General features: G+C 42.2%; 15 protein-coding genes and 3 long non-coding RNA genes across 30 annotated transcripts; 8 read left to right on the top strand and 10 right to left on the bottom strand.

Annotated features, from left to right (window-relative positions):
- The first annotated feature begins 7,226 nt into the window (after positions 1-7,226).
- Positions 7,227-12,180, top strand: LOC309691829. Its single transcript, XR_014272129.1, has 4 exons — positions 7,227-7,294; positions 8,633-8,737; positions 10,978-11,574; positions 11,921-12,180. It is a non-coding gene; the product is annotated as an uncharacterized lncRNA (long non-coding RNA).
- A 14,869-nt stretch (positions 12,181-27,049) lies between these two features.
- LOC309692403 (sorting nexin-4-like) lies at positions 27,050-36,979 on the bottom strand. Of its 2 annotated transcripts, XR_014272301.1 has the most exons (15): positions 36,817-36,979; positions 35,785-35,909; positions 35,471-35,609; positions 34,325-34,474; positions 34,149-34,196; positions 33,989-34,044; positions 33,258-33,330; positions 32,889-32,950; positions 32,290-32,355; positions 32,099-32,188; positions 29,996-30,095; positions 29,251-29,396; positions 29,042-29,156; positions 27,379-28,954; positions 27,050-27,309 (listed from the first exon to the last, which is right to left on the bottom strand). XR_014272301.1 is itself a non-coding variant. In XM_082510831.1 (14 exons), exons 1-14 carry the CDS (start codon positions 36,898-36,900, stop codon positions 28,907-28,909), a joined length of 1,302 nt encoding a protein of 433 aa, XP_082366957.1. In that variant the 5' UTR covers positions 36,901-36,979; the 3' UTR covers positions 27,375-28,906. The 2 variants fall into 2 exon arrangements, 1 of the variants encoding a protein (XP_082366957.1); XM_082510831.1 differs by lacking the exon at positions 27,050-27,309 and having other exon boundaries at positions 27,375-28,954.
- Positions 36,980-38,850: 1,871 nt separating this feature from the next.
- On the bottom strand, positions 38,851-53,149 carry pnpla3 (patatin-like phospholipase domain containing 3). The gene is made up of 9 exons (XM_082511626.1): positions 52,835-53,149; positions 51,351-51,583; positions 51,204-51,269; positions 48,397-48,606; positions 42,333-42,393; positions 42,046-42,219; positions 41,823-41,955; positions 41,604-41,711; positions 38,851-41,395 (listed from the first exon to the last, which is right to left on the bottom strand). The coding sequence occupies exons 1-9, from the start codon at positions 53,019-53,021 to the stop codon at positions 41,173-41,175; spliced, it is 1,395 nt and encodes a 464-aa protein (XP_082367752.1). The 5' UTR covers positions 53,022-53,149; the 3' UTR covers positions 38,851-41,172.
- A 1,271-nt stretch (positions 53,150-54,420) lies between these two features.
- Positions 54,421-74,277, top strand: sult4a1 (sulfotransferase family 4A, member 1). 2 transcript variants are annotated; one of them, XR_014272460.1, is made up of 8 exons: positions 54,421-54,735; positions 59,072-59,202; positions 64,146-64,226; positions 64,696-64,822; positions 64,937-65,031; positions 66,088-66,226; positions 71,053-71,124; positions 71,251-71,331. XR_014272460.1 is itself a non-coding variant. In XM_082511640.1 (7 exons), the coding sequence occupies exons 1-7, from the start codon at positions 54,567-54,569 to the stop codon at positions 71,361-71,363; spliced, it is 855 nt and encodes a 284-aa protein (XP_082367766.1). In that variant the 5' UTR covers positions 54,421-54,566; the 3' UTR covers positions 71,364-74,277. The 2 variants fall into 2 exon arrangements, 1 of the variants encoding a protein (XP_082367766.1); XM_082511640.1 differs by lacking the exon at positions 71,053-71,124 and having other exon boundaries at positions 71,251-74,277.
- An 85,693-nt stretch (positions 74,278-159,970) lies between these two features.
- On the bottom strand, positions 159,971-163,736 carry LOC309692801 (piggyBac transposable element-derived protein 4-like). Its single transcript, XM_082511615.1, has 4 exons — positions 163,196-163,736; positions 161,850-162,018; positions 160,720-161,657; positions 159,971-160,630 (listed from the first exon to the last, which is right to left on the bottom strand). Exons 1-4 carry the CDS (start codon positions 163,322-163,324, stop codon positions 160,082-160,084), a joined length of 1,785 nt encoding a protein of 594 aa, XP_082367741.1. The 5' UTR covers positions 163,325-163,736; the 3' UTR covers positions 159,971-160,081.
- A 41,587-nt stretch (positions 163,737-205,323) lies between these two features.
- mpped1 (metallophosphoesterase domain containing 1) lies at positions 205,324-310,738 on the bottom strand. 2 transcript variants are annotated; one of them, XR_014272459.1, is made up of 8 exons: positions 310,624-310,738; positions 304,335-304,701; positions 300,306-300,487; positions 276,979-277,204; positions 223,260-223,375; positions 211,882-211,995; positions 208,499-208,672; positions 205,324-208,427 (listed from the first exon to the last, which is right to left on the bottom strand). XR_014272459.1 is itself a non-coding variant. In XM_082511639.1 (7 exons), exons 2-7 carry the CDS (start codon positions 304,511-304,513, stop codon positions 208,554-208,556), a joined length of 936 nt encoding a protein of 311 aa, XP_082367765.1. In that variant the 5' UTR covers positions 304,514-304,701; positions 310,624-310,738; the 3' UTR covers positions 205,324-208,553. The 2 variants fall into 2 exon arrangements, 1 of the variants encoding a protein (XP_082367765.1); XM_082511639.1 differs by having other exon boundaries at positions 205,324-208,672.
- On the top strand, positions 214,018-216,568 carry LOC309692822. Its single transcript, XR_014272465.1, has 3 exons — positions 214,018-214,934; positions 215,305-215,397; positions 216,032-216,568. It is a non-coding gene; the product is annotated as an uncharacterized lncRNA (long non-coding RNA).
- Positions 267,664-271,404, bottom strand: LOC309692805 (piggyBac transposable element-derived protein 4-like). Its single transcript, XM_082511624.1, has 3 exons — positions 269,543-271,404; positions 268,413-269,350; positions 267,664-268,323 (listed from the first exon to the last, which is right to left on the bottom strand). The coding sequence occupies exons 1-3, from the start codon at positions 269,670-269,672 to the stop codon at positions 267,775-267,777; spliced, it is 1,617 nt and encodes a 538-aa protein (XP_082367750.1). The 5' UTR covers positions 269,673-271,404; the 3' UTR covers positions 267,664-267,774.
- A 16,205-nt stretch (positions 310,739-326,943) lies between the features above and the next one.
- scube1 (signal peptide, CUB domain, EGF-like 1) lies at positions 326,944-450,375 on the bottom strand. Of its 3 annotated transcripts, XM_082511606.1 has the most exons (23): positions 450,111-450,375; positions 444,901-445,023; positions 426,808-426,933; positions 409,733-409,867; positions 378,523-378,651; positions 376,401-376,517; positions 371,629-371,718; positions 365,792-365,908; positions 344,084-344,206; positions 341,183-341,299; positions 336,852-336,974; positions 336,632-336,751; positions 335,199-335,297; positions 334,275-334,391; positions 334,009-334,167; positions 333,693-333,896; positions 333,450-333,611; positions 333,139-333,306; positions 332,179-332,340; positions 331,874-332,071; positions 331,347-331,499; positions 331,155-331,234; positions 326,944-331,017 (listed from the first exon to the last, which is right to left on the bottom strand). In XM_082511606.1, exons 1-23 carry the CDS (start codon positions 450,196-450,198, stop codon positions 330,865-330,867), a joined length of 3,063 nt encoding a protein of 1,020 aa, XP_082367732.1. In that variant the 5' UTR covers positions 450,199-450,375; the 3' UTR covers positions 326,944-330,864. The 3 variants fall into 3 exon arrangements, with proteins under 3 accessions (XP_082367732.1, XP_082367733.1, XP_082367734.1); XM_082511607.1 differs by lacking the exon at positions 371,629-371,718; XM_082511608.1 differs by lacking the exons at positions 444,901-445,023; positions 450,111-450,375 and adding an exon at positions 436,223-436,382.
- Positions 450,376-457,991: 7,616 nt separating this feature from the next.
- samm50l (sorting and assembly machinery component 50 homolog, like) lies at positions 457,992-467,505 on the top strand. The gene is made up of 15 exons (XM_082511232.1): positions 457,992-458,169; positions 458,934-459,047; positions 459,806-459,907; positions 460,002-460,089; positions 460,236-460,342; positions 460,495-460,625; positions 463,374-463,461; positions 463,536-463,664; positions 463,783-463,854; positions 464,341-464,427; positions 464,622-464,692; positions 464,948-465,015; positions 465,554-465,700; positions 465,953-466,094; positions 466,710-467,505. Exons 1-15 carry the CDS (start codon positions 458,149-458,151, stop codon positions 466,753-466,755), a joined length of 1,413 nt encoding a protein of 470 aa, XP_082367358.1. The 5' UTR covers positions 457,992-458,148; the 3' UTR covers positions 466,756-467,505.
- Positions 467,506-469,971: 2,466 nt separating this feature from the next.
- On the top strand, positions 469,972-476,906 carry LOC309692817 (uncharacterized protein). Of its 2 annotated transcripts, none has more exons than XM_082511641.1 (6): positions 469,972-470,186; positions 473,022-473,129; positions 473,366-473,532; positions 473,655-473,853; positions 473,953-474,043; positions 476,496-476,906. In XM_082511641.1, the coding sequence occupies exons 2-6, from the start codon at positions 473,127-473,129 to the stop codon at positions 476,696-476,698; spliced, it is 663 nt and encodes a 220-aa protein (XP_082367767.1). In that variant the 5' UTR covers positions 469,972-470,186; positions 473,022-473,126; the 3' UTR covers positions 476,699-476,906. The 2 variants fall into 2 exon arrangements, with proteins under 2 accessions (XP_082367767.1, XP_082367768.1); XM_082511642.1 differs by having other exon boundaries at positions 469,982-470,186; positions 473,953-473,988; positions 476,496-476,698.
- Positions 476,907-478,351: 1,445 nt separating this feature from the next.
- On the bottom strand, positions 478,352-490,328 carry LOC309692810 (serine/threonine-protein kinase pim-1-like). The gene is made up of 11 exons (XM_082511629.1): positions 490,243-490,328; positions 482,995-483,068; positions 481,010-482,509; positions 480,380-480,616; positions 480,139-480,264; positions 479,921-480,015; positions 479,735-479,782; positions 479,432-479,650; positions 479,162-479,342; positions 478,905-479,075; positions 478,352-478,815 (listed from the first exon to the last, which is right to left on the bottom strand). The coding sequence occupies exons 3-11, from the start codon at positions 481,068-481,070 to the stop codon at positions 478,724-478,726; spliced, it is 1,230 nt and encodes a 409-aa protein (XP_082367755.1). The 5' UTR covers positions 481,071-482,509; positions 482,995-483,068; positions 490,243-490,328; the 3' UTR covers positions 478,352-478,723.
- On the top strand, positions 487,823-501,481 carry LOC309693063 (uncharacterized protein; the record flags this gene model as incomplete). The annotated part of the gene is made up of 6 exons (XM_082512040.1): positions 487,823-487,870; positions 490,982-491,089; positions 491,325-491,491; positions 491,614-491,812; positions 491,912-492,002; positions 501,066-501,481. The coding sequence occupies 6 exons, from the start codon at positions 487,823-487,825 to the stop codon at positions 501,464-501,466; spliced, it is 1,014 nt and encodes a 337-aa protein (XP_082368166.1). The 3' UTR covers positions 501,467-501,481.
- Positions 495,185-503,895, bottom strand: LOC309692809 (serine/threonine-protein kinase pim-1-like). The gene is made up of 11 exons (XM_082511628.1): positions 503,774-503,895; positions 499,827-499,900; positions 497,842-499,341; positions 497,213-497,449; positions 496,972-497,097; positions 496,754-496,848; positions 496,568-496,615; positions 496,265-496,483; positions 495,995-496,175; positions 495,738-495,908; positions 495,185-495,648 (listed from the first exon to the last, which is right to left on the bottom strand). The coding sequence occupies exons 3-11, from the start codon at positions 497,900-497,902 to the stop codon at positions 495,557-495,559; spliced, it is 1,230 nt and encodes a 409-aa protein (XP_082367754.1). The 5' UTR covers positions 497,903-499,341; positions 499,827-499,900; positions 503,774-503,895; the 3' UTR covers positions 495,185-495,556.
- A 2,792-nt stretch (positions 503,896-506,687) lies between these two features.
- Positions 506,688-527,383, top strand: aldh1l2 (aldehyde dehydrogenase 1 family, member L2). The gene is made up of 23 exons (XM_082510827.1): positions 506,688-506,959; positions 509,251-509,395; positions 514,760-514,994; positions 517,060-517,225; positions 517,385-517,486; positions 518,045-518,134; positions 518,217-518,351; positions 518,536-518,661; positions 518,773-518,864; positions 520,610-520,757; positions 520,853-520,972; positions 521,066-521,193; positions 522,672-522,822; positions 522,908-522,978; positions 523,086-523,191; positions 523,279-523,366; positions 523,710-523,803; positions 523,874-523,973; positions 524,172-524,270; positions 524,383-524,548; positions 525,073-525,178; positions 525,265-525,464; positions 525,819-527,383. The coding sequence occupies exons 1-23, from the start codon at positions 506,912-506,914 to the stop codon at positions 525,872-525,874; spliced, it is 2,772 nt and encodes a 923-aa protein (XP_082366953.1). The 5' UTR covers positions 506,688-506,911; the 3' UTR covers positions 525,875-527,383.
- On the bottom strand, positions 512,977-514,719 carry LOC309692401. The gene is made up of 3 exons (XR_014272300.1): positions 514,388-514,719; positions 514,199-514,282; positions 512,977-513,903 (listed from the first exon to the last, which is right to left on the bottom strand). It is a non-coding gene; the product is annotated as an uncharacterized lncRNA (long non-coding RNA).
- A 103-nt stretch (positions 527,384-527,486) lies between the features above and the next one.
- On the bottom strand, positions 527,487-532,269 carry nopchap1 (NOP protein chaperone 1; the record flags this gene model as incomplete). 2 transcript variants are annotated; one of them, XM_082510829.1, is made up of 4 exons in its annotated part: positions 527,487-528,457; positions 530,638-530,771; positions 530,887-530,961; positions 532,122-532,269. In XM_082510829.1, the coding sequence occupies 4 exons, from the start codon at positions 532,180-532,182 to the stop codon at positions 528,284-528,286; spliced, it is 444 nt and encodes a 147-aa protein (XP_082366955.1). In that variant the 3' UTR covers positions 527,487-528,283. The 2 variants fall into 2 exon arrangements, with proteins under 2 accessions (XP_082366955.1, XP_082366954.1); XM_082510828.1 differs by lacking the exon at positions 532,122-532,269 and adding an exon at positions 532,013-532,115.
- An 826-nt stretch (positions 532,270-533,095) lies between these two features.
- slc41a2b (solute carrier family 41 member 2b) lies at positions 533,096-571,919 on the top strand. 6 transcript variants are annotated; one of them, XM_082511621.1, is made up of 11 exons: positions 533,096-533,179; positions 534,429-535,067; positions 536,022-536,129; positions 538,479-538,550; positions 539,102-539,246; positions 539,387-539,533; positions 542,758-542,905; positions 543,353-543,432; positions 552,422-552,553; positions 552,952-553,100; positions 569,113-571,919. In XM_082511621.1, the coding sequence occupies exons 2-11, from the start codon at positions 534,528-534,530 to the stop codon at positions 569,296-569,298; spliced, it is 1,707 nt and encodes a 568-aa protein (XP_082367747.1). In that variant the 5' UTR covers positions 533,096-533,179; positions 534,429-534,527; the 3' UTR covers positions 569,299-571,919. The 6 variants fall into 6 exon arrangements, with proteins under 6 accessions (XP_082367747.1, XP_082367744.1, XP_082367742.1 ...); XM_082511618.1 differs by lacking the exon at positions 533,096-533,179 and adding an exon at positions 533,200-533,332; XM_082511616.1 differs by lacking the exon at positions 533,096-533,179 and adding an exon at positions 533,200-533,355.
- The last annotated feature ends 2,733 nt before the right edge of the window (positions 571,920-574,652 follow it).

Raw genomic sequence — 574,652 nt, 5'->3', positions numbered from 1 at the left:
ACCTCCTGCTGACCAAAGGGTCGTAAACGCAGGAAGCAACATCACAAGAAACAGATCTTCCAGATAGGATGTATCTGCAATAAAAGACTACAGCCCCCCCCCCCCCCCCCCCCCCCAGAACCTCGAGAGGCTGGGGAGGGGGACATTCCTTTCATCACAGTGTTAAAACAATGTAGAGATGGTAAGCATAAAAATGACAACATTTAACAATTCACTCTAACAACTGTGCATGCATGTTTATGTGTGTATTTATAAATGTACACATAAAAATAATTTTCATCATAGTAAAAATGTGACACAGAGCAAAGATCTTACTTTTTCAGTGGGGCCTTCTCCTCTCCAACACCCACAGTAACCTCATTTATTATCTGATTCAAATAAATCAAAAAGCATGTGATTAAATAAGAACTGAAGAAGAAAAAACATGACATATCAGGCTGTCCCTCCCAACAAGGTCCGCGTCAGGTGTTGAGGAACCAGGGCACCCTGACGACAAGTGGGCTACTGGAACAAGACGGCATTGGTGGGCAAGAGAAGAAAACAGGGCGTTGTTGGAATGCTACTATGCAAGTAACCCCGGTGGAAGGGGTTACATGAATAGGATGAGGGACCTATGGATTCTTCGATACCCAACATCCACAATGACGGCGAAACAACTAGTAGCTCAGTGTTCCAACATTCGGAAGAAGGGACTGCTCTCACAGCTAGAGATTGACGAGGTACAACATAAATGCTACGGCAAGGAGGAGTCAGGACGCCAGGTCAGGGGGGAGATATCATCACCCCCACCCGAGATTGGGTACATAGCCCCAAGCGCGATAGGAGAAGGATCGTTGAGTGCAAGAGGAACTGACCTGAAAAATAGGATCATGGCCAAGCTTGAAACCTGGACCCCCCATAGCCGGTTACCAAGATTACGTGAAGTACCCTCAGAAGGTCTGCTAGATGATGTTAATGCAGCACTACGGACAATACCTACAACCACGATTACCGACACTAACAAGCTGATCTACAATACGGCAGCAGTGATCAGTGAGATGCTTGGCTACAAGTTGAACAGCCACAAGGGGCAGTACCCTCCATGGAGAAGGAGGCTAGAGGGCAAGATCAAAGTAGCACGGAGGGAGGTTAGCCAACTATCGGAGTTGCAGAAAGGTGCGGCAAAGAAGGTGCATAAGAAATACAGCAAGCTGTCCATACCTGAGGCCTTGGAAACTGCCAAGCAAAGACTCACAGCCTTGGCCAGCTGTTTGAGGAGGTACACCAGAGAGATAGAAGGCAGGAGAATAAACCAGCTGTTCTCCACAGAACCAGCAAAGGTGTACTCTCAGTGGCAAGGGAACAATAAGAGAACAGCACCACCAAGGCTGGAGACGGAGCAATACTGGAAGAGCATATGGGAGAAGGACGCAACCCATAACGGCAATGCTCAGTGGCTAGTGGATCTGAGGGCAGACCACAGCGACCTCCCTGAACAGGGTCCAGTAACCATCACAGTGGCAGATATCCAAGAAAGGGTCTCCAGTATGAAGAGCTGGACAGCACCAGGGCCCGACATGGTTCACGCCTACTGGCTAAAGAAGCTGACTGCACTCCACGAGCGTCTGGCAGCACAAATGAACCAGCTGCTAGTTAACGAGAGACACCCGGAATGGCTAACTGAAGGCCGGACGGTCCTGATCCCCAAGGACCCCAAGAAGGGACCGGTCCCCTCCAACTACCGACCAATAACCTGCCTCAGTACTACATGGAAGCTCCTGTCAGGCATCATATCGGCTAAGATGAACAGGCACATGGGTCAATACATGAGCGGGGCACAGAAAGGGATGGGCAAGAATACCAGAGGCGCAAAACACCAGCTACTGGTAGACAGAACAATCAGCCGAGACTGCAAGACCAGACTGACCAACCTGTGCACTGCCTGGATTGATTACAAGAAGGCCTATGACTCAATGCCCCACAGCTGGATACTGGAATGCTTTGAATTGTACAAGATCAACAGGACCCTAAGTGCCTTCATCAGGAACTCAATGGGGATGTGGCGTACAACACTAGAGGCCAACTCCAAGCCCATAGCACAAGTCACCATCAAGTGCGGATCTACCAAGGAGATGCTCTGTCCCCACTGCTGTTCTGCATAGGCCTGAACCCCCTCAGTGAGATCATTAACAAGACTGGCTACGGATACCGACTACGGAACGGAGCAGTTGTCAGCCACCTCCTGTACATGGATGACATCAAGCTGTATGCCAAGAGTGAACGAGACATCGATTCACTGATCCACACTACCAGGCTATACAGCAATGACATTGGAATGTCGTTCGGACTGGAGAAGTGTAGTCGAATGGTAACAAAGAGAGGGAAGGTAGTCAGAACTGAGGGGATTAAACTACCAGAAGGCAACATTGCAGACATAGAGGACAGTTACAAGCAGAGGTGGGACCAAGTCATTGTTTTGCAAGTCTCAAGTAAGTCTCAAGTCTTTATCCTCAAGTCTCAAGTGAAGTCTCAAGTAATGTCAGGCAAGTCCGAGTCGAGTCTCAAGTCACTGGTGTAAAAGTCCGAGTCAAGTCACAAGTCTTAAACTTTGAATTTCAAGTCCTTTCGAGTCTTTAAAAAATCCCGAAAAAAAGCATGTTGCAGTTATGCTAAATGTAAATATTAGACCATGTAATTTTAAAATCTGTGTTTTTCTCAACACATGACAAAATAGTGAACTTAGAAAATATACACAAATTGTGAAATTGCACCTCTTTAAAATGCAGCTCAATTAAACCTAGCTCCAAGAATAATTTTCACCGACAGTTCTGAGATAAGCTGCATGTTATTCTTGGATGCGGTTGTAGGACCAGCTTTAAAATCGCATGACAAAAATATCATACATATTAAAAAAAACTGTATCACCAACGTAGCCTGGACAACATTTGCTAGTTAGATGAAGTCAGCTATCTCATCGTAGCATATTTATATGCATATTTATAATTATACGGTTCTTGGAGTGAGTGCATACACTCATGAAGTTTAGTAACTTCAGGTCACTGCAACAAGCCCAGGTACAGTTTACCGACGGATGGGTGCAGGACCTTGAAACGCACCGTGTAGAACGAAAGACCATCGTACCTATCATAAGTTTACCAGTCTCACAAATCGTCGTCATAAATACACATTCGTTAACCGTTTATTAATATAACCTTTGAGCTCAACGGTAATTAGTCAGTAGTGGAAATAATTTCTGGTACCCATCACAGAAATGTAGCAGTGACAATAATACTGTATGCTGTAATCGCACTGGGCAATTAGTGATACAAAAACCTGTTTTATCCTGTGAATAAAAGTATATGTTTTTGTCAATGTACCATAATAACAGAGGCGAAACGCAATATTGTGTCAGGACAATTCACTATTTATGCACAATAAATAAAGGAGCATAGCGCGACAATTTCTGTTCAGCGCCAGACTTGCTTGTAACCTATATCACCAATTATGTTATGAAAATGACGCATTAACTACAACAGCAGACTGACCTTCGTGTAAATGCTTGGAGCAGACTAACCTGTGAGCTGGAGTGTTCTGGGACGTTATATTTGATCTTTGAATGGCTGAAATCCAGGCCATCCGTCGCGTCTTTGTTACTTCGGAAACATGGCTCGAACAATTTCTCTTCAACGTCGTAATCCGATAACAACCGATCTCTTTACCCGTCGGCTTCCCGTGGCTGTCATGCGACCGGCTATTGCAGTTAATAATACAACAGCTTCTTGACATTTTTGTGTTTCTTTTTATCGCTGTGTAACTGATTTTAATTGAAAGCCTGCGTGCGCTAGTACCTCTTGCCACGAGTTCCCAGAATCCTTTGCGGTTTTACCCCTGAATGACATCACATTTTCAATCTCTATATAATATGCATGTTAAATTTTATATTTGGGGTGAAATATCAAGTCTTTTCAAGTAAACCGGTTCAAGTCCAATTCAAGTCCCAGGTCATTGGTGTAAAAGTCCAAGTCAAGTCACAAGTCTTAGAACATTTTTTCAAGTCAAGTCTAAAGTCATAAAATTAATGACTCGAGTCTGACTCGAGTCCAAGTCATGTGACTCGAGTCCACACCTCTGGTTACAAGTACCTGGGGATCCCACAGGCGAATGGGAACCATGAAGAGGCCGCTAGAAAAGCTGCAACCACCAAGTACCTGCAGAGGGTCAGGCAAGTCCTGAGGAATCAGCTGAATGGTAAGAACAAGATCCGGGCCATCAACACCTACGCCTTGCCCGTGATCAGGTACCCTGCTGGGGTAATAGGCTGGCCAAAGGAGGAGATAGAAGCCACTGACATAAAGACAAGAAAGCTCCTTACCATGCATGGAGGGTTTCACCCCAAGTCCAGCACCCTGAGGCTATACGCTAAGCGGAAGGAAGGGGGCCGGGGACTGGTGAGTGTCAGCACCACAGTTCAGGATGAGACAACGAACATCCAAGAATACATTGGGAAGATGGCCCCAACTGACCAAGTGCTCAGTGAATACCTCAGGCAGCAGAAACCCAAGAAAGAGGAGGGAGACGAGGAACCATCATGGAAGGACAGGCCCCTGCACGGTATGTACCACCGGCAGACAGAGGAGGTGGCTGATATCCAGAAATCCTACCAGTGGCTGGACAAAGCTGGACTGAAAGACAGCACAGAGGCACTAATCATGGCAGCACAAGAACAAGCTATGAGTACAAGATCCATAGAGGCTGGGGTCTATCACACCAGGCAAGACCCCAGGTGCAGGCTGTGTAAAGATGCTCCAGAGACAATCTAGCACATAACAGCAGGGTGCAAGATGCTAGCAGGCAAGGCATACATGGAACGCCATAACCAAGTGGCCGGCATAGTGTACAGGAACATCTGTGCCGAGTATAACCTGGAAGTCCCGAGGTCAAAATGGGAGATGCCCCCAAGGGTGGTGGAGAATGACCGAGCTAAGATCCTGTGGGACTTCCAGATACAGACGGACAAAATGGTGGTGGCTAACCAACCGGACATAGTGGTGGTAGACAAACAGAAGAAGACGGCCGTAGTGATCGATGTAGCGGTTCCCAATGACAGCAATATCAGGAAGAAGGAACATGAGAAGCTGGAGAAATACCAAGGGCTCAGAGAAGAGCTCGAGAGGATGTGGAGGGTGAAGGTAACGGTGGTCCCCGTGGTAATCGGAGCACTAGGTGCGGTGACTCCTAGGCTAGGTGAGTGGCTCAAGCAGATCCCGGGAACAACATCGGAGATCTCTGTCCAGAAGAGCGCAGTCCTGGGAACAGCTAAGATACTGCGCAGGACCCTCAAGCTCCCAGGCCTCTGGTAGAGGACCCGAGCTTGAAGGATAAAACCGCCCGCAGGGGCGTGCTGGGTGTTTTTATATATACATATATATATATATATTTGGATCTCATATCTTCTTATCAAATGTAGCTATTGTCAAATAAACTGAAATCTGGGACTTACCCAACACTAATATTTCATATATTACTTCAACTCACTAATTTAATTAAGGGGTTTGTTTCAAATTATTACGTAAAGTAAAAAACCACAATGCACATGTGCAAATAACAGTAGCCAGCTGCTGCCACAAGATGGCAGAAAACTAAAGGTTCGCAGAGAGATTTCTTTAGTTTGGGACATTTAATCAATGTGTATTATTACACTTGATTAAATGTCAGAGCAAATAGATGACGCACAAGAGAAGAATATATGAAAGATTTTATTGAAATGTCCTGGAGCTGTATGTGAGGCATTCAGGGAACATCGGTCATTTATATGGAGAGAAATCTGTCTCAAAAGTGTTACAAATGAATACAGTATGATCCACAAATATAAACTAAGATTTAACAAATATGTGCAGTGATTGATGTGCTCTCAGGCATGTGCTTCAATCCACAAACAAATACAAAACAATCTGACCAGACGTACAACTGTTTCACAAATTCTATAAAGCATTCACACTCCAATGGATGCATCAGAAAGCAATTTGGGATTACGATCTTGTCCAAGGATATTTGGCTTGCAGACTGGAGCAGCCAGGGATCAAACCAGAAAACTTTCTGATCAAAAGCTGACTTGTGCTAAATCCTGAATGGCAGCCAGCCCATTTTAGCCATCCAAGATTAAATGACACATTCTTTAATTACAGAGTTAGGGATTGTTACGTGGAACTCAAAAGAAATGTTGAACCCATCTCGTGTCCTGTGTCTTCTGAAGCTGTCTGTACTTTTACCTCCAAAGTTCATCAGCAAACAGTTTGCAGGCCTGTAATTATCAGGCTGTACCTAAGCGCTTGAATTCAACCTAAAAGCTGTGCTGTCATATAGAACAGCGCTCCCCAACCCCTGGGCCTTGGACCGGTACCAGTCCTGTCATTTGGTACCGGGCCGCAAAAGTTGAGGCTCAGGTGTGAAATGTATGGTTTTCTGGGTTTTTATCGGTTTTCAGTGTTATTTTGTTATTGTTTTTATCGTTAACTGGGTCCTGGGTCTTTTCACGTGTGTTATGAATAAATCTTCTTTTTTTCGGTACCGGTACTAGTTTTATTTTGTTGTATTTATCCACGACACCTTAAAGGCCGGTCCATGAAAATATTGTCGGGCATAAACCGGCCTGTGGCGCAAAAAAGGTTGGAGACCGCTGATATAGAACCAAGTACCCTCCGCGGAAATTATAGCTAATGTCACAATTGGATCTGATGAGACAGCTATGATTTCTGGACTCGAAGTAAATAATCCTGAATGAATTTATACAACATCAGTTTGTTTGTTTTGCTTTCATAACAAATAGTTTGAGCCATATACAAATACAGAAGTGACAAATGGAAACATATTTACAATCCAAAGTAGCGGTTTTCAGTAGCACAGTCTTTTATTTACAGTCTGCTTCTCCTGGTGGTAAACTTCTATCACATGTTTGGATTAAAACTTGGGCCTACATAACTGCTGGTTCCAGCTTAAGCAATATTTTAAAAATACTAAATTCTTCATTGATTTGAGCTGTGGGGTTTGCTATACACTGGCAGAAAATTGTAGAGTAAATGGTGAAAACAAAGAAACCAAATCACAAGATCCTTGAATTCCATCTTTTTCATTAACAGAAACTCCAACAAATTTGTGGCCAACTGTTGATGTTTAGGATATGAAAAGTCCAGTCCAGCAGGTGGCGGTAATGCGCCTTAAAGCTTTAACCGCCAAACAAATCCAAAAGCCGAAGAAGAAGCCGAGTTCCCGCTTTATGGCGTTTTTCTCTCAGTTTATTGTCAAGACTGATTTAAAGGTAAGCACCGAGTCTAGTTAATGTAGAGATTAGCTCCTGAATGAGTCTTTCTGTTCTCTGTTCTCAGGTTTTGTAAACCAGTTGAAAGAAAATCTGACTAAATTGACTCAAGCTGCTTTAAACTAATTCACAGAAAGATATCAGAAAAAGGTTATGAAACACAGAGAAGAAAATAATTTTATTAGAAGAAAGCTTTTAAATGAGCTCACTGTAATCAGAGTTTATGTTATTTTATTAGTCTGTTACTAAGCGCTACTTAGCATCTCTGTGGCACCTGCACAGTTTATGAACGTGCTATCCAAGCTAGCTAGCTAGCGCCACCCTTCATCCATCACTTCAGGCTCCAAAAGACCCAACATGATGGCGGTAAAAGTGCTATAATGAAATCCATTTATGAGAAATGTAAAAATAAATGTATTCCAGGCTAAAACACAGCTGCCTTTGTCTTATCAGAGCAAAGTTGTTTGGCCCACAGGGCATGTGACTGTAAAAACTGGCCTCACTCTGAGAGGCCTGTTATTAAAATCATTTCAAAGATGATTTGATAAATTCTGATCAGTATTCAGTAAATGAGCCTGATTAACTGTTAGCAAAATAATAATGATAGGCCAGAGATACCAGAGATGCATTTTTAAAACAAATACAACCTCGAACCCTAAGAGGGGATCTGTGTTCTAATTTTATCACATTTAAATGTACTGCAGATCTTTTAAAGCTCCAAACAAAACTGAAATGGAGGAACAAAGATATATAGAATAGAATAGTCTTTTATTGTCTTTGTACATTTCCAGCTAAATTGTGGGGGCTCCACACCAACTGTGCATGGAAAACAATATAAATAGTAAGACAGTAAGAATAAATAACATATAAGAGGAGTATATACAAAGAGGAGGAAGGCACACATTAGAGAACAGGTTGCAGAATTCTTGAAAGTAGTGCAATGGACTTGATACAAGTAGAGAATCGGAGTGTGACTGAGTGATGAGGGTTACTCAGATCATGGCTCAGATTTCTACACCCACTCAGATAGGATAATCTTCCACGGCACACCTGATCAGTTCTCACGGCACACGTATGTGTACTCGTTTATGCAGCTCCATCGATTGTTCTGTTTTCGTTCTTGGCCAGGGCCTTTTTTAAAGAGGAATTGCTCTCCTGGTACTGGTGTGCCATACTGCTGAATTTGGTATCAGTGCTCAAACCTTTTGTCTTTGTTTAAAACAAGTTGCCCACCCAGGGAAGCTAAAATTTGTTGTTTGTACTCTCAGATGAACATATGAGACACTTTGAGTCTTCAGTGCAGTGTGGAGCCTAACAAAGTTCTGTTTTGTGTCCCAGCTGATCAGCAGGAGGAGAAGAGTCTGACAGAGCAGCAGAGGAACATTTCAGCTACTTGGACTCAGCTCAGCCACTGCAGAGAAAACAATGAGTTCGACAAAGAAGGTGACAGATACTAGTGTTAAGAAATACTCCATTAAAAGCTAAAGTACTGATATATGTTTTATGCTAAACTAACTGAACCCTGTGCTGTATTAATGTAATGTAAAAAAGATGTATACAATGCATACATCTTAGACGGTGACGTGTGCCTCTAAACATCAAAACGAGCAGGGAAGAGGTTAAAGTGGGATTCAGCAGGATTCAACCCTAAAATCAGCTGTAGTGGCTCAGTGTGGGGAAAAGAATCACAGCTCACAATAATTTCTATTGAAAGCTCCAGTAGATTTTTTTAATGTACAGGCTGTGATCAGCTGACCTGTTGGTCTCTGTGAATTCATCCAGATGTCAGCAGATGTTTCATGAGTTGTCCTGGCTGATTTCCATTCTCTGCACTGACAGTACACTGTCTTTATATTAGACACTAAACTGTTGGTATGTGGGTGGAGCTCAGTGAATGAATGTCAGCATCATGAGCTTAAGTTCAAGTTAATCTCTGCTACACTTGATGTAACCTAACTCTGACATGAGCACCACAGTCTCTGTGCACCAGTCACACACTGTTCATTACTTTAAATCCATCACAGTAGAGTAAACTTACCTGCTTATCCTGCACTAACCTGCAGAGGATTTTACTGCAGTCTTTACATCACATTGTGAGACAAACTGCACACAAACAGTTTGTGTGTTTGCTGATGTTTGTTGGGCTGATAGAATCGCTGCATTTGAAATTACCTGCCACATAAAAAATATTACTCCATTTATTCTCGCTTGTCTTCTGTATTGCTAGCTAGATGTTGAAATAACGCGACCGCGACTTATTAGCACCTGCAGGTAGGGCTGTTCGATATAGCGATATATATCGGATGATGATATAAAAACGTCTATCGTTTCATTTTACACTATCGTTTGTTTCGTGGTGTCACAAAATAAACTGTTTACGGCAATATTTGTTCATGGTTTTGATGTCACTGTAGTGGCTATATTAAGTTCTTAAAGTTCTCTCTTTCTCTTATATTTTATATAACCACACTACGGACGGACAAGCGCCTGTTTTTATGCATTGTCGTTAGCAACAACGACGGTAAAACCATCGCGTGTCCGCTTGTTTATGTTCCACATAAACCTTTCACAATAAAGCTCAAGATCTTGTTGAGACTTTTCAAAATAAACTGAATCACGTGAAAGATGCAGAATGTTTACGGATGAGAAGTAAAAAAGACGCCAGGTGCTAAAAAATAAACCTTAGACTCAAACGTTAGAACAGGCTTCTCCCCGCAGCACGCCGTGTAATAAATACTCACAAAGAAAACGGCGCCGTTACAACTTATGTCTAAAAATGTATCGTTTCATGCATCGGTTAAAACACTCGACTCCAGCTACACGACGCGCAGCTGGAAACACTTCACGCAAGTCGAGCTGCCCGAGATTCACAGAATTTACAGAAAAGGTTACATTTTTGTGATTTATATCGTTATCGGACGATAGATGTCTTATATCGGGAGATGAGATTTTGGTCATATCGCACAGCCCTACCTGCAGTCGTTCAGATTCTGTGCCAAAAAACACAAACGCTGGCCCATTTTAACCCCTGACTATGGCACACAGTTTTGCCTCTTTAATCTTTTATCGTTAGTACATGATCGGGATTGGATTTCATATGTTATTGTTTAGGCTCAAATCGATTAGATCTTTGATGCCCGCAGTGATGAAATAACTCCCCTCAAAAGAATTAAACCAAAAGTAACAGCCTGTTTTGAAAATATAAGGAGTAGAAAATACTGATTTTTTTTATATGTAGCGAGTAAAAGTAAAAAAAAAAACTCAGACTCTGACATCATCCTTCACTGAGTCAAGCTAGTAACTGTTACATTTGATTTATTATTACTGAATAAATTAGACAATTATAGAAATATATAATAGGAAACAGCAACAGGAAATATAAAAAAGTGCAGACCTGGTAAACATTTATTACTATTCTGAGTGTTAGCATTAATATTTGTGCACAAGTAGGAGAGATGGGCATGATTTTAGCTTGTTTGAACAATGATTAATTATCTTTAACACCAGGTTGGATGTAATGTGTTACTACTACCAGTAGGTGGGGATAAGAGACCTTTAAGGTGTTTGGTGCCACACTCCCCCTTCAGGTTTAAAACTAGTGTTAATGGAGGGAGTTTGAAGCCTCAGTTTGTTTAATGACTGCATTTCACTCACTGCCTCTGTTTGTATCTCTGTCACTGCAGGACCAACATGGACTGAGAAGTCAGCGCTCTCAAGAGGCCGACAAACCTCACAGAAGAAAGAGAGAGAAAAAAAACACCTGTGACGAGTGTGGGAAGGGTTTTACTGGGAAGTCTAAACTAAAACAACATCAGTTAATCCACACTGGAGAGAGACCGTTCAGCTGTGACTTGTGTGGAAAGTCGTTTTCCTGGAAGACTGCCCTAAAAACACACCAAGTCGTCCACAGTGGAGTTAAAGCTTACAGCTGTGATCAGTGCGGCAGAGCTTTTACTCGAAGTAGCAGCTTACAGAGGCATCTAGTTACCCATTCTGGAAATAAGGCATACAGCTGTGACATCTGTGGAAAAACCTTCAGCCGGCTATGGAGCCAAAATACACACCTACGCATTCACTCCGGAGAAGATGTGTACTGGTGTGATCAGTGTGGCAAATACTTTACAATAGACGCACAGTTACAACGCCACATGTTTACCCACACTGAGGAGAGACCTTATCAATATGACCTGTGTGAGAAGACTTTTAAAACTCCACAGCACCTGAGACGACACCAGCAGATCCACACCAGAAAGAGACTCTACAAGTGCAGTTACTGTGAGGTATGTATTTTTGTTTTTATCTTGTAAGTTCAGTCTGACGGTTTGGAACAAGTCTGCTCATTAAATTGTGTTAGCATGTTAGCACTTCTACTGCACCCAAGAGTAGCTCTGAGCCATTATTCAGATTTTCATTTCATTTAAGTGTAAGTCAGATGTTACTGTAATATTAAAGAAGTATTACTGTAGTATTATGGTGGTAGTATTGTAGTTATTGTAGCCCAGTACACTGAGTGTGTTAATCGAAGCAGTAAAATTGGACGTCTGCAGAGATGCTCTTTATTTCAGGCGACGTTCAGGATACAAATGTTGAAGGACTAACTTACACTGTCTTTGTGTCTTTGTTTAGAAGCAGAGCGACACAGATGGATCCACTTCTCAACCCTGTCATCACTGTGGTGGTGGGAAAGACTTTCGTTGTGACATCTGTGGAAAAACTTTCAGTGAGCAAGCTGGCCTAAAAAGACATCAACGTAGACACACTGGAGACAAACTGAAATACTGCAAAGAATGTGGGAGAAGCTTCCCCACATCAGGTGACTTAAAACCAGTGCTTTAAGTGGCCCAAAAGAGGTGCCGGTACTCTATTTTTTTTCCGCCTCCCCTGAGGTAACAACAACTATATTGAATGGGTTTTATATACAACAGTCAACAGACAACCTTATACAAAATAATAAATCATTTTATTAGTTTGTGGATTTGCTTGAGCTAGAAAGAGCTACTGAACATAAATAAAATGTGCAAAAAGGTATTGAAAATTTTTTTTAACAAAATGTACATAAAATAAATTATAAACTAATTTGTATTTTGCTCTCTCTCTTGAGTCCCTGCTGGTATCAGCAGCAGCACTTGTAAAGTGTACCTGAAGAGCTTGGTAGTTCTCCCATACTACTTTCACTGTTCTCTCACTTGAAGCAACCCAAACATAATAACCATAGAACAGTAGAACATAATCTTGAGTCTTGAAGATGGTTCATTTCTTTACCCCTGAAAAATATACAAAAGCAGATTCAGCAAAATACAATCACAGTACACCAAATGAAAAATGAGAAATACTGTACAAATCATTTTACCTAGAAAAGGCTCCAGCACGTTTTGGGCTCCACTTTCCTTTCACTTTGGGCTTCGCAGTTTGTGGATGCTGCACTTCTCCTCCCTAGTGCCAGCCATGTCTGCACATATGTTTGTGCGTTAAACTGATCCAAGGGTGGTCCGTTGCATTTCAGGAAAATCATATTTGAAAGCCTTTTGATGTCGAGAGAGTTTCTTTTATCTGTCAAAGTATCATTCATTGAGCTGAAAGCTCGCTCGCATTCACTTGTTGATACTGCAATGGTGTGGACAGCTGTAAGAAGCGGCTTCAGGGCTGCTGGTGTCTTGGAAGCTTTAAGGTCTTTATACTCCCTAAATCCTAGGACACTTTCCCTCTCCCCAACTCTGAATCTCTGACATAAACGTCTGACCGCTGCATCCCCATATTGAATATCTAGAGATGCAGGCCAGGAGTCAGACTGGAGGACCTTGATGTCTGAGAGGAGGTGACTATCTGTCTTTTCAGATGAGGTTTTACTGACATGCAAGGAAGTTGTTGGAGTCATCCTGCACTTAACATTTTCAGCCAGGCTATGGAAAAATTGGCCATGGTTGATTTTTATAACCCTCTGATTTTCATGCAGGCATACATTTCTGAAGATTTTCTCCCTTTCAGCTTCAATGGCAGTTTGTGTGTAGGGACCAGGTGTGGATACCATTGACTCAAACACCCGGATTTGTCGGTCCAGCTGCCTGTCGGCTTGATCCAAAGTCATGTCCCGTCTCTGGAGCATTCTTGAGAGGTCACTGAGTTCTGTGAGAGCGTCATACATGATGCCAAGATTGACCACAAAAGAAACAGTAGTGAGAACATCATTGAGTCCTTTGTATTTTGCTCTCTCTCTTGAGTCCCTGCTGCTATCAGCAGCAGCACTTGTAAAGTGTACCTGCAGAGCTTGGTAGTTCTCCCATACTGCTTTCACTGTTCTCTCACTTGAAGCAACCCAACGCACTGATAAAACACGGCCTATCACAAGGAGACGTTGTCCAACATTGTGAGCACTCTCAGTTAACTCCCTTTGGTTTTTTGGTGATGCATGGTAGAGGGAGTAAAGCTGATCTAAGAATATTTTAAAGTGGTTGATTCCTCCTACCTCCTTCAAAACATCACAAACTGCCAGTTCCAGTCTGTGATTGAGTCGCCTTGAGGCGACTTTTGTTGTGATTTGGCGCTATATAAATAAAATTGAATTGAATTGATTGGAACAATGCCAGACAAACAGGTAAGGGAATTTGGAACAAAGCTGTGCAGCAACTCCTGCTTTCCTCCCAAGCATCACTGAGGCTCCATCACAAGCAAATGCCAACAAATGTTCCTGTAGGTAGTGAGGGTCAAAGCCATTATTATGAAGACATCCTAACAGTGCTTCAGTGATGTCCTTTGCTGTGGTCCCCTGCAGCTCAATCAGTTCAAAAAATATTGTGTCTGGATTTTCACTGGAAATAGCTGACCGCAGGCACACGACAAGCACAGACTTTCCACTTATTGTAGTGGATTCATCAATGAGCACACACAATTTTCTTTCATTCATCACTATGTCATTGACTACCTTCTTTTTCATTTCAGCTGCAATGTGATCCAGTATATTTGCACATGAGTTATTAGAGTGCAAAACTCTGCCCATCTTGACACCATTTAAAACTTGCAACTGGACATCTATTGGCATGTCTGTAAAGGCACGCCCATGCTTGCCAATTTTATAAGCTGTTCTAAACACATTGCAAGTTGAAGCGTAGTCAGCCTTTCTCATATCTTCAATGTGTTTTTGCATTGTATTTTGTGTTGCCTTCTCTTTTATTTCAACTGCTTTCTTGTGATAAATTGAATCTCTGTGCTCTTTTATTTTCTTTCGTAGTGAGTTTTGTTTTGCAGCCTTGTCCCTTCCAAAAGACGACATTAAGCACCCACTCCACTCCTGCGACACTCTCTGCCCTTGCTGCATATCCACGCGAGCACAAACTTGACTACACACACTACAACCCAACTTTTGATTTCTGCTGATCAGCCACTTGTAATTTGTGGAGAAATACCGGACTTGTGCTTGGGACCAACATTCTGGCCACTCATGCTCGCTAACGCGGCTGTTGTCGTCGGTAGAAATGGTGTCATTCTCGTCGTCGCAAAAAGTGCCGTCGTCCGCGGCTGCGGCACTAGTGCAGCTTTCATTAGCTTGCGTCTGACCTGCAGCGATATCATTCTGGCTCGGTGGGGTGTCAGCCAGCGAGTCCTCTGATTCTGACCTTGTTCTTTTACTACTCAGAGTCTGAGCCAGGAGAGCATATTAAGTGTTCATTGTTTTTGTATTTTAACCGAGCAGCTGTTTGCGCGTTTTACACACCCTCTCCGGACCACGTTGAGTTGTTGACATGACAACGGCAAAAGCGACGCATGCGCTTTTCACTTGTAAAACACATTGGTGTATGGGTAATGTAGTCTCTGCTCTCGGTGGGACGAATTAGGAAGCGTGCTTGTGAAGGGCGCTCTGTAAAGCGGCAGCGCAGCCAAACGATTATAACAGATGTGCAAATGAGAGTACCGGTACGCTAAAAGCACGTTCTGGGCGCATGGAGAGGTGGCGGTACTCTCAAGAGCTATATTTAGAAGTGGCGGTACTGAGTACCGGCGCGTACCGGCCCACTTAAAGCACTGCTTAAAACGACATGAACTGATTCACAGTGGGGTCAAAAAGCACCTCTGTGATCAGTGTGGGTCATCCTTCAACACGGCAAGTAACCTTAAAACACACAAACGAGTCCACACAGGAGAGAAACCATACAAGTGCAGACACTGTGACAAAAGCTTCTCACATTCAAGTAATCGTAACGAGCATGAACGTGCACACATGGAAGGAAACTACAGCTGTGAGCAGTGTGACAAGAGCTTCAGTAATCTCAGTTCATACTCTGCACACAAACGATCCCACGTTACTAATAAACTGTTTCACTGTTACCAATGTGCCAAAACATTCACTTCATTATCTGCTCTGTGCAAACATCAGCGCGATCACGCAGCGCTGAAATCGTTCCCATCACAGGACGACAGCGAATCTGAAGAGAGAGAAACATCCTCTTCTGGCGTCAGAGTCCAACTTAAAACCCTGGAGATCAGGCTCCACAGAGATGGGCTCTCCTTAACGTTCTAATGAGGCAATGAATCAAAATGTTCCTGTAGTTCCATGTTAATCTTTATAAATTGTTCTTCTGCAGTGTTTGTGTTCAGTGGTTACCTTTTTTTTCAGTGGTTGGATGAAAAATCAGTTTCCTGTTCTTTCTGTTTTTATTGAATGTATTTTATTAAATAAAGTTCTTAAATAAAGTTAAAAAACTGTTAAATAAAGAATTGTTTGAACGACAAAGATTTTGAGCCATGATGTCATTTCCTGTATTTCAGAGTAAAGACTGAAGTGACAAATGGAAACATGTTTACAGTCATGGAATAAACACTGATGGGTCATTTGTAGGAAGAACTATTGCTGACCTGACAGACTCGACCTTGTTCACAAAGAAAGAAAGGAACTGATGACATGTGTCAGCAGAGGCTTTCAGGGTTGTTTAGAGTAGAGCTGATAGTCTTAAAGAACACGGGGATTATGACAATTTAACACAATGATCTGAGAAAAACATCTGTTTCTCTCATTTTCACTGTATTCTGATCTAATTTCCAACATTCTTTTAATATTTCAAAAGAAACCTGCAAATTGTCTTTCTCCCACTTCCACTCTGCTCTCCTACACTGACGCCTGACTGCTCGGGTGGATTCATTTAACCAGGGCTGTGGAACACGTTTTGGGCGCCTGGTTTTTAATGGGTTCACAGTGTTCAGGGTCTGAGTACAGGTTTCCTGGAACTGCAAAAGCAGCTCATCTGGGGTGGGCCCAATAAGTAATCTCAGGGTCGGTAAAGATTTTCTTTATAAAAGTGGAGGAGAAGAGAGCAGCGGCGGAGTGGAGCACAAGCTTTAAACTCATGCACAAGAGAAACAGGTTTGTGATGAGAGAACACTGAATCCCCAATTTCCAAATATAAAACAGATAAACCATGTGATAACACCAGAGTGTGCTCCTGCTGGTGTGTAGGGCCTTCAACGGACTTTAAAGGTAAAATGACTGAATACATTTAAAAACTCTTGAGCAAGCAGACCATCAGGGCAACAGACATGAATATTAAAATCACCAACTATTATAATCTGATCCTTTTTAGGCACAAATTCAGCCAAAAAAACATGAAAAGTAATTTTAAAAAATCTTTAAATTACTGCACAAACAACTGGTTGAGAGCGTCCTAGTTCAAATATGCCACACAAAAAATGCTGGGTCAAATATGGACCGAGCCAACGTTGGGTTTTTTCAACTGAACAGGGTTTGGTTACTGGTTTGACCCAGCACACTGAGTTACGATAACTGTCCAGAAATTGTGTTAAATTGACCAAGCTGAGGTTACCAAAAATTGGGTCGAAACTTGAACCCATCACAAGGGTTATATTACAATTAACGTTTGGTTTAAAATGTCACAGCCAGGAGGGTCAGCAGGGCGCTGATCAGCTGTTTCTGCCTTTCTCTCTCTCTCTCGTTCTTTTTCTCGCTGAACCTCATTGCGGGTTCACGCCCTCAGCCCACGCCCCTCGGAGGAAGAAGGAGGGAATCTCCCTTTCAGATCATTTCATACACCTTTGTGAGCAACATTTCACGCTTCCATCAGAGCTAAATGAGTCCATGTCCTGGGATTCATGTATTCCTGGGATAGATGCTAGAGAACCTGGGCGCATGACTTTGGGTAACTTGCATCAAAAACAAAAAAAATGTTCCCAACAGTTCTTCATCAATCAGCCTATTAGTGCTTCCCAAATCTGCTTTTTCAAAAACTCCCAAAGGCACTTTTAAGAACCACGTCAGTCTTTTTTAAATATGTACTTACTGCTGCCCTTATTTGTTCGTCTCTCTGTTTCTGCCTCTCTATTGGTCTCTCTCTCTCTCTCTCTCTCTCTCTCTGTGTGTGTGTGTGTGTGTGTGTGTGTGTGTGTGTGTGTGTGTGTGTGTGTGTGTGTGTGCTTATATCCAGGTGAAATGGAGTGGAGCATATCAGGATGGGGCTGGTTTGACACTAGGGGAGGAGGTGGAGCAGTGTCGTTCTGTCAAAGATTGCAATTACCACAAAACATTAGTCCAAAGCATGCGAGAAGGCCAAATCCTGCACTAGATTTGAAGTGTCTAACTATGATGAGAGAAAATGGTAACATTACGTTTCCTTTGTTTGCAGGACAGACATGCTAACTCTTATGGCCATGCACTGGAACCAACAAACGTTAGACAACCTGGCCACCTCCCTGACCCACCAATATCAGAAGGTCATGATATTGGTATTGTATTTTTAGATGATTACTCCTCTGTGTTCTAAATGTTTGGAGTAAACATGTCTTTAATGCTTTGTTTTTTAATCCCAACTTTTTAATGTGGGCCACAAAAGCTGTTCTAAGCCAGCTTCAGTTGGCAGTGACTGACAGTCAACTGGATGACTGTGATGTAAAGGAGCGGGCAGAAGAGTTGAGCAAAAACAGGTTCAAAAATGTGATGCTGATTGCACAATGACTTTATGTTAAGTGCAACTATCTCATTTCTTCTAAGCAGCAACAACAAGCACACGTGAAGCACAAGCTTCAGCTGTCAACCTAAAATCACTTACGACTTCAGACGTTCTTTGCGAACTGATATCTAACTTTGCTCTAAATGCATTTCAGTCTGTCAGCCTTAGAGCAAAGAGAAAGGCATTCGATATCATCATGGCAGTAAGAAGACTCGAGGAGGAAAAGAAGATTGTTGTTAGAGAGATGGACCATCACTGGAAATCTCTTTCAACTTATGATGATACCCTGAAAGAGCCGTCCTGCCAGTGACATATTTAAAAGTATGTATTTAAGTTATGCATACATACAAAATTTCAGTCAGTTCAACTGCACATAATAATCGATCAAAGTCCAAATGCCACCATCTCTATACACTAAAGACAATTAATGTATTGGTCATTAAATTATAGCATATTTCCATAAATTATGTGGTTTAACGTATTTGTCATGACATCCTAAATTTTATACTACATAATAATAATAATAATGGAAACTTTAAGTCTCAACATAAAAAAGTACTACAAGTTCACACATCTCAATGAACCTTAGATTTTTTTATTTTGACTTGCAGTAGCAGTACTCTGTATAATTACACCAGCCTTCATAGTTATAACTAAACAAAATACATGCTTCTAATGCCAACTTTATTTGAGAAAGTACAGGAAAGAGAGTGATGGGTTTATGGGCTCAGTTGCTGGTTTCAGATCATATTCATGGCAACATGACACTGACTATGTGAATTACAGCCTCCAGTACAGTCAAAGGGACCCGGTTAATGCAGTGATGCGAACCACTTTTCACATTTGACACTCACTTTTTACAGAATGTAGTGAAAAAACAAATGTTGTACAAAACATTAAAATCTTGAATTAAAACATTCAAGAATACAGAACTACTGTTGTAGGTAACAACATAAGATAAAGGTTTTTGCATAACACAATGCATTTAAACAAGTATAAATATGTGTCTAACATTTCTAACCAATCAAACTGCTTAAAATGAACACAGTCAGTTCACCTGTCAGTGAACAGCAAAGACCAATGTGGTATCTGGATGTGTGGATCTTTGGTTCCACATATTTTTGACACTTTTCTCCATAGACAGTACACAACTACAGTTTGCAGGCATTATATTTTACTTGTTTGTAGAAAAACAGTCAACACAACATCATGAAAAGACTTGCTCAGTGGCTGAAGGAGGTGGCACATCAGGCATGGCAAAGTGGGGGATGTAAAAAACCCTGAAATCTGCTGGCAGTTGGAGCGTTGGCAGACCGGACCGAGTTTCGATGCTTGAATCTTTTAGTCTTTATTTTTGGTCCCCACTATTTAAAACTGATTTTCCTCTCAGGCAAATTCGGTAGCTAACTTTTATAAACTACCCAGCGAGACTCTGTTGACATATTTGGCAGGTGTCGCAGACTATAGGTTAAACGGTTATCTGAAAGGTGGTAGTGCTGAGGGCTCAAGCTCGAGCAGATCTTTTCAAAACTACCAGGAGAGAATCTGCTGATATATTTGGCAGCTGTCGCATACTTCAGAAGAAGACACACTAAGTGGAGGCAACTCGTTTAGTGTACGAGTCAACGTTAACTAACAGTAACGTTATCATCACAAAACCGTCATCTCAAAGGTGGTAGCTGAGGGGTCGAGATGACAGAAAAGCTGGAACAGATTCTGTCACAGCCTGACATTGAAGTTATTCAGCAGGTATGATTAAAGTTAATGTTAGCATTACTTTGCCCGGCTACAAGGGAACTTTTTGACACGGCTGCTGTAAATACGCTAGCTGATGTTTGTTAAGTTTTGGTTAGCTAACTGTAATACCACTGGTACTGATATTTAACACACTGGGTTCTCATATTAGCCGTTTACTGCCTGAATAGTTGGTACCTTAAATAAAATTCAGGCTTCGGTTCAGAGTCAAACATTTAGTAAACAATTAAACAAATAAAAGTAAACTGCAATAAATTACAGGTAGTAATAAAATACACTACTAACTCTTTTACACTACGTCCACACCTACACGGGTATTTATGAAAACGAGGCTGTTTCTATGTGTTTAGGCCTTTCGTCCACACATAAACAGCGTTTCGAATCACTGAAAATAGAGATTTTTTAAAACTCAGCTTTTGTGTTTACGTTTGGACGAGGAATACAGAGTTTGTCACGCAACGTCAAAGGTGTGTGCCTTTTTTCACGTCACGCTGTGCGCCAATTGTTGTTTACATGAGATGAATTTAATAATAATAATAATACATTTTATTTATGAGCGCCTTTCAAGTCACCCAAGGACACTTTACAATAGGATAAAACACTTAGTAAAACAATGGCAGAATAAGAACAATAAAACAAAAGCACAAGACAAAATTAACAAACAGTGGATTCACAGTGAGTATGCAGATTTGAACAGATGAGTTTTGAGTTGGGATTTAAACTGGGGGAGAACCAATATTTCTTATTTCTTGGGGCAGAGAGCTCCACAGCCTGGGAGCAGAGCAGCTGAAAGCTCTGCTTCCCATGGTGGTGAGGTGGAAGGAAGGTACAGCAAGCTGGATAGAAGAAGAAGATCGAAGTGAACGGGCAGAACAGGTTGTGGTTAACAGGTCAGAAAGGTAGAGAGGAGCGAGGTTATGAAGGGCCTTGAAGGTGAGCAGAAGAAGTTTGAATATTATCCGGAACTTCACAGGGAGCCAGTGAAGTTCCTGAAGAACAGCAGCAGAGTTCTGAACCAGTTGAAGCTTATGGAGGGATTTTTGGGGGAGACCATGCAGAAGAGAGTTGCAGCAGTCAATACGGGAGGTAACAAGACTGTGGACAAGAATGGACGTAGACTGGGTGGAAAGAGAAGGAAGCAATCTGTTAATGTTACGTAGATGGAAGTAGGCAGAACGGGTGAGATTATTGATGTGAGATTTATAGGAAAGTGAACTGTCTAGGATGACACCAAGGCTCTTAACCTGAGGAGAAGGGAAAACTGTGGAGTTATCGATGGTGAGTGAGAAATGGTTCGCCTTCAAAAGGTTGGATTTGGTGCCAATAAGGAGGATCTCAGTTTTATCCTCATTGAGCTTTAGAAAATTAGAGGTAAACCAGGATTTTAACTCGGATAGACATTCTGTAAGGGAAGAAGGTGGTAGGGAGGAATCAGGTTTGCAAGAGAGATATAACTGGGTGTCATCAGCAAAACAGTGAAACTGAAGATCAAATTTGCGGAAAATGGTACCTAGAGGGAGGATGTATATTATCAAGAGAAGAGGGCCTAAAACTGAGCCTTGAGGTACACCAGAGGTGACGGGGAATAGACGAGAGCGGAATGATCTTAGTTGAATAAACTGGGAACGGTCGAGGAGATATGATTGAAACCAGACGAGGGGTGTGTCAGAGATGCCGAGAGAGGAAAGTCTGCTTAGAAATACAGAGTGAGAAATGGTGTTGAAGGCTGAGCTCAGATCTAAAAGGACGAGAATGGTGAGAAGACCAGAGTCAGCTCCGATTAGAAGATCGTTAGTGACTTTAAGTAGAGCAGTTTCTGTACTGTGACATGAGCGAAAACCAGATTGAAATCTCTCGTAGATGTTATTATTAACCAGGTGTACATGAAGTTGAGCTGCAGCCACTTTTTCGAGTATCTTAGAAATGAAGGGTAGATTGGAAATCGGACGGAGGTTGTTAAAATTTCTACAGTGGCGGATAGAGACAAAATACTGTCAAATATGGTCACCCTAATATTTCAGTTCAAAGTGGGTATAATGTTCCAGGACATAAAATCTATATGTAACTTTCTATCTCTGTTTAGAAACTTTTTCGACCCGGGGTAGTTTTGATACAGTGCAGACAATGCACTGCCTAATTCAGCATGCTGGTATCCTGTATTACCCCGGTGGTTGTCCTCGGTGGGATTCTCGTTGCACACTTTGTGCTGAGCTTGACAAAACTGACCCATGGCTCCAAACACTGCCCTGCAAACATCCTCATGGGGAAACTGGGGAGAAAAGAAAGAGAGAATACCGAAAAAGTAAAGTATTAATAAAATGCTACAGGCACAACACCTAGCAGGAAAACATTTATTTTAAGGAAAGGGTTTTTAATGTTTATTACACACATTGGGGGTTTTGGTGTGAGTACTTGGAAGAAGATGAACTACGTGTGTGCATGTATGTGAGCCTTACCCAGCCACATCATGGATATCTGTCTCTTTGTCATCTTCCAAAAAATCCTCTGTATTTTTTTCCTCATTGTTGTCGTCATCGTCATCGTCATCACCGTCCAGCAGAACAAACGTCTTGTCCTCCTCAAGCTGTTTCTGAAAACAATAAAATAGGAGGTGGGAAATTAAAATACTCGTTTTAACTGGGAATATTTCAAACACAAGCGCTACAGCAATAATTTCTACCATGATGCCTTCACTGGACTTCAGGGCATACAGCATGACAGTTATTATGGCAGTGAGGTGAGGAGTGAGGCAGGTTTGAACATGGATACAGCAGCGTAGAGGCTGTACCTGAAAGAGGGGGCGACAGAGAGGTGAAGGACAACCAACAGGTAAGCTGAAGCTTTTCTGTACTACTATTTATGAAAATGGTAAATGGCCTGTATTTATATAGAGCTTTACTAGTCCCTAAGAACCCCAAAGCGCTTTACATATCCAGTCATCCACCCATTCACACACACATTCACACACTGGTGATGGCAGCTACATTGTAGCCACAGCCACCCTGGGGCGCACTGACAGAGGCGAGGCTGCCGGACACTGGCGCCACCGGGCCCTCTGACCACCACCAGTAGGCAAGGGGTAAAGTGTCTTGCCCATAGACACAACGACCGAGACTGTTCAAGCCGGGGCTCGAACCGGCAACCTTCCGATTACAAGGCGAACGCCCAACTCTTGAGCCACGATCGCCCCTGAAGACCACAACAACACAATACAGCGGCTTGCAAAAGTATTCGGCCCCCTTGAACTTTCCCACATTTTGTCACATTACAGCCACAAACATGAATCAGTTTTATTGGAATTCCAGGTGAAAGACCAACACAAAGTGGTGCACACGTGAGAAGTGGAACGAAAATCATACATGATTCCAAACATTTGTTACAAATAAATAACTGCAAAGTGGGGTGTGCATAATTATTCAGCCCCCTTTGGTCTGAGTGCAGTCAGTTGCCCATAGACGTTGCCTGATGAGTGCTAATGACTACATAGAGTGCACCTGTGTGTAATCTAATGTCAGTACAAATACAGCTGCTCTGTGACGCCTCAGAGGTTGTCTAAGAGAATATTGGGAGCAACAACACCATGAAGTCCAAAGAACACACCAGACAGGTCAGGGATAAAGTTATTGAGAAATTTAAAGCAGGCTTAGGCTACAAAAAGATTTCCCAAGCCTTGAACATCCCACGGAGCACTGTTCAAGCCATCACTCAGAAATGGAAGGAGTATGGCACAACTGTAAACCTAAACTCAAAGGCCGAACAAGGAGAGCGCTGATCAGAAATGCAGCCAAGAGGCCCATGGTGACTCTGGACGAGCTGCAGAGATCTACAGCTCAGGTGGGGGAATCTGTCCATTCCCCCACCTGAGCTGTGGGGGAATGGACAGAGGGGGGAATGCAACACAGAGCTGCTAATTAGCGCTTAGTAACAGACTAATAAAAAAACAGAAACTCTAGCTCATTTAAAAGCTTTCTTCTAATAATAAAATTGTTTCCTTCTCTGTGTTTCATTAGCTTTTGCTGATATCTTTCTGTCAATTACTTTAAAGCAGCTTGAGTCGATGTAGTCAGATGTTTTTTTCCCAAAGGGTTCACAAAAAGCTTGAGAACCGACACCGAGGAGAGCAACAGAAAACCTCATTTAGGAGCTAAACTCTAGATTAACTAAACTCAGATTAAAGTTAGCTCACTGAATGTCTCTTCCCTTTTCTTACGTCCTTAACAAATGCCCTACCAACTTTTCAAAGAGGTTAGGAATTGGAGATCATAGGTACTTTTGGCATGCACTCCTGGTCTCCACCACTACTCCTCACCAGACTGTTATCCTGATGATCTGGTTGTAGCGCAGAGCTTTTACATACCTGATTTCTCAGTGTTGATTAGCTACGTATCTTTGTGGGAGGTTAGGTTGCACTGTGGCTAAGTTGGTTAAAGTGCCAGCCTAGAAAGCAATATAGTAAGCAGGAGGTCCTGGGCTCAAATCCCAGTAGTTCCTAAAAGATAGTAGATGCTGTCTGTCTGTTCTTAGTTGTCAGGTCATTGTACAGAAAAATGATGGGACTTCTTTAAGGGATAACTCCTGTTAGTGTTAAAAAAGCAGCCCTTTGCTTTTAGAACTGAAGAAGCCTCTTGGATGAGAGGTCTCATTGTTTCTTTTATTTGTTCACTCTGTATAATGAGAGCAGGTCATTTCTTCTCAGGTAGGACTGTAAGAATCAGAACACTATATTGCTCACCAAACTGGATGTAACAGAGCTTTTAACTGAGAATTCATTTGTTTGAATTATTTTTTTCTTGTATTTTGGAAACTTCTTCTCACATTTGACCCTAAATAAGGTGATCAGTGAACAGCAGCTGCCGGTAACATAGGTAAAACACTGATGAGACCTGGATCAATTGCTAACTAAACAAGGACTGCATAAATTTTCATAGAGTTAACTAAGGACCACATGGTCTCCTATGGAATTTGAAAGCAGGCCCCCTCTCACCCAAAGCCAGAATCAAATCCCTAAACCAAACTGACAGACCTGTGTCACCAAGACAGAAGCAGACTCCGGGTGGACAGGTGGAGCACTCTCAGCTCAGTTTTTATTCAATGAAAACTGCTTCAGCAGCAGTTTAATAATTTGTAATAGCTCCAATAATAATAATAACAACAACAAATTGCATTATTTCTGCAAATATTGGTTTTGAAACATCCTTAAAAAAGACAGAAAAGTTTTGCTTTAATGTTCCCAGTGTAAGCATTCACACTTTGATGTAATAGCCTCAAGAAGTGTTTCAAATTCATGGATATCAAAGGATTGAACAGTGAATGTTTAAGTTTATTTATAAGACCTTAAGTTCAAAATTACATCAAATCACACAAGACAAAGGAAAGAAAAAAACAACAACCAAACAAACCCCACAAAGCTTAGTCAGTCCAAATCAAAAGTACAGGAGAAATGCAAGAGTCTGAAGAAGATCTTCTGTGTTCGTTAGACAGGGCAACAGAGAGTCCACAGAGTCCAGAAGAGTTTCTACAGCACTACAGGTGCATCAGCACAAAAACCCACAGACGCAAGAACAGTTTCTTCCCAAAGGCTATAACCACCCTGAACTCACACATGCACCGATAACACATTTCCCTCTATGAACCACCACTGTGCAATACCATATTCTATGTGCAATAACCCAACTGTATATACATAACACTATTTATTACATATTTACTTTTTTTTTTTAACACCAGTTTGTATATTTGTACATTTTATTTAATTTCTCTCTGTTAATACTGTTCATATGTATATAGTGCTGCAGAACTGCCAATGAGGTTAGGGAGCAGCCTAGCACTGCAATTATACTATCTGGCTTTACTCTTAAGCCATAAATCAGGTTATATATGTTAAACATATTTAACATATAATATAAGTTGTAATCTGGCATTTCATTGGCCCATCAAGCGTCCAATATCTCTGCTTCCATGTCCTTAACCAAGCATCTCTGCTGTGGTGCTGTAAGTGTACAACGTGTAGTAAACTGGCTGATTAGGTAATAATAATGATAATAAAAGTCACTATGAGCAAGGGGCTGATCCAGATGGGAGAAAGACTGTTTAACAAAATTCCTGATAAGTTCCTGATTTGTAAATGTTGAAATAAATGAGCAGAGGGGAGCATAAATTTGATTGCTGCTGAGCAAATGAAGCAAACAATTGTCGATGTAGACGTGCTTAATAGTGTGAAGACCTAAATCTGACCAATGCTTATACACGGGGTCCATCAAGCCAAGTGAAAGAGAAAGGTTTTAAGTTACGGGGGTAAAAAAATGATAGGTCTGGAAGGCACAGAGCATCCCTAACTTGCTTTAAGATCCTGACTGAGTGACCAAGGACAAAATCTTTACTCTGAAGTTTGGTAGGTACGGTAGGTTTAGAAAACAGAATAGCATCAAGCGATGTACTAAAAATGGATTCAGGTATGTGCGCCTCTATAAAAGGCCAGGAAGGACCGCATCCCTTCTGAACTGCAGGAACAGCTGAAGCATTATTCCAGAAAACCCACGTTCTGGCATTGCAAGCCCAATAACATTCCTGAAAACTGGGAGGCCTAATCCGCCCTCTGAGGTGGGTTTCTGTAACTGTGCCTTTACAATTCTACGTGGTTTATGTGCCCAGGTGAAAGGCATCTCAACTGAACAGTCTGCATGCATTAGCTAAATGTTAGTGTTTTATGTTCTATGATTATTTGTAAAAACATAAACAAACAAAAACACATTACAGGCATTGTAGGACAAAAGTATTGTTTTCAGTCCTCGTGTATTTTTGATAGTGTATTTGTGAAAAACTAATAACAAATGTCAACTCTTAGCCTATATACAAGGGCAAATTATTGTTTTAGCTGTTTGCATTGCAGCCAATTGTACAACTGGGAATTTTGTACAATGGGATTCACAGGAAGTGGAACTGTGCTGGTAAATTGGCTTTGATATGATGCCGATGACAAAACAGTTCTGCTCACAGTCACCAGCACCATCACCAAAAATGATTTAAACCATCAAAATGAACAAAGATACAGTTTGCAGTGTCAACCCTTTTTATTCAAACAGACCAAACAGGGGCTACACCTTCACTCAGCTTCAAAAGGAAACATCGCACTCACAAAGCTTTTAGTGCTGGCAAGCATTTCCAACAAATCACATGTTGTTTAAATTATACACCGAATATCGAAGACAAAACCTTCAGAGAGTTTCAGTCAAAGATATCGTTAGATCAGAATCAGAGAGACTTTATTGATCCCAGAGGGATATCATACAGAGCTCAACACATTTATTAGACCTGTCATAAATTTTTTTAAATGATTTTAAAAAAATTTATGACAAAAAAAAAAAAAAAAAAAAAAAAGACCTGTCATAAATTTGAGCCAGCGCAGGAACGTACAAATGTATTAAGCATCAATTCAAACAATAAAACATTTTTGTCTGTTAAGGAACAAAAGTGAATAACTGCAATTTTGCATTGTCAAAAAATTTGTTGACAAGTTTAGTATTTAACATTTTTTGGTTGTTTTTTTGAAAAAAAAATATTAGTTTAAAAATTCATGGAAAAAACAAAAATGATACATCAGCATTAAAACGATTGTTTCAGTTAAAGAGCTTGTGCATACGTGTGCGTTAACCATAGCAGAAATCTAAAAAGGATTTCGGTAATTAGTCGTTAATCTACCCGTTAGCTGTGGCACACACCTCACATTGGGTGGTGGTCTAATAAATTGTTAAGCACGTATGTGTTGTTGCTACTTCAACATCCTGTAGCCTCTTCCTTTTACAGACAGAGCAAGAGAAAACGTAATGTGACTTTGGTTGTTTTAAAATTAACATTTTGTATTTGTACAGTACAACATGGACTCTGGCTTCATTAGTCCAATACATGTGCTTTATATAACCTCAATATTCTGACCAGTCAGCTCCCTTCACACGTGTAGTTCAGTTGGTTCAGACCAAGAAAAAACATGACACACTGTTGCCTGGTAGCACTGGTCCCCACTGAGATATAATGAGAGATATACGACAGAAATGTCTGACACTATGATGGAAAGGCAACTTTAGCAGTGTGAGCAGTAGTTTTATTATTCCACATGGCAAAATACACATCCCTGTAAACATTTATTCATGTTGTAACCAAAGACTGTAGATAAAATCAACTGATTTTGATGTTTTTCTGCTTCCATGTAGAAAAACGGAGAAAAAGAGAGACTGGAATGCGAGGAATGCTGCAACTACGAGTAGCAAGCTTAGTTAGCAGGCTGCATTCATGAACTGCAAAAGCGCTACATAAAGACACAGCTGCTCGTTAGTGATTAAAAGCACATCAATAATATTCTTGTATTTCACTCATCCAACCTCAGTCTGTGTCACACGAACATTAAAAATGCTTCAAAAGGCACAAAATCCAGGGGAAGGTTTGGAATCATCAGTTATCAGGTGAAGTTACTTTATCGTTTCACTATGTTTATGCCTACTTTACTTTCACAAAAATGAAACAAACTGCACTTTGGTTCAGTTGACAGGTTTCAACATAAATCAAACCTATGGGATGGTCCAATGCAGAATTTGAACTCATAAAGTGGATAAAACAAAGGTGCCTGAGATTCCACCAAGGTTTATGTGTGGATCTAAACACCACGTATTCTTACATTTCTTTGCCAAACATGACTTTATCTGCCCCAAAGCATACTCACCCATCCCATCAGCAGTTATCCAGCTTTAAAAACTGAAAGAAGCAAAGCACCAGTTTAAAGTTAGAAAAAACGTCTCAGTTAAGTCTGGGAATATTACACTCCAGTGTTCAGGTCTTTGAATGATCCACCGCCTCCTGGCGTCATTTTCCCAGAATCATCCTAGAGGGAGAAAATCTTCGGGATATTTCCTCAGCCTCACATCTTGAGGAAACATTCCTTGGCATTGCTCCAAACCTGGATTCCCTGCAGTTAGGGAGCAGAAACAAAATCATCCAGTAAACTTGAGTGCCAGTTTTCCTTTCAACCTTAGCTAGCTGATGTGCGACGTACCTTCTTGCACATGCTGATCTGCATGACAGCGTAGTTGATGAGAGCTTCCCGTAGGTCTTTGTCTTTCTGCTCCTTGAAGCGCTGGATATCCACCCAGGCCTTTTCCACGTGCTCTCTGCAGTCAAAGATATATCATCTTTAAATCCGCGTCGATCTCGAAACATTTCCAACTGCTTTTTCCAACACACCAGGCAGCTTTCAACACTCACGCGCGCTCAATCGTTTTCTCCTTGACAGTCTCTTCACCCTCTGCTATCAGATCCTCCAGCAGCTTCAGCCTGGCCTCCCTCTGCTCAGGTGCTTCTTGTCCAAAAAGCTTGTTGGTCATGCCTTTGAAGGAGAATGTCCGCACGATCTGAGGAGGTGAAGGGGAGAAGGGACAACACTGAAAATTGCAGGTGTCTCCTAAAACTAGATCCTCCTCAAACTCGGAATCTTTAACATTTTAATCTTTGCTCAAGTGCAACTGAAGAGCGTCAGTATTTTCATGGATCAGGTTTCTGGCATGCAGTTTCCTATAAGCACGTCTTATCCTGCAGCTGATGGGTGTTCAGTTACTTGGAATGACAAGTTTCTATCAGAATGAATGTGTAAAAAGCAGAGATGGATGCTCAAAGCACAGTGACAAAGCTTTGGCTCTGTCCTCTACTGGGGAAATTATGGTTCAGCAAACTGGGAACCTACTGGGAGTCCACAGCTTCAGACTGGTCTGCTTGGATTTACCCAGGTATACAAACTCAGCGATAAACCTGAAGTTTCCAAGCTCTGCGCTTGGTCCAAAAGTTAAAGACATAACACAGTCCCAAAAGCTCACCATCTTGTTCTGCCTTTAATTCACAGATAGGTAAATCACACATCTGCAATGTGAAGGATTCCATATATGTTTCCTATGTAGCCGTGTGTAAGTGTTAACAGGCAAGGAAAAGGAATACATGTAGAACATGAGCAGTGTACCCCTGTAGCCAGCTCTTCACGCTGCTGCTTCTTCGAGATGAGATCCTGCGAGGCCATCTCCAGCTCAAACTGGGTCAGCTCATGTTTCCTGCACACTGCCCTGCCAGAGCGAAATACACAAGAATGCATCATGAACTACATGCTGCATGTTCAAACAGGAGCCTTTGGCATTGTAGAGGAACGAAAAAGAGGAGAGATACATAGACATATGTGACACATGCTACATCTGACTCTGAGATGCTCTTCAGCATCATGGAGAATCCATCACCACAGCCTACGCAGTAAAAGGCTCATTGGCCCACAGAGGAGAGCCTTTTTACCTGCGGTAGAGCTGGGCGATATACGTTTTTTTTCATTTCAGGCGATAACGATATCTATCACGATATAAGCCAAATAACTATTTGTAAGATTTAAATGTGCCGTTGCTCACAAGTAAAATGTGAAATAATCAGCAGCTTGTTTTGATTTAAATATTTATTTCCCATAATAAGTTCAACAGGGTAGATGTACTTAAGGAACATGAGACTTTTTCAGATAAATAAAGGCAAATATTGCAAACTACACAAAAGGCAGCCGCTAAAGCGTTTAAGTTTCAAAATAGAACAAACGAAACAGACTAAACTGTCAATTCCACTTAGAAACAAAATATTAATTCTAAAAATAAATCTTAGTTTGTTTTACAGAAGAACAGACAAAACTGACTAACTTTTGTCAATATCAAATAAACTGAGAACTAAAAGGAAATTCTCAATCTCTCCTTGTTGTATAGCTGAGCTTTTCAAACAGTTGTAACAGTTACTTCAGTCTGACAAAAGCCGAATGACGAATCAGCGCTTCCAGTCAGAGACTGAGCTGCACCGCTTTATTGTATTTCCAGACTTGCTTTCGGCACATTTACAGTGCAGCTGCTCTGTTTTTGTCAGACTTGAAATAGCAGAAATACCTTCACACTACGGAACTTCTCTGGCCTTTCCGTTCGACAATCTCTCCGGCGTTGGAACCATCATCTGTTTTCTCTTCGGTAACCTTCGGTCACGCTCGGTTGATTTTTCTAGTCGGCGCACTCATTTCCTCCGTTACCCGGGCAGTACGGTGGCTGGCTGCTTCCCAAACAAATACATATGTGCGGCTTGGCACTTGTGTTGTACGTAACAAGTCACCTGACGTGACGCTGCGGCTGTGATTGGTTCGGCTCTGCGCTACTTAATTTGGATTGGCTGTTCTTTTTTCTTTTTAAGAGGACAAGAGCGACGAGGCCTATCGCGACAGTTTAATTTTTCTGTCGAGAAAAAGTTATTTCGCAACACATATCGTTATCGTTCTATCGCCCAGCTCCAACCTGTGGCTATTAGACTGTAAGACTCTGATTTTAAAACTCTACACGTGCACATCAACATGTTAGAATAGCATATATATAAAACATATCATTGTTTTGGCAGCACTCACTGGATTGACCGATCTTCAGAACAATAGGAAAGTAGCTGCCATCACCAGTGTGTGACTGTGTGTGTGAATGGGTGGATGACTGGTTGTGTAAAGCGCTTTGGGGTCCTTAGGGACTAGTAAAGCGCTATATAAATACAGGCCATTTACCATTTAAAGTCCAAGGAACTGAGTAAAAATCTAAGAAAGTAGGAAGGTTCCTCAACAACTGCTTATTCCAACATTGTCAGTTCAAAGATCTTCAAACCTGACTGAAATGTCCCGCTGCCCATGTGGACATGCCAGATGCCTCGTGGAGAAATGTTCTCTGGTTAAACAAGACAAAGACTGAGCTATTTGGCCACAATGACAGGAGGGATGTTTGGAGGAGCAAAGGTGAGGCTTTCAGACCTAAAACACTGGCAGCTGTAAAGAGCAGCGGTGTTAGCATCGTGCTGTGGAGCTGTGGTACTGGTACAAAGTAGACGGAATAACGAAGAAGGAACACCTTAGATTCTTCAACTTTATTACAGATCAACAGCTAAATCATTGCAACTTGTGCACAACTGGATACTCCAACAATGATTCCTAACAAATACTGAAACTGGCTTTGGAATGGGTAAAACAGGCTAACACGGAGCAGCTGCTGGAAAATCGCTCGGTGTCGCAGTTTGGTCTTACCTCAGAGCTTCGGCATAGAAAAGATATTCTTTCAGCTGGTCTGCATAGTGTTCCTCCTCCTCTAGGATGTCATCTATTGAAGCAGCATATCTGCAACCATGTGACAAAACACAAGATCTCACTTCAGCAGAAACACAGCTGGTGGTAACATCTGTAGCACTATGTGGTAAATCTATGTCAGGGAAACGTACGCATCCATATGATGACCCGCACTTTGCAGTCCATCTCCCATCTCTTTTTCAATGGCACTCCACTCACTGCAGTGAAGACATGGATGTGCACACATAAGTATAAACAGTACGCCACCCAGTGCAACATCTGACAACACAGCATCTTAAAAATGACGTTTTCTTTCCTTTTACTTAACACAAAACGGCACGTGAGCAGGGTTAGAAGAGTCTGTTACTCATAGATACATCGTTAGAGCCATTCATCTCTACACTGCAAACCGGCCCACACTATGTGTGACAGCGCAACAAAACCACGCTATCATCCAAAAACGCCTCTGCCACTCGGCTTCACACAGGAACAAAGAAGACAAAAACATACATAATGTGAACATGCGTTCTACATATACTCAAGTAAACATTGCCAGTAGATTGTTTAGTTAAAACCCCAAATTGGCTCCAGTTTGAGGATATAAGGACAGATGGTGCAGCTTGTGAAGCTAAAACTCAGGATTTGTATTAAAACCAACTGAGAGAATGAGAAATTAGGCAATGAAACTTGAACAAATTAACGATCAGTACATTTTTCTTAGCCTTGCAGACGCATAATAAACTTGTCAAACCTGAAGACTCGTCCATAGTTTCCATGAACTTTAAAAACACCGTACAGTCGGTCAGCAACCCTCTACAAGAGACACACAGAAGGATGTTTGTTAACCTTAATGTTCCTGAGGTTAAGGACGAACTTTCACTGTTATTTTTGAAGTTCAGTATAAGTGACTCATTGATTTTTAAGCAGCTGTAATCACAAGTTCACCTCATCATGTCTGAGGCTGGATGATGAAGATGTCACTGTTGTGTTTAGAACTGGCTTCAGATATTTCCAAGGGGCAAAAGATTCAGTGTGTGTGTGTGTGTGTGTGTGTGTGTGTGTGTGTGTGTGTGTGTGTGTGTGTGTGTGTGTGTGTGAGACAGGCAAAAGTGAGACTTACTGCTCGTGCTCGGAGCAGCTGAGATGTGTGAGACTGCAGCTCATCGCTGTAATGCTTCATCTCCATGAAGCATCTGAGTGATAAAAGAAGAGAGACACATTTACACAAGATTCATATTTTTATTTCGTTTGATCAGCTCCTTACGAAGAACAACATCGATGCAAATGACCACCAAGTGCCTAAAGGTCCTTCCGCACACAAAGTGGCGTGCACTGTGGGAACTGCTAGGTTGCACAAACATCCTAAAACGTATCTTGCAGCTGATGATCGGCCTGCACTACGTCGTGGTTTGAAGTCGCTCATGGTCTTGACATGCATCACATGCACACTGCTGTCATCCTGCATTTCTATTGCTCATGCGAGAGTATGTCATACCCTGCCGTTCGCTCCCTGGCCAGTGGACACTGTGCTTTGCTCAATGCAATGGGAAACGATTTTTGCGTTGCATTAGTCATAAAAATGAATGTTATTGTTTTGTATGTGAAAATCCCTTATTGGTTACTTAAAAATATCTCAGAAATCATCAAAGACTGGGCTTAAACATGCAGGAAGGTCCAAACTAGTGTGTGTCTGTGCACACCCACAGACACACACTAGTTTGCGTATCTGTGGACATTTAGTTTAGGCTTCTGGCTGAGTGGTGGCAGAGTCTGTCTTATTTCTGTGTTGATGCTTTAAATTAAATGTTTTTACAAAAAGAAAATAAGTCTCTTATTAAAACAGCAACTTACTTATCTGGATTTCTCACTCTGAAGGTGGCACTGAGAGCCCTGAGCCTGGAATCAGCCTGCAAAAGGAGTTCCAGGAGATATTTACACTTACTGAACACTGAGAATATCTGCACAACTGTTAGTACGAGTTCAGCAACAGATGTTCGCAAATGTCCAGTACCTTTGCCTGAAATCCTGTCTCGTACACCGCTTCTTTCCAGCCATGCTCCTGACACACACACACACACACACACACACACACACACACACACACACACACACACACACACACAGTTACACTTCAGGAGTTCATCTATAAAAGATCAGCTGAATTTGCCCAGATGCCGCACCATGTACCTCAGTGAGGAAGTAGCAGAGGATCTTGTCATTGCAGAGGACTGGATGAGAAGCCACACGAAGAAGAAAGTTCTCGAGTCCAACCCTGCGTCGCTCCACAAAGTCAGGGTCCATGTTGTCTGCAGACAGCTTGTGCCACACAAACTCTGCCTGTATACATGAAGACCAACCATTTTCACTCGACCTATTCACACATGCATTTGTTTTTGACACTAGGCTTCTGTTTACATATATAAAGAAACCCCCCTTATCTAAAGGATCACTCCAATCAAGTTGTAGCTCAGGCGGTAGAGCAGGTCCCCTACTGATCCAAAGGTTCGTGGTTCAATCCCTGCTCCTCCAGTCTTGGGCAAGATACTAACCAAGTTGCTCTCTGATGCATCCATCAGAGTGTGAATGTGGTTAAACCGCACTCAGTTTAGAGTCAGTGCTTGTGAGAATGGGTGTGACTGGGTGAATGTGGCATGTTGTATACAGCGCTTTGAGTACTCCGGGACAGTAGAAAATGGCTGTATAAGAATCAGTGCATTTACCATTCCATCCAAGTCAAGCACGTTAGCATTAGTTAACATTAACAAGCAAGAATGAAATATTCTGGTGAGACATGCTTCATTAAATAAATTAGCACTAGCTACATCTAACTAATGCAGCTAGTGCTAATTCAGTAGCAGTTAGCTAGCTACTCTTAGCTTGTTTGACTGCTAACGTTATCGCTAGAAAAATCCTCTTTGATGCCACGTCACTGTTTGCTTTTCTGTCCTACTGTGGAATCTGCTTTGGAGTGTGGGTTGTGCTATTAAGTGGATGCTAGTCATTAGTGACATTAGTGATTAATGAGCAGGGCCAAGGCGGTCTGGAGGAAACATCACATCCTTCACAAAGAAATTACTCTACAACTTAATGTTGCATTTTGACCCATTTTAAAATTCAGCAATAAAAAGATTAATACATGACAAATCATTATATGTCAGTGTTATGATGGTATTAATCATGTGTCATGCATTGTATGAGTAATGACAAAGATTTTCAGCTCAATATTGACTAAGCCTTCAATTGCCAGAGTTAACTGGAAGTGCTTACACTTGTGTTGTCATATTAGATTATATATTTCTTAAAAGACACTTAACAAAGTCACACTGGACTCACCCTCTTCTCAGGCAGAGGAGGTACCACAATGTACGGATAGGTAACTATCAGGTAGTTCCGCAGCAGTTCAAACTCACTGTACCTCCTCCACAGGCAGTCGGGGGCTGGGTTATGGCCTTCAGCGACTGCATCCATTGGCCTTTAAAGAATGGACCACAGTAGAATTTTGTTCTGTTTTTGCTGAGCCAATAGATGCAATTCATGCAACATCACAAGAGGAATTACAGATAAAATATATACAGTGTGAAAACCTCACAGCTTAACCCACAGAACTTCCTTTCATACCAAAGAGGCAAACAGCATGCTGTGCTCACCTTGTTTCGATCAGGTACACAGTGAACGTCTCCTGCATGCTCACTGCATTTTTGCCGCTCCTCTTCTCGGCCTCAGCTACGCAGATCTCCATCCTGCGCATGAGGGTCGAGCCCTCTTCCACCATCTGAGTCGACACAACAAAAGAACACATGATTTGGCCCTGACACTTAAACCAAGAAACACAGAAGTCAGTGAGAAAAGCTGAGGTAACATTAGTCAGCGAAACAACAAAGCCTCAGATGGGTATGGTGTTTTATCCTTCAACACTTGATGTTCTTTACAATGACAAATATGAATGAGTTGATACCACTAAAATCTTTTGGTGTAAATTTAATTACGAAGAGTTGGTAGGAGCAGGAACCAAAAGCAAAGAGGAAGTGAGAGCTGGAGTTTTATTTTTTACACAGATATTGTCACATGTTCTGAATATGCATGACGTGCACCCCACCTATGCCAGCTGGGTTATGCTCCAGCCCTGAATTGGACAATTAATGAAGAAAATGGATGGATGACGGAGTGTATCCCTGACACAGGTAGACAAATTGATTCCATTAAGTTCCTTAAATGAAAGACAAAAACGTTTTAAACAGACTCCGTGACTCTCACATAGTAATTCGTGTTTGTTGACTCGTAGGGTGAACAACTACTCTGACTGCGCTGCATCCCAGGAACATGCACAACTCCAACCTTGTGTTTTCCTTCAGCTGTCTCTAAAACATGCGCAGCTCGATCATCCATCAGCTCCATGCTCCTCCCTACGCTAACAGCTGTTTATATGACGCACGCGATCCGCTTTTATAGCCAAATTAACATGGTAATATCCGCAAAATGAGTTAAACGCAAAAACATTACTGAGCACAGTGATATGCTGACGTGTATGGTCCTGCATGTGCTAGACTGTATGTAAGGAGCCTCTGCCCTGAGCTTTAGGTCAACGCTAAATGCCATGTAGCGTTGAATAACGCGCAATGACAAATAAAAACGAAACAAATGAGCAGGTCAACCGGGATAAAGAGAAGCTACGGTCTCACAGTGTTGTTCAAGCTGCCATCCGCTCCCGTTTGGTCTGAATCATCGTCAGTCCCCAGCGACTCTTCCCTTCCATCATCCGCCATCACCTTTCTCTCCGTGATGTTGATGTTGATCACGGCGCATGCGCAACACGTCCCTTCATCCTCGAACTCCCCCGTCCCGTGGTCGTTAGAGCCGTGCCAAGTAAAACGGGTATTTTCTGAGATTACACAGTCACATATTGATGGAAATACGAAATGTGTGTTCAGTCAGCGAATCGCGATTTTAAGGAAACACCAAGCTACAAGCTAGTTTTCATCTACATGAGTGGTGCTCAGGGAGAAGCAGGGGTGTGTCTGGAGTGAGAACTAGGGTGCCACTGACCCCTCCCACCATCACCACCAAACCTTAAATTAACACTTTGCAAAAGTGTTCTTGGGCCCTTTATGCCACTCCATTTCAAAAGTCCTGTAAACAGCCCTGGATACCTCCTGGATGTTTAGTAACATTAACAAAACTACTGACACAGCAGGGAAAATCAGCTGTGATACAATACTGACTCTGGAAACAAATGAATAATTTACATGGGAAGGGGTCTATAATTTGAGGAAAATGTGGAATCATTACTCAATGAATCAACTGGTTGGGAGTCTGAAGTTTGATTTAATGAATAGTGGAGGTTCTACGTTCCATTTTTATAATATAAGGGTGAAATCTTCTGACAAGAATTCGTGGAGACTGCGTGGTCCTGAGAACTGAGACTTGGTGGACTCCTGGACTTATCCAGGGAGTTCCAAAAGGTTGATTCTGTTCATCTGAACGTAGCGTTTTCAGTGGGAAAAACATTGACTGAAGTATACACTTGGATGATTGACCAAACGTTCCTCCCACTGAAAACATCCAGATGAACAGAATCAACCTTTCTGGATTCACCTGGATGATTGAGCATGCATCAAGATATCCAGGGAGTTGCCTTATTACAAACTATTCCTTCCTGTATGTGTAACAGCTGACATGTAAGAAAACATTTCTGTCAGATCTTTAGTTGTTTGCGTGTTAATAAACATACTATCATTTTGCATGAATTCATGCATCACTCTGGGGTTGTCTGCAGTGCATGAAACTGAATTATAATTATTCATTGGGGCTACTAACTCACATGCAGATAGGAATCCAATGCAATGTATTTTATAGTAGCCTAAGAATTGAATCCGTGTCTGCACATGTTAATCAACTGGCTGTCAAATAAAACAAAGAAGTTACAGTCCAACAATAGTTTTCCATTTTCACACGTGCTCTAAATAAAGCATTTGATTGGCTTAGTAGGGCCACGTGGGAGGAGTTGCAAGGCAAGAGGTCTGTGTGTTTCCTGTGTACATACATTTATGGTAAAGGAAAAGGCTGCACAGATTAAAATAAGGTAATCAGAGTACAATACAACATGAACTATTTTTATTGTTTCCATTAGAGTCAGATATTAATCAGATTTGCTTTAGCGCATGTCATGTCACAAAGACAAACTTTGCCTTAATAATATTAGAAAACAAAAAATAAAAATAGTCAACAAACTCAGGAACATCAAGAAGTATTCTAAATCAAATAGGGCCTGGAGCTGAAAGGTGTTCTTCACCTGGAGAAAGAGGAGAGCAGGTTTTTTCATGCGCTGCATGAAGAATGAGGAGGTTTGTTTCAAAACTATATCAGCCATCCAGTCAAAATCACTGCACTTGTGCAGGAACTCTCCGTGTTTGACTTTATATATAGAACGTGCATATTTTTGTTGTTTTGTGATCATATTTTAGTCACACTTGCAGGTGTCTGCTCTACCATACACACTTGAATTATGGACTGCTCCTGAGATTGTAATCCTTCTGGGACTTTCTCCCGTTGTTGCGGATGACTTCTGAAGTTCTCTTGTGTCAGGATGAATCTTTGTGTTTCACAGCCTCATGTGCAAATGTGGCTGAGACCACATGTGGCTTTATGTTGTATAAAGTGCTTTGAGTACTCCAGGAGAGTAGAAAAGTGCCATATAAGAATCAGTCCATTTACCATTTACAGCAATGGAATCAATTGTTTAATCTTGAAATATCACAGTGCCTTAACACAAATTACATTTGCGGGAAACAAAACATTTCAATATTTCAAGGTCTGACCATGTAAATACCAGCAAATCTCTGGGAAATAGCACATTGAGTTGATATTTTATACTTAAAAGAAGGGAATTAAAACAAGCCTGTCTTCAAAGGTCATTGCACTGTTATCTTTTAATTTTGAACTTAATAATATAACAAATAAAAATTGTGACTGTGACATGTGCAAAAGTTTGGTCACCTTACAGAGGAAGAAGCTCAATAACCACATCTGATGGCGGTTATTGAGCTTCAGTGTTGGAACCATTAGCAAAGGTCTGCCGCTGGCTTTATGGCTCAAAATGATTTGAAAGTGAATAACATGACTTGTGCTGTTTGGTAGATACATCTCAATATTTAACATTACTTTTCCATTTCAAGTCAGTCACCCTGAAAGTTATACTTACAGTGAGCTGCAACTTAGATATAAAAGCCATTATTGTATGGCGGGCTTCAGGCAGCCGACTGTTACTTATTTAACACTGAATTATATGTTATGGGAGAGTTATTATCGCCTACAGAAGACAGTTTAATGGCATGTCTGAATACTGTGCCTGTGCAATGTCTAAAGTGTTAAAAGTTTGTAAAGTTTTGTGGTGTACTGGACCATGTCTTCATCCATGCTAAAACTGTGCGTTTGTCCTATAAAAATGGAACGTATTGGCTCCAGCACGGTACTGTGTCGGTGCTACAGAGCACTTTGCAGATGCAAACAACTTGACATTGCTGCTATAGTTTAAAAACATACATGTACTGTTTAATAACTGGAACATGGGCCACTCTTGTTTGTGGTTCTGTTGGTCCTTTTGCTGGAATTACAGAGTTCATAGTGCACAAAGAAATTCTTTGTACTGCAGATTAAGGCTGTGGTCATTCCCTTTTCAGTTTACGCTTCCTTTCAGCCAATCAGCATTCAGCCTATGCACTGCATTATTGGCCAGAAGCAATGGGCTGATGTGACTTGTACTACTGATTGCATTCCCCTTTGCCTAGCTGGCCCAGGACCAGAACCAGCCTTTAACCTGAAAATGTCAGCTTCAGTGCATTTTCTCTAGCAGAAACATTTCAGGTTTCAGTGGCCGACTAGTAATTTGGGCATGGGTCATTACTACTGCACAAAACAGCTTTGGCTGCCTTCTTCTCTCCCTTGAACATATCTACAGACACCGCTGCCAAAACAGAACCACTAACATTCTCAGACACTCATCACATCCAGGTCATCATCAGCTTAGAAGAGTCGCCAAATAATAGGCAACCAGTCTCAGGAACAGCTTTTTACCCCAGACCCATCATCACACATAACTCTGCCCAATCATGTGAAATAGCCTCTCCTTATGCAGTAGAGATTTACTAATACAAGACAGCTGCAATGACGAAGAGTTAAAAGTTCCAATTAAGTGAACAACTTGGTTTTACTCAAAAATCCTGGAAAGGTCACCTGGATTAATGCCAAGGATTGTTGCACCAAGATTTGTAATATTAGAGCCTTTATATATAATAAATAGATTTCAGGTTTAAAAGGCAATAAGGAAGTGCCTTAAACTTGCATTCTCCTTAAAGGCCACCACAGACTGACCCCTGTAGTTGCAAAAAGTCTCTTTTTAGTAAAACAGCTTTCAGCTATGACCTAAAAAAAGACTCCTGATGACTTTGAGGTCTCACTCCCTAGTTTCACATTATACTGAATACAATCAGTCTCTCTGGAATTTGATCGCACTGAGAACCAAAGGACACCTTCACACGGTAGCCCCGCCTTCTTTGGTACCCGTTTTACTCTGTGGAGTATTAATTATTTAGAAAATTAAAATCATTATATACTGAAAAAAACTTTAAATTAGTGATTGGGACCACAAACCTTGGACATATCACTCAACGGTACAAGTCCATCAGCGTGGTGAAATGAAGAAGGAGTCAATATTTGAAGGGAAAGAAAGAAGCTGTCATTGAATGCACTGGGATGGTTCCTATGAATGCATATTTTAAACCTAAAAATATTTAGGGAAGTAGATAGATATCATACTGTGCTGCGCACCGATTTAGGTCATAAAACACATCACAGAAGTACAATACTCTTTGCACTGGATGGAGTGTTCAGAGTCAGTGTAAAAAACAGATACACACCAGTGAGTACTGGCTAAAATTTCTACCATCCATCGATCCATCCTTGTCTCAACAAGAGAGCTGACATTAGACCGTGTTTCTGTTAAAGTTCAGGTCCTGGAGCATCTGACTGTTGTGAACGTTCTATGGTTCATCTTGGATGCCAACAAAGAAGCAGACATCCTGTGGGGAGGAGGGATCGATGGCTGGATGGCTCTGATGAGACGCGGAGAAGGCAGATTTGGGGATTTCCCAGTAGTTGCTGTGGAGCTCGACAGAGGAAAGAGCAGGTGGGATATCTTTCTGACTGGGCCCGCACTCCGAAGATAGCGGTGGAACACTCAGGCATTTCCTCAGGCAGGGCTCACTGTACAAAAAGCAATGGAAACAAGATTCATGTATAGAAGTGAGAGGTGATCTGGACTCCACAATGAGAATAGTGAAAACAGAAAAAAATGAAGACAGATATTTTTCCAGCTTTCAGATTATTAGAAAGAGGACATGTCTGAAAGCGTCTGACGCTAAACCTCTAACGTTTGTTTGAAAATGACTCTGTATGCCATATTTTCTGTCACCTCATAGCGCTGGCTTGTTCTCCTTTCCAGGCCTGTCTGTAAACATCACCTGCCACCTCAAACAGCCAACGTACATCAGCGGGCACCTCTGGGATCCACTCTACAAACCTGGTCCAAAGCAAAGTGGTAATGGTCACGGATTTGACACCAGCTAATTTTAAGTTCAAAGCTCATTTGGTTAAAAGTGATATACCGTTATTGATGCGACCTCTGTCTTACCTCTGGGCCACTGAGTATGCTGACTGTACAGGAAGTGTGTATGGCATGAGCATGTAGGAGGCCACCCTTACTGGCAGCATCCCAGATACCCTGCCATACAGTCCGGATCTCTCTTGGCAGGCCTCACAGAACACTGACAGCCACATACAGAATAGGATGCAGTTCTTTAAACATTTTAAAGAAGAATGATTCAATCTGTGCTTATTCTGGGATGATACCTTACCTTTCTTGATTGAAGTAGGCAGACTAATGTGTTCATCCACCCCACAGTGCTGTTTACGAAGTAGTCGGAGCCTTCGGAGCACCCACTCCTTGGTTGTTTCAGTATTGTTGCAGCAGCTGATCGAGCTCTCTGGCAGGGAAGGGCCAGCAGTGGGACACTCCAGTGCAAGCAGGTCTGCAACCAAAAAACACCACATAGGTAACACAGTCCAAATGTCAAACTAGAGGCTGATATGAAAGTGTGTAAGTTGGAGAATGACCAAAGCAACCAAGGAATAGAGGACTCACTGTTCTCTTCAAGAAAGCGTAGAGCATCTTTATAACCGCTCTGACACATTTCAGCCAGCACCTGTGGACGGGAGGCAGAAAATATATCTAATAAAGCTGCAATTCATTCAAAATGGAAAAAAGTTAAATATTTACAATAAGACATTTTACTTCTTCATAAAAAATATCATCATAGATATATCAAGATCCACCCCCCACCAATTTGCATGTTCTCCCCATGTCTGCATGGGTTCTCTCCTAGTTCTCTAGCTTCTCCATCTCCGTGAAGTTAGTGGGGTTAGGTTAATTAGTGATTCTAAATTGGCCCTAAGTGTGAATGTAAGTGTGAAATGTTGTCTGCCTCTCTCTTATGTCATCTAGGATATGCTCCAGCCCCCCGGGACCATGAATAGGATAAGAAAAAGATGATGGATGGATTTGAAGGCATAAAAAAGCTAGGATGGTTCAACAAAGGGTGGAAAAGTAGGTGGTACTAAAATGAAGTAATTAGGTTGATCGACAGCAGGTCAGTAAGCGATTTGGTATAAAAAACAGGATGTTAGAGAAGCAGAGTTTAAGAACGCAAAGATGAGCAGAGGTTTACCAGTGTGCAAAAATGTTTCTACAAATTATGGTATACCAATCTGAGCACGCCCAAAAAGAACTAGTCCATGGGACAACTTCAAAATAGTGATCTTCAAGGTGAAATTCTGAAGGCTGACTATGTCATTATTTACAGCTCATAATGTTATCAGAAGATTCAGAAAACCTGGAGAAGTCTCTGTGTGCGAGGGACAAGGCCAGAACTGAATATTGGTTGCCCGTGATCTTTGGGCTCTCAGGTCGCACTGCATTAAAAACAGATATGGGTCGTCCATGTCTCTGAGTCGACTCTGGAGGAGAAGTGTAGTCCTTACACAAAGTTCATGCAAAGAAAAATCCACATGTGAACATTGTGGACATTATTCCAGAAGCGGCACTGCCTTCATATAAGCATTTAAAATCTTCCTGCAGCATCTAATCATTGTTTGAAGTTCTGCTGTGAGTGTGTACATTTCATAGGCGAAGATTGACACTGTAAGTGCAATCAGATGTTTCTCTCTGGCTGGCCTCACGTCTTATTATTGCAGTTGTTGTCTTTGGTATACTTGCCAAAATCTCAGGATTTAATTTTTCACCTGATATGACTGAACCGAGGTAGCTGGAAGTCTTCACGGTTACCAGCCTCCACTGAATATTTGGTCTCACTTGCCTGGGTGTTGTTGGTCATGAACTTTGTCTTCTTGGACCTGAGCTCCATACCACAAGCTGCTCCATTAAGATATTCCACTAAGCAAGCAAGTTCATTTCATTCCCTGCATGTCTTTCCTCTGATGGGAACTGTGACTCATTGCTTTCTATTGGCATCTTCCATAACTGTCATACAGTACTGTGTCTGAATCTGTATAACTCCTAATTTATTTATATTTTGCTTCCAAGGAGTCAGACTTGAATTTTTTAACACTCTTGAGCAACAGTTCTGTGGGGTTTTGAAGGTCTTTAAAAGTTTTTCTTTGGACATTGGCTGCTTTTTCACTCACTTTCACTCAAGTCCTTGTACCTGAGTACCCGAACAGGTGTTTTTTCTTGTTTGCTAAGCCACTTGAACCTGAGCTGTGAGTCATTCAAGGATAAATAAGCACCTAACTCAAGGGATGAACCTGTGTTATGTTTATACTAGCAAAAAACGTAGAATCTCTGTCATAGATAACATCTTGAAAGGTGTCAAGTAGTACTTTTGTACCAATAAAGGTGATTCCAAAGAGCTATTAGCTGAAAACTTGGCATATCATGGCATGGTGTGCAGCGTGTCTTTGAGGAAAGTGGAAGACAAAAGAAGAAATGGCTGGCCTATCTGCAGCAGACACTTGGTACCTAAATGTCATGACCTTAAGAAGTAAACAAATCCTGCCAGAGGACCTGAGAATTGCATGTGGGCTTTCAGTTGATCCATCTATTGTTCACCAAAGCCTCGTCAGAAATTATCTCAGTGAAAGTCATTTCAAGGAAAGGAAATGGGGAAAAGAAATAAATCACATATCAAGTGAACTGAAAAGGAGTCTTGGAATGTTGGAAGCCAGGAGACATGTAAATATGAGTGTATACAGCAATCCGTAAAACACGGTCTGTCATAGTTTGACGCTGTATTTCAGCTACTGGCGTTGATGATCTTATCAAAAATGAAGGAGTCATGAAGGTGGTCACACCAAGACGTTGACTTTTAAGCTTGTTGGAATTGTAATACTGTAATATTGACACAATCTCCCTAAAAAGGTCAAATACTTCCTAATATACAGTTTAGCATTGTTAAAATTAAATATACATGCCTTTCATTGTTATGCTATTAAAGTGTTTTGGCAAGTGAAAGGTACAGAGTCGTGTCATTAGGTCTACTGTCAGTTTGTTTTATTGTGTAATAGCTTCAATACCAGCAAGCTGTGACATTGTTAGGAGATGCTCATTTCATTGGCTGGGATGGTCAGGCCACAGGAGACACATATTTGCCAAGCCTGTATGTTTGTATTAAGGACTCACTTTGTTCAGGCATGTAATGTGTGCACTTGTTTTTCAGGTGAAGTGATATAGTGATGTCATTCCAGGAAAAAACACACACATCCCCCAGACACAGATAAGTGAGCTCATTGACAAAATCATAGGACCCAGATAAGGGGGTGAGGCTATATAGCAATGATACAGCAAATAGATGTACTGCAACAAGGTCAAAGGTCACCTTATCTTAGAGGTTAACTGACAGTCATCACAGTGGCAGGAAATAACAAAAGGAAACTTGGCTTCAGTTTGAATAATAACAATTACATTAAAAAGGCACTTAAAGGCCTAAAACCAAATCTGAGAATTTTGGGGAATTTCTGTTCAGGGGATATTCATTTAACAGATGTTTTAAGATTTAGGTTAATGTTGCATTCAGCACCATAGGACCTCTGTGGCACAGACATCAGGAAAATCAACTGTACATAGTGTTCACTTGAGGCACTTAGAACAACTACTGTAATAAAAATGAAAGATAGTGTACAACACCACTTTGACTTCTCCTGCAGAGCAGCCACTGTGACAACAGTTAGTAGGTAAATGTTACAATATACAAGCACAGAGAGTCACTACATTTGAGATATATGACAAATATTTAAAGATTCTCTTAGGTAATGCAAAAAAGCACAAAATCCGACAATAGGTAGTCTGAGGTAGCGCTGAGCTTCTAATGACTTTGCACCATATTTTGTTGCAGATATAGAGTTATAAGGTGGACTTGCATTATTTCTGTCTAGTTGTTGTAGATTTTTCTCATTGTTTATCTGAAGCTTAACAGCGTTACATTGACGCTGTCTATTAACCGTCAGCAGAGCTAATCAAATTAGCTGCCTAGCTCCCACAGTAATTTTGTCAGTTTACTATCAACCATAGCTGCTAGCTGTTACCTTAAACATAACTTCACAGGCAGCTAATTCTGCTGTTTTTTGCGTGTTAAACAGCTAACTTTAATGTTTCATGGGGTCACGTCTTGAAACATGATTTCCTTAGGGATTATTAAAGTATTCTGATTCTGAAATTCCTCATAAAGTGGTGTTCACATTAAAAGCACTGACATAGAGTTTGGTGTCTTAAACCTGCGTTCCATATAAAAGCCACCATATGGTGACAGCTGTGGTTGTGTTCACGTCTCTAAACATTTTTGGTCATACTGAATATAAATATTTAGTACATTTTGAAAATATGATTCAATTTATCTGTTGCACAAAGCCAGCTGGTTAAAAACTTACTGGTTAACAAAGGGCTAACACTAGTCAGCAGCCAATGAGCATGCGGTCTCAGAGTAAGCCCCACCCCCTTCTCGTCACAGCTTTTTTTGCAACAAATGGCAGCAAAGCTCATCTCAGTGCTTCAAAGCAGGACTTTTGAAACCGGTGGTTGAGTCAGAGCAGCTCCTGTATGCCTACCTGCAGGGAAGCTGTTAGCTGGAAGAGCCAAAGGCTGCGCTGTTGGTAACGATACTGTCGCAAATGAGTCATTTTTAGTATTGATTCGTGTCTGCGTATCAATGTTTTCACATAGTTATAGTTCATTTACTCTGAATTACTCTGAATTAGCTGACGGGTTTGTAAACATGTAGCTTTTTCCTGTGCTTTGGTTCGTTTTCACACAGAAAAATCAAGTGAACTCCAAGCAAACCAAAATGCGACACTTCAGCCTGCTCAGTGGCCAGATGCTTCTGGGGCGGGAGCAACAAAGGTAAATACAGGAAGAAGGTGTTGTGCTCTAGGCTACTAGAAAACACAGAGAAAGTGGTTTACACTGGGTCCGAGGCTCAACCACCAGTGCTCCCAATGTCTCTTCCATCACACTGCACAGCTATGTTTGGTTTGAGGCCATGGCAGAGGTGTGTGGTGCAGGTTTTACCCTGCTGCTGGGAGATGCTCAAACAGCACTTGAGTGGTGCTTAGTTTGCTGGCAGTGTCTCAGAGCTGCTTTACACACGCTTTCCAGGCTTTGGCGACTCCATCAAATAGGGCTGCTCAATTAATCGAATTTTAATCACGATTACGATCTGGGTTTCAACGATCATTAAAAATGACTGAGCCGATTATTAGCCCCTCCCTCATTTATCCGCGACACCTTAAAGGCCGGTCCGTGAAAATATTGTCGGGCATAAACCTGTCCGTGGCGCAAAAAAGGTTGGAGACCGCTGATTAAGAGGACCCGAGGGAAGCTCGGAAAGCTAAGCAGAAGTTATTTGGAGAGTGACTGCCGTTGGTTGAAAAGAGAGTTTAAAAAAAAAAAACTTCAGTGGTGTTGCACACCATTTTATATTATTTTTTTAAAGTCATTGTTAACCCTTTAAAGCCGGTCAGAGCAGCACGCTCCGTTTTGTGTAACTATTGTTAAATCCCTGTAGAACCTGAACCGTGTAAGCTAGCGCAATAATTTGTTTTGCATATGAAACCGGAGGAGTTGTACTTGCATCTGATGCCATCAGCTTGTCCTCGGTCACGGTTTCGTTCCACATATAGCTTTGCAAAAATTGCATAAAAAGCGCTTGCAGGAACAAAAGCATAATATTCCAGAAACAGGCTTTGCCGTTCCTATCAGCTGTTCGTAACACTTCCCACAGTGAAATGATGCACATGCTGTTTTCTTTGCAAATTTGCATCATAGGATTGTTTTTTGTTTTTCCTGCAGTATATAAAAATTGCTGTATCTCCAAAATAAAACTATGAAGACACTCAAAATAAATTTCCTGTTGTTGTAAACTATTTTTTGCAACTTTATTGTATTTAAAGTTTTGAGGGATAAACCTCTTAAATTTCTCCAAGTAGAAATATATGTAAAAAAAAACAAAAACGATTTTCAATTTTTTTTAGTTTATTGCACTTTTTTGCAATTTATGTAATTACTATGGACTTAATGCATACATATTATTAAAATATGGGCTATAACAGTTGTATTGATGTATAGCAACTTGAAATGCTCCCACAAATGGCACTACAGCATGTAAAAAAAATAAATAAAAATAATATAAGCGCTGGTGGACTTGGTTCTATAGTAGGTCTTAAAGGGTTAAATAAATATCGTCAAATAATCGTGATCTCAATTTCAGTGAAAATAATCGTGATTATCATTTTTGCCATAATCGAGCAGCCCTACCATCAAAGACCGCCGCTTCTGAGGTTCTTGTCTGGTGACAAAGGATTGACCCTTTGCCTACGCACAGATGCTTTTACTACTATTGTTAATCCTTGTAAAGGTGAAAGAATGATTGATTTACTGTTTTGTTATTTTAGATTTTCAACTTTAAAAGATGAAAATCTTAAGTAGGGGTCTCCTTCCTTCTATTCTCTACTTAAAAACATGTGACAGAAGCGACTATCAGTGAGAGTGCAAGATACTGCTGATTGACATATGGCCTGGTAGTAAATACATTACATGGCCTACGCAACCAAAGCCTGGAATGTCTGCAAGAAACTGACCATCAGCTTCAGTGCAATGCACAACGAGTACATCGCCTCCAGTGTGCTGCACAGGTACCTACCTTGGGTTCTGGTGGAAAGAGAGCCCTGCTGAGGCGGTACATGTTGCCCATGTTCATCTGGATGCTGGTGTTAGTGAAACGCAGCTCATGAAAGCTGGTGGACTTATCCCGTGGACAGATGTCACTTTCGCCAGAGAAAGGAGATATGGTGATGGTGTTCTTCAGCTCTGACTGAGGCAGGTTATCACTGATCCCACCGTCTACATAACGCTGAACACACACAGACAGTTACCAATATACCTGGAATAAACACATCACTCTTGGTTGTCATTTATAGAACAGGCCACAATGAAGCACAAGGAAACTATTCATTTCTGCTATACCCTGATACCTGGGCCATGCACAAACTACAAACTTTTTTGGTATGCACATTTTGATCCACCATCTAATTTTTCCTGTGGCTGCTCTCACCTACCATCACACAGGACACTTACAATATTAAAACCCAGGCTTCACATTTCACACAATTTTAAAGACTTTACCCAGTTTTTATGTAATGAAAAATTCTGATTACATTTCATTCTCTCAACCAATGGGATACGAAAGCAGGGTTTTCTCATTTAAAGCGCTTAAAAGCGTGACGGAAAGTAGGTCAGTAAGGGAACAGTTGACTGTGCACACAGAGTAAAAACATGATGTTCTTTTTAAATGAATCTTTGCTACACGAGTGTATTTAATTAACTTAAATATGCTATAATTACTATTTTGTTACAATTTTGTTATAATTTCCTTAATAGTAATAGCTAAAGGTTTTAAAGGTTTTAGCACTTTTTATTTGTTTCTTTAGTATTTGGAGACATCCGACTGGAGTCAGATCTGTGGCAGAACAACGTTCCCAAACATTTCAGGCAAAGTGAAAAAAAAGAACTTTATTAGAAAACTACACCTGATGTTAGACATCTGTCTGCATGTGCATACACAACCAGCCGTGGAACACACAGTTCAGTGAAATCGCACATTAGCTTACTGAGCTGTACTCCCTTTTCTGTGTTCACACTGAACTTCAGCACCAAGTTTCAGACAACAACGTCTACGCAGGGTGAAAAGAAACCAGGTGTCCTGTTTTGTTGTTTGGATGGAGTTTACAAATCTTTGACTGTACCAACTGCATTTGATTTTACACATTATAAATGCCTATATTCATTTACAACACTGAATTTTATTTTTTTAAGTTGGACCCTGATTTTTGTCACTGTGTTTATCTTTGATTACAAAGCTTTTAGATTTTGTTATCACACTGACATGTCAGCCGCTTCAATTGTAAATGAGAATTTAAATAAATTTTAACTGACACAATTTATTTGAGGATTTTCAATATTATTTGTTTTTTCTGTTTTCTTTAAGACTTTCATTCCCTTTTGTAAATCAAAGTACATTCTTGTTATTATTAATCCACCATGTCTGCTAAACATGGCATTTCTATAACATCAGTGTTTGTTGTTGGACTCTTTTCATTTTTAATAAATGAAACATGTATGAACTGTAAGTGTAACTGAAAATTGACATTCTCTGATAGTGGGAATCTGATTATCACTAAACTACAAAAATGTGGAGTAACTCAGCCCTGCTGTCATTTTTACGACACCAATATCAACTGAACTTCAGTATAACTCAGTATAACAACAGTCAAGTTTCTTTTTAGTTTCACTTGTAGTTTTAGTTTCTCTTCTGAATGACATTTGTAGGTGCAGATTTAAAAAGTTCAGAACAGGCATTTTACTGTGAACGTAACACTTACAGTCATTTAGATATCTCACTCTAAATTAACACACTGTACGTTGTAAGTCCCAGCAAAGCCTGTGCTTCCTCAGACAAGTGAAGAGCCGAAAGGGAAAAGTCCAAGTAAGTCCCTGAAAGTGTGATATCATTCAAGGTTACTAGACGCTGACTCCAAAGGAGTATGACTCTAAACTCTGCCATTCATAAAGCACTGACTTTTCTCAATACCTGTTACGTCAGCACATTCGGCTAAGTCAGTGAAAATCACTCCTGAATACATTTCATTCTTTTGAAAATATTAATCACCTGTTTATTAAATCAGAGGCTTCAGAATGTAAGTCAACAAACCAACAGCTTCTACATTCATTTCTCTATATGGTCGTATTAATTATGTGATTAGTGTTACCATAGCTGTAATTTGCCAGATATCTCCATTATTTTTAGCATAATCCAGTCAACACACTTAATGTTTGTGTATTTGTTAGGCAATTTCAAGGAAATGGGGTTGAATTCTAGAAGATGTTACATTTCTTGATTTGTTATCAGGTTTATTATTTTTATCTGCTGTGACTATGATGAACTCCACTTTTGTGATTTTGCTATTATATTATTCTATAACTGGATCTAAATCCAGTCATGAGTGTCTCAATTATAATTGTGGTAATAGGAGAGTTGAGCTGATTACTGAATGAGATTGCTGCCAAAGTCCAAGAGCTGCTGATAAGTCACAGTAAAGCAAACAGCTATATGCTGGGACCTGCAGCTTCTTTATCACTGCTCAGATTGACTACTACACAAAGCCATCCCACAGTCTTTACTCTGTATATTAAATGTGTATTTTTCCTTCTTCATGTTTAATGCTTAAAAGAAGCTAAAATCAAATATGATTATACAAGACGAGCCACGTCTCAATAACATTTTTTACACTCTTTTGCATCCACTCAGCGCTTTTCAACTTTGCTTATTGCTACATTTTTTCTTCACTGCTCAAGCTTCCTTCTTCTTTTTCTGTTCTTTTTAGTCACATGTGTGCGTCTGCTTCCCCAAAGCAGAAACACGCATACATACATGTAAAGAAGCAAACCTACCATTCCTCTGAAGCACGGAGGAATCAGTCCACAGTAGATGGGGATGAAACAGCTGCAGATGAGCGCCTGTGGATAGAGCACAAGGTTAAACTACAGAACATCCATTCCCTGTTATGTGGAATATACCCACCACCTCTTTGTCCTCACCTGAATGAGCTCCTCTTTGGAGTCAAACTCTGACACGAGCACATTCTCCCCATCACTCACTCTGGTCAGAGAGATGCACAGTTGATTTGAGGCCAGGGTGTGTGCGTCAGAGGGCAGGTTGCGATTCAGGCCAGACCTTAACACCTTAATCAGGTTGAAAGTTGGATGCAGGGGGCCCAGGTTTCTCTTTCTGGCCTCCTTAGCCACCTCAATCACATCTTCACAGCATTTAGCTGGGAATGAAAACACACTAATTAAACCTGTATCAGTATTGTCTGACGCTATCGATGATAACCTGGGCGTCAGTCTAGGTTTACAGATGAGATCGGTCTGTAATGATTGCTTCATCATGAGAAAGAAAGTGAAAGGGTGCCTCTGACTCAAGCACAGTCATGTTGTGGTATGAGCCAGTCCCATTTGAACACAACCTATACATATATATACATGTATATCAATGAAAGACATTCTCTGCCTGCTCTGTATAAGCCTTGCACATATATGAATTGCTGTCTTAAGTTTATAGTACTACTGGTCTCAAGTTACTGACAAGTAATATGTAACCTTGAACAGAAATTAGCTACTAGACTATTACACTCTTAGTTGTGCTTAAGGGGCGATGGTGGCTCAAGAGTTGGGAGTCCGTCTTGTAATCGGAAGGTTGCCGGTTCGAGCCCCGGCTCGGACAGTCTCGGTCGGTGTGTCCTTGGGCGAGACACTTCACCTACCGCCTACTGGTGTTGGCCAGAGAGGCCGACGGTGCGATATGTCAGCCTCACCTCTGTCAGTCTGCCCCAGGGCAGCTGTGGCTACAACTGTAGCTGCCTCCACCAGTGTGTGAATGAATAGTGGAATTGTAAAGCGCTATGAGGGTCTCGAAAAGCGCTATATAAATGCAGTCCATTATTATTTATTATTACAAGTGAATTTACAGTACATTTAATGTGGAACATGTGGAACTGCCCCAATGATCCGGTTTAATAGCTTTACACTCTAAAAGGTTATATATTTATTTATTTATTTTTATCTTGGGGGCTTCATGTGATTGTTTTGTTTTGATGTTTTCTCTCCCTTTTTTTAGGGTTTCTACTGTTTTCTACTGTAGAAATCTGAAAGGTTCCTTAGATATAAACGTTTATTATTACTTTATTTCATATATCTGCATGCTAACATGTAAATGGTTTTAACTATAAGTAGCCTATGTTTTAAACAACGTTTCGTATATACAAATATTTCATAGTATATTTACAATGTATACAACTTTCTACTAACTTTAAGGTTCGTGTTGTTTATGAAATCGACCTAAATCGCTCTTGTCAAGTGCAACTTTCTTTACGCCTGCTAACTCTACAGACGCCTGCTATCTACACAAGCTGAACCCATATTTATACATATCCCCAGCAGGCTATCAGATCATATTCGGTAATGAATATGATTTTAAGTGTACATTATTATTCAGGCTACCGAGTCCCAGCATTGTATCTTACCTATGGGTGCCTTGCTGGCGAGCATCGAGGCGGTCAGCGCACCGGCCGAAGCCCCATACAGCTTAGTGGCCTCTTTGATAAGGTACGGAGCTTTCTCCAGCAGGCAGCTGGCTACTCCGATATGGTAAATGCCCAGGAACCCGCAACCAGCGAAGGACAGGTTCCAGCCACGGCTTAAGTCGAACATAGCGGGGCATTCCCCCGCTGGGGTATTCTGACAGGTAACGAAGACTGAGCAGGACACCAAGCTGTCAAGCCTGTCACCGCCGCGCGGCCAGAAGGAACGCACGCAACAAGTCAACAACCAGCTATAAAAACAAACTGTGGTGCGTTCAATGACTGTCAGAAAAAGCGTTACGAAACAACGCAACTATGTCCCACTTATCGATTTATTTGTATTATAAGTACATATACATATGTGCATTTCTACTGTCACTGTTTATTAAAAAGGCGTATTTTAACAAAGAGTCATCAACTCGATCATTTTATTCTACTTAAATGACATGTCAAAGCAATATAAAATATGATGTCGTAAGTAATTTGAAAGTCTTCCTATTACCGAGTTAGTACAAAGGCAGCACGGGTTACTGAGGCTTGTCACATGAGCCAATCCATCCAATCAGTAGAAAGGTTTGACTCCGAGACGTCACAACACCTAAAAAAGGTGACAACAAAGTATAAGTTAAAAAAGACAATGGGCAACATTAACAGTATATGAAAGTTCTTGCTTTAAAATCATTTCACTGTGTTTTAGGCTTCGTTTTTATTGATAAAATGTTTTTGAAGATAAATCCACAATGGTAACATAACATGAAAAGATATAGAACTAAAAGATTGCAATGTCCTATCTGTTCTTTGCGGGAATAAAACTGACAGATGAAGTGTGAATGCATGTTTCACAAAGGGCTAGACATTTCTTTTTTGACTTTATTTTCCAAAAAAAATTTTAATTTTTTTTTTATTTTTATTTTTTAAGAAATGTAAGAAAATTTCAAACTAAAATGCCACGTTTAAATAATTTAGTAGTTTCTAGAAATCACTTTACCAGCAGTAACACCTTTCAGTCTTATTATGTAAGACTCCACAGGCTTTGCACACCTGCATCTAAGCAGTTAATCCTATTCTTCCTGATAGATCCAATCAAGCTCTGCCATATTAGATGGAAATTATCTATAACCTGCTATCATCAGGTCCTATTCAACCACACAGATTGAATAACTTTATCATGCAATAACTCGAGAAGTGTTCTGGTTGTTTGCTTTAGGTCGTTGTCTTGCTGAGAGGGGTGCTAGTGCACCAGTCTCAGGTCACTGCGCTGTGGAGCAGGTTTTCTTTTTTGTGTTTGGCTCCATGCAATCTGTACCCGAAGTCATGCTGTATCAACACAACATGCAGTCATCATCACCAGCCTCATAGCCCAATAGTTCTCTTTTGTCTGTGGAACGAGTTTGCTTCTGCAGGGCGCGCGCATCCTCGAGCCTGCTGAGTGGTCCTGATGCTGGTTCTCATGCACGCGTATTACATCACTTCTCTGTTGCGCCATTGGCTGAGGGTCAACTCCTCCGCCCTCCGCCGCGAGCCACAGCATCCCGACGCAAAGCAGCGCTGTTTCAAGCCACCTCATCACGGTCATCATCTTCTTACCTTTAAATACATCAAACCACACGTACACAAAGCTGTTCACGTGGGTGTGCGCGTTTTCTTTTTCCTGCACTGGCGGCTCGTTTCGACGATGGCCGAGAGCGAGGCAGATACGCCGAGCACGCCGATTGAGTTTGAGAGCAAATACTTCGAGTTTGATGGAGTGCGGCTGCCGCCCTTCTGCAGGGGAAAGATGGAGGAAATCGCCAACTTCTCCCTTAGAAGTAGCGACATATGGATTGTGACGTACCCAAAGTCAGGTAAAGGAGCCACCACACCACCCTGTGCACGAGTGTCTTCGTGCCTTCGCATTTCTTGCTGCTCGCTACTGCAGCAGTTTCTGCAGGCCTCTCTTGTTATTATCAAAGTTTAACAACACGAATAAAACACGAATGCACAGGTAGCCCGTATCTAGTATCAGTCACAGGGTTCATTTTGCGTAGCACGCAGGTATCACGGTATCGTGAGAGTTGCAAATCCGTTCACTTTATTGCAGTGGGTGGATGACGATATCTGTTTATGATGCTTGTGCAGTAGAACTACTTTTTATAGGCCTCTATCAAGCATGTACACGTAGCATCAGCAGCCCGTACTTCATACTCAAATATCAGCAAATAAATGAGTCAGACTGATTAGATCGATTAATGGCTGGCTGAAACACATCAGTGCAGCCTCCACAACTACTGTGGCCTTCATCATCCACCTCACTCGCATGAGCACTTCTAGAAGTTGGTGTTTACATCTATCCCCAGAGTGTCTTTGCGCAGCGCTGCTGCATGCGTCGTTCCCTGCTGTGCGCTGGGTGGGTCCGGTCATGTGACAGGTGGTGGGCAGCTGGAGCAGTGCTTGCAGAAGGCCAGAAGGAGTTTGAATATTCAGAGTTTAGTTGCATTTCTATGTAGCACAGCAGAGGAAAGCAACCCAAAGGACGGGGTGGCGGCCATCGGGGATGTTTTGAAAGTTTTTGGCACAGGGTGGTTGACGGGGCCCAAAGGAATCAGAATATCTGATCATAAAAGCATTTGCCAATGAAGCAGAACCTTTGAGGAAAAATCGAATTTTACTTATTATTAAAAAGGTTTTATAAGCAAAATATAGTTATACTACTATACACTATATACTATACTATACTATACTATACTATACTATACTATACTACACTATACTATACTATACTATACTATACTATACTATACTATACTATATACTTTGGGATCATAACTGTTGCTTTATTACAGCTTCATTAAAGTGTGTGTGAAACATCACATTTTAATGTTGTTGTCCATAAGACTTACTTACATAAAGATAATTAGCTTTAGCTGTAATAATATAGTCCATTATAAAATAGAACAATGTAATAATGTACGATTAACGGTACTCTAGTCCAATGACATATTAAAAGGGGTGGTTTTCATTTAGTTTTGCCTCTTTAACCACCCTATACGCACCTACAGTGTACATCTGGATAGATGCATGCATAGAAGAGCATTACAGATAGCTGTAAGCCACAGAGGCACTTGAGAGGAGCACATGTCTTCTCAGATCTTGCCACTGCACTATTTTGTTCAATGTCAAACATTTTTTGATCCAGTGTGCTGTCAAGACAAGAAACACTGGTATTGCACACATTTCTTAAAAAAAAAAAAAAAAAAAAAACAGTCACAGGAACACTTCAGAAGAACTCTACAAATTCAGCACAGCATCATTAAATTAGTTTATTTGTTAGTGCCTATTATACAGTGATAATGACTCAGAAGTTACAAATACACCCAACAACCCAACACACTCACTTAGAACTGAAGCACAGACTCAGAAATCTCCAGAGAACACTGGTGTGATTTCAAAGTAGTGATTTTTTCCCCTGGATTAGAGCCAGTGACATTTGATAAGGTCACCAGAGCTAAAATTATTGGGAACAGCAGTCACAGATGCCAAGAATGATCCCTTTCATAAGTTTATCACAGCAGGATCAGGAATGATCCGTCACATTTGTACACCAAAACAGTGCATGCTTGAGCAGAACTTGGTGTCCTTGGCACGCAGCTGGTCTCCTGAGGTTCTCTGCAATATTCTGCAAATATTCATTTTAACCAGTTACAACTTTGTGCATCCAAGCAATCTTTGTTTTTAAGCTTAAACAAGCTTTATATATCTGTAGTCTTTTGGTGCATAGGAGAAAGAAAGCACATGTCAGGCCACATGGCTGGGATGCTGCAGAGCTATGATGCCATTGGCTTACATGTGATCATCTTAGCCAATAGGATTAGCAGCACTCCATAAACCAAAGGGAGGGCGTGAGCGATATGATATTACTTAGGTCTGTTTCATGTGTCATACTGTATACTTGCACATCCTTGAAGTTAGTGGAATCAGGAGGTCTGGCTCCACAAACATATTGAACTTTTATCAGGGATTTTGTTTCCCCTTTTTAAACCAGCTGTGGTCTTTAAGCCATGACTGTTCATTTTCCTTAAAACATGCGTTAGGTAACTTTAGGCAAAAATTCTAAACACATGGTCAAAGGAGTTAGAAAGACTGGAAAACAGCAGAGTTTGAAAGAGGTGAGCTGGGAGAGTCTGCAATGTGCTCCTGAGTATCCTGCAGCTTTATGCTCCATCCATTTAGAAACTCTATGTCAGTTTGTGCTACACTGATTTGGTCTTTCTTTATTTAATCTGTCTCTAGCATTTCCATCAGCTTTATGGGAATCCAGTATCAAAGTCTCATATTAAACATATGATGAGTGAAATTTCCAAACATAATATCCATATGCTAACCATACATATGTTCACTTATAATCAAGTGAAGAATTTGAAATAAAGATAAGGACTTTAATTCTTTACTAGGAAGGAGGTATGAAATATGCATTGTGATGTATTTAAATTAAAAACCTGCTACTGATCTGGATCAAAATTTAACAAAAATGCATCCAGAAAAAAGAAACAGATATAATATCAAACATAATATAACACAAACTCAGCACAATGCTTCTTGGCAGTAAATCTTATATCATTGGAGAGCCTGTTTATTTCCCTCAAAATCGTGCAACATTTGCAAGGAAAATGCAAAGTTGAGTACGTGAGTTGCACCTATGAAAAGCTTGTCAAATCTTCTCTGGCAATGACAAACAGTTTATTCTGCTTTTGACTCTTGTTTTAAGCTTCTGGTACCCCAGGTACAGACAATAAGGTGCCCGATAGGCGCCTGTGAGCATGAAGTATTTGCTCCAAGCAGTTTCTAATGTTTCAGTCACAGCAGCTATGTGACTGAAACATTAAGCACTTGTAAAATTAGGCTGCTTACATGCTCAACCTTTAAACACATTGTACTAGAAACATAAACTGGTAACCCGTCCTGGTTACCAGTTATCACAGCATGACAGAATGACATCATATTGAATGAGGATCCAGTTTGAAAATGAACTCATTGCCATTGCTGCTGGTGCAATCCGGACACATGATGGGCTCCAGTTTTCATCTTTCACCAAGACTTACTGTTTCAGTTAACAAAATCAGTTTATATTATTTTATATTGTTTAATGTGTCATGATCTGCATTCAAGCTTAGGTTGCTTAGGCTGATTTATACACTCCGTGCAGGCAAATTAATGCTTTCCATAAAAATGAGTTCTTTATGATTTTTTTGCAGAATCTCTAGGATTTTTGATAAATTATTTTCATTCTTTGTTGCTAAATTAGATGAAAAAAGTGATTCTTTTGTACTTACAGAAAAAAGAGATTTTCAAAATGACCCCAAACTGTTGTGCAATTGAATACGTGTAAAAATCATCCATCATTTGAATCTCAGAGTTATTATGAGAACAGTGTTCTCTGTTAATCTTTGTATCACAGGCTCCTAGAGGTTTTTTAAACTTTTAGTTGTAAGCCGCAAATGATTTTTTTCATCTATCAACACACTACATAACTGCTGCTAATGGGTTATAAAAATGTTCTTTTAGAACGAGAAAGCTTTTACTGAAAAACTTTCTTATGCAATTTATTCGGTTTCAAAGCCAGTATGTGGCTAACTTCACTTTATTTTTCTCTAAGTGAGAGTAGTCAGTCTTATTCATATCACTCTGTAATGTAGAACACTGGCAAGCCTTTAAGTTATTAAGAAACAAGCTGGGATGAATTGATTGCATCGTGTTAAAATGCTGACTTTTTCCATTGCTTAACAGAGAGGCGTCCTTCAAGTTTCACATGGTGTGATCTGCATCTGTGAGCCAAACTGCCCATAAATCTTTGGACTGGCAACAAATAAGACATTAATAATGTGAGAATGGTAATGTTTTGTAACTAGCGATTAAATGGTTACAATGTAATTGATTAGGGTGACTGAAAAAGTGGAAACAGTAAATAATTTCTTCTAAGATGTCTTTTAGTGACGCACACACTTTTACATGTGACTCATTGAGTTCCCATGGACGAATTAAGGCCTCAAAGACTGTTTGGGTGTTCTGTGCTGCAGTACAATAGTTCAGTGGTTAGTTTGTATTAATCCAAGCTCATCAGCTGTGGATCCAGCAACTTTCACTGTTTCATGCTGAAGTTTGACTTTTGTCATTGTCCCCTGATTGTCTTTTCTGTCATTGCAGGCACCAGTCTACTTCAGGAAGTTGTGTATCTAGTGAGTCAGGGAGCAGACCCTGATGAGATTGGCCTTATGAACATTGATGAACAGCTGCCTGTTTTAGAATACCCACAACCTGGGCTGGACATCATACAGGTAGAGTGAGTCACTGACATCACAGTAGCAGACACTCAGCACCATAACCAATTTAGAACTGAGGCAGCAGGTGAGATTAAATTATTCGATCTGGTAAAACAATGCAAAATCTAGCCTGCTAACTTAGCCTTCCACTGTAGCCATGTTAATGGGTAACTGGTTCAAGACTTACTGTCATAAGTCTTGCTTATAAATGCAGATAATTTAGAAAATTTAATAAAAAGCAAAGTCATCAAAAGTTTGAATATTACATTTCCCACTTTTACCTCCCAGATATACTGTTTATTTGCATTAACTGAGCTGAGACTACAAATGGAAACTTGAAAGTTAAAAATCTTGTCCCCTGGATATAGATTCCTCACAGGCATATATCTGTTTATTCCTATAGATCAGTGCTTCCCAAACTTTTTCCAGCCACGTACCCCTTGAGACATGTCACCCCCTACTACGAACGACTCTTAATTAGTGTCTATAAATACATTGCAATATCGCATGCATAAAGATAAATACTGCACAGTCGATTATTTCTCACCACCAAATGAATTTATCAATATTTTTTAGTAATGACAGAGTTTTAATAACAAACTTTACTACTTAATACTAGCAGTGTATCAAAGTATTTATTAGAATTCACTTTTTTGTCGAGAGCATAAAGGCCATGAACTTTCATTAAACAGAACTTTATTTAATGTGATGGATGTGCTTGAGCAGAGGCACACAGCTCTTCAATGTTTGGCTCAATTTGGGAAAGGCTGAGTCTTAAATCGTTTTCCACACAAAGTCTTGCTCTGTATTTTGTTTTCATGTTTGTTAAAGCAGAAAATCCCTTTTCGCATAAGTATGTGGTGGCGAAAGGCATCAGAGTCTTGACAGCGCGCTTAGCCAGCGCGGGCTGTTCAGTGCGCAGCCCTATCCAGAAATCCGCCAGGTTCTTTTGAGCGTGTTCAACTTTTAGAGATCCATCTGTGGCGATTTCAATTAGGCTCTCCTGGTCAGACGGTGATAACGAAGTAGGCACGGCGGTGAACGGGTGACGTATCCAATCATTTGAGCCGTCCGTCTCTGGGAAGTATCGGCGTAACTGCACCGCCAGCTCCTCAAGGTGCACGCTACATTCGCGCTTTACACTTTTAGATAGTGTGAGATCATTAGAGCACAGAAAATCATGCAGCACAGGAAAGACTTCAGTGTTGTTTGTATCCAAGCAGTTCTTCCAAAGGTTTAACTTCTTTATCATGGCCTCAACTTTATCTTGAACATTGAATATAGTTGCAGAAACGCCTTGTAATCCGAGATTGAGCTCATTCAGACGAGAAAATATATCACACAGATAAGCCAGGCAGGTAAGGTACTCTTCATCATGCAAATGTTCAGACAGCTCAAAGGGATGGTTACTGAAGAAAACTTTAAGTTCATCCCTCAACTCAAAGAAACGGGTCAGCACTTTCCCTCTAGATAGCCAGCGAACCTCTGTGTGGAGTAATAATGTCTCATGCTCGCTGCCCATCTCATTGCACAACGCAGCAAATAAGCGGGAGTTCAGCGGCCTGGCTTTCACAAAGTTAACCATTTTTACACTCGTGTCCAAAACATGTTTCAAACGGACAGGTATTCCCTTTGCAGCAAGAGCCTCTCGGTGGATGCTGCAGTGTACCCAAGAGGCATCTGGCGCGACTGCTTGCACACGCGAAACCACACCTCCGTGTCTCCCAGTCATGGCCCGTGCGCCATCAGTACAGATGCCAACACATCTGTCCCACACGAGTCCATGTGTGTTCATGAATGTGTCCAGCTTTTGAAAAATATCTGCGGCAGTTGTCCTTTGTTCCAGCGGTTTACAGAACAGCATGTCCTCCTTGATGGTTCCTTCATGAATGTAGCGCACATATACGAGAAGATGCGCCAGGCCAGCCACATCCGTGGACTCATCTAGCTGTATTGCATAACATTCACTGTGGCGTATGCGCAGAAGTAGCTGCTGTAAAACATTTTCTGACATTGCATTGATGCGCCGTAAGACAGTATTGTTTGATGATGGAATGGACTGTATCGTCTTTTTTGCCTTTTCCCCCAACATTGTCCCTACCATATCTAAAGCAGCAGGGAGAATGAGGTCCTCCACAATAGTGTGGGGTTTGTTGTTTTTAGCCACTCTGTAACTGACCATGTAAGATGCTTGTAGTCTGTTTTTATTCATAAGATCTGGCACCTGAATGCAGGTTTTACTTGCTGAAAGTGATTTTAGCTGTCGCTCAAAATATTCCCTTGGTTTATTTTTCAAATGGGGATGATTTGTCTCTAAATGTCTGCGCAAAAGTGAAGGTTTCATTGAGTTCTGAGACAATACTTTTGCACAAATAACACACTGTGGCCGGGGAAATCCACCAATATTTATACACGTAAACCCCAGCGAAATATAATTGTCATCATATTTGCGCTTCTTTGATGAGGTTGTGTTACAGTCCGTGCTGTCATGCTTTCTCCCACTTTGACGCTCCGCATCAGACACTTCATCACTTTCCACATGGCTGGCTCCAGCTATGCTAGCCACTTGGCTAGTAACCACAGATACATTCCTGCTAGCACTGCTAGCATCCAAATCTGACGAACACATTGTTGTTGAACAATCACCTGTGCGGTCACTGGAAAATGCATCTTCAGATATGAGCTTATTGGTTGTTGTGGCCGGTGTCTCTGTGGTAGGGCCTTTTTTTCTTGTTAACCACTTGTCCATTTTCGCGCTGCACTGAATGCTTGGAGGCAACTTCAACTGTTAGGTGTCAGTCATTTGGGCAAATCACGCCCATGTATTTTGTCAGAGCTATTTTTTTGCTGAACACCAGAGGGTGGTATATAGTCATGTATTTGACAGGCAAAAAAAACTGCATTAGCGCAAATTTCGGCTTTTAAAACTTTTGATCCCCACTTCAACCCCAACCCACGCGTACCCCCTACAGCCACTTGCGTACCCCCGAGGGTACGCGTACGGTAGTTTGGGAACTACTGCTATAGATTTAGGAATGAATAATTGTGTGGATTACATTATGACAACATTAAAACGAACTAACTGCTGATTTAGATCAGCCCGTTCTCACTCCTGAAGCGTAACATCCTGACGATTTATCACGTCCCACGGCGTTCCTGAGGAACGCGAAAGGCGACCTTCGGCATTCTTAAGGTACGCGCCGGGTTATGGGTGAAATACAGTAGAATGACGGTCCCACGGTAAAAGACGTTCCAGCCACGTATTCCAGCTCTAACCATAACCTTACCCCTAACCTTAACCAGCACTGTAATGACGTGAAATAGTGTTTTCCAAAGCGATTTGAGGAAAATGAACGAACATGTGTGGATGGATTCCAAATGGTTCTCACATTTCCTCATTTTTCCGATCTCGTCATTTGTTCACACTGCAGGTCTTGATGCGCAATTCCAATGTTTTGATCAAATCCGATTTTTTTGTCTGCTTGTTCACACTACAATTAAAATGTGACAGCAAACGCGCTCTAGTGTGAACGCTCAAAGCAGCCGCATGCGCAAAAGAAGACGTCACACACAACGTGCTCTGTTTAGACCCAGACCAAACAGCATTGTTTGACTGATGTTGTTTCGGACTTTACGTTTCCCAATTTTGCTTTAAGTTAAAGTTATTTTGTTATTTACATATGGCCTAATAATGATCCTTATTGCTGTTTTAGAGGAGCGGTGTTGTAAAGTATTCAATTCAATTCAATTCAATTTTATTTATATAGCGCCAAATCACAACAAAAGTCGCCTCAAGGCACTTCATAGATACAGAGAAAAACCCAACAATCATATGACCCCCTATGATCAAGCACTTTGGCGACAGTGGGAAGGAAAAACTCCCTTTTAACAGGAAGAAACCTCCGGCAGAACCAGGCTCAGGGAGGGGCGGGGCCATCTGCTGTGATTGGTTGGAGTGAGAGAAGGAAGACAGGATAAAGACATGCTGCGGAAGAGAGACAGAGGTTAATAACAGATATGATTCAATGCAGAGAGGTCTATTAATACATAGTGAGTGAGAAAGGTGACTGGAAAGGAAAAACTCAATGCATCATGGGAATCCCCAGCAGCCTACGTCTATTGCAGCATAACTAAGGGAGGATTCAGGGTCACCTGGTCCAGCCCTAACTATATGCTTTAGCAAAAAGGAAAGTTTGAAGCCTAATCTTGAAAGTAGAGATAGTGTCTGTCTCCTGAATCCAAACTGGAAGCTGGTTCCACAGAAGAGGGGCCTGAAAATTGAAGGCTCTGCCTCCCATTCTACTTTGAAATACTCTAGGAACAACAAGTAGGCCTGCAGAGCGAGAGCGAAGTGCTCTAATAGGGTGATATGGTACTACAAGGTCATTAAGATAAGATGGGGCCTGATTATTTAAGACCTCATATGTGAGGAGCAGGATTTTGAATTCTGGATTTAACAGGAAGCCAAAACAGGAGAAATCTGCTCTCTCTTTCTAGTCCCTGTCAGGACTCTTGCTGCAGCATTTTGGATCAGCTGAAGACTGAAGAATGTTTTTGGTCATAGCGCCCTGCTCTACTCGGGAGTGAGAACGTGTTGTTTAGATCTATAACATAAGGAGATGCTGGTAGTGGTCTCTATGTTTGACCAGCACCATCAAACTGATGCTAATGCTGCAGTAAGGTTATTGTCTATCAGGCTGCTCTTTGGTTTGTTTTTGTTTCACCACCAGTAACAATGACCTCATCTGGTGTTATTAAGATTTTTATTGGGGGAACTTTTGTAGGACCTCTTCCAGGGTCGTAAAATGTTATATGAGACACTCTATTGGCTAAAACTCAAACACCTCAGTCGTGTCAAAGCTGCAGATTTCTTGGACAAATGTCCAGAGTTGCACAAGTTTTCTGTAGGACATGATGGGAAAAGTTCAGTGCAGATTCACTGTGTTTGTCTTTCACAGGAGCTGTCGTCACCTCGTTTGATCAAAAGCCATCTTCCCTATCGATTCCTCCCTACAGCCATGCACAATGGAGAAGCTAAGGTTAGTTCTCTAAGAGGCTGAGTTCATCAAATCAACAAGTAAACAGGGAGATTCAGCAGTCATTATTATTTCACTAAAACACAGAGGTAATATATCAACCTAGTATCACGACAAAAAGTCAAATAGACCGCTTTGCCTCATGCACGCAGGAGCTGCAGTAAAACATCAGATGGAGATATTCCATTTCAAGCCAACATGAAAATAATCACGGGAAAGTGTTCAGACATTATTAACACTCTTACATGTAGATACATTTTAGCTGCCTAGCTTTATCGTTTCTGGCATTTGAGCACCCTGAAATGTACGCCACACATCTTTTGCTCAATGCAGACTTTAAATATATTATCTCCCACTGCTGGTAATCCAACTTCTGTCCACGGTGGACCAGCGTGTCTGTTACACGCCTTGCTGTGATACTGGGTTAAATCTATACTTCCTGTTTACAGCGAGTACTGTTGCCCTCTTCCAGGTGATCTACATGGCTCGAAACCCTAAGGATTTGGTGGTATCCTACTACCAGTTTCACCGCTCTCTCAGGACCATGAGCTACCGGGGAACCTTCCAGGAATTCTGCCGGCGCTTCATGAATGATAAACGTGAGTATACAGATTAATAGAAGATTTGGACATTTCATGTAATCCACTCCATAGAAGCCCTGTCCTGTTTTGTCGAGTCCCTGTATCTCACTGATTGATACTTTTCCTTTATAGTGGGATATGGTTCCTGGTTTGAACATGTTCAGGAATTTTGGGAGCACCGTATGGATTCTAATGTCCTTTTCTTGAAATACGAAGACATGTACAAGGTAATATCACAACTGTTTTGTGGGCCCTTTTAGCATCTTATTGCTAGTTCATGGAAACTTACACCCAGCTGTCTGCCCCTGACAGATGACTTTACTGAATTTTGTGTGCAACGTAGGCAGTAAATTAGGGGGAAATTGCTCCTATGGAGCCTGGATTTTCTGAGCAGGCATTCTGGCCTTGAACATACCCATATGGAAAAGAAATAGTAAAAACTTACATGATTTACTCATGAAAGTGGCCACTTTCTCATTACTTTCATATATTGTTTTTAGGAAGTGTCCAAAACATACAAGTTTCATTATATAATTTTTCAAGGGATCTTATATCTGTTTTCACTCTTGTATGCTTTTCATACAAGTTTCACACAAGACAGATACAAACTTTATAAGATTTATATATATCTTTTCCATATGGGTAGTTTTTGCCCTCTTAGTATACTAAACTATAGTTTGACTAAGGAACTCAATAGGATAAAAATCAAGAAGCATTGAATATTTCCAACTAAACCAAAAATCTATTTTAATAGAAATGTGTTTATATAATATGTTTTTGATATTTCACATTAATTTGTTATCTATTTGACATTTATGCTCTTTTTTATGCTCTATGGGCGTTAAACTTACCAGCCTGTATCAACGCTTAAGGGCATAGATAACATCAGAGGTTCAAGGCACCAGCTACTGATTGATAAAACAGTACGTCAGGACTCTAAGATCAGGCAGACCAATCTTAGAAGACACACAGGATAGCTGCAAGTACCAAGTATCCAAATACATTTCTACCGTTCATCAGGCACCCAGCTGGAGTAGTAATCTGAACGAGTTCAATGTCACTGATGTCACAATATGAAAACTTTTCACGATGCATGGAGGCTCAACCTTCAGCACACCGAGGGTATACGGGCAACAGAAAGAGGGGGAGGGAGGATTAATGCGTGTCAAATCCAGGAGGAAACAAGCAGAATCACGCATTAGCGTTATTTTAACAACAAAACATTTTCTCTGTGTTTGTTTGTTACATTTGCTTTCATAGATTTTTCTTCCTCTCCTCTTCAGGATCTGGGGACATTAGTGGAACAACTGGCACGTTTTCTGGGTGTCTCCTGTGACAAGGCTCAGCTGGAAGGCATGGTGGAGAGCTGCAACCAGCTCATTGAGCAGTGCTGCAACTCAGAGGCACTGTCCATGTGCAGAGGTGAGTGGGAGAGGAAAGCTCAGTTATTTTGTTCTGGGCACAGACAGCATAAAACATGCACATACCGACTGAGACATCAGCCATTGGTTTAGGACTCTACACTCTGAGTAGAGGGAGCAGTGCTAATTTAAGAGCTAACACTAGTTAGCTATATTCACAAGTTGTCTCCATAAACTGTATGGGTGCAACAACAACCCCCCACATATAGTTACAGACTAATAAAGCAATTGAATGCACCCACCAAAACTGCAACACAATCTTCACACAGAAAGCCATAATTAGTCAAATCATGCAAACACAGTGAAGACACCCATCTTAGCAGACGCCCATCAGAACCAGCTACAGACACTCATTAATCAAGGCCACTAACTCAAATATCCAGGTGGATGTAATTCAGGTAAGGCTCTTATAAAGAGGGGATCTTATCTATCGGCAAGTAAAGGGAACTGCAGTTTTTGTGATTTCTATGTTCATTTTACAGCTCTGGAGGTTGTTCATTGAGTCTTCTGAATAGGCAGTTTAACTGTATGTATGGTGATTACCTGCATAGATATGATGCAATATGTTAGTTGATTAATCAGGAGAAAATCAAATGTGTCTGATGTTATATTTTTATCTATTATTTGTATTATTTTGAACTATTTTCCAAGTGTGGCTAAGGGTAACACATAAATACCAATATAAAAACAGGACATGCTAGTTTACAAAATCCAAGCACAGAGCAGGCAGCTGTAATATGTCACCGCTAGTGGTGGCTGTGTAACATCTTAGAACAGGGGTCCACAGACTGTAGGCCAGAAGTGACCCACCAAAGGGTCCATTCCACCCCCACTGATATCGCTGTGAGTATGCAGAGGAATAGAGTGCAGGAATATCAGACTGTTGGTGCTGCTGCTCTGAGTTTGTGCATCTAAACCTAAAGCAATGCCTCCCGTTGTTTACATTATGTCTGTGTGTAGTATGAAGAGTAAAATATTACTGGAAAAATGAATGAACACAGAAGAACAAATTCAAACAAATGCTGCAAACAAGAAAGAGTACCAGGAAAACACAAATCTTACAGGAAATTGCCCACTTTATATTTCCATGAATAAGTGCAAAAAATGCAGTTTCTGGTAGAAGATTGGGTAAGCTCATCGTGGTAGGATTGCCAAATGCCCGAAGCAGTGGAGGAGAATCGAATTTTATGCGTTGCTCACGTCAGTGAAAAGTCAATTATATAGCAGCTTCTCTTTCAAAATCACTGCCCTTTCATGCTACTTAATGCTACTAAAGAAAGTAGCAGCTGGGTCAGATCTTTTTGGTCCTTTGCTCTGAGCTGTTTGCTGAGAGTTGTTAGTTTCTTACAGTGCTTACCTCCTTGTTAACTCTTGTGGTGATACTACAATATTGTGTAGTTCGATTTCTGTATGCTCCATGTAGGTGTATTCAAACCTTTTTGTTTATAGCAGTTTCATTGTTTTTCATTCTGTTCCCATTAAGAGATTAGCTGTTCCCATTAGCTGATAGAGGTCAGGATGCAAATAATCGAAGCTAATCATATTTGGGGTCAAATTCAATACAAGCTAGTGCAGACAAACTCAGACAACAACTAAATCACTAACTATAACTCTCGACTGCTGCAAAGGAAATGTGTAGCATTGCAGATTACACATTTCCTAAAGTCAACCACACCATAAATTATTTAATGTACACTGAGCTTATAGACAACATTTTTTAAGGGGAGATAACTACATTGATTTGTGTTGGTTAGTTATTAATGTCCCTGGAGACGATAGTTATGTTGCAAGAGTTTGTGTATGCAGACCAGTCTCAGGTCACTGACCTGTAGTAAACAGAGCAAAGGCTTACCCATGCAAATTTACCTAATACTAATAATATCTCACAGCTGGACTAATAATCTGATACAAGCTAAATACATCCACGTCTAAGTTGTTCCTTATGTGAACTATGGTAAATGGTAAATGGCCTGTATTTATATAGCGCTTCACTAGTCCCTAAGGACCTCAAAGCGCTTTACATATCCAGTCATCCACCCATTCACACACAGGTGATGGCAGCTACATTGTAGCCACAGCCACCCTGGGGCGCACTGACAGAGGCATTACAATGAGATTAGGACTTTATGAAGAGAAACACCTTTCTGTTTCAGGAGTTTAGATCATCACGCAGTGTCATAGTCAATACTTTACACTGCAGGTTAGCACAAGGCTACTTAACGTTAGCTTCTTAGTAATTCAGTCACTCAGAGCTCTTGGTGCACAATACTACTTTAACTCATGTAGTCAATGATTTATATCAGCAGTCTCCAAACTTTTTTGCGCCACGGACCGGTTTATGCCCGACAATATTTTCACGGACCGGCCTTTAAGGTGTCGCGGAAAAATACAACAAAATAAAACCAGTACCGGTACCGAAAAAAAGAAGATTTATTCATAACACACGTGAAAAGACCCAGGAAAACCGAGTTAACGATAAAAACGATAACAAAATAACGCTGAAAACCGATAAAAACCCTGAAAACTATACATTTCACACCTGAGCCTCAACTCTCGCGGCCCGGTACCAAACAACTCACGGACCGATACCGGTCCGAGGCCCGGGGGTTGGGGACCGCTGATTTATAACACATATGACTTGGGACTTGACAGTAGGTCTTCACATAGCAAGGGGCAGGTGTTAGACACAGTTTAGGATAAACCCTGCACTCCACCTGAGCCTCAACTCTCGCGGCCCGGTACCAAACGACTCCTAAACTCCTAAACTCTGTGTCTAACACCTGCCCCTTGCTATGTGAAGACCTACTGTCAAGAAGAACTTTACACTTCTATGGGTGCAGCTTTGGAAATGCTGTTCACAAACACATAGCTGACTCTGTACTTCTTTGGACAAACCCTGAAAGCAGGTTTTTGATGTCATAAGAAAATTGTTGTTAAATGTGACCCTTGTTATCACAATGAGAGCTCTGATCACTCGCTTCATCTTTATTAACTTTACTGTATGAAACTCTCTTAAACTGACAACTGAAGTTATTAAGCTAACTGTGAATTTATGATTTAAAATGGGCTGATCGCTCCATCAGGTCTACACCTCTGATCAGTAAATGTTAACATACATGCTGCATGAGTTGAGAGGTGAATACTATGTTTAACTATGTTTAATTATTTATATACTGAGTTTTAAACGAGTGAATGTTAAATTGTTTGATTAATGCAAAGACAAGTTCTGTGAAAAATATATAAATTTGTGAAAAACCTTTTGACTGGAAGGATTATGAGCTTGGTTTATTAACGTGCCAATGTTAAGATAGTTAATTTACAGGTTTGGTGTTTTCTCAATATGACCAAATATTAAGAATATGGTTTCAAAGAGAAACACACACTGAGCCTGCTAACAATGCTTATACTGGCATTTAAATTTATACAACTTTCATCAATAGATGTTTCTGGTTTGCCTCACACACTACATAGTTTCATGGTCACATAGCAGCTAGTTAGTGTGTGCTTGTGGGTCAGTCAGTGCCTCCTATGACAGTTATAGGTGATAGCTACCAAGGCTCTGTGACAATCAATCACAGCAACTGTAACAAATTGCAGCTGGTAGGGAGATTCTCATTTTTTAATCAGCGGGTCGATGTTGTCACCAACTGATCTCCGGGTCTGTGTGACTGGGACCTAAGAATTTAACGCTTAACTTTATCAAAATGATCGCAGAAGAAAACAAGATGATGTGATTCAACTGTAGGAATGACGATGGTTCGAATACAGAACCAAGTTATAGTTAAATTAGTTATGGCGTTAATTTAAATAGTTTTGGTTAAATTAAAAATGAGTTGTGCCAAGGTTACCTGCATGACATTTCATATTGCATGACTATGTGATTGAATATTTTTGGATTATTACATAATGCATTCTGATGAAAACATTATAGCACCAGTGTGTCTGACTCTGCACTGCAGACTGTAGTTTAACACTGGAGTGTTGTGCAGGATGTGACTGCGTTTGTTTTGATTGAACCTTTCATGAGTTCCATGTACAGTCATATGAAAAAGAAAACTGTCAAATGATGATTTATTATCTATCAGAACTATTTTAGCAGCAGTAACTTGAAGTGTCCCCTGTTTTCTGTGTGACCTCCAGTCCCTTCAGTAGTTGAGGAAATCTGGCGTACTCCTTCATGTCATTGTTCAGTTCACTGAGGTTGGAGGAACTGTGTTTATGCATATCTATCTTAAGGTACTTCCACAATCGAGTTGAGCTCTGGACTTTGACTGGGCTATTGCAAGACCTTGACTCTTTTCTGTTCCAATCATTTTCATGTTGCATGACCCAGTTTTGGCCACGCTCTAGCTGTCGACCTTACATTTGACTCTAGAGTACTTTGGTACACAGAAGTCTACACGGTGACTGCAACAAGTCCAGGTCCTGTAGCTGCAAAACAAACCCACTCATCACCTCTCCACTGCTATGCTTGAAGGATTTCCACTTGGTCTCTTCTGTCCAAAGGACGTTGTTCCAGATCTGTTGTCCTTTGTTTCAGAGAAAGCTTTGCAAATGCGGTCAAGTTCATTTTAGAGAGAATAGGCTTTTTCCAAACAAGCCATACTTGATCTGTCATTTTGTAATTGTGCTTTCTGAAGCTACTTAATTCCTACAGAAACAGTAAGGGTGCGCATAGTTTTTCACATGAGTGTACATGTGTTTTACATTTGTTTCCTTATTTGTTATCATTTTGGTTTATGTGTATATTTAGTTTTTTATGTTCACTTACAGTTTCTGTCATCTGTTTTTGTTCTATGTTTTTCCATCTGTTTTTTTTCCTTTTAGTCTAAGGAAGTCTGGTGTTTGATCTGCTATAGGTTAGAGAGCTGACAGTCAGTCACATACACACTGCAACTGGTGAGTCACTGCCGTGCCGGGCTGCATTCAGTCTGCAGCAGAAATACACTCAATAAGTTTTGGTGTTTTGAGCACAAATAAAGACGGTGCTTATTAAAATCCTTACTACGCTCCATTTCCCTGCAGGTCGTGTTGGTCTGTGGAAAGATATCTTCACCGTGTCTATGAATGAAAAGTTTGATGCGGTATACAGACAGAAGATGGGGAAGTCCGACTTGACCTTTGACTTCTGCCTGTGAGGAACGCCTGACCATCTCTCCGTATCGCCTCCCGACTCACTTATCTATGCTAGCTCATTTCCTGTCGAAACCCAAACTCCTACATCTTCCCTCAGTCAATCTGAAGTTCAATAGTTCAACCTAACAGTGAGCTCTCACTAAAAGACTTTTCACATATGCAATCCCATGTCAGCAGAAATCAGAAGTCACACTGTTGTGGAGATTACCGAATTTTTTAAATCAATAGTTAAACCAAATCTCCCTCAGCCCCTACCTCCACTGCTGTGTGTGTTTATAGTATATATCGACTAGATTAGGGTCAGCCACTGAACTGAAGTCTTGGTGGGTGGATTCATAACAGGAATTTAACCTGTATGCAGATATTTGTGATGAAAAACGTTGGAAATGAACGGGGAAAGTTGTTATAGCTGTCCTCAAACATGCTAACGACAACACTAACGATGTTGAGTCGGCACTAGTTGAAGGAAAAAAACGATACTTTGAACCACCAACTGTTTGGCAGCATTATGGACACGACCTCGAGCTGTTGTCAAAGAGTTGTATGTTTACCATAAGTCCAGAATATTCAGGAGCCACAGTCATTTATCGCTGTGGCCATTTGACAAACATAAGCTCTGTTTTGGTCTCCGCTAAAATAACGATGAAAAATATCAGGTAGACGAATAGTGCTCGCCATCAACTTGTAGGTAAGACTGTGTGAGGACAGTCGATAGGCGCAGCAGCAGCGTATTTCTGGAAATGGGTTAGAAAAAACCAAAACGATGAGCTGCAATGCTAAAAACGTCTTCATCGGGTTGTCGCTATGAGCCACAACTTTGAGATTACACAAAATGTTTTGACCAGTTTTTACTGTAAACACATTTACCACGCAGTCTGCCAGATCTTTTATTTGTGGTCTATATAAAATACCTTTATTTAAACAGGGAAGGCTTGGAGAGCAGGCTCTCTTTTACAAGGACCCCCTGGTTATGACACACATGAAAAACATTTACTTTGACTCATTACATAAAAATAATATAAAGAAACCTCTTGAATTATGTATAAAATCATAACAGATAGAAACTGAATAAAACAAAAATAATATTGCATCAGAAAGAAGCAAGTATGATGCAAATATCCATAATCGATTTATTGCAGCAATTTCCTACATTGGTATTATTGTGATAAATTTAAAGGACTAAACAGTCTTGGTACCAAGTATAGTGTGAAGTTGAAATATAAGCAAGAAGACACATCCAATATTCCCATGAAGTTTGCCAATAAGAGCTCTGTAAATAAATAAAGTCCAGTGTTGTTCTCGTCTCACTGCCAGCAGCTGCTACCTTGCTTTCTTATATAAAGCATTGTAATGTTTTCTAAATCTGCTCCCAGATTTGAAACTGAGGGTGGACTGAGGCCGAGTCAGGGGAAAGCATATCGATGATTTCAACACGATTCAAAACAAATAAATCGTTTGCTTTCTGCATCACTGGGAATACAAGCCTTAATTTATAGAACAATGTCAGCTTTTCTGTGAAAGACATCTTTATTCCACTAATATAATTTGAAAGCATAACTTGTCATTAAGGCAGAAATCTGGGTATTTACAGCAGGTGTCCTGGTAAAAGTAGTAAAACTCACTACAGTGTAACTATTAACCATCCTCCTGATGTCAGCAAACATTTGGTGCGAGTTCAACAATTATTTTTAGATTAATTAACGTTTAAAACTGCTTGGTGATTAGAGGGCTCTGCTCTGCATCAGCTACAGATATTTGGACACGTCTGATGTGAGTGTGTATGAGATGTGGAGAGGGACAACTGTCTTGTTAATCCTCAAACATGTCACCCGAGTACATCAGGGCCCCGTCAAATTCATTGACTGTGTCTAGATCCACACAGTAGTGGTCAGGTCAGGTCTGGAAACATTGACATAAATGGATATTTATGCCATCAAATTAATCTAAAACAGCTTTTGTCACATAAAAGAATTGCAATACTGGATTTAAAGAAGAAGTTATGTTATCTGCAGTTTACCAGCATTTAGCTGAAAGTAATGGAATGTCGCCCTCTGGCGGTCTAAATGGGGAGCTGCACTCACTTGCACATGTCGTGTTTTGGAGGCAGTTTTGGGCATCATAATTGATGTTGGGTCACCTGGGCGGTAAAACCTGATGACAGAGCTGACACACCAGAGCTGAGCTGAAGCATAAGGATCATTTGGAGTGCATTATTTCTTTTTAAATTACTTTTAAGCTTTGACAAAAATCGGTGTTGGGGACACAGATCTGTTGGACTCATCGGAAATTCCTACTGCTAATCCCACGCATTTGATCTTATGCGTGGGGCCAGTTGTTGCGACATACTCACAAAATTTAACCAGTTTTTTTTCTCTACAAAGAAGGGAACACAAAGGGAATCAAGCCTGTACCACCACAGTGGACAGTAAAATGTTTTTTTCTCAGAAATGTCAGGTTTAAGAGGGGTGGGCAGAATATTAACCCATAACCAGCATTAACTGTGTTCTGCTACTCAGTGTAGGGCAACAACAGCACCACTGTCTAACTGGAGTCAGACTGGAATCAACCTGAGCATCACTTCCAAACAGTATAGCACCTTCTACTCCTTCTCATCCTCTGTTGCTGCAGTAGTTCATGCAGACTAGTCCCTGCGCTCTACCTGACACATGTGAATGTCTTTATTGTGTGGATGTACACTACAACCTCAGCACAACTCTGCACATTCGTTTTTTCATTGTTCTTATTTCCTACTGTAACACTGTTTACAACCATTGGCAAGGCTTTAGCAAGTCCAACTCCACCTATCCTTTTATTTGGGGTTTTTATACATGCCTGTCTCTGTTTCAGGACATCCTTTTATTGTATTTGACATGCTTTGCTTTGCTGGTTTATTAATAAAGTAATGTCTTCATGTGATATCCGATGGATGGAGAGTCTTTCTTTTAATTGCTATAATGCAATTTATTAAAAAAAGTTTAGTTTTAAAATACTGTTACTGGACAAATGGGGAATGAGAATCATTTACTCAGTTGTTTGCTCAGAAATCTTTGCTCTGAAAAAAGAGGCTGGCCACAGACATCTGGAAAGCACTGGGCTTCAGCACGTGAGGCACATTATTCCTAATGACTGCATTGAGCCTTTTAGGTTCTAAACGGACATTTTTCTATATTTTAAGGTCAGCTGGTAAAATGTTTAAACATGCTTGTTAGATTAAATGGTGATTGGAAATTGGCAACAGGTAAAAGTGATAAATTACGGTACATTGCTACTTACAAGTAACTGTCAAGTAAATATCACATATATGGAGGTTACATCAGCCATCGTGATACTGCTGTTCAACTCTTCGCCAGTGTAAAGCTGGTATAAAGGTGAAAGACCATCAGCAGGTTAAGCTGACTCTTTCCAAAAGCAAGTCCCACAACTCAGCAACACATTATTGAAATTTTCATTTCTGTGGTGAACAGGACATAAAAACTGCATGTACAAAAATATTCTTGGCTCAAAATCATTTGCCCCTGTTAAAGTTATGCTTCTACCACCATCTTTGATGTTGCAGATCTCACTGCTGGATGCCACATGGCTTACATGAAACCCATGAAATCGTAAAACAAAACAGAACAATTACAATTGTTTTTATACAGCACCAAATAACAACAACAATCGCCTGATGGCACTTTATATGGTAAGTTAAAGACACTACAATATTACAGAAAACCTCCAAACCAGATGATCCCCTTTGAGCAGGCACTTGGTGACAGTGGGAAAGAAAAACTCCTTTTTAACAGGAAGAAACCTCCAGCAGAGCAAGGTTAGGAGACATCTGCTGCAACCAGCTGAGTGTGTGGCAAGCAATACAGGACAAAAGACACTGGCTGTGGAGGAGAGCAAGACATTAATAATAACCAACGATTATTAATGAAAAAAGGTCAGTGACGAAGAAACACACAGTGCATCGTGGGAAGCCTCCAGAGTCATAGGGTCACCAAAATCCAGCCTTAAAATAATCAAAATTGCAAATCAGAAAGTTAAAATCAGCCTTATAAGAATATTTTGACCTCTTTAAAACAATATCAGCTGGGTCTTCAGATTGTGACTTTTTGTGGATTATTAGATTTTCTTGAAATGTGAAATATACTTATTAAATGTGCATATATTATTATTTCATTAAATTAAATAATATCATTAATATAACATCAAGATATGGCTCACAAAGATGGGTCTTTAAAGTTGGACTGTCTTGTGTGACATCCTCCAGAAGATGGCAGTAGAAGCTTTTTAAAGCATCTGAAAGGGAGCTGACATTGATAAATGAGGCTGAGTGGCTGTGTGGCCGGTCAGGCAACAAGTCAGTCTAACAGACGGTATTTGTTTCACCTCTGTTGCATTAGCTGGCACTAGTTCTTCCTCTGCTACAGCCCACTGGCTTACTTTGTGCTATGTTTTATTTCCTGTTTTCCTCAGCAGCCTGCAGATGTTTACTAAAAATAAAGGTATAAAAAAACCTTTGGACTATAAAAGAGGTTGCTAATATTTTGGGTGGTGTGTATGTGGTTTTAAGTCATTACTCTGCATCCACAAGGCCTAATGAGAATACGAGGCCTTGTATCAGGATGTTTCTCCTCTCTGGCATTGATCAATCGAGCGTGTGCGTCTCTGTTGGTGTATTTGGCATCTGTGCGTGGTGGAGTAATTCCCGTTCTCCCTTCATCTTCATCAGTGTGCACCATGCCTCTGTCACTCTGCTTCGCCACTGTAATCGTCTCCACTGTTCTTCTTTGTTCCGTCTCAGCGCTCACGCCTGACAGTTTGACTGCCTGTCTTTCCCACACAGATTTCTTCCTATAATATCAGCTCTTTGTGTCCCCCCGCCACCTCCCTAACACATACACAATCACACACACTAGCACAAACCCAACCTCACATTCCTCCATCTCCTACCCATCTCCCAACTCACTGTCTTATTCATTAAAAACACTTTGTGGGTGAATGCATGTGTGTGCTTTCAGGAGAGTTGGGGAAAGTTTACTTTAAAGGACTATCACCGGAGCAGCAGCTGTTGTTGCTGGTGACATTTTGATGTGGAAGTCGCTTTGTGCTTGAGGGAGCGACATACCACAAGCAGCTCCACAACCCAGTCGAACGACTGCTTCTTTTAAAATCAACATTGAGAACTAGGGTGAGAGCTTTGCTGTTAAATATGGATCAATTTTTAAATGTGTCCTGGTGTTTGTGCTTGTGGAAGAGATGCTTTTTGGATAATTAGAGCTCGTATAGAATGAGGAAGGGTTAGTGAAGAAAAAAAAAGAACGAAAAAAGACCCCATAAAATATTTTATAATTTTGACTCAATGGCCCTCATTTTTTTATTTTTTGTTTCCAAGGAGACAGACTTCATTCAAATTAAAGTGGTCTTGGGCAACTGGCCTTCCTGAGACTATTTAAAGGTTTTATTTGGACATTGGTTGCGTTTTCATTCATTTTCAGTCCAGTCCTTGTATCTGACCCATTTATTTTCTCTTCCAAAACCGACTGTCTATAATAAATAAATAAATAAATAGCAGGACCCAATAGATGCATCCGTTCAAAAGCATGAAGCATCTACTATCTTCCATCGCCTCTTCAGAAATGGTGTCAATGGGTGACTGACAAGAAGCAATTCTTAGGAAAGGGAAACTGAAAAGAGAGGAAGAAGAAAAGGTAAATGACAGCGGGATGCCAACATACACACGACTAACACTGAAAATCCGTAGTAGTGGGTCTGATGGAGCGATGAATGCAAATTTTACACTTTTGGTTCAAATCATCATCAATACCTGTGGAGGAGGTGAGAGGAGGGGGGTACAAAGTGAGTGTCTACAGTCATCTGTAAACCATGGTTTGAGGCTGCAGTTCAGCCAGCGGTCTTGGGGATTTTCCCAAAATGGATGGAAGTATGAACATACGGCACTGCATGGTGAATCCACTGCAACTATGTTTGCATGTGTCAGGAAATTATTACACCTATTTCCTATTTTCCGTCATAATATAAAGAAATAAGGAGTGGCTCAAGACTTTTGTACAGGACTAGGATGTTAGGATGCTACAGTTTAAAAACAATTGTAATCCCACATTTTCAGCCATGATTTTCAAGACATTGGAGAATCGGTTCCAGAATTATACTGTAAATCTAGATTTGTAAGGATTATTTGTGTTTGTGTTTTTCTTTTTTGTTGCTTTACTTTAAATGAATAATGGTTGAGATCTCTTTCCATGCTAATTCGTTTCAATAACGATTCTATATCCGGTCTTTAAATCTGACGTCATTACCCGTGTCTGGGCCCAAACTCCGCTGCAGGTCCGTAAGTCAAGCGATCACTGCGGCATCACTAAGAGTTAAAAACTGTCTAAATTCTTTCATCTGTAATAAAATGATCAGCGTTGCTGCTTTACCAGGTGTAACAATTAAGTTTAACATCCAGGCATCCATGAAAACAGAATTTATTAAACTTAACGGAGTTAGAAGTTAGCAGGAAGTTAGCTCGCTAGTTTCCATCTAAATATAATATAGCATGTCCTGACTGAGGGATTTCTGAAACAAATTCAAACGTACAGCTCTGCTATCACTTCCAACATAAATGAAGACCGAAAACTAAACAGCAGTGACGTTTGTAGGGTTACTGAGGTTTGGCTAGCTGGTATATGATCGCTAGCGACACAGCTATGTTAGCATAATATAAACAGTGAAGCTGGAGGATGAACGCTAACTTTTTTCACCTCGATAAAAGTTAACGTGAGGGTTCCCGATGGTTAGGGACAAATGTAATCACATAGCAGGATGCTGTAAACGGACCAAACGTCAGCCAGGAGAACAACTGAGATAATCCAGCCACAATACGAGGTTAGTGATTCATATACTGCTGCATGGGCTGGGCTGGAGGGGGCTTAAAAACTGAGCTTTAAAATGAACAGTGGTAATAAAAATCGAGAGAGGCTGACAGTGATCACTGACTGGTTTTAGGGGCTTTTTGAGAATAAATAAAACAACATATAAAGCATTAAAACATGTTAAAAACACAAAAGCCTTATTAAACACAGGGTAGTTTGGGCCCGGAAGCAGGATCCATCACGCCATCACTTAAAGACCAGATTTTATGTGCATGATCAGCAATGCACAAAACCAAGAATAATACGCTGGTTTTATTTAAGAATAATTGTTTTTAAACAGCTAGGGCAACATGGACCTTTAATAAAGAGAGACAAAATCCATCCATTTTCTGCTGCCCATCCAGGACCAGGTGTGTGCAGCAGTTTGAGCAGAGATGCAGAAACCTTCCTCTCCCCAGTTACCTCCTCCAGTTCTCTTTCCTGCCACTTCACAGACAGCAGTGAACTCCTCCAGTATGAACTGAGAACTGTACAGGGACCAAATGGGCCAGTCACCTCATACTGCTGAAGCATTTCTCACAGGATCCCCTGAGGGATGTGGTTGAATGCTTCTACATGTCTACAAAACATATGTGGGCAAAAAGAATATTGTTCCTTCTGAGTCCGAGGTTTGACTAACGGATGGACTCTCCTCTCAAGCACCTTGGCTTAGATTTTCCTAGTGTGGCTAAGTAGTGTGATTCCCCTAAACTTGAAGCAAACTCTCTTCCTCAAGATGGCAACCACCACCCCAGTCTACAAAAGCAGCTTCCAACATCTCCACGTGATTTTTCAGATATGTGTCACCAGCACAACCCTGCAACATCCAGGGGTTTAAGGAACTCTGGGCAAATCTCATCCACACCAGGGGCCATGCCATCAAGGAGCTGTTTAACTGTATCAGTGGGATTGAGGATCCTGGAGGTTTTCAGACTATATCATCAGTTGAAGTCAGCAATACCACACCTGAACTATACACTGTGTATATGTTCCTGTCACCTGACAGTGTCTTAAAACCCATTGAAGGCTGACTGAAAGTCGTATTCCATGACCTCACCTAACTCCTCCCACATTGTGGTTTCAGCCAGAGCCACAGACACACCAAGACTGATAAGAATGATAAGAATCCTCCTTCAGCTTAATTCCTCCACTCACCTCTGGTGTCCATTTGGTTCAGGATTGCCACCACGCAGCCAGGGCTTCCACCAGATGGTCCTTCTGCACGCTTACTACATGCTTGGGCCTGTTCAGCATCCTTCCTCCAGTGTGTGAATGTGTGCGTGAATGGGTGGATGACTGGATGTGTAAAGCGCTTTGGGGTCCTTAGGGACTAGTAAAAGCTCTATACAAATACAGGTCATTTACCATTTACCATTCCTCACTACTTGATCCAACTCAACACCAAGAAGCGACCAGCTGAAAGCTCAACTTCTCTTTATTTGGGTATCTAGCACGACTGCAGATCTGATTGATACAATCAATGATCAAACTATGTCCCACAGGGTCCTGGCACCATGTGCACTTATGAACCACCTAACAGTCTGTTTGTTAGCGATAAAGTAGAACACCACTTAGGTTCAGATTAGGTAGGGTGTTCTTTCAGTTTCTCAGTAGGACAGCAGAGTGGGTTACCTTCCAGGATCACATCCAGATATTCTGAGAAGGCTGGGTACTCTTCAGTCTGAGACATAAGAAGTCACTTGGCAGAATGACGAAATGTTTCTCCCATTGAAAGTACTACATCCAGATGAAGAGAATCAACTCTTTGGGATTTACCTAGATCAGGGGTCGGCAACCTTTCTGATGATGAGTGCCATCTAAAATTTCCTCAGAAGTCAGTGTGCCATATGATTGCATTAGCAATAAATTTAATAACTCTCTATATTGACAGTTACACACTATATAGAACAACTTCATTGAGGGTACCTAGACCCGGTTCGTAGAGTACGCTTCGGGAGTGTGATGGTGTGTACAGCGTCTCTTTATGTCTGTCTCCACGTTGGGTGAGTGTTGAGTAAGTGCATATGAGAGCACGAGGGTGGGAATGGATGTTTGTATCTGTGTGTGCCTGTATGTCTGTGTCTATATGTCAGGTTGGGTATCAGGCGCCACCTCTCTGGGGACATCTCAGGCCCTCCAAGGTTTGGAGGCCTATCTCCACCCACCACCACTTCCCCTGCCAGTGGCGGACCCCCTCAGACATCGGTGCGTTGGTGGTTCTTTGTGTCTGGGGGTGGGCGTCCAGGTACACACCGGCTCACTCCTTGGCGGCCGCTTATCGGGGCCTGGAGCCTGGGGCTCGCTCGGGCCACTTCGGAGGTGGGGATTCCCTTGGCCTCTCGGCCGGGGGCTCGGTCACTCAGGCACAGCTGGCTGGCACCAGAGCTGCCGCATTTTGGGTCCTATTTCATATTCCACACGGCTTGCCCCGGCAAACCGTGACAGTACGAACCAGCCACCATGGACCCAGCGGCAGTGAATCCGTCCGAGGAGCTCCAGGACGACATTGCGTACAATGTGGAGATTCTCCTCGGGCTATGGCTGGAGAACCCTCCAGAGGAGCTTCGTCGTGCCGTGGAAAGTCGGCTACAACGGCTCTTTTCTGGCCTGCCATGGCTTCTGCAGTCGCTTCCTCCGACCATGCAGGCTTTTCTCCGGCTCACACCGCGCCTTCTCTCAGCCACTCCTGCCTCGCTGCCTGACTCGCAGGACGTGATCTTGCCCGGCCCGTCGGAGCCGTCTGCGGGGAGGAAACGCCGATCGCGCCGCAAGCGCGCCACCCCACAGCCGGACATTCGGGCTTCTAAATCGCCGGCTGTGGTGAGTGAGGACTCTTTTTCATTTTCGGACTGCATGACTGTTTATTCAGGGGCTGCGTTTTGTGTGGCGGATGTCAACGCGAGCTGCTTATCGCCTGTGCAGCTACCGGCAGCTAAGTTAGCTCCCCCGCAGCCACTCTCAGCTCGGTTAGCTCCCCCGCAGCCACTCTCAGCTCGGTTAGCTCCCCCGCAGCCAGTGCTCCTCTCAGCTCAGTCTCCTGTGCCTCCTTCAGTTCAGTCTCCTGTGCCTCCTTCAGTTCAGTCTCCAGTGTCCCCTTCAGTTCAGTCTCCAGTGCCCCCTTCAGTTCAGTCTCCAGTGCCCCCTTCAGTTCAGTCTCCAGTGCCACCCTCAGTTCAGTCTCCAGTGCCACCCTCAGTTCAGTCTCCAGTGCCGCCTGTAGCGCAGGCCCCAGTAGCTCCAGTGCCGCCTGTAGCGCAGGCCCCAGTAGCTCCAGTGCCGCCTGTAGCGCAGGCCCCAGTAGCTCCAGTGCTGCCTGTAGCGCAGGCCCCAGTAGCTCCAGTGCCCCCGCTACCCGTAGCTCTGGCTCCAGTATCACCGGTTTCACTCATTCACTCCATGCAGGGAGAAAGTCTAATTTCACCTCAAGGTGCTTTTCATGGTTCAGCCGCCATTGGCACAGTTTGCCGCTCCAGGGCTTCCCCAGAGGCTAGGTCTCAGTCCCCGGCTGATTCTGGACCCCTGAAGTTTATGCAGCCACCTGAGAACTGCACCATGTCAGCGTTGCCTGGGCAGAGCCAGTGCTCAGTGCATCGCCAGTTGCCTTCGTGTTTGCCAGAGGACTCCATGACTGCTGGCTTAGTGGTGACTTCTGCTGGAGGGTCCGTGGGACCGCTCCGGCCTTCGTCTCCTGTCTCCGCTGGAGGGTCCGAGGGACCGCTCCGGCCTTCGTCTCCTGTCTCCGCTGGAGGGTCCGAGGGGCCCGTTCAGCCTCCTGCCTCCGCTGGAGGGTCCGAGGGGCCCGTTCAGCCCGTCCAGCCGCCTGCTGCAGCTCCAGGGCCTTCAGCCTCACCTGGTCCAGCCTCCGTGTCTTCAGCCTCGCCTGGTCCAGCCTCCGTGTCTTCAGTCTCGCCTGGCCCAGCCTCCGTGTCTTCAGCCTCGCCTGGCCCGGCCTCCGTGTCTTCAGCCTCACCTGGCCCGGCCTCTGCCTGTGCTTCGCCTGGTCCGGCCTCTGCCTGTGCTTCGCCTGGTCCGGCCTCAGCCTGTGCTTCGCCTGGTCCGGCTTCAGCCTGTGCTTCGCCTAGTCCAGCCTCTGCAGCCTCGCCTGGTCCGGATCGCCATCGCCTGAGTCGCCGCCGTTGCCTTCCGCACGGCCGGCCCCCGGACCGCCATCGCCTGAGTGGCCGCCGTTGCCTTCCGCACGGCCGGCCCCCGGACCGCCATCGCCTGAGTGGCCGCCGTTGCCGTCCGCACGGTCGGCCCCCCGAACTGTGTCCACGTCGCCGCCGTTGCCGTCCGCACGGTCGGCCCCCTGAACTGTTTTGGACTCCTGTGCTGTCGGCCCCCTGGCCGGCCCCCTGAACTGTTTTGGACTCCTGTGCTGTCGGCCCCCTGAACTCTTCTGTTTTGGACTCTGTTTTTTCCTGTGTTCTGGTGTGCTTCGTTTCTTTTGGTTTTGGGCTCGTTTTTTGTTTTTGTCTTTTGGCCTTCTGGTGCTCCGGTTTTGTTTTGCTTCGAGCCCTCCTTCCTGGGCCCCTGCCGCCCGCCCTGGTCGGGTTGTTTTCTGTTTTTTCTGGCTGTTTTGTTTCTTGTTGGGCTGTCTGGAGCCAGCCTTTGAGGGGGGGGGGGGGGGGGGGGGTACTGTCATGATCCTGGGTCCTTTTGACCCAGCGTTTTGTGTTTTCTCTTCGCTATTTTGGTTCTGTTCTTCCTCTGGTTAGTGTTTACTCTGTTCTGCCCGTGTGTTCCTGTATCTAGTCCGCGTTTCTTAGTTTGTGTCCTTTCATGTGTAAGTTCCTGTTTTATTGTGAAGGTCTGTGTCTTATGTGAGTGTTTTCAGTTTGCCTCCCTGGTCTCGTCATGTTAATCACTCCCAGCTGTGTTCCCACCTGTATGTAATCCCCCTGTGTTCTCTGAGTGTATTTAAGTTGTGTCTTCTGTCATAGTAGTTGCTGGTTCGTCTGTGTTGTTTCCCCTCGGTCTCCCTGTGTCTCCCCGTATGTATTTCTCCGGACCTCCCTGCATCCTCATTCTGGTTTGTCTTATTAGTTTACCCAGTTTAGATTTCCGGTTTCATGTTTTGTCGCCACCGCTGTTTGTACTCACACCCCTGTAAATAAACACTCATCTGCACCAGAGCTGCCGCATTTTTGGTCCTATTTCATATTCCACACGGCTTGCCCCGGCAAACCGTGACAAGGGCAAAGAAACTATTAGCCTGGAGAATTAAAAAAACAACAAGAAGAACGAGGAATTTACAGTATAAAAGATGATGAGACACAAAAAATGTGTTACACTGCTAAAGAAATACAAAACTCATTTGAAAACTATTATAAAAACTTATATTCAGAGACACAAAAGGCTGACCCTCTAAACATTCAGAAATTTTTGCACTCTCTGGATTTACCTAATATTGGACGGGAACAAAACAAAAGACTAATGCAACAAATTACGAAAACAAATAAGATGCCGGGTATGGACGGATTTACATCAGAATATTATAAAACCTTTAGAGAGTTATTATCACCACTATTATTAAAATGTTTTAACTACGTGTTGGAGGGAGGGGAGTCACCAGCATCCTGGAGACAGGCAATCATTTCAGTAATTCCAAAGGTGGGCAAGGACAAAAGGGAATGCAGTTCATATCGACCAATTTCAATTCTGAATATGGATTATAGATTATAGATCACCTCAATATAGATTATAGATCACCTCAATAATAGCAGAAAGGCTTAAAAATACTATACCAGAAATTATTGACGAAGATCAGACAGGATTTCTCAAAAACAGACAGATACAGGACAGTATAAGACGTGCCTTACATTTAATGGATTATATGAATAAATCCCAAACGGAAAAAATAAAAAATAAAAAAATAAAAAAATAAATAATTGGCCCAAAAACCCGAAAAATCACCATCGGCCAGTCCAGCTATGGTCGTGCCATCAGTTAACCCTTAGCGTGCCCAGGGTTGCCGACCCCTGACAGAGATGATAGAGCATACTTCAACACATTACTTACTCCTGTCTATTGGCCGTTGTTGAGGGCAACTCCAGACTTGAACACAGTTCAGCCCCTTTACAGGAGACTGGTTCTTTGCCTTGCCAGGCACCATGGGCTAAGGCCTGGTCACCAGGTGCTCTCCCTCAGGATCTATCTAGGCCTGGCTCCAAGGTGGCCCTAATTTTGTTTTACTTTTAACTGGGGTCACCTGAATTGCTCTTCATCTGGTCCCTCACCCAGGAACAATTTTCCTTGGGAGATCCTACCCAACGACAGGGCCCCTGGGATTTCTGAGACACACTAACACCACCACTCCTCCACAATTGTAAGGTGGTGATTCAAGGAGGAGTAGAAAGAAATATTTTCAGAGGGATAATAGATGACCAGATGTTTTCCCCCCATAGTTAGGCAAGGCTGTCCATATTTTTCAGTCATGTGACGGTTTTTGTTTTTTCATCTATCTTGAGCCTATCAGAATCAGAATCAGAAACTTTATTGTCATTGTCACGAGAACAACGAAATGAAAAATGGTCCCCGATCATTGCATCATCCCTAGCAATATCAAAATATAAATAAAACAATAAAATTCAATAAATAAAATAGATAGAATACTTAAAATACTAATAAGATATAACAGTAAAACATTCACATACATTCCCACACACATGCTTCAGACCGTGCATAGATTAACACAAGAGTGGCGTGATGGACATTTTTTTGTAGTATTCAGATGTGTTATTGCAGTTGGATAACAGCTGTGTTTGAGTCTATTAGTCCTTGCTCTGATTGCCCTGTACCGTCTGCCTGAGGGCAACAGTTCGAACAGGGAGTGGCCAGGATGTGAGGTGTCTTTTATGATGTTTTGGGCCTTTTTAAAACAGTGGGCGTTGTGTAGAACTTCCAGTGTGGGGAGAGGGCAGCCAGTGATCTTTTGGGCGGTGTTAATGATCCCTTGGAGTGCTTTCCTCTGAGCCCCTGTGCAGCTAGTGTACCAAATACATATGCAGTAAGTTAGAACACTCTCAATGGTGGCTCTGTAGAAGGACACCAGCAGTCTCTGTGTGATGTTATTCCTCCTGAGAATTCTCAGGAAGTACAGTCTCTGTTGGGCCTTTTTCAGCAGCTCGGAGGTGTTCACACTCCAGGAAAGGTTCTCCTCTATATTGACTCCCAGGAAGCGGAAGCTTGCCACCCTTTCTACACAGTCCCCATTTATGAATAGTGGTTGGATCTCTGCCTTTTTCCTTCTGAAGTCTATTATGAGTTCTTTGGTTTTTGAAGTGTTGAGGAGGAGGTTATTGGCCTTACACCATGACGTCAGCTGCTCCACCTCGTCTCTGTACGTAGACTCGTCTCCCTTGGAAATGAGCCCCACCACTGTGGTGTCATCTGCAAATTTCACAAAGATGTTGCTGTGGTGGCGAGGAGTGCAGTCGTGTGTGTAGAGAGAGTAGAGCAGTGGACTGAGCACACAGCCCTGGGGTGAGCCAGTGCTGAGACTCAGGGCTGAGGATGTGTGATGGCCAACTCTGACTCTCTGTCTACGGCCCGAGAGGAAGCTGTTGATCCACATGCAGGTGCTGTATGGAAGCCCCAGGTCTTGTAGCTTGGCCACCAGTTTGTGTGGAAGGATGGTGTTAAAAGCTGAGCAGTAATCCACGAAGAGCATCGGCACATAGCTACCATGCTCTTCCAGGTGAGTTAATGCAGCATGGAGTGCTGTGGCTACAGCGTCTTCCGTGGATCGGTTTGCTCTGTAGGCAAACTGGTGTGGATCCAGGCTGCGGGGCAGGGCTGCTGTGATGTGTCTGCGGACCAGCTTCTCAAAGCATTTCATTACCACTGGGGTAAGTGCCACCGGTCTGTAGTCATTCAGGCCGGTGATGTGGGGCTTCTTAGGCAAGGGGACTATGGTGGAGGACTTCAGGCAGAGTGGGACAGTCGCCTGTGCGAGGGATTTGTTGAAGATCCTGGTGAAGATCCCAGCCAGCTGTTCTGCACAATCCCTCAATATTCGACCTGGCACACCATCAGGACCCGCCGCCTTCCTCGGGTTAACAGCCTGCAGCATGCGCCTCACCTCGTGCTCTTCCAGGGTGAGGGTGGTGCTGCTATGGGTGGCGTGTTGCTGCTGTGGCTCCAATACCTCCGGTACCCTGGTCTCAAAGCGGGCGAAGAAGATATTCAGCTCCTCTGCCAGCTCCAGGTCACCGTCCGCAGCTCCGAGATTGATCTTATAGTTGGTTAGGTGCTGGATGCCTTGCCACACCTGCCGGCTGGTATTACTCTTCAGATGGTCCTCGATCCTCCTCCTATAGTCCCCCTTTGCCTCTCTGATGCCTCTCTTCAGGTTGGATCGGGCTGTGGTGTAGTAATCCCTGTTGCCAGACCTGAACGCAATGTTCCTCTCCTTCAGCAGCTGGCTGACCTCCCGGGTCATCCAGGGCTTTTGGTTGGGATAAGCCCGGATCCGTTTGACTGCTGTAACAGTGTCTATGCAGTGTTTTATATAGCAGAGGACACTGTCTGTGAACATTTCCAAGTCCTGATGTTCAAAGATATCCCAGTTAGTCCTGTCAAAACAGTCCTGCAGCTGCTGAGAGGCACCCTCTGGCCATATGGTAATATTCTTTGTGATGGTAAGAGCAGTTTTCTTGAGGGGGGCATATGCAGGGATTAGAAACAGTGACAAGTGGTCAGACTGACCCAGATGTGGCAAAGGTCTGGCCCTGTAGCCCATTTTGATGTTGGAATAAACTTTGTCCAGAATCTTGTCACCCCTAGTGGCACACTTGACGTGCTGGTGGAATTTGGGGATTGCTCTTTTTAAGTCTGCGTGATTGAAGTCCCCTGCTACGATATGTACAGCGTCAGGGTAGGTGCTCTGTTTATTATTGATGTTTGTATGCAGGAGTGCGATCGCCGAGTTAGCATTAGCATCTGGTGGTATGTAAACAGCTGTTATTATGACAACGGTGAACTCCCTAGGTAGGTAGATGGGCCTGCATTTAACAGTCAGATATTCAATGTCCGGTGAACAGTGACGGTCTATTATCACTGTGTTGGTACACCAGCTGTTGTTCACATACATACAGAGCCCCCCTCCTTTGCGCTTACCGGAGTCCACTGTTCGGTCATGTCGCTGTGTGGTATAGCCTGCTAGCTCAATAGCAGAGTCTGGAATGGATTGATGTAGCCAGGATTCAGTGATAAGAAGGATGCATGAGTCTGTGATGAAGTTATTCGCTGCTATTTGCAACCTCAATTCGTCCAACTTGTTTGTGAGGGATCTGGCATTTGTGATGAATAGGCTGGGGAGCGGTGGTTTGAGTGGCTGCCTCCGTAGCCTGACTAGCGCGCCGGCCCTGCAGCCTCGTCTCTCTCGACGCCGCCTGCGCCTCCACCCCGAAGGGATAACAATCCATGGGGAGCCCGGACTCCTCGCTATTTCCACCGGTATCTTGTGTAAGCGGACAAATTTGCTAGTCACGCTCTCGCGGTAACTTACTCCAATCTTGAGGAGATCATGTCGGCTATAGATGTTATTCGCTTGGCTGGTAGAACACAAAAACAAACATAAGGCGTACAAAATTATCCAAACATAGCATCGATCGGTAGAACACTGAGCTGCTGCAACTACGTGCGCCGCCATCATTATGGATTAATTAATTAAGATTATTTGGATCGTCTATCCTCAGAGGAAAAACGAAGATATGAATTTTGGGGACTTGTGATCCATCCCCAGCAGCTTCATCCCTGAATGTGACGATGTTTCTCCTGGAGCTCCACTTTGGTGACTTCTAGGTGTATCTTGTAGAGAATCACTAACCTTATACTGCTGCCAGGATAGAAGCTTTCAAAGTACAGACAGCTACATGTATTTTTGATCTGGATGGGTAAATAACGCTGCCGTGTGAGAGGTGAAGAGCAAGATGTTTTTTATCGTTAAAGCAAAGGTAAACAGTAGATAGCTATCTTATCTATGTTTTTTAATACTTGGGCGGTGTAGGGCCACAAAAGTTCCTGAAGTATTAATGATCATAATAATGTTGTGTCATGAGAGTAAAGTTGACTTTCCCAGTGTCAGGGAAATCATTCCTACAATTTAAATGAGACACCCCTGAAAGCTGGGGTTGCTGTGGAGAAGCAATCGGTGCAATTTAGCCTGCAAGGCAGCAATAGGAGAGGTATGTTCACATGTTGGTGCCATACTCTACGCCCATCTGACAGCTACCAAAAAAAACTTTGATTTGTGCATCCTATAGCACAGAGAAACGAAGATGTTGAAGGGATGGCTGGAGGACAAAGGACTACAGTGCTGTTTTGGCCTGCCCGATGCCTGTGGCTCTGATATCACATGAAAACTGTGGTAGGTGACAGTCTCTTCAAACTCCATTACACATGGTGTGTGTGTGTCTATGTGTTACATGGCTCCTGATAGCAGTGATAATTGGACAGTGTGGTACTTATAATAAGATTCAATGCCAGGAACACCACTGGGGACCGCTGTACTGGATTACACCACGGAAGGATGTAGGGCAGGACAGTAGGGACTGTACTTTGATTATGAGCCACCAGAATAGGTATATATATATAAATATATATGTGTGTGTGTGTGTGTGTGTGTGTGTGTGCTTTTGTGTGATCGACTAAATGTAGAGCATGTGTGTTTTCCTTGTTCTCTCTTTTGTCTGTCTGTGACACCTCTGTGAATGTGTGTGAGAGAGCAAAATAAAGCACAAGGTCAGAACAGAAGTAGCAGTACTGCATTCCTCAGGTGTGTCCTGCTGGAGAGGACAACACCCAGTAAAATCCCAGAACAGCTTGTCCTGAAAAGTATTGCTCCCCCTGCCTAATGCACATCTCCACATCATCATGCATGTCTTCCAGTCTCCAGGGAGATGCCATTAACACGTGCTATTATCACAGGCCACTGTTGGAGTGTTTAAAAGTTTGGAGTGGGTTTGAGTGTGGGATGATTTTCGATGCTTTGCCTTTATCCTCTTTTGGTTTTTAATCATCATCAGTCACTCAGTTGTGTTGTTGTCTGTATATGGCTTGGATTGTTTACACGTCTTTGTGGTTGCTATTGTTGGTGTGTGTGAAGAATGGTGTGAGGATGAACTTTGCATTCAGTTTCTGAAGAGTTTCGGGCACGCTCCTGCTGTCCGGCATCATCAGCAGCAGCAGAGTGAGTTTTGCAGAGCATGTCTGTAAAGCGTACTTGTTAAACAAAGAAATGTCGTGCTGCGCTAGAGCTTTGAGGTGCTTGAAGGTGGCTGCTGGATACACTTCAACTCTGTATGTTTCATTCAGACATAGTCAACAGAACTCTTTTGTAACGGTGCGGGCGAGCTGCTGGTAAATTTCCACTGAGTTCCAAGTTCTCCGGTGTCCGCACCTGACTCTTAGCAACTCACCTGTCCAGCTCACCTGAAGCTAATCTGGGGCTAATCTACTGTAGTGATGTGTCGGTCGCGAACGAAATGGCTCTTAGTGTCACGGACCCGAGCTCTGGGGACTCGGGGAACAGAGCAGGAGGGAGAGAGGGAGAAAGAGAGTGAGGGACAACAACGTCACATTAGAAAGGTATAGTAATCATCCACAACTATTTTCAGCTGCAGATGATAAAGGATTCAGAAAGTTTATTCATGCAGGCCCATATGACAGAGAATATGCATCTTCTTTTAGTTTTCATATTTTTATTTATATTTAATTGTGTTGTGGTTTGCAGCGTTTTGTGTTGTTTCATTTTAAATTTGTTTAAAAGGAAAAAGCTAAAAATTTAAATAGTTAAAAGTTGAACTGTGAATAGTTGGTTTTTGTATTATATCATTTATTTATTGCATTTTATGTGGAGTGAATAAATAAAAGTATATTTACGGTGGTCCCCAGAGACAAAGCACGTACAAACTCCAAAACACGTACAAACCCCGAAGCACGTAAAAACTCCAAAACACGTACAAACTCAGACGCACATACAAAACACAACAGAAGTGCTCCAGGATGCTAGGCACAGTGTTGAGCTTTTGTTACCTAGTGGCTACACAAGCCAGGAAGTACCAACGACCAGATTTGGTGTGTGGTAGTAACAGGTAAATGAACATTTTTTTTAAATCATTTGAATATATATTACAGCTTTCCCTGCTTCCTATAGAACAGATGCTGAAGTTCCGGGAGTGTCATTATAGCCTAAATATAGAGTCCATTCTTTTTTAAAATATTTAATAAAGTCTTCATCTTTAAGCAGTGATGTATTAAATCTCCACTTTTTACTTGGCGTAGTATTATTCTTGTGCATTAGTGTTAAAGATACAGGAGCATGATCGCTGACAGCTATCCGGTCGTTAAGTCTGACGTCACTAGCCTAAACTGGGCCTAAACTCCGCTGCAGGTCCATATATCAAACGATCACTATGGCAATACTGAGAGTTGAAAAACTGTCTAAAGTCTTTCATCTTTAATAAAATGATCAGGGTTCTGCTCTACCAGGTGTAACAATTGAGTTTAACATCCAGGAATCCATGAAAACGGAATTTATGACATTTAACGGAGTTAGAAGTTAGCAGGAAGTTAGCTCGCTAGCTTCTATCTAAATACAACATAGCATGTCCTGACTGCGGGGTTTTGGAAACAAATCGGGGCGATCGTGGCTCAAAAGTTGGGAGGTTGCCTTGTAATCGGAAGGTTGCCGGTTCAAGCCCCGGCTCCGACAGTCTCGGTCGTTGTGTCCTTGGGCAAGACACTTCACCCGTTGCCTACTGGTGGTGGTCAGAGGGCCCGGTGGCGCCAGTGTCCGGCAGCCTCGCCCCCACGTATAAGATTAAAAACAAACAAAAGACCAAGGATAAACAAGGATTAGATCTACCTAACTTTCAGCACTACTTCTTAGCCAACAGGGCTTCAATTTATCTCAGGATGGCTAAAACATACCTTCTTAGATGAACCTTGGCTAGATGTAGAACAAGCACTTTGCAATAATCTAGAGATTTCAGATCTACCATTTATCAGCTCAAACATCCAACGACATGAATGCTTCAAAAGCATCAGCATCAGCTCTGCTCTGAAAGCATGGTGGGAGTCTTCATTAATCCCATGCAAACGTACACCTATTTGGAACAACCCTGACATATTACAAAACAATAATATGATAAACTTTCCAGATTGGAGTGGTCAAGGAATCAAATATTTAGAACATATACTAGAAGGAACAGAATTTATTTCATTTGACAGACTAGTTACACAATATAAGAATATCAACAAATTAAATCTATAGTAAAAAAGAAATTTAAACCAGGTCAAGTTGAACTACCAAACACCATCAAGTGTGGTACAATTTCTTACTCTTAAAACCCCAAAATTACTTTCCAAAATATACAGAATGCTTTCTAAAATGGATGAATCAATATCACTTCCTATTGCAAAATGGGAAGCGGATTTATCAGTTAACTTAGACCTAAACTTCTGGTCTCAGATTTGCTTGAAAAGCCTTTCATTTAATTAGAAATCCCAGTCTTCAATTAATTCAATACAAAATATTACATAGAGTGCATTATACAGATCATCGGATGTTCAAGAGCTTTACGTCTACCAACAACTGCTCACACTGCCAAACCAACTCACCGGACAATTATATCCACGCTCTTTGGTTCTGTCCACCAGTTCAGAAGTTTTGGTGCGAGATATGTGAAGACTTATCGAAGTGTCTGAAATGTAACATTCCAACTTCCCCCTTAGTGTGTTTGTTGGGCAGTTTAGATAATGTCACTTCAGAAAAGAATATGGCCCATATGGTTTTCACTGCCCTATGCATAGCCAAGAAAACTGTCCTCATGAACTGGAAAAATAAAAATAATCTTAATTCTAACCAATATAGAAATTATCTATTAGATTACATTAGTCTTGATACAGCCTCTGCCACCACATCAGATCAATTGCTCTGGACTCCTTTTATCAGCTCCACCCGTAGGCACCCCCCTTGCAGAGTATGGGGGTGCCTACTGGGGTCAGCGGGGGAGCTGGCCCCAGGGAGGGGTCACTTGCCCCTCCCTTCCTTCCCTCCCCATCTCCAGCTGCCCCCCTCTTCCCGCTCCACCACAATCACCCACACATGCAGGGCCTTGGGGTAAAGGTGTGTCACCAGGGTGCAGAGGAGGCTACCCCCCCCCTCTGTCCCCTTCTGGCTGCCTCTGCCTCAATTTTATCCCACAACTTAGACATTCACATTACTCACACTCTCATTACACATACATATAGGATCTTGGGGGTGGGCATGCCACACGGAATCCAAAAGGCCATCAGGGTGTACAACCTCACCCCTGACGTCGTTGCCCACCTCTCAATTTTAAATACACGTAGACATTGAGGGCTAGCAGGAGGGGCTATGCGCTTACCTGCTGCTCTCTGGCAGGTAGCTCCATGCCCTCCTGGGTTTTAAATGCACCTTAGAACACACATGCATCAACACTACATATGAGCGGGCGGAGGGAGGTTTGGAGTCTTCACTCACCCCCATTCTCTGCGACCTGCTGGAGCGGGGGGGCTAGGAGGAGGAGTTGGCCGTCCGATTGGGGTCTGGAATGTGAGGCCTCCCTGCTGCTGCGGAGTCGGGGCGGTCTGCTTCTCTCCACCGCAGGGAGAGAAGTAGGTAACACTACCTAGGTCTTGGTGCAGTTTCCCCTTTCAGGGGCAAGGGTACCTAGACCTGGGGCTCAGAGTACGCTTGGGGAGTGTGATTGTGTGTACAGCGTCTCTTTATGTCTGTCTTCACGTTGGGTGAGTGCTGAGTAATTGCATATGAGAGCATGAGGGTGGGAATGGATGTTTGTATCTGTGTGTGCCTGTATGTCTGTGTCCATATGTCAGGTTGGGCATCAGACGTCACCTCTCTAGGGACATCTCAGGCCCTCCAAGGTATGAAGGCCTAACTCCCCCCACCACTTCCCCTGCCAGTGACATCGGTGCGTTGGTGGTTCTTTGTGTCCGGGAATGGGCGTCCAGGTACACACCGGCTCACTCCTGGTGGCTGCTTGTCGGGGCCTGGAGCCTGGGGCTTGCTTGAGCCACTTCGGGAGTGGGGATTCCCTCCGCCTGGGGCTCGGTCACTCTGGCACAGCTGGCTACCGGCGGAGCTCACGGGCACGTCACTGCAACCCCCCCTGGCTTCTGCTCCGCGGCTGCTGAGTGACCCCTCATCTGGGACTCTCCTCAGCTCTTTCTGGGACAGTGGCGCGGCTGCCCCTCTGTTGGTCTTCCTTGGTCTCTTGTGTTCTGGGGGCCTCTGGATGTCTGGAGTCTTGATCTCCTCCATACCTGCTTCTTGCCCTGGAGGACGGGGCTGTGGCACCCCCACACCCTCTAGCAGATCATTACATGAAGGAACCTTTTAAATACAAGCGCGCTCATGCTTACAGGTGTACACACGGGTGCTCACACACACAAACTACACCCTTTTTGGCTCCTACCTCAAAGCACACTTGTGCGCTGTCGATCTTACGTGCTGCACAATAATGTTTAACCCTTTAAGACCTACCATAGAACCAAGTCCGCCAGAGCTTATATTATATTTTTACATGCTGTAGTGCCATTTTTGGGAGCATTTCAAGTTGCTATACATCAATACAACTGTTATAGCCCATATTTTAATAATATGTATGCATTAAGTCCATAGTAACTACATTGATTGCAAAAAAGTGCAATAAACTACAAAAAAATTGAAAATCGTTTTTTTTTTTTTTTACATATATTTCTACTTGGAGAAATTTAAGAGGTTTATCCCTCAAAACTTTAAATACAAAAAAGTTGCAAAAAATAGTTTACAACAACAGGAAATTTATTTTGAGTGTCTTCATAGTTTTATTTTTGAGATACAGCAATTTTTATACACTGCAGGAAAAACGAAAAACAATCCTATGATGCAAATTTGCAAAGAAAAAAATAGCATGTGCATCAAAATAAACTATTTCCAGCAGTGCAGTTCGAGTTCTAAGCATCCCAGAAACTATTCAGAAAAGTATAGAGTCAAACATACACCAGTATAGTACAGTACAGTATAGGCTTTTAAGGCCTACAAGTAAAAAACTACATTTTCCGCAAAAATGACGTCACTTCCGGTTTCGGGCAGGAAATGGCGGGCGTGCGATCGTTCGTTTTGACGTCTTTTTCAATGTGGGAAGTGTTACGAACAGCTGATCGGAAAGTGTGTTTCTGGAATATTATGTTTTCATTTCCTGCAAACGCTTTTTATGCAGTTTTTGCAAAGCTTTATGTGGAAGTAAACCGTGACCTAGGACAAGCTGATAGCATAAGATGTAAGTACAACTCCTCCGGTTTCATATGCAAAAACAATTATTGCGCTAGCTTACGCGGTTCCGGTTCTACAGGGATTTAAAAATAGTTATGCAAAACGGAGTGTGCTGCTCTGACCAGCTTTAAAGGGTTAATATTTAGTATATACTGTTATATTCCCATAGATCATCATGATGTTGTTTATTATGTTGCTCTTTTTTTTCTTCTGCTTGTTTCCTCTTTTTTCTTTCTCAACAGGTGATCCAGGTGATTGATATTTGTATTTTTTGTCTGCTTATTTTGTTGGTTTTTGTTTTTTGCCCTTTATCCCCGTTCCTCTTCCCCGCTGTTTTTCTTTCCATCTTTCTTTCTCCCCTTTCTTTTCCCCAGTCAAGTCTGTCCCGTATTTAGCAAGTGAAAATATAATAAAATAAACAATAAAAGGTGAATCAAATAGACCATTACGGCAAGGCTGGGATGGTCCATTTGGTAAAGTAAATCCGTTGGACATCTTTCTTCACCTTTAGACAATAATTCTGATGGCAAAAGAGCCAAATGGGACAGGCAAAAAAAAGACAAGGACAACATGACTATTTTAATGATGACAACACCGCTAACTTGAACTACCCAAGAGACTGCTGTCTTCAGGTTGTTACAATATGTTACCCGAATTGTCATTTCTCTCAACTATGTTTTGCACAGACCTGACTGCTAAATTACAGTAAGCAAATTTAAATGTAATGCAGTGTTCAAAAACACTGCATCTGACTTCTTTTACTAAGATGATGGGTTTTGTTGTCACGGCAACACGTCAAAGACGTCACCTAAACAGGTAAGGACCCTTCGGAGGAATGGGAAGCGTCTCTGTTTTCGAGAACGTTGCCATAAATAAAATTGGATATTGAGATGACTGTTAAATGAACAAACAACAAGCCACCAGGGAATCCCTCTCTGCAGTGTACAGTTTTGGTGACTCTGATCTGTGTCAAAATTGTTTGTCAAGTACTTTAATAAGAGCGTGTGCCTGTGTGAATGTCTGTGCACGGCCATTCTCTGATGGCTCCTCTCGGAGGAGCAGCTGGTCCTGATAATGAGTGATGTGCACACATGATGAAATATTAGTCACAGCTGTTTACCTTGTGTGCAATTCAATTAAGATCACCCCAACACACATTCTTAAGGCGGGCGATCGTGGCTGAAGAGTTCGGAGTTCGCCTTGTAATCGGAAGGTTGCCGGTTCGAGCCCCGGCTTGGACAGTCTTGTGTCCTTGCACCTTGGGCAAGACACTTCACCTGTTGCCTACTGGTGGTGGTCAGAGGGCCCGGTGGCGCCAGTGTCTGGCAACCTCGCCTCTGTCAGTGCGCCCCAGGGTGGCTGCGGCTACAATGTAGCTTGCCATCACCGGTGTGTGAATGGGTGGGTGACTGGATGTGTAAAGTGCTTTACGGTCCTCAGGGACTAGTAAAAGCGCTATACAAACACAGGCCATTTACCATTTAAGTAGCCTTCCAAGGGTTGAATGAATGATGTTTCTAACAGAATCTGTGTCATGATTTCATCCTATGTTACATTTTTTGTTACTTTGGCCAATAGTCCATATAAACATGGCAGCTAGATTTCAAGCTGTTTTGATTTCTTGTGGTAGCTGTGGCTCAGGATTTAGAGTGGGTAACTAGAGTTACCGACTCCAGTCTCCATGTTGAAGTGTGAAACATAGTGAGTAAAAAATATGACTGAAGATAGGGCTGCTCGATTATGGCAAAAATGATAATCACGATTATTTTCACTGAAATTGAGATCTCGATTATTTGACGATATTTATTTAACAATAACAATGTATTGAATAAAGACTTTAAAAAATAATATAAAATAGTGTGCAAATACTGATAACAGTGCAAATGTTTGCAATATAAAAAATAAATGAAAAATGTAAACATCTGTGTTTAGTGAACTTTGCAGTGTTGCTCTGTGGTGCAGCTACGACACTGTAGCAAAGTTTACACACTGTGTCCACTTGATCCACGTCTGACTCCGCCAACCCATAATGTTTCCACACCACTGAAGGTTTTTTACCTCTCTTTTCAACCAACGGCAGTCACTCTCCTCTCCAAATAACTACTGCTCAGCTTTCCGAGCTTCCCTCGGGTCCTCTTAATCAGCGGTCCCCAACCCCCGGGCCTCGGACCGGTACCGGTCCGTCAGTCTTTGGTACCGGGCCGCGAGAGTTGAGGCTCAGGTGTGAAATGTATAGTTTTCAGGGTTTTTATTGGTTTTCAGCGTTATTTTGTTATCGTTTTTATCGTTTACTTGGTTTTCCTGGGTCTTTTCACGTGTGTTATGAATAAATCTTCTTTTTTTCGGTACCGGTACTAGTTTTATTTTGTTGTATTTATCCGCGACACCTTAAAGGCCGGTCCGTGAAAATATTATCGGGCATGAACCGGTCCATGGTGCAAAAAAGGTTGGAGACCGCTGCTCTTAATTGTTGTGACTCGTGTTCGAAATGCAGAGAGGTGCGCTCGATTTGCCACACGGAGCAGCGCGAGAGTAAAGCACGAGGGAGGGGCTAATAATCGGCTCAGTCATTTTTAATGATCGTTGAAAGCCCAGATCGTAATTGTGATTAAAATTCGATTAATTGAGCAGCCCTAACTGAAGAAGAAAAACTCAAATGCAGCCTAGACCTATTGCAGCATCAGGAAGGATTCAGGGTCCCTGAACTATATGCTTTAGCAAAAAAGAAAGTTTTAAGCCTAATTGGAATCCAAACTGGAAGCTGGTTCCACAGAAGAGGGGCCTGAAAACTGAAGGCTCTGCCTCCCATTCTACTTTTAAATACTCTAGGAACAACAAGTAGGCCTGCAGTGTGAGAGCAAAGTGCTCTAGAATAGAATAGAATTCAACTTTATTGTCATTGCACATGTCACAAGTACAAGGCAACGAACTGGCCGTGTGGAGGCAGGTGAGGACCCAAATGCAAAACTCACAGAAACAGAACTGAACTCAAAAATCACTGCTTTAATGCAGGCTTAACAATGACACAAAACTAGACTGGGAATGCTAACTGAGGACCGAGGAAACACAGGGAAAATCAGGCAGCTTCAAGGAAGAGACATTGACGACGCAACACTGAACTGAGGGAGACGTGGACATAAATACACAGAGGGTTAACAAGGGAAGTGGGAGCACATGGGGAACACAGGTGACACTGATAACCATAACGAGGCACGGCAGGCGCAAACACAACACTGACGCACACTGACGGGAGACTATCAAAGTAAAACAGGAAGCACACAGAGGCAGACCAGGGGGAGAGAGAGAGCATGGGGAGACCACAGACATAACAGCTGGGGAAAACGTGGAATAAAACACAAGGAGGGGAAACGAGGACTCACAGATACACAGAGGGGCACATAGGGGGTAAAGTCACGAGGGGAAATCCAATAAGCAACATCTTAACAGAACAACCTAGGAACCATGGCATAAATAAAGAACAAAATACAAAAACACACAAAAACTAAGAATGTTGGGTCAACATGACCCAGGATCATGACAGATATGGTACTACAAGGTCATTAAGATAAGATGGGGCCTGATTGTTTAAGACCTTGTATGTGAGGAGCAGGATTTTGAATTCTGGATTTAACAGGAAGCCAATGAAGGGAAGCCAAAACAGGAGAAATCTGCTCTCTCTTTCTAGTCCCTGTCAGGACTCTTGCTGCAGCATTTTGGATCAGCTGAAGGCTTTTCAGGGAGTTTTTTGGACATCCCGATAATAATGAATTACAGTCGTCCAGCCTGGAAGTAATAAATGCATGAACTAGTTTTTCAGCGTCACTCTGAGACAGGATATTTCTAACTTTAGAGATGTTGCACAAATGGAAGAACGCAGTCTTACATATTTGTTTAATATGTGCATTGAAGGACATGTCCTGGTCAAAAATGACTCCAAGGTTCCTCACAGTGTTACTGGAGGCCAAGGTAATGCCATCCAGAGTAAGAATCTGCTTAGATACCATATTTCTAAGATTTTCAGGGCCGAGTACAATAACCTCAGTTTGATCTGAATTAAGAAGCAGAAAGTTAGCGGCCATCCAGGTCTTTATGTCTTTAAGACATTCCTGCAGTTTAACTCATTGGTGTGTGTTATCTGGCTTCATGGACAGATAGAGCTGGGTGTCATCTGCATAGCAGTGTAAATGTATGCTATATCTTCTAATGATGCTGCCTAAGGGAAGCATGTATAATGTAAACAGAATTGGTCCTAGCACTGAGCCCTGTGGAACTCCATAATTAACCTCAGTGTGTGAAGAGGACTCTCCATTTACATGCACAAACTGGAGTCTATTAGATAGATATGATACAAACCACTGCAGTGCAGTACCTGTAATACCTACAACATGTTCTAATCGCTCTAATAGGATATTATGGTCGACAGTATCGAACGCTGCACTGAGGTCTAGCAGGACAAGCACAGAGATGAGTCCACTGTCAGAGGCCATAAGAAGATCATTTGTAACCTTCACTAAGGCCATGTCCACACTAATGCGTTTTTGTTTGAAAACGCATCGTTTTCTCTCCGTTTTGGCGTCCCGTCCACACTGAGACGGCGTTTTCCCCAAAGAAAAACACAACGCTTTGAAAATGCTCTCGAAAACGAATACATTTGAAGACGGTGCTTTGGCGTCGCAGTGTGGACGGCGAAAACGGAGACTTTCGAAAATGATGATGCATTTTAATCATGTGACCAATTAAACTAAGATAGCAGAGGGCATTATACAGCAGTTGTTTTATTTGCTCTCAGGTTTGACAGCCCTATTAAAGATTAATATCAGTCTGTCCGTGCTTCAGAGAGCGTTTCTTCAAATTCTTTAATTCTCACTCCCTTTTGCAGCTTTGTACTTTTGTGTTACTCGCAGCAACAACTCCACCTCATTGTTAGTCCATTTAAAAAAACTCGGTGCTTTTCCGCGACATTTTGCCAAGATGTTTTAACGAGCCGGAAAGTAAATAAACGGCAGACAGAAATGGAGCAGGTCGAATCTTCTTGCGTTTCACGCATGCGCAGGACTGGAACGTAAGCGTTTTCAGCTGTTTCAATGTGTACGCACAACTCTGTGAAAACGACTGAAAACGCTAGTGTGGACGCGGAGCGTTTTCAGACGAAAATGCCATTTTCAGATCAAAACGCCGTTTTCAAATCTATCTGGGCTAGTGTGGACTTAGCCTAAAGCTGTTTCTGTGCTGTGATGAGCTCTGAAACCTGACTGAAACTCTTCAAATAAACCATTCCTCTGCAGATGATCTGTTAGCTGTTTGACAACTACTCTTTCAAGGATGTTTGATATGAAAGGAAGGTTGGAGATTGGCCTATAATTAGCTAAGACTGCTGGGTCTAGAGATGCTTTTTGAGTAAAGGTTTAACTACAGCCAGCTTGAAGGCCTGTGGTACATAGCCGATTATTAGAGATAGGTTGATCAGATTTAAGATTGAAGCATTAATACATAGCTTGCAATTAGGCAGAATGACAATATTCATCTTTGCCACTGTATTCAAGGTGGCAGGGCAACATGGCAGCTTCCACAAACCAGCCCTGACTTTAATGTATTTTCAATGGATTCATTTTAAGCTCGTGAGACCGCATCAATAGTATAAAAGCACTGCTTCTGATTAATCAGCTAGTAGGTTTTTCCATAATCAAGCAGACAATGTCCAGCCACTGTTAAAATAATAAAACTTCCTTTTTGTTTCTTTGACTCTCTCTGGCTTTTGTCTTCTTTTCTTTCAGGTGAAGAGGTGGGCAGATTACCTGTGCCTCTATGGACAGAGCTGCCCTTACCTGGGCTTGCTCTCACATACCAGTAAGCCACAGCCTTAACCAGTCCTGAATATTTAAGGACCAGCTGTGGCAGGGATTTGTTTCCAGATTATGCTGGTAAATTTATTTACCAAAGTAAAGGTCAAACAGGGTAGCTGTTTGACTTTTACTATGTAACTTCTGATCAGTAACTCTTATGTCTTGTCTGCTTTCCGGTTGCCTACCTTGAATTATCGCTGAACACCACTATTGCAGTTAGCCATCAGCTGCGTAACAGCCTGCACTTTATTAACCCAAATCCTGTCATAAATAAATCCTGCAAACTTTTTGTCAGTTGTCTGAGTCTGCTCCTTGCATCCAATCTTTGTAAAATAATGACAGACACATTCTGTGCTGGCCTAAGTATAGGATGAATGATGACGAGACAGCTCTTACAGGCTCTTGAAGTGCTCAGAATCATTTTCTCTGACAGTCAGCATTTATCCAAGTTCATCATCGCTGACAGCTGTAATTAATGACTGTTTGACCGATTTGTTCCCTGCTTCACTTCCGCAGTAGGATGTCAGGAAGCTTTATGAACAGTATAGAATTTTCATTTCTCATTTTTTATTCATTTTTTCTGTGGGAGCGAAAGATTTTTCAGTAAATGCTCAGCAGCAGGTTTAACTGAACTGACTCTGAAGGATTCATAAAGTATAAGAGACGATAGAACAACAACAACAACTTTCCCTAATTTCCTTCGGGATTATTAAAGTATTCTGATTCTGATTCTGATTCTGATGTAAAGAAACTGTGTTACCACGGACCATTCAAAAACTACATCAAAGTGTTCCCAAATAAATATAACTGTGGAGCAATAAATATACTTACAACATGCATAGATATTTAAAGCACAGTGACGTTGCTAATTTTGCTTTTTGTCTGGGAGTTGTACTTTCTGCAGGAAGGCATCGTTCTAACAGACAGCAGAAAGAGTGACATACAGTGCAATGAAAAAGTATTCACCTCATTCCTGATTTCTTATTTTAATAACTGTGATTCTCATTATGTAATAATAATAGCTTTAATTTGACCACACTGGAGGGTTATTGAGCAGGGCGAAGGACACTGTCTCAGCTGAACTATGGACACACACACACATCTACTGATACTGATAAGCACTCACTGACGCATCACCCGCCCTACCCCGGATCCAACGCCACCTCCAACGCTTACCTCCCCTCTGATGTGGACATCGGGTCAGCTGGAGGCGCAGTCGAAGATTGCAGCGGTCCCAGATCAGATGTACACACTGGAACTCTTTCCCATGTTGCTGTCTGTGTTTATTGTGCTATGGTGTGTTGATATCTGTGCATTCCTGTATTATCCTTCTGTGTTACACATTTCGATGTTTTTTTCCTCGCTACCTAGCCTGACCTGTCTCCCCAATGTGATGTTTGTGTATTGTATGTATGGTCGGCAAGGTCTGTCATCTCGGTTGTGGGCAAAAGACCTGCAACTGACAGATAAAGGCTATCTCATCCAGTGTTGGTCAAGTTACTTGAAAAAAGTAATCAGTAACTAATTACTGATTACTTCCCCAAAAAGGTAATCCCGTTACTTTACTGATTACTTATTTTCAAAAGTAATTAATTACTTAGTTACTTTTAAAAACACGATTTACAACCTGAAGAGGTGATAAAGCGATAGATCTTTCAGCCCAATTCTACTTTTTCTGCATAATCCATCATACAAAATGTAATCAAATGGAAAAGTCTCTTTTTAAAACTTGTTTTATTAGTTTTAATCTTTTAACTTTATGCATCAAGCAAAAATTTAATTATCTGCAACATTCTCTGACTGGAAGAAATTAGTTTAACATTTAAAGCTATTTTCTGCACATTCCAGCACATAAAATAAAATATTTTTTGTGTTTACACTCAGTCTTTCAAATAGATGCAAGTAAAACACAGCAGAACATAAATAAAGTCAAAGACTCAGCGGTCCTGTTGCTCTATTTTCACCTGTAAAGCAGGAGTGGGGTAGGCGGAGGTTTACCCTGGTGCAGGTGTGCCGCGGTCAGTGGAAGAATCCGCGACTTTCTCTGTGAGTTTCCCATTACGTCGTAGCTACTCGGTGCTTGTTGGAAGTTTAGGGGTTTTTCGCTGTAAAAAGAAGTTTTCTTCCCACGCACAGCGGACACTAATGTTTTTGTCACTTTTTATGGAATCAAACTCAAAGTAAGGTCAGTACTTCCACGCTTTAAACGCTGCACGCTCATACTCTCTCCGCACTCGATATATGATCCATTGTTGATCTGCACACAGCTGTTGTCACGAACGGTGCACTCGCTTACGTCACTGTCATGAGACATTCTCGCAAAAAATCACGGTTTTAGTAACGCAGTAACGCAGTATTCCTACGGGAAAGTAACGGTAATCTAATTACCGTTTTTGCAATAGTAATCCCTTACTTTACTCGTTACTTGAAAAAAGTAATCAGATTACAGTAACGCGTTACTTGTAACGCGTTACTGCCCATCTCTGATCTCATCTCATCTCATCATCTCAGTTGGATTTAAGTCAGTTGACACAACTAATGTTCTTTAGATATCATTCTGTGTTCTTTGTTATTGTACGTGCGATTTTCCATCAGTAGTTTTTTTCTTTTTTTTTAAGTATGTTTATTGAGATTTTGTGATATAAGAAAAAAAAGAGATACACAAAAAAAAAACAACAACTCAAAAACAAAAAAACAACAGACAACACAACAGCGAGGGCTAAAACACACAAATAAGACAAAAGATTACACTGCAATGACAAAAATACTACTTCAACACTGGCAATAAACAGAAATAAAACGCTAAGGTGGTAGGCTGAGTTATTGGTGATCGATCAAACAGGACTTTGTTTTAATACATGGTCTAAAAATGGCTGCCACACATCAAAGAAATTACTAAGTTTGTCCGCTAATGTGTACCTAATTCTCTCCATGTGCAGTAGAGCAGTCAGTTCTGTCAGCCACATTTTGAATTGAGGTACAATATCCGACTTCCAGAGAGTGAAGATAATTTTCTTAGCAATTACCATTCCGAACAAAACTGTAGTTTGTGCAGCAGGGCTGAGGTGTAAAAGGGAAGAGGAAGATCCAAACAATGCAGTTATTGGGTCCGGCTCTAATGTGCAATTAAAGATACCAGAAAAACATTTAAAAATGTCCAAACAATAGTTACGGGATGCAATTTGGGACAAGTCCAAAATAAATGAGTGAGAAAGCCTTCTCCAAGTTTACAACGATCACATATCGGACTAATAGAAGGAAAAATCCTGTGCAGTTTAGTTTTTGAATAATGAAGTCTGTGAAGCACTTTGAATTGAATCAACCGATGCCTGCATTTATAGAGCAAGAATGGATCCTACACAGACTCCTCTCCCACACCTCATCTCCAATTTGCAAACCAAGCTCCTCCTACCATGCCATCTTCAAAAAGTCAGATTTAAAATTTAAATACTCATAAAAAGCTTTCACAAAACCAGAAACCAACTTTTTAGAATCCGGGGAACTCAGGAGTGTAAAAATTGACCCCTCTTCCAGAAGAGATGGAAAATTAAGAATACTCTGATGAACATAGTTTCTTATCTGTAAATAATGAAAAAAATGTGACGCACGGAGAGAGAACTTGTTCTGCAACTGAGTAAATGATGCAAACTGCCTGTCAATATATAAATCTTTGAGAGTAATAATACCTTTCTGTGTCCAGACCTCAAAAGAGGCGTCTAAACATGAGGGTGGAAATGCATGATTACAATATACTGGAGTATGGATCGAAGTGTCCGGTAGAGCACAACCTTTTTTGATCTGACGGAAGATTTTAACGCAGTTCGAAACTATAAAATTATTGACCTTGGTTCGTGGATTAGAGGACGAAAAAAGAAGAGCAGGGAGGGAACGATTCTCCACCCCACCACTCTCTATGACCACCCGGGGTGGGGTCTCGGCAGACATGACCTTTTTGTACACCTTCCTGCCAGTGAGCAAGAGTTCTAGCATTTGCAGCCCAATAATAAAACTGAAACAGTGGCAGAGCAAATCCACCCTTAAGTTTAGACTTACATAGATGAACTTTTGATATCCTGTGAGTTTTAAAGCCCCAAACAAATGGTAATACTACTGAGTCAATCACTTTAAAAAATTGCTTGTGCAAAAAAATAGGTAAGTTTAAAAATAAATATAGAAATTTAGGAAGGGAAACCATTTTAATTACGTTAATGCGACCTACCATGGAAATAGGGAGAGCCCTCCATTTGTCAATGTCCTTTTTCAGTTTTTCAACTTGTTCAAGATAATTCAACTTAAAGAGTTTTAGGATCCTTAGGCAAAATAACACCAAGTATTTCAATCTGTCTGTGATTTTAAAATCAACATCCAAGTTTGCAGTTAAAGCCACAAACTCACTCTTTCATCCGTAGTTTTAACTTGGAATGAAAAAACTCTCTCCTGAGAAGTTCCCGAATAGACCAACAGCAGGAATCCCCCATCTGGGGTTTTCCCTGGAGTAAATCTTCATCACATGGGGGTCTGTGGTCTAATCTACATCTATCAGGAGCCACAGCTGAATATTTCTGGGAAGCCCCGTTGTAGACCCTCCATGTTGTTTAAGTTATGTAGTGCCTTTGTACTGCTAATGCTTGGATAGGACGTGACAGCACCAGCACGGTGCCACAGCCCCTTATTATCCCTTCTGAGCTCCACTCTAATGCAGGCGGTCTCTAGCACTCTGGCGCCCAACCAGAGAGAAATTAGCCTCCTAATTGATGGGAGAAAGAAAGTTCATCCTTCTGCTCTCTGATGATCGTCGTCTGATATCCTCTTTTTTCTGTTCTCTTCAAGCTACCTTTGTTACTCAGTGATTTCTCCACCTCTGCTCCCATTTGTAATCTGTCTCCATTCATTCCCTTCCAACTTCCCATCTCTCTCCTTGTCTCCCACTTTCACCCCACCTCTTCAGAGAGCTGTCCTATCCCTCTGCTCATCTCCTTTCCATAATTTATAGTGACAGGAAAGGTTAGCGCAAGCACAACGCAGCTCAAGTGCCTTTCAAAGCTTTGCTGTTACACACTGTTTACAAGTCAGCACAGTTGAATTGAAAACACGAAAATGTGGTGTGGCACTGTTGTCATATACAGCTGTCATGTGATGATTAACACTTTGTTTATTATAACAAATATCATCCTATCATGTTCTATGATGCAGCTTCCCTCGTTTGTGGGAAATTGGGTTGCATCTTTCTGTTTAATTAGGTACACATAAAGTCGAAATGCACTGTTCAACTGAAAAACATGGCCCTCCATACCTTTCGCACACACTGCCAAGCCAAACAGTATTTGTGTAATACAAAAAAGCAGATGAGGTGGGAGGCTGAAGGCACAAGCACATCATATTAGTCATTAATCATCCCTCTAATTAAGCAGCTGAGAACCTTTCATGCTTAAGAAATCATTGAAGATGTTTTCCTGTATTTAAACAGGTCAGGTAATTTAAACCAAGCAGAACCAGCAATGTCACATTTTCACGTTATTTCTTTATTTATAAATTCAGCATAGTCTAAATCCTGCCTAAGCCTGTGCTCGTTGATATTCATTTGTATGAAGCAGACAGTAAGAAGCTTCTCTATCAGGTCTGAAGGGGAAATATTCTGGAATTTTCCAGCATCTCAGTAATGCCGCTGTTGCCTTGAAACATGTTTTCCATTCAAAACATCAAATGATGATGAAGTTAAATTCCATTTACACCAGATCGTGCAGAAGTTCCATCCATCCATTCACTTCCGCTTATCCTTTTCAGGGTCGCGGGGGGCGCTGGAGCCTATCCCAGCTGTCATAGGGCGAGAGGCGGGGTACACCCTGGACAGGTCGCCAGTCTGTCGCAGGGCCAACACACAGGGACAGACAACCATTCGCACTCACATTCACACCTAGTGACAATTTGGATTATCCAATTAACCTATCCCCACAAGCTGCATGTCTTTGGACGGTGGGAGGAAGCCGGAGTACCCGGAGGGAACCCACGCAGACACGGGGAGAACATGCAAACTCCACACAGAAAGACCCCGGCCTGATGGTGGAATTGAACTCAGGACTTTCTTGCTGTGCGGCAACAGTGCTAACCACCGTGCCACCGTGCTGCACCGTGCAGAAGTTAAGACACATTTTTTATTTGTTCCTTTTTCCTCATAACTGAGTTACTGTGGTTTGTTCTGAGTGTTTATTTATTTATTATTAATCCTTTATTTATCCAGGTAAATAACCTGGCAGCAAAAGTATGCAAAAAACATACAATATACAGCGTACGTGACATCATGCTTTATTGTTTTTTCTGTTCTTTTTTTAATATTTTCAGGCAATAAATAACTTAGAGTCAGTTGCTGTATTGCAGAGGTTCCCAAAGTGTGGGACCCGCCCCCTAGGAGGGGCGCGGTGTGAAAAAAAAAAAAAGAACGTTTGGACACCGCTAGCATCATGGACAGGTTTTTGACGGGGCTCTCACACAAACACAAACCAGGAGATGAAGCATCGCTGAAAATGTTTCCAAACCAACCTTTCAAGCCAAAGACTAGAAAATATGGTGAAGCAAATCTGCCCTTTGGTTTCACCTGCACAAGTGCCGAGGTAGGTCTCTGCGACAGAATTGGTTTTCCCTGCGTCGGGAGCAGCGCTGGGCTCTCCAAATCACGGACAAACAGGATCCCACAGTCTTGATTTTTAGTTCACGAACACTTCTTGTAATGACTAACTACTGCTGAACCAAGATTTTTCTTGTAAAACAAAGGGGGACCTGACAAAAACAGTTTGGGAACCACTGCTGTATTGGGATCTTCACTTTCTTCAAATCACATAGGCTATACACACACACTACCAAGAATAATACAAATTTTGTCCTGCTCCAAATCAGTGTTTTGATTTTTCTGATTATTTTGCATCAAATGTAGGAGCTTGGAAAGAAAAGCATCTGGACTTCTTTAAGTTGCTTGAAGACGTCTTCAAGCAACTTAAAGAAGTCCAGACGCTTTTCTTTCCAAGCCAACACACTTAGAAGAGTGTGTTGGCCACTCCTCCAAGTCAAGGATCCAGATGGAAGAGCTGCAAGATATTTACCCCATTGAAGACCCGAACTCTTTCACGGCAGCATTTTTAATTATTCTTTGATATTTGGGCTGATTGGGACCTGATGAATGTAAAAACAAACAATTACCAGATTTTTTTTTTTACCTAATTTTTGTTTCTAAGAAAAATGAGAGCCACAAATGAGGATATTTGTTTAAAATTTTGATAGAACAGTAGCAGTATAATGTAAGTAAGTGGATATCAGGCCCTTGTAGAGCAAAATTGAGTATTTTGGTCTAAATAACCCAAAATGTGATGTCCACATATGTGGACGCCAGGTCCTAGGAGGTTAAAGAGGAAAACTATCCATGAAGGCTAAAATCCCTTTTTCTCTAAAGATGTATTTTATGCTGTAAAGTTGTGTTTTTTTTAATAGCAGAGAGACCTTGCCTCACACTATCATGTGACTTATAAGTCACACGATAAGTCACATGATAGTGTGACATGTGAAAGACTCTTCTTGTGTCAGCTGATGTCAGTAAGTCACATGATAGGGTCAGGCAAGGTCTCACAATAGCCTCACCCAGAACCTCTGCTAATAATGACCCACACCCTTTCCACACCTTGGCTCATGTGATGAGGCACATGATCAATAGTGGGTCAACAAACCTCTTAAAGGACAACTCCTACTAGGGTTTAAATACCTGCAACTCTCAACCATTTGGTTTTAGAACTGAAGAAGCTTCTTGGATAAGAGGTGAAAAGTCTTCAAAACACTCCAGTCCAAGCACCTTAGATCAAATGTTGGCTTCATATTTCAGCTCTTCGGGATTCCCTTTTATAACCTTTTAATGGAGCGTGAGGTTTATTCCTTTTTAATAGAATAAATGTGAAGCGACCATTTGAATGTACACAAGTCATAAATGGCTATCAGACCTGTTGTTGGGTCAAGGATTTTCAGCTAACTTAGCTGAGAATACTAACACACACACACTCACAAAAAAGGAAGGAGAGGCACGCACTCACAGGGCTAGCTGGATTAGCATATAACAGGCTGGTAAACAAAAACAACAGAGCTTTCATTAATTAAGGACCATGGGGCTGGGCGGGCAGACGGATGGGCGAGGGCTGCTGAGACACTCTGAGCAGGGCACAGTGCCAGGCCTCTAACCACGCCAAGCAGAACACAGCTGCCTAATGGGGCGCTGGCACCACTAAAGGATGGGGTATGGGAGAGAGAGGTGGGATGGGGGGAATTGGAGATAAAAAACGAAATAATCAAGGAATTTGTAACTAAAAACAGGCAGAGGGAGTCACGGGCTGAAGAACAAAAGGAAAAGAAAGAAAGAAAGAGAAACAAAGTTTATGAGAGAATCAAGAAGAGGAGAAACAAAGGCAGATAAAATAAGAGCGAGCATGTGTGTGTGCAGTGGGAGAGATGAGATGCAGATAGAGTTGGAGATTGGATGATATCCCTCTGTCTCTGTTCATTAATACCGTATGATCTCCTCTCTCCCTCCTTTGTGATTTTAACACATTTCTAATTAGCACAGAATCCTCTAAGTTGGAAAGGGAGGGAGGGAGGAGATTGAGGGGATAGAATCATATTTATATCTGTCTTTAATAAATTCACTTTCATTTGATCTTTTTTTAAACACACGGGCTGCTGTGGAGCGCCTCTTCTCTTTCCCCTGACTCTGGCAGAATGAAATGCAGGGCTAATTGTTATGCTTGTAAGGAAGCTTGCACTCTAGCTGAAGTTGTTAGATTACAAAAAGTAGAGATTTTCAAAGTTTTGCTATAAAAAAAATCTCCCCTGTGATTCAAAGAGGGAAAAAGAAATCCAGAACGGCAGATAACCGTGTGCGTTGTGCTCAAATGAAGAGCAAAGCGTGGTGTTTTAGAGGACAGCATCTAGATTTTTGCCCGACTTTTCTCCATCTGCTCTATTTTGTGTCTTATAGAGACAATGTCAGTGTAACAGCACATGAGGGAGGCTCACTCCATGCCTTTCACTAAGAAACTTGGCAGCTCGTCTAATCGGAGAGCAATTAGACAGAGACTTCTCTGGGCGACAGAAGACTCTGATTACCCAAGAGTCACTGGGGGTATATTTAGTATCTCTGCTCCTGTTCCTTCGTGGTTTTAGCATTGCGCCCCGGAGCTACAGAGAGAGATGGTGCATGGCAGAGACATTGGAAGCTGGGACTGGCTGGACTTGGCTGGGGTGCTTGCTCACACTTGCTGACTGACTGCAACTGAGCTCTAACAATGTCACCCTGATCCAAGCCCTCATCATCCAGCTTCCCGGAGTGTGAGGGCGGTCCAAATCACACATAAACCAAATCTCCTGGGCACAAAGCTCCTCAGTGCTCTGCTGCCCAATCTTAGACTGCTCATTAACTTATTCTGGGTTCAGACTACACAGTATTACTCTGATTATGGCCTGATGGCGGTGATGTGAGGCAGTCCATTCTGCTCACATGCAGAAAAATCAATCATTGCATTTCATGTATAGCATCATGTGTTATCCATCACTTTGTATTTAACCATTAGTTATTATTATTTGCCGGCTCCTGCTATTGCTAAGTGCTTGCTCATTCCGGTTGTCTGATTTTTGGGGTTTTCTTTGTATTGTTGGGGAATCTTTACCTTACGATGTGAAGCACAGTGAGGCATCTGTTGTTATGACTTGGTGCTATATAAGCAAACTGGAAGTGAATTAAATAAAAATGAATGAATTGTACTGGATCTGGGGCACCTCACGACATACTAACTGTGTTTGCTTCAGCGCGGTCGACCGCTATGAGCACAATTTCGTCCGTAAGTCTTTTTTTCCTCCTCGGCCACATACAAGTGGCAAAGCACAGGAGGAGTGATGTTGCCTGTGAAGCTTAATGAAACTGGGAAATACACAGTCATACACAGTGACGACATCATGCATGTCGTGATAGAAGGCCTTACTGTAAGGGAACAATGTGTAATCTGTAATTTGTCCCACACCTATCAGTAATGAAGAGGTGACATTGTATAAGAAACTTTATATAGTCTCTCATCTGACACACTGTAACAAACAAAAAATATTGTGCATTCCGAGTCTGGCGTTAGAGAGTCATGACTTATTATGTTGTCAGTTTAATAACAGTTACAACTTTAAATGTAGTCAACAACAGAGCTGCGGTATGTCAAAGACATCTGTAGGTGTTTTTCAGCGATACTACTGAACTTACGTACCTCAACATAAGATAATGGGTCAATGTAGCGTCCAGTGTGCTGTCAGTCTATGAGTCTGCCTCATAGTGAGGGAAAGGCAAAGGGAATCATACCAGAAACAAAAGTCTTTGTAGGTGACTATGGTTCGGGGTTTGGTTTTCAGCAGATCACCTCCTATCTATGATTTTACTGCTTCTAACAACAGTAGGTCAGAAGACCGACCTCTGAATGTGGCCTGTGGTATCTGGCATTAATAACATTAGACTGCTGTTCTCCCAACCACTGTACTGAAGGCAAAACAGAGGCACAGATTGTGCTGTAAAGATAAAAATGATCAAACTTGTAGGACTTCCAGGGCATGATACTACACACACCTAGTTGTTGAAAGAGACTCCATGTGTCTGTCCTTGTGTCTTCCACAATTTGGATGGAAAGAAACAAGGAAAGACACATGGAGAGTGCTGGTGATAAGGGAAAGGAAAGCAAAGCCTGGTCCTTGCTAAAAGCAGGTTACCACTTGCAACACATGTCACAATGTCTTTTTTAGGCATCACTAAACTAAATAAATGAAAAATCTACAATTTACAGTATTTTGGGCTTTTACCTGCAATTTGTGGGGAACACAGCAAAAGCAAGCCCATAAGATTTTCTGTGTTAGAACTGAGAGGACAAATATAGTTATATCAGCTCTTGTTTACTCTAATTTAACTAAAAGATGCTAAAAAAGAAGTTACCCCCCCACCAAAAAGAGCTGGTGTTGATACAAGGAGTTAAAAGTCATATTATGTGAAACGACTTCACAGTGTTGATTTCACAAGAAAGCTAGTGTTACTCCCAACAGTGGGTGGAGGTTTCCCAGCATTTTCTAAAACAATAGGGTTGTAGCAAAATGTGTTCTAAATCACCACAGATTTTATCTGGTGCAAGGTCATCAATGTCACCATACTTATTATATAAAATTCCTTTCAGCTGTCAGGAACATGCAAGACAGAAAAGCCCATTGTACCGTAAGTGGAGCTATGGCTGAAGGCATGGTATAAATGTGGGTGTTTTGTTGTCTTTTATGGAGGTGTACAGTTCCAGACATTTAAACTTCTGATCACCTATGCTTGCTGTTTTTGCCACGATGAAAACATTAATTTGTTCCAATCCATTTCAAAGGAGCTTGCAAAGAAAAGCGTCTGGACTTCTTTAAGTTGCTTGAAGACGTTTCACCTCTCATCCGAGAAGCTTCTTCAGTTCTAAGGTCAAATGGTGGAGAGTCCCAGATATAAACCTAGTGGGAGTTTCCCCCCACAGAGGGACAAAAGGACCCCCTGATGATCCTCTAATCGCCTGAGCCAAGGTGGGAAACTGGGCGTGGGTCCCAATCAGCCAGAGTTTCGGGTGTGTTCATTGTGAAACCTGGCCCCACCTTATCATGCGAATTCCTGAGGTCAGATGGCCCAGGATGTGAGTGGGTGTTAAGGCATCTGGGAAGGGATCTCAAGCTCCTTTGACTACGATGACCTGGATGACTGAGAACCTTCACAGACATATTCCAATCCATTTACATTTGTATTACAAATGTTGGTAACACTTCATTTATGACTCAGTAATATTTATACAGTAACAGTAATAAACTATTAAAGAAGTAATGATACACAAATTAATGTAGTTACTTTGTAAGATATTGTTTTTATTGTTGTTTTTAGATATTGAGTTTAAAGTTGTGAATATCAGACTGGTGTTTATGTAACAGGATAATCACAGGTTCAACTATCTTGGTTTAATGTGTTGTTTTATGTCTCGTTTCATTTAATAAAAATAGGTCATGGTCATCATCATGCTTAGCCTTTGGAGTTTTATGTTGCTTTGTTTAAATTACTATATTTTTATTGTTTATATAAAAATGCAACATTCTTGTTATTAAAATTAATGAATGATCGTGACAAACTGTAAATTAAAAATGATAATTATAATAATTTAAAATAAAATCATTCTAATGTTTTCAGGGCATTGTAGTGGTTTAATTCATTCTATTTTTTCTAGTATCTTTATCCAACATTTCATTAGCCCAGAAATTAATGAGCTGTCAAGCTGTCATGTGAATTTGATCATGACACACTTCTCTAATCTTTTTTTAACAGCACAGTTATTATTATTGCAATGTGTGACTATGGTGTTGTTACAATGCCAAGAAGAATTTATATCGTTTTCTTAGAAGTACAAGTTGGACTCCTGTGGAGGTTTAGCTGGGGGCCAACCCAGGATCTTTGCAGCAAAGGACAGCAAGGGAGTCCCTCTGGAGGCTGACCCTCTGGACACTCTGGACACTCTGTTTTATGTTTAGGAAGCTCACGACCTATAAACTTAGATGACTCGGGACCCACAGGCTTAGGGAATCTGGTGTCTCTGACTCAAGAAGCTCGGGATCAGTGGGATCAGGTGGTGCCTCGAGTTGCTCAGGCTCTCGGTGCACTGCCTCTGGGTGGGGCTGGGCAGCTTCCGCCGGATACTCAGAGTACTGGATTCTCTGCAGGCTGGGACTGTGCAGGCTGCTCTTGGTTAGCTGGGTCAGATCGCTCACAGCTAACCTGCTTGGTTATAGCCTGACAGGCCCAGCCTGCATCGATTTAGTTTCCAGCGGGGGCCCTGGGTGGAGCATTCTCTGGTGAGGTCTCAGGCCTGGTAACCTGTGGAAAGGCCCTGGGTCGAGCGTTGGTCTCTTCAGTGACTGGCAGAGGAAACACAGTGTGTTCAAGCAAAACTGTCTCTGGCTGGCCTGATGTTAGCCGATGCAGGCTGGGAGATCTCACTGATCGTCAGTCTGCTCTTTTTATAAATCACAAGAATAAACAAAAAACATAAGTGAGCATGTACACAAACTCTGAAGCAGTTTCACAGCAATAGTCCAATAGTACCTTTTTTCTGTCTTGAACACTTGCGCTAACAAAGTATAGTGTGAAAACATCCATTAATTTGTCATATGAACTGTAGGAAAACCTTGATGTTTGTATTTTATGTGATTATTAACTTCTGTCATATCAGAACTGAATTTAGTTATTTATTTAATGCTATTTTGGCTTTATATAATAATGTGATGGTTATTGGAGTATGGAAGCAATGCAGGTGATTACTGAAAGTTGCATTTATCCAGCAGGATCCTTGTTATGTTTGTAAATATGCATAAAGTTATTTTTTTCTTCATTTTTCTTGTTTGGCCTCTGGTGAAAGGTGGGCTTTAATTCTGCCACATACAGCTGAAGGGACTGGCTGCAGAAGTACATCTTTTTCAATTATAAAGCACAGGGGCACATATATATTTCAAGCTGCCGTTCCAAACCATTAGTGCCTCACTGACCCATGAGCCTCTCTCTCTTTTTCTCTCCTCTCTATTCCATCTGTCCACCAGAAATCTTTGCATCTCCTCTTTGCTCTCTCCACCTCATTCATCACTTGTCAGTACTTTGGGAAACAGGCCTGGGCTTCTACAGATCAAGGCAGATGTGTCAACAACCATGTTCACAGAGATGAAAGCTCGGGTGAGCTGAGCCTCACAACCAGACAGGTTCAGGAGTTCAGGAGTCCCACTGAGGCAGTGTAGGAGGAGTGTTTGACTTCAACTAAGAAGAACACTGACAACGTCTGTATCTAATTTACAGGCACTGTCCAACAATGTCCTGTTGGCATGTGTGGCAACGTAAAAAACAAAAAGCAGAAGCAAAAGAGAACACAAAACAATTTCTGCTAATATTCTGATTCTTCTAACAAGCATTCATCTTCAAGTTCATGTCCTTTATTTATAGTATATCTTAGCGGGGAAAAGACATGATTGAGGTTTTATTAGAACTTGGATCTTATTTTTAGTTTTTATTTCCATACCAATCACATGATACTCACCAAGTTAACTGGTAAGATCTGGGGAAATGCTAATGTTACTAAAAAAGACGAGATGAAGAAAATACCAGGAGTCACATCATCAGACAGGGTTAAAAAATGTCAACACAAAATAAAGAAAGGTTGTACCACATTACCCAGACTGCAAAACTACCAATGAATAGGCAGCTGTTTCTGTTCTAAAACAGCCTTGAAATAGACTTTACAGAGGCAGTTCTTGCAGTTGGTGCAGTTTGAATGGCAGTGGGCAAGGCCTGCAGGAGAGAAGAGGATGTTCTTTGAGATGATGGGGTGTCTAGCCCTTTGTTTCTGGCTGTCGGCCCTGTACACTCGTAAGTTATAAGGGCTTGTTTCAGGTGTGTGGTGGACTCAGGGCTGCCCTTTGTCACCAGTTCTCTTCATAGTTTTTATGGACAGAATATGTAGGTGTAGCCAGGTGTTGGAGAGTCTGTTGTTGGCTTCATCGTGTGGTGAACTAGAACTTAGACTGGAGCAGCCGAGTATAAAGCGGCAGGAATGAGAAATCCAAAATGAAGCATAAAAGTGAACACGCTCTTTGTACTGACCAAAAGAAGGAAAGTAATTTCTTGGAAACAAGCAGCAGAAAAGAGTTTCCTTCAAATGGTGGCAAGGCTCCCTCTTAGAGAGGGGGTGAGGAGCTCAGTCATTCGAGAGGGACTTGGAGTAGAGCTGCTGCGCCTCTGCATCAAAAAGAACCGGCTGACAGTGAGATTTGGGCACCTGACTAGGACACGTCCTAGGCGAGCTATTTCAGGGATATCCTGCTGGGAAGATGCCCTGGGGCAGACCCAGTATTGCTGGAGAGATTAAATCTGCGCTGTAAGAGGTCGCCAGAGAGATCTGACTTCTCTGCTCAGACTGCTGCCCCTGCGACCCAAACACAGATATGATGGATGGATTGATAGAGTTAAGTCACTTCAAAACCTTAAACTTGAAATAAAAGCAACTAAAATGATACAATAACTCTCTTATATCCATATCAAAAGCTAACGTCCTGTAACATGAACAAGAGTAAAATAATATGAGTAGAACGCAGGCTAAGCTTACCTTCTGAGGAAACTGCAGTCTGAGCAGACTTCACTGAGAGTTTCAGACATACACACATGTAAATGCATAGTTGCACATGAGCTCTGCTGGTGAATGTCTGGTCACATATTGATAGTTAACACACACACAGCCAACCAACCAGCACAACTTCAACTATTTCCGGTATTCCCTGCTGTGATATGTTGTCTGCTGGCTATGATGAGATTCCTAACACTAACTTTGTGGTCAGCCTTTGTGCCTGGAAGTGAGAGAGTTAATTGACTTTTAAAACTTTGGGCCCTGCAGTCAAATCCACTCTGCGAATGCTGCTCAGCTTTTTTGATGTGACTCTAGAGGATTGTGTGTGACAGGTTCATTTTCATTGGCTTTAATTGGTTTTACTGTTCAGGACTCTCACTGCCACACACACAGACTCTCTCCCTGATGATACACTAAAACAGACAAAGCCAAGCATAAAGCATGACCTCTTTTCTAATCTTTTCATTGACATGGATTTTTTAAGATTACAAGTTAACGTTGTATTTTTTAAACACAAACCATCTTTTTGCTGTTTTTCTTTTGTTCATGATTGTATAATCATTTCATTCCCAATAACATGGCCATCATTCTGTACGGCGCTGAGGAGACAGCCATAACTTTGAGATTGCTCCAGCCTGTTCTAAACACTCTGGTTACAATTTCTGAAAACATTATATTGGTCCTATATGTGCCCTATTAGTTGTGTATAAACACATGCAAATTAGATGTTTGTCAGATCCAGAACATTTTTTTTTTTTGTGTCCCGTTTGGATCTTTAGCCATCAGAATTGTTGTCTTAAGGCCAAGAAAGATGCCAAGCGGATTTATTTTACCAAGTGGATCATCATGGCCTTGCCATATTGGTCCATTTGATTGACCTTTATTATAATTATGAATTTATTTTATTTTCAGTTGCTACAAACGGGACAGACATGACTGGGGGATAGGACAGGGAGAAAGAATGAAAGAAAGAGAGGGAGAGAAAGAAAAATAGAGGGGAGAAGAGACGGTGAGAAGGGGGGGAAGAAAGAAAGAAAAACAAACAAACAAAAAAACAAAACACCTGGGTCACCTGTATGGAGAAAAAAAACAGAAGAGAAAGCAAACAACAAAGAGCAACATAATAAAAAAAACAGCACCATCACAATAAATCCAGATCCAGAACATTAAAATCTAGAGTGGCTACCAGCAGTTGTTGCCACAGAGCTTGGTACTGTGATGTCACCAGTGCAGTGCATTATGGGACTATGTGAACAGTCTAACCTGCTGCTGGTACAAGAGATTACCAAGAACCTTTGGCCTCTGGATGGTCAAATTTCATGGCAGCTTGTTTGACAGTTTTTAAGATACTTCTCTGAAAACCAAAACTGTCTGGGGGGCAACAACATTATAATAAAATTACTGTCTCTGTATTTGTGTCAAAGTAGTGGACAGACCTTCCTATACTCATTTATATGAATTATCTAGGCTAGTTCCCTACATCTACGTAAATACAAACCAGTTAGAAAAGTAGACATATGTATATACACTATAATTTACAGCTTACAAAAGCTAATCTACAACTATTAACTGTGAAATGACTGCTAGCCAACCTGTCTATCTCGAGATCACAGAGGGGCTGGATACCTTCATGAACTCTTTTGGACACAGTCGGGAAGCAGAGACCAGAACTTGAAACCAGCTTGTAGGGCACATCATCAGCCTGCCTCAAAGAAAGCTTCATACTTCTGTCTATGAAAAGGTAGACTTGTCTGATTGGCTTTGTGTGTTTTATTCATCTTGTTTGCGTGTCACCATCTGGCCCTCTCCCCTGCATTATCCTCTTTAAAGGCGGAGGGGTAAATTGGCTCTAAGTGGTGTGTCAGGATGCACACGGCAGAGGGAACACTCCTAATTAAAATGTTTGCACAGAAAAATCAGCTCCGCAGTTAGTGTGTTAATCAGGGCTAATTTACAGGAAAGGCGGCAGAGTTGGGGCTGGCTCTGCTCTTGCATAGAGAGTGGAGCTGCACTGGGATGTTCTCCATGGCAACCAAAAGCATAAATGACTCACTTACTGTCCTTACCAAGAGGAGAAAGATAAAGTAAGAGATTGGTTATCACAAAAACACGAATGTCTGTATGTTCTGCTGTCTAGCAGATGTTGATTAACTATACTGTGCTGTGCAGAGCAATATTTTGTGGGTTTTTTTACCTTCTGTTTTATCAACCAAACTTCCTTATCTCAACCTACCTGCCTTCACTCCTTCCATTTCAAAAATATAGCTATCATCTATTCTGCACAACATGTGCATATTTCTGAGTCTTGAGTCTGTTCTGCTCTTCATTCTGACAATACAGTACAAAGCAAAGCAAGGCCCCACCCCTGGAAGGCTCTGAATCTTTAATACTACCCCTAAAGGTGAGGCTTTGTCAGCAGAGGTGAAGCTGTATTTTTTAAATTTTTGATAGGTACAGTGAAGACAGAATCCTGACATGCATGTTTTCATCAGCATGACAAATGACTGAGCACTGATAAGAAATAAGTCGTAGTGTTCACAAAGACAGTTATCTTATATGAGGTTTGTCATCAACTGTAAAAATGAGAAAATGATATGTAGTGTTAGGCAGCTGCTTTTAGGTGCAACAGGAGGGGGAACCTGAGCCACTTAGTGCCATCTGATTTCAGAGTTAACAGAATCCTGGAGAAATATGCAAAACATACTGTGAGTATTATACTGAAGGCACTTTCCTTGGGATCTAAGAGTATTTTTAAGATATGGTATAAAAAATGTATATATCACAATTATTAGTAGATATGATAAACTATGTATAAATGATATAATATGAATTAATGGTATTAATTGTAAAAAATAAAATTATAATAGAAATCGATTGAAAATGTTCAAATGTTATTTATATTTTTTGAATTACACATTTTTTCCATTCATATTTTATTGGGTTTATACAGCAACCATTGTTGCCTTGAAGGCATCAGCGTATAAAACAACAATAAGCCTTACATTTATGAGCTCAAACCAAAACATGACTCACATGACAAACATGCTATTAGCAATTAAAAAAGCCCAGAAGAATCTTTTTGTAGTCCATCCAATACATTCAGCCCACACTTACCAATAGTTTTATGTTTGATGGTTCATAAAATTTTCAGTCTTTTGTACAGCACCCCTGTAAAGTCTGCATCCTTTGGGAGAAATTCTATGCAGCATTAATATATGTTGTTTAAAGCAAGTAACTCCTGCATGTGACCATAATGCAGCAGGGCAGCACCAACAACTCAAAGGTAAAGTATGAAATATAATTATGTTAATATTGCTTTAATAATGATTTATAATTATAATACAATTCTACTACAACTAGCTCATGTATAACTCTTTAAGAGTTTGTTGTCTTTTCCTTCTTTCTGTTCATCTCAGTCTGAGTGAAGCAGGCCTTCACATCTCACATCTGGAATTCCACAAATTCTGAATGCTCCTTCTTCAGCTTAAAAACTGAAACCAGTTCTAAATGTCTTGTGATGAAAATAGAATTTTGTCTACTTCATTAAGGAACATTTGCATGACACAGCAGAACTGTGAAATTTCAGTCTTTAATAGTCTTATCAAGGGAAAATGATACACGACAGCTGAACTGTTGTGCACGAAGTAACATTTCTCCCTGAGAAATCATAATCAACAAAGCAGTTTTAACAGTTTTATTGTAAGCAACATTCCAAATATGGGTTTCTCTGGAAAAATCACACTTTTTACATTTGGCTTAGTAAAGACCGCTTTCAACTGCAGGTATTTTAGCGGATACGAACCAATGTGTACTTTTAAGTGTGGTAGAAAGTTTAGTGTTTGCTAAACCATTAATAATAATGACAACAACAACAACAACAACAATAATAATAATAATAATAATAATAATAATAATAATAATAATTCCTAATCAATATACATCAGAATGGTAGGCTTGTTGCTTTTTTGGTTCCACAGATCACAGTTACAGTCACTTACTCCTGACCTCAACTTGTGTGTATAAATTAATTCATGAAATGTAATAAGAATTTGATGCCCCAAGTAAATCACGACTTAGTGCTTGTTGGGAAAACCCTTCTTGGCACGTGCAGCAGTAAGACATTTCTTACTTGGTCACCCGGTTTGCACAAATATCAGGAGGGATTTTACAGAAACTCTAAGTCCTTCAGGTTTCTTAGCTGTCACTGTCATTTCGAAGAGTCCGCTCTCTCTCTACATAATTTCTATAGGATTGAGGTCTGGAGGTTGGCGAGGCCACTCCATGACTCTTGGCAGTATGTTTTGGGTCTTTGTCATGTCGGAAGATGGATCCACAGCCCATCTTCATTGTTCTTCAAGGTTCTTGTCCAAGATTCTACGGTACACGGCCCTGTCCACTGGCCCCTCTATGCAGTGAAGTGTGACTGTATTATGTTTTCACCTCCGTGTTTGATTGTGGGAATGATGTTTTTGGGTCATACTGAGTATTTTTCTTCCTTCAAACGTTGCGCGTCGAGTTGATGCCTGAGAGATCTCGATTTTGGTTCTTGGGAATTTTTTGTTGGTATTAGATTGTTAACACAATGGTAATGAACTGTAGTTGGAAGAGCCCCAATGAACTATTGTCTATGTCCCCAAGAGACTCTAGAATAGCTAGTGACTGTCCTCTTTTAATATACAAATTTCTTTATATTTTTATACAAAGTTGTGCAGGAACCCTGATCAGAATGATGTAACCATCATCCAAGAGTGAAAATGCTTCTTGGAAAACTAAAAATTTAAGTGGCAGTTAGAAAGATGCATTGGCAAAAATCTTCTTTTCTTATTTTTTGTGTCTTTTTTTCTTTTTAAAGTATTTGTCCCTTCTCTAGGGGCCTCTCCGAGCCTGTTCCAATTTTTAAGCTCTTGTCTGAAAGAGATCCTTTATCGCCATAGTAGGAATTAGGACTAGGATATAAATTATTGGAACGAGTAAAATGTGGCATTGAATTTCCTACTTGTACAAATGGCAAGGTTTCAGAACTTACCAATATTTGCACAGCGCTGCAGAACTTGTAGTAAAAAGATGAGCAAGAAGTGATTTTGAATGTTATCAGACAGGACACAAGGGACTAATCGCAGCAGATTGCTAAAAGACAAAGGCACATGCTCAGGTGTATGCTTTAAATATAAATGCCAGACAGCTTTACAGATGAGACAATCATCATCCACAGTTTTTTGATGGCCATAAACATGATTAGATGATTGCATATGGCCACTGGTTAGCCACTCAGTCACTAGCCATATGTTCATCTGACAGCCATTCCCTTCTACACGCCTCCGCATTCAGTTCTGCCTCTTTAATTTCAAATCAGTCTTCTTCTTTAGCAGGAAGAAACTCTGGAGTTTCACTAACTTCAGTGTGTGTGTGTGTGTGTGTGTGTGCGCGTGTGTGTGTGTGTGTGTGTGTGTGTGTGTGTGTGTGTGTGTGTGTGTTTGTGTGTGTGTGTGTGTGTGTGTGTCTGTTTGTGTGTGTCGGGTGGGAAGGGGGGGTTCCATTAATTTACAGTTATGTTTGATGTTGCTGCTGCCACTCATGAAACAACACTCTGCTTCCAAGTTTAAGAAAGTGTGTATATGTCTGTGTGTACATGTGTGAAGCCTCTCCCAGATATGAATCATGCATATCTGTGTGCCAGAATCTCCTTCTTTTAATGGCATGTGAGGGGGGAAACATCTTCCCCATCAACTGTTTAAAAAAACATTTTGAGCGGGTGGGAGATCAAACAAGAGTGTCCTTATAATGCCAGGGTTTTCACTCTCACAGGTTTTAAGCCAACTATAGTTTTTAGGCTGTCTCTGGGGAAGAATTCGACTCATATTGTTGGTTTATTATTCACAATCTAACATGCAGTAGTGTAAAAAAGTGCAGGAGGAAGGGCCCATGTCCCTTTTTCAGGCTGTGTCCAGCCAGGTCCCATGGACGAAGGCCAGGCTGCCAGACGCTCGCTGTCAGGCACCCTCCCCAGGCCTGGTTCCAGGGCAGGGCCCTGGTAACCCTATCCTGGGCAGGGTGAACGTCTCCTTTGATGTTCTACTCATAGGGGTCTTCTGAATCGCTCTTTGTCTGGTCCCTCACCCAGGACCAATTGGCCATGGGAGACCCTACCAGGGGGCAAATCCTCCCGGACAATATAGCAACATGGGATCCCTGGGACACACAAACCCCTCCCCCAAGACGAGGTAGTGATTCATGGAGGACATATGCAGCCATATGTTCTGGACACTCGGGTCACTCATGTGTTAAGCTGTCAACTGATCACCACCTGGTGGTGAGCTGGAGGATGCTGGACATACCTGGTGCGCCTAAACGTATAGTGAGGGTGTGCTGGGAACGTCTGGCAGAGGCCAGAGTCTGTGAGATCTTTAACACACACCTCCAGCAGAGCTTCAACAGCATTCCCAGTGAGCCTGGGGACATTGAGGATGAATGGACCATGTTCAGCACCTCCATTGGTGGTTGGTGCCTGTCACTGTTGTAACCCGTGAACCAAATGGTGGACACCAGAGGTGAAGGGAGCCACCAAGCTCCAATCAGGCTTGGTTAACCATCGTACGCTCAGTGGCTGAAGCAAAAACTCGAGTGTGGAGGAGTTCGGAGAGGCAGTGGAAAAAGACCTTCGGACTGCCTTGAAGAGATTCAGGCGGTGAAAGGAATACTTCGAGGACCTCCTTAATCCCACTTGCATGTCTTCCGTGGAGGAATCAGAGTCTGGGGATGAGGAGGACCACCCCCCTATCTCCGGAGGTCAGTGAGGCAGTTAAACAACTCCTTGATGGCAGAGCCCCTGGGGTGGATAAGGTCTGACCTGAGTTCCTGAAGGCTCTGGATATTCTAGGCCTGTCTTGGTTGCCTCTACATGAGATAAGTAGACCAACCAACACTGACCAGAGGAAGACAGAGGACTAAAATACACACAGGAGGTGATCAGGGAAAGTGGAAACACCTGGGGAAACAGCTGACAAAAATGATTATAATAACGTCACATGGGAAGAGTTGAGAGACGTAGACAATGATGCACAAGCTTGAAAAACACGAAATACGCAGACAAGAAATATAAGACAACAAGAAAGAAAGACAAGAAATATATAACAGGTAACACAGAACACCTAGGTGATACATAGACTATCCTAAAATTTTAAAGCCTAATAATAATCCAAGAATTCTGCATCATCTTCAAAATATAACAAAAGATATAAAAATGAACTGAAAACGCAGCCCCTGACAATGTCAGGGTGCTGGAAAGGAGAGTTCGTCCATTAGTTGAACCTCGGATACAGGAGGAACAATGTGGTTTTCGTCCTGGTCGTGGAACACTGGACCAGCTCTTTATCCTCTCAAGGATACTTGAGGGTGCATGGGAGTTTTCCTGACCAGTCTACATGTGTTTTTTGGACTTGGAGAAGGCATTTGACCGTGTCCCTCGGAGTGTCCTGTGGAAGGTGCTCCAGAAGTATGGGGTGCCTAGCCCTTTGCTACAGGCCATTAGATCCTTATACAACCGTTGCAAGAGGACTCGTTCCTGGTGGGTGATGGGCTCCACCAGAGTTGCCCTTTTTCACCGATTCTGTTTGTAATTTTTATGGACAGTATTTCTAGACGTAGAGTCAGGACTCTAGACTAACTTTTTGCCATGGGTGTACCGGTACGCCTAACTTTAAAAAGTTAGGCGTACCGGCACAAAAGTTAGGCGCACACAAATTTTATAATAATTTATATAATACAATGTGTTTTTCTGGATACACTGTGCTTTTTCAGCATTCAAAGATTGATGACACCGTGTCAGAGCACTGGCTATGAATTTCAGAAGGATCAGGCCTTAACTTAACAGAAAAGTTAGCAATAGTTCTTTTCCTATTACAGCTACATCCACTTCTGTCGTGCCTAGGCTGCTCACTAGGGCTGCGTATCATCACTGATTTCTGTAATCCATTCGATTCTGGTTTTCAAAGTCCTGATTCGATTCAACTTAGCCTCAGACAGTCAGAAATATTATAATTCTGATCATTTATCAGTACTGACTTCTTCAGAATTGTGAACATCACAGCAGATGCCTTTGTGTGAAAGTAACTGAGAATAAAACACAGAAAAACATGAAGGAGATTTTCCTGGTCTGGCTTTTTATAGCAGATAACCTTAAAAATATTCTACAATGTTCTGCATATGAAGTTTAAATTTCTTCAGTATTGAACAACAGAAAAAAAAGGCTTTCTTGTCCGAGGTCATTTACAGTGGGGCAAAAAAGTATTTAGTCAGCCACCGATTGTGCAAGTTCCCCCACCTAAAATGATGACAGAGGTCAGTAATTTGCACCAGAGGTACACTTCAACTGTGAGAGACAGAATGTGAAAAAAAAATCCATGAATCCACATGGTAGGATTTGTAAAGAATTTATTGGTAAATCAGGGTGGAAAATAAGTATTTGGTCAATAACAAAAATACAACTCAATACTTTGTAACATAACCTTTGTTGGCAATAACAGAGGTCAAACGTTTACTATAGGTCTTTACCAGGTTTGCACACACAGTAGCTGGTATTTTGGCCCATTCCTCCATGCAGATCTTCTCGAGAGCAGTGATGTTTTGGGGCTGTCGCCGAGCAACACGGACTTTCAACTCCCGCCACAGATTTTCTATGGGGTTGAGGTCTGGAGACTGGCTAGGCCACTCCAGGACTTTCAAATGCTTCTTACGGAGCCACTCCTTTGTTGCCCGGGCGGTGTGTTTTGGATCATTGTCATGTTGGAAGACCCAGCCTCGTTTCATCTTCAAAGTTCTCACTGATGGAAGGAGGTTTTGGCTCAAAATCTCACGATACATGGCCCCATTCATTCTGTCCTTAACACGGATCAGTCGTCCTGTCCCCTTGGCAGAAAAACAGCCCCATAGCATGATGTTTCCACCCCCATGCTTCACAGTAGGTATGGTGTTCTTGGGATGCAACTCAGTATTCTTCTTCCTCCAAACACGACGAGTTGAGTTTATACCAAAAAGTTCTACTTTGGTTTCATCTGACCACATGACATTCTCCCAATCCTCTGCTGTATCATCCATGTGCTCTCTGGCAAACTTCAGACGGGCCTGGACATGCACTGGCTTCAGCAGCGGAACACGTCTGGCACTGCGGGATTTGATTCCCTGCCGTTGTAGTGTGTTACTGATGGTGACCTTTGTTACTTTGGTCCCAGCTCTCTGCAGGTCATTCACCAGGTCCCCCCGTGTGGTTCTGGGATCTTTGCTCACCGTTCTCATGATCATTTTGACCCCACGGGATGAGATCTTGCGTGGAGCCCCAGATCGAGGGAGATTATCAGTGGTCTTGTATGTCTTCCATTTTCTGATGATTGCTCCCACAGTTGATTTTTCCACACCAAGCTGCTTGCCTATTGTAGATTCACTCTTCCCAGTCTGGTGCAGGTCTACAATACTTTTCCTGGTGTCCTTCGAAAGCTCTTTGGTCTTGGCCATGGCGGAGTTTGGAGTCTGACTGTTTGAGGCTGTGGACAGGTGTCTTTTATACAGATGATGAGTTCAAACAGGTGCCATTCATACAGGTAACGAGTGGGGGACAGAAAAGCTTCTTACAGAAGACGTTACAGGTCTGTGAGAGCCAGAGATTTTCCTTGTTTGAGGTGACCAAATACTTATTTTCCACCCTGATTTACGAATAAATTCTTTACAAATCCTACCATGTGGATTCATGGATTTTTTTTCACATTCTGTCTCTCGCAGTTGAAGTGTACCTCTGGTGCAAATTACTGACCTCTGTCATCATTTTAAGTGGGGGAACTTGCACAATCGGTGGCTGACTAAATACTTTTTTGCCCCACTGTAAGTGAAAAAAAGAAAAAGAAAAGAAAAAGACAGCAGCGCTGTAAACAACGGTAGACTGGTGGGCAATAAGCAAGTGAATAATACAGAAAACAGAGATTGGAGACGGGAAACTGTTCTTGAAGTACAGAGAGAGATAGAGAGAGAGCTAGCTGTGCATGGAGCGTGATTTTAATAGTCGTGGAAGCAAAACAGCAAAATTCATGACGACATTGATCAAATGTGAAGCGCAGTTTGCTGCTTCTTTTGCTGCTGGCTCGGTGAATTTTGGTTGAAGAGAGACAAAACCTGCAGCTCAGAATCAGCGCAAAAAGACGTAATCACAGCGCGGACCGGACGCATCGGGATCGCTGAGCTCCGACAGCCTGTCCGTCTGCGGGCCGTCGGGTGAGAAAGCCGAGAAAGACAAAGCTGATTCGGGTCTGTGTTTACGTCTTTGTGTGGAATCCGTGTACCTGCTCTCATTTGCTGTTTGGTTGTTGTTGAAATGGTTTTGTGAGCTTTAATCTGAGAATCTGGCGTTTCTGGCAAAACACAGTTATATTTAAAAGTCGATTCAGGATTTAATGAATTGATATCGCTTTACAGGGAGTGCAGAATTATTAGGCAAATGAGTATTTTGTCCACTTCATCCTCTTCATGCATGTTGTCTTACTCCAAGCTGTATAGGCTCGAAAGCCTACTACCAATTAAGCATATTAGGTGATGTGCATCTCTGTAATGAGAAGGGGTGTGGTCTAATGGCATCAACACCCTATATCAGGTGTGCATAATTATTAGGCAACGTCCTTTCCTTTGGCAAAATGGGTCAAAAGAAGGACTTGACAGGCTCAGAAAAGTCAAAAATAGTGAGATATCTTGCAGAGGGATGCAGCAGTCTCAAAATTGCAAAGCTTCTGAAGCGTGATCATCGAACAATCAAGCGTTTCATTCAAAATAGTCAACAGGGTCGCAAGAAGCGTGTGGAAAAACCAAGGCGCAAAATAACTGCCCATGAACTGAGAAAAGTCAAGCGTGCAGCTGCCAAGATGCCACTTGCCACCAGTTTGGCCATATTTCAGAGCTGCAACATCACTGGAGTGCCCAAAAGCACAAGGTGTGCAATACTCAGAGACATGGCCAAGGTAAGAAAGGCTGAAAGACGACCACCACTGAACAAGACACACAAGCTGAAACGTCAAGACTGGGCCAAGAAATATCTCAGGACTGGTTTTTCTAAGGTTTTATGGACTGATGAAATGAGAGTGAGTCTTGATGGGCCAGATGGATGGGCCCGTGGCTGGATTGGTAAAGGGCAGAGAGCTCCAGTCCGACTCAGACGCCAGCAAGGTGGAGGTGGAGTACTGGTTTGGGCTGGTATCATCAAAGATGAGCTTGTGGGGCCTTTTCGGGTTGAGGATGGAGTCAAGCTCAACTCCCAGTCCTACTGCCAGTTTCTGGAAGACACCTTCTTCAAGCAGTGGTACAGGAAGAAGTCTGCATCCTTCAAGAAAAACATGATTTTCATGCAGGACAATGCTCCATCACACGCGTCCAAGTACTCCACAGCGTGGCTGGCAAGAAAGGGTATAAAAGAAGAAAAACTAATGACATGGCCTCCTTGTTCACCTGATCTGAACCCCATTGAGAACCTGTGGTCCATCATCAAATGTGAGATTTACAAGGAGGGAAAACAGTACACCTCTCTGAACAGTGTCTGGGAGGCTGTGGTTGCTGCTGCACGCAATGTTGATGGTGAACAGATCAAAACACTGACAGAATCCATGGATGGCAGGCTTTTGAGTGTCCTTGCAAAGAAAGGTGGCTATATTGGTCGCTGATTTGTTTTTGTTTTGTTTTTGAATGTCAGAAATGTATATTTGTGAATGTGGAGATGTTATATTGGTTTCACTGGTAAAAATAAATAATTGAAATGGGTATATATTTGTTTTTTGTTAAGTTGCCTAATAATTATGCACAGTAATAGTCACCTGCACACACAGATATCCCCCTAAAATAGCTAAAACTACAAACAAACTAAAAACTACTTCCAAAAACATTCAGCTTTGATATTAATGAGTTTTTTGGGTTCATTGAGAACATGGTTGTTGTTCAATAATAAAATTATTCCTCAAAAATACAACTTGCCTAATAATTCTGCACTCCCTGTATTCAAGCTACTCACCTCCCACTTCCACCTGCACTTTCAACTGGACCACGGCCAATCAGAGAGGTCCCGCCCCTTACTTCTCTGATTGGTTTAGTCCACGATAGGGGCATAATGTGTTTCTGTTGTTGACCACAGGGAAGGTTGCAGATTTTTTTTTTTTTTGCTACCCGAACAGTTGGTCGCACAGGTGCAACCAAATATTTTTTTTTAGTCGCACCACTGAAAAATTCTAGAGCCCTGTGAGTGGCAGAAGGCTTTCACTTGGGTGGTCTCAGAATCTCATCTCTGCTTTTTGCAGATGATGTGGTTCTGTTGGCTTCATCGGGTGATGGCCTCCAGCCCGCACTGGAACGGTTTGCAGCCGAGTGTGAAGCAGCGGGAATGAGGATCAGCACCTCCAAATCTGAGACCATGGTCCCCAGCCTGAAAAGGGTGGAGTGCCCACTCTGGGTCAGGGACGAGACCCTGCCCGAAGTGGAGGAGTTTAAGTATCTCAGAGTCTTGTTCACGAGTGATGGGAGAAGGAAGCGGGAGATTGACAGACAGATTGGTGCAGTGGCTGCAGCGATGCGGACACTGTATCGGTCCATTGTGGTGAAGAGGGAGCTGAGTGTAAAAGTGAAGCTCTCAATTTACTGGTCGATCTACATCCCTGCCCTCACCTATGATCATGAGCTGTGGGTTGTGACCTAAAGAGTGAGATCGCAAATACAACCAGGAGTAATTAACTTCCTCCGAAGGGTGGCTGGCCTCTCCCTTAGAGATAGGGTGAGAAGTTCAGCCATCCGGGAGGGGCTCAGAGTAGAGCCGCTGCTCCTCCACATCGAAAGGAGCCAGTTGAGGTGGTTCAGGCATCTGATAAGGATGCCTCCTGGGTGAGGTGTTCCCACTGTGAAGAGGCCCTGAGGCAGATCCAGGACACACTTGAGAGATTATATCTCTCAGGCGAGCTCTGCAAACTGTCCCCCAATAAGCGAAAGAAGATAAATGGATGTGTGTGAAGGTTCTCAGTCATCCAGGTCATCGTAGTCAAAGGAGCTTGCAAAGAAAAGCGTCTGGACTTCTTTAAGAGAAGAGATCAGAACAACATTGTCATCCCCTATGTAGCCGGTGTATCAGAGAAACTCAGGAGCGTTTTCTCCAAGCATGACATCCCGGTGCATTTCAGACCCAGCAACACGCTCAGACAGAAACTGGTTCACCCGAAAGACAAAACGCCAAAACACAGACTTAACAATGTGGTGTATGCTGTACAGTGCAGCGAGGAATGCTCAGACCTCTACATTGGAGAGACCAAACAGCCACTTCACAAGCGCATGGCACAACATAGAAGAGCCACCTCCACAGGACAAGACTCAGCAGTCCATCTGCATCTTAAGGATAAAGGACACTCTTTCGAGGATGCCAATGTTCACATTTTGGACAGAGAGGACAGATGGTTTGAAAGAGAAGTGAAAGAAGCATCTATGTCCACTGTGAGCGACCATCTTTGAACAGAGGCGGGGGTTTACGACACCAACTCTCTGCCATCTATAATCCAGTTTTGAGATCCCTTCCCAGACGCCTTAACGCCCACTCACATCCTGGGCCATCTGACCTCAGGAATTCACATGATAAGGTGGGGCCAGGTTTCACAATGAACACACCCAAAACTCTGGCTGATTGGGACCCACGCCCAGTTTCACACCTTGGCTCAGGCGATTAGAGGATCATCAGGGGGTCCTTTTGTCCCTCTGTGGGGGGAAACTCCCACTAGGTTTATATCTGGGACTCTCCACCATTTGACCTTAGAACTGAAGAAGCTTCTCGGATGAGAGGTGAAACGTCTTCAAGCAACTTAAAGAAGTCCAGACGCTTTTCTTTGCAAGCTCCTTTGACTAAGATAGATGGATGTTTTTACTTTAACAAAATATTCCCAAGATTTTGGCTGTTATTTATTGTTGTTTTACAAAAAATAAGATCTTCTTTCCCCCCTTTTTAATAAAAATGAAAGATGGATGGTAAGGACCAAATTGATAAAGCGAAGGAGGCCAGAGCGTGAAAGTGGACCCAAATGCAGACGCAGGTGGAGGCACAGAACTAGGTTCTCTAACAAGACTTTATTTATAACAACAAGTGAGTTACACTTGGGAGCAATGAACATGAAGTGTGAGCCTGACCAGCCCATTCTCACTCCCGAGGCGTAATATAGTTATGATTTGTCAAGTCTCGCGGCGTTCCTGAGGAACGCAAAAGGTGACCTTCCACGTTCTTATGTTACGCGGAAGGTTATGGATGAAATCCAGTAGAATGACACTCCTGCGGTAATACACATTCCAGCTGTGTATTCCAGCCCTAACCCTAACCTTATCCCTAATCTTAACCAAGACTTGACATTAGACAGTGTTTTCCAAAGCAATTTAAGTAAAACGAACGTACATGTGTAGATTCATTCCAAATGTTTCTCATCTCCCTTATTTTCTTGATCTTGTAATACAGGAGCGCGTTGGGTGCTAAGAAGCGTAATATACTGATGATTTGTCACATAGCGTAAAATCTTACGCTTTGGAAGTGAGAACGTGTTGGCCTGAGAGAGAGTCGAGCAAGCCTTGGAGTCACTGCAACAGAAGGAGAGAGATGTCAGAACAGCACTGGGTGAGGTGATGGGAAACAAAGGCTTACTTGTGTGCAGGTGACGAATGGCGTCCCCCCAACGCTATGACGGAGGCAGGAGGGCAGGCAGGTGAAGCAAGATGGAAAACAGAGCATGAATCATGGCTGTGATTCACAGGAATGACCAGCGTCCAGGTAAGTGAGAGGATTGTCAAGTAGGAGAATTGTAGATCCTTAGAATGACTAGAACACAGGGAAACAAAAAAATTATTATAAACAAGAACTTGAATACACTGTAGATCTAGGCGGCCAAGCACTAACATGGGTTAGCAGACGAACTGGTGAAGACTAGTTGTGTGTGGCTAGAATCACCTCCGGTGTGGACAACAGGTGAGGTAAACAGTGCTTCGCCCAGAGGTGGAGACCCCGGCACTGTGGAAAAACACTGCCCCTCACACGGACCATGACACAGTAAATTCACTGTAATCTTCAAGAAAGCACTTTGCGATAGGGTTGCATGATTATGGCTACAATTTTTATCATAATTATTTAAATCCAGTCACCAGACTTAAGTGCTTCTTTTAGAATCAAGATCTATTGTATGATGGATGGGAATAAAACTCAGAGCAAAGTACTCAGCATCTATGAGAGCCCTCCCTGTTATGTTTTGCATACCTTGATACTGCCAAATTCTGGACTCAGACAGTGTTGAATATTTGTTCAACGATTCAAAGTAGCGTATGTGTCGACACTCTCTAGTTGCATACTTTTCTGTAAGGCCATCCATAGAAGTGTTTGATTGCTTTTTCTCATGAAGAGCAAAAAAAAAAAAAAAACAGCAGATGACAGGCAGATCACACAGTGGGTTGATAAATTGCCTGTTTCATGGAGAGTGTGCTAACTATGATCAAATATCACACATATCACACACAGCATACAGCCAGAGATCAAACACAAGGAGAAAAAAGAAGATGACATCAAAACAAAAGAGAAGGGTTAATTATTAATGCAGTTTTGATTTACTTCTGTATGTGTGTGTGTTTGTGTGTAAGTGAGTGTGTATGTTCAGAAATATGCCTCTGTGTGTGTGACAAAAGGTTAAAAAGGTTTTAACCCACTATTGCTTGGTCATCTAAGGCACACACACACACACACACACACACACACACACACACACGCACACAAACACGCACACAAACACACACACGCACACACACACACACACACACACACACACACAAACACGCACACAAACACACACACGCACACACACACACACACACAAACACGCACACAAACACACACACGCACACACACACACACACACACACATCAAAAGTACAAAAAGCAAAATAAGATGGCAACTGTAATTTTCAGAAACCGACTGAGAACAAAGTTCTAACATCCAGAGATGAGAAGTAAAAAACTGTCTATGACAAATACTATGTATAGAAAAGCCTGTTCGCACCTATTGTGCCAGCAGTTCGGCATCTATTGTCTGACCAACTGAAATCAGTTTAGATTCTCTTTAGAATCACAATGTTTAAAATGTGTCAAAATAGGTGTGACAGAGAAATAAATTTGCTGAAAGTGAGATATAAAACACCTTTGCCAACAACCACAATTTTTAGTTACATATACTGTACTGTACAAGTGTTGTAGGCACTAAAAGTAAAGTGAGGATGTCATAAGGAGTTTTCAATAAGTTTCAAACACACAGTAAAACTAACTAAATCAAATCAATATTTGTTGTGAACATTGTTTACCTTTATAACAGCATAAGGGCTTACACAATTTATGAAGCTATTTGTCAGATATTTTGTTGCCAGAATCTTTGAAAGCCTGCTATAGTTGTTCTGTGCATTTGGACTTTTTCCCTTCTCTTGAAACAAGATTGACATACTTATTATCATTCTTCGCTCGCTGTTCTTGACAGTTGGTATGAGGTGTTCGTCATGATATTGCATTACCTAAGCCATGCTGCTATGTTCTTTTTAGAAAGGATAGGCTTTCTGAGGCCTTTAAAGTGTCAGGGCAAACTTGAGTTCTTGCAGTTTCTCTGACCATTGCATGAGCTTAAGAATAATTTGCTGCTATGTCCACACCTTGGAAGATTAGCAACTGTCTTATAGTTGCAAATCTTTGTCATTGTAGAATGATGGACTTCAAATTGGAAATGAATGCCTGCAACAATTTCATCTTTAAGATAAGTAATTACATTAAAGTAGATTTGCTCGTGTCAAAACTGTCAAAAGTTGACTTTATAGAGGCGTGCAGACTTGATAATCAAGCACATGTGATTAGCAGCATCTGGCTGCTACTCAACCTTTGAACTCCTATGGAAACATAAATGTGCACAAAGGTTTTCACACACTGTCTCTATATTTTGGCCTAATTTTTGTTAAATAAATAGAGTGCAATACTGTGATGTGAAAGTATGTATCCCCTTTATGATTCCTTTTTTGTGTGGATATTTTCACATTTGCATGTTTCTGATCATCAAAGCACCTTGATGTGACTGTTCTCGTTATTTGATATTACATAAATAAGATTGAATTGAATTCAAATAAATTCTAATATTAGACATAACTCAAGTCAATACAAAATGGTTTTTATTGGTGTCTTTTTATTAGGAGGAAAAAAGCTGTCCATGCTGGTTTTATATGGAAAAAGTAATTGTGACACCCTTGGCAACCAGACCAAGCACAACTGGGAATGAGTCACTGTAGAGATATTTTTCCACTCCTCTTTGTTCTTCTAAATCAGTTGAATTAAGGGCTTTCCAGCATGAATGGCTTGTTTTAAATCAACGCATCTAATTTGATTTTACGTCTGGACTTGACTAGCTGACTCCAGAACCTTCATGTTTCTTGCATGCATGGTGTCATCAATTACAGTAAGTTATTCAGGTCCAGAAGCAATAAAGCAGCCCCAAACCATCACAGCACCACCACTCTGAGTGTTGGTGTGATCATTTTATAAAATGAGGCGTCCTTGTAATAATTTTGATAGAATAGCAATGACTGAGAAGGTCCAGTATGCACTCAAAAAAATCAACTAGGGCATGTGTTTGATTAACAAAGTAGTAATATGTTTACATCACATGAAGAAATCATTTTTATGCTCATTAAATGATTCATTCTTTTTTGTTGAATATAAATCAAAGAAAACTTTGATGAGTTAAATTCGTTCATGGCAATCCAATGAGAATGAGGTCCATCAAACCAACGGCTCTGATAGCGTCATGTATTGCGTATGCTCCACGCCCACCGGATGCGGAAAGGTCCGTTGAGAAGTTAACGAGCGCACGTGGAGTTACTTCTTTGGCATACCTGATAGTGAGGTAAGTAATATTTCTTGATATATTTATTTAGGTTAGTGGTGTGAGAGATAAATACTAGTAGTTAAATTTTTTTTACCTGTGTAGTGTGGAGATTTAGAGGAGTTTTATATATAGCAGGGAGGTTGTAGACCCAAACATTTTTCAAATGTAAGTCGGTGAATTTGATTTTTTTTTAAAAACTTAACCGGAGTCGCTAATTGTTGCAACAGAGCAAAAACTGATGAGGTTATTTTGGTGAGTTCGTTTTTTTTTTTTGTTTCTGTCAATTTTGAATGAGGTGTGTTTCATGGTTATCTGCGTGGGTAGGACTGTTTTTCTTCTCTGGAGTTAGCTAACTTTGAAGAGCGGGAAAGCCGCGTAGAGCCGTTACGTCTTCGCATATAGCTCCGTGAATGACAGGTTACTTTCTGCTTAACCGGAGTTAGTGATTGTTGGTAGTAGTGGTAAGACTGACCGACATGGTTTGGGTGATTTTATGAGTGTTTTATGATGCTCTATCTAAAATTCCTGTTTTTGTCAGTGGAGTTTAGTCGCGGCAACCGCATTAACTGGATTGATGAAAGGTTTAATTCAACTAAACCAGCGTTTAGGGGAGTTAATAACAAGGAGTAAGATAAAATCTGTCACAATAATTGCATGTGCATTTTCTTTTTTTGTAATATATTCACTTAGTTTTCGAATTCAGAATGATTTAGGTGGATAATTGTTCGGGTTATAGTTTCTCTGGTGCTCTGCATTAGGCTGACTAATGGTGCGTTCACACCGAACGCGATAGACGCCCCTAGCTGATCGCGTGCACATTTGCACCTCGAAGCGCGTCCAGCATGAACTGGTCGAGCTTTAAGATATGCAATTTTCACGCGTAAGAAGAAGAGATCTGGGAGGAAGTAGTGCCAGACGGTATGTTATTAAAATGGCAGCTGTCAATCTAGCGTTTGAAGAAAGAGTCTCCCTTCTCTATTTGCTGTGGAGAGCAGAGCAGTGCGTAAAGGACGCCCTCACAGTACCTGGGTCCATCAGGTCTTCCACAAGCGTGAGCAGTTTGGTGAGTTTCACCACTTGCTCCAGAAGCTGCGTCTGGAGCAAGCTTTCAGCTGTACCACCTTCTGTCCCGAGTTTGAGAAGCTGCTGTCCCGCAGATTTTACCAGCTCGAGCGGTAGACGTGATAAGCGCGAATGCACAAAATGCACCACACAAACTGCAGCGCGTATTTTACTTCGCGCTTCAAAGGCGTCGGTCGTGTGAATTAGGCAGAAAAGCGTTTTCTCAATGCAACTCTGCTTCCGAAGTTTAGCTGGACCCCCAGTCGCGCTTCATCGTGCTCCTCCATTGACTTTACATGTAAACCTGAAGCTCTGGTCGCATCTATCGCGTTCGGTGTGTACGCACCGTAACAGTCTTCACATTTCACAGTATGTAGATATTAACACAAATTTGTCAGAGTAATAACTTTGTTTTATTTAATTTCTCTCCCCAGAAATACATCACGAAGGTGTTGGTAAATTCACTAAAGAACAAGGCCCAAGACAAAAGTCAGGCAGCATTGAATGTGAAAAAGCCTAGAAGAGCAGAAGTCAATTACTGTCCGCAGTATCCAAAAGGAGAAACCACTGACAGCCTGGAAAAAGAGAGAATTGCACTGCTTTCAGAGGTTCAGAAGAGAAACAATGACAATATAGTGACAATGAAAATGCAGAAGACTTTTTCGTACAGAAGGCAAGAAGTTATTCAAGGACAGCCCTTTATTGCAGATTTTAAAAGCAGATGGCCAGCTCTGTTCACCGAGAAAGAGGTGCATGTCCTATATGTCAAACTTTTAGAGTGTGTTTATGGTTGACCAGTTATTTCTTGCTTCACTAATATTGACATAACATAGTGATAAAACAGCTAATAATTCCTGGTATGTCCTTCCTCTGGTGCATATTGTAAGTGCATTGTTCATGTTTTTCAGATTGACAAGGAATTCCTGCGCATATCGACAGTATCTAGATTCTTTTATGAGCTAGACTTGTACACTCCACGCATGATGGAGCTCTTTCGAGGCAAAGGTGGGGTGGCTGGCAGAAAAATGAGACACATCATGGTGGCCATCTCCAAGGTGGGTTAGATCTGTGCTTAAGAACTTTTTATGCCCATAATCTGGCAATTTTATGAGCAAAGATATCTATACATATGGTAGGCAAAAGTGCTAAGAGGTTTTCATATTTTATACAAATTATATAAGCATCAGTCTTACATTAATAAGTAATTGATAAAATTGTATGGTTAATTTTGATCAAAAAGACCCCCCCCCCCCAAAAAAAACAAAACAAAAACAAAAAAAAAAAACATTAGTGTTTAGTTGCCTCATTTTGTGTCTGATTTGGTTTGGACAGATGTTTCGAGGTGGCTGTAGCTCAGGTGGTAGAGCAGGTCAGCTACTAACCAGAAGCTTGGCGGTTTGGTCCCAAGCTCCTCCAGGCTGCATGCCAAATATCCTTGAGCAAGATACTAACCCCAAGTTGCTCACCGATGCATTCATCGGAGTGTGAATGTGTATGAATGTTAGACAGTAAGCACTAAACCCGGTGACACCAGTGTCAGGCAGCCTCGCCTCTGTCAGTGCGCCCCAGGGTGGCTGTGGCTACAATGTAGCTGCCATCACCAGTGTGTGAATGGGTGGATGACTGGATATGTAAAGTGCTTTGGGGTCCTTAGGGACCAGTAAAGTGCTATATAAATACAGGCTATTTAAACAGTTTCGAAAAAGTGATTAGGTGAATGAATTGTTGTATAAAGGCAGCTTTGAGTGCTCAGAGTAGAAAAACGCTATATCAGAACCAGTCTATTTACCATGTGGCCTTTTGGACTCTTCCAAACTAAGTATTCCTTTTTCAAACTGCTGCCTAAAAGCTAAATATTGTCATTATGGATTCCCTTTTTTCTTAGGATGACACAATACATGCAAGACGAGCATGCATCCTGAAGTCCTTGTGTGTCTACCTGAATGAAGACCATGAGAAACTTGTGAAGGAATATACGGTCAGTTACATTCACAAGTTGTTCTGTGTTATGTAATTTGCTCCAGGAGTTATGGGTAATTTCGATATATGAAATGGTAAAATGTGACACCACGTGTGAATAAAAGATATTGCAATTGGTCCTTGTTTTGTTGAATTCCTTTTTTTTTCATATCTAGACTCAAACAAATGTATTATTATATTTTACGTCACAGAACACTGAGGCCAACACTGAAGCCATGGAACAAACTGTGATGGGAGTGTATGTCATACATCAGGAGGGTGCGGAGCCTGGAGATGACCCAGAGAACATCGGTGTCCTGATTGAAGGCATGGAGGTTCTCACTGGTTTGAGGAGCATTGCAATTGAAGAACTACACCAGTCATCCATCCTCACTTGCACATAACATATTGCACTTGTGCACTTGTGATGAGATGCAGCTCCTCATCTCGCCTTTATCTTATGTCCTCCAGATTGAACTATGTTATGTGTCGCTAATGTAAATGTATGTCAGGTTTTTGTTTATGCTTCACTTTTTATTTTGTGCTTTTATTGACAGGGATTAAGATCAGGAATTCTTCTTTTGTTTTCAATTGATGAGCTGAATCAGTTTTCAAGATCAATCCGTTTTAGATTTCAGCTAGAAAAATGACTGAACCTGTTGGTGACTTGTCAAAAAGCTCCTTGGTGTAATTAACATGAGACTGGAAGTGGGGTGTGAGGTTAACAAAGCCTGGTTACTGACAGTTACACAACAACATGTGTTTCAAAGCTTTACAATATTAGAGAGGGACAGTGGGAGGGCAAGGCAACCATGTGCTGTGACCGGTTATAAATGAAAGGATAAAGAAGACGGAGAAGATGAGCATAGGGAGAGCACAAACAACAAGCCATAAAAAGAAAAAGTCTATGAGTGAATCACAACTGTGACTGAACTTCAGAAAAGTATTATAGAGATGGGCAGGGGCTTTAAAAGGCTACAAAAGTGTTTCTAAAGTCCTGTGTGTTCATTTGTCGACCATTACACAAATGGAGGAAATTCAGGACTCCTGCTACTCTCCCCAGGAGTGGGCGTTCTGCAAAGATCACACCAAGAGCATAACTTGCAATCCTGATAGAGGTGAAAAAGAAATTTTTGCAACTTGCTAAAAATCTTTGCTCGTGTGTCATTTATAAAAACATTATAGCAGGTCTGAAGTTTGCAAAGAACAACTTAGATGTTCTTTAGCACTTCTGTGACAATGTTGTGTGGACAGATAAGGCAAAACTGAGCTATATGGCAAACAGACAGAACCTTATATTTAATGGAACAAGGACATTGCTCATCAACACCAAAACCTCATCTCAACTGGCACAAGTTGGGCGATTAAGTTGTGGTAAGTGGTAAAGCTGATTGGTTGTTGGAAGTTTTACTTAGTAGTTACGCTGCTGCTGTTCAAAAGTTCAAAAAGACTTTAAACTTACAGTTTATAGACCAAATGTCTACAAAGCAGAGATTTGCCTTTCCAGAGCTGATTTCACTAAGCAGTGTATAAGACTTTTCTCTTTCATTAAAAACACAACTTTCTCACCCTCTTGATTTGAACTATGGACATGTTGTCCCTGTTTAGTTTTCGCATATTTGTTTCCTGTTTTATTATCAGAGAATTCAATTCAGTTTTATTTATACAGCACCAAATCACAACAACAGTCACCTCAAGGTGCTTTATATTGTAAGGTAGACCCTACAATAATACATACAGAGAAAACCCAACAATCATATGACCCCCTATGAGCAAGCACTTTGGCGACAGTGGGAAGGAAAAACTCCCTTTTAACAGGAAGAAACCTCCAGCAGAACTAGGCTCAGGGAGGGGCGGGGCCATCTGCTGCGATCAAGATAAAAGACTGTGGAAGAGAGACAGAGGTTAATAATCCAGCCTGGAAGTAATAAATGCATGAACTAGTTTTTCAGCATCACTCTGAGACAGGATATTTCTAATTTTAGAGATGTTGCACAAATGGAAGAAAGCAGTCTTACATATTAAACACACATATTAAACATATGTGTTTAATATGTGCGTTGAAGGACATGTCCTGGTCAAAAATTACTCCAAGGTTCCTCACAGTGTTACTGGAGGCCAAGGTAATGCCATCCAGAGTAAGAATCTGCTTAGATACCATATTTCTAAGATTTTCAGGGCCGAGTACAATAACCTCAGTTTGATCTGAATTAAGAAGCAGAAAGTTAGCGGCCATCCAGGTCTTTATGTCTTTAAGACATCCCTGCAGTTTAACTCATTGGTGTGTGTTATCTGGCTTCATGGACAGATAGAGCTGGGTGGGAAACCCACAGATAATTGGAACTATGGCACGAAACCGCTTCCAAGACATCATGCAACACCTACGCTTTAGCGTGATGTCTTGGAAGCGGTTTCGTGCCATAGTTCCAATTATCTGTGGGTTTCCCAGGTTTGCTGACCAGCAGTCATTTAGAGATGGAACCCTGTTAACCCCCCGCAAGATGACAATTGCAATAAATGCCATTAGTTCAGGGAGGTCCATGAACCAATGAACATGCTCCGTGCACCACTCAGCAGGCCATTTGTAAATATGTGTACAAATGGTTGGTTTTTTGTACTGTTTTTATCAATAAATCTCAGCAACAAAGGACATACACCCATGTGTGTTGATTTCTCCCTAAGATGGCAAACTGAAACACTCCAAGTTGGTGACTTTTGGAGATTTATTTCCCTGGATGATTGAGAATGCATCAAGATGAAACACAAAAGGAAGTTCACAGCTTTTAGCAGCTCCCCCACCCCCTCAATCACACACCCCCAATCCCCTCCCTCCAGAATTCCCAGTTAACAACCTAATATACATATGAATGACTAGCCAATTTAGCTTCCACTTGGCTGAAGCTAAAGCTTAGCTAAAAGCCTACCAGCCATTTGGCTGTTCTCCGGGTTTTAAAGGTAGAAAAGTGAAATGGCTGCTCTCCGGGAGTTTAAGTTTAGGGGACGGTTGGCAACTTAGCAGCATGGAGACCTCCCAATCCTCGCTAGCGCTACGCATTATGGGGATACCGGAGAATGCAGAGGGTCCACGGCCAATGCAATCCATCACCAAACTACTTTTTGATGTGCTTGGGGTGAGCAACTTCGAGAGGCCGCCATCGGTGGATAGAGCCCACAGGAGTTTAGCTCCTAAACCAGCAGATGGCAACAACAGATCACGTACATTCATTGTCAGACTCCACCACTTCCAAACCAGAGAGCTGATCCTACGCCTCGCCAAACAGAAGGGCCCGCTCCTATTCAACGGATCGAGATTCCACATATTTCCTGACTACAGCCCAGAAGTCAACAAACGACGCGCAGCCTTCTCCGAGTCCAAAAGAAAAGCTCCACACTGCAAAGGTCAAGTTCGGTCTCTTCTACCCAGCCACTCTGCAATTCACACACAACAGGAAACGCGTGAGGTTTAATGACTCTGCAGAGGCGTTGACCCACATTAATAATAATATCACTGTTGATAACGAACGCCCCGCTTCACACGCTGCAGAGATTGGTGACTGAGGTAATGGTAACGATCGGGTTAATTACATTGAAAATGACTTCAGAGAAGGTGTCATCACTAGATATGGCTATTCTGTTGTCACGGCAGAATTTTGAAGTTTTTGGGGGGAGAAAGCCTTCTTTTTTTTTTTCTTTTTTTTTTTGCTGGAAAACCTGGCTATTTTATTTGTAACCTACAGCACTTTTAAACAGAAGCTGACTTGAAATGCTTTAGAGACAGGCATGTTTACAGTCCAGGGCTAAAAAAAAACCCAGTTTCAAAACACGTGGAAAGCTGAAAGGTCTGTTTTGTTGTGTTAACTTATTATTGTGAAAATTAGAACCATTAAAATTTGTTCAAAATTTGCTAAATTAAAAGTTGATATCAGTATTGGTATCAGGATTACTGGCCCTGTGTTTGCTTGGAATCAGATCGATACCAAAGTTTGCATTATTGCACGACACTGCTTTGCTTGTCCTGCTTTGCCTTAATATGTTTATGTTATGTCTTATGAATGTGTTTTTTTTTTGTTTTTTTTTTGTTTTTTTGCCTGTCCCGTTTGGCTCTTTTGCCATCAGAATTATTGACTAAAGGCGAAGAAAGATGCCCAACGGATTTACTTTACCAAATTGACCATCCCAGCCTTGCCGTAATGGTCTATTTGATTCACCTTTTATTGTTTATTTTATTTTCACTTAATGAATACAGGACAGACTTGACACATAAACCCTTAAGAAGGCTATCTCCCCCCACCACCACTTCCCCTGCCAGTGGCGGACTCCCTCAGACATCAGTGCGTTGGTGGTTCTTTGTGTCCGGGGATGGGCGTCCGGGTACACACCGGCTCACTCCTTGGCGGCCGCTTATCGGGGCCTGGAGCCTGGGGCTCGCTCGGGCCACTTCGGAGGTGGGGTGCCCCCGGCCTCTCGGCCTGGGGCTCGGTCACTCAGGCACAGCTGGCTGCGGAGCTCACGGGCGCGTCACTGCAACCCCCCCCTGGCTTCTGCTCCGCGGCTGCTGAGTGAGCCCTCATCTCATCTGCCACGTGGTGGCATAACTCACACTGTCTCACTGTATGCGGACGATTTGTTGTTATATGCAGTGGCGTGTCTAGAAAATTTTTGTTGGGGGGGCCAGGTAGGGGCACAGATTTGGAGAAGGGTGGCAGATTTAATTGGCAGATAATGTTTTAAAAAAAAAAATTCTACCAACCCTTAACCATAATTCAATAATCCTATAAACCTAATAACCAAATGCACTTTTAACTCTTATTAGAATGAGATTTTAACCACTACGGTGCAAAGTTTTTAGATACTGCGTTGATAAAGTACAAGAGATACAATCAGTGCTTTGTCAGTGTTTACTCAGCATTCAAGGACAGCAATATTTGCATAGTATTTTTACTGACATATACTGCACATATGTTTTGGGCAAAAACATTTTTGAATATTGAAATACGAACATTTGTAACAAACAATTGACAAATTAGCCAATGCAAAACTTTATCTGCCTATTAAAAAAAGAAGATAATCTTCTCACAAACTGGTGTTTGATTTTGAAACAGGAAAAAAGTGGAGAAACAACTGAAAAGACTAACATTTGAATAAAACCTGAAAGCAAGTAAATACTTTCTATGCTGCCTTATGGTAAACTTTGGTAATATTGATAAAGAACAGCACTGGCTGATGATGAAATACAGTCAGCTGGCATGGTGACACTGCCAGTATAACCTGCAGGGCTGGACTGGGACAGAAAATCGGGCATTTTGACTACTGACCGACCCACCAGGTATTAAAGCCATAAAGACTTTGAATGAAAACAAACGCTGTGGTGACAGTGATGTACAGTCTTTTTGGTATATGTATGATTTCTATACATTTTACGTCAGATAAAAACTTTGGTTGTAAGATTTAGATAATTATTTAATAAAAGCTAGATATTTTAAATGAGAATAAAAAAGAAAAGTATTTCTTTGTGCCCCCCTCTCCCTGTTAATGCCCTACCTGCCCCCTGGCAACACTTTGCTAGACCCGCCCCTGCACAGTTACCAGCTGTCAGCTACATAAAAAGGATCCTGGTGTTATTTGTCTCTCAGAAACAGTTCATAACTTCAACTCATTCATGTCACCTAAAAGGTAAACCTGTTTCTCCATCACCTGTTCAGCTCTGATGATTCAGTAAGGACATCTCCTGGTTTCATCTTCATGTTTCCCTCTCACCACATATCCAAACTGACATCATGACCAGCAGCTTTACAGCTGTGGCTCCAGCAAACATCAGCTGATACTAGAAATTAATATTAAATACATTCTAACAACAGCTGATCAAGCTTAAACGTGCTGCTGTTGTTTAGCGCGACATCCGCTGGTTTCCTGTTTCTGGCGCAAAGTGGGCGATAAACAAACAAGAGAGAAAAGCCGATCAGCTGATCATTGATCAGTTTCATGATTGAAGTAGCAACAGGAGAGGGAGGGGGAGAGAATGAGAGAAGAGGCAGCTGTGCAGCATAAAGACAGAATAAATCCAGCTTTGTGTCTTTTTCCATCCTAGCTGAAGTTCGGGACAAACTGCGTCTCTTCTCAGCTCAATACGAAACGTGTAATATTTTCTCTGATTGAGGGACCATTCCATTTTTTTAAGGAGCCGTTGGCAACTCTACTAACCTTATGAATAAAATAAAGTTCACTATCAGTAACATCATAGCACCCACCCAGCTGTATAAAAACTCCGTCAAGCTGGCTAGAACGCAGTATGAGTTATTGCAACTGACAGTAAAAAGTCAGCAACATGAAAATAAACTCCACCTAAACTTGGTTTATATCTGACCCAGAGAGACTGCAGGTCATAACTTCTTACCTGAAGTTCAGTTCACCTGACACTCGGACTGGTGGCCGCCTCGGGGCTCTCCTCCTGCTTCCCCTTCCCTCATCCACCTGCTGGCCTCTGTGGAAGCCCCGTCATAGCCACCACCAAACAACGGAGTTATTTCTACACATCGACCTGCATCTGGCCAATCCACCACCTCTCATTGTTCATGCCGTTACAAAAAAAATAAAAAATAAGTCAAATAAGCCCGATGGCCAGTCCAGCGATGTTAACCTGCAACCAAATCTGCAGCTCCATACAGCAATGTTACGACTTAGATTATATCTTATAACTCATAACTCTTATGTTAGCTGCCCTCAGTAGCATACTGTCTGAAATATTCCACAGCTGCAATAATTCTTTAAGTGTTATTTTTTTCCTTGGTATTCTAATTTCACCGAAGTTTACTAAACTCAACAAACTTAATATTACTTACCGGGACATTTATTCTGTCCTCATTTTCTTTCACCGAAAAATAGTTTCCTGCAGTGCCTCTTTCGTGCTTTGCTCTCCTACCTTTGCTAACGTGATGCACATAGCGCAGAAGGATGCTGCATTCACTTACACTCGGATATCTGAGCGTCACCGTGAAAACATAATCGGACATTTGATATTTGATTGAATTTTATTGTTTTGCCTTTGGGGTGGCACCTGGGGTGGCCAGTCTGGTTGGGGGGGTGGCCTGTGCCCCCCCAGGCCACCCCGCTGGACACGCCATTGGTTATATGTATCAAATCCAATCACATCTACCCCTGAAATCCTCAGAGTCTTACAGGAATTTGGAAGCATATCTGAATACCGTCCAAAGACATGCAGCTTGTGGGGATAGGTTAATTGGATAATCCAAATTGTCACTAGGTGTGAATGAATTTCCCCACGGGGATCAATAAAGTATACATTATTATTATTAACAATGATAATGAACTCCTTAATACAATTCAAAGTGTTACACAGGTTACATTTCTCAAAAGCTAAACTAGCAAAAATATTTCCAAACATAGACCCATCGTGTAATAGAAGTAAACAGACTCCTGCTACTTCCCTTCATATGTTTTGGTCCTGTCTGAAAATTGCTCCTTTCTGGTCATCATTTATTGAAGTCATCTCTAAAGCCCATGCCTATAACATCTCGCCTTCCCCCTTGGTGGCAATTTTTGGTTGTTTCTCTGGTATAGTGACTTCTGTTTCCCCCGTCTTTATGATTTGTGGGGATTGTTGTTTTGTGGCTATCTGTAAAATAATACAAATGTTCTGTATGATAATTGGAAAACTACAAATAAAGTGTTTAAAAAAAAGTTCTGCATTATTTTTTTTCCTTACCTCAGGTTCCATAATTCAATAGACAAAAAAATATGCAACTCATTAACAGACAGACTGATAGCACAAGCACAGGTTGTGTCATGGTTCTTAAGATCTGGAGAGGTTGTGGTGTATATTTTTGTCTTCGCCCCTCCCACCAGGGTGGAAATGGACCTTGATTCCCCACCTCTGAACCTGCCCTCAGCACACACCTGTGGCTCATTTACACTGATGGTGGCAGACTACTTAAGTGGTAAGAGAGGCTGCTTCCTTGCTGGATTGTTATACTACCTAGCATCAGTGTAGCCTAGCCTTTTGAGTATTCCTTGTAATTTCCTAGAGCTTCCTCCTAATGTTGTTTTCTCTCTGTGCACAGGCCTTCTAGATTCCCTGCCGTCTGGATTCCTGTGGATGTGTGTGAGTGAGCATGAGCATTCTGGATTGGACGGTCTGAGTGAGTTGTGGATTGGGTTGAAGAGGAGTGTGTGTGCACCTGCCTTGGACCTTCCCTCCCCTTCGGAACCCCCTTTACCCCCTGGAGCCCCGTGTTATCTGCCTCACTGTATATATGTATATATCCTCACTTGGTGCCACATTGTAAATAAATCCCTCACCTTTTCACTAAACGTCAGAGTCCTGCGAGTGAGTCCTCTGTCTAATAATCTGTGACAGGTTGTTACTGATAATAACAACAAACAAAAAGTGTTTTATACATGCCTTAATCGCAGTATGGCAATACAGACAAAGGGGAAACAGCAACAACCTTAACCCTCTGATTATCTTTAGTTTAAGATAAGCAGTTAGGGATGAACATTGTGTGCTGGCTTTGGTGATGAAAGTGAGAAATAATTGAACAACATCAGGCAGAAGATTTATCTGAACTCTTTTGTTCTGAGGGATGGCATTGTTTCAATTCACTTCTTTGAAATCAGGAATGCTTTAAAGCTCAACATGACTTCTTGAAAATAAGAAATAACGAAGAATTGCGAGAAGTTTTGATGCAGTATTGGTGGACTTCTAGTTGAAGGTTTCAGGGGTCAATCGGGGGTAAATTACAACATTAATTGAAACAAGATGCTTTATTGACAGGTAAAGGCCCTGCAATCATACAAAGAAAAGAGGGAAAAGCACAACAATCACCTGAGTAACCTGAGTTACCTAAGTAACTGTAAGAAGATGATGGATTAATCAAGTTCTTCCCCTTGTCCAATTCAGGGTTGTGGGGTGCACAACACCACCATCCTGCACTGCTTTTATCATTGATTGACCTCTAACAATCCACAGATAGTGGTAGCACCAAGCTGCCTGTGTGCATATTGAAAAATCTGAAGTATGGAAAGAAAAACAATGTTAAAGCAAGCATGATGTCATTGACAGTTCTTTGATCAACAACTTCACACATACCGACTGTCCTATTAAAAAAATGCACCATTATAATTTGTGCATGAAGTAAAATAACTCATTTATGTTTAATAAGTAGCCACAGTCATAAAGAATGACGTTTCCATACCTGGGTAACAATGACTGGCTCTGCTGCTGTTGGCAAACAGGGTGCCAGTAGAAATTGTAAAGGGGAAATGTGTGTTGAAAGGCAGCAAGAGAGAAGGAAAGGCAGGAGTGTGGAGTCTTAAAATGTAGGGACTGTGATTGGTAAAGAGAGAGAACTGGCTGACATCATCTGCAAAATGAAGCTAGATGTATTATGTGTGGTGGAGACCAGGTGGGAACCAAAGCCAGGAGCATTAGAGGTGGATTCAAGCTGTTTTACCATGGAGTAGATGGGAAGACAAATGGAATAGGGGTAATCTTATAGGAAGAGTATGTGAAGAGTTATGGAAGTGAAGAGAGTGTCAAACAGGATCATAAGCTGAAGCTGAAACTGAAGGTGTGACGTTAAATGTCATATGTCAGTGCATATGCCCCACAAGTTGGATCGTAGTTAGACGAGAGAGAGGAATTCTGGACTTAGTTAGATGAAGTTATAGAGAGTGTCCCTGGGGAGAGAGATTGGTGTTTGAAGAATACTTCAGGGAACTTGTAGCTGAAGGGAACAGAGATGATGAGGTGTGGGAAAGGTATAGCGTAAAGGAAAGAAACGCAAGAAAGAAGGTAGTGGAAAGGCCTGTAGTGAGCAGATACCTTATGAAGAGAGAGGAATAGAACAGGAGGACAGAAGGTACAATCTGAAAGAGATAGGAGACTGCAAGGTGGTGTCAGGGGAGAATGTAGATAGACAGCATAGAATTGCAGTGTGCAGCATGACTATTGAAATCAAGAAGAGGAAGCCAGTGAAGACAGAAGCAAGGATTACACGGTGGAAGCTGAAGAAGGAAGAAAACTTGAAAGGCTCTGGATGGTAGACGAGTTAAATGTACCAGATGATTGGGAAAGTACAGGTGTAGTGCTGAGACGGTGATTGGCGTATCCTCTGTCTAGAGGACAACAAGACTTGGAATGAGCAAAGTATTTAAAGGAAGAGGCTGGCAAAGACAAAAAGTGGGATAGTCAGGAAGTTACAGTGAGTTAGCTATATTAGAACCCAGACACTAAGTAAAGTACATGTATAATTAGTGGAGCATTGATGGCAGACAGTTACTGAATGAGAAAGTGGAGAGGATTAGTAATTAGAAGGTGTATATGCAGTATATATGACTGACCACAGATATCGACTATGGATTGGTGCACTGGTTGGCTGGTACATGGATGACATCAAGCTGTAGAGTGAACGAGACATTGATTCACTGATCCACACCACGAGTGTATATGTAACCAACTTTAAGGTATAAAGGTGAATTACAGCACAATAATTACTTGGGCTCGTAATAAGACCCTGGCCAGAATCAGAAGACACCAAATTCGTGTGGAGCCAAAGTATTGAGCAGCAATAATGACCTGGACACAATGTTAACTTTTGAGTAGCCACTCTTGTATTGTTACAAGGTATAACAGGTATTTGTCCAATTAGTACAGATAAAGTATAAAATAAAATAAATAGTGTGCACACTCAAACAAAATAAAAGTACTCGTTGGGGCCCTTTAAGAATTTAGAGTTAAGCTGGCGATAGCCAACTTCAAAGGTCCTTGTGAGTGTAACTGGAATGTATGAGTGTGTGGTGTGTATCTTCTTTGGGGTAGATCGTCCTCAAAGTGGTTGGCTCGCCATCTATCACAACCAGAATATCGTCCTGGTCCTTGGACTTTTCTGTCCTCTCCAACAAACCTGACCTATAATCCAGGTCATAAAATGTACATTCTAATCAGTCTGTTTCAGATGCATTATTTAAGGTTAAAATGCAAAATCAAAATATTGCATCACCTCATATTCATTGCATCAACATCTTGAATCTTATCAAATCTCACAGTTCTGTTGTACAACATTCAATTCTCTATTCATGTAAACATTAATTAAACAATACTTATGGTAAGTAACCATTGACATTCAAAACACAATACACCATAACAAATTCAGAACTGTCTGCAAATAAGCAACAAAATATACATGTGAGTTCAGTTCAGAGGCATTAAAGCAGTGTGCTTAATTTCTCCACACTATAGGCCTATTCGTGAGAGAGAAATGCACTAAAAATGACCCCCTAGGTTACTTTAAACTCACAGTGAACTGACAAAAATTAGCTTTAGAGCGGCTAAGAACATGTTGCTCACCGTTGCTCTGTTTAACAAAAACCCAACACACACCGGTGTCGGAATTGCAGCAACTCTCTGGATGAAAGGTGAGTAGTTAGCCTGTGAGACACCGAGCTAGCATTAGCGTGATCACGATGGTAAGTCTCTACAAGTTTTTTTTCCTACCAAGGGCTCAGAGCAGAACTCGAGAAGATGTGGAGGGCGAAGGTAACAGTGGTCCCAGTGGTAATCGGAGCAATCGGTGCAGTGACCCCCAAGCTGGGCGAGTGGCTCCAGCAGATCCCAGGAACAACGGCTGAGTCCTAGGAAGAGCAAAGATACTGCACAGGAAACTCAGGCCTCTGATAGAGGGGCGAAAGGGAAATTTTATTTTTTCCATCAATATAAGTTTCTTCTTTTATAATAGGTCATAACATTCATAATACTATGGATTATTTTCTGTCCTTGTTTATGGAAAAAACTGTTTGTTTATTTATTTTAATCTTATTTTTATTTTATGTTAAGACTGTCGATCAACAATGAACTACAATGATACAGAAATTAAGTGGCAAAAGCTTGTCCTCCTCCATGTGTCCTGCTTTTTTGGTCTACTTTTGTATAGACATTGCACCTGCTATACTGTACTGCAGCTCTTTTGTCATTACAGGTCTTGCATAAGTTTCTTTGTAAGATATTAAGTGATCGGAGGTCTAGACTAGAGACACTGTTATATACAAAGAATATCTCCACAAAGCACTGAAAGTGCTTTTAGTGAGCAACTTGTGATGCGTGTGTGAAACAAACAGATGCACTGAGGGCGAGAACTCTTGGCAGAAACTGAGCAAAAATGCTAAAGAAGTAAATAATTAGATGTTAAAAATACCAGCTACGCGTTGCTTTTTACACACTGTCTAAATTGATGTTACTGTTTGTTAACTTATAACTAAGATCATGAAGCTGAATCTGTGAATTATCACACACTCCTACCGGAGACTCACAACATTCAGCTTGGTCCTGTTATCTTTCACCCACTCGAGACTCTGAAAATGTGTCTCGAGCTGCGACTCTGGGAGAGGATCATTTTGATTTACAAAAACTTTATTTATTTTTATAGTCATGATAAAATTGTACTCAACAAAGTAATTGCTAAGATATAATAAGACAGTAAAAATGACCAAAGTAAGACGATTATTAAGTGTAGAAACAAAACATGGCCTGCTGGTTAATAAGAAAGTAACTCATTATATTTCCAGTGGAAATATTAATGTTTTTACTGTACTGTAACTGAAGTGCAGTTGCTCGTCACTTTTGCATTTAAAGACTATTAGTTGGTATGTTGCAGGGGTTAATTAATTTTTAAAAATCCCTTATGGGATCAATAAAGTATGTATCTAAATCACTAGTGTTCCCAATGTTTTCCACATTATTTATCACATTTATTTGCAATTTCTAGTTTGATACTGGTTGATAGTTTTCCAAAACACTGGATCAGCGCTGCCGTCTTGTCATCTTGTTAGAATGGGGTTTTAAAAAGAGTCAGAGAAATTGTTCAGTGTAAAACAAGAAGATGGTAAATGGCCTGCATTTGTATAGCGCTTTTCTAGTCCATAGGACCCCAAAGCGCTTTACACTACATTCAGTCATTCACCCATTCACACACTGGTGATAGCAAGCTACATTGTAGCCACAGCTGCCCTGGGGCGCACTGACAGAGGCGAGGCTGCCGGACACAGGCGCCACCGGGCCCTCTGACCACCACCAGTAGGCAAACACGGGGTTAGTATCTTGCCCAAGGATATTTGGCATGCAGCCAGGATGCAGCCTGGGATCGAACCACCGACCTTCTGATTAGGGGCTGACCTGCTCTGCCACCTGAGCTACAGCCACCCACATACAAGATACACAGGAGAAAAGAAAAAATCTAAATCGAAGGCCACCTGGTCGATGCACCAATCATCAAATTCAAGAAAATGATCTGCTTGGCATTTTAACAGCTATTCTATTGTTTTGCTGCTCTGCTCCGACATGTATCACTGCTGTTCTAGTGATGCATATTGGATAATTATGATATTTTTCTTTAATAATTGCAGTTTTCACTGTAGAAACAAATGAATTCATCACTACTTAGAGGAGTACATGGCCCAAGTTTGTGTCAGCCTAATTACAGCGCTGAAAAGAAAGCTGTGAATGTTCTTGTTTTCCATTTTCCTCCATTTTTCTATTCTTCTGGCACACACCCAGTGCCCGAATTATAATCAAACTGCAACACGGGGGAAAAAACGTTATCAATAAAAACTCCAACAACAACAATAATAATAACTATTATAATATTATTATTATTTTAAAAACAACATCAAGAAGTGGAGTATGGCAGACAGAGCTTGGCCAGCAGTGTCAGCAATCCCATCAATTCTGAATGGCAGGGGTTTCAGTGTTTAAATAAAGATTTTAAAAATCCCTTCCTACTCCTTATCTGGCTTCCACTCCCCCCCTCCAGTCCATCTTGCCTCGCATCCCAAATTCTACCCCACCCACAGTGATCAAACATAAACCCCCTGCTTCCTGTGAAATTATGTCTTTCTTAGCACATGAGCCATTTGAGAAATCATCCTGGATTATAAATAGAGTAAGAGTGAGCCTCTTTGTCTCTGATTAGCAGAGAGGAGAAGCACACAGATTCAGAATTACACTCATTTCTGCTTGTTGGGGCTAATGGTATGCTTTGGAAGCTGAAAACAGAGCAGCGGGGCATCGCTCTAATTTGTATCCTCTAAAGAAAATAAGAAAAGATGCATAGTTTAAAGAAAAAGATCGTTAAACAAAGGCACAGTATAAAGTTCGTCATGTTATTGAGGCATAAAAATATAATTTTCTAGATTCAGAATACAGTGCTTCTAATTAAATGTAAATTGGGTCACGCAGTTAAATGCCCAGTGTGCCTGTCTGACATAAAGGGCATTCTGTGGGCTGTGGGCAACAAACATAAAATGGATCAAAAATCCCAGTGTCAATCCATCCATCCATGCATTTCCCGTTGCTTATCTGAATTCAGGTTGTGGAGGCAACAGTGTAAGCACAGACCCCCACCCTCCTCTTCCCCAGCACCTCCTCCAGCTCATCTGGGGGGAACGCTGACATATTTCCAAGTCAGCTGAGAAACATCAGCTAATCACAGCGTGTACATTAAGAAAATCTACTGGAGCTCTCCATAGAAATTATTTTGACTTGGATTCTTTTCCCCACTCTGAGGGGAATCTCACTTCAACTCCTGACTGCACTCATTTTCATTTTCAGAGGCAAAGTCACCCAATATAGTGCAGGTAATAGGAAATAAAGTTCTGTTTTATTTTCCTTCTTTTCGTCTGCTCATGTTCTACTTTAACCGACTCAAGCTGAGTACATCTGTTAGAATTAACATAGACTGAAATAAGGTTTTTATTCCAATCTTCTAATGTTATTTTATTATTACATTAATATAGCACAAGGTTACTGCCACTGGTAAGGGGAGTGGTGGGGGAAGACAGGCCTCCATACCATGGAGATGTCCCTAGAGGGGTGGCGTCTGATACCCGACCTGACATATAGACACAGATATACAGGCACACACAGATACAAACATCCATTCCCACCCTCATGCACACATATACAAATACTCAGCACTCACCCAAAGTGGAGACAGACATAAATAGACACTGTGCACACAATCACACTCCCCAAGCGTACTCTATACCCCAGGTCTAGGTACCCTCGGGGGGAAACTGCACCCAGACCCAGGTAGTGTTACCCTCTTCCCTGGGGTGGAGAGAAGCAGACCGCCTGCTCCGCAGCAGCATGTCATGGTCTGGGTGAGTCTGAGTAACTTTCCACAGCATCGGCTCTCCTCCACTGGGTGGAGCCCTACTTGCCCCTCCCCATTCCTCAGCTGCGGGCAATTATTGTGGCAGTATTTATGACCAGCGCACACAATGAGTCTTCCCCAGATTGTCTGCTAACCTCTGTTAGTTCACAGCGTTATGTTTCTGTGTATCTCTCAGTGTGCATTACTTACCTCTCTCTTCCTGTCTCCTAGTTGGCACCTGGAGTCATCATCCAAACCCTGCCATAGCCACCCTTCTGGACTCTGGTCAGCTGCTGCTTAATCCTTTTGCAAACTGCCATTCACACCTGCCTGCCTCCCTGTGCACCTGTAAAGGACTCAGTACTCGCCCAGACCTCGCCTCGCCTCCACCTCCAGCTTATCTCCGCCTGCGAACATGTAAGCCATTTCAGCTTATCAAACTGGGAAACTCTCACAACTCCTTGGACCGTTCTGATTATCCTCTCCTTCGTTTCAGTGCCCCTGGTCTGCCATAGTTTCCACCTGCCCCACTCCAACCCTCAGCAGTTTTTGTGACCTGACAGTTTCATGCTTAGCCTAAGCCCAGCACTTCACAGACACCACGCTTGTGCACAAAATTAAATCTTGTTTTTGTCTTGATTATCTAAGTTAGGAATTCTTGTAAATAAAAGTTTTGTTTTTGCAAATCACTTCATGCGATTGTGGTGGAGTGGGAAGAGGGAGGCAGCTGGAGATGGGGAGGGAAGGAAGGGCAAGTGGCCCCTCCCTGGGGCCAGCTCCTCCACTGACCCCAGTAGGCACCCCCATGCCCTGGAACCCACCAGGGCAAGGGAACCCAGGCCCATCCAGACTGAGGCCCAATTCAGCAGAGCCGCCCGGCCCCACAGAGCCTGGGGCAGCCCACCCGACTCCACCACAGAGAAAACTGCACCCACCCCGTCATCCACTCATCTTCCAGACTACACAAGACAATAGACGCCCAGGCTGAGATCTTCCTCCACCTCTCTTATATCTCCCCCACCTGCAGAGTGAGTTCCTGGAGAGAGGAGACCTCCTGCAAAGATGTAACAGCCTCCCCCGCCAGTTGAAGAGCCCTCCAGGTGGCTCGATGCACCGGCGGCACCCCGTGCCAGGGCTGAGCCCCCATACACCCACCCGCCCACACACCAACAAGGAGCCAAGCCCCCAAGTCCCACTCAGGGCCCCAGCCCAGAGACGGAGCACCCCCAGAACCTCACGCCATCCCGGAGCCACCCAGGGGCAGGCTACCAGGTCAGTAACCCACATCCGTCAGCACAGACCCTCCCCTAGCCCCGCTGCACGCAGCCACGAGGAAACCGTCACCTAAGAGCCAACAGAGCCTTTAATAGGACATGACCTCAACCCCGGGTTGAGCCCCCCATGGAGGACGCTCCTGGGGAACCCCCCGACACCCCAAGCCTGTCCCTACCCCCACACCAATCACAACAGTGAAGGCGGGACCAAACTATGACCCCCCACCCCCACTAGGTGATGGAGCTGATCAAAGGAGCCCAGAGCAATTGATCTGATGTGGTGGCAGAGGCTGTATCAAGACTAATGTAATCTAATAGATAATTTCTATATTGGTTAGAATTAAGATTATTTTTATTTTTCCAGTTCATGAGGACAGTTTTCTTGGCTATGCATAGGGCAGTGAAAACCATATGGGCTATATTCTTTTCTGAAGTGACATTATCTAAGCTGCCCAGTAAACACACTAAGGGGGAAGTTGGAATGTTACATTTCAGACACTTTGATAAGTCTTCACATATCTCGCACCAAAACTTCTGAACTGGTGGACAGAACCAAAGAGCGTGGATATAATTGTCTGGTGAATTGGTTTGGCAGTGTGAGCAGTTGTTGGTAGACGTAAAGCTCTTGAACATCCGATGACCTGTATAGTGCACTCTATGTAATATTTTGTATTGAATTAATTGAAGACTGGGATTTCTAATTAGATGAAAGGTTTTTAAGCAAATCTGAGACCAGAAGTTTAGGTCTAAGTTAACTGATAAATCCGCTTCCCATTTTGCAATAGGAAGTTGTTACGGTCGCTGACCTCTAGTGGCTCTCCCTCTGTAGAAGAGTTGTTTTTCTCCTTTTCTTGTGTTGCAGGTCTGCCTCATGAGCCGCAGCTGAGGTGTGTTCCAGCTCGTCAGCCACGGCATATAGTCTGCCATCCTAAACTGCCACACCCCCTGCCATTTTCCTCATGTTGCCAGAGCTGTGAGCTGTAGAGTTTTGGGCAGCGGGCCTTTGTGTGTATGTGTGTGAGAACTTACCCTCTGTGAACTTTGGTTTTTCTTTCTTTTATTGTGAGCGAAGGTGTGCCCTTATTGTGATAATTAGTTTGTCATTGTGGAAGCAGGTAGGGGTTCTCTGCCATTTTTGTTTCACCTGTTTTCTCCTGGTTTGGTTAGACAGGGAGCTCAGCCATTGTATTTTGTTTTTGGTTAGTGAGTACTTGGTTTTGATTTCTAGCTAAAAGGGGGTGTTTTGTTTATTGTTTTGGCCTTGGAGACCCTGAAGAAAAGAGCTTCCCTGTGTTTTTGTACTGTAGTAGTTTTAGGCAATAAATCTTGTATACTGACATCTCTTTCTCCAGTAGTTCATGTGTTCCCTTTCACTTTGTGTTACCCCTCACTCCAGTCGACACTCCGTTCATTAAGTGGGGCGTAACATAAGTGGGGGCTCGTCCGGGATTATTTGGGTTATGGCACAGTTTAGCCTGGGTGATTTTATAGCTAGGCCTGCATTGGACCAGCTTGATGCATGTCGGAAGGAGGATTTGTGTGCTGTTGCCGCGCATTATGACATCCTTGTGGCCAAGTCCATGAAGAAGAGCGAGTTAAAGGCTCTTGTTGTCAGTGGGTTGGTTGGGCAAGGCGTGTTCCCCTTAGAGGTGGACTCGGGGGATGCCGCGTCACTCCTCGAAACCTCTGGTCATCCTCAGGTTTGTGCTGAGGAGGGGGCGGGGACACCTACGGTGGTCAAACCAGGTGAGGGAAAGCCACCAACCTCTCTTCCACGGTTTGAGCCCTTCTCTGTCAAATCTAGTAATCCCAGTGTTAGTGCACGCGTAAAGGTACGTTTAGTTCGTCTTGAACTTGAGGCCAAAGAAAGGGAACGTAAGGATGAGCTTGAGTTCAAGTTGAAGTGTCGGGAGCTAGAAGCTGAGACATCTATTAGGTTGCGTCAACTGGAGTTGCAAGCTAACAAATTGTCTCCTGAGCCTTCTGCTCCACCTACAGTGAAGGATGAAGACAGCAATAGCAATCCTTCAGATAATTCTCCCCCTGCTCCTGCACCTCCGGCATTTGATGTGGGCAAAAACATTGCCCTAGTTCCACCCTTCAGGGAGACTGAGGTGGAGGCCTATTTTAATGCGTTTGAGCGCATTGCTATGGCGTTACATTGGCCCAAGGAGGTTTGGTCCCTTTTGCTTCAGTGCAAATTAATTGGTAAGGCACAGGAAGTATGCGCAGCTCTCACTATCGAGGACAGTCTTGTGTATGACAATGTCAAAAGCGCTATACTCAGAGCCTATGAGTTGGTGCCTGAAGCCTACAGGCAGCGTTTCAGAACCCTGAGGAAATCCGCTGCTCAAACATTCCTTGAGTTCGCAAGGGAAAAAGGGACACTATTTGATAGGTGGTGTCAAGCAAGCAAAGTGTCAGAGTTTAACGCATTGCGTGAACTGGTATTGTTGGAGGAATTCAAAAACTGTGTTCCTGATCGTACAGTGCTGTACCTGAATGAACAAAAAGTGGCCACTTTGCAGGAGGCAGCTGTCCTGGCAGAAGAATTTGCTCTAACGCACAAAAGCGTGTTTGTGGGTAAATCCGAATCACACTATCGTGAACGACTGGAAAAGGACACAAAGCCTCAACCACATAGGGGTTCCTTGGGTTCCAAGTCTGATAGACAATGTTTCTACTGTCACAAAGTGGGGCATATAGTTTCTGAGTGTTTGGCTCTTAAACGTAAACAAGTGCCCCAGCAATTAAAACAAGCCAAAGGGGTTGGCCTAGTCAAGTCGCTGAGCTCCCCCCCCCCCATGTGACCATGAGTGAACCTGATAAGTGTTTTAAACCCTTCATTTTCGATGGTTTTGTCTCCTTAACAGGGTTTCCTGGGGATCAAAAGCCCGTGAGAATACTGAGGGACACGGGTGGCTCGCAGTCATTTCTATTGGCCGACATTTTGCCAGTCAGTGATGAGTCATCTTGTAACGCTAGTACAATAGTGCAAGGTATTGGGATGGCCTACATACCTGCACCACTACATTGTGTTCATGTGCAGTCGAGGTTAGCCTCTGGTTTGTTCAAGGTTGCAGTAAGAAACTCATTTCCTATTCAGGGTGTTGAGTTTATAATGGGAAATGATATTGCTGGGGACAAAGTACTCCCTGTTCCTGAGGTGGTGGATAAACCCAGCTGTATCCCGGAAGAGGACGAGCTGTTGAAATCCCACCCTGATGTGTTTTCTGTCAGTGTTCTTACCAGGTCGCAAGCTCGGAAGCTGGAGGAAGTGAACCTAAGTGAGACTGTTCTTGGATCGGTTCTAACTGGGGACAGAGAACCAGCTGCTAGCCCTTCTAAACCAGCGCTCGATGAACAGGGTCTGGCTACTCTGTCTGAGGTTCTTCCTTTGCCGGTCTCACGTGAGTGTTTGAGCCAGGCTCAGGAAAAGGATGAGTCACTCGCTAACTGTTTTAAAGAGGTAAGCGAGTTAGCAAACAATAAAAAGGCACACAGGTTTTATCTTGAGGATGGGTTACTGCTAAGAAAATGGGTCTCAAGACCTGCATTACAGCAGGAAGGAGGTGATGAGGGTTGGGGGGTGGTACGCCAAATAGTCATTCCAAGGGATTACCGGGGTGGCATATTGCAGCTTGCGCATGAACACCCATGGTCAGGTCATTTAGGTATTACTAAAACCTATGACCGCGTTCTTCAGCACTTTTTCTGGCCAGGTCTGAAGAAAGACGTTGCCAAGTTCTGCAAAACATGCCAGGTTTGCCAAATTGTGGGTAAACCTAATCAGACAGTGCCACCTGCTCCTCTTAAACCCATCCCGGTAGTTGGGGAGCCTTTTGAGCGTGTTTTAGTGGACTGTGTGGGTCCTCTACCCAGAACAAAAACGGGTAATCAGTTCCTCTTGACAATCATGTGTGCCACAACCCGTTTTCCTGAAGCCATACCACTTCGAAAAATCACCGCTCCCACTGTGATTAAGGCTCTACTTAAATTCTTTTCAACATTCGGTCTGCCTAGAATTGTTCAGACCGACCAAGGCAGCAATTTCCAGTCAAAACTGTTCAAGCAGACATTACAATCACTTGGTATCAGACACATCCCTTCCAGCCCTTACCATCCCCAGTCACAAGGTGCACTAGAGAGATGGCACCAGACCATCAAGTTGATGATGCGAAAATATTGTCTGGTGACTGACAAGAACTGGGATGAGGGACTGCCATTCCTGCTGTTTGCAGCTCGTGAAGCAAAACAGGAGTCCCTTGGTTTCAGCCCTGCTGAATTAGTTTTTGGGCACAGTGTGAGAGGGCCTCTAAAAGCCCTGAAAGAACAGTTTTTGTCTGATGTGCAGCCGCAATCAAATGTGCTTGAGTTTGTCACGCAGTGTCGGGAACGTTTGTACCATGCTTGTGCAATAGCTAAGAAGTCTCTGTCAGCAGCCCAAGGGAAAATGAAGCGGCAGTATGACCGGAAGGCAGTGCAGCGTTCTTTTAAACCTGGTGATCAGGTACTCGTGTTGGTGCCCACATCTGGTCCGTCTCTGTCAGCCCAATTTGCGGGACCATATGTGGTAGAGAGCAAAGTCAATGACATAGACTACATCGTTCGCACTCCGGATAGGAGGCGTAAAACACGGCTCTGCCATATAAACATGCTGAAACTGTTTCACTCTAGGGAAGACGATCGCGAGGGCTCCATCTCACTCATTTCTGTGCCCATAAACCATGATGATGGTTTGGTGAAGGGTAGTGAAGGTCAGCAGAGCGGCAGGCTTGCAAACTCAGAGGTTCTTGGTGCCTTAGACACGTACCTCTCCTATCTTCCTCATGACGAGAGAGACGATGTGAAAGATCTGATCCAAGCGCACCCTAGTCTGTTTGGGGATGTACCGTCTAAAACCCCAGTGTTAAAGCACGACATTGACGTGGGTGATGCGTGCCCTATTAAGCAACACGCATACCGGTGCCCCCCACTCAAGAGGGAATTAATGAAAAACGAGGTACAGTACCTGCTTGGAAATGGTTTGGCGATACCTAGCCATAGCTCTTGGAGCTCTCCATGTCTGCTGACACCAAAGTCAGATGGTTCTCCTCGTTTTTGTACTGATTTTAGGAGAGTAAATGCAGTCACAGTCCCTGACTCATACCCATTGCCTCGCATGGAAGACTGCATAGACAGTATTGGAGCCGCCACCTACATAACAAAGCTAGATCTGTTAAAAGGGTACTGGCAGGTTCCTCTAACCAGCAGAGCCTCTGATATTTCAGCATTTGTTACTCCAGACTATTTCTTGCAGTACACAGTGATGGCGTTTGGCATGCGGAATGCACCAGCCACTTTCCAACGACTTATGAACCTTGTGTTAGCAGACATTCACAGTTGTAATGTGTATTTGGATGACATTGTGGTATATTCTTCTTGCTGGACTGATCACGTGAGTACTCTGAGGGATGTTTTTGCTCGTTTAACCCAGGCTTCCCTAACTCTGAACCTGGCAAAGTGTGAATTTGCCAAGGCGGTAGTGACATACCTCGGAAAACAAGTGGGACATGGCCAGGTGCGCCCCGTGAATGCAAAGGTGGAGGCCGTACTGAGCTACCCGGTGCCCACCACCAGACGGGAGCTCAGACGCTTCTTGGGTCTGGTGGGCTACTACAGATGTTTCTGCCGGAACTTTTCAACAGTGGTGGCTCCCCTGACTCGTCTGTGCAGTCCAAAGGAACCCTTCGTATGGACTGCTGAGTGCCAACATGCATTTGACTGTGCCAAGTCTCTCCTTTGCAGTGCCCCTGTACTGGCTGCTCCCGACTTCAGCAAGGCCTTCAAGCTAGAAGTGGATGCAAGCGCTATGGGCGCTGGAGCAGTACTGTTGCAGGATGGAGTTGATGGCATCAGTCACCCGGTTTCCTACTTCTCAGCTAAGTTCAAGCCTCATCAACTCAACTATTCCACCATTGAGAAGGAAACCCTGGCCATGTTGCTTGCTCTGCAGCATTTCGACGTGTACGTGGGGTCAACCACCACCCCTGTCATGGTTTATACTGACCATAACCCTCTGGTATTCCTAAAGCACATGTACAATCATAACCAAAGACTGATGAGATGGGCGTTGCTTGCTCAGGAGTATAACATAGACATCCGACATCAGAGAGGTGTGGACAACGTGGTGGCTGACGCACTGTCCAGGACCCAGTATTAACCCCTTAACCCCAGTAACGGACCTGGTGGCAGTTGTTAACACTTACACCCCCGGAGAGCAGTCATTTCGGGGTAGTACCTTAGACCCCCGCGGAGTCATCATTTTGCGTTTCTACCTTTAAAAGCCGGAGAGCAGTCAAATGCTGGAAGTGGAAGCTAAATTGGCTAGTCATTCATATGTATATTGGGTCGTTACCTAGGAATTCTGGAGGGAGGGGATTGGGGGAGAAATCAACACACATGAGTCTAGGTCCTTTGTTGCTGACATTTATTGATAAAAACAGTAGTTTCATTTCATGTTATTTCCTTTTTCATTTCAAGCAAGGAAGTGGATGTAGTTAGTAAGTAAGATATTTCAGACATTATTCTGACACAGAGGAGGAGATACTGGAATTATAATTAGTATCTATGCATGCATTTGTGATTTTGTTTGACCTTCCCATTGCTTACAGTACAAAAAACCAACCATTTGTACACATATGTACTAATAATAATAAAAAGTGAGTGCAACACTGCAACCCGTCACCCCGTCGTTCAGTGGTCGTTGATCAGTGGTCCATTGTGGCACCATTCAGAGCACTGGTACAATAGTACCAGCAAGATATGGGAAGACATTGCAAATGTACTTGGATTTTAGGTTGCAAGCCACCCAAAACTTGATCCCAAACTTGTCAGGTTTACTTGCAAACACTTGGAGTGTTTCAGTATGCCATCTTAGGGAGAACTCAACACACATGTAGGTCCTTTGTTGCTGACATTTATTGATGAAAATAGAAAAAAAACCAACCGTTTGTACACATGTTTACAAATAATAACAAAAATTGAGTGAGTACATTACAACATTTTCAGCAATCACTCACAATCCTGGCACTGCCACGGTATCTGTCGCCTGCATTTACCACATGTGTACCTGTAGCAGTGAACACATCGCACAGTGGCCTGATTTTTTTTGCATCTGTGTTTGACCTGACACGTGGCCCTTTTTCCAGGGCTCGGTGTGGAGGGTTGTGTCCGAAGCAACTGTTCTTTTCTTTCCTTCTTCGCAGCTACATGAGAGTGAGCCAATTCGGTTGCAAGGGCTACCAGGAAGTCCACCCGTCTTTCCTTCGTCCCGGTGCATTCTTGATACAGCACATGTGCATTCAGTGCTGCCATGTCAATCATGTTATAAAACACGGCAACTGGCCAGCGCCGTGTTCCTTTGCGGACAGTGTACTCCCGAACCATCTGGTCCATCACATCCACGCCACACTTTGTCTTGTTGTAAAGGGTGACAGTGTTTGGCTTCCTTTTGGTAGTGTTTTCGGTCTGAACCACGCTGTGCATGCTGCTAAGAATATATACTGTCTTCTTCCGTTTGGCCGCATACGCCGTCAGCGTGGCAGCAGAGGTTGAAAACACCTAAGAAATAAGATAAATTGTTAATTCCATAGCCCTTTTACACACAATGAAACACATAAACATAGAACCACAAAAGACCTGCAACATACCTGAGTGGTGAATTCATTGCGATCTGTCTGTCTAGTGGATTGAGGAATTTCCCTGCGAATCTTGTTGACTGTGCCGAGGATGGTGGTTTTCCGTCTAAGAAGTTTTTGCGCAAGTGAAAGCGATGTGAAAAAATTGTCAGTGGTAACATTTCTGCCCTTGTCCAGGAATGGTTCCATCAGCCTCATAACTACATTTTCGGAAAGTCTCTCCCCAGTGGGACGATTGGGGTCCTTGCCAAGATATGGGAAGACATTGCAAATGTACTTGGATTTTAGGTCGCAAGCCACCCAAAACTTGATCCCAAACTTGTCCGGTTTACTGGCAATATACTGCAGGAAACTGCACCGAGTTTTTGATGGGAAAAGCTGTTCATTGATGGTGATATGTAGACCAGGGTTGTAGCACGTGATGCAGTTGGTGACAAATGATCCCCACACACTGGAAATTGCTGCGAACTTATCAGTCTTTGCTCGATCACAGCGGGTGGACTTGTCATCAAAGCGTAGGTGTTGCATGATGTCTTGGAAGCGGTTTCGTGCCATAGTTCCAATTATCTGTGGGTTTCCCAGGTTTGCTGACCAGCAGTCATTTACAGATGGAACCCTGTAAACCCCCCGCAAGATGACAATAGCAATAAATGCCATTAGTTCAGGGAGGTCCATGAACCAACAAACATGCTCCGTTTGCTGTGCATGTTGAATAGTCCATTCTTGAATGCTACGAAGCATGTCAAGAGTGATGAAACACAGGAAGCTCTGAAGGCGACTCAAGATACTTCTCCTGGCCTTAGCCGTTGGCTCTCCATCTGCAGCGTACGGTTCTATAGGGGTGAAAGGGAGACGGGTCCCCACATGTTCTTCACGCCACACTGTGCCATCTTTCGCTGTCTCAGTCCCCAAACAAGCTCTCTTTTTCGGTGGAGAAGCAGTCTCCTCATCTGCAGTGTGAACAAATTCAAATTGTGAGCAATGGGAAGGTCAAACAAAATCACAAATGCATGCATAGATACTAATTATAATTCCAGTATCTCCTCCTCTGTGTCAGAATAATGTCTGAAATATCTTACTTACTAACTACATCCACTTCCTTGCTTGAAATGAAAAAGGAAATAACATGAAATGAAACTAACCGGAAGACTGATCAGACAGCTCTGAGTCCGAATCCGGCTGAACTTCTAGGTCTTCTCCATCCGAGTCACAAGGGTCGACTTCCGCCAGGATCATTTCCAACGCCTGCTGGGTGGTGAGTCTTCTCTGCATTTTCTTTCCTTGGAGAGGAGGTCCGTACACCACAGGATTCTTCAGGGCAATGAAGGGTTAGGCTAAGTGCAGTGAGATTGTATCATATATATACCCTTGATCACAATTGATCAGTGGGGTCAGGTCACACTGATCAGCGGGGTCACACCCCCGTCGTTCAGTGGTCGTTGATCAGTGGTGCCACAATGGACCACAGAACGACGGGGTGACGGGTTTCCTGCAGTATATTGCAAGTAAACCTGACAAGTTTGGGATCAAGTTTTGGGTGGCTTGCAACCTAAAATCCAAGTACATTTGCAATGTCTTCCCATATCTTGCTGGTACTATTGTACCAGTGCTCTGAATGGTGCCACAATGGACCACTGATCAACGACGGGGGTGTGACCACATAACAATGCAACCCGTCACCCCGTCGTTCAGTGGTCGTTGATCAGTGGTGCCACAATGGACCACAGAACGACGGGGTGACGGGTTTCCTGCAGTATATTGCAAGTAAACCTGACAAGTTTGGGATCAAGTTTTGGGTGGCTTGCAACCTAAAATCCAAGTACATTTGCAATGTCTTCCCATATCTTGCTGGTACTATTGTACCAGTGCTCTGAATGGTGCCACAATGGACCACTGATCAACGACGGGGGTGTGACCACATAACAATGCAACCCGTCACCCCGTCGTTCAGTGGTCGTTGATCAGTGGTGCCACAATGGACCACAGAACGACGGGGTGACGGGTTTCCTGCAGTATATTGCAAGTAAACCTGACAAGTTTGGGATCAAGTTTTGGGTGGCTTGCAACCTAAAATCCAAGTACATTTGCAATGTCTTCCCATATCTTGCTGGTACTATTGTACCAGTGCTCTGAATGGTGCCACAATGGACCACTGATCAACGACCACTGAACGACGGGGTGATGGGTTGCAGTGTTGCACTCACTTTTTATTATTATTAGTACATATGTGTACAAATGGTTGGTTTTTTGTACTGTAAGCAATGGGAAGGTCAAACAAAATCACAAATGCATGCATAGATACTAATTATAATTCCAGTATCTCCTCCTCTGTGTCAGAATAATGTCTGAAATATCTTACTTACTAACTACATCCACTTCCTTGCTTGAAATGAAAAAGGAAATAACATGAAATGAAACTACTGTTTTTATCAATAAATGTCAGCAACAAAGGACCTAGACTCATGTGTGTTGATTTCTCCACACTCACTGCGGATGAGGAGACTGCTTCTCCACCGAAAAAGAGAGCTTGTTTGGGGACTGAGACACTCATCTGCAGTGTGAACAAATTCAAATTGTGAGCAATGGGAAGGTCAAACAAAATCACAAATGCATGCATAGATACTAATTATAATTCCAGTATCTCCTCCTCTGTGTCAGAATAATGTCTGAAATATCTTACTTACTAACTACATCCACTTCCTTGCTTGAAATGAAAAAGGAAATAACATGAAATGAAACTACTGTTTTTATCAATAAATGTCAGCAACAAAGGACCTAGACTCATGTGTGTTGATTTCTCCCCCAATCCCCTCCCTCCAGAATTCCTAGGTAACGACCCAATATACATATGAATGACTAGCCAATTTAGCTTCCACTTCCAGCATTTGACTGCTCTCCGGCTTTTAAAGGTAGAAACGCAAAATGATGACTCCGCGGGGGTCTCAGGTAGAAGCCTTCTTGACTTGACTGCTCTCCGGCTTTTAAAGGTAGAACGGTAGAAGCTGGGAATTCCAGTGTTAAAGGTGTCTGTTTACTGTATGTGATATTTTATGTGGGGGGGTGTTACGGTCGCTGACCTCTAGTGGCTCTCCCTCTGTAGAAGAGTTGTTTTTCTCCTTTTCTTGTGTTGCAGGTCTGCCTCATGAGCCGCAGCTGAGGTGTGTTCCAGCTCGTCAGCCACGGCATATAGTCTACCATCCTAAACTGCCACACCCCCTGCCATTTTCCTCATGTTGCCAGAGCTGTGAGCTGTAGAGTTTTGGGCAGCGGGCCTTTGTGTGTATGTGTGTGAGAACTTACCCTCTGTGAACTTTGGTTTTTCTTTCTTTTATTGTGAGCGAAGGTGTGCCCTTATTGTGATAATTAGTTTGTCATTGTGGAAGCAGGTAGGGGTTCTCTGCCATTTTTGTTTCACCTGTTTTCTCCTGGTTTGGTTAGACAGGGAGCTCAGCCATTGTATTTTGTTTTTGGTTAGTGAGTACTTGGTTTTGATTTCTAGCTAAAAGGGGGTGTTTTGTTTATTGTTTTGGCCTTGGAGACCCTGAAGAAAAGAGCTTCCCTGTGTTTTTGTACTGTAGTAGTTTTAGGCAATAAATCTTGTATACTGACATCTCTTTCTCCAGTAGTTCATGTGTTCCCTTTCACTTTGTGTTACCCCTCACTCCAGTCGACACTCCGTTCATTAAGTGGGGCGTAACAAAGTGATATTGATTCATCTGTTTTAGAAAGCATTCTGTATATTTTGGAGAGTAATTTTGGGGTTTTAAGAGTAAGAAATTGAACCACACTTGGTGGTGTTTGTAGTTCAACTTGACCCGGTTTAAATTTCTTTTTTACTATGGATTTAATTTGTTGATATTCTAAAAATCTTTTCTTGTTGATCCAATATTGTGTAACTAGTCTGTCAAATGAAATAAATTCAGCTCTTTCTAATATATGTTCTAAATATTTGATTCCTTGACCACTCCAATCTGGAAAGTTTATCATATTATTGTTTTGTAATATGTCAGGGTTGTTCCAGATAGGTGTACGTTTGCATGGGATTAATGAAGACGCCGTCAATTTTAGAAACTCCCACCATGCTGTCAGAGAAGAGCTGATGTTGATGCTTTTAAAGAATTCATGTCGTTGGATATCTGAGCTGATAAATGGTAGGTCTGAGATCTCTAGATTATTGCAAAGTGCTTGTTCTACATCTAGCCAAGGTTCATCTGAGAAGGTATGTTTTAGCCATCCTGAGATAAATTGAAGCCTGTTGGCTAAGAAGTAGTGCTGAAATATAATATTGTTCTAACTCAGACACAGTGTTAGCTTATAACTAGCTGCTGTTGTTTAGCCAATTCATGGCCAGCTCTCCAGATTAGAGGGTCACATGTGTAACCCTGATGATTATGTAAGTGTGTTTTATGCACATTTTCATGTGTTAGAGCCAGTGTTGGTCAAGTTACTTGAAAAAAGTAATCAGTAACTAATTACTTCCCCCAAAACGTAATCCCGTTAATTTACTGATTACTTATTTTCAAAAGTAATTAGTTACTTAGTTAATTGGTTACTTTTTAAAAACACGATTTACAACCTGAAGAGGTGATAAAGCGATAGATCTTTCAGCCCAATTCTACTTTTTCTGCATAATCCATCATACAAAATGTAATCAAATGGAAAAGTCTCTTTTTAAAATTTGTTTTATTAGTTTTAATCTTTTAACTTTATGCATCAAGCAAAAATTTACTATATGCAACATTCTCTGACTGGAATAAATTAGTTTAACATTTAAACCTATTTCCTGCACATTCCAGCACATAAAATAAAATATTTTTTGTGTTTACACTCAGTCTTTCAAATAGATGCAAGTGAAACACAGCAGAAAATAAATAAAGTCAAAGACTCAGCGGTCCTGTTGCTCTATTTCACCTGTAAAGCAGGGTTGCAGCAGGCGGAGGTTTGCTCTGGTGCGCTGCAGCGGTCAGTGGAAGGATCCGCGAGTTTCTCTGTGAATGTCACATTCCAGCGGCAGTGCACTCGGTGCTTGCTCGGACGTTTAGGGGTTTTTTTCACTGTAAAAAGAAGTTTTCTTCCCACGCACAGCGGACGCTAATGTTTTTGTCACTTTTTACGGAATCAAACTCAAAGTAAGGTCAGTACTTCCACGCTTTAAACGCTGCACGGTCACATGCTCTCCGCACTCGATATATGATCCATTGTTGATCTGCACACAGCTGTTGCCACGAACGTCGCACTCGCTTACGTCACTGTCATGAGACACTCTCGCAAAAAAAAAAAAAAATCACGGTTTTAGTAACGCAGTAACGCAGTGTGCTTACGGGAAAGAAATTATAATCTAATCACATATTTGCATAAGTGCTCTAACGTTTTCGGAGATGCCTGTTACCCACCAGCTGACCGGGTGGTCACTCGGGTTAAACATAATATTGTTACGACCCGGCTCAAAAGCCGCAACATAAAAACGGAGATGGATAACAAAGTGTTAGTGTGAAGAGGCTTTAGCTTAAAATGGCATAGCAGGTTGGCTCAAATGGCTAGTACCACCAAGGCAAAGACTAGTGAGCTCCCCGGGAAGCTTGCCTCAGGTATGCTTTTATCCACACCTGACTAGGTGTGGCCAATTAGCACCAGCTGAAAACATTGAGGAGATTAGGGGCTACAGAGGGACGTAACAAATATAAAAGGCTGAACTGACAAAACCACCACCAGGTATTACAGGAAAAACCATAAAGCCTTTGAACTAAAACAAACGCTGTTGTGACAGTGATGTACACTGTGTCTTGTTGGTATATATGTATGATTTGTATCACCTTCATGTTTCCAAACCGACATCATGACCAGCAGCTTTACAGCTGTGGCTTCAGCAAACATCAGCTGATACTAGAAATTAATTTTTAAATAAATTATAACAACAGCTGATCAAGCTTGAACGTGGTGCTGTTGTTGTTTAGCGCAACATCTGCTGGTTTCCTGTTTCTGGCGTAAAGTGGGAGATAAACAAACAAGAGAGACGATCAGCTGATCATTGATCAGTTTCATGATTGAAGTAGCAAGAGGAGAGAGAGGGGAGAGAATGAGAGAAGAGACAGCTGTGCAACGTAAAGACAGAATAACTCCAGTTTTGTGTCTTTTTTTCATTCTAGCTGAAGTCCGGGATGAATCGCGTTCCTTTTCCTCTCAATACGGATGTATTGTAATTGGTCCAGCCCAGAGTTGATTATGACCAACTGGCTAATCCACCACCTTTCATTGTTTATACCGTTACAAAAACAAACATAAAAATGAAAAATCACCATCGGCCCACCGGGCAAATGTCCGGGGTGCCCAATGGCCAGTCCAGCTATGCGGTCAGCTGGTGGGTTACAGGCATCTCCGAAAACGTTAGAGCACTTATGCAAATATTTGGTGTCTTAATGAATCGAGCAGGTATTTGAAGTTTACACAGCACCATTCTCGCATGAAAATCTCTTAAAAGTTTATTTTGTGACCCAGAAAGAGTAATATTTCAAACTCCGCCACTCTGTGTTCTTCCGTCACTGCCTCGTTTGAGCTTTAGACCACATGGATTCTGGGATATTGCATTTTGTCATTTCGAGCTGATTGGAGACCAGAACAGCCAATCAGATATTTTTGGCATCCAAGTCTGTGATTGGCTGGTCTTGTAGCAAAAATATAACGGTGTAGAGAAAGAGTTGAGCGCGCACGGGCAGAAATGTTGAGAGCGCGAGCAACACATTGCGAGCGAGCGCAAATGCAAAAACTGAGCGAGAGGGACTGCTGTTGTGTGTGTGTGTGTGTGGATAATAGCAAACACTGAAATACATTTTTTTGCACGCAGCAATGAATTTTGTTCACTCAAATTCAGCTTTTCTTCGCTCAAAATAAATTTCTCCTCAAAATACAACACTTGCACCTGCAAACTTTTTTTTTGTGCACTCAAATTTTTTTTACGTGCACTCAGAATAGTGGCACAAAAATAATGCCATAGATTACAGCCCATCTCTGGTTAGAGCCCTGACTTCAGTTCAGGACATAAGGCTTGAGGTGCAATTAGGCAGAACAGCAATTGTACATCTCACCATCGGTTTTTAAGATGCTGGGGCAACCAGTGGCTTCCACAAACCAGTGCCCACAATTCAAAGTTCATGAGAATGCATATATTTGTTGGAACATGGAATTACACACTAATCAGGGAATATTTAGGTACAGTATTCTATTGTTCTATTAAATAACCTAAATATAGCTTTTAAAGGACATCAAGGACTTTTTCTTTTTTAACTTTCACAATGAAGCTGTCCACGTTATAGCTCAGGATTTCAACATACACACTGATGACGACTTTGACTTAGTGGCTAAAAGTTTTATCAGAACTCTTTCCCTTTTACCCAACTCACCCGCTGCACCGTGTTTTTACTTTGGATTTAAATACTCACTGTATTTGTTCTGAGGACATTTTTATTTCTGAGCATCATTATCGTTTTTAAATTATCATGTAGCTCTCTCTCCTGTTTGCCATGTGCCTTAAATCCCTTAAGTGCTGATACATTTTTTGATGGTTTGATTAATTTTTATCCACTTATAACAATGTTGATCAACAAGTCTTTTTACAACAACTCTTTTCCTTGGATAAATGACAATATTTGCAATTTAACACCGTATTGTCAAAAAGCTGAGTATTAGTGGAGATCAACTCATTTACATGTTCATCTTTGTCATTTAAATGATTTTTAAGTTTCTGTTACAATCCAGTTAGAGATGTGCATGTTGTGTTATTCATTGGTATTTATGATGCTGTTACACCTACTCCAACTGTGTCTCAGTTTGTTCAGACTAATTGTGAAAACTTTCCTTCTTTGCTGAAAGAATGTGAGAAATAATATTTCTCCTATGCCATCTTCACTCTGTTCCTTGACCAATTACTTTCTAAAGATCTTTACCTGTTTCTTTACCCGAGTGGTCAAATTATATGTTGTGTGATCACACAAACATATTATTTGTCATACTGTTGGGTTTTCATTATAACACTTTTAGCTGTTTACATGTTGCTATGTTACACATCTTAGATATGGCAGTATAGCCACTGTAGAATAAAATAAAATCTTTGTGTGTTTTGTTTTTATAAAAGAGCTTTTGAAAAAACCACAGTCTACATTATAGGTGCTCGTCTAACTGTTACAGTGTTGTAGGTCATCTGATTGTTGGGGTTTTCTCTGTTTACGCTGTAATACTGTGGGGTCTTTACCTTACAATATAAAATGCATGCATGTTATTGTGATTTGGTGCTATAAAAATGTATTTAAATGAATAGAATTGTTCAAGGCTTCAGGGCTGCCGCAACATGTGTTATGATAACAAAACCACTGTGTCACGTCTGACACAGTGGTCAGCAGCACAGGAGCACCACAGGGAACTGTGCTGTCCCCTCTTCTCTTCACCCTGTACACCTCTGACTTCTGCTACAACTCTGAATTATGCCATATTCAGAAGTTTGCAGACGACACAGCCGTCATGGGGTGTATCTGGGATGATCAGGAAGAGGAGTACAGAAGTCTGGTGAGGAACTTTGTCGCATGGAGTCACACAAACCACCTGCAACTCAACACCTCAAAGACCAAGGAACTGGTTGTGGACTTCGGGAGGTCTAGAGCAGGTCCACTGCCAGTTCAGATAGAGGGGGAGGAGGTGGAGGTGGTCAACAAGTACAAGTACCTCGGGCTGTGGATGGACAATAAACTGGACTGGTCATGCAACACAGAGCACCTGTATAAAAAAGCCCAAAGCCGACTGTACTTCCTCAGGAGGCTGAGGTCTTTTAACATCTGCAGGAAGCTCCTGAGGATGTTTTACCAGTCGGTGGTTGCTGGAGTACTTTTCTATGCTGTGGTGTGCTGGGGGAGCAGCACAGCAAAGAGGGACTCATCCAGGCTGGAGAAACTGATCAGGAGGGCTAGCTCTGTGGTCGGCATGAAGCTGGACGCTCTGGTGACAGTGGCAGAGAAAAGGACATTAAAGAAACTGATGGACATTATGAACAATGCTGGGCATCCTCTGCACACGGCCATAAACAACCAGAAGAGTCTGTTCAGTGACAGGTTGCTTCTCCCCAAGACAAGAACTAACAGACTTAAAAACTCCTTTGTCCCACACGCCATCAGACTGTTTAACTCCTCTCTGGAGGGGAGAGGGAGGGGAAACAGGAGGACAAAGGAGGGGGGAACAACTAAGCTGTAGTGCCTCTTCACCTCACTGTACAATACCTTGTGCAATACTTTTTGTAAATAGTCAACAGTGCAATAGACTCAATACTTGAAATGTGCAATTCACTTGTATTTTTATTTTTTATTCCTATTTATTCTATTTATCCCCTTTGTATATTTTATTTATATTTGTCTCTGTATTTATATATATGTGTGTGTGTGTGTGTGTGTGTGTGTGTGTGTGTGTGTGTGTGTGTGTGTGTGTGTATATATATATATATATATATAACAGTTCTGTAACTGTAACTTTGGTCGTTGCTGTGCTTTTTTTGGAAGTCGAATTTCCCAGAGGAACCCACCCGAGGGATTAATAAAGTTCTATCTTATCTTATCTTATCTTATCTTATCTTACATGGCCACTGCAAACACAAGGTCTTAATGCTTTTGTTTTAGGGAAATAAGCCCACGAAATGTGACAGTGTGGCAACTACCAAGAGCACATTGCAGTTCCACAGCTCCATCTGTTACTTTCATAGAGCTTATTGAGAAACAGGTCTTCTTTTTGTTTCTTGTGCCATGGAACTTCTTAGTTCTACAGGAGAATGCTTGTACCTTACCTTGAGGTTTAAATCCCTACTTTTTCAACTGTTACATCTCTTTTTTGACCTTTTCTTGATTCAGACTGTGAGGTTCATTCTTTGAGTGGTGCACTATTTGTATGGACTACATATTCTTCAATTATCTTCTTTTTCTGTGATAGTCCCTTTTGACAGATGGCTTGTCTGTCTTTAACACCTCTGTAACATCAGTTGGGCAGAGTTTACATATAGTCTTGTATCCTTTTCCATAGAGTCTGGATGTGGTTGTAATAATCTGCCATCCCTTGTCAAAGGAATAGGAACTTGTTCTGAATACTGAAGAAGGTCCACTAAGTTTCCACGTACCCTTTTCCTTTGAGGTGCATCAAATTTGAACAGCTTTGTTTGACAAAAAGTCACAAAGTGAGGCTTCGTGGTCACTGCACTGTTGGATGAAGTACTCTGACTTAGTGACACTCTTGAAGTTCATTTTGACAGTTGTCAAGTGATTTGTTGCTTCCTGGACTGAGTTCATATCATGTTGAAGTCTTGGAATCAAAAGTTGGGCCAAACTTTTGGCCAACAGGGCACTTACAGAGAAATGTCCTGTGATGCTGCCTCGCTGGATAATAGAAGTGAAGAGTGGTACTAGCGTGATTTTAATTTCTTGAGGCTTCAAGTAGCTGAGATGTCCTTCTTCTTAGCCACATCCACCAGCACCAGATGGGCTATGTTATCCCTCCAGCATGCTCTGGGCCTGCCCCTCTGTCTCTCCCCACACTTTCACACTCCTTTAATGCCACCACATGGAGATGTCCAGAAGGCATCCTTAGTCAGATACCAAAACTACCCCAACCGTGCCCTTTCAACAAATACACGATCAGCAACTCTGCTGTAACGCTATCCTTAACAGTTTGTCCTTGTAAAGGTAATTACTTTTAAACTTTTGCATCTCAGTGTCATAAAGTTTATGGGCTGAAATGTCATCCTCCCCAATTTGGTCAGATACAGTGCTGGGAATATTTTCACACCCCAAGTTATTGAAAATGTATGTAGCTAAATCTAAACGCTACTATTGGACTTGTGCTATTGATTTAACTTAGCACTACAACATTTTTGTTGTCTTGATAACACAAAATGTCTCTATGCAACTATATTAACACATTCAGAAGAACAAAATATCACACAGCTCTCTCTAGACTTCCCCTGTACCCAACTAGACCTCACTAGCACTAGTAAAAGACCTTACTGTGAACTGAGCGTGGTACAAGACTGGTCAATGTTTTTTGACTAGTCTTTTATGACACAAGTACAGGAGTAGAACTTCAACTACTTTTCTTTATACCAGCTATAGAGTGTGTACAATAGACTTCCTCCTACTGTACTAAAATGAACCCAGAAATATTAGACTGGTGATATGAATTTTAACAAACGTCTACCCACCGGTGACAGGTAGCAGAACAATAATGCCATAGCTTCCCCACTTGGTCAGTAATGTTCAGGCTTTAAAGTAATGTCACTGGTATGGCACAGGAGCACCAACTTGAGATGCGATAAGGCATTATGACTTCACGTTTGGGAAGTTGTTGTGATGTTCGTATTTTTTATTTTATAAAGTATAGTAAGCATTCTGTGATAGACCAACACAGGTGGAGGTGTTGTCTCACTGACACATTTTATACTGTGTTCAGTACAAAGTTCTCACATTAATTTCAAATTATTTAACTCAAAATATTCATGAAGTACTCACAATTTTTTTCAAAATAGCCCTAAGATGAAAAGTTTCCTTTCCTGTATCAACGCTTTATGCTCAAGTTGGAAGATGGAGTTTCAATCACTGTTGATTATAGAGAGAGTAAAGCAGGTGATCTTTGGAAAGTATTCACTGCAGGTCACTTGTTCCACATTTTGTGTTTCAGCTTTATTCCAAAATGTATCAAAATTTAATTAATCTTCAGAGTTTTGCACGCAGCACTCCATAGTGACAAAGTGAAAAGATTTGTTTTAAATTCTTGTAAAATTATAAAAAAAATAATTGACAAAATATTCAGCCTTTGACACTCAAAACTGAAGTCAGTTATATCCAGTTTCTTTTTTTTTTGTTTGCCTGTCCCGTTTGGCTCTTTTGCCATCAGAATTATTGTCTAAAGGCGAAGAAAGATGCCCAACGGATTTACTTTACCAAATTGACCATCCCAGCCTTGCTGTAATGGTCCATTTTGTTAGAGTTTGTATTGTTGATTGTCATTTATGCTTAGAAATATTTAACCATATATTCTTAGAGGTGTATAATCAATTGTGTAGTGATAGGTTGTGTGATCTTTAACAGGCTGCAAAGGCTTGGTGTGTATTCCACACTAGAATGCACACCTACATCCTGGGAGCATGGGAAGAGGTCGTACCTTGTTTCATTGTTTTACGGTAGGATTAACGTAGTTGCCTCTGGGGGCCTCTGGATGTCTGGAGTTTTGATCTCCTCCATACCCGCTTCACACCCTGGAGGACGGGGCTGTGGCCCCCCCACACTCCCTAGCAGATCATTACATGGAGAAACCTTTGGAATGCAAGCATGCTGATCCACACAGGTATGCACACATGGGTATTCACAGACGCGGACTAAAGCTTTCTTGGCTGCTACCTCAAAGCACACTGTGCGCTGTCTATCTTGCGTGCTGCACAATATCGTTTATTATTTAGTAAATATTGATATCTATGACTAGCTAGTTTATTGTGATGGTGCTTTGTTTTCTCTATTATTATGTTGCTCTTTGTTGTTTGCTGTCTCCTCTGTTTGTTTTTTTTGTTTGTTTGTTTTTTTTTCTCCATACAGGTGACCCAGGAGTTCTTTTTTTTTTTTTTTTCTTTCTCTCTCTCTTCCCCCCCCTTCTCACCGTCTCTTCTCCCCTTTGGTTTTCTTTCTTTCTCTCCCCCTCTTTCTCTCATTCATTCCCCCTGTCCTATTTATTAAAAAAAAAAAAAAAAAAAATGACAAAGGATGAACTGAAGCTCTGCCATCACGTAATGTCGCATACTGCTGTTTCTGATGTCATTTAAAAAAAAAAAAAAAAAAAAAAAAAAAAAGGATTAACGTAGTTGCGTCTGTTCTAGTCTAAGTGCTTTTGTTTATAAATGAACTGCTGGACTTCCTCACGGTGTTATCTAGGATGAGGGGGGGTCTACCCTCTTCCTGACCAAGGATGTTTGTTGTGTGCCTTTGTGCGTATAGGACCCTTTGATCAGCAGTAACACACACCCACACCCACACCCACACACACACACACACACACACACACATCCACATACACAGGCAAGGTACTCTTTGTGTGTATGTAGACGTCATATGTTAATGAACCTATGCATATTCATGTAACCTCAATAAAAGGGCAGTGGTACGGGAGAACGGACGAGAGCAGCTGGGGTCAAGTGATGGAACGGCACTCTGTCCGGTCTCTCCCGTGCACGAGTAACATGAAGAACTTTGCCTACTTGTGTCTTGCTTTGCAGTGTAATTATATTGTCTTCAACGTTCCAGCGGATGGGTTCAAGCTACAAACCTATCACATTTGATTCACCTTTTATTGTTTATTTTATTTTATTTTCACTTGCTAAATACGGGACAGACTTGACTGGGGAAAAGAAAGGGGAGAAAGAAAGAGGGAAAGAAAAACAACGGGGAAGAGGGACGGGGATAAAGCGCAAAAAATTTAAACCAACAAAACAAACAGACAAAAAATACAAATATCAGTCACCTGGATCACCTGTTGAGAAAGAAAAAAGAGAAAAACAAGCAGAAGAAAGGAAAAAAAAGAGCAACATAATAAACAACATCACGATGATCTATGTGAATGTAACAGTAAATACTAAATATTAAACATTATTCTGCAGCACGTAAGATCGACAGTGCACAAGTGTGCTTTGAGGTAGGAGCCAAAAAGGGTGTAGTTTGTGTGTGTGAGCACCCGTGTGTACACCTGTGAACATGGACGCGCTTGTATTTAAAAGGTTCCTTCCTGTAATGATCTGCTAGAGGGTGTGGGGGGGCCACAGCCCCATCCTCCAGGGCAAGAAGCAGGTATGGAGGAGATCAAGACTCCAGACATCCAGAGGCCCTCAGAACACAAGAGACCAAGGAAGACCAACAGAGGGGCAGCCGCGCCACTGTCCCAGAAAGAGCTGAGGAGAGTCCCAGATGAGGGGTCACTCAGCAGCCGCGGAGCAGAAGCCAGGGGGAGTTGCAGTGACGTGCCCGTGAGCTCCGCCGGCAGCCAGCTGTGCCAGGGTGGGGTGCCCCCGGCCCACAGGCCGAAGTGGCTCAAGCAAGCCCCAGGCTAAAGGCCCCGACAAGCAGCCACCAAGGAGTGAGCCGGTGTGTACCTGGATGCCCATCCCCGGACACAAAGAACCACCAACGCACCGATGTCAGAGGGCGTCTGCCACTGGCAGGGGAAGTGGTGGTAGGTGGAGATAGGCCTCCAAACCTTGGAGGGCCTGAGATGTCCCCAGAGAGGTGACGTCTGATACCCAACCTGACATATAGACACAGAAATACAGGCACACACAGACACAAACATCCATTCCCACCCTCATGCTCTCATATGCAATTACTCAGCACTCACCCAACGTGGAGACAGACATAAAGAGACGCTGTACACACGATCACACTCCCCAAGCGTACTCTACAAACCGGGTCTAGGTACCCTTGCCCCCGGAGGGGGAAACTGCACTAAGACCCAGGTAGTGTTACCCTTTTCCCTGCGGTGGGGAGAAGCAGACCGCCCCAGCTCGGCAGCAGCAGGGAGGCCCCACATTCCAGACCCCAATCGGACGGCCAACTTCTCCTCCCAGATTCCCCGCTCCAGCAGGCCGCAGAGAATGGGGGTGAGAGAAGACTCCAAACCTCCCTCGCCCGCTCATATGTAGTGTTGATACATGTGTGTTCTAAGGTGCATTTAAAACCCAGGAGGGCATGGAGCTACCTGCCAGAGAGCAGCAGGTAAGCGCATAGCCCCTCCTGCTAGCCCTCAATGTCTACGTGTATTTAAAATTGGGAGGTGGGCAACGATGCCAGGGGTGAGGTGTACACCCTGATGGTCTTTTGGAAACCGTGTAGCGTTCCCACCCCCAAGATCCTATATGTCTGTGTAATGAGAGTGTGAGTAATGTGAATGTCTAAGTTGTGGGATAAAATTGAGGCACAGGCAGCCAGAAGGGGGGGGGGGGGGGTAGCCTCCTCTGCACCCTGGTGACATACCCCTACTCCAAGGCCCTGCATGTGTGGGTGATTGTGGTGGAGCGGGAAGAGGGAGGCAGCTGGAGATGGGGAGGGAAGGAAGGGAGGGGCAAGTGACCCCTCCCTGGGGCCAGCTCCCCCGCTGACCCCAGTAGGCAACCCCATACTCTGCAACCCCTCTGCAAAGGGGGGCCCAGGCCCATCTGGACCGTGGCCTAGTGCAGCAGTGCCGCCCGGACCCACAGAGCCCGGGACAGCCCACCCAACCCCACCACAGAGAAAACTGCATGCACCCCGTCATCCACTCATCTTCCAGACTACACAAGACAATAGACGCCCAGGCTGAGATCTTCCTCCTCCTCTCTTATATCTCCCCCACCTGCAGAGTGAGTTCCTGGAGAGAGGAGACCTCCTGCAAAGATGTAACAGCCTCCCCCACCAGTTGAAGAGCCCCCCAGGAGGCCCCCATGCACCCACCCACCCACAACCCCGGCAACACACCAACTGGGACCCAAGCCCCCAAGTACCAGTCAGGGCCCCAGCCCAGAGACGGAGCACCCCCAGAACCTCAAGCCATCCCGGACCCACCCAGGGGCAGCCAGGCTACCAGGTCAGTAACCCACGTCCGTCAGCACAGACCCTCCCCTAGCCCCGCTGCACGCAGCCGCGAGGAAACCATCACCTAAGAGCCAACAGAGCCCTTAATAGGACATGACCTCAACCCCGGGTTGAGCCCTCCAAGGAAGATGCTCCTGGGGAACCCCCCGACACCCCAAGCCTGTCCCTACCCCCACACCAATCACAACAGTGAAGGCGGGACCAAACTATGACCCCCCCCCCCCCCCCCCACCCCCACTAGGTGATGGAGCTGATCAAAGGAGCCCAGAGCAATTGATCTGATGTGGTGGCAGAGGCTGTATCAAGACTAATGTAATCTAATAGATAATTTCTATATTGGTTAGAATTAAGATTATTTTTATTTTTCCAGTTCATGAGGACTGTTTTCTTGGCTATGCATAGGGCAGTGAAAACCATATGGGCTATATTCTTTTCTGAAGTGACATTATCTAAGCTGCCCAACAAACACACTAAGGGGGAAGTTGGAATGTTACATTTCAGACACTTCGATAAGTCTTCACATATCTCGCGCCAAAACTTCTGAACTGGTGGACAGAACCAAAGAGCGTGGATATAATTGTCCGGTGAGTTGGTTTGGCAGTGTGAGCAGTTGTTGGTAGACGTAAAGCTCTTGAACATCCGATGACCTGTATAGTGCACTCTATGTAATATTTTGTATTGAATTAATTGAAGACTGGGATTTCTAATTAGATGAAAGGTTTTTAAGCCAATCTGAGACCAGAAGTTTAGGTCTAAGTTAACTGATAGATCCGCTTCCCATTTTGCAATAGGAAGTGATATTGATTCATCTGTTTTAGAAAGCATTCTGTATATTTTGGAGAGTAATTTTGGGGTTTTAAGAGTAAGAAATTGAACCACACTTGGTGGTGTTTGTAGTTCAACTTGACCCGGTTTAAATTTCTTTTTTACTATAGATTTAATTTGTTGATATTCTAAAAATCTTTTCTTGTTGATCCCATATTGTGTAACTAGTCTGTCAAATGAAATAAATTCTGTTCCTTCTAGTATATGTTCTAAATATTTGATTCCTTGACCACTCCAATCTGGAAAGTTTATCATATTATTGTTTTGTAATATGTCAGGGTTGTTCCAGATAGGTGTACGTTTGCATGGGATTAATGAAGACGCCGTCAATTTTAGAAACTCCCACCATGCTGTCAGAGAAGAGCTGATGTTGATGCTTTTGAAGCATTCATGTCGTTGGATGTTTGAGCTGATAAATGGTAGGTCTGAGATCTCTAGATTATTGCAAAGTGCTTGTTCTACATCTAGCCAAGGTTCATCTAAGAAGGTATGTTTTAGCCATCCTGAGATAAACTGAAGCTTGTTGGCTAAGAAGTAGTGCTGAAAGTTAGGCAGTTCTAATCCTCCTTTATTCCTGGTCTGTCATGGTCCTGGGCCATGTGGGCCCAGTATTCTTAGTTCCTTGTATTTTTGTATTTCGTTCCTTATTTAGGCCATGTTTCCTGAGTTGCCCTGTTGTGTTGTTCTTTAAGTGTTTTCCCTTCGTGACTCTTACCCCCTGTGTGCCCCTCTGTGTATTTATGAGCCCTCATCTCTCTTTGTGTTTTATTCTATGTTTTCCCCAGCCCGTTATGTCTGTGTTCTCCCCGTGCTCTCTCTCCTCCTGTCTGAACCTCTGTACTTCCTGTTTTACTTTGCCCGTCTCCCGTTAGTGTTGTGTTCACTCCTGCCGTGTCTTGTTATGATTATCAGTGTCACCTGTGTTCCCCGTGTGCTCCCACTTCCCTCGTTAACCCTCTGTGTATTTATGTCTGCGTCTCCCTCAGTTCTGGGTCGCGTTCTCCCTCATGCAGCGTGGATTTCCCTGTGTCTCTCTGCGAGTGTTAGTTATTGTTCCCGGTTTAAGTTTTGTATTTCTTGTAATCTGCCTTCCAGCAATAAAGCTGTGATTTTGAGTTTATCCCCTGAGTCCGTGAGTTTGCATTTTGGGTCCTCATCCTGCCTGCCACACAGCGACCATGACATGGTCATTTGTAGTGTTTTTAAGCTTATACGTGGGGGTTTATTTTTCCAAAGGAATTTGGACATATATGAATCTAGAGATCTGAACCAATCTTGTGACGGTTTAGTTGGGATCATTGAGAATAAATAATTTATTTTTGGTAAGACCATCATTTTTATAGTGGCAACCCTTCCCATGAGTGATATGGGTAGACATTTCCATCTAGCCAGATCGGGTGAATCTCAGTGTCTGAAATGTCGTTCAGCAGTGAGCTGCTGACCAAAAAATAATCCAGACGAGAGTAGGAGTGATGAACATGTGAGAAAAAAGTATATTCCTTACTGTTGGGGTGAAGGGAGCGCCATGCATCGCATAGGCCAAAGTCCCTCAAGGTTGAGGTCGCCTCCAATAACAAGTGTGCCATCTAAGTGTTCAGAGAGTGCACTGAAAAAACCGTGAAAGAATGAGGGATCATCAACATTTGGACCATATACACTTACAATACATAGCTTTTTATCAAGTACAGATAGTTTAATGATTAAGAATCTACCCTCTGGATCTATAACTGTATCGAGTTCTGTGAAATTAATATTTTTATGTATTAAAATTGCTGCTTCCCTTTGTCTAGAATTATAACAAGCTGAGAGCACATTAGGAAACTCAGGTGTTTTAAGTTCATTCGAACCTCTAAGAGGTCTGTGGGTCTCTTGTAAAAGGACAACATCTGCCTGTAGTTTTTTGAGTTGGTTAAATATTTTAACATCTTTTCTCTGGAGCCAGCTCCATTTATATTCCATGTAACAAACCTTAGTGCGCCCATCGATGACTGTGTATAACTAGGGGTGTACGCTGTGTGTGTCGCTTAGACAGGTGGAGAGAATACGTCACTTGTTCGTAGATAAAGAGAGGGAGAGAAAGAAAAAATGTGTGGCGAGATGCTCCCTGAGTCTGACTACGTGTTTCAGCTTTATTCCAAAATGTATCAAAATTAAATTAATCTTCAATCTCAGAGTTTTGCACACATCACTCCATAGTGCCAAAGTGAAAAGATTTGTTTTAAATTCTTGTAAAATTATAAAAAAAAATAATTTACCAAATATTCAGCCTTTGACACTCAAAACTGAAGTCAGTTATATCCAGTTTCTGCTGATCATCTCTCAGATGTTTCAACAACTTTACTGGAGACCACTTGTGGTAAATTCAGTTGATTGGACGTGATTTGGAAAGCCACACACCGGTCTATATAAGGTTTGTATGAAGGCTCAGCTCTGGGGTTTTCCAAAAGACACCTGAAGGACTCTCAGACCCTGAGAAAACAAAATTGTCCGGTCTGATGAAACAAGAATTGAAATCTTTGGCCTGAATGCCAAGCATCATGTCTGAAGGGAACCTTGCATTGTTCATCATCCCTACACTGAAGCATGGTAACGTTAGTGGTCTTGCTGTGGGGATGTTTTTCGCAGAAGGTACTGGGAGAATATTTAGAGTTGAGGGAAAGATAAAATGCTGCAATGTACAGAGACATCTTTGATGATAACCTGTTCCAGAGCACTCTGGAGCTCAAACTGGGGCGAAGGTTCATCTTCTAACAGGACAGCAAACCTAGCCACACAGGCAAAATAATGAAGAAGGGGCTTCAGGACAACTCTATATATTTTGAGGTGAAAATGAATTTAATCCATTTTGGAATAAGATTGTAATGTGACAGCTCTGTGAATACCGCTGTAGTTTCTTTTCTTGTTGTTATGCTTCAAGTAACCATGTCCTAGCTTTAGATTTGTGCTGAAGAGAGAACATTAGGTGATATTAGTCTTCAGCACCACCTCACTTCTTTAATCAAAGAAGTGAGAATGCCGAATGCTTTCCACCTAGGCTCTGTATATTTTTGTCTTTTCTTCCTCTTCTTTTTTTAATGCTACAAATATTAGAGAGGGCTCTGAGTGGACACTAGTGATGTGCGATACCACTGATTTCCTTTCCGATCCGATACCAAGTAAAATTCAGGGTGGTATCGACTAGGGCTGCACGATTTTGCATAAAATGAGAATCACGATTTTTTTGCTTAGAATTGAGATCACGATTCTCTCACGATTTTCTTTTCCAATATAAATATTTCTTGCACTTATTAACTGCACATCAACTTCGTAACAGTTGAGACTGAACATAAAAACAATAAATAAATATAAAAACAATACATGTCTCACATGTTGTCGTTGCTGCAAAATGTTGTACTGCTTGTAATTCCGTTGCTCAACACTGCGTGTATAAAGCAGGTAGTGCAGCATTTTTTAAATAGTTGTGGGACGGCACTGTGCAGCGTTTGTCTAGGGTGTTGATCATTTTCCTAAATCCCTCATTTTGAACAGTGTTGATGGGAGCCATATCTTTGGTCAGGTGATAAGTGATAGCCTCCGTAATTGCTTTGTGCCTGTGGGAGTTCGACGGGTATGGGGAAGCGCTGTATAAGGTTCCCGGTGGTTGACGGGGACGGATTTTCTCCTGTCACTTTCTTGGCCTTTACAGCTTCGTCATGTCTCACGTGCTCTCTGTTGTTTTTTCCCTGCCAGCTAGTGATGTGCGGATCGATCCTGAAATATCGATTCCTCCGATAACAATCATTTATGTTCTAGAATCGATTCTCACATTAAAATATCGATATTTTAGTAATTTAGGGTAAATTTGTAGTTTATCATTAACAGGAACACAGTGGAAAGAAACTATAACAATCGGATTGTCAACATTCAAAGGAACTACTTCCTCTTCTGCCTTTCATAGTCATGTGCGAAATACGGCTGTATAAATGTGTCGCAGCCCCTTGGCATGCGCACTCACAACAATGGCTGAGCGTAATTGGAGTCATGTGCGGACTTATTTTACCTCCAGAAACAGCTGAGACGTGGTTTGTGATACGTGTGGCAAAAAAGTGCTCCAAGAGTGAGGTGTTGTGGCCACACTAGGGAGACATTCAAAAGGGCTTTTGGGGGGGGGGGGGGTGTTAAATACATTTTGCAGTGTTTATTTATCGGATAAAATACGTTAAATGTCACCGTTATTATTGGCCGGCCCGGAAACAGCGGGGGTGTCCAAATTCAGAGGCTGCTTCCACCTGAGGACGCGGCCTTCGCGGTCTAAAGAAAGCCGGGTAGTACGTCACGAGCTCCCTCGGTGGAGTGAAACTCTGCCGTCTGCTCCTTGCTATCTAAAATATAACCGGGCGCTGACGTAAACTCTTCTGTTTAATCATTTTCTGTTTGACGTTCATTCAGCTGTGTGAAAACCCTGAAGGAACCCTCCCGAGGGATTAATAAAGTTTAATTTAATTTAATTTAATCTAATCTAATAATTTAACAGCTAAGCCAATTTACTCACGAACAAATAAAACACTGAAAAAGCCAAACAATAACATTTTTAAGTTATCAAAGTGAGTTATATATCATGTTTAACCTGAGTAGCGAAAGCCCGCGGGGGTTTGAAGACGATGCGTCGGCTCAGATGTTTGAAGTTCACACAGCTACATTCTCACCAGAAAATATGTCAAAAGTTTTTTTGCGACCCAGAAAGAGAAATAAGAGTGATATTAAAACTAAGTCGCTGGAAAAGTCATTGGAAACTGGAATTGGCTGGGCCGCGCTATGAATTCTGCAACATGGTTTTTCAATTTTGTTGTCCGGTTGGAAAATCGGGAGAAATTCGGGATTTTCTGGAGGGGCACTGAAATTCGGTATTCTCCCGGAAAAATCGGGAGGGTTGGCATGTGTGGTTGTGGCAACATCACTAACCTTGTCAAACACCTCAGAGTAAATCATATCACAGAATATGACGAGCGTATGTTGAGGCGAACTGAAGAGGAGGAGAGGGACGGGTGCTGCTAGGGCGAGACAGACGTCTCTCATGGAGTCCTTTAGAGCTGCAGGCAGGCAACGTGTTCAAATAGCGCACAGTTAATAGCACATTAATAGCACACGATTAATTGTGCAGCCCTAGTATTGACGATACTGATCCGATACCGATACTTTGTACAAAAGCTTTATGTTTCATTGTATTTCATAATACAATATATAATTGCACTATGTAATTGTAATAATAATATAATAATATAGCTTCATAATGATTACAGGACATCAGACTACTTGTTCTTATTGCTTAATAATGCAGAATAATCATATAGAAATAAAAAACCTGAAGTTGTGCGCTATTTGAACACCTTGCCTGCCTGCAGTACTAAAGGACTCCGTGAGAGACTCTCACCCTAGCAGCACCTGTCCCTCTCCTCCTCTTCAGTTCGCCTCAACATAAGCTCGTCATTTTCCGTGATATGATTTACTCTGAAGTGTTTGACGAGGTTAGTGGTGTTGGCGCATCTTGGCTGCTTACGGAGGTAAAATACGTCCACACATGACTCCGTTTAGGCTCAGCCATTGTTGTGAGTGCGCACGCCAGGGGCAGTGTTGCCAACTTAGCGACTTTGTTGCTATATTTAGCGAGCTTTCAGAGCCCCTTAGCGACTTTTTTTTCTAACAAGCAACTATCGACAAATCTGGTGACTTTGTCTGGTGTTATTGGAGACTTATTAACTTTTTGACGTGAAAGCACGTATTGCTCTTCTCAACAAGCAGCGGGTGCTGCCGTGGGCACCTCGCCCATGCCAAAGCGCTCACGGGCGGAGGATAGTCTTCCCCCAGCTGCTGTCAGGGAAGAAGATGTTCCCACCTATGCTTCCAAACTGCAAATGAATCGCGCATGAGCGAAGCCTCTGCTCCCACACTGACTGTAACGCAGTCAGTTCTTCTTTTACTGTTATGCTGTTTTGTGGATCACAAGGTTTAAAACTACTTAAACACACACACAGACAAACTAACTCCCCCAGAGCGCCTATTTCGGGTCACTTTTGCCGGTCCAAGCCCAGATAAAGGAGCAGAATAAAGGAGAATTGTGACATAAAAAACCCCTAAAAATCACTAAAAGAAATTTAATTTGTAATTATAAATAAATTCTAAATGCATTTAGGACGTTTTTTTAATCACTTTATGTCTCTTCTTTTTTTCTGTCCTACAACGTGGGTTACAATTACATTAGCATGACCAATTATGCAAATTAGGCGATGACATCATTTAGAGACTTGTAGAGACTTTTAGGATAACCAAGAGCGATTTTCCTTCCTGAGGAGTTGGCAACACTGGCCAGGGGCTGCGACACATTTATACAGTTGTATTTCGCATATGACTATGAAAGGCGTAAGACGAAGTAGTTTCTTCCAGTTTAGACGATCCGAATGATATAGTTTCTTTCCACTGTGTTCCTGTTAATGACAAACTACAAATTTACCCCAAAGTACTAAAATATCGATATTTTAATATGAGAATCGATTCTAGAACATAAATTACTGGTATCGGAAGAATCGATATTTCAATATTGATCCGCACACCACTAGTGGACACAATAAGAAAGGGACTAAAGAAAGCAGTTTCTGTCTAGACTGAGCCCTCTGTGGTCACAGAGCTTCTACAGCAGATCCAGGAGGCCACCTCTGGTCACTTGTTTAAAATCACTGAAGACGTAGAGATATTCAAAGATATGTGAGAGATGTCATTTCAGAGATAAAAGACAAAAAACTGTTAACTATAGCTTATATTATCCAGTACATTATAATTCAGCAAATTCAAAGAAGAGAAGCTTTCCAACAACTCTTCCTGCACTTTCAAGCTGAAACATCACAGCCTGCCATCAAATGAGCTTCCAAATGTGAGGCTAAATCTCAGTTTTGGTACATTTGCCAGTTCTGTTCTTTTTAAACGATGTTTTCTTTAATTATTCTAATCACATTCTAATTTATCTTTGCTGATAATTATAGACTGCACGAGAAAGTTAGTCATCCATAAAGCCAATTTACATGCTGTGTGTAACTCTTGGGGGATTAGTCCCCACAATGTGCATGATTATATTTGCGTGTGTGTTTGAGTATGTGTGGACTCAAATGGCTGAGAATGAGCAGATAAAAGTAAAGAATCAGGTCAGGATCACTGAGCAGGTAGTTCCACACTACAGTAATGCTGGAGTCCAGGCTCTGGGGAGGCCAGTTCATGACTGATAATGTTCCATTGTATGTGTGCGTCTGTGTGTGTGAAGCTGAGATGTTCTCAAGATGGTGATGCATGATGGATCTGACTGTACTTTCCCGCATTCAACTTTGATCAGATCACCAACAGTACTGGCTGGAATGCAGCCAAAAACCATGACAGGGGCTGCAGTTCGGGGATGGTCATGTTCTCTCTCCTGTTCCTCATCACTGCCTGCTTTCAGCTGCATGAGACACTCTTGGAGAAAATATTTCCGGGATCTCTGCTCTTGATCCTAAATTGTGGCTCTCACACTCATTAATCCTCACCCTACGTCTTCCTATTGCTTGTAAAGCAAGGGTGGTGGTCTCTAGGTGGAGGCCTTTGTGCACGGTATGGAGTTTTGGGATGTTTTTCTTCTTGATATCAGTGGCATCTATGTCCTCCTGTGCCCAGCTTATTATTCCACCTGCCTATCTAATAGGGCATTTGTATTGATGACTAAGGTCTTATTCCTCCCACATAACAGACAGGTGTGGCACAGATCCGGCATCGAGCTGGCACTTCTGACTGACTGGTGTCATAGCAGGATGTATGTCGCCCAGATGTGGGCCAAGTCTATTGCACTATTTATGTTCCTATTTTAGTTAGAAGACCCAAATGCCATGTTGCAATACTATACAGCTATGGTAGCCAATGTTTCAAATGCAGGTTTGTGAGTGTACACTTTATCCAAAACCTAGTGACGGTTTACACATGTTTGCTGGGTGGCTGTAGCTCAGCAGGTAGAGCATATCACCTACTTATTGGAAGGTTAGTGATTCGATCCCTGGCTCCTACAGTCTGCATATCAGGAGTTTCAAGAATGTAGTTAGGAAGCACTCAGTTTAGAGAAAGTGTGTGATTGGCTGAATGTGCCATGTTGTTGTATAGAGCACTTTGAGTAATCTGTAACAGTAAAAAAGTGCTATATAAGAATCAGTCCATTCACTGTCTGAGTAGTGTTTCGTCATGTTAATTTTGCACTATTATGTTCCTGCACATGTTGTTCTTACATGGCTTGATAAAGGCACACATTAAGCTGACATCTGGGGCCAGAGCTGAAACTGTTCTGGGCCAGCACAGGGCCAGCAGTGTGTCTGCAACTGGACTTGTGCTGGCCAATGTGTGGGCCACCTCTGGCAAACCTGATCTGGGTCACCAAAGGGCCGTCATTCTTTGCGGTATGTGGGCCATGTGTAAGCACATTGTGTGGGCCATACCAATTTTGCTAGGTGGGCTACTGCTGAGCTGGCTTATGAACACCTCTTTTACCTCCTGAAGGGAGGTAAAAGCCATGGCTAACATTAATGGATCTTTATCATGGTTGTTGCTTAAAAAATTGCCTAATCTTGAAAGTAGAGATAGTGTCTGTCTCCGAATCCAAACTGGAAGCTGGTTCCACAGAAGAGGGGCCTGAAAACTGAAGGCTCTGCCTCCCATTCTACTTTTAAATACTCTAGGAACAACAAGTAGGCCTGCAGAGCGAGAGCCAAGTGCTCTAATAGGGTGATATGGTACTACAAGGTCATTAAGATAAGATGGGGCCTGATTATTTAAGACCTTGTATGTGAGGAGCAGGATTTTGAATTCTGGATTTAACAGGAAGCCAAAACAGGAGAAATCTGCTCTCTCTTTCTAGTCCCTGTCAGGACTCTTGCTGCAGCATTTTGGATCAGCTGAAGGCTTTTCAGTGAGTTTTTAGGACTTCCTGATAATAATGAATTACAGTCGTCCAGCCTGGAAGTAATAAATGCATGAACTAGTTTTTCAGCGTCATTCTGAGACAGCTTGTACATACGTGTTTAATATTCACACTGAAGGATATATCCTGGTCAAAAATGACTCTGATATTCTTCACAGTGTTACTGGAGGCCAAGCCAAGAGAGTGCCATCCAGAGTAAGAATCTGGTTAGATTTTTAGGGTAGAGTACAGTCACGTCAGTTTAATCTGAATTTACAAGCAGAAAATTGGAGATCATCCAGGTCTTTATGTCTTTAAGACATTCCTGCAGTTTAACTAAATACAACATACAATGTGACGTCATCCATGTATAAAGGGGTGGCTGATCGTCCCTCCACTCCTCAATCTCTCTATATATCTACTCTGTGGGATAAGCAGGCATAGGGGTTCGAGGGCTATGTAAAACAACAGTGAGGGACAGTGCATCACTTGTGTTTATTTCACAGTTGTGACATACAGTTATTTTGGAGTTGGCCTCCAGTGTTGTGTTCCACAGTCCCACTGAGCACACTACTAGCCTTGTACAGTGTGAAGCCCTCCAGTGTCTATGTGTGGGTCAGTCATGGATTACATTTTTTTTTCAAGCACAGTATGGCTCTGTAAAGTTAATATAAACTCTTGAGTGGGTGGAAATTTCCCACAGGCAAAGATACATCTGTGAGAGTTTTAATTTTCAGCCTAAAACAAGATACCACACCAACCCCAAGGCTTTATTCAGAACACTCCAAATCCTGAAGCTGCAGCTTAAAGGAAAAACACAAAAGCCATAATGATAAGCTCAGAAAGAATGAGAGTTTCTGCTAAGTTGCACAATGAGTCAGTTGTACTTGAAAACCCAGCCATGCCTAATGCCTCTACAGTCATCTATAGATGGGGATAAATATGGTAGACTGAGAAAATTTGTTATGTACTCACAAAACTAAGATGATTTAATTCTTGTGGTCTCAATTCAAATTTCTTAGATATTTGTGTTTGAAATGAGAGATTTCAGATTTCCCGAACATGTGCTTGGTTTGGTAGTAGTGCTTTGTGGCAGCACTCTAAATCTTTGCTGGAGGGTTGGAACACCTTTGTGCAAAGAACAACATCCATCAGGCCAGAAATATTTCACAAGTGTAACGGTGATCACGCAGAACAACTTTGAGCTGAGATGACGCTTGGTGTGACGCTTCCTGCTAAGGGCTTGTAAGCCAAATGTGAGTCGCTAGACAGCCTCATTGCAGGAATAAAGAGTTTAGGTTTTTACATTCATTTGTACCACATCTCTACACAGAAGCTTTTCCAGACTACAAGAACTCATTTGAAAGTTAGTTTTCCAGACATGGATTAAGCACTTAGTTCATGTCTGGGAAAAGGACTTTAATTTAAACCCTAAAAGCAGTTTTTGTTTTTGCAGGAAATTTCATAATTCATTTCAAATATGCTCTTGAATGATTTTATATACTTAGAGTTTCACAGGGTTTGTGTTGTGGAAAAGGCATTTGCTGAAAAGCTCTGTATAAGAATAAATAAACTGACAACCTGAATCTGAATTTGCAATGTCCATTTTCACTGATTTAATTTCATTATTAAGCAGATTTAATTTAAGGTGCTTTATTTTGTCATCAGCTGTATCAATTGGAATTGTTATTGAAATAGTACATGAATTAGATTAACCCTTTAATGACACTTCTTCACTTTGGTTTCATAGCCTCTCTGCTAACCTCCTTTCATTTGTTTCCCAGTCTGCCTTCCTGTACTGCTCCAGGTGTCCTGCCTCAGTGGGATGGCTGGGAACAAAAGGCCTGCAGGGCATTGAGAGGAGACTGCACGTAGCAGATCTGGAAGGAGATGAAGAGGAAGTATGCAGTGGTACATCCTTGGTAGTGGGTCATACCCTATGACACACTGAGGTATTCCTTTTAAATGTTGTGTGCTACGGTACGCGGTACTGACACTGACTGTAATGTCATGATCCTCCTGTCTCTCAATACTGGCATCACTCATGAGCAGTTTAAATACCTGGGAGGTTTGGCACTGTCAACAGTTTCATATTACAACTTCATTTGCAACTTCTGCTTGAATGAAAAACAAGCATAGCTACAAGATTAAGTAACAAAACCCCAAAACAACTTCCTCCTACAATTATAGGAGGAACTGTCACCAAGTGCTTGCTAAAAGAGGGTCGTTTGATTGTTGGGGTTTTCTCTGTATTATTGTAGGGTCTTTACCTTAAAATATAAAACGACTTGAGGTGACTGCTGTTGTGACGTGGAGCTATATAAATACAAATTGAATTGAACTAAAAATGTGTATGTCCTAAATTCTCTAAAATAGGCCAAAACACAAATCATATTGAATTGTGGCTTTCAGAATTTGGAAAATATTTTAATTCTACTAATTTAGGTTCAAATTATATACAAATAAATGTAATTATGTTTATGAAAACAAATAACTTTGTTGCCAGTTTATTATAATTTTTAAATTCTAGGTTAATCTTGGGAATTTAAGACCTCTGAAGACAAAAATTTCTACACTTACTGAATAATCTAAATCTGCTAGCTTAGAAGAACGTTTAAAACTATAAATACATTTGAAAAATAAAAACAAAACAAAACAACAACTATGACTGAAAGACCTAAGGAAGAGTTCACCCTGCCTGCAATAGGATTACTGGAGCCCCGCCCTGGAGCTAGGCCTGGGGGGGATGCCCAATGGCGAGCGCCTAGTGGCCGGGCCTTAGTCCATTGGGCCTGGCTGGGCACAGCTCAAAAAAGGGACATGGACACACACCCCTGTAAGCCCACCCCTCACAGGATATACCGTAAAGGTCAGGTGCAATGTGTACTGAATGGCGGCCAGGGCGGAGCATGGTAAAGGCCCCAGTTCAAGAAATCTTCAACTCCCACTCCTCCAACTACAGGGCGATCACACTCCTCGGACGACCAGGGAAAGTCTATGCCAGGGTGTTGGAAAGGAGAGTCCATCTTTTAGTCAAACCTCGGATACAGGAAGAAAGATGCCATTTTAGTCCCAGTTGCAGAACACTGGAGGAGCTCTTTACCCTCTTGAGGATACTAAGAGGCTGCGTGGGAGTTTGCCCAATCAGTCTTTTGTGGACTTGGAGAAGACATTTGACAGTGTCCCTCTGGGGTGCTTTGGGAGTATGGGGTGTCTGGCCTGTTGCTACAGGAGAACTAGTTTGTTGCTTTATAAGAAAGCTCTCTGTAAAGCTAGAACATCTTACTATTCATCACTGATTGAAGAAAATAAGAACAACCCCAGGTTTCTCTTCAGCTCTGTAGCCAGGCTGACAAACAGTCAGAGCTCTGTTGAGCCAACCATCCCTGTAACGTTAACTAGTAATGACTTCATGAACTTCTTCACAAATAAAATTTTTATCATTAGAGAAAAAATTACCAATAATCATCCCACAGATGTAATATTATCTACAGCTACTCTTAGTATCATTGATGTTAAGTTAGACTCTTTTTCTCTAATTGATCTTTCTGAGTTAACTTCAATAATTACTTCCTCCAAACCATCAACGTGTCTTTTAGACCCCATTCCTACAAAACTGCTCAAAGAAGTCCTGCCATTAATTAATGCTTCAATCTGTGAAGTGGACTCATCTCTGTGCTTGTCCTGCTAGACCTCAGCGTTTGATACTGTCGACCATAATATCCTATTAGAGCGATTAGAACATGCTGTAGGTATTACAGGTACTGTGCTGCAGTGGTTTGTATCATATCTATCTAATAGACTCCAGTTTGTACTTGTAAATTGAGAGTCCTCTTCACACACTGAGGTTAATTATGGAGTTCCACAGGGTTCAGTGCTAGGACCAATTCTGTTTACATTATACATGCTTCCCTTAGGCCAGGGGTCAGCAACCTTTAACACCCAAAGAGCCATTTGGACCCGGTTTCCACGCAAAAGAAAACACTGGAAGCCGCAAATACTTTTTGACATCTAAAATGAAGATAACACTGTATATATTGTTTTTTACTTTGTGTGAACAACTAAGGTGTGTTGCTTATGAAATCCATGAAGTGCTACAGAGACAATTACATTTTATTTATGTAATTAACACATTTTGAACTCTTAAAGAAATATAACAAAAGGAAAGACGCCCAGCTGAACTAAAATGATCCATGTAGCAAAGAAAAACTGCTGTGAGCCGCCCCCCTTATATCGCCTTTGGGCTTTTGGAGCCTTGACCTGACTTTTAAAAAAATAACTGAAAAAAAGCACTATGCTGCTGAAAAAATGAAAAATAGATATTTACAAAATTCTGCCTAAATATGTATTTTACCTGGTTAATGTGTGTGGCAGGGCATGGTCTGCAGCGCCGCTGCAGGGTGGCGGACAAATGGAAGAACGCAGTCTTTCATATTTGTTTAATATGTGCGTTGAAGGACATGTCCTGGTCAAAAATGACTCCAAGGTTCCTCACAGTGTTACTGGAGGCCAAGGTAATGCCATCCAGAGTAAGAATCTGCTTAGATACCATATTTCTAAGATTTTCAGGCCGAGTACAATAACCTCAGTTTGATCTGAATTAAGAATTATGAGTACAATATTCTTTTTTTCTGTTAAATAACCTCAGAAAGCAACTGTCAGCACCTTAAAGTTTAATGTGCTGGTAGAGTAAGAAGTCATATAGGAATATCTACTTTTGAAGCCAAGCCAAGTCTAACAAACATTCACCATTACATGAAGTCCTCTGCTGAGTTAGCTTTCAGTGTTTGTTCATTTTTGAGTGCTTTGTGCCCTGTTATACTGCAGTGAGATGTTAAACAAAGTGTTGTGGTAATTGTTGTTAAGGTGTATAAAGTGTGTGAATGATATTATTAGAGGCTAAGCGGGTTTATCTGTCGCTCTAATATGGTGTCGGATGCAAAGTTAGTTACAGTTTATGTAGTCTGAGAAAAATGTTTGAAGAGAACAAAAATTGTTGCAAAAGAGAGTCTGTGAAAAGTACTCAGCTAATCAAACATGTAAAACAGTTGAAGGATTTCTGTAGGTTACAAGAAAAAACACTGATAGTTGACACTGACAGTTGGTCGGCAACTTTCCTGTGTTGATCAGTGTTTTTACCAGTCATTTTGTTTTCATAGAAAAAAACACACACCCTCCTCTGCCATAAAATCACTAAAGATATTTAAGTTTTTATATAAAATGTGTGTCATTAAAAACGTGCCGTTGAATCAGCTAAGTTTGGAGCTGTCACAGTTTTCTCACCACTTGCATTCAGTGTGAAATTGGGGCACAGGATATGTCTACTTTCGAGCTACACATACTCATGCTGAGCAGTACTTAAGCTCATTTCAAATTAATCTCAAGTCATCCTCTTCTTCTTTCTATCCTCTGTTTAAGGTTTGATATGTTGTAGTTTTATTGGCTGCAAGTTTAAAGTGGGTTACAGTGAAATGAGGAGGAGGTGATGGGCAATAGTGGATTGCCAGAATGTATAAACTCAATGGGGACCTCCAATCCTCTCGACTATCACCTCCCATGATGGGCAAATTGAACAAGTTTGGTGCGTTGCAGTTTTTTTTTCCCCTTCTTTTGGCATGGGGAGGTGTATATGAAGCTTTGAACAATGACACACGGGTGGGCATGTTCTAAAAGAATCCCTGCTGAGCAACTAAGCCAAGCCCCAAGCTTCAACAGAGCGTGTGGGTGAGGGCTTAATCTGGCAACCTACGAGCTGCAACCTTCCAAACCAATGTTGGAATCACAAAGACCTGCATTGTCTCAACCGAACCTACCATCTGTGAAAAATTGCAGAGACCCCCTGCATGGTATCTGATTTAATGGTGTCAGTACACGAGTTTACAGACAAAACCTCTTTATCTGATCGCAGAACAAGAAACACTTTGTTCAGAGTGTGTTTGTGGAGTAATTACATGTTGCTGATAATGGGGGCTCTCACCTCGAGTTGTTGTTTATCTTTGTCATTGTCTATGGGTTTATCTGTGGACCTGGTACTCTGGACCTGGAACAGTTTATGGCGTGGAGGACCAAGTCCACACCGTAGATTATGGTGATGGATTTATGATGTCATTCATTGGTTTGGACTCAATTGGTGTTTTGGCTGCTGCTGTGGAAATCAAAAATAGCCATATTAGAAGAGAGGGTGAGTTACATACAGTTAAAAACTACATAATCAGTTGTTGTTTTCCTTGCATGCACCATAATGACGTCACGCCTCCTGCCGAGTAGCTCTGGTGTCAGCTTGTCATGCTCCTCCTGATTTTTCTCTCTATGATTTCTATGATAAATCAGTGCAGGACATGTCCCAGAGCAAGACTGCTGCAACACCTGGGGGAAAGAAGGGGAGAAAGAAAGAGGGAAAGAGAAACAGCTGAGAAGAGGGACGGGGGAGAAGGGCAAAAAACAAAAACTAACAGAATGAGCAGAAAAAAAAAAAGAAATAAAAAATGCATATATCGATCACCTGGGTCACCTGCTGAGAAAGAAAAAAGAAAACAAGCAGAAGAGAACAAGAGTAATAGAATAAACAACATCACAATGATATATGGGAATATGACAGTAAATACTAAATATTAAACATTATTGTGCAGCACATAAGATCAACAGCGCACAGTGTGCTTTGAGGTAGGAGCCAAAAAGGGTGTAGTTTGTGGGTGTGATCACCTGTGTGTACACCTGTGAGCATGGACACGCTTGTTTTTTTTTTTAAAGGTTCCTTCATGTAATGATCTGCTAGAGGGTGTGGGGGGGCCACAGCCACGTCCTCCAGGGCATGAAGCAGGTATGGAGGAGATCAAAACTCCAGACATCCAGAGGCCCCCAGAACACAAGAGACCAAGGAAGACCAACAGAGGGGCAGCTGCGCCACTGTCCCAGAAAGAGCTGAGGAGAGTCCCAGATGAGGGCTCACTCAGCAGCCGCGGAGCAGAAGCCAGGGGGAGTTGCAGTGACGCGCCCGTGAGCTCCGCCGGCAGCCAGCCGTGCCTGAGTGACCGAGCCCCAGGCCGAGAGGCCGGGGGCACCCCACCTCCGAAGTGGCCCGAGCGAGCCCCAGGCTCCAGGCCCCGATAAGCGGCCGCCAAGGAGTGAGCCGGTGTGTACCCGGACGCCCACCCCCAGACACAAAGAACCACCAACGCACCGATGTCAGAGGGAGTCCGCCACTGGCAGGGGAAGTGGTGGTGGGTGGAGATAGGCCTCCAAACCTTGGAGGGCCTGAGATGTCCCCAGAGAGGTGGCGTCTGATACCCAACCTGACATATAGACACAGACATACAGGCACACACAGATACAAACATCCATTCCCACCCTCATGCTCTCATATGCACTTACTCCACACTCAACCAACGTGGAGACAGACATAAAGAGACGCTGTACACACGATCACACTCCCCAAGCGTACTCTACAAACCGGGTCTAGGTACCCTTGCCCCTGGAGGGGGGAACTGCACCCAGACCCAGGTGGTGTTACCCTTTTCCCTGCGGTGGGGGGAGGCAGACCGCCCCGACTCCGCAGCAGCAGGGAGGCCCCACACTCCAGACCGCAGTCGGACGGCCAACTCCTCCTCCTAGCCCCCCCGCTCCAGCAGGTCGCAGAGAATGGGGGTGAGAGAAGACTCCAAACCTCCCTCCACCCGCTCATTGTAGTGTTGATGCATGTGTGTTCTAAGGTGCATTTAAAACCCAGGAGGGCATGGAGCTACCTGCCAGAGAGCAGCAGGTAAGCGCATAGCCCCTCCTGCTAGCCCTCAATGTCTACATGTACACAGCAAATCCAGCATGTCCAAATTAACACTGTCGGATTTGATTTCAACACTATTAAAGTGTCTATATGGGTCCACACCAGAGAGTGTTAATTTAACTCTTTTTGGAGAGTTGGTACGTTAACTCTGATTTAGTGTTAAACACCAAATCTGTCTGGAGTTGATAATTTAACACTTGGTGTTAAGAGTTTATATATTAACTCTCAAAGAGTATTTTAGTTTAACTACGTAAGAGTTATCTTCTAATTCATTCTAAAAAGCGGGAATTTTGCTGTTCTGAACTTCTAGAAATTTCTTTTGGAAATAAACATTTACTAAAAAGATGCAATGGTTTTTGAAAAACATTTATTCTGAACTGTGCACCCCAATTTCAAAACATTTTCTGAAAGATGTAACAGTATACATGTTCTCACTTTCATTAGAATTTTGTTTATCAAAAGGTCTGACATGGTAAATGCAAATAACAGCATTCTCATCACTTATTTCTTCAATACAATATGCATGTCCTTCATTCATCCCTTTGTGGAACTTCAACGCACTTCTGCTCTCCCCCATATTCCATCTTCACAAGCATATCCTGTGTGGAGATTGAATAAAAATTAGTTGACACTAATTAATGGCACAAATAATCCAGTAAACAATTGCAGCACAGTAAAAAAAAAAAAAAAAGGAATCCTCTTTGAGCCATTACTTGTGTAAAGTATTTTCCCAAAAGACAAAGACACAGGCAACAGGTAATACTGAACTAAATGTAAAACCTCAACTTTTTTCATTTTTACCTAAACCGTGTGCACAAAACTCTGGAGGGATCTAAATGCTACCGTAGAATCGAGTCAGGACGCCTGCTACTGCTGTTTGCTCGTTTTTTTATTTTTTTTTTTATGGGCGATCGTTTTCAGGCTTCAAGTAGCACCATTATACCAACATTTCACATTCTAGACATTGTTTTAGGTGTATTTGACCAAAAGTTTGACTGAAAATTCACATGCAAGCTTTTTTTCAAGGCTGTGGTATTTGCCCGCAAACAATACCTTTCAGCTAGCTAAAACAGAATATTATGCTATCACCGAGCAACATGGCTAATGCCTTTCACACAGCTTTGTCTCAACTCCAAAGAGCCACAGAAGTAAAAGCTAATAACAATTGAAACAATCTTTGAAAAAATGACTTACCAAGCATGGCAAACAACTCAAATATGTAGAGCAAAATGTTCTGAAACGGCTTCACTTCAGCTTCGATTGGAGCCGTGCTGGGGGCGGAGTCTGTGAATTTACTCTGTTGGTGTCATAGCCCCTGTAGGAGTTCAGAGTTAAGAGGTCAAGAGTTAATGTTTCCATTGTAACACCTCCAGATTTGACAGAGAAACACTCATTTTTAACACTCGATTTTAACTACTATCATTTTACACCTCAGAGTTACATTAAAAGAATGTGACTCTGCTTAGAGTAAAATTAACTCTACTTTTGCAAGGAGACTATTAACACCAAAAAATTTAACACTTTTGAATTTGCTGTGTATTTAACCTTGAGAGGTGGGCAACGACGCCAGGGGTGGGGTGTATACCCTGATGGTAATTTGGATTCCGTGTATCGTGCCCACCCCCAAGATCCTATATGTATGTGTAATGAGAGTGTGAGTAATGTGAATGTCTAAGTTGTGGGATAAAATTGAGGCAGAGGCAGCCAGAAGGGGACAGAGGGGGGGACAGAGGGGGGGGGGGGGGGGTAGCCTCCTCTGCACCCTGGTGACATACCCCTACTCCAAGGCCCTGCATGTGTGGGTGGTTGTGGTGGAGCGGGAAGAGGGAGGCAGCTGGAGATGGGGAGGGAAGGAAGGGAGGGGCAAGTGACCCCTCCCTGGGGCCAGCTCCCCCGCTGACCCCAGTAGGCACCCAACCATGTGCAATGAATTTGCGGTTTTGTTGTCTGAAAGATGGGCACTGTTGGGAAGGTTACTTTTAAAATGTATTCCACTACAGATTACAGATTACATGCCCCAAAATGTATTTTGTAGCGTATTCTGTTACGTTACTCAATGAGAGTAACGTATTCTGAATACATTGGATTACTTAATATATTATGATGCTTTTTACAACTACATGAATGTCCTATTGCTGTGTGATTTATTACTGAAGGTTACTCTCCATACCAACACCAACTACATGTTTAAATCTTAATATAAATGTAAACCGTAGTAAAGGGACCTCTGGCTAATACGTCGGGTTCGTGTCGGGCTCGTAGCTGAAAACTAGCTTTACTTTGTTGTCTGGGTCAACTTTGCTAGCGGGAGACAGAGAGAGGCGTTGAAAGGCTGCTGCAACCGAACTTTTTCGTTCGGAGGAAAACACGAACACAGCGTACAGTCGAGTCTTAATAGCATACTTACAGCTGGGCTCGTCAGGCTCTCTTTTTGGCTGCAGTGGTTATTATTATATTTACATGCTTCCAGCTCCCGTTTCTGCTCCGTGACAGCTCGTACTTTTCCTTTTCCTCCCTCCCTCGCTCACAGACACATAACGGGTATAGCAGTCCATTCTCCCTGCAGCACGGACTACACTGCCCATCAGGCTGCATTGTTTAGGGCGATGCCTGTAACACTCTGCTATTGCCTTCACATTTAATCATTTCAAAATGTATTTCTTCACGTCATTATGAGACGTGAGATTGAGGCACGGGCATTTCAGCCTCTTAATGCGTTTTTGTTTGGGTTTCCACCGGCGTGGAATTACCAAACATAGAGAGGGCACAGCCTAACATATGAAACAGGAAAAGGCCGCCGTGTAATCCATTTATTTCAACAAAGTAACTGTATGCTGAATACCACCTTTTTAAACTGTAACTGTAACGGAATACAGTTACTCATATTTTGTATTTTAAATACGTAACGGTACATGTATTCCATTACTCCCCAACACTGAAGATGGGTGCCAGGCCTGTGATCACTCACAGTCAAATCACAGTCCATATTCAAAGATATCAAGACTTTGATAAAAATGGTAATGGATAAGCTCAAGCTCAAATGCGATATGGCAATTAACTGTGATAAATTAATACATTTTCCCAATCTGTCTACATACATAGATATTCGCATTAAACAGAAATTCTCCTTAAATCCTTACATTCAGAGTCCAGCCAGAACTTCATCGATCTGAAAGAAAAATTCTCAACTTCCTCCAAAATTGCTGCAAGACAACAATTTAATTGCAAAATGACATATGCATTATGAGCCTTGCTGTTATATACAAATATAACCAAAATACAACCAGTTGGTGGGAGCTGACTGTTGTGACTCTGACTGCAAAGACACACACTGGAATGAGCAGATTGACTGAGACTGATTACAGTGTGTTGGTATTAATCTGTGTTTACGTTAAATGAAAATTATTTGTAAACCCTCAACAATCTGTGATTTTTGGGGACCACATGACATAAGAGTCCATAAGTTGCTTTTGGAGCCAGACTCCAGTGGTCATCAGACGACCTGCAGTTTTTGGCACTTTGGCTTCATTTTTTAGCTTCAGAGGTTGTAGGGTGGTTCAGATAAACACTGGCTTCTCTGTCTAATCAGAGTTGAGGTAATGAAGTGGATCTGTTTGCTTGTACTCGACCTCCGTGAGACATTGCTTCCTGACACTACACGACAGAGCGTGGCTGTCTCTGCTGCTTTGGCACAGCCATTCTGTGAATTACTGATGCATCTGTTTGAATTCCTTTCTGGTCTGTTCTATCAAACTATTTGTATGCAAGTGAAACTCAAATGTGAAAGATTACACACGCACGCACGCACGCACGCACGCACGCGCACACACACACACACACACACACACACACACACACACACACACACCCTGTTTCACTTGACAGCCTATTAGTAATTTTAATTGTTCAATTAAGCTGAAGGTTGAAACAAGACCAGACTGAATTTTTGGCCCAGGAGAACAGCAGCTAACACTTATTGTCCTTCCCTTTTACCTGTTGTACAGTTTACTGACGACAATGTTCCTTAAATCAATAGATAATTCAATTCAATTCAATTCAATTTTATTTATATAGCACCAAATCACAAAAAAGTCGCCTCAAGGCGCTTCATAGATACAGAGAAAAACCCAACAATCATATCACCCCTATGATCAAGCACTTTGGCGACAGTGGGAAGGAAAAACTCCCTTTTAACAGGAAGAAACCTCCAGCAGAACCAGGCTCAGGGAGGGGCGGGGCCATCTGCTGCGACCAGTTGTGGTGAGAGAAGGAAGACAGGATAAAGACATGCTGTGGAAGAGAGACAGAGGTTAATAACAGATATGATTCAATGCAGAGAGGTCTGTTAACACATAGTGAGTGAGAAAGGTGACTGGAAAGGAAAAACTCAATGCATCATGGGAATCCCCCGGCAGCCTACGTCTATTGCAGCATAACTAAGGGAGGATTCAGGGTCACCTGGTCCAGCCCTAACTATATGCTTTAGCAAAAAGGAAAGTTTGAAGCCTAATCTTGAAAGTAGAGATAGTGTCTGTCTCCTGAATCCAAACTGGAAGCTGGTTCCACAGAAGAGGGGCCTGAAAACTGAAGGCTCTGCCTCCCATTCTACTTTTAAATACTCTAGGAACAACAAGTAGGCCTGCAGAGCGAGAGCCAAGTGCTCTAATAGGGTGATATGGTACTACAAGGTCATTAAGGTCACTATGTATTAATAGACCTCTCTGCATTGAATCATATCTGTTATTAATCTCTGTCTCTCTTCCACAGCATGTCTTTATCCTGTCTTCCTTCTCTCACCCCAACTGGTCGCAGCAGATGGCCCCGCCCCTCCCTGAGCCTGGTTCTGCCGGAGGTTTCTTCCTGTTAAAAGGGAGTTTTTCCTTCCCACTGTCGCCAAAGTGCTTGCTCATAGGGGGTCATATGATTGTTGGGTTTTTCTCTGTATCTATGAAGCGCCTTGAGGTGACTTTTGTTGTGATTTGGCGCTATATAAATAAAATTGAATTGAATTGAATTGAATTGAATTGAATTGAATTGAATTAAGATAAGATAAGAAAAAAAAATGGTCAAAAATGACTCCAAGGTTCCTCACAGCGTTACTGGAGGCCAAGGTAATGCCATCCAGAGTAAGAATCTGGTTAGATACCATATTTCTAGGCTTTTCAGGGCCGAGTACAATAACCTCAGTTTTATCTGAATTAAGAAGCAGAAAGTTAGCGGCCATCCAGGTCTTTATGTCTTTAAGACATTCCTGCAGTTTAACTCATTGGTGTGTGTTATCTGGCTTCATGGACAGATAGACCTGGGCGTCATCTGCATAGCAGTGAAAATGTATGCTATGTCTTCTAATGATGCTGCCTAAGGGAAGCATGTATAATGTAAACAGAATTGGTCCTAGCACTGAACCCTGTGGAACTCCATAATTAACCTCAGTGTGTGAAGAGGACTCTCCATTTACATGCACAAACTGGAGTCTATTAGATAGATATGATACAAACCACTGCAGCACAGTACCTGTAATACCTACAGCATGTTCTAATCGCTCTAATAGGATATTATGGTCGACAGTATCGAACGCTGCACTGAGGTCTAGCAGGACAAGCACAGAGATGAGTCCACTGTCAGAGGCCATAAGAAGATCATTTGTAACCTTCACTAAAGCTGTTTCTGTGCTGTGCTGAGCTCTGAAACCTGACTGAAACTCTTCAAATAAACCATTCCTCTGCAGATGATCTGTTAGCTGTTTGACAACTACTCTTTCAAGGATGTTTGATATGAAAGGAAGGTTGGAGATTGGCCTATAATTAGCTAAGACTGCTGGGTCTAGAGATGCTTTTTGAGTAAAGGTTTAACTACAGCCAGCTTGAAGGCCTGTGGTACATAGCTGATCATTAGAGATAGGTTGATCATATTTAAGATCGAAGAATTAATTAATGGCAGGACTTCTTTGAGCAGTTTTGTAGGAATGGGGTCTAAAAGACACTTTGATAGTTTGGAGGAAGTAATTATTGAAGTTAACTCAGAAAGATCAATTGGAGAAAAAGAGTCTAACTTAACATCAATGGTACTAAGAGTAGCTGTAGATCAGTGGTTCTTAACCTTGTTGGAGGTACCGAACCCCACCAGTTTCATATGCGCATTCACTGAACCCCTCTTTAGTGAAAAATAAAATATGATTTTTTTCAAATTCAAGACATAGATATGTTTTTTTATTGGTACACAAAATGAGCCGTGCATGTCACGGTGGAGGCTCTGCTGAACCCCTGAGACCGACTCACCGAACCCCTAGGGTTCGATCGAACCCAGGTTAAGAACCACTGCTGTAGATAATATTACATCTGTGAGATGATTATGAGTCATTTTTTCTCTAATGATTAACATTTTATTTGTGAAGAAGTTCATGAAGTCATTACTAGTTAACGTTAAAGGGATGGTTGGCTCAAAAGAGCTCTGACTGTTTGTCAGCCTGGCTACAGAGCTGAAGAGAAACCTGGGGTTGTTCTTATTTTCTTCAATCAGTGATGAATAGTAAGATGTTCTGGCTTTGTGGAGGGCTTTCTTATAAATCAGCAAACTATTTCTCCAGGCTAAATGATGATCCTCTAAATTTGTGACACGCCATTTCCTCTCCAGCTTACGAGTCATCTGCTTTAGGCTACGTGTTTGAGAATTATACCACGGAGTCAGGTACTTCTGATTAGAGACCTTAGTTTTCACAGGAGCTACAGTATCCAGAGTCGTACGTAGTGAGGAGGTAAAATTATTAACTAGATAATAGAAATTTTCAGTTCAATTCAATTTTATTTACACAGTGCCAAAGCACAACAGTTGCCCAAAGGTGCTTTAGATCCTACAATAATACATACAGAGAAGAACCCAACAATCATATGAACAATTACACCATAGTGAAAGCTGTGTCTGTAAAATTCTCCAGAGAATACAAACGTCTCCAGCTCCAGCTTTTGAAGCTTGTCCCATTCAGATGCTGTGTCATTTCAGTGCGGGGGAGTTCTTCTACCTCTTATTTTGATTCCATCACCACCAGGATCAGCTGCTTTCTTTGGAACTGATTGTCCTGACCTTCAGTCACAGGTGTCCAGGAGCTGCTACTTGCCTCCGGTTGGCTTTGTGTCCTGGTGGGGTAGCATAGAAAGACAAAGGTCAGGTCACTGTTTCGACCTCTTGAGCAAATTTATCCCCCTTGTGTGTCTTAAATGCCTAATCAACCTCGACATACTTTTACTCTACATCTAGATTGCTCAGCTCTTTCAGTTGGTCCTTCAATTAAGTTCTGTCAAGCCGATCTCTTATATGGGCCTGAAAATATTATAATAATAGTTTTGTATTCTTTTTCTCTCAGTATGTCCATGTGGAGATCAAGTTGGTTGGTTAACAGTTGGTTCTGTTAACTAATTTGTGTTCTCATCCACACAGATTTTGCCTTTTATTTTAAGTCTATATTCAGGATAAATATTCAAGTCAATAAAGTTTAAGAAAAAAGTAAAGTCTAAATTCATGTCAAAAGGTACACCCTCTTTCAAGTCTAAGGGTTTACATATCAGTACAGCATAAAAATCACCTGTTCCTTAGCCCCTTGAAGTATAGATTAACTAAAATCATGAAATATTACACTGTGCTATTAATTACTGAACAAATATTAATGCAGAAACTGCAAAATCTAAATATCCCCATACTACTTCTATGGGAATTACGAGGGAAAGTAACAGCCAGGTGCTCATAATAAAATGCATTAGATAAACTGAACATCAATCAAGTCTGGCCACCTCTAATAAAAGCACACATTTTGGCAGTTTGCTCGTCTGGGGCATTTAGGTGTGTGTGTTAATCTTAATGAGCAAGGAGGAAAGATATTAGCAATTATATTAAGGAAGCAGTTGTTGGTGTCATCAGTCTGAGATTGATAGGCACCAACCCTATAACCCTTTCCAATCTGGGAAAGGCTGTGCGGCCATTTTGAAGTCCATTCTACAGTAAGAAAATGTTTCACAAGTGGAAAACTTTCAAAACAGTTGCTCATCTTCCCAGGAGCTGATGTTCTGGAAATTCATCTCAAGCCCACATAGCAGACAGGTCTGGCCCAGATCTAGTGTCAAGAGTGTAACTGTGGATGAATGTAGTTAGGAAGCACTCAGTTTAGAGAAAGTGTGTGATTGGGTGAATGTGGCATGTTGTATAGAGCACTTTCAGTAATCCGGGACAGTAGAAAAGCGCTATATAAGAATCAGTCCATTCACTGTCTGAACAGAGTTTCGTCATGTTGCTTTTGCACTGTTATGTTCCAACACATGTTGTTCTTACATGGCTTTATTAAGGCACACATTAGGCTGACATTTGGGGCCAGAGCTGAAACTGTTCTGGGCCAGCACAGGGGCAGCAGTGTGTTTGCAACTGGCCTTGTGCTGGCCCATGTGTGGGCCACCTCTGGGCCACCAAAGGGCCGTCATTCTTTGTGGTATGTGGGCCATGTGTAAGCACATTGTGTGGGCCAGATCCGAGCCATGCCAGTTTTGCTATGTGGGAGGTCAGCAAGACTCAGAGAAACAGCGAAAAGAGCAAAAGTCCACAATCCTCGGTTACCATGTTACTGTAAATGTTAAAGCTACAGTACAATTACAAAAAGAGAATGGCTTTTTTTGGAAGGGTTGCCAGGAGAAAGCCACTTCTCAGTTAAAGAACATGGTAGCATGGCTTAAGTTTGTATACATTTCACCCACACTGGATTCTTTTAAGTTGTTCCTTTGCTAAAGGTTATCATTGGGGCTGGATCAGTTGACTCGGAATCCTCCCTTAGTTAGGTTGCAATAGGCTTGGGCTGCTGGAGGCTTCACATAATGCACTGAGCATTTCTGCTCCTCTCACCTTGTGTTTTTACACCACTCTGCATTTAATTATTATTAATCGCTGGTTGTTTTACAGTGTGCCTTTTGTCCTGCCTTCCTCCCTTTCACCCACAACAAATGGCCCCGCCTCTCCCTGAGCCTGGTTCTTGTGAGGGTTTCTTCTGGTGAAAAGGGAGTTTTTCCTTCCCACTGTTGCCAAGTGCTTGCTCATTGTCTGATTGATGGGGCTTCCTCTGTATTACTGTAGGGTCTTTGTCTTACAATATCAAGTGCCTTCAGGCAACTGTTGTCGTGATTTGTCGCAATATAAATAAAACTGAAAATCCAATTTATTGGTTTTAGTTGCAGTTGTTGAGTTGCCATGAACTCCTCTGTATACCATTATTGTATACATTATACCAATTATAACATTATTTTTAAAAAGTGTTGACCAAAATTCCAAATGTGCTCATTTTTTTCATTCATTTTACCCTCACTGTTTTGACTGAATAATATTTATCGTGTAAAATCTTCCATAAGACCTTGTGTTCACTAAAACCTTGTTAATCCAGCAACATACAAAATCTTGAAAAATCAGGCCGTATCATATCTTAAAGTCAGTTGATCCAGAATGCTGCAGTGGCAGTACTAGCAGGGACCGGAAAGACAGACCATTATTCTCCATACTAGCTCTTCACTGGCTTCTGGTAAAATCCAGAATCAAATTTTAAATCCTTGTCCTCATATGCATTAAATAGGCAGGTCCGATTGCATCTTAAGGAGCATGCAATATCATATTATCTTGCAGGTAAGGTGCAACACTCTCTCACTACAGGCTGCAGAAAAGTACAAGCCTTACGCCACCAGGCTCATCTCCTGTGGAAACAGCTCTGAGTTTGGATTCAGGAGACAGACACCCTCTCTACTTTTAGATCAGTCTAAAAACTTCTGTTTTGTTTCTTTTTGGTAAAGCTTTTGGTTAGGGTTAGGGAGCCATCCATTAGTTTTGCTGGTATCGGCTATATCGGCTACAATCATTCTACCTTTCATGTGATGTGACTCCTCCTCAGCTCCAACTTATCCTGGTCAGTTGAACATAATCTCTGCCATTGCTGGATTCCACTCTGTTATATCTACTGTGTACTTCAAAAAACTGTTTAGTTCTTTCAGAGGATCTATCCTTACTGAACTGCATATTATTAAATTATGTCTTCTTTATCTCCCAGTTTTCCTGCCCCTCCCCCAACTGTGGCAGATGGCTGCCTCTCCTTGTTAAACGGTAGTTCTTTCTTACCACAGTCACCAAGGATTTGTTCATTTCATTCACAGCATGTCTTTATCCTGTCTTCCTTCTCTCACACCAACCGGTCGCAGCAGATGGCCCCGCCCCTCCCTGAGCCTGGTTCTGTCGGAGGTTTCTTCCTGTTAAAAGGGAGTTTTTCCTTCCCCTTGCAGCTTGCTCATAGGTGGTTTTCTGTATGTAGTATTGTAGACTCTACCTTACAATATAAGGTATATATACAATAATATATACAATATTCTCTCCAATGTAAAGGCTAATATTGTAGGGTCTTTATATTTCAATATAAAGTGCTTTCATCAACTGTTGTGTTACGCTAACTGCATATAAATAAAACTGTACTGAATGCATCATTTCCTATTATTGTCATGCTGTGCAGCTAATTGAGAAAATGACATCAAAACACGAGCTTTTTTTGCCCCTGTATCCTGGCATGAGTTAATCTAGCCCAGACAGCACAGATTTACACTTCCAAATTTGATCTGCCTCTGACACGACAAATAGACCCATTGAGGGAGTTGAACTGAGAAACATAAAAAAATCTCTAAAGATTAATTATAGTGGACTGATTATTTGAGAGGTGTTCCTTGCATCGACTGTCTGTTTGACACTGATTTGTGTTCCAAAGCCAATCAAATAAAGTACCTTTTTAACTGCGGAGATGACGGGAGGTAGCGGGTGCGCCTTTTCATCAGATGGGAAGTGTGAGGTGAGATGGATGACAAGGAGATGGGGAGGACGTCTGTCATTCATTCAAAGGAAATCTCAGTGCAGCAGCGCGCAGGGGCACTCACAGAGGACAGAGAAATATAGAGTGCTGAGAATCATTATCTGAGGAAGCTAGGAGAGAATGAGCAGATGGAAATAGGAAAGGGATGATCAGAACTGAGAAAAAGAGCTCAGCATTGTGGCTGGAGAGGCAGAGTGAGAAAAGAGAGGGAGGGTGAGAGAGCCTGAGGAAGAATAGAGCATATGAAAGCTTGTTGTATTAATGGCAAAGTAAAAAGCAGTCCGAGAATAAATTACCCGCTCTCCCTCGGGATTACTAATGTAATTATTTGAAAGAGGGTTCTCGTTAGAGTGTGCAGAGGTGTGGAAGACCTGCGGAACAAAACAGAAGACAGAGATGGAGCAGCAAGGGTTTAGCGACTGGAAATTAACTCGCTGCTCAGAGCTCCATAATTGATAGGAGACAAAGATACCTTTGATTGGAACCAAAGGAAAGAACCGGGACAAGAAAAGTTTCCTCGCTGCTCTTTTCTATTTTTTTTTCTTTGTCTACAACAAGAAACGTACAGCAAAGACAAAAGGGAAGAGTACAGGATGGAAATAAGGAAACGTGATCCACTGGTCACAGATAAGACTTTATTCAATCTGTGAAGAAACCAGAATGCTTAGAAAGAAAGGTACTTTACATGTCTCCAGAAGGTGTTGGTTCTTTTTCTCTTATTGTACAGTTTAAAAAAAGTCCCCAGCAATAATGGCAAAAATACAACACTATATGAACACTTTAATTCCAAAATGCTATACATCCATTCATCCAAACACCTAAGCATCCAGTACTGTTTGAATAAGAAAAATCCAGCAAGTAGAAATGTCAACAAGTTATCCTGCTTTCAAGTCTCAGCTGTCAGTCATTCTGCCCATGCTGGCTTTCCTTGTTTCAAAAGGTAAATATCTCATTTTGGAACAAAACTCTTCATATGCAGATTGTCTGAGTAGCAGAAGTCATTAACTTGTTTAAGCATGCCTCAGAAAATAAATCAAGAAATAGTACAGCACTTTTTTCCATTCTTGGATAAAACAGGAAACATAACACAGCTACTGAAGCAGAAGAGCATCAAAGTGAGAGACATCTAAATGAGGACTGGAGCTGGAGAGTCAGACCAAACAGACAGCTTTGCATGAAGCTTCCAGATGAAAGTTCCTCCCATCTCTTAGTTTTTAATAGTTTGTCTTTGTTCCTTTCTCGGAACGTTTCTTTTCATAGATGCTAATTAAGTTTGCGTTTTAAATGATGAGGCTGCTTCTTATAAAGTCTTGACGACTTTCACACAGGCAAAATGACCTAAACTGCATTTGTACAGAACTTCCTCTGTCTACATTCAAACTGTAATTATGTGCTGCGATTTACAGTATCCCTCGTTTCAGGCTGAAAATCCTCCTCTTGAGATGTTCACAGTCCTGTACTGTCTGAACATTTTGACAAACAACAGTCTCATGTTCTTCTTAGCCAACACAGCCAATTAGTGAAGTAGGAGTAGTTAATTATTTAGCGACAGGTAGAGAGAGACTCAAATATTCCTTCTTGTTCAGCTGTATAGGTTAAGGTGATTCAAAGCAGTGTAAGTACAGGTTTTGTTCAGAGGGTGAGCTCAAAGCAGCACACTATGAAATTTTCTAGCATTTAGTGGAAAAAAGACATTATTTATGTTGGCCACAAAAACCAGCTGTTTAAACATTTTCTCTATACTGGGATGATGGACTGCCACTTCTCTATTAAATGAAATGTAAATCCAAGTTGGCATCTGCCTTGGGTAAATTATTTTTTACAAGGAAAACAAACAAAAAAAAGGAATTTATCATCAACTACACTGGATTTTACTGGTTCTTCTGGTTTTAAATGAACTTTCTTATTAAAAAGTACCCATGTTCCGAACCAAAAAGCTGGGCCCCGGTTAAATGACAACAGGTCCAGCTAGGTCCAGATAAAACAAGTATTTACAATGTCAAAAAATATGTCAACCAATATATGACATATTTAGTCAATATGCAAGAGCAAATGATGATGGAAGAGCAGTACTAACTAAAGATTAAGAATCTATGAAAGTGGTATAATCAGTGTGATAGACAGCATCAAATGGCAAAAGGACGTAGGTTTATCAATTATTTAAAGTTCCTTATTGCCCTGCTGAGATGAATGGAAATGAAAAATAAAAAATTACAATTAAAACGTGGATTTTAGAGAAGGTGCTAAAACTGTGCCATGTTTGTGTTCTAACATGTAAACGGCCCTCCTACTGTTTTCCGCATTTTTGCGTTCCTTGGTGAGCGGTTCTGACCCCTTTTCCTGTCTTGCCAATTTGGAAGCATTAAGACGTCAGCTGCTGCAACGAACGCTGATGTGTCGAAAGAAGCGAGAGTACAGCGTGAGTAAACTGCAGCCCCGGGGAACATTCATACATAATGTCGGAGATCAAAGTGTGACGTGTTCTTGTTATGCTAAGCACATTCAGACTCTTACTGGGATCAGCCACATTCAGAAATAAAGCAGCGAAAGAAAATTACTGTTTTTTGTAACACAAACTGCTTAGAGACATAAAAGAGTTAATACTCACCGAATGGGGCTGAGCAGCTTCACAAAGAAGAAAATACTATAATAAGCGTTACATTACATTACTAAACAAACCAAATAAAATGTAACAACCACAAATTTCTTGACACATTTTTTTTGAAAAGCATAGCAACACTTGGTAATCTTCAAGAAGAAAAATTCAAGTTTTTTTCTTTACATTGACAAAGAACATTTACATCGATCAGTTAGTTACAGCTTTGCTTCTCTTGAAAAGTTGAAGATCCATATCTTCCATAATTAACATAACATGAGGAAGCATCCTACTCCTCCCAGGTCTGGTGACATGACTGTTCAGATTAGCTTATAGCACCTTTACGTTGCATGTTACCTGGTCTCCTTTGCAAGTCCGTGAGCCAGACGTTCCAGCCAAGGGCTAAAAAGCAACCGAGTCATTCATAGCATGAAGCATGGAGAGGAGGGAAAAGGAGGTGGAGGAGCAACATGGGAACTACGTGGAAGCAGGAATGGGACTCTGCCTTTAGTGGTTAAGAGGCTTACTGAGAGTTTCAAATGAGGAAAAAGGGAATCACATCAGACATCTAGACCTCTTGTGCCCCCATACACTCACTTTGATTTCTCAAGCACAGACATGCTGATGAAAAGAAAGAAAAAAAGAACACTCCAGCATGCTCCAGGCCTGAGGATGGGATCAAACAAGGAAGATAAGGGCAGTAGTAAAAGTTCTTAGTGGGAGGAAATTTGTAAAAAGATGGAAACTGATGTTCAAAAGTATGAAAAGCTTGGTGAAAATCCCCCAAACAAATGTCCCGTTAGTGCTGTGTAGCCGTGGTTCAGCTAAAACCGTCCCTTAGACGAGGCATTGGTCTTTTGCATTTCTGAGAGCAGCATCAGATTGTCAGTGCAGTAAAAGAGGATTTGAAGAATCGTCAGTTCGTTTGCATTTTACTGTCCTTCCATTAACCCTTGTCTCTTCTCTTTTAAAGTCCATGCTGAGATGAAGAAATGATGGCATATGACAGAACACAACAGTGTGAGGGAGCGTCCTCCTTCCCTCACTCGGTCAGCTTCACGATCAGATTCTCCGGACGTGTGCTGCACATGATAAACACACATCTGTGCAATATTTACAGGATTTGGTCCTTTCTGCCTGCTGCCTCACCTACCTCTCTTCATTTCTTTCTCCTTACTGATGGTAGGGGTTTGCAGAGATTCCTGTAGTCACGTAGTCCTGGGATTGGGCAGGTCAAAGACAATGGGCGGGTTCATGGGAAGGAAGTTCACGGTGCAGGCTGAGGCATTGATGAAAGTCGTTGTGCCATCTGTCATCATGCCATAACCTGAGGAGTTTTAAAAATGTCAGTGTCAATTTGATTTCTATAGGGCATTGGAAAGGTTGGCCAAAAAGAAAATAAATATAAATAAAATAAGACATTCAAAACAAATAGAGGTTACAGTTTATTCCAGAGTCTAAGACCCTGATCCCCTCTTTGGATCGGGCCCTTAGACTCTGGAAGCTGTAGTAAGAGGATCTGCCTATATGATCTCAGTACTATTTTTGGGTTATATAACTCCCTGAAAAGCCTTCAGCTGATCCAAAATGCTGCAGCAAGAGTCCTGACAGGGACTAGAAAGAGAGAGCAGATTTCTCCTGTTTTGGCTTCCTGTTAAATCCAGGATTCAAAATCCTGCTCCTCACATACAAGGTCTTAAATAATCAGGCCCCATCTTATCTTAATGACCTTGTAGTACCATATCACCCTATTAGAGCACTTCGCTCTCGCTCTGCAGGGCTACTTGTTGTTCCTAGAGTATTTAAAAGTAGAATGGGAGGCAGAGCCTTCAGTTTTCAGGCCCCTCTTCTGTGGAACCAGCTTCCAGTTTGGATTCAGGAGACAGACACTATCTCTACTTTCAAGATTAGGCTTCAGCTGGTTTAAATTTGCTAAAACTGGAGTGATGTGGTTATATCTTCTAATACCTGTTGCCAAGCAAGCAATGGAGAGTGTTAAAGACTAAGCTACAGAGAACAGCAATAGTCCAAACTACTAATGAAAAAGTTGGCAGATGTTTACAACTGTAGACACTAAAAACTAAGATTTCTAACAGTATGGGAGTAATGATAAGCAAGGGGACCAAGGGTTCCACCAAGGGTGTCAGTTAACTTGTCCAAAGAGTAGTTACAGCTTCCAAATCCAATAGTTTCTGTCTTGCTTTCATTTAGGGTTAGACAATTGTGTTAACCAGTCTTTCATGTAGACAGTTAAACCAAGGGAGCAGGGGGACAGAGACAGTTTCATACGGATGTAAGTTTGGATGTCATCAGCATAACAGTGAATATTATATTAACAGGGATCAAAATGGACCCCAAAGGGGACCCAAATGGACCTCTGTGTGCACCACACAACTCAGAACCTTCAAATCCTTCAGCTGTCCTGATTATTCATATGTAACTTTGGTTTTAGTTATTCATTTGGTTATTAATCAGACCTCCACGTTTAGGCTTTATGACACTGATTAAACTTGTCTACATTTTTCATTCAACCGTGGGGAAAAAGGACAAAAAGAAGAATTTAAATCAGTGACTCAACAGTTACTGGTATAAATATATGCTCCTTTCACTTTTTGTAAAACAGAAAAAAGGGACGATACTAACTATTTTATAAAAAAACAACAACGATGCAGACATTTGGGGTAGAGCAGTTTGACTCCCCAAATGGAAGAGACTTGGAAGCGTTGTAAATATACTCCAGGGAAACAAAAGTCTGAGAGTGCACCACAGGAAGAATCGTAACTGCGGCGGTTCAAGGGACAAATAAGAGATACTGCAGATCTGAACTGAAGAAACAGCTGCAAAACTGGAAGCTAGAAAGGCTCATGTGTTCTGAAATCCTGAGATTCTAGTTTGTGAAAATATATGCAGAGTGTGACACTAACTCCACTACACGTCTGCTTCAAAAGTGCATGCCTTCCAAATGGCAGACATTAAAGTGTTACAGTTTTTCAAGCACAAGTTAACTGCCATCTCTTAAAAAGCACTACATTTTAACGTTGTGCCGTGAACGTGTCATTTTCACCATCTCTTGGAACATTGCTTTGCATTTCTGTGCTGCTCCTTTCACATTTGGAATACATGAATACAAAACACGCTGAGGATCATTTCTGCCTCTCTGTGGGGCCTCACATTAATGAAGAGCACTGCTTTCAACCCATTTCTCCTCTTATAAAATCTGATCTAGTTTCTAATCTGGTTCTCTCTGATGTGGGACTCGTGCTCCAGGGGTTCAGTGCTGACCTGATAACCCTAAATAAAAAGCCACCCTCAACGCTGGGAGTGGGCCTCTTTGGCCCTGCTGGCCTGTATGAAATGCTGATAGGGATGTGGCCGCTCAGCCATTCTATGTTTTTTAAAACAAAAGTGTTTTGTGTTAGTTTAATCATTTAATTAGCATTTTAAGGTTGATGGATTTTCACAGATCTGCACTACCTTTATATGTTAACATGTGATTAGTTGAAATAAAACCCTATGGAACCACTGATACAACAGTTGCACGGCATCATTAGATGCTTAGTAAAAAAAGCCTTGTACTAATTAGCGTACTTCTTTTTCCCTAAACAGAAATTCCTCACATTATATGTGAGTTTGCATGTGTCAGAATTCTGATTTGAGTCACCTCATTTCAGTTTTCTCGATTTAGCACCAAATCACATCAACAGGCACCTCGAAGCACTTTATATCGCAGCTACAGACCTAAACAGCAGTTTTCTGTCTGCTGTGGTTCAGGCTGAATCAACCTTTGTCCAACTTGTAAATGTAATTCATAAATTTACCTTTAAAATTCAGTTTTCAAGTCTAATAATTCAAAGTAAAATTATCAGTGGAAATATATTTAAACATATTTGTGCATAAAATTAAATTCTAAATTGTTGATGTTTGGTTTTCTCTCTATTCTACAATGATAGCAGAGTAATGTTGCAGCCACACAGGTTACGTGATGCAACAAAAAAACTTGTTTAAGCTGTTCCTTAAAGGCTGCTTACTATTATTATTATTAGTTAGCTACCAGAAGCCTACTGAGGGGCAGAACTAAGTGCTTGTAAGCTGTTTGGTCTGTAATTTGTGAACAGCCTGCGCTGGTCTAAAGAACATTCAGAGTCCTCTCAGATCTGATTTTTCATTCAAAGTGATTCATTTTCCATCCATTCGCTTCTGCTTATCCTTTTCAGGGTCGTGGGGGGCGCTGGAGCCTATCCCAGCTGTCACAGGGCGAGAGGCGGGATACACCCTGGACAGGTCGCCAGTCTGTCGCAGGGCTAACACAGAGACGGGCAACCATTCACACTCACATTCACTCACAGATTCACACCTATGGGCAATTTAGATTAATCAATTAACCTATCCCCACAAACTTGTGGGTGATTCATTTTATATTTTATATTACCTTTAAATTATTGAATACACATAATTTAAATATCAACGTCCATTTAATTGTAGCGTTCATTACTGCATTAAACATAAAGTATTCGACAGCAGTGTAATTAGTCGTACCTTCATGAATGTGGCCGAAAACATGTAATTTGGGCTGAACTCTCCTCTGGACTGTGTTGAGCAGCTCCATGCACCCAACACGCTGCATCTTCTTGGGAACCCAGTCCAGGAAACCTGCACACAGAGACGTGAATCAGATACGCTGCCATGCTCACAAAGCTTATGAAGGTTTGTGGAAAAAAATCTGCAAAGTAATGCAGTTTTTTTATTTTATTTGGTCAGTTAGTTTCACGCCCCAAGGACCTCAACAGCTACAGGCCGGTGGCTCTGACATCCCACCTGATGAAGACCCTGGAGCGGTTGGTCCTGGCTCAGCTTCGGCGCCTAACAAGCTCATCACTGGACCCACTTCAGTTTGCCTACCAGCCTGGCATTGGAGCGGATGATGCCGTCATTCACCTCCTGCATCGTTCCCTCGCTCACCTGGAGACCGCTGGAAGCACTGTGAGAATCATGTTCTTTGATTTCTCCAGTGCCTTCAACACCATTCTTCCCTCGGTTCTAAAGGACAAGCTGGTGAACTCTGGAGTGGACCATCACCTCACTACCTGGATCCTGGACTACCTCACCGACCGACCACAGTATGTGAGGACTCAGGGCTGTGTGTCGGACAGGGTCGTCTGCAGTACGAGGGCCCACAGGGAACGGTTCTGGCTCCGTTCCTCTTCACCATCTACACTGCAGACTTCTCCCACAATTCCACCCAGTGCTTCCTGCAGAAGTTCTCTGATGACTCTGCAATAGTCGGCCTCATCACTGATGGGGACGACAAGGAGTACAGAGGTCTGACCCAAGACTTTGTGGACTGGTGCCAGCTGAACTACCTCCAGATCAATGCCAGTAAAACCAAGGAACTGGTGGTAGACTTCCGCAGGCACAAGCATTCTCCACTGCAACCACTGAACATCCAAGGTATGGACATTGAGGCTGTGGACAGCTACAGGTACCTTGGTGTTCATCTGAACAATAGACTGGACTGGACTCATAACTCAGACGCCCTCTACAGGAAAGGGCAGAGCAGGCTGTACCTGCTGCGGAGACTCAGGTCGTTTGGAGTGGAGGGCCCACTCCTGAAGACCTTCTATGACTCTGTGGTGGCTTCTGCTATCTTTTATGGTGTGGTCTGCTGGGGCAGCAGCATCTCTGCTGGGGACAGGAAGAGACTGAACAGGGTGATCCGAAGGGCCAGCTCTGTTCTAGGATGCCCTCTGGACCCAGTGGAGGTGGTGAGTGACAGGAGAACGGCGGCTAAGCTGTCATCCCTGATGGACAACGTCTCCCACCCCATGCAGCAGACTGTGACAGCACTGAGCAGCTCCTTCAGTGGGAGACTGCGGCACCCACGGTGTGGGACGGAGAGATTTCGCAGGTCTTTCCTCCCCACTGCTGTCAGACTCCACAACAAAGACTTTAACTGATCAAGCACACACATCCATACATATGCAATAATACTAAGTGCAATAATCCTTTCTGGCATCGTTGTATTTTTACTCAGTTGTATATAGTATTTGTATTTGTATTCTATTTTTATCTTATTGTATATTTATTTTATTCTACTGTATATAGTATATTATTTTATTCTATTCTGTACAGCTGTGTACTGTATTTATTCTTATTGTATTCTAATTTTTGCCTCATAACTTTTGCACTGTCCACTTCCTGCTGTGACAAAACAAATTTCCCACGTGTGGGACTAATAAAGGTTATCTTATCTTATCTTATCTTATCTTATAAGAAAATGATGCCCATTTCCATCCACTACCTTTATGCAAGAGCTGGGGTGTCAGCTGTTCTACAGTGGGGTGTATTTAAACCCCTCCAACAGAAGAGGAGACACTGAGGTGATAGAAGTTGAAAAATGAGAAAGATTAATCTTTCTGGTTAACCAGCTGAGCCAGGAGTCACGTAACTTTTACTTTTCTACCAACAACATCTCTGAACATTTAAAAATCACACCAATTGGTTTTTGTTCTGGAGGTTAATCCAACATGATGACGGTACTGTGTGAGCACTGAACAACATGGGAATGCCTTCACAGCGGGGCTGATTCTGACAGCTTTTTTCATTCAGTGCAGTTGTAGACATGCAATAAAAATCTTTGTTTTATTGCAGTTTTTTATTTGTGTAAATAACTAATTGCAATCAAAAAGAAAAAAAATGGAAGGAAATCACTATACACACACTCAAAAAAGTGAAATTTGGTGGTTATTGCATTTACAAGACTCTAACATGTAATTTGAACACAATGAATTTATGTTTCTAAAGTGAACGTAATAAAATCATATAAGATCTACAAGAAATTTACCAACTTAGCGCCTCTTAAATTTATTCTTGTTGATATGACATGATAAAATCTAACAAGAGTGGTTAGCTGCCTTAAAGACTCGCGATATCACAAGATCACGTGAGATTCTAAACAACAAGAGGCAGGAAAGCACATGGTTTGCTTCACGGTCATCTTGGAAAGGTAAGAGTGAATCTATCTTCATCCATCTTGATGAAAATACTTTTTGCACAAAGGTATCATTAGTTTGTCGATTCTTTTCAGTTCTATTTATTCACATTTGTTTTTTTGTTTTTTTTTTTAAAAAAATATCTGTTTGTTTATGCCATTCTAGCTAGCTAACACGTTAGTGCAAGAATATAGCACAATGTCATGCTAGCATGATAGCCTAATATGAAAGACTTAGCTACTCCAAATATAGATATTGTTTATAACTTAACCTCTGCACATAAGCTAGTTTGGCTCTACCACAGAGACTGTTGTGATAAATTTACATTTTACGTGTGGGTTGTTGAAATTTGTAAGTTTGTAAGTTGCAACTGATGGACAGTGGTTTATTTAACAATTTATGTGTTTTTAGTACACTGAGGAGGAAAGACAAAACATGAACAGATATGTTTTCCTGTTTTTTAATTTTTTTGAAATTAAATATTTTTCTACTTAATAAACTTGGAGACTTGCAGTTCCCTCCTGTAAAGATAATAAATGTTTAATCTTATCAGGTGGTGAAAGGTCTGGAGAGCTGGCAGGCCAGTTCATCAAATTCATGGTGAGCTAATATTTTTCTTAAAAATTATCACATTCCCATGTTAAAAATGTAATATATTCATTTGTAAGAGACATATAGTTTTGAGACCAAGAAAACATTGCATTCTGATTTTATGTACACATCATCTAAACTTTCTTGAATTGGGGGTATGGCATGATTAAATTAATACACAAATTACAAAACAATATTAAAATGACAGACTTGTCTAAAATGCATAAATACTATTTGAAAAGATTAAGACTGTAAAACAATAGCCTCTGTATTTCTCACAAATTCCTGGTAATTGAACTAAAAGTTCTTTAATCCCACTGCTAGGTCGTTGAGATGGATTTCCGTATATATTTGTTTTTTTCCCCCTCTGTGTATAAAGACTGATGCTGTTGAAATCAGAAGAGAATACATCACCAAAGGTCTTTGCGTGTACCTGAATGAAGATCCTGAGAAGCTGGTGAAGAATTACCTGGTATGTTAACTTGCCTGTATCCTTAACTAAGGAGATGATCAAAGATAAGCTTGAACTACATACAAAAAGTTTCAGGGGATGGGGTTTTCCTATAAATTACCGGTGGCTGTAAAAAATACCTTTTAAAATAGGAAAAGTAAGAGCTTTAAGTTTCTCACTGGATACTACACACACCATTCTTGAGTGTTTTATACTATCATTATTATAATATCATTATAATAACCTCATTCATACACACATTCATACAAGATTTTTATGTAACATTTACACTTCAATGGATGTATCAGGAGCAACTTGGGGTTCAGTATGTTACCCATTGATAGTTTTAGTATCAGATTAGAGAAGCCAGGGATTAAACCAGTAGACAACTTGCTCTACCTCCTGTGCCACAGTCACCCCTATCACAAGATTTTGAAAGACAGGACATTGTTGAGGTATTGAATGAACTTCTCTTGAGTCAGGAAAAATATCGGGCAGTCATTTTTGATTACATTTACATTATTATAAGGCTTGAATGAATAAAGCTTTTAGGTATTTTACATTAATGTAAAACAGATATTTACTTTTAAAACTGTTTGCAATGGACATTAGTGAGAAATCATTATCTTTTTGTTTGTTTGTTTTATTGTCACAGGAAGTTGATAACAAGCATCGCCACTGCCATAGCAGAGACAGTCTTTGGAATCTGTGTCATTCGATCAGAGGGTGCGGAGCCTGGCGATGACCCTCAGGATGTTGTGATTGTTCTAGAGGGGGTGGAAGTGATGGGTGAGTTGGGCAATGTAGTTTTTGCAGTGACAATGTTGCTTGGTCTGGTCTATTCACTGAACCTGAGCTACCCTCTGGAACTCAGGTACACCTTTGAGGTCCTGCAGAAGATTCTTATGGAATTAGATGCACACGAACTATCCAACAGCACACAAAGTACAGGTTCTCAAAAGACTATTTTCTCGTTGAGAAATGTTCCCATTACAACAGCTACACCATGTATCTGGACCATGAACCTAAAATAATTGCAGATATTTTCTTTTTTGAAAGTGCATCTGTTGACCTTCAAAGTAGTTGTATTAGTCATCGGAAAATCACCTGATTCAGCCATTCATTGTTGTTAAAAAATTGTTTTAACAGGTTAACTTTCCACTTTGTCCACTACTTAACTTGTACTTGCATTTCATGTATTCTTTATACATTATGTGAAATTTGCTATAAATTCAATAAATTGGAGAAAACAAAAAGATGTGTATGACAAATTTTTATTTACCTTTTAGATGTAATAGTGAAATAGTGATGTTAACCAGACTCTAGACTTTGTTAAATGCTCCAAAAAATTACTCTTTAAATTAACTTAAAATAATCATGGAAAGAATTTCCACGTGATTAAATTGCTTTCTATTAGCATTAAAGACTTGTGTTGGAATAACTTAATTTGTATGAGTTGGTTCAACTCAATTAACTTAAACTGGGACCAAATTTAGTAAATTAGTTGGAGAAAACCTACTGAATTGAGTTGGAACAAAACTCTTTAAGTTGGATCAACACTATTAAAATATATTGGATCAAAATGCAGTAAATACGTTGATTCATCAATCTTTAATTAAGTTGGTCCAACTTGAGTGCATTAAGTTGGAGTAACAGAATTGCATAATGCTAAAATAAAGCAATTTAATCACGTGGAAATTCTTTCCATGATGTTTTTATGTTCATTTTTTGAGTGCATATGTGTGCAGTCAAACTACCAGAAAGATACTGGAAATTGTATTTTCTGGTTTAATTATGTAGTTCAATACTCCCTAACATCGGAAACTCATTCAGTACTTGTATCCTCACCCTCCCACAGCAATGATCCTTGCTGGATCATTTCACTAATTCATTTAATGTGAGCTTGGTGATGCTGAGTTACATTTTTTGAAAATATAAAACAGTTATCTTTATTTCAAGACATAAATGTTATGAATGCCATAGTATGAAATTTGATGCATACACACTTGAGAAAGAAGCTCTTCTTTTCAAGCTGCTTGTCTAATGGCAAACAACATTACACAGCACTGAAAAAAGACTCTTAAAAAGCAGCCACAGAAAATAAAGATCAATCAAAGCCGCACACAGATGCATACTTCACAGTATGTGTGACAAGGATAAAGCACGGAGTGTATATGATTTAGTGTCTCCTCCGCGACGACGGATGCTGCTGATGCTGAGTCAATAAAAGCATCACGTCAGAGGAATAAAATGACTGAGGACTGCGCGCCTCCATCTTCCCTGCTGTCTGTCGCTCTGCTCAGACAAGAGGACGAACAAAACAAAAAAGGCAACAACGATGAAGGCTAAAGGCTACAGCATCCTCAGTGCAGGAAAATAAAAGTTCTATTAAATATAACTAATGGTTATTGTGATCAGTGAATTCAGATTTTAAGTGTAAAATCATATAAAATGCTACCAAATTAATTTTTTTATCTGCCTTAATGTAAATATGTTTTATTCAGTATGACATGAAAGAGTCTACTAACTCATCAGGGAACAAGGTTCAACGTGAGCAACTTCTCATTGGTTCTTTGAAAACATCTTCAAGCTAAAGGCTCATGCAGTATAGCAGATATATAGTACAGTTGTTCTGCTGTGTGTGTGTGTGTGTGTGTGTGTGTGTGTGTGTGTGTGTGTGTGTGTGTGTGTTCACAGCTCCGTCACTTCCCACTGTGTGTAGCAGAAATCTATAGACACACATGGAGCAATCGTGCAGTGACAACAACGTCATAGAAATCTGTATAAATAGTATAAAGTATAAATTAAGTTTCCCAACAAGTGTAGGAGGAAACAGAAAGCAGTTCAAATAGACTAGCTTGAACAGGTTGTACCCAGCAGTTCCCCGTGTCTGCAGAGACTGCAGTCTCTCTCTGTTCAGGACTTCTTGATTTTACATACGAACATGTTTCTCTCCTGCTTACCAACACACTCACTGTTGCTGTGCGTCTCCCTGCGTGCAGCAGAGAGAGCGGCGAGGCTGAGGATGAATCAGGGAGACATTTGTATAGTAATATATTAAATGAAACAAAGGTACACAGTTTTAACGAAGCCACTTAAAGCCACACAGGGACTATTTTCATGGAAAAAAACAGCAAAAAACAAAAACGAAACAAACAGACAAAAAACAAAATTTCCACAGACACAACTTTTAGGGGGATTTTATCCGTGCCTGCAGTGAGACTTGAATTATCAAGTTGAAACAGCACACACAGCTTTCAGGGTGTAGTCGGGGTGCTAGCTCAGGACGTAGACCGGGTCATCTACTGATGGGAAGGTTAGCAGTGTCCTTGGGGAGGATATTAACCCTGAGCTGCTCTCTGATGCATCCATCGGAGTGTGAATGTGTGTGAATGTGGCATGTTGTATAAAGAGCTTTGAGTGCTCTGGGAGAGCAGAAAAGCGCTATAAAAGAATCAGTGCATATGTTCCAAACATACGACAGTAATCTTTAAGTATGTGTTATTGTGGGGTCGACCTTACAATATAAAGCACCTTGAGGCGACTGTTGCTGTGATTTGGTGCTGAATAAATAAAATTGAATTGATATTTTTAAGAATCTAAGGGTCTGAAGTCGTTGCGGGTAACACTTCAAGCTTCAGGCAAACAAATTTAAATGTCCTGGTTTTTCTTATTGATTAAGCTCCAGCTGGAAATGATGTTTTGGGGCTTCAGGCCACTCAATGCTATAAGTTTAATTGTATAATGGGAGGACTTTTCCCACAATGAAAGCCCCGATACTACATCAGAGGTGCTGCTGATCTGTTTGCTTTTAAAACAAAGAGAAAGAAAGACAGCCTTTATACATTTTTATATTCCCCAGCAACCTGCTCACAGCAGAATTAATGGACCCGCTTGTGCTCAGCAGAGGAATAACGACATCTGTGTACTAAGCTGGCAGTGAATCAGTCATGGTTGTAAAGTGATACAGACCAACTTCTTTACCCTCTAAATCTCTCCACCTGTAAAACACACACACACACACACACACACACACACACACACACACACACACATTTAGGATGGGTTTAGGCATAAAATGCCTTAAAAGTGTAAGTATATTTTTACATGCCTTGGGAGATGGTGGAAGTAAAGTGAGAAGTTACGAGGGCTTTTTGTGTCTCGGGGTATTTCACTCTAATGTGCTCCTTGTTTCGAAGCAGCTGCTGCTTTGGGCATTGAGCCTGTTTTCCTCTTTTTGTCTCACTTTCTCCCTTGTTCTCTCTGCTGTTAACTTCTTCCTCACAGCCAGATGAAGGGGCCATATTTTTCCTCTCTAGCCGCCGATCTGCAGCTTTATCGCGCCTCATAAAAGACGTTTGCTTTTGCCGCAGTGCGAAATTATGTCTTGCTCCTGCTCCTTTTTGCTTCACCTTCTCATCTGTTGTGTTTTACTTCGTCTTATTAAAAACAATTAGAAAATACTGTAGTGTCCGCGTTTGTGTTCCTTTCCCTTTTTCCATACTACTTTTTTTTTCATGTCATTCCCTCCAAGTCTTGCTCCGAGTATGTGTGTGTGTGTGTGTGTGTGTGTGTGTGTGTGTGTGTGTGTGTGTGTGTGTGTGTGTGTGTGTGTGTGTCATGCATTAGTAGCCTGCTGTAGCTGCTCCATATGCCTGTGGCTTATGAGCAGATAGCTGGAGACACTTGGCTAAGCTGAATGGAAAATAAATGGCCGTGTTCGCAGCCGAGACGCAGACAAGGAAATCAATCACACACACTCATCTGAACACCACAGCTGCAGCAGGAGATGAGGTGTGAAAGTGTGTGTGCAGGAGAGAAAGGAGTGTGTGTTTAGCCATATTTGTGATGCTTGCACAGGATGTCAGTCAGCTTGTGAGCTAGCATCTGTGTTTATTCAGACTGCTGCAACACTGGTGTGTAAGAGGATGAAAACAAGTGTGTATGAGCTGAAAAGTGATTACTAAGAAGGCTAATGATCTCCTGTACAGGTAAAGTGTGCTCTCAGGCAGCGCAAGATGAGCTGACTGATCTGTGTGAGTCATCGCTGTGATTACTTTCACCTTTTATGCATCCACTCAATCCAACAATGATTCATCGGGGCCCTTTCCACCACTCTTTCATTTGAAAGGTAAATGAACCATTGACAGAGCATGCTCAAGCTGTGCGTGTGTGCACGTCTACAAAAGCTGTGGATAAATGTCTGCATATACAGACTGTATGGTTTTCTGTAGTGTCTCTACAAGGACTACCGCGGTCAAATTTCATGCGTCGAGCATGTGACACGCTTTCTCGCTGCTCACAGAAAAGCTCAAAGCTGCTCGTTTATGAAAAAAAGAAAAAAGCACAGTTAGCTTTCTTAATCTTAATACCCGACTTGTTCCACATTTCAGCTTCAAATACACTGTATGAGTTTGATTTGTCAGAGGCACACAGGCCTTCCTGTAATGTCATAGTCACATTATGGAAAACAGTGGCTGCAGACTGCAGCACGCCCAAAATAACTGTGACTGTGTGCAATGATGTCTGCTTCAACTGCTCTGTGAACACTTACAGGCAGCTGAGGTCTGACACAAGAGCACTGAGACTGAGTCCATTTCAGTTTCTCAATGCAAAAACCCCCAAACAACAAAGGGCACTGCTGTGTTTTTATTCTGATGGAGCTGAACGAGAGGCTCATAAATAGACTCGTCAGTAAATGCAGCCTGATTTGTCAAAATGTCACCAGAAGCTGAAGTTTTGTTTGCTGCTTTTTGATACATACAGCTTCATAGCATCCACGTGTGTGTCGCCAACTTTTTTTTCAGAAATATCAGCTTCAGGACACAGAGTTGGGCTTGGACAGTAACTCATACTTGTAGTGTAGTTCAGAAGCCCCGAACTTTGTTTATTATTTTCTATTATTGGTTTATTTTTCTTCTTTTTTTTTAAATTTAAATTTAAATTTTAGTTACCGTGCCAATATTCTGTGTATAGATTTATTGTGACCTCTAATATCTTTTGAAATTACTGAGTAATAGCTAATATAGTAAATACTTTTTAATCAATAATAATAGAAGGTTTGTAAGTGTGAGTGATCTGAGCTGACCAGAATAATCGGAGAAAGCGGGCAGAAACCTGCCGCTCCACATCTACAAATCTATAACCAATGCAGCACAAACACATGCGCAAAATAGATCTGTGGAGGCTGAAAGTATGTAGCTTAGTCAGTCAGTTTACCTAGCCTTCTTTCAGTCTGAGACGATCGTATCAACATCAAGTAAAAAGCACAGATAGATAGATGCTTATGGCTCCGCCCCTGTAAACAAAACATGTTGCTCCATGAAACGGCCCCTCCCATACGGAAAAGATATATATAAATCTTATAAAGTTTGTATCTGTCTTGTGTGAAACTTGTATGAAAAGCATACAAGAGTGAAAACAGATATAAGAGCCCTTGAAAAATTATATAATGAAACTTGTATGTTTTGGACACTTCCTAAAAACAATATATGAAAGTAATGAGAAAGTGGCCACTTTCATGAGTGAATCATAGAAGCCTTCTATGATTCACTATATGAAGCAAGCCAAATCTGATGCAAGTTTTTTCTATTTCTTTTCCATATGGGCTGGCTTACAAAGGGCGTGGCCTCTGAACTGACATGATGACATAGTCTAGTCTTGTTCTCCACGATTTCAGTCATCAGTTGTGTTTTCCACCTAAATTTCAAATTTTTGTATGTTTTTCTGGTTCCATGCTATCTCTCTCAGCCTCCTCCTCATGTTTTCTTGGCCTCCCTAATTTATGAAATTTCACACAGCAAAGCTCAGTTTTTCTCCTTCCAACAAGCCGAGATTATGCCGTGTTTGGTTCCTCCTCTCTTTTGAACTGAAAGTTAACAATAAATGGAAAAATAAATAAAAGATTAGGTGAGTTTTTGCGAGTCTCTCCACGCACAGATGTGACGCATTCTGTTCCAAACACATGTGGTGTATTTATCGAACCATCTGTGTGTGCTTTGTCTCAGTGTTCTGAGTGCACCTCTCTCCTCGTTGCATATGTATTTAAGGGAGGGCTGCTCAAATGAAGTAGACAGGTTAACTTCGGCTAATTAAAATATGTTTTCTGCTGGATTTACTCTAGTGTCCATGTCTATTTACACAAGCCAGATCGACTGCAATGAGGATTTAAACATGTACTGTATTAAACTGAACCTTTAATTTACACAAGCAACAAAAGAAAAAAGTAACAGTTAAGCTACAAGATAACTGAATGTAAACAAGTGTGGATTTGAACCTTTGACTTGTAGTCACTGAAGATGAATTTGATCTGTACGGCAGACACAAAACAGACATAAACACTCACACCTTGTCTTTATGTCTTGAATATAAACTTCCTATAGACATTCACGTAGCTCACTCTTGCTGCCCGTGCTGCACTGCTGCAACATGAACAAGTATCCTAACAGGTTGACTGACGAGACAAAAAGTACAACAAACCCAAAACAAGGTGGTGATGATGGTGGTCTGGGGCTGCATCGACGACTTGCTGTAATTGGTGGAACTCTGAATTGTGCTTGCATAACTTCTACCAGGGAAATTCAGACGGAGAACGCCAGGCCATCAGTCCTTAAACTGATGCTCAAGGGCACTTGGGCTATGCAGCAGCTTTTCACAGTCATCATTTAATAACTTCATATTGTACCTGTGTTATCCTTATAGATGTAAAATATCTATAAGATGTAAAAATGTATTTGATGATCTGAAACATGTAAATTTGACAAAAAAAATGATTCCACTACCAAATAATTGCAACTAAAAATGTATGTCAGTAACAGTGTTTCAAATTGAATATCTATGCACATGTGTGTGTGTGTGTGTGTCAGTTGTAATATGTGTCTCACCCAGTGGAGGGCAGTGTGTGACCAGAATGTCTGTGTTGTCTGGGATCTGGTTCCACTTATCCAGCAGAGCTTGACCTCGCGGCAGGTTGAAGCCCCAGCCGTAGTACCAGGGTTGCCTGCATACACACACAAGAGAAAACAGAGACATCATGCTTTGTCTTACAGCATCCAACAGGTGTCGCAAACCTTCTAGTTCTCCAGTTTTACATTAACAACACTGAACACTGGAGTTGAGCATTGCACTAAACACAGGACCTTTCTTTTTATTACCGGGTGTAAATCAGAACTCGGTCAGTCTAAATTCTACATGATAAAATCGATGAGTTCGATCCCTGGCTGCTCCAGTCTACATGCCAAATATCCTTGGGGAAGATATCCATCGGAGTATGAGTGTGTGTGAATGGTAGCATAGCAAAAAGTGCATGCTTGACTGAGGTTGTGTGAAGTGCTTTGATTGCTCAAAAGGACTAGAAAAGCGCTAAGAACAAGTCCATTTACCATTACCCTGACCTCAATAATCTGCTGGCTGATCGTTTGTTGTAGAATTCATTCTCACAGTTTAATTTAAAGGACCCAGAAAATAAAGCGGAGCTGCTGTCCAGTACATAAGCACCTCACAGCACTGCATTTCCTTTGTTTCACCTGTCTGTATGACCGCTGTATTTTATTTATGTGTATTTTGTATCTGCCACTCCTCAGTGCATGCAAATCACACATGAAGAACTAATCATGGTGAAACACCCTGCGTTATTTGAGCAGAGCTCATTTCTATCATTTAATATCTGCTTTATAGTCAGAGATGAACACTAATAAAGAGGAAAACACATCAAAGCAAGATTTTAAAAACTGCAAAAGAAAACACATTTTTAGTAACATGACCAAACTGTTTCTGCATCGTGGATAAAGAGCATGTTGAACAACTAAGTGCTACAAAATGAGAGGGAGTTATATTGCAAAACAACATATACAGTAAACTTGTGAAATCTGTTGTGTTGAAGCTTCTTCGTGATGACGGTCTACGTGGAGTTTTTCTGATATATGTAACTTTTGGCACTGGTAGCACATTTGTGGCCCGACCTCTGGAAGCTGTCTGCAACTTTAAGAATATCTCACGAAAATGTATGGAGATCATCAAAGTTGACACGCGATGCTGACCCATTATTCCTTAACAATGTTTAATGATGCTCTGATACGTGTAACCTTGTAATTGCGATGCCCGACCATGCTTGCTTTCAGTCGCTAAACATGCAGTTTGACCTTCGGGACATGAAAGCAGTAATAGGATGTAGAGCAAAGGGATAAATCAAATGGTTTTGAGGGAGATGGGTGAGTAGAAAGATATATTAAACATCTCCTTGCGCACAATCAAGCCTGGAATGCACCAGGATGAGAAGACAAGGGAAAAAAGAAGAGGAAAGCCTTGATGGCTGGGGCTCGTGTCCCTTTACTTTGATAGCGGACGCCTTGGCCGTGAGTGATGCAGAAGAAATTAACATGTCACTTACAATCTGTACTCCGATCCATCTTCCTCGACAACACGCTGCACGCTTGTGTACATGTGTGCAACCGCAGGCGACAACGTCCTCGGCTGCTGCCATGCAACCAACTTTTTATAAATTGCTGAGTGCAGTCACTCAAAACACCAACTTTATCGCTGCGGCCACTGCCGACACGTCTGTGCTCAGTGAAACATCAGATGAGGATTTTTCGGAATAATTTCCGGTGTGTGCCGATGTGTGTGGGCGGGTGTCTTACATGGTTAGGAACTTCAAAGACAGAAAGACAGGACTGAAGATAGGAAGAAATATCTGTCACAATGAATGTTTTCCACCTTTCCCTCTAATTAATAAAGCTAAAAATGGCAGCTTGGAGGTCAACAATGCGGGGACGGCTGGTCAAGCAGATGCGACAGTGCATCATGGAAAATCACCTCCTGTTTCAGCTTGAGTGCGTGCGATTAAAATTCCATTACTTCTTCAAGATCAGAGACTAAACATTTCTGACGAATGATCCAACACTGCCCATGAACACAAGCTCAATAATTTACATGGTGAATATTAAAACACTTGGACTGGCCTTAGCATATTAATGGAGCCTGTGGAATTTAATATTCATGTTGATCTTAACATAGATGTCTCAATGAAAACAGATGAGCTCAGCTATACGATTGATGCTGCGGATTCTCTCTGTGAGGGATAAAGAGCGAGTAAAGGAGAAGACGAAAGAAACCCTTGTGTTAATGACCAGCACGTGCTGATTCAGCTTAACAGCGATAGATAAGCAAAGAGAAAAATTCATGAAGACACTGATAACAAGTGGTGAGATGCTTGGATTGACACATAAACGCTCAAACCAACCATTTTGCTTGTTTTATTAAAATAAAGTACATTTTATGGTGTTTGCAGACTGTAGAGAGGCTGTAGTGAGAGTAGGAAGCTGATGAGAGCCACGAGAGGTGGAGGTATGCACTGGAGTGTCAGTGGAAGCCAGACAGAGTAAATGTGTGTGGATGAGAAGCAAACAGATGGAACGAGTTTCAGGACCCGTGTCAACCAACCACCTGCTCCCTTGATTCAAAGGCAAAGAATGAGACGGCGTCATTGCTCAGAAGGTTGTGTTTTATTTCATTGTTACACCTGGATCTGTTGTTTCTGTCTCTGTGATGGAGTGAAAGCTTAAGTTTAGATGCATCATTAGTTTTTCTTCCATTTTGCCACCATAGTTAAGGAGAAACACTGTTTGAGCATCACATTTCAATGCACTGTGCACAGATTTTAGTGCAGGGTATCATGTGAGACCATAGCCAAGTGTGCCCTACTAGTGTTGTTGCACTAGGGCACCAACGCTGTGCCTCACTGCTGAATGCAGCATCTTCCAAAAGGTGCACATTTTTACTTTAAAAGTCTACATTCTCCATTTCTGATTTGCAGGACACTCGTCAAATTTTCACTGGTGCTAAGTGGGTAGTTGGTCAGTGTTTGCAGAAAAAATGCTTCATCCAAATAAATAAGGGCAACTCTAGAATTCTGTTAGCATGGAGACTTTTGTTGCAGCACAGTATAGTGCACTAAGCAACAGTGAAATGCATGGGGGTTAAATGGTGTCGTTAGCATTTTAGCAATTGATGTTTCTGCCTGAAACCCAGCAGGTCTTTAGACTTCCGTGACTGCCCTGATGAAGATGAAGGCAAAGTCTCCTCTGGATGAAAGCCATGTGATTATGCCATCAACTGTTGTAACTTGGTGTGGAATTTAGTCAGTTTTCTACTTATTTTTTTTAACTGTAAGGAAAAGAATTAATGCTGAAACTGACACTATGCTTTGCAATATGGTTAGAAGAATATATCATTTCTAGTTTTCTGCATCTTCGGGCTCGTATGACGTTTTAAAGAAAGCAGAAGGAACTGATGATTGATCACTGAGCACCTGTCAGAACTTTTTGAAACATAGTTTGGTGGAATAAAAACTTATAACAAGATTTTCAAAAGGCTGCAAAATTTCCAAAGGAAGAAAAAATCATTATCTCAAATTCGTCATAAAGTCCCTAAAACACTGATGGTCTAGTCTATCATTTTGTCAACGAAGGATTATAGTACCTTTGCTAAAGCACTGGAGCTTGTTTTAATTTGGTACCATCAATCATTCTGTATGGGAAGGTGTCACTCTCTTTCAAACAGTTATATCTCATTTTACCAGCAAACCTCCTCATAGTGTCCACGGTGCCAGGAAAACGTGTCCGTGCCGATTGTAGGCGTCACAGTTACTAAAAAGAGATTATCTCCCGCGAGGAACTGACCGTATCTTCTTTCTAGGAGAGAACCACTCCTGTGTTTGCTGAGCAAACCCGGGAATAACTAAATGTAATTCCACTGATCATATCCCTGCTCCAAAGTGATGTTTTTTATCAGGTAAGAGATTACAATGATACAGGTGATTTGTGTTAAGTTACAGGAGTAGAATCAGGCGTGCGGGCGTAGGGGGAGCGTATTAAAGATTCTGTTGACGTGCTGGGCTGCTGTTTGTTATGGCTTTTACAAGAGAAAAAAGAGGAGAAAACAGATGTTTGTGCTACAGAACTCAGTCCCCAGGCGCATCTTCGGGCTGCGCGGGGGGAAAAACACAACAGCCATGAAACCGTTACTTTCATTTCTCACACTCACACAAACGTTCAGAGCTACTGGCTTCACCTCTCCTAAGGACAAGAGGAAAAGTCAAACTTGAATGCATTTTTGCAGACCTATTTTCACTTGGGTTTTCATGCATGTGTTTAACACTCAGTGTATATATTTGTGCATGTCTGTATAACAGAGGGGCCTCAGATATCACCCGAGCGAGTCCACGAATCATTGAATGCCTCTTCTACCTCATTCTCTCTCTTCTTCATCTCATCACGTATCTGTGCCCGTTTCTCCTCCTCTCCTCTTTCTCCTCTTGACATATTACTCCATCTCTCTGTGAATGTGTGTCTCTCTCTCCTCATTTCTCCTCCTCACTCACCTCGTTAGCGAGGGAAACGACCTGCTGCCAGGAGAGCAGTCTGCTCTCTGTGAGGCCACGTTGAGAGGGAATTTTTGAAAAGCACATCAGCAGCGGAGTTATTCTGAGGTCCAGCAGGGAAGAGAGAGAAACAGGGTTTGGAGACAGGTCAGGAGGAAGTAGGACTGTACATCCAACTTTAATTTAAGACAGAAATCTGGCCAAAGGTCAGCGCATTTTTAAGTATCAAAAGCTGGCCCTTGCCAGGTTGGTTATGATTATTGTGATCTGGCCAAAGACATTTGCATATTTAGATTTTTAACAGTTACAGAGCAACAGTAACTGCCGGTGTATCACACGCCTGGAGGCTTGCTGGTCTACAACTGCCCCCTGATACTCCTATACATCCTTACATTTGTCATTCATTGTACATTTTCTTAAGTGCTGGGGCAGCTCTGATGCAAATATCTTTACAGATGTAATGATCGGAAAGCTCACTTGCTTCATTAAAGCCCTCATTGTGCTTGTTCCTTTCAACTGTCGTACACCAATGTTAGCCAAGCAGTTAGTAACAGAGCTAAACCTCTGACACTATGACTGTGGAATATGGAAAGGAGCAAATGTTATAACATCGGCTGAATGGAACTGCACAGCCGTGTCATAACCCTCTATAAATATCAAATTAATATTTCTCACTTAGTGTATCAAAATGCTACTACGTAGTAACACTCAGGTGAAAAAACAAATCCAGGTGTGATGGTAGAAAAAAGTGCTAAAAACACATGAACACTAGTCACAATGGAAGTGTTGAAAAGCAAAAGATGAAAAAAGGGATGTTGAAGTAAGCGCTGTGTTTTTAAAGTATACAAAGAGGAAGTAAGAACTACAGAAGATTAATATAACGAGGTCCATCCTAATGTTTAACACAGGCCCTGTGCTAATCATTACATGCACCGACACAGTGAAAACACCCAACTGTGATCACCTCTGCTAGATTTAATTAACTACTCACGACTTAACAACCCTAATAACAGCCTTGCAGGCAGGTTGGGTTGGGCCACAGCGGTGCGCGCACACACACACACACACACACACACACACACACACACGCACACACACACACACGCACACACATACGCGCACGCACACACATACGCGCACGCACACACATACGCGCACACACACACACACGCACACACATACGCACACACACACACACACGCACACACACACACACACAGGTTTCTCCATACTTGTAAATGCATTCATGCCTGTAAAATTGTGATTTTATTTCAAACCACCTCTGCCTGACATCTATCTGTTTGCCTGTGCTTGCAAACCTTGCTGGGGGAGAAGTGAGCAGAGGGGCGCACATGATCCCATGAGACTTAACAGCTCTCGCAGAGGTTGATTGCAAAGTCTCTACTAAATCATCTGGCAGGTGAGACCACCTGCAGGTAAATTAACACTAGCTGCACCACACAAAGTACTTCTTGCATATGGCATTGATGTAACTCAGTTTTTACTCCTAATGACTGCTGGATGCAACAAAAATGTATTAATACAAAATTTTTAAAATGCAATATACAGTTTGATTAGTTAGAAGACACTGTCAAATCTTTGTTGACTACAACATCTCTTACTTTTGACTAGATAGACTGTGGCATTTAAATGCTCAGCTGGTACTGAGGGGCTCAGAGTGTGCCAAGATAATATCCCCCACAGCATTACACCACCAGCAGCAGCCTGGACTGCTGAGACAATCCAGGGTGGTTCTGACCTTATCATCTAAATGTTGCAGCAGAAATCAAGGCTCAGAAGAACAAGCAATATTTTTCCAATGCCCTGTTGTCCAAGTTTGGTGGCCCTGTGTGAATCCTAACTTCAACTTCCGGTAGCACTTTCTGCTACAGCTCGGTAATAAAGTGGTAATAGTAAGGTAACAAGGGGGAAACAAGAGGGTAATAAGGTGGTAATCTCTAAGTTACCATTTATGCAATTTATGCAATTGCCAACTAATATCATGGAAGCAACAGTGGTTACAATTGAGTAATATTATGCTGAAATTTATGTAATTGCATAATAAGGGCCCCAAAACTGGGGGTAACAATGTGGAAATAGAGCTTGGTAATAAAGTGGTAATAGTAGGGTAACAAGGAAAAAACAAGAATGTAATAATGTGGTAATTTCCAAGATATTACCACTCAGTTACCTGTGGTAGGTTCTGTGTAATAAGCATAAATAATAATAATAATAATAACAAACAGCCGGATTCCTACTTTCCATTTTGTCCCTGGATAAAGACAAAGAAGGAGTTGGGTGCCAACTGCTAACTTTAGCCACTGTTTGCCTCCTTTTTGTTTGCCTCCTTTTTGTTTGCCTCCTAGATCCATGCTTGCATAAATCAGTGGATTATACCAATACATTTAAAATCAAACCCATATTATAGCTACTGCTGTAGAACTGCAAGGTAAGTAAAACCTTTTTTTATTCCTTTAGTTATATTTAGGACCATGTCTTTTGTAGTTATTAACTGTCACATACTGTCACCTTACACCACTAAGAGAGCAGCTAACAGTAGGTTAGTAGCTAATGTTAGCTTAGCTAATAATACCTAGAGTAGTTCTAAAAACTAAGGTTGGATAAAAGTAAGACTGTCATGAAAAAGCTGATCGTTATTATTGTAAATATGGACAGAGAACAAGATGCGGTTAGTAATACTTTCAATTTTTTTTCTCTGACAGTTTTTTTTTTTTTTGTGAGGAGTTTTTTTTTTTGTGAGGAGTTTTTTTTTTTTGTGAGGAGTTTTTTTTTTTGTGAGGAGTTTTTTTTTTTTTGTGAGGAGTTTTTTTTTTTTGTGAGGAGTTTTTTTTTTTTGTGAGGTTTTTTTTTTTTGTGAGTTTTTTTTTTTTTTTGTGAGGAGTTTTTTTTTTTTTTTTGTGAGGAGTTTTTTTTTTTTGTTTCCTGTTCTCATGCTGTTCTCCCATAGGTGCCCAGCCTGAGAAGAGGTCTCTTTTTTTCCTCTTGTACTTTTTCCCATTGTTGTGTAATTTTTCTGTGTTTTCTCTGCAACGCTGCCGATCTCCGACTGTATTCCCATGTGATGTCTTTGTTGTGTGTGTAAGTCGGGGGGTCCTATTCCTCTGCGGGGCAACCTGCATATGGCCAATAAAGCATTCAATCAATCAATCAATCAATCAATCAATCAATCAATCAAATAAGACATATATATTTGCCCCAAAAATTAAACACTCCAGTTTAGGTCATGTTTGCAGACCATGTGGTCTTCTGACATGTCATATTTAAATCCACAAACTAAATGCACTGATTCTTATATAGCGCTTCTCTACTCTCCAAAGCACTGTATGCAACATGCCACATTCACCCATTCTCACAAGCACTTTCTTTACACGTAGTGCTTTCTAACTACATTCACACTCCAATGGATGCATCGCAGAGCAACTTGGGATTAGTATCTTGCCCAAGGATACGTGACATGCAGACTTCACGTGCAGACTGGAGGAGCCAGTGTTTGAACCACCAACCTACTGATCAGTAGGTGACCTGCTCTACCTCCTGAACTACAGCCACCCCAAACCTGTTGGGCAACTTATTGTGAACACTCCATTTGGCTCTGCCATGGACATGGTGAGGCTACATGTGCTTTATTTACCTATCAGCTTATTAGATAATGAAGAAACAGTAATGACCCTGCTTCTGTGTTCAAGAATGAATCCCTTCTCTTACTGACAGTCCCTCAGTGCGCAGTAAGGCTAACTGCAGAAATATTAGTGTGTTAAAAGTTCAGTACCTTAATGACGAGGGTCCCTGAAAGATTTAATTTTGAGAAGGCACAAACCCACCGGGATTTAATGACAAATACAACTGCATCATAAGAACAAAACCATAATGGTGATTTTAAAGAATGTTTAGCACAAAGGTCAATTAAGTTCAGTTGAATTTTATCTTTACAGCTCCAGATCACAACACCAGTGACTTCGAGTCACTTTACATCGTAAGGCAAAGACCCTACAATAATACAGGGAAGGCCCAACGATTAGATGACCCCCTACGAGCAAACATTTGGCAACAGTGGGAAGGAGAAACTTCCCGGTTCAGGTAGTGGCAGCCATCTGCCACGACAAAGACACACTATGTAAAAGGGCCAGAAGCTTACAAAGGAACCAGAACCAGATCGTGCCATACATTTGCCTAAATATGTTTATCCCCTCCAGTGGCAGTAATTAAGGGTGCACTCCAGGCACTTTAGTACAATGGACAGTGTCCTGACAACTAGATACTGCACTGCAGGATCGGCAACATTATGCTAGAATAGAAAAAAATGTCAGTGAACATGTTACAGATATGGTCAATAATATGCAAAACTGCAGTGTGCCAAATATATTAACTAACTGTATTTATTAGGTTGATAGAAAACATAATCCGGTGGCTTTAATGTTCCCTTCAAAATCGGTGCTTCAGTTAAGCTGTGTGGGAATGCAATTTGTAGGAGAGAGACGGCTGCGTGCCAGAGCGAACACTGCCATGAAAAAGTTAAACCTATTAGAAACGTCTGTTATGGATTTCATTATTTTTTGACGAGCCTGCCACATCGAACAGCCAACTCAAAAGCTCCGAGTGAGTTATTACATCTACAAGGCTGCGGTATTGATCAACACGCAAAATTATTATAACGTGTGACCGCTAGCATAAGGAATTACAGGCCATTCCAACATGTCTGGAAACGCTTTGCAGAGCAATCCAGGAATTCCTGCACACATTTGTAACCGAAGCTTTTAACGACATAGACAAAAGGACACATTCACAGGAACCTTTATGACATCCCGTTCTAAATTGATTTTCCCTTTGCAGCTGTAACAGCATCCACTCTTCTGGGAAAGTTTTCCACACCTATAAAATTTTTCCCACTCATCCCAGAGAGCAATTGTTGGGTTAGATCAGTGGTTCTTCCTAACCTGGGTTCGATCGAACCCTAGGGGTTCGGTGAGTCGGTCTCAGGGGTTCGGCAGAGCCTTCGCCATGACATGCATGGCTCATTTTGTGCACCAGTAAAAAAATCACATTTTATTTTTCACTAAAGAGGGGTTCAGTGAATGCGCATATGAAGCTGGTGGGGTTCGGTACCTCCAACAAGGTTAAGAACCACTGGGTTAGATACTGATCTTGGTGTTTGATGAGACATCAGTCAGGACTTTGCGCAGGCCAGTTAAGTATTTCCGTTCCAACCATCAAACAACGCCTTTATGAAGCTGAAGCAAGCTTTCTTCTCACTGGACCAGGAAAATAATGATACGTCTGTCTTTACACTGTATTAGACTGAAACGTAATATTAAAACGTAAGTCTTAAACGACTAGAATGACAACAATAGTGATAGAGACAAGATAATACAAAGCAAAGTCAAGAAATCAAAGAAGGCAGCAAAACACAATCGAATATTTAGAAAAAGAATCTAATTTTCTTGAGTACAGATTCAGTATTGTGTGTTTCGAAAAGCAGAGGCTCCACCAGGCCTGCTTTCACTCACCATCCCCTCTCTCCTCCCACACAATGGGATTAGCAGTGCTTATTTAAGCTAATTTGACTCAGTCAGTTTTAACTCAACAGACATGGCGACACTCGTGGACATAAGCAGGCATGTGCGCAGAGGCAAAATCTGCACATGTGCTTCAGTGTTCACATAGCCTGTGGTGGTACACGCCAAGCATGCAAGAGTTTGACTTGCTCGGCCCACTCAGCCCAGCGGGACGCCGAGCGACACAGAGGGGGAACAAGTTGTTTTATATGGCGCAAAGAGACAGTTCTTCACGTTAATTATTTATCGTGACTCAAAACCACTGTGGACGCACGCTATTCGATTCCCCCAGTCGTGGACAGACTTTGATGTTTAATCACGAGCAGCACACACGCAAGTCCAACCACCATAGTGGCTTGATCCTCACAGCAGGAACACAGAGAGGCAGAAACAGGGCAGGAGAACAAGAGCCACTGAATGAGAGGATGGGGGGACAGACAAAAAAGAGGACGGTAAAATACACAAATGAAGAGAAAGAAACGGGAATCATTAGTTAATAGATGAGGGCATGATGAAAGAGATAGAGAGAGCAGGGAAGGAAGAGAGGAAGAGAAGCAGTGAGGGAGGAACACAGCGCTAGAAGCAGGATTAGAGATGTGACAGAGACTCGCCTGCAGCATCTTTCTCACTGTCAGAGTGTGTGTTGTGGTGTACTAACACCACCTTACTCCATCCAACACACACACACACACACACGCACACACACACACACACGCACACACACACACACACGCACACACACACAGGTGTGCTCAATGTTCTTAAACTGATAGAAAAGCATTTTTTACATTATTAGTTCCTTATGGAGAATGTTAACTTAGAATAGAACAAAACAGCCTCTTATTGTCAGCAAGATGTTCAACGAAATTATTTAAATTATCTGCACATGTACAACTTTGTCATAAAGAAAATCATTTTATTTATCTCTCCTCTGTCATTACCTCAGCCAAACGACTCTTGCTGCCTAAGCCTGAGCAGCCTGTTGGCAAACGTCATGTAATATGACTAATAACTTATAATTTTCATATCAATATATTTTATCCTGGAAATGGCCTTTAATGAAAAAAAAATCCTTAAAGTTCAACAGAATAAGATTTAATTCCATTTAATTCAGTTGTTGATTAAATTATTATAAAGTGCCAGACAGTCACGTCAAGGAGCTTTACATTGTTATGCAAAGAGCCTGCACTGTTAGAGAGACAACAGTGAGAACCATCAGGAGCAGGATTGGGAAAGTGGAAGAATTCCCTTTAAACAGTAAGAAGCCTCACACTCGGGGGGAGGGGGGCATGTGCTGCACCTGGTTGTGCTGTAATGGGAACGAGGAGACAGAAGAAGGAAAAAATAGAGATGCCACAAACAATAGAAAGGACAAAAATCAAACTCAATAAATACAAGACAAAAGACAGTGACATGCAGCAGGTAAAATAAGTATTAAACACCAGTTTTCCAAGTAAATATGTTTCTAAATGAACTACTGACACGAAATCATCATCAGATGTTGGTAACAACCCATCAGATCCAGACATACAAAGAAGTCAAACCAGAGATGCTCATAAGCACGTAACACGTGAAGAAAAGAAAGTCGTGACACCAGCTGAAATCTATCAGTAATTAGAAAGCACTCCTGCTACTTAGTGCACATTAATATCAGCTGGTTCAACTGATGGCCTATAAATGGTGTGTCATTACCACATGTCACGATGGGTACAACCAGCGAGCGCTCCCACAACCTCATTGTTACAAAACATACTGATGCCATTGGTTACAAAAGAATTGAATAAATACTGGAGGTTCCAGTGAGCTCTGTTGGGGCCGTAATCATCATGGTGTGGCTCTGTTTTTCAGCAGACAGCACTCGCACGTGTAACACAGTAAGGGGAATTGTTGAAAAGAATATATCAATGGGCCAATAGGCTCGACTATAGGAGCACAGGGGTGTGTTCAAATGAGACACAGAGACAAGAATGTAACTCAAAAGAACCAGCCAACTTTAGTGACATAAACCATAAGGTTGACAAGCACAGGTTAAAGACACTTTACAATGGTAGAAAGGAAACTTACAAAAATTAAAAGAAAAGTAAAACACAAACTACTAAAGCAATGACTTGGCCAAGTGTTATTTTTGGTTTTCAATGTTCGGGTTTCAATGCTCGGGTGCACCCTAGTAACCTGACTCCTTAACTCTTATAGAAACAGATTACACAAATCCAATGTACATTCAAATGAAAATCTCACACTCTTTTCACATGTGGAGAATGCTCTACACAACAGCTCATTATTTAAAGTCCCAAATAAAAAATGTCCAAGGGGTAAAGTCCAAAAAATTCCTAGGGTGTGAAAGAAAATAGGGATGAAAGAATGTCAGTCAGTGGTCTTATGTATAACCAGCTGTGCGTGAAAGTGTGAGTGATACAGTCCTACCACACCGCAAGGTGCAGCAGATCATCAAGTGGAAAAGAAGCGAATCTCAGTCTCTCTAAGTCCAGGTGGGAAGGCTCGCCATCTATTTCACCGGAGGAATCCACCTCAGGAACAATTCAGCATACAAAAAAAAACCTGACCTGTCAGCAGACAGGGTCAGAAGAGCAATTCAAATATTAATTATGCTGTTCTAGCTATAATTCACAACTTAGGATTTTGTTTAAATCACATTCAACATAAATTTGCAATAAAAATACTCAAATTTGCAAAAATAAAACATCTCTCTTACACAAACTATGCATTAAACCAAGTAAAGTCAGTGCATATGCATATATGTCGCATATGCGACAATTATTAATCAAACAATTGAGATTAATTCAGTTTCTCAACGATAAAATGTGAAACAGACATGAACTAACTGAGACATACAACATGTGCTCACCGATCTCAGCGCATCACGGCCGAAGACAATGGCATAGTGTCTCTCGGTCGGAAAATGCAGGGCTCTAAATAACGTAACAGGACATGTTTTCTCTTTAATAACCGTAATACGACATGAAGGAAAAATAAACATAAGTTGCGCTTCAAGTGTTACCTTGCTTCTGGAAGCAGATTGAGATGAACTTCCAGGCAGTTGATAGCAACCAGAGCTAACAAAGGCTAACAGTTTACCTCCACGTGGTACTTTCTAAAGTCACCAGAAAAATGCAGCATTTGCCTGTTTACTCACTGCGGCTACTTCTAACATGAAAGTTAGCTGATAACCAGTGAACTTATGTGCAACACAGTTGGTTGCAACTTATATCTAATACTTTTTTTCCAGCTCAAAAGCTTCAGTCTCTCTTTTCTCCTGCCAGCACGCGACTACCTCCACACATAGCAGCAAACACAGAGCACGTAGGTGGGACATACAGCGGCAGACTGCTCTCCCATTGGTCAAAACATACTGGGACCTGTGCATTTCGATTGGTTGGGCAGGCTGTCCATCTCTCCTCATATCAGTCCTTAAAGTGGTACCCTCATTGTATGTGGGTTACACCCTCCCCTCTTGATGGTATGCCCGTCCCTGGGCATCTGCAGGGTGGCACTGAGTTACACTGCTTTGACCTTTCCAACATAATTACTAGTTGGATCTTCAAATCCATTTAAAGAGCTAGTCAATGCCTCACTTAGGCCTTGAAAAAGAGAATTCACCACCGTTATCAGAGGATTCCCAAGTGTCACATAATGCAGTCTCTTGGGCTTTGCTTGCAATCTGTTAGAACGACGAAGAGATGGCTCAGTATCTTGAAGTCCATTATTCTGGATCATCACAGGTTCAGGCTGTTCAGTAACAGGTCTGTTCACATCACTTAATCCTTCTTCACATGCTGCATCAGAGCTCGTCCCATCATCTTGAGGAGCTTCCTCAGACTGCTGCAATTCTGAACTTTGAGGAAGTCCTTTGGCTGAGTCAAGCCCATGCAATATGTTTGCTTCAGGTGAGTTGTCACGTTCAGGTGAGTTGTCACGTTCAGGTGAGTTGTCACGTTCAGGTGAGTTGTCACGGTCAGGTACATCCTGAATCATTCCTTCACCTTCCTCTACAAGGGATTTAGTGGCAGGAGGATCAGGTGGAAGTGAAACTGTAGGCACCTCTGGTTCTGCTGATTGTCTGACCACACAAGGAGGTTTACTCAACTTGTGAGTTTCATGTACTGGGACATATACGTCGGACTTTGATGTAATGAGAGGGCGAAATGTCCAATCAGATACATCATCCATATCAGAGGGAATTTCATCTTCCCCCTCGACAACAGAACACTGCCTTGTTCTGGGTCTCCTGTTTGGATGGGTTTTGACTGTCTCGGGTTCTGCAGCTGCTGACAGAAATCCACATGGGAGAAGCAAGTCACGATGTAGAGTCCGCACAGGTCCATCTTTACCCTCAGGTTTAACTGTGTAGACCGGCATTTCTCCAGCTCGCTTAAGGACAATGTAAACATCCGTTTCCCACTTATCTGCCAGCTTATGTTTTCCACGCAGCTTCACATTTCGTACAAGAACTCTGTCTCCACTCTGCAATGTTGATTCAACCACTCGTCAGTCAAATCTGGCTTTGTTGCGACCTGCATTCTTTTGTGCATTATTGGTGGCAATCCGGTAGCTTTCTTCCAAACGAGATTTTAGGTTACCGACGTACTGGGAATGAGTCTGCTTAGTAGCATTAGTGGGCAACCTAAAGATTAAGTCAATGGGCAGTCTTGGTTGCCTCCCAAACATCAATTCATAGGGGGAAAATCCAGTCACGTCACTCTTAGTACAATTATAAGCATGTACCAGAGACTTGACGAAGTCTCTCCAGTGGAGTTTATCTGACCGATCCAGTGTCCCAAGCATCTGGAGAAGAGTGCGGTTGAATCTCTCAACCGGATTCCCTCTAGGGTGGTAGGGGGTTGTACGCACTTTCTTCATGCCAGTAAGTTCACAGAGTTCCTTGATGGTCTTTGATTCAAAGTCAGGACCCTGATCACTAAGAAGCTTTTCGGGAAAACCATAATGGACAATGAAGTTGTCCCAGAGACACTTTGCTACAGTCTGTGCTCGTTGATTTGGAGTTGGCACTGCCACAGCATACTTTGTGAAATGGTCAGTTATGACCAATACATCTTTCGTGTTTGAGCGATCTGGCTCTATTGATAAAAAGTCCATGCACACTAGTTCGAGAGGTCTGCAGGTCTTAATGTTTATCAATGGAGCAGCTTTCTCTGGAGGCGTTTTTCGACGAATACATCGCTCACAAGATTTGACCATTTTTTCTATGGTCATGTGCATTTTCGGCCAATAAAATCTGGCCCTTGCCAAGTCTGCTGTTCGTTCGACTCCAAGATGGCCCATATCATGATGAAGGCTTGTAAGTGCTGTGGCTCTTAGCTCCTCAGGGAGCACAAGCTGATATGAGGTGTTGGGACCATCTTGCCGCTTACGGTAGAGCACTCCGTTCTGTATTTCAAGCCGATTTAACTCTCTGAGTAACAGGGGAAGTTCTGGTAGCTCTAACCTAAGGCTGGGAGGTGGAGTTTCGCCAGTCTCCAAGAGTACAATCACTGCATTGATAGCAGGGTCCAATGTCTGCTTTTGCCTCAACTCCTTCTCAGAAATTGAGTGGACAATGGGAAGCCCATCCACTTGCTCCTGTTGGAAGCAGTCGGGAATAGCTGTGGACTGGTGAGTGAGGGATTCAACTAAGGTCAACCCAGAAGTGGTGGATCCAACATTAGCTACGGCTGAGGTGACCATATGGCGCTCACAAATAGCCTGAATTACATCCAAGGGAACAGTCTCTGGACTCTCAGGGTTGCTCAGATGGTACAGCGTGAACTGCCGGATTCTCTCACTCTCCTTCTTAGATGCATAATCATCCTCTGGTGGACTGTGAGGACGGCGCGAGAGCGCATCAGCATCCAGATTTTGTTTTCCCGCTCTGTACTGAAGACTAAATGAATAGGTGGAAAGACTGGACAGCCACCTATACCCTGTTGCATCAAGCTTTGCAGAGGTCAAGATGTATGTAAGAGGGTTGCTGTCAGTCACTACTACAAAGTCTGTACCATATAGGTAGTCAGAGAATTTTTCCGTGACTGCCCACTTAAGGGCCAAAAACTCCAGCTTATGGGCTGGGTACTTCCTCTCACTCTTTGAAAGACCACGACTTGCAAAAGCTATGACCCTGGACTGTCCATCTTGTACCTGATATAAGGCAGCACCAAGGCCAATGGTACTGGCGTCCGTATGTAAAACATATGGAAGCTGGGGGTCTGCAAATCCCAAGATTGGAGCGGAGGTTAGCTTTGCTATTATTTGGTCAAAGGCCTCCTGACATTGAGGTGTCCAACGCTGACCAAAAGGTTCCTTTGGGTTGCGATACTCTGAATTTGCGTGTGTCCTTGGCTTGTTGTTCCGCTTCCTAATTGGTGGGTAGCCCGAGGTTAGTTCGTTAAGTGGTCTGACAATGACAGAGTAGCCCTGAATAAACCTTCGATAATATCCAGCAAATCCTAAAAAGGACTGAAGTTCCTTAAGATTTGTGGGGATAGGCCAGGTCTTTAAGGCCTCAACTTTGTCAGGGTCAGTCTCTACTCCTCTTGCGGAAACAATGTGACCAAGGTATTTTACCGAGGTCTGAAAGAATTTGCACTTTTCTGGTGCCAGTTTCAAGCCATATGACATCAGTCGTTGCAGGACATGTTTCAAACGCTGTTCATGTTCCTCCAGGGATGATGAGAAGACAATCAGGTCATCAATGAACACCAGAACCTCTTTGAGATTCATATCTCCTACACACTTCTCCATCAATCTCTGGAACGTCGAAGGCGCATTTGTGATCCCCTGGGGCATCCTATTAAATTCCCAAAATCCAAGTGGGCAAACAAATGCGGTCTTATTCTTGTCCGCTTCCTCCATCTCGACCTGGTAGTATCCGGACTTGAGGTCTAGGACCGAAAACCACTTAGAACCTGCAAGAGCACTGAATGCATCTTCCAATTTTGGAAGGGCATAAGCGTCTTTGATGGTCTGCAGGTTCAGCTTTCTGTAGTCTACACACAGACGAACAGAGCCATTCTTTTTACGAACGACAACAATGGGGGAAGCAAACGGGGACTCAGATTCTCGTATAACACCAGAATCAAGGAGTTCCTGTAGATGTTGTCTCACAGCATCCACATCATTGGGGTGTATGGGACGTGCTCTCTGTTTAAAGGGTGTCGCATCACTGAGTTTGATATGGTGTTTGACTTTGTCAGTGTGTCCAAAGTCCAATTCGTTCTGAGAGAAGACATTTGGCATGTCGTTTAACATGTTTGTAACTCGCTCCTTCCATTCAGTGGGTAAGGGCGAATCTCCAAAATCAAAGCTCAGTTCTGAGGAAGACTTAGCTTGAAATTTAGAGCAGTCTGGTTCTCTGACAGTTTGCTCTTTGTGTAGCACTTGCAAGATAGCATTAACATCTGCCAAAGGTGTTTTGGGGGGTATGACAATGTCATGGTTGGTTTCATTTCTCACTACGACAGGGAGAAGACACTGACGTTTGCGTGGTAAAGTGACTGCAATTGCTGAAACTAGCAAGCCATTTGGTAGTGAAGAGGCTGAAGGATGTTCAAGGACAACATCTCTTTGCATGTTCACGGGATCTACATTGACAGAGGCCTCCAGGACAACAGTCTGTCCTGCAGGAACGACTGCAGGCATCTTACCTGTCAGTTTTGCACAACCAAGGCTACCAGAGTTAAAGTTTCTTTGTCGCATCTCAAGTATTTGGAGAACTGCTTGATACCCATTAAACAAAGGCTGAAAGGGTGAAAGCTTCTGGTAATTAGCATAGAGGGCATCAAGGGTGTTTGTGCCTATGAGTACCTGCTCATGGGCTGTAGAGCGGAGATGGGGGATAACCAAGGCCAGAGTGTGAACATCAATATCAGAGCCTACAAACTCTTTAGGAAAGGTGATGGTAAGCTCAACATATCCTAAGTAAGGGACAGACTGGCCATTGGCACCCTCCACTTCAAGCAACTCATTTAAGGGATGAATGGTCAGATCTGCAAGATGTTCTTCATAAAAAGACTGGGGTACAGTTGTGACTTGTGAACCCGTGTCCAAAAGACAGTTTGTGTCTCTTCCTGCAATAGTTACTTGAGCTGTGGTCTTAGTTCCTACAAGGCCATGTGGAAATTTTGATCCTTCCACTTTAACGTTTTTAATGGCAGGTTTCAGGATTTTGGGACTGACATTGCAAGACTCCACTCCCATATGTCCCTCTATGGGAGTAGGCTTCAGTTTAAATGTGCCTCACTTCGAGAAGCATTAGAGGCTTCCCAAGCAGCCTGTTTTTCTTTCAGCTGTCTTTTCTTAGCTGCTACAAGGGAAGGGTTTGGCGCTTTATCACAAACTGAGACGACATGGCCATCCTCCCCACACTGGAAACAGTACCATGGACGTGGTCTACTGTTAGCTTTAAATGTGGAGGGATGCTGACTGGCCACTTTTGGTTTCACACCGTGGGTGTCAGGTGTGACGGACCTCGCTTTTTGCTGCTTAGGTTGTTTCGTCTTGTGATTCTCAGATACAAGACTGTTAAGCTGAATGCTGAGGTCAGCAACTTGTTGCTTTAGCGTCTCAAGATCAGATTTGTCCACCAGATTATTGGTGGTGTGTGCGAGTTGCACGTGTGACGTGGCGTGCTGCTTTCTAGAGTTTTGGGCAGACTTAGCATGACTAAAATGCTGCCTCATGCGGCTCAGTTTTGCAGCCTGTTTATCTTCTTCTGTCCTAAGAAGAAGCAGCAGCTCTGCAAAGGAAGGTGGGTTTTCTTTTTTTTGTTCTAGCTGAAGATCGATTATTAGTGCATTCTCCCAACAACCTCGAATGAACTGCTTTAAGAGCTGTTGGTTAAAATCATGAGCGGACACACCACCACGTCTCATGGCTCTACTTAATGCAGTGTGCAGCCTCTGCAGGAAAACAGAAGCTCTCTCTCCATCATTTTGAAATGTGCTCATGAACCTAGCATGCAGCTCATCACCATCTTCGACTGTTCCGTAGGCAGAGTCAAGCAACTCAAGATAAGCAGAGGGTCTAGACTGTGGACTCAGATGTTTAATCATCTCAGAAGCAGGAGGAAGCAGACTGTCAAGTATACGATGTGTGCAGTGCAGATCAGACACAGAAGGATCTCTAATAAGGATTTCAACACTAGCTCGCCACGTATCATAATCTGCCTCATGGCTAGGACGTGGGCTCTTGCCCGAATAAGCCCTGAGTCTACCAGATGATGCGAACTGGGGTGAGCTCTCATTGCTGCGCACTACATGCTCAACAACTACTCGCTGAACAGCAGTTGGATTAACATCAATTATGGGGCTAGAAGCGGCCCCAGAAGAAGCTGGAAGAGTCTGTGAGGGGCTGAAATCAGTCAGGTTTTCACTGAAATTGGGAGAGGTAAGAGATTTACTTGCGTTATTTGGTGATGTCAAAACTGTGGAGTCTAGAGGTACACCTGATTGAGGGTCCTCAGAAAATGAAACGTCTCCCTTGCTGGTTAAGTCTTTCTGTGGAAGTGGGCTCTGTACAGTTGAGGATTCTGGACCAGTTTGAGATGACTGGGAAATAGCACTTCCTGCCGATGAAACCAGATTTTTAAGTTCTTCCTTTAACATCTCCTCTAATGAATTTCCACTCAGTTTGGCAATTTCACGGAGCTGTTCCATGTACATTTTAGTGGCTTTGTTTCTGGCATCAAGGGAGTAAACACTTCCTAAGGCCTTTAACTCATACACGATGCCTGCTTGGGTTGTACTTGGAAGCCGCAGAGGTAACAGTGGCTCCAATGTGTGCATGGCAGTCTCATGTGTAAACTCGATGATCATGTGCTTATGGTAATCTGACTCAGGATCGTCTAGACGAAAGTAACGGTTGATGGAACCATATTTTTGGAGGAAAGTGGACACTTCCTCATCAGTCTCTGATCCTGTGATCCCACTAACAACTACAGAATTGGGAATTCTGACGGATTCACTTAGCACAACATCCATTTTCTCTCTAGAAGTTATAGCTCAGATTAAGCACTTTTAAACACCACACACAAATTGTCTAGCACTTAAACACACACAACCATGCTCCTGGCTGGCTCGCCAAAGCTCTCACTGTAACACAGTAAGGGGAATTGTTGAAAAGAATATATCAATGGGCCAATAGGCTCGACTATAGGAGCACAGGGGTGTGTTCAAATGAGACACAGAGACAAGAATGTAACTCAAAAGAACCAGCCAACTTTAGTGACATAAACCATAAGGTTGACAAGCACAGGTTAAAGACACTTTACAATGGTAGAAAGGAAACTTACAAAAATTAAAAGAAAAGTAAAACACAAACTACTAAAGCAATGACTTGGCCAAGTGTTATTTTTGGTTTTCAATGTTCGGGTTTCAATGCTCGGGTGCACCCTAGTAACCTGACTCCTTAACTCTTATAGAAACAGATTACACAAATCCAATGTACATTCAAATGAAAATCTCACACTCTTTTCACATGTGGAGAATGCTCTACACAACAGCTCATTATTTAAAGTCCCAAATAAAAAATGTCCAAGGGGTAAAGTCCAAAAAATTCCTAGGGTGTGAAAGAAAATAGGGATGAAAGAATGTCAGTCAGTGGTCTTATGTATAACCAGCTGTGCGTGAAAGTGTGAGTGATACAGTCCTACCACACCGCAAGGTGCAGCAGATCATCAAGTGGAAAAGAAGCGAATCTCAGTCTCTCTAAGTCCAGGTGGGAAGGCTCGCCATCTATTTCACCGGAGGAATCCACCTCAGGAACAATTCAGCATACAAAAAAAAACCTGACCTGTCAGCAGACAGGGTCAGAAGAGCAATTCAAATATTAATTATGCTGTTCTAGCTATAATTCACAACTTAGGATTTTGTTTAAATCACATTCAACATAAATTTGCAATAAAAATACTCAAATTTGCAAAAATAAAACATCTCTCTTACACAAACTATGCATTAAACCAAGTAAAGTCAGTGCATATGCATATATGTCGCATATGCGACAATTATTAATCAAACAATTGAGATTAATTCAGTTTCTCAACGATAAAATGTGAAACAGACATGAACTAACTGAGACATACAACATGTGCTCACCGATCTCAGCGCATCACGGCCGAAGACAATGGCATAGTGTCTCTCGGTCGGAAAATGCAGGGCTCTAAATAACGTAACAGGACATGTTTTCTCTTTAATAACCGTAATACGACATGAAGGAAAAATAAACATAAGTTGCGCTTCAAGTGTTACCTTGCTTCTGGAAGCAGATTGAGATGAACTTCCAGGCAGTTGATAGCAACCAGAGCTAACAAAGGCTAACAGTTTACCTCCACGTGGTACTTTCTAAAGTCACCAGAAAAATGCAGCATTTGCCTGTTTACTCACTGCGGCTACTTCTAACATGAAAGTTAGCTGATAACCAGTGAACTTATGTGCAACACAGTTGGTTGCAACTTATATCTAATACTTTTTTTCCAGCTCAAAAGCTTCAGTCTCTCTTTTCTCCTGCCAGCACGCGACTACCTCCACACATAGCAGCAAACACAGAGCACGTAGGTGGGACATACAGCGGCAGACTGCTCTCCCATTGGTCAAAACATACTGGGACCTGTGCATTTCGATTGGTTGGGCAGGCTGTCCATCTCTCCTCATATCAGTCCTTAAAGTGGTACCCTCATTGTATGTGGGTTACACACGCTTCATATAATCGAAGGAACACTGAACAGAAAAATGGACAGAGACATTCTTAATAAAAATCTGCTGCTATCTACCAGGATGATTAACCCTTTCATACATGAATTATGACAACCTCAATCAGGATTTTTTTTCTTAAGAGACATAAAGACACATCAGTGTCCACTGCTGTGGTTTATGTGCAAGTATCCCATCAACACCAATACAAGAAAACAGCCTTTGAATAGCTGTCCACTGTAGTGACCACTATGCATGAGGGTTAAGATGAAACCAGGGTGGACGTTTCAGTAAAACAATCATCCTAAACACACGGCCAAGGGCTGGATAGGTTGTTACCAACATGAATGATATGATATTACATGTCCCATTATACTTTTTATAAGTTTTTCTTTGGGCATTGGCTGCTTTTCCACTCATGTCTACTCCAGTGTTTTATTCCAAGGAATACTTTTGTTTCGGTTTGTTAGCTGAGACACTTGAAACTCGACTCAGTGTTGTGTCTACACATAGCAGAAAACTTAGAATAGAACCCATGTTATCTCGTGTCTTTACCACCAGCCTGTTCCAAAAGTACTTCATTTGTTCCCATTTCTTCAGCTGAATCTCTGAAAAATGCCAAAGACACAGTGTGCCAGGCACAAAACTGTATTTTTGCACCAACAAGGTGATTCTGAAAGTGCTATTAGATGAAAACGTGGCACATCTTGACATCTTGGTGCACAGTTTGTTCTTTAAAAATTTGAGTCGAGTAGAGAACCAAAAAAGAAGTGGCAGGCCTAAAAAACTGAACCGTATATAAAAGTCCCTAAGAAGCAGGAAATAATCCAGCTCAGGCCAAATATCGACCTGAGAAACAAATCCCCTCAGCTGACCCATCTTCTGTTTGCTGAAGATCGGTCACAAATATTCTGAATGCAACAGTGGCTCTCAATAAGCCGCTTTAAAAGAAAAGAAACACAAAGAAAAGGCTGAGATGTGAGAATTGGAGCGAACATTAATGACTTATGGAGTGATTTATCCAAATCTGAACATTTCAGGTCAAACGTTGTCAGTGTGTAATCAGGGGTCACCAGACAGGTAGTACATCTATAAAACATGATGGGGGCTGGTATAAATGGTTATGGGGGTGGGGTGATTCACAATTGGTATATACAAAAACCAAATGCGATGACCATAAACAAGCTTTATGATTGTAAACTAATGGATTTTATTCTGACTGCAGTTAAAATTTGTGGGAGATCTCAAATTATTTGTAGCGACTTTTCAGATTCAACTTTTTTTTCAAGTTATCTGATGTGGATGGGAAAAAATCTAGGTACAAACCTGTCAAAGCCTCATATTTTGATATTTGATCAATAATCTTGAGACGTTGGCTCTCATTCACTTTGATTTTGTCTTTTAAAATGAGTTTGATTACTCTGGAGGTTCATGTACAGTTGGTTTAAAGAATATTGGATTTTTTAGCTGCACTGCTCCTTTAATCTGCCCTTTTTGTGGCCTCAGTTTCACCTGTGTGGCGGTGAGTGTGTCCTCGCTGTAAACCTCTCTGCAGAGAGGCAGATTGGAGACATGTTGGCCCTCAGCATGACTTATGTAACTCACAGCAGGTCACAGAACACACACACACACACACACACACACACACACACACACACACACACACACACACACACACACACACACACACATATATTATCACTCTTAGCTCTTTGTGTGTGGGGAAGGGAGGGGGGATAATTTTATTATCACCTATCTCGGTGTTTAAGACAGATCTGTGTGATGGTGTAATTGCAGGTGAGCAGTGAGTGCAGCAGGGGTCTCTGCAGAAAGCAGCAGAAGGATAAGAAGACTGCCAGCGTGCTGATCTGCACACAGTGTTATACTAGACACAGTCATCTTTCCAGTGATACACTAGCAACACACACACTGTCAGCAGTGGGCCCAGTTGGGTTTGGTTTCCTTGTGTGTGTCCAAGCATCCTGTGAATCCTGGACAAGGACACTGTGGCATCACAGAGCCCATCTGTGGGACAGAGAGTGGGGACATCTGTCCATTTGACACACACAAATGGTGTGTGTGTGTGTGTGTGTGCACTTGTGTGTTGCTCACAGCTGTGTTCACTCACAGCTTTCACACCCATCAGCACCATTACACAGAAATACTATGATATTGCACACATTCCCAGTGAGTGTTACATGCCAACTACTATCTCACGGTTTATGGGATGAACTGCAACTGCACATATGTATGTGTGAGTGGAATACAGTTGTTATCTGTAGTGCATAGAAAGTATTTTTCAATTAACACAAACATGCACACACATATATTGAGGGCTCAACCAACAATTATTATGATAATGATCCAGATGGAAATCAGTAATGGAAGAAAAGGATGAAAGTGGAAAGTAGGGTTAAAATTTTTAAACAGTCAATATAATTGATATAGTCTACGTCAGGGGTCGGCAACCTCTCTGATGATGAGTGCCATTTAAAATTTCCTCAGAAGCCAACATGATTGCATTAGCAATAAATTTAATAACGCTCTATATTGACAGTTACACACTATGTAGAACAACTTCATAGAATTATATTTGTTCGCAGATGTCAGCGGCTATCAGCGAATAGTTATCAGCTATTTGGAAACAAAAAAAGACACTTTTTAATCCATAACAGCAAATGAACTGTACAACAGAAAATACAAATGCTATTTATGGTCTCCTCACAACAATGATAAGAAAAATAAACTGAGCCAATATAGCATGTTTGTTGATACAGAGACACACATGTTAATGTGATCACTGGTCTCCACTCAGACACACAGGTCTCCGAGTGTCCAGCATTCAGGACACTGAGGACTCATGTGAGAGAAAATCTGCTCACACAGACATGTAGAGCCAAGTACTGTCAATAAGGCCTCTACAATGTTCTGAAGACCAGCAGGTGAACATGCAGCTCCATGAACACGCACAGCTGTGGATTCCAGCTGCGCTCGTAGTTCTGCAAACTTTGACCCCACAGAGTCGAGCTTTTCAGTTCAATCAGCTGCATTTCGATGTCGCATTAACTGGCAATAACTGAGCCAGTTAATGCGAGACAAATCCAGCTGCTCATTAAAGCTTTCTGGTTTGATCAGAAAAGAAAACATTGGTCCAAACGCCTGAAAGTCCCAAAAACGCATAGTGAATTCTGTCTCGAGTCTACGGATGTATCCGTGTATCTCCGTGGTGCTGATGCTGTGCTGAGCAGAAAGTTCCTGAAGCATTTGAAGTGTCGGAATGTGGAAAGCTAACAACGTCCCTCTAAGTTATTTTTAGCCAATTACAAGTTGAATCTGGTAGTTGGGGTTGTTAGCTAAGATACCGTCATTAAGAAGCGACACAGCTAATGTGTCTATGTGAGCTAATTTGCGATGTGCACCGCTGGCCCAGCCATTTATTTTTTGATGCACCTTCTCAGATTCTGTGTCGTGCCCAGGGCTGGACTGGGACACAAAATCGTTTTAATTAGAGACCGGCCCACCAGGTATTAAAGCCATAAAGCCTTTGAATGAAAGCAAACGCTGTTGTGACTGTGATGTACGCTCTCTGTGCCCCCCTCTCCCTGTTAATGTCCTACCTGCCCCCCTGGCAACACTTTGCTAGACCCGCCCCTGCACAGTTACCAGCTGTCAGCTATGTAAAAAAGGATCCTGGTGTTATTTGTCTCTCAGAAACAGTTCATAACTTCAACTCATTCATGTCACCTAAAAGGTAAACCTGTTTCTCCATCACCTGTTCAGCTCTGATGATTCAGTAAGGACATCTCCTGGTTTCATCTTCATGTTTCCCTCTCACCACATATCCAAACCGACATCATGACCAGCAGCTTTACAGCTGTGGCTCCAGCAAACCTCAGCTGATACTAGAAATTAATATTAAATAAATTCTAACAACAGCTGATCAAGCTTAAACGTGCTGCTGTTGTTTTTTAGCGCGACATCCGCTGGTTTCCTCTTTCTGGCGCAAACTGGGAGATAAACAAACGAGAGAGAAAAGCCAATCAGCTGATCATTGATCAGTTTCATGATTGAAGTAGCAACAGGAGAGAGAGGGGGAGAGAATGAGAGAAGAAGAGGCAGCTGTGCAGCATAACGACAGAATAAATCCAGCTTTGTGCCTTTTTCATTGTAGCTGAAGTCCGGGACAAACTGCGTCTCTTCTCAGCTCAATACGAAACGTGTAATATTTTCTCTGAATGAGGGACCATTCCATTTTTAAGGAGCCGTTGGAAACTCTACTAACCTTATGAATAAAGTTCACTATCTGTAACATCATAGCACCACCCATAGCTGGACTGGCCATTGGGCATTTGCCCGGTGGGCCGCTGGCGATTTTTTGTTTTTATGGGCCGATCGATTTTTTGGGGGGGGGAAGGGTATAAATAATGAAAGGTGTTGGATTGGCCAATTGGTCATGATCGACTCTGGGCTGGACCAATTACAGCCGAGGAGTTCGGCTGCACCCTCCCCCTTGTTTAGCAATCTTATAGACGAACTAAAGAAAATGGAGAACAAAATGGAAAGGAGGTGCAGAAAAAATTAGGGCCAAAAAGAAACAAGCCCTTCAGGCAGATGCTGCCAAATGTGTAAAAATAACTGAATAGTCACCCAGTCCTGCTGCTAATATCTGAGGATTATTGCAAAGATATGACCAACACTGAGTTTTAGTGATACTCGGACTATGTTTGATGCTTGTATTTCTGGTCAGTTCGATTATTGTAATGGTGTCTTATCAAGTATCAGTAAGAAATCAATTAGTGCTGTCAAACGATTAATCAGAGTTACTGTGATTAATTTTTATTAATCACGATTAAATTCATTTTTATTCTATGTTAATTGCATTTCATTGTGCATGAGCAAACAGACTCAAGAAAAAAGGGAATATATACGCACTTTTATTGAACATATTGAACATTCATGTTAACAAAAAACTGTAAACATTTATCCACATTGATGTGGCCCTGTTACTAAGACTAACTTGCTGTCATTGTCCGAGAGGAGAGCTGGCCGCTTCTTATGTTGCCTGCAACTGAGAACAGTCTCTCGCACAGAACGGGGGTTACAGGAGTGTCCAGATATTTGCAAGCGAGCAGTGTCAGCTTATCATGACCTCCTGAATGAGCTGAGCACCACTCCAAGGGACAGTCCTGCACACTAATGATCGGCTCTGCTCTGTACAAGTGCATGATTCTGTCAGGCAGAAACTCAACATCGAATCCTGAGCCCATCTGTAAAAGACTCATTTTCTTGGGTGACCCATCTTCACAAATCTGTTGAGGTGGGGACTGATCAAGCAGCGTTCTTCCAAGTGTGGTCTACACCCTCTCTCGGTCACTCTTGGGGAGGCACTTCAAGTCCTTGAAATGAAGAACCAAAGCTACGTAAAGCGTTCAACGACGATATTAACAGGTCTGCAGTTTGTTGCAATCCACTTGGCAATTGTGTCAATCGATTTGTCCGAGGTAGACTTACTGAGTCACCGACGCTTCGTGAGTGGTTTGTCGCAAGTTGGGCGAAGCATTAGCCAAGGTGCTAGCAGCATCCCCAAATAATGTATGCTTCATTTCACTAGCTGGGCCCACGTCCTCATTTTAGGATTTGAAAAGGGTGACTGAGGGTGGGGCACGTAAACGAGAATGAACACCTTGCAGAACTGGGGGAACCTATATAGATGACAGCCAGAAGGAGCGTGTTTGGAGGCGTGGTGCTGCTCCTGAAATTCCCGTACATAATCTCCAAATTTTGTGAGTTGTGCACAAAATTTTTTCATGTGTGAAGGTAACTCTTCTTGGACAAACTGCCTGAAATGCTTTTACAGGGACATTTCAGGGATTTTGAATCATTCTGCGCTGCAGATGGATTAATTGTGTCAAAAATTTTAATTAGATCTGCGTTAACAGATTCATTTTGACAGACCTAAAATCAATACATAGTCTTTAAAACGTTCAAAATATAGCATCAAACCTTTGTGCAAAAAACAAGAAAAGTGAACATATACAGACCAGTCCTAATGGACCTTTGCCTGTTCTCCAGAATACACACTGGAACTGTTGTCCTCATTTAAATGTTCGATCTTTCCTGGAAGTTTTTATCTTATACATTTGTTCATGGCCTTTATGTCTTATTGCTAATTTTATTCTTTAAAGTTTTATTTTTATGGTAATTTCAATGTATTCTTCACTACAGAGCCACAGAACAGTGTCTTATTTTTACTTTTCATTTTTGAGGTTGCACTTCAATCTTGTACGGCCTATTTTTAAATTGATATGATGTGGATATGCATGCACATCTACAGCAAAAGTGGGGCAGGAGCTGTGCCAAAAACCATATCAACACATGAAAAAACCAACAATTCTGTGTGATGACAGCATGATGAAGAGCAGCTATGCTTGAAAAGCTCCACACCACCAATATGCAACAAACAGGTAAAATTGGAGTTCTGCAGAGTGCAAGCTGTTGATTTTTTCCATCTATTTTAATTGATATGCAAATTGTTTTTATAATATATTCCTGCACTTTTTTTAAGGTCTGTTGTTTGTTTATTGTGTGTTTGGGAAGCACTTTGTAATGCTGGTTTGAGAAGTGCTATACAGCTATTTGGGCTGTTTTGGGGCTGTATTGTTTTAACATCACTTTCATTGAAGTGTTTCTAAATACATTTTTTCAAAGACACTCTCTGTGTCAGACATCAGAAACCAGCACCGGTGTTGGATAGCTGTCTTTCTAACGCTTAAACATATTTCCAAACAATAGATGATGAAGCTCTTCACCTTCTCTTGTGCCAGACATTTGAATTTGATTGTATATCTGTCTTTTAAACTAGTGTCAATTTCCTGGTTCAGTTTATTACTTCGTACAAAGACAAATCCAGAAAGTTTAAAGCTGCAGGGTGCAAGGACAGCTGTGACTGGCACATGTGCTCAGACACTGATTTAGGGAGTGCTTTATTTGCTCTAATATTGCACGATCATTTAATTGTGGATAATGATGTTGGAGATTAACATTTGTTTAATTGTTCAGTCCTGCAAGAAAGGATATTAGTTAAACAGGAGCCAAAACTTAGCAAATACTCAACAAGAAAGCCAACAACATGATATTAACCTGGTAAAGATGAATCTGCCGAGCAGCCCCTATTAACACTTATTTTTAGATAGTTTATCACATCTGGACTGTGGAAACTGGCCCGTTGGCATTCGTTGCACAGTATGTTTCATTTTTACTGTTTTTATATATTGACAGAAGATTTTTCAAAACAAAGTCTGATTCTGAATAATATAAACTCACCAACGACGTGTATAACTCGTTATCGCTGTGATATCGTTGTGCATCACGCTTAGCAGGAAGTCCCACAGATATCTGTCTGTCTCCACAGTGGGACAGATGGAAGGCAGGTTTTATTGCACACATTTCTCCATCTGAATTGATATAAGTAAAGTTATATATACCTGGGTTATCAATAACTCAACAAAACGAGTGTGGATGGATTAAAGAAGATTCAAACTGTTATTCTGATGCTTTGAAACAATTTATTTAGTGCAGCAGAGCATCACTCTGACAAAAAAGGGAATGTAATCATAGATTGGATGTAACTTTGAATCATACGTGAACACTCTGGAGGAGCCTCAAACAACCAGACAAAAAAAACAGCAGCAGGAAAGTTGTCCAACCAGAGAAGGGAGGGTCACATAAAACAACTGCACAGGTTTCACTCCGTCATCCATTCCCCAAGTGAGCGCTATTACTGCCTTCCTCCAAAATGTGCATGGCCATCATACCAACTTTCTCTCACAAACAATGTTTGTCCATGCATCTAAACTGTACGTCTATCCATCCATTTATCCCCAAGGCAGTAAAATCTGCTTGTTTGCTGAGATGCCGAAAATTCACACCTCAAGGCCTGCATCAATTACACACACACACACACACACACACACACACACACACACACACACCTGGCAGGTCTCCGTCTCCCTGATGTTTTACCGTTTTTAATAAAAGCGTCTGCCATCACAGGGAGAGATAGAAGACGCACGCGTGTGTGTGTGTGTGTGTGTGTGTGTGTGTGTGTGTGTGTGTGTGTGTGTCTTTAAGTGTGCAGACTTTGCAGCAGAGGAAGGCTTTTGGGATGAGGAACGATGGATAGTCAGACAAACAGAAAGACGCAGAGCAAGCAGTGAAAGTAGTGATGGAGGAAAAAGGGAAAGGATGCTGCCAGATACGTGAGGAGCCAAGACAGGCACTGGGGGAGGACATCAGTGGACAGGCAGAGGGAAGGCATCAAACACAGGATTAGTGACAGATGACGTTCAAGTCCCCTGTTTCTACTCTGCTTTGCTTTTCTGACACGCCAGCCCTTATTGTCCAATCACCGCGGAGCGCCAGAACTGATTCCGTCTCACCTCAGAAAGACAGATTCATGTCATACATCCTGAGACTAACAGGGAGTCAGATCCTTTTAGTACTGGGCTCTGATACAGTCAGAGGGTAAAGCCATCTTTCACTAAAGGCACGTCACACTTAACCTCAGTAAAATATTCCAGAGCTGCATGTTTTTATGACTGCAGGATAAGATCCAGCAGCTTCATGCACCATTTTAAACACATTTCTCCCATATTCAATCTGACGTTTTGGTTTTTTTTATATATGGTCTTTTTATTAGGAAGCTTTTGTTCTAGACTAGAATTTAACTTTAGGATCTGCAGGTTTGATGAAAGCTTCGCTGCCCAACCCAAGCTCACATTTAACAAAAGGTTGGTTTAGCATGCCAGCGAGCCCATTACAGTCTGTCAGTATATGTTATGGTTAGTTTGAACTGTGTGACAGAACAAACTGCTTAGTGACTCATATCACTGTGTAAAGCTACCCATGGCACACAGAGTGCCGCTTCCTGTGTTTTTATTTAAACTTCAATATTTCAGATCATCATATAAATTTTAATTTTAGATAAGCTGGGGAAAGACAAAATGCAGTTTTGTAAATGATGATTTCTTTTATTAGGGTAAGAGAGTTAAAGCCACATCTCCACTGAAGGAACTTTCCTAAAGAGCTGGTCTGGGGTCAAACTCGCTGTTTTAATTATTTGAAACCATTCCTGCTTCAGGGGGTTGATCGGTTCATTCAGGAACTTTGGGAATGGAGCTTCTATCACTTAGCCCTCATCTGTTTGTTGTGTAGTCTGTGCTGACATTTGTAAATATTTGCTCATTTTGGACATTTTAAATTTGTTTTGCTGCTATTACAGTCAGAGCTGACTCAAAGCAGCAGACTTTAATCTGTCTCCAGTTCAAGTGTGATTGCATCCAGCACCGCTTTATACTTTATTACTCCCTTTTGGACTGAACTGGGACCGCTGGTTGTTCACAGGTCGCTGTGTCAGCTGGGGCAAACTTAAAATAAGTGAAATGAATTTAGGCCATATTTGGCTGGATCCTCGGGTCCAGGGTTGTTAAGGGCCACAATTTACTGAATAGGTTTTGTCATCCTGACACTTGACAACAAAAACCACTCGGGCTTCTCAGTGTGGAAACATAAGGACTCAAACTGGACATCACATCACTCAAACGAAAACACCTTCGAGGTTCCATAAATCACCCGTGATGGGTCACCTGGCGATTTGTTCATTTTAAAACTCCAGCTGGATTACAGCAAATTGTCACCTGAGGGTGTGGAAAAAAGCGAGGCCTTGATGTTTGGGACGTGAGGTGCAAAGATGAATTACCCCGAATGCCTTTTAATCGAGCACACCGAAGGTTGCCCTTCATTCATCCACTCATTCGCCTTCATTTATGTTGTCTAATCCAGAAACTTTCAAGGATTTTAAGCTTTTAAGATGCTGTGCGATGCATAACACACTGTAAACTATATATATGACATGTGGTTATATTCAGGAGTATGATCAACACATGTATGGTGTACAACAAAGGGAAAGCTTGAATTATAACGCTTACACAGCTGACAGAATATTTGAGTGAAACTTTTATCAGCTTGCTTCTGGGTGAATTGATCTCGGTGCCGTACTCTGATGAAGCCAACGTGCTGAAAAATGTCTGTTTCAGTGATAAATCTTTCCCTTCATTGCCGATTTCCGCCTTCCACAGTCACCAGCCCATTACATACATCTTATAAGTTGATGAAGCACCGCCATGATGCCATTTCCATTTTCACAGTACAATACAAAGCCATAAACAAAACCGCGTGAATCACAGTAAACAATCTCAGGGACGTGATAAATGTGGCTCTCAACATGTGCCACACGACTCCGCCGCCGACGCCAGTTAGTGTCAAGAAACACAACAATAACAAGTACGGGCCACAGAAAAATGCTCCGGGACGCTCCCCAGAGCCGGCAGTTCTAGACAATCCCTCCATCCCAGACTCTACCCCACTACCCACCCACAGATACACATGCACTACTCAGCAACACCCTCAATCTGCTGGGCTCGGCAGCGGGTGGGAACTGGGATGTGACAAATCAGCGGAGACCCTGACAGTCAACTTCATGCCCGGCGATAATGAGCTCCCGCCGGAGACGGCTCTCGCAGGGAGGGAACTAAGATGTGGAAAAACTTTAACGATGCGCTAATCGGCCGAAGCGGAGTACGTAAAGGATTTTTAAAAAAGGAACACAAAAAAGTTCTCTCCTTAGCGAGAAGGATGTGAAAATGTAAGAATGGGAGGATGAAGGGAGGAGGAGATGAGTGGTTTGAAGACACACAGATGGGCGGACAAACATAACCAGGATGAGGGGATGAGCACGGGAGTCTCTGCGGAGGCTGGGAGAGTGTTCTGGATGTGCAGCGGATGAGGACGAGCTGGATCAGAGCACATGGTTTGAGTGCTGCGTAAGCCTCCCTGGTGAACGCTGCGGTGTGTGCGTCTCTGTGTGCGTTTGTCTTCGAGAGCAGGTGGGTGAGTTGCTGTGTCGCTCGCCCACCTGTGCAGCTCGAGGAGATGAGGGACATCACATTCAAGTCTGATTTTGGGGACTGGGAGTGGAGTGAGTGGGCCTCTACTCAGCCATGTTAAGTCTCTGTGGCTGACAGCTTTCACAGTGGACTAACCGAACCAGACAGAAATAATGAGGCAAACCGGACAGCTTAGGTGAGAAACTGGGATTCACCCACCCGGAGGAGAGATTCAGCTGATGTTAAAATGTTTAGCTGTAATCAAAAATGAGAACTGATTTTCAGTGACCTGTGCTCTAAATATCAGTATGACGTTACTGCTCTTTTCTATTTATTTCTATCAACAAGTGCCTGATGGCTCACATTAAGGCACAGTGTGTGTTCTAAACAAGATGAAAAGGCTTTGTTTTAATATTAGTGCTGCTATGTAGGCTGCTAGTCTTACGTTCTGGCACCTTCCAATCAAGCACTGGTTGGAGGTTTGCGTAGGAGCCGGGAGCGAGGCTCCATTTCACTGCGAAAACCTGTTACAATGTGTTTGTGAGATGCCAGTAGACAGTTATCCCAAGCACCACTGCAGCCACCGATCGATACTTTTAACAATATCGACAGCGATAAAGGCGATTTGTTCTCGACCACTGTTAACAGGCCGTTTCATTTTTCTCCAAGTCTAATCCCTTCTCTGCAGGCTGGGATTTAACGGGAATACGCACTTACCCGGCACCACTTCACCTGTTTTCCAGCTTCGCCTTCAAAGAAAGCTCCATGAAATGTCAGGGGAAGGAAGGAGAAAGAATTCGTTTCCAGCTCCTCGTCGTGCCTCAATTGTTGCGTGTGACATTTTACACCCCCGCCCCTCCTCCCCCATTAACAAAGCCATTCTTTACTGTGCATTCATAATGAAGGGCAGTTTAACTTGCATTTAGAAGCGCTGGGGGAAGCACATTTGTCCCTTCCTGTTCCAAACAATAACCAATTACCAGAGAGTGTGAGGTGGGCTTCGGCTCCGTGGATGAGACGCCTCAGACAGCGGAAAAGCTGTCATGGGTGGGAGGCTGGGGGCTGGACGCAGGTGGGGGTGGGGGCTTTATGCCTCTAATTGGAGGCAGATTTCACGCTGATATTTCTGATGATGCTGCAGCATGAGGGACACAGAAAGACAGAAAAAGAGGGGCTAGGAAGGGAAATGGAGAAAAAGGAGGTGAACACGAGGGTGTGAAAATGAAAAGCACTGATAAAGAGAGACAAGCAGACAGAAGGGGAGAGGGGGAACTGGGATAACAGATGATGGAAACACTAAGAGGGGGAGAAGAAGACAACAGGCCTCACTGCTGTTTGTCTTGCAGGGATAATATTCCACCAAAGTCTAATTCTGTCCATAAAAGCTGTCGGACTTTTTTTTTTCCCTTTCCTCCCGCAACCTACCCCCCTCCCCTTCTTTCAGAGTGATAGTTGCCTTGGCAACCGTGGCAAATCTTCCTTTTCTCAAACAGATGTCCCATTTAGTTGGAAATTAGAATATGTAAAAAACCCATGAGACGCAAATTATTTCAAAGTTCTCCGGTGAAGAGAAGGAAACGAGGGGCGGGGGAGAGGAGAAGAAAGGAACAGAAAGAAACGAGGAAAAAAAGGACCAGAGTACCCCACCACTACCAGACACCTCCCCCCCCTCCCCTTCTCGTAGCTCATCTTCTCTCCTGCGGACTCCCGCGCTTCAGCACATGAATCGTGGAGATTAGCCAGCTCATCCAGAGCTAGTGGCTTGTTCAGGGGAGGTGGATGGGCAGCGGCCTGGAAAGAGGGGTGGTAGGGTGCCTTCCTCTCCTTCATCCAGGATGGGGTTTGGGCAAACGGTAAGACCTGCCAGCGCGGCAGAAGGGACACGCTGCAGCGCGGCTCACCGAGCTGCCCTGGAGGAAGTCCCTGCACACTGCAAAAAATATCCTGTTCTCAGGAAACCTCATTTAAGTTGGCATGCTGAGCCTTCAAATCCTACCAATATGTGTTCCTTGGTTTTGTTGCTAATAAACATGCACCTTAACAAGTTATTTAAGTCAGATTTCAAGAATCAATAATAATTTTGCAAATTCCTGCCATTTGGGTGAATTAATTGCTCTTGTTTCAGATGCAAATTAGTTCTTGGAAGAATACCCATTTCAACTGAGCATTTGATTAGGTTTAAAGAAAGAAATTCACCCAAAACACTTTAATCACTTCAATAAAAAGAAACTGGCTGGGACTAGCGATTAACTGGCAAAATGCAAAGAACATCACGTCGTCCTGAGAAATTTCCAGCCCAGCTCTGAGGGAGATACTGGAACCGCTATTTTGCGCTGCCGTGCCACAACTGAACAGGCAGAAATTTGTCGCCGAACAGCAAGACCATCCACACCACAGACAGCAGTCTCAGTATGTAAACTCGCACCTGAGAGATGCCTCAAGGCAAAGCACAGTTCCTGTGTTGGTTGCTAAATTGCATTTTTAGGTAGAACTGTAACATTCTGTCTTTAAACGCGATCCCACAGTGTTCTGTGCTGTAGCAGTGAAATAAAACAAAGTGCTAATTTAGTAACAATTAAAAAGTTTCATTCCAGGAACCAGACAAATCAACGATCATTAAAGGAAACGGAAGAAAAATGACTATAATATCATTAATGCTTCATTTTCTTACCAAAGTTGAGGTTTTCCTTTGTGCAGCTTTATTAGCTTGACTTATGATATGTTTTAGTGTGACAGGACAGAATTCATCTAGGCAGTAAAACTAGTAGGTAGCAAGAAAACGTTTTACAAAATGTGATTTTCAGTACATGTCCAGCTTGTCCTCTTGCCTCTGCTGCCTTAATAATGGTGGTTAGCCTTTTCAGTCTACATGACTCTTCCAGCACATCTAATCCAGAATTTTTTTATCTCTCTCAGTGTTCTGTGTCATAATTATCGTCTTTCGGGGGGGTTGCCAAATTCCATGTTGTGCCAGTGCTCATCAGCCTGCTCGTTTGACAGCCTGATATCTTGATAGCCTGTGGATATTATTCCTGGTTCCTACCTAAACATGACAACGGGGTTACCATGAACCCCCTACTTACATGAAAAAACAACAGTTCAAAGCAGTTAGTTTATGCTGTTTTAAATTCTAGTAAACACAGTTTTAAAATCTATAGTTACAGAAAATTGTGATACAAACACTACAAGATAATAAACTGCAACCTTTGACAAGAAAATAACAATGCAAATTACAATTAAATAGTCCTAGCAGCGTGAGAGTATGCAAAGACGGGAATCTCAGCATTCCCTAAAAAGAAAATTGGTGAGAAAACGTGCCTCAATTTCAGCGCATCAACATGTTTGTCTTGCTTGCAACCCTCATTTTAATGCAAGTGGTTCACTCTGAGTTAATCTGCCTTTTTTCACAGTGAAGACGTTTGTTTTTGCAAAACTGCTGCAACAAATGAAACGGCATTTAGAAGACGGGGAAATGAGACTTCCCGGCGTGGACATTTCTTTCAGCGTCCACTGCGTCCCGTCGCCCGTGTCTCTGTGATCAAACCCTGAACATCGCCGCTCACAGATGAACTGCCGAGACAGAGAGGCAGGGAGTGCTGTGTGTGTGTGTGTGTGCGTGTGTGTGTGTGTGTGTGTGTGTGTGTGTGTGTGTGTGTGTGTGTGGCGAGGCGAGGAGGAACATAAGGACAGAATCACTTTAATTTATTTTTTTCTCAACAATTGTGCGTGCCTTGAGCAGGGAAGGCATGTGTGAAATGGAGGGAAATGCCCCAGAGCATGCCATAACACAAATACACATACAAATGCTGACACACACCCGTGCACATAAGTCCTACCCCTGGAGGCCATTTAACAGGTAATTTAAAGAGAAATCCCTTGAGGGAAACGACACAGTAAATGTCCTCCCTTCTGCTCTTCTTCCCTCCATAACTGTTTATTCTGCTACGGGGCAGCACACAGCACTTAGGAAGGAGATAAAGATGAAATTGAAGAGGAACAGGAAGACAGAAAAGGGAATGGGTGGAGAAGGTGGTGGTGGGGAGTGACGAGTGTTAAAGTAGGCCATTTTTCCCCTTCTATCCGTTACCAACCCCCTTAAGTATCTGTTTATTAATGTTCAGTGTTCTTAGGCTACTTTATTTGGGTCCTTTGGGAACGTAAGTGCTATGGGGATGGTGGTGTGGGAGAAGGGATGGAGGAGGGGAGACGGATGGAGGAGAGAACAAGTCTCGGGGGAGCTCAAGAATCTCAGAGTGACTCCGATGTTAATTTAGTTGGGGCTCTGGTGAGGAGGCCTAGAAAAGCATGAACTCCCAACTGTATGTCTCGCCATCTTTTTATCTTTACAGGAGCACGCTGCTGCATGATACAGCGCGTTGACTACAGACTGTGCATGCATTACATAGTATTCCAGTGCATACGTAACATTTGGGTTTTTAATGGATTGCTTTCCTCCCAGCCGCTGATGTTTGTTCCTCTGAGTTCAATTATTGTTTACCATAAAGATATATAATAATACAATAATGTGAACATTTTACATCCAGAGTTTTAAAAAGTAACAACACTCCCAAACCGTAATATTTTAGGCTAGGTGACAAATCGTCAACATGTTACGCTTTCGGGATGATCGTGGCTCAAGAGTTGGGAGTTCGCCTTGTAATCGGAAGGTTGCCGGTTCGAGCCCCGGCTTGGACAGTCTGGGTCGTTGTGTCCTTGGGCAAGACACTTCACCCGTTGCCTACTAGTGGTGGTCAGAGGGCCCGGTGGCGCCAGTGTCCGGCAGCCTCGCCTCTGTCAGTGCGCCCCAGGGTGGCTGTGGCTACAATGTAGCTGCCATCACCAGTGTGTGAATGTGTGTGTGAATGGGTGGATGACAGGATATGTAAAGTGCTTTGGGGTCCTTAGGGACTAGTAAAGTGCTATATAAATACAGGCCATTTACCATTTCGGCCACCACGAGATCGGAAAAATGAGGAAACATGAGAACCGTTTGGAATCAATCTACACATGTTCGTTCATTTGACTTAAATTGCTTTGGAAAACACTATCTAACGTCATTAAAGTGCTGGTTAGGGCTGGAATACATTCCTTGAACGCGTATTAATGCGGGACCGTCATCCTACTGGATTTCATCCATAACCCGGCTCGTAGCATAAGAATGCAGAAGGTCACCTTTCGCGCTCTTCAGGAACGCCGTGAGAAGTGACAAATCGTCAGGATGTTACGCCTCGGGAGTGAGAACGGGCAGGGATAGCTCAGTAGGTAGAGTGGTGGCCCTGTGATCGGAAGGTCGGGGGCTCGATTCCCCTGAACAGCTACTCTGAGGTACCCCTGAGTAAGGTACCGTCCTTACACACTGCTCCCCGGGCGCCCAATGGCTGCCCACTGCTTCACTGAGTGAATGGGTTAAATGCAGAGAGGAATTTCCCAACGGGGATCAAAAAAGTACACTTTCTTAAAATAAAGAACATTTTCAATATTTGTGACCGGCACACAGGTAAAGAAATGTCTTTCTCTGAAACTAACTTTGTTTTCCAAACTTCTTCAACCTTTTTAGCAAAAACTGCACACAAACACACAAAGCTACTGGTGTCCTGGTTTGCTCAGTGAAAGAGGGAATTAAGATTCACACAGGATTGAACCAGTAACCAGTTGTTACCTGCTGAAAGCCTTCAGCCAATCAAGCGCTATCCAGATGTGTAGACATTTACACATGAGTTGACATTTAAGAAAAAACCCTGAAACCAACGAAAACAACACATTTTGGAATAAAGCCTGTGTTCATATTAAATTTCGAGGCTTCATTCATTCTTAATTTTCCAGAGAAGATCTGCTTTTTGCTTTTTGCAGAATCCCAAGCTGAGAACCTTGAGTTAGATTTCCCCTTTTTTAACTAAAACGTAGCCGGTAGGTCAGCTTTACTGAAGTGGGTGTCATTATTGAAGCAAATCACAAGAGGTCACTTGCTAAGAAAGCAAATATGTTTTGTTCTATAAGTTTGTTCATACAGGAGTTAGACTTCATCACATTAATGTAGTTTATGTCTTCATTCAGAGATTCATTAGGATTCGTGGGTGCTATATTCTGATACTAATCAGATAACTTGTCTGGAATTCCAAACCCATCCATCTTCTTCCACTTTCTGTATGTAATCCAGGATTGCCTGGGACCTATCCCAGCTGTCGCAGGAAAATAAGAAGGCTCCACCCGGGACAGGTTGCCAGTCTGTCACAGGACTGACACAGCCACTCAACCACTGATGCTCATATTCACACGTATAACCAAAAATAACTGACTGGGAGAAAAACAGAAACAGGGCGAACATTCAACACAGAAAGGATTCAAACCTACAGCCTTCTTACCGTGCGGTGATGGTGCTAACCACTCTGCTGCCCTAGAAGCTCAAACAGTTGTAGCTTGAACACTTTATTTCCTGCGGCTGTGTAATGGCCCATCTTTTGGAAGTAAAGTGCACAGTGTCATTTGCTGTTAGAATAAACTGAGGACTCGATTGATCAATGTCTGGAATAAAGGATTAGATGTATTTAAACCTTTCTCTTTGCAACTCTCTTTCTTTGGAAAATGCTCATGGATGGATCCTGGTGGCGTAAAATCGGTAACCTCAGTAAACTCAAAGAAAGTCTCGTACTGATGGCTGTAAGCAACAAACTAACAACAGCTCCTGTTGTTAGTTTGTTGTCAAACCCAGACTGTATTCAGGTTATACTAATGATCACTGCTGGAAGCAGAAAAAAGTGTGTCAATCGTACAAAGTCTGATCTGGTCAGGTCAGGACCTTTTTATGGAAACCTGACGGTGACGGTTCACACAGGAAGCTGACGCACTGAAATAGTGCCAGATTAACAGGTAGGCTCGCATGTGTGAAAGGGGCTTGTGTGTTTCAGAGGTGAAAATATCTCCAACACTCCAGAACTGAGAGTGAGCTCTAAACCTCAGCGCCTTCGTGTCAGTACGTACTCTCTGAATTCAGCAGCGGTGTTTACGCCTCTGAAGCCAGAGTGCACATAAACATGTGTGAAGTGCTCACTAAGTGGAGCCATGCTACAACACAACACTGTAAAACGGATTTAGTTATGGATTAGCTGCCGACCTGTAATCAGGGCCTGCACGTTGTTTTCAAAGCATCCTGAAATGAAGTGAAACCAATGGCTGGCCGGGAGGCAGGGAATCAGTTTAAAACTGACTGATCTGCAAAATGGTCATCTACACAATTTGTACTCAGTGGGCTAAAACTCACATCTCCACTGATGGTGTGTTTTCAAAAGTTGTCTGTTATTTCCCGTTTCCCTCCATCTGTCAAAACTTTCTCTGAAGTCTCTCCTCATCAGAACAAGAACAAAGCAAACTCTAAAAGCTTAAAGAAGAGAAACAAGGTCACAGTACCTTGATGCCATCTCCACCATCATTAGACTCATTATCACTAAAGGAGAAGCTCTGCACACTATTACTGTATTTTACCTCTTCGTTTTCCACCCCTCCCCCCTTCTCTCTTACTTTCACCAGGGCCGTGAAAACAAGCAAGTTAATTAAAGTCAGTGAGAGTCCCTTCCGTTTGCCGCTCATCAGTGAGGACAAGCCATCAAACACAACGCAGGTAGTCCATTTCTGTCAAATGAGGGAGCTTAGAAAGGGAAGATGGAGGAGGAGAGGGAGGAGGAAGATGAGATGGAGGGGGATAGGGAGGAGGAGGAGATGAAGAAAGAGGAAAACGGCCTCTCTTCATCTCTTTAGTTTTTGATGAGCTTTCTTAATTGGGCCACTATAGAAGGAGAAGTGAATCCTCAATAATTAAAAAATCTAATTAAGGAGTCTTTTGCATCTCCGTCCTTAATTATTCCACACGGAGCAGTGGGGAGCGATAAATTTCTGCCGTTTTCATTTAAAGAAGAAAACAGGGTCTCTCGCTTTCTCTCCCCTGTCACTCCGTGCAAATCCCCCATCAACAAACACACTACTTTGTCCCTCTCATGCCTTTGTGATTTCTGTGTGTCTGTGAATGAGCCGTCTCCTCCGCCTGTTATCCGCTCCTCAGAGACCGTCATTATATATGTTTAAAGAAATTGAACTTTTTTGGATCAACACTATAGGAACCTCCCGGCCTCCTGCTCACGTGCTGCTTTCATTGCCCCAATATTTTAGAAAAAACTCAAAGACGTAAGGACAGACAGACAAAGACATTTAAGGTAGCTACTGTATATCTTAACTCTATAAAACGTTCCTTAGAATCTGAAATCAAGTCTCTAACCCCATTAGCTCCCAAGTTATAATTGCTGCCCTCTAAAATTCAATTATTCTAAGCATCTGTCAAACAGCCTGAAGCTAAACAGACACCCGTCAAGGTTTTACGTTCTTCTCTCACATAGAAAATTGGAAAATAGGATATTAGATTTTGGTTCTCATGAAAAGACTCAACCCAACAATGACTGTATCCAGCTAACAGGGATGATGTATCACAGCCTTACAGTATATTCTTTTCTACTGCATTGTTGTCCAAAACCAATAAAAAGCACGTCACTGAGCTACAGTGTTGCATTCATAATGATGAGCATGTTGAAATAGGAGGGACTTTAGTAGGAACACATAAGTCTCGAGAGCCACGCTCAGGTAAAAGGAAACGGTGATTTTTAGCAGTTAGAAGTGTTTCTTCTGAGTCTCGTGTAATAAAAAATCACAGCCTTTATTTATCAGACTGAAATCACTCAAATGCTCAGGAGAGGAGACAGTCTGGCAATGTTATATTGAGACTTTGGTTTTACACGTATCTGTGTTTGTTTTATTACGTTTAGGCAGTGAACCACTGTGGTAGGTTAGGGAAAATGTGGTTTGAGGTAAAATGCAGAATTTCAAATTTGCCTTCATATGTTTGACCACAAGAGGACAAATACATGTTATGTATACAAGGGGTTGCCTGAAAAGATGACATCAGGAGATAATCTTGACCCTAACCCTGGTGGGAGCCTGTACTTCTACACGTTAATGACAAACCTCAAAACTAAGGACACTTTGGCTTTTACCTACTTCATGTCGCACCTGGCTAAACACACGTGTGTGTCTGTGCGTGTGCGTGTGTGCGTCCATCTGAACAGCCAATCTTCAGGGGGTTGGTGGTTGATGGAATTTGTTTCAAATTCAAATTTTGCTGCTTTTATTATCTCTTGTTGAAAGGTTTTTCTGTTTTGTCAAAGGTAAGCAGCACACAGAGAAGCATGATTTTTTGCAGGACTAGTATTATTGTTATTTAAACGTGACTTATTTTATGATTATAAACTGACTGAATTTGAGTTTAGAAAAGTCAGGAAACAGTGAAATCTCCATCATAAACAGCAAATCCCACACTGACATGGTTTCATCCAAATGCTGTTTATCCTGAACAGCAGCTGGAAACACACTAACTTTGTTTTTCTTTGAGTTCATTTAAAAAAACAAACAAATGAATAAAAACAAACATTATTGTTTACAATGACTTCCACAGTTAATCATAAACTCTTACATAGTCAGATTAATCACTGATTTCTTTAAGCACTGATATAAGTACATCCAGCTGTATCAACTGTTGATACTTCCTGGTGTCATGAGTAAAGCTGCAGTCACGAGCAGATCAATCTGAATAAAACATAACCTGTGACAAACTTACACTGAACAAATGTGTCACGTGTGCAGATTACTTCAGCTGGAAAAACATTACACACATGATTGGCCACTGTTTAGAAAAATGTAACACAGAGAAAGGAGTGAATTATTGTGATAGATGCTTTTGTTGGAGATGTTTTCATTCCTGCTTCTATCAGACGTGACTTTCTACTCTATTGGCTACCGATATAAAAAAGTTGTGCAGAGCGAGAAGCGCATACTCGTGGCTGCATTTGTGCTGGTGGGGGAGCGGCTCCATAAATGTGCAAAGCTGCGTGTCCCGGCCATGCAGCTCATTATTAATAATGACTCAGATGTCATCTGCCGAGGTTGCCAGATTGGTTTCTGCTGCCTAGAATCTTAGTTGCTAAATTATGAGTAGAGAGTAGTTCTGAGATACCAAGCATCCAAGATCTGTGATACCAGCTGGTGAAACTATTATGTACTTTTCGTGTGAATATCGGATTTTTGGTGTTTTTAAAAGCAGGATTCAGTTCAATTAATAAAAAGTCCTCAGAATTCTTTGCTCGGAAAATTATTCCTAAATACAAAATGCACTCATCTAGGATTTTGTATATGAAAGAACACCTTTATCTCAAATACTGGCTTTTACGATTATCTCTAAGGGAAGCTCATACTGATGAAACACACAATTCGGCAACAGAAGAAAAACTACTGAAACAATAACATACTGGAACAACTAAAGAAGTCTCACCGCAGCATCGTTATGTCTTCTTTCCCATTTTTTAGAAAAGCTAGAATCTAACATTTTAGCCAATAAATCACAGCTGCGCACCATCGCAAGTATGAAATAATGTAATTTTAGTATTCAATTAATTATATACAGTGTAGCTAAAAGGGCAGCATCTTCCATTTACTCACAGTAACACAAATGTTGCAAAAACGCAATCCTTTTTCAATAAAGTAGCATTTCTTCGACAAACATCGCGAGTAAAAGGAAAACGTGGAGGACTATGATGACAATAGAAGTATAACACACATGACAACATCATTTGTATCAACACAACATGGACATGAAAATGAACACCTGACACTTGGCCAAATATGTGTCTGTGTGGCTTAAAGGGCAAACAGGGTGAAAGCTCCTGATTGGGGTCCAAGCATGTACAAGCTGTGAAATAGAATTTCCTTAACAATGACGGGTTTTTACTCGGGCATGGCCTCCCACGTTTAAATGACGACTGATTAGCAAATTAATTACAAAGGATTTGTTTTGTTCCTGCTTTTTATCCACCTGAGATAACAACCTAATTCACACCTCGGTACTATACTACAAAAACCAATGAGTATCATCATGGTCCAGATGATGATGATCATTAACACTTACACCCCCGGAGAGCAGTCATTTCGGGGTAGTACCTTAGACCCCCGCGGAGTCATCATTTTGCGTTTCTACCTTTAAAAGCCGGAGAGCAGTCAAATGCTGGAAGTGGAAGCTAAATTGGCTAGTCATTCATATGTATATTGGGTCGTTACCTAGGAATTCTGGAGGGAGGGGATTGGGGGAGAAATCAACACACATGAGTCTAGGTCCTTTGTTGCTGACATTTATTGATAAAAACAGTAGTTTCATTTCATGTTATTTCCTTTTTCATTTCAAGCAAGGAAGTGGATGTAGTTAGTAAGTAAGATATTTCAGACATTATTCTGACACAGAGGAGGAGATACTGGAATTATAATTAGTATCTATGCATGCATTTGTGATTTTGTTTGACCTTCCCATTGCTTACAGTACAAAAAACCAACCATTTGTACACATATGTACTAATAATAATAAAAAGTGAGTGCAACACTGCAACCCGTCACCCCGTCGTTCAGTGGTCGTTGATCAGTGGTCCATTGTGGCACCATTCAGAGCACTGGTACAATAGTACCAGCAAGATATGGGAAGACATTGCAAATGTACTTGGATTTTAGGTTGCAAGCCACCCAAAACTTGATCCCAAACTTGTCAGGTTTACTTGCAAACACTTGGAGTGTTTCAGTATGCCATCTTAGGGAGAACTCAACACACATGTAGGTCCTTTGTTGCTGACATTTATTGATGAAAATAGAAAAAAAACCAACCGTTTGTACACATGTTTACAAATAATAACAAAAATTGAGTGAGTACATTACAACATTTTCAGCAATCACTCACAATCCTGGCACTGCCACGGTATCTGTCGCCTGCATTTACCACATGTGTACCTGTAGCAGTGAACACATCGCACAGTGGCCTGATTTTTTTTGCATCTGTGTTTGACCTGACACGTGGCCCTTTTTCCAGGGCTCGGTGTGGAGGGTTGTGTCCGAAGCAACTGTTCTTTTCTTTCCTTCTTCGCAGCTACATGAGAGTGAGCCAATTCGGTTGCAAGGGCTACCAGGAAGTCCACCCGTCTTTCCTTCGTCCCGGTGCATTCTTGATACAGCACATGTGCATTCAGTGCTGCCATGTCAATCATGTTATAAAACACGGCAACTGGCCAGCGCCGTGTTCCTTTGCGGACAGTGTACTCCCGAACCATCTGGTCCATCACATCCACGCCACACTTTGTCTTGTTGTAAAGGGTGACAGTGTTTGGCTTCCTTTTGGTAGTGTTTTCGGTCTGAACCACGCTGTGCATGCTGCTAAGAATATATACTGTCTTCTTCCGTTTGGCCGCATACGCCGTCAGCGTGGCAGCAGAGGTTGAAAACACCTAAGAAATAAGATAAATTGTTAATTCCATAGCCCTTTTACACACAATGAAACACATAAACATAGAACCACAAAAGACCTGCAACATACCTGAGTGGTGAATTCATTGCGATCTGTCTGTCTAGTGGATTGAGGAATTTCCCTGCGAATCTTGTTGACTGTGCCGAGGATGGTGGTTTTCCGTCTAAGAAGTTTTTGCGCAAGTGAAAGCGATGTGAAAAAATTGTCAGTGGTAACATTTCTGCCCTTGTCCAGGAATGGTTCCATCAGCCTCATAACTACATTTTCGGAAAGTCTCTCCCCAGTGGGACGATTGGGGTCCTTGCCAAGATATGGGAAGACATTGCAAATGTACTTGGATTTTAGGTCGCAAGCCACCCAAAACTTGATCCCAAACTTGTCCGGTTTACTGGCAATATACTGCAGGAAACTGCACCGAGTTTTTGATGGGAAAAGCTGTTCATTGATGGTGATATGTAGACCAGGGTTGTAGCACGTGATGCAGTTGGTGACAAATGATCCCCACACACTGGAAATTGCTGCGAACTTATCAGTCTTTGCTCGATCACAGCGGGTGGACTTGTCATCAAAGCGTAGGTGTTGCATGATGTCTTGGAAGCGGTTTCGTGCCATAGTTCCAATTATCTGTGGGTTTCCCAGGTTTGCTGACCAGCAGTCATTTACAGATGGAACCCTGTAAACCCCCCGCAAGATGACAATAGCAATAAATGCCATTAGTTCAGGGAGGTCCATGAACCAACAAACATGCTCCGTTTGCTGTGCATGTTGAATAGTCCATTCTTGAATGCTACGAAGCATGTCAAGAGTGATGAAACACAGGAAGCTCTGAAGGCGACTCAAGATACTTCTCCTGGCCTTAGCCGTTGGCTCTCCATCTGCAGCGTACGGTTCTATAGGGGTGAAAGGGAGACGGGTCCCCACATGTTCTTCACGCCACACTGTGCCATCTTTCGCTGTCTCAGTCCCCAAACAAGCTCTCTTTTTCGGTGGAGAAGCAGTCTCCTCATCTGCAGTGTGAACAAATTCAAATTGTGAGCAATGGGAAGGTCAAACAAAATCACAAATGCATGCATAGATACTAATTATAATTCCAGTATCTCCTCCTCTGTGTCAGAATAATGTCTGAAATATCTTACTTACTAACTACATCCACTTCCTTGCTTGAAATGAAAAAGGAAATAACATGAAATGAAACTAACCGGAAGACTGATCAGACAGCTCTGAGTCCGAATCCGGCTGAACTTCTAGGTCTTCTCCATCCGAGTCACAAGGGTCGACTTCCGCCAGGATCATTTCCAACGCCTGCTGGGTGGTGAGTCTTCTCTGCATTTTCTTTCCTTGGAGAGGAGGTCCGTACACCACAGGATTCTTCAGGGCAATGAAGGGTTAGGCTAAGTGCAGTGAGATTGTATCATATATATACCCTTGATCACAATTGATCAGTGGGGTCAGGTCACACTGATCAGCGGGGTCACACCCCCGTCGTTCAGTGGTCGTTGATCAGTGGTGCCACAATGGACCACAGAACGACGGGGTGACGGGTTTCCTGCAGTATATTGCAAGTAAACCTGACAAGTTTGGGATCAAGTTTTGGGTGGCTTGCAACCTAAAATCCAAGTACATTTGCAATGTCTTCCCATATCTTGCTGGTACTATTGTACCAGTGCTCTGAATGGTGCCACAATGGACCACTGATCAACGACGGGGGTGTGACCACATAACAATGCAACCCGTCACCCCGTCGTTCAGTGGTCGTTGATCAGTGGTGCCACAATGGACCACAGAACGACGGGGTGACGGGTTTCCTGCAGTATATTGCAAGTAAACCTGACAAGTTTGGGATCAAGTTTTGGGTGGCTTGCAACCTAAAATCCAAGTACATTTGCAATGTCTTCCCATATCTTGCTGGTACTATTGTACCAGTGCTCTGAATGGTGCCACAATGGACCACTGATCAACGACGGGGGTGTGACCACATAACAATGCAACCCGTCACCCCGTCGTTCAGTGGTCGTTGATCAGTGGTGCCACAATGGACCACAGAACGACGGGGTGACGGGTTTCCTGCAGTATATTGCAAGTAAACCTGACAAGTTTGGGATCAAGTTTTGGGTGGCTTGCAACCTAAAATCCAAGTACATTTGCAATGTCTTCCCATATCTTGCTGGTACTATTGTACCAGTGCTCTGAATGGTGCCACAATGGACCACTGATCAACGACCACTGAACGACGGGGTGATGGGTTGCAGTGTTGCACTCACTTTTTATTATTATTAGTACATATGTGTACAAATGGTTGGTTTTTTGTACTGTAAGCAATGGGAAGGTCAAACAAAATCACAAATGCATGCATAGATACTAATTATAATTCCAGTATCTCCTCCTCTGTGTCAGAATAATGTCTGAAATATCTTACTTACTAACTACATCCACTTCCTTGCTTGAAATGAAAAAGGAAATAACATGAAATGAAACTACTGTTTTTATCAATAAATGTCAGCAACAAAGGACCTAGACTCATGTGTGTTGATTTCTCCACACTCACTGCGGATGAGGAGACTGCTTCTCCACCGAAAAAGAGAGCTTGTTTGGGGACTGAGACACTCATCTGCAGTGTGAACAAATTCAAATTGTGAGCAATGGGAAGGTCAAACAAAATCACAAATGCATGCATAGATACTAATTATAATTCCAGTATCTCCTCCTCTGTGTCAGAATAATGTCTGAAATATCTTACTTACTAACTACATCCACTTCCTTGCTTGAAATGAAAAAGGAAATAACATGAAATGAAACTACTGTTTTTATCAATAAATGTCAGCAACAAAGGACCTAGACTCATGTGTGTTGATTTCTCCCCCAATCCCCTCCCTCCAGAATTCCTAGGTAACGACCCAATATACATATGAATGACTAGCCAATTTAGCTTCCACTTCCAGCATTTGACTGCTCTCCGGCTTTTAAAGGTAGAAACGCAAAATGATGACTCCGCGGGGGTCTCAGGTAGAAGCCTTCTTGACTTGACTGCTCTCCGGCTTTTAAAGGTAGAACGGTAGAAGCTGGGAATTCCAGTGTTAACATAATAATAATAATGACAATTTAAAGTAGAACACTTTTGCAATTGTTCATTTTCTGGCACTATCCCATGATTTCCTAACCATCTTTCCAGTGGAAACACTTTGGGAATCTGTGCCTTTCCTTCCTCTTTGGAAGCGCATGATTAGCAGCATCTGTCTGATACTAACCCTCAGAACGCTTTTCATTCCTGTAGAAGCAGCAAGTGTGTACTTGGTTTTTTGGAGGACTGTATAAATCTATTGCTATCCACAAGCTAAACTAGCTCATTGATCAGATTGACTAATGATGGCCGAATCTGATTGAAGTTTCTCAACAATTAAGGGGCTAACGACGAATACCTTTGAAAGTCCCAATTAGCCACTCTGGCAGTAGAGTAATGGGTTTCCTGCTTAAATAATAATATACTAGGTAGAGAAAATTACAGCTTTTAACATTAGTATGAGCCCACTTATAATTATAGCTTAGCATGAATTATGACCTGGTTCTGTCTGCATTTGAGCAATTGTTACCATAATTGGACTTAGACAAATCTATGCACATTTATTTCCTACTTATTATCTAATACATAGAAAATAAATGAATGCAGTGAATAAACAATCTATATATACAGGAAACCAAAACAGTCACAACAAATAAATCAATACTTGATTTTTAAACATGTGTTACTTTTTTTTCTTTTCTGAATAGCTGTGAGCAATTTTTAAATCCACTGCGTGTTCATGAACAGTACACTCAAAAGTTAGGCTGATATGAGCCACATGCATACTTAAAGCCTGTAAGAGTCAAAGTTGGGATAATCAGCTTGATATTACAATACCAAAAATAATAATAATATTTCAGCCTATTGTTCTCCAAGTGGTCTAACAGGGTAATACTGAAGTATCTGACCTCAGCTCTGTTTAAAGGTGACAGAAAACCTAGCCGGTGACAGCAGACTGGGTTTAATAAAAAATGCTTTCAGACATGAATTTATAAGCACGTAGCAGTAAAGCAGTAAAGACACAGAGTTCAGACTAAGGTTTGAACTCATAATTAGGTCATGTATGTGGCTATGTTAACCTCTGTCTCTCTTCCACAACATGTCTTTATCCTGTCTTCCTTCTCTCATCCTAATCACAATCTCTGTACCTCATCACCCAAACTTTCCCACTATTCATCTTTTCATAAGAAATAATATTAATGTGTGATTAGGCTGCATCGTGTACAATATAATCCTTTAGTATTGTAGTGGTGCTATGAACAGCTGGTGTCTGCACCAGCGCTCATATTAACCCCTCAGAATGTGAAACAGGTAAAGAGACTCAGAGCAGAGAGTTACTTCACATTCAGATTGGCACAGGAAATCTGTGAGGACGAAATCAGGCTGAGTGGTGATGAGGAAGAGACGCAGAAAATCAACTTCCACTAACATCAGCGAGTCACATTTACTCTGACAGCAGCCATACCCTTCATGCACACAAACGTAGATACTGTAGATCGATCTTTATTCACTTTTTTTTTTTTAAACTTGTTTTGGTGCTTGTCAGCCTGTGAAAAAGGGGACAGAGGCGGTTCAGTTCTTCCACCATAATATTCAACATTCTACTCTAAGACTGAGACATGCACATGAGTACTCCTGCTCTGTCCCATCAGCTCTCAGACAGAGCATCTTTCTGCAATATGTTTGTGACAAATGGCTTGTAAAGTCACATTAGCATCAGAAGTGGGGAAACGGAGCAATGCCCCTGCATCTGTCTGATTTTTCAATACATGAAGAGATAAATTAAGAAGCTTTTGGAAGTAAGAAGGATTTAATATCAGCTGGGATAGTAAAAGGTTGCATGTGCATCTGTTTGTGTATACGACAGAGTGTGCGAGGAGCCGTAGGGGCCTGCTAGGAAGCACACAGCTTCACAATACCTCTTAGTAGGAGAGGATGAAGTAGGAGTGAGGGACCGCAGGAAGGAAGGAGTTAACGGCCCGTGAAGCCAGATGGATGGAGGAATGGAGGAGGAAGAAGACACACCAAGTGATGAAAATGGGAGGCATAACGAACGTTATAGGTGACAGAAAGAAATGAAGAAGTCAAGCCAGTCACTGCTCAGGAAATGATGAAGGAAAGAACAGAGTCACTGTTTCTGCTCTTTCATTTTCCCCTCTTCTCTTTTTGGTCTGAGATAAAGACGGTCCCAATTAAAATTCAATTACATTAAAATAAAAACAAATAAAAAAACCAAAACAAGTTACACTAGCATGGTTTCGCTTAAAGAAGAGCGTTACTGGTTACTGCAAATGAATATAAAGCTGCTCTAAGGTGTCGTATGATAAATGATTTGTTTCCTAATGGCAGAGGTCTCGTCTAGGATCATAATTCTGCAATCCATAAAGTATGAAGGCTCACTGAACATGTTCATGTGAAGAAAATCAAATGAAACAAAAGTCATGGCCATCAGATTCACTTGATCTCAACCAGGCTAAAAACATTTTGGACTGAAAGAGCTCTCCACCACTATCTGGAGCCTTTTCCAACTGACACAAGGCAAGAGGCAAGGTATACCCTGGGCAGGTCACCAGTCCACCACATGGCTAACACATCTACAGCCAATTCCTTAGAAGTTTGTCTTTAGACTCTGGGAGGAAGTCTCTGGGAGTACCCAGAGCAAACTTGTCAGGCACGGGGAGAACACGCCCCACAGAAAAAGCCCAGGCCGGGTCGGACATAGGAACCCAGAAGCTTGTTGCTTTGAAGTGACAGGTCTGACCACACCATCACTGGACATTTTATAACTAATATGTGAAGCTTGTTAGTGAAATTTTGACTTGTTTCTGTTCTCTGTGTGAGCCTGTCCTTTTGTGAGCTCCATGTACATTTAGTTTGGAGGTAGTAACGTCAGTGCTTGTGGTGGAGGGTGTGAGGTGGTGGGGGTGGGGGGATCAACAGGCCATACAGCGTGGCACTGGTATCACTATGGTAACACAGGTCATAGTGATAGCACCATCCTGCTACACTGTAAAATCCTAAAAAGTTAACAATAATGATTTTTTTAAGTTGAGTAGGTTACGCTGGTGTTTTAGAAAACGTTACAGTTTAAGAATGCATATTGCAATCAACTAAGAATCCTGTTTGAGAAAACACAATCAGCTCTTTATACAAAGTAGTTACTGCCACTGTATCTGGACAAAATGTGAGGAGCAGTGAAATAATGTGCCGCAGCATTCAAAAGTGCCAAGAGCCACATCTACGAATTCCTTTCAAAGAGGAGATTGAGAGATTAGAAAGGTGAGAAAGAAATACAAGGACGAGTGGTTCTTTAATTTTCCCAAATCAAGAGGTAAGGGTGGAAACAGGCGTGCAGAAGGTGAAGAAAGGGAGGAGAAGAGGGAAGAGAGAATTGGTGTTAAACAGAAAAAAAGAGCGGAGGATTAAAGAGAAAGAATAATGAAAGGATGCTCAAAGGTAATCAGGGTAGACATTAAGAAGGAAGGTGGTGAGAGGGGAGCAAACAGAAGAAGGGGAGAACATGCAGAGCCTCCAGCTGGAGCCCCTCTGTGCTGCAGGAACACACCCTGGGGCTTACACACACACACACACACACACACACACACACACACACACACACACAAGTATGTAGTCCAAGAAAAGCGAGAGGACATGAGGGTGCATAAACCCATGACCAGACATTCACACATTCGCACAGACACTCATCACATCATGTGGCCATTAAACCAGCGAGGGCCAGCTGATGAATCCGAATAAATCTCTTCCTAAATCTGCACACCGCTCTTCCTTTGTCCCGCCGTTTCTGTCCACATCTCTCCCCAGATTCCTGCCCTCCGTAGGCGCTTTCACTTCTCCATTCCCTATTGCCTTTTTCTTTCTTGACTTTTCCATCTATCTCTGCTCACCTCAGGCAGCTCTCTGCAGTGGCCCGAGCAATAAAGTCAGGGGAACCTGCTATCACAGCAAACCAATTACCCAGCACACACACACACACACACACACACACACACACACACACACACACACACACACACACACTAAAACAGTGTCCCTGGGAACCTGTCAGTAAAACACCTGATCATCATCATCATCATCATCAAGTATGTCAGCCCATCATCAAACCACTTACACACACACATGCATGTTATCACATCCTGGAAAACTGAAAGCAAATCCAGCAAAAGATAAATAAAGAAGCAGATAACTGATCAGTTTTAGTGATTCCAAAGGTCCCCTCAGACCTCAGGAACTTTCTTCTTCATAAGTATAAAATCTTGTAAAGAATCACACTGGAGGACGAGAACTGCAGTTCATAAAACTCTCTTTTAAATGTTGGGGGGGGGGGGGGGTGGGGGATTAGCTCATACTTTAGCATAGGTCGAAAAAGGACAAACATTGTTGATCACCATGTCAAAATACTCGCTGTACAGACTGGTAAAATATTAGCCATGTAAATGCCCATCAGCCCTGACAATGGATCAAAACAAGACGAGTGACTGACAATGAATTGCTGAGCTTGTTTGCAACAGAGGAATTTAAACTTGTTATGATGCTCGTCAGCACAGGGGTGCAGTGGGTAGCGGTGTTAGCGATGGTTTCTCATTTGGCCTGCATGGGTTGCTCTGGGTCCTGCCACACAGTCTAAAACACACATGCTAGGCTTCTTAGTGATTCTAAATTGGTTGTCTCTGTGTTAGTGATGGCAGCTGGGATAAGCTCTGCCCTCTGCAACAGTGAATTGGTTAAGCAATTAAAAGAATGAAGATATAAACTTTCTCGTGTAATATGTCGCCTCAGCAATCCAACTGGTGCAAAAACACTCTTTAAAGCTTTATCAGAAAGCTGCCCAGAATTATGTGTTTTTGTGATTTTTTTCAAGGAAAATAAAAACAAAATTCGGTTTCAGGTTTGAGCCCAACTCATGGACAGATGCATTTGCTTCAAGACAAAGGGCAAGAAAGGAACTGCTGAACCACTAACAGTCCCATTTCTCTCATTCATTGTGTAACATGTACAGTGCATTTATTTATTTGAATGCTACCTGGCCTGAGGTTTGCGCCAAGATTATACGTGAAGAAAAGTAGAAACAGCCAAACTCAAGACTGAGTGTTGACCCAGTCAGACCCTTACAATATACATGGGATTCATTTTTTATTCACAGTAAATTAAAGGATATTTCCAGTACTGACTGGGTTTTTTGACTCTCCACTTGCTAGAAGAATATGCTAGTAGAGAATGAAAAGGGATATTAAGAACTTTCCTACCTTGAAGAAAGTAGACTCATAATTCAAGTGGATGCTGTGATGAAAATTGGATGTGTTATTGAGCATAGCCAGTGCAATGTGCATGTGGAAACCGCTACACCATGGAGTCAACCTCCACATGTCAGATTGCATCACATTATAAATCTTCAACAATCTGTTATATTTGACTACGTTTGAAGTTACCACTGCATGACTCGTGTCAGCAGATTTATATGTTTCTATAAGAAAACCAAAGAGTCAATCCTTTGTTAAGAAAATACTCCACATACTGTACGCGCAGCCCTAGTTCTAATATGAAGAAAGAGTCACTCACCAGGGGGAGCCATAGATTCTGAAGCCCCGCACGGTGACCTCAGAGTCCTGCAGGTAGATGCAGTTGGTCAGCAGTGACTGGACGTTCTCGTAATTCTCTGGCTTGAGCTTGGAGGCTGAAGGGAAGTAGTAGAAGTCCTGCTTGATGAGGTCTGCCATAAACTCCTGGTCAAAGGTCAGCTCATGATTTCCAGCAATTACTATCTTGATGTCGTAGGGGAGGGTACCTGAGAGGGTAAGTGGAGTAGTGAAAGTTATGGACAGGGAAGAGGGGAAAAGAGAAAAGAAATGAAATTTGAATGCAAAAGTGGTAAGAAGGATGGAAAATGAAAGAAAGGAGAAAAGAATGAATGGGGAGTGTGATCAGGAGGCCCAATTCCATAAGGAAAAATAGATGGGGTGGTGGAGGATCATTTTCAAGGGTGAAGAAAGAAAGAGAAAGAAATGACAAGAGCGGAGGGAGAGGAGATGATGAGGAAAAAGATGAGAGAGAAGGAAAGAGAGAGAAGGGAAACAGAAACGGGAAGAAGATATCAGCACAAAGAGGGGAAGCACAGCAGATACCCGGGAAGGAGAAGAGAGCGACAACTTTAAACCCAGCTCAGATGGCTTGGCATTCACATGCAACAAGGCTTTCTAGTTGTTTTCCTCTATATTTCGAGTAAATCTGTACATCTGTCTTAGATTCCCTCCATCAGTCAAGGTCTCAACCCAGTGCACTGCTGTCTTCTGTTAATGGAAGCATAGCTGAATGCATCCGTCAGGGAATCTTTATCTGAAGGATGGATGAGGAGGATCATTGTTGGCTTTACAAAGCAGAATATTAAACATTTATAGACTACGGCAATAACTGCTGCATCTTTAGCCCCTTCGTTTCCATCATCCCCTTCTAATCAAAGTCTCCCTCCTTCAAGTCAACGTGCATTCTCTGCTCTATTTCAGCAGCCATAATTGGCTATTCAAAGCTTGGCACAGCAGGACGCGTGATCGATCTTAGCTCATCAAACCCAGCAGTAGCCGGGCCTTCACACTTCTACACAATGTTTTCAAAGCTCGGCTCGGGAAACAGAGAGCTAACACTGACAAACATCTGGGGGTCTGCTTTGTCAGGTAAAACGGCTGACGGAGGGTTCAATCACCACAGCTTTTTTCTTTTTTTGTTGCTGGCAGGACGACGCGGCACGCAGCTGAGCACGCCGGTTTGTGTGTCAGCATGTGTGCGCTTGCGAGCGACTTTCCCATGCGTGTGCGAGTTTGCACGCATCTGTGCATGAACGTGTCATGTTAGTGAAAAGGAGTAATTAAACCGAGCTTTAGAAGAGGCTGACAGCCCAGTGACGGCTCTGTCATAACAGCCAATCACAGCCCAGTGACAGAAAAAGAAAACGAGTGGAAGAGGAAGGAGAGAGCGACAGAAATACTTTAGGAAGCCCAAAAATCCTTGAGTGTGAAGGAGGAATAATAACAAGATGAAAGCAGCTGTCAAAGAGTGCCCATCTCTGCAGTTTGGGTCTGGGCCGCCCCCTCTCCCTAACACAGCTCCAATTTGTTTGGCAGAAGGGCTTGTGTTTAGTTGTCAAGCAGACACCAAAAAAGGCCCATAAATGAGGGGCTGCACCTCAACAAAGGCACACGGACACAGATAATCAAAAGATGTTCCTTTTTGTTCCTTTTCCTCAGGGTTTGGCATCTGAGGCTTAGTCATCCCCAAATAAATCAATGTTGGAGGAACAATACGTTCTAAAATATCATCATATACCAATCATATACCGATTAAAGCTCTCGGGACCGCTGGGAATTCTGTGCTTTACTTTCAGAATTTCCATTTGTGCTCCAAAATGCATAAAATCCCTGCACATGACTGATGCAATAATTGGCATGTGTTTCGCGTGCCAACTGGCCTGTGTTCTAAAGTGCGATGCCAAAGCCTGCACCGCGGCTACTGAAGTCTAACATTTACCTCTCTATGCCACACGTTATTCTCACAAATTTCAAGTAAGTTAATGGGGGTACAAGAAAAAAAGTCATAGTGAATTCATTCATTACACACAGATTATGGCCATAGTAACACTCAGGTTACAGCTCATGTTTGTTATCAGCCATTCAGTGGACACCATTAACTTGCACAGACTCCCCATGATAAGGCACTTCTCTGATGGAGAGTGGTCTAGAAGGAAAGCCCCAGACTACAAGAGCATAGTTGCTGTTTATCAATAACCAGAATGAATATTGGATGGAAGGTGCATCTTCTGGCCGGCAAGAATAGTCTTCAAGAGGACACATATCACCCTGAGTCAAGAAACACAAATGTGTGGATTTCGTTATGTTAATAGAAAGACTTCTGTGAGTTTTTGCGAGCCTCTTTAAAAAATACACCAAGGGGCTGGGAATTTAATAAATCTAACAACAACTACAATACGGCTGCAAGAAGATAAGCTGATGGTCATACTAATGATCACTGCTGTAAGAGAGAAGAAACAAAGACAGAATACAGAAGAATAAACACATAATGAAAGAATATTTGATGCTTGTGAAGACGCAGAGAAACCGAACTATTCTGTTGTATTTGTGTCCACCTGGGGAACAGAACTCAGCATTCTCTTTTCTCTTGGCCCTGTGGCTGTAATAAACTGTCCGACTGCCATCCTATGCTGGGCAGTTAGCTAACAGTGGCTTTCTAAGGCTACAAAATTATTTCCTTCTAATACTGGAAATTAGGCAGAAAACCAGCAGAAAACTGTGGCCCAAGAAAACAAAAGTAAAACTGAATGATGCTCAGCAGCTTTCTTACATATAATCAATTTAAAAAACGAGCAACAATGTTTCAGTTTTAGAACAATTTTAGTTTTTAACATATCAGGAAACATAAAAATGATCTAGTCCTTATAATGTTTAAAGATCAGGTAAGCTCAGATAAACACACGATTTGTTATAGTTTATTCAGCTAGAACTGAGCTAAAATGCAGAAGTCGTGTTTGAAAAGCTGGAAGAACCACATTTAACAGCAATAATGTAAAGTAATAGTTTTCTGTTTACATGCCATCGATTACATGCCAGAGATTTGTCAGCCCTCGATTATACACAGCTCTCTTATGGTCCACTCAGATCTGGACTTTGACTATGCCAAACTTAGATTCGTTGGTATATTAATGAAGGGTTCATAGTCAACTGATTGACTGCAAGTACTGTGGCAACCAGCCCAAATATCCCATCACCGTGTTTGACAGTTAGAGTTATTTCTGCTGATATTTCTGCTGTATTTGGTTTTAAACAAACATGGTACGGTGCATTTTAGCCAAACATTACTACTTTGGTCTAATCTGTCTAAAGGACATCGTTCGAGAGGTCATGCGGTCTGTTTGGATGCAATGTTGCAAACCTGCGCCATGCTGCCATGTTTGTTTGCTGAGAAGAGACTTTCTCCAAACATGCCATCTTTTTTTAAATGTAGTTTCCTGAGCTTTGACATGTTAGGTGAGGCCTGTAGACCCCAGTTGTACAGGAGCTCTTGTTTTTTCTCTGAGCAGTGCACAGTGATGGGATTTCCACTCCCAGTGAATCCCAGACCTGTGAATAATTTTCCCCGCTGTAAGATAATGATTTCAAATTGTTTAATAATGGCCTTATAACCCCTCCCAGACTGATGTCAGCAGCAGCTGCTTCACTGCTGATGTCTTTCCTCTGTGGCATTACAACAAACACCTGAATGCTCCAGACTGCCAAAGCTAATGCTTTTATATTGATAATCAATTGATTAAGTAAGGATAAGCGGAAGCGAATGGATGGATGGAGGAATTCTGTATATTTGATTAGCAGTACTCGGCTTTTACGTTCCATTCTAATACTTACGGTTTTTCATGCACTGTTTCTGCATTTTAACTTTTTGTTAAACAAAATAATCACACAGTCAGGCATGTCATATTTTGTAGATCATTTATGGTTTTATTTACCTAATTTTAAGACCTGCTGAGGACCAAACATTTTTCATAGTACAGTATAAAGAAAAGAAAAAAAAACTGAACTGACCAGATGAGCTGAGCAAAAAGTATGATGAAATATGATTTGTTGTTTGAACTGGATAACACTGTAGGACTTATACAACTTGTCTATTTCACATCCAAAACACCACGCAAACGTAGAACGCGAGCAGCATAGACACCCTTGATGAGTCCATCACCTAACAAAGGTTTAGTGATGTGGATAATGCAACCTATCCCTCCCTCTGTGGAGCAGGATTTGCTGCGACCTAAAACCGCCACTGATATGTGTCAGTGCCAATCTTACAAAGTCACGCTGTAGTCAGTTACAGTACAGTATTTAATTAACCTTTTTACTGTGCACACAGACCCTTGGTCCCAGACTTTAGACGTCATGGCAGTGATTCCTCCTGAAACAGCAGAAATCCTCATCATGTTTATGCAGCTAATCTGTGCTAGACTGAATAAATCAAAGTAAAATCCAATGATGTTGCTGGAGCTCCCTTCAAGGCAGCCAGTTATACCATAAATTAGATGCGACTGCAAGAATGATCACCCAGGTGAGCAGTATAATTTAGGCAAAATATTAATGTCATTTTATAACTTTTTAAAAGGTGTGCAACAGCTTTGCCTCATCTTCTTTCTAGGAAAATATTTAGAAATATAAAGAAATCTATATCATGAATTCAGCTGGAATAAACTCTGCATGCATGCATCACGTTTGCCACATAAACATATTTGCTCAGTGGTTATTGATTAATGATATATGACCATTTTATATGCCCCAATAACTGTCCATGTAAAGCTGTATATGCACATTTACATATGTAACTTTATTTAATAATTTTTATATATTTTGGATGGAGGGATGAAGGGATAGAGGGATGGGTGGACTTGGAAACAAATTTGATGCAAAATTTGAAGTCGTGTACAATAAAAATATGAAGAATAAAATGATTATACAACAATAGGAGAAGGAGCTAGAGGCTTGTCTCTCAATATAAGCAATGGCTGGGGAGAGCCCGAGTCACTCAGTCCCCATCTATCGAGTTTGTCTGTTTACTGTTGGTGCACATGCTTAAGGCATACACCACAGGGGTGCTTTTACTTTCTTTTGTTTGTAATTCTACTCAGTTGTAGAAGTTGAGGGAAGTGCTTTGAATAGTTCTCAGAGCTTCTTGAAGGACATTCCAAAGATATCTGGATGTTGGTTGCCTTTTGTTCCATTCTTTGTCAAGATGATCCCACAAAGCTTCAGTAATGTTGAGGTCCAGGCTCTGAGGAGGTCAATCCACGAGTAACAGCGCTCCATTGTATATTTTTTCATCCAGGTATACTTTCACATTGTATTTGGCAATAATATTATTTTTGCTGTGAAATCTTTTCTAGATTGCCAAAAAAATGGGAACAAATGATGTTTTGTGACAAATTTCAATAATTTAAAATTACTTCTTTGCTAAGTTAAATGAAGACACACCACTGTCTTTTATCCTGTCTTCCTTCTCTCACCCCAACCAATCACAGCAGATGGCCCCGCCCCTCCCTGAGCCTGGTTCTGCCGGAGGTTTCTTCCTGTTAAAAGGGAGTTTTTCCTTCCCACTGTCACCAAAGTGCTGCTCATAGGGGGTCATATGATTGTTGGGTTTTTCTCAGTATGCATTATTGTAGGGTCTACCTTACAATATAAAACGCCTTGAGGTGACTGTTGTTGTGATTTGGTGCTATATAAATAAAACTGAGTTGAACTTACCTATGGCTTTGAATTTCTTAAACTTGACCTTATCCAAAACCTTATGATAACAAAACAAAAGAAATTGAAAAAAGTTACTTAATATTAGCTACTAAATACTAAATAACAGAAACCTTTTGTAAAACAAACAACTCTGTAAAATAACTCTAAACTAACCTCAAAATAAAATGCAAATAAATAAATGTAAAAACTAATTTGACAACCCTGAGACACCAATTACAACATATTACTCAGACAAATAGTTTATACTAACTTTAATATACCTATTTTAAAAAAAGATAACACCAATGTAAAATATTTCAAATTTATTTAATAGTTCTCTCGCCTGCTAGTTAAGCTTTAATATTATTAAATTAAATTAATTTTAGCTTCCTAAGTTGCCCACGCTGGCAGCGACTGAAAATTTGATGACTTCGAGCAAATACAAGCAGAATAAACATGAGGTGGATATTGTTGACCAACCTTGTAGTAAATATACTGTATTAGACTCGAAATGTTAGCATGTGACAAGCTGTCAGATTCAAAGTTATGTGCAACAAGCAACTCGCTTGTGGACGCAGCGTTAGAGAAACATTTTTCTACTACTATGATTGTTGCTTTCAAAATCTATTAACTAAAATAGAAATGCTTATATGTGTGGTGTGACAGTAGTCTGGCTACACAAGCCAAGTTTTGTTTTGTAGCTTACCTAGCCTTAGCTTAAAAGCTAAAAGTAAGGTAAAGCATCGAGAAGCAGGACAAATTAGCACGCTAGCAAGTGACAGAGCCAGCGCTAACCAACAAGAGAACATTACAAACATCAACTGACTAAAAAAGATGTAGTTCCAGTGGTATGATATAAATAGTTCAGGATTTTAGGACAAAAAACACATAACAACAGTACTCCAGCAGATATGGAGTAGGGGTGTGGGGATGGCTAATTGGTGAGAGAAATATGTCCACTGTCAACATACAAGAAATTCTCCATCCATCCATCCGCTTCTGCTTTTCAGGGTCGCGGGGGGCGCTGGAGCCTATCCCAGCTGTCATAGGGCGAGAGGCAGGGTACACCCTGGACAGGTCGCCAGTCTGTCGCAGGGCTAACACATAGAGACAGACAACCATTCACACTCACATTCACTCGCACATTCACACCTAGTGACAATTTGGATTATCCAATTAACCTATCCCCACAAGCTACATGTCTTTGGACGGTGGGAGGAAGCCGGAGTACCCGGAGGGAACCCACGCAAACACGGGGAGAACATGCAAACTCCACACAGAAAGACCCCGGCCTGATGGTGGAATTGAACTCAGGACCTTCTTGCTGTGCGGCAACAGTGCTAACCACCGTGCCACCGTGCTGTCCACAAGAAATTCTCCATTACAATTAAAAGTTGCACAGTGAACATGTCAGCAAAATGCACTTAAAAAGGTATTTATTGAGAGAAGTGTGAGTGCTGTATTCTGTTACTGAGTAACAGTTTTTACTACTGATGAATTAATGTGGAGGCAGCATTTTTTTCTGCTGTAAATAAGCATTATATAAAATAGCTGGGTAAGGTGATGTCGAGGGAGGATATGTACCCACCTATCAAGACTAAATCACTGCATCTAAATGCAGAAAAAAAAGATATAAAGGAAAGTGGCACGTGGATGCATGTGAGCCCAAGAAAGACAGACGGCAAGACAACAATGGAACAACAGCACAGGAACAGGGCACTCATAAATTCTCTAACAAATAAACATTATCTGTGTTGCCTCAGAAATTCTGCAATGTGAGCAGTTTTCACCCATGAAGTTTGACAGCCAACTGTAAACTGAGAGGAATAAATCACGCACAGAAATATAAAACTCCACCAGCTGGACACAAATACCCTCCTCCCCATCCTCACACACGCACACTCACACACACACTTTTACTTTCCAGAATTAAACTTCAATTTCATGGATGATTTTTTTTAAAGTTTCCCCCAGAAGAAGCTGCAAAATGACAAGGTGGGAATACCAAATAGCTTAATGTTACACAGTAGATTCTGCAGCCAGTGTTTGCATCTGTTTTCCATCCCAGCCAACCGCCTTCAGTGTGAAAATAATAAAAAGAAAGACTTTCAACAATACAGTCGATTATCCTGAATGTCCACAAGGAACAAATTGCTCAGAAACAGAGAATGAATTTGTTACTTCTCTGACAAAAGCGAAGAAAAGAGGAAAAGGTGTGGGTGGAAATGTGCGAGTCAATGTGAGGGGGAAATCTAACATATGTGGCAACAGACCTCCACAACACGGGGAATGTTCTTTGTCACCCCAATATCTTTGTCTTTGAATTCAAGTGACTCTTTTTAAACATCGAATACTTTTAATTTGCCTGGTGCAGAGGGGACAGTCGAGTAGCGTTAAAGACAAAAAGACCAGAGAAAACGCAACAGCGCAACACAAGGCGGCTTTCAGGAGTGGAAACAGCTGGACTTCAGTCTCCCCCTCCGTCCCTTCATCCCTTTATTTCTCTCTGGTTCTTTTTCAATCCTCTCTCACTCATTGTCTTCACTCTTTTGTTGAGTGCCTGGCCCCTCCAGTCATGCACATCCCAGATCTGCTCCATGTCTGGCTGTCTGTGTGTCACCACAAAAACCTCCATCTTTCCATTAACTCCAAATGGTGGTCAGTGTGAGGGTAAATGCATGTAAGGTTGCATGTGCAGCCTGCATAGATGTGCTTGATCCCTGGAGTTGGGTGCATAAGCATAATGTCTGTGGATCTTGATATGTGAGTGAATAGATTGTTAGTGTGTGTGTGTGTGTGTGTGTGTGTGTGTGTGTGTGTGTGTGTGTGTGTGTAACTCCAACTGCCACCACATGAAATCTTCCGGAGTTCGGCCACCATTGTTCTGATGCTGCAATGGGTGGTCTGCTCTTTGAAGAGGAAAATCCTTGCTCTGCCCAAAGCTCTTGCATGTACAGGGGGATTACTGCCCATTGTGTGTGCATTGGTGTGTGTGTGTGTGTGTGTGTGTACTCTTATATGTGCGCTTGTGTGGATGCACAAACAAAATAAAAAGGAGACATTTCCTGCCTGCCAAGACAAAGTTAAATCCTATCTCTGTATGTGTGCGTGTTTGTGTGTGTATACTCCAGATATAAAAAAAAATAGTAGCCAAAATGTTCAGCCAAATAACTTAATACCAAAGTATGTGTGTCTAGAAATTCTGTGTGTGTGCTACTGCAGAAAATAGAGGCCAAATGTTTCCTGCCAAGCCAAAATGATTAAATCAATACCAGTGTGTGTGTGTCAGTATGAGTGAATGCATGTGTGTGAAAAGCAGTAACCAAAACTTTTTTCTAAAATTAAATTAAAGGAAAAGCAACAGATTATTACAGTTTCATTCTTATGTTTGCACATGAGCCTTGTGTAGCTAAAACACCTTATATAAGTCTCATATTTTTTTTGTTGAATGTCATTGACTGGATGTGAGGTTACTATAGTGAGAACGTTTTTTCTGTGTTATTGTGTCATATTTTTTAATTGCCTCTTTTTGCATTTATAGGCTTTAAAACACGCATCTTTAAGGGAGGATATTTCACCTCATCTCTTTCTTCCTGGGAGCTAAAAATGCGCCTGTCTGCCACAACGTTAACACTAATGGCGTGATCTGCCCCAAAACAGGTCAGTATTTTTAATATTTGGCTCATCAATGAAGTACTAAGCATGGTAACAGAACAAGACAGTTAGCTAACAAGAAACAGCCACTCCAGTTTCCAAAGCTCGTACACGTCTAAGTTCATTAACTACTAAAGAATCCAGAGCAAGTCTGACTATCGTATCGTATCGGCGCACTTAAAACCCTTTAATTTTCTTAAAAATCAACAGCGCGCCTTATAATCCGGTGCGCCTCATGTAGGAATTCTGGTTGTGCTTACTGACCTCGAACCGATTTTATATGGTACAAGGCGCTCAAAAATCTGTCCAAAATGTTTTAGTACGACTTTGGTAAGCTACGAAGCCGCACTACCTACCTTAGACAGGAGCCTCGCGGAGTAATCTGGGTCCTAAACTCCGTCCGTTTCGGGTCCCAAAGTCAAACGAACACTGCAGCATCACTGAGAGTTACAAACTGTCTAAATTCTTTCATCTTTAATAAAATGATCAGCTGCTGTTTTACCAGGTGTAACAATTAAGTTTAACATCCAGGCATCCATGAAAACAGAATTTATTACATTTAACGGAGTTAGAAGTTAGCAGGAAGTTAGCTCGCTAGCTTCCACCTAAACATGATATTGCATGTTCTGACTGAGAGATTTCTGAAAAAATTCAAACGTACAGCTCTGCTATCACTTCCAACATAAATGAAGACAGGAAACTAAACAGCAGTGACGTTTGTAGGGTTACTGAAGTTGGGCTAGCTGGTATATAATGATGTGCAAAACGATTGTTGTATATTAGCATAACATAAACACAGTGAAGCTGCAGGATGAACGCTAACTTTTTTTTCCACTCGATAAAAGTTAACGTGAGGGTTCCTGATGGTTAGAGACAAATGCAATCGCATGGCAGGATGCTGTAAACGGACCAAACTTCAGTCAGGAGAACAACTGAGATAATCCATCCACAATACGAGGTTACTCATTCATATACTGCAACAACGAAATATATGGTACTTTGATTGATAGGTGTACAAACAACAGGACGCTGTAGCTACTGGGCTGAATTATAATATGATCTTTTTGTGGTACAGCTGTCTACTGCTAGCTAACCAAGCTTTCTAGCCTTAGCTGACAAATTCATCTGTGTCCCAACCACCCAAATATCACAAAATTACACTGTTAGGGTGCCAAAATTTGAACGTTGTAAAATTCATAACTAATGGGTGACATCAGAGTAGCTACATTCACACCTTTAATGCTGAGATTAGCCTACCTAAAGCTTTTATAAGTACTCTAGTGATCCAAGAGGAGACCACCTAAAAGCATCTGGTAATGATGGTTTAACACTACACTATTATAAATTATAAGTGGAGATAATATCATCTTATCAGTATCACGCCACAAAGCATATAGAGTATCAGGACTGAAAATGTCAGGGTGTGGTCCAATATAGTGGATGCCTCACAAGATACTAAGGAAAGAAGGACAGTATGTCAGTCACAAGTGGTTAGCTCACTGGTTATTGATTTGTGATTGACAAGGTTTTAATAAGCATATCCTAGTTTATCCTAATTTCTGACATTAATGGGAACCATAATTTATAAAACAGACACAATATTTTATATTCATTGTGGTTTACTGAGCCCCAGTGAACAAAGCTCACACCACAAAGCAGTTGAAGGCCATTTTCCTATGAATTTTATACAACCTGAGATCTTTTTAGAACAAGACGAATACAGGTTTTTAGATCAGGATACTGTGTCCATTATTAATATACAGTCTATGTTCTGCAAAAACCTGATCTGATAACTGCTGGGCTAAACATGTAACCAACATTCCTGTTTTCATTTTTCATAATAATATTCCCCCCCCCCCCCCCCGAGCTCAACAAACAACCTTTATTTATACAGGCTGCAGACTGGCTTGGGGTTTTTTTTAGCATGGGGAGGGTCTAGCCAGGACCCTTACTGGATAGTGGGTGGGAATCGAGCTTGCGACCCCCACTCAAAAAGTGTAAAAAGTTAAGTATTTTTGGAAATAGAGGGGACTGAAACCCACGCCATCAAAATGCCTGGAGCCTAAATCCAGCACCTTAGCCCACTCAGCCACAGCTCCATGAGCAGGCCAACAGCAATAGCTCGTGTGATGGAGTTTTATATCTTTCTTGTATTGCTACTTTTAATAATGGTTTTGATATAATTAACTTCTCTGTCAGAATTAATTGAGGTAAAAAAAAGGCTTTATAATGCTGGGAGGTTTCTGTCAATGTTTTATTGAAAGCAGTAATCGGATAAGCACAAATTGGCAGATTATGTTGGACTCTTGTACCATAAACGTAAAATATCTAATGTATGTGGTATCAGATACTGTCACTGTATTGTATATTGTATAAAAGTTACATCCCTCTGAAAGTAAAATAAAGTGGAAAAGCGTGAATAGACGATGTATTAAAGTTGTAATCGTAATACTACAAATCTCAGTTTTATTGTTCTGTTTTTATGGCTTGGTACCAGCATTTTGGGTGTTTGTGGTTCCTGTATAGATTTTTATTGGCCTTTTTGCACCATCTCTGATTGTCTTACTGCTCTTATTTCTTGCCGTATCTGCCATGGTTGTAGCAATGGAATTCTCTTAAAATTCCAAGGTGTAATCAACCAGGATTACACCTGCATACCAATCTCTGTCAATAGCCTGTGTGTTTATATATATATGTCTTCTTTATGTATAAATTATAGAGAGATAACAGCCAGACTGTGCAGTTTCAGCCAGCCTTTCTGTGTGTGTGCATAAACAGAATTCCAATAATTCAAAGGGAAGCTTCAGAGGCAACAGCAATGATGTTCAAAGACAGACAAGCTAAAGACTCAGCCTGGATCAGTTGTAATTCCTTTACAGCGTCTGTGCGCGCACGCGTGTGCGTGCGTGTGTGTGTGTGTGTGTGTGTGTGTGTGTGTGTGTGTGTGTGTGCGTGTGTGTGTGTGTGTGTGTGTGTGCGCGATACGAGTCAGAGGAAACAAAGTAGTCAGTGACATAAAAGAAAGAAACAGGGAAGGTAAAGAGAGGTGAGTAAGGGACGAACATGCAACAAGGTAGAATTGGATGATGGCAGGAAGACTTCTGCCTTCCCACCTCAGCTTAAACTTAATACTCATTTCATTTAAATCACCGCCCACACTCTGCTGCATATCCCCACACACTCACAAACATGTACACACACAGTCGTACAAGCAGACGCAAAACAAAGACAGCCAGCAATTATGAGACGGCATACACAAACACCACCTACTGCGCCACGCATCCAAAACACACATTTTATCTGAGTACAGCAGCACCTCCTAACACTTCACAATGTCCTCGCTGAACATAATGCATTACACACACACACACACACACACGAGCAAAGACACATAAAAGCAGCGACAAAGACGGATCCAGCGCATCATCAAGCGGCCTCGTAGGTGGTCTGTCTCTTCTCTTTCACTCTCCGACACTCCATCTCTGTCTCTTTCATCCTGTCTGCTCCGCTTCCATGTTCAGTGTTACAAAATTGCCTCCAGGATAATGTGGCTGAAGATTAAGCTGCAACTTTCAGAATAAGCAACGTGGGTTTTTCCGACGAATGCTGATGAATAAAACCACTGGCTACTCGCCATATGTCCCATATCTGTTTCGTTTTATTTCTACTGATGCCAAATTTAGCTGATGCTAAACAACATCACTTGTACACTGTGCTGTTGTACCTTTATTGTTCTCGTCAAAGCCGCTACATCATCAGACCACATCGACTAGCAGGGAATGCTCTGAAGGTAGTTCCAGGCCATTGTGCTTTAGTACCAAGGTTTATGTAACGTCATATTTAAACCTTGGATGAGAACACGAACTGTCCTTCTCTGATGAACAGCTTGTTAACACCAGGCCTATTTGAGTACTCTTACAATGGCGTGCTCAATCCCAACTGGTAGCGACCGGTGGCTGACACTCATGAGCCTGGCTCTGCTGGAGGTTTTTTCCACTGTCACTGTCAACTGTGAAGCACAACTCCCTGTTTTATAAAATGCTGCACAAAAAAGTGCACATTTTCTGTTTACTGAGTTCCCAAAGCAGTTCAACCAGACACACCCAGCCCTTCAGGTGTGGCAGTGTGACAGGACATGCCCAAAACACATCATTTAGGAGACATCCTGGTGCCATGCCCGAACCATCAGCATCCATTTAGAGCAGTGTTTCAAGACCACTGAGCCGCGGCACATAGATGTGCCGTGAGAAATGATCAGGTGTGCCGTGGAAGATCCTCTGGTTCCACCTGATTAGTACGCTCAGTGACCGACATGAGTATCGGGCAGATCAATTACATTCTCTTCCACTAGTGGGTAGTACAACTAACTGCTCTAATTAAATGGGTTGCCAACTGCCAATAAAACAGAAGAAGACGAAAAAGAAATGACATAATTGGCATGCAGTGTGTAATAGCAATGGATCAATATTTGAAAGCAGTCAGTCTGACCTGGTCCTGGAGAAAACTCCGAGCCAGATGAAGGCCCTAGCATGAGTAGTGGTCACAAGAACGCAAAAGAGGTATACTGGGGACAAACCAAGCCAATTCTGCTATACAGGGTACGCAGGAAAAATGATCAATGTGCTTTTCGTGACATTTTTGTTTAGTGGTGTGCCGTGTGATTTTTCTAATGTGAAATATGTGCTGTGGCCCCAAAAGGTTGGAAAACACTGATTTAGAGCATATGAGACCATAGCCATGCAAACACGTCTAGAGGCTGTATCTAGCCAAGGCTTTGCTTCGATCTAAACATCACCATCTACAGTCGGTGAAAATCCAGATCGATGATGTTACAGATTTAACCCTGTAACAGTTGGTTTGCTGTCGGCTTGACAGAGAGGACTAATGACAGATTTAGCAACAGTTTGCATACGACGAATTACAAACACTGATAAAAAACAGTGAAAGGGAAAAAGAGAATTAGGAAATGATGAGAAAGACTTCCATCATTTCATGAGAAATATCCACCGAGGGTTTACTATCTGAACTCGAAGAGGGAAAAAAGAAACTTATTTGAAAGAAAAAGATGCGCATTCTACTGCATCTTCTTCCCTCCCTGATATAAAAGCAGCGAGGGACAGATGGGAAAAGGTTTGCCTAAATTTACAGTCACGTGAAATTCTGTTGAGTTTCTCAATAAGAGTGTCAAACCTCCTCATTATGATCTCCTCCAGCAGCACTCACTGCTGAGTAAACACACGTAGAAAAAGAGGTGAAAAAAAGACAAAGGAAAGGTGAGAAATGTGGCAAAATAAGGATTGAATGAACAGTGAAGGAAGAGAGAAGAGCAGACCAGAAAAAGGCAGCAGCTATGAAAGTTTAATAACCTCGCTGTTAGAGAGCTAAAGAGAGAAAGCTAAGAGACGAACGAGGGCAGCAGAGGCGGTAAAGAAGAGATCCAGCGGGGAGGTGAAAGGGTTGAGGAGTTCAACACCTGACAAAGGTTGGAGATGAAGGGGCATAAAAATAAAACACACCCAGGCAAGCGGAGGCAGGTGCAGAGCAGCAGACACCCTCTCGCTCTGCCAGGCAAATAAAACACACACACTTGCATTTAAAGTGCCGACACGGCAATCGCATCATGGTCGTCGCTTATCTATTATTCAGCAGTAAAGGGGAACAGATAGAGCAGGCGCTAAATTAAGAGCTGTAACAAAGATGCTAAAGGCTGTGGACCTCGCAATCTGGAGTCGGGGGGGGGGGGGGGGGGGGGGGGGCACAAATCCAGCGCTCCTGAGGCAGCAGCAGGATGAAGACTTGGGTTATTTCTCTTTGTACAGTCTAATAAGAGTAAAGATACATTTTTAAAGAAGCACTACCTAAAAATGCATCTAATAAAAAAAGCCGATAACATCTCACAGAGGAGGTGTGTCCTTCACTGTGTTATTGCCCATCTCTGCAGGTCCTTCCAGTCATGAAGGACTTTCATCCCAGTTTGTTTGTTTTTGTTCCCACCGACCCTCCTTTTCAGTCCAACCACAGATGGAGGCAAAGACGTGGCCGGTGAGATGTTGAATGGTAACATTGAAGCAAATGGTTATCACATCTCCTCTTTGCACATCATCATCTGAGCTTCACTGTCTTGTATCTGCACGAGGGCGTGTCAGACCTCATTTATAAAGCACAAACAAAGTTTGCTTCACCTTAGTCTCAGCAGGTGGCTGTCTCATCTGCTCTATGCTGCTTCACCATGAAGCATAAACAGGTGAACTGTAGAAAAGCTTGCTGGCTGCCTGTTCCTGCTCCTTCAGCCTGATGCAAGAGTCTGTGATTAGGAAACTTCTTTACCGCACTTTATATTTAGCACTTCTGAAATGCTCCTGCTGTTTTTGAAGCGGCACTGCTACCTCTGTCCCGTGCATTTCAAGGGTTATTGTGGTGAACAGCTGTGGTATCAACGAGCTAATAAAACAAGCTGATATATTCATATATATGAACACAGACAAAGCAGCGATATAACGGGATGAAAAATGCACTGATGGCTAAATAGTGGCGTGAAACAAAATTTAAAAAAAAACAATTACATTAAAAACATTAATGATATCAGAGCATTAGCAGCACAGTAATTTGAAGAATACCAGAAGCCATGTGCTCAACTTAATGAAATGAATAAATTTAACAGGCTGTAATGTAGTCCCAGGTTACAAAAGACCCGAGGTGTGCATAAAAGGTGGAATGAGTACGAACTGATTAATGTTTTGTTTTTTTTACCTCAGACGAATTTTAAAAAGAGGACATTTCATAATTTTTTATGCAACCTGCATATGTGTAGAACTATTAAAGCGCTGTGAGTCAACTGGACGGTGTTTTGCTACGGTGAATCTGAAGGAAGTGTAAGAGAGTCACTGATGTCAATCAGGAAAAAGCAGACAGAAGGAAAGAAAGAGTGAGAACAAAGCCTTTAAGAATTAAAGCTGCTCCTCTCTTGACCCAGAGTCGACACCAAAGCAAGAGGAGATCCATATTTAAACACTCGACACTCACTGCAGTACATTCCCGCTCTGCTCTGCCAGATCCCGTTATCACATGGCATGAATAAAAATGCCACTCAAGCCTACAGCGAGGGCAGCGCACACAAACAAACACGCAAACACTTAGGGTTGCCTCAGCTTACGAAATCCACGTGGATCGTTGCTACGGCGCGCGTGTTCGCAGGCACGGCTTAGCGCTGAAAGCCTGATCAAGGAGACCATTATTGGAGACAATTGGACTGAAGTGCGCTGCTCACAAGCTCCAGGTCTGCCTCTCACCCTCTCTAACCTTTTTTTTACTTTCCCCAATTTATTCACTCGCTCCTCTCACCTGTTCCTTGCAAACATCTCCGCCCACAGCAGTCCAGTTGAAAAGCTGCCCAATGTGGCTTTTCAGCTCCACTTAAACGTGTCCTTTTTTATTAATCAGTGCTCTTCAGCATGCACATTGTGCTTGCATAAAAAACAGTGACCAATAGTTGTGCATTCATTTTGTCAGGAGAATTTTAGTTCATGGTAAATGGACTGACTCTTATTTAGCGCTCAGTGTGATGTTTGCACAGGATTTAACATTAAAAGTATATGTATATGTAGTTATGTCAGTTAGGAACAGCATCATTAGTCATTCAGCACCAGGTGCATGAGCAGACGAGGCCATGGGGTAACTTTACTGAACTGTACTCGAGTACATGTAAAGTAAAGTAAGTCTGTTGGACTTGGACCCACTTTTTTTTTTATTAATGTTGGTGCCTCAACCGCTAATCATCCTTTAGGCAAATATTTGACATTGTATATGCTACTATATATATGTACTATTTATAAATATAAATTCCTGGATATTATAGATGAAGACAATATATTATAGACATAGATGCTATAGAATGATAAATTATTAAACTCATCATCAGCTGAAACACTGATCCACACATTACTAAAGCAATAGTTATGATCCAGTAAAGAGTTCTGGTTCTGGGCCACATCCAGCCCAGTCTGTGAGCAGCATCAGAGTTTGGCTCACAGTTTGTTCCAGTTTTGGAGAAATCACAACTTCGCTGTATTTATTTAGCAGACTTTTGAAGACTTTTATTTATTTTTAAAATGTACGTATGTACGTACATGTGCGCTAATGATGTTAAAACAGACATTTATAAGAGATGATGTGAGTCTTACAAAAAGCAACACTGATGCAGAATGTAGAGCTTGTACAATACATGAACTCAAAGTGTTTATTTAGTGAAGTCAGAGGTAAAGCTGTGGGCTTTTGTGGAGAGCAGATTACTCTGTTCAAGGGTTACAATTTGAATTTGCAGAGAAATGTGAAGATCTGACTGAGGCAGGCCAGAATATTTGCTGCAAAAGCAACAATGACTTTGCTCAAGCGTTGCACATCCTGTGATGGATGTGGGCACAGTACCAAAGAGTGTTTGGTGGCTTCTGCTACACTAATAAGCCCTGAGAAATATAAATGAATAAATCAAGACATAAATAAATAAAGGTAAATGAGATGAAGCATTAGATCCTTTATATACTGACTGACAGGATGGATCACCACGACAATAAAAGTGTGGCATCAGGTCCATGAGCTGCGAGTTTACCAAAGTAAGGCAGTATCCCTCTGGGGAGACACATGGGCACTTTGCTCTGCTCCCTATTATTTTTAAACCTCCGCGTTCTCCTTCCCTGTCATCCCCTTACCTTCCCACCACTTTCCCTGCATGAATTTCCTCTCCTCTCCTCTCCTGCAACATTTGCCATCTCTGAGAAAGCCTTGAATGGCTGCCAGCAGCCCCAAGAGCCAACTGACTTCCTGCTAAAAATAAGAGCTGAGAAAAATAAGAGCTGGAGAGAAAGGAGTGGAACCAGAAAGGGAGGTAAGGAGGATAGAGAAGGGGGAAGAGGGAAAGGAACAAGACAAATAATGGGGGAGAAAAAAGCAAAGATTGATAGGAGAGGAAAAGATGAAAGAGCAGAAAGTTTGGGAGCAGATGGTAACACCTGACCGAAGTTTGTACAGACGCTCTTTCCAAATCAATACGCTAAACCTGATCTCCCAGCAAATCTGTTCAGCACACACTAAACAGCAGGAGTTACATTCATCTACAGAACATCCGTGTGACAGAGACAGGGAACAGGAGGGAATGAAAAGGACAGAAAGAATAGGAATAGCCACATTATAAATATTTATATCAGCAGTGGAGAGAAGGTGGCGGGGTTGCAGAGGAGAAGGAAATAATGGGAGAGCGGAGCAGGAAGGGATGGAGAGAGGAAAGACTGACTTCAGAGGCAGCAGCAGGCGCATTTGGCTCAGTTTATCTTTTCTTTCCCGTCTCTTACGTCGCCTCTCTCACCGCTGGAGTGCAGGCTAGCGGATTTACATCTCGCGCGCCCCACAGCTCCCGTGTGTGTGAGCGAGGAAGGAGGCGAAGGACAACAAGTTCTCCCCTTATCTCCCTCTACTGTCTGCTTCCCTCCTTCAGACAGCTTTACAGGCACGCACCTTTTCCTGGCGTGATTTTCACCGGGGAAAGGTGTGGATGACGACGATGAAGGCAGCGATAGCAGGAACTGTTCTGCCTTTTCTGTAGATTCGAACACTGAACTTTTTTTTTCCGCTGTTGCTCAGCTTCGTGCGAGGTTACTTCTTCCTGTTTCAACAGATTTCACGTGGCGATGATAAGACTTACACGCGCTCCTTAGTCAGTACAGAGATAAGAAGCTTCCAGCAGAGCAAAAGTCAAAGAAAACAAGTCTGAATTCTCTAAAGGCTCCTTTACTTTCTTCTTAACAAAGGGTGTAAGAATATAAGGACGCACGGCAGGAATTTCTTTGCCAACTAAACTTAACTTTCATGAGTATTTGATTTACATGGCGCTGACAAAGCATAAAACGTTAATAAATAATAAAGTTAATTATTATTAATAAATAATTTACAGATTATTGTTGATAAATAAGTTCTAAGCCATTAAAAACAACAGGTTTGGGGAACTTAACAGATTAACACCAATGATGGCAGAGCCGCCTTTGAAGGAGCTGGTCTGACATCAGCACCAACCTGAGACTTCGCTCACTGCTCGGACGCTTGGGTCCATGGAGGGGAATAAGAGCAGCTGCAGTTAGGAGATCACTCACTCTGCCGTCGGCACTAAACCTCCTGTTTTTTCACAACAACTTTTATAGACTTTCATAATACGGATGCTTTAATCGTGATCTGTAAATGATCACTAAGTCATTTGAAACCACTACAAAACAATATGAAGCTCTTTACGTGGCTGAGCGTCCGTTCTGCTGCAGTTTGTATCTGCTGCACCTACAGCAGCAACAGACAAGAAGAAGGTTGAAAAGTTGGTTTAGAGTCAAAAACCCGTCAGGAACAAAACACCTACTCCAACAACTCCATTAACAGACAGGAAGGAGAGAAATATAAACAAGAGTCACTAATTATTAATAAACGTTGTTTATGTAATATTAAGGGAACATGGTACGTAGAGGTGGGAATCACCATACATCCCACGATACGATATTATTGCAATTTTCTTAAATATTTTGCGATATTCAGATTCTGTACATAAAGGTAAACTTTATCAATATTCATTTTATCTAATATCAAAGTCTCGCACTCAGTCTTTCTCTCATTTCAGTTTTATTGTTGACAAACTGAATGGTTTGTATTACAGTCTAGTCCCACTGAACTGAATGCAACCATCTGGTACAATTATAGCTATTCTGAACTATGCAATATGAAAACTATGCAGCCCCTTCAGCAACTGAAGAATTTGAAAGTAAATTAAAACAAAATAATTTTACATTAAATAAAAAAGTTTTAAACTTAATTAAAATAAAACATGTCTTAAATTAAAATAAGTAAACTGTCGTGTTTATTGCTGCCAAAAACAGTTAAACACATTTGGACAGTGAAGGAATGTCAGGATTCTTGCTCAGAAAAAGGATCAACATGCTCTGAAGTCAGAGCACAGAAACCTTTTTTGTAACAAAATATCGATTTCTGCCGTCCCTGTATCGATACATTATTAGCAAACAAAATATCACGATACTACACAGTATCGATTTTTTCCCCACCCCTAATGGTACGTTACAGGCTGCACTAAAGAGTGAGAGAGTGAAAACAAATTTCAGGCAGCTCAAATTTGTTGTGTGTGAGGATATGTTTCAGTAATGTTTAATAAAAACAACCTTTTGATAGAAAACAACATTATTTGTATTTGTTTTGAGATGGCAGGCTGACAGGACTCCACACACAGACAAGCCAGTGTCCTCCTAACACTGGTACCAAGCCTGCAGAAATGGGGAGAGTTGTGTCAGGAATGTGGCATAAAGTCTTTACCCAATCAAACATGCAGATTATCAAGAATGAGATTTCCGTATCAGATCGGTTGGTTAACAACGACCGCCTCTGGTGCCGTCGTTCAACAGGATGCCGGTGGAAACTGTGCTGCTGTTGGCCAAAGACAAAGGAAGAGGAACGTGTGTTCTGACGCAGATAAAGAGAAGGAAAGGCTGCAGTGTGGAGGTGCAAGTAAAGGCCTATGACTGGTGAAGGGAGAGAGCTGGCTGATATGATGGAGAGAATGAGCACATATAAGTTGTGAAGGCAAAGAGAGGATCAGACAGGATCATGAATTTGAAGCTGGAGGCTGAAGAGGTGAATGTTGTTGGTGTTTATCCCCCACAGGCTGGACGTTAGTTAGAAAAGAAAGAGGAATTCTTTAAAGTGTCCCCAGGAGAGAGAGAGTGGTGGGTGGAGCAGACTTCATTGGACAACAGAAGAGACGAGGAAGTGTTGGGTAGGTATGGTGCCGACAAGAAAAATGGAAGATCGTTGGGTTGGCTCTGGAAGTCGAGGAGAGTAAGTAAATAAAGGGTGAGGCAAAGATTACATGTTGGGAGTTGTGGAAGAATGTCTCAGAGAGTACAGGGAGGAGTCGAGAAAGGCTTCGGGTGGTAAGAACAGCTGAAGTGGTGAGGGAAGCTGCCAGAAGGTGTTTGGTGTATCCTCTGGAAAGACAACAAAGGACAAACCGTAGGCTTGTTCTTATACTTTACCGCAGCACTCAAAGCACTTCATGCAACATGCCTCATTCACACCCATTCATACAAGCTCTTCTGTTCTATACCGAAGTGCATTGTCTCTAACATTCAGGCTCTGAACACACCAGAGAGCAGCTTGGAGTTCAGTATATCCTGAGGATACTTTAGCATGCAGTCAAGTGGAGCCTCCAGGGACTGAGCCACTAACCTTCCAATTAATAGAGGACTTGCTCCTGAGCTACAAACACTGAGATTTGGTTGTGGAATTAGGAAGTACCGAAAAGTATCCAAAAGAAGACAGATCAGCGGAAAAAAGGCAGTATAGGCAGACCTGTCATCCCAGACAGGTCACCTGGTAACGTCTAGGAGAGAAGGCAGTAAAGAAGAGATAAAACAATCTTGAAAGATCTTGAAGAGAGTAGGGAAGCCTTAGGAATGGTGAACAAGAGTATTGTACCAATTTGTTTAAAAAGTGCAGACTGTAGTAAATATAGAGCGATGAGACCGATGAGCCATAGAAGTTATGGTGAAGAGTTGTAGAATGTAGGTTAAGGACAGAGCTGACAATCAGGGAGCAGCAGTACGCTTTCAGGCTGAGTATGAGCACTACAGATGCAACGTTTGGTTGAGAAGCATAGAAAAGGAGTTTGAGTTTGTCCATGTGGATCTACAGATTACAGAGTGACACAGAGTGTCAGGAGTGACAGGGAAGGTTCTGCAGGCATTACATCAGGAATCTGAGCCCCTTCTTATTTGCTGACAGATGAGACCAGGCTGGAGTTACCGTGGATGTTTTGAGTCGACATTGTGAGAGTAGGGAGAAAGTGGAGGAGAGCTGGAAGAGGAAGGAAAGTGAGACTGAGGAGGACAGGCGATGCTGCATGGAGTAGAGGTAGTGAAGGTAGATGAGTTTAAATACCAGGGGTCAACAGCCCAAAGCAACAGGCAATGCACAAGTGAAGAAGAGGGTGCAGTGGAGTGGGTGGAGATGAGCGTCAAGAGTGATTTGTGACAGAAGGATAGCAAGAAGAGTGAAAGGAAAGGGATGGCAGCGCAAAGAATGGATCTATGTGGATCCCATGTGTGAAAAGCTGGTGTGCAGTACGAGGGGATGTTATACTGTTTGGGGTGACCCATCGAGATTCGTTAAGTTAAACAGTATCAGTTATTAAGTTGTATCAGGTCGTTGCTGCGTAATAACATTTTGAGTAAAATGTGGAATATTAAAGGTTGATTCAGGTTCCTGTTTTCTGTGCTGTTGGAGAAACTGTGAAAGAACCAGGCTGGTTCGAAGGGTACGTTCAAACTGTCTGTGCAACCTCTGTAAGAAACCAGAGGAGTGTAACACAAACCAGACTCACTTTGTGCCACATCGCACTATATTGTGGGTTTTGCATGTTTGCCACAAATCACATGTGGGATTCTTGTATATTACAGCGATCAGTTTCCCAAAGCACAGCATACGTTTTAGTTTAATGGTTGTTTTCAGTACAGTCTAAAACTGGCTCAAAGACACTTCATGTTCAGCGCATTGAACGCTCACTTTACTTTATACTTTTACCAAAGTTTTTGTTTTTGGCTTCCTGTTTTCTTGTGACATGTCCGAGAAACTCGAGGTTTTTTATAAGCTGACTCAAATCACTAATCTTTAAATTCAACAAAAAGAAACTCAAATCTATGCAGAAAGGATGCAAACTGCTTTAAAAATGTGTGCGGCAAAATGGTCAGCAATATTAGGGAAGTTTCTGACTTTGAGTTAATGCTCCAAAAACAAGTGGAAGCTGTTTTTAAAAAGAGAGTTTCATGCATCAGCATTAAAATACTCTCTGAGAACTTTTTAGTTCTTCTTGATTAGGATCAAGATCACAAGGGGGTCACGGAAGACAGCTAAACACATAGAACTGCTAACCTAGCCAGTCGTTGAACTTCTTGACCTCGGAGGGCAGTCCCAGTTCGGTGAAGTCTCCAGCATGGATGAACACATCCCCGTACGGCATCTGGATGGCATCAGTGCGGGAGTGTGTGTCCGAGATGCACACAAAGCGTGTGTAGCCCGGTGGCTTTGGAGTGTCGTGAGGCATTGGGTCAACCCTGAGACAAGAAAAGGAACAGAGGACAAGAAAGCAGGGAGTGAGGATGCGAAACGGGGCCACTGCAGCTTTTGCTGTACTGAAACAATACAGCAGAAGGGACAACAATGCTATACGTAAAGTCTCTGTGGTAAGAGGCTGACAATGAAAAAAGTTAGAATTAGTATCCAACAGAAAATCATCCCCACAGACTGAGGCAGATGGGGAAACAAGAGACAGCACAAAGGAGGAGGGAGAGGCCACAATAAAAGCACGGTACCCACAGAAGCAGAAAAAGAAATGTGCAGAGATAGAAAAAGAATAAAGCACAAATATAGAAAAGAGCAGAGTCCTGTGGGATTTCCAGTGAGTGTGCAGATCCATGGGGTCTCTGGGGGGGAGAAGGAGAGCTGGTGAATAACCATGGCCCACTTAAGTGAGCTTTCCTCCAGGTACCTTAACACCCAGCCCTACTTCCTCCTCCTCCTCCACCCATACCACTAGAGACAGAAAAAGATGAGGCGACGAGGGAAGCAGATACACATGCACATAAGACAACCAGCAAGAAATGAGTCACGAAGTAATAAAATACAAAAGAGGGTTCATAGAAAATATAGCACAACTGATGGGACTGAAATGTAAGATGATGTAAAGTGACTGAGCTCCACAGGATCTCTTCTTCACATGACTGTTCGAAAGACTCTGTGATTTTATATAATAGCCTAAAGTTGAACTAAAGCTCAGAAATAGACTGAGTGACTTAATTGCACAAGCTGCCACAGCTAGAAATTGAACAAGCAGAATTGAGGTCAGTTATAGTCATGCTATAAATAGCCTGATCTAAGGTAGCTAAAGGGGGGTATTAGAGTGTTAATGTGCTGGTTTGACAACATGCTGGGAGGAGGAACCCTTGGACTGAGCAGTTTCTGTCGTATTGTAGCCCTGTTTATAGAACAATGTCTGGATATGCATCAGAAGTTAGTGAGGGGGATTTTTGCCTGTGCAGCTACGCAGAAACACCCAGGTCGGCAGGCCGCAGCTTTATTGATATATACTGAAATACCCGTCATTAAAACTACAAGAGAGGCTGTCAAAGGTTTATGGGAGGAAGAGAGAGACAAAACACACACATTACATAAAGCTTGAATGAGCATGTCACTGAAATAAGTATTTGATCCCCAAGGAAAATGTGATTTGGTACATGATGGAGAAATCACTAGATTTGCATACATTTCAGGAGGGACTCCAAACTTTCCAAGCCCTTTAGGTTTCTTAGATGTTGCTTTACAACTCAAAGACGCAGCTCCTTCCACAGATTTTCTGTCGGACTGAAGTCTGGAGACTGGCTAGACCAGTAGACCTTAAGAGCCATCCACGACCCACCTTCAGTGTTCTGGCTGAGGGAAGGTTCTCGGCCCCTAAATGCAGTGAAGTCGTCCTGTACCCTAATACATATGCCTACCCCCATGTTTGACTGCAGAGAAGGTGTTTGGGTCATGCTCACGTCTCTTCCTCCAAGCAAGGTGGGCTGAGTTGATGCAAAAGAGGAAGATTTTGGTTTGATCGAATCACCCCACCCCCTTTAGTTGCTTCTATAAGTAATATATTAGAGTTTTAGATGTGGCGTTTCAAATCATTTTTAGCCTTGATTTGCCGTTTAATAATGTCAGCTTTTGACATTACTATATAATACTTGATCTGTGTGGTCAAAAAGTAACTGCTATTGTCTTTGAAGCCCCAATGTTAAAAAACAAGAAACCATATCTTGACATTTATAAGCTACATACTCAAGAGTGCCATTTATTGCCACTTACTGCTGCATCTTGAAACAGTGGAAATCACACCTGAATGAAAACTACCATTAAATATAAACAAGGGGAGAAAAAGGGATTCAGAGCTTCAGATTTCACAAGAGCCCCACAGAAACATCCTACATATGTTCAAAACCTGATCACTGACAATTCCTTACAAAGGCGCGATCTGAAGCTTCTTATTTACTTGGTTGGAATTGCAGTTACGCAGCTGTCTGCAACATCCTGCGGTTTGATGCTCTTGTTATGAAAGAAGTGTTCGGTGCACGGCTTCTTAGCTTTAGGAGATTACGTCTAACCTGACCGTGATTCACAACGTAGAACATGTTACAGAGTCTACTCATTTATTGAACAGCTTTAATGATGTAATTTAATACTATAATTAAATGGCACCGCTGGCCAGATATTGAAGTGTAGCAGAAATTCAATTCAGTCTTATTAAAACATTCATATCTTTATGCTTTACTGGATCATCTGTGTCTGAAGACAAAATATGAGTATGAATTATGTGTTTATATTTTGAACTTTTTTAGTTGAAGTTCATAATTAATGTTATTCATATAAATAATCAGCAGTACTGACAGAGACTCCAAATTGCTTTACATTTTAGGGAGAAGGATAAAAAGTGAGCTTATTGTAGAATAAGTTCACATATGCATGGTTTGTTTTTCATGAAGTTATAAATGCATATCATCCTTTTTGGATTCAAAGTAGAAAACTAGCCTACAATCTACAAAGAGACAATCTGGAACTATGTTATAAAAGCCTCCCAGTACAGGCCAATGGGATTTCGTCTCACAGATGACATGACTCTTCTGGCTCCGTGGCTGCTGCCATGTTGATTTTTTGGAGCCAGAAGTGACAATATACTGACTACGTGGTTGAGTGCAACCATCTCAGCCTTGCAAGCGTGGTTATCAAGCTACACTCACTATGCACAGTCACAAAAGCATGCTGATCAATGCTAAGCTACAGACTGATAAAATCCTCAGATTTCACTAACTAAATATCCTTGGATGGGCTGTAGCGACACAGTGGGTGATATCATGTGTCAGATAATAACAATAATAACTTTGAGCAAGCCACAAGTGTCCATTAGAGGAGCTGCAACACCTGCACTGTTTTTGGCATTTCTGCACTGCAGCCTCGCAGGTTGCTGGTTGATCAGTACTAGCTTAGCATAAACTACAAAGACCCTTTGTGGCAGGAATGACTGACTTCCAGTCTGCGTCTGCACAGACTCACATTACATATAAAGTGAACACTTGGAAGGCTTTTATTTTTTGCAAAATATTGCGTAATGTAAATAATTTATTTAAACTTTAAATATTGAATTTTTTTTTACATTTTAAATAAATAAAATTATTACATTATGTAAAATTCCAGTAACTATTTCTTGCATGTTATTTTAGAGCCTGAACTATAAAACAATTGCAAGAAAATTCAAAAGTAATTTTTTGCAATTTATTCCTTAAAAATGTATTGTGCAATTTATTTTCAGTTTTTCGAGGGAAAAAAGCAAAATAAATCACTCTGCTGATGTGGAAGTCTCAAGTTGGCATTACAACAAATAGCTGTAGCCATGGCAACAGATGAAGAAGCTTCATAAATGCAAAGAAAGGAATGTTATTAATTTACATGCATCGTTCCAGGAGCACACGAGATGCAAACGGTCAAAACAGTTTAAAGATGTAGATTAAAAATCAGTGTCAGGTATCTGAGCAACGGCAGACAGTTTGTATTTATTTGACATTAATCATTTCAAAAGTATTAATACATTATCATTATTATTATTATTAACCCTATTATTAGTCTCCTGAAAACCCAACAAACAGAGCTCAGTCCAGACATATACTTTATGTGGCAACTGCTGCTGATCAAGAAGTAGCTGCAACACTCAGAACTATAAATCATTATCTCTACATTTCTGTTATACAGTGTGTTAGTGCAATTTAAAAGATAACCAAACAAAGATATCAACAAATGTTTATGAGCTCCAACTCTCAATGACAGCAGGATGCTCCATGATTACCAGCAGCTACATTTCCATCTACTCACATGTGAACGTGAGGCGGCTGGAAGCGTCCCTGGTTGATATTGTAGAAGGTGAAAGCCTGAGTGGGGTTGGTGCTGTACTCATCCACCTCCACAGCAGTCCTGTTGCCTCGCTGTGAATGTGACTGAGCCTGCGACTGCTGCCGCCTTGCGGCCATGATCTCTGACAGGGTGAAGGCCATGGTGCTAGGGACCAAAGCAAATGGAGGAGTGCAAAGTTGTAGCTGCTGGTTGTTTTTGCTTTAGGGCAGTGGGTGGATTGTCCCTGCCTTATGAGAGGCTGCTGGGAAATGTCCTGACGAGTTCAAACCCTTGGTGCACACACAGTCCCAGTGACCTGAGGAGACAGCATCACATTCTTCTTCTGCACCTGCAAAGAATGCAAAAGAGCAGAGCTGCAATTTGGCGTATGACGTATTTGCAGGAGAACCCTTATTTGAATAACTGAAAAAAGAATCATTGCAGTTATCAAATATTTAAACAAAATGTGCCGTGGAACATTAGCACAGCAGCAAACAAGTGTTTGCTATCCAAGGATACTGTGGAATAATGGCACAGTTAGCAGTGACACTGCCTCTTTGTGTCTGTGGGGTCCCAAAAAACTCTCCATGACTAAAGCAGGTGGTGGAACAGGAGTTGGACCTACTGATTTAGACTAGGTTTAAATCACAACGGACCGTTTAATGGGTACAGTGAACAGTACCTGAGCTCAGCTGGCCGGCTACACTGAACTTAACCCTCCTGCCATCCTTTAAAAAACTCACACCCATCACCCTAGGGACCATTCTCAGCCACGCCATAAAAAGACCATATATCCATATTTTATTCCACTTTAAATTAGCCAACCTTGTAAAACTACTTCTCCCTGAAATATTCATGTAAAGTTTTAATTATATTTTCGTGGTTTTAACCCTTCAAATCCCAGTGTTATTACATGAGCGCCCTGTGTTATAAGCCCCAAAAACCAAAAAACGAAACTAAATATTTCCACAAAAAACCAGTTGAAGTAATATGTGATTGTCATTATAAGTAGGCCTTTAGATGGACCAAAGATTGGCACCAACATACATTTTGACCTGCCATTATTTTTTTTGCATTTTTTTTGCAATTTAAAAATTAAAACTTCAAGGCCCTGAGTCTTCATTGACATCCAAGAAAAGAAGAAAAAATAAAATCATATGATGATAATTTGGGGTTGAAAAATAGCGTTTATAATGGAAGTCAATGGGCAGAAAATGGTCCCCAGGGTGATGGGTGTGGGGATTTCTGCTGCTCAGCCATTTTAGGCTGATTTAAGGAATTCACACTGGAATATTAACATTGACAGGTAAAAACTATCCTGTGGCAAGTTTGGTTATATTCCACTGAACACAGTGGAAATGGCAGCCATTTAACACATAGCAGTGGCACAAAAAGGTCCCAAGAAGGCAGGAAGGTTAAATGGCTGAGAGCAACTGCTGTGTTATACACAATACTGGATACCAACTGCACCTCCTGGCAGGGATAACACTGTCACTAAATACAGACCTGTACTGTGTCTTATGAATATGATTTATTTTATTTTTTAATAGGGTAAAAATAATAACTATTAAAGTAAGATTGCAGTTACCTTAAAATAGACTAAATCACAGTTACACTACAACCATGGATGATAAAAAGCACAATTCTGACACGAGGCACGCACAAACATCACAGCAGTGTCTACATGTAAAGGTTTAAGTATATCTGTTAGCCTAGGTTATAAAGAACGAACTGAATTACCCAGTTCAGTGAGAAGCTAAATGACAAACGTGTGTTTGGGCACAAATGTGTGTTCTAAATTAAATTAAAAATGCTCTTTAGGTTTTTCGTGTGCTACATTGTTCTTTTCATTCGAGTTTTTCTTTTCAACAATGAAGTGAACTGATCATTTCCTTTCACTGCCCATCCCTGACGTGTGAGACCTCCCTGTGTGTGTCGCCCATTAAAGCTCAGATTTAACTCTGCAGCTCATTTTTCAGAGGCTCTGACGACTGCTGAGAGAGCGCAGAGCCGCTGAGAGGTGCTGAGATGACGGAGACGCTGGAAGACGGAGGTGATAATTTGGGGACAGGCTGCTTTGGCAGAGTCCGTCTGGACTGCCGCACGATGTCGGCGTGCCATCTCGATTCCTCATTCGCTGACGCGACAGATACACACTTCACACCCCGGTTGTTTGTCACGGGCAAATCCCAGCATGGTGGTCGGTGGATGTGTTTCAGGAGTGTGTGCAGCACATGTGCGCATTCGCAGGTTGATGTGTATGAAGGCCTGCGCATGCATATTTTAATGTGCTTCTGTTGTTATAAATGTGACAGTGACAATCCCTCACACTGCTAGTGTCAGACAGGAATGTATTAGCAGATGCTGAGACTGTAACACACTGGGCTCAGACGCAGCTGTCGAAATCACGTAGTCGACGACTGAATATACAGCTAACATCAGCCTGTGCTCGCCCTCCGCCCTTATTTTACTCGTTTTCGATTCTGTCTAAAGAAAAGGGTTTAATCCATTGCTAATAAATAATAAATAAATAATATGATCGATCGATTAAGGGATTTAAGCAACCCGTGGTGATCTAGGTGAACTCTTGCAGTTGTGAAAATAACTGCATTTCCTAAATCTTTCCAGAAAGACGGATCAGGATTTATTTCACTGCTAAGCACTACGTGGTGGAGAGTAAATATTAACACAAGTTGTGATTTATTTGTGACCAAATCAAATGGTGTCAAAATCTAACCAAACAGAGGCTGAGTGTTATAAGTCACAGGATACAGGCCTGGATTGGATTTCTCTGCCAAAGGTCAACTATGATGCTCTTATACCACGTCACCTCCTCTAAAGATCTCTTACGACCTGATGGGGGCGCTACACCAGCTAGTCTGCAGCCAAATACAGCATATTGATTCCACATGTTGCGTTGAGCCCTGAACTGAACAGCGACATAATTCTCCAGCTTGAGCAGATTGACAGGTTACAGCTCTTTAATACAAAGTGTGCATGACTTCCAAGTGAGTCCATGTAAGAATATTGCAGGTAAGCAGGTGTCATGTGTGTTTTCTCTGCATTTTCTACACAGGCTGCACCTCATCCAAGCCGAGGGACTACTTCCAGTACTGAAACCTGTCTGTAGTGTGCTACCTGTCAGAAAAAATCACCTTCAATCTCCTGACCTAATTTACCCCATGTTTTCTATTTTTGCATATGTTATTTGAAAGTAATTTGCAGTCGACCTATTGCACTGTTCAGACACAAGGATGTGTTGGGATTGGCTGCTTTTAACCAGCAATTCATTCATTACTTTAAGATATTATTACCAGTGTCACTGAATCATATTATGGTAATAAATGCCACCATTATCTCAATATTATGGCTCAACCTTAGCTGCTATTATTTGATGTTGGTGCTATCAGCAGCTCAGTAATCTCTGAAATGTAGGGTGGTTTCTGAACGCTGAAACAAAACTATATCTGACACATAGCTTAACAAATTCATTTTGCTTTTCATTTAAATATGAAAGCGTGTTAGAAGAAGCATCTGTACCTACACTGGAAATGTTGGCCCACAGTGGGTTCGTACGTGCTCCGCTGAATGCACAATCACAGTAGTTGAGGGCATTCACACTGAAATTAAAAGAGTGTAAGGCGCTGAAATGGTGCGCGCCTGCTGGTATCAGTGTGACGAGTAATTGAGCGATGACAGAGACGGGACTGTACAGCTCTGGAAAGCTATCGTAAGGAAAGAACGTTGTCTTTTACTCAGACAGTTTTCCAATTACAAAGTAATTTACCAGGAAGGTGAGCTTACATGCACCTATTTGCATTCGGTATGACATGCTCTGCTGCATGAAAACCTCAACGTTTTTGGTTTAGTTTCTTTTAAACGGGACTTTTGGTTTCATTAAATGAATAAAATGGCTGAGTTTGTTCACACAGCACTAAATTCAATCTGAGCGCAGGCTTAAACATTTACATGCCAGTGAGACAGCCGTATTGATTAAAATTAATGTACATCTGTTCCATCAGACATCCGCGAGACTGACAACATGTTGGAGACAACTTCTGTGTGGACAGCCTGTTTGTCTCTGAAAATGTTTCTCATAGAGTCTCGTCCTTTGTTATTTTAAAGCGAGTGTTTCTGCCACCGGAAAATCCTCTTTTCTTCCGCTGCATTTTACCAGCTCCCAGCAACATTTAACTTATGTGTGAAAAAGGTGGATGTCTGATGGAAACATGCTAACATCAACATACAAGCATATCTAGGAAAGCAGGAAAGCAATAAAAGCAGTCTTCACTCCACTGTTGCAGTATTGTTCTGTTTTAGCCTGAATGTGTGTCCCTGTTTTTATGGGTGTACAAAAAACCATCAGTGGATTACTGTCACTTTAAGAAATAATGGGTGCCATTTTTTCACGATTTCTAATTGTGTACATTTATGTTGTCTTTTGCTTCATTGTGCTGAATTTTAACAGACTAGCTCCTGTAAATTTCACAGAGATCATATCCGCCACCTCTCTCTGTAATGTCCAATTCAAAATCTTGTTTAAAACATTCCAAAATAAAAGCTGTAAATGAATTTCATGAATTCCTTAAATAATTCTAAGTTTAAATTGATTTGCTTATGCGTACTTTACCTCAGGAGCATTACCCCAAAATGTATCTGTGCTTTAAAGTGTACTGAACCTCATGTGAGTGTAATGCTGTTTTTCAGCACACACTGCAGAGAAGAAACCGGTCACACAGCCTAACAAAGGAACTCCTGTATTTTGTAAGATGGGGGGTCAAGAAAGAAGAAGGACTCGTGCACACTCGAGCCCACACAATCTGTTTTACACGTTCACAAGTTTTCACTCACAGACTCTGTCCAAACAGAAAAAAACATTTCCTGCAGCCAAAACTCATTAGCTCGTGATTTTTGTGTTCTCTGCAAAAGTGCCTTTAGATCATCTGAGTTATGACAACGTCGTCTGATTAAAAATGGGGGTCAAGACTTCTGGTGACAAGACTAATACTGTCTGCAGTGAAGATCACAGTTTACAGGAATAATTAAGATGCAAAAAATTGATGAGTTGACTGTGAAAATAGATACAAGTGCTATTTACTATTTTTCTGGCTCAATTTGTTTGTCATTGTTTGAATTCATAACAGAATTACAATGCTTTTATTATCTCCACTGTATGGGCCCCTAGTCTATTTGGTAATTGGAGAGAAGAGAAGAGAAGAGAAGAGAAGAGAAGAGAAGAGAAGAGAAGAGAAGAGAAGAGAAGAGAAGAGAAGAGAAGAGGAGAGAAGCCCTGCAGCGCTCACACGGATCCATCAGTGTTCACTAGTGTAAGTGGAGCGGCTGATAAATGCAGAAACGTCTGATTGATGCGCTCTCCTCATGGGGACATTGTCATATTTAACAGCGACCGTCACATTAGACCGTGTGCCGATCCTCCCTGCTTATTCGCCCGTTTCCTGCTACGTATGGACACACAGAGAAAATTAAAGTGCATCTGAGTGTGTCGCTGAATTACAGTTATCTGTTTTACGCGTAGCCTGGAGATAGTGTTGGTCTGATTTGGAGTCACGGCTCTGTGAAATTTGGTGACGGCTGAAAGAAATTTCCTATCCAAGGCTGAAAAATACAAGAGAATAACATCCACAAAGATTTCTGTGCCGATTAACTTCTCTTTTAATGCGGCGTTTTTCACCTTTAATTCGCTCCTGCTCACTTTGTCTCAGCAAAGCGTTTTGCAGGCAGAAACTTTAATTAGAAATCAGGTGAAAAGTTCAAAGTGCGTCTGTGATTATCGCCCTCGTGCGCGTTTTGCAGAGGTGTCCGTGCACTCACACCGAGTAACTGACTTCTAATGAAACTTTTCAGCCGTTTGGTCCACAGGCTGCACCAGCTGTCTGCTTCTCACACGTGGAGCCTGGAAGCTCCGCTATCAGCCTTCTTTTCAGTCTGAACTGCCCTTTGGATGCGGTGCTGTGGTGAAGTATGAACGACTATAAGAGCGTTCCGGTGAGCTCCGCTGGAAAACGCGACATCTGGGGACTTATATATATATATATATATATATATATATATATATATATATATATATATATATATATATATATATATATATATAAGCTCTCTGCAACCGAAGCCGGGTGAGTGGAAATGTTGGCATCAGGGCTGAGATTAACCCGAGAATATGCCGCGGTATGCGGGTTCGGGGCAAATCTCTGCTCCGCTGTCTCATGCATTGTAAACAGAGCTGTAAAATAAATAGGAGTCTACCTACCAGCTTCAGTCGCAGTGAGGCTGCTCAGTGTTGGATGGTGTGGAGAGAGGAGTGTCTGCGCTGCCACAGAGACGCGCTGGTCAGTTTGAATGCGTACCCCGTGGTGCACCGGCACAGCGTCGTAGGCACAGCCTCTCTCTCTCTCTCTGCCTCTCTCTCTCGCCCTCTCAGTCCGGCCCACTGTGTTTCACCGGTGAGCGGTACAACGAGGAGGAGCAGAGCAGGGAGGGAGGGAGGACCGAGAGCAGCTGCGTGCGGCACCACTGGACTCATTCCCGGTCAGAAAACCCGAGGAAGCAGTTCGGTGCAGTTTTACTTATACAGGACCAAACCACAACAACAGTTTCCTCAACGCACTTTATATTGTAAAGCAAAGACCCTACAATAATACAATAATATGACCGCTTGACTACACGGGGACCACACGGCCCGTGTCCATCCGTTTGACGGTGAATGTTTCTGTTCAACATGACTGTTTCATTCACTAAATCGGTTCATGTGCTGAAACAGCAAACGGACATTTCTTTTCTTATTTCCCCTGCGGCTGTAAAACGATCAGAAAGCAGCATTCAGTCGCTCTTTTTAATTTCAGAAAGCGACTGCAGCTCTGTGACATTTACAGTAAATATAAAATAAAGCTCTAATCCGGGTTAGTTTATTTATTTTTTGTCAGTTTACATTTCTAATAATTATTCAGCAACAATAAATTTGGCTTGATAGGCTCATTTGTTATCAAACGTTAGACGTGATAGTCCAGTCATAATGGTTATTGTCAAGTTAATTTCTCATCTATTTACATATCTCATTAACCTGGAGGTGCAGTGGTTAGCTCTGCTGTCTTACAACTAGAAGGTTGCGAGCTTTAACCCTGGCTGTATGTTCTGTGCGAGTCTAAGCAGTGTTGATGGATTAGCAGCCCGTCTAGGGTGAACCCTCTCCTCACCCAAAGAGCGCTGTGGAAGGCTTTACCCTCATTTGACCCTAACTTGAACAAGCAGTTAAGAAAATAGAAATCATGGATCAAAACTGTAAAAAAATGTCAAAAAGAACAAAGTTAATTGTCAAGTTTTTGGGTTTGGATTCTTGTTTATTATACAAGCCAACATTTGTGAAACAAGCGCGACAGTAAAACTGTGTGAAACCACAACACAACCTCAGTCTGAACATGTTGGCAGGATTTCACTTTCTATCAAATGCTGTGGTTTGCATACTGACACTTTACTTCTTCAGCTGAACAGTTTGAACTACTTTATAGAAGTTTGTAAGTAAACATACTAAAGTACTGCAATAAAGCGCAGATTTATGCTACTTGCACTTTAGCACCTTTAGGTCATTTCATACAATATTCTGCTTCTACTCCAGATTTCAGGAGGGGAGATACTTTTCACTTCACTGTCTGAAGCTGTTTAGTTACTGGCTACTTTATAAACTGGGATTTTTATACATAAAAATTAGATTATACAAACATAGCTGACATATCAATTAAGTGATCAATCGACCATAATGTTAACTGATAGATAATTTAATGTGGAAACATTTCTCACTATTTCTCTTATTATTTACAAACCAAATGAAAATAATCATTAGTGCCAGTTGAGTACAACTGGCACTAATGATTATTACTGGATGAAAAAACTGGGTGATAAAAATGAGCTCCACCTCTATCGATGAATACTAATAATCCAGTGATAGAATTTATGCTCCGTTTATTGTTGTTCTTTCAAAAATTCTATTTGTTTTGGTGGCAATTGCCAGATAAATACAACTACAGCAAAGAAGGAATCACAATTACACATAACACGCATAAACAAAGTCCTTCATAATAACAGCAACAACCCATTGCAATAGCATGAAAGCAACACAAGAAACATCAGAAAGTTTAACCTGGTGTGATCCTGACCTCTGTCCAGACTGCATCCATTCAAATTTACCAAAGAGAGGCTGTGATACATCACATCGTTGTACCGTGTCGTCGGTGACCTGCAATCTCTCTGGATATATTTATCATCTTATTAAGTTTGTTCTCATTAAATACAGATAAAAAGATCCCAGGCAACAGAGAAACAAAAGGAAAAAATGCCACCAGCTCACTGTCTCCAGTTTTTGATACATACATATCTTAACATGCATATCTTGACATGGGATGCAGTAAGTCCTTAAACAATTGAGGAAATGGAACAAGTGGAAGGTAAAACAAGAAGATGCACGCCTAAAAGGCGATCTACAGCATATCCGAAAGAGGACCTGAGAGATGCATCTGAGCCTTCGGTTGATGCAGCCTCATCAGAAATGCACTCAGGTGGCTATCAAGAAGCTACTCTGAAGGAACTGAAAGACGGCGGCACGGCTGATGTGTGCCAAATTACACAAGACCTGGACTGAAAATCAGAGCTGCCACAGAGTGTTAATCCAAATTTGATATTTGAAAACACAATGGAGGCTCTTTCCTGGTTTGGGGCTGCACAAAACAGTCATATCAAAATGTTACAAATGTTGAAAACCAACATATAATGCTTAATGAGAGCTGCACCGAGTCATTTATCCACTGATTACAGATATAAACGATGTCTGCATGATCTGATATTAAAATAAATGTACATATTGTACCCACGAGCAGGATCAGGACTATATCGCTGCCACTGTTTGCAGCTATTCAACAAACACAAGATGTATTTTCTTCAAGACCACAGATGTTTTTAGTGCGTGTCCTTTTCTCCATGTGTGGCTTTCAGCAGATGCGATGCTCAGATTGTCACCGTAGAATCCCGCCCCTTCTCACTCACCATGTGTTTATACACCACTCTGCATTTAATTATGAGTTATTATTATTCTCTGGCTCTCTTCCACAGCGTGTCTTTTGTCTTGTGTCTCTCCACTCAGCCCCAGCCGGTCACGGCAAATGGCTGCACATCGTTGAGCCTGGTTCTTCCTGTTAAAAGGGAGTTTTTCCTTCCCACTGTCACCAAAGTGCTTGCTCACAGGGGTCATATGATTGTTGGGGTTTTCTCTGTATTATTTTAGGATCTTTACCTTACATTATTAAGTGTCTTTGGGCAACTGTTGTTGTGATTTGGAGCTATATAAATAAACTGAATAGAATTGAATAGATTTTTGAGCCCTGATCCAAAAGGTAACTGCAACCAGAGCACTGTAGACACTTAAAACAGACTTCCAGTGATGCAGAATAAATGAGCAATATTTGTCTGTTCATAGTTTTTAATGAGGAAGGAGGATTCGGTATCAGACGCAAATTATTTTTCAACCATGCTTGGAAGACACCTTTAAAGGAATCTGCAGACAAATGTGTTTGAAGAACTTCAAGCTGTGACAGTTACACTCTGCCCTGTGCTGTGGTAGTTTGTTAGAAAACAAATTAAAAGAAATGCTGTACAATAAATGTTAAAATCAGAAGATAATTCATGCAAAAGGAGCTGACACTCTTAGTGTGGTGGCCCTGATCCCTTTGGGCCATGACTATGACAGCGTGCCTTGCAGCAATAAAATGCATCTCTGTAGCAGATCTCTGCAGGTAAAGTGTTTCACTTCCTTCAGCCTGTGACCTGTTTCCTTGTTCATTACAATGTATGTTATTAATGTATAAAGCAAAGCAAGCAAAGGCTTGTAAAATCTTCATCATTTCTGCTGAAAGGAGAACTTCATCATTTATTGGCTGTGTGAGGGATAATCAGTCAAATTACAGCATTACAGCACATCCCCACCTCTGCTCCTGTTTATCCTCAGGTAATTGGACTGGGATTTAGGCCAGTAATGAGCTGAACAAACAGAGCGCAATCCAGAACTCAAATATATGCCCAGGGTGGAAGCTTCCAGAGTAACAGGCTGAAGTGAGTGCACCATCTGGTGGACACTTCACTCAGACACAAAGCAAGTACAAAAAACATCAGTTGAATAAAAAACACCAGTAGCGCTCCACCCTCTCACACCGGACCAACAAAATTACAGTTACTCAGAATAACCTCAGTTTCGGGCTTTTGTATCTTCATCTCTTGAGTGTATCCTTTGACGATGACACAGCTTCCTCCTCGAGAGTCCATCCATTCGCTTCCGCTTATCCTTTTCAGGGTCGCGGGGGGCGCTGGAGCCTATCCCAGCTGTCATAGGGCGAGAGGCGGGGTACACCCTGGACAGGTCGCCAGTCTGTCGCAAGGCTAACACACAGGGACAAACAACCATTCGCACTCACATTCATACCTAGTGACAATTTGGATTATCCAATTAACCTATCCCCACAAGCTGCATGTCTTTGGACGGTGGGAGGAAGCCGGCCCCGGAGGGAATGTTGACACACACTCCTCGAGAGTGTTGAACACAAATCTTTGGTGCTATGCAGCAAAATTACAAAAAGCAAAATGTGTTGTTTTCTAAGTAGTAACGGACTTCAGTACTGCTCACACACCTGGACTAAAGAAGCTTCTCGGACAAGAGGTGAAACGTCTTCAAGAAACCTGAAGAAGTCCAGACGCTTTTCTTCTGTTAAGACTACGATTGATGACTGAGAACCACAGACATACTTTACACTCAGTTCTTTCAATACTGCGGTAAAATCACCAAATTGGAGATGAGACACTTCATTTCTGGCTGATTTTGCTGAAGTAGAGCCTGAAGAAATAGAAAATATGGTTCAAATTCTTACAGTGTTGGCTGCATATATATTAAAAGTTCAGTATCTGGTTTATGCAGTGTACACTATATTATGCACATAATAGGAAAATAAATAGAATAAAGTTGCATTTTTGCAGATTTATAACATACCTTATATGCACCCAATAAATGTGTAATTTGACCAAGTGATCACATTTTCCTAAGCAATCGGTCCGTGTTCTGTCTTTATCACTTCATAGCCAGTGAACTTTCAGAAGAGCAAATGACTGAGGAAGGGAGACAAGACAGCGAAGGGAGAGTAATCTCAGCATCTGGCACGGTCGCATTTGCCTGCAGATGCTGGCAGCTGATTGGACGTCCTGGAAAGATCACGTAGGAAATATCAGATCGGCCTGTCAAATATGATTAATTACTAACAGCAGAGAAGCTCAGCAGTTACAGTGATATTATAAACAGGCAGTGAACTCAAACATTAAAGTAGACCGCTGCTGCCAGTCAGGTACAGGCCACTCAAATTAGCAATATATTAACATGTATATCACATATAATAGATTTGATATAATTACAGTGCTTGTTCTTAAAATGGAAGAAACTGAAGGAAAAAAAATCACCATTGATTTATCACGAGGAGGTGATACGACTGAAAGAGTAGAGAATGTAATTTTGATGTCAAAGCGACCATATTTGACACAATAACACAAAATGAAACATGAATGAAAGTATGCTTGCTGTGACACATTATCTCACTCTGTGGAGGCTGTTGCTTCCATTTCAAACTAACAGTAATGTTGGATATTTCTATTCCAGTGCTGCACAAAGAACAAAAACTGAGGAAAGTGGGATAAATATGTCTCTTTTTGTGACTTGAAATGTGTATAATTTATCCAAAGTCACTGCACGTTCATATTTATATATCTACAGTAAAGTATTATAGGAAGACCACTACAGAGGGCCACAAGCTCCACTCTGTCCCTGCCACCCTCAACCCCACCCAGCAAGAAAGACTCTTCTATTTGAAAACTAAAAGGCATTTGAGGCACATGTGCATTTGAAGTATATTACAGCTGCATTATTGTACTTGGAAAGAAAATACAACCTAGTCTGATTTTGCACTTTGCACAGTGCATATTTTTCAAAAAGTTGAATAAAAGAAAATTGTTATTTTCCAAATATTTATTCACATGTTTTTCAAATTTTACAGATTCCTTGATGTTTCTTGATCTCTGCACAGCTTCTCACTGAAACTGGCTCTCTTTAAGTGTGCAGTATGGCTCCTGCATGATTTAAGAAATAATCACTACTATTTAAGACCTTTTTAAGACCTCAATAAATAAAACTTAAAATGGAATATTATTAATGCATCTATATCTCAGGTTTCTGAAACAGTCCTGGTAAGATATAAAGCGGTTGTGATGGCATGCCACACATGGTAAGTTCCACACCTCATCACCCGTTGATTCACTTTAGTTTAATTTACAGTCACTACTTTAAAATATTCTATTTATTGTTCAATATCGTTTCTTTGTTAAATGTATTCATTTTTCCATCACACCTTCCAATGTTTATATGGCGTGCACACATATTAACCTTGCAAGGTCAAAGTTCTGTTTTATGTTATATTAATACATCTTTCTTTGTTTGAGTTACCTGGGGGTTGGTGTCTCCTCCTGTCTGGCAAAAGGTGTGGCAAAGGGCTGGGAGACCTGAAGTACTGCTGACAGCCTAATTGGATTGCACCACATGCTTCATTGCCTGGGGGGTGTTTCATGTTTGTTTAAATGTTTTGTATTAGTTGGTTATATGGCAGCCATCTTGTTTTCCCCCGTGTGTGTCATTTGGTTTAGCTAAACCAGTATTTAAGTCCCCCTGTGTGTCATTTCAGCAGGTCAGTTTACCATATGTTTGTTTGAGGTTTTGTTAATTATTATCTTGAGTTTAGTCTGTTGAGTTGACCTCTTTTATTGGTCTGCCTGTTTAAGTTTTGGCTTTGTTAAATATATTTTCATATTTTTGGGTCAATAAAACCCGTTTTTTGAATTAAAACCACCGGTGTCCTTTATGCTTTACTGCTTGGTCCCTGACAATTGGTGGCAGCAGTGGGATCATCCAGTATTGGACACAGGTCTTTTTTCTTTTTCTTTTTTTCTTTCTTCTGTTTTTCCCCATGAGGAGGAAGAATGCATCGTGGTGGCAAGAATGAAAAGAAAAAGGGATCTGCTCAGCAAACCTGCGAAGAGGAGGAAAATGGAGCCTCAGGAGTCACTGAAGTTGTGGAGAGAGTTGAAAAGGAGCCTACTTTGTCTGATCTAGTCAATATGCTACATGCTCACATGGAACAACAGGACATCCGGGATGCAAAACAGAGTGAGTTAAATGCACGACAAGAACAGCGATTTTAAAGCCTTTCAACATCAGTTTAGACTTTTGCAGTCAGAAATCCAAGTCAGAACATCACCATCAGATTCTGCAGAAGCTCGCTCTGAATCATTAGAGTTTGATATTCATCCTTCTTCCTCTGTTCAGCAGGCCCAGGCTGAACCAGTTATGACTAATTCCAATCCAGCCATTTCACCAGCATTTCAGTTTCCCCTACAAATAGAGGGCAGATTGGAAAGATTAACTGAAGCTGATGATATTGAACATTTCCTGATCACATTTGAACATATGGCTATAGCTTATCGATGGCAGAAGTCAGATTGGGTTTTTCATTTGATACCCTTTGTTGGGGGAAAACTCTGTAAAAAAACCCAGGAGAAATAAAGACACAATGAGACAAGATCACTTTTTATGCTTTAACGTGCACACGGGTAAGCTGTTCAGAACAACTCACAACGTGTACAGAGGCTGGGCACTTTTTATAGGAAAGACAGTGAGAACAGGATAAGAAAATACAAAACAGATAAAATAAACAACTCCATATGTGGCGCTAGTCTCGTCAGCAGAGAGCTGTGAGAGATAAAACAATCTAAAACAATATGTCCCAGAAACAAGATGTGTTTGCTGGGAAAGTCTAAAAAGATAATTCTAAACTAATCTAACCATAGGCAGAGGGCAGACAAAAGGCATCTTTGTACATTTAAAAGAAGGTAAAGAAACATAGAATCATTTTTCCTGTAACACCCTTGCTTACTGGTAAAGCTAGAGGTGCCTATGTTCACATGGACATTGATGATTCATTAGACTATGATAAAGTGAAATCAGCTATTCTGTCAAAATATGACATTAACCCTGAAACATATAGGCAAAGATTCAGATCCCTGGACGTTCAACCAGATGAAAGCCCTCGTGAGCTATATGCGAGACTGAAGGAGCTTTATGGGAAATGGATCCAGCCAAAGGGTAAAACTATTCATGACATTGGTGAAACTATAATCTTGGAGCAGTTTCTCAGAATGTTATCTCCTGAGCTTCAGGTTTGGATCAGAGAACACAACCCTGGTTCAGCAATGGAAGCGGCTCGGTTAGCTGATGTTTTTGTTGCTGCCAGAAAGAAGGGGCAAGCATGGAGCCATAATGCATGGAAGGTATCGAGGGACACCCGGAAGATACCTCAGCAAAACCATCTGGATTCAGCAAATACAAGCACCAGTAAGAGCTCTCAGTCTACCATTAGACCACCAAAGGCCTCTGGTAAGAAGCTCATTTGTTATCTTTGTGGATTAGAGGGCCATACAAAACCTATGTGCCCAAGAAATTCTGCTAAAATGGTGCAAATGTGTTTTGCTCCTCGTTCTAATGCTGATCCTGAGCAGGAGAGTGACAAATCCATCAAAATGAGCCAGATTGAAGTGAATGGGGTTCTACTCAATGCCCTTCTTGACTCTGGCAGTTCTCGGTCTCTTATTCACTCAGATTTTGCCCCACCTAATATTGTTCGCACCAGTGATACAATTTCAATCTGTTGTGTCCATGGAGATGAGAAAAGATATCCGACAGCTGACATCTACATTAAAGTTCAGGACCAGATGTATCTGCTGAATGTGGGTGTTGTGAACAGTTTGCCTTACTCTGCCGTGTTAGGGCGTGACCTTCCTGTGCTTTTTGATTTGTTGGAGTCTGAGCAGACTGAGGAGTGCAATGTAGCTGTTACCAGAGCTCAGGCTAAGCAAGTCAGTACCCACTCTGAGACCCTGAGTGCCCTGCCTTTTTTTTTAATGAGGAGTTTGAGACAACTGTGGTGAAGCCACGGAAGACCCGCAGACAAAGAAGGCAGGAGAAATTCAAATTTTCACCTGTGGATACACTAACAGACGCTGAGCCAACACCGTCACCCCTAGGGTTTAATATTCCAACTGAAATTGCTGAACTCCAAAAATCTGATCAATCTTTAATATCTCTTTTCCGGAAGGCCAAAGAAAAGGAACCTGGAGTGGAGCAGGTTAACAGTGAGTACATCTTGCAAAATGACATTCTCTATCGTCAGCAGGGGTCGGTGCTGCAGCTGGTGGTTCCCCAGAAGGTTAGAAACGCCATTCTCACCTTAGGGCATTCTATTCCGTGGGCTGGCCACCTTGGTAAACACAAGACCACAGCTCGCATCAAACATCATTTCTACTGGCCTGGTCTTAGCAAAGATGTGGCTCAGTTTTGTAAAAGTTGCCCACAGTGTCAGATAACATCTGCTAAAATCCCCCATAGAGCTCCACTCCAACCTCTCCCTGTCATCGGCACTCCTTTTGAGCGTCTTGGAATGGATATTGTAGGGCCTGTTGAGAGGAGCAAAGCAGGAAATCGTTACATGCTTGTTGTAACAGATTATGCCACAAAATATCCTGAGGTGTTCCCTTTAAAATCTATAAAGGCCAAGCCCATTGCATTTTGTTTAGTGCAGTTCTTTGCAAGAGTTGGGTTTCCACGAGAAATACTAACTGATCAAGGCACTAACTTCATGTCTACTCTGTTAAAGCAAGTTTATCAGTTGTTGGGCATCCGGAGTCTGAGAACTTCACCATACCACCCTCAAACTGATGGGCTGACAGAACGGTTTAACCAGACATTGAAACAGATGCTCAGGAAGTTTGTCAACGACAGTGGTAACGATTGGGATCAATGGCTGCCATATCTACTCTTTGCTTATAGAGAAGTCCCCCAAGCCTCCACAGGTTTTTCACCTTTTGAGCTGTTGTATGGTTATGAGGTTCGTGGCCCTCTAACTCTGTTAAAGGAGATTTGGGAGGGAGACAAGGTGGAGGGGGGATCCAAGAACATTTTGTCTTATGTCATTCAGATGAGAGAACGGTTGGAGAAAATGGGTGAACTTGCTCAATCACATATGGTGGAGGCCCAGCAGCAGCAGAAGTCTTGGTATGATAAATCTGCTCGTCAGCGTGCGTTTGAGCCAGGACAAAAGGTGCTCGTGCTCCTCCCCAGTGACAACAACAAATTGTTGGCAAAGTGGCAGGGGCCATTTGAAGTCATGAGGAAGCTGGGACCCACCACATATGAGGTGTCCACCCCAGGGCAGTTGCGCTCCAGCAAGGTCTTGCATATAAACCTTCTGAAGGAGTGGGTGGAGCGTATTGAACACAAGGCGGATGCAATGCTCATACGGCGAGTGCCTGAAGAAGATGAAGCAGATGAGCAATATCTACCACCTGCTGGCTCTCTAGATTATGATCTCAGCCATCTCCCAGAGGACAAGCAGCAGCAGGTGAGAGAAATGTGTAAATCAGCAGTCTTTCAAGAGAATCCAGGGAGAACTGACATTGTCGAACATGATATTGTGGTACGAGAAGGTGCCTCTGTGAGACGATTAAGTTACAGGATCCCAGAACGTCTGCTGCCTTCATTGAAGAAGGAAATCGATTTGATGCTATCTCTAGGGATCATTGAAAGATCTAAGAGTGAATGGTGCAACCCTGTGGTCTTGGTACCCAAAAAGGATGAGAGTATGAGGTTCTGCATTGATTTCAGGTACCTGAACTCCATATCCATGTTTGACTCCTACCCGACACAAGAATTGATGATCTACTTGAACGTCTGGGAAAAGCAAGGTACCTGACCACAATAGATCTGTGTAAGGGTTACTGGCAGGTCCCACTCACTCAACGGTCCAGAGAGTTCACAGCATTCAGAACACCATGGGGGCTTTTCCAATTTACAGTCTTGCCATTTGGACTACATGGAGCTCCAGCAACTTTCCAACGGCTGATGGATCAGGTATTACATGACTGCTCTGACTTTGCTGCTGCTTACTTGGATGATATTGTTATCCACAGCAACACCTGGGAGGAGCATGTGGAACACCTGCGAACTGTTCTGGACCACCTGCACTCAGCTGGGTTGACGGTGAATCCGTCAAAGTGTGTTTTCGCCGCTGCTGAGACAGAATACCTGGGCCATGTCATCGGCAAGGGGGTTATCAGGCCACAAGTCAGCAAAATCGAGGCCATGGAATCATCCCCCCTGCCCCAAACAAGGAAGCAGCTGAGATCCTTTCTGGGCATGGCAGGTTTCTACCGTCGTTTCATCCCTCAGTTCTCCAACAGGGCAGCTCTGCTCACAGACCTGACGGGATCACGTTCCCCCAATTACATCCAGTGGACAGAGGAGGCAGTGGCAGCGTTTCATGACATACAACAGTCACTAAGTAAGCATCCGGTTTTGTACAGTCCCAACTTTGATGAACCATTCATATTACAGACTGATGCTTCAGATCGGGGCCTGGGAGCTGTCCTCCTTCAGGAAACCATGGAAGGCCGCCATCCAGTGGCTTACATCAGCCGGAAACTGTTTCCACGGGAAGTTCGGTATTCCACAGTAGAGAAGGAGACCTTCAAGTGGGCCCTGGACTCCTTCCGCTACTATCTACTGGGAAGAGACTTCACCTTGGAAACTGATCACAAAGCACTACAGTGGCTTGAGCAGATGAAGGACACAAATGGGCGAATTACCCGCTGGTACCTGGCCTTACAGCCATTCCGATTCACTGTCCACCACGTACCAGGCAAGGAGAACCTTACTGCTGACTATCTCTCTCGCTGTTCCAGCGAGAGCTCTGAAGAGGGGAGGTGTGTGATGGCATGCCACACATGGTAAGCTCCACACCTCATCACCCATTGATTCACTTTAGTTTAATTTACAGTCACTACTTTAAAATATTCTATTTATTGTTCAATATCGTTTCTTTATTAAATGTATTCATTTTTCCATCACACCTTCCAATGTTTATATGGCGTGCACACATATTAACCTTGCAAGGTCAAAGTTCTGTTTTATGTTATATTAATACATCTTTCTTTGTTTGAGTTACCTGGGGGTTGGTGTCTCCTCCTGTCTGGCAAAAGGTGTGGCAAAGGGCTGGGAGACCTGAAGTACTGCTGACAGCCTAATTGGATTGCACCACATGCTTCATTGCCTGGGGGGTGTTTCATGTTTGTTTAAATGTTTTGTATTAGTTGGTTATATGGCAGCCATCTTGTTTTCCCCCGTGTGTGTCATTTGGTTTAGCTAAACCAGTATTTAAGTCCCCCTGTGTGTCATTTCAGCAGGTCAGTTTACCATATGTTTGTTTGAGGTTTTGTTAATTATTATCTTGAGTTTAGTCTGTTGAGTTGACCTCTTTTATTGGTCTGCCTGTTTAAGTTTTGGCTTTGTTAAATATATTTTCATATTTTTGGGTCAATAAAACCCGTTTTTTGAATTAAAACCACCGGTGTCCTTTATGCTTTACTGCTTGGTCCCTGACAGCGGTCCATCATTACAACAGTCCCTGCATAATCATGCTCAGTGCTTTCTTTTGCCACATAACAGGAAAGTGAATCTAAGACAAGGGATTCATGTTTATGTGTGATTTTCACCACTTTCTGGGCTTCAGCCAGTTTATTGGTTATATTCAGTTAGAATGTCATTGGAGCTAATAGGGGATTGCATTGTTCTGTAACACAGTAGTAATAACGTACTAATTTGAGAAATCACCTCTCACAACTACACTTAGAATTCACATAATGAGTCAAGGTCACTTAAAGTGACTGTGGTAAAAGTTATTTTTGCAACAGCTGGTGGAAATACGACTATAACAATACTAATAACACACAGACTATATGGGCAGTTCTAGTTATCTAGTATTTAATAATGTTACTGTTTTCTTACACCCCATGGCTTTCACTGTGCTTTGTTAATCAAATAAAAATGATAACAATAATAAAGAATACAAAAAAAGGAAAATTAGAGATGCTAAAGATTAGACATACAGTGGCATGAAAAAGTGTTTGCTATCGTCTTGATTTCCTATTTTGTTTCAGATCATCAAGTAAATTTAAATATTAGACAAAGATGACACAAGTATGCAACACACACTTTCTAAATGTAGGTGTTTATTACTAAAATAGGAAATAGGAAATCAGGAAGGGGGCAAACACTTCTTTCACACGACTGTATGAACTGTCATGATGTGACTGTTTAAGAGTATTTTTACTGTTTTTCTTTTTCTTGTTAGTCCACACACACACACGCACACACACGCACGCACGCACGTATATATTAGTGATGTCAATAGATTGAAAAAAAATTATCTGATTAACTGATCTCACAATTTTCTATAATTAATCGCGATTGATCACAATTACTTGATCAATAGTCTGGCTGTAATTACATTTTTTCAACTTTATTTAAAAAGCTTGTAACTGACATTTATGCAATATAATGAGTAAATGCAGAATAAACACAAAGAATGTTAAATGCTTAAATTCAAAGAGAATTTGAACAGTTTTCCTTTAGCACAGGCTCAACTTTTAAAAAGCCTATATGCTAATAGGGAAGTATACACTGATATATAATATATATATTAGTGCTGTCAAACAATTAAAATGTTTATGCAGACTGATCACAGGGTAACTGTGGATTAATTTTGATTAATGATTAAACATCATTTATTTTTATTCTATATTAACCACATGCTTACACTAACCAGTCCCCGGCCTCCTTCCTTTTGCTTAGCATACATGCTCAGGGTCAGGAGCTCTTTGTCTTGATGTCAGTGGCTTCTATCTCCTCCTTTGGCCAGTTTTTTTTTTCATCCCATCAGGGTACCTGATGTACAGGAGGTGACTGATGAAGGCTCCATTCCATAATCTGTATCCGTAGCCAGTCTTGTCAGTGATCTCACTGAGGGGTTTCAGGCCTATGCAGAACAGCAGTGGGGACAGAGCATCTCCTTGGTAGATCCCACACTCGATGGTGACTTGTGCTATGGGCTTGGAGTTGGCCTCTGTGTTGTACGCCACATCCCCACTGAGTTCCTGATGAAGGCTCTCAGGGTCCTGTTGATCTTGAATAGTTCCAGGCATTCCAGGTTCCAGCTGTGGGGCATTGAGTCATAGGCCTTCTTGTAATCAATCCACAGGTTGGTCAGCCTGGTCCTGCAGTCTCGGCTGACTGCTCGGTCTACCAGCAGCTGGTGTTTTGCGCCTCTGGTATTCTTGTCCATCCCTCTCTGTGCCCTGCTTTTGTATTGAGCCATGTGCCTGTTCATCTTAGCCGACACAGCAAATCAGTTTACCAAAAGCACCTATGCAAGGCCTAATTTCTATATTGTGTGAGTCCCAGCTCCGGGATTGCACATTGCCCAACTAATGCTGCACCTGAGCCAGTTAACATAAAAGCAAACCCAAATGCAAAAGAATCTGTTTTAAAATGCAACTCTTACTCTAAAATAAAGCAGTGAAGAGCAACAAAAGGAGAAAAGGAAAACAGTAACACAATCTCATGTGCAGCCTGCTCTGATATAAATTACATGTCAGTGCATAAATAACACATTTTTATCTGTTGAATGTATTGAATTACCACACCTCCAACTGACTGCTATGTTTACTACACAACTTAATTATTGTCCTCTTAATCACTACTAAAAAGCAATGTACAATAAACATCAGACACATTTCATCAAACTTAATTAAAAAGAGCTGACTTAAAAAAAGCATCTGTACCTTGAATCTCTGCTGTAGGGCAAAATAATCACAATGCGTGTGAATGGCAGCTAAATCTAAAGAGAGAAGAAGAGCACTTGCTGCTACTTCCTCCCTTTGATCCCTTGTGTCCTAAAGCCTTCCCCATTACATCTCAATCTATTTCCTGACCATGTTCATTCCACCTTTTGCTCCTTATATTTCTGGTTTTGTTTTCTGTCGTAGCAGATCCACCTTTTTTCCCCTTGTCTATCTGCATGATCCACTTCAACACTAAACTGTGTTACACAAGGTGCACGAGCACACAGGTAAGGTTAGGGAGAGGCCGGTTGTGTTAAGAGATTTAATTGGGCAATCTACTGTCAGTAGTAAAACTGAACCAGTGGGCTGCTGTCAGTGCTTAAGGGGCTTTCACGCCATCCTGTAAGCTGCATGATTATAACAACAAAGAGGAAAAAAATTATATTGACCAATTGGCCCAGTGCGTAGGCCCACCAGGCAAATGCCAGTTTGTATGCCAGATTTCCAGCCCCAGTTACAAACCAATGGTAACAGCTGGTTGTGGAAGAAAAAAAAAGTGAAAATGCACTTGAACAATCACAATGAAGCCGTGGTAAGAACACAGCTGCATTACTAAATATTAAGAAAAATAAAACTGCCCACATACTCTGTTCTTTATTCCCAGTCAGTAAATCCACAAGCTGTTGTATGCAAAAGTAACTTTTACCTCATTACTTTGGAGTTTAATGCACAAGAAGAAAACCAAACACCTAAAGATCTTTGAGTGCCCCCTACTGGGCTATTTCGGTTTGTGCAGAGTTGGACAAAATCCAGCATAGACTTGTTTCCTGTGTAGGAACGAACTGTCACAGAGGTGGAAGCTGAGAATAGTGTCCAGCTGCTGCAGCATCAGCATAGAGCAGCTGATGTACCAGCTGACTGTTGCAGCATCACTGTATGCCACAAGTCCTGCACACCTCTCTTTAATTTGGAAGCTCATCATTTAGCCTGGAAAATAGTTTGCTGCTTTATAAAAAAGAAGTTGTTTTGTTAGTTGCAAGGCACTGTAATTATGAGGCAACTTAAAGGTTTGATTCTAGAGGAATGGATGTGATCCTCTCTTACTGTATAGAAATAACCTCACTTCCAGCATTCACACCACCACCTCTTTACACTGTCTGATTCTGTAATATAGCAGCTACAGTGTATGGCCATCATGCTATCAAGTTAAAATACTGGAATCAGTTTAGTTATAACTCTCACAAAGGACATCCACCCAACCTGTAACTTTTTGTCTGTTACAAAAACAAATGACACTGTTAACTCCCTCTGCTTTGAATTCAAAAGAGGTCATTATTAACACGATTTAAATTAATGCATGTATTAGGAGTAGGTGGGACAATATGTAAGAGTTATATTTAACAGGCTGTACATTGCTTTAATTATTGGATTTTTCATCTGATAAGCTTTTAAAGAGAAACTGGAAATTTCTGAGACCCCCAAAAATGAAAGTATCTCACCTCCCTCTCTGAATAAAATTGGAATAGTGTGTGGATGATGGTGACGCGTATTTCTGATGTAGTGTCCAGATCTGCGGCACAGATTGTTTCACTTGATGATAAATGCAGTATTAGCAGTGTCAGCTAAATTTTCCGGTAGTGTACCGGAAGACGGTTGTGCCAATAGCACGTAGAAGCACATCTGAGATAAGAGATGAGTGGATAGGAGCGTTTCTCCTCTGAGTCTGTTCGACTGAAGATTCCACACGCAGTCAGAAACGAGACAAGTCAAATCGGGTTTCTGCTACTATTTTATTTAATTTGTTCAGTACTGGAGTTTCATGGACTAAACAATGGCACACCACTGCGTTACAGTTTCTCTCTTTGGATACAACCAACTAACACAAACGTTAAAATTATTCCTCTACAGAATGGACTAAAGTACACATACACAACCTCTGTTTCTATCACAGGCACCCAGCACAAAGACTCACACAAAGAATCAGTCACGCAGCGCACACGTTCTGTTGACACTCATAAACCACATTCATACACCCACTCACAACCGAATACATTCTCAGAAAAAAACAATTATAAATTTTTAGAGCATTTCATATATTTTCCATAACACTCATAATGAACAGGACCCACCTCAAACAAGAAGGAGGCCGTACCGCAGTATGGAGCTGAATATCTAACAAAACGACTAATTTGGGAAATTACACAATGATTTTGGTGAGAACAGCCTTGAGGACACACTGTATTTCCACATGTAGCTGTCTTACAGGGATGATTCTCAGCCAATGCAAAAATAGATTTTTTATTTTCCTTACTTTAAAAAAAAAAAAAATTTAATTCTGGACAAAAACCCTAAACTTTGACCAGTTTATCCCAGGTGAGTGCCATGCAGGACCATACTGCAGGTTTTGCTTCAGCCCATTAATTACAAGTAGTTCACAAAAATGCATACTGTTTTTCAAAGCAAAAGTCTTTTCATTGATTTCCTACCTTCTGGTTTCATTTCAGAGCACTATGAAAATCAACTTTCAGACTTTAAAAATCCATCATTGTAGTTTTTGTAATATCTTGTATTGTGGCGTACATTCAAGAAAATGTGTTTTTGGAACATCAAAGACAAACATGCTGGTCACAGCTAAGTAGTAACTAACGAGTTTGTACCATCGATTCTAATAGATCATTGAATTGGTTTCTGCGCTGTTTCTGATAATGACTTGGATCCAGAAAATGAAACAGTTACATTTTATTGACTGCTCCTTCACGTGTTGACCCAGTAATTTCATTGAGGACAAATGGCATTCACTGGCTAACAGCTAATGCAGCACACCCACTAACAGAGACACATACACATGATACATAATATAGCCACTAGCTGGCTCATCCTAGCTTTCCTTAGCTTTAAAGTTAGCTAGTAATACTGTTGACACTGAGGGAGCATCAAGTAATACTTTGGATTTTATCTGCGACATTCACACTGAAGTCACTCCACAGACTGTTACAGGCAATGCAAATTTGAAACTAAAAGATCTGAAACTGTTGAGTAACTGTGCTCTGAGTTTCAAAATGGTCCATGCTAGCAAACTGCACGCCATGCAAGTTTATATCAAGTAAAGTTAACTGTCATAGTGCACTGAAGGTTTCGTAGCTTCTACTTTGAAAAATACTCAGCAGTGATTTGTGTTTGAGAACAAAAGTAGCAAAACCATCAAGGTGGTAATTTATTTGAACGTCAGTGTGACAAGCTCCAATTTAGCGATGGCTATCCCTTATCTTCCTTGTGCCCAGCACAAAGACTAGAATGACACAGGTAACAGGACATTAGTCTCTAAAAAAATGTCAGCACTGATAAGGGATTTTACATTTTTACCATCAGCATGCATGTTGTTGAACAGAATTACACACAGATAAGTTCAGTGAAGCTGTAGTTGCTACAAACGCTCGGGCAAGAGATGCTTCTCTTTCCGACTGCGCCACTACATTCACCTTCAGACCAACACTCCACTCACTCCTGACTCGCTTTTCAACTCCAGTCTCAGTGTGCAGATGTAGAGTCCATCTTCAATATGCGGTATAGGAGTTTATATATTAGTAACAATGGGAATGACACAGAAACGTTTAGTTTGTTATAAAAGAAAAGTATAGTATACTCACATTTCCTGTTTAATGGAAAAGTGCGCATCTGTTTGAAGTCATTTTAGAAACTTGTAGATATTGTGATGTATAATGCCATCATGCAAGAAGCGTTTACAGAGACACTTCTTCTCTCTGGCAGCTATATAACGTATTTGAGGGCTAAAGTAGGACTGGGGGAGTGGAAACACGTACTGTAGCGATGGCGGCATGGCTGGCTAATCCAGCGCTTGCACTGTATTTCTATGCGTTTCAGTTTATTCTACAGTCGAAGGCTTTGAGATGCTTCAGCCTACCTAACTCTCTCTCTCTGTGTGTGTGTGTGTGTGTGTGTGTGTGTGTGTGTGTGTGTGTGTGTGTGTGTGAGGGTAACTGCAAGCTACAGAGTGGAAGCACAGGAGACACAGCTGCTTCTTTTTCCTATCACCACCACACCAGGCACATAACACAAAAAGGTAACAAAACATGTAACTTAGATCCTTTCCCCTACAGTTTAAAATATAAAATTCAAGTGCAATGAAAGTTCCAAATACTAGTTACACCAGGTACATTTCTCTATAACGTAACAATCTGTTACTTGCAGGTAGTTTTATCTCATCTCAAAATTACAATGTAGATTTTGCAATTTGCCCAATTTAATCTTTCCCCAGTGGATAAAGCATCACTGGAGTGGAAGGATTTAGATGTCACCACTTTAACATTTCTGATTTAAGTGCACTGATTGTTTTCTCATCTCTGTCTTGTGCACGACAGGGCCAATAAAGAAATCCAGTTCAGGCTGTGCTCTGCGTGGGCACCTGTGTATGTCCACACGCTTGTTCGCAGATCATTTTTAAAACATCTGCGCGCCCCTCTGCAAGTTCCAAAATGTTCAGTATAAATATTAAAAAAGGACATAACAACACAGAAAGCAAATAGGAAGACTGTAGAATACAGTTGTTAGAGAATGTGCAAACAATGGGAAATGACTGTGAGAAAAGAAGAAACAGAGTTTGACCGATATATTGGGTAGCTGATGCTGGCCTTTTGTTAAGTGCTGCTGTGTAATAGCATGCGGATTCAGACTTTTAGATGACTTTAGAGTTTTTTAATATGCATGTTTTAAACAACAGCTACATGTTGATAAATTTGCTTTGTTTTTGAGTTGGATGAGAAGATGAGGTTTTGTTAAAGCTGGAGTAGGCAACATGTTTGCCTGTGTTGGTTATGTTCTCATAACCTTGGAGGATTTTGTATTTGAAGTAGTCTGACAGGGAATAACACCCTTGCACCTTCACAGGGTTCTGCATTCGGGCTTTAGTCTAACTCTTAGCGAGAGACGTACAGTTGCAGGTCTTTTTACGCCTGATCAGCTAGACTATAAAACAGTACAAAGATGGAAAAGGTCATGTTGTAAGCAGAATACAGTGGAGGAATGGATTACGGCTGGTTAGCCTAGCACTGACAGACTAGGAAAGACTAGTCGATAGACCGAGTCGTCTTTTTTCCACGAAGCTGCGCATAATATTTCAGTTTTTTGGCGGTGGGCATGGGGGTCTCCCGCAGATGAAACAAACTGACATGTGGGATGTACCATTACCTACAGGTTGGGACACTGCTGTTTCGCTGCACATCCTCCACTTGATTACCACTTTATATACATTCTATAAAACATTCAGAGGAAGGAAATATTTGCCAGATGATTTTACTAAATTACCATAGTTACTGTACTGTTTCTGCTGAAAAATATGTATTCATTGTTACTGCCAGATAAACCCTTACTCAGATAGCATGCCTGTGGTAATTAACAGTTCAGTGCAAAATCTCCAAATTTAAGAAAGAATATATCAATACAATATACAGTATAAAAATATAAATACTGGCCTTCAAAAACCTCTATCGGTCAAACCTTGTACAGAAAGCTCCATTGTTAGTGATGTCTTACGAGTTAGAAAGCTCAAATATACATGGATGAATAGACAGAGGCAGGGCAGAAGTGGGATGGGGGTTTGGGTTACATTTAGTTTGCTGGATTTGGAATGATGCAGGATGTCAGGGTTGTTGACCAGGACCGCAGACGGGCCTGTCTATTTGTATGGTCGTAGGAACCTGGAGACTTTGGAGCGCAGCAGCTTGATGAAAGAACGAGGGAACATCTCTTTGGACTCTGCTGCTGTGTACTTGAAATAGTTCTGGGGGTGAGCCAGCACATCAAATAGGGCTTTTATCAGCTTCTTGTCCTGTGGGGAGAATAAAGATACAAAGACTGTCAGCATACTGGACCCATCTTATGAGGTGATGACTTTTTTTTACCTTATATGTTAGTGTGACCTTGGAACAAAGATCAGCTGGTAATATGATCACATTACATGCATACCTTGAGAATCTCCTGGTGATTCTCAGAGGCGTATAGCCTGCCATCCCGCACGATGTCTTCTATCAGCTGCTGGTAGTCCTCTGCAGCATAACAGGGTTAAATCAGTGGGTGAAAATACACAACGCAGTGAAATAAAAAGCTGTAAGATTGTTTAAGGTTGGCTGTCGCTGAACTGCGATGAAGCTGACTCACCATCGTAGGTGACGTATGGAACTTGGAAGCCTTTGCCGCTGTTCCCCTCGTTGGACTTGAACTGGATCCAGAGCTTACGGGAGCGGGAGGTGAAGGCGATGGGTCGCTCGTAGGTCTGACACGTCTCGTAAGTGGTGATGGAGGTGGGATGGGCTGAAGACACAGCACACAGCACAGTTAGAATCTTCTAGAGCTTGTTTTTCTTGGAGCATGTGGAATGACCTAAAGCTCTAGAAAAAAAGCTGATCTTTAAATCGGTCCAGTCTGAAATGAATGATAAACAGTTCAGGTGTGACAGCATGACATACTGTGCCACTGGACACATGTGCATGTCATGGCAGCGTCATTAAAGTCACTGTTCACAGGTAAGCATTTAGGAAAGAACCACAGTGCCATATACTTTCTTACAGGCACTGCCAACCCTACCACTGTGCAACAAACACAAGCAGGCACACTTTTGCATCTTCATTTAAAGAAACGTGAAGTCAACGCGTTCATCAGTTCTGTACATTCATATTTCTGTTTACCGCTCTTCCTCATGACCAGCACGTCTCCACATTCATCCTCAATGGGGAGGAAAATCTCTGGCACCACAATGAGGATGCGTCTCTTGTGTGGTGGATTTATCATCCACACACAGTCCACGTTGGATGGGTAATCTCCAGGGTAGTTAGGAGACTCAATGTAGCCTGTGTACTCTCCCAGCTCCCCTCCGCACACCTGGTCTAAGGACAAAATTGTAGAAACCCTTTGGAGTATTTAAACCAATGCCAACAATATTGTGATATACTTCTCATTATCAACCACAATGGGTAATAGTGGGCAGCTTTACTTTTGCACTGGGAGACGTTGGTAGCACCATCGAAGTCGGTGGTGGTGTTGCCCGGGCAGGTGATGCAGTAGTTCTGGCTGGATTCTGACTGGTAGGTGCCTGCTGGGCACCGGATGCAGCGGTGGGTACTGGAGTTGTAGTAATGCCCGGGAGCACAGTGCACTGAGGAAAGGTAAGGGGTAAGTGTGCACACAGTACAACTCTATTAAAGAGCAGACACACAAAGAAAACACTGAACCGCACACTCACTAAACAAAATCAGTTTGCACCAAGTTCCATCTCAACACATCTGAGCACTACTTTATGGCCCCTTAGTTATGTGGCTTTATTAACCCATTAAAGTGACAGCATTGTGTCATTCAGACAATGCGCTCCTTTATGATAGTGTTTACCACAGATTCGATCAAACGTAACCAAACATTAAGAGAACGAGCCACAGTGTGAATCAGCTAAACGCATCATTAATATTCTCATTTGCTAGTGTCGTGAAATTTTCCAGATATTTCGTCTTAAACGCAAGAAGTTCAGCATAAGTCTTATTAAAAGGAAACAAACAAACAAAAATAGTGGTTTTCATCCTCTAGGATCATCAATGGATGAACATGCTAAATTTCTAAATACACTTTACTTATCTCAGTGTGGACTGACCTGAATACATGACAACAACCAACAATCTCTCCACACATCTAACAATAAGACAGCCATCAAACCAGCGGCAGCTGGCCGCAGGGTTTAGGACAGTGGCTGAAGCAAAAAGAAGTTTGGTAAAGTCGTGAAACAAGACTTTGATCAAATGTTTCTGGCACACTGTCAGGGAACTCCGTCCTTACTGGTCGCCTCTGGCACTTCTATTTTAATTGTGTTGTTTATTGTTGTGTATTATTTGAACTGAACTTGCACTATAAAAGCAATTCTGACAAGTACCTTCAAAATAAACCACAAAAAGAACAAAAGACACACCTCTGGCCTCACAGTCCCTGAAGGACACAGATCCTTCATACTTGGTCATGAGGCCTCCTCCACAGGGGAAGCACAGGACACGGCCTGGTTCTGGCTGGTAGAAGCCCAGCGCGCAGGGCTGGCATGGGCGGAACCCATCATCAGAAAAGTGACCAACTGGACACTGACCTGAGGGGATGATAGAGGAGAAACTTTCTTTTTGGTTTTCATTTCTTCTTTCTACAACATTAATATTAATATCCAGATTTTCTGACATTATAAAATGGAAACAATCTCAGTATTAGTGAGGAAAAAATGGGATAGGGAATTACCTCCACACTGGGATACATTCTTGGCACCAGCGATTCCCTGTCCTTCAGTACTGGGACATGGCTCACAGGAAAGTTGTCCCACCGTGTCCTGGTATGTACCAGGGGGACACTGGACACACTGCTCTTGCTCCCCACTATAAAATGTCCCCACACCACAGCTCACTGAGAAGAAATACACAAGTTAGATCGATAGATCCTGATGAAACAGTAACACCCAGTCAACTCTTTCAGCTGCAAACATACCACACTTTCCATCTCTGAGGACTTGTCCTGTGCTGCAGGTCTCAGCACCCTCTGCCGCCTTAGGTGGCTTCTGGGCCACTTCATATTCGGTCCCAGAGAACTGGATGTAGAACTGCTGTTTGGTGATGGACTTTCTGAGTGTCCTCATGGCACTCTGCAGCCTCTGCTTCATTCTCTCCCGCACACAGTCCACGTTACACGACTCTGAGGAAACAACATTCAGACCACATTTCGATCATAAATATTTGATTTCTCTGTAGATTTAATGTTTTTGTGTCGATTATATTTAAAGCAGAGTTAAGAAGGATCACCACACCTGAGGCATCTTCCTCCTTCATCTCCATCTCAAACTCAGCGGTAATGTGTGAAACCTCCTTTGAAGGAGATTTGCGTCCTCGCCGGCGCTTCTTAGATGAGTCACACTTGAGGTTGACAAACGTTACCTGGCAGTCATCGGTGCAGGGGAACTGGCCTCCTTTCAGGCAACCAAAAACAGTGAAGAAGATCAAATTTAGAGTGGGCTATAAACGCCAGTATAATATCAGTGCCAGATGCTGCTGTTTAAATATGACAGTTCATTACCTTGGATGTTCTGCTTGGATACGTCTCGGTGTTTCTCCTTGTTGCGGGGCTTCAGGTGACACTTGGCATCTTTGATCTTAAACCTGGCCTTCTGCTTGATGGGTGGTGCCAACGTGTCTATTCATACAGAACAACATAAGCTGTTACCTCAAGATCACTTTACAAATCAACTCTTTATTTGATCATTTATAGGACGCTACAGCCATCACATAACTGCTCATTTGCTATTTGTTGCACATTTGTTGTGTGTATAATCTCAGTTGCTTGTTTGTGGTCTGGTTAAGTGTGTGAACAAACTCAGAGTGAAAAAGAGGCAAGTGAAGAAGAACTTGCTCAGTGCATCATGGGAAGCCCCCAGCAGTTTACTGCAGCATTTAATTAGAGCTATTTCGTTATATTTGGTAACTCATAACATATCCTGTTCTTTCATTTTGTTACTCTCTGCCTCCCGCTCTACTTTTGGAAACTTTAGTCACCAGTAAACCTGCAGAGTAAACTCCTCTGTTAGTATAATACACTGAGATATGACAGGACCTGATCATTCAAGATTTTAAGCTAAATTCCAAATTCAACAGGAAGGTCAATGAAGAGACAAAAACATAACAGAAATGTGGTCTCAGGCCAGTTAGTAATCTTGCATGTAGTTGTAAATTATGCTTATTTATGTATGGATTATTATGTATTTATGGATGGATGTTGTATTTTCAGTATGTACCAGCTACTGCCTCCTAACTACCTGCAATTAAGATAAGTGCTAAAATAATAAATGCTACCAGAATTTAATGAGTAATTTGTGTAAAAACAATTTCTCAAGTGGAGACGAAGCAAATCCAGAATAATATTTTGTAGAGTCAGTACATGTGCAGGGAGCATAGAATCCCATCACTGATCTGCACCTACTGTGTCCCATTATGTTTACTGTACCGGCACAGGCGGGTAAAGCCGTGGTGACGTTCCTCTTCTGAGGAGGTTTACCAGGCTGGACGGGCACTCCGCAGCTCAGTGTGTAGCTGTTCTCTGAGTCTGTGAGAAACAACAACGCAGAACAGGATTAAGTGACCAAAGAAAACCAAAACCTGATGATGAGAACAGGTTAGGACTCTCGTTGTATGTTTCATAGGATGGCCAAAGGCACAGTTGTCAGCATTATTAAAACAAGTTTGGTAGATGTTTAGTGGTATAAACAAAAATGTGACCTTTGATTGTGAAATGAAGACCCAGATGAAAGATCTATGAGCCATGCTTTTCTCTGTTAATACACGTAGAGACAAAGATGCATTTGGACGGGGAAGTGAGGGATTAAAAAAGAGCCCGGGCTCCTTTCAGCCACAGGAATTTACATGGCTCATTCCTCCTTAAATTAAGATGTACTCATAAAAGACACAAAAACAAATATTTCACTTCATGCCTGAGAGCGATCCATCATTCTCACACAATAGCTGCCAAGTAAAACGAAGGGACAGCCATGCTGTGGAAAAATTGGCATGATCAAAGAATGCAATCGATTTACAGATGTGTGTTAAGTACTATTGCAGGAGGAGAGGCTGGGGTGCCAGCAAAGAGGAAGGATGGGTGAAGCCAACAAAACCTCTCAGAGTGAAAAACACATCAGTCTGAGCACAGAGGCCCCTGAAGAATCCACAAATATGGCACTAAAGAGCGCAAGCTTCATCAAGAGGGGAATGGCACAGACAGACCACCAGAGGGCAGCAACACATGCTGCACCAGAGCAGCACAAAGGACTGTTTCCAACATACAGCTACAGAGACAGAATAAAAAAACATCGATGGCAATCAACATGTTAATGTAGAGATTTTACTGTTGTGCTATATAAATAAAACTCTATTGAATTACTGTTAATTAATCTTTAGTTTTTAGGATTAGTTATAGATTAGATTAACAATTAATCATTTTGAAGCTACAAATGAAGCTGACAGCAGGTTAACAATTGCTCTCTCCTTCCTGTCTGACTTTCTGCAAACTTGTTTGTGATCCTTCCTGTTTTTAATACATATTCAGTGCAGGTTTGCTTTGGGTTTTCTTCATTTTTTCAATCAGTTTCTTTACAGATTTACAGATTCCAGATTCCAATTACACATTTATTTGCACCAAACAACCATTTAATGGACTGGAAAAAAAAATGAAGGCATGAATATAAGTTGTGTCAGCATTAAACATTTGTGGTCGACAGATGAAAAGGAAAACCCAAAAAACCAAGCTCCTACATATAGAACACGTCCTGGTACGAATCTGAACATCACAGCCCCAAAAGTTCACTGACAAAAATAGAAAAATATATGATTAATAGGAAACACTGTTCTGCCATGAGACGCCAACATGAGTGTGTTTGTGCACACCTGCGAGGAAGAGGGCATTGGAGGGGCAGGACAGTGAGCAGACCTCAGCTCCTCCGCTCTTGATGCAGGTTAGCTGGGCTCGCGGTGCTGGCTTCCCATTGGGCAGACATTTCACTCCCTCTGAGGAGTACAGAGTCATATCACTTCTGTTGTGTGATCTGTCCACCGTGCCTCGCACATTCACAAATGTACACACAGGTGTGTGTGGGCTGGTGCTTACCGATGCAATCTTTCTTGTTCCAGTGGAGTTTCTGTCCGGGTGGACACACACACTCGTAGCTGCCCTGGGTGTTTATGCAGCCGTACTCACAGCTGCCGTTGTTGATGCTGCACTCATCGATATCTAAGACAAAGACAGGATTACAGCACGTGCGTTGGCATTTCACTTTTCAGCTTTCACGTCTAATGGATTTTATGCACCGCGAAGGAGAGGCGATTTGTACAGGGTGTATCCCACCTCCCACCCTATAATAGCTGGGATGGGCTCCAGGCAAGCGCCCCACCCACACCCCCTCACTCCCAGCACAACTCTTAACTGGATAAACACTTAGGAAAATTGATGGATTGAGTTATGCAACACTCGTAGTGCTCTTTAAGGGAAGGTTGCAGATGAATACGGCTTAAAGGTCATTTTAGACTCTGTCTATTGTTTCAGGTTAATTTAGCAGCAGTTATACATGGACTTCATCCTGGAGTTTCATTCTGTGTTCTTTGGGTTATTTAAATCTCTCCCTCTTATTATTTATATTTGAGGGTATTATTGGACAGGCCCTGCTGGCGACCTGTCCAGGGTGTACCCGCCTCTCGCCCTATGACAGCTGGGATAGGCTCCAGCGCCCCCCGCGACCCTGAAAAGGATAAGCGGAAGCCAATGGATGGATGGATGGTATTATTGGACATCATGCAGTGGAAATGAAAGGAAAGAGAAATGAGTTAGGCTACGTTCACTCTGCAGGTCTTGATGCTCAATTCAGATTTTTTGATCAAATCTGATTTTTTGTCTGCTCGTTCACACTACAAATAAAATGCGACAGCAAACGCGCTCTAGTGTGAACGCTCAAAGCGGCCGCATGCGCAAAAGAAGACGTCACACACAACGCGCTCTGTTTAGACCCAGAGCAAACAGTATTGTTTGACTGATGGCCCTTAATATAAAGACTTCGGACTTTACGTTTCCCAATTTTGCTTTAAGTTATTTTGTTATTTACATAATAATGTAATTAACCTAATAATGATCCTTGTTGCTGTTTCAGAGGAGCGCTGCTTCAAAGGATAGCTGCAGATTTCTGTCAGAATCTGCAGATTATACAGTACAAATAAAATGTTCACGTTGTTCCCAACAGTTTCACTGGAGGGCCAGGAAGCGTTCACCATGTCTTCTCCGGCGCTGATAATTGGCGTCTGTCTCGTGTCAGTGACGTAAAAGACGGATTTAATGCGACATGACCATCAAACAGCAGTTGCTTTCTAAAACATCACATATGTATCGGATTCAGGACCACATATGAAAGTGACCCAGGTCGGATTTGAAAATATCGGATTTGTGCCGTTCACACTGTCATACCATGATCAGATAGATGGTCGCATAGGGTCAAAAAAATCGTATTTGATGCGGTTTCACCTGCAGTGTGAACGTAGCCTTAGAGACCAGCCATGTACCAGCACCCTAGGATTAACGGCCCTAGAAGACACTAAACTCCGCCCACAGAGTACAATTTACTTACAAAGTTCTCCTTTCCAAATCACATATCAACCCGAAATCTTGACTAAGTTTTACGTTTTACATTTCTCAAGGACTCTTTGTCCATTTTACAAGTCTTTTCATTGCCTCAAACTGTAGAGAATCTAGCCTCTCCCTACTGTACATGCGTAACTGCCTCTTAGGTACATGTGATATCTAAAGCTGCTAAAGGTGAAAACATCTGCCTTCAGAACACCAAAGCGCTTCAGTGTTGTCACTATTTTTTCCTGCTTTCACTTGAGTGTTATTAGCTTACTTCTGTGCTTAGATGTTTCCTGTGTCTTTAGTTCTCAGAAGCTTCTTGGATGAGGTGAAACGTCTTCAAGAACCTTTTCTATCCAGGCTCCTTGGACAGATTATAAATTGCTACCTTTTCAAAAATTAAATGACCTTTTTCCATTGCTGTGTGATTCAGTTCATGCCCTTTACAGGTACCAGCAGAGTACATGCATCGCCATGACCTTCAGTATACAGGGAGTGCAGAATTATTAGGCAATATTAATATCAAAGCTGAATGTTTTTGGAAGTAGTTTTTAGTTTGTTTTTAGTTTGAGCTATTTTAGGGGGATATCTGTGTGTGCAGGTGACTATTACTGTGCAGAATTATTAGGCAACTTAACAAAAAACAAATATATACCCATTTCAATGATTTATTTTTACCAGTGAAACCAATATAACATCTCCACATTCACAAATATACATTTCTGACATTCAAAAACAAAACAAAAACAAATCAGCGACCAATATAGCCACCTTTCTTTGCAAGGACACTCAAAAGCCTGCCATCCATGGATTCTGTCAGTGTTTTGATCTGTTCACCATCAACATTGCGTGCAGCAGCAACCACAGCCTCCCAGACACTGTTCAGAGAGGTGTACTGTTTTCCCTCCTTGTAAATCTCACATTTGATGATGGACCACAGGTTCTCAATGGGGTTCAGATCAGGTGAACAAGGAGGCCATGTCATTAGTTTTTCTTCTTTTATACCCTTTCTTGCAGCCACGCTGTGGAGTACTTGGACGCATGTGATGGAGCATTGTCCTGCATGAAAATCATGTTTTTCTTGAAGGATGCAGACTTCTTCCTGTACCACTGCTTGAAGAAGGTGTCTTCCAGAAACTGGCAGTAGGACTGGGAGTTGAGCTTGACTCCATCCTCAACCCGAAAAGGCCCCACAAGCTCATCTTTGATGATACCAGCCCAAACCAGTACTCCACCTCCACCTTGCTGGCGTCTGAGTGGGACTGGAGCTCTCTGCCCTTTACCAATCCAGCCACGGGCCCATCCATCTGGCCCATCAAGACTCACTCTCATTTCATCAGTCCATAAAACCTTAGAAAAACCAGTCTTGAGATATTTCTTGGCCCAGTCTTGACGTTTCAGCTTGTGTGTCTTGTTCAGTGGTGGTCGTCTTTCAGCCTTTCTTACCTTGGCCATGTCTCTGAGTATTGCACACCTTGTGCTTTTGGGCACTCCAGTGATGTTGCAGCTCTGAAATATGGCCAAACTGGTGGCAAGTGGCATCTTGGCAGCTGCACGCTTGACTTTTCTCAGTTCATGGGCACTTATTTTGCGTCTTGGTTTTTCCACACGCTTCTTGCGACCCTGTTGACTATTTTGAATGAAACGCTTGATTGTTCGATGATCACGCTTCAGAAGCTTTGCAATTTTGAGACTGCTGCATCCCTCTGCAAGATATCTCACTATTTTTGACTTTTCTGAGCCTGTCAAGTCCTTCTTTTGACCCATTTTGCCAAAGGAAAGGACGTTGCCTAATAATAATGCACACCTGATATAGGGTGTTGATGTCATTAGACCACACCCCTTCTCATTACAGAGATGCACATCACCTAATATGCTTAATTGGTAGTAGGCTTTCGAGCCTATACAGCTTGGAGTAAGACAACATGCATGAAGAGGATGATGTGGACAAAATACTCATTTGCCTAATAATTCTGCACTCCCTGTATAAAGCACAGCCCTTACACAGCAGGCTGGATTTCCTGTGTGTCTTGATGCCTTTCTAGCACACACAGCATTGTGTTTTTAGCCTTCTGTCAGATTAGAGCTATTGTGTCACGCATTAGGGAGCCTCTGCACCCACGGCTCTGCCAGTACTTTACCAGCTGTACTTCCTTTGACGAGCATTAGTACTGGTCAAAGGAAGTACTAAGCACTGCACACTGAGATCACCCCATAGAGCCTGTCATCTTTGACCATCACAACAAGCAAACACATCATACTGAAGAGCTCACTGCACATCTTGGCAAATGGCCCTGTTACAGATTATTAATGCTACTCACTTCTGCTGTCATTGTTTTGATGTTGGGGGATTTCTGTAATTTCCAATGAAATGTGATTTGTCTAACTCACAAACGGACTTCATTCATAGGTCTTGTTCTCTTGTTGCTTTTTCTTCTTCTCTCAGCTGCTCCCTTTAGGGGTCACCACAGCAGATCATCCCTAACATATCCTCCTTCACTGCATCCATGCATCTGTGCCTCCCAGCTCTATATTAAACACCCTTTGCCCAATATATCTACACCATCTCAGCCTGGCCTAGTTTCCCCTCTGATATCCTCATTTCCAGTCTTGTCCATTGTGGTCACTCCAGCTCCGTCAACTGTGCCACCTCCAACTCTACCTGCTGTCTCTATGTTTCCTTTTCTTTGCACCTTTACACAAACGAACAGATCCTATCGATTGTCTAAGACTAGATAAAAACTGTGTTAAAAAGTCAGTTTCATCATCTTGTTGTGTTTCATGTATTCTTCTCTTTCTCTGGGAAATAAATCTGAGCTGACACTCACCTCCACAGTGAGTCAGACCGTACAGGATGTATCCTTTGTTGCACAAGCACTCAAAGCTGCCAGGGTAGTTGATGCATGTGTGATCACAGGTTCTCTCAAAGGAGCACTCATCAATGTCTGAGAAAGACCGAAAAGACACAACAGGTGAGGAGGAAATGAGTCAAAGTAATACTACAGTGTAATAATACAGAATGTCTTCATTCACTCATTTCCCCATTCATCTGGGCATGCGTTCTTTGAGCCAGCATCCACCCCTCTAGCATACCTGGGAGGGTCTTACCAGGTCCATCAGCTGTCAGGCATTGCTCTCTCATCCTCCCCCTTTACATCAGTCTATGTTGGCCTTGTGTTTGTTTTTGTTAGTTTATTTTTAATCAGTTCTTTTTAATTTAAGTCTGTCTCTTGTGTCGACTCCCTTCTAGATAATACTAACTGTTAGTCCCATGATTGGTCACTATAATATGCCTTCATACACACTTCTCATAAAAAATGATGTGCCCTTAAATGACCCTAAATTTGTAGCATGGTGTCCTTTATTTTGGATATTCATTCAAAGGGTAAAGACTAAAAGCATCGTTCTGTCGGCTGCTTTCATACTGACCTAAGCTTATCTAATGAGTTGGCGGTCTGTGTTGTTAAATACAGTTTATACAATGTTGACTTTGTACATTATGGTCCGATTAGGGTAAGTCAGGGTGTATTATAGGGTTTGGGTTTGACAAGGTGCTACTATGTAAGTGTGCCTGGTGTCTTTGGGTTCCCGGTCATATCTACCCCTCCCTCTCATCAATATTAGACAATATTCATTTTGTTTCCTGTCACGGGGCTACTAGAACATGAGATTCACAAAGGATAGTGACAAATGTTCAGTCAATTAAGGAGAAGAATGACTGCGATTGTTCAAATCCAAAACAAATTTGTATTCTGATGACAAATATTTCAGGGTATTAAGTATTTCCACTTCAAAAGTTTCACAAAAGTCTGCTGGTGCATCTCTGGACAGGTTCAGTCAAATAGATCTAAGAGAATACAAAGGCTCTCCTGCTGCATAGAAGTAAAGGTCAGTGGAATGAGTAGATTATCAACAATCTGATGGCAAAGACTCATTTCAGGGTGCTCACCAAGTACTGAAGAGGCCATGTCATTAATGTGCACGTTAGAGTAAACAGATTCAAGCATCCCACACTAAACTAGGACAAGACTTATTCTAATAAAGCTGGAAAAACTTCCCGGGAATGAGGCTGAGGCACATTCACTGTTGCATCAGTGTGAATATGTGTGCACGAGTGCGCATGCCTGCCTGCGTATGTGTTTTTGTGTACTTCTCCTGCGCCAAATATTATTAACCTAGCAGGAATGGAGGGCAGCTTTTTAGGCTCACCTGGTTTATTTCAGGCTTTTCTGTGGGGCTTTAAAGAGGCTAAAAATACAACATGTTATAATGGAGGAAGTTTTTAGGGGCTGGACGTTGGCTCGGTAAATACTCCAGGCAAACGTCCATGTCAGGACGTAGGAATAGCTCGTCTGTTTAGAGTTTAAATAAACCGAGCTGGGAACACAGGAGCTGCATATAGTGATTTAGGATAGAATGAAGCAGCGCTGATGTCTGGAGCGTGATCGTTTTTTCAGTGAGATACACCCTTGGTGATGATGAGGTGTTTTGATAGCTATTTTAGATGTTTATTTAAGTGCTGGCAATATCCCGTCTTTATAAACAGTAAGAATGGAGGGAATCATTCGTGGAAACTAATGATGCAGCCGTGGCAAACAACTAATCTTTCTGCTTAAGTTTCTCAGCTAGGTCTGGAAAATGCTCTACAGTTGGCATGTAGTGCATAACCAGAAGCTATTTTCTCTGGAATTACTCAGAAGCACAGAAGATGTTTACGAATGAAACAGTATATTTCATTTTAAGGTTATGTTGAGGCTGAACATGCTAGACGGGGCAGCTATTCGGAGCCACGAAACAGTGGCATAGGTGTGTCAGAAGTAGAGAGTGGTGCTGTGATGTGGCTGACGGGACTCAACACCACGCTCTTAAACACTCCAAAAGCAATGCAGAGTTACTCCTACACAGTTTTTCCATCCTGGGAATTTGAGGCTGAGGGCAGAAGTACCTCAAGGTTTAATTGTTAATAAAAAAATCATTTTGTGTCTGCCTGCCTCCTGTCTCACTTGCTGTGACTTGTAACCAGGAATCTGCCTTTGGTCATATAAGCATGAGCACTAAGGAGGCCTGTTGACTAGACACCCAGCTGACGAAGCAGCTACACTGTTGCAACAAGCACATTCGTTACATTCTGAGAAACATTTGGATTTTATGGAAGTATTTGTATTTAACTTTCCACAGGTTCAGATGAGATAACAAAAGGCCAAAAGGTCCAGTAGCATGTTAACTTAGCACAACTATAGGAAGTGGAGGTAGTTCCAGTACACTGTATCTTTGCACTTGACGAGAGGTCAAAGTGACTTTATGATCTTTATATACAGTGCTGCACAATATCATTGCTCTCATTTCAGTTAAGCAACAGACTTTTTAGCCTGACATTTATAATAAAACAACAGAAGAAGAAGCATCAGAAGCTACTTTCAGTTGTTGCCTTATTCACAAAGGTTTGATTTTACGCCAGATGCCCTTCCAGACTTTTTTCTTCTCACAGGATCAGACTGGTAAACAAATGCATAAGCCACTACTGCTAATATACTAATAGTAACATAATTTATTACAATAATTTTATTTACAAAAAGAACAGGAAATGATATATCCAGAATAATACTATAAATTATTTTGCAGTGATTTTCCTTCCATGCTTCACTGTGTTCACTAATGCCACAGCACTTTGTCACAGCTGGTGATATACAAAAGTCAAACTGTGTCACTAGCAGCTGAGAGCGACTGACCTTGGCATGTCCTTTCATCTGTGAGAAGTTTGTGGCCTTTTTGGCAGCTGCACTCAAAGGAGCCCACAGTGTTTCGGCAGAAGTGGTCACAGCCTCCGTTATTCTCCTCGCATTCATCAATGTCTGGGCAGAAAAAATACAATGAAAAGAGAAAGGCAGCAAAACTTTGTGTCAGAACTGAACTTGTGATTTATGAAATGTGACTTGAGTCATGAAATTAGATGTAACATTATCTACACCTACTTTCAGTACCATTGGTATTAATTTAGAGTAGTTGTCAAACAGCTAACAGATCATCTGCAGAGGTTTATTTGAAGAGTTTCAGTCAGGTTTCAGAGCTCATCACAGCACAGAAACAGCTTTAGTGAAGGTTACAAATGATCTTCTTATGGCCTCTGACAGTGGACTCATCTCTGTGCTTGTCCTGCTAGACCTCAGTGCAGCGTTCGATACTGTCGACCATAATATCCTATTAGAGCGATTAGAACATGCTGTAGGTATTACAGGTACTGTGCTGCAGTGGTTTGTATCATATCTATCTAATAGACTCCAGTTTGTACATGTAAATGGAGAGTCCTCTTCACACACTGAGGTTAATTATGGAGTTCCACAGGGTTCAGTGCTAGGACCAATTCTGTTTACATTATACATGCTTCCCTTAGGCAGCATCATTAGAAGACATAGCATACATTTACACTGCTATGCTGATGACACCCAGCTCTATCTGTCCATGAAGCCAGATAACACACACCAATGAGTTAAACTGCAGGAATGTCTTAAAGACATAAAGACCTGGATGGCCGCTAACTTTCTGCTTCTTAATTCAGATCAAACTGAGGTTATTGTACTCGGCCCTGAAAATCTTAGAAATATGGTATCTAACCAGATTCTTACTCTGGATGGCATTACCTTGGCCTCCAGTGACGCTGTGAGGAACCTTGGAGTCATTTTTGACCATTTTTTTTTCTTATCTTATCTTAATTCAATTCAATTCAATTCAATTCAATTCAATTCAATTCAATTTTATTTATATAGCGCCAAATCACAACAAAAGTCACCTCAAGGCGCTTCATAGATACAGAGAAAAACCCAACAATCATATGACCCCCTATGAGCAAGCACTTTGGCGACAGTGGGAAGGAAAAACTCCCTTTTAACAGGAAGAAACCTCCGGCAGAACCAGGCTCAGGGAGGGGCGGGGCCATCTGCTGCGACCGGTTGGGGTGAGAGAAGGAAGACAGGATAAAGACATGCTGTGGAAGAGAGACAGAGATTAATAACAGATATGATTCAATGCAGAGAGGTCTATTAATACATAGTGACCTTAATGACCTTGTAGTATCATATCATCCTATTAGAGCACTTGGCTCTCGCTCTGCAGGCTTACTTGTTGTTCCTAGAGTATTTAACAGTAGAATGGGAGGCAGAGCCTTCAGTTTTCAGGCCCCTCTTCTGTGGAACCAGCTTCCAGTTTGGATTCAGGAGACAGACACTATCTCTACTTTCAAGATCAGGCTTCAAACTTTCCTTTTTGCTAAAGCATATAGTTAGGGCTGGACCAGGTGACCCTGAATCCTCCCTTAGTTATGCTGCAATAGGCTGCTGGGGGATTCCCATGATGCACTGGGTGTTTCTTCTTCACTTACTATGTGTTAACAGACCTCTCTGCATTGAATCATATCTGTTATTAATCTCTGTCTCTCTTCCACAGCATGTCTTTATCCTGTCTTCCTTCTCTCACCCCAACCAATCACAGCAGATGGCCCCGCCCCTCCCTGAGCCTGGTTCTGCTGGAGGTTTCTTCCTGTTAAAAGGGAGTTTTTCCTTCCCACTGTCGCCAAAGTGCTTGCTCATAGGGGGTCATATGATTGTTGGGTTTTTCTCTGTATGTATTATTGTAGGGTCTACCTTACAACATCAAGCACCTTGAGGGGACTGTTGTTGTGATTTGGTGCTGTATAAATAAAACTGAATTGAACTGAATTTCAAATGCATCTTTGGGCACGAAAAGAAGCCTTTGGTAATTCCATGACAAATATCATAACCAGTAATAATGTCAGCAACAAACATCCTGAAAGAAGTTTTGGAAAAAGATTAAAACCAATTTTTCTCTCATAATGCTGTGAAAAAAAGTGTTTTAATCAAAAACATCTGATATTTATATTTTATATTTTCTGCATTTTTCAATCAGAAACGCCCTGCTGTAACTCTCCCTGAATGCCTTTTTCTCAAGCAGAACATAACAAAAGGCAGGGGGGCTGATAAAGTGACAGCTTCATTTAAACATACACCATGTGGGTACAGTAGCAAGACATAAGCTGGTTGCTCAGGCAGACATTTCACAGCCCATTGTTTTTTTGTGGTGTCCAATCTTGTCTGCAGAATCACAAAGAAATATTTGAGGACTGGAAACAGTCAGCTGGCAGACAGAAAACAGCTGACTGCATCATTGTTATAAAACATAAGAACTGGGGCGTAGTAAATCACGAGTGATGAGTAAGAGTACCCATATGGAAAAGATATATATAAATCTTTTACTATTTCTTTTCCATATGGGTATGAAATACAATATATATATCTAATATTTTTTGAAGAAATAATAACAAAACAGCTCACCATGTTACATGAAATAAAAGATCTAGAAAAGGAAAAGGAAAAGAAAGAACTTGGTGGAACATCTCATAACTAAACAATTAGTTAAGAATAATTTTTTTGCACATGTCGAGGAGCGTGTCAGGCTACATTTCATTGTGTGTTATACTTGTATAACTATGCATGTGACAAATAATAAAGAACCTTGAATAAGAATTATATTTGTCAGCAGAAAACTGCAGTTTCTCGATTTTATCATTTTATACTTCTTTTGGCTGCTCCATTTAAGGGTGGTCACCACCTGTCTCCACCTCATCCCATCCTTTGCATATTCTTCTGTCACACTTTTGCATGTCCACCCATGAACCTTCTCTTCAAGAAATCTGAGAAATCTGTGGAAGTAGTAAACAGGACAAGACTTTGGTCCTCCAGATTGCAGTGCACGTATTATCTTGTCCATGTATCTGATTTAGAAACTGTATAAAATACTATAATGTTGAGAGTAATTCTAAGGCTTAAATGGATCCAGTTTATAATTTCAGAGGTCTAATGTGCAGCCATCAGCTTAAAAACTCTTTAAGCATTTATTTTTTCGTATATTCATATATTTATGAAAAAATAAATGTATATAAGAGCATATATCTTAGCTGTTCCTGAGACCATGCTCTACTGGACAGAGATCTTAGACGTTGTTCCTGGGATCTGCTGGAGCCACTCGGCTAGCTTGGGGGTCACTGCACCGATTGCTCCGATTACCACGGAGACCACCGTCACCTTCACCCTCCACATCGTCTCGAGTTCTTTACTGAGCCCTTCTTACTTTTCCAGCTTCTCGTGTTCCTTCTTCCTGATGTTGCTGTCATTCGCTACATTGATCACTACGGCCGTCTTCTTCTGTTTGTCTACCACCACTATGTCCGGTTGGTTAGCCACCACCATTTTGTCCGTCTGTATCTGGAAGTCCCACAGGATCTTAGCTCGGTCATTCTCCACCACCCTTGGGGGCATCTCCCATTTTGACCTCGGGACTTCCAGGTTATACTCGGCACAGATGTTCCTGTACACTATGCCGGCCACTTGGTTATGGCGTTCCATGTATGCCTTGCCTGCTAGCATCTTGCACCCTGCTGTTATGTGCTGGATTGTCTCTGGAGCATCTTTACACAGCCTGCACCTGGGGTCTTGCCTGGTGTGATAGACCCCAGCCTCTATGGATCTTGTGCTCAGAGCTTGTTCTTGTGCTGCCATGATTAGTGCCTCTGTGCTGTCTTTCAGTCCAGCTTTGTCCAGCCACTGGTAGGATTTCTGGATATGGTAAATGGTAAATGGACTAGTTCTTATATAGCGCTTTTCCACTCTTCTGAGCACTCAAAGCGCATATCAGCCACCTCCTCTATCTGCTGGTGGTGCATACCGTGCAGGGCCCTGTCCTTCCTGGTTTCTGCTGCCTGAGGTATTCACTGAGCACACTGAGTGGATGTTCGCTGTCTCATCCTGGACTGTGGTTCTGACACTCACCAGTCCCGGCCACCTTCCCCAGACCTAGCATACAGTCTCAGGATGCTGGACTTGGGATGAAACCCTCCATGCATGGTCAGGAGCCTCCTCACCTTGATGTCAATGGCCTTAATCTCTTCCTTTGGTCAGCCCATTATCCCAGCGAGGGTACCTGATCACGGGCAGGGCGTAGGTCTTGATAGCCCGGATCTTGTTCTCACCGTTCAGTTGACCCCTCAGGACCCTCTTGTCTGTCTGCAGGTGCTTGGTGGTTGCAGATTTCCTAGCGCTATCTTCATGGTTCCCATTTGCCCTAGGTACCTGTAGCTATCCTCGATGTCTGCAATGTTGCTTTCTGCTAATTCGATCGCCTCAGTTCTGACTGTCTTCCCTCTCTTTGTTACCATCCGACTTTACTCTTCCAATCCGAGTAAAGCAGCAATGACATTCCAATGCTGCATTTTATGGTGGTGTGGATCAGTGAATCGATGTCTTTTTCACTCTTGGCATACAGCTTGATGTGTGCTACTTAGCTACACCCAATAAAACCAGTCAAACAACTGGGAGACAGACTCAGTGATTGAGAAATAAGCCTAGTAAAGAAACATTGGCGACTGTAACTAAAACAGATGTTTGTCTATTTATATTGCTCAAAAAATGAAGGGAAAATTTATAGTCACGGTATAACAGAGAGTCAATTCGACTTCAAGAGTATCAGTCTGTTCAATTTGGAAGCATAAACCACTGTGAATCAATTTCAGGTACTTTGGTACAAACATCAATAGGACAAAATGACAATAGGTGCACTGGTGAAGCAACAGCAAGACCACTCCCCAAAAGAGAATAAATTTGCAGGTGGTGAACGCACACCATTGCTCTGTCTTATAATCTGTCCTGATGGACTTTTCTCTAGTTTTGCTTTTTGCTAGTGCTGGTAGGATGAGACCGTACCTACAGCCCATTCAGGCTGCACAAGTAGCACAGCTCCTCCAGGATGGCACATCCACACAAAGTTTGCACCAGATGGGCGACCTGTCCAGGGTCCTGCCTCTCAACCTGAGACAGCTGGGATAGGGTCCAGCCCACTCATGACCCTGAACTGGACAAGCAGAAGGATGGATGGATGCCAGATCACATAATTTCAGTACCTAAGTTATCCTTTAACAGTTTTACCTCAAAGTGTATATTTACTCCCCTCACCTCAGTCTCTAAGCGTATATTTAGTCTTACTCTTCCTACATATATTGTTGTTTTTTTGCACTGAATGGAACTGGAGCCTCGTCGTCTCGTCTCTCTACTGTACTGTATGTAGCAGAGATGACAATAAAGTTTATCTGCTCATTGCAAATGACACATGAATGAATGTTAAGTTATGGTTGTTATGGTTAAAAACCTTAGTTAAGGTTAAGAAAAGACTGAAATGAAGCATAAGATACAGTCCATTTCTACATTTGAAAAATACTACTTTAGGCTTAATTGTAAAAAATTGTAGCATAAATTTTCAGATTCTAAGAATTCTTCAGTAATCCAAGTTTTAATTATAAATATGAATATAAAGTATCAAATGTAAAGTAAAGAAAAGTTTGGGAAGCAAAGGAAACTGAGTGCCAGGACTTCAGAGAAGCATCATTAAAATCATATTTGGGCCTTCTTGCTGCCAAGGATGGTGAGATGAGAGCAGTTTTCCCTGTTGTCCTCTTCAGTCTGCTTTCTGCTACGGCACATTTGCAGCTTTCGTTACAATGTTTTATACACCGGTAATCCAGGACAATTCTAAAACTGAAGCAGTTTGGATTTAGGACCTTAACAATCATTATACAATGCTTCGTCAGCCAGTGTTATGTAAACACTGTTTGTGATGATTCAGCACTCAAACAGTTATGTGGTCCTGCTAGAAACTGTGTGCCAGTGAAATAAAATCTGGATACCTGAGCTCTAGCTCAGGTGTGGTGCAGCAATCCACAGCCACAGATTCAGAACAAATAATGCAAAGGCAACCCTGAGGCACCAGGTTCACTGCCAACCACAAACCTGCTGGTTTCTGGTTTCACCAGCTCCAAACCTCAAATCTTATTTCCTCCCCTCTTCCAACTTAGCGCGGCCTCAGATGAACCCAAACTTCAAAATAGTTCATCTTTTTCTTAGGAATACATTTTAGTACTCTTCTTTTAAATCTCTTTAGAACAAGTGCATCCTTTCCAGATAAGGACTAAAGTCTTTCTGTTTACTCACACAGGGAGAACTAAGCCCAAAGGAAAAAAGGTGGATGGGGAATCGAGAAAACAAAAGAGGAGAGAAAGAGGACAACGGTCTGGCATATTATACACACTAAGCCTTTTTTGATTGGTGCTCTAAGTGATGAAAACTGTGAGGGATTAACACCTAAGCCCTTAAACCAGGGAATAAGTTGAGGAAGACACTACAGAGAAATAGTGGAGTAGGTGTGTGTGTGTGTGTGTGTGTGTGTGTGTGTGTGTGTGTGTGTGTGTGTGTGTTGAAGTGGGGGGAAGGGTGGGGGTGGGGGGGGGAGAGGACAGGAAAGTATATGATGACAGAGAAAGAAGGCGAGGGACGAGGAAGAAGGTTCCCACCAACTACGTTTGCTTTTTTGTCTCCAATTTGACGTCTTGGTTGCATCGATAGTTATTTTTTAGATGACATTTCAAACAGGAAGGTTTTATTTTTCTAGACCATCAACTACCACGGACAGATTTGTGTCTTTTTATTGTTTGTATATCCAGATAGCTAATCAGTTTAACGTTAGTTTCATAAAATGGTTAAAACACTGACTAACGTTACTTTTTAATACACCAATAAATGAGAAAAGACTCTGAGGACCAGACTGGTGTATTTGGTACATCCAGAAGTTCAAACTACTCAGCAATGTTATGGTTTTAGGTTTTATTTTAGTTTTCACTTTTTGTGTTTTTAGTGTCTGCTTTTTCCCACCATCTTCTGTCTCCAGTTGTGCTGAGATCCAGAAGTGGACAATGGATTGCTGCTGCCAGAGTTGTGGTATTTGCCAGTTCTGCGATGACTAGCCGGTCAGTCAGCCGATCCGTCGCCTCCTTTATGCTCCAGCAGTCAGCCAGTACTCTCAGAGGGCAAGTCTGTGTATTTTGAGGGTTTGAATCACACCAACAGTATTTTGCTCTTGATCTCTTATTACATATAATCTTGTTATGTTCACTCCAGTGTAATGAGACCCATCTGAATTTGTGCATTTATGCTGAATGCTGCCTTCTGTAATACTAACACAATGCAGAGCAGCTACCCAAGTTTTCCTACCACCGAGATCAATTCTCACAGTGTAAGACTTTGGATACTCGTCTGAAAAACAAGGCAGCATATCAGAGATGCTTGAATCTCTTGTAATACTGTGCACCTTAAAGCAGATTACATGCAAGCTGGAGAGTAAATAATTTTGCATTCATTCAGTTGATCTTTGGCTTTGGAAAATAGTTTTTACTCTATAAAAAAAAACCTTTCCATAAAGCTAGGAAATCCTATTCCCTCATATTTGTCTCTGAAAACAGAGCCAGTGTTCTGATAAGCCAAGTATTAATTCAACCAGCATTGGCTTTATGAATTTATTCCCTGATACACTTGAGCAGAGTAACTCTAATCATAGTATACACAACTGCTGATGTTTACCCACAATAACATCTTTCTCTGTAGCATCAGTCTTCAGTCCCACAGACCCAAGCTACCGGGTATTATTGAACTGATAGCTCTGACTTTGAGGTTTTGCTTATGTTACATTCTTGGTCCTTGGATTATGGTTTCTGTGTCACACCATTTCTATGCCTCGTGTTCCCATGTTCCACGTTTTGGTGTTGAGTCTCAGTTTCCTGTTTTACTTTGGTAATCCTTGTCCCATGTTTCTGGGTTCAGTGTTGCTTCCCCGTGTCACATCATGCCTGCATTGTCCCTCGTGGCTCGCATTCCCTAATTATGCCAGTATGTATTTAAGCCCTGTGTTTTTCCCTGTTGTCACGTCCTCCGCGTTAGCTGTGTCATCAGGTTATGACCTGCCACGCCATGTATTCCCAGTTTAGGTCTTGATGCATCTCAATCATCCAGGAAAGTAAATCTCCAAAAAGTTGATTCTGTTCATCTGGACGTAGCGTTTTGTGGGAGAAACGTTTCGTCACCCATCCAGGTGACGTCTTCAGCCTCAGCTGACTGCAGGTTTCCTTCCCACTGAAGGAACAATGGGCTGGGAGGTCAGTTCCTTAATCTTAATTATGCAAATTCTCAATCTTTAATCTCCCAGCCCATTGTTCCTTCAGTGGGCTGGTTTCAGTCATTATGTAAATGTACTGTTTATAAGATTGAAACCTTTGTAAGAAGTCACCTGGAAGAGTGACGAAACGTTTCTCCCACAAAACGCTACGTCCAGATGAACAGAATCAACCTTTTGGAGATTCCCAGTTTAGGTTAACCCTCCTAGTTTGAGTTTTGTTATTGTTTTATAGTTCTCATGTGTCTAAGTTTGTTTTGCCTGCAAATAAAGCCAACGCCTCAAGTTTAATATTCCGTCTTTGAGTCCTGCGTTTGGGTCCAACCACTTCCTGCCACACAGCTTACCGTGACATGGTGAGAGTTAAACCCTTACCTGGCCCACCGGTCTAATTATAGACTGATTTCTAACTTTTTTTATTTCAAAAATGAGTTGTCAGGTAGTTAACTGGTCACTTGCAAAGGAATGGTCTCCTTGAAGAACAAGAAACAGCACTAGTGAAGGTCATGAACGATCTTATGGCCTCTGACAGTTGGCTCACCTCTGTGCTTGTCCTGCTCAGTGCAGCGTTCATCACCACTGACCACAATGTTGTAATACAAAGATTAGAACAATGTTATTATTAAATTAACTGTCATGCAGTCGCCTAAAACATATCTTTGTAATAAATTCCGGTTTGTGGAGTTAAACGGGGCTCCTTCCTCATAGAGTTGCAAATGGTTCCAATCAGGTTACAATGTACTTTTTACATCCTTCTTTTAGGCTTAACTGGCCTTAGCCTCCCATGACACAGTGAGGTTATTCTTAATCTGAATATGTCCTTCAGCATGCACATTCAGCAGATATGTATCACTCCCCTCATTCATTTGAGGAGCATCACTGTTATCAGAACATGCAGTCTCAGAGTCTCATGAGCACTTTGCTCTGAGACTGCAGGCTTACTGATGGCTCCTGGAGTTTTTAAAAATAGAATGAGAAGCAGAGCCTTCAGGTACCAGGCTCTGCTACGAGCTTCCATCCTTTAGTTATGCTGCAATAGGCTGGTGGGAGGGCCCCTGTTTACTCTTCACTCATTTCTTTTCACTCCCTGTATCTATACACCATCATACTTTAATCATCAGTGATGATTAAACTCTGGCTGTCTCTCTCATAGTGTGTCGTTTCTCCTGTCTCTCTCTGATCTCTTCTCTTTCCTCTTACCCCCAACCGGTGACGGTGCAGTGCAGCTGCTCTCCAAACCTGGTTCTGCTGGAGCTTTGTTCCTCTTAAAAGGGAGTTTCTCCTTCCTACTGTCGCCAAGTGCTTGCTTATAGGGCATCATGTGATTGTTGGGTCTTTACTTTTAGTTGTAAATTGGCTTTTCTCCACATCTTTGTGTCTCAAGTATTTCTTTGTTTTATTGGCTCTTGCTGGATCATCTTTGTACAGTGCCTTTTGCTGTAAGTGTTTTGTTGTTGTCTCTTTAGTGGCACTAAATGAGTCTCAAACACACATTACCTGCTTTAAACTTTCACAATCAAAACTTTTCAAACCCCCACTTCCCAAGTAATCTTCCACTGGGAAAAAAAAAATGAAAACCCTGCAGCAAAAACGTACGATGGTTCATGGATATCATGAAAATGTTAACACATGTAAGAAGCAGTGTGGCTTACACTTACATGGCTTACTCTTATATATTAAAAATGTAGATCTTTATGGCCTGAGTGAAGAAGTCAGCACAAGAGCACAAACACGCAAAAACCTTCTGGTTTATTTTAGCGTGTCATATTCCTGCCATACATAGTTTTCTGCTTAGACGGGATAATCCACTGCAGTCATGGAGACTGAAGTCTTACATTTCTCTTGAATAATTACTAATAGATCTAAGATTTGCATGGTTGCTGACATCAACCTTCCAGAGTTTGTGATTTTGAGGGACTGTGATGTTGTGATGCTGTGACAGTGAAGAGGAGCACCTGTGGTAACTTGCTGTTGTGTTAATTAACAGCACCATTACATGTAAGAAGTAGCATGCATTTAATGCAGTGTGTAGCTTTAACCAGTTGGAGCCAGTTACTACCAGCATCAGTAAGAGGTGGTGAGAGCACAGGAGTACGCGCACACGTTCTCTCAGTGTGGCGTGATAGGAGCCCCATAAAACAGTAAGTCATCCACTGTGTTTTTCCAGCAGGGCAGACTCAGCCTCTTTGGCCCGATCATCTCAGTCTCTATCCTGAGGGAGTTTCTGCTGAATGAACTCTTCATCTAAATATGGAGCTGAGACAGGAATCCAGAATGAGCTGGCTTTGCGCCACAGTAGAAATGTAGTAAACTGTGTCCCGCCGTGCCCCGTGTAAAGGGATTGTCCCTCCATCTGGCTGCGCTAAAACAGATTTCCCCGTGGCTGATGGGAAGAAAATAAGGCTCAGGGATCTTTCTTTTTTATGGAGTGTAGGACAGGTAAGGGCATCCAGACACATGCAACAGCCTGTCGAACACTCCAGACTGTGATGTCATACTTACAGATAAGTACAAGGAGGCTGCTGATTGCTCCTTTTTGCTTTCTGCTCTTCACTGTCAGAAATTCAACTTGGATTTCATTTTTGTGTGTCATCTGCTCCTACTTTCTTTTTTACACATTGTATTTTTCTGTATCTTCCTCTTTCGTGTCTAACGTGAGGCTCTGATTCTCTCTGAGGATTTTAAATCAATCAGCTGCTTTCCTGTTCCTCTGTGGCTGACCGCAGAACGCATGGCTATCTTTCCCTTCAGGTACCAGCCCAGGCACACTTGGCCTCAGGACTTTGAGACTTTAGGAAGTCAAGAGCTTTTTTGGGTTCATTTTCTGCATCTAGTAAGTTCAGTAATCGTTTAAAAAGAATTTACCTAAATTCTCTCAGGTATACTGGCCTATATACCAACTAAGGAACACACACATACACACACCATCACTCCCCTTCTGCCCACATTGTCTCCTCTAATGCCTCTAATGTAACAAAGGTAGCTACCACCATCTACCCAACACAGAAAGCTTCCTAATTATTCTGGCAGCTGCAAGCACTAGCACACACAACCCACACTTAATGACCCCACCAGGGACCGCTGAACCTTATAATGGGGTATGTAATTACCCTGAATGGAGCTTAAATAAGCTTTGAGGTTAAATAAATACATTAAGTTTTAGCACATCTTGAAATGATCACATCTAGAGAGAAGACACAGGACAGTTAAAGACAAGTGAGGTTGTGTGATATGTGTGGCATGTCAGAGTTGGTCTTTCTACACGGAACCACTGCTGCAAATCCATCCATCCATCCATCCATCCATCCATCCATGCAGGAGGAATCCAGGAGTCAGATGCCCAAACCGCCTCAGCTGTTAGGAGGAGGAGCGGCTCCTACTATGACTCCTTCGCAAATGGCGGAACTCTTCATCCTCTCTCTAAGAAAATGCATAAAATATCACCTGAGGAACCCAGTCATTTTATATAATCATAAAAAGAGTGCAATCCTCTACCAAGACCAATGCATTATTTCACAACTTTAAAGTTTCCTGCATCACAGTTCAGTGGGTTCATGCACCTCTCCACCAAGCTTAGCCTTTTAATTTTGCATTCAGACGATTTTGCCTTTAGCCATCATGATGAATTTACAAGGGGTCAAAGGGTGAGTGAGCTAAACAGGACAATAAAACCCAACAGCATTTGGTGGGACTTTATCCTTGGAAACTGTCTAATGGGATAACGTCAATAAATAAGATCACTGAACACAAGGACATTGATATGAGTTAAGGTTTTCACAGCTAGCAAGCAGGTGGGTAATGCTGTCTTTAAAAGGAACATTTGAGAGTAGAAGGTGCTTTCAAAAATACTTGTCAGTTTACTGGAGGAATTATTTGTCTCTTGTAACACCTAAAACAAGACTAGCTGCAGCCAGCAGTTCCTCACAGGAAGCTGACTCATCAGAAACAAGAGTGATTTGGCTACGAGCGCAAAGGATGAAGCCTAGCAAAAGTGCTGTTGAGAAACTCAGGGGAATCATAAACCAGAGTATTTGCATTGGGCAACCTCAGGATGGTGCTAGAGGTCAAATCACAGGACCCCCAAGGTACGTGACATTCATCATCAAGGAAGTGTTTACTGACAGTACAGTCGACACTAAACAACATAATTTGTAGCTGGGCTATGCAGTGCTATCACAGCTAACAACACAGCACTTCTGCTTGTGTTTGCATGAGAAAACAATAGAAGAACACCTTTATGGATAATGAGCACATTGATAGCATCGTGCAGGTCGTGGGTTTGTTAATGCAGGTGAACTAACTGCAAAACAAGCTGGACTGAGCTGAGACTCTCTGACAGGGTGCACATGCAATGATGTGTCCTGCCTTTGTAAAGGGAGTGGTTGAACATTTCAACCCCACTACCACCACCACACACACAAACACACACAGATACACCCACAGGCTGTCTCTCGGGATCCATGTCTGACGTTTACTCTAGACGATCAATAACTTACTCCAGCCTCCAATCAATAGTTCCAACCTTTACCACGTCTCTCTGAACACCACGTAGGTCTACCAGACGATTCAAACCGATTGTGTATGAATGTTTATGTTCAACAGCCAAATTTAGTACTTTTTAGACCTTTTGTAAAGTCACTTTAAGGATTTGGATTTACGAGAAATTTATCAACTACAATAAAGTAAATAAAAAGCTGGCGAGAGCAGTCCACTTCCAGCTGAACCTAGGTAATGAATTTTCTGAGAGTGTGATGCCACTCAAACACAAAATCAAACATTACAGAGACAATGAACGGCTTCTTTAGGGATAGAAAATGTGTCAAAATGTTTATTGCAATGCTGAATTTGGAGTGTTTCTCAGTAGAAATTAAAAGTGTGCATTAACACGGAAGAAATGAATTTAACAGCGTGTAGCAGCAGAGGAGAATCTCGCAGAAAAACGGTGGTTCTGGAAACAGTCATAAAAGTTTAGAGCAGAGCATCGTTTCGACTTTCAAACACAGAGAGGGAGAAGTTTACCTGACATGACACTCACTAAGTCACTCCTGCAAAATCTGTCTGCACTGCTAAAGAAAATATTCTGGAACCTTTTAACAAAAAGAGAAAAAAATCACAAATGAGAAGACTTGCTGACATCCACCTGAGCCAAAGGAAACAGGCCTCCCGACCCCTTCTCTTTCTCTCTGTGAGCCTCAGGCTGGGTTTGAGGAGCCCAGTGTTTGGAATGAGAAACCTGACTCCAGTGGAGACCCTGATGATGCTGCAGAGCCTGATTAAGACCTAGCAACTGGCCCAAGTGATCAGTGCTGTGGACTATACTAGCCAACTGGAGGAATGATGGACTCTAACTCCTCAACTCTGACTGTTGCCTCCAGAGGTCAACGGTAGGGTCTCCAGTATGATTGCCTGTCCATTTCGTTGAAGCAGACTGACCAGGAATACAGCTCTGGTCACTTAAGCCAATATAAGATTTGTTGCAGGAATGTGCACACAGACCTCCTGAGTATAAGCTGTGTGGTTTTACCAAATATTTGCAGTAAAAAGCAATTAAATGGAATAAATTTGCAGAAACATGAACCTCCACAAATAATTATGCACGGGGGAAAGGAGATCTAGTTTTCTTGAAGAGCGTAGGTGTTCTTTGCGGGGTGCTGGTGGTGACGGGGACAGACATCATGCCGGGAGGCAGCGTGTATTTGTTCAGGTATTAAATGATCCTAGTGTTCGATCCTAGTGCTGTTTAATAACAAACACTCCACGAGGGCATGTGGGCCAGGGCTCCAAACTCTCACAACAGTGAAAGAGTCAGTGATCCAGCCCGCTTCAGCTGGAACAGAGACGGCCGGCTGCGATTGAGTCAGTGTGTCTCAGGCTTGATCTCACTGACCTGCGACTTCTCCCGAGGTCAAAAGTGACATACGAGTTACTAAATTATGTTTCTATATAAACTGTCGGACAAATGTGTCATATTGAAAGACTGAATGAGTCGCATCCAGACTGTGGCTCAGGAGGCAGATGCTGTTAGTAACTGAGGTTGTGATGGTGATTTTGGTCAAACGTAGCCACCTGCCCGCCGTGTTTTCTTGACCGGGAGCATCTATAAAGAATGTAAACAAGATTAAAAATGCTGTCACAGCAAGTTCACGCCACACTACCAGATCACTTTTGTACCAAAATATAAAAAAGGTGTCACATGTGCAACTGGTGTTGTTACAAGAGTGTCACAGCTTCATCCTCACATCACGAGTGTGAAGCTCTGTGCAGGTGTCTGCATACCAGCCAGTTATTATGACCGTGTGAACTGGTCCTCGAGACACTACACCACAATGCACCAACTACACATGTGTCCTTCAGGGGCTGAGTGAACTCCAGAGACAGCTAACAGGAATGTACAATCACCTGCAGGTGTTGGGCCACTGACTCATGTTCAGTGCTTGACTTTTACAGAACGTTCATAGCACATGTAGCATAATTAAACTTCCTAGTGCAACTATGAAGCAGAAAATTGAAACATAACCATAGCTAATCATAGTAGACTGAAAGCAGGGTATGTGTTAACTGACAAGTTGTTTCTTTATGCTTGTGTTTTTCAGTCACTAGTTCTGCTTCAAAACACAAAGATCAGCAGAAAGACAAACTCACAGTAAGGGACGAGCACAATTGTTCATCTAGATGATTCCCCTTCTGTAAAGGTCTATTAATTTCCCCATGAATGGCTGTGATCATGTCCTTGTCTCGGTTTGATGTGAATGTATGTTTGTCTGTTTGTTTTCACTTCTCTTTAAGTAGAGAAGGAATGCAGGCCAGTGGGAACGTGTCTTCGGTGCCACTGTAGTGGGATTTGTACGCCGACCACACAGAAACACAGATAACCGCACGCAGAGGTCCAACAGCGTACATGCAACCGAAATCTGCGTTAATTAACCTGCAAAAACAGAAGCGCGCACACATGTGCTACAGTAACATATAACCACCAGTGTGCACCATCTAATCAAACATCTGGAAGCTGTTAAAAACAACCTCTCCCTCTGTCTTTCTCTCTGACCCAGTTGTCGGCACGAGAGCCTGTGATGAAATGGCTCCTCTGGTTGGCGTGTCTGTCATCGTGAGAGGCTGAACCGCCTTGTCTTTCAGCGCAGATGAAAGAGCGTTTATCAGACTTGTGGGTTTTAAACATGCCCTACATATTTATATTGAAGTGATTATGATAGACAGGCACGACAGGGCACATCCCCTTGGCTTTAGATTTAAGTTGGATGCAAACAGGCCGAAGGAGAGCTGTCTGTCTCGATCAAGCAATTTAGAGGCACATTAGACGGGAGACCACCTCATAGCACGGCGCTTATCTTGCCACTAACTACTATGTTCTGAAAACTGCTAAATGCAAGCAATTATACCCTATGCACTACAATACACTGCTAACACTACTGTGATTACACGCGCCACCAGAGTGGAATACACCTACACACACACGACGCACATAAATACGCGTATATGTCCTGGAGCAGGATGTTGCATCTCCAAGGTAACAGGAAGCTGTCACCCCGCTTTAGATTGAATGATGTCGAGAGCCCATATACACAGTAATGATATTAACACAACCTAACGGAAGATGTTAAAATATTCAGTCTTTTACATCCAGGACTGGCTGAAGTGAAGCAAATATTCTTAACTTAAGACACTTAAAAGGGTGTAATTTTGTTGCTAATATACACCAGTAAGTTGAAAATTGGAACTGATAAGGCGTCACACACGGTTCAGAAAATGAACGCACATCCAAAGAGTTTAGACACTAGAGACTGTTTTTCAGCCAGTCGTCAGACAGGAACCATTATCACACATATGTAAAGTATCATGAGTGGATCTTGAACACTAAACAGTAAACTCTGCATGAGACACGGGGTAAAAGCATGGACTGTAAGTAAAAGATGGCCACAGCCACCTACTGGTCATTGCGTCTTTCAGCTTTAATGGCGATGCGGTCGCGTTTTTCTTGGGCTGTTGACTTTGATCACTTTTTCACTGTAGCCATTTCAAATGAAGAGGCAAACAGTAAGCCCACATTTAAGGACCTGTGGGTGATGTCACACTGTGGCCATATTTCTCCAATCTTACATGTTTTCTGACCTGATAGACACTGATGTGAGCTGCCTGCTCTGTGTTTCTCAGTTCCCCTCAGCGCTGGATTTATGAAGCCCGGGGGCTGATCCACAACCAAATTATGTGGGCGTGGGACAGCTGGACTGCACTCCTATCCATCTTTCTAACTCAAGGCAAAAAAGCAGAGCGGGGAATCTTTTTTTTCTCCACTATAAATGCTGGGTTCTGTCAGCATCACAAATCACCCAAAGGGACAGTGTAAGTGTTCGCACAAGATGCTGGGCTCTTAACTTGACATCTGAAGAGATGATCTTCCAGCTGTGATCTTTACATAACTGCCAGCAGATGATGGTGCTGAAAGGGTCGCTGGAATCATTTTCAGTATACATCGTGTGCAATAATTCCCTTTGACTGATTTCTGTCTTTAAAACGACTCAAAAAACAACAACAACAAAAGGATGCAGCACCAGTTGTTTCAGCAGGTACCTCAAAACAAAAGCAGGTCTTACATCTTTACGTGACTTTATCTTCAAGTATTTATGGCTGAGCAAAGAAGGAGCATTGGTTCTACTTTGACCCCCTCCAGCTGTACTATTGTGCAGTTTGTCATAATGAAATAAATCAGTCACGCTATTAAGCTTTTAGTAAGGTATTAGCAAGTAAATATCATTTATATAGCATTACTCCTCCTTAGTAAACCATTTATGAACACAGCGATTATTAGTAGCACTGTTAGCAGTACATGGTTACACCACATACAACAGTGACAGCTGTACATGGTGTAACAGCAGCAGATGGATAAACATATCAGCATAAATGACATACCAAGTACAAGTAATGACATATAAATGGAGAAATAAACACTTGCTTACTACCTCGGCATTATGAAAAAATCTAGTGCCACCACACTGGAATCAAGTTGTGACATGATTTAAGTACTGTACTGTAACACAGGGTGGGACCACACAGCTTTACAAACTCAAAGATCAGTGATGCTCCAACAGCATTTAACATGAAACTCAGGTACCCATTAGTAAAGCTAATTAGTTTAAAATTAGTTATGAAATTCATACCCGAGAAATTGTATATTGAAATGATTAAAGTCAACAATTTACAAGCTACAGGGTGACAATAACAGATCATGTTTTTTCATTATTAAATTTTTTTGTCATCTTAATAATCATAAATTATGGATTTCATCCTTTTTACTGGTTGATTTGTTGATTTTAATTTTTACATTGTTCTCTTTTTAATGATTTCACTTGCACCACGTTTGCTTTTTGATAATTTTTTCCATTCATTTTCTTGTTTTTTGACTTAGTTGACCTAGTTTTATATAAGCTCTTGTGTCATAACAATAACATGTTAAATCAATGCATCCAGTCAAAGCTGGCTAACATTATTAATTAATCATTTGAAATTACGCTGACTCGTCTTGCCTTGTGGTTGAGTGCTCTTGCAGGTAAATGGATGTATTTACTGTATTTGCAGCTGGATGGTGCTGTCTGTGTGAGCGTGTGCACATCAAGGTCGAAGAAGAGAGTGTGTGTGTGTGTGTCAGAGAGAGAGAGCGAGAAAGGCCAGCGTGGGCCTCACTGTTCAAACATCTCAAAGTTTGCCGACACGTCGTCTGCCTTGCAGGCCTGAGACAGCTCTGGCTCCAGAATTTCACACACCTACATGCCACATTCTCAGACTGCCCCACAGTCATTTTGCAGACACACTTTATCTGGAAGACATGCACGCACACAGTATTTTAAATTATAGGACCATACTTCCATAAGACCAGCTGTCCAGATTCTGGACATCTTGCCTTGTGCAAAATGACCAATTCCTTGATTCTACGTCGACATCTATCTCACGTCCATCACCTGTGGGCTGTTTACTGTAAATGTCTCTCTACACATCAGATATCACTCACAGAACGTACCACACTGAAAACCTGTTCACATCTTCTATTACACACCAAAATAAACTTTTATTTTCAGGCAAATCTTTACTGATATGTAGTTGGCATGGGTCAGCAAGGTGAAATTACACAAAGAGAAGGTGCTACTGTCAGCCAAAGACCAAAGACTGGGAGAGGCAGGACGTGTGTTTGGAGGCAGTGAGAAGCAGAAGAGCAGAGGTGAGAGTAAGGACCATCAAGGGAAGCAAGGATGGTGGATTCAAACTGTTCTACCGTACCATAGGAAGCTAAATGGAGTGGGACTAATCCTGAAGGAAGAGTATGTGACTGTGACTCTCAACACTCCCACAGAAGCTTAACATTTATTAAAATGGGACAACTTGGAGTTCAGTAAAAAGAGCGAGGGAACTGATCTTTGAGTAGATAGCCTATTTTAGCATCCTTAACTGTTGTGGAGGTGTAGACTTTGTCAGACAGCATAATTAGTTTTGAATCTGGAAATCGAAGGCGTGCTGTCATGAGCATCAGTGCGTATGACTCCAAGTTGGATGTTAGTTAAAAGCGAGAGCTACTCTATAGAAAAGTGGCGCAGAGTGTCTGCAAAGGAGGTTTGCTTTGTTTGGGACAGACTCCAACAGACATGTAGGAGAAGGAAATCGAGCTCATGGATAGGTATGGTGTAAAGGAGAGAAATGCCAACGGTGGTGGAATTTGCAAAAAGGATGGAAATGGCTGTTGAACACTTTAAGAAGAGGAATCGACATAGCATAACATATAAAATTAGAGGAAGGTGCACACAGAGAAGAATGTAACTGGATGGCATTGTGTGGGATGACTTTGAAAATCAAATTGAGGAAGTGAGAGAAGGTAAAGGACTAAAAGCTGAGAAAGAGTGTTGATGGAGAAACACAGGAGTTGCACTGTGTCTCTGTGGATGCCAAGAGAGGAACTGTGGTCCTGCACGAGGAAGTCAGGAGTGGCAGAGAAGCATGTGAGGGTGGGATGGTAGGAGTGACAGATGGTTTCAGAGTGGGTGTGGGATTACATGAGGGATCAGCTCTGAGTCCCTTTTTGTTTGCAATGGTGACGGACGGGACAAACGAGGTCAGGCAGGAGTCTCTGTGACAAGCTGTGATGTTTGCAGATGACATTTTGATCTATAGTGAAAGTAGGGAACAGGCTACAGTCTGGAGAGGAGGAGGGGTGCTTTGGAGAAAAGAGGAAAGTCAACAGAGGCCGACAGAATGTGAGAATCAAGTATAAGAGTGAGGAGTAGTGGCAATGAGTTTGAACACAGAGAATCAACAGCAGTGGACACTGCATAGGACAGGTGGGACAGGGTGGAATAGTGATGAGTATCAGAGATGGTTTGTGACAGAAGGAGATGATTCCATGTGAAGCTGACGTGATATTATATTGTTTGCTTTACTTGCTGCTTTGTTGAAATATTTCGGCGATGTGGGACTAGGTCTGTTCATGATAATATGAAGTTTAACTGTGATAAACTGCAAAAAATTGCAAACCTATTGCCGAATATGTCCCGGTCCTGGGTCGGTGGCCCAGTGTTTTTGGTTTTGTACTTTTACTTTTGATTTCATTACGAAGTATGACTGTTTGTTTTGGGTTCTGTCCTAGTATTTCAGCTTCCTAGTTTTGGCAGTACTTCCTGAGTTCTTGTTGTTAGGTTTTGTTATTTGGTTTCCCAGTGTTTATCCTCTTCTCTGTGTTCCTTCTGTCTGTCCATGGTGTTATTCTGTCTGCTCATGAGTCTGCGTCTGGTAACTTCTGTCTCGTCTGGCTCGCTCTGTCTGTCGTGTACTTCCTGTTTTACTTTGTAGGTCTGTGCCTTATGTCTGTGCGTTCAGCTCTGTGCGCTCCCTGTCTCGTCAGTGTAATCAGCGTCAGCCGTGTCTCCCAGCTGTTTCCTCTTAGCTCTGTTCACCTCTTGTATTTAGTGTCTGCGTCTTCCCCTGCTCGTTGTCGCGTCGTACCCTCTTTCACTGTGTGTTCTGTTTGCCAGCCTGTCTACCTGTTTAGTTTGTTCCGTATTCCCAGTTTAGTTAGTTTTTCTGTTCAGTCTATCCCAGCAATAAAGCTGAGTTTTCTGAATTACTTCTGCCTCTGTGAGTCCTGCATTTTGGGTCCTCTCTTCCTGCCTGCACACAGCCACGACAGAATGCATCCACACTAATTCACATTAAACAGAAATTCACACTAATCGCTTAAATTCAGTCGAGCCAGACCCTCACAGATCTAAAATAAGAAAGAAATTCCTCCACAAACTGTAACAGGATGGCGATTCAACACAAAATGATATAAACTGCTTGTCAAACTTGCCTTGATTTAGAACCAGCTGGCAAACACTTGAATTGCTTTTCCAAACAGATGTGTTTTTATGAATTAGCAGTTTTTTGCAAACCTTCACCAGTCTGTATATCAGTGACATTCAGTGCAATTACTGAGAAATCACTTTTATTTGCTAATCACAAGGTTGCATTTTTACTCTAGTGTGAATGAAACATCACATAATTTTGTTGATAGTCAAATTTCTTCAGCTGGCTGTACTTCGGTGATTCATCTTAGAATAGTGTTTGAATGCTTTACTTTCACTAAAGAAAAGCTCTCAATTGTTATTGTGTATCTTACAATATTAGGCGCCTCGAGGCGACTGTTGTTGTGATTTGTCTCTATAAAAATTGAATTGAATGAAAGGTCCTGAGGAGCTGAGCAGACAGAAGCCCCTACCCTCTGGGGTTCTTCCACCAACTGAAGACAAACAAACAGAAGTGGCCTGCTCTGCACTGCTGGACGTATGAATGCAGTCTTTAAAATGAGAGCTGATGACACATTCTCAGATTGTTTGGGACCGCTATTCTGCTCTTTATAACCTCTTTATGCATTTGAAAAGTTCAAAAACAGAAAACCTTGAAGCCCTTTTGTTGCTTCTTTGTCCAGCCCTGACAAAAATAAAGACTTGTGTGGGACTGGGCTCCAACCCAGCCACAGACCCACAGGTCTGCCTTACTCCACGAGGTTGTTTGTTTAGAGGAAAGTCAAAAGGCTATAATAATGTGTTTGGATTGTTAAGGCCCACGCTGCAGCATCTTCTCCTCGGACCACCGTCATTGACGTCATAGCTCGGCTCCCAGAAGGGGAGAAATGCTCAACTGCAAAACCAACAACAAGCAGCAGCAGAGCAAATGACCACGAACGAAGCTTTGTGCAGATCGAAGTGAAGCGGATGGTGAGGCCAGAGTTTGGCTGTGGATCACTCAGAAAGCAGTCGTGTGAACCGTGTGAAACTAACCCTTTCCACTCACATAAGTCACACACATGTATATTCACACACTATCTTCTCTTTACTGACCTTTGCATGTTTTTCCATCAGGCTGGAGGGTGAATCCCACAGGGCAGCTGCAACGCACCCCCGTAGCTGTGTCTTTACACGTCCTGTCGCAGCCGCCGTTGTTGACGGCACAGGTCTCTGCAGACGGCAGGGCAGAGATGGGAGAAAGGAAAGAGGGCTTATTACCATGTGAGCCCTACCTTTGAAAAGATGAAAAAGCTATTTCTGACACCTGACACAGGTTGAGACAAAGCTTCATGCGGTAGAAGAATACAGTATGAAATGACAGCACAGTGAACTGTATCCTCGTCTCATGTAGCTTTGTCAACACACGGATGAATCCTATGACAACTGCAGTTTTTATGAATGGAAGAGTTTTATATATTCATTTACAACACTTGGTAGTATACACACGTCAAGATTTATTATAAACAATGTATCAATACAACAAGACAAATTCCACTGAGGAGTGTGAAGAACTCTGAGATCGGTCCTGTTTCCAAAAGTGACAAGAAAACACAAGGGTCAGTAGATGAAAAATAAAGTTAGTGGATTGAGTGCTGTAAGTCTAGAAGACATTCATCAGAGCTCAAGTGTATATTTTCCTAGAGAAAAATGTTCTTGTATCTGGTGGAGATAAGTATTCCCTGAGCTGATCCTAAACAAACACAAGTCCATGGTAACTCTGGCTTACCTGCCCAGCTGCTGTTGCTTTAGCAAAGCTCAACACAAACCTGCTCAATGGGCCTGCAGAAGTGCTGAAGAGGCTGAAATTTGACATCCAGAGGAACTGATTAAAACTACACCTAATAAAGAAGATTGGCTTTGTATCTGTTCTGCTTCTGGTGGAGGTGACTGAGATCCAGAGAAAATCGTACCAAAGTATTTCTGTAAGGAATACTAGAATATAGTATAATAACAAATTTAAGGAAACAAACACACCTCAGAAACATCCAATCGAATTTATTTAATTCCTAAGAAGATGACACTCTGGACCTTAAATAGCGTTGGCAGGGACGCCCCCCACCTCCTTTCTCTTGGCAGCTTTTCCTTTAATTAAAATGCTAGGAGATTGTGTGCCCGAGTGAAGTAAAGAGCAAAGTAGGAAAGGCCTATTCAGTCAGGCAAACACATCCACATCTAAAGGTCAGTGCATTAGCATAATGCCCTTTCAGAATGCAGAGTCACAAACACATCTGAGCCAAGATGGCTGATGTTTGCTATCAGGAAACAGGAAGGTATTTGTACATTTGTTTGTTTTCCCTCATGCAGCACCAAACAACATCAGTCTCACGCCACCATCCCATAATCTGTGCTTTCTGGTCCGTATGTGTTTGTCACTCTGCATTCATCATCCTTTTAATGCCCATTTCTCTTGCTGGAAAAGTTTCCAAGCAAGAATGCAAAATGATTTCAAATGTAAATGTCTGGCTCAAATGAAGCATTTCAGAATGACAGCTGGCAGTTTTGTAGTTGCAAAGACTGGAAGGAGAGATACCTCGACATCCAGGCAAGACACAGCAGAGCCCTGTCCCGGACTCAGGCCTCTGTCAAGTGTGTGTCTCACAAATGTCTATTGCATTGAGGTCAGTGTGTCTGCATAGGTGTGTACAGTAAAAGTGTATGTGCCTGTCAGTGTGTGGAGATGTTGTTTATGGGTCAGGGTGATCTATACCGAGTACAGTGGGCCCTGTCATTAGCTGAGGGTGAGCCTCTCTATCGCCACGCCCAGCCCAGCCCCAGGGCCAGGCTGAGCTCGGGAGTATTGATGAAATGCTGGGCCTGCCTGACATCCGGCACAAGCCCCTCATACTTTCCTCTCCAAGCCTAAAACTCCAAATACTTCTTTCAGGTTTATTTGAGAGTGAGTGGTGGGACTTGTAGCAATAATCCGTTCTTTGTATTTTATTTTTATTTTCTACGATGGAGGGTGGATGCAAAGAAAAGAGAGACAGGCTTTCACTGGTGCTTGCTGAAAGTTTATGACAGTGCTTGCTACCAAACAAATACTCGCTGTAGTCTTGTGTTCAGCATGCAGAAAAGTAGACCTGAAGATTATATTTCAGCTGTGGGCTCTGCGGTGAGTACGTTGCATAAATTAAATGTGAGCAGTTCAGCGTAGACGGCTGCCTTGATTAAAACAGGTCGTCATATGGTGATTTCAATGATGCTCAAAGATCGCCCTGCAAAAATAACCTCATTCACTTTCTCATGTCTGACCTTGTTAAAAAGTAACAAAATCTGTCAGTTCACAGCTCTAAAGTGCACACATTAACACTAATTGAAATTTTGCTTTCATCCACTGCAGCGTCTTCCTGATTGCTGGTTGCTTGTGTGCACAAGCAGTGTACCAAGCATTACAGTTGATGAAGTTAATATTCATTATTCAGGTTATATTCATTTACTTAGTCAATTACAAGAAGACCCTGCGATGTGCACAGCTGCTCCCTTTGATTATTCAGTATCACGTCCATACATCAGATATGGACTCTAAAAACCCCAAGAAAGTGATATATACAAATTATAGAGGTTTCCTTCAAACATTCAAACTTAAGCGATGCCTCTGGTCAGAATTCTTTTAAAAAATGTAAATTTAGAATTCTGCAAGTGACACGTCTATTAATGTGTCAGTAGCCTAAAACACGCCATTTAGTATGGCTGCTCCGAGTAAAGTTAAAAATGTTCTCCTCATTGCTAAGCATTCAGAACTGCTTTTGCCAGTGTGGTTAACAGGGGTCACATCTTTTTCCTTGTGTCTTGTGTATTTGTGCACATTTTAAAGGCTTGTTATGTTTCTTAGAGCACTATTTGTTGCTGGAATGTGAGCTAATCCCTCAAAAACACGCCCAAGTCCCTGACAGCCTCACATAGTGATCATCCCCCAGCTCCATTTATTAAAAAATACTGGCAACTGCCAGTGCTACCCCTCAGCCTCCTAACAGACGCACCTAAGGTATCAACTACAAAATCTTACGTCACCTTGTTCTCAAGTTGTAGCATTCACAAACGTTGGCGTCCACGTCACCTGGTGTGGGGATGATAATACCCCATGTAAAGCCTAGCTCAGCCCAGTAGAGCTATTTTGTAGTATATTTATATTTTACATAATTTTAATATTTGACCATAAACATATATATGCTTATACTTGTTGATGTGGCCATTTTTAAAACTGCTATTGTTGAGAGGAGGCTGGAAGATGATACAGACTGAAGAAGAGTCCAGCTTCAGCTGTCAGGATTACAACAGGCCACACAGGAGAAGAGGAATAAAAGGTAAAACAGTTGTACATACATATCTGTTACACTCCTTACATATTAACACTGACTGCTGTTGCCAACTCTTTCCATGAGAGGAGGACACATCTCCTATTTATTTAAGCTGGGGAGCATAAAACTGTGCATGCTAAAGCAGAAAGGATTAGGACCTGCTGCACTGCTGTAAAAAGGGAACAGTGGCATGACCTCTCAGCACTCGACAAGATCCACTGTCGATCCTGCGGTGGCCATGTTACTGAGCTATGTATAGAAACACCAGTGTTGGGGAGTAACGGAATACATGTGCCGCCGTTACATATTTAAAATACTAAATATGAGTAACTGTATTCCGTTACAATTACTCTCATTGAGTAACGTAACAGAATACGTTCCAAAATACATTTTGGGGCATGTAATCTGTAATCTGTACTGGGATACATTTTAAAAGTAACCTTCCCAACACTGATAAACACACACATAAACACACATGACACACGATCAACTGTGATGATTTCCCTTGTAGCACCATTTATTTATTTATTTTTACATTTTGCTCTCTCCTGTACCTGATCCACTTTTAGCTGCTCATACAATATTAACACCATGAGCTGTCACAGAATGATTTAAGCCTAGTCTCTTTCCTCCCTATTTCCCCTCTCCCTCTCCTTATGGCTCGTTTTAGCAGCACATTTTCATTAGAGCCTCGGCTGCAGCTCGATCAGTCTTAAACACTGTGTCATCTGCAACAACGAGGGTGGACACTGCAGCACCATTTCTCTCAGAAGCAGAGAGAAAAATGATAGTAGTGTCAAATCTAACATACTGATGCTCTCAGACAGTTTCAGTGCAGCAGTGGTGAGGTCTCTGTGCTCTAAGGAAGCACATATACATATTTATGCTCACAGATCTGAAGGAAGCATGTGAGGTATTAATGTTTTACAGAATTAGGGTCATGTTTAGGACCAGGCTAATATCGCTCTATGATATGTTAGGGCACAAATCAGCATTTATCAGTGTCAGTCAAATTTTAATTCAACAGCAGTTATTATCAGGAATTGACTTGTCACGTCAGATGGGTTCTTAGTATTTAGTTTGGTTTGGGTAACACATGTGTCACCTGCTGTAAATGTAGTCTCAATAGAGACTTTGGACATGGAGCTGTCCAACACGACTTATTTCAGCTCTTATGGGAGTCTGCTGCATGGTTATTATTGGTCCAGCCGATATGGTTAATGGTTAAAAGCTAAAATGGAAAGATCTTGTTGACAACCAGCTAGGCATCAAAAAAGGAAAGAGTAGATCTTTATTACACATGACATGAATGAATTAGAGGCGCTGCTTGTTACAGAATTGTGTTTCTCTGTGGAGGTTTGTGCCATTCCAGCGTGGCATACATGACAGACTTTCAGCAAACCTGTAACACTACTTTTGGGGCAAAATCAGAAGAGGAGGCTTGCTGATATGACAAGAGATGAAGCAAGGTTTAGAATGTGAGCAAATCAAATATTTGGTAAAAAGATGAATGGGAGCGGAGAGAAAATGGAAGAAAAGCTAAAGAGGAATGAGGAAGCCTGCGAAACCCAATTTTCCATCCTTGCTTCAAGCCACAGTGGCCAGAACCTGCTTAAAGAAAACTCGTGTAAGTTTGAAACATGTTTTAATGGACCACAGAGTATACAGGACATTTGGTAACAGCAGGACTTTAAGTTGCTCGACTCCTGTCTGAGAAACAAAAAGACCCCAGGTATTGAATTAGAGTAGAAATGTGTTGCTTCAGAAAAGGCACATCTTGACTGATCCACCCATTTGATTTGGTGAAAGTCTGATTGATTGAGGTGCTACAAAGTCATTTTAAAGGTGTTAAAGTAACCACGCTTGATGGTAGGCTCCAAACCTTCATTAACTCAATCGTAGTTTGATGTTTTTAGCCCACCCTTGGTGTTTTTGGAATTAATTACAATTGGGATTAAGATTAGTGGCTCCAAAATTTTCACCAATAGCACAGACGCTGATCTGCAATAAATTTAAAGGCGGAATAGATGGATACATCCTCAAAGTGGTACAAACCATCACTGAACCATCAATGTGAACCAGGGATCTGGCTGCTACAGTTTCACAGCCTCTTACCTCTTCGATGGCTACGGTTATGAGAACGTTCTGCTAAGTACAGCTGGAACCTTTTATGCTACACTTGTGTCAACATGGGGAAAGTTGGGTCTATGACCTTTATTTTTCTATAAAGCCTTTTGTTTTGGAGCATCAGTAATCAGAAATACAGGAAGTGGAAAACAAAACATTTGGAGTATAACTGGGAAAGTAAATGTTAGTCACTGAGAAAACCTTCGAGGCCTCCAGAGGTTTGAAAAGTAGAGTTATTCAGTGAGACTTGTTTTACCCGTGTTTTTAAATCTCATCAGATATGAGAAAAAAAATAAAGCAAACTGTGACTGTGGGGGTAGATGCAGTGAGCCCCGAAGGGTTTCCAATTTTCTCTTGATAAAATTTAGTTAGAGAGGAGAAGGAGAAGGGCGCGGATAGGAGTAGAGTCGGGAATACAAGCACAAGCGCCATAGCAACACATAGAAAGAGGAAGAAAAGAGTTACCCATAAGTAGCCGCCGTTTCACCCGCTTGTCCACATCAGCTACTGACGTGGCATTGAACTCAGAGCTCTCAATTGCAGCCTCATCTTTCTCTAAAACACAAGTAACAAGGGGACAAACAGTGAGCAGCAGGTTAATGAGAAGCCCAAATGACCAGACCTTCAGCCCCTCTTGGCGTTTGAGCAAAAAACCAAAGCCAAGAAGCAAGAAGCGATGAAGAGGCGCCAAAATCCCTGTTAGAGTGTTAATCCCCAAACAAATGATGAACCCCCAGAGCAAATTAAAAGAACAAAACAAAATGAAATGAAAATGATCAGTATCAGTGTGGAGCTTTCAAAATGAAGCGGTAGGTAGACAATAGGTAGGGAAGGGAAGGAGCTTCAGGGCCCACATATGAGTAGATTTGTTTAATGATAGCGGTGTGGGGTTTTAGGGGTGGGATGGGGTTGGGATGAACAGTGGGATCGGGGTTTATTTCTTTGATGGAGCTTCTGTCTTAGACCAGCCATGCTTTGTCAGCAATGATTTCCTCACATTAGGATGGAGGGACACGAGAAAGAGAGGGAGGGGAAGTCACTCGTGGAACATGTTCGAGACGAGCTGCCTTAAACGTGGGCACAGAGACGAGAGGGATGACAAGAAAGAGCAGAAAGAGTGATGCACAAGAGGTCACAGGGTGGAAGGAGTTGCCTGAAGAACTGAGCAAAGATGAGATGATTGAGAGGGAATGAAAAACACAGAAGAGCAGAGAAAGAAGAAAAACATCAGTCCCATCATGCCCCACAGTGGGAGAGCTATATGAAGGAAGGAGGTCTGAAGGGATGGGGATTGAAGGGGGTGTAAGGAGAGCATGCAGAGAAACAAAAAACAGGAGGAGGTAGTCTGGGGGCAGCGCTGGTTGCCTGTTTGTCTATGGCACATGTCACAACTGGCTTTAACAGTCAACGCTGGAAAAACCACATTCCCAAAGGCTGGGCAGCGGAGGTGGGGTGGGGGTGGAAGAAGGCAGTCGGATGGCTGTTAAAGAGGCATGCATGTGCTGCATTGGGGATGGTAGGTTTGGCGATGAGCAGGAGAGGGAGGTGGTCTTTTATTGGGCTTGAGCCATTAAGGCCTGAATGAGCATCTCTGTGAATGCACGCCACTCGCTTCAAAAAGGACAGGCCTTGGATGTACATGCTCGGTCTCATGAGGTGTGGATGGGGGAAAGGGGCATAGATAAGGGGGCAATTAACGTCTGCCTCAGCCTGCGACCATTTTCTCCCTCTCCTCTCAGGCACATGATGGACAAAGTGGAGGGCTCTCTGAAGCACACTCAGGGATGAATGCAGGCTTTTCTGGTGCTGAGCTAGTGGATAAAATGTAGTTATTTGAATGTGTGTGAGTGCCGAAGCAAGAGCTGCTGCATACCATCTCTTGTGTGAAATAATCTGTCAGAGTGGGAGACATAGTGGATGTGGATGTGTCAGACAGGTTTAGAAGGGGTTGAGGGAGAGAGGTCCCAGCCACTCATCCCTAAAGAGTCTATGGGACTAAGTGGTGGTCGAAGTCCCATAGAGAGGGGAGTTGCTTTAGAGAGCCAGACCTACAGAGAATGAGGAGTGGGAAGAATTGAACCACTCTACTACTACAGCGAGGAGGAGATGGTAAAACCAATGCACTGGGGACGAAACAGAAGGACCAGTGTTGCTACAAACAACAGCAGCAGCAGCAAAAGAAAAGTCCTTCAATTAAAAAAGAAAGAAAATTGAAAGGAAAAAGAACAAAAGTGAATTACAGGCTCTCCTATGCAGCTGAGCAAGCAAACAAACAGCCAGACAGATTAATGAAAGACAAACGGTCGATGTGGCATGTGAGTGACGCATGCAGCAGGAATGGCAGGTAATAAAGTGAGGATGGGTGAACCCTCCAAGTCCCTTTTCCTCGGTTAACATGTATGGAGCAAGAACAGGTACAAGTGGATGGAGTTGCAGCGACTTTGGTTTTTAACCAGTCTGTGAGATGGAGGGTGAGGAGGTAGTGAGAGAGCTGGAGGAGGAGGTTAGCTTTGCTTTTATGGGAGCTTTCTCTAAGATCAGGCTGCAATTGAGATTTCCATTTTTAACCACAGAGTCTAACAAAAGGTCCCCCAACCCATAGTCACTCTTTCCTCTCGTGCACTGAGGATTAATCCCCATATCCACCTGATTCGGTTTGAACATGGTTGCTCAGACAAGACAGGCAATCAGGTACTATCACCAGAAAGCAGGAGGAGGGAGGAGGAAGAAGGAACAGAGGAGTAGCGCTATATAGAAAGGGTCAAAGGGGGTGGGGGTTAAAGGTAGGCCCATAAAGCAGTTGGGACACTCAGACAGAGGGGGTCCTTGCTTTGATCAAAAAATGAAGAGAGAGACAGACAGAGAGAGAAAACACACAAGACACTGGGAAAAGAGGGAGAGAAGTGTTCCCGCTCTCATTTTGCTTCCTCTTCACAGCCTTTTCTTCATCGAGTGTTCCAGTTCTTCAGAGCAGCTGGAAGGAAAAAGGGTTAGTGGCAATCAAAACCCGGCGCTGCTGAAGAGCAGCACAGCAACCTGCTCCAGTGTTAAGGCTGAGAGACAGCGAGGCAGGTGTGTCCAGTGTTCAAACACAGCCATCAAAATGTCATCAGATAATTATGTGTTCACCAGTGTTCACAGACACGACTGACCACAGACTCATCAGCTCATCTGTAACATTAAATATGAAATCACACTTTAGGTTTTAACCTCTCCTTGATGTATACGTGTTGTGTTCACCGAGGTTCAGCTGGCAGTTAAAAACCACCTGTGAGCCACAGTCACACAGTCTCATCCGAAGCTCTGAACTCGATTGCTAATAATCCAAGGATTTCTGTCTGGAAACATACTTTGACCTTTTCTGGAGTTCCAAACAGCCACATAAGACTCATTTTGCTATCCTTAACTTTCCAAATATGAGGATCTTCCAGCTTTCAGATGTCAACCTCCGTCTCGTAATACACATAAACGCCTGGGTTTTTGTCCTATTTTCTTTAGCTGACTGGGATATTGTCATTGCTTTTGATCAGCAGCTCTTTTAGCAGGAGACACAGAGATTTTTCCTGTGCACCAATTTAACTTGAACAGATGGTCTCTGCTCTCATTTACTCTGAGCCAAAGTGAAGCTTCTTCCTTAAAACTTTAAATAACTAAGAACAGCAACTGAAAATACTAACTATGCTTAATAATTCACTCCCCAAAATTAAATAATTTTCACAAATATTACACAAGAATGGTCATTTTAAGGACTGTATCTAGTGTGCCATTTCCTTCGTGCAAACAGTGAAAACGTTGTTTATTCCGTACTGTAAGACACCGGAATATCTGCGCTGCTCACAGTCCAAGCTAGCCAACACAGGAATCTACCATGCAAAGTGTTTGAGAATCATGAGAGGCCACCTTCACGTCCTACTGCAAATCCTTACAGTAGCGACATTGATTTAAGTACACTGAGGACCCTGACGATTATTAGAATATGTAATCTGACGATCAAAAATACAAGTGATCATGTGTGTAACAGCAGCACTTGTACCCATATACTTAAATTACGACAAGCTCTGATAAACATGCTCTGAGAGCCGGGTTGTAGTGATGAAAACTGCTTTCAGGTTTAGTAAAGTTTCTTAAATTTAAGTCAACAGTAAGAAGGAAAAGCTCTGAATGGCTTCACATACCTGGAATGCCTTATTCATGCTTTACTGATCGGAGAGCGAGTGAGATGAAAATGAATCTCCTCTAAGCAAGAACCAGGATGTGTACAAATGATCTGTGTGAGCAGAGACAGCTCCCTACTGCTCGCTGACTGAGCTCATTACTTCTGATATAATGAATGTGATTATTATTCAATATGTGTTTAAAATATGTCACCACTGTTTCCTCGGTCCTGACATGTTACTGCTGGCATGCTTAATAAATACGAACTTTAGCTCTCCTAAATAAGCTTGGATACAGTAGCAGAGTTGGGTTTGAAAATCATTGCACTGAATCTTTCATTTGCATTTTACATGTTTTTGGGAAAAAAACATTTATTTGTGCTTCTTCAATTATATAAAAAAGCAGAGTTATTTTAATTTGTTACACTATATTCTCTCTTGTCTTACTGTGTGTGTGTGTGTGTGTGTGTGTGTGTGTGTGTGTGTGTGTGTGTGTGTGTGTGTGTGTGTGTGTGAACTTTTACTCTCACACAAGCATATTTAATCTTACAGTATCACATTTCTTATTTATATAAACCATCACTGACGGTGTCAGTGGTTCTAACTATGCTAACAACATGTTCAGATATGATTCCCAAACAGTGGAGTATATTATAAATTCACAGTAAGTTTGACAAATGACCTGAAAACTTTAAGTAGTCCTGGAAGTATGAGTCACAGTCAGGTCTGCAACTATGATTAACTGTACATGTATCGCAGTGTTCCCTTCCTGTCGAAGCCCAAAACATTAGTAGAAATTCTCATCAAAGCTTTGAATCCATCGTCTTTTTTAAGGTCTGTGTGAAAAGCTTCCTCGCTCCCTCGTGTTCACAGAGCTTAAGTACGGTAAGGTTGAGGCAGTATGGGGGAAGAACTTTTAGGTGATCTGTCTGTTGACTCACCAGCTCCAACCCCCCGTACATGTTACTCTTTGTTCTAAGCTATAAAACTGTCTGAGGCCTTCCATTATACAGCAGATGTTACAGTCAGGCAGCTGTGAGAGCTTCGGGGTGTGTGTAGAGAAACTCGGTGGCTGTCACTCACCAATGCAGGTCTTGCTGTCTGAGTGCAGGGCATACTTCTGGTGGCAGCCACACACAGGCCCCGTGTCTGTGTCGTTGCATGTGTGCTGGCAACCGCCATTTCCATAGTTACAGGTCACTGAAGATAACACAGACATCAGCTCTCTTTAGAGTTTATAATACAGTGCCAGTGTTCATTTACTTGTTTATTTGTCTATATTTGTTTACATTACTGATCTCTGGTCATTTGTGCTGTAAGACGCAATCAGATTTATGCTGGTCAACAAGTCAGCGTGAGTGAGAGGACAGAGAGAGAGCTAGAGGAGAATACACTGAGTGGGAATTAGATGGGATGGTAGCAGAAAAGGGAGAAGAAGTAAAAAAGAGAGGGAGCAAAAAGTTATTACGGTGGAAGAAAGGGCGAGAGAGAGGAAACGCATACTGAAGCATAAAGACATGGAGGAGAGAGAGAGACGGGATGTAACGGACGGAGAGGAGACTGAGCATCATGTTCAAATCATTTCCGTAGCAGTTTCTATATGTTGCTGTTTCTGAAACGACCGGACATTTTAAATACAAATACGCACAAAAAACAAGAAACCATCAATATTTGTCTGCCTAAGATCTGATATGTTTTACTCTTTCATCCACCTCAGCCTGGATGGAAAGCTAGCTTTATGGCTCCACAATAACATCAGAGTACCTCCTTCTTATTTGCAGCACAGGAGCTTTGTCTCTATAAGGGCACAGGAAGAACTGACTGTGTTGGTGATTGCCATCCTGGCTGCTGCCAGGGCCTAAGGAGCTTGGAAAGAAAAGTGTCTGGACTTTTTTAAGTTTCTTGAAGACGTTTCATCCAAGAAGCTTCTTCAGTTTTAAGAGCAATTGGTGGAGAGTCCCAGATTTAAGCCCTATGGGAGTGTCCCCAAGGGGGTCACGGACCCCCTATTGATCCTCCACCTAGTCACTTGGTTATGAGAGGTGAAACATCTTCAAGAAACTTAAAAATGTCCAGACACTTTTCTTTCCAAGCTCCTTAGACTACGATGACCTGGATGAAGCTTCACAGACCAAACAGTGATTACTTACGTGCACTGAATAAACTCTATACAAGACCAAAGGCTTGAGTTTGGTCATTAACCGTTCAGGGAAAGTAAAGTAAATCTTCCTGTAGTACTCAGGAACAGTGTCTGGTCTTAGTATCTAGCAGAGAAATTCAGTTTCAGCTTTTGTTCCTTGGAACATAAAAACAATCACCTATGAATTCCTATGTTATCATTTTTCCATCATTTTCAGGTCCTCCTATTTTGCCGAGTGTTCACAGGTCACAAAAACCAAGTGTAAATAGAAAAACTTAGATCCTTAAGACTCTTCATCCTGTGTCGATTAAGAACATCAAACATAGAGAACTGGAAATGCGATTAACAGGCATAAGAATGACAGAGGAAAGTGAGGTCTGTGCGTCTGTATGTGTGATGCTGGAGGCTTTGCAGTCTGCCAGTTCTTTCATCACTCATTTACTACCGTCCACTGCTGCCATGCTCAACAGGCCAGCACAGCACCGGGTCCCTTGCCGCTAATGAAATATTACCACAATGGGGGAAACATTAGAGCTTTTTTGAGGCTTTCAAAATCTTAATACTCTCACTGCCTAAAAGTATAGCGAGATGATTTGCCAAACATTGTAAGTGAAAGCTCACTTTCCCCCATCAAAAACAGCAGCCCAAAATTCTCTAGGTGCGAGGAGTGAGAAACAGGAACTGAGTTGCAAAAGGACATGAAATCGCTCTTCTGAATCCTTCAGCACCTTCAGCTTGGCTTGAAACGCTTAGCTGATTTTGGTATTAAATGTCCAACCGTATATTTTACCACGGGAGGCCTGGTGGAATTGGTCCATTCATTGCTATTGCAGATGTTTATAACAGGAACATTTTGATCCTTCGTGGCACTAATACATCACCTCAATAAAATCAGGTCTATAAAACAAAGTGATAACACCTTGCTGTCATGTGAATTGTAAAATACAACGACAAGCACACATCTATGAAAAACGTATGTAGACTTAAAGGCACGCTGTGTCAGTGAGTTGACACGGACACTGTGTGCGTCGGTTTGGGTAAGTGAAGGTCAAATGTGATACATACATGTGCAGTCCTTCTGATTTTTGGCCAGCTCAAAGCCAGGACGGCATTCACACGACACGCCGCCTTTCCCCGGAGCTTCCCTGCAGATGTGGGCGCAGCCGTGGTCCTTGTTCATGCAGTTCATTCCATCTGGGTGGGAACACGGAGAATATTTAACACTTTACATAAAGAAAGCTTTTTTACCTGATTATACAGAAGCGAGAGGACAGTCCTGATCTTGACTGACTTAGCCCCTCAGTCTGAAACAAGCCTTTTTAGCTTTAATGAATTCTACTATTTGAAACTACTTTCTATGGGCAGAAATCTGTGCCATCAGACACTGAATTTGAATAAGTTAAATGTGAATTTGAATCGCTTGGATTGAATCTGAATTATAACTTGAATAAATGCTTTTAAAAGCTGAATATGAATTATCCTAATTTGAAATTCAATTTATTGGTTTGAAAATGATCATCACTAAATTGAAATTGAATTTTATATTTTGAAAATGAATTCATTTGCTTTGAAACTGCATTTTACCCTTTAAAAATTTAGCTCTTGAATAATTTCAGATTCACTTCTCACCGTTCAGTTTCAGTTCCAAAATTCAGTTTTTGGGACTTACATCCGGAGTAATGAGCGCAGATTAATAGAACTACGTTTTACTAGCGGACCGAAAGTGTTACTGACGGGAATCTACAGCGTCTTGAGCTGAATTAAGACTTCAGAAGTCATTCGTCATGTCGAATGACCAGCGGATAAACTCTCAGGTTGGTAATAAATGTATTACAAGAACAAGCGTCATGTTAACAAATGATAGCCGTACAGTAGCATTACAAAATGCAAAAAGGAGCCTTGAGTGTTAAACCCATATTACTCCAAAGGTGGTTTTTAGTTGTCTAGCTGACTATCCCGATTCCTCTGCTGACATCCTTCACCGACTTCATCATCCTTACACCCTTAATCACAGCTGTAAAAATCCCACAGGGTGCCGTAATCACACACGGCAGGTCAGCCGCAGTATTAAAAGGAGACAGCAAGGAGACTTGTAACTGAAGAACTGTGGTTTCTCTGTTAGATGTGTTATATGTGACAGCAAGCCCAATCTTCAGGGTGAGCTGAACAGCCAAGGGTCATTAAACCGCTGCTTTTCTTTCCTAATGCTACGAGCCAGAATGATGCTATCTGAAACCTCATTCTCACACACGGTAGAATCTCGACACGTCTTCATCAGGACCAATTAAAGTCTACATGTCAATGCTTGACCCATCTCAGCTTCCACTAAGGCTTTTTCTTGTCAGCACTTACTATTTCTTTGTTCTAGTCTGTTCATCCATTCGTTCAATCACAGAGGTCTGCTTGATGTGCTCTTAGTCTACTCCTGGTGATTTACAGAGCACATTGTGGCAAGAATATGTGAAATAGGACAGGGGAGGAAGCAAAGAAGCAGAGGATGGAGGATCAAGTAGTGAGGAAAACGCCAGCCAAAGATATCACTGAGCTCTGGCAAGAAATGGGGAATTCGTTTGGGTTTGTGTCACAATCAACTGACTTTCTCTACAAAACAGAAGTTGAAAATTTGATAGGGGGCTTCAGTTTGAAAGAACGGTTTGTTTCATCCTCGTAAGAAGTTGTTTTTCTTGCATAGCTTTTTAGTGGCTGGTTGCTCATACGACTCCTTTCACTTAATAACTGTTGAACAGTCTTTATTCTCCTGAAATGGGAGTGATAATGAATGATTAATGATTTTTAACTGTACACTCTTAATTTGACTATTCAATCAAAGTGCAAAATCAAAAGCACTCATGCAGGAACATACATTTACATACATTTACATAGCTGACAAAGAGTAAAACCAAATCCACCTCACATCACATAATTCAGCCAGATTGGCTGGTACTGATATGCAGCCAAATCTGGACCCTGTACAACTCATAAAATTAGCAGACCAATGATGCTAGAGGGTAAAAAGCTCTGAACATATGCCAAAGCATGCATAGATCTTATTTGAAAACTAAATTCATAAGAAAGCACTGTTTCTACAACCGGTTTAAACTTTGGAGAAGTCAAATAAACGGAGAGAGAGCGAGAAGACGGACACAGGCCCGGCCGTCAGCACAATTGAGCCTAAAACAGCAAACAGAGCTGCGGGCGCGAACTGTGGCCAACATGACGAGGGGGTTAGGCTGCCTGGCTAAGCCTAGAGCTCACTGACACACTCAGTGTGCTGCATGGGTTACTGGTGAAAAACGGCAGAGGTTCATGGACCAGATCTTAAGACGTTAGAACTATAATAAGTGTATGAAAATAAAACAAAGGATTTTTTAAACCCATACGAGAAAATGATAACGGTTGAATCAATTCCCATTTTAAAAAAAGTTGCACCAATAATGGAACAGTTAGGTGAATAAACACAACCGTAAGAAGTCAAAATCCATAAAATCTAACTGAAATTTTCTGATAAAGCAACCCAACAAACACCTTGAGTGACTCCTGCAGTCTGAACAAGCTGTAACAAAGACTTTCACTCCTTGTGAGTATAGTTAGGCGATATTTGCAGAAGTTATGCAGATCAGCTGTTTATGTGGGCATAACAAAAAAACTACACACACACACAGCTGAAGCATGACTGAACGTCCCTTAACCAATGTGCTTTTTCAAAGGCATAAAGAATATTAATGCATTTAAAATATATATATATCTGACCTGACCTCTGACCTGTGGAGTCAGTGGTGCTTTGAAGTGAATAAAACACACCAAAAAACAATGATATGTGCTGCCTGTGCCAATTGTGACTGCATTTCTTCACTTAGCAGTGAAAAGGTAAAGAAAGGGTTGATCTTTCTTCTTTCCAGCTCAGTGTGCAGCTTTGTTTAGACAAAGAAGGTCAGCAGGTTTACAACTACTGAACGTCCTCGCTGGGAGCCCCAGAAGGTCCAGACAAAACACTGAGGCACATCCTCGTGGCCCTGTAGGAGCCCCCAGGATAGACTTTGCCTCTCACACAGGCTCTCCTCTGTCTCTTTTATTATCCTCTGTCTGTCTTTCTCTTTCACCTCTCTGCTTCTCTTTATCCAGCAGTCCTCACATCCCTCTCCTGCTCTCTCAGGAGGTCTGACTCCAGATGAGGTCCAAGCATATCACAGCCATGTTATTACAACCTGACTCTTGCAGCGTTACACCCCAAAGCCCAAAAGTCTGGCTGGCAAAGTACAATCAGAGACAGAAAAAAAGGAAGGAATGAAGTGAAAGACAGAGATGGATAGAGGGAGACAAACTGAAGAAAGACGAGAGGAATGTGGAAAAAGAATGTTAGAAGAAAGGCGAGAGAGGGACGCAGAGCGGGATAATTTAGAGTCTCCGAGTTACTCTCCTCCCCGTTTCCTTTGAGGGTGATGAGGAATGAGGTGATGCTGACAGCGAGTCTCACAACCCGATCTCCCCACTAGGGACAAATACACATTTGACAGCTCAATTCAACTGTAGATGTTAAAGTTTCAATAATGTGAAACACCTATACAAATACAACATAAATGGAGTCTGGGAGCTAGTTCGGTCTGTCAGTTGAACTGTGTTCGCCCCAGTATGCTCACATTATGTACCAAACACACCCCTCCCAATTTAGCAGCCAATTCTCAATAAAAAGGACATTTCCCTGACATGTTTCTACATCCACCCACGCCACCAACACCCACCTTCACTTTGCCGCTCCAAGTGGATAACTACTCATTACTCCTCTGTTCAAATGTGTGGCATGTTCATGGGGAATGACGATGATCACTTCAAATGTGTCTTTTCTGACTGAACTATATTTATAAATCCCATGAGATTAATAGAAACACCTTTTTAAAGTGAATTTCTTTTGTCAGTTACTCAGGTTCAAACTGGACACCTGGTAGATGAAAACGATTAGACTTAGTTTGGTCAGAGTTCTCATCTTTATGCACTCATTTAATTCTCCACTGTGTAAAAAACACCTAATATTAAGCAGTAAATTGATATCCACTTATTTAACAAAAACATGACCATTGTTCACTGGCAGCACTACTGGCATCACATTTAGTGACCACTGGTTTCCTAACCACTGGTTGGATTTCTTGATGACAGCCACTTCTCCTTTGTACAGATAGATATCCCATGCAAGGGCTTGGCCGTGCATGATAGTTCCTCTTCGTCTTCCTCATCGTTTTGCCCGAGGCTTTTCTGGAACAACTCATCTCGGGGATCATCATTCACTAATCGTGGCCCTCTCGCTTTCCATTGCTCATAGAACCTCTGGGTAAGACTTTTGAAGTGTTTTGGTCTTGATGTCAGTGGCATTTATTTCCTCCTGTGACCAGCTTATTATTCCAGATGGGTATCTGTTGACTGGTAGGGTGTATGTTCATCTTCACTGAGTCCCACGGAGTTCCTGATGAATGCTATTAGTGGACAATTTGTCTTGTACAGTGCCAAGAACTCCAGTATCCATGTTTTCTTGTAGTCAGTTCAAGTGGTGCTCAGATTGGTCTGCCTGGTCTTAGTGTCCTGACGTACCATCAACCAGTTTTTTAAGTTTGTGCTTCGGCTCTCTGGTGTTATTTTCAGTATCTGAACTATGTCCATGGATTGACTCATATACCTGCTTGGCTTGGTTTCTATGATGCCTAAGAGGAGCTTCCATGTTGTGGAGAGGCAGGTAATCAGCAGGTAGCTTAATGGTGTTACACCCTTTGGAGCTTCATGATCAAGATTGTTCTACTCTGTGTGAGCCAGTCTGAATGAGTATCTGGTATAAGCTGCCTCCTTATTTGTGCTGCCAGGCAATTATGGAGTGTTGTTTAGCTTCTTCAGCCAGTAGGCATGGATCATGTCAGGTCCTGGTGCACTCCAGATCTTCATTGCAGAGACGTGTTGTTGGATGTCTGCTCTTAGATCCACCAGCCATTGATGTGACAACTCTTTCCCTCAGATGTTCTTCCAGCTCTGGGTGGGTCTGCCCTTGTGTGATCCTTCCTTTGTAGCTGAGAGTACACCCTGAATGGATCTTTGGAGATCAAAGCTCCTCGGGGTGGCTGTAGCTCAGGTGGTAGAGCAGGTCAGCTAGTAATTGGAAGGGTTGTGGTTTGATCCCTGTCTCCTCCGGTCTGCACGCCACATGTTTTTGGACTTTGGGGCGATGGTGGCTCAAGAGTTGTGTGTTCGTCTTGTAATCGGAAGGTTGCCGGTTCGAGCCCCGGCTCGGACAGTCTTGGTCGTTGTGTCCTTGGGCGAGACACTTCACCTACCGCCTACTGGTGGTGGCCAGAGGGGCCGACGGTGCGATATGGCAGCCTCACCTCTGTCAGTCTGCCTCAGGGCAGCTGTGGCTACAACTGTAGCTGCCTCCACCAGTGTGTGAGAGTGACTGAATAGTGGAATTGTAAAGTGGTTTGAGGGGTCCCGAAAAGCGCTATTTAAATGCAATCCATTATTATTATTATCATTATAAGATACTAACCCCAAGTTGCTCTCTGATGCATTCATCAGAATATATATGTGTGTGAATGTTAGAATAGATAGAAAGCACATTTTTGTTCTCTAGCATATCTCTTCAGCTTGTGGCCAGAGCTGGACCCTTTGTTTGGCAGTTTCAGGTATCTGTATCTTTTTGTATGTGTTTTTCATCCAGGACCTTCTGCATGATGCCCTTCTGCACCTCAGTTAACCAAATAATCTCCTTCCCTGATTTTGACTTCCAACCTTCTTCTCCATTGGGCGCCTCCTGCATCCTTAAACTTAAACCCAAGTGCTCCTAGGATTACTCTGGTAGTGGTGTATATGAGCCATATGGTTTCAGTGTTACATCGTCTATTTCAGCTCCACTGCTCTCTTCTATCAGGGCTGGATCATTATTTCCATACGTTGTCCAATGCGCTCTAGCCCCAACATCTCCAGCTTTCATAGTAGCTTTCGGCCATTGAAGTTACTGCACTGAGCAACTAGGTGCTTCTTGGTCATTGCTGATGTTGGCTTTCTACTCATCAAATCAAATCAAATCCCTTTTATCATCACATCACATGTGCAGGTACATTGGTACAGTACATGTGAGTGAAATTCTTGTGTGTGAGCTCCACAAGCAACAGAGGTGTGCAAAAATACAATAACACAAGAACAAGCAAAATATAGGAATGGCTAAATCTGAGAATTATATGAATAATATATGTACAATATAAGCTGTCTCTCAGTCTGCTGGTTCGGGACCAGATGCTGCAGAACCTCCTTCCTGATGGAAGCAGTCTGAACAGTTTCTGGCTGGGGTGACTGGAGTCCTTGATGATCCTCCCCGCTTTCCTCAGGCAGCGCTTCCTGTAGATGTCTTGGAGGGAGGGAAGCTCACCTCCAATTATCCGTTCAGAGCACCGCACTACTCGCTGGAGAGCTTTGTGGTTGTAAGCGGTGCTGTTGCCATACCAGGTGGTGATGCATCCAGTGAGGATGCTCTCAATGGCACAGTGATAGAAGGTCCTGAGGATGCTCTCAATGGCACATCCATAGTTCCCAAATGCATTGCACATAGACCCTCTCACTGGGTTAGCTGGTCCAGTATCATTGCATTACTTATTATCAGTCCTTGCCCATATATGCCTTGTTCCTTCCTCCTGACTCAACCTCTGTATACTTCAATGAGTAAAACTGGTCAGCTATGCTGGTTGTGGGTTATAAGAGAGTAATTCATGTTTTGTTTAGGCAGAGAAACATTAAATAGTCGGGGAGGTCCAATAACCCTGAGCCTGAAATTTTGTCATGCTTCCTGTACATCCCACAAAAGTGGTGAACATAACAGGGATTTCAGCCATAAGCTTTTAGCTTCTGCTAAGCTTATAAATGATAAAAATTCTGTTCACTTCATTGAGCTGGCAATATTGCGTCACTGTTTTTTTAAGAACTGTGGAAAAAAATTCCAGTTATTTGACATCTACATGTCCAGTATCATGTAATCGTATACATTACTGCACACGTGCAAAGTACCATCAAAAATGAATGCCTAACCCTCTGACACTAAACACATTTTGAACCTCAAATATGGCTTCAAACTCGTGGGGACGGGCATTTTGTCCCCATTAGTGACTGTTGGTCCCCACAGTTATAGTAGCTTGCCAATCCTCACAAAGACAGACACACACACACACACACACACACACACACACACACACACACACACAAGTTTCCAGTTCAGTAGTCAGAAAACCACCCATAAAAGAAATCAAACAAACAGAAACAACCTCCACTTTAAAGAACACTTTTACATAAAAGCTTTGAAATCTGGGATATCAAACAGGAACAGTTTAAACAGTTTATATTGTTACAGTTTCCTCTTCAAAGAAAACCCAGTTGCAGACTAGCTAACAGAGCAGCTTGCCATCTGCAGTGCCTTGGGTACGGTTAAAGTCTATTTAGTGGTTTCAGTCGAGGAAATACTTCCAAAATGTTAAAAAAAAAAACCTCTATGCAAAACATACTTTTAATTTTTCAAAGACATCAAACTTTGTTTTTGCTAACCCAGAAAATTATAAAACTAACCCTAACCAAGGGAATTCAGCAACTGGTTCCAAAAAGTGGAACTTTTCTCATTTTCTGACTTGGAGAAATAGGATGTGAAGAAATCTTCTTTACAAACTGGAGCAAAGAGGCTCTCCACCAGAAAAGAAAAAAGCAGCCCCTCTTAGCCATCGCCCCCCTCCCTCCACTTTTCCATCCATCTCTTGTAAATGCCATTTTAATTTAAATCTGTCAGCCGCTGGCTGTGTGTCTCTCACTGCTCTGCTCAAACCACAGTGCTATAGGTGCTAAGCCATGAATTTCAATGAGAGCTTTTCTTCAACTCGCTGCATTGAACTCCTTTAAATAAGGACTGTGCCTTTTTAATAACCCTCCCCAATCTCCTGGTTAAACACAAGAGGAAACAAGCACCATTCCCACCTACACACACACACACACACACACACACACAGAGTTTATTTTGCTTTCTTTCCTTCATCTGGCTCTAACCTAAGACATATCGGCATATCAGGAATGCAGATTTAAATACTAACTTTGGTTTTGAGTTATGAGCATAATTACTTCAACAAGCATAACACCAAGCAATGATGCTGTATTATTATTATTATTATTATTACATTGTGGACAATGAAGTAAAACTTGGACAGCAGCTGAATCAGTTCACTAAGATAAAGTGCAGATAAATTGTTCTGAAATGTGGAATGGAAATATTGTTTTTATCTTCCACATAAATGAAGCCAAAAAGAAAAGCAACACACCCAGAGAAATAATACAGAGAGGCAGCAAATAACAAAAGGGAAATGTGGTCTTTGTTCACAGAAATGCAACCACTATGACACGTGCTATTAAAAGTCTTTAAAGTGTTTAAAGCTGCCAAAAAAAGGATTTAAAAATAGTTAATTTTTAAATAAACATTTGTTGTTGAAACAGTGTTTAAAGGCGTTTAATTGTAACATTGTTGTTCTCTATCAGTACAGGAGCTCGAGCATTCAAGATGAAGGTCTCCTTCATCCAACACATGTTTATATTTACTGTTTTGTTCATTTATTTTGAACAATTTTTCTACAAATCTAAAACATTACATTTCATAACATCAGTCACAAACAGGATGCAGCATCAAAAACCACCTTGGCTTTGGTCACTAGCAGATTACCATGGTCGCCTGTAGTTTGCATGGAAAATGTTAACACTCACTAACTAACCACCATGTGGTTGTGAAACCGTAACATTCACCTTCAAAGTAAAAGTTATCCCTTACAGTTTCACTACAGCTTAGCAAGTAATTGTGTTTGCAAACTACAGGGAGTGCAGAATTATTAGGCAAATGAGTATTTTGTCCACATTTAGTATTTAGTATTTATTTATTTATTGTCATTGTCAAGAACAATGAAATTGCGTTTGGGGCTTCCATACAACCCAAAAAAAAAAAAAACCTCTTCATGCATGTTGTCTTACTCCAAGCTGTATAGGCTCGAAAGCCTACTACCAATTAAGCATATTAGGTGATGTGCATCTCTGTAATGAGAAGGGGTGTGGTCTAATGACACCAACACCCTATATCAGGTGTGCATAATTATTAGGCAACGTCCTTTCCTTTGGCAAAATGGGTCAAAAGAAGGACTTGACAGGCTCAGAAAAGTCAAAAATAGTGAGATATCTTGCAGAGGGATGCAGCAGTCTCAAAATTGCAAAGCTTCTGAAGCGTGATCATCGAACAATCAAGCGTTTCATTCAAAATAGTCAACAGGGTCGCAAGAAGCGTGTGGAAAAACCAAGGTGCAAAATAAGTGCCCATGAACTGAGAAAAGTCAAGCGTGCAGCTGCCAAGATGCCACTTGCCACCAGTTTGGCCATATTTCAGAGCTGCAACATCACTGGAGTGCCCAAAAGCACAAGGTGTGCAATACTCAGAGACATGGCCAAGGTAAGAAAGGCTGAAAGACGACCACCACTGAACAAGACACACAAGCTGAAACGTCAAGACTGGGCCAAGAAATATCTCAAGACTGGTTTTTCTAAGGTTTTATGGACTGATGAAATGAGAGTGAGTCTTGATGGGCCAGATGGATGGGCCCGTGGCTGGATTGGTAAAGGGCAGAGAGCTCCAGTCCCACTCAGACGCCAGCAAGGTGGAGGTGGAGTACTGGTTTGGGCTGGTATCATCAAAGATGAGCTTGTGGGGCCTTTTCGGGTTGAGGATGGAGTCAAGCTCAACTCCCAGTCCTACTGCCAGTTTCTGGAAGACACCTTCTTCAAGCAGTGGTACAGGAAGAAGTCTGCATCCTTCAAGAAAAACATGATTTTCATGCAGGACAATGCTCCATCACACGCGTCCAAGTACTCCACAGCGTGGCTGGCAAGAAAGGGTATAAAAGAAGAAAAACTAATGACATGGCCTCCTTGTTCACCTGATCTGAACCCCATTGAGAACCTGTGGTCCATCATCAAATGTGAGATTTACAAGGAGGGAAAACAGTACACCTCTCTGAACAGTGTCTGGGAGGCTGTGGTTGCTGCTGCACGCAATGTTGATGGTGAACAGATCAAAACACTGACAGAATCCATGGATGGCAGGCTTTTGAGTGTCCTTGCAAAGAAAGGTGGCTATATTGGTCGCTGATTTGTTTTTGTTTTGTTTTTGAATGTCAGAAATGTATATTTGTGAATGTGGAGATGTTATATTGGTTTCACTGGTAAAAATAAATCATTGAAATGGGTATATATTTGTTTTTTGTTAAGTTGCCTAATAATTATGCACAGTAATAGTCACCTGCACACACAGATATCCCCCTAAAATAGCTAAAACTAAAAACAAACTAAAAACTACTTCCAAAAACATTCAGCTTTGATATTAATGAGTTTTTTGGGTTCATTGAGAACATGGTTGTTGTTCAATAATAACATTATTCCTCAAAAATACAACTTGCCTAATAATTCTGCACTCCTTGTAGTCTGCATCTTCACTGCACACTACGGGCAGCTGCAACAGTCTGGTAGCAACCAAAGCAATCGCAATTGTTTTTTCTGTGCAGCACCATATAGCTAATCGTCATCAGTTTAACTTAGCAACAACCATGACCACTCACAGTCATGCAGGCCTGGTGAACAGACCGGGCCTGCATGACTGTGGCTTTAGCAGTCAGTTTCACAGCCACTAACACTCCCAGCCAGTCTGGGCATACTAATGTTTTTGCTAACTGGTTACCAGGTAATTGCCAACCTGTCTCTATGGCTGTGGGACAGAGTCCTTGTTAATTATTCTTTCCATTATACTCCATTTCATCCACACAGTGTATCAAGTTAAACAAACTCAGCTTTGAGTCACATGACTGGGGCAACATGTCACATGCCTGTGAGTAGCCCTTCACAGACATTGCATCTTAGCATATCTTAGTCCAGACCACCATATAAATCTAATGAAGCAGTTTTTGTAATTACAAAAACAAAAGTAAAAAGGATGTAGAACTGTCACTATTATCTGTTGGTGTATAATTTTGCTGCTGCTGGATCCAGGTCCTGATACCAAGGACCTGATACGTGGTGTAAAGAAACTTGCAGGAATTTAAACAGCAGAATGTCTGAGGTGAGAAAGTGGCAACCAAGCCTGCTACAAGGTGTTGGGCAACAACTTAATCACTTTCTGTGAGGGCAAGGCTTTATTCTTTATACAGGACACACCTACACCCATGGGCAGCCACACTACAGATATCCTGCTTGTTGGCTGGTTGCAGACTTTTGCACATCGGATAACATTGTTTTCAAATGAATATAAAAGTCACATTTAAAATTGGTCTGCTGCTTTTTATGATATGCCCACTGAAGAAGCCTGACATGATTTGGCAATAAGGTGAAAGAGCCATGAAACACATAATGTCAGCTGAGTAACGGATGGATCAACAGAACTATTGTTTGCATTTCATTTCTCCTTCCTATCCATCCCTCATCTGCAGTGTCTTTACTTCAAAACTAACACTCTGATTCAAAACTATAAATAAGTGATTAAAAAAAACACCCCATTATTACATGAGAGGTGTTTGGATTCAAGAGTCATTCACCAAAAATCACAGCACATGAGCAGCTACTGGATTCAAAGCAGATAATATACAAAATGGATGTGAGTGATTACACTCTGTAAGCGCCTAAACTGTCAATGCTGCCAAATAACCCAACTTTGACAACAGACTAAAAGCACCTGAACATTCACTGTGATTAATCACCTGTCTGAAGCAACTTACAAGTCCCTGCAAGTTGTCTTTCACAATGTACTGAAGTGAACTGGACTGCCTGAGCTTTAGCTATATCTAAAAACTGATGGAGTTCTTTGAAAAATGGTCAGCAGTTATGTTAAGTACACTTAATGTGTAGTTAATGAGGTACAACCTGCAAACCACAAGCCTGCTCCTTAAACACACAAGCAGTGCGGGTGCTCGTGCCCTCGGAGCTACAGCTATGGTGTCAAAGCAGCAATGCTTACATGGAAGCCAGAAACAAAAGCAGGGCAGCGTTTAGTGTGTAATGTTACCAGAGTCCAGCTGCTGATGTCATAGAGAGACAAATGTCCAGGGAACTGTTTGATGCACATAGTCACTGTTAACTGAAACAGTTTAAGCACAAAACACGTGTCCAAAGCAGGTAACTGATGAGAGTCGAAAACATTTACTTCATGTGCAGATATATATGTGTGTGTGTGTGTGTGTGCGTGCGTGCGTGCGTGCGTGCGTGCGTGCGTGTGTGTGTGTGTGCGTGCGTGTGTGTGTGTGTGTGTGTGTGTGTGTGTGTGTGTGCATGTGTCTCATTTCCCATAAAGTCGTCTCCCCGTGTTTCCTGTGTTTGCTACTGTGCAGTGGCTGCTCACCAGCTCACCTCCACGCCCTCGTATTAAACATTTCCACCTACCAAAGACAAACTCTGAACTAAAAATACAGCCAGAACAGGGAGAAAAAATGGGAATTCGACCTTCCGCTCTCATGTAAATAAGTTATATTTACCCCTGAGAGAAAGACAAACAGAGGGATTACTCAGTTATTAGAATTTGCGTTAGGTTAAAAAGGTTAAAAATCACAAGCTGGAATAATATTTAAACAAAGTATTTATAAAATGAAAGAAGAGGGTTTTGGGAGGAAAGCATTAGAGTGTGCTTTGAGTGTGTGTGCATATGAATGTATCTGATCAGCCCATAGTGTGTAGTTCACTCCTGAGACACACAAAAGCAGCTTTTACGTGTTAAAACAGAATTGAGACACATGCCTGGCAACATTTAACATACTCAGAAACTCACAGCATCCAAAGCCAGATGCAAACATCAAGCTTTTCTTTTACCTGCACTGACCAGGAAAGTGAATACAAAGGATAAACATAGACCATTTTAGGTCTGGTTCTTTAATGTGGGGTATGAAAAGACACGAGTGCTGCAGTTTGGCTCGTCGTGCAGGGAAAACACACAAAACAAGATGGTTCAGCTTTATCAAATATGCCACTAAACCGTGACAAGGAGCAAGCATTCATACACTCAGCCTTATCTTTATGGACAGCAGAGAAATGCATGAAATCCTTTCATAGCTGCAGAGTTTGCAACATTTCTGGTAGTACTGTAGGTAGGTAGTAAGAAACCTCAAATCTTTTCATGTGTGGAAAGTAACAAAGTAGAAATACTTTGTTACTGTACTTCAGTAAAAATTTGAGGAACCTGTACTGATTTTGAATATTCATTTTTCTGACAACTTTTGACCTTTTTACAGGCGTGGGCTGCATCTTGTTGTATTCAGTGGCGTAAATCCACAAAGAGCAGTAAACCTCAAAGCAACAGCAGCACATGTTGGGATCCTTTTACCCACTCAGACTATCTCAGGAGTCCCACTGACGGCACTCATTCTTCTGTTAGGTTTGGAGGGGAAGTAAAAAAAATATTATATGTTCATATATGTTATTATATTATTATTAGATTAATATAGCATGAGGTGCAGTTGGCTTTGCATACATCGTTCCTTTTTTGAATACATTTCAGAGGCTGTACTTTTTCACTTTTATTTGAGGAAAGAAGTTGAATTAGTAATTCAGGGTATGTACTTGAATGTGTGTATTTTTGCCACCTCAGATAATCGACACTGCGGTCAGTCTGAGCTCATTGTTGATGCTTGTAGGCGTGATAAAGCCATTATAAAGCTTGTATACAGAGGTGAAAGTGTACAAGTGGTGCTTAAGAGCATTATCAACTATACAAAATACAATACAGAATAAATGCTGCCCTCAACAGCAAGCCTGACCCATAGTCCATTATTGTACTTTAGACTGCTGGAAAGTATCCAGTAGCTTATTCTCACACTTTTCATAACATAAAAATAATTATTCAGTGTCCTTTTAGGAACATTTCACAAGGACACTGAATGTAAGCTTAAATATATCAATCTGCCCTTTTTTCACTCTCAGTTGAGTCACTGCAGTCGTTGATTCTATTTTAGGGGCTTTTGCATCAACACATTAAACACTATAAAAACAAGTATCAGGTTCCTAATTGTCAAACTAACAATCATTTACAGTGAAGCTGTCGATATGAACCTTAATGGCATTATTTCTAGCTTTCGGTTAGCTTAGCTTTCAATTGATGCTATGATGATAGCAGCCAGGTACACAGAGTTCCCTGTACTTAAGGTTCCCACGTGGCCCAAGCCTGTCATTTAAAAGCTCTCTGTACCTCCAATTTCCTGCTATGGTTTGTTTAAACTGAGAATTCCTCTGTCATGAAGAGGATGTGTATGTGTGCGAGTCACTGTGTGTGTGTGTGTGTGTGTGTGTGTGTGTGTGTGTGTGTGTGTGTGTGTGTGTGTGTGTGTGTGTGTGTGTGTGTTGTGCAACAACCTTAGCCTCAGTCTGCTTCCTCTCCTCGCACAGCTCCAAATAAACAGCACTGCTCCAATCCACTATGTTTTTCTCACTGTTTATTTTTCTCTTTTTCTACCCAAACATACACACCTCCCCCACAGCCTGCTCCCACTGCTCTCTTTCCTTCTCTCTCTTGACACGGTACAATATGTGCATATATATATATATATATATATTGTGTGGATTATCTCATTATTTCAAATAATTCCCAACTCGATTAGTTAGTTATGCTGCTATAGGCTCGGGGTGCTTGAGGACTTCGTGTCCTAACTCCATGTATTTGTATCCTGGGCTTAAAGCAGGATCTACAGGTGGGGGGACGCTAAGTTCCAGTGGAGCAATGCACCACGAGAAATGACTCACTTACAAAAAAGTCACATAAGAATTTCTACTGTGAGCTTCAATTTATTTGCTTTCATGGTGGACAGACTGTGGTCCACTGACCCGTGCTGCTACTGGCTCTGAGCTTTACGGCTCTTTGTTGATGTAGCCAGCTATATTCTACAATATATAAGCACATGTTACATAGATATTATGACTACTTTCAAACCCATATAAATTCAAATAGATGAGTCCAACCAAAGTCCTTCTAGAATCATCTCCTCTGACTCATCAGTCCCATTGGACCAGTAATTTTGAACCATTATCTAAATGAACTTTTTTTTCAGACAAATCTCTTAGATGTTTGACACCAACATTACACAACTTACAATCCAAAAGTCTTTGGGTGCCATCTGCTACTATCAGGTCCTAATATAGCAATGACTGCAGACACCCATCCAGAATCGTCACAATCACCTGTCCTCCTCGTCATACATTGTTTCTAAAATGCAGCCTGTCCATCTTTAGCTAGAAAGACAGATTATGTACCAAACCACACAGAAACATTTTGTTTGTCTTTGTCGAGCTGTTTAAAATCCTGCATTTGAAAAAGTTACTTGTGCCTAAAAGTGTGAATTGATGACAGGAATAAGAAGGAAAAAATCATTTTAATAATCATTTTATTTACTGATTAACCAAAGATATCTAACATTTGCCTATTTTGTCCTTTTTGTTTTTCATGGTCTCTCTATGCTCTTCTGCATTAACCCCGTCCTTGCTTGGTTCTGCCGAAGATCTTGTCCTGTTAAAGGGGAGTTTTCCTGTCCACCATTGCCAAGTGCTTGCTCTGACTGGCAAAGGGCTGTCCTTTTTGCCATCTGGTTATCGATGTAACCACACTACAGAAACGTCAGCTTACACTCAAAATGCTAAAAATACTGCTGGCGGCCAGAAGCAGGTACACCTGTGTGACATCTGACTTGAGTTATTCCATTCACAAGATTTTCTGAAAACTTGAGTTCAAGATCACTGAAATTCGAAGTTGCCTGAGATTTTGAGTAGATGCCTTTGCTATCGATTTCCTTCTATGAGGCTTTGTTCTCGAGTTATCACATTCACAATCTTGGCTGCTCACCTGCAGGGTGATGACAACACCCCATCAGCCGTTCACACGTGGGGGGTAAAAAGCATCAGCAAACAAAGGACGCTGCAGTAAATACAAACCATTAATGTAACATGATACTGTAAATTTAGTTGCATTACACTTACAAACATGTCCTCGCTTCCTTTACAAAGGTGGGCTTTGTAGTCATACGTAAATACTAAGATCACACGTCTGTTGTCATTAGGACAGGAAGTTGTGTTGGTGTGTGAGACTGGACCCTATAGGGTTTATATTGTTAACTCATAATTAGGAGACAGTGCATTTCAGGCCATTTTACAGAGAAACGAGAAAGTAATACAACGAGAAGTATAAAAAATTACTTTCCCCTCGGAGTAATCAAGTAACATCCTCCCTTCTTATTAAGAAGAGTTGTGTGTAATATGTGTAAAACATTTTTTGAGTAACAACCCCAACACTGATCAAAACAAAGAGGGGAAATGCCTCCAACACACAAACACTTGACCACACATAACACAATTAATTTGCATTAATATAATGTGTTTGATATTCTGCTTAGAGTCCGAATGGAACTGATAAGTGACTCGATAATGGAATCAGAATTGCTTAATTCATATCAATTCCCATTCCTAGTGTCCATACCTAAAAAACTGAAAGAAAGGTCCTCATCATCTTTATTGGGGATTTGTGTTGATGTGTGAGACTGTAGGTTTATATTGTTAACTGGTAATTAGGTGACACTGCATTTCAGGTCACTTTACAGAGTCATGAGAAAGTAATCTAATGAGTAATGTAGCAGATTACTTCTAAGAAATGTAATGGGTAATACATTACCAACAATCCCAACACTGGCTTGTTGAAGATATTGTGGGGTTAACCTAGTACGCAATGACCAGTGTCTACCAAAGAAGAGACCTGTAGGAAAACACATGCACTGAGGCATCAAAGGTGTTTAGGGTAACCACAAACTAACCACAAACTAACCACAAACTAACCACAAACTAACCACAAACTAACCACAAACTAACCACAAACTAACCACAAACTAACAATATTAAGCAGGTGGATTAAACATGGTTGCAGATCGGCGGTGCTTTGCGCACTCAGCTGTACTTATACCACTGTTACTGAATTTCCCAGAGGAAACCACCCGAGGGATTAAGAAAGTTCTATCTAATCGAATCTTATCTAAAGTTCATAAGATTGCAGGGGTTTCCAAAACTGGTCTCTGCTGGTTCAGTCTGTAAAACACACAGGACAGCTCGCGCACAACTGTGAGGCTGAAAACTGACTTCATGGAAACACTCAGACGCAGAATCGTTAAAATGTATCTTGATAACTAACAATCAGCATCGTGATTCTTTCTTTCTAGCAGCGTATTTTTCTTACCCAATATTAAAAATCCTCAAGTCCTTGGGTTCCACAGTTCACAGAGATTCAGCCGACCATGGCGTCCGCATGAAATGGTGTTTAAAATTCCCAACCTACTGCCAAGTCCAACTTTGCCAGGAATTTTGGTGTTGAGCTCCGAGAAGAATTTACAAGCATATTGTTTTCACTGTGTTTGGCTGAGGCCACATTGTCCAAAAGGCACAATAAATAAATCAGACAAAGAGAAGACCTCAGTCAGCTCAGAAGCATCAATTTATTCTGTAATACTACACTGCAACTAATCAACCTCTGCACTGCTGCTGCAAATCATAAAAAGTCAGGGTCACAGACAGTAACGTGAAACTTTCACTGGTTTAATTAAATGATGGCTAAATAACTGATGGCACAAGCTTTAGCCTGAAGTCAGCAGGTAACCCAAAGCCCCAGTTGACAATCCAGATCTCCCATTTTCGAAATCCCCAAAATGGAAAATAGCCTCTCTGTTCAACACGCATGTCACCGTTGGGCCTTTGAGCCATACCTGACTCATGCTGTCATAGCTTTCTCACGTCATGACAGATCGGGAACATTTGCTGGGAGGGCTACTTCCCAAATCAAAATTGGGAGCTCGCAGGCCAGAGTTTGGTTCTCGTCTGGATGTGCTTCAGACAGAGCTATGAAGCACAACAGAGTGGAAAACACACCATAATGGAACAAACAATTGTTGCTAGGCTTTATTATCCCCCAGCCGAGTGTCAGGAAGAAAGAAATGAGCCGCGAGCTGACACTTACCACATGCAAAGCAACAACCTAACACACAGCGTCTCTCCTTCTCTCACACAGACTCCTCTGCTTTTACAAACACCAAACAGTTGTATGTCTAATCGTTTGTCTCTAGAGTCTGTTAGAAATGATTCAAACTTTTAATACCTACAGTATGTTCGAATCTCTGCAGTAAAACGTTGTGTTCAGCAGCATCAAATGCTGCACGGAGGTCTGAGATGAGTCCACTGTCAGAGACCATAAGAACCTCCAATAGTGCTGTTTCTGCACTGTGATCAACTCTTTGAAGACTTTGTGAAATAAATGGAAGGTTGGAGATTCTCACTCTGTCTGGTGTGAAAAATTGCTGCTCATACTCACGCTGGTCATACAGTGTAGATCGTTGTGAAGTGCAGGAACTGTTCATTTCTACTGGTCTTCACAAATCTTTAAACAAATCACAAACCCATATAATATGTTTCCATAAATACATTTTGAGGCAGATAATCTGACTCAGCATTTACCGTCAGGTGAACTACAAATGATCACCAACATAATATCCTGAAAATACCAGAGCTTAAAGAAATTCTATATTGCACCACATAAAGTTACATTTTTATCTATCTAGTTACAGAGTACAGTTTTTTGGGGGCTCAGTTGCTTTTAAATAGTTTGACCTACTTTAGAAATAGTTAATTTTCTGCAAACTAGTGGTTGGAGACGCTCCAAAGAGTCACCACATAGCTAAGAGGCTATTAGATGACTAACGGGAAAGGAAAAGAAGGAAAAGGAAAGTTCTGCTCCATGAATCTGTTTTCATTTGAGGACTGTCAATCACTGATTTATAAAATATTATTTTACAAATACTATATAATTTAGTTATTAGTTATTCAACTGAAACCATGTGAGAAGCTTAGAAGAAGAATGTCTCTTTGGTGGAACTGTTGGACATCTTAAGTGGGACAAACGGCCCAAGCGGGACATTGTCTTTTATGTACATTATGTACGATTTTTTTAAGATGCAGAATTCTTCATTAATGCTCTGAAATAAATGCTGTTCAGCATCTTCTGACATATAGTGAAGCAGAAAATGAAATCTGGGTCATCACAGCATCAGTATGAGATATAAAAAGCTGCGTTCTTTGTGTAATCTGCAGAACTTGTACAGATTACATAAAGAACAGGAAGAAGGAGAAGATACAGGATTAGGGAAGGTGGGCTTGGAAATGTGCAGGGAGATTCCTGTGGGATATTGGGATGCTGCTGCTATTCCTGTCCAGTGAGAGGTTCAGGAGACAAGCTCTTGATTGAGGAGCTCTGGATGGGGCGGTGCAGTGGCGGTTAAAGGCTTGAGACAGCCAGCAAGAGCAGGGCAGCAGAAATATACCACAAGCATCTTCACTGGTTGTTTACCATGAAGATCCCCCTGACAGCAGCAGGGATTACACAATCTAAAAAGTACACAGCACAGAGGACGGGGTGGACAGACAGGAAGACCAGAAGTACTGAGACTGAGAAGGTGCTGTTTCTCTGTTAAGGTGGATTCCTAAAAGCATCGATGAAAAACAAATTTAGTGTTAACATAAATGAATGGATTAAATGAAATGGATCATTCAGTTTTTCAAATACATGATAATCTGCGCTGTGGATAGTTGACCAAACTTCGTCGGCTACATTACACAGAAATGAAGAAGAGGAAGTGTCCCTAGCTGTCACCTGAATCTGCTTCCCCTTTTGTAAGATGTGGAGAGAGCAAAAAGACAGGCATTTTATGGTGTTTCCAGTGAGCAAACACACATCTATTTGTGGATCTCTCTCCGAACATCTCAACAGAGAATCCTCTAACATCCTGATACTAGCTCCTACGTGCCTTCACCCTGACCACACCAACACTGTGACCACTCAGGCTAGAGAGGGACAGCACAGAGAGGCCAGTCTATCTCTGCCTTTTCCTTTTACCTCACTTTTCTCTCCTCTAACTCACCCTTCAGCACTTTGCCCCAGTGTCCCCTTTATGTGTCACTGAATAGAAGACAGATGACTGTCTTCTCATGTGTCTTTGAACCTGATTGCAACACTGTGCTCATTCATAGGCCCATTTATTGCATTTATAGAACGAGAAGAGAAAGCAACCCCTGTCCGTGTCAGGATCACTGGTCCTTCAGTGGTCCTTGCCACCACACATTGAGTGGATATTAAATGTGACAGATTGAATGGGTTACAACAGCAGGATAGTTTCAAAGGATTTAAAGAACCACAGCTGGCATCAAATGTCACGCGATCCATATCTCGCCTAAGTGTGAAAGTCAGAATGTCAGTGCTCTCACTATGGGCGCTTACATAGTTATCTATAATCTACAACGTCTAAAATAACTTTACATTACGTTACTTTAAATTACTTTAGTTACAATAGAAAAAAAAACTGGTGCGAATGGTTGTCCGTGTCTATGTGTTAGCCCTGCGACGGATTGGCCACCTGTCCATGCTGTACCCTGCCTCTCACCCTACGACATCTGGGATAGGCTCCAGTCCATCTGCAACCCTGAAAAGGATAAGCGGAAGAGGGAGGGAGGGATGGATGGATGGATGGATGGATGGATGGATAAATGGATGTGATGGATGGATGGATGGACAACAGAAAATGGTAGGGCTGTAAACAGGAATGGGTAAAAGTGGGGAAGAACAATCTGGAACAGCATACTAGTGCCTTAAAAATGTGAAAGAGGTTACTGCATATTATTGCTGACTGAGTTGATGTTTCGTGTCCTGCAGCCTGGCCTTGCTTTCAGCTCACATGCTCTTACTATACAGGGAGTGCAGAATTATTAGGCAAGTTGTATTTTTGAGGAATAATGTTATTAATGAACAACAACCATGTTCTCAATGAACCCAAAAAACTCATTAATATCAAAGCTGAATGTTTTTGGAAGTAGTTTTTAGTTTGTTTTTAGTTTTAGCTATTTTAGGGGGATATCTGTGTGTGCAGGTGACTATTACTGTGCATAATTATTAGGCAACTTAACAAAAAACAAATATATACCCATTTCAATGATTTATTTTTACCAGTGAAACCAATATAACATCTCCACATTCACAAATATACATTTCTGACATTCAAAAACAAAACAAAAACAAATCAGCGACCAATATAGCCACCTTTCTTTGCAAGGACACTCAAAAGCCTGCCATCCATGGATTCTGTCAGTGTTTTGATCTGTTCACCATCAACATTGTGTGCAGCAGCAACCACAGCCTCCCAGACACTGTTCAGAGAGGTGTACTGTTTTCCCTCCTTGTAAATCTCACATTTGATGATGGACCACAGGTTCTCAATGGGGTTCAGATCAGGTGAACAAGGAGGCCATGTCATTAGTTTTTCTTCTTTTATACCCTTTCTTGCAGCCACGCTGTGGAGTACTTGGACGCGTGTGATGGAGCATTGTCCTGCATGAAAATCATGTTTTTCTTGAAGGATGCAGACTTCTTCCTGTACCACTGCTTGAAGAAGGTGTCTTCCAGAAACTGGCAGTAGGACTGGGAGTTGAGCTTGACTCCATCCTCAACCCGAAAAGGCCCCACAAGCTCATCTTTGATGATACCAGCCCAAACCAGTACTCCACCTCCACCTTGCTGGCGTCTGAGTGGGACTGGAGCTCTCTGCCCTTTACCAATCCAGCCACGGGCCCATCCATCTGGCCCATCAAGACTCACTCTCATTTCATCAGTCCATAAAACCTTAGAAAAACCAGTCTTGAGATATTTCTTGGCCCAGTCTTGACGTTTCAGCTTGTGTGTCTTGTTCAGTGGTGGTCGTCTTTCAGCCTTTCTTACCTTGGCCATGTCTCTGAGTATTGCACACCTTGTGCTTTTGGGCACTCCAGTGATGTTGCAGCTCTGAAATATGGCCAAACTGGTGGCAAGTGGCATCTTGGCAGCTGCACGCTTGACTTTTCTCAGTTCATGGGCAGTTATTTTGCGCCTTGGTTTTTCCACACGCTTCTTGCGACCCTGTTGACTATTTTGAATGAAACGCTTGATTGTTCGATGATCACGCTTCAGAAGCTTTGCAATTTTGAGACTGCTGCATCCCTCTGCAAGATATCTCACTATTTTTGACTTTTCTGAGCCTGTCAAGTCCTTCTTTTGACCCATTTTGCCAAAGGAAAGGACGTTGCCTAATAATTATGTACACCTGATATAGGGTGTTGATGCCATTAGACCACACCCCTTCTCATTACAGAGATGCACATCACCTAATATGCTTAATTGGTAGTAGGCTTTCGAGCCTATACAGCTTGGAGTAAGACAACATGCATGAAGAGGATGATGTGGACAAAATACTCATTTGCCTAATAATTCTGCACTCCCTGTATTTGATCAGTATTATGATGACCTCTCACAAGACTTCCTCTTTTCTGTCTTATCTCTGTGATGTGTTCACAGTGAGGATGTAAATAATTAATTCAGAATATTTACTATTTAAAAAGTAATTTCAAATGTACAAATATAACTGTAATAGCAGCAAACATCAGGATAGCATCTTGCTAAATGACTGATATTTGTTGCACTTACAGCCTGAGGTGTTCTCTGGGATGTTAACCATTGCACTTTACCAAAGACAAAATGACTAATGCCCTGCGATGCTGCAAACTTTGGTATCAATCCAACACCAAGTAAATACAGGGCCAGTACTACAGATTCTACTAAATCATTGTGCTTGTTACTTTTCACAATAAGTTTACAATATTGAACACAACAAAATGCACCTTTCAGTTTTTCACGTATTTTTCAACTAGTTGTTTTGTTTTGTTTTGGGGTCTCTTGTCCTGCAAACAGGAGGAGCAGACAGAGAGAATGTGCCACAGATACAAACCTCACTTTTTGTTAAGCAGCTAATTGTTGGGGCTTTCTCTTATAGTCACTTTGAGGCAGTTGTTGCTGTGATTTTGTGCCTTTAATCCATAAAATATTTCCTTATAATCTGCAGCAGTGATAGGAATTATACAAATGCGGTTTCCATGTATAGCTTGGTCAGGGGCAGGATCTTGTAGCAAGCAGGGGGAGGAAGAATGATAAAGTGAGAATGTGCTACCACCTTAAGCCATTATTGGTTACACTTGGACAAGAACCATGAAAACTGAACACTGTAAAATTTAACTAACTGAAAAAATAAAGCAAGTCAAACATGCGAACACAAACCAAATTCATTTTCTTTTTTATATGTCTCAGCATTAACTTATTTTGGCTTGTTAGCCAAAAGTAACTCATAAAGGAGCTCTGTGAGTGCCTACATCGTAGTGAATTGTTGTTACAGTCTACTTACAGAACTTCAAGTTCACTAAAGTCCTTTAGGCATCAAACCATTCTGGAAGCTTGCTTAGTTTGTATTTGAGGAAAAACTATGAAAGAGCTTCAGAAAGCCTGATGAAATACTGCCCATCCATCCATTTTCTTTAACTTATAGTAGCTGTCATAGCGTGAGAGGCAGGTGCACTCTAGACAGGTCGTCAATCTGATTGATCAGACCATTTTAAAAATGATAAGGAAGTCTGACTCCTTGGAAGGACAACGTAAAGAAATGTGACTCAGAAACTGTTGATTCTGTTCATCTGGACGTAGCGTTTTGTGGGAGAAACGTTTCGTCACTCATCCAGGTGACGTCTTCAGTCTCAGCTGACTGCAGGTTTCAATCGTATAAACAGGACATTTGCATAATGACTGAAACCAGCCCACTGAAGGAACAAAGGGCTGGGGGGGTCAGTTCCTTAATCAGCTTTGACAAAAGTCCAGCTGGGATAACCACAGTTACTCAGGGCCTTCTTGATGTTCTTCTGCCTCCCTGGCTGCTGTGTCCGTGGGGATGGTGTTCGCTCTGTGTTGTAGCGTCGTGATGACGCCCAGTTTGTGCTCCAGTGGATGATGAGAGTCAAACCTTAAATACTGACCCATATGCGTAGGTTTCCGGTACACGTCAGCTTTTAGATGTCCCCCATTACTGATGGAAATCTCACAGTCTAAGAAGGCTAACCTGCCACTTTTCATATCCTCCCTGGTGAATTTGATGTGTCGGTCCACCAGGTTACTGTGATCCGTGAAATGTGGAACGACCTGAGATTTGATTTTCACCCAGGTGTCATCCACATACCTGAACCAGTGGTGGTGTTTCAGGGTAGGATAGCAAAGCCCTCTTTTCCACTTCTTCCATGTACAAATTGGCCACGATGGGTGAAACTGGGAGCCCATGGCACACCCATGTTTCTGCCTGTAGAACTGACCCTTGTATGTGAAGTAGGTGGAATGAAGACACAGTTCAAACAGACTTGGTCGATGCTGAGAGCGGTCCTGCTGCTGAGGTTGGGGTCATCCTGTGATCTCTTACAAACTACCAACGCTTCTGTGACTGGGATGCAAGTGAAGAGAGATGTAACATCGTACGAGACCACGGTTTCATCTGCCTCTTCATGCAGCAGCATTTTGTGTTCATAAACAGACACTGTGCAGGTCGCAGCTCAGCAGCTGTCTTGAACACCAAACTGAGTTACTGTTTATGCTCCTAAGTGCAAAGAGCAGCATAGAAGTGGACAAAGATAAGGATATAATAATGCCAGTTGTCTTTAAACAGCTGCAGGTCTTACTGACAGTACATAGTATAGTACTTTAGCCAATCTACCAAGAGTAGCACAGATTAATTTGTCAGATCTGATGAGGGTATGTCTAATCTACTTAATCATAAGTGCAGTCTGTTATGCATGAAAATGTGCACAATTTCTGCTCTGTGATATTGCAACAAGTGTTTATTGAACTAAAAAAAATGGTCTCTTGCACAATCAGCACATAGTATGCTTTCTAATGTTTGTAAAAAGTGCCAAATTAACCTACACAGTCTCATTTGTGTGCGTGCTGCTGACTATGCACACAAATTTAGTCTTCTGTGGTCTTTACATAATTTTTTTTTGCATGTTTTTTATTTTATTTTTGTGATGGACTTAAAAACTGGGAAGGAAAATCAAAAAGAATTGCAAAAAGACATCATATTGGACACTCTGTCTCCCATTTCCCTCTAATGCTCCACATTAAATTCTACTCTACATCAAAATCGACTACATCGACTACTGAGCACCATTTACGTGCACATTTGCACGTGCACTTTGTTGTCTGCTGTCTGTTAACATGAAAAAAAAAGTCTTCCTTAGATAGTTAGATAGTTAGTTTTTGTTAATTTATGTTGTAATTCATGTTAGGTCAGTCTGTCTTGTCTCTGCTAGCCAGCTAACTAGGCCTCTTAGTTAGCTAGTTTAGTGTTTTCTGTTTATTTATGTTGTAAATTTATGTTGCATGTAGCACCTTGGTCCTGGAGGAACGTTGTTTCGCTTCACTGTGTACTAACTGTATATGGGTGAAGTGACAATAAAGCCAACTTGACTTGACTTGACAAGCATGAATAGCTCAGCTCTAAACATTTGGAATGACCTAAAACAATGTGCTAACTGTTATTCATTCACTGATTCTGACTCAAACAGCCAAGTAACAGCAAAGAAACATCAACTATTAAATGGCCGACTTACTAAATATTTATATGATAATACAAAGATTCTCCTTCACAAGTTTGTGTTATCAAACAAAATGAAAACTTCCCAAATGTTCACAGCATTTCTTCAGTTAATCCTGACCGAATGTGTCTTAAAGTACAGTACAGTGGACGTGGCTCTCTTTAACTCGCCGTGTGTTTTCCAGGCTTCGTTGAGCGGGCTGAAGAGCTCGTAAGAACAAAAAACAAAAAACGTTTTAGGACTAAAAAACAAATTTAAGCTGTTACGTTATTGCATCACTGCTGAGAAACAGTTTATTTGAAGAGTTCCAGTCAGGTTTCAGAGCTCATCACAGTGAAGCTAAGAGACAGATGACACGTGGATCTCATTAGGATAGAGATTTGTGTTGGTGTGTGGGACGGTGGTAATTACAAGCCAGTGCATTTTGGGTCATTTTGTGGAGAAACACAAAAATAATATAGGAATAGTGCAACAAATGGCTTTCTCCTGGGAGCAATTAAGTAAAGTACTGTATTTAAGAGTTCTGTTTAATATGTGTAACATACATTACTGTTTTTTTGACTAATGACCCCAACACTTCACAACAAAGACAGGAAAACATCACAAACATTTGACCACACAGTCTGCAGTTAATGGTCTTTGATATTACATTACATATTATTTTGAGAAAAGAATAAGAATAAGAAATATTGATAATGGCATCAGAGTTGCTAAATTCTTATAAATTCCTGTTCATTATTATCAGACTGTCCTAAAAGCTCACTGAAAAGCCTTTGATCCAAAACACCTGAGAGAGTACTGACAGGGACATAGCTCTCCTGTACTGGTTTCACTTCACTGGATCCTGTTAAATTTAAAGTCCTTGTCCTCACACACACAAGGTCTTGAATAATCAGGCACCATGTTTTCTTAAAGACCTCATAGTACCGTATAAGCCCAATAGAGCACTCTGCTCTCAGTCTGATGGTTTACTAGGGCTTCCTGAGATATTTCAAAGTAAAAATGTAGAGTCTTCACCTTTCAGGACACTCTTCTGTGGAACCAGCTCCCAGTTTGAATCCAGGAGATAGACACCCTTTCCTTTTTAGATTAGATTTAAACGTTCCTTTTTGACAAAGCATAGTAGTTTATATATATAGTGACTGTTTCTTGGGTCAGGTGAACATGAAATCTCTCTTAGTTATGCCCCAGAAAGTTGATTCTGTTCATCTGGACTTGGGGAGAAACGTTTCATCACTCATCTACATGACGTCTTCAGGGATCAAGAAACAGACCTACAGGCCACTGTTCTGCTGCTAGTTTCAGTCATTGTGCAAATGCATTGTTTACAAAGGTTGATTAAACCTGCAGTCAGCTGAGACTGAAGAAGTCAGTTGGATGAATGACGAAACGTTTCTCCCACTGAAAACGCTACGTCCAGATAAAGAGAATCAACTTTTGGGGATTTCCTTACCTGGATATTTATATTCCACTTTGCATTTCATTAGTTATTACTGATTTCTGGCTCTCTTCCACAGCATGTCTGTCAGGAAGGGCAGTGGCTCTCCCTCCATGAGCCCAGTTCTGTCAGAGGTTATCGTCTTGTGTTTGCTCATATGAGATCATCTGCTCATTGGGTTTATTAGGGTCTCTACCTTAAACTATAAAGCCCTTGAGGCCTTATATTGAATTGTATTAACTCACATTAAGCATCACAATCTAAAGATAAAATGTTTTCCAGGAACATTTCATGTTTCCCATTTGAGCATCACTATCATTGGCTATACCATCATTCCAATAGCAAAACTGCCATTTTCATTCTGTGATTTTCAGTGAAAAAGTATTTGCCCCTTTCCTTCTGTTAGGATCTGCCCAGCTGACTTTGCAAAGAGAGACGATTGAGAAGTATATTCATGAGAAGTATATTCAGGCCCACCTCATCTCTAGTGGGCGTAGGGTTGTTCTTTGTGGACAAAAAGGATAGGACTCTCAGGCCATTTATGGACTTCCTTAGATCACTGTAAAAAAAAAAGAAAGAAAGAAAGAAAAGAAATACCCACTGCCAGGAAACAGTTCTGCTTTCAAGCCCCTCCATCTTTACAAAGTTGACCTCAGTACCATTTAGTCAGAAGGGGACAAGTGGAATTCAACACACCACTGGACTACTTTGAATACCTGGTGGTGCTTGTTGGACTAACGAAACACTCCCCCACCATGTTTCATGTCCTAGTAACTGATGTCCTCGGACACTTTCTGAACATCTTTGTATTCAGCATGCTGCAGCAGTTAACTGAGATCCGTCTCTATGTGTTTCACACACCCTCAGTAACTTTTCTAAGTTGTGTTTTCAGAGGACTTAGAGGGGGTCGAGCAACATTTTGTAATATGGACTAACCATAGGAACTTGACTTATGTGCAGAACACCAAAGGCAGAATTCAGGCATGTTGGTCTCTGCTCTTTGGTTGTTCAGCTGCTCCGTTTCTTATCATCCAGGGTCAAGGAATATAAAGCCTGATGCCCCTTCCCATGAGTTTTCACCTGATAGAGATGATCTTAAGCCAGAGAGCGTTCTTGCATGCTCACACACAGTGGGGAAGATAATCCTGGGAGTTTAAGCTGGATCCTTGTCACAGGCCTTCTTCCATAGATTCTCTAAATCAGGACATTTCATAGTTCCTTCTCTAAATTATCAAACTCCTGCCACTGAAACGTTTAATCTCCATCTTGAACATGTTTTCAGGCTCAATGGCATTCCTTTGGAGATTGTGTCAGACCGACAACCCGCTTCATATCCCAGTTATGGAAGGTTTTCCATTCACCTCTCGGAGCCAACCTGAGTTCCGGATTTGCGGACAAACAGAAAGATTAAACCAAGAGTGGAAGGCAGACCTCCGCTGTGTTGGCTCAAGTAATGGACGGATGGATTGAATGTGCGCATAAGTCACTTACCTCATCTGCAACAGGTCTCTCTCCATTCAAAGTGCCCCTAGGTTACAAGCCTCGCATGTTTGTGGGCACAGACAAGAGCCCGCCTTCTCCACACAAATGAACAGAAAGGACGTCTCGCTGGCCTCCCTGCTACTCCCAAGGTGAGAGAAGGGTGGTTCTCCTGAAATCTCTTTCTAGGACTCTCCGCTGTAAAACTAAAATTGCTCCAGGATACACTGAACTTTTCACATGTCGCAGTTAAACCGTGTTTCTTCCAGTCCACTGCGCTCTCCAACCAACTGCGTACCTCCCGCCAGCTTGTATTCGACGGCAGCCTGCACACAGTGTTTGATGGATTGTGGATGTCTGGCACCGGGAGCATCCGTAGTTGATCGGGAGGAGTATGGTCCTGTTTAAAACTGCAATCCAATCAATTTTACACTCTGCTTATACATGAATACCCTCCAGTGTGGCTGAATTAAAATACTTCTGAAAAGAAGAACGGGGCAAACTTTCTCCACAGCGCTGTGAAAGACTGAATGCAAGATATTGCTAAAGATGCTGCTAAGGGTGGTAAAGCAGTTATTAGGTTTAGGGGGCAAATACTTTTTCACACAGGGCCAGGTAAGCTTGGATGGATTTTTCCCTTAAATAAAAGAATTATTTAAAAACTGAAAGTTGTCTCCTTTGGTTATCTTTGTCCAATATTTACAATTTCTTAATGATCTGAAACATGTAAGTGTGACAAATAAGCAAAAAAAGTAACCAGGTAAAGAGCAAATACGTTTTACAGCAGTGTAGAGCAAAGGCCGTTACAACCTAATCATGTTGTGAAAGCGACACGAAATTCATAATTTTCAAGATATGAACTTGTCATGTACAAACCGAACATGTTTTTGTGAAAATTATCTCCTCAAAGAAAGCACTGTGAAGAAAATGAAGTCAATATGAAGCCATGATGAGCTGGTACTGATGTTTCCAAACGAGAAGGAATCAGTTCATCCAAAACTCACAAGAAGGAAGCAACAGGGAGAATTTCAAGGTTTGCTTCAGGAATTGAAGCTGTATCATGGCCACTTTCTTACATATCTTAGGATCATACTGGGGCTGTTGCAGATTTTTAGCTACCGAGTTTTGCCTCTGAGGAGGCAGTGAAATCACTTCAGACACAGAGCAGCATCTAGCTACTTGTCTCAGGTAAAATTGTATTATTCTACAATTTGTATATTCAGTACTGGTGTGCACGTTGAGTCATGTGTGCACTTGCTCAGATCTGTTGATTAGGATCAGAAAAAATGATCAGACTACATGGTCAGTGTCGACGGCTGCTCAGGTGACGCTATTTAGTTGACTCAAAATATTTTTAATGCACACAGATGTTACACATCTGGTGTGTAAATGCCTGAACAATAGGTTTTATGATGTGCAGATGGGTTTCTTTATTCTCAGCATCTAGATCTCCTGCAAGGTGGCATACATTGTTGTGGTTGTATTTGTATTCAGTGTATTCAGTGGTTGTGTTTTCTTCATCAACAAAGGCTAGGGTGGCTGTGGGGTTCTGTGACTGTCTTACTGAATTCAAAATGTTCTGTCTACCTTCCTAGGTTGTAGTCAAAATCCTCGGCTGAAACACAAAACTGAGTGATGAAAACAGTCAAGAGAAATAATTTTATGGAATGGAATCAGTTTTCAGGCCCCTCCTCTGTAGAAGAAGCTTCCAGTTTGGATTAAGATCAGGCTTCAAACTTTCCTTTTTGCAAAAGCATATAGTTAGGGCTGCATCGGGTGACCCTGAATCCTCCCTTAGTTATGCTGCAATAGGTGTAGGCTGCTGGGGGATTCCCATCATGCATTGAGCATTTCCTGTCACCTTTCTCACTGAACATGTGTTAACAGACCTCTCTGCACTGAATCATACCTGTTATTAATCTCTGTCTCTCTTCCACAGCATGTCTTTATCCTGTCTTCCTTCTCTCACCCCAACCAATCACAGCAGATGGCCCCGCCCCTCCCTGAGCCTGGTTCTGCCTGTTAAAAGGGAGTTTTTCCTTCCCACTGTCACCAAGTGCTTGCTCATAGGGGGTCATATGATTGTTGGGTTTTTCTCTGCATGTATTATTGTAGGGTCTACCTTACAATATAAAGCGCCTTGAGGCGACTGTTGTTGTGATTTGGCGCTGTGTAAATAAAACTGAACTGAATTGAATTGAATTAAATTGGAGGAATAATTAAACACAGAGCTTGTTTGCCACAGTTTGTCCAATAGCCTGCCTACATCTTCATGCCTATGTGGCAATTCTTTTTCCAGATCCATAAAGTTTTGCATTGGATTTTGACACCTCAAAATTATATTCCCATCTGGACTGACTGGGAAAAGCTTCACATCATGATTATGAGCTATTTTTATCCTCCTTATCAAGACTTGGTTTGGTGCTCATGACATTGGAAAAAAGGTCATCATCATAATTATCTGTGATAGAAAATGTAAATTCTGGAATTTTACAATGAATTTTATTCCACATATTCACATTTATATTAGCACTATCACGAGCACTATCACGTTTAGTGTTGCTCAAACTGCAAATCTACGACATCACTGGTCAGTTACAGTTATTGTCTTAGAACAAATAATTTGATGTTGCTAGTTGAGCCATGTGCTTCAAAAGTCAAGATTCAAAACCAATGAACCATCATATGAATTAGACTTGTTGCCTCACAGAAACAAAAAAGTGTTTTGTGTGCGGTCCACGGTGAGAGTTCACTGTGGACTGCACTCTTTCTCCACTGATGTCTTACCGTCAGAGCGGTGGATGCAGGTATGCTGGTTGTCACTGAGGAAGAAGCCCTCTGTGCACATACACTCATAGCTCCCCATGGTGTTAACACACACTTGCTGGCATCCACCGTTGTTGTCCAGACACTCATCCACATCTGTTTGGATGGAGAGATACAGAGAGAGAGAGACATAAAGGGAAGTGAGCAAGATAAAGTCGGCCACGACAGCGTGCTGGAATAACAGCCCATTAGACTTCATAAATAAACTTGTGTCAGTGAGAGTTTATGTGCCGGGAAATGTCTGATGAGACGGATGACACCAGAGTCAGGAATGCGAGGGCCACACGCACACGTGCACACACAGACTGGGAGAAAGGGCAGGCACGCTGTCCTAAGGGGCCGACCCTGGCACAGCGGGCGGCCGAACCAAACTTCAGGCACTGTAAAAGGGGGTGACAGGGGTGTGTTGGTGTGAGTGTCTGCATTGTGTCGTTGCGTCTATGTGTGTGTTAGTGCACACTGGTGGTGCACGAGTGTGTTTATAGGGCCCGACTGTGCTGCTGAAAGGCCAGTAAATTTCCAATGGGGCATGTTGATGGGCCTGAAGTGAACTGGAAACATGTAACACCCTTGACTGACTTTAAGAGGGATCAAACAGGGCCACCCCTGTGTGTGTGTGTGTGTGTGTGTGTGTGTGTGTGTGTGTGTGTGTGTGTGTGTGTGTGTGTGTGTGTGTGTGTGAGAGAGAGAGAGAGAGAGAGAGAGAGAAAGAGAAAGAGACTTTGCATTGTGTTTAGTCTGAGGTGGTGAAGTTGACGTAACAGACAGTGCAGACAGGTTACACAAACACAGGCAGAAGGAAGGACAGACAGACGAGAGGCGATGTCATACGTGCTGGGAGACTGAGGGGATCAAACATGGAGCTTTTCTTTCTGTTATAATTAGTGCTGTCAGTGGCAGTGCTGTTGCCCCGTGCGCGGGGCTGCACGGCGCTAACGCGTTAATGAGCTAACTGCGCTAATGCGTTGAAGCTGTTAATGCGGTTATGGCGTTAACGTCATTTTAACGAGATTAACGCTGACAGCACTAATTATAATTTGTCAAATATTTTCAGTGGTTGACAGGTCTGGACTTTAGGTAAGCTAAATTAGACTGTTATTAGTGAACCTTGCTTTAAATATACATATATACATATATATATATATATATATATATATATATATATATATATATATATATATATGTATATATAAAAACACCCAGCACGCCCCTGCGGGCGGTTTATCCTTCAAGCTCGGGTCCTCTACCAGAGGCCTGGGAGCTTGAGGGTCCTGCGCAGTATCTTAGCTGTTCCCAGGACTGCGCTCTTCTGGACAGAGATCTCCGATGTTATTCCCGGGATCTGCTGGAGCCACTCGCCTAGCTTGGGGGTCACCGCACCTAGTGCTCCGATTACCACGGGGACCACCGTTACCTTCACCCTCCACATCCTCTCGAGCTCTTCTCTGAGCCCTTGGTATTTCTCCAGCTTCTCGTGTTCCTTCTTCCTGATATTGCTGTCATTCGGAACCGCTACATCGATCACTACGGCCGTCTTCTTCTGTTTGTCTACCACCACTATGTCCGGTTGGTTAGCCACCACCATTTTGTCCGTCTGTATCTGGAAGTCCCACAGGATCTTAGCTCGGTCATTCTCCACCACCCTTGGGGGCATCTCCCATTTTGACCTCGGGACTTCCAGGTTATACTCGGCACAGATGTTCCTGTACACTATGCCGGCCACTTGGTTATGGCGTTCCATGTATGCCTTGCCTGCTAGCATCTTGCACCCTGCTGTTATGTGCTAGATTGTCTCTGGGGCATCTTTACACAGCCTGCACCTGGGGTCTTGCCTGGTGTGATAGACCCCAGCCTCTATGGATCTTGTGCTCAGAGCTTATTCTTGTGCTGCCATGATTAGTGCCTCTGTGCTGTCTTTCAGTCCAGCTTTGTCCAGCCACTGGTAGGATTTCTGGATATCAGCCACCCCCTCTATCTGCCGGTGGTACATACCGTGCAGGGGCACGGTATATATATATATATATATATATATATATATATATATATATATATATATATATATTAGGGGTGCAACGATACACAAAATTCACGGTTCGGTTCGATACTTTGGTGTCACGGTTCGATATTTTTTCGATACAAAAAAAATGTTCATGCCCTTTTAATTTGTCATTTATTAAAATTATAAATATATATTTTAACTCAAAAGTACAGTTTTTAAATTTAACCCTAACCCTTGTGCGTGTTTTTTATTTTGACAGCGAATGCGCACCTGCGGACCACTTATGTGCAGCCCTGGTTATTTAGCTCATCATATCGCAGCCACAGAAATTCTTTTGTCCATGGAACCATAAAGCTGCACTTTCTTTTTGCCTTATAGTCTGATTTGTCATAACTTCTCCGTTTTGTGGTAAGCTTTTCTTTGGCTGTCACTTCTTCACCCTGACCTGTCTTATTTGGCTCAGCAGAACTAAAATATATATCCTGCTGCTTTTACACACGCACTCACATAACGCTCAGCAATTCTCTGCGCGATCAACCTCTCACATGTTTAAGCTGCAGGAGATTTCACTTGTCATGTTTGCATAGTAAGCTAACGATTGATAAGACGATGTCAGAGGAATTGGTGCACAAATTATCATCACTCACAGATCAGTGCTGTCGCTCTCTATACACAGTTCGCACGATTGCAAAGTGAAAGCAAAAAAACAAGCGCAAATTCAAACACGATTTCAATATGTCACATATTGACAGTGGCTCACCGATGCCAATGACATACCGTAAATGTCGGGCTATAAGCCGCTACTTTTTGCACAAGCTTTGAACCCTGCGGCTTTTAGTCAGGTGCGGCTTTTCTATGGATTGTCCGTGATTTTTGTCATATCGTAAGATGATTTGTTTTGTTTGTTCCGCTGTTGTAAGGCACTACGTTGCCTGGCGGAAGGATCGGGGTTCAAGAGTGGTATGTTAGTCACATGTCCGTCCGCCAGGCAACGTAGTGCCGTACGAAGTAGCGCGAAAAACAAACTTCAAAGTAGCGCTACGCATTCAGCGGGAGGCGTGGATGATGAGCGGCGATAAACTTGCAAGTTATGCCCAAAAAGCAAGTTATGCCCAACTCCACCGGTGGATTCTGACAGCGTGGAAAAGTGTGAAAACATCCACGATCACCAACGGATTTTGAAGGGCTGGACTGCTGCATGATGGAGAGGAGGACACCGCCACGGCCCTTCTGAGGGTGTTCGACTCTGACACTGACAATGAGGATTTCTTTGGTTTTGAAAGTGACAACGAAGGAGAGAAGAAGAGTGGATGACGAAGCCATCCTGAGCCTGTTTGTATCCGACACTGGAGAAGAGGACTTTGGTGGTTTTAGTGCGCAGGAAGAAGAGAAAGATGGTGGTGAATGACTGACTTTTCTTCTTGTTAAAGCTGTGTCACTGCACCTGAGCCTAAAAGGTAGTCCGAATCTATTTTTCTGGTGTGCTGTAGGCTACTGTTATGTACTACATGTGCAAATATGTACCCATAACTTGTTTTTCAAAATATTAATAAAAGTGATGTCTCCAAACAGCCATCTCTTTCCTGACAATTCCCTTTGTGCATATTCTCTTACATATGATAAGTCAACATTGAAACACCTGCGGCTTTTGGTCAGGTACGGCTAATGTATGTACAAAACAGGATTTTCCCCTGATTTTAGCTTGTGCGGCTAATATTTAGGTGCGCTTTGTAGTCCGGGAAATACGGTAATTACCCAGCTACATTTCTGAAAGAATGCAAAAGCATTGACATATATTTTTCCTTCCTACGATAGGCCGACGGGCAGGGCAGAGATAGATTTTGGTAGCCCGACTGGAAAAATTTTGCGAGCCCTGTATCTGATTGAGGAATCACTCATCTTTGGAAAAGAGAGTTTATTACAGAGAAATGGCTCTTTCCAAAATAAAAGCTATACTATACGCTTCTTCTGGGCTACATTCTCAGCAGCATATTAAACATATCAGGTCCCCATAAGGAGAATCATGTGCTAACGGCTGTCTAAACGACTCGGGTAAAGTTTGTAGCATGCGTGCTTGTTGTTTTTGTCTGCTTCCACTTGTCTTTGCACGAGGATGATGTAGGAGTAAATGTGCAGTCATATTCGTTGTGTTCCCACTAGTGCTGTCAGCGTAAATCTCGTTGAAATGACCTTAACGCCACAACACGGCAAATCTCCGTTAACGAGCTACCGCGGATCGCCTTGAGCGTGGGGCTTGACGGCCAACACGTTAACGAGCTAACTGCGCTAACACACTAGTTCCCACCCATGTAATTGAGCATTGCATGGCACATCCAACATACTGTGTCCATGACGCGCTTACCTTCAGGGTCATACGTCACATGAAAACCAATAGTTGCAAACGCCAGATCTGAATGAGGGTGGGGGAGGTTCAATTTGCCATGTTGCAAGGAGAGCTTAACTTCTGTCTCACTAGCTTGCCCTACGCTCAGTGAATCTGCGCTCGACTGCTGCACTGTCGAGCGCAGATTCACTGAGCGCTCAACACAGACAGCATCGTCAGAAGGAAAGTTGATAAGATAAATTAAAAATTTTGTATTGTTCGATACATATGCGTACTGAACCGAAAGCACTGTATCGAACGGTTCAATATCGATACGAATATCGTTGCACCCCTAATATATATATATATATATATATATATATATATATATATATATATATATATATATGTATGGCCCCAACTGACCGAGTGCTCAGTGAATACCTCAGGCAGCAGAAACCCAAGAAAGAGGAGGGAGACGAGGAACCATCATGGAAGGACAGGCCCCTGCACGGTATGTACCACCGGCAGATAGAGGGGGTGGCTGATATCCAGAAATCCTACCAGTGGCTGGACAAAGCTGGACTGAAAGACAGCACAGAGGCACTAATCATGGCAGCACAAGAACAAGCTCTGAGCACAAGATCCATAGAGGCTGGGGTCTATCACACCAGGCAAGACCCCAGGTGCAGGCTGTGTAAAGATGCCCCAGAAACAATCCAGCACATAACAGCAGGGTGCAAGATGCTAGCAGGCAAGGCATACATGGAACGCCATAACCAAGTGGCCGGCATAGTGTACAGGAACATCTGTGCCGAGTATAACCTGGAAGTCCCGAGGTCAAAATGGGAGATGCCCCCAAGGGTGGTGGAGAATGAACGAGCTAAGATCCTGTGGGACTTCCAGATACAGACGGACAAAATGGTGGTGGCTAACCAACCGGACATAGTGGTGGTAGACAAACAGAAGAAGACGGCCGTAGTGATCGATGTAGCGGTTCCGAATGACAGCAATATCAGGAAGAAGGAACATGAGAAGCTGGAGAAATACAAAGGGCTCAGAGAAGAGCTCGAGAGGATGTGGAGGGTGAAGGTAACGGTGGTCCCCGTGGTAATCGGAGCACTAGGTGCGGTGACCCCCAAGCTAGGCGAGTGGCTCCAGCAGATCCCGGGAACAACATCGGAGATCTCTGTCCAGAAGAGCGCAGTCCTGGGAACAGCTAAGATACTGCGCAGGACCCTCAAGCTCCCAGGCCTCTGGTAGAGGACCCGAGCTTGAAGGATAAACCGCCCGCAGGGGCGTGCTGGGTGTTTTTTTTTATATATATATATATATATATATATATATATATATATATATATATATATATATATATTTGCAGAATGTAGTTTGGCATTGTCCTGCTTAATAAAACAAGACTTGCCTCTGATGAGAGTTAATACATTTAAGTTTATAATGTTCTACCTAGCTTACATAAATGGCAAGCAAAGCACACCAGCTAACCTCATCTCAAAGCAAATAAGCCATCCACCCATATTCTTCTGCTTGGTAAAGGGCAAGAGACAGGGTACACCCAGGCAGAGATGGGCAGTAACGCGTTACTTGTAACGCGTTACTGTAATCTGATTACTTTTTTCAAGTAACGAGTAAAGTAAGGGATTACTATTGCAAAATCAGTAATTAGATTACCGTTACTTTCCCGTAGGAACGCTGCGTTACTGCGTTACTAAAACCGTGATTTTTTTTGCGAGAATGTCTCATGACAGTGACGTAAGCGAGTGCGATGTTCGTGACAACAGCTGTGTGCAGATCAACAGTGGATCATATATCGAGTGCGGAGAGAGTATGAGCGTGCAGCGTTTAAAGCGTGGAAGTACTGACCTTACTTTGAGTTTGATTCCATAAAAAGTGACAAAAACATTAGTGTCCGCTGTGCGTGGGAAGAAAACTTCTTTTTACAGCGAAAAAACCCCTAAACTTCCAACAAGCACCGAGTAGCTACGACGTAATGGGAAACTCACAGAGAAACTCGCGGATTCTTCAACTGACCTGCACCAGGGTAAACCTCCGCCTACCCTGCTCCTGCTTTACAGGTGAAAATAGAGCAAAAGGACCGCTGAGTCTTTGACTTTATTTATTTTCTGCTGTGTTTTACTTGCATCTGTTTGAAAGAGTGAGTGAAAACACAAAAAATATTTTATTTTATGTGCTGGAATGTGTAGAAAATAGGTTTAAATGTTAAACTAATTTATTCAAGTCAGAGAATGTTGCATATAATTAAATTTTTGCTTGATGCATAAAGTTAAAAGATTAAAACTAATAAAACAAGTTTTAAAAAGAGACTTTTCCATCTGATTACATTTTGTATGATGGATTATGTAGAAAAAGTAGAATTGGGCTGAAAGATCTATCACTTTATCACCTCTTCAGGTTGTAAATCGTGTTTTTAAAAAGTAACTAAGTAACTAAGTAACTAAGTAATTAATTACTTTTGAAAATAAGTAATCAGTAAAGTAACGGGATTACTTTTTTGGGGGAGTAATCAGTAATTAGTTACTGATTACTTTTTTCAAGTAACTTGACCAACACTGCACCCAGGACAAGCTGCCTATCTTTCACTCACCAATTAACCGGACCCATCCATATCTTTGGACTCTGGGAGAAAGCCAGAGTACCATGACATGGAAGCTCCACACACACAAAAAGCCCCAGGCAGGAGCTGAACCAAGGATCTTCTTGCTATGATGAAACAGTACTAACCGCCACAGCACCTTTAAAACAGCCATATTTACTCCAATTCAGAAAGGAACACTTTGGAAAGTCTGTCATAACGAAAAGGAAAGCTGGTAATTATTTACACTTAGAAGAACCTTTCAGCTTTAGTAAAATGAACACAGCACCTTAATTTCTAATGTCAGATAAGAGAGTTCAGACAATAACTATCAAGAGACAGGTCCATAGGACCTTCACATATACCTTCCACTGAATGAACGGATGTCTTTGTGAGTTCCTGTATATTAGCATGAGACCCGCTGCTCTGCACAAACGATATACTTCTGTTCAGTATCAAATGTAAAACTCTGAGCATAGTGTGACCAGCCTGTCTGCTAGCATCTGAAACTGTGATTTTGCTAAGAGGTTTTTCCTCTTAGGTACAGGTAGGTCTTTCCTCTTGTCTCTTGCACTGTTTACTAAGGTCGCCCCCCACATGGTGTTAAAGAGAGAGGCTCTTCAGGGAATACAGAAAAACAAGAACAAGAAATGCACCAGACATGACACTCCTCTAGTTACAGAGCCCTATATTATGTTCATTTAAAGGGAGGCCATAAAAAAGAGTACATATGTGTAATATATGGGCCGCTGTGTTGGTGGGAAATCATTTATATAGTTTCCAGCTTCGAAAAAGCATTTGCAAACTGGAACTCTGTCTTTGTAGTAACTGCTTGAATGACATAAACAACACAATTAGGTCATTCTAAAGATGTATTATTGGGGTGGCTGTAGAGTAAGTCAGTGACTAATCGGAAAGGTGGTGGTTCGGTGCCTAGCTTCTCCGGTCTGCATGCAAGATCCTGACCTCGTGTTGCTCTCTGATGTATCCATTGGTGTTTAAATATCAGACAGAAAGTACATAGTACTCGAGCGGTTATTTTGTGTTTAGTTTGTGTGTGCATGACATCATATGATGTCAGTGATATCATATCACTAACATCATCAAATGTCCTCATGGACTCCTGCTGTAGCAAGAGACTACCACAAGGTGGTTTTGACTAGTTTGGCAGGTGCACATCCCTCTCTCTGAGCGTGCTAAACCACAAGATGCAATCACAAAGCTTAAACTGTGAAAAATGAAACTCCATAGACCCGACTAGACTTCAGACTTTTATTCTACTGACCTTAACTGCACTGCATTTTTACCAAATGTAGGCTACTGTAGATGGCGCATGAATGGGAGTCTAGACAAGCATTGTGTCCTGGCCTTATAAATGCATGAGCTTCCAGTAAATGCGTAAATAAAGTGGTTTAAGAATAGCACAGAAGTCACGTTGTCCTCGCTGAACCCTCAGCTTTGTTTTTATTGCACTTCCTAACACTATTTCAAGCAAATCTCATGGTTTAATGCTTGTCATAATATGACTGGTTCATTTAGTTTCCAGGCTGGAGAGGGGGAGGGAGTGAGGACAGAGAAAGAAGAACTGAAGCTGTGTCCAAGTCTAAGTGATCTCTGCCAACATTTCTGCATGAACAAAGGCCAGTTCCAAAATGCACTCGTCTGTTTTGTTTGATTGCGCTTTGTAAACTCGTGTAAAAGTTTGTTTGGACACAGTGACAATGTGCTTCTCACATCAACTGAGAGGCTGAGGGAGGCAATTCAAATCAATTTTATTTATATGGTGCGAAATCACACCAGCTTCCTCAAGGTAATTAAGGCAAGGCTTAAAGCAAGGCAAGTGGGGTGAAAAACAAAATGGAAAAAGGCACGGAAAGGTAAGGGGGGTAAAGCTTGTAATTCATAGTTGCGATACAGTCATGGGGAAAAGAAAGTACACTCTCATTCAGACAGCATTAAAAATATAAAAACCAGTGGGTACATAGTGGATCCTAAAATTATCAATTTGCCATCTATCAGCATCAATATATGTAACTGCTAATAATGTACGTCTTAAAATGTAAAGAAGAGATTGCGAGAAATACCGTTCAACTTGTAACATCCTAAGTTGCATTATTTGTCCACTAGAGGGCACTCTGCAGCTTCCTTCTTGGTAACGCGTGTGGAATGCTACAAACGTAACAACCTGCTCATCTGAACAGTCAGGCAAAGCGTAAACAAGTAAATAAATAACTACACATAATAACCGTTAGAGAAATTTGTTCATGTTTTGCATATCTAAATCAATCAGTATTCTGATTTAGAATATTGGCTTTTAAAGTTTGAATTTATTGGCATCAGTCTTCCTATATCAGTCAGGCAAAAGCAAACCACATATTAACCAAAACACCTCAAACCAACAGTCGAGCACAATGAGGATGATTTTGCCTTGATTTGAAGAACGGGACAGCGGCACAATCCCGTTACTGAAACCTCTGTATACCAAAGTATTCTTAATGTGAAGCCAGCTAAAACTGGGCCAAAAAACATGACAATAATCCCAGGCATGCCATCCACATCAACTCTACAAGAATCACTGTGCAAAAAAGTAATCAGATTACAGTAACGCGTTACTGTAATCTGATTACTTTTTTCAGGTAACTTGACCAACACTGCTCCTGACCCAGCGTTTTCAGTTCTTTGTGATCTTTGGATTATGTCAGGTTCATTTGTGATTTATTCTACGGTTCCTAGGTTTTGATCCCCTGCCCCTCATGTTTCTCTGTGCCTTCTGTTCTGTGTTTAATCTTCTCTGCCTGTATGTTCCCCCTGTGTTGTTGCCTATGTGAGTTATTGTGCTTTGCTCCCACTCCTTGTGTTCCGTGTTTTCCTCTCCCCTTCGTGTATTTCTTCATGTTCTCTCCCTCTCTCTCTCCAGGCTGTCTGTGTACTTCCTGTGTTACGTTTAAGGTCTACATCTTGGTGTCAGCGTTTCTAGTTTCGTGTCCTCCCCGTCCTGTCAAGTGTAATTGTTCTCAGCTGTGTTCCCTGTGTGCTTCCACTTCCCTCATTACCTCCTGTGTATTTATGTCAGAGTCTCCCTCTGTTCCGTGTCGCGTCGCCCCTCATGGCTGTTTCCCTGTGTTTCCTCGCGGTTCAGTTAGTCATTTCCCAGCTTGGTTTAGTTCTGTTTTCCCCGTTCTCCTGCAACAGAGCAGTGCTTTTGAGTTTATTCCTCGTGTCTCAGTGAGTTTGTGTTTGGGTCCAATCCCTGCCTGCACACAGCTGGAACATGACAGTTCCCAGGTCACTGGGATAGGCTTCAGCTCCCCTGCGACTCTGACAAGGATAAGCGCAAGAGAATGGGTTCATCTCACCAATGAGGTATCTTCCAAAGTCTGTTTATTCTCTTTTGCTGGGCAATATGTGCACTGTTAAACTTTGGAAGATGCCCAGAAAGACTTTCACAACCCAGCCTTATAAATGACTATGTACAAGTACTTTTTTACTGTGGTGCATTTCTGTGTCTTATCTGTTGGTGCAGATATTCCACCAACAGCATCTCTTCCATACATTGGAAGTTGCATGCAAGTTTGTGTTTCCCCATGCAGACCTTGTCTTTTACATGTTGGACTGCTCTGTGACACACTGTCTCTGATGACTGCCCCACTGTGCAGTCACCTCTCAGATCTCCACATGAAATAAAAAGAACTTGTCGGAACAAAAATAAACTGAAGCGAGAGCGCCAGACATTCACAGAGGGCACCGAACCATCGACACATTGAGGCCAGCTGCGTCTAAGCCAAAGCCAAATAAATAAAGTCAAAAGAAGAAAGGAGCTGAACAGGATCACTCTTTAATCAGAACAAAATTAAGCAATCTTAAATCAATTAGAGCTCGACTCGTTGACACGGTGCATCTGGAAGACTTCCTGCAGACTCGCACACGTCTGTTGCCCTTTTTCTTTTTTCTTGGCTCACTTTTTCAAAGTGCAGTTTGTCATCCCAGGCTTCTTCAAAACACCACAAGTTTCTGAGGTTTCTGAATGTCATTCTTTGGGTCTGTTAAAAACCACGAGTCGTTATTGTTTTCCACAGGCAGGCCCAGAGAGTGTGAGAAAAATGAGAAATAAATTGAGAGTGAACTTTGAAACAAACAAGCTGGATAAAAATGTTGTTTTCATATTATTCTGTTGCCCTGTGATGGTGACCAAACACCGCAGTCAACTTACCACTTCCCCGTCAGCTTTGATCATCGGCAACCTCTCCTGCTGCGAAACCACACAACCTGAACCCGAAGCTGATCGGACCTGAAGACATATGTGTCGCAGCAATTGACATTATTCGCCAAGCTATGATTAATGAGTCAGAAAGCAGAGCAATGCCTGTTAGCGACTCTTTCACCAGTCATGGAAGACATATGACTTTAATGTACAACATCTTTGCACTTATCACAGCTGATTCAACCCACAGCACTGACATACGATGTTATGACAACTTGTAATATGAGAGCCAAGACACTATCTGTCTATGAATCAATAGTGTTCATATACAAAACGAGTGTGCAACACATTTTCTATACAGTAAATGTGCTGAATGAGACACTGGAGAGTGAGACATTATAACAAATACTGCCGTTCTGGTTGATGGGCAGCACGAAGAACAAGACTGGAGCTCGGCTTTAACTGCGGTTTGATGTTAGGCCAACACGTCACTCTCCGAAAGTTCTGTTTATAGGGTTACCATGCATCACAGGGCACTATTTATCTCTTTAGCTAGCGACGACAGTAAACACGAAGCATCAGAGAGTCTCCATGAGTCAATACACAGGAACGTAAACTGCAGTGTCATATATCTTCTCAAAGTGGGCTTAATGTAGATGGATTCTATGTAACACACATCATATCTGAAGTATAAGCTAATCTTCTGGATCTTTGGTGGCCAAACAATGCTGTTCCCTTTTGGCTTTATGAGTTTTCAAATGGAAAATTCAAGGACCGCATTCCAAAATGAGATATTGTCCCACATTTGCAAAAACATCTGGGATCAGAGTAAGCCACACATCACAGGGCTACTACTAAACATGTGAGTAATCCCAACACCTTTGCCCACGAACTGACTGGATTTGTCTCGTTTGAATTCCTTGTTTTCAGCTGAACTTTAGGGAATAAAAAAGTTCAACAGAGGTCATACAGAAATGGCAAAACCACCAGGTGGGTAAAATAAATGGCAGCAGCCCAAAACAACATCATTCCATCTTGCAAATTTAGTAAATTATTTTCTGTTTCATGTTTAATTGCTGAAGACGCGTCTAATTCTATAAATATACCAGTGCCAGACCACAGTAGATACCATTTGTTGTTAAATTGTTTTTTAATGAGCAAACCATTTATAGAAACAATTAAGACATAAAAGATCTAAGAACAATTTTATAGTAAGTTATACACTTAATTTACTGTAATCGCATTACAAATGACAGATCGTTGGAAAGGCACACGAACTGTAGATTAGGAAATCCATTTGACATTTTTATATTCTGTGTAGCAATGGTGACATCACCACAAAGGACATAACACTGCATTAAAAAAAGCTAACTTCACTGCAACCTTCACATTTCTGAAGGTCTTGCCTCTCGTCCATACATTTAACCCCAACGGTCGAAAATGTTCCAATTCAGAGAAACATTTTCATGGGCGTGACTGGTTTCTTTGGTTTCTCCATTTAAAAACAACAAACCTTTACCATCGATCAGGTCCCCCACTGAGCCACTTCAGGGTGCCGCAGTAGTTTCCTAATTTATTTTCACTTTGTACGCATCTGGCAGGGAGACAAATACTGTCATTACACACCTTTGGGGTCATTTGTATATCATGGTGTTTGGGATTATTGCCCAAACATCAAAGTCCTGGTGAATGATGGGACGCGCTGAATATTTCTGTTTGTCTGTCTCAGTTGTATTTTCTTTGCTAAAGATGTGGAACAGCGTCACATGAAAATGGGTCTGCATTTTGAAAATATGACTTTTAGTTTGAACAGTGTTTGTGTAGTAATGCTATATTTGCTTCTTAAACGAACAGAAGAACATTTCCTTATCCTCCTTTTAGCTGTAACAGGTGGCAACATGAGGGAGTAGATGAGTAACAATTAACAAACTCTCTCTCTACAGATTTATACTAAATGCAGAGAATGCCTTTTATTGTCACTATACATGTGTACAATCAGACACAGAGATACAGAGATCTCCTGCTCAGTGCAGACATGGGCTGAGGTGCACAGTTCTACAGCACATATGAACAGTGTTCAGAAATATCCAATGTACAAATATACAAAAGAAAAAACCTAGATACATACCTTTAAATACAGGCATGTATTCAGGTATACTTATAGCTGTTAGCATAGCTGTTTCTGTTCACATTTGTAGCTGCTGATGTGTTATAAGACAAAGGTCAGCAAACAGAAAGATTTCGAAACATGCTAAAAACATGACAGAGAAAGATGGGAGGATAAAAAGAGCATGTCACAGATCAACAGAGGAAGCACTGGGCGAAGAGATGGAGGTGAAGAAAAACTCAAATAATAGAGTGAGAGAGGACTGTGAGGCAGAGATACTGGGCACCATCAGAGAACATGCTTTCAAAATAAAGGCATGGAATATTTATGAACAGGAGAATAAAAAGAGGGAAAAATGGCTAATCAACAAGAACAGAGAACTAAATGACAAATGCCAAAATACAGAGAAAAGGACAGGAATGCAGAAATTAGGAAAGGCAAACAAGTAGCTGGTAGCGGTCTGACTGTGATCACACACATCGTGCATCTGATTTCACACTTTACTGCCTCGTTTGAACTCAGTAACCTGGTTTTAATTAGCAGCAGTTCATAACAGCCAGTTTCAGTCACCATCTAATAAAACAAGTCTCGCACTGATTTCCTGTCACTGGGCTGCAAAGAGCGACCGATGACAGTTCCCACAGCAGTCAGTTGGTATCACTTGAATTAGTGGCACAAACACGTGCGGTGAAATGCCACAAACCACATGCCCTCTTTTTAAGGACGACGCAAAGGCTAACCAAGCTAGCGGCACAGGATGACAAGCCAGCAGAAAATAAACAACACAAAACACAGCAACACATAATTATGGTGACAGCTTCCCACCAACCCACTGCTCCACATGTAAAACTGCCATGTTCTCAGGGAAAATCTCTTTAACAAGCATGGGCTGCTGCCATTATGTCTCTCTCAGCCAGTCACATTTAACACATTTCGAAAGAGTTCAAGTCTAAAACCCGAAGAAACTCGTGAGAATCGATTGAAATGCAGTTCCTTTAATGACCACTAGATGCTGACTTATAATGAATTAAAAGGAATATAGAATAAGAATAGCTCGTGCAAGCACAGCGCGCCCTCTTAATGTTAAATAACAAGACAATGAGGGGAGAAAAACAATGAAAAGTTGGAAAGGTGTAAAGTTCTGTAGTGTGAAGAAACCTTTAGCGTGTTAGCAAGGAAGCCTGATGATGATGGAGAGGGGAAGTCCTGTTTCAAACAAGTGCAGGCTGCACCAGCACTGTCTGGGAAATCAGTCAGTTGAATGAAAGTACTGCATTTAACTGCATAAACATTTAATATTTACAATTGATAGAGCTGGTCGTCAGCAGTGTTGGTCAAGTTACTTGAAAAAAGTAATCAGTAACTAATTACTGATTACTTCCCCAAAAAAGTAATCCCGTTACTTTACTGATTACTTATTTTCAAAAGTAATTAATTACTTAGTTACTTTTTAAAAACATGATTTACAACCTGAATAGGTAACAAAGTGATAGATCTTTCAGCCCAATTCTACTTTTTCTACATAATCCATCATACAAAATGTAATCAAATGGAAAAGTCTCTTTTTAAAACTTGTTTTATTAGTTTTAATCTTTTAACTTTATGCATCAAGCAAAAATTTAATTATCTGCAACATTCTCTGACTGGAAGAAATTAGTTTAACATTTAAACCTATTTTCTGCACATTCCAGCACATAAAATAAAATATTTTTTGTGTTTACACTCACTCTTTCAAATAGATGCAAGTAAAACACAGCAGAAAATAAATAAAGTCAAAGACTCAGCGGTCCTGTTGCTCTATTTTCACCTGTAAAGCAGGAGTGGGGCAGGCGGAGGTTTACCCTGGTGCAGGTGTGCCGCGGTCAGTGGAAGAATCCGCGAGTTTCTCTGTGAGTTTCCCATTACGTCGTAGCTACTCGGTGCTTGTTTGGAAGTTTAGGGGTTTTTTTCGCTGTAAAAAGAAGTTTTCTTCCCACGCACAGCGGACACTAATGTTTTTGTCACTTTTTATGGAATCAAACTCAAAGTAAGGTCAGTGCTTCCACGCTTTAAACGCTGCACGCTCATACTCTCTCCCGCACTCGATATATGATCCATTGTTGATCTGCACACAGCTGTTGTCATGAACGTCGCACTCGCTTACGTCACTGTCATGAGACACTCTCGCAAAAAAATCATGATTTTATTTTTTATTTTTTATTCCTATTTATTCTATTTATCCCCTTCGTATATTTTATTTATATTGTCTCTGTATTTATATGTGTGTGTGTGTGTGTGTGTGTGTGTGTGTGTGTGTGTGTGTGTGTGTGTGTGTGTGTGTGTGTATATATATAATATTCTGTAACTCTGTAACTTCTGTCGGTGCTGTGCTTTTTTGGAAATCGAATTTCCCAGAGGAACCCACCCGAGGGATTAATAAAGTTCTATCTTATCTTATCTTATGTTATCTAACGCAGCGTTCCTACGGGAAAGTAACGGTAATCTAATTACCGTTTTTGCAATAGTAATCCCTTACTTTACTCGTTACTTTAAAAAAGTAATCAGATTACAGTCAGAGACAGCCACACAGTGAGTATAGAGTATGATCTGAGCTACCTTACAGACATATGATAGATGTGGGTGATCACAAACACTACAAAACAAACCAGGAAGTCAACTGAAGCATCAACCTTTCATCATAAGGCTGTTTTGTTCTTAGTTTCTGAAAATTGATCAACTTTCCTCTCTTTAATAAAAAAGGAGAAGAACTAAACTAATTACATTTAAAATATTTAGCAGGGAGTTATTATTAATAAAAAAAAAAAGGTGTGTCATGTGTTTGGTAGTGCAGTCAATGTTAAGAATGTAGCTCAATAGACAGTGTAGTTAATAATGCCTTTGACCATGTTTGTGCATGAAATTAAATTCTAATGGCAAACCTTCAACTTTAGCTTTAACTCTGCTCTATATCAGCTGTCTGAGAGTCATTCCTGTGAGGTGAATCCACAATTCAGCAGCTAGTCTCCACTGGCAGCTGCTGCCTTAGCAATCAATCTCTCACCTAGTCTCTCTAAAAGTTTAAAGAATGAGTTACAACACTTTCAAATGCCAAACATATCCCAGCAAAGACACACGAGCATCTGGAACGACTGTTCTTATGTTTCTGACGTTACTTTGTGGTCGTCAGTCAGCAGCACAGGACCGATGAGATAAAGTGTGTTTGAGCACATCCACGCAGTCCTGCATGTTACACGGGGCAGGAGAAAAAAACACAGAAGTCTAGCTGACTGCAAGTGGATAACAGAGCACTCGGCCTAAATGGTCTGATCTGTCAGTACTAAAGCACAGCCAGATATCTGCAGGAGAACTCTTCAACCCTGAGCGCCTCCCTGCAGTACACAGAAAAGAGCATAAAACAGCACAAATCATGGAAACCCTCCAACTGATGACAGAGCGACTATGCGAGCAAGGCGTCCTGAGCCAGACAGGTTTAATAGGTACAAGGACAAAAGTGCACACACTTAAACACACATACTCGTTTTTATATCTTAGTGTGGACATCTCATTGACATAGCCAGAAATGAATGTCTAAACCTAATGTCTATGTCTAAACATGTACACACACACACAGATATATAGATTACCCATCATCACTAAATGTGCACGCAGTATGCAGACACATACAAGATACTCAAGATGTTCTCATTTTGAACAAAGCTTAGTTATTTTGCAAAACACCACAAATGTCATTGAGGTTTGTATCCTGTTATAAGAGATGCACACGAAGGGGAATAATGCATTGAAAAATTGAGTTACCCAGACAGTTGTGTCCATCGTGGGCCAGCATGAATCCATCGTAGCACATGCACCTGTAGTTGCCTGGTATGTTGATGCATTCGTGGACACAGCCCCCATTGTAGTCATTCTCACATTCGTCCATGTCTGATGAAGACCAGAGGGCAAAGGTTAGTAATCATGCCGGCCTAAATGGTGTCAAATGAATTACAGAGCTGACGTAGCAGTTGAGTCATTAAAGCCCGGTTTCAGCGGTGTAGGCAGTCGCTCTTAACTGAAGTAAATTGAGAATAAACCATTTTTTTTTCTATATACTGTAGAAGTAAACGTGAAAATGACCACTTTAATGAACTAAATATTGCTGTTTGAGGGGAAATGCAGAGGGTATTTTTATTAGCACTGTGAGTCAAGTTTCAAATTTGCTTTCCATTTGGTAGCTCTGATCAATGACTCAATGCACTCTGTGTACTTAAAATCTAATAAGCTTTGTGAGTGGGCTCTCGCTCACTGCCACACCTCTTCACACAGTCTGGATGAAACTGGAACCCTTGAAACCTGAAGGCTGAATCAAGTCTGTGCATCGGTCACAGATGCTAAATGAAGTTACAGGTAACAGTATTGTATGTAAATATGTTAAAGGTGCTATGCATAGGAATATGAAGAGATGCTTCTGAGTGCCTTTACAATTTCACCATCACTGCCCTAGAGTGGATTTCCCTGGCGTGACATATCAAGTGTTCAGCTTGAGTAAAATTGTCTCGGACAGAAACAAATGAGAGTAAAGACACCAAAACAACACACAATGACAGCAAACACACATTAGAGAGGCACTCTAATGTGTGTTGTTTGATACAGTGATTAAAACGACACACACACGTCACCATAAAAGTCTGTTCCTGCTGGTTTCTTAGGTAGCAGGAAATCCATCAACCCTGATGAGTGCCATCCTTCGAGAGTAACCCCTGAAACATCACAGCACAGCTCAGGAAGGGAGTAGTTGGTTGGGGGATGTCAGTGAGTGTTTATTCATCTGGGGATAACCACCCACCTCCATGCTGAGCCAGCAGAGGTTTTCATCGGAGCAGCTTGCAAGTGGTTGCCATGCAGAGCCACTTAAACAAACAGTCCTCCCCCTCCGTGTGAACAGCAGGAGATCTGCCGTGCAGTAGAGGAAGACTTAAGCCCAGGTCCTCCTGCTCTGTCTGTGCGACGGCTGATGCAGCACAGGTATACGTGCACTCTGATTCAGGCTGACGTCTGTGCACCTTCTCTTCCTTGAGCCAAGTAGGATGCCGCCTGGATGGGTTAGTCAAAGTCATGTGCAGCCTTTCATTCTTCTTTCCTGGCTTCCTGTGTCCCAAACTCTCTCCCTTTTTATCTCGTCTCATTTTGCTCTGCTCCACACATCTGCTGTATTATCTGCCTGTCTATCTGCCTACAGTTCATCTGACAGGTTGTATACATGAAAACAATTTAAGAGTAAATTCACTGGAAAGAACCTCATCCGTGCACCTTGCCCGATGGCCTGATGACTCAATGAAAAGAGTTTTCTGCAACTCTGAGCTAGAACTCTGTGAGCTGTGAGTTACTCCTCATCCTGTTTTCCACAGATGAGGAGTAAGAGACATACTAAACCCTTTAGTCCTTTACTTCTGTGGCTAAAACAGATCTCCAGAGACTCTTGCAACAGCCTCGCATATGAGTGCAGTCAGCAACAGCACACAGTAATAGTTGACATGCAGTGACGTGGAACCGGCAACACGACACATTACAGTAAATCAGAGAGATGCACCTAAAAACGTCCACATTTATCCTGCATTTAAAATATTTTAAATGCTGTACATGTGCATTTTCACAAGTAAAAGAAAGAAGGACAAATCGTAAAAATGAAACCCTCAGCCATTCACTTCCTTTCACAAGAGTGATGTTGTGATGTTGGCTCAAGCGACCGCTTTGAAGAGTCAGACAGACATAAACATAAAGGATCCTCATCAGAGAGGTTTTACTTAATGGTTTGAAAACAATTGTGACTGCCACGATCTCCACCATGAAGCATCACAGACATGTTTACCGGAAGCCAATTATGCAGACTAACACACACAAGGGCATTTTAATTCGCTTTGTTTGATCTCTGACAAAACAAGCCCATATTGTGTGTAGGTCATGGACCGCTCCAATGTGATTGTGATTATATGAGAAGATTAATATCACTGCCTAACATTCAGTCCTGTTATAGGAAAAGGTAACCAGAGCCCTGTTTAAAAACTTTAAAGTGACCAAAGTACTTTAATTGAGCTACACGTGAGCACCAACAGATTGAGTTCATTTTAAAATGAAAGAAAATGTAACAAAAAATGGGGGAAAAAATCACTCATTTAAAGAGCATGAGCTTTGTGTATACAAGCTCCTCACGGCCATCACTGGCTCATCCTAAAAGGCATTTGCAACTAATTACGCTGAGCTTGAATGGGCGTCTGTTTGGGGAAAGGTTGTTTGGACACTTTGCTGTGCTGCCAGCTCAGATGGTGTGGTTCAACACGATGTGGCACCTCCTTTGTCGTCTGCTTTTCATCTGTCAGAGACAAAGGGGAAGGTAAGGGCTACAACTAACGTTGCATATAGGGAGAAACAGCCTCAGCGCTGCGTGTGAGTGAAAAGCTGCGGGTGACTAATTGGTGTCTGTACTGTTTCAAACAGCCGGACCGAGTCTGTATCGTGGATTATGTTAAGATGGCCATATTTGAATACACGTCTTTATGGGCTTTTAAAAGCGCAGTATGCAATATCTCATGGGCATAATGACACAAAGTAAAGTGGGAGCAGGAGCTGCAATCGTTTCTGATTCACTCTTGTTGATAATTAAGGTTGAGTTTATGTTTCCAATCTAGTTAAATAGATGCAAATAATGCAGAACATCATGCACAATGCTAGCTTACCATTATAACTTGAGTCAACTACACATGCAGATGCTGTGCTGACAGGTGTGGGGGAGCCCGGGACTCGTACCTGCTGCCAAACTGAGCTTACTAAAAGAAACACTACAAACGCTCACAAAGCAGTGTACACAAGTGGGTAAAATAAATAACAGCATCAAGCGCCGTAATAGCCAATAAAAGGATACAATAAGACATAATACTATAAACAGGTAGTTTTAAAATGCATAAATAATAAATAAATAAACATTTTCAACACTAAGCTTGTTTAAACAATTAACTTTTCAGCTATTTTTTAAAGAATCTACAGAGTCAGCAAAATGTAAAATGTTCCACAGCCTTGGTGTTGCAGACAGAAGGGATCTGTTCCCTGTACTCTTTAGTCTCGTACAGGGAACAACTAACTGAATCTGAGCCTGTGAATGAAGAAGCAGTAGCTGAGATAATCTGGAGCCTAGTGCTCTAATTAACACAAGAGACAATGATTTTATATGTGAGTCGAAGTGCAGAGAAGAATCAAATATTTAATTCAATTCAATTTAGTTTTATTTATACAGCAACAAATCACAACAACAGCCATTTCAAGGTGCTTTATATTGTAATGTAGACCCTACAATAACACACACAGAGAAAACCCAGCAATCATATGACCCCCTATGAGCAGCACTTTGGCGACAGTGGGAAGGAAAAACTCTCTTTTAACAGGAAGAAACCTCCGGCAGAACCAGGCTCAGGGAGGGGCGGGGCCATCTGCTGTGATTGGTTGGGGTGAGAGAAGGAAGACAGGATTTATATAACAAGATTTCAAATGCAGGACTTAGCAGTCTTGCAAAAAGACGCAAGAGCCCGACTGTAACTCAGGAGGAGCAATAATCTCAGTCTTGTTGGTATTTAAAAAAAAAGGGTAATTGTTGGGTTTCTTTAGTAACCTGAGTCAAGCAGTGGCCGTAGACATGAGGGTTAGAAGACATATGCAGCTGAATATCATCGGCATTAAAATGATAAGGAATGCCATTAAAAGATTGAAGAATGCTAGCTAAAGGAAGCATGTAAGAAGGAAATAAGACATCAAAGGATGCACTGAGATCAAGCAGAATGATTATAGATTATAGAACAACTCTCTGCATCAGACGCCAATGTAGGACCAAAGCTGGTGCGAGTCCCAGACAGGACAGACGGCTAATATGTCTAAGGATAAAGGTTTCATTTTAGATTTCAAGTCCATCACCTTGGCCCTGTGACAGACTGGCGACCTGCCCAGGGTGTACCCCGCCTCTCACCCTATGACAGCTGGGATAGGCTCCAGTGCCCCCCGCCCTGGAGAGGATAAGCGGAAGCGAATGGATGGATGGATGGAAGTCCATCACCTTATTTACAAACTGATTAAGAAATGTGTTAAAAGCGTCATCAGCATGTAACACAGCATGTTGAGTTGTAGAAGAAACACCTTTGATAGTATCACATAAATCCTTGGATTATTCTTATGACAATTTATGCGATTGTGGAAATAAAAGTATCTAGCCTCTTTCATGCATCATTATAAGAGTGAAGGCCGTGAGTTTGATTATTTAACCAGAGTGAGTGGGAACTGACAGCTGGATAGTTTGTAAGAAGTTAACAAGGAGCTCCACATTATCAAAAAGAAGAAAACAGTTATCGATAAAGTGGCTGCGCTAAAGACAAACTTCAGAAAAAGACTCTGAGTTACAGGAAACATTAAAGGAGACTGACTTATGGTCACTGAGAACAACTTCACTTATGTTCACACGGTCAATAGTAACGCCATGAGTGAAGACAGAGTCCAAAGTATGACTGGCAACATCACTACCCCCAGATACATGCTGAGCAAAGTTCAGAGTGCATGATGCTCAGGAACTCCTCAGTACTCTCTGATGTATGTTAAAGTTCACTTTTTACTGTTTAGTCTTTTTCTTTATAATCGTATACGTACGTTTTAGAAAAACCAGCACAGCTATTTACAATAAAAATTCAGAACTTGACAGTCTTGACACATTTAGAGTCTCACAAAAAATGCTTTTCCATGAACATCAGTCAAAAAACAAAGAAACTGTTTTACCAAACTAACAGATATATTATATTTTTATTTTATTGTTTTGCTTAGCCACAGAAACCCATGCTAATGCCGAGGAGGCTTGGAACTCTGCAGTTATTGCAGTCAGCACTCGGCCACCTGTGACTGCACGCGGTCAGGGATGCTGGTTTAGCTCAGTGGGTGAGCAGGTGACCATATGCCTTATGGCTGGACAGCAGTAGGCCCAGGTTTGAGTCTGACCTGCAGCCCTTTGCTGCATATGTTCCCCCGTCTATCTGCACTGTCTGTATCCATAAAAGGCCAAAATAACTGTGTGTGCTGTGATTCCTAAACACTTCCTTCTGTAACGTCATTTTCTGTTTCACCAAGATGCTTAAACTGGTCTATAATATAAAATCATATATACACATTAGTGTGGTTTGAGTTAGTGCTGAACCATGCTTGTCATCGTGGTAGTGGTACAGTTCATAGAATAAACACACATACTGAGACAGTATGAAGAAATGCCAGCTAGCAGCAATGAACAATAGAAAAGTGTGCAAGTAAACAAAAGTCAAGCCACAGTCGCTTCCACCTGACAGTCCACAGTCAGGTGGAAGAGCAGATTACCAGCCAATTAGAAGGTCAGTGGATCAGGCCCGGACTCCTTCGGTTGAAGCATCCTTGGGCACAGAACTCGGATTTCCCCCAATGCGTCGATTGGAATGTGAGTGTGTGTACAACTGTTAGAAAGCACTTAGGCACAGATACACACTGTATGATTGTGTGTGATTGAGTGAATGAGACTTGCAGCAGAGAGCTCTGAGTGCTCAGTTGGCACTCAAAGGTGGGATGTAAGTGCCAGTCCATTTGTCAGTTACACAACTGAATCATATGTTCAAAACAAGCTCCTTCAGTTTGCCACATTCAACAAAGAAGCATCAAAGAGACGAGCAGTCTGTGCTCATGTTTCCTGGAACAAACTATTTGAAACAATGGATGCATAACAGTCCACACAATTCAACTAATTCGTGGCAACTTTTCTGAACTTCTGCTTATTGCGTAAGCGTTAAGTGCTCATATGTTTGTTTGACAGAGAGATTAGAGGGAGGTGGGGAGCTGTGTAGAAGGAGGAGGAAGGCATTTGACTGGATCTACTTTGCCTCAAACAGTGCCACTTCCTGCCCCTGAGCTGTTGCTGACATCTGACAGCAGTGCCCCAACACTGACTCAGTGGCTGCTGCTTCCGCTCACATGCACGCATTTTCTAATTACTAGAGAAATGTTTATGCTCCACGTCTCATCAAATGAATTAGGCGCCTTTGCTGATGGACCTACACCCCCACTCCCACACTGGAATTATATTCTGAAGGGCACAGGGAGTAAATGAGAAAGGGGGAGGATGCAGCTTTCCTTTCAGGTAGGATACTGGCTTCTGAAGGTTTCTAGTGTCTGGATTCTAAGTTGAATAATTACATGCTCTGTTTACTGAATACCAATGCTATTTTATGGCAGGAATTAATAAACAGGTAAATCAGAGGTTACTTTACTTCAGAATGCATTTTTCTGATAACTTTTTATTTTTACTTCCTACATTTTAGCACAAACACGTATAAATGGACGGGTTGTTATATAGTGCTCTTCTACTCTGAGCACTTAAAGCACTTACACAACTTGCCTCTTTTGCTATCTAACACTCAGATGGATGCGTGGGAGTATATTGCCCGAGCAACTTGGGATTAGTATCATGCCCAAAGATATTTGGTATGCAGACGGGCTGCTCCAGTGTCCATACCAAACATCAGTAACCTTGTAATGCCCTGCTTTAGCTCCTGAGCTATAGCCACCCCAGTCTGTGGGTTCTCCTCCCTACATTTTCAAAACACATTCACTACTTTAGGTTTCATTGAAATTTTAATTTCACAGCACTGCACACCTTCAAATGTCCTAAATAGAGGGAACAATAGCACATTAAAGACAGTCATATTGGTGTATCCATCACTGTGGCATACAAAGTAATAGTTGCAGTTCTACACACGTCTCTGCAGTTTCTCTCGTCCTGTGATTCCCTCAAACTCCAATCCCCACACCATCAAAATAAAAAATACAAACAGCAAGAAATTTAAAAGAAAAAAATAAAAAGAATTAACCATAAATAAGAAGGATGTAACACTCTCAACCCATAGCTGGACTGGCCATCGGGCATACCGGACATTTGCCCGGTGGGCCGATGGTGATTTTTCGTTTTTATGGGACGATGATTTTTATTTATTTATTTTTTATGACAGTATAAACAATGAGACGTGGTGGATTGGCCAGATGCTGGCCGATGTGTAAAAATAACTCCGTTGTTTGGTGGTGGCATCACGGAGCTTCCACAGAGGCCAGCAGGTGGATGAGGGAAGGGGAGGCAGGAGGAGAGACCCGAGGCGGCCGCCGGTCCGAGTGTCAGGTGAACTGAACTTCAGGTAAGAAGTTATGACCTGCAGTCTATCTGGGTCAGATATGAACCAAGCCTCGCCTCTGTCAGTGCGCCCCAGGGTGGCTGTGGCTACAATGTAGCTGCCATCACCAGTGTGTGAATGTGTGTGTGAATGGGTGGATGACTGGACGTGTAAAGTGCTTTGGGGTCCTTAGGGACTAATAAAGCGCTATACAAATACAGGCCATTTACCTTTTTTTTTTTCAAGTTTAGGTGGAGTTTATTTTCGTTGTGCTGAGTTTTTACTGTCAGTTATAATAACTCGTACTGCGTGCTAGCTAGCATGACGGAGTTTCTACAGCTGGGTGGTGCTATGATGATGTTGAACTTTATTTTGTTCATAAGGTTAGTTAGTAGAGTTTCCAACCGTCCCCTAAAAAACTGAATCGTCTCGTATTCAGAGAAAATATTACGCGTTTCGTGTTGAGCTGAAAAGGAATACAGTTTATCCCGGACTTCTGCTACAATGAAAAAGACAAAAAGATGGATTTATTCTGTGTCTTTACACTGTCAGCTGCCTCTTCTTCTCTCATTCAATCATGAAACTGATCAGTGATCAGCTGATCGGCTTTTCTCTCTCGTTTGTTTATCGCCCACTTTGCGCCAGAAAGAGGAAACCAGCGGATGTCACGCTAAACAGCAGCAGCACGTTTAAGCTTGATCAGCTGTTGTTAGAATTTATTTAATATTAGTTTCTAGTATCAGCTGATGTTGGCTGGAGCCACAGCTGTAAAGCTGCTGGTCATGATGTCAGTTTGGATATGTGGTGAGAGGGAAACATGAAGATGAAACCAGGAGATGTCCTTACTGAACCATCAGAGCTGTGATGGAGAAACAGGTTTACCTTTTAGGTGACATGAATGAGTTGAAGGGAAGTTATGAACTGTTTCTGAGAGCTAAATAACACCAGGATCCTTTTTTTAGGTAGCTGACAGCTGGTAACTGTGCAGGGGCGGATCTAGCAAAGTGTTGGGGGGGGCAGGTAGGGCATTAACAGGGAGAGGGGGGCACAAAGAAATACTTTTCTTTCTCATTCTCATTTAAAATATCTTGCTTTTAAAAAATAATTGTCTGAATCTTACAACCAAAGTTTTTATCTGATGTAAAATGTATAGAAATCATACATAAACCAACAAGACAGTACATCACTGTCACCACAGCGTCTGTTTTCATTCAAAGGCTTTATGGCTTTTCCTGTAATACCAGGGGGGCCGGTCTCTAGTCAAAATGCCCGGGGCGATTTTTTGTCCCAGTCCAGCCCTGTCTCAACCACAAAAAGAGTAAATGAATTAAATGTGTACTATTAAACATTAGGTCTCTCTCCTCTCAGTTCTTTTTAGTAAATACTTTAAAAATTAAACCGCACATTCAGTTACTGTGCCCTACAGAAACTTGGCTACAGCAGGATAAATACGTTAGTTTAAATGAAACAACACCGCCGGGTCATACAGTCAGAATCCTTGAAACCCAGGCCAAGGAGGAGGAGTGGCAGCAATCTTTCACTCCAGCCTATTAATCAGCTAAAGACCCTGGAAAAGATCTAACTCATTGAAAGCCTGGCTCGCTGTCATGTGGACCCTAACCAGAAAGGTCACAAACAAGTTTTAGTTCTTATCTAGCATCCTCCTGGCCTTAATCAGAATTTCTGTCTGATTTCTCAGACTTTTTAACTTAGTGCTGAGCAGAGATGGGCAGTAACGTTACTTGTAACGCGTTACTGTAATCTGATTACTTTTTTTAAAGTAACGAGTAAAGTAAGGGATTACTATTGCAAAAACGGTAATTAGATTACCGTTACTTTCCCGTAGGAATACTGCGTTACTGCGTTACTAAAACCGTGATTTTTTTGCGAGAATGTCTCATGACAGTGACGTAAGCGAGTGCGACGTTCATGACAACAGCTGTGTGCAGATCAACAATGGATCACATATCGATTGTGGGAGAGAGTATGAGCGTGCAGCGTTTAAAGCGTGGAAGTACTGACCTTACTTTGAGTTTGACTCCATAAAAAGTGACAAAAACATTAGTGTCCGCTGTGCGTGGGAAGAAAACTTCTTTTTACAGCGAAAAAAACCCCTAAACTTCCAACAAGCACCGAGTAGCTACGACGTGATGGGAAACTCACAGAGAAACTCACGGATTCTTCCACTGACCGCTGCGGCACACCTGCACCACGGTAAACCTCTGCCTACCCCACTCCTGCTTTACAAGTGAAAATAGAGCAACAGGACCGCTGAGTCTTTGACTTTATTTATTTTCTGCTGTGTTTTACTTGCATCTATTTGAAAGACTGAGTGTAAACACAAAAAATATTTTATTTTATGTGCTGGAATGTGCAGAAAATAGGTTTAAATGTTAAACTAATTTCTTCAAGTCAGAGAATGTTGCATATAATTTAATGTTTGCTTGATGCATAAAGTTAAAAGATTAAAACTAATAAACAAGTTAAAAAAGAGACTTTTCCATTTGATTACATTTTGTATGATGGATTATGTAGAAAAAGTAGAATTGGGCTGAAAGATCTATCACTTTATCACCTCTTCAGGTTGTAAATCGTGTTTTTAAAAAGTAACTAGTAATTAATTACTTTTGAAAATAAGTAATCAGTAAAGTAACGGGATTACTTTTTTGAGGAAGTAATCAGTAATTAGTTACTGGTTACTTTTTTCAAGTAACTTGACCAACACTGGTGCTGAGTTCAGATAAAAGAACAGTTGAAAAGCTTTCAGTTTATCAGAAATGCTGCAGAAGAGCACTACCTTAACGGGAGTGACCATATAAGCTTCTTTTAACTGACTCTGTGTTGAATTAAGAATTTCATTTTAAATTATTTTATTTTCATACAAAATCAGGTCCCATCAGGGTACTTCACTTTCAGACTGCAGGCTCTGTTGTGGTTCCTGGACTTTCCAACAGTAGGATGGTAGACAAAGCTCTCTCCTGTCAGGCCAATCTTTTTTTAGGTTTAGGACCAGAAAAATACATAAATAAAGAAGCTCTCACTACCACTGCTTACAGAATAGTAACCCATAAGTTTACCTGTGCTTTTATTGTAACTGTACATTCTTCAGCCATCATATTAAAACCACCTGGATTATGTATACCACACTTCTGTAGGTACTTTGTGTTACTTACATAAGTGCTGTGTGAGCCCAGCTTGTTCCTCTAAAATAGCTCGGATTCATCAGAAGACAGGCGTTTCTCCTGGTGTCGGAATTTTCCACATCTTCTAATACGGCAAACAAATGTCAATAACAGCTGGCCACAACCAGACCAACAAAACAACTTTAAGGGAATTTACCACCAGGCCCAAAACAAACAGTACAGTTAGCAACAAGCCTGTGAAGACAGTCATTAGTGGAAGCCAAACAGACCCACAACCTCGGTCACACAAGCCTAGTGCCTGACAACCTCTGATGGCTAGAGGAAAATGTATAATGTGGTGTCTGGCTGTCGCCTGGGGAAATCAGCAAATCAGCAACGAGAGTGCTGCCCCCAAAAACCTCATGTGATTGTTTTGGTCACTCACAGACTGCTGCAGTCACTTCTCTACAAACACAATTTACTCTCCAAGTTGTAGTGAATCTTCACAACCTCACACAACACGCGAGAGCATTTTCATCTTCAAAGTAAACATTTGTCTTCCAAGTACAAGTTGTGTAACACAAAACACACATTTCAAAGGCACAACTTTTCCTTTAAAGTCACAGAGTCACCGTTAGCGTCACACAGTTCCATTGTTTGTTTGCAAGTAGCTGGCAGATAAGTCAGCGTGATATATGCAAACTTATGGTTCGTGTCACGTGTTTTATCACAGCTTGCTTATTGTAAGTCTGAAGCTTCTTTTAGACTTCTACTTCCCAGGTGAGGACCAAAAACAAAGAGGCATGAATGTATTACAACAGTATAGCGAGCAATCATGTAGTAAACTGCGACATCCCAAACAGTTACCAGTTACCATATCATATGGAGGCTGTATTTAGTGGACATCTGATTGACAACTGCTCTAAAACCAACTAAAGTCTTTACCGCTACATACTGATTTAGGTTTTCATCCCCCAAAATGAATGCGAGCTTATCCATGAGTCTGGGTGACAGAGAAAACGAAACATAAAGTTTGTACTTTGTTTGGAAACCATAACATGTCACAGTCTATCACTCAGGCTGAGACTGTGGTTGGATACAGAGCCACAAAGCAGCTGTGTGGTTGCCAAGTCAAGACCGCTTATGTCATCGGGGCTTTGTCTTTCAACTCTGTATAGAGTGAGATGGACTGAAGGCTAAGGCCGGTAACAGTCTGTGTGGCATTTCTTTCCTCCTTCTGCACTTTTTCTGAGTGGCATTACTAATTGCCAAGAAGCAGGCTGTAGATGTTGCCTTAAGGCCTCGTTATCTATATATAAAACTGGAGCCTTGGTGAATCTGACCTGCTCCACTCAGAGTGTGCAAGGAAGTGTCAGAAAGACAGACAAGCGAGAGCGGGAGGTGCAGCAACACACTCAGCGATGGGTGGGATGGATTTCTGTGAGTGTGTGAGCTGAGTTATATCATCTATGTGTGTCTGTAGGTAGCCAGTGAGGAGAGGCTGACTGATGACGGAGGTGCAGACACCAGGCAGACAATGGCCTAGTATCTCTCTGCCATTTCGTCTTCATGCCCTCCCACCTGCTCTGTCTCCCTCATCATCCATTCCTCCCATGAGATGCACTTTTTCTCTCTTTCTCTGGGTGTTCGTCGAGCTTCTCCTCGTGTCATTTTGGGATTTATTTCTTAGAGCAGAAGAATGTGGTTAGAATTAGGCTTAACCTAAAGGTACGTGACAGGGTGGTGTAGGTTTTGAAACAGGCAACAATGCAAGGCAGCTGTCACTTACTCCAATAGTCAAATGTGCACATTGTTTACCAAGATCTCAATATGCGCTGTTGTTACGTGTACAACAGAAACCTCCTGGCAACTGGGAAAAACCAGTTACCCTGTAAGTGACAAGTGTCGGGTAACCACAGGGTGGCTTTGCAGACAACCCACAGCTCTGCAGCAGCCAGGTCACTCACTCCCTGGATCATCACATGCTGAAATGGAGCTAACCTTTCCATAAAAGATGAAGGAATGGTGCATGATATAAAACAAAGAAATAACAGGCATCTTTGTCATTTTAGGAGGGTTCTTTTGAATTGGAATACCTTCACTAATCTTGTGGAGTTTCTCTTCCCTGAACTATGAAATCCAAGTTTCTTTTATTCCCAGTGCTCCTGCTTTTAAGCACCGGGAATGTTTTCAGTTTCAGCTTGGGAAACCTGTGCACAATACTACTACATTTTGCGGCTCTAGCCCCGTTCTGCATATGCACACACTCACACAAGCACATGTGCAGTTACGCAGGCTCGAGCAGCTCGCCCCACATACTCTTCATTTTACAGCACAGGGATAAAAGTTCACATTTTTCCATAACAAGCTAACTGTATCAGCTAATGGAAGCGTCTACAGACAGGGCAACGCTCATAATCACTATATCAAACTTCCGTGGCGAGCGTTGTCGGCACACTCGTTTTAGACAATCACTCTAGTGGGGGCACAGTACTGATGGGAGGAGAATTCAAGTTAGGAGATAATAAGAGAGCATCCGTGTGTGTAGGATTTGAACCTTGTGAAGATAAATATGGCCTGGAAATGCTCATTTCTAGTGCAACATGTCGCGAAGGTAGACTGAGCACACAGATCATCTCCCGTGGTCACCAGAGCTCGAGTCCCAGCCATGACAAAAGCACAAGAGAGTGAGAGGTTTCTAATGGAGCTGCACAGGCCAACTCCCTCTGGAACCTCGAAATTGCGTTGTAGTTATGTCATCATCAACATAATCTATGGCTTTGTTGTTTCTTTACATGTATTGACACTGATTTTCAATATTTAGCTGAACTTTTGATCATACAAACTCTTTCAACCTTGAATATGAGCCAGACCTTCAAGATTTTGCAATTGTTTTGGTGTGAAAAAACCAAATCAGTCTACATTGTTGATTTCTTTGGACACTTGTTTATTGCTTGACAAACTTTCTCAAAACTAAAGAATTTTCCAGTAAAATATCTGCAGGTGTTTTTTTTATCAAGAAACATCAAAGTTCTCAAGAACTTTGGACGTGAGGTCAAGCTCGATGTGTTCGCAGCACAGATGTCAGATCCTCATCCAGGTGTTTTGATGGTAGAGAAAGCACAAAAAAGGTTCTCTACCATCTAATGCAAATGTGACATGTTGCTTCTTACTTATGTCCAGAAAAGTAAAGCTGATAGTTCACTTTAAAAGACGATGCCATGCAGAGCCACACTGTCAGGAGAGACATACCAAGCAAATGCTCGGAGAACTCCGCGGCCCCTTACATTGATCCACAACTGTCATGAAGTTTATAGACACGAAGGACAAACATGCTGGGCTACCACATGCTGCCAGAAAAGCTTCAGCGTACCTTGGCATTTGTTCTCCAAGCATCTTGAACTCTGCTACAGGAACAAAACACAATTCTTTCACTACGATCTCACGCCATCGTTTGGTGTTCAGAGTGCATCAGTGTAAAATCTCCCCTGTAAGATCCAACCCATCAAAAAATATCCAGAACATTCTGATGTTTATTAACCCTTACCACAAGATCCACAAACATTTTTTCGCTATATCATGTTGTGTATGACATATTTATTATATTTTTAATATATATTTATTATATATTTTTATATCACATTTGATACTTTGGGCATTTTTGGCAACTTTTCTTAACAACGTTAATTTTAGGCAAAAAAGTTTTGTCCATAACATTTTGAAATTATGGCAAGTATTGATCATGTTGCTGAGATAGAGGTCTATCATATATGATACAAAGGGCATTATATATTATATATATAAACTACTGTAAAGCCAGTAGCATATGATTCACACTCATTCAGCTAAAGGAGAATGATTCCTTCCAATGGGGCAAGAAAAACCATGCGAGCAAAACGCCCCTGTACAGAATGAGAGCTCCACTCATTGCTTAGAAGTTTCAGGTTCTTCAGTGTTTTCTGTGAGTTACAAAATGCTGCTGGTGACTTTGCTGAGGAGGTCAGTTTTGTCTTATAGTATATCAAGACATGAAGTGGATAACGAAAGCACTCCCTGATGCAGACACAGCACACTGCTGTGTTGCAATAACAGCTAATGAACAACTTCAGGAACCCAGAATTTTCTTTACATTGGACTTACTGTCTGTAGTGATTCAATGCAATGGAGAGGTGTTTACCAGCAAAGCAGACGTGTTAAAGAGCTCAGCCACTCTGCAACAACAAAGCCTGCATCACAGCAACATTTCAGTAGTTGCCAATTATATTTCAATCTGTTTACTGGAGTTAACATCAGAAAACGGTAGTTATGCACAGGAAACATACTAATAAAATCACTTGGGCAAACACTGACACTGTGGTTGCATGCAGTCTTATTGGTCATTATAACCCCCAATGTTTGCCAATGCTGATGTCACCATAACGCCCTCCATCACCCCACATCCTCCTTACGTTGTGCTAAGATGTTTATTAGTTTGATTTGGTCAGATCCACCCCATGACCATTACCTCCAGTTTCAAAAAGCAAAGATGGAAGTCTTCAGAAATCAGACTTGACACTATACACATAACTGTCTTTTGTGCCAGTGCTTCTACAGCATCGCCCTTACTTTCAGTACAGGCCACGGTTTATTTGGTTCTTAAGACGTGTCTATTTACAAAGCATGAAGAGTGCATCTGGAGGTCTCTGAAACACAGGTGCTCTGGACCTGGGAAAGATGACAAATGAGAGCAGCAGTCTGGGCTATCATAAATTTCTCGGTCAATGCACTTTTAAGAAATGGGGAGTAAAATGTCTCTTATAAGCACTTCTTTTGACACAGTTTTTCATGATCCTCTGAATGTTTCACTACACTGCTGAGTGATCATCCACTGATATGGAGTGATGCTGATAATAAAGACACAGAGATGACCTTAGAGCTGCGGAGAGCAAGCACAGAGACTCTGCTGCTTCCAGGTGCTTCCAGGAATAGCAGAGCCACTAATGGCGCTGGCCAGCAAAGTGGGCTGTAATGCCTGTTGATGGAAAACACAGCCGGCCAATTACAGCGACCATATCTAATCACCAGGGTCAAGGGTCAACTCCCATCCACCATCTGTCTTCATTTGGCGTCTCTGTCATGAGCTGTTGCTTCATTGCCAGTGAAGAGTTTAAAAGACCTGAATGTACAGTCATGAGGCAAAGGGAGGACAGTGCATGACACGTACACAGTGAACAGTGATGTCTTAGCTGACATTCAAGGTCCATCCATAGTGCACTTCACAAACATGCTCACACTGATTCAAAGGTATCTGTGGCTGATGGGACAGATCTGCTCAGACAGCAACATTACGGAGGGACATCATAACCTTGAAAAGTCTGGAGCCTCCTGCCGTCTCCTCTCAGAGGAGAGAGAGAAGCTGTTGTCATTCAGCACACATGGTTTAGAAAGACTGAGTGTCAAGTGTAATAAATCACCCTGTCTATGCAAACAGAAACAGAGACAGATCCGCGTGTATTCTGAGACATTAGTGTGCACAGTCAGTAATTATGCATGTCTAAAGGGTCAGTTCATCCAAAAATGACATCATTGTGAGATAAGAGCACATGCTGATAGTAGAGAAGAGAGTTCATGGAAAGATCAAATGGCAAGTTGTTGTTGTTGTGCTTTAAACTCACTGTAAAAAGTGGAAGATGTTCTACTGACAGTAGATGTTGTAGCATTTTATTTTAAAAAGTTAAGCTAGCTCTTGTGGATTAATAATAATTCTCCTCTATATGTACTGCATCACATCCTGTCTGGGAACTGTTGGATTTGAACTAAATATTAAAGTTTCTATTTGAAGTTTGAAAAACCCCACAAAGCCAGAAAGACAAAGAGTTTCTCCAACTAGAGATTAGAGGGTTTTTCCATAGCATTCCTTGGATGCATTATTTTTTTCAGTCAGTCACTTCTCACTGGAATTTCACATAATGTTAGCTAGCTAGTAGCTCACAGAGCTAGCAGGCGTCTAACAAGAGAAGTTAAAAAAGAAAAGAAAACTGAAAACACAAAGACTGGACCGATGTTACAGAACAACTGCCTATTGAAAACCCATGAAAAATTCCCACACTGAGGACCTGAATGAAAAAGCTGCAATTTAGCTTGAACAAGCTGATTAGACCTGGTTTACATAATCTAGTTAAAGTGGCTATCCAACTCAGTGAGTTACAGATCAGCCACAGCGATCCTGTCATGTTCCTAGACTCTAGTTCTGATTGGTGAATTATCATTGCTGTTGGGAATGATGACTATTTCATAGTCAGCTGAAAATGTCATTTATTATAACCAGATCTGAGGCAATAAAACAGGAAATAGAAATATACTTAAATTAAACCAGTGTGGGAAAGATTAGATGATCACAGTGGTCCTGTGAGCACGTTTAAATAAATGTGTGACAGCCTAGACCTAACAGAGGGTGAGAGGTGGAGAAAGTGTATCTGTGCAGTCGGCTGTGGCTCCAGCTGTGGTGTGCTTTCAGGCAGGAGTGGAGGTGTGAGCGCACAGCCGGGTGCCGCCCCCTTCTCACCCCGACACCCTCAATAAGTCGCTTTCTCTCCGTTAATTAGGAGAACCCTGTGGGTGTGGGGTGTGGGGGTTGTGAAACAGCTGTCCATCCTGCGGTTGCATCAGAGGCCCAGTTCATGCACTCACATCTAAGCAAATTCACAATAATTATGATGAACATCACCTATCCTTCATGTGAGGAGAGCATACTCTGATACAACAGTCAAAAAGTCAGAAGCAACCAAGTATTTTAGTCTTCTTTCAAAGACTTTCAAAGATTTGCTGTGCTATTAGAAAAGTTTGTACACTGTCATCATTGTCATAGTCCCTCTGTGATCAGCGTAGAATGAACCTGTTATACATCTTACAGCAAGGCAACGTCTTTGACAAATCAGTGGAATAGCCTCAAACACTTTCACAATGGAAACCTGCTACCCAGTTAGCAGTAACTGACTTTAAAAATAAAGTTATAAAATTATAAAATGGAAAATTGTCATTCTTGAAAACAAAAAAGTAAAATGAATCACCAAATTTGCTCGAAGAACTGTTAATAACCTAACAACCTGCCCAAGCGAGTCTCTGTGTGAGAAACACCAGACTGGCTGCATTGTACACCTTTGTATAAGAGTCATAGTTCAATTAGCACCGCCTGTCAGATGCTCATATAGTATTAGAAACCACCATGCACCACCACCCCCACACCTTTTAGATATCAAATAGCAGCCATTATTCAAACCAAGTGTTTTACTCTTCCTTCAAAGACGTGTTACTGCTAGAAAAGTCTGTTTTTAGGTTGTGATCCAACGCTATCAACGTCTCCATGAAGAGGTTGTTTCAAGCTATTGCTAGATCTGCCAGGCATCTTGTTTAAAGCATACTAAGGACTTAAAGCTGTTTGTCTCAACCTATTGCTTCTGGATGTGCTCTCACTCTCAAAGAGGAGTAACATGAAGATGTGCTTTGCGTTCATATTCTATAACAACTGGTACATTCCTGCGTAAATCCCAGCCATTACTGATTGTGCTTTCACTGGGATGAACCGAAGGAAACGTAGCACTCACCCTCGCACTGTTTCCCATCTCCCTTGTATCCAGGCTTGCAGATGCAGTTGTAGGATTTGGCTGTGTTCTGGCAGAGGGCGTCGATGTGGCAGTCGTCTGAGTCCTCTGCGCACTCATCTACATCTGCACAAACACAAAACATCAGCACCTAATTAGACGCGAGTCCCTGGATCAATGAACTCCACGGTGTTGCATGTGATAACTGATATATTGTTGTGATGTGATGTCATCACTTTACACATGTGAGCTAACTTAACAATTACAGAAGGTTTTTTGTATTTCCTTTGTTTTTCTGTTTGTTTGTTTGTTTGTTTGTTTGTTTGTTTGTTTGTTTGTTTGTTTGTTTGTTTGTTTGTTTGTTTGTTTGTTTGTTTGTTTGTTTTGCCTGTCCCGTTTGGTTCTTTAGCCGTCAGAATTGTTGTCTGAAGGCCAACAAAGATATCCGACAGATTTACTTTATCAATCATCATCATGATATTGATATGATAGTGGTTGAGAGAGTCATTGAGGCTATTATAAAACCGTTTACATACATCTGTAATTTATCATTTCAAACTGGTCGATTTCCAGACAGAATGAAAATAGCAATAACTATAAAACCACATTACATTCCCTTTTTACTCTTCAAAAAAAAGCAATTCGAATCATCCACAATGCAGGTTATAGGGAACATACAAACTCACTATTTTTACAGTCTGAAATATTGAAAATTGGCGATCTAGTGAAATTCCAAACAGCATAAATTCTATTCAAAGCAAAAAATAAAGAACTGCCAGGTAATATTCAGAGTATGTTTTTTTTGAAAGAAGGAAGTTATAATTTAAGGGGTTTTTGTAACTTCAAAACAATGAAGGCACGTACTACCAGAAAGAGCTTTTGTGTTTCTGTTCATGGAGTGAAACTATGGAACAAACTGAATATGGAATTAAAGCAACGTCCAAACATAAAACTGTTCAAAAAGAGTTATAAAAATATGATCTTCTCGATCTATAAAGAAAAGGAAAATATTGAAATTAAGTGAATGTCTCTATTTAAAAAAAAAAAAAATTATGATGTGATATTACAGTATATATTATATCAGAAATCTGTTCACTGTTTTTTATTACAAATGTTATCAGTAAGGAAGCTGACTAAATATTAACTGATAATTTATGGCAAAGGGGTGGGATTAAATAAGTGTTTACTTCTTCCCTTTCAACATGTAAATTAATCAGAAGGTTTTTTGTATGTATTTTGTATACTACTTTTTTTCTCTCTTATTTTCTTTTCTAAGTGTACTTGTATATTGTTCACATGTTGAAATAAATTACCAATCAATCAATCAATCAAATGGATCATCATCATGCCGTATCGGTCCATTTGATCGACCATTGTTGTTGTTATTTATTTTATTTTCAGTTGTTACAGACGGGACAGACATGGCTGTGGGACAGGAAAGGAAGAAAGAAAGAAAAAGAGAGGGGAAGAGGGACAGTGAGAAAGGGCACTTAAAAAGAGAAAGAAAAAAACCTCCCGGATCACCTGTTGAGAGAAAAAAAAAGAAAACAAGCAAAAAAAGAGAGCAACATAATAAACACAACACCATCGCATTAATCTAGCTAAGTGTGAATAACAGTAAATACTAAATATTGAAAGTTGTTGTGCAGCACGCAGGATCGACAGCACACAATTTACTTTGAGGTAGCAGCCAGGTTTGTGTTAGTTTGTGTCTGTGAACAGTGAACACCTGTGTACACACCTGTGTGGATGAGCGTGCTTGTATTCAAAAAGGGTATTTCCATTTATTAAACAGGAAGCTCCTGTGTTGGATACACTTGCAGCAATGAGCAAGTGGTCATTGCTGCACTTTACCGAGACAGGAGCGTCCTTTGGTGACAACACATATATACAGAACAGATTCAGAAAAGGATGCTTTGGCTTGTTTAATTACAAAGTTTGCCCAGCAGGGGGCTCTGACTGTATTGTTCTCAGCACTGTCTGCAGTACATGTAGCAGAGTACATGTCAGAGAGCCCAGAGATAATAAAATCATTTGAGAAATAAATTGCTAAAGTTATTTAAATATAAACCAGTTGTTATGAACATGTAGTGTGCATCAGTTTGATAGTAATATTCCCACTGACACATTTGGGTTCTTCATATTCTTCTCTCAAACGAGCAGTGACTGCTGTTGAATATGAACAATAAGAGAATTGATGAGTGAAACTAGCTACTCTGTGCGATGTGTCGTCCAGTCACGTGAACACAGAGTGGCCAAGCGTGGAAACAGGTTGAGGTTCAAGCACCCACTGATAACTCTGATGAAACACACTGATTTAATACTGTAACAGTGTAACAATGTTCCAGCACTCAACTTCCACATTTCCACACAGTCTGTGAACTTCATTTAAGGAATGCTTTCCATTCTTGGTCTAAGCAACAAAACTTAAAACTGCAACAAGTGAAAGTCCTTCATTTATAATTTTACCAATGTGGAAGTTTCATCATGAAAAAATGAATTAAAGTATTAAAGTTCTCTATGTAGAAAAGCACTTTAATGACATTATTTTCACTCATACATTACTGTCAGGATTCAGCTGTTAGTTTTTTATACTTCATATCTAACTGCATGTATCTGCTCACTAAGATTGCTTTGGTTTATCTGGGCCCAGATTGTCTGTGCAGAGGTGCTACGAGCTCAGTGAGCTGTTCTAGGGGAATACTCGTCTCGTGACTTCCAGGATGGGGTTTTACCCTGATGTGTTGTTGCAATGGTAATCCTGCTCAGCATGAGAGGAAACGTCATTTGTTGTATGAGTTCAGGAACCAGTGGTGCAAAGCTAACAACTGAACACCTCTAATTTAAAAAAAACCTGCCTAGATGCACCACTGGTTGGTCTCAGATAGCCGGACTCAGCTGCTGAAGGAGAGCTGTTCATGACTGGGCTTGGGGACAGCTCGATGAACCTGATTTTATGTTAAGGTCTTGTTGAAAGTCATTCTTTGATGAGGCAGCTCATGCGGTAGAGTGGGTGGTCTACCAACTGGAAGGCTGGTGAATCGATCCCCAGCTCCTCTAGTTGAGGTGTCCTTGGCAAAAGACAGAGTCCACAGTTGCCTGCAATCCATATATGTGCATGTAGGATATATGTGTGCATGATTGGGTGAATGAAATGTGTAGTAGGGAGTGCCCAGCTTGAGTAGAAAGGTGCTATAAAGATGCTATATAAGTACCAGTCCATTTACCATTTACCCTGACAACCAGGAGACATGATCTGTCCTGCTTATCCTGTGTCTGCTCCAAGGTCTCCTCACCAACAGCTCACCTTAAACTCCAGCAGGCATCCTAATCAGATGCCCCGACCAATGTTGAGGACATATGTAACTCAAACTTCTACTTAAAAACCCGGGTAACTGTACTCAGGCTCTATTCTGGCACAGCTTGTATTGTATAGAGGTCAAGTATCCACGAACTCGAGAAAATATTGTGAGAACCATCAAATTAATAAAGGCAAATGAAAGACGAGTAATTACTCGTCCATCATGTCAGACATTTGTGTTATTAGACACACTTTTGTTAGACAATAAGAAAAGTGAAAACAGTTTGAGATATTATAACCCAGACTATTCTGTTCGATGGATCAAAGTGTGAGAGAAAATATTGTAAAGCTCCAGGTTAAACCCATGGTTCGACCAGCTGTCTATAAATGATTTGAATAAAATGATGTGTGCTGCCTTATTCAGCTTTAATGTGACTAATTTGGCTCTTTTGCTGTTTTAAATCGTTCATTTTACCTTTTTGTTTTGCTTGAGAGTGTGACAGTGAAGGAGAGCTCTCCCGTCATGGTGCAGCTGCAGATGACATGCAGAGAGCAAAGGGCTTAACAGCTCTTCAATTGATCAAGTTATTGATAGAGGAGCTGGTCACATCTGGGCCTCAATCCAAGGGCAAAGGGCCAGCTTATTACAGAGGGAATAAACACACACACACATTCACACAAGGGGGGGACTCACAAACACAGACACAGAGATTTGTTGGATCCTACTGTCAGATCCTTCACCATCTCCACAGAGCTGCTTTCCTCGTCCTCCGCTTCCACCAGAATACAAAAGGCCAAGGTGTAGGCTAGCTACAGGCGATGAATACACCTTAAAAGGAATTTTCCAATAAATAATTTCCCAATGGAAAGAAAAAAAGTTTGGACCTAATTTGTGTAGAAGTGAGAAAGAGAAAACTAAAAAGTGGTCTGAGGGTTTCAGCTCCAAGTTGTAGCGTTTTATTTTATTAGATCATTGGAGGGGGGCATTTTAGGAGTTTGTCTGCGCTGCCTGCATCGTGGTTCGCTGTCTCAATAACCTCACCCTGTTCCCAGAGGTGAGAGTCTTAACAATATGCTGCTGCTACTACAGGCTCGTTATTGGCGCCTGCTGCCTGCCTGTTCCTCCTGGGACTTTTGACGGTCCTCCTGTCACCTTCACCAACCCTCCTCACCCCACATTTACACACACACACACACACACACACACACACACGCACGCACGCACGCACGCACGCACGCACACACCTTCCTCCTCGTCCCCTCCTCCAGCTCTGGAAAGCCGGAGACGAGATGCTACGTTTCGTTAAATGACTTGCGCCGTCTCACCCCCTGAGTAAAATCCTGAAATCAGGCAGCGCTCTCACTCCAAATCAAAGCAAACGAGAGCCCAGACCATAGATCAAGCTGTGGTTTCCGACTGAAACTGACCTTTGCGCGCAGGAAACAGAAGTTCCGGTGAAGTCTGGGAGACCACTAAACCAAATTGCGCGTCACAAATGCCGCACAGAGGGAAAACGGTGATGTAAAACAGAGGTCCTGCCAAAGTGGTGTCACTTAGCTTAATAGATCAAGTATGCTTTTATGAAACGCCCAAGTTAAATTCACACCGAGCGAAAATAGTGCGCAATCGCGAGTTTTCAGTGCCATGAAGTGTAGTTTTTGCATCAACACAGCGCTGTTATGTCACATGAAAACAAGTGCCATGTAATGTCATTGCTGTATTAATACACAATGCGATTGTAGTTAAAAGGTAAGTTTAAAGACGTCGGGATATTTGAAAGATTGTTTTAAAGTCTCCAGCGACAATATTTTCACTCATCATTTCCTCATCGGAGCCGGCAAGACAGAAGCCACCACAAAAGTACTAATGGTTGACAATAAAGCAAGACAGAGAGGAAAGGGGAGCGCTTACCTGCCAGTCCGGCATTCCCCATCACCCCGCAAGTATTTATGAGGAGGATGAACAAACAAAAGTCCCGAGAAAAACAAGCGCTCCCCATGCTGACAGACGGTGTGAGGATTCAGCACGGCTTTTCTGGGGGTTTGGACTGGACTGAGTGGCGTGTGTGTGTGTGTGTGTGTGTGTGTGTGTGTGTGTGTGTGTGTGTGTGTGTGTGTGTGTGTGACAGGAGAGGAGGAGGACCGCTTTCAGTGGACTGGCAGTGCAAGAGAAGAGAGAGGGGGGGGGGGAGAGAGAGAGAGAGAGACGGGGAGGGGTGGTGGTGGTGGGGATCCTAGCTTTCTGATTGGCCGGTGTATGCCGGTAAGAACGAGAGAGAGAGAGAGAGAGAGTGGGCGACTACAGGGTGGCTACGACAACGTGATGGAGGTACTCGGGTTCTTTTCAAGCTCAAAGCTCTCCGATAAAAACATCATTGTGAAAAATGACCAAAAAGGCCGGCGACCCCCAAGACATCCCAGGAGCTGATTTTTTTATTTTGAAGTATTTATCTAGGTTTTCCTGTGTGAAATCACTTGTATAGTAACCTCTCCAGATCTCTTTAGATGAATAAAACAGTAACGCATTAGTGTGGATATAGCCTGAGGCTATGGAGAGGGAAAGGTACTTTTTGATCAGAACCCACGCACATGACATATAACAAATACCGATGCCAAAAGTCAAGCGCGCTGTGAGCCACTAAAAGCTTTCGCCGGCGATACAGAGTCCTGTCAGCGCGCATGCAGCGATTTTCTTTGAGCAATCCTAATGTTTCCATAGCAAAAGGAGGTTATGAGTAAGAACAATCTATTTAAATGTGTACAAATATTACTGGGTTCAGTAGAAGCAGCATAAATCTTTGTTTTAAAAATGCACGTCAGACTGCGTTTCTTGCTTGGGTCAGATACATAGACTGTATATAAAAGATGAACACAGTCACTCACTGGTCTGATATTTTTAAAAATCACTACACTATTGTTGCTCTTTGCCATCACAGGGTCGTGAGCAGAGGCTCAGAAACCCCCCCCCCCCCCCCCCAGACTATTGAATTATTTGTGTGCAGTGATTTTAGCGAGAATGCAGGCTTACGCAGCTTCCTCATTAATCTTTCAGACATCTTTTACATACAGCCAAGACCTCTGCCTGGATCCAGATCTTTGAATCCATCCACCCTCTAGTGGCTGATGACAGAAAACAAAATTCCATCCTCCTAGAAACTAGGTGTCACGCTGAAGCACTTTCTGATTTCTGGTCGGTACGAGGTCGGTGGAAGTGTTTGCTGGTCACATGGTTTCAGAACAAACCAGATCAAGAACTTGGTGTAAGGTGTGGTGAAGTTTAATGTGTTCATTTTTATTTTTAAGGGCTTTATTGGCATGGATGTTTAAATAAACAAATATCCAGAACATACAATAAACAGTAACAGCAATATAAATCCTTTCCTTCTTCTTCTCTTGGCAGCTCCCTTTGTTTTCAGCCGATCACCTGCCTCCATCTCACCCTCTTGCTCAACATGCCTACATCCATGAACCCTGGTATGGGTGTGTTTTCCTTTATGTCCCCGAGGTTTACAGTCTGGGAAATTACCTATAATTTTAATCTTTTAGGATGACAGTGTTTCTCATTCCTTGCACATTGATATGCTTTCTGAACTGTAACCGGCATGACTTTGGAGCTTTCATGGATAAGGAGGACACCTAGTGGCCTGATGTCAAGAGGCTAAGGAGTAGCAAATTAGGAAACAGACCTTTGGGGGGAAATTGAGTATGTAGTCATTTGACTGAAAGGAAAAGCACAATGAAAAGAAATGCAGGGATAGGAGGAGGTTCGCTGTCTTGTGACAAAATATTCCACGTGTTCTGAAGGGTCAGATATGGCCTGGCTTCTCTTTTTGTTAGAACTCAAGGACTACAGTTCATAACACTGTAAACATACATATGTGAAAATGAAATTATTTTTGTCAGACATATACAGTGGGGCAAAAAAGTATTTAGTCAGCCACCGATTGTGCAAGTTCCCCCACCTAAAATGATGACAGAGGTCAGTAATTTGCACCAGAGGTACACTTCAACTGTGAGAGACAGAATGTGAAAAAAAAAATCCATGAATCCACATGGTAGGATTTGTAAAGAATTTATTCGTAAATCAGGGTGGAAAATAAGTATTTGGTCAATAACAAAAATACAACTCAATACTTTGTAACATAACCTTTGTTGGCAATAACAGAGGTCAAACGTTTACTATAGGTCTTTACCAGGTTTGCACACACAGTAGCTGGTATTTTGGCCCATTCCTCCATGCAGATCTTCTCGAGAGCAGTGATGTTTTGGGGCTGTCGCCGAGCAACACGGACTTTCAACTCCCGCCACAGATATCTATGGGGTTGAGGTCTGGAGACTGGCTAGGCCACTCCAGGACTTTCAAATGCTTCTTACGGAGCCACTCCTTTGTTGCCCGGGCGGTGTGTTTTGGATCATTGTCATGTTGGAAGACCCAGCCTCGTTTCATCTTCAAAGTTCTCACTGATGGAAGGAGGTTTTGGCTCAAAATCTCACGATACATGGCCCCATTCATTCTGTCCTTAACACGGATCAGTCGTCCTGTCCCCTTGGCAGAAAAACAGCCCCATAGCATGATGTTTCCACCCCCATGCTTCACAGTAGGTATGGTGTTCTTGGGATGCAACTCAGTATTCTTCTTCCTCCAAACACGACGAGTTGAGTTTATACCAAAAAGTTCTACTTTGGTTTCATCTGACCACATGACATTCTCCCAATCCTCTGCTGTATCATCCATGTGCTCTCTGGCAAACTTCAGACGGGCCTGGACATGCACTGGCTTCAGCAGCGGAACACGTCTGGCACTGCGGGATTTGATTCCCTGCCGTTGTAGTGTGTTACTGATGGTGACCTTTGTTACTTTGGTCCCAGCTCTCTGCAGGTCATTCACCAGGTCCCCCCGTGTGGTTCTGGGATCTTTGCTCACCGTTCTCATGATCATTTTGACCCCACGGGATGAGATCTTGCGTGGAGCCCCAGATCGAGGGAGATTATCAGTGGTCTTGTATGTCTTCCATTTTCTGATGATTGCTCCCACAGTTGATTTTTTCACACCAAGCTGCTTGCCTATTGTAGATTCACTCTTCCCAGTCTGGTGCAGGTCTACAATACTTTTCCTGGTGTCCTTCGAAAGCTCTTTGGTCTTGGCCATGGCGGAGTTTGGAGTCTGACTGTTTGAGGCTGTGGACAGGTGTCTTTTATACAGATGATGAGTTCAAACAGGTGCCATTCATACAGGTAACGAGTGGGGGACAGAAAAGCTTCCTACAGAAGACGTTACAGGTCTGTGAGAGCCAGAGATTTTCCTTGTTTGAGGTGACCAAATACTTATTTTCCACCCTGATTTACGAATAAATTCTTTACAAATCCTACCATGTGGATTCATGGATTTTTTTTTTCACATTCTGTCTCTCACAGTTGAAGTGTACCTCTGGTGCAAATTACTGACCTCTGTCATCATTTTAAGTGGGGGAACTTGCACAATCGGTGGCTGACTAAATACTTTTTTGCCCCACTGTAGGCTTCACCCGTTGCCTACTGGTGGTGGTCAGAGGGCCCGGTGGCGCCAGTGTCCGGCAGCCTCGCCTCTGTCAGTGCGCCCCAGGGTGGCTGTGGCTACAATGTAGCTGCCATCACCAGTGTGTGAATGTGTGTGTGAATGTGTGGATGACTGGATGTGTAAAGCGCTTTGGGGTCCTTAGGGACTAGTAAAGCGCTATACAAATACAGGCCATTTACCATTTAGTTCAAGAAGTTATTTAATGCTGCTGTGTGCCTTACAGGTGTATTAGTGATGTGTTCAATGTTGGTCTGTTTAGCCTCTATGTGAAAGTCGGCTACGGGAAGATGATCATCTCTTTCTGCTGGACACTAAATTTAGCTTTTCTTCGCTCAAAATAAATTTGTCTTCAAAATGCAACACTTGCACCCGCAATTTTTTTTACGTGTGCTCAGAATAGTGGCACAAAAATAACGCCATACCCAGAGCTCCGAGTGGTTATAGAAGCTGTATCCTAGTTCAGGGTCTGCAGCCTTAAAGGCCGCATTTTAAGGCTGATTACGTCACAGCGATGCGACGAAGGCTGTCCCAATTCAAAGGCTGCTCGAAATGCGGCCCTCAAATGCATCCTTCATTTCCCTGAATTTTAAGGATGGGTCTGTGTAGCCTTCGTGGCCCAACATATCCCAGACTTCATAGCGCGGCGGTGGTTTGGATAATTTTGCCGAAAAAAAACGGCGGAAGCGTTGACTGAACTGTCAAAAATAAGTACTGAATATGATGTCACTTATTTATGTGCGAATGTTTAATAATGAAGAACATTAAAACATTCCTGTTGGCCACATGTCGGCAAAGTTACAAACATAAGCAATGTTTGTACTAACTTGGTTTTAAAGCCTCTACTTCTAAATATATATATAGTCGACCTTAATCTCACAGAGAATGTGATGATTTATGGATAATTAAAGTCAGTCATATATCCACAAACACAACAGGCTGAAAGTCAGTGATGCTGCTCGGTCCTGAACATCACGGCACAAGCAGGATCCACTGCACTGTTAATGTGAGCTATGTTATATTGCTGCCTCTGTTCGGTGGTGTCGAGCCAAACGGACTTTAACGTGTGTTTGAACGAGCTGACGGTTCACTCGTTAAGCTGAAAGAAAGATGCTTTAATCACAGCAGTCACACATGTGTCCACTGCACCATCTGGAACTCTTCTTGTTTACACTCGTAATAACACAAACACTAAATCCTCCTGTTTGTAGCAGTGTGTACACCTGAGACTGTCACCTGTCTGTCTGTCCTGCACTCTCTCTCTGTTTCTTTCTCTCTGATTGTGGAATAAAAGTATGAACATGTGTTTATAAGTTACACTTGTGTTTGAATCCTGCAGCTTATCACACATTTGATTTCCATGTGTGACGACTGCAAGTGTCCAGAGTGAGGACAGACTGAGGGACCCACTGCTGCACATCATCTGTGAGGCTTTGCACCCCTGATGATCCACCAGGACAAACTCAGCAGTGTGTGAGGAAGAGGAGGAGGAAGAGCCAGCAGCAGCTGACAGATGGAGAGAGAATAGACAGACTGTTCCCTGTTTGTGAAGGACTGCTAGGAAAGTTTAACATACCTGTCTGTGCTGAATCAGTCTTATTAGGTAATGTTCAAATAATGTGATCATCCCAGTGTTTCCAGTGTGGGAGAAAGTACTCAGGGCCTTCAAGTTACACACTATGAAAGGCAGCAACAAGTTTAATGTTCAGAAACCTAAAGTCTGTATCAGCAGCAGAATGGAGCTAAAATAAATATTGGTTTCAGTTCTATGAAGCTTTGAGTATTTTGGATCGGCATCGTGGTGGGGGGCGGCATCACGGGCATCGGCAAAAAAATAAAAAATTGCTGGTACTCATGCTGCCCCGACGTCAGCCAGCGCATATTGGGAATGGCATAGGCACCGATCGGTTTTCTATCGCCCATTTGCTGGGAGTAAGGGCGCCCTCTGTTTGCGAGGTGCGCCTGCTGCTTGCGGCACAGGGAGGAGAGGGCGGGGCGGCGGGTGATTCTCTGACCGGCTGGAGCAGCATCTAATAACCAACTCACAAAATAAAAACAAAATAAAAACAAACCAACTAACACAAAAACCAGACATTATGATACAGACTTATAATTTGCACCGATGTTTTTTCAAAATTCTATACGTAAAAAGTGAGCGCGAGAGCCCTCGGTGTGCCTGCTCGCTGCTGAAGTCAAAGTAAACTTTATTGTCATCTCCGCTACAGTCCAGTATATAGAGAGACGAGACGACGAGGCTCCAGTTACAGCAGTGCAAGTAAACAAACAATAAATATAAGACCAGTAAGAAAATAAATATACACTTTAGGACTAGAGGTAAAGGGATCAATAACAATTTAAAATATATAATTTACAGGTTGATGATTTAAAGTCTCACACACAACACATCGAAACGTTGAGGGGGGCCGGCTGCTTCCAAATAGAGCACATTTCATTCATAATGCTGTAAATCCAAGCCCACTATGTGTTCATGATTTGAATCCTGGGTTGTGTGAAATCCTAGAAATAAACCCTAGACAAAGTGAATCTGTGAACTAAGGTGTAGGTCTATTAGGTTATGTTGTGGTGATCCTTGAGTTGGGGGGATGGGTGTTCATACTGTGCAAAATTAAAACCAAGGTGGAATAGAAAAGTTCAAAGCCATCAGGTGCTCAGTTTAGAAAAAAAGAAAAGAGGAGGAGAAACGAACGATACAGGCAAGCAGATGTGTGATTGGATAATGGCAGGTTATGTATCCTGAAACAATCAGAATACTTTATTAATCCCTAAGGAAATTATGTGGGTTACAGTTGCTCCAAGAACTGGTAAAAATAGTAACAGTAACAGACTAAACTCCAAACAATACATTATATTACAGATTTTAATATTAATTAGTCATTGTCAGTTGTTGATTTGTCCTGTTCTCAATGTACGACGAATTATGATGGCTGTTTGGTAGTCGTTTGCATACTATGCATACTCTCTCTCTTCGCGCGTGTGTGTTTCTGTGGTGAAATTCAGTATGGTTCCGACAACAGTTTTATGTTAATGTACAATCGTTAATTTTTATGTATGTGTGTGTGTGGGAGTGGGGCGCCAGAGGGAGTGTTCGTCCAGGGCGCCAAACAGGCTAAGACCGCCACTGCTGTCAAAGGTACTTGTCTTTGAGTGAAGATTTAAGGTGACAGGAAATATAAATAACTGCAACTTGAGTCTCTGACCCAGAGTTCAAGCTCACTAATCAATCTATCTGACAATACATATAATATTGTCCATATTATATTTACATCACCACAGGGAGATTATTTTAGTCTCAAGAACAACATTAGCTAATTGTTATTTACTAACTAATCTTAAATGAGTGTTCAGCACAGAAAGGAAGCCCAACAATCATGTTTACAGTCCTGTGGTCTCAGCCTCAGATACTCAACTAATCAAAGTGATGTCATGACAAAAATGAATGACCAACAAAACATTTTTTCTCCTTCATTTCTGTCACACAAAGCCGTATGAGACATTTCTCGCGGTTAGTATCATGGTTGCTAGGCAACCTGAACAGCGCGACGAAGGCAAGACCGTCCCATTTCACAAGCCTCTCACTTCCGCACTTCTCGTACGCACCGTACGTAGTACGCGTAGTGCGCGTACTTCAAGCGTGCAGTCTCCTAATTGGGACACAGCCCCTGAATTGAGATACAGCCGCAGTCGCGTCTGCGTGCGTAGTCGTCACGTGACTCGTTGACGTGGCAGACAAGTCCAATGACGTAAAAGTCTTTTATCGGTCCGCTTGACTGTCTTGCACAGACCTCCAGGAGGCAGGTCGGAGCAGAGCAGCGCTGCATTCCATCCAATCACATGAAGAAGCCACAGTGACGCCTTTAAGAACCAGAAATATGTTCGCTTTGATAGTTACAATCATGTAATCATATCTTTTTCTTCTCCTCGAGATTGTTTTTGTTACATTACCGCATGTAACCTGTCAAAATGTCCTAAAATAATGAATACTGAACGGAGTCTTTTGTGGGGATAACAGTGTGCCTTTATTTTCGCGTTACAGTACAAACAATAGCTGATAACTCGTACTGACATTACAGCGACCCCGTAACAACCTGAAACGTTCAAGTTACGTTATTTCATTCAGTTTCAATTATCAGCGAACATATACATGACCACAGCAACTTTTACCGACTGTCAACATTTACCGAATGTGTTATCCTTGATTGAAGCTCTGTACATTACAAGGTGTACACGAACGCAGCACTGAACTCCAGCAACTGTCATGGCGTCTTCCTTGAAGGGGGTTTGGTACTGGAGAAAGTAGCTGCTGTCACTTACCAGTTTCTCCGTATTAAAGCGCAGCTGACGTGGACTGAAGAGTTTTGGGGCGCCGGTAGTTAAAATGGGGACCGTCCATGCCAAGGTAAAGCTTATTTCATCCTAACCTTTAGGTGCATTTTATATCATGACCTCCCTGCCCAGTGAATGCTGCAGGCTACAGAGTCACCAGCATGTGTACTTCACGTACTGTCACACGCAGTTAGAAAATGACCAACAACAATAAAAAGCGACGCGTCAAACTGGTTGATTGCTCTTGTTGATTAAACGGTTACACTTTGCCTTTAGCTCACGTAACGAGGCGAAACGCAGGTTTTTCTCCGCTGGTTTGTCACCACGTTTTCGATAAAACTCCTGGTTATAGTGATTATATTTTAGGGACATTTGCGCCTTCGAGTATTTAAAGGAAAACACTAAAAAATCACACCTGTGTGAAGATTATTTTCCAGTACTTGCCCAGACCAGTATTGTCATTCATTTGTCATGTCCCGCACGTATTTACTGCGTGTCAGGACTCCTGTCTTTGCTAGTACTCCACGTCCAGCGACTTTCACCGGCATCAGACACTCCTTCCTGAAGCTCCACCCACTGACCCTCTTGGCCTTTGTTTTCCAGCTGGTTTTTAAAGGTGTCATACGAAGGGTTTTTTCCAATTTGAGACTTTTTATTTCCTTCTTGTACTGTGACGTAAACCATTTCAAAATACAAAATACAGCATCAGACATGGAAAAATAGCAAATGTAACTTTTTTATGGACACTTTTTCAATTAAATATGTTGCAAAAGTCAAATTTGTTTCAGGTATCCTGTGCTTCCTTGCATTAATGCACTTTATTTGTCCTCGGTGCAGAGTCTGGATCCACTCCCAATGCATGGCCGGGACTTGGATGTCCACCCTGAAGATTTCATGGAGACTCCAGACCAAGGGCAAGACTCCAAACAGGAGATCCTTGAAAACAAAGATGTGAGTAGTTGTCAAAGCAAAACATGCTAGTTGTATGTTTCTATGGTTTATTGTTTTATGTCATGTATGTTCTGCAGCTTTGGATGTTCATATTAAACATGGCCAAGTATCAACTAAAAAGTTAAACTTTTAAGAAAGTGACCGCGATCAGCCAAAAACTCAGGCCTCAGGTTGTCCGTACAGTCACAGTTGGATGTAGCCAGCTCATTTGCTTTGTAGGGTCATTGCTACAAGCGCAGCATGCACGTGGACAGGCAGAACGGCTCGCGAGCTGCCTGTTTGTAGGTTAGGGCTCTGTGAGGAACCACCAAAAATATGAAATGAAACTGTCAAGATGCAAACGAAGTGCAGACCTTAATTCAAGGAGCTGAACAAAATCTTTGCATTGATTGTTAAGAAGCTACAACAGTTTTATTTGTGTGAAATGTCTGGAGATGATTTCCCTGTTTCCAGTCCTAAATGTATATATGCTTGATAGTACGGTGCTGAGCATAGCTGTAACTAAGTGTTGTGCACCACAATAGTGCAAAGAATAATAGTAACTGTTGTGATCCTAACCAAACTCCACTTCATACAAGTGTATGAAGTGTAAACTGAATGTAGGATACAGTAAGATTGCCATAGTTCATAATGCAGTGTGTTGACTCAACCACGAGGTCATGCAATAGGATATGACCATCAGACACATGATTAAAAGTAGCAGTTTTTAAAAGAAAGTAAGTGTTTGGTGACGATGTGACTTTTATCCTTGATCACAGGTGGTTGTCCAGCATGTGAACATCCAGGGTCTGGGGAGAACCAAAGAGGATCTGCTTGGCTATGAGATCTCTGATGTTTTCCATGCCAAAAATCTCATTGATGTATGTCTCATAATTCTGCTTTTCATTAAGCCGTCACGGTCGTCTCAGTGAGTCTATCTGAGATCCGTAAATAACTGCAGAGGTCTTTTTTCAGGTGATGAAAAGAGCTCATGTCGCTAGGCAGAGGCTGCTCCGCCTGGGAATCTTCAAAGACGTCGAGGTTCTGATCGACACATCTGAAGGTAACTGATTTACACCTGCAGCCCAGAACAGAGCTTTGATTTCACCTGCTGTTCTCATGTGAAGCAGGGATGGTCTGTAAAAGTGACTGCATAGTGTGGTAAACACTCAGCTGACAGAAGCATTCTTTGTTCTGATTGGACCTCAGGTACAGACGCTCTGCCCAATGGCCTGGATGTAACTTTTGAGGTGACAGAGGTCAAGAGGCTGACAGGGAGCTACAATACCATGGTTGGCAACAATGAAGGAAGCATGGTGAGAGACGCAACAGCTGGCATGTTATTTAAGCTGCATGTGTTAACAGTGATGAATAACTTGCCCAGTTTGTATTAATAAAGACACTTATCATACCTCAGAGCTGCCTGTTTGACAGTAGTGTGTTTGTGACCCTCTGTAACGTCTCTCAGGTTCTGGGTTTGAAGCTGCCCAACATGTTGGGGCGAGCTGAGAAACTTACCTTCCAGTTCTCCTATGGGACCAAGGAGACGTCCTATGGCCTGTCTTTCTTTAAGCCCCAACCCGGACATTTTGAACGCAAGTATGTGCACAAAATCCCGCCTTTTGTGTTCTTGTTCTTTCACTGTTTTTTTCAGTTGGGCTCTTTTTTTTTGTTTTTTTTCCCCAAGACGGATCCTCTGTTCAGCCTTGTTCAGAAGGTTTTCAGTTTTTTGACAAATGGAGACATTATGTGATTTTTCTCATGTTCTTCCATAACTACAATCAGCTGCGTTCATATACACTTCACTCCGCTGTTAAACAGAGCAGGAATTTTTAGCACAGCTTTTCCAAACATGCTTTTATTTTGGATGCTTTGACTTTACACACAGAGAAAGAATTATTTCACAAGCATCAGAAACTGTCAGGGTTAAGATTATTAGTCCTCCTGATGTTTAGAGGGGAACTGCAGTGGTTTGAATCATATCTATGTAATGGACTCCAATTTGTTCATGCAGATTACACAATATGATTAATTATGGAGTTCCACAGGGTTCAGTGCTAGGACCAATTCTGTTTACATTATACATGCTTCCCTTAGGCAGCATCATTAGAAGACATAGCATACATTTACACTGCTATGCTGATGACACCCAGCTCTATCTGTCCATGAAGCCAGATAACACACACCAATGAGTTAAACTGCAGGAATGTCTTAAAGACATAAAGACCTGGATGGCCGCTAACTTTCTGCTTCTTAATTCAGATCAAACTGAGGTTATTGTACTCGGCCCTGAAAAGCCTAGAAATATGGTATCTAATCAGATTCTTACTCTGGATGGCATTACCTTGGCCTCCAGTAACGCTGTGAGGAACCTTGGAGTCATTTTTGACCAGGACATGTCCTTCAACGCACATATTAAACAAATATGTAAGACTGCGTTCTTCCATTTGCAGCATAATACTCCCACCGCCGTGTTTCACCGTGAGGATGGTATCCATCTGGCTGCATGCCTCTGCATTCTTTCTCCCAACATAAGCAGAATCTCTGTGGCCAAAGAGCTCTAGTTTTATTTCATCTGACCAAAGGCTGTGCTTCCATTGCGCCTAGTCTTTTTCCAGCTTATCTTTAGCAAGCTTCAGTCTGGCTTGGTGGTGTCTCTTCTGCAGAAGTGGAGTTATTGATGGTCTACAGCCTCACAGTCTGTCTTCACTGATGGTACTGTCAGGCCCTTTAAGTTTGTGCAGCTTGCCCATTTGGAAGGGATTGATGCATCTACCACAGGTGTTTAACTGGACTTCACTCAATGACCAGGCAGAGCTTTTGTTTCTCTTTCCTCTTTAATCCTCTTTTCAGCCATAGATGGAAAAACCAGCTGCCTCCCTTTATTTTATAGACACATCAGTTCCACACAGTCTCCCTGCTGGTGACTACTTGTTGAAGGAATTATACTGGTTTCTTTCCCCGCATGTGACAACTTCCTGTCATTCCATAGTTTGTCTTCTTTTCTTTCCCGGACAGAAAAATAGACACAAGATTAGTTCCTGGCTTGCCTACCAAGCTGTCACTGTACTTGTTGCCTCAGGGTTCACCGCCTCCTAAATTCCTGACTTGGCTAAGTCCTTCACTGGTATCTGGGCAGTTGTTCTGGAGTCTGTAGATGCATTCAGCTCAATTGGATTCACTTCAATCCCAAGAAAGGCACCGGGAAAATTTTTACCAAAACCTTCAGTTTCATAGGTGCCTAATATTTTGTCCTGTCTGCGGTATTTGCTGTCACACACTGTTCCTCATAGTCACAGCTTGCTGTGTTTAACATGTGTTGATCATAATTATTGATAGTCCGGTACAGTCAGTGCATTGTTTGGAATTGTGCAACATGTGTGTTATTGTTTTACAGAATAGCATTTTCAAAATGTGATACTAGCAGAAGGTGGCCAGTAGGTGTCACTGTGGCAGTGGGAGTCGGACTGGTTCGAAACCTCATTACACAAATGCTTTGAGCATTTCAAACCTGGATATGTTGTAATTGTTTTGCACCTTTTGTGCAGTTTGAAGGCTGAGGTTAGAGAATCATGCTGATGCAAAACTGTCTGTCCTGTCTGGTTCCCCCATTAAAATCCATTCGTACTGTACAGTGGCTTCTTTAAGATGTGGTGATCTATAAATATACATAAAAGTTTGTACTTATAGTCTGTACCCACCCCTCCATCGAACTACCATATGCTACACAAAGGCTCTCTGTAATATGAAGAAATTGTCCTAGGACTGGCTGGGGAACTCCAGGCCTCGAGGGCTGGTGTCCTGCAGGTCTTAGATGTGTCCTTGATCCAACACAGCTGATTCAAATGGCTAAATGACCTCATCAACATGTCTTCTCCAGAGGCCTGGTGATGAACTAGTCATGTGATTCAGGTGTGTTGACCCAGGGTGAGATCTAAATCCTGCAGGACACCGGCCCTCGAGGCCTGGAGTTTCCACCCTGTCCTAAAAGTTGATGTATGAAAAGTAATTCATGGTCATTTGTTGTACTTGTCAGTCTCTGCGAGGTTATAGACACAATGAGCCTTCAGCGTTACTTATCATAGTGGAACAGCTAATCATGTAGACCTTGCAGTACCAGAGTTTTTCCTTACTGGAGTTCTTTGTTTTTTCCACCATTTCCCCCAAACAGGTTTCAGCCACAGCCAAAGGAAAATCACCTGGAGTTAGTTTAATGAGGAACTCACAAAGCTTTGTGGCATTTTCTGACAGCAGTCGTTCTTCTGATTTGTCATTTAACTTGTTTCTTACGCATTCATCTACCAATAGGCATCTATATGTTGAAATATGTGCCGTTGTCTGTTTCAGCCTCACCCTCAACATGTACAAAGTGACGGGCCAGTTTCCATGGAGCTCCTTGAAAGAGACTGACAGAGGCGTATCTGCAGAACTGAATGTCAGTGGAAACGATGTTAAAAATGATGACAGTTACTGGGAGAGGGAAGGAGTAACATTTGTGTCTCTCTGCAGTTTCCTCTTGGCGTGACCAACCACACGCTGAAGTGGGAGGGTGTATGGAGGGAGCTGGGCTGCCTGGCGCGCAGCGCTTCCTTTGCTGTGCGAGAGGAGAGTGGACACTCACTGAAGTCTGCTCTCTCTGTATGCCACTGAATTATTACGGTTCCTTTCAACATGTGCTTTATTATCATGTCGTGAGAGTTATTGATTATTGATGATTGCACCAGTTCAGCAGGTCTCCTGTTGGTTTTGTTTGCAGCACACTGTGTCAGTTGATTCAAGGAACTCTGCCATCTTTCCCAGCAGAGGTGCCTTACTTCGCATCAACCAGGTAAGTGTGCGCACATAAGTACACTCGTAAACGTCTGTCTGCCACACTTTTGGCTCTTGACATTAGGTTTGAAAAAGTAGCAATCCCCACATTTGCCTCACCTGACCTCTGAGAGATACGTCAGGTACGATGGACAGACAGGCCGTATAGGGAAAAATGGGCGTTTCTTCCAGGTCTAAAGGCGTTGCCACAGTGGGTGTGCCTTAGACCTGAGTACAAGTTTTATGAGAAAATGAGCCTTCGCTGATAAATCACTAGATTCAAGTCTTCCTAAATATAACACCGTGGTCCTTTTTCACTCCAATCTTCCCCCAAAGGATCTTTATACACATGAGCCTGAACTCTGTTCTTGAAGAAAAAAGTAAAGTTTTAGCTTTGAGATTTTTTTTACTACTCTTCCATTGAATGATATTGTTACCAACATCAAAATCATAATGATCAGTAGGTGTGTTGCAGGATTGTAACCGAGTGTGTTTGTATGTGTAGGAGCTGGCTGGATACACTGGAGGAGACGCCAGCTTCTTGAAGGAGGATTTTGAGCTGCAGCTCAACAGACGGCTCTTCTGGGATTCTGTAAGAGTGAAATAAGTCACACATGACCCGTTCAGTATGATTCTGTAATAATATCTGTGTTATGGAGGGTTTCACTTGGTCATTTTATACTTGATTACTCAGGCTGTGTGTATGTCAGCCAACCAGCAGGGGACAAAAGAGTTGGCTGTTAAACTAAATGTGATGTGTATAAGAAACGTTTTATGTCCCCTCAGGTTTTGTCTGCCTCTCTGTGGGGTGGGATGCTGTATCCCATTGGAGGACAGCCGTCCTGCATAGCTGACAGGTATGCCTGATTTCTCCAAGAGCTGATGTCTGACTTTGACTCACCAGCACTGCTACAGTAGATCAGCAAGTAAACTGAGCTTTCTGAGCAGTCAGTTACTCCAAATGAAATATAATAAAGCTGATTTATTGTGAGTTTGGTATGAAGGAGGACAATTATTTTTATAATTTGTCTTTTAGACTTTTGTACTTACCAGTAGAACTGCTTTCCTACGGCTTTCTTTACCCAGTTTAAGTCATTTTGTATTTTGTCCAGGTTTTACCTTGGAGGCCCAACTAGTGTACGAGGATTTGGGATGTACAGCATCGGGCCACAGAGTGAAGGTAAAGTCCATTGTGACATCGATAACAGACATCACCAAGTGTTCTGTCACAAATGTTTGAACACCTGAGAAAGAGCGGTCTGCAAACTGTGAGCTGTTTTTCTGTCACGAGGCTTACGTTAGTTAAATTGTAATGCAGTACGTTTGTGTTACATTGTTTCCAAATGATGTGACAGCCTGAACCAGACGGATACATAGGAATCAGTCCGTTTACCAAAAGGTACAGGTTTGTAACTCTGTGCTGTCTGAATGTGGATGGACTCCCATGCAGCATATTAACAAGCAGTACAAATACAGAGCAGATAGCTCAGTAGGTAGAGTGGTTGCCCCATGATCGGAAGGTCGGGGGTTCGACTCTACTGAACAGCTACCCTGAGGTACCCCTGAGCACCTACACACTGCTCCCCGGGCGCTGCATTGGTGGCTGCCCACTGCTTCACTGGGCGAATCCCTACGGGGACTAACACATACACATTAGAGCTTAGCAGCACAGAAGAACAAAAATAGACAGTTCACTGTGGTTCCTCTGTGTGTTCTAGGTGACTACCTGGGTGGAGAAGCATACTGGGCAGGTGGTCTGCACCTCTACACTCCTCTACCATTCAGACCAGGCAAGGGAGGCTTTGGAGACCTTTTTAGAACACATTTCTTTCTCAACGCAGGAAATCTCTGCAACCTCAGCTATGGTGGGTGAACACTGTCGTCTGTGAGATTCAGCTTTTTCTTTTTGCCTCTGTCTTTGATTCGTTTGCCTGTTTGTGGCTCTTTCACAGTAAGATATAATAAGTTCGTTTCCATCTGGGCTTCGTGACAATTTTATTTACATTTTTTTGAGGAAAGTTTTTTCTCAATCAGCTGTTACTGTTTAACAGAAATGATGCCATGAATCTGTAGTGTGCAAGTTGTGCTGCATCATTGTTCCATGTTATGTTGTGCAGGTGACGGTCCACGAGCACACCTTCAGAAGCTAGCTGAGTGTATTCGCTGGTCGTACGGAGCGGGCATCGTACTGCGGCTTGGAAACATCGCCAGACTGGAACTCAACTACTGTGTGCCCATGGGAGTTCAGAGTGGGGACAGGTGGGGGTCCGGTGCAATATGACTACTGCATTTTACAGGGTTCAGGGTTTTTATAGATGCAACATGGGAAGGGCATGGCTAACTGGTTAGCAGTTATTGAATTTTAAAAGTGTAGGAGGACTGTCCAAAGTCAGGTGATGATGGCGTTATTGTATCAGATGAAAAAAAAGAAAAATGCTGAAACTACCTCAGTGAATGGCACAAACTGGGACTACTTTCTACCTAATGTGGTAACGTAGATGTGCAGTGAGTGCAAAAACAGCCCAGCCTGCTTTCAGTGCCAGTAAGGAGTCTACAACAGCAGTGTGGTAGTGGTGGTCCTGAGGCAGTAATCAATGTTTTTATGAGAGCACAGTGCTGCACAGAAACATTAGATTCAGAGTATTGTACAGAAGAAACACGGCTGTATGTAAACTACAGATAACCTTCCAGCTCGTCCTTAACTCTGCACGTTTTTGGCTCGATATCGATACCTGACATAACTGATTTTACGTCAATAACAGACTAAAAATATAGCGTCGAGCTTCATGGTAGCAGGGTTTCTGGGAAATGTCTCGTTAAGCGTGAGAGCCTGCCTCCGGATTTCCCGACTTGTGTTTCTCGTCTCCTCTGTAGGATATGTGACGGTGTCCAGTTTGGAGCTGGAATTCGTTTCCTGTGACCTCATCTGTCTGCCGCCCCGAGTCCTCCAGTCGCTGATGTGAAAAGGGAAACGTTTTGTCATTGTCACCTGTAACTTGTCGTAGACTGTGTAACACTAGCATGGATCCTGGATAAAAATGTGCCTGACCTTGCCAAACTCTTCTTTTACATGCAACAAAATGATAGTTAGACATTTTACAGAACTCAGCTGATTGGTCAGTCAGACGCAACCTGATATAAAATGTGTTTAGCAGCTCTGTAAAATACCCAACACGGGTGAAAAAGCGTCTCAGCAGTCATTGATCGATGATTCCTCTTCCTGGTTTGTTTGCTTTTCCTTTGTTTGAGGTCAGCAGCACTGGCACCTTGTTTGTGGTAAAATAATCCAACCAAGTTGTTTCCCGTGACAACACAAAATAAAGAATTTCCAGAATGTTTAAAGATGTTCTGGGCATGCAACATGCCATCTGCTTCTCCAGGAGCATCACATGTTAATCATTTAATTTGACAGTTAAACATACACCGCACGCTCTCTCCTGAGTTGGCGTGTTTGCTCGAATTGTACTTGATGGACTGCAGTATAGAAACCAGCACTTTTTTTGATCACAACGGTGGCGCGGGAAGGAAGCGAAGAGGAGCGGCGTTCCCGTGCTCATCTGTCAGACGTGCAGAGGCGGGAACCCTCCCCCGAGCAGCATCCACCAACAGTGCTCTTACCTCTTTTTGATGTTGTTCAAGCTATTCACAAATAAATCACATCTGCTCCCTGCTTTCTTTCCTCTCCCCTGTTTGGTGTCTCAAACACACACTCAGAATGGGATAAAAGTAAAAGAGGCGGGTAATCGCCCTGTTTTATACCTTTTAGTGGGTTTGTTTGAAGCTCTAATAAGAGCTGCAAATTGATACCACGGACGTGTGCCAATATTTATGCATTTGTTTAAATGATTCTCACAGTAAACATTTTCTTCAGTAGCGCTGTCTCTCTTGACGGTTAGGGCTCTGTGGCAGTGGCCTGGTTTTTCATTTCATAACAGCAAATGGTTCTCTGTTAGGTTTGACCTTGACTAGATTGTTTTGGACCACAGCCTTTACATCTGTTAATAAATCTGAATCTTATTTGAGCAGGTAATAACATAGAATAGAATAGAATTCAACTTTGTTGTCATTGCACATGCACAGGTACAGGGCAACGAAATGCAGTTTGCATCCATCCAGAGGTGCTTTAGTGATATAGATATATTACAATATATATTAGCAATAGTATAGATATGTAAGTATATTACAGAAATGGGTCTATTATGGTATGTTATAATGTACACGGTATGAAGTATGTTGTGAATATTCTATAACTAAGTATGTACAGGCTATGAACAGGATATAAATATGAAAAACTATACAGAATATGAAATGAATAACTTTACAGAAATCTGAGATATACAGTTATACAGAAATGGGAACTATGCAAGTTGTAAACAGTTGTAGGATTAAAAATTATCGTATGTACAGAATGATTATTTACACAGAGCTATACAGTAGTGCAGTTAAGATAAGTGAGATATAATTCCTACAGAGGCTATATAAAGTGCTGGTGGTTGTGAGTGGTGGTTCAGTCCATGTTATTATTGTGTGTTTGAGGGTACAGTTGTCCATTGTGGGTGTGTGTATGTTCAGTCCATGAGTTAACGTGGGTCAGATGTCAGGAGGCAGAGTTCAGGAGTCTGACAGCTGTGGGGAAGAAGCTGTTCCGGTACCTGGTGGTCTCCTGTAGCGCCTCCCAGAGGGCAGGAGGGTGAAGAGTCCATGTGATGGGTGACTGGGGTCTTTGATGATTTTCCCAGCCCTTTTCAGACACCGCTTCCTGTAGATGTCTTTTATGGCAGGAAGTGGTGCTCCGGCGATGCGCTGGGCAGTTTTCACGACCCTCTGCAACGCCTTCCGGTCCGAGGCAGAGCAGTTCCCGTACCAGACTGTTATACAGTTGGTCAGGATGCTCTCGATGGTGCAACGATAGAAGTTCACCAGGATGTCTGAGGACAGGTGGTTCTTCCTCAGAGTCCTCAAGAAGAAGAGGCGCTGGTGAGCCTTCTTGACCAGCTTGGAGCAGTTGGTCGTCCAGGTGAGATCCACGGAGATGTGGACTCCCAGGAACTTGAAGCTGCTCACACGCTCCACAGCCGTCCCCTTAATGTGGATGGGTGGATGTGGGTCAGCATTCCTCCTGTAGTCCACGATGAGCTCCTTGGTCTTCTCGGTGTTAAGCAGCAGGTTGTTTGTGTCGCACCACAGCCAGACGATCCACCTCCTCCCTGTAGGCGGCCTCATCGTTGTCCAGGGTGGGGGGGAGACAGGATTTGAAGTGTGCTAGGACCAGCTGCTCTAAGCACTTAGTGATGATGGGGGTGAGTGCTACTGGGCGGTAGTCATTGAGGCAAGATGGGTTGGAGTTTTTGGGTATGGGGACGATGGAGGTGGATTTGAAGCAGGCCGGTACCACAGCGTGGGCCAAGGACAGATTGAATATGTCTGTGAGCACTCCTGCAAGCTCCCCAGAACATGCTCTGAGAACACGCCCGGGGATGCCATCGGGACCTGCAGCCTTGTGGACATTGATCCTGCTCAGCACCGCTCCTACATCGGTGGGGGAGAGAGTCAGAGGTTGGTGGTCTGGCGTCATGTCTGCTTTGGTTGTGGGGTTCCCTCGCTCAAAACGAGCATAAAAGTTGTTGAGCACGTTGAGGAAGGAGACATCAGAGGATGCGGGGGAGGGTTTGGTGGTCCTGTAGTCTGTGATGGTCTGGAGTCCTTGCCACATGCGTCGGGGGTTGGAGTTGGAGAAGTGTTCTTCTACCTTCTTTTTGTAATGGTGTTTGGCTTTTTTGATGCCCTTCTTTAGATTAGCCCTGGCTGTGCTGTAGGCGTGTGCATCTCCTGACCTAAAGGCAGTGTTGCGGGCCTTCAGGAGGAGACGAACATCCCGGTTCATCCAAGGCTTCTGGTTGGGGTACATGGTGATCCGTTTCTGGGTGGTGACACTGTCTGTGGTTTCGGAGATGTAATCCAGTACAGATGAGGCGTACTGGCAGGCACGTGCAGAGGGGGGGGCTAGAGGGGCTTGAGCACCCGCCCCTTTCCTGATGGGTGCCCAAAGTGCCCTTTTGTTGAGGCAACCTTAACATTTTTATTTTTTATTTTTTTTATGTGTGTGTGTGCGGAGTCCTGTCTGTGCCCATCAACAATAATATTTAACTATTAATCACAGTTTTGCTAAATAAAAGGATCTGGCTTGCATCAGTCACATGATCACATTTAACCAATGATCGCCCTCGACGGCAGAACGCGCTGGTTACGAGCCGGGAACGAGCTCACAAAGAGCACGCGCATTTTTTGCGGTCCGGAGCTGCAGGAGAAACACAAGTTAACTCAGAGACACAGACTGATGCGACAAACCCAGTAAGTAGGTGTACAGCGCACACTGTAGTGTGTAGCACACAGGAGTATCAGCTTATTACGTACACGTTGGTAAGCTGTCTTGTTGCAACTGACGAACTGAAACAAACGAGCGTGCTGTGCGTGCAACAGCGCGACAAACATTACCTGTCCTTTTATTAACTGCACAAGCAGTGCTGGTCATAGCTGCTGGCTACCTGTGTAAGGCTGTCATGGGTCTGTAGCTCTGTCACCGTTTTAGGGAACATGTTTAGTTTTAAAGTATTTATAATAATAATAATAATGGATTGGATTTATACAGCGCTTTTCAAGGCACCCAAAGCGCTTTACAATGCCACTATTCATTCACTCTCACATTCACACACTGGTGGAGGCAAGCTACGGCAGTGGCGTGTCTAGAAAAATTTTGTTGGGGGGGCCAGGTAGGGGCACAGATTTGGAGAAGGGTGGCAGATGTAATTGGCAGATAATGTTAAAAACAATTCTACCAACCGTTAACCATAATTCAATAACCCTGTAAACCTAATAACCGTAACCTTATTAGAATGAGATTTTAACCACTACGGTGCAAAGTGTTTAGATACTGTGTTGATTAAGTACAAGAGATACAATCAGTCAGTGTTTATTCAGCATTCAAGGACATCAATATTTGCATAGTATTTTTACTGACATGTAGTGCACATGTGTTTTGGGCAAAAACATTTTTGAATATTAAAATATGAACATTTTTAACATACAATTGGCAAATTAGCCAATTCCAATGCAAAACCAATGCCTGTTAAAAAAAAAAAAAGAAGATAATCTTCTCACAAACTGGTGTTTGATTTTGAAACAGGAAAAAAGTGGAGAAACAACTGAAAAGACTAACATTTGAATAAAACCTGAAAGCAAGTAAATACTTTCTATGCTGCCTTACTTTGGTAATATTGAGAACAACACTGGCTGATGATGAAATGCAGTCAGCTGGCATGGTGACACTGCCAGTATTAACCTGCAGGGCTGGACTGGGACAAAAAATTGGGCATTTTCACTACAGATTGGCCCACCAGGTATTAAAGCCATAAAGCCTTTGAATGAAAACAAATGCTGTTGTGACAGTGATGTACAGTCTTTTTGGTATACGTATGATTTCTATACATTTTACGTCAGATAAAAACTTTCTTCGCAAGATTCAGATAATTATTTAATAAAAGCTAGATATTTTAAATGAGAATAAAAAAGAAAAGTATTTCTTTATGCCCTCCTCTCCCTGTTAAAGCCCTACCTGGCCCCCTGGCAACACTTTGCTAGACCCGCCCCTGCACAGTTACCAGCTGTCAGCTACATAAAAAAAAAGGATCCTGGTGTTATTTGTCTCTCAGAAACAGTTCATAACTTCAACTCATCCATGTCACCTAAAAGGTAAACCTGTTTCTCCATCACCTGTTCAGCTCTGATGGTTCAGTAAGGACATCTCCTGGTTTCATCTTCATGTTTCCCTCTCACCACATATCCAAACCGACATCATGACCAGCAGCTTTACAGCTGTGGCTCCAGCAAACATTCTAACTAAATAAATTCTAACAACAGCTGATCAAGCTTAAACGTGCTGCTGCTGTTTAGCGCGACATCTGCTGGTTTCCTCTTTCTGGCTCAAAGTGGGTGATAAACAAACAAGAGAGACGATCAGCTGATCATTGATCAGTTTCATGATTGAAGTAGCAACAGGAGATAGAGGAGAGATAATGAGAGGAGAAGAGGCAGCTGTGCAGCGTAAAGACAGAATAAATCCAGCTTTGTGTCTTTTTCCATCCTAGCTGAAGTCCGGGACAAACTGCGTCTCTTCTCAGCTCAATACCAAACGCGTAATATTTTCTCTGAATGAGGGACCATTCCATTTTTAAGGAGCTGTTGGCAACTCTACTAACTAACCTTATGAATAAAATAAAGTTCACTATCAGTAACATCATAGCAACCGAACATCTGTATAAACTCGTCATGCTAGCTCACACAGTATGAGGTATTGTAACTGACTGTAAAAAGTCAGCATAATGAAAATAAACTCCACCTAAACTTGGTTTATATCTGACCCAGATAGACTGCAGCTCATAACTTCTTACCTGAAGTTCAGTTCACCTGACACTCGGACTGGTGGCCGCCTCGGGGCTCTCCTCCTGCTTCCCCTTCCCTCGTCCACCTGCTGGCCTCTGTGGAAGCCCTGCCATAGCCACCACCAAACAACGGAGTTATTTTTACACATCGACCTGCATCTTATAACTCATAACTCTTATGTTAAGTGGGGGAACTTGCACAATCGGTGGCTAACTAAATACTTTTTTGCCCCACTGTACACTCACTGGCCAAATTTTTGTTAGATACACCTGTTGAGCTGCTCATTAGGTCAAATACCTAATCAGCCTATCACATAGCAGCAGCTCAGTGCATTTAGGCATGTATACATTAATAAGATGACCTGCTGAAGGTCAAAGGGGATTTAAATGACTTTGAACATGCATTGTTGTTTGTGTCGGACAGGCTTGTCTGAGTATTTCAGAAACTGTACAACCATCTAACCGGTTTATAGAAAATGGTCTGAAATGGAGGAAATCTCCTGTGAGCAGCACTTCTCTGGGAAAAAATCACTTGTTGGTGCCAAAGATCAAAAGCGGAATGAGCAGATTACTTACAGCTGTAAGGAAAGCAACATGAACTCAAATACCCACTTACTTCAACCAAGTTATCAAGAAGAGCACCGCTGAAAGCACAATACGTTGAACCTCGAAGCTGATGGCCTAGTGTCACCTGCTGGATAGAGGTGAAAACACAAAGCAAACAATGTCTCTTTCATCTGTTTCACAGCATGCACGGGAACTGGAAACTCGCCGAAGGGAGGCAGAGGAGAGAGAGCGGAGGAAGCAGAGGGAGGTGCAGCTGGAACTGGAAAGACAGCTGAAAGAGGCTGTGATGGTAAAAAAAAAAAGTTTTCCACTTGACACCAATTATGTACAGAGTCTTTTCTCCTTGACTTTGATCTTTGAGAACTCCAGCAAAATGTTGACTGTCATTATAAAATTCACACCTAGTCTTTAATGATTTGGAAAAATGGTTATGACAGTCCAGGAAAAGGTAATTCAGGAATAGGTCAGTTTATACCGCTCTGTTGGTGCATCTGTTTATGTAGCTGTGTGTGTGTGTGTGCATAGATAAAAGACAGCATGCAGGCTGAGATGCAGGTGAAGGAAAAGGAGGCTGAACAACAGAAGAAGAGGATCAGGGAGCTGGAGCTGACACAGCAGCAGCTGGAAGTTGCCCTTAATATGGAGATCCAGGCTCGGCTGGAGGAGGAGAGGGCCAGACTGGAGCTTGAGCGGTAACAATGGATTTCTAACTCTTATTATGGCCCTTTATTATTTTATTTGTGATGGAGATCTGAGATATCCATGAGAAGTATTAACATTTTCAGTTGCTTCTTCCCTTTTTCCCCTCCTTCAGGTTGCTGCAGGCTGAAGATGAAAAGAGGAAACATTTCCAGCTCCTCCAGGAGCAGCAACGTACAATGCAAAACCTCAGCCCCATACAGGAGCTGTCAGATGGCAGTCCCGATGAGGACACCCCCTCAGCCCTCAACTCTGCCTCTCAGGAGCTCCAGGATCTGCAGGCATCTCGCCAAAGAAGTCACCAGCGTCTGGAGGTGAACAAGTTTGTTTTGACTGGCTTTGTGAGCAGCATCTTATTTAGTGCTCTTCTAAAACAACACTGATGAAGATGCCTGCATGATTTTTGTTTCCAGGAGGTTCAGGAGAGGCTGAGGAATGCCAGTCAACAGGTACGGCACTGGAACATCCAGCTGAACCGACTGATGACCCCCATTACTCCTGCAGGTGCGGTATTCACTTTGCCTCTTTGCAGCACAGACTTCTGGAACAGAGTGTTAGTATAGTTAATAACAGTGTAGACCAGGGGTGTCAAACTCAAATACACAGTGGGCCAAAATTCAAAACTGGATCAAAGTCGCGGGCTAACGTTAATATTTATTGAAATATATTTATTCCTCCAGATATAAGAATGAATCTTTTCTTATGGACTCAAACACATTTTGCTGAAAAACTGAATATGGAACAAGCAAAGCTTAATACTAAACAATATATATATTAGCTGTATAATACCAGTAGGCCAGCTCTAATAGTAATTTGGTATGGCTTCGCGGGCCAAATGCAATTAGGCTGCGGGCCAAATTTGGCCAGAGTTTGACACCTATGGTGTAGACCATATAATCTGTCAGATAATTGCATTAAAATGCTACAAAAGGCACCTACCCCCAAACATGTCAAGAGATTCATTCAGTGACTTGAATGAAAGAATCTGACTCACCTCAAGTTAATTAAAATTAAAAATAAATCTTATTATGATTTAAACACGGAAATCTTAAAACGAAAAATAAGCGCATGCACAGTTGTTACAGGCTGCAAACATGTTTTATACTGCTTTGAAGTCTGGGACAGCATCATAAGAGGCATAACTGATCTCACCATAGTCCCATGAAGACTCAAGATGAGTGTTTTCACGAATGCCATCTTGGTGTTTTGAAATCAGGCATGATGAATGAAGGGAAGAACTGTCTGTTAAGGTTCTCAGTCGTTCAGGTCATCGTAGTCTAAGGAGCTTGGAAAGAAAAGCATCTGGACTTCTTTAAGTTTCTTGAAGAGCATTTCACCTCTCATTCAAGAAGCTTCTTCAGTTCTCTGAAGAAATTCTGAACTGAAGAAGCTTCTCAGATGAGAAGTGAAACATCTTCAAGAAACTTAAAGAAGTCCAGATGCTTTTCTTTCCAAGCTCCTTAGACTGTAGTTAAACTTCACACACTGGACTTGTCAGTCACACATCCTTCGCCAGTAGGCATTCCCAGAATGATCTTTCCCCTTCTGACGCTTAGAATGACCAAATATGTGCAAAATGGACAATTCCACATGCCACCATGTCAGTCTTTTATTAAATATGACATGAAACAAATGACTGAGCCATTAAATTTGTCACAAAGGTGTTCACCTAATTCCAGGCAAATGGAATAGACTTCTATGGGACCATAAGTCTTTTTGCACTTTGACATTTGTTTTACTTTTCAGATCTGTAACCTATAACTTTTATACTGTATGTGTTTTGATCATAGGAGTCTACTTACTTACTTTTAGCACGTTTAGCAGATGATGTTGGCTTCTTTTTTCAGTACTGGAGCTTCCTGCTCATTGAAGACTTTTCTAAAAGGAAATGCTTAATCCAAAATGGCGTTTTAAGGGCTTGGATTAATGTCAATTTCAGCAAATATTCTTTCTTATGTTAAAAGAACATGGATCTCTGTCAGTGATAACTTCTGACTTTATAACTCAAATTTTAAGAGAGAGCTTCACTGCTAAGCTCTCATCTGTGTGGGTGTCACGGTTCGCTTGAGGACTCACACGCAGGACTCAGAGGCACAGTCAGTATTTATTACAGTTCCACCAGGTGTATATACAAACAGTGCAGGGGATAGTGCTATATACAAAGCGGTGACAGGGAAAAGGCTCTGGGGAAATCCAGGTAGGGAAAAGACACTTGCTCCTCTTCTGACTCTCTCTCCAAACACCGCTCGGGGGATGCAGAGTCGGGTCCAGGGGATCTATGTAGAGAAGGAAACACACGTTAGAGGTTTTGCACAGGGAAGCAAAAGAGAACTTGCTCAGAGCCGGGCTGCACTGACGCCAGTCACACACAACGATCCAGTGATGAGTAGAAGCCACTCCCTGGCTTAAATGCTGGCTGCACTGATGAGGCCCAGGTGTTTCCTCCTCAGAGGGGCGTGGGCCGAGGGCGTGAACCCACCATGAGTTCCGCCCTGGCGAGAGAGAGAGAGAGAACACTACTAGTCAGCGGCCTGCTGATCCCCTGGCCGTGACAGTGGGGTTCAAATCCCTTATTCAGATTAAGATTTTATGTGACATTACATTGGCAAAAATTAAATTTACTTGAATAATGTGAGTATTGGAGTAAGTACTTGAGTAGTTTTTGAATAACTTTAATTTTGTAATGTGCATATTTTATGAATAATGATGTTTCAATACTTTAATCTACTGAATAAGTAAGAATTAGACTTAATAATCTTTTTACTTTAAAAAGGGAAATTGTGTACAATCTTTTATTCTCCAGAATGCACATAATAAAAATGTTTTGGGGAATGTATATGCTTTTTAAAAACCAATTGCTTCTTACTTGATGCATGCTATAACTTTCAGCAAAACTGAACTAAAATTTGTTAACAAGCTTACCAAATAAGAAATGTTTTGTGAATTTTCTTTGCAGAGCGACTGGAAAGCCGGCTGTTATCAAAGCCCACGTGCCCTAAAAAGGAGGGCGCGCTGGCCAGTAATGAGTTCATCACTAAGTTTAAGATAAGAGTTGATCAGAATAGAGGCGATGATGAAAGTCTGGAGCATCAGTTGGAGGCTGCCAACCTGTCTGATGAATCGTTCGAGGCCCAGACAGAAGTCAACGGACAAATATGATCACAGACATTTTAAAAACGCCAGTTGAGAGTTAAGGGGGAAAAATATTGTAATAAGTATATATTTGAATTGCACACTAAGATATAAAGTGATGGCAGCGAGCACAGTGTTGCAGGATTTAATTAAAAACACATCTGACTAAGACCAACTGAAATTTAGAGTTGTGTATAATAAAGTTTATTCATGATTAATAAAACAAATCTGTAATAATTTTCTTTCTCTTTTGTCCAGCTGAATCTCGCTACAGCTTAAATAAAAGAAAAGAATGTGTTTTGAATATATTAAACTATTCTCTCTTTTTCTTTCTTTCTTTTTTTCTTGGTGGGTTTTCTTTTGCAATCAAACGCAACATTATACAATTATATAGTATAGTAAGAAATATCCTTTAACTTAATTTAGTATTTGTTTTTTCATTTTTGTTTTTATTGTTTCCCCTTCAGTTTTGTGCTTATAACATGTTCTAATCTGACATATTATGCAGTAAATTATTTTTGCAATAACTTAACAGGCCATTGTGGGAGCCAACATTCACTTATCAAAGACATATTTGTATATTCTGTGGACTGCTTTATGGTTGTGTCATTTAGAAACATAAGCCACAACAGACTTCCACTGGAGAGTACTTAAAAATGTATTTTTATGTAAAGATCTTTTAATAACTACTATATTAAGAGAGAACCTATTGTTACATGGATTAATTGTACAAACTGTAGAGAAATAAGTTTAAGCGTGCAATTTTTTATTCATTTTTAACTGTATTAATGTTTTTATGTTAATACAGCCGCCTCATATCTGTTTCCTCAGTGTTTTTTAAACCATGTACTCCATCTATGAGTAAGAACATGAATAAATTCCTTTCCAAATTTGTAGTTCTTTTTTCCAACACACAGATGCAGGTATTCTTTTGCACCAAGGCGTTAAAGAAATGCTAAGAAAAAATGAAAATACTACGTTGCAACCTGTGTGTGTGTGTGTTTATATATCTGTATCTATATAGATATAGATATATATGTGTATTCGTACCCTTTTTTCATCATCTAGTTTCCTGTGCCAGATCTTCTACTGATCCACTGAGGCAGACATGTAAAAAACATGAACTAAAGCATATTTCTGTATATAAACAGGACTTTAAATCTTTATCAACAGCTACTTTAGAGGAAATTCTTCAATAAACTGCAACCAAAGGCTCAACTCAGAGGACAAAACCCAACCTGTTATAAATAGTGTGACAGCAAACTTTCTCTTGTGTAAAGTTACAAATAGGAGTAATTATCCACAGAAGCTTTTATACATAATGAAGTTATAATTCGTCCTGTAGAAATTGTACATTTAAGCTATATAGTTCCCTCTGTGATAACTCTGCTATGAATGCCTCTTATTAACTTTTATGCTTTTACAACCCACTATGAGCAAACACTCAGCAACAGTGGGAAGGAAGAACTCCCTTCTTGAAGGAAAAAACCTCTGGTAGAACCTGGAAATCTGTCTAAACTAGTTGGGGGTTAGAGCAACAGATGCAAGTCTTCAGATCATTTGCAGTGTGACTGTCTTTGTGCACACTTTAACCTCATTCAGTTTTCTTATTTGTCAAAATGCACCATGGGTAAAAAAAAACAAAACAAAACAAAATAGTAATGAAGGAGAATCCTCAGCAAAGATGAATTAAACAAGTTTTATTTTGATCCAATTTTACTTTAAGTAAAACACATCTTTATTTGATGACTTTAATGTCATCAAATAAAGACAGTTTTGATGGAGCTCCTGACCCGGCCCAAGCTCTCTATGAAGACGAGGAAAAACTCCCCAGGGGGCCAGATCGATGGGAAGAAACCTCGGGAAAGCCCATTCAAAGAGAGATCCCCTTTCCTGGGATGGCTGGGGGGGTTACAGGAAGTCCGAAAAAGCTAATTTTTTATTTATTTATTTTTTAAGATTGACCCATTCCTGTCCAACAGAAAAAAGAAAGGAGGTTACCACAATGTATCACACTTATATGATAAGGTGTGAATTGTGTGTTTGTGTGTGCTATCTTAGCCAGGGGTGAAGCTGGAGCTCCTCCAGTGTTGGGCGCTTCTCCGGGGCTATAGTTAAACATGCCTCCAAGAAATTCTGGCATTCTTGAAAGAAAGAAAAGATCCAAAAGATGAAGATGATAGTTCTAGTGATCCAAGGCATCAGTGAATCTGGAAGTGTGAAGTTTTCTTACCTGTGGACAGACGCTTTTTGATGCTCAGTTTCTTTGCGAGGAACCTCTCGGTACTAAAGTGCCGTGCATGAAGCGCTTCATACAACACCACTCCCATTTGCCACACCGTGGTGGGTCCACACCTGTAGCAGCTCCTCCTGTACCACTCGGGAGGGGTGTGAAGAGGAGTGCCTAACAAACAGACACAATTACAATTTCTTCTAAAACAAAAGACACAAATTGTTACATCTGTGAAAAGCAGGAGCAGAATATGTTACCATAGAAGACGCGATACAGAGATCGCTGTTTAACAAAGCAGCTCAGTCCAAAGTCAATGATGCGAACTCGAGGCACATCGGAGCCGGTCTCAATCAGAATGTTTTCTCCCTTGATGTCCCGATGAAAGATGTGTTTATCCTCAAGTTCCTTTACAGCATCAACTAGTTGCTTCAGAATGACCTGGAAAAGATGAAAAACACAATAATGAGTTAATGCTTTTCTGCCTTGATTGAATGCTGTACAGTCTAAGGCTCTCCCAGTCAACCTACCTTGGCCTTGTCCTCTGGTAAGGTTCTTCCATATTCTGCTTTGTATTTTTGCAGGTCCACAGCGGGGACAGGTCTCTCCAGCACCAGGATCAGCTCTTTGCCAAGGTCGAACCACTCCAGCAAGGACACAGGTGCTGATATTCCCACTGACCCTTCTGCTTCACCTGCAAGTTTAACCATAATGGCCACTTCCACCGAGAGCATCTTCCCGCTTTCATCCTGAAATATTACAACAAAGTGGATGATGAGGAACGCCGCATTCAATCCAGTAATGTAAAACTAATTCAAGTGTTGGACGCTTACCGCCACTTTGCAGTAGACTTTATTTTTGGGAATGTGTTTGATGGCAACCTAGAAGACACAGAGCATTGGTGAGCATTTCCTCAGTATGACATAATGAAAGGTGGAAACACAGCAGACGTCTCAGTTTACGATATTATCCATTATCTGCGTTACTGCCTGTCTTACTACCATCATCTGAACACTTACTGGAAAACGATCTTCTATCCGGTAGCCAGAAAACACTGCTCCGCAGCCTCCTTCTCCGAGCTGGTGCTCCTCCACATATCTGGCTTGGAATTCACCTGAACAGACAAAACAGCAAATCTTGTTTTATTACAGCTGTGACACAAATTACTCTCCTCTGTAGCCTAAATGTTCCTTTTGCCCTTCCCCTGAATATAAAACCCAAGCTGCTTGCTACTTACGTTTTTGGTCTGCTACTGATTTTTTGTCCTGGTCCACATTCCTTTTTTTTTTCTTGGGTGACTCTCTGTTGTCTCCCGTGGCCTTTCTTTTGCCATGTTTTGCGCACACCTGTTTGTTGTTCAAGTCTGGAGATGTGGAAAACACCAAAAGCACATCATGATAGACACAAACACTAAACACCAATATCTTAAACCTAGCAACCACACTTAATCTACCCCCTTATTCAACTAATTAGCCTACCTTTACCAGAGTCCAACGAGGAGGATGCTTGCTCCTTGTCACCGCTCATATGGTCAAGAAGTTTAGCCCTCTTTGCTTTCTTTGTTGTGTCCTCTTCATCTTGCACAACCTTGCGCTTCACTCCTTTGACCACATCTGAGCTGGTGGAAGGACCAGCCTGCTCAGCGACCCTCCTCCTTTTCATTGGGGTCTTCTTTTCAGGACTGGCCTTTCTTTTAGCAGTCCTGCTCTTACGATCTATAAACGACAACAACACAGTGGTGAAAAAGAGTCCCCGACATCAAGACTGGAAGCAGTTTGATGGCAAAGAATTTGAAATTGCTTTTGCTTAAATGATCACAAGTTTAATCTTGGGATGAAAAAAAAAAACTGATCAGTGCGAGTTGATACTAGGTTTACTAAGTCTTAGATCTTGATGGCACTTGTTGGTCTGTTTTTACTGTTGAGTCCAAGAATAAACTTATTACATTATTTTACCAAAAGACCGGTAACCTTTCTTTGATTAGACATCTTGTATTAAAGCTATTTTCAATTAAACATATGATTCAATTGCTCCAAAAATGATTCACACAGTGTCAACATTTCTAGGATTTGGATTTTACCAGGATTTGATTTTATTATTTTACTTACCTTGATCTCCCGAATCTTTCTTATCGGCTGGAGTGGCAATTTTTCTTGTTTCCTTTTTCATTGTAATTTCGGAGACCCTTTAAAATCGAAAATGTAAACCGTAATGAGCTAAGATTGAGTTAATACTCCTTCAAATGTGCACCCTTCAAATGCTTGACTTTTCTAACTGAATTCTGTAAGTGAGCTTTATAAGTAAACTCTGGAAACTACGGCAACACAACATAGAATCTTGCCTTTCAGTGACTTCACTGACTGCCAGTAGTTCAAAGTAGTTTACAGAAAAACACTGGCAGACAAAGCCATAATATTTCATATAATTCAATCATTTCATATCAATTAAACAGTTTCTTTCATTATCTTTCATCATTTGTATAAAGACCTCATCTATGGATGACAGTATGAAGATTTGTGGTTGACCACACACATTATAATAAACACAGTGTCAGCTACATTGTCATCTGATTTAAAGTATTTATTATGTACATTTAACTGTCATGGTAGTGAGTCTGTGACCCAGTGTTTTGTGTTTGTTCATTTATATTCATTGATTATTCTTATGTATGTTTTTGGTTCTCTTTATTGTTTTCTTCTTGTGTTATATTCTTAGGCTTTAGGTTTCTGTTACTTTGCCTTGCCCCTGTGTCCCACGTGTCATGTCTAGTCACTCTTGTTTCCATGTTCCCCAATTTCTCCCCAGTCAGTCATGTCTCTGTGTCAACTCTGTGTCTTTGTAAAAGTCTCTTGTTTGCTGTTTTACTTTGATAGTCATGTGTGCTGTGTTAGTGTTTTCATGTCTGTGAAGGTTCTCAGTCATCTAGGTCATCGTAGTCTAAGGAGTTTGGAAAGAAAGCGTCTGGACTTGAAGTTGCTTGAAGATGTTTCACCTTCTCGGATGAAAAGAACTTAAACTTTGCTTGAACGTCTTCAAGCAACTTAAAGAAGTGCAGACGTTTTCTTTCTAAGCTCCTTAGACTATGTTAGTGTTTTCAGTTTTCCTTCCCCATGGTCTTGTTGTTTGTGATTTCTCGCAGCTGTGCTCTCATCCTGTGTCTTATTCCCTCATTTATCCCTCTGTGTATTTAAGCCCATTGTTTTCCTCTGTTTGCTGTTGGGTTATCTGTGTATCATCCATGACAATTAAATGAAATAGCAAATGCAACTACAATTTCAATGAGATTCATTCCTGGCATTCTACTGCGGTGGCTGAAAGTAGACACCAAGCATTATCACTGTAACTGATGTAAATATTGGACTTGGAGGGGATTCGTCTGATAGACTGATGCAAACATTACTGTGAGGACATTTTTGAATCTCCCAATTTTCTTTTTTTCTGAAAGAAAGAAAGTTGGTTACTGTATCACATTTGTATGGCAAGATGTGAATTCAGTATGCGTGTGTGTTTGTGTCAGAGAGGAGTTTATCTGAGCCAGGGGTAAAGCAGGAGGTCCTCCAGCATTGGGCACTTCTCCAGGACTTTGTTAAAACTTGTTTTCAAGACGTCTGAAATGAAAGAAGGACAAGAGATATCGAGATGATAATTCCAGTGATCCAAGCGATCACATTGATTTTCTGCAAAATTTTCTTTTTGAGAGTCATTCGGCTGGGCAGGGGGTATAACACATCTGCAATGCAGCAACATCTGCTCTCTGGGCCTGTGTGAGAGTGTTATCTCAATGGCGGGAATGAGGATGTTGGAATTTGGCATCTCAGGCACCAACTCATCTCTTTCCTTAACCGGGCTCACCAGAGATTGGTTTCAGCCTCTCTCCATGCTTTAAGGAGGTTGAGTTGATAAATCTGACTGGCCCCTCCCCTGTCTGACCCTATCTCTTCATAGTCAACACCAATGTTCTCACCGTGTGACCATGAACGGTCCTTACCACTTGGCAAGTAATTTCGAGCTAGAAGAAGGGAGTAAGACAAGCACTTTATGTCCCTGTTAAAATACAACTACATTTTATCAAATATCACTAAGCAGTCCTTACCTTTAAATACAGCCTGGTTTCTTTCTCTTTCTTTCTATATCTCTGAGTGAAGTTAGCTCTCATTCTTTCTCTTCCTGTGAAATACAGCAAGTAGAGCTTTAGATAGCAACACACTGTGACACAGTTAGTGTTTGTTGAGGTGATAGAAATGCTGCATTTGAAATTACCTGACACAACATTTTACTCCCTTTTATGTTCACTCCTTTTTTTCTGAAGTACCGCAAATTATGGGCACGTGGGGTTGTTCTGGTGTTGTGCTAAAAATAAATCAATCAAAACTACAGTACATGGTTTGTTCTTTCATCTCTTTTTATGCGACATCCTCTACTGATTAAAACGCGACTGCCTTTCACTGTTTAGGCTCAAATCTCATTGTTTGAAGGCCTGCAGTGACGTGAAATATTAACTTCCCCCAAATGCGTTAAACCCAAAGTAACGAGTTTGTTTTGAAAATATACGGAGTGGAAACTACAGATATTTGTAGTTTTGCACGTCTTTCTTCCTCCACCAGAGGCCATAGGCGCTGTCGATCTTGTATGTCCTCCTGCGGCAACATCTCTGTGAAGCTGATGCCTTCTTGCTTGCAGGTTGAAGAATCTTTGGTGCGCCTCCACAATTCTTCTTTAATTCGCCTCTGTGTGAATAGAATAATGATGTTTCTGTTTCTGCCATCAACTTGTTTCCCTAAGCGGTGGACAATATCAACAGCCTCTTCTAAGTTCAAGTCAGGGGCAATCTTCTGAAGCGTTTGCAAAACCTTCACTCTAATGTTTTCGTCTTTGTCTTCCTTCACCCCTTTCAGTTTTAGGCACCACCTCATTCGGTAGCGCTCTTGTTCTCTCACTCTTCTTTTCAAGTCTTCGTTTTCTTTAAGCAGCAGTTCATTCGCATTTGCCAGTTTAACAACTTTCAGTTTGCAATCAGCTATCTCTGCAGCGTTAAACTCTACAGCCTTAGCCAAGCTGGCAACCATAGCTGCACTTTGTCTGTTTTGTTCCTTGATATCCTCCAGTTGTGCTTCAAATTTTTTGTCAAGTCCCATAATGGCTTCAAAAATAGTTTTATTGGAGATATCATCTTCCTTCGCTGAAGATTTTGTTCTTTTCTCCTCTGGCGGTTGTTTTCGTCTCCCTGTGAGGTGTCATGCCGAGCAGATATCAGAATTGAGTTCAAGCAAAGTTGACTCTTTTGGTGATTACAGTTTGTCCGGGCGGGCTGTGCGTCTTATTTCATCTGCAGACACGTCGTTGGATGAGGAACAGCTCATGTTGGCATCAGTGGCAGTCAGGATGGCGGCATCTTCCAGAGGGAAGGTCAGGTCGCTGGTCTCTCTGAGCAGGACGCTGTCCACCAACAAGCCCGGTTCCACGGCTGGAGATTACCCTCCTCCGGCTGAAGCCCCCGCTTTTCCCCCGAACAGCGAGCCAGCAGCGGCGCCTCAGCGGAGACCCAAAAGCAGCGGCTGCTCCGTGCTCCTCTTCCCCAGTCAGGGCAGCCAGTTTGTGGGCATGGGCAGAGGACTTTTGAAATACCCCAACATTAAAGAAATGTTCACCATAGCCCAGAAGATCCTGGGTTATGACCTGCTGTCTCTGTGTCTGGAGGGCCCCGAGGACGAGCTGCAGAAAACCCCAAAGTAAGTGCCAGATAAATGTCTGGAAAAGGACAATAACTGCAGGTCCTGCCTTCTTAAATGTGGCCATTTTATCTTTTTTAAAAAAATAAATACTGCTACAGTAATATTAATTTATATTTAAAATGTGCGCACATTATGTATGAAGGTGTGGATGAATGATGCTTGTTGTAAGAAAGCATTTTGAGTGCCCAGTAGAAGAGCATCTTTCAAATGCAAAGTTTCTCATTTCAACTTTAATTACTGCACATGATTAAGGCGATAAGAGTAAATAAGGCTTCCAACAGTGGTTATTTCTTATTATCATATCTTATTTTTATTGGTTTTATCAGTAGATTGTTGTTTCACTCCCACCAAAAACATCACCGTAAATAATCTTCTGATTCTGAATGACCATTTAAAAAAATAAACAAATTGTTCTGAGTTAATTTCAGTTACGGATGTATCAGTGACGTAAATGATATATCGGTCATAATCGGGAGGCTGTTACATTTTTTTTTTTTTTTACTTGTTTTAACTTGTCTTTTCTGGGGCGATGAACTTTGCAGAAGGTAGAAAGATTTCTTTTTTGGGGTCTTTTTGTGCATTTGTACAGTGGCGTGTCTAGAAAATTTTTGTTGGGGGGGCCAGGTAGGGGCACAGATTTGGAGAAGGGTGGCAGATGTAATTGGCAGATAATGTTAAAAACAATTCTACCAACCGTTAACCATAATTCAATAACCCTGTAAACCTAATAACCGTAACCTTATTAGAATGAGATTTTAACCACTACGGTGCAAAGTGTTTAGATACTGTGTTGATTAAGTACAAGAGATACAATCAGTCAGTGTTTATTCAGCATTCAAGGACATCAATATTTGCATAGTATTTTACTGACATGTAGTGAATGAATGAATGAATGAATGAATATTCTTTATTGTCATTGTCACAGGTACAATGAAATTGAAAGATGTCTCTGGTCAGTGCAACATCACAAAAGATAAATACTTAAAAACTATAATTAAATACTTAAAAACTATAATGATAGGATATAAAAGATAGAAATACATATAAAATACAGTATTCTCATACCGTAGATACACCCAAGCAATCCAGGCCTAAGGCCCCATACAGACACTCAACATACGACCTAGTTGATATATCACTCAGTCAATTTGTTAGCGCATCCAACAAAACATGTCTGAAAGCATTCCAACATCAAGGGCACAAATGACAACAGGGGCAATGAAAGTCATCTACTTTTAGTAGCATTGAGACATGATATTGCAATTGGGTAGAAACTGTGTTTGAGTCTGTTAGTCCTTGTGTATGTTGTTCTATACCGTTTACCTGAAGGCAGCAGTTCGAACATGGAGTGACCAGGGTGTGAGGTGTCCTTTATGATGTTATGGGCTCTTTTGAGGCAGCGGGAACTGTGTAGGTCTTTCAGTTTGAGGAGAGGGCAGCCGATTGTCCTTTGGGCAGCGTTGATTACTCCCTGGAGTGCTTTCCTCTGAGCCACTGTGCAGCTAGCGTACCATATGCCTATGCAGTACGTTAGTATGCTTTCGATGGAGGCTCTGTAGAAAGACACCAGCAGTCTCTGTGTGATGTTGTTCTTCCTAAGCACTCTCAGAAAGTACAGTCTCTGTTGTGTCTTTTTCAGTAGCTCAGAGGTATTCACACTCCAGGATAGGTTTCCCTCTATGCTGACTCCCAAGAAGCGGAAGTCTGCCACCCTCTCCACACAGTCGTCGCTGATGATTAGTGGTTGGATTTCTGTCTTGTGTCTTCTGTAGTCAATTATGAGTTCTTTGGTCTTTTTCGTGTTTAGGAGAAGGTTGTTATCCTTGCACCATGAAGACAGCCGCTCCACCTCATCTCTGTAGGCAGACTCATCTCCCCCAGATATGAGCCCCACCACAGTAGTGTCATCTGCGAACTTTACAATGGCGTTGCTCTGGTGGGCGGGGGTGCAGTCGTGTGTATAAAGCGAGTAGAGCAGTGGACTAAGCACGCAGCCCTGTGGCGACCCAGTGCTTAGATTTAGGGCTGGAGATGTGTAACGTCCCACTCTCACTCTCTGTCTGCGGTCGGTGAGGAAGCTATTGATCCACTTACAGGTGCTGTGAGGAAGCCCTAGGTCTTTTAGCTTGGCGTCCAGTTTGTATGGAAGAATGGTGTTAAATGCCGAGCTATAATCCACAAAGAGCATACGCACATAGCTTCCTTGCCTCTCCAGATGTGTTAATGCTACATTGAGTGCTGTTGCTATGGCGTCCTCTGTCGATCGGTTTGCTCTGTAGGCAAACTGGTGTGGGTCAAGGCTGCTGGGTAGGGCTGCTGTAATGTGGTAACGCACAAGTTTCTCAAAGCACTTCATCACCACCGGGGTTAGTGCCACTGGTCTATAGTCATTTAGGCTAGAGATGTGAGGTTTCTTGGGCAAGGGTATTATGGTGGAGGTCTTGAGGCAGGGTGGGACGTTTGACTGTTCAAGGGATTGGTTAAAAATCCTGGTGAAAATATAGGCAAGCTGGTCTGCGCAGTCTCTCAGCACACGTCCTGGTACGCCATCTGGGCCGGCTGCCTTCCTCGGGTTAACAGCCCGCAGGGTGCGCCTCACTTCATGCTCCTCCAGAGTGATGATGGTACTGCTGCTGTGGGCTGTATGGTGTAACTGTTCCTCTGAGGCATAGGGTGCAGTGACCTCAAAGCGTGTGACGAAGATGTTCAGCTCCTCCGCCAGTGCTGGGTCACCTTCAGCCATACCTGATTTGGACTTGTAGTTTGTCAGCTGCTGGACACCCTGCCACACCAGCCGGCTGTTCTTACTCTCCAGGTGGTTCTCGATCTTCTTCCTATAGTCCGCCTTGGCCTTCTTAATGCCTTTTTTCAGGTTGGCTCTAGCCCTGCTGTAGCTCTCCCTGCTTCCGGACCTGAAGGCGCTGTTCCTCTCTTTTAACAGCTGCTGGACTTCCCGGGTCATCCATGGCTTTTGGTTGGTGTAAACCCAGATCTGCTTGTCTACTGTGACAGTGTCTATACAGTGTTTGATGTAACAGAGGACACTGTTTGTGAACATTTCCAGGTCTTGATGTTGGAAGATATTCCAGTTGGTTCTGTCAAAGCAGTCCTGTAGCTGTTGAGAAGCGCCCTCTGGCCATGTTGTTATAGTTTTAGTGATGGTCGACGCAGTTTTCCTGATTGGGGCATATGCAGGAATTAGGAGCAGGGATAAATGGTCAGATTGGCCCAGATGTGGTAAGGGTCTTGCTCTGTAGCCCTTCTTGATGTTGGAATAGACTTTATCTAAGGTGTTAGCCCCTCTCGTGGCACACTTCACATGCTGGTGGAAATTAGGGATAGCTGTTTTTAAATCCACCTGATTAAAATCACCCGCTATAATGTGCACTGCGTCAGGATATTTATTGAGTTTATTGTTGATGTTCGTGTGCAAAAGCGCTAGTGCCACGTTAGTATTTGCATCTGGCGGTATGTAAACAGTTGTTATTACCACAACAGTGAACTCCCGTGGAAGATAGATGGGCCTGCATTTGACAGTCAGATATTCTATGTCCGGAGAACAGTGACGGTCTATGATCACTGTGTTTGTACACCAGCTGTTATTCACGTATATGCAGATTCCCCCTCCTTTTCTCTTACCGGAATTGTTTGTTCTATCCTGGCGCTGTGCGGTGTAGCCTGCTAGCTCAATAGCAGAGTCCGGGATGGACTGATGCAGCCAGGACTCAGTGATTAGAAGAATACATGAGTTTTTGATGTGATTGTCCGTTGTTATTTGTAACCTTAGTTCGTCCATCTTGTTCGCCAAGGATCTGACATTCGAGAGATATAAACTCGGGAGCGGTGGTTTGAAAGGCTTCCTCCTTAGCCTGGTTAGCACGCCAGCCCGGCAGCCTCGCTTCCTCCTTCTCTCTCGTCGCCGTCTGCGTCTCCCTCCCGCCAGAATAGTAATCCAAGGAGCGCCCGGTCTCCTCGCTACTTCCTCTGGTATTTTGTGTGAGTGGATAAATTCCATGGTCACGCTCACACGGTAACTCACTCCGATCTTAAGAAGATCATGTCTGCTGAAGATGTTATTCGCTTGACTGATCGCGCACAAAACAAAACACAAAACGTACAAAGATAACCAAACACCACACTGACCAGTGGTACATCGAGCTGCTGCAACTGTGTGCGCCGCCATCACAGTGCACATGTGTTTTGGGCAAAAACATTTTTGAATATTAAAATACGAACATTTTTAACATACAATTGGCAAATTAGCCAATTCCAATGCAAAACCAATGCCTGTTAAAAAAAAAAAAGAAGATAATCTTCTCACAAACTGGTGTTTGATTTTGAAACAGGAAAAAAGTGGAGAAACAACTGAAAAGACTAACATTTGAATAAAACCTGAAAGCAAGTAAATACTTTCTATGCTGCCTTACTTTGGTAATATTGAGAACAACACTGGCTGATGATGAAATGCAGTCAGCTGGCATGGTGACACTGCCAGTATTAACCTGCAGGGCTGGACTGGGACAAAAAAATTGGGCATTTTCACTACAGATTGGCCCACCAGGTATTAAAGCCATAAAGCCTTTGAATGAAAACAAACGCTGTTGTGACAGTGATGTACAGTCTTTTTGGTATATGTATGATTTCTATACATTTTACGTCAGATAAAAACTTTCTTCGCAAGATTCAGATAATTATTTAATAAAAGCTAGATATTTTAAATGAGAATAAAAAAGAAAAGTATTTCTTTATGCCCTCCTCTCCCTGTTAAAGCCCTACCTGGCCCCCTGGCAACACTTTGCTAGACCCGCCCCTGCACAGTTACCAGCTGTCAGCTACATAAAAAAAGGATCCTGGTGTTATTTGTCTCTCAGAAACAGTTCATAACTTCAACTCATCCATGTCACCTAAAAGGTAAACCTGTTTCTCCATCACCTGTTCAGCTCTGATGGTTCAGTAAGGACATCTCCTGGTTTCATCTTCATGTTTCCCTCTCACCACATATCCAAACCGACATCATGACCAGCAGCTTTACAGCTGTGGCTCCAGCAAACATTCTAACTAAATAAATTCTAACAACAGCTGATCAAGCTTAAACGTGCTGCTGCTGTTTAGCGCGACATCTGCTGGTTTCCTCTTTCTGGCTCAAAGTGGGTGATAAACAAACAAGAGAGACGATCAGCTGATCATTGATCAGTTTCATGATTGAAGTAGCAACAGGAGAGAGAGGAGAGATGATGAGAGGAGAAGAGGCAGCTGTGCAGCGTAAAGACAGAATAAATCCAGTTTTGTGTCTTTTTCCATCCTAGCTGAAGTCCGGGACAAACTGCGTCTCTTCTCAGCTCAATACCAAACCCGTAATATTTTCTCTGAATGAGGGACCATTCCATTTTTAAGGAGCTGTTGGCAACTCTACTAACTAACCTTATGAATAAAATAAAGTTCACTATCAGTAACATCATAGCAACCGAACATCTGTATAAACTTGTCATGCTAGCTCACACAGTATGAGGTATTGTAACTGACTGTAAAAAGTCAGCACAACGAAAATAAACTCCACCTAAACTTGGTTTATATCTGACCCAGATAGACTGCAGCTCATAACTTCTTACCTGAAGTTCAGTTCACCTGACACTCGGACTGGTGGCCGCCTCGGGGCTCTCCTCCTGCTTCCCCTTCCCTCGTCCACCTGCTGGCCTCTGTGGAAGCCCTGCCATAGCCACCACCAAACAACTGAGTTATTTTTACACATCGACCTGCATCTTATAACTCATAACTCTTATGTTAAGTGGGGGAACTTGCACAATCGGTGGCTAACTAAATACTTTTTTGCCCCACTGTACACTCACTGGCCAAATTTTTGTTAGATACACCTGTTGAGCTGCTCATTAGGTCAAATACCTAATCAGCCTATCACATAGCAGCAGCTCAGTGCATTTAGGCATGTATACATTAATAAGATGACCTGCTGAAGGTCAAAGGGGATTTAAATGACTTTGAACATGCATTGTTGTTTGTGTCGGACAGGCTTGTCTGAGTATTTCAGAAACTGTACAACCATCTAACCGGTTTATAGAAAATGGTCTGAAATGGAGGAAATCTCCTGTGAGCAGCACTTCTCTGGGAAAAAATCACTTGTTGGTGCCAAAGATCAAAAGCGGAATGAGCAGATTACTTACAGCTGTAAGGAAAGCAACATGAACTCAAATACCCACTTACTTCAACCAAGTTATCAAGAAGAGCACCGCTGAAAGCACAATACGTTGAACCTCGAAGCTGATGGCCTAGTGTCACCTGCTGGATAGAGGTGAAAACACAAAGCAAACAATGTCTCTTTCATCTGTTTCACAGCATGCACGGGAACTGGAAACTCGCCGAAGGGAGGCAGAGGAGAGAGAGCGGAGGAAGCAGAGGGAGGTGCAGCTGGAACTGGAAAGACAGCTGAAAGAGGCTGTGATGGTAAAAAAAAAAGTTTTCCACTTGACACCAATTATGTACAGAGTCTTTTCTCCTTGACTTTGATCTTTGAGAACTCCAGCAAAATGTTGACTGTCATTATAAAATTCACACCTAGTCTTTAATGATTTGGAAAAATGGTTATGACAGTCCAGGAAAAGGTAATTCAGGAATAGGTCAGTTTATACCGCTCTGTTGGTGCATCTGTTTATGTAGCTGTGTGTGTGTGTGTGCATAGATAAAAGACAGCATGCAGGCTGAGATGCAGGTGAAGGAAAAGGAGGCTGAACAACAGAAGAAGAGGATCAGGGAGCTGGAGCTGACACAGCAGCAGCTGGAAGTTGCCCTTAATATGGAGATCCAGGCTCGGCTGGAGGAGGAGAGGGCCAGACTGGAGCTTGAGCGGTAACAATGGATTTCTAACTCTTATTATGGCCCTTTATTATTTTATTTGTGATGGAGATCTGAGATATCCATGAGAAGTATTAACATTTTCAGTTGCTTCTTCCCTTTTTCCCCTCCTTCAGGTTGCTGCAGGCTGAAGATGAAAAGAGGAAACATTTCCAGCTCCTCCAGGAGCAGCAACGTACAATGCAAAACCTCAGCCCCATACAGGAGCTGTCAGATGGCAGTCCCGATGAGGACACCCCCTCAGCCCTCAACTCTGCCTCTCAGGAGCTCCAGGATCTGCAGGCATCTCGCCAAAGAAGTCACCAGCGTCTGGAGGTGAACAAGTTTGTTTTGACTGGCTTTGTGAGCAGCATCTTATTTAGTGCTCTTCTAAAACAACACTGATGAAGATGCCTGCATGATTTTTGTTTCCAGGAGGTTCAGGAGAGGCTGAGGAATGCCAGTCAACAGGTACGGCACTGGAACATCCAGCTGAACCGACTGATGACCCCCATTACTCCTGCAGGTGCGGTATTCACTTTGCCTCTTTGCAGCACAGACTTCTGGAACAGAGTGTTAGTATAGTTAATAACAGTGTAGACCAGGGGTGTCAAACTCAAATACACAGTGGGCCAAAATTCAAAACTGGATCAAAGTCGCGGGCTAACTTTAATATTTATTGAAATATATTTATTCCTCCAGATATAAGAATGAATCTTTTCTTATGGACTCAAACACATTTTGCTGAAAAACTGAATATGGAACAAGCAAAGCTTAATACTAAACAATATATATATTAGCTGTATAATACCAGTAGGCCAGCTCTAATAGTAATTTGGTATGGCTTCGCGGGCCAAATGCAATTAGGCTGCGGGCCAAATTTGGCCAGAGTTTGACACCTATGGTGTAGACCATATAATCTGTCAGATAATTGCATTAAAATGCTACAAAAGGCACCTACCCCCAAACATGTCAAGAGATTCATTCAGTGACTTGAATGAAAGAATCTGACTCACCTCAAGTTAATTAAAATTAAAAATAAATCTTATTATGATTTAAACACGGAAATCTTAAAACGAAAAATAAGCGCATGCACAGTTGTTACAGGCTGCAAACATGTTTTATACTGCTTTGAAGTCTGGGACAGCATCATAAGAGGCATAACTGATCTCACCATAGTCCCATGAAGACTCAAGATGAGTGTTTTCACGACTGCCATCTTGGTGTTTTGAAATCAGGCATGATGAATGAAGGGAAGAACTGTCTGTTAAGGTTCTCAGTCGTTCAGGTCATCGTAGTCTAAGGAGCTTGGAAAGAAAAGCATCTGGACTTCTTTAAGTTTCTTGAAGAGCATTTCACCTCTCATTCAAGAAGCTTCTTCAGTTCTCTGAAGAAATTCTGAACTGAAGAAGCTTCTCAGATGAGAAGTGAAACATCTTCAAGAAACTTAAAGAAGTCCAGATGCTTTTCTTTCCAAGCTCCTTAGACTGTAGTTAAACTTCACACACTGGACTTGTCAGTCACACATCCTTCGCCAGTAGGCATTCCCAGAATGATCTTTCCCCTTCTGACGCTTAGAATGACCAAATATGTGCAAAATGGACAATTCCACATGCCACCATGTCAGTCTTTTATTAAATATGACATGAAACAAATGACTGAGCCATTAAATTTGTCACAAAGGTGTTCACCTAATTCCAGGCAAATGGAATAGACTTCTATGGGACCATAAGTCTTTTTGCACTTTGACATTTGTTTTACTTTTCAGATCTGTAACCTATAACTTTTATACTGTATGTGTTTTGATCATAGGAGTCTACTTACTTACTTTTAGCACGTTTAGCAGATGATGTTGGCTTCTTTTTTCAGTACTGGAGCTTCCTGCTCATTGAAGACTTTTCTAAAAGGAAATGCTTAATCCAAAATGGCGTTTTAAGGGCTTGGATTAATGTCAATTTCAGCAAATATTCTTTCTTATGTTAAAAGAACATGGATCTCTGTCAGTGATAACTTCTGACTTTATAACTCAAATTTTAAGAGAGAGCTTCACTGCTAAGCTCTCATCTGTGTGGGTGTCACGGTTCGCTTGAGGACTCACACGCAGGACTCAGAGGCACAGTCAGTATTTATTACAGTTCCACCAGGTGTATATACAAACAGTGCAGGGGATAGTGCTATATACAAAGCGGTGACAGGGAAAAGGCTCTGGGGAAATCCAGGTAGGGAAAAGACACTTGCTCCTCTTCTGACTCTCTCTCCAAACACCGCTCGGGGGATGCAGAGTCGGGTCCAGGGGATCTATGTAGAGAAGGAAACACACGTTAGAGGTTTTGCACAGGGAAGCAAAAGAGAACTTGCTCAGAGCCGGGCTGCACTGACGCCAGTCACACACAACGATCCAGTGATGAGTAGAAGCCACTCCCTGGCTTAAATGCTGGCTGCACTGATGAGGCCCAGGTGTTTCCTCCTCAGAGGGGCGTGGGCCGAGGGCGTGAACCCACCATGAGTTCCGCCCTGGCGAGAGAGAGAGAGAGAGCACTACTAGTCAGCGGCCTGCTGATCCCCTGGCCGTGACAGTGGGGTTCAAATCCCTTATTCAGATTAAGATTTTATGTGACATTACATTGGCAAAAATTAAATTTACTTGAATAATGTGAGTATTGGAGTAAGTACTTGAGTAGTTTTTGAATAACTTTAATTTTGTAATGTGCATATTTTATGAATAATGATGTTTCAATACTTTAATCTACTGAATAAGTAAGAATTAGACTTAATAATCTTTTTACTTTAAAAAGGGAAATTGTGTACAATCTTTTATTCTCCAAAATGCACATAATAAAAATGTTTTGGGGAATGTATATGCTTTTTAAAAACCAATTGCTTCTTACTTGATGCATGCTATAACTTTCAGCAAAACTGAACTAAAATGTGTTAACAAGCTTACCAAATAAGAAATGTTTTGCACCAAGGCGTTAAAGAAATGCTAAGAAAAAATGAAAATACTACGTTGCAACCTGTGTGTGTGTGTGTTTATATATCTGTATCTATATAGATATAGATATATATGTGTATTCGTACCCTTTTTTCATCATCTAGTTTCCTGTGCCAGATCTTCTACTGATCCACTGAGGCAGACATGTAAAAAACATGAACTAAAGCATATTTCTGTATATAAACAGGACTTTAAATCTTTATCAACAGCTACTTTAGAGGAAATTCTTCAATAAACTGCAACCAAAGGCTCAACTCAGAGGACAAAACCCAACCTGTTATAAATAGTGTGACAGCAAACTTTCTCTTGTGTAAAGTTACAAATAGGAGTAATTATCCACAGAAGCTTTTATACATAATGAAGTTATAATTCGTCCTGTAGAAATTGTACATTTAAGCTATATAGTTCCCTCTGTGATAACTCTGCTATGAATGCCTCTTATTAACTTTTATGCTTTTACAACCCACTATGAGCAAACACTCAGCAACAGTGGGAAGGAAGAACTCCCTTCTTGAAGGAAAAAACCTCTGGTAGAACCTGGAAATCTGTCTAAACTAGTTGGGGGTTAGAGCAACAGATGCAAGTCTTCAGATCATTTGCAGTGTGACTGTCTTTGTGCACACTTTAACCTCATTCAGTTTTCTTATTTGTCAAAATGCACCATGGGTAAAAAAAAACAAAACAAAACAAAATAGTAATGAAGGAGAATCCTCAGCAAAGATGAATTAAACAAGTTTTATTTTGATCCAATTTTACTTTAAGTAAAACACATCTTTATTTGATGACTTTAATGTCATCAAATAAAGACAGTTTTGATGGAGCTCCTGACCCGGCCCAAGCTCTCTATGAAGACGAGGAAAAACTCCCCAGGGGGCCAGATCGATGGGAAGAAACCTCGGGAAAGCCCATTCAAAGAGAGATCCCCTTTCCTGGGATGGCTGGGGGGGTTACAGGAAGTCCGAAAAAGCTAATTTTTTATTTATTTATTTTTTAAGATTGACCCATTCCTGTCCAACAGAAAAAAGAAAGGAGGTTACCACAATGTATCACACTTATATGATAAGGTGTGAATTGTGTGTTTGTGTGTGCTATCTTAGCCAGGGGTGAAGCTGGAGCTCCTCCAGTGTTGGGCGCTTCTCCGGGGCTATAGTTAAACATGCCTCCAAGAAATTCTGGCATTCTTGAAAGAAAGAAAAGATCCAAAAGATGAAGATGATAGTTCTAGTGATCCAAGGCATCAGTGAATCTGGAAGTGTGAAGTTTTCTTACCTGTGGACAGACGCTTTTTGATGCTCAGTTTCTTTGCGAGGAACCTCTCGGTACTAAAGTGCCGTGCATGAAGCGCTTCATACAACACCACTCCCATTTGCCACACCGTGGTGGGTCCACACCTGTAGCAGCTCCTCCTGTACCACTCGGGAGGGGTGTGAAGAGGAGTGCCTAACAAACAGACACAATTACAATTTCTTCTAAAACAAAAGACACAAATTGTTACATCTGTGAAAAGCAGGAGCAGAATATGTTACCATAGAAGACGCGATACAGAGATCGCTGTTTAACAAAGCAGCTCAGTCCAAAGTCAATGATGCGAACTCGAGGCACATCGGAGCCGGTCTCAATCAGAATGTTTTCTCCCTTGATGTCCCGATGAAAGATGTGTTTATCCTCAAGTTCCTTTACAGCATCAACTAGTTGCTTCAGAATGACCTGGAAAAGATGAAAAACACAATAATGAGTTAATGCTTTTCTGCCTTGATTGAATGCTGTACAGTCTAAGGCTCTCCCAGTCAACCTACCTTGGCCTTGTCCTCTGGTAAGGTTCTTCCATATTCTGCTTTGTATTTTTGCAGGTCCACAGCGGGGACAGGTCTCTCCAGCACCAGGATCAGCTCTTTGCCAAGGTCGAACCACTCCAGCAAGGACACAGGTGCTGATATTCCCACTGACCCTTCTGCTTCACCTGCAAGTTTAACCATAATGGCCACTTCCACCGAGAGCATCTTCCCGCTTTCATCCTGAAATATTACAACAAAGTGGATGATGAGGAACGCCGCATTCAATCCAGTAATGTAAAACTAATTCAAGTGTTGGACGCTTACCGCCACTTTGCAGTAGACTTTATTTTTGGGAATGTGTTTGATGGCAACCTAGAAGACACAGAGCATTGGTGAGCATTTCCTCAGTATGACATAATGAAAGGTGGAAACACAGCAGACGTCTCAGTTTACGATATTATCCATTATCTGCGTTACTGCCTGTCTTACTACCATCATCTGAACACTTACTGGAAAACGATCTTCTATCCGGTAGCCAGAAAACACTGCTCCGCAGCCTCCTTCTCCGAGCTGGTGCTCCTCCACATATCTGGCTTGGAATTCACCTGAACAGACAAAACAGCAAATCTTGTTTTATTACAGCTGTGACACAAATTACTCTCCTCTGTAGCCTAAATGTTCCTTTTGCCCTTCCCCTGAATATAAAACCCAAGCTGCTTGCTACTTACGTTTTTGGTCTGCTACTGATTTTTTGTCCTGGTCCACATTCCTTTTTTTTTTCTTGGGTGACTCTCTGTTGTCTCCCGTGGCCTTTCTTTTGCCATGTTTTGCGCACACCTGTTTGTTGTTCAAGTCTGGAGATGTGGAAAACACCAAAAGCACATCATGATAGACACAAACACTAAACACCAATATCTTAAACCTAGCAACCACACTTAATCTACCCCCTTATTCAACTAATTAGCCTACCTTTACCAGAGTCCAACGAGGAGGATGCTTGCTCCTTGTCACCGCTCATATGGTCAAGAAGTTTAGCCCTCTTTGCTTTCTTTGTTGTGTCCTCTTCATCTTGCACAACCTTGCGCTTCACTCCTTTGACCACATCTGAGCTGGTGGAAGGACCAGCCTGCTCAGCGACCCTCCTCCTTTTCATTGGGGTCTTCTTTTCAGGACTGGCCTTTCTTTTAGCAGTCCTGCTCTTACGATCTATAAACGACAACAACACAGTGGTGAAAAAGAGTCCCCGACATCAAGACTGGAAGCAGTTTGATGGCAAAGAATTTGAAATTGCTTTTGCTTAAATGATCACAAGTTTAATCTTGGGATGAAAAAAAAAACTGATCAGTGCGAGTTGATACTAGGTTTACTAAGTCTTAGATCTTGATGGCACTTGTTGGTCTGTTTTTACTGTTGAGTCCAAGAATAAACTTATTACATTATTTTACCAAAAGACCGGTAACCTTTCTTTGATTAGACATCTTGTATTAAAGCTATTTTCAATTAAACATATGATTCAATTGCTCCAAAAATGATTCACACAGTGTCAACATTTCTAGGATTTGGATTTTACCAGGATTTGATTTTATTATTTTACTTACCTTGATCTCCCGAATCTTTCTTATCGGCTGGAGTGGCAATTTTTCTTGTTTCCTTTTTCATTGTAATTTCGGAGACCCTTTAAAATCGAAAATGTAAACCGTAATGAGCTAAGATTGAGTTAATACTCCTTCAAATGTGCACCCTTCAAATGCTTGACTTTTCTAACTGAATTCTGTAAGTGAGCTTTATAAGTAAACTCTGGAAACTACGGCAACACAACATAGAATCTTGCCTTTCAGTGACTTCACTGACTGCCAGTAGTTCAAAGTAGTTTACAGAAAAACACTGGCAGACAAAGCCATAATATTTCATATAATTCAATCATTTCATATCAATTAAACAGTTTCTTTCATTATCTTTCATCATTTGTATAAAGACCTCATCTATGGATGACAGTATGAAGATTTGTGGTTGACCACACACATTATAATAAACACAGTGTCAGCTACATTGTCATCTGATTTAAAGTATTTATTATGTACATTTAACTGTCATGGTAGTGAGTCTGTGACCCAGTGTTTTGTGTTTGTTCATTTATATTCATTGATTATTCTTATGTATGTTTTTGGTTCTCTTTATTGTTTTCTTCTTGTGTTATATTCTTAGGCTTTAGGTTTCTGTTACTTTGCCTTGCCCCTGTGTCCCACGTGTCATGTCTAGTCACTCTTGTTTCCATGTTCCCCAATTTCTCCCCAGTCAGTCATGTCTCTGTGTCAACTCTGTGTCTTTGTAAAAGTCTCTTGTTTGCTGTTTTACTTTGATAGTCATGTGTGCTGTGTTAGTGTTTTCATGTCTGTGAAGGTTCTCAGTCATCTAGGTCATCGTAGTCTAAGGAGTTTGGAAAGAAAGCGTCTGGACTTGAAGTTGCTTGAAGATGTTTCACCTTCTCGGATGAAAAGAACTTAAACTTTGCTTGAACGTCTTCAAGCAACTTAAAGAAGTGCAGACGTTTTCTTTCTAAGCTCCTTAGACTATGTTAGTGTTTTCAGTTTTCCTTCCCCATGGTCTTGTTGTTTGTGATTTCTCGCAGCTGTGCTCTCATCCTGTGTCTTATTCCCTCATTTATCCCTCTGTGTATTTAAGCCCATTGTTTTCCTCTGTTTGCTGTTGGGTTATCTGTGTATCATCCATGACAATTAAATGAAATAGCAAATGCAACTACAATTTCAATGAGATTCATTCCTGGCATTCTACTGCGGTGGCTGAAAGTAGACACCAAGCATTATCACTGTAACTGATGTAAATATTGGACTTGGAGGGGATTCGTCTGATAGACTGATGCAAACATTACTGTGAGGACATTTTTGAATCTCCCAATTTTCTTTTTTTCTGAAAGAAAGAAAGTTGGTTACTGTATCACATTTGTATGGCAAGATGTGAATTCAGTATGCGTGTGTGTTTGTGTCAGAGAGGAGTTTATCTGAGCCAGGGGTAAAGCAGGAGGTCCTCCAGCATTGGGCACTTCTCCAGGACTTTGTTAAAACTTGTTTTCAAGACGTCTGAAATGAAAGAAGGACAAGAGATATCGAGATGATAATTCCAGTGATCCAAGCGATCACATTGATTTTCTGCAAAATTTTCTTTTTGAGAGTCATTCGGCTGGGCAGGGGGTATAACACATCTGCAATGCAGCAACATCTGCTCTCTGGGCCTGTGTGAGAGTGTTATCTCAATGGCGGGAATGAGGATGTTGGAATTTGGCATCTCAGGCACCAACTCATCTCTTTCCTTAACCGGGCTCACCAGAGATTGGTTTCAGCCTCTCTCCATGCTTTAAGGAGGTTGAGTTGATAAATCTGACTGGCCCCTCCCCTGTCTGACCCTATCTCTTCATAGTCAACACCAATGTTCTCACCGTGTGACCATGAACGGTCCTTACCACTTGGCAAGTAATTTCGAGCTAGAAGAAGGGAGTAAGACAAGCACTTTATGTCCCTGTTAAAATACAACTACATTTTATCAAATATCACTAAGCAGTCCTTACCTTTAAATACAGCCTGGTTTCTTTCTCTTTCTTTCTATATCTCTGAGTGAAGTTAGCTCTCATTCTTTCTCTTCCTGTGAAATACAGCAAGTAGAGCTTTAGATAGCAACACACTGTGACACAGTTAGTGTTTGTTGAGGTGATAGAAATGCTGCATTTGAAATTACCTGACACAACATTTTACTCCCTTTTATGTTCACTCCTTTTTTTCTGAAGTACCGCAAATTATGGGCACGTGGGGTTGTTCTGGTGTTGTGCTAAAAATAAATCAATCAAAACTACAGTACATGGTTTGTTCTTTCATCTCTTTTTATGCGACATCCTCTACTGATTAAAACGCGACTGCCTTTCACTGTTTAGGCTCAAATCTCATTGTTTGAAGGCCTGCAGTGACGTGAAATATTAACTTCCCCCAAATGCGTTAAACCCAAAGTAACGAGTTTGTTTTGAAAATATACGGAGTGGAAACTACAGATATTTGTAGTTTTGCACGTCTTTCTTCCTCCACCAGAGGCCATAGGCGCTGTCGATCTTGTATGTCCTCCTGCGGCAACATCTCTGTGAAGCTGATGCCTTCTTGCTTGCAGGTTGAAGAATCTTTGGTGCGCCTCCACAATTCTTCTTTAATTCGCCTCTGTGTGAATAGAATAATGATGTTTCTGTTTCTGCCATCAACTTGTTTCCCTAAGCGGTGGACAATATCAACAGCCTCTTCTAAGTTCAAGTCAGGGGCAATCTTCTGAAGCGTTTGCAAAACCTTCACTCTAATGTTTTCGTCTTTGTCTTCCTTCACCCCTTTCAGTTTTAGGCACCACCTCATTCGGTAGCGCTCTTGTTCTCTCACTCTTCTTTTCAAGTCTTCGTTTTCTTTAAGCAGCAGTTCATTCGCATTTGCCAGTTTAACAACTTTCAGTTTGCAATCAGCTATCTCTGCAGCGTTAAACTCTACAGCCTTAGCCAAGCTGGCAACCATAGCTGCACTTTGTCTGTTTTGTTCCTTGATATCCTCCAGTTGTGCTTCAAATTTTTTGTCAAGTCCCATAATGGCTTCAAAAATAGTTTTATTGGAGATATCATCTTCCTTCGCTGAAGATTTTGTTCTTTTCTCCTCTGGCGGTTGTTTTCGTCTCCCTGTGAGGTGTCATGCCGAGCAGATATCAGAATTGAGTTCAAGCAAAGTTGACTCTTTTGGTGATTACAGTTTGTCCGGGCGGGCTGTGCGTCTTATTTCATCTGCAGACACGTCGTTGGATGAGGAACAGCTCATGTTGGCATCAGTGGCAGTCAGGATGGCGGCATCTTCCAGAGGGAAGGTCAGGTCGCTGGTCTCTCTGAGCAGGACGCTGTCCACCAACAAGCCCGGTTCCACGGCTGGAGATTACCCTCCTCCGGCTGAAGCCCCCGCTTTTCCCCCGAACAGCGAGCCAGCAGCGGCGCCTCAGCGGAGACCCAAAAGCAGCGGCTGCTCCGTGCTCCTCTTCCCCAGTCAGGGCAGCCAGTTTGTGGGCATGGGCAGAGGACTTTTGAAATACCCCAACATTAAAGAAATGTTCACCATAGCCCAGAAGATCCTGGGTTATGACCTGCTGTCTCTGTGTCTGGAGGGCCCCGAGGACGAGCTGCAGAAAACCCCAAAGTAAGTGCCAGATAAATGTCTGGAAAAGGACAATAACTGCAGGTCCTGCCTTCTTAAATGTGGCCATTTTATCTTTTTTAAAAAAATAAATACTGCTACAGTAATATTAATTTATATTTAAAATGTGCGCACATTATGTATGAAGGTGTGGATGAATGATGCTTGTTGTAAGAAAGCATTTTGAGTGCCCAGTAGAAGAGCATCTTTCAAATGCAAAGTTTCTCATTTCAACTTTAATTACTGCACATGATTAAGGCGATAAGAGTAAATAAGGCTTCCAACAGTGGTTATTTCTTATTATCATATCTTATTTTTATTGGTTTTATCAGTAGATTGTTGTTTCACTCCCACCAAAAACATCACCGTAAATAATCTTCTGATTCTGAATGACCATTTAAAAAAATAAACAAATTGTTCTGAGTTAATTTCAGTTACGGATGTATCAGTGACGTAAATGATATATCGGTCATAATCGGGAGGCTGTTACATTTTTTTTTTTTTTTACTTGTTTTAACTTGTCTTTTCTGGGGCGATGAACTTTGCAGAAGGTAGAAAGATTTCTTTTTTGGGGTCTTTTTGTGCATTTGTACAGTGGCGTGTCTAGAAAATTTTTGTTGGGGGGGCCAGGTAGGGGCACAGATTTGGAGAAGGGTGGCAGATGTAATTGGCAGATAATGTTAAAAACAATTCTACCAACCGTTAACCATAATTCAATAACCCTGTAAACCTAATAACCGTAACCTTATTAGAATGAGATTTTAACCACTACGGTGCAAAGTGTTTAGATACTGTGTTGATTAAGTACAAGAGATACAATCAGTCAGTGTTTATTCAGCATTCAAGGACATCAATATTTGCATAGTATTTTTACTGACATGTAGTGCACATGTGTTTTGGGCAAAAACATTTTTGAATATTAAAATATGAACATTTTTAACATACAATTGGCAAATTAGCCAATTCCAATGCAAAACCAATGCCTGTTAAAAAAAAAAAAGAAGATAATCTTCTCACAAACTGGTGTTTGATTTTGAAACAGGAAAAAAGTGGAGAAACAACTGAAAAGACTAACATTTGAATAAAACCTGAAAGAAAAATAAATACTTTATATGCTGCCTTACTTTGGTAATATTGAGAACAACACTGGCTGATGATGAAATGCAGTCAGCTGGCATGGTGACACTGCCAGTATTAACCTGCAGGGCTGGACTGGGACAAAAAATTGGGCATTTTCACTACAGATTGGCCCACCAGGTATTAAAGCCATAAAGACTTTGAATGAAAACAAACGCTGTGGTGACAGTGATGTACAGTCTTTTTGGTATATGTATGATTTCTATACATTTTACGTCAGATAAAAACTTTCTTTGCAAGATTCAGATAATTATTTAATAAAAGCTAGATATTTTAAATGAGAATAAAAAAGAAAAGTATTTCTTTATGCCCTCCTCTCCCTGTTAAAGCCCTACCTGGCCCCCTGGCAACACTTTGCTAGACCCGCCCCTGCACAGTTACCAGCTGTCAGCTACATAAAAAAAGGATCCTGGTGTTATTTGTCTCTCAGAAACAGTTCATAACTTCAACTCATTCATGTCACCTAAAAGGTAAACCTGTTTCTCCATCACCTGTTCAGCTCTGATGGTTCAGTAAGGACATCTCCTGGTTTCATCTTCATGTTTCCCTCTCACCACATATCCAAACCGACATCATGACCAGCAGCTTTACAGCTGTGGCTCCAGCAAACATTCTAACTAAATAAATTCTAACAACAGCTGATCAAGCTTAAACGTGCTGCTGCTGTTTAGCGCGACATCTGCTGGTTTCCTCTTTCTGGCGCAAAGTGGGTGATAAACAAACAAGAGAGACGATCAGCTGATCATTGATCAGTTTCATGATTGAAGTAGCAACAGGAGAGAGAGGAGAGATGATGAGAGGAGAAGAGGCAGCTGTGCAGCGTAAAGACAGAATAACTCCAGCTTTGTGTCTTTTTCCATCCTAGCTGAAGTCCGGGACAAACTGCGTCTCTTCTCAGCTCAATACCAAACCCGTAATATTTTCTCTGAATGAGGGACCATTCTATTTTTAAGGAGCTGTTGGCAACTCTACTAACTAACCTTATGAATAAAATAAAGTTCACTATCAGTAACATCATAGCAACCGAACATCTGTATAAACTTGTCATGCTAGCTCACACAGTATTGCTAGCTCACAGTATTGTAACTGACTGTAAAAAGTCAGCACAACGAAAATAAACTCCAGCTAAACTTGGTTTATATCTGACCCAGATAGACTGCAGCTCATAACTTCTTACCTGAAGTTCAGTTCACCTGACACTCGGACTGGTGGCTGCCTCGGGGCTCTCCTCCTGCTTCCCCTTCCCTCATCCACCTGCTGGCCTCTGTGGAAGCCCCGCCATAGCCACCACCAAACCACTGAGTTATTTTTACACATCGACCTGCATCTTATAACTCATAACTCTTATGTTAGCTGCCCTCAGTAGCATACTGTCTGAAATACTCACTTACACTCGGATATACATTTGATATTTGATTGAATTTTATTGTTTTACCTTTGGGGTGGCACCTGGGGTGGCCAGTCTGGTTGGGGGGGTGGCCTGTGCCCCCCCAGGCCACCCCGCTGGACACGCCATTGAGCTACGGTTGTAGCCACAGCTGCCCTGGGGAAGACTGACAGAAGCGAGGCTGCCATATCGTGCCATCGGCCCCTCTGGCCAACATTAGTAGGCAAGTAGGGTAAAGTGTCTTGCCCAAGGACACAATGACCAGGACAGAAAGCCCAGGGATCGAACCGGCGACCTTCCGGTTACAGATGCGATTCCCAACCCCCTGAGCCACGGTCGCCCCGTATTTAGTTTTAAAGCAAGTTACAGGGCTTTTCCTGCCTTTCTGGAGGGATTATATTTCACTAAAAAACGATCTAATATGCATGTCCACATAATTATGCATTATTATAATTATAATATATTAAAATATATTAAATATATTTTAATATATTAAAAACACACGCTGTATTTTAAAGAACATACATTAAGAAGCAGATTATATTAGATTTATATTTTAAATAAGACAAAATTTGGATTTTACAGCAGTAAAATGATTGTATCTCTACAGTTTAAACATGTAATAAGCTTTGCCCTGCACAGAGTGGATAGTGAAACAAATGGAATCATCATAAATACATTATTTCATATTTATTACTTCCCCCTCCTCATTGCTTTATTATTGTAGCTCTAGTAATAAATATGTAAGGATTCTGGATCAGCACAGTGATGCCCATAGTATATACAGTATTCTGAAGAAGGTCTAAAATGTCCCTGTGTGTGCGTGCATGTGTGTGTTTTATTTAGATGGATTTTTAAAAAAAAATATTACTCATGATATAACATTGTGCAGACGTGCCTGGTAAGGACATGAGGAGGAAACAGCAGGAGCTGTGTGAGGCTACTAAAGGCAGGGCTATAACATTTTTCTGTCATCATTTTATTTTAGATTAAGTGCAAGAGTTGTTAGGTGTGGATAATTAGATTATAGTTTATTGCAATAGCAAGTTGTGCCTTGTTCTCAGATAGACAGCAAGTGGAGAGTGATATATGAAATGATGGGATGGAAGGAAGAAGAGAAGCAAAGAGTGATTCACAGGCAGAGCCTAAGCGCTGTCACCAATCTTTGCATTTTGTTATTATCTCATGACACTTGTTTAATCAGCTACCATCTCTCCTGTGGACTTTTTAATGTCTACAGTCTCAGATCAACACGGCCCTTCCCTTCCCATATTAGATTCTTGATGAATGTGTGTTGTTGTTATTCAGCCTGGTTCAATGTGCCCCTTTTTAACTTTGAGCACCCGCCCCTTTAAACCTCTCTGCACATCCCTGCGTACTGGTCCAGGTCTGTGTGGGTGAACATATTCCAGTCTGTGTTTTTAAATCTGTCCTGGAGCACTGCGTCTGTCCCCTCTGGCCACACTTTAATTGTCCTCACAGCAGGTTTCACACGTTGGATGAGTGGTGAATACCGAGGTGTAAGGAACAGGAAGAGATGGTCCGATTGTCCAATGTGGGGGAGGGGTGTGGCTTTGTAGGCTCCAGCCAGGTTGGAATACACATGGTCTAAAGTCTTATCTCCTCTGGTGTGGCAGGAGACATGTTGGTGTGGTTGAGGTCGCCAGCAACAATAAAAGCAGCCTCGGGGTGTTTATTCTGGTGTTTGTTAATGGCTGCAGAAAGTTCTTTCATGGCCAACCTATCATTAGCGTCGGGGGGGGGGGGGGGGGGATATACACGGCAGTGAGTATGATAGAGGTGAGTTCTCTGGGGAGGTAATAAGGTCTGCATTTGACCATTAAAAACTCCGCATTAGGTGAGCAGTGACTCTCAGTAGTAGTGGAGTTCATGCACCAAGCATTGTTAATATAAATGCACAAACCTCCACCTCTGGTCTTGCCGGAGGCATCTGCGGCTCGGTGTGTGTGGCGTCCTGCTAACTCGATAACATTGTCCGGGCAGCTGTTGTTCAACCATGTTTCGGTGAAAAACATGACATTTTTAATGATGTTATTCATAATAATAACATCATGATGTTATTCATAATAATAACATCATTAAAGGCAGTGCTGTTTTTATCACTGTACTGGAAAAAGTGCTCTTATACTAATAGTAAGACTTTAGGCTGACAGCATGCAGTCTGTTGGGCAGCTTTAAGACGGATTGCACTGCCCTTTGCCGCTTACAGGAATAAATGAGTGCTTGATCTGCCAGCAGCCTGTGTCAGTTTGAACCTGTGCTGGCCAGCTGTTTGATTAGAGCCTGTTCTACGTGGGAGTTTGGGCAGGTGCACAGCAGAGTAGATATTTTGGGCTTTTTCAGTGTTTGTTTGACAGATACACAGAGAAGGGACAGGAAAACGTATTTTTGGTTTTTCTGATGTGAATTATGGTCAATATCTTTTTCAGAGGTCCACAGTTTAGCTTTTGGCAGAATTTATGACAGTAACTGAATCTACACAGAGATAAACATGTATGTATACTATGAACATGTATGTATAATTCGCTTAAGTCATTCACAATCCCAGACTAAAGCAACGTATAACGAGCTCAATGAGCAATAACCATGAGAAGGACGAATTCCCACGCGTGACCGCGCCGGCAAGGAGGTAAAATAAGCACCACGGGAACGCGCACGTCCGGTACAGTAGGCAGGACGTACCGCGTCTGCTGCCGTCGAGTATAAGCTGGCTGTGACGAGCCCACACCACGGTCCGCCGCTGAGTCTGGCTCACACGGGCAGCATAAGGTGCAGCGTGTGAAGACAGGAGCGCGCCTACATCAGCTGGGGGCTCTGAACATCCGGCAGCGTCTCGATTTATTGTCGTTTCTATTGCATTGAACACACACGCGCGCATATAGATTAAAAACAAACAACAGCGCCATTATGTTGTGGACGGCGAGTCAAGTCTTGAGGAAATTCTCCACTTCATCCGTGAGTAACGTTGCAAACAATCACCGGGGTTTGATGCGTGAGCTGCTCTGATTGCGCGAACATCGTTTCTCTAAATGTGTCTGTGTAGCGCTGAACGCATGCAGCGGTCTGCGGGTCATGAGGAGGACTGAGCCAGGCTCGGGTCTGACTGCACTCATTCTTAGTAAGTCACTCAGCTGCTGTATTTTCAGCCAACACGGGAAAAGATGGTGCACACTTTGCCACGTTACGGTGTCAACGGCGCCCTCCTCCTCTGTTCCTCCCGCTGCGCGCTCGGACGGAGCTGGCCTTTACTGTACAATATCTGGAGGAGTTGCATCATCATCACAGGAGGCTCACAGTGTACTGGCTGGAGCCCGGCTTACTTACGACCCTGCTGGGCTGAAAGAGGCAGCATCAGACGGGCTCTTTCATTTCTTATCTATTTACCGTGTCGCTTGGAAGTTGCTGTGCAGCAGCAGCCAGACCTGTCAAATGTGCACTTGACAGGATCTTACATATGTGCATGGGAAACCTGAAACCTCCATGCTTAACACATGAGGGGGAGGTTCTGGCATGCACTTGTCACTGCTGGGTAAGGGTTGTAATCTTCATCAGCCATTAGCTTTTCTCTGAGCTGCCTTTAGCCAATAACAGAGTTAAAGGCCACTAAGACCGCCAAGGGAGGTTGAGATTTAAGGATTTCTCACATATGCAATGAACAGGTGTAAAATAAAATATTACAAGGGTCTGACAAAAAGTCAATAATATGTAACTTCAGGGAAAAAAAGCTTAATGATGACGGACATTTGCCCTGGTTGTGAAAAGTTATATTATGGGAAACAGAAGCAAAGAGGTTTCTGCTGCCCCAGTTTGACTGTCAGTTTAATCAGAAACTGCTGTGCTGTTAAAACTTGTGAGCTCGCCATCGTTTCTTTATATTTTGCTTTCAAAAAGTTTTAAAGTGGTCTTGAGTTATAGTTTTCCAGGCTCTTTGGAGGTCTTTCAAAGTCCTTCTTTGGACATTGGCCACATTTTTACTCATTTTCAGTCCAGTCATTAAACCTGACCATTTCAGAGCACTTTGTTTGTCAACTTGAATCAGTCAGGCATGGACAAAGGACCAAATTCAAGAGAAGAATGGCTGAACCCATTTTAAACTGCATGTTTAGGCATAAAAGAGTATGTTGCACCAACAAGGTGGTTCCCAAACAGCTGTTAGCCAGAGAAGTGGGATATCTCTGTAGGTGCACTGTGTTCTTAAAAAACAAGACAAACAAGCAGGCATAAAAGAGTATCTGCAGCAGATGACCAATATCTGAATGTTAGTTCTGTAAGAAAATGATCAAATCCTGCACACAGCACCTAATAGTGCGCCTGCCCTGCAGTTGGTTCGTCTACTGTTTTCATAAACCTGATGAGAAATAGTCTCAGTGGAATCGTGGCTGTCAGGAATCCATTGTTAAGGATGGAAAACAGGGAGAAAAGGATGAAGTATGCAAGAACTGGACTGACAGTAATTGTGGAGGATGAATACAGATTGGAGATTTTTGCTCAAACTTTAGTCAGTATATACAGAGGTGAGTATTCAGTCATGTTTAAAATACTCGGGGCTGCGTTCCAGCCGGTGGACACAAAGTACTGTCAGAGTTTGGTCCAGCGTGCGGTCACATCTGGGAAGTGCCTGGGAACAGCTTCATTTTTCATGATCCCTCGCACACGACATATACTGGATATTAAACACACTATCAGTCATGGATGGGCCGTCCCAGAGCCTGGGCCACCGCCTTCTTCTCCTCCTGATTCTTCTTCTGATTGTTGTTGTTGAAGAGGTTTGACTTCATCATGACCGAGAACAGAACTAAAGGAAACCCGCCTCCAAAGAAGAGCTTTGGAATATCTTTCATGAAGCGTAGAGAACAATTACTGATGATTATTTAACGACATACAAGAATTCCTGCCTAAGCGAGTTCAGGCTGTGTTGAAGAATAAAGGTGTTCCTACCAAATATTGGCTTTCCTGTTTCTTCCACACAACTGTTTTTTTCTATTTATGTTTACAAATTTGTTACAACTATTTTTGCCAGTTACATTCCAAGAGAAAAGAGGTGTGGCTTAAGACCTTTGCACAGTACTGTAGGTCAAAGTAAAATAACTGCTTACTGGAAGTTGCATAAAATCTATTGAACTGTAGTGAAGTGTCTAAAGTCTTCTTCTGCAGAAAGACTAGGGCATGAGCATTTGCAGTGTTTCCAGTATGTCTGATGTGCTTTCAGTGAAGTTGAAACTTGTGTGTTTTTGCTCCCTTTACAGCATCATTACCAGAACAAGTTAAAGCTAGCAATTATTGGCCAGAGCCTGTTTGGTCAGGAGGTCTACAGCAACCTGAGGAAGCAGGGGCACAAGGTGGTGGGTGTGTTCACGGTCCCTGACAAGGATGGCAAGGCTGACCCCCTGGGTAAGTTTCCTGTTCATTCACAGGTTTCTCTCTGACATGTCAGATACCAAACTTTCAACATTGCTGTCTTCTTGTCCTCCCAGTTTGCTATTATTATTTTTAATAGTGGGGCATTTGGAGTCACTACTTCTTCAGTTGGTAAAATAAACACCTAAGAACGATGGAAAAGCGTTGTGTTCTACAGTACAAGGAAATGTTTCATTATCAACCCAACTATCAAACAGGCTGCCTGGGCTTGTTTTGTCATTTTGGCCGTAAAATTACAAATTAATTCTCATCTTATAGGAACCTTTAGAAATCTAGCCAGAGCTGCGTTTCTGCCTGTGTTCAGACTCTAGTACCTTGTGAAGGCTTTGTGCTACTGATAGAATAATATCCCCATAAAGCCTGTTTTCTCTTCTTTTCGAAACACTTTGAATTTTGTCTCCAATCGCCAACAGAGTCGTGGCTTTTCAAAGAGCCTCGCCACAAAGGTTTGAGTCAGTTTGTGTCACACTTTGTAGAAGTGGAGGAACTTAAAGTTTGTTCATGTAACCCATAATTATCTAAAAGAGGTGTTTGGATCCACCTTAAGAATACAGGTCTAGTTCTAGCTTCTATTTTAATTCCTGAGCTCTTCAGTTGTGTTTTCGTCTGTTTGGTGCTGAGTAGGTGTTGAGTTGAAATGTTAAATGTTTGTCATTTTTATGTTTACCATTTGTACATAGTATTAAAGAATTCTTTCTGTCCTCCCCTCCCCAGATCCTTAAGATTCTGGGAGGGGGGGTGGTAGTGTTTTTATCACAGTAACACCCTTGTTTGATGTTAGCAAACCTCCTCCCCTTTGTATGGCTTCACTGTGTTATCTAGGGTGAACCATCTAGGGTGTGGGGAGACTACCCTCTTTATGACCAAGGATGTTCCTACTGTGCTTTTATGTTATATGACCCTTTGATCAGCAGGAACACACACACACACACACACACACACACACACCCAGTGCCTTGTCTTTGTAACCAAGGGGGGTTACGGGGGAAGGTATGTGTTGTAAACTATTGTTTATTGTGTGAACGTTGTCAATAAAAGGGAGCGAGAGGGGGCCGAGAGAGAGAGGTTATTTGTGATGAGCTGAGATACCGACAAGGCCTCCCTTGCAAGTAAAACGATCGATCGCCGTTGCCTTGTTTTTCTTTCACGGGAATAAGTTCTGGGATCAGCGTGGTCTGACTTTAGACCCAACAGTAGGTAGTTTAGCAGTAGGGCTGTGCGATATGACCAAAATCTCATATCTCGATATCAGACATCTATCGTCCGATAACGATATAAATCACAAAAATGTAACATTTTCTGTAAATTCTGTGAATCTCGGGCAGCTCGACCTGCGTGAAGTGTTTCCTGCTGGGCGTCATGTAGCTGGAGTCGAGTGTTTTAACCGATGCATGAAACGATACATTTTTAGACATGAGTTGTAACGGCGCCGTTTTCTTTGTGAGTATTTATTACACGGCGTGCTGCGGGGAAAAGCCTGTTCTAACGTTTGAGTCTAAGGGTTATTTTTTAGCACCTGGCGGCTCTTTTTTACTTCTCATCTGTAAATAATCTGCATCTTTCACGTGATTCAGTTTATTTTGAAAAGTCTCAACAGGATCTTGAGCTTTATTGTGAAAGGTTTATGTGGAAAATAAACAAGCGGACACGCGATGGTTTTACCCTCGTTGTTGCTAACGACAACGCATAAAAACAGGCGCTTGTCCATCCTTAGTGTGGTTATATTAAATATAAGAGAAAGAGAGAACTTTAACTAATGAATACAGCCACTACAGGGACATCAGAACCATGAAAAATATCGCCGTAAACCGTTTATTTTGTGACACCACGAAACAAACGACAGCGTAAAATGAAACGATAGATGTTTTTATATCGTCATCCGATATATATCGTTACATCGAGCAGCCCTATTTAGCAGTGCCAAATGTTCAGCTGAGACTACGACAAACGTAGGCTGTAAAATCAAAATAATGTGCTGTAATAAATTCACATGAAGGGCAGGCTATGCTACTCCTTTCAGTTATTATTGCAAATAGGGAAACTTCTTTTTCCTCGCCCCTGATTAGATCATGTAATGCTTAAACATTTAGATGCTTGTACGTGACAGCAGCACTACTATTTAAAGTTCAGTGTTAATCAGACTGTGTAAACTTTGAAATCACATATAACATTACAAATAAAAGAGATTACAATTAGAATCTGCATAAAACTAATAACAGCCTGTAGGTGAGATGAAGCTCTGTCCCTGGTACTAACTGTGGGTCACCAGAGGCCTGTGCTGCAGCTGAGGTAGATGCGTGTTGACTACAGTGCTCCTGGACAAAGACAGGCCTTTATTCTGCATTAGTTGCGGGATAGGGGCTCCATTGTCTGTGTGAGGAGAGGCCCTGTGTGGCCCAGAGATGTAACTCTGAGGTGAAAAGTCTGCAACAGGGAGGGTGCGCTTTGGTGATGCCGTCTCACCACGGAGCATCATCTGCTGCCTCCTGGCTTCACCTGTTGTTGAAAACTTAATTTCTTCTTCTATGGTTCATAACCTGGAGCAGATCTCTACATTGCATCATCCCACTGTTTGTATATGTTTGAGTTTTTTTCAGTTCAATTTGACTTACATAGCACCAAATCACAACAAAAGTCTCCTCAGGGTGCTTGATATTATATTATATTATATTATATTATATTATATTATATTATATTATATTATATTATATTATATTATATAGTTTTGAGATCCCTTCCCAGACGCCTTAACGCCCACTCACATCCTGGGCCATCTGACCTCAGGAATTCGCATGATAAGGTGGGGCCAGGTTTCACAATGAACCCACCTGAAACTCTGGCTGATTGGGACCCACGCCCAGTTTCACACCTTGGCTCAGGCGATTAGAGGATCATCAGGGGTCCTTTTGTCCCTCTGTGGGGAGAAACTCCCACTAGGTTTATATCTGGGACTCTCCACCATTTGACCTTAGAACTGAAGAAGCTTCTCGGATGAGAGGTGAAACGTCTTCAAGCAACTTAAAGAAGTCCAGACGCTTTTCTTTGCAAGCTCCTTTGACAATAATATAGTATAGTAGTCTTTCTACGATAATGGAGAAAAAACCTCAGATGACCCACTATGAGCAAGCACTTAGCAACAGGGGGAAGGAAAAGCTTCCTTTTAATAGGAAGAAACCTCTGACAGCACCAGGCTCATGGAGGGGTCGCAATCTGCTGTGACCAGTTAAGGGTTGGGGGGACGAAGACTAAAGGATCCTTTTGGGCAGAAGTAGTTTTCATAAGAGTTTGTGGTGTCATTGTTAGCATCTTGTGGCATCCGTGTAAAGTAATGAGCATGATTTAGGACTGAAGGGGAGTACTCATGCTTACCTGGTGCACTTATTACAGGCTGTGTTGCAGCGTAAAGAGTCCTCCTCGACACCTCACTGTTAATCTGTTTTTTCTTTTTCTTTTGAAGCATCTTCACACAAAGCCACTTAAACATTTTTATATATTATCCTGAGCAGTTCATTGCATGTGCAACAAGTATGTATGAATTTTTACATGTCACGCTTCTCAGGCAGCTTTCAAGTCTCCACAAGTTGATTTTCACATTGAAATGAACATTTCAGTTAGTGTTATCTAATCTTTGCTAGTGCTAGATTAGCAGCGGGACAAAGTTGGCAAATGCCCAGGAGCAAAAGAGCCTCTGACGATCACTGTTTGCATAGTCTGTAGGATTAAGATAAGATAAGATAGAACTTTATTAATCCCTCGGGTGGGTTGCTCTGGGAAGTTCGATTTCCAAAAAGCACAGCACCGACAGAAGTTACAGAATATCATATATATATATACACACACACACACACACACACACACACACACACACACATATATAAATACAGAGACAAATATAAATAAAATATACAAAGGGGATAAATAGAATAAATAGGAATAAAAATAAAAATACAAGTGAATGAATTGCACATTTCAAGTATTGAGTCTATTGCACTGTTGACTATTTACAAAAGTATTGCACAAGGTATTGTACAGTGAGGTGAAGAGGCACTACAGCTTAGTTGTTCCCCCCTCCTTTGTCCTCCTGTTTCCCCTCCCTCTCCCCTCCAGAGAGGAGTTAAACAGTCTGATGGCGTGTGGGACAAAGGAGTTTTTAAGTCTGTTGGTTCTTGTCTTGGGGAGAAGCAACCTGTCACTGAACAGACTCTTCTGGTTGTTTATGGCCGTGTGCAGAGGATGCCCAGCATTGTTCATAATGTCCATCAGTTTTTTTTAGTGTCCTTTTCTCTGCCACTGTCACCAGAGTGTCCAGCTTCATGCCGACCACAGAGCCAGCCTTCCTGATCAGTTTCTCCAGCCTGCATGAGTCCTTCTTTGCTGTGCTGCTCCCCCAGCACACCACAGCATAGAAAAGTACTCCAGCAACCACCGACTGGTAAAACATCCTCAGGAGCTTCCTGCAGATGTTAAAAGACCTCAGCCTCCTGAGGAAGTACAGTCGGCACATTACAAATGCAAATTGTAATATCTCAAATTGCCTTCAAGGGCCTTTAAAGCCAAGTTTAAATAAATAAATGACATGATACATTTTAAGGAATTAATTTTAAAAGTAAAAGGTTTCTGGTGTAGCAAGTGGATATTTATGTTTTTACATCTAATCAGGACAGAAAAATGACTTTTTAAGGGTTATATGTTGAACAATCAAAAGTCCAGTGCAGCAGTGTCCCTGTTACATGATGCAGCATCTTTTTATCCTAACTTTTAAACACTCCAACACACCAACTGTTCCTCTGTTCCCACGGCGGCCGCCAATCAGGGGCATTTGTTCCATGTCACTTCCCATCTCTTTATTTTATTCTCCGGCTAAAAACAAAAGGGTTTATATTTAAATGAAGGTTGACGTTAAATTAAAATATATTGTTGGTCACAGTTTATAATAAACTGATTGTAAATGCATTATTTACTTACAGTGTCTTCAGACTGTGGTTTTCCTTCATCTTAAGCTGTGCCAGTGTTGTCTTCTCCAGTTATTCCAGGAATTTAATTTTAAGTCACACTCCTTACAGATTATCTGATGTCCTTCTGTGCATCAAAATCTCTTCAAAGACATACTTTGTAAACACTTTGCCTGCCACAGTAGCTGTGTAACTGCAAGCCACTTTGCAGCCAGCTCATCCTTTCATTCGTTGTCTGATTTAATCCATTTTATAGTCTTTGTCTTTTCTAAACTTGCAGTATTTAATTTCTGACATACACTTAGACTTTTAGCTCATTACTCAGGACCTCCATGAAGCCGTGGCGTTCAGGACTGCATCCCTAAAATGTCCTCTTTTCTCTTAGCGGTGGCGGCAGAAAAAGAGGGGACACCTGTGTTCAAATTCCCACGGTGGCGGGTTAAGGGGAAACCCATCCCAGAAGTGGTGGATGCCTACAAGGCGGTGGGTGCTGAGCTCAATGTCATGCCCTTCTGCTCACAGTTCATCCCCATGAACGTCATCGACCACCCAAAGCATGGCTCCATCATCTACCACCCCTCCATCCTGCCCCTGCACAGAGGAGCCTCAGCAATCAATTGGTGAGAAAGAAGGGGGTTCGAAAGGAGTTTGTTTGACAGCTTGGGATATGCTGGTGATACTGGTACACTGAACAAAGTGGATTTAATTATAAGGAATATAAATATTCTGTCCTATCAAAAGACAGGAAGGCTTAAGAAATGAGCCTTCCTGTCTTGTCAGAGGTTATTTTGGGGAAAAGACCCAACAGAAACAGAGCGACCAACAACGAGTAATCCCAATAAGGCAGAAAGTATCTCCATCAATTGTTGATGGGAAACTGGTCTCAGAGCTCACTGAGAGAGAGAGAGAGAGAGAGAGCTGTGCAGGAAGTGCGTTTATTATTGTGATGGAAGCAAGGGGATCCACACTTTGTTTCCATAAAGTATCCTGATTACATGTTTTTGCAGAAGCTGTTTGCCTGCTCCTTGATCTGTTGTTGAAATTGGTTTATTCGCTTTTAGCTGAGATTCTGACATTCCTGTGGATACCACACGTCTATATTTAAATAACAGATCTGGCGGTACATCCCATTAAACCCGATGTCCCCCCCGGTACTGGGGGCGTTGGGGCTTAAACAATAAACAACAGGTTAATTGTTGTTGTTAATGGCCTTGTTTAGCATGAATGGCCATGTGGGAGGGGTTTATCAGTAGGAAAAGCTGTAAAACTCATGAAAATACAGTTAAAAGTCCAAAATGTATTCTTGTGCTTTTTTGCAGAGATCAAACACGTTAAGAATTATAAATGGCTTCAAGCGCACATTCAGGCCTGTGAGACTCATTTACACACTCATCCGTCTCTTTGTGCACCTGGCCTTTGCCAAAACACCTGCAACCTTTGGAACGTCTTCCCCCATCCTTCCTTACGTAATGGTACGATCCCAGTCTGTCTGTGCATGTGATTGGCCCACCTTTGCCTGTATGGACTCCCAGCAGTGCTGAAGCTTTGGCTCCAACATGCAAACAGTCCATGAATAACTGACATGTGTAATTATGTTTGCCACCCCTGGTCTGGTAGGTTTAAACCTGCGATGTTTGACCTCAAACTCGAAGCAGCCTGGCTTTCTTATCTCTTCTACTTCCAACAACAAATCTCAACCCAAGAAAGGAAAAGTCTCCAAGCTCCTCCTTCATGAAAAACCCCAAACTCTCATGTTAAGTGAGGTTTCGAACTTATTTTCAGCACATCAGTGATCGACAAAGAGCACAGAGACAGTTACAGTTTGCCCGAGCCGAAGGCTGAGACTCACCATAATGTAATGCTGGCTCAACAGGAGCATGAGTTATAGGTGTTGCTTTCTGCAGAAATCTTTCCCACGAGTTTCTTTAACTTAGCAAAGAGGCTAGCTAAGAACCGTCCAAAGCTCAAACTGTTCAGTGCAACTATAAATGTAGTTATGTATAAACATACTTTGATTAAAAAGAAAAACACTGCTCACCATTTTTCTCTAAGTAGAAAGCGATCGTTTTAAGGAAAGGACTGTTGAGAACATTTTCTTAGTAACATTTCAGCAGGCAGTAAAATATGGTATTTAACAGACCGCTGGGCACCTCTGCATGCATCTGTAATAGAACAACACAGTCGGGTCGATGTGTTTCCTGGTTTGACTGTCATAAAAAAGCTATGGGCTTGCTGGTGGTGGAGCGGTGTGCCATCAAACCTTCCTCATTATGGAATCCTTCCTTTCCTGGTTAGCTTTCTCCGCGTGCAGAGGCGCTGACACTTCAAACTGAGCACGAGCCAGTTTAGCAGAAATGCTCACCCTGAAACAATAAATCAAAGATAATCAAATTTGTCTCTGTGTGGAACCTTTATGGTTAAAGTTGTCATGCAGTACAGCTGTCATGTCACACAGTCAATGCGCTGAGTTGCCTTTAATAAGAAACCTGTTGCCCATACAACCTTAACGATGGCTTCTCCCCACTTTCTCTGTATTGCACCTTTAAAGGGCTCCCTGATTGTGGTTTTTTCTGGTTTCAGGATTAACTGTTAGTACACTGTAATGGTCTACTTTATAGCCTTTATCTGTTCTAAATATAATTGTTTAATGACACAGCTCTTTGTTTCCCTTTTATATGTCACCAGGACTCTGATCCATGGAGATAAGAAAGCCGGCTTCACAGTGTTCTGGGCTGATGATGGACTGGATACCGGACCCATCCTGCTGCAGCGCGAGTGTGATGTCGAGCCCAATGACACTGTGGACACACTGTACAACCGCTTCCTCTTCCCCGGGGGCATCAAGGCTATGGTAATCACATGGACCTCAGTATAATGAAAAGGACTAGTTCTAATCATTTGAACCTTCAGCATATAAACCTACATTGCACTACTCCACCAACCCCAATGTTTGTGCTTGTGTTTGAACTGAAACACTGAGCTGTCACCTGGACTCTGTTTCTTGGTGCAGGTGGAGTCTGTGCAGCTCATTGCTGATGGAAAAGCCCCTCGGACTCCTCAGCCAGAGGAAGGAGCGAGCTATGAAGGCATTCAGAAGAAATCCAACGCCAAGGTGAACGTTAGACGGCAGTCTGAGATCAGGCACTACATCATATCAGGAACGTGCATCGGGTCTGGATTGCCATCAGGGGTGTATCCAGACCTTCAGAATGACGGTCTGAATATTATTCCTGCACAACAACTGTGTATGAGTCGGGTTGTTCGGCTTTATAATAGCTTACAAGAAACACTGATAGAGTCTATCATTTATACGACCAAGCCCAAGTTAACCCCTCTTTACACATGCAGCTCGTACTCTGAACAGCTGCTCAGTGTAATAACTCTCTCACTGGAAATTTCCTATTAGCTGTGCAAGTGAGACTGGTTTGGGGTGGGTCTCCCTGTAACGTGAAAGCGCGAGGTGGAGCTGATCTTAGCTGCTTCCTGATTTGTCACATGGAGAGATGTTTGCTTGCAGCTATTACAAATGTGCTATTCCTGGAGCAGTCTCGTTTTCTAGCATCATTTTTCCACGTGTTGCTAAATCGGAGGCCGTCAGCTGACCTTCCTTCTCTTTCTCAGAAACGTAGCTCAGGCACTGTTTACACTGGCTTCTTCTTGTGTCCCCCAGGTGAATCTGGCACAGCCAGCCGAGGCGATCCACAACTGGATCCGTGGCCACGACAAAGTCCCCGGTGCTTGGACGGTCATTGATGGCCAGGTGTGTTTTCCAGAATGACTGAGCAAAGATAATACCAAACATTCTGGATGTATTTTAAAATCTTCTCTGGGTCTGTCCTCAGTCTGTGACCCTTTATGGCTCCTCCATGTTGGGGGGGTCTGTACCCGAGGGCCAGCCGCTGGACATCGAGGGGGCTTCTCAGGCTGCTCGTGTCACCAAAAACGGGCTCGTCCTGTATGGAACTGACGGCAAAGCTGTGAGTGACCTTATAAAACAAATAACTGAGAGCAAACAAAAGCCGAGCTGGATGAGTGTGTCGGTGCCTCTATTAGCTATCAGACAGTGAACTCCAGAGGCAATAAGGTTAACTCAACCACAGCTGACTGAATCAAATGCACTGCCAGCATGCCTGTTTCATCTTTACTCTGTTTGTGCCACAGCTCCTAGTGAAGAACCTGCAGTTTGAAGATGGGAAAATGATTCCTGCTTCCAAATATTTCTCTTCCGGAGAAAGCGCCAGTGTGGAGCTGACCGATGACGAGAAGACAATGGCAGAGGAGATCAGGGCAAGTGAACCCCTGTGTTATCTGATTCTTTTTAGCCTGCTGTCTCCCAATAGACTGTAAATGATTTAAATGAAAGACATCAGCCCATTTAAAACATTTTTTTTACTGCAGAACATCTGGAAGGGCATCCTCAGCAACGTGCCAGCCATTGAGGACACCACAGACTTCTTCAAGTCCGGCGCCGCCTCCATGGATGTGGTCAGGTGAGACGGATCAGTGCAGGGACTGCTCAGAAATGTTTTACCTCTTCTTGTTATCCACAGGTGGAGCAGTCTTTTCATTTTACAGATACAATTATGTCATGTATTTTAAGTTGTGCTGAAGATGGCACGCTCAGTTTCTAGTCAGCTCCGTTATACTGAGTTTAGGCCACATTTAAAATCTCAGATCTTTGGGCTCAAATCCTGAATTCACTTTAAAAAAACACAGTCTATACAGAACACTGTGCAGCTAACGCCTTCTTTAAATTTGTTATGGGTAAAAGATACTGGCTTATATCAGAAGTAACCTCTAGAATAAATGCATAGTATAGCTTTTATAAAGAAAACACCATGAAAAACCAACTGTGTGCACATTTCACACAAAAAAGAGAAAGTCTGCATAATTTCAGGCTCTGATTCAATAACTGAATTCTACATTTAAAAGTTATTTCAAAGCAGATGTTTCAGTCCAGAGTACCTTTTTCCGACTTTTCCAACCTGACCAGTAAATCTTCATTTTGATATCAGTTATTGTGTTTGTTTGTATATGTCGGGGTTTTTCCACTGTGGACATTGGAAACCACTACAGACTGTATATAAACAATGGACATAGCCACCCTGTTATCATTAATTGCTTTCAGATGCAGTTTGAAGCCTCAGCATGAGTTTAGCTGGTTGGCTTCATAAGCAAGCTGCGTTCATAAACAGTCCTCTGGTTTATGAACGCAGTTCCTCTAGTGGCCACTAGAGGAACTGCGTTCATAAACAGTCCAACACACAGATGCACGTAATAAAATACTATCATTTTACTCTCCGAGAGCACAGCGTCTTTGGAATGGATTCAGCCAAACAGGAAGTCACATTATTTCACAGATAATTCCATTAAAAATGCTTCACAAGGCACCAGCGCAGTGAGGCCACAGCTCCCTGTGTGAACATCTGTCAGTCAGATTTGACAGATGTTTTTTTGTGTTAGCAATAAAAATCATTCACCTCACAGCTGTTATGAAGGGGTACACTATCCAAAGAGCCTAAAAGCTTTTTATACTGGACTACAAACATGGTTTTAATGCTGTGTTTGGGCATTTTAACATGGGTGTTTGTGCAGTTCCTCTAGTGGCCACTAGAGGAACTGCAGTTTTTTTGTTTTCTTTTCAGAATCAGAATCAGAATCAGAATGGGTTTATTGCCAGATGTTGAGGTTTACAACATTAGGAAATTGCTGCGGTGCTTCAGTGCAGACAATAAGGTAACGCACTGAAGCACCAGGGCATCCATACGCGGCGCCATCTTGGTGTAGCTGAGTTTATGGATTGGCTGCATTTTTTCAGGGCTGTCTGCCTGGGGTAACCACACATAAATGTCTGCTTTTGTAATGTTAAGTGTCCTGTTGTGATTTGGCGCCATATAAATAAAATTGAATTGACAGCTGAATTGCATTGAATGGAATTGTAGCAATTGGAGAGTCTCCTGATACCAGTCTGGATAATACAAAAACCCTGACCCAGTCTCACTGCCAACAATGCAGCTTTAACACACACATTTATATGTGAATAATACATGAACAGAGATATTACATTCGAGGTGATTGGTTTATATCTCGCGCCCTTTAACCAGACAGCAGGAGCTTGGTGTGCGTGTCTCACCTTTAGTTGTTAACATGAATGTGAGTTCACCAAGCAGAAACAAAAGCTTATAAACGTGTAAAAACGCAGTGTGTGATAAAGAGCTGTCCTCACTGTGTGCAGACTGGTTGAGGAGGTGAAGCAGAAGTGTGCTGGCGTGCAGCTACAGAATGAGGATGTGTACATGGCCACCACATTCCAGGACTTCATCCAGATGTTTGTCCGCAAGCTGCGAGGAGAGGACCAGGAGGAGGAGCTCGTCGTTGATTATGTGAGTCTAAATCCGAGCTAAAGCAAAATCAATCAAGTAACGAGGGGAGATCCCGTCACTCAAACCCAGTTGGGGTTTTCTCCATTGTTACCTAGGCAACCAAAGACGTAAACAACATGACAGTGAAAATGCCATATCAGTGTTTCATCAACGGCAAGTTTGAGGATTCAGAAAATGGAAAGACCTATGATAGCATCAGCCCCACTGATGGATCCGTGAGTCACATGACCACACTCACTATGCTCAATGCACAGATTTTCCATGCCATGTTCACTGGATCATGTTTGACGATCTCAACCTTCAACCAGGTGATCTGTAAGGTGTCTTATGCCTCAGTGGGTGATGTGGACAGAGCTGTGGCTGCTGCCAAAGAAGCTTACGAAAATGGGCCCTGGGGCAAGATGAACCCCAGAGACAGAGGAAGTCTTCTTTACAGGTGAGTACCTCCCTCTAGAGGATTACTTTGGGGTTGCAGAAACATCAGAACTGTGGAGGGGGGGGGTTTGGGGGAGAATCTGATCTAGATTATCATATTAAGATTTGGGACACATCGTCAGTAGTGGACCTTGGATTCATCGGGTGTTGCCAAGTTGGCATACCACAGCTTCTTACGCTCAATTGCTGCCTCCCATGGTACCGTCAGCTCAATGACGTACGCAAGTTTTCAGGAGTTAGACCAAAGGACGAGGTCTGGTCGCAAAATTGTTGTTATGATCTCTGCGGGAAAAATTAGCCTCTGATCCAAGTCCACTTGCATCTGCCAATCCCTGGCAACCTTCAGCGGGCCCAGGTCTGGGTTGAGGGGCTCGTCCTCGGCTTGTCTCCTTCCTGGATAAATGTTGATGAAAACTGACGCTCCTCTTGGTTCGTGAAAGGTTGAGCGTTGATGGATTTTCTTTTGCGCTCAACTTTCTCGGCTAGACACCTGAGAACCTGGTTGTGTCTCCATGTGTGTCTGCCCTGAGTAAGGCTAGTCCTACAACCAACCAAGATGTGCTTGAATGTTGCTGGGACTGTACACAGGGGGCAGGATGGGTCCTTTCCAAACCACAGCTGCAGATTTATTGGGGAAGGCAGCACATCGCATGTCGCTCGGATGATGAAACTTAGTCTATTAGACTCCATGTCCCAGATTTCACTCCATGAGAGTTTCCTCTTTTCCACACTCTCCCAATTCATCCAGCGACCCTGCTTGGCCAGCGCTATGGCTCTGGCATGTCTGGCTGTTTCCTCCTGTCGCTGCACCTCCGCCACCACCATTTCCCGACGTTCGGTTACAGATACCTGTTGCCACTGAGGTGTTACTGCGCCAAGACCAAATCCTCCTCTGCCCTGTTGGACGTGACCCACCACGTCACGATGGTGAAGAGCAGATTTCACCTGTAGCACCGATGTGGCCGGGGTCCACTTCCTCCCCGTTGCTAGGGTGGGAGCAGTGCCTCCCACTATGGGGTCCCGGGAGTCCGTGAGTGACATCTCAAGCCTCACTTGTGCACATTCAAACTCCTCTACCAGGCTAGAGATAGGCAATGACAGTATCCTGTCGCTGTAGAGTCCAACGCTGCTGGGGCACTTGGGAAGTCCGAGCCACTTCTTAGCGTAGGAGCTCACTAGCCTCTCTAGTCGATTGGCATGATTGAGTGAGACCTCGTACATTGTCAACGGCCACAGTAGTCTGGGTAATAACCCAAACTGGAAGCACCAGAGCTTCAGTTTCCCTGGGAGTGCAGTGTTGTTAATCCGCTGAGGTCATCCGCCAAGTTCTGCCTTAACTGTTCTAGTTGCCACGTATCACTGAGGTCTGCATCGTCCCACTGTCCCAGGCTCTTTATGGGCTTCTCTAAGACTGTTGGAATTGGTTCTCCACGGATATAGAATAGATATAGAGAGTTAACATCGAGCTCCTCCCTTCAGGCTTGCTGACCTGATGGAGGAACATCAGGAGGAGCTGGCCACCATCGAGTCCATCGACTCAGGAGCCGTGTACACGCTGGCCCTCAAGACACATGTCGGCATGTCCATCCAAACCTTCCGTTACTTTGCTGGCTGGTGTGACAAGATCCAGGTAGGTGAAGGTTTCTCAGGGTTTGTGTGTTAGTGGCACACAACCTAAGCTCTTCACTTCAGCACACTCTGTCTGTTTTCTGCAGGGTAAGACGATTCCCATCAACCAAGCCCGGCCCAACCGCAACCTGACCTTCACTAAGAAAGAGCCTCTGGGGTAAAAGCTCTGCATTCACTAACCTGAACCTAATTATCCTCAGCTATTTAGACAGTATACGCATTTCTGTGGATTTCACTGACTGAAGAGCTTATTTCCTGTCACAGTGTGTGTGCCATAGTCATCCCGTGGAACTACCCTCTCATGATGCTGGCGTGGAAGAGTGCAGCTTGCCTGGCAGCTGGAAACACGCTGGTTCTCAAACCTGCACAGGTGGGTTCATTGTTCCTCGTGCTGTGTACTGTTTCAGTTCTTCCTGGGCATTTTATGTGTTGTAATGATTATTTTTGATATTTACAGGTCACTCCACTGACGGCACTAAAGTTTGCTGAGCTTTCAGTGAAGGCAGGCATCCCAAAAGGAGTCATCAATATTTTACCAGGCTCTGGTAATGAACAGTATCTGTACAGTTTAAACAGGCTCTTTTTGGTTATTCCTTCTTTAGGGAAAGTTCTCAAAGATCAGCGCTGTGAGCACTTCAGTCCTTCTCTCTGTGCTTCATTTGCATCGTTTTATTTGCCTGGAGAGCTAAAACTGTACGATCACAGCAGGGAAAAAGGAGCATTTGTTTGTCCTTCAGCCTGTGTGGATTTTTGTGACTACAACATTAGAAATAGCTGTAGGCAGAACTACTCACAGCACGTGTAGAAGTGTCCAGTTGACTGCAGCACATGTGGAAGATTGTGTCATCCCCCTGGGCTCTGTCACGTGACCTTCTCGATCTCCTCCAGGTGGCGTGGTTGGACAGCGTCTGTCCGAGCACCCAGACATCCGCAAGCTGGGCTTCACCGGCTCTACGCCTATCGGCAAACAGATCATGAAGAGGTAAAACCCGGCTGACTCTTACAGGTCGCACACCACAGCTGCACAGTACTTTACTCTCTCTCTCTCACAGCTGTGCAGTCAGTAATCTGAAGAAAGTTTCTCTGGAGCTCGGGGGGAAGTCCCCCCTCCTCATCTTCAGTGACTGCGACATGGATAAGGCTGTTCGCATGGTGAGGGAACAACGCTCAGGGAACCAATTTGTGATATTTTGTAGACCAGTTAGTTGTGCATATAAATATTAATTATGAATAATCACGAGACAGTTCGGTTCCTTTCAAGGTTCTGGTGTTGGTGAGATCCTGAAACGCCACAGAGTGTGACTGAAATGGCACACTGATGCTTGTGTGTTTGTGCGTGCTGCCTCACAGGGCATGAGCTCGGTGTTTTTCAACAAGGGCGAGAACTGCATCGCTGCCGGCCGTCTCTTTGTGGAGGAGTCCATACACGACGAGTTCATTGACCGAGTGGTGAGTGCCGAAACAGCCATCATGTGACTTTAGAAGAAGCAGAAGAAGCCAAACCGGCATTATTAGCTGTCAGAAAAATCATAATCCTGTCTTTACACCCTCTCCTTAAAAGGTGGAGGAGATCAAGAAGATGAAGATCGGAGACCCCCTGGATCGCTCCACAGACCACGGCCCACAGAACCACAAAGCCCACTTGGACAAGCTGCTGGAGTACTGTGAGATCGGGGTGAAGGAGGGAGCCACACTGGTGTACGGAGGCACACGGGTCGACAGGCCAGGTAGAACACGCCCCTCTCTGGAGGCTAAATGGCTGCTACACTCGTCCTCTGTTGTTTTAGTCCTTGAATACTGCATGTAAGAACAGAAAGATGATTTTCATTACCAATTTAATGTCTCATCTAAAGATTGTTTCTCTTTCAAAAACCAGCCAAATAACTGGGAGCATGAAGTTGGTGCAGAAAAAGCACAAATCGGATTCTAATATATGAGCAAGTTAGGTTGCACCAGCACTGACTGTGGAATCAGTACATTCAGGCCTTATCATGGAATATTCAAACAAACTATTATTTGAAATCTTGAAACCACAGTATAGATTTATAGTTTTCACATGGTCATTGATACCAAATCTATTTTTCCAACATCCATTATGAGCCTGTCACAATAAAAGCACCTGACAGGGCTCAGTCATGGAGCACGAATTCATTTTTTAAAATGACATAAAACAAGAAAGGTCAAATAAAACAGTAAAGCTGCTGTAACGCAGTTCATCAGAGCGTGATTATGGGCGCCCGTCTTCCTTCAGGTTTCTTCATGGAGCCCACCGTGTTCACTGATGTGGAGGACCACATGTTCCTCGCCAAAGAAGAGTCCTTTGGTCCCGTCATGGTGGTGTCCAAATTTAAGGACGGGTAAGTCGAGGGTAACGAGTATCACACCGTAGAGTCGTGGCTCGGTGTTTCATATCCTCGCTCTGCTCTTTTCCTCCAACCTCCAGAGATGTGGACGGCGTGCTGCAGAGAGCCAATGACACGGAGTACGGTCTGGCTTCAGGCGTGTTCACGCGCGACATTAACAAGGCCATGTATGTGAGCGAGCGGCTGGAGGCTGGAACCGTGTTTGTGAACACCTACAACAAGACTGATGTTGCCACACCTTTTGGGGGTTTCAAGCAGTCAGGCTTTGGCAAAGACCTCGGTGAGAAGACAACTGGAATTTATTACATTTATTTAATATTATATTCAAATTTTATTTGTCACACACACAACCATACACAGTATGACATGAGGTGAAATGCTTGTAGCTGTGCGATGCAATGCCTGACCATTAAATGACAGTGGTTTTACAGTATTTACAGGTTATACAAAATTTACATGAGTAGGGCTGTTTCAATTCTGACTTTTGAATTGATGCTAGCTGGCGTGGTGGTCACGCTTACTGATAAGCTTCTGTTATTCAAAGTAAATATATGACGTTATTATAACTCCTTTTTTTAAAGTAGGAAACCTTTTGTCCCACAAGCTTTTAACAAGTTGTCGTTTGTGTCCACAGGTGAGGATGCTCTCATGGAATATCTCAAGACCAAAGCAGTGACAGTGGAATACTGAGGCTCACAATCTCCCAATGAACTCTGAACAAGAACAGGAACTCAGTGTGTGTGTGTGTGTGTGTGCAAATGGTTCAGAGCATGTGTACTGTATGAGTGATGGGGGAAAGCTTGGTTGACCTTGAGGTGGACAACATGCCTTCTTTGTTTTGCAGCCATGTTTCCACAGCTGGTCCCTGAGGAGCTGAGCTGCTCCTGGCTGTACTTTTAAAGATGTAAAAATAATTAGCACAGCAAAAAATCTAAACACTATCAGTTATCTTCACTGATTCGTCCAAACGTCATGCTGCCTTCTTCATCCCTTTAAGACCTTTTTAAAATGTTTTTTACCTTTCTCTGGTTTTTCATTCTTGGATCACCTGATCTGTGTACTGCCATCAGGGTGCCGTGTGTGCTGGATGCCTTTCGGCTCACGTTTACTCACCCACGAATACTGCAGCTTTGTGTAGGCTGCAAACAAAATAGCAATATTAAACATCCATACTGGTCCGAAAAATGGGGATGTTTGAGTCTAGAAAGCAGCATTAAAATAGCTTTACAAATTTTCAGGAAGCTTCCTGATCAGCGGTGCTCAGCACACAGTTCTGGAACAAGGCTAGGAAAACAGAAGACACGTAAACCGTGTGAGAAGCAGGATAAACTGAGGCCAGCGGTTTGGACAGACGTCGATCTCTTTGGCTGTAAATGTAAACCTTTCTGTGTTTCTGATCAGACCCAGAGATCTTTGATGAATGTTAACGATGAAAACAATGTATAAACTGATTTTAAGCTTTCAGATTTTAGTTAGAACAAACTACATAAGAGCTCAGAGACTGGAGTGTGTAATCCAGAGCAGTTAAGTCACGTTTTAAGTTCCTTTCAGCTTTTCCTCGTGTTTCGGGTCATTTTCTTTGGTTCGCTGCGTCACATCAAACAATCCTGATTTCCTGAAATGGTTGCTTAGCAGCTGAATTTAAAATGTCAAAGAATCAATGTGAGATATTTCTAAGCTGTGATGAACCGCCTCGAGCTGGGTGCTGCATTAGAACTGAGCTAAGCCAGTATTTAACGTCAGTGTTAGTTTAGCTGTTTACATCACGCCCGTTCAGACATCCTGACACATCCACTCGGTGTCCAAACGTCACTTTCTGTGTAAATACTTTTTTAAACAGGTTAAAAAGACTCTTTGATACATTTTGACCTTGTATTTGTGAACTGCAGCAGGACTATGTAGTGTTCTCTATTCATTAAAGTACACCAGCCAGATGTTTTATACATCGATCATGTGACAAAGTCGTAAACTTAATTTTCTAATTATGCCACATTGTCAGTGAAGGCAGCGCGGGCTACGATGCAAATGTTTCTCAGTCTTTATGAGAGCGATCGTGTCAATAAACAGTAAGGCTCCAGAAAGCTTGGTGTCCATTTGACTTTGTAATGCTGACGTTGATTAAAGGCGCTGCGCAGCAACACTCGTTTCAGTGTTTTATAGGATGGACCACGATCTGATGATCAGTCATTAAAAACTGTTGAATACAAACATTGTGACTGCGACACTCACAGGGTGAAACATGCATTCGGGGGCACTTTTTAGGCATTTTGTGTTTTCAGCTTTTACAAAAATTACCATTCAATGTCATCATTAAACTTTATTCAGTTGGTTCAAAATCACATTCACAGCCTTGTTTCAAAAAAGGAGAATCTGTGGAAAATTTAAATATAATTCTTAACAGAAGTGAAAACAACAAATATACACAGAGGCTCGGATTCTAAAAGCTGAGAGCGCTTTATGCTGTGCACTTTAAGCATTGTTTGTCACACTGGGTACATGATGAGGGTACAGTATATCGCTCAGGCGAGTGCTGTCAGTGAGCCTGCTGTATCCACAAACACAAAGAAGAAACAGGCGCCTCATGTGGTGTAAAACGGTCCAATGATGGATGCTGCATCCACGGAGACAAAGACAATATGCTGCACAGTTCAAGTGCCAGCATCTGCAATGGGATCCAGGATCATTCATCCATGTGGGGTGGGTCACTCACTCAATGCTGGTTGTGGAGCAGGCTTTGTTTCATTACCATCTGTACTCACAATTCACTTCCTGCTTCAGCAGAGAGCTGAAGCGAACGGTTTGAAGCCCAAACTGATGCAAGGATGTGTTCACGTTCATGAAGCAGAGGACGAGGAGACAACACAGCATGCAGACATCGTGGTCACAGGGCAGACTCCCAGCATTTGTTCTGGCTCTATGGGCAGTTTGTGTGCACATTTCAGTGTTCACTGTACTCCCACAGGCAGCAGCTGTTCTGTCCGCTGTCTGTGTGTGAAGAAGGTTCGAAAGAAACAAGAAACTCTGACATGACATCTGAGGATCTCGTTGGCAAAACGTTTCCCATGGAAAAGAAACTAAAGGTCCCTCTGTCTGACTCGTCTACTCCCCCTGCTGGTCCAGAACCAGGATGTTGACTTTCTTTTTCTTGCCTTTGTCTCCGGGCAGTTTAAAGTTCTGCTCTGTGACCTCGCCGTCATCGTCGCTGCAGTCCGACTCCTCAGAGTCCGACGTCTCGCTGTCACCTGACTCATTGAGCTCCACGAGTGCTACATCCTGAGGACACGGGGACAAAATTACACGACTGGTGAAAGACGCACTTAAAGCAGCTAAATGGAGAGAAACTGATTAAATGAGCAGTAGATTGAGACTTATCCACCACCAGAAGAACAAATAAAATTTGTCATTTGCAAAAGTGTTCAGAGCCTTAACTCAGTGCTGCGTGGAAGCGTCTGCAGCAGCAGTTACAACTCATGGCTACCTGGATTTTGGCAGCTTGTGTGCCACGTTCACATCTTTGCAGCGCTGTTGGGGACAGTTAGCTGTTCTGAAACGATCTCTGCCCCGGGTGTTGAGAAGAGCACACACAGAATGATGATGCCACCATCATGCTTGTCTTTATGGACGTTAATAGAAAGTAATAAATAGTACAGACAGTTTGGGCCTTTTTTGTTGTCAAAATAAGAGACCGACTCTCCTCGTGTGCTCCGAATTCTTTAAACGGAGCTCTTAATAGAGTCGATTTCAGTTTTTCACTTTTGTTTTGGAAACGCAGGAAAGAATTAAGAACAGGACAAAAACAGTAAATTAATGCTAACTGAACTGCACGTAAGTTGTAATGTTGAATAAAAGTATGATGGTTCAAAGATTAAAGTCGTGTGTAGGGCTGGGCGATAGGGCCTAAAATTCTATCATGATATAATTTGAAGCACGTGCGGTAACGATATATATCGCGATATATTCTTTTCTTCTGTATAACCTATTTTCCACACTATAAGGACTTAAAATCCTTTAATTTTCTCAAAAATCGAGAGTGTTCCTTATGTATGAATTCTGGTTGTGCTTACTGACCTCGAACCGATTTGGGCAGAAATCTGTTAAAAATGTTTTAGTACAACTTTGGTAAGCAGCACAGCTTGATGGATTGTCAGAGCATTACGGCTGCCGTAGTGAGGAGCTTCGGAGTAATCTGGGTCCAAAACTCCGTCAGCTTCAGGTCCCAAAGTCAAACGAATACTGAGAGTTAAAAACGGTCTAAATTCTTTCATCTTTAATAAAATCATCAGCGTTGCTGCTTTATCGGGTGTAACAATTAAGTTTTACATCCATGCATCCATGAAAACAGAATTTATTAAATTTAACGGAGTTAGAAGTTAGCAGGAAGTTAGCTCGCTAGTTTCCACCTAAACATTTCATACCATGTTCTGACAGAGATTTTTGAAACTAATTCAAACGTACAGCTCTGCTACCACTTCCAACATAAATGAAGACAGAAAACTAAACAGCAGTGGCGTTTGCAGGGTTACTGAAGTTGGACTACCTGGTATATAATGTTGTGCTACGTGATTGCTAGCGACACAGCTATGTTAGCATAACATTAGCACAGTGAAGCTGGAGGATGAACGCCAATTTTTTTTCCACTCGATAAAAGTTAACGTGAGGGATTCTGGTGGTCAAGGACAAATGCAGTCGCATAGCAGGATGCTATACACGGGCCAAACTTCAGTCAGGAGAACAACTGAGATCATTCATCCACAATACGAGGTTAGTTATTAATATACTGCAACAACATGGGAACAGAGCAGCTGCGAGAGAATTCAACATTAATGAATCAACGTTATGGAAGTGGAGGAAATGCAGTTTTCGGCTTTCCCCATATTTCAACAGTGCTTCATCTCTTTGCTGTGACTGTCGCCCGCCACAATTTGCAGATGATAATGGTTGTAGCCGCTGCGATGCTTTCGACCAAAACAGGCGCAGCTTGATGACATCATCAACATGCGTTATCACGATAGAGCGGTATAGTCAAAATCTCTATCGTTGGCCAAATTTATATCGTTTATATCGCCCACCCCTAGTCGTGTGCTGCTGTTGGAAAAACAAGGCTCAGTACTGTAACACTTCCCCCACATGCTGCATGTCTAATTGTGTTGACATGGTGACGACTGAGCTCTACAGAGTTCCAGTTTAAACAAAGGTAAGAAAAAAATATGCATGCATGTAACCGAGTTATTTGAGTTACTCGATGCATTGCTGCAGTCCTAGCAGTCACACACAGCAGACCTCTTTGGAATAACGCAGCCCTTGTATGAAAGGAGCTGCCAGATTTACCCAGAGACCAGCTGCCCTAACCTCCAACACTTCTCTACTGCAGAGTCCTTTATGTTCCATGTCACAGTTCAGTACGTCACCAGATGGTGGCAGTGCAGCTGGTTCAGCGGCAGGCCGATACTCACCATCTCTATGACCCTCTCTGCCTCGTCCACACTCTCTATGTCAAAGCGTCCAGCAGGAGCCTCCTCCATCTGTCTTTTCAGCTTCTCGTTGGCCTCCGCCATCTGAGGGAGGAAGCTCTGCAGCCGGTCCAGAACTGATTCACAGGGAAAGACCCGCACACACACACATCACTAAACATCACTCTTATGCTTTTTGGTAGATCAACCATCGACCAACTTGTCACTAAAAAGAATGCTTGACATTCTCACCGCTGCTTCTGGGGACTCTCTCTGTCTGCCGTGATCTTCCAGCTTTTGGATTGAGGAGAAGCTTCTCACTGAGACCTAGCAGCACAACACACAGATCAGTTACTCCTCATGACCAAACTTATGCTCCTATACTGCGGGAAAAGAAAGACACGTTTCTCATGAGTGGGTTAATGTGTAGAAATCCTTTCAATCTTTTAAATACAGCAGTTGTGGCAACACGTCCCTGATAGAGGTCCCTAAGAAAGTTAGTGAAATGACCATTCTGTGTAGCTAAGATTTGGGTTTACTCTAGTCAGCACAATGATTAATCTAAATCTGGAAAGCTGCAGAGAAAGTTGCCAAACTGAGAAATAATCAGGCATCAATCAGTCTATCTGGATGGACCACAAAGTTGGGTCACAGCAGCAGCAGGGAGGATACTCCAAATGTCCTTCTCCCACCCAGTGCTTTCCCAGTCCTCCCAGGGGAGAGTTGGATGACATACCACACTCTAATTTATAATGTGAATCCAAATATAGACAAAAAATAAAACAACAGAAAAGGAAAATGCAGACTTTGACATGGTGTGTGAAGATTGGTTTCTCTAATGTCTCTAACGGCACTTTTACTCTAACTGACAGACATCAACAGAAACCTCCAACAAAACATCGCAGAAACATTATAACCTGATTTACGGGGCATTAAGTGAAAGAAGTCACTTTTACCCAGTGTGGAGTCTTTCTCTGCGTTTGTGGCTGACATGTTTCTCTACATTCAAAAACTACCATCACAATTAGAGACTGTCCGTTTATTTATAAGTAAAAATGTTTTTCCCCACGCTGTAAACACGTGATCCGTGGACTTTGTTTTAACTTCCATTAGTCTAAGATGGGTTTATTTGTTATAAAGGTCGACTACGTTTCAATTAAGGACTCAACATGACCTGCAGAGTCACAGCACTGAACTGTGGCACTAAACTTACCGAGGAAATCGGGCCTCAGCGCTCTGAAGTCTTTAGGTAATAACTTTGTTTATATGACGCTGGCAATGATTTAACTAAACGTGTAGTTTTCATTACTCCATGTAGCTGCTTACATATATTCAAATAGTCTGACAGACAGTTAGTATTTTACAACAAAATACTGACACAGAAGCTGGCTTTCCTGTACGAATGTGCAGTTTAGGCTCTGTACTTCTTCCCAGTCCAACTCTCCTGACATTTTGACAAAACAGAAAGAAATAAAAAGCATCCAAACCTCCTCCGTTACCACACGACAGCAACGCCTGCGAGCTCGTTGTCTTTACGTTTAATTCCATGTTAGATTTAGAGAGGACACGATAATGTTTTCCTCCACATGTGGGTTTTTTTGGTCGAAATCCACATCCGTGTGAAAGGTAGGGACAAAGCTTGTTTTAGGAATTATACAGCGCCCCCTGGTGTTTGGGATGAACTCTAGCGTTTACGCACACATTCCAAGCTCCTTACTACACTGTCAGGTTTTATACAAATATTTTGGCTGGCTTTTCATACCTGGCTTTATTCCAGTGGGATTCAAATTACCCCATTTACCTGAAATATGATAATGTTTGGAGTGTTTTTGAAAGAAAAGAAAGCTAATTATGGTGTTACTGTGTTATTAATCTTGTGCAAGCAATTTCTACATAAATGTCGTTTTTTTAAGACCAAACCAACACTGGCTCACTGGAAAAACGACTTAAACCTGTTGGTTAAATCTTTGACTTTAGTTAAAAAGAAAAAGGCTGCTTTTTTGTTTCCTTTGTGGAAGATTTTGATTTAGTGAGTTAATAATCTGTTAAATTATGTGACCCCATCTTTATATTTTCTTTTTCCTATGTATGAAAGTTGCTAATATGTAAGGAATGTTTATTCTCTGAATGTGTAATATATGGTGCATTTTGTTTGTATGTTAATTTTACTAATAAAAAACAAAACAAAACAAAAACCCAACTACACACTGTTAGGTGTAAAGATTACGCACATCCTCCAGATGTGGACCGAGACTGTCAGGTTTAAACTCCCCAGCTGATAGACTCGGCTTACCTGCAATTAATACTACCAAAACTACCACTATGTAATGTGGGTAATACAATAAAAATTATATCTGAAAGTTTTGTTCTAATCCGCTGAAGCCAGCTGATGTTTTATTCTATAGCAGTAATGTTAATGCAGTCATAATGCAGTCGAAGATTAAAAGTCCATTACTTAATATAGATGTGAGGAAAACCATCCCATTTGTCGGACATACTATGTCTTTGGATCTGTAATCAGGTCAACCCGGATTTATAACTTCTGGTAAGCAGGCGTTGTTTTCAAACGGAGTCGCTCGTCGTGTCGCGTAGACGATCTTGGTTGGCCAGTTTCGCTCTGACGCGGCTCTCTGGCTGGCTAGCTGTCAGAGGAAAGGACTGGCATCTCCTCTGGGTGGAATTTCTTCACAGTGAAAACGTATGTCAAGGATAAAAACAACGGTAATAATAATCCTTAGCACTGAAGAGTTATATATATCCTATCTACTTGTAATACTGGCTAACTGTGGCCACCGTATTCTCCCGGTTTACGTTTAACGCTGGGTAAGTAGGCAGCCGACGTGCCTTCTACTGTTTTGATTCCTCCACAGCTAGCTAGCAGCATTTCCGTGTTATGTGGCGACCATAAACATATACACAACCAGCCTGTTTGTGTCAAGTTCCTGTTTGGCTAAATGATCCATGAATGGCAGCTGTGGTGTGAGACGGCGCTGAATAGGATGGTGGTAATAAATGGGCCTGAACAGTGGCAATTAAAAAAGTATGAAAACTGTCGTCTCGAGAACATTTTACCAACGAAACGCAGATAAACTGGAGACACCGGAACAGCAGCAAATTATGGGAGAACTTTGTGAACATCCTCGGTTGGTACATTTAAAGAAGCAGCTCGGTGGACCTCGGATTTAAAGACTTGATGCTCAATCATTCAGGGAAGCAAATCTCCAAAAGTTGGTTCTGTTCATCTGGACGCAGCGTTTTGTGGGAGAAAGGTTTCGTCACTTGGATGCTAGCTCGGGTTTAGTTTGTCAGCCCACAGCAGCGACACTAGCAGCTAACTTCTACTCTCTATATTCATCGTCATCATCGTTTCAAACGAGACGTGAATGACAGGAACAGGCTGAATTGTATTTCCGGTGCTCTTTGGGATGCTTCTCAGCTGTTCCTGTTCATTTCTTTAATTTTCTAACTGGTAGCAGTCCTTTAACAGAAAGCGTTGTTGAGGTGAGCAGTGATGCTGGCACTGATATATCTGTGATGGTGATCCAGTCTTGGGATTTCTTCCCGTCGTTGCTTGATGATGTATTAAAAATAAAGTGTTGTATGTTACAGCAGCTTCAGCACAATCCTTCCCTGCAGTAATGACACGTACGCTCTAACGTCACCTCTTGTTTCTCTGCATTTCCACTTTAAGAACCGTTTGTTCCTCTTTATCACTTACTGTTGTTTTGTCTTATACATATCAGCAGCTGGCAGATATTCCTCTTCTCATTTCATTTCGTGTGTGTTTTCTTTAGGCTGATGAATCCCTGAAGCTCGCTTCGACCGCTCGCTGCCTGGACACCGCCCTCAGACCGGATGACAGGAGATGAGACACTGGAGCCCTGGACCACATCATGAGCATTCAAAGCCTACAAGGAGCTATAGGGGAGTCTCTTGGCTCTAGTCTCACAGTGCGCATGAGTGGAGCAGGTGGCGGGTGGAACAGCCTCTCCCTGAAACCTGTTTCCCCGGGGTGGATCGCCTCCATTTTCCACACCATGGTCCCCACCGGTTACACCAAACTTCAGGAGGAGCGGTTGGCCATGGTGGACCTTGGAGCTAAATCTGAGGCCAACTCACTCCAGAACGGGTACAGACAGGAGACGTCTCATATAGAAGGTAGACGGGTTCTGGACCGGGCCTCTCGGGCCTCTTTGACTTTAGCAGACTGTGGCGATGGAGACTGCTCGGAGACGGAGCCTATGCTCACTGAGAGGAGGCTCTCAGGTGAAGAGGCAGATGGGGAGGAGGAAGAGGAGGAGGAAGGGCTGGGATCGAACACGCAGAATATGCCAAAGGAGTCAGTGCTGGCTATGGCATTTCAGATTTTGGTGCCTTTCCTTCTAGCCGGATTTGGAACCGTATCAGCTGGAATGGTGCTGGATGTTGTGCAGGTAAATTGAGCAACCAGCATTATTAAACCAGTCAAAGCAGGCTGGGATTAAAGGCTCATTCAAGCTCCTTACAAATATGGGTTTTGTTCAGTTTTGCTCTCTGTGAATGTGGAACATAGTAGCACAACTGCAGCGAAGTTACCAAGGCTGGGAAGTGTTGTGCTGTAAAGCTACATTTGAAAGTAGCAGTCACCCAACCCCACCAGGCTGCAGTAAAAGGACAGTGTTGGCTGAGGTGGAAAAATAACTAAACACATCAGTCACTGACTAATAATGATCACATTATCCAAACCTTCCTTGGGTTATATGCTGGCAACCAAGCTTGATATGACTGTAATCTCACCAGGCTGCTCTGTAACGGCACTCTGTCATATCACATGTTTAAGGTGCACGTCTGTGAGCAGGGTGTTTTACATAGAAGTCCCAGGTTGGAGACGGGGACCTCTGTTCTACTTCTAGAATTTCTAAACCGTAGTTTTAATTTCAGTGTTTCTCTGTGAATGTGTTGAAGATTTTAACGTAGAAACGCAGCGCCCACTCGAGCGTGGTCCTGCCTGCAACCCTTTCCGTTTCTGCACATTTACATTTTTTGGGTGAAACCATCTGTCAGACGGTGGAAGCGTGAGCCAACGAGCTGGAAGAGTGCTGCTCGCGTCCCAAATGTGTCCTTCATGCAAACGTGAAAGCTTTGCTGTGGGCAGTCAGTAAGGTGTGAGGAGAAGAGTTTCTTGCTTTGCTCAGCTGACATTACAGCAGTCGTGTTATCCCTGTTGGCAACATCTGACAGAATTACGAAGCTTTAAAAGAAAAGTCTGTGAATGCTGCTGGATTTACTTCACTGCTTCACAGCTAAATGATGCAAATCCCCAGTTTGCCTTATCCTGAAAACACAACATGTAAGTGTGAAGTTCAGTGATAGCCAGAAAAAGCAAAGTGACTTTCTGGTGTCTGCAGCACTGGGAGGCGTTCCAGTACATCACAGAGATCTTCATCCTGGTACCCGCTCTGCTCGGCCTCAAGGGAAACCTGGAGATGACTTTGGCCTCGAGGCTGTCCACAGCGGTGAGACACACACACACACACACACACACACACGCTCTGTAGCCCATTCCACTCTAAGACCCCAACACAATAGCATCTTTATGTGTAGTAATAGTAAACAACACCCTAAACTGAAGAACTGTCATTCTTTCTTGTAATGCACTTGTGGTTGTGGAAGCTGTGTCACTGTTATTCCGTCTTCACATTCGATGTTGTTGTAATCAGACGTCAGGCTGCTTTGTCCTGCGAGCTTGTTGTTTCACTCTCAGAAGGACGGAGTGGTTTCCCGTCAGCCTCGTGCTCGTAGCTGCTGTTCGAGGATCACTGATAGTGCAGTGATGTCACTGTGTACGTAGTTGCATCATTTTTGTTTTTGTGGTCATGACTCACCTCCACAGAGCCTCTAACTGTGATTAGGTGTTCATCATCCAGCCCAGTCTGGAATTATAGCTCCAGTGCCGTCGACGCTGTGCGGTGAACACCACAGGCTTATGTGCCCAGCTGTTACAATGACTTTGGGCGTTTCCACGTAAGAATTACTTAAAGTGTTTGAGAAATAGTTGGAGTCAGGAGGAATTTGCTGACGGGGAGTTGGGAGAGGCTGTTGCAGCCAGGATCAAATGGTCAGACGGTGAATTGTTGCTCTGCTAAAGAGGGTGAGCATGTGTTTGCACCCTGTCCCATCAAACAGGCTCTCCTTCTGTCCATAACCTTACTCGTTGCAGTCCTGTTTGTCCAAGTAGAAGAGGTGACTGAGCAGAATTCTCTCTTTGTTGGTTTTCGGCTCTTCCTGCTCCCCACGCACAAGCTCCACATTCACAGCGCTGTGTCAACATAGAGAGTGGAGCGTAGCATGAGCCAAGTTTCCTCAGCGGTGTCCCAAAAACAGTTTGTCTTCATGTTACTGTTGCTCTGCTCAGCTGCTCTGCCCTGCAGTGCTGAGAAATGCAGGAGGACTTATGACAGTTGTTGCATGTGTGAAGTCACACGTGATTTCAGAAATGTCATTACAGTTAATTGAATTTGTTCACGTTAGTTCAGCTAAGCATCAGAGTGGGACAGACAGGTGGTCAGTAAGGCACAGGTGCCCACATATGAGCAAAATGACTGTAGGCCACAGAAAAAGGTCTTTTCTTTGTGCAGTGCAGAGCTCACTCAGAGTGAATCCCAGCTTCTCATCTTAGAGCCACAATTTACAGAAGTCCCCTAAACATGTCACGTCCAGGCAGTGTGAAGTTACTGCTGTGAAAGAGGACGGCTGAAAAGATGCACTCACAGGAAATGTGCCTGATCATAGCAACAACCACTCATCCAAACAGTGAGTCTGCAGTCACAGCTAACCAAGATAATTACATACAGATACAATGTTCTGCTATCTTCCACAGAGCTTTACATCATCTGAGTGATATATTTACAAGAGTGTGAACATTTTGTGCAGCTATTGTGTTATGTGTCACCTTTATGACATGGTTGGGAATTTATTAATGTTTGTGAATGTCCTCACAGATGTGCGAGACACCGCGGACAGAATTCCTGAGCTGTTAGTGGGATACAGAGTCGGATTATATCTTTGTTCAGTTTTACTCCAGTTATTGGCAAAACCACATTGTTGAAAATGACTAACGATGTTCTCATTTTTAAAAAGTGTGTGTGTGTGTGATACATGTGATCAATCACTCATACAGAAAAAGGTTAGACCCATGAAAGTGCTCCATCTCTGGTAAATGTCATCAGGTTTTATCGTCACGTCACGTGTGCAGGTACACGGGTACAGCACATGCAAGTGTGCGAGCTCCACAAGCAACAGAGGTGTGCAAAAGTACAATAACACAAGAACAAGCAGAATATAGGAATGGCTAAATCTGAGAGTTATATGAATAATATATGGACAATATAGGAGTGCATTACTGAATATGTATATCTACGTGTGTGTGTGTGTGTGTGTGTGTGTGTGTGTATGCAAACCAAGTGGCATTTATATACAGTGTGGAGTGCACAATGTTGAAGTTGTGGTAAGTGAAGGTGAGGTGTCTGTGAAGTGTTCAGCAGCCTGATGGAAAAAGCACATCTTCACATTCATAGCAGTAAATGTGTTTGTGTAGCACGGATGGTTCAGATGGAGAGTGTGACGACTGAAAAGGCCAGACCCAGTGTTTGTGTTAGTCTTTGCTTTTAAGTCTATTTGTTACACCTGGGAAGTTTAGTACTCTTTGGTTTTTGCAGGGAAACCCACAATATGAAATACTGGGATTAAATGGGACCACTTTTAAGTTTCTAGCATTTAATCAATTTAGTGTCAATCCTGGAAAATAAGTGGCATTTCCAACACAGGCTTTACTCTGTAAAATAACTCTTCCCATCCTAACTCAGGTCAATGTGGGCAAGATGGATTCTCCCATCGAGAAGTGGAATCTAATCATAGGGAACCTGGCACTGAAGCAGGTAATGGCTCACAGTGGCTGTCTCATTGTAGAGAGAACACTTTCATATAAAAACGAATCAATCCTGCATCCTTTGCATTGGCATGAGCTGCGGTTTTATTCGTTTCTCTTCCTTTTTACTGGGAGCAGTTTTTAGAAACACCTTTTACTCAGGTGTTTTTCCCTTTTTGGTCATAACAAAAAACATTAAATTGTATTTTATATGTTGAATGAAATATCACAAATCTTTGATAATATTAATGCAGTGCTATGGCTAATATCCAGTGTGTATATGTTGATACGGTGCACGGACCGTGCGGGTGTTTATTTAGACCAAAGTCTTTGGCTGTGTCGTAAGACCGAGTGCATGCTGTGTTAATATCTACCTATGTACGATAAACACACCACAACATGACGTATGTAATGATAAAGCTACACGCTGAGCCGTTCGTCCTGCATGTAACGTGTCACCAGGAACTATTAGGGAAAAATGGACGTGCACGTGTTGCTGCTAAAGCTCACTTTGTGTCATTAATAAGCAAGTCTGGATCATCTCCTGCCTCTCTGCCCCAGGTTCAGGCCACTGTTGTGGGTTTCCTGGCGGCCGTAGCAGCCGTGGTTCTTGGTTGGATTCCAGAGGGGAAGTTTCAGATGAGCCACGCTGTTTTGCTCTGCTCCAGCAGCGTGGCCACGGCCTTCATAGCCTCCCTGCTGCAGGGTAAATACACACACTGTGACGCGGTATAAGCTGGTAATGCTGCTGCTGCTTCACGTCAGGCCTTTTAACACGCACGTTTTCAGTTGCCTATAATGTGATGGCTGTGAGTAATGTGCTTATCCTCTTGATGTCATATTCAGGTATCATCATGGTGGGGGTAATTGTGGGCTCGAAGAAGACGGGGATTAACCCAGACAACGTAGCCACGCCCATTGCAGCCAGTTTTGGTGACCTCATAACCTTGGCGATCCTGGCCTGGATAAGCCAAGGCTTGTACAAGTGCCTGGGTAGGTCCTACCTTTACTACACTTGCATATGTTCTGACCGCATTACAAGGAGCCACTTTGTTTCACAGTCAGCCAATCGGCTCATTATATTCATAGAACCCATATATTACTGATCCATACTGTGTAGAATTAGGACACCTGTTCTGAAGAACCTTCCGCCTCCACCGAGCTCTGTTCAGGCTGCTGAGCCCATCATGAAAACATCGGCGCATAAATAAAGATTATTGGCGAGCACAGAGGGTGTGCACTTTTAGTTTTACCACAAATTATTAAGAGTGTATAAAATTGTACCTGTGCAAACTTCAATTTTATTTCTTAGCGCCAAATCACAACAACAGTCGCCTCAAGGCGCTTTATATTGTACAGTAGATCGCACAATAAGGTGAATACAAACGCACCTGAGGGGATTATATCAGACATCGCAGCCAAGTAGTCTTTGGTCTTATCTGTCTGTCCACTGACGGCACACATGCTTACATGATAAAATGTCTGTCTTTGTGCCAGTTTATCTGGTAAAAGTCAGTGTGAACATCCATCCGTGCATTCGCCGCACACAGTGATGGAGCTCCATCGCTGCGTATCCAAGGCTGGGTTGTAGAGCCCAGATGAGCTCGACTGAAAGATGTAATCTCTCCAGCGTGTCCTGGCTCAGCCTCCCCCACAGCCACACTTTCCTTCAGCCAAACTTTTTACACCAACATTCTCCTTTGAATATCTTCTTAGGCTCTTGCTTTACTGATGGAACAAGAGAGGATGTCAAATGTACTTTCTTTTGAATAAACTTGCAGATGTACTGTATGGAGATCTGCATTAAAGGGCTCACAGTGACTGCCTAAGAGCCCTCATGCATATGATCATTTATTAGTGGGCCATCACATGCATGAATGCACCTCAGAGTGTTTCAGTCTGAGTGCGGATGTTTAAATTCAGTCATAATATCCAGTTCAAATATGCTTCATGTGGTACTGTAGAGTCATACACTCCCGCAGTCGGCCAGCAGGGGTCCTTCCTGTCTCACTCTGTAAGAACATCAGCCTCCAGTTTCAGGACAGACCATCTCTCTTCCTCCTGACATGCGCTCCACATGTTTAATTCATGTGACAGCAGACCTGTGCTGCACCACCTTGTATTACTCAGTGCAGCCACATTAGAAGCGTTTTCCTTTGGAAACCATCTCATGCTAACTAAACCCGTCAGGTCTAATTGCTGAGCACAGATGTTCTCCATTATAAAAGGAATAGTTTAGTGCTGGGAGCTAAATTTCTTAAGCACACTTCAGATTTCCATGGCAGGGCAGTGAGGCTGTCTGGCTGTGTCGCTCACACTGGCTCTCTTGTTTTTGAGCCCAGCAGACACCTGCCCACTAAACTCAAACTAACGGTCAGTTTACTCGCAGATGATGAAAACTGAAATCGCTCGTCTGTCTGTTCTCGTAAGAAAAGCTAAAGCGAGAGTCATTTAGAGGCATTGAGGGAAACAGCCAAGTAGAGACGCAAGCGAGACATTGCAGCTGTAGGAATCATGTGGAGTCCTCTTGGGTTTATTTATAGTGCTGTTAACCAACAGGATTGTTACAGAGTGCTATACTGAGAGGGCTCAACAATGGATGAGAGCAGCGATAATGTGAGTGTGAGATGAAGCACTAACACCAAGAAAAGGGCCCAGAGTTTATGCACAGGTTGTGTTGATACATCGCACAAATTAACAGATGGGTGTTTACATGCCGGCTGCATGTAAACCTGCAGAAAAGCATTCAATGCAACACGGTGCACACCCATGACACGAGGAAGCAGAACTACGATTTTAATGAGTGGGATAAAGGATTTCTCCTTATATGTGAAACCGTTACATTAACGGGTCCAAAGGAAGGTTGGGCTTTGGCCCACAGTCAGCTGAGACTGCTCACGTGAAAGCTGCTGTAGGTTCACCTTTAGATAAGAATGAAGAATTCATCAGTCTGAGTCTTCTTTCTGAGTTGTCTGTTGTGAGACAGACGCTGCCATAGTGCAGGACTTTGTACTCTATGCACCAACTCTAAATGACAGTTGTCCTCTTTCTATATATTTTTCACACTGACTTCAGTACAGTGAAATGCTGCAGTCTCATCCACTTCACCTCATCTATGATAGACGTGAGTCGGACTTGAAATAGTTGAAATAACAGAAGAAGAAAGCAGTTCTTTTGTTTGGTCCCCACCTGCTCAGGTAACCTCGCCACCACGTCTCTTTGCAGGCTCCTTCTTGTTAAACAGGTTTTCTTGACAGCAAGAAAGCAGAACACTTTCTTCTTCTTCTCATTATTATTATTTTCTGCTTGCCCAGTTCATGCTGGGTGCACGACTAGCATCTAAAAACACGGTGGTAGTTATCATCACTCTTTGGAAACACCATTTCTTTCCCAAGCATTAGAAGAATGGAGCCATTTAGATAGCTGGCAGCTGCTCCGTCCCTCTTCCTGGCAGAGTGTCGTAGCAAAATGTATTCCTTCAGGGATGGGCAGGAATATCAATTGCTTGCTCGCAGGTTTATTCACCGAAGCAAGATAATTATTGACACGTGCAACGTCTAAAGGTAGAAGAGTCTAACTGGGACTTTGCCTGTTAGCCAGCTTACTTAGTCTATGTTAACTTGGTGCCACATTTCCTGAGGCTGCTCTGGGGCAAGGCTCCGCTCCAGATATGACTCCGTTTATCTGTTTCACATTTTAAAATCCAAGGCCTACTAGAGCCCGTTGTATCCTGAGCTGGACACCACGCCCTTTCTTTTCTTTAGACCATCAAGATAGTAAATGTGGGACTGCTTGCTAATGACAGTTACTGAGTGCTTGAAATGTTGGAAACATCTGGTGGTGGCTTCATGCAGGTGCTTTAGTCTAATTACCTCTCCAAAATAACTGTTATATTTTAGTTGAAACAAAGACGTTTACTGTTAGAGTCTTAGAGCAAGTGAGAGAAAATATCCGGTGTGTATTTACTGGATGGATTTAGGACTGGATGCCAACGGGCAGAGTCAGCCACAAGTAAAGAATCTTCATTCCTTAAAGTGCTGGAAAAAAGTCCTGTTTGTGGTGCTGAACCATTGTTCCAGCAATCTGGACGTCCCGATGAACAGAATCAACATGTTGGGATTTTCTTACCCGGGTCATTGAGACGTTTCAGGTGTTACTCAGTTTCACCTGAGCAGGAAACGGACAGAAACTAAAACCCAAGTGTGTCTCCTCTGCAGATTCCTATCCGTATGTGTCGTCGTTGGTTTGGGCCTTCTTCATGTGTCTGACTCCGCTGTGGATCGTCATCTCCTCCAAGCACCCCGCCAGCCGCACCCTGCTCTACTCAGGATGGGAGCCCGTCATCACTGCTATGGTCATCAGCAGGTGTGTGTGTGTGTTTAGTCTTCTGAAGGAAAAAGAACAGCTGTCCCGAGTCTGCACCTCCCAGCGTCTGGTTTGCATGATGACTCATCCCCTAAACAAATTGCGGCATCCCAGCACATACACCCTCAGGTCTCCTTGAGCCTGGCGGCCTTACAGAGGAGCCAGTAGGAAGCAAATTACTGTCCCGCTCACTCTCTCTCACTCTCTCCTCTCAACAATCAGTGCTGCTGATATTACAGACCCACACAGGCTGTAATAGAGGAGGGGGAGCTGGGCTGTGAACAACTGAAAAATCCTTCATTCTCTCTGTCCAGTACAGCCATGAAGGATTTTAGTAGCTCTTCTAGAGAAGCACACAAATCCACTGTACACATCACTTAGGTGAAGGTGAGCCTATGCCTTTCCATGCACTCTGAGTTAATGAGCTAATTATGTTGTGCTCTGCAGCATCGGAGGGCTCATCCTGGACAAAACGGTGTCTGACCCAAATCTGGCCGGCATTGTAGTGTACACCCCCGTTGTCAACGGTGAGTATTGACACCGCTTCCTTCTTTTGTTCTGTGCAGCATAGAGGTGTTGCTGATGTGCAGTCGTGTGCCCGGGGGGCATGAACAGACACGGAGGGGCTGGCTAAAGACCAGACCAAAGGTTTTAGTAACAGCTTCTTAAATCCTATTTATAAAACACACACATGAAAAATCCCACTCCTCCTTGAATCTTCCATCCTCTAATTCTTTCAGGATACAGCATTACAGTAGGGTTGGGCGATATGGTGAAATTTTCCGAGAATTTTAAGTCCAATAATCGACGATGGGCGATATATTCGTGCATGTGCAGACTTTTTGATGGGCGGAGCAATGTAATCATGCACGGACTAATTTGTGCGTTTACAACACAGAAGAAGTCCAAACATGGACAAACAAATTACCAAAACAATATAAAGTCGCCACTTTGGGATGAAGGAGGTAAACCTAAGGATGTAACCAAAGCGGTGTGCCGCTTGTGCAGACGTATAGTGCGAGCAGAGGACTCAAAAACGACTAACTTGCATGAGCATGTACGCGTCCACCATCCGAATGTTTTTGTCTGAACGTAGGCACTGCCTTTCTTTCTTTCTGTTATGAGTTTGAGTAAATGAATCGCTGCGTTTGGGCGCACTCTGAGGAGGGTGCATGTGCTCGCAGATGAAAGAGGGTGCTGTTGAAACAGCGCTATTATTCTGTTGACTGCTTCTGTTAGCGCCATCATTATTAGCAAACTTACTCATGGGCAAATAAATAAATCGCTCTTGTACCCACTCTGTGTGTGTGTGTGTGTGTCACATGGTTGCCATGAGTATTACATGTAGAGGCAGCACAGTGGTGCAGTGATTAGCACTGAGCTCGGTCCCACCACCTGGCTGTGGACTTTGCGTGGGTACTCCAGCTTCCTCCCACAGTCAAAGACGTACAGTTAGCAGGGTTAATATTAGTCTAGTGTCTTTATAAGACTACAGTTATAGAGAAAAACACTCAACACCCATCAGACACCATCCTCCCCATGAGCAAGCACTTTGGTGACAGTGGGAAGGAAAAACGTAATTTTAACATCGAGAAACTTCCAGCAGGCTCAGGGAGGGGCGGAGCCATCTGCTGCGACCACTCGCAGAGGTGGGACATGCTTTTTTTCCCTCTTTAATATTGGCACAAATAGAAGTAATATTTCATGTGTCAAATGTTAGTGAATCAGGTCTCTAATATTCTGCACCTGAAACGAACTCCCAGAAATACGTTTGCAACAAGTTCAGTTACAAAAATCTCCGAGTTCCCACCTCTTGCACGCAGTCCTTTGTAAATACCAGCAGTATAGTTTTTAATTACATTTATTCCTAGTTAGCTGTACCACAGCACATTAGTTAATCTGCTCCATAGTGTCTTAGTAAGGTGTACATGCTGCTAGAGCTGAACAGAACCCACTCTTTTCAGAAATGTCCATATCTGGTGTTTCTGCTCCGCTCAACTTAATATGTGCCTTCATCTTTGTTTATGAGCTGTTTCTGCACAGCTGCTACTGTAATAGCAGCTGTGCACGGTACGAGACACCCTGTGAAGTCAGAACAGGAACAGTTTAGGAATAATCGTTATGGGCTTCATGTCCTCAACAATAGATTTGATAGTTACCAACTCAACTTTGTTCTTTCTGTGATGAGAGAGGAAGCGTCACATCCAGTCTGAGTGTAGCTGCTGCTCCTGGCACACCCTGGGGCTACACATGTTGTGGCTGGATGTGTGAACCATTATTAAGATAAAAAGTGAGATAAATAAATAAAAACACATAATTAAACAGACCAAACGAATTAAAATATGCCTCTTTTGATGTGGTCACGCTGAAGGCCTCGAGCCTGAGACATCAGACTCTGCAGTACATCCTAACACAGGTAAGTGTAGATGGCTGCTGTTCTGAAAATTCAGTTTTAACAGATTCCTCCTGCTTCCAGAAATGAATTAACGAAGCACTGTATTCATCTCAAAAGTAAAGACACAATTGCGTGACCAAAGAGAAAGGCAGCGATCGACAGGCTGACCTGAGGAGTCCGGCCCATACATTTAAATGCAGGCGTTCCTGCAATAGCCAGCTGGGCGTCCATGCCCCACCAAGCTGCTCTCAAAGTCTGTTTGATCTGTTCCTCTTTTCATCTTATCACATTAAGATGCCTCTGCGTTTGTATGTGTAGCTTTTAAGATCACCTCTGTGATGGTTCACAGACACACTATTAAATAGTAGCTTAAAGGTGCATTACAGCTAAATATGTACCCTCATAAAGCTTTTAACCTGAGACACTGTGCTAACCAACCACAACAGTTTCTTGGTCCAACAACTGTGTTAGAAAACACGGCGTCATTGAAGCATGGTAATAATGTTGCATGTTGTCACTCTGTGCTATAATGTAGGCTTGGATGTTATTGAATGATCACATTCCCTGAAAGCTATAATTTGGGAACTTATAACTTAGTTTACATTTTTGGCAGAGTTATAAATATGACGGCTTGGCTAACAGCAGTTCTTGTTTTTAATTTAGACCTCGAGCTCCTCCCTCAGCACATTGCTTTCATACTGGAGCAAACCTTTAGTTCTGGGTTGTGCTTTTGATTCTGTGCTGCTTTACTGAACTTATTTATGACGGACATCATTTAATGCAACCCAGAGTGTTTCGTGGCCACATCTCTGTCACAGCCTTTAGCTGGCGCTCCACTTGCTGACTGTGTTGATAAGTGGGCTGAATCAGCAGCCAGGTTCAGTAATGACCTGCTCTTCTCCACATGTAGCAAAGCGCCCTGACGAAGCACATCACAGGGTTTGAAGACTGTCCTTTGAATTAGGAGAAGAACTGTCGCTGCTACCATCAGTTTAGACTTTGGCCTTTCTGTGTTACTGTCAGCTCTTTAACCTATAACGTGCCTTGAAGCAGCTGATGTTGTGATTTAGCAGTTTTTGCAGCTGCAACTCAAACACGTGTGTGTATGCAGGTGTTTTCTTTGCTCTGGCCGCTCAGAGTAATTTAGCAGTATTTAACGTAAAGTAGTGAGACAACACTTAGCAATAATTTTGTCAGGAGGGACGTGTTGCACGTATTTAGTCGCACTGAAAATGAAATTGGAAAAGACCACTACAGGGTCACCTGTGCTATGATAGAAGGTGTGGAAGTGATTTAGATTAAATGGATCTTGCCTTGTTGGTGCAGTAAAGGTTCCTGGTGGCCAAAGGGCTGCTGTGAAGGCAGACAAATGGCTCTCAGAGGAGACAAAGTGGTGTGCTTTGGATTTTCTGTTTTTTCTGCTGTTTTTCTGACAGCGCTTTTTTCAGATCTTAATGAGCAGCAGCATTAAAGCGCATTTGATTTGACTGGAAACGAGCTGCTTAACGTGGAAGTTTGGGAACAGAGAAACTGCTTCTGTTGTTGTTTGTCTCATTTATCTCTCTCAGCTTTATAATTAATGCAGTCTTTGACCCTGGGAGCAGAGATGGAGACAAAGTGTTTCTACACAAGATGGATAACACACTGCAGAGTCTATTTGTCTTTTTCCTCTAGCTGCTCAGTTCCCAGGTGTGAACGTACGTGAATGTACGAGCAGCGGAGGGACGTGCTCGGTACACACTCCCTGGATAAACGAGGGTTACTAAAGAGCCTCCAGATGCTCATCACCATAAATAAGTTACCTAATGAGACTGGTTTAGGCAGACAGTTGGAATCCGTCTGTCTCCGGTCCTCTTCCATTTCCCCTTACCTTTCCCTCATCACATTTCCCACTGCCAGTGGGCTCAACCGCAGCTGCCAGGGCTCTGGCACCGCCACAACAACAGATAAGCTTTTAATTAAATGCCATTAATGAGAGACGTTTAAGGAGATGGAGTACGAACCTGACTCTAATTGGTTTTCTACTGAGACGTACCCCCGGCACAAAGCAGCTGTGGAACCACTGCGTGTCCGTTTGTGAGCACTGGGACTTTTTGATTTTGTTTGCACCGTTGGGAAAAGAAGCCATCTCCGATTTCAGGAATCGCAGAGCGAGTGCCTCGTGTCTTTTGGCTGATAAAAATGCACCAGCGCTCCTGTCCTAATAAAAGTACATTTGAAGAAAGGGCAGACGGAGCAGAGATGGGGAAAGCATGTGGATGTTTGATTAGCAAAGAGTGGGGGAGGGGGTGTGTAGGGCTTGGTAAGAAGGCAGGTTAAATGAAACATGGGGGAGAGAAAGCCCTCTTTTCCCACACTGACCTCCATTATTTCGTTTTAATGCTTCAGGGTTATTTCGTTCAGTTTAAGCTTAACTATCCTGATACTGCAGGTTTCAAACTGGGTTCTGACATCTTTAGTATCCAGGGAGCGTCTGACGGTTTCCTCTTGTCCGCGTTGTGCGATGCACATCGCAGGGTTTTGTCATCTTTTGTTTCTTTTGATCTGAAATGTGTTTTCAGGTGTGTGTCTTAGAGACTTTTATGTGACTTTGTGAAACGTGCAGATACATTATGCTGCATATTTTTGTACCAGACATCACTGAGAGACAGCCCAGTCTTTAATCTTTGCTTGTCATCTGGGCATATTTGCCTATTTTTCTTTCCTTCTGTTGTTTGCTTCAGGATAAGGTGTCTGCCTTTTTTACATCTAACTCCTACCAATAAGTCAGCTACCCTGTAGCTTCCACGAAGGTTTGCCGTGGCCCAGACATCCTCATCGCCCTCATTGCTCCTGTCAGACCAAGTGACCTAAATAAGCCAGATTGCCCTCTTAACCACCTTCAGCTAACTCTGCCCCCTGCTGAGGTGGCAAGAATGCCCTCATACCCCAAACTGTGTCGTTGAGGATGTCAGAATCGGTGCTCCATCACATCAACCAAATGTGATCATTTAACATATTTTTGAAATACCAAATTCAGTTCTAAAATGAAACTTTCAAATGTATGAAGGTTGGAAAAACACTCTTGGCAAATTGGATGCTTAAATTGTCGGCCTACACATTTCCTTCCCTCCGTCAAACTCTGTGTTAAACATATTTTATCACACCACAAAACGTGTGTTGGAACACAACCAGCCTAAAATTATTCATATAAATATAAAAGTAATTTTTAAAATGGTGAAAAATATTTATCACGTCCTCTGAATAGCTAAAGGCACGTTGGTGACGTAGGCAGATGATTGTTTGGACACAGTTGTACTCACCTGGACTGTACGCTGACCTGCTGCTGTGGTTCTTTACAACCAAACCAATTTATTAAGTCTGACGTAGTTATCCGTTTCATTTTCCAAGGGCTTCTTTCATAAGACAAAGAAGCACAGAGATGATGGAGAACCAGCCCTGCAGGACAGCGTCTCTGGCTGTGGGAGTGTTTCTAATATTCAGTCAGGCTGACCTGAAGGAGGGAACACAGGTAGTGTTAGCCAAATGTTAATGCCTTGACCCAGAGTGACGGGTGGATCCTGGTAGTGGGTTCAATGTGAGTGGAGTTGCCCCCCACCTTCTTCAAATCTAACAAAAGTGGGATCAAACGTTTGTGCTGCAAAAATGTTTGTTTGTGCTGCTTTCATTTTAAAAATATTAATAAAATAATGTCCTGATGCGTGCTTAATCATCCATTCATCGATTCTGTTCATCTGGACATTTTCAGTGGGAGAAGATTCTCGTCACTCATCCAGTGACTTCTTCAGTCTCAGCTGACAGCCGCTTTCTCCAACCTTATAAACAGGACATGTGCAGTGAAGAGAGATCTTACATCTGTCTCCACTGGCATCCCAGTCACGGAAGCGTTGGAGGTAGTTTGTAAGAGATTACAGGATCACCCCAACCTCAGCAACAGGACCACTCTCAGCACTGATCAGTTGTGTTTGCTTTTGGAAGTGTGTCTTAATTCCACGGGTTACCCAGTTTCACCCATTGTGGCCAATTTGTGCGTGGAGGAGGTGGGAAACCGGGCTTTGTTATCGGTCACGACAGGTGTGTGATGAGCCCTTTCCTCCTTTTTAAAATGGTAGCTGCACAAACGTTTGATACCACTTTTGTTAGATTTGAAGAAGGTGGGGGGGCAACTTCACTCACATGTGTGATCACTCTGTCATTCTCACATGGTTTTGGTTTGCTGTGATAAATGCATATGAGTGTACTAGTGCTGGGTGATATGGGGGAAATCTAATATCACAATATTTTTTTAGCTATATCGCTTTTGGTGACCGAGTAGTTGTGGGAACCGACTAGTGTGCAGCGCCCTGTCGTCACCTCCAAACGTTTTCTATACAGTTCCCTTATAGCAGTCAAATAGTGCAGTCACTAATGCTGCTGGTGCTTCAGACAGAATGACAGCAGGACACAGCTTCACAGATGTGAACAGTCCCTCGAGTACGAGCCGCATACATAACTGCATCGACTGCATACACGTTAGAGCCCAGTCACTCGCTCTGTCTCTCTGTTGTTTTGGGTGTTTCACATAATATATCCACATGTTGATGAGATCTAACTTTCAGTGCAATCCAAACTCAAACTTGATCCAGCTCTTTTTCCCACAGCAGACAAAGCCAGGCCAGCTGCCCCTACTTCCTGTCTATATTTCTCCACTCTGACACGAGGTTCACATCATCTCCACATTGTACCTTTAAAGAATGGCATGGGATTGTGTCCGACTGTGAGGACAGGAATGTGAGGGGACAGATGGCAGAGAGCGTGAACGCTCGTTGTGAAGTGATATCTGTTTACAGGCCCTGTGGGAGGGCTGCTAATGCTCCAGCGTCACCAGGCAGACAAAGAGCTTCAATAGATGGAGTTAAGTGGACATCACCCTGAGGTGGCAGCGGTGTCTAATCTAATATAGTCACTACAAAACGAATTTGGGAGGCTTAACCACGCGGCGTCGCTTCTTGTCCTTTGTATTTGGTTTCCAGCACATGATCACAGTGACCATCCGATGACATGTAGTCCTGTGAACCTTCTGAATAGCAAATACGTGAATTATTTCTGAATAAATCATCCTCCTTCCTGCCAGTTCTCACCTCCCCTGAACACTTCTTTATGTACATAACAGCAGTAGGACTTTGTTCTCTTCTGACCTGCTCTGTGTACACCTGTCTGCTAGCTGGTTCTTCGTGTCTTTGTGTAAGTTCTCCTCTGTGGTTTAGTCACCACGCTGTGGCTACAGGAACAAAAACACAAGAAATGTGTTTGTGTGTCACCTGCTGAAGGAAAGGTGATGCTGAGGCACGTGAATATAACATCAGCATGTTTGTCAGTACAGATGGTGTTTCATATTTCCATCACTGATCATCTGCTAGATGATTAAATGCATGATGAAAAAATCCAAATCTAAAGCATTTTGAAATAAAGAAGATTGGAATCATTTCACTGTCTTGGAAAACATGCAAAATGTGAACATATTGAGAGCTTTGTGATGCAAGAGCAGAAACACCAGGACTCTTTGTTCACTTTGGCAGATAGATCCAGAGGAACATGAGACAAAACTGTTCAGCAATAACCAAAGGAAACCTCACAACCCCCCCGGAGAGGTGCTACATGCTAGCAGGCAGAGCCTTGAGGAAACCGGGGTTGTGCTAGAAACAAACCGATCTGAAAACGTGAACACTGGTAACCTGCTGGTGGTGAAAGCTTTACTTTAAAATGACAGACTCTAATTACAGTATAAGTACTTAGATTTGTAGTTATTTGTTGTAGCGCTCTAAGCTAGCTGTGGCCTTGTTGTAAGTCTCTATAACATTGAAGCAAAACCAGTTTCTGCTAACTTTGGGTTGATGGTGCTGTATCTCAACATGCAGAACTAAGTTCTCAGCAATCGTTGTTCTCTACCTCCGTGATGTAAATGGACAACAGTCCACACAGAATCACAGACACCCTACATGCAGAGTTCTACGAGTTTGTTCTACATTTTTCATTTTGACCTTTCGTGGTACGTACGCAACAAATAGAGTCGACCTTTAACAGAACAGGCGTCTCCTCTCAGCTACAGACATTTTTATCTAATTCTAACAGGTCTCACTGTTCACAATCACGTTTTATTTTTGAAAATCTTGAAGTGTTAGTGAAATATGTTGCAGAGCTAATGTGTCTTAATTACCCTAAGCTATGCCCACAGGTTTCCAATGTTTAAGCACAATTAAAAATCAAGAAGCATTTAGAAAAGAAGAAGAAGAAGAAGCGCCTTGTTGTCAGTTACTCATGTGCTCTACTTTGCAACCTGAGGTCACCTGTCTGTTTTTTAACAGCACTCCCTGCAGTGTCACAATGCATATCATTTCATAAAGTACATCATGCATTATCATGACTCCAGCAGTGCCTGTTGTTTTACTCTAAAGCAGCGGAATTTATGGTTTTCAGGGTTTTTATCGTTAACTCTGTTTCCCCGCGTCTTTTCCTGTGTTGTAGTTGTGCGTCTTATTTTGAAAGAAATATTTACATGTTACCATAGCGACCAGAGGGCATTAAGAAGCAGAGAGGAGGATGTTACTCTCCACGTTGTTGGCGCAGTTCAGGAGGACGCTGCTAATAAAGTTACACAGTGAATTCATCTTTATTATTATATTTACAAAATACCAGTTTTTGTCTCGGTCGTATCGTTTTATTTTGTTGTATTTATCCGCCACACCTTAAAGGCCGCAGCGTGAAAACATTGTCTGACATTAAACTGTCTGTGGAGCAACAAAGGTTGGGGAGCGCGGCTCTAAATAATATTTGGTACTGATTCTTATAGAGGACTTTTCTACCCTGGAGCACCGAAAGCACTTTATAAACATTCCTCATTCACCCATTCATACAAGCATTCACACTCTGATAGCTGCATCAGAGAACAACTTTGGATATTTGGCATGCAGACTGGAGCAGCTGGTGGTCTGCTCTACCCACGCTTTGGGAGATATGTTAGCAGGTTTTTGAACTCTTAAATATTGATGTCTTCTCACTTAGGAAAGGTGAAAAGTAGTGTTTCGTTTCAGCTTCATGCTGTTGTTGAAGTTATGTTGATAACTGCTTTCTGTAACGTGCAGGTATTGGAGGTAACCTGGTGGCTATTCAGTCAAGCAGGATCTCCACCCACCTTCATTTCCACTGTGCTCCTGGGGAAGTTCCCAATGAGGCCAAGGGCTGCTACTACCCCTGCCGCACATTCTGTGGTACAGGTCAGTACACACACACACACACACACACACACACACACACACACACACACACACACACACACACACACACACACTGTTTAATTGGCTTTCACGCACGTATACGTGTTTAAAGTAGGCTTGGATGTCATGTTTTATGATGGTGTCAGAATGATGATCAGGCTCAACTGAAGACTTTGAAACGAGCTTTTAGCCATTCCCCTGGCTCGTTCGTTGTGAGACCCTCTCCTGCAGGCGTAGATTAGCTCTGTGTTTGGAAGAAGCAGTGGGGGCAGCTGGTGGACTGCGTGAGCGGGTACAGTTTGTCACCAGCCTGTGTGTTTTTCATAAAGAATAGAAGAATGTATTTTGGATCCCTCACGTTCAGCTCTAATGTTTTCATCTTGTTTGTATTTTCTCAGGCGCCAATCATCGTTCTGCACAGATGCTCTTCCTTTCGGCCATCCCCGGTCACCTGATTTTCCTCTACGCCATCCACTTCATGAAGAGTGGCCACACAACCCTGACGCCCATCTTTATGTCTGTCTACCTAGCTGCTGCTATGCTGCAGGTGAGTACACAGCCAGTGTAAAGAATTCTAGAATAATCCTTCCACATGAAGCATTTAAGCTCACTGGCTCTTTTTGCAATCCCATCTCAGACCTTAATGCTTTGTTATCAACACCAACAAAAAGGCATTGCTCAGGCTCCTCTGTGATTCCAGTTGTTTAAAGCTGTATAAAGTGACTATATGTGGTCCGACAGGCCGCTTTAGTGACAAAATATTAGGCTCACATTCATCAGTGTACAAAGGCTCTACATCAGTGCTCACCCTGTTGTCTTCAGTTTGCATCAGCAGATTTTTTGCAACATCTACAAAGTTTAAACAGAAGAAATGATAGCATGTTTTTAATCCGCTGTGTTAATTGTATTTAAGAGGGTCAGCGAAAACAGCAACACCTGTGAACCTGTGTGAAAATATTCCGAGTCAGATATAAAAGGAAGATGAGTCTGTGTCTTCCTCAACAGCAGGTGGAGATGCAGGTGTGTGAGTGTTGTGGTTTGAGGCGGTGCCTGAAGGAATCTTATTTTGTTTTGGCAGCAGGTATGATAATTATGAAGGAGCAGCTTGAATTATGATTGGCTGCTTTCACTTCTTAGGTGCATCGTGATCTGTCTTTAAGGTCTGGAATTCGAAGAATTGACTTGGCGTGTGTGTGTGTGCGCGTATGTGTGCGTGTGTGTGTGTGTGTGCGTGCGTGTGTGTGCGTGCGTGTGTGTGCGTGCGTGTGTGTGCATGCGTGTGTGCGTGTGTGTGTGCGTGCGTGTGTGTGTGTGTGCGTGTGTGTGTGCGTGCGTGTGTGTGCGTGCGTGTGTGTGTGTGTGTGTGTGTGTATATGTGTGTGCTTGCATGTGCATGCGTGTGTGTGTCTCGGACTCTTGCTCTGCCCAAAGGCTTTTTGAGGCTTCCCTAAATCTTTAATGCAGACACAGAACATTAAGATGTAATCCTGGCCACTGAGGCACTGGACACTCTCCTAATCAATTAAGAGCAGAGCCGCTTTAAGGATCCTTCAGTCCCAAATAGAACATCAGATGGCAGAGACGACTCTCGGGACTGCAGGAGTAAAAAGTGTTTGTATCCAGCCTTTTTCACATTGAAGTCACCAAAGAAGATGACTGATCTGTTCAAGAGCTGAATCCTGCTTTGTGTGGGTCTTTCTGCACGTCTTCATAGATGGAAGTGTTTTAGGGTACAAATGTTTATTGAAGTAAGATGCAGAAATGGCTCCCAGAAGTACGTGTGCTTTGTCACGAGGTTTCTCCTCGTGCCATATTTAATCATCATTTTACACCGTCATATGGATGGATGCTAAACTCTGTAATATTCAAGAGGAAAATGTTGAATAGTAAATTCATATGATTCAGTTTGCACTGTGTTTGCAGTGCCTGCACACGTTCGTGTCTCAGCCGTTTGAAGAAAATAAAAAAGCCACCGTGCTCCAAACAGCAGACAGACACAGCTGATGACACACTGGTAGCATGGTGGGGCATCTAGTAGAGTTAGAAAGAAGATCAGAAAAAAGGAGCTTAAAAGGGACTACAAGGAGTGCAGAATTATTAGGCAAGTTGTATTTTTGAGGAATAATGTTATTATTGAACAACAACCATGTTCTCAATGAACCCAAAAAACTCATTAATATCAAAGCTGAATGTTTTTGGAAGTAGTTTTTAGTTTGTTTTTAGTTTTAGCTATTTTAGGGGGATATCTGTGTGTGCAGGTGACTATTACTGTGCATAATTATTAGGCAACTTAACAAAAAACAAATATATACCCATTTCAATTATTTATTTTTACCAGTGAAACCAATATAACATCTCCACATTCACAAATATACATTTCTGACATTCAAAAACAAAAGAAAAACAAATCAGCGACCAATATAGCCACCTTTCTTTGCAAGGACACTCAAAAGCCTGCCATCCATGGATTCTGTCAGTGTTTTGATCTGTTCACCATCAACATTGCGTGCAGCAGCAACCACAGCCTCCCAGACACTGTTCAGAGAGGTGTACTGTTTTCCCTCCTTGTAAATCTCACATTTGATGATGGACCACAGGTTCTCAATGGGGTTCAGATCAGGTGAACAAGGAGGCCATGTCATTAGTTTTTCTTCTTTTATACCCTTTCTTGCAGCCACGCTGTGGAGTACTTGGACGCGTGTGATGGAGCATTGTCCTGCATGAAAATCATGTTTTTCTTGAAGGATGCAGACTTCTTCCTGTACCACTGCTTGAAGAAGGTGTCTTCCAGAAACTGGCAGTAGGACTGGGAGTTGAGCTTGACTCCATCCTCAACCCGAAAAGGCCCCACAAGCTCATCTTTGATGATACCAGCCCAAACCAGTACTCCACCTCCACCTTGCTGGCGTCTGAGTGGGACTGGAGCTCTCTGCCCTTTACCAATCCAGCCACGGGCCCATCCATCTGGCCCATCAAGACTCACTCTCATTTCATCAGTCCATAAAACCTTAGAAAAACCAGTCTTGAGATATTTCTTGGCCCAGTCTTGACGTTTCAGCTTGTGTGTCTTGTTCAGTGGTGGTCGTCTTTCAGCCTTTCTTACCTTGGCCATGTCTCTGAGTATTGCACACATTGTGCTTTTGGGCACTCCAGTGATGTTGCAGCTCTGAAATATGGCCAAACTGGTGGCAAGTGGCATCTTGGCAGCTGCACGCTTGACTTTTCTCAGTTCATGGGCACTTATTTTGCGCCTTGGTTTTTCCACACGCTTCTTGCGACCCTGTTGACTATTTTGAATGAAACGCTTGATTGTTCGATGATCACGCTTCAGAAGCTTTGCAATTTTGAGACTGCTGCATCCCTCTGCAAGATATCTCACTATTTTTGACTTTTCTGAGCCTGTCAAGTCCTTCTTTTGACCCATTTTGCCAAAGGAAAGGACGTTGCCTAATAATTATGCACACCTGATATAGGGTGTTGATGTCATTAGACCACACCCCTTCTCATTACAGAGATGCACATCACCTAATATGCTTAATTGGTAGTAGGCTTTCGAGCCTATACAGCTTGGAGTAAGACAACATGCATGAAGAGGATGATGTGGACAAAATACTCATTTGCCTAATAATTCTGCACTCCCTGTAAATATGACCACAAAAATGACCTGATGGAGGTTTAATACAAGTGGAACAGTGGTTCTGCGCCGCATGGAGCCACTACAGATGGCGTCTGAACGAGCAGGGAAACTGTCGAAAAAGAGCAAATATTTTTTATAGGGAGAATAAGCAAATACTTCTGTGTGCTTTGTCTCTGTTTTGCTCGTGTCAAACATGACCTCATGGGGCTTCCAAATAGCAGCGTTGGTTTACAGCACAGTGAACTGATCATGTGTTTACACTGAGAACTATTGAAGCAAAGCGCTGCAGTCAGTGAGCAGGTCTGCAGGGCTGGAAAACTAATGTGTGGGTGTATGAGGATTATAAGCAGGGGATAGTAGCTTCACCTTCAGCGAGCCTCCGCCTGTAATGCAGACCAGTGCAAATGATGCAATGCCCACCAGCAAACTCACATGTGCAAAAAAAGCGTGACACTTTAAGGTCGTAAAGGGAGCGCTGGCTACTACTGTAAAGATGCATAATATCTGATTGCATGAGGAACATTAGTTTTAACACTGTTTATGACTTGGAGTAGATCGTTTCTGCACTGGCTCTGAGAAAAAAGTAGCCTTGGTCAGTGCTCGTAAAAGACCCCGATGCACTCACTGCACATCGGAAACTGAAACCACATTACCCACACGGATACATTTCATTTGGTTTTTGCCAGTAAGTCTTTTTAAAGAAATAAATGCTCAATTCAAACTGGCTGTGCGAATACCCAGTTGAGATTCAATATGGACTTATTTTTCCCACACCTTCCAATGTCGTTCCAAATTTTCTCCTACATTCGATGCAGCGCGAGACCCCCAAAAAAAGTGTGTAACATGGCAGAATTTGATAATGTCATTCAGTTCTACTTTAACTGTAGCAGTCTGCTTCTTTAATAGCAGTGATAAGCAGAAACTGCACATGGTACAGTTTGATAGCGTTCCATTGAAAGTGAAAGCAGAGAAAATAAGGGGAGAAATTGAAACATTCCTGCAAAATAGCCCGACTCATTGTGCTATCTCTGCCTGCTTCACAGTACAGTCACTAGTTAGGAAGGAAGAATGGGGTTGTGCATGTTTTGGCGCACGGTGATTAATAATTTTACATAAATCCATAGGGATTAAAAAAAGCCTGGAACATGGCAAGAGATGAAGCATGAAAACATAAACAAATCACACAAGACAGCACGATTTAATGTTAGCCCACAGCATATCCAGTATAAGAATGAGGCAATACTGAATAAACTAAGGCAACACGGTGCAGTCAGTGGTGGTGTGAAGGGAAAGTAGAGAGTTTGACAGATTGGGATTGGAGCAACTTTGTCTGATGAGGTTAAACAAAGTTTAATAGTGAAGCATATGCATGTCTATGATAATATTAATGGAAGCCAAGTTCCTGGATAACACAGAGGTAGTACACAGGAAAACATGAATCAATAATAACTGAGGTAACCATCTCTTACTCTGAAGACATGATCTCATTATTCCAGTGAGTGTCAGATCTTATCCAACTCAACGTAGTTTGGGCTCTCATCTGTCAGCAAGCGTTTGGTCCACAAACCAGTCAGCTTCACGCATGCATCAAAAGACAGTATGGCCAGGCTTTCTGAGGTCCGCATGACATTTTCCTATCAAGTACACCAGTATAAGTGTCAGCTCAAATGCAGTCAGGGTGTCTGTCAGGCAGTGCTCAGCAGCAGCAGGATCGTATTTTGCTAGTTTAATAGAGTAATTGCTGTGAAAGGTTGCCTAGAGGCAAAATACAGAGGAGTGTTTCTGAATGTGCTCAGTAGACAGCTCAACGCTCTCAGATGTGAAATCATCGTCATCAAAACACCAAAACAAAGCAGATTTTATTTCCCGATTTGGCTTTGACTGCTGTGTGATGTGAGCGACAGCTGAAACGTGAATCCAAAAACAAACCAAGCCTCGATTTTTGTGATGGTAAAATCCAAGAGATTTTACAACCAGCAGCAACTTTGGGGTTGAAAGATTACGCCTGTAGAGACGTGCCGAATAGCTTCTTGAGGCTGGCTCCAAGAGTCAGTCCCTTTAGACTTCCATGTTAAAGTGTATCATAACAACTGTACTCAAGACCACTGCTTTTTAATAAATCGCACTATTAAACTTTATAAATGCTTAAAGTTAGCGTTGTGGCTGCTGGCACAGATAAGTTGCAAGCACCCGGCTTTATCCCCGTCCCTCTTCCCCGCTCTTTTTCTTTCCCTCTTTCTTTCTCCCGTTTCTTTTCCCCAGTCAAGTCTGTCCCGTGTTCAGCAAATGAAAATAAAATGAACAATAAAAGGTGAATCAAATAGACCAATACGGCAAGGCTGGGATGGTCCATTTGGTAAAGTAAATTTCTTTGGCTTTAGACAATAATTCTGATGGCAAAAGAACCAAACGGGACAGGCAAAAAAAAAAGCAAGCACCCGGCTGCTGGGTGAATGAAATTCACGTATTTTATTGTAAAATTTAGCACTGATGCCTAGGGCTGTTCGATGTAACGATATATATCGGATGACGATATACAAACATCTATCGTTTCATTTCACGCTGTCATTTGTTTCGTGGTGTCGCAAAATAAACTGTTTACAGTAATATTTGTTCATGGTTCTGATGTCACTGTAGTGGCTGTATTCATTTCTTCAAGTTCTCTCTTTCTCTTATATTTAATATAACCACACTACGGATGGACAAGCGCCTGTTTTCATGCGTTGTCGTTAGCAACAACGACGGTAAAACCATCACGTGTCCGCTTGTTTACGTTCCACATAAACCTTTCACAATAAAGCTCAAGATCCTGTTGAGACTTTTCAAAATAAACTGAATCATGTGAAAGATGCAGAATGTTTACGGATGAGAAGTAAAAAAGAGCCGCCAGGTGCTAAAAAATAAACCTTAGACTCAAACGTCAGAACAGGCTTTTCCCCGCAGCACGCCGTGTAATAAATACTCAAAGAAAACGGCGGCCGTTACAACTTATGTCTAAAAATGTGTCGTTTCATGCATCGGTTAAAACACTCGACTCAGCTACATGACGCCCAGCTGGAAACACTTCACCTGCCCGAGATTCACAGAATTTACAGAAAATGTTACATTTTTGTGATTTATATCGTTATCGGACGATAGATGTCTGATATCGGGAGATGAGATTCTGGTCATATCACACAGCCCTACTAATGCTCCTCTGTGCTGGATCTATGTAGAGACTACACAAGTGGAAATGCTGTTGCCGGTTTCTGAGCAGGCTGCATCAACAGCACATACATTATAAGGGAGGTGCATATCAGGTTAGGGCATAAGGTTTTAGAAGGGTTTGTGGTTACAACGTTCCTATGGCATTGATTTGATACAGACATATAAATCTAATGTCATTTATATGTGCCTCTGTAACATGCATCCAGATCATCTCTGGATGCATGTTGCTTATCAGGCTTGCAGTAAGAGCCATGTGCCTGTTCATCTTAGCCCATATGATGCCTGACAGGAGCTTCCATGTAGGACTGAGGCAGGTTATTGGTCGGTAGTTGGAGGGGACCGGTCCCTTCTGGGGGTCCTTTGGGGATCAGGACCGTCCGGCCTTCGGTTAGCCATTCCAGGTGTCTCTCGTCAACTAGCAGCTGGTTCATTTATGCTGCCAGACGCTCGTGGAGTGCAGTCAGCTTCTTTAGCCAGTAGGCGTGAACCATGTCGGGCCCTGGTGCTGTCCAACTCTTCATACTGGAGACCCTTTCTTGGATATCTGCCACTGTGATGGCTACTGGACCCTGTTCAGGGAGGTCGCTGTGGTCTGCTCTTAGATCCACTAGCCACTGAGCATTGCCGTTATGGGTTGTGTCCTTCTCCCATATGCTCTTCCAGTATTGCTCCGTCTCCAGCCTTGGTGGTGCTGTTCTCATATTGTTCCCCTGCCACTGAGAGTACACCTTTGCTGGTTCTGTGGAGAACAGCTGGTTTATTCTCCTGCCTTCGATATCTCTTGTGTACCTTGCGGCTGTGAGTCGTTGCTTGGCAGTCTCAAAGGTTTCAGGTATGGACAGCTTGCTGTACTTATTAGGCACCTTCTTCATCACACCTTTCTGCAGCTCCAATAGTTGGCTAACCTCCATCCATGCTACTGTGATCTTGGCCTCTAGTAGAGCTGGGCGATAGAACGATAACGATATGTATCGCGATATAACTTTTACTCGATAGAGAAATTAAGCTATCGCGATAGACCTCGCCGCTCTTGTCCTCTTAAAAAAAAAAAAAAAAAAAAAAGGTCAGCCAATCCAAATTAAGTAGCGCAGAGCCGAACCAATCACAGCCGCAGCGTCACGTCGCGTGACTTGTTGCATACAGCACAAGTGCCAAGCCGCACGTGTGTTTGTTTGGGAAGCAGCCAGCGGGTAATGGAGCCAGCACGTAATGGAGGAAATGAGTGTGCCGACTAGAAAAATCAACCGAGCGTGACCGAAGAGAAAACAGATGATGGTTCCAATGCCAGAGAGATTGTCGAACGGAAGAGCCATAGAAGTTCCGTAGTGTGAAGGTATTTCGGCTATTTCAAGTCTGACAAAAAACAGAGTAGGGTGCACTGTAAATTGTGCCGAAAGCAAGTCTGGAAATACAATAAACTGGTGCATGCGTCACACTGTGCGCCACGTTATTGTTTCGGTGAAATGAATTTCTACAATACTGTTACTGTTAATTCTACTCTCTGCAGTGTTTAAATGCTTACATATACACACAGTTACTGTCGGTCCACACATACGACTCGGTTCTGCTTCTATGCCCCAGCTTTGTTTACTTTTTCCCACCGAGGCTTCTAGACTTCTGATTGGCCAACATTTCTGCACGGTTAGGAATCTAGCGCCACCTGCTGCTTTGGCATGTTCATAGCAGCGTTTTCCTTCATTTCTGCCTTTATGTGTGGACGGGATTATTTTTTAAAACGAAAACGGAAAATCTCCGTTTTCAAAAATACCCGTGTACGTGTGGACGTAGCCTCAGTCTCTGACTGGAAGCGCTAATTCGTCATTCGGCTTTTGTCAGACTGAAGTAACTGTTAAAACTGTTTGAAAAGCTCAGCTATACAACAAGGAGAGATTGAGAATTTCCTTTTAGTTCTCAGTTTATTTGATATTGACAAAAGTTAGTCAGTTTTGTCTGTTCTTCTGTAAAACAAACTAAGATTTATTTTTAGAATTAATATTTTGTTTCTAAGTGGAATTGACAGTTTAGTCTGTTTCGTTTGTTCTATTTTGAAACTTAAACGCTTTAGCGGCTGCCTTTTGTGTAGTTTGCAATATTTGCCTTTATTTATCTGAAAAAGTCTCATGTTCCTTAAGTACATCTACCCTGTTGAACTTATTATGGGAAATAAATATTTAAATAAAAACAAGCTGCTGATTATTTCACATTTTACTTGTGAGCAACGGCACATTTAAATCTTACAAATATAGTTATTTGGCTTATATCGTGATAGATATCGTTATCGACTGAAATGAAAAACACATATCGTGATATGAAAAAATCTCATATCGCCCAGCTCTAGCCTCTAGTCTCCTCCATGGAGGATATTGCTCCTTGTGGCTGTTCAACTCGTAGCCAAGCATCTCACTGATCTCTGCTGCTGTAGTGCAGATCAGCTGGTTAGTCTCTGTAATGGTAGCGGTAGGTAGGTCCGTAGTGCTGCATTCACATCATCTAGTAGATGATCTGTCTGTACTTCACGTAGTCTTGGAAACCGGCAACGGAGGATCCAAGTTTAACGCTTTCAGGTCAGTTCCTCTTGCAGTCAACACTTTCTTCCTTCGCTCTCGGGGCTTGGTACCTAATCTCAGGTGAGGGTGATGATACAGTGGGGCAAAAAAGTATTTAGCCAGCCACCGATTGTGCAAGTTCCCCCACTTAAAATGATGACAGAGGTCAGTAATTTGCACCAGAGGTACACTTCAACTGCGAGAGACAGAATGTGAAAAAAAAAATCCATGAATCCACATGGTAGGATTTGTAAAGAATTTATTCGTAAATCAGGGTGGAAAATAAGTATTTGGTCACCTCAAACAAGGAAAATCTCTGGCTCTCACAGACCTGTAACGTCTTCTGTAAGAAGCTTTTCTGTCCCCCACTCGTTACCTGTATGAATGGCACCTGTTTGAACTCATCATCTGTATAAAAGACACCTGTCCACAGCCTCAAACAGTCAGACTCCAAACTCCGCCATGGCCAAGACCAAAGAGCTTTCGAAGGACACCAGGAAAAGTATTGTAGACCTGCACCAGACTGGGAAGAGTGAATCTACAATAGGCAAGCAGCTTGGTGTGAAAAAATCAACTGTGGGAGCAATCATCAGAAAATGGAAGACATACAAGACCACTGATAATCTCCCTCGATCTGGGGCTCCACGCAAGATCTCATCCCGTGGGGTCAAAATGATCATGAGAACGGTGAGCAAAGATCCCAGAACCACACGGGGGGACCTGGTGAATGACCTGCAGAGAGCTGGGACCAAAGTAACAAAGGTCACCATCAGTAACACACTACAACGGCAGGGAATCAAATCCCGCAGTGCCAGACGTGTTCCGCTGCTGAAGCCAGTGCATGTCCAGGCCCGTCTGAAGTTTGCCAGAGAGCACATGGATGATACAGCAGAGGATTGGGAGAATGTCATGTGGTCAGATGAAACCAAAGTAGAACTTTTTGGTATAAACTCAACTCGTCGTGTTTGGAGGAAGAAGAATACTGAGTTGCATCCCAAGAACACCATACCTACTGTGAAGCATGGGGGTGGAAACATCATGCTATGGGGCTGTTTTTCTGCCAAGGGGACAGGACGACTGATCCGTGTTAAGGACAGAATGAATGGGGCCATGTATCGTGAGATTTTGAGCCAAAACCTCCTTCCATCAGTGAGAACTTTGAAGATGAAACGAGGCTGGGTCTTCCAACATGACAATGATCCAAAACACACCGCCCGGGCAACAAAGGAGTGGCTCCGTAAGAAGCATTTGAAAGTCCTGGAGTGGCCTAGCCAGTCTCCAGACCTCAACCCCATAGAAAATCTGTGGCGGGAGTTGAAAGTCCGTGTTGCTCGGCGACAGCCCCAAAACATCACTGCTCTCGAGAAGATCTGCATGGAGGAATGGGCCAAAATACCAGCTACTGTGTGTGCAAACCTGGTAAAGACCTATAGTAAACGTTTGACCTCTGTTATTGCCAACAAAGGTTATGTTACAAAGTATTGAGTTGTATTTTTGTTATTGACCAAATACTTATTTTCCACCCTGATTTACGAATAAATTCTTTACAAATCCTACCATGTGGATTCATGGATTTTTTTTTTCACATTCTGTCTCTCACAGTTGAAGTGTACCTCTGGTGCAAATTACTGACCTCTGTCATCATTTTAAGTGGGGGAACTTGCACAATCGGTGGCTGACTAAATACTTTTTTGCCCCACTGTATATGTCCCCAATACATATAAATATATGATCACTCCTTGCTCCAAAAGCCAAGTATGGCTAGTATTGTAATGTTGAGGTAGAACCAGCTTACTTTCAGACGTGATTTTGGCTTCCACAATTGTGAATAGAAAATCATTGTAAAAAACGTTTACTATTAAGCTCTTCTTCTTTTCTGTGGTTGTAAGTCAAGTACACTCTTGCATGGTTTCTTCCCTCCCAAAAAGCTCAAGGTCACCTATTTTTAAGTGCAGCTTGAGCAGGATGACTAGCAGGGAGGCACTGGTGAAAAAGATCAATCTCACAAGGTTGGTGTACAATAAGTGAACATGTGGAACGGTTATTAATCACTGCAGAGACAGTCATTCGGTTTGCATTCAACAGCACACAACAGTTAGCTTGGGCTCAGCTCTATGCTTTACGATAAGCTCAGTGGAGAATCACATGTAGAACATGATGCTGGTAATAAAGGTTTAAAAAAGGTTCCAAAAATAAAAGATCTAAAGCAGCCATGCTAATTTCTGTTGCTCTGTTTCTGTTACACTCATTTGATGGAATTCAGCTACTAAAATTATATCCATGTTTCCCAAGATATGGATGTTTGAAGTTAATCATAAAAAAGTCATCCTGACCAAAAACGTGATTTTGATTTTGACAGATCAGCAAAATTGATTTATGTTTTTAATCCTAAATGAAGACCATAAAGCTTTCTTGTACGTATGAGGTTATAAGGGTTAAAATGAGTAGACATGCACCATGCACCATGGCTGTATATCCCTACAGACCTGTGGCCAGGTGCATCATAAAGAAAGCTGATTTATGCTGAGGAGAAAATATTGAATATAAGAAATGCTCCCAGATACAATAAGCTCTCTTAAATTTATCGTATTTGCCACTTAAAAAAGATCTTTCAGTGTACTTTTGTATTAAATGACTTCCCCTTTAAATCTTCTAATTCAAAACAGATGAATTCAAATGAAATGCTATAATAAAATACCCAAGTCCGTGTATTCAAGTCATTCTCAAACTTAATTTTGTTATAGCCTGGAAAAAGAAAAGATTATTCAATAATGGCTCAATAAAGCAGCTTGCAGTGGTCCACAAATCAAGCATTTCACTGAGCACTACTGTAGAATACAGCAAAATCCAATTATGTTTGCCCAGATGATAAATACTAGAGTATCTAATAAAGTGGCTTCAAGTGATACTGTTTGTATCACTGCAGGATTTGCAGGTTTCTTTGAGCACAGGGTTCCATATATACTGTATATATGTTGCATATTTAGCTGAGCTGCAGAGAAAAAAGGGGCTCAGAGATGTAACCATGAATAAGCAAAAAGATGTCTACGTAACAGCTCCGCGCACATATCAACAACACAGTATAACCTTACCTCTCAGAGATGATTAAACATTGATTATTTCAGAACATCTATTTAGCACAAGTCTTTGTTGTAGTCATTACAGACCACCTTACAGTGTTTGCATGTCTTTTTATTGCCTCACCAGTATCAGAAGAAACACTTTCAGTCGTCCATACTTTCTGTCTGGTAACAAGCAACGTCCAATTATTTACAGGATTAAAGGATTTACATGAAAGATATTCAGTGATTCCAGCAGCGTCCTGAATTGTCTCTTAATCTCATAATTCCTCTGTGTTTGCAACATTACAACTCACCATAGTTCTTTGAAGCAAAGCACCAGCAACTGCACAAACTAAACATAAAGAGTCCTTCTTGGCAGACCTCCAGTCATTCAAGAGTTTCAAGGCTTGGAGACGAGTCAGTCAGTCATTGCATTTTATGCAAATGGTCCAAAATAAAAGTAAAGTCTGACATTTTTACTGAAGCAAAGACTCTCAGGTTGCACTCATACAGTTTAGTCTGTACCACGCCTTGGAAAGCTTGTATTCACTTTAGTTGGACATGAGCAGGTGTGTCCATGTAGCACAACTGAAAGCTGCTGTCAAAAACCCACAGTGCTACAAAGCAAAGAGAAAGTTAAACTTACATTTTGTCCTGAGAGAGTGCTGTTATTAACAACAAGACAACCCAGTCTGGCTGAGACCTGTCAGCCTATGGAAGGAAGAGTTTTCTGCAAGCCTCCATGTTCCTTGCTTCGTTGTATGTACAGATCATACACAGGAATTTAAAATTGCAGTGCTCCCAACAAATAGTAGCTCAGTGCTCCAACATTCGGAAGAAGGGACTGCTCTCAGGGACGGGGGATCATTACTCCAACCCAAGATTGAGTCCCAAGCCCCAAGAACGATGGAAGGAGGAGCGTTGAGTGCAAGAGGAACTGACCTGAAAGATAGGATCATTGCGAAGGTGGAAACCTGGACCCTCTGTAGCCGGTTACCAACACTGCATCACGTACCCTCAGAAGGTCTACTTGAAGTTGTGGATGCAGCACTGTGGATGATCCCTGCTGCAACCATCACTGAGGCTAATCAGCTGATCTTGACCACGCTAGCAGTGATCAGTGAGATGCTTGGCTATAAGATGGACAGCCTTAAGGAGCAGTACCCTCCATGGAGAAGGAGACTAGAGGCCAAGATCAAGTTAGCACAGGGAAAAGTAGCCAACTATGGGAGCTGCAGAAGAAGCTGCCTAAGAAGTGCAGCAGGCTGACCTGAGGCCTTGGAAACTGCCAATCAAAGACTCAGAGGCTTGGGCAGCCGCTCGGAGAGGTATGCTAAATAAATAGAAGGCAGCTGTACGAAACCAGCCGAGGTCTATGCCCAGCGGCAGGGGAACAATATGAGAACAGCATAATTTTTGTGTCTTTCACCTGTGTACGTGGACCGTCGCAGTCGAACATGGCCATCTCCAGAGATCAAACAGCTTCTTTGTGTAGACAAATCATCCCCCTTCACTCAGGCATGATTAAGGAACCAGGTACAGATGCTGTGGTCGAGACTGCTTGATGGATCGACACTCTGCTGGAGTTCCTTTTTTCATCTTTCATTTGGTTAATCGCATTTTTAACTTGGATGTGTCTCATTTGTTAAAAAACGCGGCTCCCTTTGCACACAAGTGCCTCTCCTTCCCCTCCCGCCTGAAAACCAAAGCTACGCTGTGAACTGTAAATGATAGTGTAGTCGGCATTTTTAGATCCAGGATGGTTCAAAGGCAACAGTTTCAGCAGCTGAGAGGATGTGCTGCCCTGTCACCATGAATGAAAGACAAAGTGACAACGCCCGTGCTTGTGAATGGGTTTGAAAGCTTGTTATTTACCTGAGAGACGCTTTGCAGGGTCATGACTGAAGATTATTAGATGTGAAAGCAGGAGAACGCATTGTTTAACCGTATCAGATGTTCCATCACAGCCAAAGACAAGCCGGGCTGTCAGCAGGTTATCAGAACTCATACATTAATGTTATTAAACACAAAACATCATTGTCATAACCAAATCGTCCCCCCTCTTCTGATATCATCATCCCTACTTTGCATGATGGTATCGATCAATGTCTGGAATACTTTGTTTGTCGAATGTTTTCACTGCCAACTTGGACAGCTCATTTCCTCTTAAATTATAGACCTGTCCTTATCTTTTAATAGACTTTTCTTTTCCTCTCGCCACCGTTCCACTTCATGTGTGGAAACTTGAATTATGAATAACACTCTAAGAACTCGTCTCTCGGTCTGCTGCTCTGTCCATTACTCCTCCTCGTCTTTGTTGCGGTTGCAGTTTTAAGTGTTTACGCTACTCTGCTTGGCATTTAAAGCACCTATTCATTTTCTTTCTCTTTCTTTTTAAGTATAAAGTTCTAAGGTTGCTTTTCTCTTTCTTATGAAAAAGAAAAATACTACTTGGAAAGTCAAAAGAAAGAAGGAAAAGTCAAGACTTCCCAAAATTGCCATTATCATAATTATGATTATTATCTACATTATATTGCCGTTTAGAAAGCAGCGTGTCTGAGAGTCTGGAGCTATGCAAACATGCTGCTGTGCAGTTATGTTTGCCACTTCACTCAGAGTTTGAACATTTGAGTTACGTGCTGCACTGTTTTTCACCACTGTGATAGCCAGTCCTGTCCTAATAATAAGTGTGCATGCATGTATAATTATACTTTGTATGGAGTTGTTTGACGCTGAGAAATACAAGTTAGTTATCTTAGTTTTAGACAAAAAGGAGTAACAGCACGAATCTCCAGCTTAATATCAGGTTATATATTTTGCAACACAGGCATTAAGTGTGATGCGCATCCTATTCAATTAAATATATTTATCAGTGCTGTCAATAGATTAAAAAAATTAACAAATTAATCTCACAATTTTCTGTAATTAATCGCGCTTAATCGCAATTACTTGATCAATAGCCTGGCTGTAATTACATTTTTTCAACTTTATATTTAAGCTTGTAACTGACATTTATGCAGTTACAAGATACTAATAGGGAAGTATACACTAATATATATATTAGTGCTGTCAAACTATTAAAATGTTTATGCAGACTGATCACAGGGGAACTGTGGATTAATTTGGATTAATGATTAAACATCATTTATTTTTATTCTATATTAATCACGTTTCATTTTGCATGAGCAAACAGACTCGAGAAAAAAGGGCAAACATCGCACTTAACATGTTGAACATTCATGTAAAAACTCTGTAAACATGTATCCTCTCTCTGTCTGTCTTGGGGAGGCTTCACGTGCTTGAACGAGGAACCAAAGCTGTGTAAAGGTTCTCAGTGATGTTAACAGGTCTGCAGTTTGTTCCGCGTGGCGTCAGTCGATGTGTCCGAGGTCGACTTCCTGAGGCCCCGATGCTCCGCGAGTGTCCAAGCTGGGTGAGGCGTTAGCCAAAGTGCTAGCAGCATCCTGGCTAACGTGTGCTTCGAGTCAATGTGATATTTTAAGCTGGAAGCGCTTCGGTGAAAACAGAATTCCTTCTTGCACAACGTGCAAAATACCTTATGTGGGTCGACTGTTCCCTCTTATTTTCTTAATGCTAAATTTCCCACGGAGAGGGCCGAAGCGCGTTTATCATCTTCCACATCGAGTTGATTGGTGCAGCTGGCCGTCACTACACACCAGCTGCCCCGTGCGCATGTGCGCAGCTGACTCTACTTGGACAAACTGCCCGAAATGCCTTTATAGAAACATTGCAGGGATTCTGAGTCGCTCTGCACTCCAGGTGTGTTAAAAATTGTAATCCTGTTGCCCGTGATGGCGGATTAATATTAACACGTTAATTTTGACAGCACTAATATTTATATAATCACAACAACAGTTGCCTCGAGGCACTTGTATTGTAAGGTAAAGACCCCACAAGTACGTTCTAATCCTGTAATCGTAGCAAGAAAACAGAGACGCGGGTTTACCATCGTTCATATTATCCTGACAGGGATGATAGATTTTCTGCTGCATGTTTGTCTCAGTGAGCCCACCTGGGTATGCGTGTATACTTCCTGCACGCTCTCGATCAAAGCTGCCTTCTAATCCTTCTCTTCTCTTCTTCTAGGTACTCCTGTTGTTGTGTATAGCAGACTGGATGGTGCACTCAATATGGAGGAGCGGCAAAGACCCAGACAGTTTCTCCATCCCTTACCTGACGGCGCTAGGGGACTTGTTGGGCACCGCCCTGCTGGCACTCAGCTTTCACTTCCTGTGGCTCATAGGAGATCAGGACAGCGACGTGGGCGACTGAAAGCGTGCCACTTCTCCGTCTCTAATGCCCTTAAGCCTTGTTGTACTGGCGGTGCTCCCTGTTGCTGGTCAGCACATTCCTTAACTTCACATCCTGGATGAAACTTTTAATCTACACGAGGGTTTAAAAATTGTTCCTGTTTATTTCTACATGCAAACCACACCGTACTCGTTAAATTTCTGTTTTTGTGTAGCGATTGTGACCTGCATCATTTGCACCAAAGCACTGCTGGTCTTGTTCACTGGAGCAGGAAATCACCAGCCATCGCCCACAAACCTGAAGAAACCTTAACTGGTGGACTCTGCAGCCCAGCATCAGTCAGAGGCCTTCAGTGAAAAATTAAAAACATGTCTTTTATGTGGAATATATTTTGGGGATTGTGTCTGCCACCATGTCTAGTAAGATCAACAAGTGAAGCCTGACTGTTAGCAGATGAACTCGACTGCTACAGACTCGAGAACAGCTCGAGTCTGTACTGATGGTACGAAACGTTTACCTGTGTACTTTTGTTTTTATTTGTTTCATGGTTTGTGTTGGATTTCTCTGTTCTCTGCATATTTAAGGGACGTTCCTCTCCTGTTGTACCCACGCTCTGTGCACCAATCAGCTGTGGGCTGGACATCTGGGGCCGCCTTGTGGTGTGTGGCCTTTTCAGCAAAAATGTAAGCTTCTGTGGTTTGTTTTCAGAGGGCGTCCCCGTGGATCCCACTCTTTCTGATCAGTCTTGTGGAGAGCCACTGCTGTCACTTTTTTACTTTCTGTGTTCTCAGTGTTTTGTGGATCGGGGACCAAAACGTCTGCTCAGCACTGATGTTTGTTTGAATTTAAGTTTTAAACCAAGAATCATCTTCTTAAAGATGCTTGTGTTGGAAGGTGAACAGGGGTCAAAACGGATTATGCCACATTGCTGATAGTGGACCTTTGATTAAGTCCTGACCCACAAGCTTAACAGCCACAACCTACCTGGAGCAGTGCTTGGTGGGGGTGGAGGTGTTGGTGGGTTCTGGTCTTTTCTTTTGTTACTATTCCAACACTGAAGTGACAGGAAAGGATCAGGTGTTGTTTAATCTAAGATGTGCATGTTTGGTCATGTTGCAGCTGGCTACTTCCAGGGTTAATGTTTATTAAGTTACTCTGTGAGATTACCAGTAACATACCTGTTAGTCTTGGCTGAGATAACATTACATTTACCAAACATATTTAGACCTCACACCGGAAACCTGACAACTGTAAACGTCAGAAGCTCTGCATAACATTGCATACGAGCACTTGAACGCCCTGTGCAGGGACGTTCAGATGATTAGTGCATGTGCACATGCTTCATGTTTCAAACGCGTGAGCACAGACGTTACTATAATTAGCCTGCGAGTGCACAGGGACACTTTTAATGATACAGCCAGTTTTGAAGTATCAGGAGGTATGAACAGCTGGTCTGACATTCATATATTCAGGATTAATATTTAGCAGGGAGGGTATTTCTTATGTTGTACATCATCTTTACTGTCACAATGTCACGTAAACCTTGGTAACCCACAATGCCAACCACCACACAGCTCCGCCTCCCAGATCAGATCTTGTGCCTGTGTCAGTGCGCCCTCTGACCTCTGTTTGACCTCTCTTCCTCGTGTATGATCACTCTGATGCTGTTTACAATTCCACTGTTTGGAACTTTCCTTCAAAGACCAGCCTGTCCCCGCAGGAACCTGGCAAATGTGGGAACATGGAGCGTTCTCATTACAAGGAGCTCTGTCACCACCGTCTCATAAACAGTGCAGACCGACACGGCGGCTACAGAGTCACAGGTTCAACTACAACAACCGTTCTCTTTGTTAGGAGCCTCACTGCTCCACCTCGGGGCGAACCCAGAGCAGCCTGAGCGTTCGTAGCACCTGTACAAAAATATGAAATACTTTCATTTGGGTGTATTTTGGGTCACTTTAAATAAAATCATCAAATTTTAGGCTAAAAAAAGAGATTTTTTTCGTCCCGTCAATTATGACCCAGAATTAATTTCTGCTTTTTGTTTGTGAGACGAGGTTTGTGAAACAGTGGGACCACTGGCCTCCCACGGTGGATGATCACATGCTGTTTACACGATGAATCATCAGTTCTCAGACTGAACAGCAGATTTCACCTTGAAAAGATTCTTTTTTCTGAATGTATTGTTTCATTATTCAGAGAGCAGTGATTCAGCTGAGTCAGCCTGATGGGAAATCATTCCCTGTAGCTCCTCCGGGAATGAGACGGGAAATTAAACCCACTCGTTGAAGTTATCCGATGTGCGTGTGTGAACGTAGCCAGTGGTTCTCTTTAAACCCAAAATGTGCCTCTCGAGATTTACTGGTTGACGAGGTATTTTTCACTCTGTCACACCATTAATGCAACTTTCTTTCTCCTGTATTGTAACACTGTGCAATGAGCTTCTTTTGTACTCTCAGTTTCTGAAGAGTTTCATTCCAGAACAGCATATCCACCATCCTAACTGTGGGAAACTACATGCAGATATCAGACGCGTTCTCGGATCGGGGCTGTTTTTTGGAATGAAACCCTTTGTTTAGGTTTGTGGCTCATATGGGCCACAAATGATTCAAAAATAATAAATATCCTTGATTTGAAAAGCAGTTTATTTCTGGGTGTTTTTGTTGAAGCATCATATCAAGCAGACTTCATTTTTGAAGTCAGCTTGTGTATCTTGTATGTCTGAATATGCAGAGAAGAAGAAGAAGAGGCACATGTGACATCCCCCCTTTTTAAGTGAGCGAAGCACAATTAAACAGGTTGAGCTTCTTTGCAGCTTACTCCTTTTCATCAGCATCATTGGCTGAGAGAGCAGAAAACAGAGATTCATTTATATGGTCTGCACCAGTTTAATCCCATCAAGACCATCAGGCAGGAAACCCAGCATGATCATATGTGGGTCCTTATGACAACCAAAGAAAACACAGGCAGTGTGAACGTGAGAATATTTGACAGTTACTATCTGGGTGTGCCGTGTGTCACTTCAGTTTTCCTGAAATCTCTTTAATCCTGTTTGATGATGATTAAAAGCATGATGCCAACTGTTGGGTTTCTTTTCTGTGTGACTGAAACAAAAAGTTTTTTCAGAAGCGGGAACAGAATTTCCTCGCTGGAGCCGAGAAGCGACTGTACCTCAGCGAACTGATAAGAAAACAAGCAGCTGAGAAAATGCAGCAGCAGATCTCAGAGAATGACTCGGCCTCTGTGTGGAAAGGTTTTAGGAATATCACAAACTACAAGCCTAAAACCCCCCACTCCACTGACGACTTGCTCTTAGCCAACACCCTCAACGACTTCTACTGCCGTTTTGACGAGCCATCAGGCAGCCTTCACACCTCCAACGACCCCAACAATAGAGGCACTTTGGACACTAATTCCCCCACCTCTCCCCCCTCCATAGAGCCATCACCACCTTCAAACTGTTCACCTACAACACCCCACACAAAAGAGGATTTCACACCACCTCCTCCCACCACAACTCTTCATATTCATGAAGCAGATGTGAGGAAGCAGTTTAGGAGTCTGAATGCTCGGAAAGCTCCCGGCCCAGACGGTGTGTCTCCTGCCACCCTCAGACACTGTGCAAACGAGCTGGCCCCAGTGTTTTCTGGCATCTTCAACTCCTCACTGCAGGCATGTCATGTGCCTGCCTGCTTCAAGTCCTCTACCATAATCCCTGTCCCCAAGAAACCTAGGATCACTGGACTAAATGACTACAGACCCGTGGCTCTGACATCTGTGGTCATGAAGTCATTTGAGCGCCTGGTTCTCTCCTATCTCAAGACCCTCACGGCCCCCCTCCTGGACCCCCTGCAGTTTGCATATAGAGCCAACAGGTCTGTAGACGACGCCATCAACATGGCCCTACACTTCATCCTGCAGCATCTGGACTCCCCAGGAACCTACGCCAGGATCCTGTTTGTGGACTTCAGCTCTGCCTTCAACACCATCCTTCCAGACCATCTCCGAGGCAAGCTTTCCCAGATGAATGTGCCTGATCCCATCTGCCGGTGGATCACTGACTTCCTGACGGACAGGAAGCAGCACGTGAGGCTGGGAAAGAATGTCTCGGACTCCCGGACCATCAGCACCGGCTCCCCTCAGGGCTGTGTTCTTTCTCCTCTGCTCTTCTCCCTGTACACCAACTGCTGCACCTCCACCCACCAGTCTGTCAAGCTAATCAAGTTCGCAGATGACACCACCGTCATTGGGCTCATCTCTGACGGGGATGAGTCTGCCTACAGGAGGGAGGTTGAACGTCTGGTGTCCTGGTGCAGCCACAACAACCTGGTGCTGAATGCCCAGAAGACAGTGGAGATTATTGTGGACTTCAGGAAGCACACAGCCCCACTCCCCCCCATCATCCTGACTGACACCCCCATCACCTCTGTGGACTCATTCCGCTTCCTGGGTACCACCATCACCCAGGACCTGAAGTGGGAGCCCACCATCACCTCCGTCATCAAGAAAGCCCAGCAGAGGATGTACTTCCTGAGGCAGCTGAAGAAATTCAACCTGCCAACACGGACGATGATGCAATTCTACACTGCAATCATCGAGTCCATCCTCACCTCCTCCATCACCGTGTGGTACGCTGGAGCCACTATCAGGGACAAACAGAGACTGCAGCGTGTTGTGTGCTCTGCTGAGAAGGTGATTGGCTGCAGACTCCCATCTCTGCAGGACCTGTACACCTCCAGGACACTGCGGCGTGCAGCCCGGATCTCAGCTGACCCTTCTCACCCTGGACACAGTCTGTTTGACCTGCTCCCCTCAGGCAGGAGGCTCCGGTCCATTCGCACCAGAACCTCTCGCCACAAGAACAGTTTCTTCCCCTCTGCTGTTGGACACATGAACAATAACCACATGATTGTACCCGCCACTAACACATGACCCTACGCTGTGTCACTGCATCATTCCATGTTTGGCACTGATCACCACCTGCACTCATGTATATATCTTTCTACGTAGCACTCTTAATTCTTATTCTCATGTATATATCTCATGTATATCTCATGCACATATCTTTCTTTCTACATAGCACTTTAATTCTTATTGTCTGCACTGAAGCACCGCAGCAATTTCCTAATGTTGTAAACCTCAACATCTGGCAATAAACCCATTCTGATTCTGAGCTCCTGAGAAAACAGTTCCTCTAACATGATGGCAGCGAGAAATAGGATGCAGCTTGAATGTTGATTGTCACAATGCATGTATTTCTTGGAAGCAGGAGAACAGAGCATCAAAAGAAAAGGCGGGGTGGAGGGGGGGCTACTGATCCTCTGCGTGGCCTGAATTCAAAGTCTGGGATGTATAACTGATGGATTTCCCGTATC

This window comes from Aulonocara stuartgranti, assembly GCF_965226115.1.
Source record: "Aulonocara stuartgranti genome assembly, chromosome: 17".
Taxonomy (NCBI): Eukaryota; Metazoa; Chordata; class Actinopteri; order Cichliformes; family Cichlidae; genus Aulonocara; species Aulonocara stuartgranti.
This window is presented reverse-complemented; position numbering and strand designations above follow the sequence as displayed.

Bases quoted from the DNA above. Each gene is read 5' to 3' on its own strand.
- LOC309692403 (XM_082510831.1), bottom strand. From the start codon at position 36,900: ATGGCGGATGATGGAAGGGAAGAGTCGCTGGGGACTGACGATGATTCA. The intron at 32,951-33,257 runs GTAAGTCTCACT...TGTCTCTTGTAG, and splicing joins AGCTGCTCCGAGCACGAGCA to AGGGTTGCTGACCGACTGTA. The intron at 29,157-29,250 runs GTGAGTGTTGAA...CTTTGACTGCAG, and splicing joins GAGAAAACGATTGAGCGCGC to AGAGCACGTGGAAAAGGCCT.
- pnpla3 (XM_082511626.1), bottom strand. From the start codon at position 53,021: ATGTTCGACTTAAGCCGTGGCTGGAACCTGTCCTTCGCTGGTTGCGGG. The intron at 42,394-48,396 runs GTAGGTACCTGT...TCCCGTCCACAG, and splicing joins TCTTTCCACCAGAACCCAAG to GTGCTGGCTGAAATGTGTCA. The intron at 41,956-42,045 runs GTAAGGTATCAT...TGTGGCTGTCAG, and splicing joins GCCTACTTCAATCAAGAAAG to TGTTCTGTGAGGCCTGCCAA.
- sult4a1 (XM_082511640.1), top strand. From the start codon at position 54,567: ATGGCCGAGAGCGAGGCAGATACGCCGAGCACGCCGATTGAGTTTGAG. The intron at 54,736-59,071 runs GTAAAGGAGCCA...CTGTCATTGCAG, and splicing joins TGTGACGTACCCAAAGTCAG to GCACCAGTCTACTTCAGGAA. The intron at 66,227-71,250 runs GTGAGTGGGAGA...ATTTCCCTGCAG, and splicing joins GGCACTGTCCATGTGCAGAG to GTCGTGTTGGTCTGTGGAAA.
- LOC309692801 (XM_082511615.1), bottom strand. From the start codon at position 163,324: ATGCATGCATTTGTGATTTTGTTTGACCTTCCCATTGCTCACAATTTG. The intron at 162,019-163,195 runs GTGAGTGTGGAG...ATTGCCCTGAAG, and splicing joins AAGCAGTCTCCTCATCCGCA to AATCCTGTGGTGTACGGACC. The intron at 161,658-161,849 runs GTTAGTTTCATT...TTCACACTGCAG, and splicing joins GCTGTCTGATCAGTCTTCCG to ATGAGGAGACTGCTTCTCCA.
- LOC309692805 (XM_082511624.1), bottom strand. From the start codon at position 269,672: ATGCAGAGAAGACTCACCACCCAGCAGGCGTTGGAAATGATCCTGGCG. The intron at 269,351-269,542 runs GTTAGTTTCATT...TTCACACTGCAG, and splicing joins GCTGTCTGATCAGTCTTCCG to ATGAGGAGACTGCTTCTCCA. The intron at 268,324-268,412 runs GTATGTTGCAGG...CTTATTTCTTAG, and splicing joins GCAATGAATTCACCACTCAG to GTGTTTTCAACCTCTGCTGC.
- mpped1 (XM_082511639.1), bottom strand. From the start codon at position 304,513: ATGGCCTTCACCCTGTCAGAGATCATGGCCGCAAGGCGGCAGCAGTCG. The intron at 277,205-300,305 runs GTTAGCAGTTCT...TTACCCTCTCAG, and splicing joins GAAGTTCAACGACTGGCTAG to GTACCCTCCCCTACGACATC. The intron at 208,673-211,881 runs GTACGACTAATT...AAAACTCCTCAG, and splicing joins TTTCGGCCACATTCATGAAG to GTTATGGCATGATGACAGAT.
- scube1 (XM_082511606.1), bottom strand. From the start codon at position 450,198: ATGGGGAGCGCTTGTTTTTCTCGGGACTTTTGTTTGTTCATCCTCCTC. The intron at 336,975-341,182 runs GTGAGTGTCAGC...TCTTTGTCTTAG, and splicing joins CGGTCTGACTCACTGTGGAG to ATATCGATGAGTGCAGCATC. The intron at 332,072-332,178 runs GTAAAGCTGCCC...TTTTGTCCTTAG, and splicing joins CAACGTCTCCCAGTGCAAAA to ACCAGGTGTGCGGAGGGGAG.
- samm50l (XM_082511232.1), top strand. From the start codon at position 458,149: ATGGGGACCGTCCATGCCAAG. The intron at 459,908-460,001 runs GTATGTCTCATA...GTCTTTTTTCAG, and splicing joins ATGCCAAAAATCTCATTGAT to GTGATGAAAAGAGCTCATGT. The intron at 463,665-463,782 runs GTATGCCACTGA...TTTTGTTTGCAG, and splicing joins CACTGAAGTCTGCTCTCTCT to CACACTGTGTCAGTTGATTC.
- LOC309692817 (XM_082511641.1), top strand. The intron at 473,533-473,654 runs GTAACAATGGAT...CCCCTCCTTCAG, and splicing joins GCCAGACTGGAGCTTGAGCG to GTTGCTGCAGGCTGAAGATG. The intron at 473,854-473,952 runs GTGAACAAGTTT...TTTTGTTTCCAG, and splicing joins GAAGTCACCAGCGTCTGGAG to GAGGTTCAGGAGAGGCTGAG.
- LOC309692810 (XM_082511629.1), bottom strand. From the start codon at position 481,070: ATGAAAAAGGAAACAAGAAAAATTGCCACTCCAGCCGATAAGAAAGAT. The intron at 480,016-480,138 runs GTAAGTAGCAAG...TTGTCTGTTCAG, and splicing joins ATCAGTAGCAGACCAAAAAC to GTGAATTCCAAGCCAGATAT. The intron at 479,076-479,161 runs GTAACATATTCT...TCTGTTTGTTAG, and splicing joins TCTGTATCGCGTCTTCTATG to GCACTCCTCTTCACACCCCT.
- LOC309692809 (XM_082511628.1), bottom strand. From the start codon at position 497,902: ATGAAAAAGGAAACAAGAAAAATTGCCACTCCAGCCGATAAGAAAGAT. The intron at 496,616-496,753 runs GTAAGTGTTCAG...TGTGTCTTCTAG, and splicing joins GGATAGAAGATCGTTTTCCA to GTTGCCATCAAACACATTCC. The intron at 495,649-495,737 runs GTAAGAAAACTT...CTTTCTTTCAAG, and splicing joins CAAAAAGCGTCTGTCCACAG to AATGCCAGAATTTCTTGGAG.
- aldh1l2 (XM_082510827.1), top strand. From the start codon at position 506,912: ATGTTGTGGACGGCGAGTCAAGTCTTGAGGAAATTCTCCACTTCATCC. The intron at 517,226-517,384 runs GTAATCACATGG...TTCTTGGTGCAG, and splicing joins CCGGGGGCATCAAGGCTATG to GTGGAGTCTGTGCAGCTCAT. The intron at 524,549-525,072 runs GTAGAACACGCC...GTCTTCCTTCAG, and splicing joins CACACGGGTCGACAGGCCAG to GTTTCTTCATGGAGCCCACC.
- slc41a2b (XM_082511621.1), top strand. From the start codon at position 534,528: ATGAGCATTCAAAGCCTACAAGGAGCTATAGGGGAGTCTCTTGGCTCT. The intron at 536,130-538,478 runs GTGAGACACACA...ATCCTAACTCAG, and splicing joins CCTCGAGGCTGTCCACAGCG to GTCAATGTGGGCAAGATGGA. The intron at 552,554-552,951 runs GTCAGTACACAC...GTATTTTCTCAG, and splicing joins CCGCACATTCTGTGGTACAG to GCGCCAATCATCGTTCTGCA.